This window comes from Schistocerca americana, chromosome 4 (genome assembly GCF_021461395.2).
Source record: "Schistocerca americana isolate TAMUIC-IGC-003095 chromosome 4, iqSchAmer2.1, whole genome shotgun sequence".
Taxonomy (NCBI): domain Eukaryota; kingdom Metazoa; phylum Arthropoda; class Insecta; order Orthoptera; family Acrididae; genus Schistocerca; species Schistocerca americana.
This window is the reverse complement of record NC_060122.1, coordinates 671,130,928-671,707,643: the sequence shown is the minus strand read 5'-3', so window position 1 is coordinate 671,707,643 and position 576,716 is coordinate 671,130,928. Positions and strand designations below refer to the sequence as shown.

Sequence of the window (576,716 nt, the reverse complement as noted above, 5' to 3'; positions counted from 1 at the left end):
CTTGAGCTATTCTATTGCGCTATCTGTTACTAGAAAACGTCGTTCAGTCCAAAAGAAAAGCTGTAACTGTTTGTCTCTCAGAAGTCAAGACCTGGCCATATGCATAATCTCACAGTGCTGTGGAATCCAAAAGTTCTGGAGGAATAGTTACCGAGCTCTGGAGCTGCTGTAGCTACGTGTCAGCTTGTAGCATAGATAAGATGTCGCGAGTTCGAATACATTCAGTGCTACATTTTTTAAAACGCAATTCTGCTCTCTGCTGAAGGTATCAATCTAATGGAACTTTGAACATAATTCCCTCCACTTCTCAACCCAAAGTAGTCGCATGTGGAAAAAGGGCTAACTACTGTGACATTTTGTTCTATTCAGGTTTAATAGACAGCAGGCAGCAGATGCATCTCGAAGATGTGCAGGGAGAGCGCATCGTGCCATAATATGTCAGAAAAGTATTTTCTATATTAGCCGTCGTGTGGTAGTGATATTTTATTCTTCTTCAAACTTTGTTTGACAGCTTTAACTCAGAACAAGTTTTCTACATGCATGTAATCAATAAACTGCATGTGCATTGTCAGACTGTCATAGGTAACATCTGAGAATTCGCATATATCGTTGATGATTAATTTCTCTCTCATGTTTACTATTGTTTTAACAACACTAAAGGAAACCTTACGAAAATTGTGCACTGTATTATAAGAAATGAAATAAAACTAACCATGGTAACCTTACGACGAAAGTATCTGTAAACAAGCATGCCTCTATCGACACGAATTAGTAAAATACTACTCACTTAGATTTTGATTGGGTCTGTGTTTAATTGGTATGCTGTGTCATACTCAAGAGGTATGCAAATGTGGCATTTCATAAATATAGTTACGTATTCCTAGAAACCCAAAATTCGCTTGTCAGCAGCGGAAAGAGGCCTTACCTGTTGTGCAGCATTGTAAGTTTTTCAACATTGCACTATGAGCTGAAAGCGTTTTCTTGCGATTTCCTTATTGATGTTTGATCTGACTGCTTGTAGCTCTTTCACAGAAGGGATAAAAACGTTACAGTCAGTGAGACTGGAACTGCGAACCGTAACAGACGCTTTTTCACAGCTCAGTACGTTACCACAGAGCTGGCGAGGAGGTATGGGTCTTAGCTTCCTATTACGACGGCAATAGTAACTAGAACTCGTAAACCGCTATTTGAATGTCGAGATTAGTTGCGGTTTCCACCTGCAACGACTTTCCTGGGCTGGAAACCGTAAATTTTCAATCTTTTGTTACCCTGCAAGCGATAATAACTCGGATTATTCAATGGAAATGACAGGTAAAATCAAGTGAACTTTGAGGCTTAATCCCGTGCACACCAGGAAGTAACTCGTCGATCACAGAGTTGCCAAACATACGTTGCCTTGTTGCCAAATCTCAGTTACAGTACCAGCAGGAAGAAGACGAACCGATGTGATCCTACAGCGGTCTGGGAAGTGACCATAGCTGGTGTCTCCAAGTCACGGCTGCTACGGCCTGGAATACGTAATGCGTCTGATTCGCTTTCTGTAACTAGGTTTAGGGACTGGAGCGTAGTTACTAATAATACTCAGAACTGACTGCAAACTGAGCATCATAAATCAGTAACTCTCATTGTTGTTTTTATATTTCTTTCGTAAGTGTACTCAAAACTAAGAAAGTCATTCACAGGCGTTTTCGTGCCTCGCCGATAGTCGAGCACAACATACAAATAAAAATAAAAAAGAATGTGTGTGTGTGTGTGTGTGTTTGTGTGTGTGTGTGTGTTTGTGTGTGTGTGAGAGAGAGAGAGAGAGAGAGAGAAATAAAAAGCAATGAGAGAGAGTGTAAAAAATTGTTGTAAAGAAATTGAATCAAGGTATTTAAAGAAATCTTTCATTAAAATGACACGTTCCATATCAAAAAAATGGTTCAAATGGCTCTGAGCACTATGGGACTTAACATCTATGGTCATCAGTCCCCTAGAACTTAGAACTACTTAAACCTAACTAACCTAAGGACAGCACACAACACCCAGCCATCACGAGGCAGAGAAAATCCCTGACCCCGCCGGGAATCGAACCCGGGAACCCGGGCGTGGGAAGCGAGAACGCTACCGCACGACCACGAGATGCGGGCGTTCCATATCATTACGAAATGTCGTATTCATGATCTATGGAACAAGAGTTAATCTAATGTAATCTAATCTAATCTAATCTAATCACATCATATTGATGATTAGCCATGAAGAGTCATGAATTACCGAAATTTTGGCCAATACCAGTAACCAAATCTAAACTTGAAAATAAAAGACGACAGTTTTTGTAATAAACCGTGACTCCTATCAAGACCCTTTCGTCCCTGTTATCGAACCACGAAAGATGTCTGATATACCTCCATTCTGAAGTAACAAAGTGTGCATGCATTTAAAGATGAAGTGCATGATGTGAAGTTCAGTGACGGAGATACGAACCCAACACGTAATCCGATTGTTAACTAAGAAAAATCAAATGTTACTTATCGGTTTTTCTTACGAGCCGCTAGGTGTCTGAATCTAAAATAAGGATACAAACTTTTGTGCCTAAGCGACAATCGAACTGCACACCTACCGTGCATCCACGAATATAGCTTAAGTTTCAGTTGCTTACTCATGAACAGTAAGATGTGTGCGTGTTTGACCAGAAATAACGACACCTGTTGCCATTGTTGGAAACACATGAACAGACATTGAAATTGCGCGTTAATTTTCACTAGCAGGTGGTTGTGCACTTGATAAAGCTAGAAATGAAATTATGAATATTTTTGTACTGGATCAGGTTTCAGACCCACATACTTACCTTTGGAGGAGACCTAGAGAAGATTGCAGTCTTGGGAAAAGGAACGAAATGACTGAACTATACTGTTCCGAGAGATTCAGATCCTCGAAAGAGGAGATACGAATTCGAATCGCAGTCCAGTACCAAATTTTTTAACGTCTCTAGTTCAATCAAGTACAAGTAAAATAAGAGCCCTGTCCCTTTAAATGGCTATCGGTTCATCAAATAAAATAAAATTTTCTAATGTAAGTAAGCTTACTGGCGACTGTATTTCTGTTTACCATGACTTCCGCTGTGTCATTTCCCAACGTAAACCGGCTCTGCCCAGTTGGTAATGAAGGAACGTGATGTTTAATGCGGATTCTGGATTATAACGTCTTTCTCTTGTGGTTACCAGAGGTAAAATAAATCTGTTTGTGCCTCTTAAAAGTAAATGCCTGAACCCACGCATTGCACCTGTGAGAGCTCGTTCCACCATACCATTGTGGCCACATTACCCAGCCCCAAGAGTGTGCTGTAACGGATGATGTGCTTAGCTTACAAAACTAGTCACGGTGGAAAAAATGCGAGTCTATTAAATGGTCGAGTAGAAGCAAGCTTCTGACGCAGAGATTATGTTATTCTCATGTCATCAGGATGTAAAGACTCTTCTAGGCATCATAGGCTGGATGTGAAGCCATTTTGATTTTTCACAAATTCAGCAAATTTCTTAGTTCGAGAAAATCCACTGTGAAGTGTGAAGTTGCCGGATAATTCGATTATTACTGTTATTATTACTATCATTTTATTCATACCGCTGCTGTAACACAAGTGCTTGAACATCATTTAATGCCTTTTGGTCACTATAGATGTAGTTTCTCATGAACAGGTTCTTTTCCTGTCTACGGAATCCTTTTCATGTTAATATCAAACACCAGCAATTACTCGTAGATTACTTTAAAACTAAAGTAATTGACGAAGACGTTGCTTGGTAACAAAAACGCACTGCCTTTCTTCACTTACTTTCGCCTAGAAATGGCTATCGAGTACTGACAAACCAAAAGGCAAGAGATCTTACTGCCTTCCGATATACGTTGCTATTAGTTCTTCCACATGATTTGGTCGACATGACCTGTTTCAAGTTGTGTATGACAGACAGTGCTTTAGAAAATCTATTGTTTCCCTTTGAAATAAGCAGAAGTATTTTCATTCTAAGCTGCCCAAGTACAAAATTTTCGCAATATTAGTTCAAATTTAATATTCGCTTCTATAATGTAGGAAAGTATTTCACAGTCGCAAAACTCGCATCCGAAACGTTGACCTTACACTTAGTCGCTGACCATAAATTCTAGCTCAGAGTGCCACCAGTTTAAATAACCTAATGTAGTGAAGACTGTTTGCCAGTGCTCTTTCTCACCGGAAAATACGCAATTCACTCATTTGGCTCCATAAGTACACTGTAACAGTAATTTCTGTGTGAAATTTGTCAGTAAGCTTTTGCCTTCCAACCGGCAAAATACGGCAGAGTACGGCCGGTAAACAATTCACAAACCACGATTTAGTGCCAATAAGACGATTTCTTTAAACATTGTCGAAGCTGAGGGAATTTAGTTTCTGCTTAAATCGTCTTAAGCAGCAACAATCACAGATATCTCAAATAGGAAAAAGCTGAATATCCAGGTACGAAGGTTGTAAAACAAACTTCCCACAGTTTGTGTCAGGTTGATCTTTTCGTCTGATAACACTGCTTAAGTATTTTGTCTAAGAGGTATCACAAGTAGTATCCTTGTAGCTGTGGGAATCATTGGTTGAAAACGAGTTTAACACCAATGGGTACAGTGCTGCTAAATTTTCACAATTATTATCAACCTAAGTCTGAGTTCATCCACAAACTGAGGCATATTTATAATATTGGAGCTAGACTGTGTATCCTTGTCTTTCTTGAGTGGTCATTGGAAGGCGTTTACACACACGTATACAATACTATGAATACTTCGAACGCTATGGTTAACGTTGCTCTCATAAAATATAGAAACTCAAAGATAAAAAAAGCAAGCTACAAATGAAGATCATCAAACAGATAATGAAAAGGATGATTTCAGAAAACAATTCTTAGAGCTGAGAGGATAGTGAAGTACTGTGCCAAGAGTAAACTGAAGATGAAGGCTGTAGAAATGTAAATAAAAAAAGCACTCTGTCTTCAGGCCACGAGTGGCCCACCGGGACCATCCGACTGCCGTGTCACCCTCAGTTGAGGATGCGGATAGGAGGGGCGTGTGGTCAGCACACCGCTCTCCCGGTCTTCATGATGGTTTTCTGTAACTGGAGCTGCTACTATTCAGTCGAGTAGCTCCTCAATTGGCATCACGAGGCTGAGTGCACCCCGAAAAATGGCAACAGCGCATGGCGGCAGGATGGTCACCCATCCAAGTGCCGGCCACACCCGACAGCGCTTAAATTCGGTGATCTCACGGGAACCGGTGTATCCACTGCGGCAAGGCCGTTGCCCCAGAAATGTAAATCCATAAATAAAAATCTGGATTACTTTATGGGACCAACATACTTAGGGACATAATAACTTTATTAATACATGTTTTGAACAATCCACATCTTTCAGATTCATGTCTATCTGCAGCCTTGTCAAATATAAAATTTTTGGCTTATTAACCGCTTTCCTGTTCCTTGATTGAACAGGTATTATATCCACTTGCTATTCCTGTTTGAACCAACCACTTTTTACAGATTACAAAAATAGAAATTCTTCTGTGGAGTAGAAGCAGTTGTCAAGGTGAAATTTCTCAGTCTATTTTAAAATTTTACTTGGCTGTCTGTCAGACATTTATATCATTGAGTAAGTGATCAAAAATTTTGGTGGCAGCATTGTCACACCTTTTTGTGTTAATGTTAATATTAATGTGGAGTAACGTATGTCATTTCTTCTTCTGGTGTTGTAAGTATGTAATCATTGTTCCTTTTGAACTGCAGTGGATTATTTATGAGAAACTTCCTGAGGGAATAAATATACCATACTGTATATCAGTAGTCAAAATGCCAAACTCCTTAAACAGGTGTCTTCAAGATGATTGTGGGTAAGCACCATCTATTATTTTTACAGCACGTTTTTGAACAATGAACACTGCTTTCCTAAAGATGAGGTACTCCAGAACATTACTGAATGAAAACACTTAATATGTGTCAACTGATTTGTGTCTCACCAAGACTCAGAATGATGCAAAATGCAAATGTAGATGAACTAAGTTGTTTTAGAAGTTCCAAAATGTATTTTTTTTTTCAGTTTAAATTCTCATAAAAACAGATACCTAAAATTTCTGAACTTTCCATCCTAGTTATTATGTGCTTACAATGTGTTACACGTATCATTGCTGTAGCATCTCTAAATGTGTAGAACTGATTATGTTGTGTCATGCTGAGATTGAGAGTGTGACCATTCACAGAAAAGCACTCAATAATACTTTTTAATCCTTTATTTGGTAATGTTGCTCTCAAGCAAAATGTTATTTCCTATTATCTTGTGGATGGCCTTCATGAATATGGACGCTTATTGTCAGTTTTGCAGTCTGCTAACAATCCCTGAACATGATTCAGCACATTGTTGTTCTAATTGTTGGCATAGAGGTGTGCAGAAATTGTTTGTTTCAGTGCATGTAATGATTAGCTGTGAGTAAGATGTTTAGTGTTCTAAGTTCTTATATGATTTACATGGTAGAGCTCTGAAAAGGTAAATGTATCTGCAATTTATTTGTAGAAAAATGTCTGCCATTGTAATATGAGGCATTATTTGTGGTTCATAAACAAATCTGAAGGACAGAGAAAAGACAAAATATACACGCTGCTGTAGAGCAACATTGACAGTAAAAGTAATTGAAAAATAACATTACGGCTAATAGGTACATTTGTTTGCAGCTAAAATGAAGATGAATCCAGTGAGTTTTTATGGAAAAAGGTAGCGTAAAGCCACTATATTTCCTCCTGTGGATCCTTTGCTATGTGACTGACACTTCAAGTTTGGAACTAGATATTCTAGAGGACAATTCTGATGAAAACCTGGATTACCAGCCTCAAATTTCACAAAAATAATCAGTTTTGTAGCCAAAACTGATTCAGAAGATGATGAAGTATCAACAGACGAAATAGAACCAGATCACCATTGTGACATACGTGGAACACTAGGATGCTCCACCTCTCCCAAGGATAGAGCTCTGCTAGCAAGTCAGTTCAAATGGGTGAAGCAAGGCCTAATGTGTGTGTATTCAGATTGGTCTCATGAATTATGTGAATCATGTATTGAAACTCCTTTACAGAATTTCAGAAAACTATTTACAGATAGTGAAACTGCTGGTTGATCAGACAAAGCTATATTCTGTGCTGCAGACATTGTCATCACTCAATACAAATGTAAATGAAATGGAGCCATTCATTGGCATATTAATTTACATGGATATAATAAGTTTGCCTTCACAGATTACTGGGCTCATTGTAGTAATATAGAAAAAAATCTCCATGCTAAGAGTTTGAAAAGATTTCAGAAACACTGCAGATACCTTCACTTCTTGAATAAGGAAAATTCTGCCAGTTCAAGTGATAGGTTGGTAAAGATTAGACCTGTTCTGGATGCAGTAGTAAGCAAGTGTCAAAACCTTCATGCAGAAAATGAATATTCAATCAATGAAATTATGGGTCTGTATAAAGGTACCAGGGCTGGCAATCTACATCATTATATTCAGAAGAAACACCACAGCCTGTAGCCTGCCATGGATTTACCTCAGGTCCTAGGTATACTGTCAGAATTACTGATTTTTTTTGTTACATGCATGTTCTTTGATATTTTAATAACTTTAACAGTAATTTTCAGTAGTTTTGTAGTTTACAACTACTGACAGATCTTTGCTTGTTCATATCAAGATACATTTATCTTTTGCTTTCACAAAACACTTAACTGTCTCTAGTAATCCTTGTTTTTTATGGGCCTGTTTAATGGCTTTTTTGATTAGCTTATGTGAAAAATTAGTCTTAAGTAGTGATATGGATTTATCTTGTAATAGATTAAATTTATGACAGCATTTGGTTCATCATAAATTTTGTCCCAGGTCATCTCTTATAAACTATCCATAAAATGTTTGTCCTGGAATCAGTAATTATTCTGAAATGTTTTCCTGTAGAGTATCAGTACTGTAAGGCACTTTCTTGTTTACTGAAAGTAACTGTGCATCATCATCATCATCAGAGATTGTGTTTGTTACTGGGTATACAGTTATTTTCTTGCTTTGAACTTCATTGAAGGAAACTTTATCGGTCAGAGTCCTACTGTCTTTATCCACCCATATTGGACAGCTAATTACTGAGATCAAATTGTATTATCCAAATAAGTTTTCCAGATCATTTTTCTTATCACATACATTTAGAAAATCTACACTAAGATCACCACAGATTATTTACTGCTTGCTGCTGTCTGCATATGCCTCATAAACAGCTCAAAATTCCCCAGTCAGGATAATATACATTTACAATTAAAAATGAACTATTTTTCAGTATTGATTCACAAACACAAACTTCTATATGCTGATCACAATAAAATCTACTTCTTTCAATTTTTTTGAAATTTTGTTTTAACTTAAAATATGTAACACCTCCTCCTTTTCCCAAATTAATTTCAGATAAGTGAGATGCTAGAGTGTGAGTTTTTATATTTAGTTTCTCTAACCCTGTGATTTCATTTCATTCAGTGGCAGTCTGCTCAACTTTGTGTTCTCGTGACTCACAGCAGTGTTATCCCAGGGCTGGTCATGGGAGTATTGGAAATCAACAAAACTCCTACTTATATGAGAAGTTGTTAGTCCTTTTCCATCCAGGTCACCCCAAATTCAGTAATTCCTGTCTTTAGCCAGGCTGATTCCTGCCCCACCTACTGTGATCACCTGTCCTGTTTATCAAAATCCTTACACAAATTCCCTATGTCCTCTGTCACTAAACTAAGGCTAGTGCTTCTCTTTACAGTACTTGTGACCTTGTATCCCATTCCTAATTTGTCCTGTACCATGTGATGTAGCCCCCTTCCATGCCTACTACCTAGCACCAAGACCGTTTGTTCTCACTCTCAACACCTTTTGTTCTTACTCTCAATGCTTAGTTTCTTTGGTAAAAGTTTGCTGCACTCTACTGTGACCTACAGCTGGATGAGGCTCTTCCCCTCCAATTTCAGATAGCAAGTCAAACTTACTAGATTCTGTGAGGTCAAATGTAGTTGATGAGCTGTTCCCCATTTGCCGATTACTTGTTACCTTTACTTAGTTCCCAAAACCTTCCTTCCCCTCCAATGTATCTAGTTAAAATTTCACGTAATCAAATTCAGTTTGAAGGTCACAAGTCATTGCTTCCTTTTCAGTAATTCTCTTGTCTAGTTCTGTGGGAGAACCTTGAGTTCCCCACTACAATGGAATTCCAGTCCACTATCTACATACACTCTGACTACTATATAGCAACACCCACACTTATTGTGCATTGCAACACAGATCAAACACTTAAGAATAGATATATATCTCTTAATACACTTTACACTACACAAATTTTTATTATTTCAGGGCTCACTTAACTGCATAATGTGTTGATCAACTTATTAAAAAAACGATAATTTCTAATTATCACTTATGATGAGTAATACTCAATTTAGGCATTGTTTAAAATTGGCAAAAATGTTCTACATATGATGTGGTTTTCTGTGATAACATAAACACAGAAACTCAGATGATGATATCTTCAGTAGTTGCAGATTAAGGAGATAACACAGGAACAAAACATAAATATAAAAACTCAGGTGATGAAATCTTCAATTATCCAGATTAAGGAGATAATACAGGAACAAACTCAATTATAAAATATGTTTACAATAATCACTTTTCCCAAAAATTGCATTTTCCACAAGTAACACAGACACAGCTACCGATGGGCACTGGTGCTGCCATCCTCGGCTTTACTGAGAGAAGGGACTTTCTGCAAATGAGAAATTTTGAGCTTTTGTTGTCAGTTAATCACTACATGTGATTTTCATATAACTGAAATTGGAAAGAAAATTAAAGTGTATTAATTTTTCCATGACACCACTATTCTTCCCCAATTTATTAATGAATAATTATATATATATATGTACAGTAGACAGGCTGTCATTGTAGACATCCATTGTGTTTGTTTAAATTATTCTAAAATACTTCCTTTCTGTGGCTTTGTAGGCATTCAAGGGTCAAATGAAGATATACAAAACAGAAGAAAAATATTTGGAACAAACAAAATGACTCTACCAGAAACTCCATCCTTCCTAAAGCTTTTGATAAAATGTGCTAAAGATATCATACTTTTTGCACAACTACTGGTTGCTCTGATTGAGATTGTGATTTCTCTTATAGAGCTTATCAATTCATCATTAAATGGTAGGTACTAAGATTCTCATTTCCAATGGAACCTCTTTTCTTATGTGAACATTGCACTGTCTGAAATAAAAGAGGAGGTTCTAGCTATCACTTTTTGAAACATTAACAACTGTTGCATGTTTGGTAGACACAAAAACAAAAACTGCTGTATTTGCTATTTATCTCTTTATCTTAAAGATCTTTTAAGTAATTTCATCATTAGAAGCAAGAGACAAGTGGACAATGGGAGAAATAAAGGAAGGTGAGTTGTAACATCAAGTATACCATAAATTAGATCTTCTTTACATTTATTCTTGATGGTCATGCCAGTACCTGTTTGTCAGATTTCTGCACCACAAGTACATATCTACTTCTTGGACTATTAGTTTCAGTTCTGGGATACAGTTTAAGCAGGAGAAAGAAGGGGAAAGTGACCATGTTGGGAAAAGTGTCTACTGCATATCTGATATCTTCAGCAATGCTGATTCCTACCAAGAAGTGGCCAGACCAGGTGTAATGGAGACCATTAGTGTTGTCAGTGTTGTTGACAGTGGAAGCTTGCTCCATCATCTTTCTGTGAAATCGTTTTAAGTTTTTTGATCATTTGATGTAAAGTAAGTCACTTGTATTACTTTAGTTGCTTCACTTTTATCTAGAGCAATACATTTTTGGAATATCACAGTTCACTCAGTGCATTTTGGCTGACAAATGTAAGTCATGGTCATTTCCTTTGGTTGTAATGTTTCACTTGTGAACCACTGATACAGACATGGTGTCCAATTAGGAAACTGGCCATGCTACATGTTGGGAAAAGTAGCCAAGATGGTATCTTTTCCCGAAAGATGGCCACTATTCCCAACAGTTCATTATCAGTCTGTTTCAAATTCCATACTTTATGCATAGTATAACAACTGAAATTAAAACATTAAAAATTGTTTTATACACAAAACTAATACCTGCTAGTCAGCTCTTCTGCAATGGTTTGCAAGAAATTGAAGGTGCCAAGAAAATACATCCAGAAAACAGAGCATCAAGCATGGTACCCTATTTCGGTGCAAAAGGCAATTGAAGCAGTAAAGAATGACAACATAACATTTACAGAGGCAGCAACACAATTCGATATTCCATTTAATATGCTAAAAAAAGAGTTCTAGAGAAAAATAGAGATGCAGTTGACAGTAAAAGGGTTATGAGCAGCTTAAGGGGAGTGTTCAATGAAGAACAAGAGCAAAAAATCCTAATTATATTTCTGAAATGGAAAAGTGATTTTATGGAATTACAGTGATTAGCATTCCAGTTGGCAGAGCATAACAAAATGGCACATTGTTTCAACAAAGAGTCTGAAATGGAAGTCAAAGACTGGGTGGCATGCTTTAGAGAACAGCTTCCTACTATTAGTCTTAGCAAGCCAGAATATACCTCTGTGGTAGAGCACAAGCATTTAACAAGGTGAACACAAACAAGTTTTTTTTATATCCTTAAAGCATTGCAAGATAAATGATTTCATCATGCTCGTCATATTTGTAATGTAGATGAAACTGGTCTTCTGGCAGTTTAGTCCCAGAACAGCAAAATGCTTGCACTCAAAGGAAGATGACAATATGGAGCCACTACTTAAGCTGATAGAGGTTTGCTGTCAACTTATGTGGTGTGCATATCTGCAGAAGGAAATTTCATTCATCCTTTTGTAACCTTCCCTAGGCAAAGAACGAAGACTGAACTTAAAAATTGGGCTCTGCCAGGAACCAAATTTGCATGCTACCCTAGTGGGTGAATGCAGAGTGAGAGTTTTTTGATTTGATCTGCACATTTTTTTACAATAAACAAACCAAAATGATCAGTTCTAGATAGTCACTCTACCCCTATTGAGAGAACATAGGTTTTGTTGATAAGGTGAGAGAGAATTATGCAGCAGTTGTGTGTTTGCTCTCACACTGTAGCCACAAGCTCCAACCTTTGGATATCTCCTTTTAAAACCTTCTACACACAGGCTTGTGAAAAATTTCTTTGCAGTATAATCCAGGACAAACTATTACACAATTTCAAATAAGCGCACTCTTCAGTGAAGCATTTTTTCATACAGCCATTCCAGAGACAGCTATCAATTGCTTTAGAAAGAGTGGAATTTTTCCTCAAGGTCTTAAAGTGTTTATTAATGAAGACTGTACTGCAGCTAAGGTTGCTGATATTCCTTTGGATAGGGTCAATAATATTGTGTCTCATTCAAATTCTGGTTCTTTTCATTGTGAAACTGCTGAGTCTTCTACAAGAGCTGGTCTCTCTGGATGCCAGACTTCTGTGTCTCATTCATATGTGCCTCCAGGTTCATTTATGGAACCAACTTATGAGATGTCTTCAATTGCAGGCTGCCGCCAGATTATAGGTATTAAGCCTTCTCCGAGAGAAGGTTCCCCTCAGAATCCTTCCACTGAAGAACATCCCTCTGAGTATCCAATTGAAGGAACAAAATGTGAATCAAAGACAAATTAGGAGTTAAAAAAGGAAAGATTGCCATAATTGCTTCAAGTCCTTACAAAAATGTGTTGGCTGAAGGTAAAAAAAAGAAAGACAAAGAGCTTTTAATGAAAGAAAATGAAGTTCAAAGAGAAACAATCAGATAAGGCCAATGTTGTACAATGTATGGTGGTTGTTGTTGTTGTTGTTGTTGTGGTCTTCAGTCCTGAGACTGGTGGAGCCGAATGTTAAGAGAGTTTCTGCTAAAAAGAAACTTGTTCAAGAAGTCATGAAACAAGAAAATTCCATTGATGAGGATGGTGAAACAGACTTCTTTTATTGCAAGAAAGCATTTTCTAGATCTGAAGAAAATCAAGGATGGATGCTCATGAGCTGTGTGCTGGATGTGATGAGGACGATGACAGCTTCACATGCAAATTTGATACATGACTTAATATTGTTTCTAAGTGGATTAATTGTGAATGACTTAGATTGAAGCAGTAACCTGTAGTTAGTTGTTGGCTTCTCTATTTACATCATCAGGAAAAATTAATACTTCTCATTTGTTGACCTTCTAGTGCCAGCAATGTATTGTCACCCATTTCTTTCTGATTTATAATATTGTTCTCTTAATAATAATCAATGGTGAAGTAAAAACTATAAACCTGCCCATTTTTTCAAACTAAGCAGTCTGTTTGGAAATGGTGCAAATGGCAGGCCATGTTACCTCATTACCTAGGGAAAAGTGGTCACTATGTAAACATTCAAAAAACTTTTATGTAGTCTATAAAATATACTTTTACCTCAGCTATAAATGTATAGTGTGATAACATACAGTATGTAGATTCAAGATGTATATGCCACAAACTTCTGTTAATAGCCAAGGTTTCATGAAAAGTCAATTTCACTTAGAAAAGCCACCCCACCTTTCCCTAATGATACTTTCCTGATTCGTGACAGTTTCCAATTCTTGCTTAGGAAATCACTATTTAAGACAAAATCCAGAACCTTTCAACACAAAATGTGACAAAGGGCAGAAAAATAATAATAAAAAATGTTCTGATATTTATAGAGCTCACTCAGTTTTGCTGTGCAACATGCCACTTTGAGATTTGGACTCTACTGTGTCACTGTAACTCTTGGAGGAGATGTGAAGTGGTTACACAACTATCTCATGAGCCAGATTTTGCCGTGTATGTGCCAATCACTACAACCAGTCACCATCTGCCAAAGCAGTCAGTTTTCTTCCATTCTGATACTTTATACAGATCTTCTTTGTTGGATAAAATGGTGTGACCTTTCACTGCCAGTCATTAGTACCAAATATCTTTATGACAATCATCTCTAACAGTTAGTTTAAACTGCATAACTTCTTACTTCAGTTTGTTATCTATTCAGTTGCTAGGGCCAGTGAAACATATTTATGATAATTCTTCACAGATAAACAGTTCTCTCCCTTATTAATTTTATTTAATGTTCTTCATATTTCTGGCAATATGTTTGCCTCTTGTGAAGTTTACGTTTCATTTCCAGGTATAAATGGCTATCACTCATCTGTGTCCTTCAGTGAGGTATGTGTGTCAGCTTTCAATGTAATTTAGTCATTCTTGACCATTTAACCTTTATCTGTTTGTCAGTCATCTGCTCCATGTGTAATTTATTTAAATTAAAAATAGTTATACCACATTTGTACGTTGATATCAAGTAACTTCTGACATAAATTAACAACTTGTGCATTAGCTTCACATTAAGCCAACCACATCAACTATCTTTTTTCAGTACACTGAATTAGAATGAATGACAAAGAGCATCTCAAACATCATACAGCAAAGTCCTTTGTCCATATATATCTATTCTCCAAGGCAGGTTGGCAATCCATCGAACTTTTATTCCTGTGCACATGCAGGTATTTCCTCTTCCGAAGTTGCAGAGATCACTGTCCCATGTTGAAGACATGTGTCATCCTCACTATAACTCACCACATGCACATAAAAATTGCAACCTTACACCGTATTTGCACCTTTACATTTGCCATCAAATAACTTTTAGTAAGAATACATAGGGTTATGCATCACTCCTATTGAGTTGTAAGTATCATAAAAAAGGTTGCAGATGTACTGTGGAGGAAGAAAAGTTACTTTAAACACTGGATCAGAAGGGATCCTAAGTGCTGAAATGGAAGGATTTCTGGTTTCAGTAATGTCCTTGAACATCTTGTAATGCTAGAAGAGAAACTCACATCTTTGGTCAACCTTTTACAAGGAAAGTGAGTGTATATCAAACTTATAATCTAGTGACTATGAATTTGCATAGATTATCACAGTACTTAGGTTACCTTGTGTTCTGTCACTGTAAGCACACTTGTTTATATATGTGTATGCATGACATGTGTTTTTCTTTTTAGTCAATAAATATTGTTTTATTGTTAAAAGATCCATGGACAGATAGACTACTTTTCTAAGTACAAATGGTTTTGTTGAATGTAAATATTTTAAAATTAAAGGAGACCATTCACGGAAGAGTAGAAGCATTGAGTTGTCAATAGGCGCACACAAAAAAGAGAAAACTTGCTATTATCCTTTGATGAGCAGTATATATATACACACACACACACACACACACACACACACACACACACACACACACACACGGCTGTGCCTCTACATGGTACCAGCTAGACTCATAGTACTAAGTATAAAGTTGTTTAAAATGATAATTTTCTTACTCCATCTACCTAGGTTGGTCATTAACTTAAGTTACTATTAATTGTTGATTCATTAAAATTGGTGAACCTTATTTTGACTACATATTATGATATTTAATTATGCATAAAGTAAACCCTTTTATCCATTTGCTTACTAAAGATCTCTCACCACTCCTTCCACCAGCACCACAAATGTCATTCATATTGTTTAGCAGCTTAGGTAATGATGGTAGTGACTGCATATTGTAACATTCCTGCTCACATATTAGACGTAAATTTGTCATTCAGATGAAAGAAATATAGCTTTTTGAGCATGAGATGATACACTGTTGTACTGATATTTACACTGATGTATTGAGTTTGTCCACAATTGTGGATCAAAGTAGTAAACAAAGGAAACTCCAGGTTGGAATATGAACATGTGAACAATCTAGTAAAATATAGATTGTTACTTAGTGTAAAGATGAAGCATTAAATTGCAGACAGGCACAATTAAAAGACATTTACACATAAGTTTTGGCGACAGCATTTGTCAGAAAAAGAAAGTGGAATATGTACCATTGATTCACACAAGCAAACACATCTTGCCCATGCTTGATTGCCATCTCTGGCATTTTTGTCTGAATTGCCGGGGTTGGTGGTCATATGTATGTGAGGTGTGCTTGTTTGTGTTAATGAATGGTGTGTGTTTCTCTTTGGTTTTCTGGCTAAGGCTGTGGCCAAAAACTTACATGTAAATGTCGTAACTGTGCCTGTCTGATATTAAACGTCTCATCTTTACAGTAAATAACAGTCTATATTTTCCCTATATTGTTGATTAAACTATTAAATCATTCTCATTCACTGCAGAAACCAAAGAATTACATCTATTGGTTTTTGCTGGATTTAGTTGCAAATTTTGTGTTTTACACTTTAAAATAAAAAGGCCAACACACATATAAAGTTATTTTTTTTTCATTTATTCATGCCTAACAAACTGCAACTTCTTACTGTGAGAACACAGAATTTTTCTGAATTAAATTTATCATTTTTCCCATAACTGTTAGCTTTGTTAAGTTTTCTGTTTCCTAATAATCTATAAATGAGCAGTTGCATTGATGATCAATCGTATTTTAAAGATTACTCTGCATAAATGTTACACAAGTGTGAGAGTTCTAGATATTAGCTATACTGTATTAGTTCAAATAGTTGTTTTGTTGTTAGTATTTGTTTGAGGTACCCCTAGGGCTACATGTGTCTGTTAAAGAGTTCATCAGTGGAAGCCCTTTTGTCATAGCAGGTGCTTTATGGAGCTACCAACAGTGTGCCTAGGGAGGCCTCAGTACAGCAAACAACACAAGTCACCAGTGAACAGACATTCAAGAAATATAGAAAATCTTTTGATTCTGAATTAGTGTGTAATTAGTTTGCACTCATGACAAATTTCTGTATTGAATCTGTAATATGACTGATCACCAACTATGTGTCAAAAATTAATTCAAAGAAAATAATGACTCACATAATAACATAGTAATTAAGTAAAATTATATGAAGAAACCCCTATCAGGAAACAAGTTTAAAATATTGGATTACTGTCTTTGGAGAAGAAACAGAAGTCTATTTTTCTTAGCAACATTAATAATTAAGCTGCTGCCAAGAAATTTATGAGTGAGATCAGACAGTATAGTGCGATTAAAATTAATTGTTATTAGACACCTCATGCATTGTAGCAGGTTTCCTCCAATCAGAGTGCTCAGCATCATGCCAAAACCATTCACCATTGCCAAACTGCAACAACAGTTTGTTCACTTCCAATTCGGTAATGAAACACACACATTTCATACACAGCACTAACCAAAAAGCATTATTGGAACCTTCCACATAATACGTGATCCAGCATCATTTATACGGGTATTATAATCACATCTTTAAGTAAACTTCATATGACATCACTTTCATCATCATATTTGCTCTTCTTTTTCTTGCTATTATTCTTTTTTCATTTGGAATGTGCTTGTGTCACCTATAATTTGCATCCAAGTGCCAACAAGGACTGCTCATTCATTGGTAACATGATATCCCTTGTAGCCAGTGTGAGGGTAGTTTAAGGTTAACAAATGACAGCGAGAAATTACAGTTTGGTTTTACCACTGAAACATAAGCTTTTCTGTGGAAGATGGCTATGCAAACAAATATAGTATGAAATTTTTCTGTCTTGAGTTTGCTAGTAGATACTTGCCTCAAACACTGTGAACAGAGCGATTGTGATTTTAGTTTTGTCATAGATTATAGATCACTGTTTTCTCAGAGACATTGCACACCATGGGGCTGTGATTAGGTTAGGACACGAGTTTAAATTCAAGGCTACGAGACCATCATCTGACACAGTTCAGTCATTGGTCACTTAAAATCAGCTGTCAACAGAGCATTTCCAACATACCTTGCAGTGGCCGATTCCAGTCTTACTCCGTATTACACATTAACAGCATTTGTGGAGTGACCTGCTGTGTCTGTGTGTTGCATAAAACCAAGCAGTTGGCAGCAGTGAATGTGGTAATACTGTAGCACCGTGTGGCAGATGCCATCAAGTAATTTTAATTGGACTATAGTAAAAAATATTCTATGACATTTTGCAGTCAAAATTTGATTACAAATAAGATTTTCCATAAATTGAATTTAATTTTAAATGGTCTTCAGAAACAGAATGGTTCAAATGGCTCTAAGCACTATGGGACCTAACATCTGAGGTCATCAGTCCCCTAGACTTAGACCTACTTAAACCTAGATAACCTAAGGACATCACACACATCCATGTCCGAGGCAGGATCCGAACCTGCGACCATAGCAGCAGTGCGGTTCCTGACTGAAGTGCCTAGAACCACTCAGCTGAACCGGCTCTTCAGAAACAGATAATCAAAAATTACATATTAACAATAATTACATGTTTTCTCAACAATAATTACATATCTGTTGGGTGGGAGGTTGCTTCATGAGAAGAATAGTGCAAGGTGGTGATGACAGAGAGTCCATTGGGTGTGCTTATCCATTTTTGGGATGATTGGCAGCTTGCAGCTCAAGTTCACTGTTAGCATTTCTACACAATGTGAGCAGGCAGTGCAGTCAGCAACCAGCATGCAGCAACTAAGACAATGAATGGGTGTAGCATTTATACTCTAGGTGGCATTCACTTTATCAAATCCTGGTGCGTTCTGTTTTTTAAGATGTAAGTTACTGTGCAGTGAATTCTTAATTTCAGTTAATACATTGACCTTGTCAGTTGATAGAGTGAACCAGTTAAGTGAATCCCAATTATATAGTTAAATTGTTAGCCAATCATCAATTTTAGCAGAGAACTTGTTCAGGGAATTTCATTGATTTCTGAATGTTACAGGTGGAAAAATGTCATTTACTGTTAATACTTTCTTGATTAATTTCAGTACCAATTCTGTGGCTGTTTACCTGAATGTTTGTGAGTAGATTGACAACCATAGCTCTCAAGGAAGGAAAAAGTGACTTCAGAAACAATCATGCAGGTGATTTTAAAACAACCGAAACAGGCAATTTCAGGGCTGAGAACACAACTCAATGAAAGATTTGATCAAATAACAAATTTTCTAGCTTGAATGATAAACTGCTTTATGTTGGTTTGCAGTTAAATGGAAGTATGAATAAGTTTCTAGGAAGAATAAATATTAAATAGAAATATTGAACATTTGTATACAGTTAGTTCAGTAGACAACATTCAAGCAAATAATGAGCAAATAATAAAAGAAGCATTATTAGAGACAATAGTTAATTCAGCACAAGCTACAATTAAGAATGCAGAAATCCTTACAATATTTACAAATGAAATGAAGCCACAGTTGAAGAAATTGGAATAGAATTTGGGTTCCAGAAGATCCTCTGTTAAAGAAGTAAATACTCTATTAGAAATTTGACAGATGATAAGTTACTACCTGTTGTTACTAATGAGCCACTCATGTTAGCCACCCCAAGCGGATGTGCATTTGTTATATTTCACAATTCATATTGTCTTCAAGAGATATATTGATGCTTCAGTATTCATCTTTGTGCACTAGTGTCACAAGGCACACCAAATCAGATAAGTTGCAAAATCAGTGCAGTTAATATGTTTATTTAATTATATTTACATATTTATGGTGACTTAGGGTACTGCTTTTATCTTCAAATAAAATCAAATGAGTGAGATAAAATAGTTTCAAAAATTTAGGACCAAACATGATGTAAAATTTAGACGATTTTACAAAACCTTGTTCAAGCATCATGATATAATGAATGGTACTGTATTGTTAATTGTAAGTTTTATATTGTCAGTTGTAAACTTAACTTGTGTTTTCAGAAACTTTTGACCACAGTACTGTCATTCAAAATCAACATTTCCCTAATTTTGTTATATATTTGCAGAAGAAAGATATATTTTTGTGAATTGTCAGACTCTTGCAGAGAAACAGAAGTAAGGACTCTGATAATGTTGCTTTAAATATTCCATCAGAATGTAAGAAGTGTGGTAAAAGGGAAGAGCTGCTGCTTTCAATTCAAGATAAAACAGATTTAGATGAAACAGCTGTTATGTACTTTTCTTAACAGAGCAGCATTTAGGATCTGCAAAAATTCAGCAGATACACTTAGAAAATTACAAAATAAGTTCTAAATATTGTAGGACCAACTTAAGAAAAAGAGGTATTGCAAATTTTATTCACAACACTCTTAAGTCTCAGGCTGCAGATGGAGGTCAACACTGTGTTGAAGAAGATTTTGAATGCTGTGCAGTCAAGTTATAACTAGAAACACAGTCCATCGTGATTATAGCCATGTGCAGGGTACCAATAGCAAATATGCCAAAGTTTCTTACTCAGTTAGAAACTGCCCTTATAAAACTTTACAAGAGCAACAGTAAAATTATTTTGTGTGGGGATTTTAACATAGACTTTCAATCAACCAGCAATAACCACAGACAATTAGAAAGATTGGTGTCTCGCTTTACCTTACACCCAGTGATTTCATTCCCAACAAGGGTAGATGACTGCAGCAAAACAGTGATTGATAGTTTTTTTCCTGGATCCCATGCAGTATTGTGATATAAAAACACCAGCAATAGTAAATGGCCTATCTGATAATGATGGCCAAATAACATTCCCAAAACTCATCAACAGAAAAATGGTTAACATACGCACCCACGTAAGGCATGTCAGAATAATAAACAATGAATCCACCAATAGTTTTAGAAATAGTCTGCAACAGGAACTGTGGGAAGAAGTTGTGAAATTATTATTAATATTCCTATAATTTTGTAGGGTGTACTCATCCAACTGCTTTTTATCGGCTGCTGCCACAAGCACAGTGTTCCTTCATGTCCACTGTAACTTGGCTATTACACCAAGGATGACCAATACTAACATTATGTTTCAGAACCTTTATTCTATATCATATCACAATTATTATGTTACATTGACAAAACTCAAAAATACTGACATGCTTAAAAAACTGACTTACATCTTACTTAAGCAATTACATGCTTCTTGCACAAAATCTCATAAGACACAGATGTAAAATGGCAACATGGCTGCCCCTTTATATATAATTCCAAACAATCCAAGGTAATGTTATAAAGACTTACGGAATTTCAATAATTTCAACAGTAACATACATAGTTATCATGCACTTATCTCCATAAGAAAAACATCTGTAGTGATAATAAAACATCAGTTCATTTCAAAACTAAGTTCTCCTGTCTTACATTTCATAAGCATGGCTTACAAAATCAGCATAAAATCTTATCACCTTGTAATATACCTAATATACAAAGACTTAATGAAAACTTCGATTCCCTGACATCGTGTAGCACAATACCTCACTTTAAAATGATTGGTATTGTGGTGATTCATGAATTTCATAAAAATGACACTAAATTGGAGACTAATTAGCAGACACTATTACAAAATAAAAAAATGACAATGTATTTTAACAAACTGTGGCATTCATTGTAGTAATGGGAAAGACTTGAATTTGTGAAAATGGTAGGAATAAAATATACAGTATTAATCACCAGCTGTAATTATTCAAATAATTGGCCTTTAGAAATGTAGTTCACTCATTCAAGAAGTTATTCTGTCGCTTGCAAATGAAGGCACATATTGTAAAACGTAAATTTAAGATGAAAACCGTAAAGAACATTCCGTCTTAATGACTTTATTAATTAAACTCATATTGTTGTAACCAGATATTCGCCTAATTATAAAATTACAGGCATCTGTTACAAATTCTGTCAATCAAAACCTGTTTCGTTTTACCCTCTTACTTTCAATTATTGTTAGGAATGTGAGTCATTATGTAACTAGCGTGTATTAATTAATCTTGTGAAGTTCATTATGGAATTTTCACATTTAAAAACATTTTTACATTATAAATTTCACATATTATTCAATTCTGTGATTTTAGACAAATTATCCTGTGTAATCAGAACATCTTAGCTTTGGAACTTTTAATTGGAAATACAATTAAAAATATATTGTCATTATTAAGTAATAATGGTCAAAGTGACCATCCATTATTTAGAATATATAAATAGGGAAGCAACGAAGCTGCTGGGTCGGGCAGTTTGAGCTGATATCTCGAAGTGTAACCTGTGTTACTTACTTGAATATTATTTCACTAAGGTTTAAAGTTGTGAAAAAGTATGTTTCTTGATTTGTGAACCAGTCAGTTGTTTTATGAAGACATATTGTTCAACTCGTCCTCGTTGCAATGTGTCATTATGGATTTGATCAGCTGTTACGAACGGAAGAATAAATGTTTAAAAACTGGAACTGATCACTTTCACTGTAAACCACACGCTTCATGAAGATCCAGGCAATCTACAAATATTTCAGTTATGTGGAGAAAACTTTCATTTTAACCTTCTACTTATGATTCTAGATAACATCAGATGACATACACTTTTGATAAGTCAGTTCATCTGCCATCGAAGTTTTGAGGATTACCTTACCGATGAGTAGATAATAATGAAGTGGAAGTGTTAAAACCTTTACCACAAAAATCTTTCTTACTCTGTTATATCTTACTGGTACACAGTGGCAAACTACTACATGTTGAATCTTAATAAGAAAAATGGATATAATTTTTGAAAATACTGATTACTAATAAATGAAATTGGTGTTGTTTTCTTTTACCACACTGTTATTTAAGTAACTGGTCAAGTTATAGTCTTGTGTCTTACATGTTGCACACTGTATACCCTAGGATAGTAGAAGAAACCTAACTGTGCTCTTACTATCTAGATAGGATAGTAGAAGAGGAGTGATTCCAGAAAATAAATATTAAGTCACTGGCTGGGGCAAGGCAACATATGCCACATGGTGTATCTATGAAAGTACCACAAATCCCCTATCTGTTAAATTGCACCACAAATTTACTGAAAAAGTGATTCTGAGAGGATTTTCACCCCCAGATTTTGTCTTGACTATACAGTGCACAGAATGTAGTCTCAACTATTTCAAGTCCTCAAATCACTTTTTAATTCATAATTCATGATGGAAATAAGAATTTAAAAGAAAGTTCAAATGTTCAATGATAACTGAGATGATAATAAATTTCCTTGTATTAGTTATGTCACTTTCACTGGGTACTCGCTGTAGAGTTTGCTAAAGTATACAGTATAATGTTGACTGTGTAATGTAAGATGCATTTCAAATAAATTTCTGACAATCAAGACTGTGGAAGACAGGTGTATTGAACATAAGCATCACACATACTTACAACATCCGAGCAAATCCGCTATTACAGAACATTGCGTTGACACCGGTCATCCTATGGAATACAACAACATGGAAATTCCGGCTTGCACATCCAGCTATTGGGATAGTGTTATTAAGGAAGCTGTTGAAATCAAACTAACAAGCAACCTTATAAACAGAGATGGTGGATTTTGTTTAAATGCTGCTTGGAATCCGGCTCTGTCTCTCATCAAAAAACAGAGGGACAGAATTAGTGCTACCTCACCTGTTGATTAATAGTCACTATCGATATTTCTGATGTTGGTTATCTTTGGTTGTGTGTTGACTCTGCAGTGACTTGTTCTGTGTGTGGTATCTTCCTTGTTTCTCCTCTGTGAACCAAGGTATTAAATTCCCTTGCACATTGCTTCCTCCTTGCAGTTGTGCCTTGAGAAAGGCAGGGTGTGCTCCTGTCGAAATATCGGTGGTGGTTGACGACGTCACCCGGCAGCAAATCCGTAAGCTATTTGAACATTCGAATTGCCAGGAAAAGTTAAGGTCTCACATCCTTGTACAAATTTCACATCATTAATTTTAAATTCTAGTAAAACTTGTCTGGTACTCAATTTACTACTTTTTCCTGTTGCACCTTTTACCCTTACCCCTGTTACTGGAAATTCTGTGAAATTTTCATTATTTGTAATCCTGTCTCTTAGCTTCTTTGATAATCCTGTAATTGGGCTACCTGTGTCTAGAAGACAGTTTCCTATCCAATCAGAAATCTGTACTACAATATATGGACTTCCAAGTTCTTTACCAATTTCATTGACTTCATTTTTAAATAACAGATCCTCCTCTATATCCTGGAAATTCACCCCTTTGTCACAATCATGTCTTTCTTCTACTGTTTCTACACATCTACTGATTATTTTTCTATTAGGTGTCTGTTTTAGATTTTAAAAACAACTTTCCTTCCCTAAATACACATTTTGACAAATTTCATTTATGATTTTAAACCTTTAGTCATTATGGTTACATTTGTTATCGTAGTCACTAACTACTTTCACTGTTTTATCACTGATCAAATTTTCTCTCTCATTTTCATTAATACATTCAGACACAATATCACTAACATCTACTGGCAAAATTATACCATCATGTACTTTTCTACTTGTTTCAGAATCATCACTCAAGCTTACATCAGTGTTTCCAGAATCATTCAGCATACAATCATCACCCATAACTTCTGCATATACCATTCCATCCAATTCTGTGAGGAAGACGATATCACCAACCTCATCATCATCATCATCAGAAACTTAATATTACTCTCAACACTAAATTCATTTCCATCTTCACACACCTCTTCAATTACACCAACAACTTCGACACTATGATCCTTCTGTTCTACCACATCACATCCTTTTCCTTTTTATTGCTTACTGACATTTTATCTGGAATAACACTGTCATCTTCAATTTCATTTTTAAGTACATGATCATCAGCTTCCATACATAAAACACCAGTATCAGTTCTTTCACTCATTTCCCAATCATTCAACATTTTCACTAAACCATACTCATCAGATGTGTTCTCAGCACTTTCAGTAACTGCTATTACATCTACTATCAAAGAAATTTGTCAAAATGTTTTCCTTCATTTTAAATTGAGATTGTCTTTTCCTTTTTTGTTCATCTTTGTTTTCAGATAAAAAATTCTCCCAAAATTCCCTATCAAAATTCGTTTTGTTCACTCCAGGTTGTCTTCTGGATACATACACTCCTGGAAATGGAAAAAAGAACACATTGACACCGGTGTGTCAGACCCACCATACTTGCTCCGGACACTGCGAGAGGGCTGTACAAGCAATGATCACACGCACGGCACAGCGGACACACCAGGAACCGCGGTGTTGGCCGTCGAATGGCGCTAGCTGCGCAGCATTTGTGCACCGCCGCCGTCAGTGTCAGCCAGTTTGCCGTGGCATACGGAGCTCCATCGCAGTCTTTAACACTGGTAGCATGCCGCGACAGCGTGGACGTGAACCGTATGTGCAGTTGACGGACTTTGAGCGAGGGCGTATAGTGGGCATGCGGGAGGCCGGGTGGACGTACCGCCGAATCGCTCAACACGTGGGGCGTGAGGTCTCCACAATACATCGATGTTGTCGCCAGTGGTCGGCGGAAGGTGCACGTGCCCGTCAACCCGGGACCGGACCGCAGCGACGCACGGATGCACGCCAAGACCGTAGGATCCTACGCAGTGCCGTAGGGGACCGCACCGCCACTTCCCAGCAAATTAGGGACACTGTTGCTCCTGGGGTATCGGCGAGGACCATTCGCAACCATCTCCATGAAGCTGGGCTACGGTCCCGCACACCGTTAGGCCGTCTTCCGCTCACGCCCCAACATCGTGCAGCCCGCCTCCAGTGGTGTCTCGACAGGCGTGAATGGAGGGACGAATGGAGACGTGTCGTCTTCAGCGATGAGAGTCGCTTCTGCCTTGGTGCCAATGATGGTCGTATGCGTGTTTGGCGCCGTGCAGGTGAGCGCCACAATCAGGACTGCATACGACCGAGGCACACAGGGCCAACACCCGGCATCATGGTGTGGGGAGCGATCTCCTACACTGGCCGTACACCACTGGTGATCGTCGAGGGGACACTGAATAGTGCACGGTACATCCAAACCGTCATCGAACCCATCGTTCTACCATTCCTAGACCGGCAAGGGAACTTGCTGTTCCAACAGGACAATGCACGTCCGCACATATCCCGTGCCACCCAACGTGCTCTAGAAGGTGTAAGTCAACTACCCTGGCCAGCAAGATCTCCGGATCTGTCCCCCATTGAGCATGTTTGGGACTGGATGAAGCGTCGTCTCACGCGGTCTGCACGTCCAGCACGAACGCTGGTCCAACTGAGGCGCCAGGTGGAAATGGCATGGCAAGCCGTTCCACAGGACTACATCCAGCATCTCCACGATCGTCTCCATGGGAGAATAGCAGCCTGCATTGCTGCGAAAGGTGGATATACACTGTACTAGTGCCGACATTGTGCATGCTCTGTTGCCTGTGTCTATGTGCCTGTGGTTCTGTCAGTGTGATCATGTGATGTATCTGACCCCAGGAATGTGTCAATAAAGTTTCTCCTTCCTGGGACAATGAATTCACGGTGTTCTTATTTCAATTTCCAGGAGTGTAGTTTTGGTATATCCTATTTGCTCTACCCCTTCCCTTTCTGAAATCAGCACATTGTGTCTGATTATAAACACCATTTCTATTTGTGTCACTCCACCAGGCTCCAAAAGAAGCAGGCCTTAGTTTGCCAGACCATTCCTTCTGTTATCAAAATTGTTACCATTATTTCCTTGACGTTGTCCCCACTGCCTGTTTCTTGGTTCAAAATTTCTGTTCTCTGATCTCTGCCTATCATTTCTTTCCACATTTCTTCTGCCATCATTTCTGAATTTACTGTTTCCTTGGTACTCTCCCCTATAATTTTCATTTCTAAAACCTCCTCTTCTATCCCTATGTTCAAAATGATCTTTGAAAGCTCTGTTGTTTCTATTTCTACTGTCATCTTGCCTGTCATTATACCTTTCATTTCTTTCCCAGGCTAAGTCTAATTTGTCAACATATCTCAAAAATTCCTCACTAGTGTTGTCAGGTGCATAGACCAGACTCCACTGTACTCTTTGTGGTAAATGTCTTTTGAAAGCACCAATTTGAGTTATCTCATCTAGTGGCTTATCTAAATGCACTAATGTTTTTAACTGCTGTTCACAAAATGTTTTCATTCGACTACTACCTTGCTTGAAATTTGGACCATTTAAGAAATTGGACTTGATTCTGGCTTGTATAGTTTCCAACCAAAATTTATTCATAAAAGCACGTTCAACTTCACAAAAAGTCATGTCAGGTTTGATTGTCTGGTTAGCCCTCGAGAGAGCCTCACCGTCTAAGAATTTTTTAACGAATTTAATTTTTCAATTGCCACTCATGCTACTTTCAAAATTGTCTTTAATTTGCAACATAAAGTTGACAGGATGTATATTCCCTTCCCCTGAATAGGTTTTGATATTGATATTATTCCAAAATTGGTTGTAGTTGCTCAAAGATTTTATAGTAACAGTGTCGTCAATTTCCTGAATTTCTGATTTGAAATTTGAGGTTCACCCTAAACATATACCTACATCTCCTTTTATTTCTGTAAAATTATCATTCACAATTTTGGTAAAGTTTTGTATACTTTAATCTGCATCAGTAAATTTTTTCACTACATCTTTGTTAAACTTTTTTAAATACTGAAATTCTGAGGTTGCAAATTTTTTGAAACTATCATCTTTTCTTTCTGCAGAATCTAACCTTCCTTCAAAATTCTGCTGTTGTTGTTGTAAAGTAGAAATTTCCCTCTCCATAACTGACACATTTTTGGTATTTTTGTCTACTTGAACCCAACATTTTTCTAAGCTATCTTTTGTTTCACGTATTGGGTTCCCATGTCCATTTAATTTCTTTTCAGTAGAGTGAAGTTTTTGATCGAGAGAAATTTTATGTTCATCAATCGACTTTTTCTGTTCCTCCATCAGTTGAACTAATCTATCCAAAACAGATGCACTTGACTCGAACTCATGAAAAGGTGAACATACACTCAAATTATTGTGGTCACTGGTCTCCCCAATTCCGTTGTTTCAATTAACTACATTATCTTCATCATGGATTGATGGACAAATAGTTGTGTCATTATCATTTATTTCCTCCCCACTAACATTTTCACCTTTCTGATTATTTATGTCAACCTCCCTGTTGTCTTCCCTATAAACAAAGCTAGTGAAAAACAAAAAAAGTACTTACAATACTTTTCTTCTGCTATGCTTTTTGATTATTTCAGTTTGCCTTGTTTTTGGCATTTATCATTACTTTCTTTGTATTGTAGTGCTGCTGATTATGATCTCGTTGTTTTCTTTGCATAAATATTTCAAATACAATATAGAATTACAAACTTTTTCTGAAAGAAAATATAAGATTAATTTACAGAAGCTTGACATATCCCAGCTCCATTCACCACATGTGAAATTATTATTAAAATTCTTATAATTTTGTAGGGTGTACTCATCCAACTGCTTTTTATCTGCTGCTGCCACAGGCACGGTGTTCCTTCATGTCCACTGTAACTTGGTTTTTACACCAAGAATGACCAGTAACATTATGTTTCAGAACCTTTATTCTATGTCATGTCATAATTATTATGTTACATTGGCAAAACTCAAAAATGCTGACATGCTTACAACACTGATGTACATCTTACTTAAGCAATTACATGCTTCTTGCACAAAATCTCATAAGACACTGACGTAAAATGCCAACATGGCTGCCCCTTTATATATAGTTCTGAACAATACGTGGTATTATTATAAAGGGTTTTTTAATAAAATTACAATTAAAACTGCTGCCTCAAAATTAAGACATATTTCAGCAGTTACACTGGCTCTTATAGAGCAAATACATATATGGATTTTCAAGCATTTAACATTTTAGGAGTGTGCAAATACTCAAAATATGAAATATTTACAATACTTTTACTTTTTTTAAAAAATGCAGAAGATACATGGCTTGGAAAATGTTCCTACCATTACAGGACCTATACATTTCAATACAATTGTAATTTAGTAACCAGTTTTACTGCAACAATTCTAGAAGCACAGAGCCACCTTTTGTTTACATGGTTCCTGTTTATTTCAATTTGAATTGAAAAATACGTGTTTTAAATGGGTTTCAATGGACTGTTATGTTCCAGAGTCTACCTTGAAGACACTATGGATAGGAAATTTAACTCATTTTTAAATGTTGTTCTCAAACACTTTGAAGGCAGCTTCACCTGAAGACAAATCAAAACTAAAACAGATATAAGTAGGCAGAAAGAATGGATAACATCTGGGATTCGAATAAAGTGTCAGAAAAAGGGAACTTTTTCTGGAACAGAAGAACAGTACAAACAGAGCAGTGAAAATAAACTATAAGAGGTACTGTAAAATTTTAAATTGTGTGATCAGAAAGGCCAGAAACATGCATTATGCACGAAAAAATAACTGGTCAGAAATAAAACAAACACCTTATGGCAAATCATAAAACAGAAACAAACAGGGACAAAATCTGAGAAGAATCAGGGGTAGCACAGTGCATAGAAGATGGGATAGATTACAGTAATCTGAAAAGGGCAGCCTCAGAATTCAATAAATTTTTCCTGTATAGACAAAAACATATGAACACAAAACACTCAGCCTCCTTCAGACACCATAAAACCACTTAATCTTACCCAAAATACACCAACAATTAAACAACACTTTAAACCTCAAGAACACCCAATGAAATTATAAAAACAGTCAATTCCCAGAAAGTACCAGCTCTTCTTATCATGATGAAATGTTAACCAGGGCATTAAAATTGTTTGGTGACTAATTGGCAATGTATTGTGCTATTTATGAAAAACTGATATATTTCCTAATAGATTAAAACATGCTACAGTGATGACAGTACACAAAGGTGGTGACAGTCATGTAATATCTAACTATTGGGCTATCTCTTTACTGCCAATTCTTTCAAAAATGTTTGAGAGAGTAGTGTACAACAGGCTGTATCAACACCTATCACAAAATAACTCACTGACCCCTCCCAGTTTGGCTTTCACAAAGGGCTCTCCAAACAGGGGGCTATATTCAGTCTTACAAAAGAATTTTTGCATCAACTGAACTATGGAAGGTATGCTGTAGGGATTTTCTGTGATCTCGCTAAAGCTTTTGACTGTGTACAACACAACATACTACTACAAAACTCCCACACTATGACATCAAACAACAACCATTAGCTTGGCTAGAATCCTATTTACATAACAGGAAACAAAGAGTTGCCCTAACAGGCGCAAGTAAAACAGTAATATCAGAGTGGTGAACTGTGAAGTACAGTGTTCCCCAAAACTCAATCCTTGGACCACTGATCTTCTTCTTGTACACTGACTTGCCAGCATCAATAAATAACAATGCAAAAATATGGGAATGTTTTCCAATGATACTAGTATCTTGATCAAGGACATGAAATCCACAATACTGACTACAACTGAAACAGTAACACAGTAAGTATACAAGTAGTTTACAGCAAGTAGTCTACCATTAAAACTCTCAAAATCAAATGTAATCAGTTTCAGACAGCAAATAACAAGCTTCGAGACCTTGAAATAAAAATCAATGACCAGAAAGTAAATGAAAACTTCACATATAAGAGATTTCTAGGTCTGTAAATGGATAATAAATTGAGATGAAATAAGAACCTAGGCACTGTTTTGCAATGTTTTGCACTAAGAGCTATTTTGCTTCATGTTTGGCAGGGAAACAATCATTTTGTGATATTTCGTATATTTTATCCTCTGACCTTGTATGATGTAATACTGTGGGGAAATACTTCAGAAGTGGAAAAATATTTCAAAATACAAAAATGAGCTGTGAGGTTGATCTGTGATGTTTCAAACTGGACATCTTGTTGGCTCCTTTTCTAGACACTTGGTGTATTGACACTCACAATTCAGTACATCTACTCATTGATGATATTTGTAATCAACAATAAAAACCTTTTCCAGGCTATCTTCATTATTCATAGTCATAACACAAGGCAGGAGCAATATCTTCACAACTGTAGTTCTGCTGTTCATGCATTTCTGTGGTATGGCTGCCACAACAGCAGTCAGAATGATTTCCAGCTGTTTATGAATAGAAAGCAACTCATCCCCTGCCCCAGAACAGCAAACACAGTTTGGCTGCATTATGTCCAGTGCAATATTTTACAGAGCAGTAAACAAATGACTTATGCCTCGTGCAATATTTTACAGAACAAGCTACAAGTGCCAGTACTGATAACTTTAAACTCAACTTGATAACTCTCTTTTAATTTATAAGTCTGAAGTGCTACAGGTATAACCAAGAGTCTTTTAGAACTAAAGAAATTTACACCAAAAACGAGATATGTGTTACGAAAACAGAAAATCTGGTACAGGTTCTATCTTGCTCTGAAATGTTTTTCAGGTTATAGTCACTAATACATTCACAAGTAGCAATAATTTACAATAAATGCTAACAGTACGCACTCTTGTTGGAAGAGGAAACTAATGTGACAAGGCATGTTACTTTTTTACACTAAATGATAAACCACAAATAATGATCATTGTGAAATATATTACCATAAGCAAAACACATTTAACTTACAAAAATTTGAATCAATTTTTATTTGGTCCTGTAAAACTAAAAGGTGTACAACTTTACTTCCGCCATTTGCTGATAGGTGGTGACAATGGTAAGTAGCAGTCGAAAGAAACAGATGGCAGACATTAGGTAGTTAGTTTGGACCTCGTCAACATACCTCATTCAAACATTAGTCCGTTTGTGTCCACACCATAAAGTTGTTATTGATTGAAAATGTCAGTTTATGAGCCTAATTCTTGTCATTTGTGGGAGGTGTTACTGTTTCGTTTCAATATGAAGAAAACAGCACCTGAGTCTCATTGAATGCTCTCAAGTATGTACGGTAAGGATGCTACTCGTGAAAGAGCATATCATGAGTGGTTTCAACACTTCAAGAATGGCAATTTTAATGTCATAGACAGGCATAGTGGTGGAAGAGAGAATGTTTTCGAAGATGCAGAATTGGAGACATTGCTGAGTGAAGACTCATGTTGAACTCAAGAAGAATTGGCATAATTAGTGGGAGTGACACAGCAAGCAATTTCAAAATATCTCAAGGCTATGGGTATGATTCAGAAAGAAGGAAATTGGGTCCCGAGTGACCTGAAACCAAGAGACGTTGAACGGGGCTTGTGTGTTTGTAAATAGTTGCTTCAGAGGCAAAAACAGAAGGGATTTCTGCATTGCATCGTGACTGGGGATGAAAAATGGGTTCATTATGATAACCCCAAATGCAAAAAAATCATGGGGATATCCCAGCCATGGTTCCACATTGATGGCCAAACCAAATATTCACAGCTCCAAGATCATGCTCTGAATTTGGTAGGACCAGCTTGGTGACGTCTACTACGAGGTGTTAAAACCAAGTGAAACAATCACAGGTGCTCATAATCGAACACAATTAATGTCTTTGAGCAGAGCATTAAAAGACAAATGGCTGCAATACAGTGATAGGTATGATAAAGTAATTTTGCAGCACGATAACACTCGACCCCATGTTGTAAAAGAGGTCAAAACGTACTTGGAAACATTAAAATGGGAAGTCCTACCCCACCTGCCATATTCTCCAGACATTGCTCCCTTTGACTACCATGTGTTTAGATCAATGGTACATGGCCTGGCTGACCAACACTTCTGATCTCACGAAGAAGTCAAAAACTGGATCGATTCGTGTATCACTTCAAAAGATGAACAATTTTTTCAATGAGGGGTTCATACGCTGCCCGAAAGATGTTCAAAAGTAGTAGCCAGCAATGGAAAATACTTTGAATGATATGTGTGTAACCAGTTTGTTTCATCAAAGCCTCAAATGTTGGTGAAAAAATGGTGGAAGCAAAGTTGTACACCTTGTACATTTTGTACAAAGATTGTATTGTAATGCAGGACAAATCAATGGATGGAATATCATATGGGCAAAAGGAGAAGAAAAACAAACAATAATGTAAACAATATAAATATAAGATATACAATATTACACTCAACATTAAAAAAAAAAAAAAATCGGCACTGCAGACAATATACTTACAAGATAGATGGTATTAAATACTTTCACATACAAAGTACATCATTTATAATATAATACATCTTACAGAAATCTTATAGCTCTAGAAATTCATTTAAATTATATACAGTGTGGTGTATGAGGAATTGTTTCATTTTTCTACGTCATTGTGCACAAACAGTGCCCACTGAATGGACAAAGCAATGAGAGTTTTGTTTGAAGTTTTGTTTTGTTTTCTATGGGTGCTTTACTTGTGAAGATTCTAGTGTTTTCTTTCATGTGTTGTATTATTTTTGGTGTGTATGTCCCCACTGGCACGAGAACTTCTTTATTAATGGATTTTGTAGGTGTCATGCCCACTCTGAAAGTGATGCAGCCAATTGCCAGCCATCCTGTTCAAACCCAAAAGGCAGCTGTGAATGGGCCTAGAAACAGTCAGCTTCAAAGCTATATCAAAGTGTTTCTTCTTAGCGGAATGAGATGGCAGTATAAAATACATAGTTGATACAGGTTCTATCATCTCTATATTCCCATACACTTTGCTGAGAGACAGGATGACTGCCAAGGCACTGTCTCATATGGCTGTGAACAATTACACCATAAAAATGTATGACACATATCACCTTGCACACCAGTGCTTGGACATTCCCTGTGGCTGACATCAATGAGCCAATACTGGGTGCTAATTTCCTCTGACCGTACAAGCTGCTATTTGATGATGCTAATTCCCAGCTGATTAAATCTAGGCAAAGTTTGAAGATAGTGGGGCAGTGGTAGCAGGTTGCTTTCTTCAGTGTAAAACATGTGAAGTGCCCTGGACCATACACAAAAATTGTGGACAAATTTATGGAGCTCACTTGCCTACCTGGCGCACTGAAGGACGTTAAGTATTATTCCACCCATCTTGTGTCATTAATGTTGACATGCTACTGATGGGCTGAGAAAAGGCCAACTTGTCACTAGGGTGTTTCAGAACAACCACATCAAGTGTTCACTTTGTCAGTTCTAGCATGTGGAATACCTGCCCCAGTTCTTCATGGGCATCTGCCATATTTCTGGACTAGACAGTATCATCATTGACTGCTTGTCCTGTGTTTATTCACTTAGCTCTCCTCCTGTGAACTTTGAGGCCATCACCCAAGGACAGGAGAGTGATGAACAACTGGACTGCCTCCCTCACAGCACCTGTAGTGGTCTAACATGAGCTATAGTTGAGTAGGCATAAGAAGATCCATGACAGTTTGCAGAACTATTGCCAGCTTTTGAATGCCTAGTGCTAACAGCTCCAAGTAAAACCAACAGTTATCTATATAGCTATGACACTGCTGAGGCTTTTTCATAGAGGTGTTTACAAACTTACATTACATGATTGGTTGACAGAGGTGTGCAAAGCTGCCATGCCCAGCCCTCTACAACTGTCAGCAACCTTTCTAAGCTGATCTGACAACCTCTCACCACCTCTGGCAATTTCGTGGAGGAAATACCATAGCCATACCAAACCATACACCCACCTGCAACCAAATGTCTCAGGACCCATATGGTGAGCCTCTGACCACATGCCCAGACATGGCATGGTGCCAGAAAAGTGTTCATACACCTGATCTACAGTAGTGTACACACATCATGTTGTGTACTGACATGGTACAGACATAACTTCAACTCCCTGGTCAGGATCACATTGTGTGATCACCCACAATTAGAGAACACTCAGCATTGAGTTCAATGGCAACCATACCAAAGTCTCAGTCAGCTGAATCAGGTCACCATTCATCATGAGTGCTCCAGTCACCATTTGTTTATTTAACCCAGAGGAAGACTTTCCAATGGATGATGCTTCCTCCACCTCCAGTCAGGCAGAGTCCACACCCACGGCTGCTGATGAAACAAGATACTGCCAGTTCTCATCATGCTGGTTCAAAAAATGGTTCAAATGGCTCTGAGCACTATGGGACTCAACTGCTGAGGTCATTAGTCCCCTAGAACTTAGAACTAGTTAAACCTAACTAACCTAAGGACATCACAAACATCCATGCCCGAGGCAGGATTTGAACCTGCGACCGTAGCGGTCTTGCGGTTCCAGACTGCAGCGCCTTTAACCGCACGGCCACTTTGGCTGGCATCATGCTGGTGTGTGCAACTTGGCCTCACCCCCATTCACCCAGCCATCCAGCACAGCTACCTGGTTCACACTTACCAAAAGTGCCAGGGTCACATGCACCACAGCCAGTGGCAGACTACATCACATGTTATTTTGTGCTGTTCTGAACAATGTGATATATGGGCAATTTATTTCATTATCTTGTATTAATTGTATGATTGGCAAATACTTGTTTCGTTATTTTGTATTAATTGTCTGTACACCAATATTTCTGAAGGTGACATCGTTTCATGTTAATCACAGTCATGAGGCCTGTATGAAATATTACTACAAACAGTTTGCAGCCAGTGCTGTTTGCCACTGCTATCACTAGTCTGCTGCAAAGGACACACTCACCATGCCCCTTACCAGTCCCATCCACTGACATCACCACGCCATCACCCAGTCACTGGCAACCTGTAAGCCAGCCACATACGGCATCTGTCCACACACAGATTTACCATTAGACTAAATTGTGGAAACAGCGTGGCACACAGGGGACTGAGGCAAACAAAGCAGTGTGAGCTGAGTGATGGTACTGTACAGATGCATGTTCGAGAGCCTGTTTCTGTTAGCTGTGGACCACATGGGTGAAGCATAACACAAGTTCCCCACTGACACATACAGAAGTCAATTCAGCACTGTCCCATTGTTTCATTTTCATTTCCCCACATCTGTGAAGTATGTGGGGCCCCGTGAGTCAAGAGGAAAGTTCTTTTTGTTTCAGATATATGTCCACAGTTTTCTCACCATCACACGATCTGGTGATGTACTCATATGACTGGAGGTGTTCTTCCTCTAGGATCGAAGTCTGAGCCAAACTATTTGCGCAATAGCCATTTCGCATGATTGGCAGTGCATAGATATTACAAGAAAAATCTCATTTATCAGTTGTCCATTTACTGATCCATGTTGAATGAATGTGTTTATGGCAAACACATTCTCACACTGTCACAATAGTCTCTTTCCCGAACATGGTGCGTTGGTGCGGCAGTAAAGTTGGCTAACTGCACAACTGACTTTTAAGCAGTAAAATGTACACATTCACACTTCACTGTCAAGAAATTGGAAGCTGCTGCAAATGAGTATGTTGGGAATGCTATAAAGTGTCTATTACCAGAGGTAGCTCGAGTACTATCCTCTTGTGTGGATACTGTCACTTCTGCAAAAAATACAGGACCCATCATTGCTCATTCACTTGACTGTGTATGATGTGTCAATGATAGGCCTAGGCATCTTGTACAGGGGAAATATGGATCAGAGAGAACTCAGGATGTTACACCATCCATCTAACAAACAGAATAAGGTGCTGTCTTTCATTGAAACCAAAACGGAGACAGTGAGACTTACTTCGTCTCTTAGGTGACCTCTTAGGAAACCCACTGTGACTTGTGTATTGTATCCAGTAGAGGCAACATACGCAGGTAGGGGTCTGTTAATAGTTGCAACCTAAAATGTGTGGCAAATAATGGTACCATTTCCGACACCTTTTCTCTCTTTTTACCCATATAAAGTACCTAAATTTAATGAAAATTTTGTCAATTACCACAAATTTTGCACTATTACTATTTGTGTTTTGCAAAAAATCAAACAATGGAAACTCCAGGTAGTGTCTTTTCAATTGTGCCTATCTAGAACCTGACATGTCTTCTTTACAGTAAGTTGCAATCTGCCTTTTCCTATTTGTGTTTTGGATGGTAAGAATCTTCAGTTATTTAATTCTTGAAATGCAGAAAGAGAGAGAGAAATAGTCAGTAAAAAGTACTTTACACATAACTTATTTCTCATTCTTTGCTGTAGGTTCTCCTTTGTGTAGGCTTGGTAATCATGGGTTAATGATCTCTTCAAGCTAAAGCTGTGGGGAGAAGTCCAGATTCTGTTTATCCATAAATCAAATAAATGATATCTTGTAACAGGAATGTACCGTCTCTTCAAAATTATTTTATTATATATTTTGCAGCTTTCACAAATTAACGCAATTCATGACAACAAAAGTAACAACCGCCCCCCCCCCCCCCCCCAAGTGAACAAGGATAGAGATGTATCCATTTCAGTTCAAAGATATGTTTATATGATCAGTATAATCAACATAATTGTCATCTTTGACAAAGAAATTGCAGTTGATTAATATTTCATAAAAGTGATTACTAAGAAAGCCTTCTATTGATTTTATCTTTTTGAACATTTACAATACTGAATGTAAATGTTTTTAACTTCACCAATGAGCATAACTATGAAGTAAAATTGTATTACATAATTATGTTTCTCATAAAATAAGTAACTTTATGTCAGTATTAAGCTTCATCAATGTGCATTTACTCAAAATTCCAAAAAAGTATACAAGCTGTAATTTCAATCTCTTTTTGATCGTATTTTAAATTATAATATATTGGGTTCACTGATTCTCATTGGTGGGTGGAGGGGGGGGCGGGGAGGGGGGGGGGGGGGAAGAGAAAAGATGTGTGTTGAACAGTTCCATTACCCCCTCAGGAAAATGTCAGAAAGGGATGGGAAAGAACACCAGGTGCAGTTACTGTATATGCATGATGGTCTCATTCAGCATGTTGAAGGTGCTGTTACATGAGCCACTGAGAAAACAGTGTGTAACCAGCTTTCAACTGTGGTTTGAAGTCATACTTGGATCATTCCAGACTAGCAAAGAAGGGTGAGATCACCAACCTTACTCATGGAGTTTCAACAAAGCTCATGATCTGCAGCATTGAACCCCAGACCAGATCATGGACCCAGGTTCTGCTGTGAGTGGCAGGCTTGAAACAGAGACCATTCAGGTTCTGTGACAACCTAGGCTGTGACTTCTTGGATCTGCCCCCTACATTTGACAAATGCAAGGTCCCCCTACATTTGTAAGGTGTGCACTGCACCTCAGAGGCAGCTACTAAGGTAGCTGAATGTGTGTTACATGCACACAGGAGTTTTTAGATTAGGGGACTGTCCATCCATTTGAGATAATGACAGCTATAAAAAATCCAAAAGTATTGGCATAAGATACAAAGAAATGATCCTCACAGGTGAGAGTATTAAAGTCCTAACGTTTTACTGCTGAAGCATTCACAACAAAGTTTATGAGTTTGAAGCACGTTATGGAAAATTTAGGTTTATACTGAATGAATAGGCTAATGGGAAATATAGGCAGTGTATTTGTCATAGTAAACAAGAAACTCATATCCACTGAGATAGAAATTGAAGATGCATATGAGTCTGCAGATATTCATTATCAAGAATGGACATAAAATTATACTTAATTGGTCTATCTACTGGCCGCCTGACTCTCATCCTGATGTAACCAAAAACTTTTGAGGAAATTTAATTTTGTTTGTATGTAAAAACATTAGTCATACTGTAATATTCTCAGGAGACTTTAACCATCAAACAAGCAGCTGGTTAATGGTGTGTGTGTAACAAAATATCCTAGCACTGCCTTTTTTGAAAACTTCCTAGACAAGAATGTTCAGAATGCCACTCATGAAGAAAATGTATTAGATATAGTGGAAACAAATAGAACTGACAGTTTTGAGGATGTATGCATCAAAACTGGTGTCAGTGACCATGAGGCAGTTATAGCAACAATGAGTACCAGGTGCAAATGGTAACTAAAACAAGTAGAAAGCTTTATATGTTCAGCAAACTAGAAAAAGAAGAAGTATTGTCATATCTGAAGACAAGTGGATGTAAAGGAACTTTGGCCAAGTTTAAAAACAATAGTTTACCGTGTCCCAGGCAGATATGCACCCAGTAGAACAATTCATGATGGGACAGACCCATCGTGGAATACAGAGACAGTAAAGAAACTTCTAAAGAAACAGAGACTACTGCATAATACATATAAAATCAAGCATATGGCCATAGAGAAATACTGAATGAAATGTGCCTGGCTGTCAAAAGAGCAGTGTGTGATACCATCATGACTACTGTAGCAGAAGTTTATCAATCTTCCACAGAATCCAAAGAAATTCTGGTTGCATGTAAAGGCTATTAGTGGCACTAAAGTTAGTGTCCAGTCACTGACAGATGAGACAGAGATTGAATTTGAGAGTAGCAAAGCCAAAGCTGAAAAGTTTAACTCTATTTTCAAAAGCCCTTTTATGAAGGAAAATCCAGGAGAATTCCCCTAACTTAGTTCTCATACCACTGAAAAGAAGAGTGAAATAGATATTAGTATCAGTGGGGTTGAAATTGTTAAAACAGAACAAAGCTCAACGGCTCAATAGAATCCCTGTCAGATTCTATACTGAATTTGTGGCTGAATTAGCCCCCCCTTTGAACTATGATCTATCACAGATGCCTTGAACAAAATCAATACCCAGTAGTTGGATGAAAGCACAGGTCACACCCATTCACAAGGTAATAGAATGGATCCACAAAACTACCATTAAATGTCCTTGACATCAGTTTGTTGTAGTATCATGGAACATATTCTGAGCTCAAACATAATGAGATATCTTGAGCAAAATGACTTCCTTTGTGCCAGTCAGCATGGATTTCAAAAATATCTGTCAAGCGGAACCCAGCTCATACTTGTCTCGCATGACATTCTGAAAGCTTTGGGTCAATGCAGTGAGGTAGCTGCAATATTTCTTGATTTCTGAAAAGTATTTGACTCAGTACCACATCTAAGCTTATTATCAAACGTATGGTCATAGTGAGTAACAAATGAAATTTGTGGCTGGATTGAAGATATCATGGTAGGGAGGAGGCAGGAAGTTATCTTGGATGGAAAGTCACTGACAGATGTAGAGATAACTTCAGGTGTACCCTGGGGGAGTGTATTGGGTCTCTTGCTGTTTGTGTTGTATATTAATGAACTTGCAGACAATATTAATAGCAACCTCAGACTTTTTACAAATGATGCAGTTATCTACAGTGAAGTACAGTCTGAAGGAAGCTGCACAAATATGCAGTCAGATCTTGATAATTTTTCAAAGTGGTGCAGAGATGGGAACTTGCTTTAACTGTTCAGAAATATAAAATTGTGCTCTTCACAAAATGAAAAAAAAAACCTAGTATCCCATCACCAAAATATCAGTGAGTCACAGCTGGGATTGGTAAACTCATATGAGGTCTTCATTAATTAAAACTTCTGGGCTAAGAGGCTGTGGTCAAACTGTAGGGATTCTTTCTCCTGTTCAAAAAATTATGGAACATTTGTGATTTTGTGCCAAAGGTGTGTTGGAGTGAAATTCAGTTGGTATTCCTTAACGTACCTGTGTTTAATGTGTAACTGACAGAAGTTTCATTGTTGTACATCTGTTAGTTATTATTAGTGTTGTATTGAGTAGAATACTGTGTCTCACAGTCCATGAATTTCGAGATGTCAGAGTTAGAGGAGTAATGTGTCTGCATTAAATTTTGAATGAAACTCAAGAAAACATTTTGCAGTCAGACCAATTGTTTAGGAGATGAGTGTTTAAGCTGTGCTTGGTGTTATGAATGGTTCAGTTGGTTTAAAAGTGGCCAGACAGAAGTTAAAAATGACCCTTGCTCAGGACTCTCCCTGACATCTGCCAATGATGCTCATGTCAGGAATGTCAATGAAATTGTGAATGGCAATCAAAGACTGACTATCTGAGAGATTGCAGAAGTATGTAAGATCCCATTGGATGATGTCATGAAATCCTGACACAGCATCTTGAAATGAGCGTTGCTGTTAAGTTCATCCAATGGCTCATGAGTCAAGACCAGAAATACCTTCACCTTGCAATCTGTGAGGAGCCTTTGGATCACACAAGTGAGAATGAGATGTTCCTTAAGAGTATCATAACTGATGATGGGACATGGGTCAATGTTTATGATGTTGAGACCTAGGTTTAATCTTCACAACAGGTTGGGGAAGGTTCTCTAGGACCAAAGCAGCTTGTCAGGTCAGGTCAAATGTCAAAGCCATGCTGATAGTTTTTTTTTTGTCTTAAAAGGATTTGCATGAATTCATGCCATAGGGACAAACTGTAAATTGATGGTACTATTGGGACATGTGATGCCTGTGAGAAAACATGAGAAGGAAACAGCCTGAAATGTGGCAGAACAATTCACGACTCTTGCATCATGACAATGCATGCACACATTGTTCCTGTTGGTTCACGACTGTTGCACAAAAAATGAATTCACTGTGCTGCCTCATCCTCCATATTCTTTAGACTTGGCCCCTGTGGACTTTTTTTTATTTCCAAAGCTGAAGACCCAATTGAAAGGATGAAGATTTGCAATGATGGACAAGACAAAAAAAATTCGCAGACTGCACTTCACAAGATCCAGCAAGAGGAATTTCAAGACTGCTTTTGGAAATGAAAACAGTATTGGAAGTGGTGTATAAATTGTGGAGGAGAATATTTTGAAGGAGATGATGTAGAATAAGTAAAAGGACAAAGATCCAAAATTTTTAAAAACAGGCCTCATACAAATATCTGGGTGTAACTCTTTGTAGGGACATGAAATGGAACAATCACATAGGCTCAGTCATGGGTAAAGCAGAGAACAGACTTTGGTTTAGGTTTTGATGAGTGTTAAATGAAATAGAGGATGGTGAAAGAAAGGGAAAGGATGGGCTGGAACTCACCTGAATTAGAGAAACTAGAAAATATCAAAATGCTTACTCATTTATAAGGGGCAGTGTATGTGAGGATACAGAATTTTTCTGAATTAAATTTGAGATTTGTGGCCATAAGCATTAGAGGTGTGAAGTTTTTCAGTGCCCTTGTTATCTATAAATGAGCAAGCGTATTGGTAATTAATTTTAGTTTAAAGTTTCCTCTGTGTAAATACTATGCAAGTGCATCTTTTCTATATGTATAGAATATTTCATTTTAGTTTAAGTATTTGTTCAGCATTTTATTATTTGTTTGTAGTATCCCATGAGCAGCATGTGGCAGTTTGTCAACTAAAGAACATACATTGCACCAGATCTCTGTAATTTATCTATAATAAAAGTTAATCATCATCTGTATTTGTCAAAAGTTATAGTGAAGAAAATATTAATATAAAAAGATTACCAGTTGATTTAAGTTTGATGAAGAAACCCATATAATTTTTTTTTGCTTTGCCACCCTGGAAACCTCTCATTATATCCCCCACTTTCACTAGGTGGTGGCTGTGCATATGAATAACAATGTTCTCAGTTCCCCTGAGACTTTCAGCTGCCTCTATATCTGAGAAGGACCTCTATTTCTACTGTCGATAGTTTAATTTATCTGTTGAGAAATCAATTGAAGCATGTGCATTCACAACAACAAAACAACTTTAAGGACAGACATTGCTTTGGTGTCCTGTTACTTCTACATGCATTAAACTAACATAATGAAGTACCTTGGTGCTAGTAATAAGCATTTCATACATGGTAATTTGATGTAATGAAACACAACATGCCCTGGAGGGTTTACTGCTGCAATCCCTGTTGCTATTCTCTAATTGCCTCCCAAAACTATGCTTGGTATGCTGCCAATTATTTCCCTTTTAAACTGTGGGTTTTGTTAACCCTTCCATATTGAAACCACACTTCTGAGGCATGGAACCTTATTTCTGATCTCAGTTTCTCACTTAACAGGCAGAAATAGGATGGAGTTCCTGTCTCCATGGAACTAACCGACCAATAGGGTAGCATTCTCTTTTGCTCAAGGGCAATGATCGCTTTGAAAATGCATTACTTTCTGGGACATAAAAGCCAGAGCAAAACATGGGCTACCAGCTACCAAGTCACCACATGCTGCACTCTTATCTATGCATGGAATGTGCTAGGCGGTCTTCAGTCACATACCAGCACCTTATACTCATGCAACTTATTCACACAAGCTTGAAGTCCTACAGCACTATATTATCTATTGTTTCACTGCTATACACATTTCAGTTTTTATGTGTTTTCTATGTTCTGACATTTATACACTAATGTGATGTGACATATTTTCCTCCTTGGCTAATTTTGATAATGTGAATTTAAAAAGGCATGTTGCTGCCATACAATGAAGTAAACCTATGTGAGATCCTCTTCAAAGCTGTTGGCAGGCTGAAGCTCTTGTACATCTGGATTTTCTCTAGTATCTCAATTGTGCTGTCTGTCATACTTGACAATTATTTGCTGTGTCTTTTTACTGTGCAGTCCATTAGTACACTAACAAGTACACTTTGTACACACCACAACACTTTACACTCACAAATCATTACATTTTCTCACAGTTAGGGCATCACCACTTACGCATTCCCATGCTATGTCTGGTATCTATTTTGTTGAACTGCCTGTATCAGCCCCTGCCTATAGTCACTGTTAGGAAATATACACTATTGTATAACTGTACACTCAAGTTTGCTGCTGAGCGTGCTTTGATTTTTGTGTTACTTGCCACACTGAATCAGTACTTTCCAATGTCTGATCAATTTGTTGACCAAATCTGTCTGTCATAAGATAAACAACTTCAGGCACCAGATTACACCCACCCCACATGAATGCCAAATCTTGTGATTTTGAAGCAATCAGTATCATGCAGTGCCTCACATTTCCCCCCTCTTTTTCACTTTTGGGTTTACATCAGGCATGTGGCAAACTTCATAGCTGTTGACTATTGTCATTCAGCAGTTCCTGCTCCATGCACTCATTTTACATCAGTATGGTTGAAGGTCTAAGCAAGATCATGTGATGATCGAAACCAGTGACCTTTTTGTTTTGCATAACACCCACACTGAGTCCATGTGAACTTCGTCCCACAGTAGTACCACTGACAAGGTACGCTGTGTTTGAGTACCACTGATGGAGGGACACCCACAGAAGCACCATCTGCCCACCATTGGGAGGATGGGGTGGTCACATGGAGCATTCTGAACAGATTGGTGAGAGTGCATCAGTTTTCTGGATGTTCTCTTGCCTGCCAACTCATGTCCAATAGTTCCTCGCTTTGGGGGTGCAGTGCCTCTCAGTTTAACTACAGCAGCCTCTTGTTGCCATAGAGAATTTGAGTTTAGTGTATCCTTCAATTATGGGCTTTTGGAGAAATAAAACCTCCACTAGTGACTGGAATCAGTCTTTTCTTTTGAAGCTTGCCTCCCAACAACACATGAAATCCCACTTTCTGCTAGTTTCCCATTCTGATTGAGTCTAACATGTACACCAGCAGTTTTTTCCTGTAAAATGGTTCACAAATAGGGTTTATTATCTCAATCACAAATCAGTTTAACTTCTGCATACAGTAAGTTCATACAACTAGATCATAACATTAATAGTCTCTCCTTTGGATCTGAGACAAAGTTCGTTCTGAGTTATATGCAGATCTCCTTGTTACCAAGTCCCATAATCATGGAACCTCATCATGAATGGAGCTGCATGGCATGCTGCATTGCTCTGTAGACTCTGAGCTCCTGTCTTCTCTGACATAATGAGTTGCTAATAACACCCCTGTAATAACCCCAACATAATTCACCACCACATCAATCTGAACAGATCCTTGCTTTCTTTCATCTATAAGTATTATTATTATGTATACCTAATCTTTCTTACACTGAGGTGACAGAAATTATGGGGTACTGAGATGCACGTATACAGATGGCAGCAGTATCATACAAGGTATAAAAGGACAGGAATTAACAGACTTTGCATGTGGGATGGTATTTGGAGCTAGAAGCATGGTACATTCCACTTAAGGAATCGTTATGGAATTCAGTATTCTGAGATCAACAGTGTCAAGAGTGTGCCGTGGACACCAAATTTCAGGCAGTACCTCTCACCATGGGCAACACAGTGGCCAATGGCCTTCACTTAATGACTGAGAGCAGTGGTGTTTGTGTAGAGTTCTCTGTGCTAACAGACAAGTAGCACTGGATGAAATAGCTGATGGTGGCTCCGTAATGGTGTGGGCTGCATTTACATGGAATGGTCTAGGTACTCTGGTCAACTGAACTGATCATTGACTGATATTGTTTATGTTCAGCCACTTGCAGACTGTTTGCAGCCATTCATTGACTTCATGTTCTGAAATGGAAGTTTTGTGGATGACAACAGGCTACCAGTATGTCACCAGCCTGCAATTGTTCATGATTGGTTTAAAAAACTTCCTGGGCACTTCAAGTGGATGATTTTGCCACACAGATCACCTGGCATGCATTCTGTCTAACATACACTCCTGGAAATGGAAAAAAGAACACATTGACACCGGTGTGTCAGACCCACCATACTTGCTCCGGACACTGCGAGAGGGCTGTACAAGCAATGATCACACGCACGGCACAGCGGACACACCAGGAACCGCGGTGTTGGCCGTCGAATGGCGCTAGCTGCGCAGCATTTGTGCACCGCCGCCGTCAGTGTCAGCCAGTTTGCCGTGGCATACGGAGCTCCATCGCAGTCTTTAACACTGGTAGCATGCCGCGACAGTGTGGACGTGAACCGTACGTGCAGTTGACGGACTTTGAGCGAGGGCGTATAGTGGGCATGCGGGAGGCCGTGTGGACGTACCGCCGAATTGCTCAACACGTGGGGCGTGAGGTCTCCATAGTACATCGATGTTGTCGCCAGTGGTCGACGGAAGGTGCACGTGCCCGTCGACCTGGGACCGGACCACAGCGACGCACGGATGCACGCCAAGACCGTAGGATCCTACGCAGTGCCGTAGGGGACCGCACCGCCACTTCCCAGCAAATTAGGGACACTGTTGCTCCTGGGGTATCGGCGAGGACCATTCGCAACCGTCTCCATGAAGCTCGGCTACGGTCCCGCACACCGTTAGGCCGTCTTCCGCTCACGCCCCAACATCGTGCAGCCCGCCTCCAGTGGTGTCGCGACAGGCGTGAATGGAGGGACGAATGGAGACGTGTCGTCTTCAGCGATGAGAGTCGCTTCTGCCTTGGTACCAATGATGGTCGTATGCGTGTTTGGCGCCGTGCAGGTGAGCGCCTCAATCAGGACTGCATACGACCGAGGCACACAGGGCCAACACCCGGCATCATGGTGTGGGGAGCGATCTCCTACACTGGCCGTACACCACTGGTGATCGTCGAGGGGACACTGAATAGTGCACGGTACATCCAAACCGTCATCGAACCCGTCGTTCTACCATTCCTAGACCGGCAAGGGAACTTGCTGTTCCAACAGGACAATGCACGTCCACATGTATCCCGTGCCACCCAACGTGCTCTAGAAGGTGTAAGTCAACTACCCTGGCCAGCAAGATCTCCGGATCTGTCCCCCATTGAGCATGTTTGGGACTGGATGAAGCGTCGTCTCACGCGGTCTGCACGTCCAGCACGAACGCTGGTCCAACTGAGGCGCCAGGTGGAAATGGCATGGCAAGCCGTTCCACAGGACTACATCCAGCATCTCTACGATCGTCTCCATGGGAGAATAGCAGCCTGCATTGCTGCGAAAGGTGGATATACACTGTACTAGTGCCGACATTGTGCATGCTCTGTTGCCTGTGTCTATGTGCCTGTGGTTCTGTCAGTGTGATCATGTGATGTATCTGACCCCAGGAATGTGTCAATAAAGTTTCCCCTTCCTGGGACAATGAATTCACGGTGTTCTTATTTCAATTTCCAGGAGTGTATATGGGAAATAAGCCTAACGATGATCTGAAAAATGTGTAACTTGCAACTTTAGTGAATCATCACTAAACTGCACAGTAGAAAATAGTGCATTGAGTGGTAGTTATATAAAATATTGGTCTCTACTTGTCTTTTTGATGGCCTCAGTGGTCCAGGGCCTAAAATACATTTATTAAAATTTTGTAGTTTGGAGGGTCTGGGTTTTTGCTTTATAGATGACCAAACATTAGTTGTTTGCTGTTTCTGATTTATTTCACTGTTTTTCTTCAGTGCAAGTATATTGAATGTCACATTTTTTATCATATAGTAATTCTCTGGCCCACAACAAAGCAGAGCCTTAGCCACAACAACTAATATATCAACAGAGGCTGCTTTAGATCAAAGACCATAATACACCAAAGATCATTTCAGAGAAGTTACATTGATCTGTATTGTGGTATGAATTTTGTACATTAGAAAAGTAGGGATTCATACATTATTGAAAATATAACTTGTGTCAACCCAAATAATTATTTTTATGCATTTTTGTTTAAAATATAAAACCTGATGACTAGCCCTCTGGAGCATTCACATTGTTATGTAAAAATCATAGCGAATATTTTCAAACAATCCAATAGGAAAAAGAAATAGAAATTATAGATAAATTCAATAAAAAACCAAACACCATAACAAAAGCTGAGAATAAAGAAAGTATTGATCAAAAGTGGTATCAGATGATTCATAAACAGTGAGACCAGCATTAATAAAATCAATATGGAAAAGAGAAAAACATCCTTGGGTTATTTAATTGCTCCACCGCAACCACCACCACCACCACCACCACCACCACCACCATCATCAAAATAATAATCTCAATTTATCACTTTGAACCTCATTATAAATACCATCATCAACTATATAATATCTATATATGACTTCCATAATCTCCGTACATTTCAGCATAATGCCTAAGTTACAAAAAGTGTTTTGCTTATAGTTGTCATACCACATTCATAACCACACAGTTCACATTCTTAAATTTCACACTCAAACAACATTACCATGACAACTTACTTGCAAATTTTTCATGTAAGAACCAATACAATATATGAAATGAAACTATCTTCCCGTTTTTATCTAAAATTCCTTCCTCATGTCAGCATTCTCTGAAAAGGTCAATTTATCTCAATTTTTTAACTTTCTGGACTTAGTACTGTTATGTTTATACCAATTTCCAATAGTAAACTACCCTTAAAAAATAGTACTGATCAGTTTACTATCTCAGTTTAAATTTTACATTCATATGTTGTAGAATTTATACAAGCAACTAAGGGGAGGAAGCTGTTTGTTAATAATCCAACTTTAAAATTTTGTAATATGAATTGTGTAGTCATGTTGCGCCATATATTATTGAAGATTTACCTGTCTGCTATTTCTGAAGAGCTATGATGTTTATTTATTATGATTATTTAAAATGATAACTCTCCTTGAGAACAAACCAAAATACTATTAACAATATTTTCTTGAAAACGATTTGTTTATAATTAACTAAAATATAATTTAAATTGTTGTACTATAAAAAGTTCACTGAAATTGTATAAGAAATTATGTAAACTTTTCCAAACTGAATATCAGGACATGTAGGGCAATATGTGTAAGCAACTAAAATCATCTAATTACTTTTAATTGTTATTTTGTAAATCTTACATTTAATATTGTATTCGATTGTTTAGTTTTATATAAAAGGAAGTGGCACATGAGCCACAATGGTCAGTCTGCATTATTGTCTTTCAGAAGCTCTTTGTGTGAGAGGCTGTCAGATGGCCAGTGAATGTTCCACCAATGTACATGATAATTGGTCATAATATAAGACAAAAAAGTGATATACCCTGTGTTTTATTTAAAAATCATTATATCAGCAATGCTGAATTCTAGGATTTCTGAATCAACAACCCATGGAGATATTAAAGTTTAGTATCTCATCATATGGAGCAGCTAAGTTATTATGTGAAATTTCATTAACTGTGACTGAAATTTTCTAGTTTTCAATTGTCTTCATACTTGTGAATGGTGTAGGCCAAAACTATTAAGCTGCTCTGATGGTACGATTGAGAACCACTGTCCAAATACAGACAGAACTAGTGGAACTGTATATTTTTTCTCACTCAGCATCAGTGGTAATTATTATTACCAGTTCTATGTCATTCACCAGCCACAGCTGGACAGACAGTGTCAAGATACAACATTATCAAAATACAAGAATACAAATCTACTATGATAGTAATTTAATACTGCAAGACATATTTAAGTTATAAATTAGATTACAATAATATCACAACTATAAAATAGTTACAAGTGTATAATGAAATTAAATATAATGGTTGCTGTTGGAGTCATGGAACTGAGCTGCAGCTCAAGTAAACACTATGCTATTACTAGAGAAGAATTCTTCAATATTCTAGAAGGCTTGCTCTTTTAGCTTACACAAAATAGTAGTTTTAAACTGCTCCCATGGTAAAGACTAAATGTGATCAGGTAGAGCATTAAACAATTTTAGGGCCACCATTGGGAAGCTGTTTTGTGTCTTTGCTAATCGACACCTGGGCATGTTGATACTGTCTTTGTTGCGAGTGCTGTATTTGTGAACTTCATTTCTCTTTCTGTAAATATCATGGTTTCTCTTTATGTGGAAGAGGCAGTTCAATATATATTGGCCGTAAACAGTCAGAACTCCTAATCTGTTGAAAATTGGTTTACAGTGGTCTGTTTTTTTTGCTTGAAGTAACGATCCTCATTGCTTTCTTCTGCAGTAAAAGCACATTCTTGCAGCCTGCAGAATGGCCCCACAACAACAGCCCATAACTGATTTGACTGTGGAACATTGCATAGTACACAGTTAGAAGGTACTGTTCTGGTACTATACTTTTCAGTTTCCTGAAGAGGTACAGGACCCATGAAAGTTTGGAACGTACATGTTTGGTGTTGCTGTTGCCAGGTTGAGTTTTTTCTTCATTAATTTTCAATTTGTTCATGATAAACCAGGCCTTAGCTTCATTGAACAAGACTTCTTCTTGTAGGACTGCCTGTTCGACATTCTCTCCTTTTGAGAACAAGGTTGTGTCATCCGCAAACTGCAAGTTGTGCCCATTGGAGCCTATGTTATTTAAAAAGATAAGGAACAGCAGGGGCCCTATTACTGATCCTTGTGGCACACCATGCTGATGCTTCTTCTCACCTGAATCAGCTCCTTGCACAGAGACAATCTATTGTCCGTTTCTCAGGTACGATTCAAGAGTTTGCAGGACAGATCACCTTATACCATATGTTTTTAGCATTTTGAGCAGGGCCTTATGTGGGATGCAGTCAAATGCCTACTAGTGCTATGGACTCTTTTTCTTCAAAACCCTGACTTATGTTTGTAACTAAGTCAAGAACAGCTGTTGTTGTTGGCCTGCCCTTCCAAAAGCCATGTTGCGCGTCATAAAAGAGACTATTTCCTTCAAAGTAACTTAATAGTTGTCCTTTCATTATCGATTCCATCACCTTCACTATACTGGCATTATAGATATGGGCCTGTAGCTTGACACTTCATGTGGACTGCCTTTTTTGTAAACAGGCACTGTGCATGCTACTTTCACGAAGTCTGGAAATTCCCCTGCATGGAGGCTTTTATTTATTACTACTGCTAATGGCTGTGCAGTTTCACTGATTATAGTTTGTAACATAGTACAGGACATGCCATAAATATCAGGGCTCACTGAAGATTTGTAGCTTTTTACAATTTTTATTATTTCTTTTGGACACACTCTCTTCCACATTACCATGCTGCATTTATTCTCAAATTTCAAAGCAGCTGCAGGATCTATTCCAAAGTCAGGAATTTCATCTACTGTGTTTTCCACTATTTTTATAAAAGTCATAAAACTCATCTGGACTGCAAGAATTAGAGCAAGAGGTGGGCTTTTTCTTGTGATCATTAACCAGGTCCCATGCTGCTTTACAAGGAGTGTGAGCTTCTTCAATAAACCTGGCATTGCTTTCCTTCTTTGCTTTTTGTACTTCCTTTCTGTAGATCCTTTTGGTCTGTAAATAACTAGAGCGCAGTCTATACTTAATATCTATATCTTTAGCAGCTGTGACCTTGTCATTTAGTGTTTGGACAATACATTTTATTTTGGCTAGTCTAGGAGTATACCACCTCTTTACTTTGTTAGTTTTTTGTCTACATTTTGATTTAGCATTTGAATGTCTCTTGGGTTTTCATGGGAAATGTTCATCAAATTTCACTTCAAAGTCTGGAACATGTGACTGAATGCAGAATTTGGTGGCAGTTCATCAATTATTTGATGCCAATCTATAGAAGACACTGTAGTTTTGAGATCATCTAAGCTTTTCTTTGTAATAACTCTATTCCTGAATACATAATTTGAATGCCGCTGGGAATTTGTTGTGTACTTACTGAGTTTGTCCATAACTTCATGATTACTGCATGGCAATCTGCTAGTATAGGGTCCACCACACTTACTTTGTAGTCCCAACTATTCAGGTTTGTCACAATTGTGTCAAGATGAATAGCTCCTCTTGTTGGTAGAGAATTTCTTACGAATAGCCCATAGCTGCTTACTAAGTTCAGAAAAGCTCTATCTTTATTATTAACTTCTCCAATATGAATGTTGAAGTCTCCACACAAAGAAATTTTTGTCCCAAAGTGCACTTGTAACACAGACAGCTTTCCAACAGGTTGAGGAGGTTTTCAAGATTTCCATCTGGGGAATGGTAGACAGAAACAACAATTAACTTGGCGTCTGAGAGTCCCAAAGCAGCTAATTCTAGGTCTAGAGCTACACAAAATTTACTTAAGTCAATTTTATTGGCACTGAGTTTACTATTTACATACACAACCACACCACCATGGATAGTAGTTTCTTACACCATGCATTCACCATTTTTAAATATTCGTTTCTGCAATATTCTGTTTGTGGTTGGGCTAGCCAGTTTCACATATACATAATACATCAGGTCTCACTCTGTCAACAAACAGTGATAATGTATCAAGTTTTGTTCTGTGGCACTGCACACTTACACTCGCTATAACTAAGACAGCAGTTTCTTCAATGATATCATTTCCTTTTTCACTGGAATGTTTTTGGTCTTGGGAGTTTATTGCACTAGTGCACTGGGCATCCTCTGGAATAAAAAATGTTTTATCACAATGTTCTTCAGCCATGTACTGTTTGTCCATTATTTTATCTTTTAGGTCAAAATCAACACCAATTTTGAAGCAATTATTTATTCCCTTTGTTTCCAGATTTTCAACTGCAAAATTGTTGTGATTTGGGAAAGTGTTCTGTAAGAAGTTAGTTACAGTTTCAGCTCTGCTGCCACCTCTTAGTTTGCTTAGGGGGAAGGAGGCTTTTTTGTCTCCATTTTTCATTGCCAATACCTATTATGGCTTTATTTCTGTTTTTAGTACTGGCATTCACAAACGTTTGTATAGTGGCCTCAAACACTGTTCACCATATTTTACATTTTGGTCAGATGTTTTGTTTTCTTTTCCTGTGTCTTCAGTGGTTTTGGCCAGTTCATTTTCTTGTTTCATTACAGTCGGATTTCTTCTGCCTCCTAGCTTGTTTTTCACTTCTTGCCAGTCTGTATTGATGCCTTCTGAAGAGTTTTCATCCATCAGATTGTTTACGTCTGTATTTGGTTTGTTTTTAATGCGGGATTGAGTTTCACTGACACACTCATTGTTTACATTTGTACTAGATGCCACTGAAGTAATGTTTGGGTCTTCAATGTTATTTCTCGTTGGAAAATTACCACGTGATGAATTTGCAGGCTTTTTGCTGCTGTTGTGATTGGTGATGGTGATAGGTGCTGCTTCTCTGACACACTCCAGACCAGTATTTGAACTTTGCCTCAGATTAGCAATGTTTACCTCTTTATTTCTGGCTATAATACATGGCATGTTGTTTTTTATGTCCTCTGCACACTGTCTTGCTGTGTTTCTTGATGACTGAGATGCTTCTTCACTTCGTGGTACCATATTTCTAACTTAGAGTTTGTGGCAATCACAGCCTCTAGTTTTTCTTTTATTTATTTGCTATCACTGGTAAGTTTTTTCACAATTTGTGTAAGATTATTCACTGAGGCAACCAGATCAACACTGCATTGCTGCTTAGAGTACAAGATTTGTTCATGTTTCACTGTATTAATGTCTTCTGAGATTTCATCAGCTAACCTCACTTCACAGTTGTTACAAACATATTTTAAGCGACCTTTTGAGCACTTTAGAATGCAATCTTCGCTGTTGGTGAGCCCCACACATTCCATGTGAAACAATTTTCCACACCACAGTTCACACAAAACACTGAATTCCTTATTTTTAATGTTTTTCTCACACTTAGCACAAAGGATGCTTTCACTGGATGCCGTCTTCCCCAACTTCATATTCACCTTACTATTTATTGTTATATGATAATCAAAATATTTTCTCTAATGGAAATTTATATCAGATGCCACAGAGATGGGAAACCAAGTTCACGTAATTTACAAAACTATATCTCTAAGGTCTCTATTCACTTTGAGGCTACATGCTAATGCTTCAGATATTTCCAGAATAATCATTTATTTTATCTATTTATTTATGAATGTTGTCCAAAAGTACATGCAAATTTATGGGAAACAATCTGTGCAAATTGAACATACAAAATTTTACATTAAGTAGTACAAAGAATAATACATACAAAATTATACAAAAAATGTACAAAGAATAATACTTGGTCATACAATATACAGTAATACAACTTTTTATACATGTATAGTAACAGTATTGTAACTGCATAGTCTGTTTGCCCTAAGGCTCTACTTTTGTCTTCCCTAAACAGGAAGCCCTTATATTCACTACAATAATTCAGTAAAGATTTTACCACACACAACACCTGTCCATCAGATATAAAAATTAACAGAAACTTTAGGGCATGAAAGACAGTGTTTTCAGTTTTGCTTTAATATAAACGTTTTCAGAATTGTTTATTGGCTTAAGTAGTCATTTACAGAGTAAAAACATTGTTCATGTAGAAATTCCTTAAATTTTACTTTAAATCTGTTTTCATCTTGTAACTTTCTGATGTTGTCTGGCAGTATGTCGTAGAGTTATGCATCGAAATGGCTCATATGCTTTTGTGTATGTGTTCTTTTAGTTCACTGAGTATGGAGTGCTGGGCTATTTGGAGTATTATACACTCATGCTCACCTAAATTAAGGATAATGCTGATGCAGGGTGAAAAAACGCTCTGGTGGGCAGTTTGTGAGTTTAAATCACCTTAGGGTATGACCATGCAGTGCATTTGACCTGTGGTCATTGCACGGTGGCGCTGGCAGAGGTCCACATACTCAGAGGTGTGTTGGTGCATGTCAGAGTACGGTGCAGCGAGTGAGTGTGCAGATGTTTTCAGACATGCTAATGGTAACTGTGTGTTGAAAATAGCTCAAAGAGCACATATTGATGACATTATGAGGGGTAGAATACTAGGGCGATGGAGGCTGGTCAAACATAGCAGGTCGTAGCACAGGCCCTCTGTGTGCCACAAAGTGTGATCTCAAGATTATGGCAACGATTCCAGCAGACAGAAAATGTGTCCAGGCGCTGCAGTATGGGACATCCACAGTGTAAAACACCACAAGAAGACCGATATCTCACCATCAGTGCCCTCAGACAGCTACGGAATACTGCAGGTAGCCTTGCTCGGGGCCTTACCCCAGACACACAGTCTACAGATGACTGAACAGACATAGTTTATTTGGCCAGAGACCTGCAAGGTGCATTCCACTGACCCCTGGTCAGAGGAGAGCCCATAAAACCTGGTGTCAAGAACACAGTACATGGTCATTGGAACAGCGATCCCAGGTTAAGTTCACGGATGAGTCCAGGTATAGTCTGAACAGTGATGCTTGCTGGTTTTCATCTGGCATGAACCAGGAACTAGATACCAACCCCTTACTGTCCTTGAAAGCGACCTGTATGGAGTTCATGGCTTGATGATGTGAGGTGGGATTATGATTGGTGCACGTACACCCCTACATGTGTTCGTCAGAGGAACTGTAACAGTTCAGGTATATCAGGACGTCATTTTGCACCAGTATGTCTGCCTTTTCAGGGGTGCAGTGGATCCCACCTTCCTCCTGATGGATGATAACACAAAGCCCCACCAAGCTGCCATTGTGGAGGAGTACCTTGAAACAGAAGGTATCAGGCGAATGGAGTGGCCTGCCTGTTCTCCAGAAATAAACCCAATCAAGCACGTCTGGGATTCTCTTGGTCAACATATTGCTGCACGTCTTCAAACCCTTACAACACTTCAGGAGCTCTGACAGGCACTGGTGCAAGAATGGGAGGCTATACCCTAGCAGCTGCTTGAACACCTGATCCAGAGTATGCCAGCCTGTTGTGCGGCCTGTGTACGTGTGCATGGTGGTCATATCCCATATTGATGTCAGGGTACATGCACAGGAAACAGTGACATTTTGTAGCACATGTGTTTCGGGACAGTTTTCTCTACTTATCACCAATACCATGGACTTACAAATCCATGTTGTGTGTGTTCTCTATGTGCCTATGCTAATAGCACCAGTTTTGTGTAGTGCCATGTTGTGTGACACCACATTGTGCAATTATTCCATAATTTATGAGCATGAGTGTAGTTATGCAAGTCAGCATTTGTCCGAAAAGCTGCAAGGTGGGCCCTAACATATAGAACCCATTTGTATATCTATAAGGAAGTAATTTTTAGAACTTTAAGCTTGTGTAATAAGGGTCTGCATTGTGTCTGTGGATGACTATGTGTTATTATTTGCCGGCCGATGTGGCTGAGCGGTTCTAGGCACTACAGTCTTGAACTACATGACCGCTATGGTCACAAGTTCGAATCCTGCCTCAGGCATGGATGTGTGTGATGTCCTTAGGTTAGTTAGGTTTAAGTAGTTCTAAGTTTTAGGGGACTGATGACCTCAGATGTTAAGTCCCATAGTGCTCAGAGCCATTTGAACCATTTGTTATTATTCGGATAGTCCTCTTCTGTAACAGAAAGATTTGTTTTAGGTGGCAAGTGGTGGAACCCCAAAATACTATGCCATATGTTGCAAGAGACTGAAAATAGCCAAAGTATGCCATCCTGGCACCCTCTGCAGTACAAACATTTGCAATAATTCTAAGAGCGAAACAAGCTGAGTTAAGTTTCTGTACAAGTTTCATTAAATGATCATTAAAATTAAGATTTTCATCTACCTGAATCCCCAGCAATTTTATTGATGCCACATGTCTATGGCCTTGTCACCCAACAACAGATCAAGGCTTACATTTTGACATATTTTCCCAAACTGCATATAATTTGTTTTGTTTGCATTTAATGTCAACTGGTTTGCATTGAACTAAGTGTGGACATTCTTTATTACTTGATCAGTTGTTGTTTGCAGCATTTGTTTTGATGGACCTATTATCACACTAGTGTGATCTGCAAATAGTATGGCCTTTGCTGCTCCATCTGAGGTGTGAAAGTAATTTATGTAGACAAGGATCAATATGTTGTTGTTGAGGTCTTCAGTCCTGATACTGGTTTGATGCAGCTCTCCATGCTACTCTATCCTGTGCAAGCTTCTTCATCTCCCAGTACCTACTGCAGCCTACATCCTTCTGAATCTGCTTATTGTATTCATCTCTTGGTCTCCCTCTTCAATTTTTACCCTCCACACTGCCCTCCAGTACTAAATTGGTGATCCCTTGATACCTCAGAACATGTCCTACCAACCGATCCCTTCTTCTGGTCAAGTTGTGCCACAAACTCCTCTTCTCCACAATTCTATTCAATACCTCCTCATTAGTTATGTGATCTACCCATCTAATCTTCAGCATTCTTCTGTAGCACCACATTTTGAAAGCTTCTATTCTCTTCTTGTCTAAACTATTTATCGTCCATGTTTCACTTCGATACGTGGATACACTTCATACAAATACTTTCAGAAACGACTTCCTGACACTTAAATCAATACTCGATGCTAACAAATTTTTCTTCTTCAGAAACGCTTTCTTTGCCAGTTTCCAGTCAAAATTTTGTATCCTCTCTACTTCGACCATTATCAGTTATTTTGCTCGCCAAATATCAAAACTCCTTTACTACTTTAAGTGTCTCATGTCCTAATCTAATTCCCTCAGCATCACCCGAGTTAACTTGACTACATTCCATTATCCTCGTTTTGATTTTGTTGATGTTCATCTTATACCCTCCTTTCAAGACACTGTCCATTCCATTCAACTGCTCTTCCAAGTCCTTTGCTGTCTCTGACAGAATTACAATGTCATCGGTGAACCTCAAAGTTTTTATTTCTTCTCGATGGATTTTTAATACCTACTCTGAACTTTTCTTTTGTTTCCTTTATTGCTTGCTCAATATACAGATTTAATAACATTGGGGAGAGGTTACAACCCTGTCTCACTCCCTTTCCAACCACTGCTTCCGTTTCATACCCCTCGCCTCTTGTTACTGCCATCTGCTTTCTGTACAAGTTGTAAATAGCCTTTCACTCCCTGTATTTTAACCCTGCCACTTTCAGAATTTAAAAGAGAGTATTCCAATCAACATTGTCAAAAGCTTTCTCTAAGTCTACAAATGCTAGAAATGTAGGTTTGCCTTTCCTTAATCTTCCTTCTAAGATAAGTCGTAAGGTCAGTATTGCCTCACGTGTTCCAATACTTCTACGGAATCCAAACTGATCTTCCCCAAGGTCGGCTTCTACCAGTTTTTCCATTTGCTTGCAAAGAATTCACGTTAATATTTTGCAGCTGTGACTTATTAAACTGATAGTTCAGTAATTTTCACATCTGTCAACACCTGCTTTCTTTGGGACTATTATATTATTATTGGAATTATTATATTCTTCTTGAAGTCTGAGGGTATTTCGCCTGTCTCATACATCTTGCTCACCAGATGGTAGAGTTTTGTCAGGACTGGCTCTCCCAAGGCTGTCAGTAGTTCTAATGGGATGTTATCTACTCCTGGTGCCTTGTTTCGACTTAGGTCTTTCAGTGCTCTGTCAAACTCTTCACACAGTATCGCATCTCCAATTTCATCTTCATCTAACTCCTCTTCCATTTCCATAAAATTGTCTTCAAGAACATTGCCCCTGTGTAGACCCTACTCCTTCCACCTTCCTGCTTTCCCTTCTTTGCTTAGAACTGGGTTTCCATCTGAGCTCTTGATATTCATGCAAGTGGTTCTCTTTTCTCCAAAGGTCTCTTTAATTTTCCTGTAGGTAGTATCTATATTATCCCTAATGAGATAAGCCTCTACATCCTTACATTTGTCCCCTAGCCATCCCTGCTTAGCCATTTTGCACTTCCTGTTGATCTCATTTTTGAGACGTTTGTATTCCTTTTTGCCTGCTTACACTTACTGCATTTTTGTATTTTCTCCTTTCATCAATTAAATGCAGTATCTCTTCTTTTACCCAAGGATTTCTACTAACCCTCATCTTTTTACCTACTTGATCCTCTGCTGCCTTCACTATTTCATTCCTCAGAGCTACCCATTCTTCTTCTACTGTATATCTTTCCCCCATTTCTGTCAATTGTTCCCTTATGCTCTCCCTGAAACTCTGTACAACCTCTGGTTCTTTCAGTTTATCCAGGTCCCATCTCCTTAAATTCCCACCTTTTTGCAGTTTCTTCAGTTTTAATCTATAGTTCATAACCAATAGATTGTGGTCAGAGTCCACATCTGCCCCTGGAAATATATTAAAATTTAAAACCTGGTTCCTAAATCTCTGTATTACCATTATATAATCTATCTGCTACCTTCCAGTATCTCCAGGGTTCTTCCATGTATACAACCTTCTTTATTGATTCTTGAACCAAGTGTTATCTATGATTAGGTTATGCTCTGTGCAAAATTCTACCAGACGGCTTTCTCTTTCATTTCTTACCCCCAATCCATATTCACCTACTATGTTTCCTTCTCTCCCTTTTCTTACTCTCAAATTCCAGTCACCCATGACTATTAAATTTTCGTCTCCCTTCACTACCTGAATAATTTCTTTTAACTCATCATACATTTCATCAATTTCTTCATCATCTGCAGAGCTAGTTGGCATATAAACTTGTACTACTGTAGTAGGCATGGGCTTTGTGTCCATCTTGGCCACAATAATGCGTTCACTATGCTGTCTGTAGTAGCTTACCCACACACCTATTTTTTATTCATTATTAAACCTACTCCTGCAGTACCCCTATTTGATTTTGTATTTATAACCCTGTATTCACCTGACAAAAAGTCTTGTTCCTCCTGCCATCGAACTTCACTATTTTCCACTATATCTTACTTTAACCTATCCATTTCTCTTTTTAAATTTTCTAACCCACCTGCCCGATTAAGGGATCCGACATTCCACGCTTCGATCCGTAGAACGCTAGTTTTCTTTCTCCTGATAACAAAGTCCTGTTGAGTAGTCCCCATCCAGAGATCTGAATGGGGGACTATTTTACCTCCAGAATATTTTACCCAAGAGGACACCATCATCATTTAATCATACAGTAAAGCTGCATGCCCTTGGGAAAAATTACGGCTGTAGTTTCCCCTTGCTTTCAGCCGTTTGCAGTACCAGCACAGCAAGGCCATTTTAGTTTGTGTTACAAGGCCAGGTCAGTCAGTCATCCAGACTGTTGCCTCTGCAACTACTGAAAAGGCTGCTGGCCCTTTTCAGGAACCACACTTTTGTCTGGCCTCTCAACAGATACCCCTCCGTTGTCGTTGCACCTACGGTACGGCTATCTGTATTGTTGAGGCACGCAAGGAACAATAAGGGACCTAGAATATTGTCTTGCGGCACTCCTATTTCCACTTTTTTTGCATCTGATAGTAAATTTATTTTGTGGTTGGATTAATCTAACATCAGTCCTACAATCTGTGTTCTGTTTTGTAGTTATGATTCAAACCATTTTTTCCCTGTCTTATGAATACCTGATGCTTCCAGTTTTTCTAAAAGAATGCCATGATTGACAGTGTCAAACATTTTGGAGGGATCATTTATTCCTGCTATGCTGTTGTCTTTTTCTTGATTTTTGATTATTTGTTCAGTGTGGCACATTAGTGTTGTTTCTGTATTTTTACCTGCCTGGAAGCCATGCTGATTTCTACTTAGCAGCTTATGGTCATTTAGATATTTGTTGATTCTGTGATTCATTAATGTTTCTGTTATTGTGGAAAATGCTGGAAGGAGGGATATTGGCCTATAGTTTTCTACCTTATACTTGTCCCCATTTTTGAATAATGGCTTTACTTTTGACATTTTCATCCTCTCTGGGAAAACTCCTTCACTGAATGATAAGTTGGCTATGAATGTCAAGGGCCTTGAGATCTGTGCAGCTGTCATTGCTATGATGTAAACAGGCACCTCATCTACTCCTGCTGACATTTTAGGTTTCAAGCTTTTTATTACTTTGAACACTTGATGTTCATCTGTTGGATCTATCTTCATGCTACAAGCACCTTTTGGAAATTCAGGTTTTTCTTGGTTTGTAAATTTCGAGCTTAATGAAGTTGTTGCATTTATGAAATAATTGACCTTACATGCATAAAATCATAGGAAAAGTATTGGATAAAACTGATATTAATACATCATTTCAAAGGGCTTATATTACAAAAGAACCTGTTACAAATAAATGGTACGCTAGTTATGAAGTGAAGTGCACTGTGAGGTATGTATGAATGAGTTGAGGTTGTTACCTTTCAAAGTGACAGGCAAATGTCACTATATTACTAATGTGGCATATGTTGTATGTATGCTTACTTGCTTGCTACATTAATTCATATGTGTATGATCATTTAATCTGCACATGTCTTGATGAAATGTTACTTGCAACAGGTACTTGTGTAATGTAATCCCTGTGAAATGATGTATTAATATTAATTTTATCTAATACTTACACATGTAAGATCAATGAAAAAATAAGGGTTTGGCTTTGAATTTGGCCTTAACACTATGGATGATGATTGTGTTGGATGATGCTTAGTAGAGGTGGCAAAAAATAACGTAACTGATAGAAATAACCGGTTACTGAGAAGTAACGGTTACTGCGATAACCGTTCCTCTGATTCTGGCAGTTATTTTAATAACTGTTTAGTGTCAACAGTGCCTTGCGCCATCTGTTGACCGAAGATCGTACTGCGCATTTGGAGGCGTTCTATAGACCATGGGAATAACTGTGAGACTGCGCGCCATCTGTTGATAAGAACTGTGTACTATTTCGTGGGCCTTCGTTACTTTTAGCATAAACAATTAAATAAAGTTAATGTCCGAGCCGTGGCTGATAGGAGCTGCAGTACAGGCATTAACAAGTACGGTCGTTCCCTTAAGCCACCGCCTTTTGTGTTAATTTAGCTTGGACGGGTAGTACAAGGAAAGTTACTAAGGAATTCGAGCGACTATGGAAATAACTGTCAGAGCCGGTATTCTCCTCTGGCAGTTATCGTTATTGGCTCGTAGTTCTAGTTCTCTGGTAGTTATCGGGCTACCACCACAGATAACCTGGAAGCTGGTAACGGAATAACTGTGTGTCTAGACGTTCCTGACTCGGTGACTCCAGTTAAAGGTCGTAGTTCCAGGTGATATTTCCAGAGAGGATAGTAACAGGAGCGAACAAATATTTTCGTACTGCTACGGAAATAGCCGCTGGCCATCACGAATGACAAATAACATGTCAGAAAGTATAACATAATACAGTGGAATATAATAATTATTATCCTCATCATTTGTCAGGAGATTGTCAAAATACGTGAATATATCACAGTAACTGCTAATATTTACAGAATTGGTACACTGACAGAATAAAACACAGTTACGTACTTTTAATAAATTTATCGTACATAGAATACCCGATCTTGACTGTTGCAACCAAGTGCTGTCAAAACTGAAATATAGCAGAATTTTTACCTAAGCTGGTCTATCAGTCTCTGTTACGATACTCATCTACAGAGTAGAAGGAGGGGTCACTGGAAGCGTCTGATTCCACCCGTCTGCTTCGACATAAAGGTGTTGTGGTGTGTGAATGTCATTACGGCACGGTGTTTATGAGTTGGTTTTTGTGTGTGTGTGGGGGGGGGGGGGGGGGGGGGGGCTGTCGATCTAGGTTGCAGTGCCGGAATTTGCTGGTGGTAATTAATTTTTTTTTTTTTTTTTTCTAGCTGTGATGTTTTGTGTATTTATGAAGTATTGAATGTGATTTAATTTATGTAGGGATGATTGATTTGTGGACTTTTGGGATTGTGGTTTTATTTTTCGCAGTTGTAGGTGTTGGTTTTTTGGCATCAGTAGCTGTGGTGGACCTATATAGGTCACCGGATAATGACCGATTCCCATTTTCATAATTGTGTGTGTTGATGTTTTAGTATCGTCATCTGAGGTTGACCTATGTAGGTCAAGGGAAATGTCTGATTCCAATTTTCGTACTTTTAGTTGTGGGTATTGGTGTTTTGGTATGGTCACCTATAGTTGACCTATATTGTTCAAGGGAAGTGTCCGATTCCTGCAGATTTTTGTTGGTGTAGCAGAATGCTGTATTTTTTTTCTTTTTGTTCTTCATTTTGTGTTTTGGGATCATAATGTGTTTTTTTCTACTAGCTTGTCCTCACCCTAAAACCCCCAACTTCCCGCAGTTGTCCCATTGGTTTGATTGTATTTTTGGTGGGAAATGTTATTGTATTATTTATATGTATCTTTGTGTTTGTTGCCATGTGTATGTAGTGACGTCATAGACACACTTAAAATAGACATTTCCGGCATATTGGTGATGGGTGGAATCAGACACTTATGTATCAAATAGTCATTCAAACACACTGTAAACCGTGCCTTATCTGAAACCAAGTTTTTAATGGTTGCTGACTTGCTGGCAGCTTATTGAAAATGCATGTTCCTGAATATTGGACCCCTTTTGGACCAAGGTAAGTAATTTTAGGTCTTTATGTAGATTGCTGTTCCCATTTCTAGTACTGATATTATGTATTAAGCTATTGGTTGGAAATACTTGTAACAAATTTCATTAAGGAATAAATATACTAGGAAGCAGTGGTTAGAATACAAAGTTCCTTGAACAGGTTCCTACATGATGTTCTTGAATTGATACCACAAACGATTTTTATTACACGCTTTTACATGCGAAAAACTTTTGCTACGTTTGATGAGTTACCACAGAATATGTTCCCTTATGAAATAATAGAATGAAAAAATGTGGTATGCCCTTCCCAACTGAATTTATTATCGAGTTGTAGTCCCAGAAATGTAACACTGTCAACCTTTTCGATCTGCATGTCTTCATATGTTATAAACATGCTGTCGCTGGAGAAATCGAGCAGTTTGCAAATCTGACTTAAAACTTGGATTAGCGTACTCACACTTTCCCCAATAGGACTAGCTTTTACAGCACAGGAGTAAACGAATCTGTCACATTACGTATATTTTTTGTTGTATTACAAGGCTGTACACTTTATTCTATTATGTGAGCAGCACAAGAAATTAAGCTTCGAATTTAACCTACAGTACTCAGTTTACATATTACTTCATACTTAAAAACACACGTTGTTAACATTTTACTTAAACAGTGCTTTGGCGAAGTTCCGCGTACTTTCTGTCGCAGCTGCGAAGATAATATTTCTAATAGCGACCCATAACCTACAAACATATAATCTGAAACACTAATAATCATTCTAACATCAACTAAAATGCACCCGGAGTTAATAAGCTGAGGTTATGACACGATTCATACGACATTCCTGCTATTTCACACTACTCGCAGTTATACTGATAACTAAACTGATGGATTCCAACTATGTCGTTATTTAACTGTCGGAGTTATCGGTATTCGCTAACGAAAAATAACTTGGCAGTTATTAATAACCGTTAACGATAACGGTTATCAAAGAATAACTGGAACTGTGATAACGGTTACTCCAGAATAACCGTTTGGCCCACCTCTAATGCTTAGTATGGTGCTGCATATTGTTTATTCCTTGCACAATGACAGGTTTGTTACCAAAGGTTAAATAAATAACATAAATAAAAGAGGGGCAAATTTTTATTTATCTCATCAGATTTCATTTTATTTCTTTGGACAGTTTAGGGTAATATACAATGAAAAGGAGATTTTGTGTTTTACCAATGACTTCCTGTTTGGAATGTAACAATTTTTGGTACTGTATTATTATTTCAAGAGATAGTTCAATAATATTTTGTGTTGCCATTCAGGGTTGTATATGGGAGAATGCATTAGTCATTGCCTATAGACTTTGTATGTTTAATTTAGATACCATGTTATTTTTTTAAAAAAATATTAATAGTTCTTGTGATGCAATACTGATATTTTCCTATGTTATAAAAATGTTACCAATAAGTGACAGTGTGTGCAGCTGCACCATAGCAAGTTGATAGCCATATGTACATGCCCTTATGTATGAGGGTGACACCTGCCAGAGTGTCCTGTTGACCATTAAATATTGCATTTATCACTTTGATTGTGTCATCCAAGTAAAACAGTAGACAGATTGGCTGTCATATCAATGAGCATATTTGTTCCTCACAATTAGATGTTCTTTTATGAAGCAATTTGTGCCTCTTGGCACCATGTTGTGTAGCTAGTAACAATTAGTAACAAGGTATGTCTGTAATCATATAAGTACTTGTAATGTACATGCATGCTGAATGTAAATATTTTCTTTATGATGTATACCTTGCGACTGGAGATGTGTCATACAGTCATGCATCTAAGAGCATTAAAATTTTTTTTCAACTTTGTGTTTCTGAAAGATTCTTGGAGGTTCATAGGAATTTAATGAAACTGTGTTCTGCAATATTCAATTTTTTTGCACCTGCTATCTCTTTTTAGTGTTATTTAGAACTTGGGCTATGTTACAGATCATTTTCACGACTACCAATATTTCAGTGGGGAGAGGGAGAGGGTGGTTAAATACCACAAGCTAGCCTCTTTTTCATGCAGCACAATTTCACCTAAATCAGGATGTACAATTGTGTATGCATCATATGCCATTTTAACACATTATTTTGAGAAATGGCATTCATTTAGGGCTGTGACCTTTCCGAGTGAATTTTTGAACAATATGCATAGATTTTCTACAGAAAGGACACATTTTTCATGAGCTGATGGTTTAAGTAATCTACAAAAATTGTTACCTTTGTGTTGGAATGAAAAGGGGCTAATATGTGGTATGGTATTTGAACCCTCCTTCCCATCCCAGTCCCCTCATGTGAATGCTAAAAAAAAAGAATCTGGTAACAGACTGAGTTGTAACATAACATGATGTTTATGTTTGCAATATAGTCAACATATTTTGCCATGTTTGATGAACCTTTCAGTGTTAAAAACTAAAACTGCAAGGTAAATTCCTGGATAGATGCTAGATAATTGACAAGTCTAAAGCAAGTGTTTTGATTTATATTTTGTACTCATACACACATGGAAATCGCAAAATATTCAGAAATAAGCAGCCAATATTTGCAACAAGATAGAACAGAAATGTCATATATGTTAGATAATGGTGAAATCCAAAGATAATGGACAAGTCTAAAGCAAGTGTTTTGATTTACATTTTTTATATTCACACACTTGGAAATTGCGAAATGTTCAGAAATAAGCAGCCACCATTTGTAACAAGATAGAACAGAAATGTCACTGCTGCTCATCTCACTCAAAACAATGTAACCTTTCATTTTTTAATCAGAATGATGTCACAAAATCTAACAGTCACCCTGAGAGAGAGTGCTCTTATACGTAAACAACATCAGATATTGCAGAACACATTTACAATTAAATTAACGTGTAAATCTGTGAATCTTTTACAAACACAAAGGCGGAAAAAAAATTTAATGCATGGTCACAATCAAAGCTGGTTGCCTTTGCTTCTTAACTAATTTCCTCATCATACTAGGCCACACCGTAGTTTCATGATATTATACTTCAGCCCTCGCAATACCATTGGGTGGGGGAATGGGGTGGGGGGTACTTTTTGCCCACCTTTTGAAAATATTGAAATCTACTCAGGTACTTTATTTTTCAAAATTTTGTAAAAAAATATTTATTATCTTTCCTGAAGTCTTCTTCCAGATGCTATGATTGTTTTACATTATTTGTTTAAGCTTAATTGTGAAACTTAAGTTTCAGCAAGGTGATTATAAAGTCTCCCCACCTTGGTAGTAGATGCGACTTCCCACAATGGTTGTCTTACTCCACAAATAATAGCATTACGTGACTTTAGAACATATGGACATTATATTTCTCTTTGTTGACAGCAACAATCATCTCAACAATGATTCATTTCCCTTTGATTCTTTATTGCTTCCTGTTCAGTTGAACTTAGTCCATTGTTAGATACAACTGTGACTGAAAAGGTATTGCCAGTCACTTACTGGCAGAGAAATATCACAGATTTTGGAAGAATCTACAGATTCTCAAATTGAATTTGATGAAACTGATGATGTAGTGAGTGAACCTGAAGAGGAATGTGTTGTGCGCGAGGATGTGAACACCGATAGAATACCTACATACGGTGAAGATGAATTCTGGACACCTGAAACTGATGATGACACAGCTTGCAAGATTAGTGACAAGTATATTACAAGCACTAGAAAAATTTATAGCTCCAAACCTCCTCACATTAGGAGACAAGTAGCACAAAACATAGTGACTGAAAGAGAAGGCATAAGAGACAATGGTAAAGTAGGAACAAGAAGAGAATGATTTGAAAAGTTTTAATCTCCAGAAATTGTCAACATCGTAATAAAGCATACCAATGAAGAGGCATTGAGACAGGAAATACCCAAGGCAGACAGACTTGAACTCAAGTCATATGTATTGGGATACTTTTTATTAAGGGGAAGGTAATGACAGTAAGTCATCTGGTAATGACTCATGCTGAATGTTAGTTAAGTTTCTTCTGCCTGGTCCATTGATGAATGAATGCGAAATTTTCATGCTTCACAAAATTTATTCACATTAATTGACATCCGAACTGCACACTCGTCATGTAAAGAAAACATGGACAGACTTCACTGATCTCTTTGACTTCCAAAAGTAACTTAAGAGCTGACTCATTGGAGTATTACTGCATTGTTTTATATAGAATTTTAATAATAGCTTCCAAAATAAAGCATTATTAATTTTGTACAATTTTGATGTTACAGTTAAAATTAACAGAAAGTAAAGAAACTGATGTTAACAGCCGAATAAGGTATAAAATACAAGATTCAATGACAATCTTTTATAGTAATATCTTTAGTTTTCCATAAGAAAATCATTCTGAAATGTAATTACAATAATGTCTCTTGTATTATTTTAGTTATGTAATTAATTACAGTTTGGATTTGGTTATTAATATTCAATGGTAGTACAGAGCATGTGCTTTATCTGATTACATACATAAAATGCACAAATAAGGCCTCAAATTCTGGAAATTGTAAAACTGTGAGATGTAAACAATTGGAGAGTTAATTAGAAATTTAATTACAAAGAATATTAATTACAAAGGAAGACATAAAAATAAATAACAAATGAAAATACATCGCTTAGTAATAACTTTTTAGCTGTTTCTCAAGATAGTGAGGTCTTCTGTTACTGGATTTTTAGATTACCATTTTGTAATTGAGAAGATACATTGAATTTAATTGATGAAAGGAGAAAATATAAAAAATGCAGTAAATGAAGCAGGCAAAAAGGAATACAAATGCCTCAAAAATGATATTGACAGCAAGTGCAGAATGGCTAAACAGGGATGGCTAGAGGACAAGTGTAAGGATGTAGAGGCTTATCTCACTAGGGGTAAGACAGATACTGCCTACAGGAAAATTAGAGAGACCTTTGAAGAAAGGAGAACCACTTGCATGAATATCAAGAGCTTTGATGGAAACCCAGTTCTAAGCAAAGAAGGGAAAGCAGAAAGGTGGAAGGAGTATATAGAGGGTCTATACAAGGGCGATGTACTTAAGGACAATATTATGGAAATGGAAGAGGATGTAGATGAAGATGAAATGGGAGATATGATACTGCGTGAAGAGTTTGACAGAACACTGAAAGACCTGAGTCGAAACAAGGCCCCTGGAGTAGATAACATTCCATTAGAACTACTGACAGCCTTGGGAGAGCCAGTCCTGACAAAACTCTACCATCTGGTGAGCAAGATGTATGAGACAGGTGAAATTCTCTCAGACTTCACGAAGAATATAATTATTCCAATCCCAAAGAAAGGAGGTGTTGACAGATGTGAAAATTACCAAACTATCAGTTTAATAAGTCACAGCTGCAAAATACTAATGCAAATTCTTTACAGACGAATGGAAAAACTGCTAGAAACTGACCTCAGGGAAGATCAGTTTGGATTCTGTAGAAATGTTGGAATACGTGAGGCAATACTGACCCTACGACTTATCTTAGAGGAAAGATTAAGGAAAGGCAAACCTATATTCCTAGCATTTGTAGACATAGAGAAAGCTTTTGACAATGTTGATTGGAACACTCTCTTTCATATTCTGAAGGTGGCAGGGGTAAAATACAGGGAGCGAAAGGCTATTTACAATTTGTACAGAAAGCAGTTGGCACTTATAAGAGGCGAGGGGTATGAAACAGAAGCAGTGGTTGGAAAGGGAGTGAGACAGGGTTGTAGCCTCTCCCCAATGTTATTAAATCTGTATATTGAGCAAGCAATAAAGGAAACAAAAGAAACGTTCAGAGTAGGTATTAAAATCCATCGAGAAGAAATAAAAACTTTGAGGTTCGCCGATGACATTGTAATTTTGTCAGAGACAGCAAAGTAGTTGGAAGAGCAATTGAACGGAATGGACAGTGTCTTGAAACGAGGGTAAAAGATGAACATCAATAAAAGCAAAACGAGGCTAACGGAATGTAGTTGAATTACGTCGGGTGATGCTGAGGGAATTAGATTAGGAAATGAGATACTTAAAGTAGTAAAGAAGTTTTGCTATTTGGGGAGCAAAATAACTGACGATGGTCGAAGTAGAGAGGATATAAAATGTAGACTGACAATTTCAAGGAAAGCATTTCTGAAGAACAAAAATTTGTTAACATAGAGTACAGATTTAAATGTCAGGAAGTCATTTCTGAATGTATTTGTATGGAGTTTAGCCATGTATGGAAGTGAAACATGGATGATAAATAGTTTAGACAAGAAGAGAATAGAAGCTTTTGAAATGTGGTGCTACAGAAGAATGCTGAAGATTAGATGGGTAGATCACATAACTAATGAGGAGGTATTGAATAGAATTGGGGAGAAGAGGAGCTTGTGGCACAACCTGACTAGAAGAAGGGATCGGTTGGTAGGACATGTTCTGAGACATCAAGGGATCACCAGTTTACTATGGGAGGGCAGTGTGGTGGATAAAAAATTGGTATCGGACATTTCGTATGAGTCCTTGGGGAGGCTGTATTGTTATAATCTGTTGCAGATTTATGGTCCTACACTTCAGAAAGATATGTTTATACTGCTACCATGAGCTGAAACAGATTTGAGCAGCTTACTAGAATGCTAACATCTGATGACAGAGAGTCATGAAGCGACTGCAGCAAATGTGATAAGTTCGCTGCAATATGAGAATTTTTTGATAAAATGAATGAATTACTACCCAAATATTATTCTGTTGGGATGCACACTGTTACTGATGAAATGTTGTCATTGTTCTGTGGCAGGTGTCTCTTCAATGTCTTAATGAACGAAAAACTTGTTAAATACGGTATACTTATACGCATGCTCACAGACACTAAAACCGGATATGTAATCAGCATGGAGCCTTATGCTGGGAAAAGAAATGAGGGTACACAACAGTCAAATTCTGCCGTAGCTTTGGTCAAACACCTGGTGGTTCTTATACATAATTCAGGGCAAAATGACACCACAGACAGATATTACACTTCAACTGATTTAGCCAAAGATCTAAGGAGGAATCACAATCTAACTCTTTTGGGAATATTATAAGCTAATAGGAAACATATACCTCAAGAACTGAAAAATATCTCAAGACAAGAATTATATTCTAGTAAATTTGCTTTCAGTGATACTAGTACTGGAAATATTTCAATCACAATTGTTTCTTATACCCCCCATGAAAAACCAAAGAGAAGTCTGCTGTTTCTATCATCTCAACATTGTGATGCTGCAATTGGTTCGCGTACTGCCACTAAGGAGAAAACGGCTATAAATTTATATTATAATGAGATTAAAGGTGGCATTGACATGATAGATTAAATGGTGAGGAAATATTCAACTATGGGGGCTACAAGAAGGTGTCCAAGATCTGTTTACTATACTCTTGTTGACATAGCAGCAGTAAATCGTTATACACTATTTTTGTTGAACTTCTTGGACTGGAATAAAAAGAAACCTAATAAGTGACAACTTTTTCTTCAGAAACTGGGACTATAGCTCACAAAACCATACACTGAAGAAAGGGCCACAAATATTGGAGGACTGCCAAAGCCTGTAGTTTCATGTATGGAGGGTATTCTCACATGAAAAATGAAGCAAAACTTTGGTGCAAAGGAAGCTCATGGAAGATATCATTTGTGTGCTAGTGAAAGCCATTCAAAAGCAGAGAAATACAACAAAGTGAACAAAAGAGCAATAATCTGCAACAATTGTAAGAGATACACATGTGGCAAATACAGCAAAATGGTTCAAATGGCTCTGAGCACTATGGGACTTAACATCTGTGGTCATCAGTCCCCTAGAACTTAGAACTACTTAAACCTAACGAACCAAAGGACATCACACACATCCATCCCTGAGGCAGGATTCGAACATGCGACTGTAGCGGTCACGCAGTTCAAGACTGAAGCACCTAGAACCACACGGCCACACTGGTCAGCCAAAAATACAGCGAAAAGTCTGTTATATGTTCTAAGTGTGAAGTAGATTCTGAAGAAAGTGGTGAATAATTCTTCTCACAAAACTGTGTTATGTATCTATTTGTATATTACTTCAAGCTTTTGTGATATTTTTTATTTATAGTAAAGTGTATTTCAATAGTACTAAATGACTTCTACTACTAATTTTTCTCAAGATAATTAGACTTAGTAAACTTAAATGACAAAGTAAATGAAAGATATAAAATGCATTTTAGAAAACAGTTTTAAAAGAAATATTCAGCTTCTACATCCTGAATATGCATCAATGATCTTTCAAAAGTATGTTATTAATGTAATTCAAGAACAATTAATGAATTTTATTTATTTTTTAAATTTTCTTATGGTGGGCACAAAGTACCCACCCCTTGGTAATACACGTTACTAAAAATTACTTGGTATTGTGAGGGTTAAAAGAATGATGTATTCATCATGAATCCTTAATGTACCATTGCCTTGAATTGGATGCTCTCAACCTAAACAGTACAAATGGGCTCCCTGGACCCACAAAGGATCATGGTAGTGTGATCAGTGAAACATCTATTGGATTGCTTGGTAATTGTTAGTCCCCATTTCTGTTGACCCTGGATGCCTGTCGCATTTCTCAACACAGACTGCTTCACTTGGCACCAACTTACAACCAAAGACTATAATACACCAATGGTAATTTTCAAAGATATTATATTGAACTATACTGTGACATTAATTTTGTACATTACAAAAGCAGAGATTCATACATTCTTTATAAAATATAATTTGTATTAACATTAATAATAATTTTTATCCAATTATGTTTAAGTTAAATGTGAAAATACATGGATGGTTAACATTGTGGAGTGTTCATATTTTTGTATAAAAAGAATAACAAATAAAGTCACAACTACTTAATAGGACAAAGAATAAAAAATATAGAAAAAAATCAGTAAAAAACCAAGCTCCCCAGTAAAAGCAGAGAATCATCCAAATATCAGCCTAAAATGATGTTGGATGACTCATAAACAGTGAGACCAACATTAATATAATTAATTAGGAAAATGGAAAATTACCCTACCTCTTATACAATGTTCCATTTACTACCTGTAATTCTCCTTTGGTAGGTTCCTCATGCTTCTTGGCTTGTATGGTTTTCAGCAATGCTGGGTCTTCCCACTATTCAGCGGCAGTGACCTTCAATGCAGTGATGAGTGAGATTTCATCCACACTGATGTGTTACCCAAAGGCTTGAAAGGCTGTCAGCTGTCTTTGAATCTGTTTTTCTATGCCATTGTGACATTATAGTCGTGAAGCCACAGTGCCTGCATCAGTAGTCACCTGATAGATCCTTCAGACTAATCACTTGGCACAGAGAATGGTGATCCATCACTGTGGTGAATGGTTTGCTACATAAATAAAGCCAGAACATGTTGATGGCCCAACAGCTGTGTATGTGCTCTACCTCAGTTGTAGAGTAGTACATCTTGACTTGAAGAATACTTTGGAAGTATAGCCTATCACCTTTCCAGCACTTTTCTGAATTTATACTAGAACTAACCTATCCCAAAATTGCTAGTGTAATTTGATGTTCACTCTCAGCATTCATGTCATACAATACCAGAACTAGAGAAGATGTTAATGCCTCCTTTAGGACAAGGAAGGATCTTTCTTGCACATTGTTCCAGGGAAATTTGAGCTCCCCGTGCAGTAGTTCTTGCAACGCACAGTCCATGTTTCAGAAGTCCTTTATGAATTCTAGTAGTGTGAACACATTCCAGAATAACTTCTCATATCAGGAATGCACAGAGGAATTGGAATATCTGTGACAGCATGTGAGGGTATGGGAATATCTGTGACAGCTTGTGAGAGCAAAAATTTTCCAGGTGTTTTGTAGTTAAAGTTTGGAAGTAAATAATTTCTTTGAGTGCAAATAAAAATCTTGTGCTAATTTTGTATATAAATGAACACTCTTTATTAGTGGAATTATATGCATTTTTGTTATGCAGAGTAATCATTCAGAATATAAAGTTTTAATTATTATGTAAGAAGATTTATCAGGGGAGAAGCTCTGTTTTGTGTATTTTATTATTTGTATGAGGTATTTGGCCGAATCTCTGTGCTGTTCCATGAAAGTTGAAGTTGTACTTGGAGTCTTGTTGGGCAAAGCAGTCAAAGGTGGCAAAGAGTATTCTACACTTTCTTCATATATGTGTTGTTTTCAAGAGCATGATAGAAGCTATAAAAGATTGGAGTTTCCAAATCCTCATTTTTAGTAAAAGTTAAGTTATTCTACAGGTAAGAAGAATATTTAACAAGTTGGGGGTTTGCAGAATACTCTGAGCTGAAGATGACAGTGAGATTACTTGAAATATAAATGAACCCTCACAAGCCCATATTTTCCATGGGTCAGGACAGATATTCTATCTTTGGTGACTATTGACTGGCAGTAACTGCCACCTGTGAAGTGCAGAGTAAACGGTCTTTGAGACTCCGTGTTCTTTGGAGTGGTCTTGTTGCCTTGGGTGCTTATGTTCATGTTGTAATTTTCTGTATTGTTTTCCTTGTGTGTTGTGTAATTATACGAACCTTAATGAAAGTGCCAGATTGTAATAACTTGTAGTTTTCTGTGTGTAGTCAGTTGCTATAGCCAGAAAATCCACATTGGTGACCCCGAGTCGCAAAAATACGTTGCATTTGCTTGCTATGCATCACCGGTTTTGTGCCACTAGACAATGTCGCAACCTCCAGTTTCCAGCAGTGCAGGATGCCACAACCTCAGAATGGTCCTTTGACTGTGAAGCGCAATGCCTTATCCTGTATGCTACTAATACACTGGGAATTTTCGTGTCTCCGGTGTTTGCTTCGACTGGCTAGATGACCCTAACCTCTGCCAGCACACCATACTGGGCACTGTACACTTCAGTGCAAATGCCTTCTATGGCATTGTATGCTTAACAGAATGCTCCTCCAGCACAAGATACCGGAAACCCCTGCACCCCAACATGGGCCATGTGGCTGTCCAGTTTCGGGGCCCACAAGCATGGCCGCCCCCTCCTGAGTGCGGTCCATCGTTTAATGTGTCCTCTCTGCCCTGGTTGAAGGGACACTCACGTCAACTGTGCCGGGCCATGTATATGCCTATCTGTCCTACTACCAAGCACACACCTCAGGCAACACACCTGCCATGGTTCCGCACTGTCACTCGGCTCTCAGTCGCGATTTCGTGCATCTGCTCGACATTTTGGCTGCATCACCCATTGATCCCTCCGCATCTGTCATGCCATGCTCAGTGTGTGGCCGTACAGATTTACTGCCTACAAGGACTGATTATCACATCTCACCTGTACAGCTACTGGATGTCCAACACACCACATCACTCGTCACTGAGGCAGAGTTCGCATCAGTGTACACTGTGCAGAGTCCCCTTACAATTCATGCCTTTCCTCCACCCCTGCAAGCAGTGGCCACTGGTCGTTTTTAAAAGTGGCTGCCATTATAACTGGATAACCTAGTGATGTGGTTTACCATGGTGGACAACATTTTGGACACAAGGCATTCAGATGACAGCACTCATATTGTATGTTTAGTGAACCATCTACATGACCACCCTGATCTCATCAGTGACTTGTTGCTGAAACTGTCCAAGAGGAACAAATATGCCTTTGTGCATGCATTAGTCATTGAATGCCTCTCTCATCCACCAGCTGATACTATTCATAACATTATTTATGATGAGACTATATGTGACAGAACCCCCCTCACAGCTGTGGTGAAGCTTGCGTGCGCAGGTCAGTACTAAGATCTTGCCGAACTTATCACTCTGGACACTGTGGTTGGTGAAGCTGCCGCAAGAACTACAATTCTACAATTACTTTTGCTTCCACATATTTCAGCATCACTTGAGGATAAACTACGTCTGGCAGACCAGGCATACACCATTATTTGGCACCGCCATATCCTTTCACGCAGCACAGTGCCTAATACTGCCGAGGTTGGTAATCCTGTGAATATACTTCTACCGTTGGGCGGTAGAGGCCAGGCATGTGTGTATCATGAATAGCACATGGAACAGCAGCCATATAGCAGCCAAGACTGGGAATCACCAGAGGGTTGGTGCCAGCTGCTCCCTACTGCAACCAGGCTAGCACTTGCCCACCCCATCTTCCCCTTGCCTGATGCTTTGGCTGGCAGGACGAATACAGCTAACTCATCTCACTCATATGATGGTTCCACTCCACTTACAGGGACGCCACTCACAACTGCTGCCCACACTGCACATTCCCAAACACCGCACATGGGCCACAGTAGGCACCACGGCTCATGGGTACATGGAAGGGCACCCACAGATGTTGCATTCTGTCAGATCCCCCACTTCACAAGGATGTCTGTATGCCTTGGATTTAGGTTCATGCCAGTATTTTCTCATAGGAACTGGAGCAAGTGTCATACTTCCCTCATTAACTGTAATGGAAATGACACCAGCCAAACTATTTCTTCAAGAAGCAGATAAATCACCACTTTGTTTCAACGGTTTTGTCAAGTTACCTTTTGAACTCATACATGGGAAACAGTTCATTTGGTCCTTATTCATGGCTGACGTAGAAGACCCAATATTAGGCACTGACTTCCTTTTTCACCATGGAATGTCTCCAGACCTCCAGTTGGCCACATTATTACACCATGCCTCGTCTACTCATATTGTGTGTTCAGTTGCCTCCTCGGCTCCCTCTCAGCTTCCAGAAGATTTAGACACAGCTTTCATCGAGTGCTCTCCACTAGTGGACAGCCTCACGATTTCCATGGCCCAACTTCAGTCTGAGTGCTCTGCAGTCGATCTCCTCACTCGCAATGCCGAACTGCACCACCCCACTGTGGCTATGCAAGTCCTCGCTGAGGCATGATACCTTGTACAACTGCTGTCAACACCGCCACCCACTGACATTGGTCATGCAGCATGTGGAACTTTGACACTGCCCCCCCCCCCCCCCCCCTGACATGGGAGATGCACCTCTTGGAACTTTGTTGCCGCTGATGTGGACAGCTTCCGCAGCACATCAGGTTAGTGACTCTTGTGTGCTACCAATTCCTGTTAGCGATACCCCCCAAGTGAGTTCACTGGCCCAGCTGAATGCAGTCATGAATGGGACAACACACAAAATTGCCATGACAAACGAGCCACCAGTACGTCATAAAGTGCACCGACTGCCATCACATAAACTATGCCTTGCTAAGGCTGCAGTGGAGAAACTACTGTGGGCGGGTATTGTTCATCTGTCAGACAGTAACTGGTCTTCACCCATACATTTAGTTCCCAAAAAGGATAGCAGAGTGTTCCACTGCAGCGACTGTTGCTGAATCAATGTACGAATCATATTAGACAATTATCCGATACTTCGTGTAAAAGACTATGTGCAAGTACATAGCAGAGCACGCATCTTCAGTGTCTTGGATTGCTGCAAGGCATGTTTATGGATACCCATGCAACAGAGTGACATACCAAAGACAGTGTTGATCACACCTTTCGCTATATATGAGTTTTACTATGTGCCTTATGGTCTCAAAAACGCGACCCAAACTTGGAAATGTTTTATAGACTGACTTCTGTTTAACTGCATGTATTGTTATACATACCTCAATGACATACTTATTTTTTCCTCCTCTGACAGAGAACATGAACTCTACCTGGCCACAAAACAGGACATATAGACGCGTAATGGAGTTGAGATCAATAACAACAAGTCACAACTTCAATGCACTGCTGTCACTTGTCTGGGGTACACCATCTCCTCTGGAGGTGTATGCCCCCCTCGGGAGCAGGTTGACTGCATTCGTGATCTACCTCTCCCAGTGTCATATTGTGAATTATGCTGGTTTTTAGGAACTATCAGTTTCTACCATCATAACCTGACAATTGTGGCAGTAATTCGTGCCCCTCTGACTGACACATTGGCCGGGAAACAAACCTCAGGTAATCACCGGGTACAGTGGTCTGACAACATGGTGAGAGCTTTTGAAGACCTTAAATCAGCCTTTGTCAGATGCCTGCATCTCTTATTACAGCGGATGCAAGTGGTTTTTGCAATCAGTGCAGTCCTCCAATAGCACGTTGGTGACACAACTCAGCCACTTCATTTTTTTTTCAAAAATCTATCTATAGCTCAATGTAAATGGTCTGCATTTGACAGAGAATTGCAGTTTATGAAGCCGTAACATAGTTCTGCTCAGACATTGAAGGAAGGAACATAACAATTTTCACAGATCATCGCCCCCTCGTGGAGGCAATCAGTAGCCCCACTGTTGACCTTCCCCCATGTAGGTTTTAGCAGATGGGCTTAATTTTGCCAATACACAGTAGACTTCTATTACATCCAAGGTTCAGAAAATGTGTTGGCCGACTACCTATCATGTATCAAAGCAGTTTCATCCCTCATTAATTTTGATGAATTGGCCCACTTATTGGACAGTGATACCAAATTGCCCAACCTCCAACAGGACCCAGGTACCTCCCTCCAGATTGTTTTCTGCAATCTGCTGGGCTCAGTCAGGCCATTTTGGTGTGATACGTCCATGGGCACTGCCCAGCCTACTTTTTCCCCTGCACTGCGTCGCCAAGTTCTCACTACGTTACATAACCTTTCACATCCTGGTGCTAAAGCTACTATGCACCTTGTTACAGAATGATTTGTGTGGCCAGGTGTGAAGAGGGGTTGTCACACTTGGGCTCATGCTTGTTTACAGTGCCAGCGCAGCAAAGTCGGCAGGCACACACAACCCCGTCTAGGTAAATTTCACATCCCAAAAGGCCGCTTCCAACATATGCATCTGGACCTCATAGGACCATTACTCGTGTCTGATGGTTTCAGGTATATCCTGTCTGTTATCAATCATGTTACATGTTTGGTGGAGGTGATACCCCTGCAGGATTCCATAGCATGTGCATTTGTATCCTCCTGGATAGCTCAATTTGGCTGCCCTACATCCATCACCACTGACCAGGGAAGGCAGTTTGAATCCCTGCTGTTAAACAAACTCTGCATGCTCTGTGGGGTGGATAGATTCTGCACTATGACTACCACCCACAGAGCAACGGACTGGTCAGGTGGTGGCACAGGACTCGGAAAGTGGCCCTCATGTGCCACAGGATGAGTGGTCCGACGTCCTTCCCTAGATTATGTTAGGAATATGCATGGCTTACAAGACAGACCTCCAGGCTTCACTTGTGGAGCTCCTGTATGGTGAGACCCTAGTTCCCCCACAGAGTTTGTCAAATCATCGACCTATCCAACCTCTCTGCTTTAGTTCAGTGTGTCTGGACACACATAGCCACGATCTGCATGCCCCCTACATGACCACACACCTGTCCTTGGGTCTTTCTACATTTGGTGCTGGACTCTTGCGAGTTTGTTATGTTACAGGATGACACAGTCAAATTCAGACGTAGCCTTAAACACTTGTGACCAAAGTATTTAGGCCAAATGGTACCACTGTGTAATGGTAGCATTTGCCATTGAACAAAAATGCCGTGTACTTCCTAGACTCCTCACTTAATGGGATTTGCAAGTATCCTGTTGTTAGGTCTAAACTAGTCAAGTACTTTACACCATTAAACTTCTGCAATAAATTATCTATGTTCTCTGGACAATTCGACTCCCTCTTCACTACTTTATTCAGTGTACGAGCATCTATATTCGTACACTTCCATCCTTCTTTCCTACTATCACCAGTGGGTTATTATATGGGCTAGAACTCCGTTCAATGACCACACATGAAACCATTTTATCTATTTCTTTTTGAACTGCTTCTTTCTTAGACGAGGGTACATTATATGGTAGTTTAAAGAAAGGTTCCTGTTCCTGTACCTCTATGCAGTACTCATAATTTATCACTCGACCCGGTTTGTCCGAAAATACTTCCTGATTTTCTTTCATAATTTGCCAAAGATCCACTACCTTTTGAAGGATTGTCTCCTTATCTCCATCTTCAACTATCTGCTTCACCAGAAACCAATCGAATTTTTGACCTATTCCCGAATCATGATCACTAAATTCTGCCCATCTCAGCTGGTTCTCTTCCATTACTCTAGATGATTCAAATGGTATTTCTAATACTGCACTATCAACTTGACAGACTATTATCCCTTTGTCACAATCTATAATTACTTTCTGTTTTATTAACCAGTCAATGGCAAAAATGATTTCAGAACTGAGCTCTGGAAGTACTAAAAATGCATTCGAAAATAGCTTGTTTTTTATCTTAAATTCCATCATCACTTGATGCTTAACAGGCTTACTACACTTCCCTGTCACCCCTATCACTTTAACACCGGTTACTGGCATCATGACTACTTCTCATTGCTCTTCGATCATCTCAAAAAATGCGTGCGAAATAGCACTTATTTGAGCACCCGTATCCAACAATACATATAAATCATACCCACATACATTAATGGGTATGATTGTTTGCATCCTATTGTCCTCTTTCATGCTTTCTTTATCTTCCCATAATAAATCCTTTTCCAATGCCAAGTCTTGCCATATTATTTTTCCGGTTTTTATTCTGACCATTCCATCCAGAGGTTTCTTTCTCCTCTTCATCCTAAATTCTTTCACCACTTTTTCCAATAGTCCTTCATCTAGGCTCCTTAATGCTGTTTCTTTCTCATTCAAATCTATCATGCCTGAAGTCTCAGTTGCGGAATCGGAAACTTCCTCTACTTCTTTTTCTCCCTGGATGCTTTCTGATGACTCTGATGATAATTCCTCCTCCTTAGAAATATGACCTTCTTCGGATTCAAATAATTCTCACAAATTATAATCCATTTCTCTACTTTCCCTTTGTTGGATAGTACATCCGCCACTCTTACTTTCATTATTTTCCCCTACTAATGGAATTCCAGTATCACTCAACTCATTTGCTTCAGTGCTACAGGGATCACAACACTCTTTCTCTTGGTTAGATACACTTTTGCTAATTTCTTTAAAAGAATCTTCATCACAGTTGTGTACTCTTGCTGTCACCAGGTACACATTATAATTGGTATGGCTCTCAAACACTGTCATATTCGGGTCCGAATTAATCACTTGAGTGGAAGATCTTTCTAATTGTGCAGGCTGGCTTTTGAACTGATGTACATATTCTGCATACAAGGTAATTTCTGAATTGGCATGCGTCTCTGCACTATGCCCCTATTTCTTATCCACCCTTTCCTCTTTAATTACTTCTCGATGCGATTCGTCGACTATTTGTACAAACCTTTTACCATAAGTAACATCGCTCCTCCCTTGCCCTTGCCTCTCTGCACAGTTGCCATCCCTACCGACAAACAACCCATTCTCTGACTCTTCCCTCATTAATTCGTCACTCTGACCTCAAAGTGGACTTATTCCATTCACATGAGCCTTCACATCTGACCGATATTCTTTTCCTACTTCATTTCCCTTAATAATTCCTCCCTGCTCTCTCTCCTCTGTTTGTATCTCTGCATTATACTTCGCAAAGTTTCGTTTATGAAACTGCTCTTCAGGCAAACGACACACTATCCTACTATAGTACTGAATACTCTGATCTTCCCTATATTTGGGCCATTTCTTGCTTTCCGCGTGCGTTAGGCCCTTGACCTGCGCGGCATTTAGTTTTCCTGATTTTGATATTGCACCCTGTTTCCCTGATAGTTTCCTCTCCCTCGCTGAGAGTTACCTCCTTGACCTCTTCCTCTCATCATGTTAATTTGCAGTTCATTCCTACCACCTTTTACTATTCCATTCTGATTTCTGAAACCTCGAAACTCTCTAGTTTCACGCCACCTATCTTCATTCTCAATTTTTTCTAAAAATTCATTGAATGTTCGATGAGTACCTCCTACATAACACTTTGAATCGTCAGGTAGCTTTTTCCTCAACTCCCACACTATCTTCGATTCTGATCTACGATCTTTAAGATACGCCAAACGCTTGAACCATCCTTCACAGTATTCTTTCATGAGCCCATGCCCATGTTCTGGCATTCTGGTGACAACAAATTCTCTCCACAACCTATCTCTCTGTTGTGTGCCCCAGAATTCCTCTAGGAACTTTTATTTGAAGTCTGTAAACTTCAAATTGTCCATATCCAGATTCAATCCCCAACGTTTAGCATGACCTGCTAAAGCGTCTATTACTAAATTAATTTTTTCTTTATCTGACAAGTCTTTTGGTAAGACACGTTCGCAATTTTTTATAAAATCCATTGGATGCCATCCACCTTGTTTCTTTTGAGGATCATATTTTTCCTCCCTGATCAGTATATCTGATTTTTGCATTACCAATGGAATACCACTACAGTTAAGAAACGTCTGATTCTGAACTTACTGACTTAACAATTTTGTCTCATTATGCAGTTTAGTTTCCTGCTTCTGCACACATGCATCAAAACTCGACATGGTATTGCACAGTGTTTCATTATCAGCTGCTGTTTCTTTAACAATCTCTGCCTTTACAACTGGTACTATTACCTGTAATTTACTTTCAATTATTGGTTCTAATTTTCCACTAACCAAAGGTTCCACTGATTTCTCTATTCTCTGAATTTTGGTATCAAATCTTTTCGCTATTTCTGTGACTTTTGTCTGAACATTTCTTATTTCAGCCCTAATGCCATTTACTGATTTGTTTACCTCCGTGATACATTGGCTTTGCGTATTCAAAATATCTAATTTGGCTTTAATTTTTCCAGATAGGTTTTCATCCAATTGGGATATATGACTAGCCATTTCTGCTTTCAAACTAGCATTCCCTTCTCGAATTTGTGCCATCATCCTATTTAACAAACTTGTTACATCCATATCCTCTCCCTTTTGACTTGTATCCACAGATACATTGGGTTCACTTTTCACTATCTTTGGTTTCACTTCCCGTTCCTCCTGTCTTAGGGGTGTAGATTCATCTATAGGATTTTACAACTTTGCAACAGTATCTATGGTCCCTAATTCTGGGTCTGACCTTGCAATGTTTTCGTCTTGCTTGTTACCATTCAACTCCATCTTATGCGGCTGTTTTTAATGCGTAATACAAATTTTTATTAAATCAAGTATTACTTGTTTAACTCCTACTATTGGACTTTCTTTTGCTGCTTTGCAGGTTGTCATCTTGAACTTACCAATTGTGGTATATTTGTCTACAACAGAAGTTTAAATTTAAAATTTTTCTTGAAACTACAAGTTTATATAAAACACTTTTATGCAACCATTATTCGACAAACTTGGTAAGTCCTGTCACGGTCACCACATGTGACTGAACCACCGAATCCTTCAGTCAGTAAATAGGGTATGTTCTCAACTGACTCGGTTGTTTTAACCCCCTCCCCTGATGGAATGACCCGCTTCCTAATTCCGTATGTATATCACCAATACGGACTTGTAGCTGTCATGCCTTTGCGCTTAACTGCTACATATTTTAACAGTAAATAACTCAGTCCTAATGGTAAGAGGTAGTAGTGAATTCAAGTTGTTAATATTTGAATACAGCACAGCTGCCACACGCTCAGTTCACTTTTACTCTGCTCCTACCCTCGCCATTGCACAACATTAACTATGTGATACTTGGACCTTGCTAAGCTATTAAATTCACTTGCGTGTACATTTTGACTGTTACTCACCAGTATTTACCTAATGATTAAAGCACACTCCTAACTGGACTATCTCCCAAAGAGCTGTGATGATTGAATGGGTTCGATCCACGGCCTACAGTGCCCTACAGTTCACATAGTAACACTACCTACCTGACCCATTTAACTTGGTACTGAGCTTATGTACCCAATCATCACTGCTAGCAGCAGTGGATAATCCTATCAGCACGGCGAGAGCAGCAGACTTACTGTCGAATCCTCCTGAAAAATACTTATAACTATGGTCGCCAGCTCTGAAGGGGCAAAAGAATAAATCAATTTTTCACTTGTTTCAAAGTGAAATGGCTTGAGTTGAATTGAAACTTAATTTTGAATATTACTATTTCTGGTCATTCGAGGTGATTGTACAAAGCAAATACTCTCTCAATTTCTGTGTGTTGGCTTAATAATTACTACCAAGACTATTTATGCAACTTGGGTTAACAAAATTCTATCCTTCAACTTTATGTAATGATTTTGAATATTAATCTTTGAACAATTGATATAGAATTACTTAAGTGACGTTACTTAAAAAGTTACTCAGAAAAATTCAAGTTAACTATAATATGGCGACTCATTCTGGTGTGACCATTGCTCTTTTCAACATTCTTATACGCTAAAGTATTCTACAACAAAATGAATTGTAAATGAAAGAGGTGATGGTGGCCTCAGTCTGATTTCACTATACTATGTTTGAGGTTACTACACTTTACAATGAACAACATGCATTGTAATTGTACTCTTAACTGTATTCTGTCCTCTGTACTTGCATAAAAAGAACAACTGGTATTCTCCTCTTACATTTCTATAAAGTTCAAATTAACAGTTACAAGCAGTCTTGCCTTGGGTAGATGTGCCGGTGATGGTGGTGAGATGTCTGTGGATAACGCAACTCTTCACACCTCATGCCCTTAATAGCAGCTGGAACTACGAGCCGTAGCACTCGTATAAGCTACTGCAAGTTCGCCATAAAATCTGGGCGCAGGAACTCTTACAATCAGCCCCAGTGGCATAGAGGCGACTTCGATAACCATTCATCGCGTTTTACTCCACAAACGGCGACGATATTCGCCTCTTTGCGATTGCACAATCACTTTTGTATGAGCACAGTTACACACATTTGATCACGTCAACTCTTCCCAGGCCATTCTATTGTTCAGTCCCTGTGTCTCCAGCTACCACAAGCGATGCTCATATCACCAAGAGTGGGAGCCTCCGCCTACCACATTTTTATCGAAATCATTCAGTGTTTAAGAAATTTTATATTTATTACCCTGGAGTTCATACCAGTCATAATGATTTACTACTAGCGCTTAACAACATTAAATTATAGAGTAATAACTTATAATTAACAAGAAAAAGAATACATTTGAGTCTGAGAGCTTAGTGCATTGTGTGACAGATAGCGTGGTGGTGCCTTACCACTAGTTCCCACTAGTGTTAGTTCGCTAATTCCTGGTTTCGCCAATAGATGGCATAAGGGTGCGCTCCCTGGCAGTCTCACGCCAGCACACATTTTTTGATGTGCAGGCTCCAAATTACCAGTAACCTACCATCATTTCAGTTCCATTACACACTTCATAAAGATTTTCTGGTGGGTAGATGTTCTTCAAATCTCTGTGAAAAAACAACAATGACATTCAGATAATAACTACATTTTAGATGACAAAGCGTGTTTTTCATCATACATCTGAATGTAACTGGAGCTGTCAAAAGTCAAAACAGCATTGCTTAGAATTCAGAGAGGCCACCAGGAGTAAAGGCCTCACACTTAAAGTTCCCATCTCTGGCTGCAATCCTTCCTTCCATCAGTCCCTATACCAGTTCCAAACTGAACAATCCATTGCCCTCACCCACCTAATCCTTCACCTACACATCAACTCAGCCAATGAACACACCCGTCAACTCCTATCCTTAATAAAAGTCCTTAATCTTTCCTCTCCCACATCCACACCGGCTGTTCAGAGCATCCTCCGACAGGCCAACCGTAAATTAGAACAGCATGCCACCCTCCACCTCAAAAAACTATCCAATCTCCTGGTTTCCCACCTCCGGAAAGGCAACTCACTCACCCTTCACAACCTTTCCAGCAAACCTCAACCTCCTCTCATTGCACACAAACCCAGTCTCTCCCATCTACTCAATCTCCCACTTCCAGCTCCACTCCCTCCAAAACCTCAAAATTCCGATCAACACAATCTGGAACCACAACACCCTAATTCAGTAGTTAACCTTTCCTCCAAACCTCTCTCCCAATCCGAAACCTCTGTCCTATCCAAAGGCCTCACCTTCAGCCCCACTCCCAGATTCAACCAGACAGCCCTCGTCAAAGATTTACTGTCCTACACTCGTACTCTCTGCTGGAAGTATCACTTTGCCACGAAGAAAAATGATCCTAATCCTACTCCTAATTATCCGACAACCCCAAGACACCATCCAAGTTGAACCCTGCCTGGAACAGTTCCGTCCTCCATCACAGCGGGACCCACCTTCTCTTCCTCAAAATCACCCTCTCCAAACCTTCCAGGAATTTCTGACTTCCAGCCTTGCATCTCAATCCTTCTTAAAAAACCTTAATCCTACACCCAACATCACCACTGCTGAAGCCCAGGCTATCCGTGATCTGAAGGCTGACCGATCCATCGTCATTCTTCCGGCGGACAAGGGTTCCACGACCGTGGTACTTGATCGTCGGGAGTATGTGGCTGAGGGACTGCGTCAGCTTTCAGACAACACCACATACAAAGTTTGCCAAGGTAGCCCCATCCCTGATGTCCAGGCGGAGCTTCAAGGAATCCTCAGAACCTTAGGCCCCCTGAAAAACCTTTCACCTGACTCCATCAACCTCCTGACCCCACCGACACCCCGCACCCCTACCTTCTACCTTCTTCCTAAAATCCACAAACCCAATCATCCCGGCCGCTCCATTGTAGCTGGTTACCAAGCCCCCACAGAACGTATCTCTGCCTACGTAGATCAACACCTTCAACCCATTACATGCAGTCTCCCATCCTTCATCAAAGACACCAACCACTCCCTTGAACGCCTGGAATCCTTACCCAATCTGTTACCCCCGGAAACCATCCTTGTAACCATTGATGCCACGTCCTTATACACAAATATTCCGCACGTCCAGGGCCTCGCTGCGATGGAGCATTTCCTTTCACGCCGATCACCTGCCACCCTACCTAAAACCTCTTTCCTCATTACCTTAGCCAGCTTCATCCTGACCCACAACTTCTTCACTTTTGAGGGCCAGACATACCAACAATTAAAGGGAACAGCCATGGGTACCAGGATGGCCCCCTCGTACGCCAACCTATTCATGGGTCGCTTAGAGGAAGCCTTCTTGGTTACCCAAGTCTGCCAACCCAAAGTTTGGTACAGATTTATTGATGACATCTTCATGATCTGGACTCACAGTGAAGAAGAACTCCAGAATTTCCTCTCCAACCTCAACTCCTTTGGTTCCATCAGATTCACCTGGTCCTACTCCAAATCCCATGCCACTTTCCTTGACGTTGACCTCCACCTGTCCAATGGCCAACTTCACACGTCCGTCCACATCAAACCCACCAACAAGCAACAGTACCTCCATTATGACAGCTGCCACCCATTCCACATCAAATGGTCCCTTCCCTACAGCCTAGGTCTTCATGGCAAACGAATCTGCTCCAGTCCGGAATCCCTGAATCATTACACCAACAACCTGACAACAGCTTTCGCATCCCGCAACTACCCTCCCGACCTGGTACAGAAGCAAATAACCAGAGCCATTTCCTCATCCCCTCAAACCCAGAATCCCCCACAGAAGAACCACAAAAGTGCCCCACTTGTGACAGGATACTTTCCCGGACTGGACCAGACTCTGAATGTGGCTCTCCAGCAGGGATACGACTTCCTCAAATCCTGCCCTGAAATGAAATCCATCCTTCATGAAATCCTCCCCACTCCGCCAAGAGTGTCTTTCCGCCGCCCACCTAACCTTCGTAACCTGTTAGTTCATCCCTATGAAATCCCCAAACCACCTTCCCTACCCTCTGGCTCCTATCCTTGTAATCGCCCCCGATGCAAAACCTGTCCCATGCACCCTCCCACCACCACCTACTCCAGTCCTGTAACCCGGAAGGTGTACACGATCAAAGGCAGAGCCACGTGTGAAAGCACCCACGTGATTTACCAACTGACCTGCCTACACTGTGATGCATTCTATGTGGGAATGACCAGCAACAAACTGTCCATTCGCATGAATGGACACAGGCAGACAGTGTTTGTTGGTAATGAGGATCACCCTGTGGCTAAACATGCCTTGGTGCACAGCCAGCACATCTTGGCACAGTGTTACACCGTCCGGGTTATCTGGATACTTCCCACCAACACCAACCTATCCGAACTCCGGAGATGGGAACTTGCCCTTCAGTATATCCTCTCTTCTCGTCATCCGCCAGGCCTCAATCTCCGCTAATTTCAAGTTGCCGCCACTCATACCTCACCTGTCTTTCAACAACTTCTTTGCCTCTATACTTCTGCCTCGAATGACATCTCTGCCCAAACTCTTTGTCTTTCAAATATGTCTGCTTGTGTCTGTATGTGTGGATGGATATGTGCGTGAGTGCGAGTGTATACCTGTCCTTTTTTCCCCCTAAGGTAAGTCTTTCCGCTCCCGGGATTGGAATGACTCCTTACCCTCTCCCTTAAAACCCACTTCCTTTCGTCTTCCCCTCTCCTTCCCTCTTCACTGATGAGGCAACAGTTTGTTGCGAAAGCTTGAATTTTGTGTGTATGTTTGTGTTTGTTTGTGTGTCTATCGACCTGCTAGCGCTTTCGTTCGGTAAGTCACCTCATCTTTGTTTTTATATATAATTTTTCCCACGTGGAATGTTTCCCTCTATTATTTTATATATATATATATAAAAAACAAAGATGAGGTGACTTACCGAATGAAAGTGCTGGCAGGTTGATAGACACACAAACAAACACAAACATACACACAAAATTCAAGCTTTCGCAACAAACTGTTGCCTCATCAGGAAAGAGGGAAGGAGAGGGGAAGACGAAAGGAAGTGGGTTTTAAGGGAGAGGGTAAGGAGACATTCCAATCCCGGGAGCGGAAAGACTTACCTTAGGGGGAAAAAAGGACAGGTATACACTCGCACACACACACATATCCATCCACACATACAGACACAAGCAGACATATTTAAAGAAGTTTGGGCAGAGATGTCAGTCGAGGCGGAAGTAAAGAGGCAAAGATGTTGTTGAAAGACAGGTGAGGTATGAGTGGCGGCAACTGTTGAGGCCTGGCGGATAACGAGAAGAGAGGATATACTGAAGGGCAAGTTCCCATCTCCAGAGTTCGGATAGGTTGGTGTTTTTGGGAAGTATCCAGATAACCTGGACGGTGTAACACTGTGCCAAGATGTGCTGGCTGTGCACCAAGTCATGCTTAGCCACAGGGTGATCCTCATTACCAACAAACACTGTCTGCCTGTGTCCATTCATGCGAATGGACAGTTTGTTGCTGGTCATTCCCACAAACACCAACCTATCCGAACTCCGGAGATGGGAACTTGCCCTTCAGTATATCCTCTCTTCTCGTTATCCGCCAGGCCTCAATCTCCGCTAATTTCAAGTTGCCGCCACTCATACCTCACCTGTCTTTCAACAACTTCTTTGCCTCTACACTTCCGCCTCGACTGACATCTCTGCCCAAACTATGGGAATGACCAGCAACAAACTGTCCATTCGCATGAATGGACACAGGCAGACAGTGTTTGTTGGTAATGAGGATCACCCTGTGGCTAAACATGCCTTGGTGCACAGCCAGCACATCTTGGCACAGTGTTACACCGTCCGGGTTATCTGGATACTTCCCACCAACACCAACCTATCCGAACTCCGGAGATGGGAACTTGCCCTTCAGTATATCCTCTCTTCTCATTATCCGCCAGGCCTCAATCTCCCGCTAATTTCAAGTTGCCGCCACTCATACCTCACCTGTCTTTCAACAACTTCTTTTCCTCTACACTTCCGCCTCGACTGACATCTCTGCCCAAACTATGTGTGTGCGAGTGTATACCTGTCCTTTTTTCCCCCTAAGGTAAGTCTTTCCGCTCCCGGGATTGGAATGACTCATTACCCTCTCCCTTAAAACCCACTTCCTTTCGTCTTCCCCTCTCCTTCCCTCTTTCCTGATGAGGCAATAGTTTGTTGCGAAAGCTTGAATTTTGTGTGTATGTTTGTGTTTGTTTGTGTGTCTGTCGACCTGCCAGCGCTTTCATTCGGTAAGTCACCTCATCTTTGTTTTTATATATAATTTTTCCCACGTGGAATGTTTCCCTCTATTTTTATATATATATATATATATATATATATATATATATATATATATATATATATATATAGAGAGAGAGAGAGAGAGAGAGAGAGAGAGAGAGAGAGAGAAACATTCCATGTGTGTAAAATATATTTAAAAACAAAGATGATGAGGCTTATCAAACAAAAGTGCTGGCAGGCTGATAGACACACAAACATACACACAAAATTCAAGCTTTCACAACAAATGGTTGCTTCATCAGGAAAGAGGGGAGGAGAGGGAAAGACGAAAGGATGTGGGTTTTAAGGGAGAGGGATTGGAATGACTCCTTACCCTCTCCCTTAAAACCCACATCCTTTCGTCTTTCCCTCTCCTTCCCTCTTTCCTGATGAAGCAACCATTTGTTGCGAAAGCTTGAATTTTGTGTGTAGAATCATAAGAGGATGGAAGGAAGTAAATTCATACCATGGGTAAAGAATTTCGTTAAAGGGGTAAGGTAAACAGAAAATGAAAGATGTCAGCATATGTGGAGGATAATTAATGTATGAAGTAATCAGCTCATTGGTGCAGCAGCAGAGGCAATATGTAGTAAAAACCATCTTAAATATGATATCTTGATATTAATTGTGGTATAGCAGAAGTGTTCGTGTATGGTGCAATCAGTATATGTGAGATAACTATTTATTTGTGTCATGGTACAGCCTTTCTAAAATTAAGAATTCCAACTTTAGTCATAGTTGCCTGGAGTAATGTATGTGGACACAATAAGCAAGAATGAAATTTTCACTCTACAGCAGAGTGTGCACTGATATGAAACTTCCTGGCAGATTAAAACTGTGTGCCGGACCGAGACTCGAACTCGGGACCTTTGCCTTTCGCGGGCAAGCGCTCTACCGACTGAGCTACCCAAGCATGATTCACGCCCCGTCCTCACAGCTTTAATTCCGCCAGTACCTCATCTCCTACCTTCCAAACTTCACAGAAGCTCTCCTGCGAACCTTGCAGAACTAGCACTCCTGGAGGAAAGGATATTGCGGAGACATGGCTTAGCCACAGCCTGGGGGATGTTTCTAGAATGAAATTTTCACTCTACAGTGGAGTGTGCGCTGATATGAAACTTCCTGGCAGATTAAAACTGTATGCCAGACCGTGACTCGAACTCGGGACCTTTGCCTTTCGCGGGCAAGCGCTCTACCGACTGAGCTACCCAAGCACGACTCACACCTTTCTTCCAGGAGTGCTAGTTCTGCAAGGTTCGCAGGAGAGCTTCTGTGAAGTTTGGAATGCAGGAAACGAGGTACTGGCGGAATTAAAGCTGTGAGGACGCGCGTGAGTCGTGCTTGGGTAGCTGAGTCGGTAGAGCGCTTGCCCGTGAAAGGCAAAGGTCCCGAGTTCGAGTCTCGGTCCGGAACACAGTTTTAATCTGCCAGGAAGTTTCATATCAGCGCACACTCTGCTGTAGAGTGAAAATTTCATTCTAGAAACATCCCCCAGGCTGTGACTAAGCCATGTCTCTGCAATATCCCTTCTTCCAGGAGTGCTAGTTCTGCAAGGTTCGCAGGAGGGCTTCTGTGAAGTTTGGAAGGTAGGAGACAAGGTACTGGCGGAATTAAACCTGTGAGGACGGGGCGTGAGTCGTGCTTGGGTAGCTCAGTCGGTAGAGCGCTTGCCCGTGAAAGACAAAGGTTCCGAGTTCGAGTCTCGGTCCGGCACACAGATTTAATCTGCCAGGAAGTTTCAGAATAAGCAAGATTTGTATGCATATTGCACTTCCAGCTAGAATGTCAAGCAAATAATAGTTTTTCTAAGTAATAATTTTGTCTGATCTGTTATGAGAATTAAGTTTGCCTTAGCATAAGGATCTCTTACTGTGTAGTGGTTCCCCGTAGAATAAATTTTGCATTAGATAAGCAGAGCAGGTGTTTAATTATTAGTAATGGAGCATGGATAACCTGACTAAACCAGAGGATATACAGAGTTTCAGCGAGAGCATAAGGGAACAATTGACAGGAATGGGGGAAAGAAATACAGTAGAAGAAGAATGGGTAGCTCTGAGGGATGAAGTAGCGAATGCAGCAGAGGATCAAGTAGGTAAAAAGAAGAGGGCTAGTAGCAATTTTTGGGTAACAGAAGAAATATTGAATTTAATTGATGAAAGGAGAAAATATAAAAACGCAGGAAGTGAAGCAGGCAAAAGGGAATACAAACGTCTCATAAATGAGATCGACAGGAAGTGCAAAATGGCTAAACAGGGATGGCTAGAGGGCAAATGTAAGGATGTAGAGGCTTATCTCATTAGGGGTAAGATAGATACTGCCCACAGGAAAATTAAAGAGACATTTGGAGAAGAGAGAGCCACTTGTATGAATATCAAGAGCTCAGATGGAAACCCAGTTCTAAGCAAAGAAGGGAAAGCAGAAAGGTGGAAGGAGTATATAGAGGGTCTATACAAGGGCGATGTACTTGAGGACAATATAATGGAAATGGAAGAGGATGTAGATGAAGATGAAATGGGAGATACGATACTGCGTGAAGAGTTTGACAGAGCACTGAAAGACCTAAGTCGAAACAAGGCCCCGGGAGTAGACAACATTCCATTGGAACTACTGACAGCCTTGGCAGAGCCAGTCATGACAAAACTCTACCATCTGGTGAGCAAGATGTGTGAGACAGGCGAAATACCCTCAGACTTCAAGAAGAATATCATAATTCCAATCCCAAAGAAAGCAGGTGTTGACAGATGTGAAAATTACCGAATTATCAGTTTAATAAGTCACAGCTGCAAAATACTAACGCAAATTGATTACAGACGAATGGAAAAACTGGTAGAAGCCGACCTCGGTGAAGATCAGTTTGGATTCCGCAGAAATGTTGGAACACGTGAGGCAATACTGACCCTACGACTTATCTTAGAAAATAGATTAAGGAAAGGCAAACCTACATTTCTACCATTTGTAGACTTAGAGAAAGCTTTTGACAATGTTGACTGGAAAACCTCTTTCAAATTCTAAAGGTGGCAGGGGTAAAATACAGGCTATTTACAATTTGTACAGAAACCAAATGGCAATTATAAGAGTCGAGGGACATGAAAGGGAAGCAGCGGTTGGAAAGGGAGTGAGACAGGGTTGTAGCCTGTCCCCAATGTTATTCAATCGGTATATTGAGCAAGCAGTAAAGGAAACAAAAGAAAAATTCGGAGTAGGTATTAAAGACCATGGAAAAGAAATAAAAACGTTAAGGTTTACCGATGACATTGAAATTTTGTCAGAGACAGCAAAGGACTTAGAAGAGCAGTTGAACGGAATGGACAGGGTCTTGAAAGGAGGATATAAGATGAATATCAACAAAAGCAAAACAAGGATAACGGAATGTAGTCAAATTAAGTCGGGTGATTCTGAGGGAATTAGATTAGGAAATGAGACATTTAAAGTAGTAAGGGAGTGTTGCTATTTGGGGAGCAAAATAACTGATGATGGTCGAAGTAGAGAGGATATAAAATGTAGACTGGCAATGGCAAGGAAAGTGTTTCTGAAGAAGAGGAAATTGTTAACATCGAGTATAGATTTTAGTGTCAGGAAGTCGTTTCTGAAAGTATTTGTATGGAGGGTAGCCATCTATGGAAGGGAAAGGTGCACGATAAATAGTTTGGACAGGAAGAGAATAGAAGCTTTTGAGATGGGGTGCTACAGAAGAATGCTGAAGATTAGATGGGTAGCTCACATAACTAATGAGGAGGTATTGAATAGAATTGGGGAGAAGAGGAGTTTGTGGCACAACTTGACAAGAAGGGACCAGTTGGTAGGACATGTTCTGAGGCATCAAGGGATCACCAAGTTAGTATTGGAGGGCAGCGTGGAGGGTAAAAGTCGTAGAGGGAGACCAAGAGATGAATACACTAAGCAGATTCGGAAGGATGTAGGTTGCAGTAAGTACTGGGAGTTGAAGAAGCTTGCACAGGATAGAGTAGCATGGAGAGCTGCATCAAACCAGTCTCAGGACTGAAGACCACAACAACAACAACAATAATAAAATAATGAATAATGTTAGGGTCTTAATTGTAAGGGAGCCTGTCTCTGCAGTAGGGGTATTTTTTGAGAATGCACTCCACTGACTAACAAGGTAAGAAATGTAAGTAAAATAATGGAGCTGACAGACTTGAGTAATGAAAAAGATAACTGTGTACAAACAAATGTGGTGCACCTGTATTAAGGATCTATTTGTGAACCAGGCAACATTGGCTACTATATACCGGGTGATCAAAAAGTCAGTATAAATTTGAAAACGTAATAAACCACATAATAATGCAGTCAGAGAGGTAAAAATTGACATACATGCTTGGAATGACATGGGGTTTGATTAGGAAAAAAAGAAAAAAGTTCACAAAATGCCCGACAGATGGTGCTGGACAGCAAAACGTGTCAGTGACTGTGCATGGCAATCGTGTAAAAATGGAGCTGTAATGAGAGAGAGAATCAGATGCGCCAGCAGTCACAGCATGTTGACATTACCTGAAAAGCCACTTTTAGTGAAGCTGTATTATCAGAATTGGGAATGTGCTAGTTCAGCATTACAATCCTACTGCTGTAGGAAGGGGCTTCGAATGGGTAAAGATCCATTGACAAATGCAGCTGTGGCGAGAATGATTTCGAAGTTCGAAGCCATGGGATGTTTAGACGATAGACCCTGTAGTGGCTGAACAAGCACAAGGCGTAATGCTGCTGAGACAGTTCAGGAAGAAATGGGGACTGTAGTGGGTTCGTCTATGCATGGGGAAGTCAGCGCTCATGCAGTCGCACGTCGCACCGGCATTCCATACACTACTGCTTGGTTGGCACTTAGGCGTACCCTCCAATGCTATCCGTACAAAATCCATTGGCATCATGAAGTGTTACCTGGCTATTTAGTGAAGCAGAGGGCATTTGTGGTGTGGGCGTTTCAAAAGATGGCGGAAGATGACGATTGGTTGAGTAATGTGTTGTGGACCAACAAAGCTCCTTTGATGCTTTGAGGGTCTGTTAACGCCCACAACTGCAGAATTTGGGCTACCAAAAATCCTAGAACTGTGGTGGAAACTCCTTTGCACGACGAGAAAGTCACGGTATGGGTTGGATTTACCACATCTACCGTTATCGGGCCTTTTTTCTTCAAGATAATTCGTGATTCTGGTTTTGTAACTGCTACCGTGGTGGGTGAGAGGTAAGCGGATATGTTACAGAATCGCATCATCCCCAGCCTGGCTGATAAACATCTGCTGGAACGTATGACGTTTATGCAGGATGGTGCTGCACCCCATATTGCTAGACATGTGAAAGATCTCTTGCGCACGTCATTTAGTGATGATCGTGTGCTCAGCCGCCACTTTCGTCATGCTTAGTCTCCCAGGTCCCCAGACCTCAGTCCGTGCGATTATTGGCTTGGGGGTTACCTGAAGTTGCAAGTGTATTGTAATCGACCAACATCTCTAGGGATGCTGAAAGACAACATCCGACGCCAATGCCTCACCAAAACTCCGGACATGCTTTACAGTGCTGTTCACAACATTATTCCTCGACTACAGCTATTGTTGAGGAATGATGGTGGACATATGAAGCATTTTCTGTAAAGACCATCATCTTTGCTTTGTCTTACTTTGTTATGCCAATTATTGCTATTCTGATCAGATGAAGCGCCATCTGTTGGACGTTTTTTGAACTTTTAAATTTTTTTGGTTGTAATAAAACCCCATGTCATTCCAAGCATGTGTGTCAATTTGTACCTCTCTATCTACATTATTCTGTGATTTATTCAGTTTTCAGATTTATACTGACTTTTTGATCACCCAGTATATTGTGCAATTCATGACACTGCAGGTGAGGAATTATGAGCTTAAAGTGGTAATACTGGGATGAAGAAAAGTAATTTTGCTGATTAACTGATAATGGTTGTGCTAGGCTGATGTGAATATGCTGACAGGTCAACTATTTGGTAGCATTGTGTGAGAATTTAATTTTCTGGTTGAATGAGAGTAGTGCTCAGGGCTGAATAGTGAATTGGGGCTATGATTTGATATAACTTTCATCCCCTTAACTTTGATTTGAGTAGTAATTCAGCTATGTGATGGTGACTGTATTCTTTTTTTCTTAGCATAATGGTTCGTAATTCTATCCAAATCAACGTCTTGACTTTTTGCTATTTTGCAAATGGAAGAGAGACCCAAATCTTTCAGGTTTAACCAGTTTCAGACAGTTATGATTTAGAGTAATGTTTTGTAGTGTAAAGTGTTCTTGATTTTAAAATTTTTTCTAATCATCACCTTTTGTACTATGGTCAATTTTAATGCTAATTATTATAATGTTATGAGAACTATGTAGTGTATCTATCTAAAAAGTAATGAATATTATTTTTAGTGTGAAACATTTTTCTTAAACTAAGTTAGAAGTAAAAGTAAGTGTACTAAAGTAGGGTAATTTAATTTTTTCATTCATTGTGGCAGAGGAGAACCATCTACAAGGAAACTGATAGCAGTGCATTTCCTTGCTAACTGCCTCTTGGACCTGTTGAAGGCATGGACAACTTGGTTAGAAATTGTGTGAAAGCTCATTAAAAGTGTGAAAGTGCTTGCAAAGTATACTAAACAATGAGCATGTGAAATTTTCTGTCTAAAAAAGTGAACTGCAATGTGCAGTGTAATTTAACTTTTTGCAACCTTTGAGGATTTATTATCTGAGGCAAGACAGGACTTGTATCAAATGATACTTATCTTTAAATATAATATATGTTTACCTGAAAAGAACATCACTTATGATGAAGATGCAAAATTTTGTTAAAAGTATAAGTTGTGGATCTTTTGTGACATTGTACAATGTAAATGTAAATATTTTGTATGGGTATTTTTGTATGGCCAATTCATATTAAGTTAGAATTTGAAAAGCATATGTACTGTAGTTTTTGATATATTATGTAATATTTTTTTGTGTGTGAATTTGAAACCCAATTTCTGTGCTCACTTGTGGTCATTGAATTGCCCAGTTAGCTGTTTGCAATATCTGTCTGGTCAATCCAATGAGGGGATGATGTGATGAAGCAATCTGGGATAATTTTACTTCCCCTCTTGTTTTGCCATCTGCATCCTGAAAATTCATTTTGTTTTTAACTAATCACCATTAACATATGTGAGTATAATCTGTATTTTCGTAAAAGAGAAAGGTTGGCCTCAGTTTTAATGAATATAACACCAGATTTAATTTTGTGATTAGTTGTATGTATGTAATTGATTTTCTAATTTATTTTGACTATGCCTAGTTAGTATTTTTTGCTATAGGGTGAAATCAGTAATTGTTTTGTAACTAAAATCTATTGTTGATGATGTAAAAACGAATATAAATTCTGTACTAAGTATAAACATTTGGAGGAACAACTAACAATATTCTTAAAGTATCTATTTGGCTCTATTCAAAAATATGTTAGCAAAGCCAGCTAGTAATTAATTCCAAAGTAACTAAAAATTTTGTCAAAAGTATTATTTGTGTAATGATATTTGTTAATTTCATGATTTGAACAAATAATTTGGCTTAACCCTCGTAGTAGAAGGAACTGTTAAAAAGAACCAATGTTTCAATGTATTCAATTAATTTAATGAGTTAAGTTTTAATTGCAATTTCTGTAAATTAAACTTATAACAATGTGTAGTTTCAGTACTTATTATTGTGAGGATATATAAGGACCCAATTTTTGGTCATGAGACCGTCAGTCCATGCCCAAGTTTCAAACGAGAAACCTGTGTTGGTTAGAACAACAACAATTCTTCAACTTAACTGTGGAATAGGTGTTACACAATTAGGCTGTGTGTAAAAACAATGCCAGTGTCTGCTCTGTATGTATCTTTCTGTATTCAAGAACTGTGATCTTGGTGGTTAAGTTTTTACCACCCGTAGCCTGGACCATATGCTGGGGCAACCCCTCTTCCTCCGGCCCATGTTCGGCACCATGTAGACATCCATGGGCCGTGGCCCGCTGAGAGGCCCCCATGTGGCCATGCCAACTCCAAACTTAGAATATTTTCAGGGTACCACAACTCATCCGTTACCTCACACACCTCCACTTATTAACATTCTGGCTTGCCAGAATGTTCAGAAGTAGCACCCTTCAGTTCATACAAGTACACAGAATTAAATGATTAAAACATCAGGCCAATAGTGTTTACAAAATTATTGTAGTGGTGTGGGAGTGGCATGAATTTTGAAATAAACTTCAACACAAATTATGAACAAAATGGCATATTAAATAAATGCCTGCATTTCAGTTACGCATAAAAAATTTTTTTGGACAAGAAATAAAATTTTTTAAATGCACTTTCACTTATGGCAATTTTGTAAGCACTTCTTGTGCCGCTCACTCAGTGCTAAGGTGCCTTCTTGCACAAATTTTTTCTGTCACACTACACACGCTTACGCAGATTTTAGCATCAAGTATTGATCAACTCACATCAGTCTTTTGACCAAGTGCCTCGCAGAAATCATATCTGTCTCTGAATTCTGAGCTCCACCATTTATTGTACAAATCTGTCTACAACAAAAACCAAAAGTAAAAACCCATCAACCAACTATTTCTCAAACCCAACTGGGATCCTTGGTAAAGATTCTGTTGAGCGGAAAACGATACGTTAGGAACAAAGTCACAAGGCAAACAACTAAATCACAATAAGCTTGAATTCCCACAAGTTCTATTTAACTGACTTTAATAATTCCTTCCTACCTCCACACACCAAAAAATGCATGCACATACAATTACAATTTTAACATCCTTCAAATTGACCACTAAATTCTTTGCAATACTCTTATACAAAGCATAAATCTATACATATTTTTCTTAAATCAATGAGGTCACTGGCCTCCATGCACCCTCAGTGCTAAAACTTTCCCCTCTTGCACACATACAGTGGCACAATAAACTAACAAATTACTAATGAATCCCCAAGTAAAACAGAAAATTGTGCCTCCAAAATTACTACCACTAATTACAAATTAGAACAACTTTTCATTTCTCCCCTTTCTCTATATACTCTTGACTGCATCAATCACTTCCTTAATTCTGTTATGCATATCGACTTCCTCACTCCAACCCTCCATCACTATGGTATGAGCAGTCTGATTTTCACCTGTCAAAATTCTTAAATTTTACTTGCTTTTTTTTCATTATGAAATTCAAATTCTAGGCATTTCCCTACACAATTAAGCGAAGTATTGTATTTGCACAGGAAGTCAGTATCTAAAACTACCTCCTTTACTGGACCATTCACTACAAAACATTCTATCTTGAATTTATTTTCTACACATTTTAATTCTAAAAGTGTTTGTTGTTTCATTGGCTTACTCATACCACGATCTGCTGTTTTAATCTGAACGCCATTGGCTGGGAAGATTACTAGTTTCCTATTTTTGATCATGTTCATAAAGCTCTCTGACACTGTTGACACATTACTACCTGAATATAGACGTGCATCTACCATTTCTTTGCCAACTTTAATTTCAATAATTGGCTGTACATTTACCATTTCCTTTCATTCTAAATATTTCTCGCTTAGTAAATCTTTTCTATGTCTTGTCCCTTCTCTTCCAATTCTAGCATATACACATCCTGTTATATCCAGCCCTCAGTCTCATGTTCCTCCCAAAATAATTCATCAAATATTTCCTTCGCCCCAAATTCATTCCTTCCCTTTTCTAAACCCCTAGCAATTTTAAACTTTTCTCATTTCCACATATGTGGCAGTAATGACTGTAACATTCTACTGTACCAATGCCGATCATTCTGACTTGAATCATATTCCTCCATATACCAATTTGTATGAACTTCATCACACAAAATATCCCCATCTACACTGTTTATTTCAGCCCTCTCTAAATTTTCTGTTAGTTCTTCCACACATTTTGTCAGTTCACTACTCACAGCATGCACAACTTTACTGTTTTTCCCCTCCAAAATACTGATGCTTGTAGCTTCAACAAAATTACACATCAATTCACTGTTATACACTTTATCTTCCTGAAATAATACATCAATGCCTAAACCATCATCACCATAAATATTCATCTCAGTATCTGCTGATACACCGTTTAAATCACTATATAAATTCACATCAGAAACCTTACTTCCCTCCGTTGACAAATTAACTTAACATTAATCGTACACAACTTTATCCCCCACGCGTACATTACACAAATTGCTGCTACCTTGTCTTACAATTTTGGGACTTCCAGACTTGCTACATTCCAGTGTGATCAGAAAAAATCAGCACACACTGCCATTTCTACACACTTTTCATCCAGATTAACCCCCAATCCTACTTTATGTACATTCTCACATTCAGACTCTGAAAAATGTTTTAGATCCACACATTCATCATTAAGTTTCATTTTGCCATCATTTGTGACTAGAAACACATGAATTCCTTCCTCCAAAGTGTCAGTACCTGTAGCTTCTACATAATTGCTTTTACATCATTACATAAATTACCATTACTCTGTTCCTTTAAACAGAAATCATCTACCTCCACCGATACATTTTTTACTTCAACTGCTGATGAGACCAATGCTAAGCCTCCATTAGCAACACTGATGCTTTCCGCCAAAACACTATCACTTCACTTGCAGCTGGTGAGACCAAAGCTAAACCAAATTCACTAACATCAACTTGCTACCACAACACCTTCCTTACTGCAATTGCTACTATTTGCTAATACCTCTTCAGAACTCTCCACACAATTTTCTTTACAAAATTCATCTCCTCTTTAATTTCTTTTTGAACCACTTAATCTTTCCATTCATCACATTCACACACTCATTCATTACACATTCATTGCTTACATCATTCCCTGCAAATTTATTCCCATTACTTAAATCTCTCACAAATCTGTACTTCTGCCATTTGTGCCTGCTTTTATTGAAAGAGCCATCTATATAGCCTTCCTCTTTAATATACTCCACATTACATATTTGTTGCCTTTTTCCAAACCAATCAACATTTCTACCATTACCATTACCTCCAGTCCTTTTCATCGCCTGTTCAGATCACCATCCCTGGACCTGAGATATGGCAAACATCAGTTTCCTGACTGGTTGTTACGTGATTGCACTTGGCGTGAATTTTCCCTTCAAATCTGCGTTCTTTACTTTGGTCCCATTCACGGAAGTTATCACACCTGTTTGTTCTCCGACCATTCTGCTAATTCCAGCTACTGTTTCCCTGAGAATTCCTTTGATTTCTCTCACAATTATTATTTTGTTGATGATTATTTGGATTCCCATTTTGATAACTACCATCCAGTTTACTCTGATTTGAACTACAAAGCCCTCTCTAATTTACCTACAAATTCTATAAATTCATCCATGGAATCACATGGACTATGGACAAGATCCCACTGCAAATTTTTTATGTAGTCGCCTTTTTAACATGGTGATTTCTGTTAAAACCCCCAATGGGTGTTTCACATGCATAAGGTTGCCAAGTTTGCACTTGCAAAAATCTCTCATCACCCCATTAATGCACCTGTAACTCGTCCCATTTAAGAATTCATTTCAGATCCGTGTCTGTCTTGCCTCGCTCCAAAATTTATTCAAAAAACACTCTGAGCTCTTTGTATGATTCGCATGAACTACATTTAATGTTTTCCCAAGACTGTGAGTCTCCCTCCAAATGCCGTTTTAACATATTTTATTTTCGCTTCATCCAGCATGCTGTGAACAAAAGCATGCCTACATGGAGCCAAGAAATTTACTGGGTGATATCTTCCATCATCTGTGTAACATTTCACAGATCTGGTATTTGCCCAAAGGATATTTATAACTGGCATGGCCTGTTTGGAGGCTAATGAATTTAAATCACTTTTTATCTGTTGCATTTGTTTTTTAAATTAATTTTCACTACTAATACAGGACTCTATTTTATCTTTAATTTTGCCCATTTCTTTCTTACTCTCACCTACACAATTGGAAATGTCACTAATTGCTAAATTTATATTACTTTTATGAGCATCTTGCACCTTTATGCAGTTGCTTACCTTGTCCCCAAGTTCCGTCTATATCTTATCCATTTTTTCCCCAACATCTTTTTCCATTGATTTGATTTTGGATTTTACTATTACATTTTTGTCTGTAATTTTCCCCTTATCCACTCAGACACATTTTAATTTATCATCAATTGCTATTTCAAGGTTATCCGTAATTTTTTCAACTTCTTCTTTCATAGCAGAACCTATTTCAATTTGCATTGTACCCATATCAGTCCAAATTGTATCCATAACTGATTGAATTGTACTGATATTATTTGCCATTGTATTATTTCCCAATCCCTGGCTCATTTATGTTAAGCGAGACATCATATCTCCCCCACATTCATTCCCCTTGCCTGAATTCCTACTAGTTACACTTTCGCGCTCTGATTTAGGACTAACTGGCTCACTTCTGTTTTCAGAATTACACATACTAGGTGACTGTTTTATTTTCTGAGATCTATAAGTGGAGCTTGAACTTCAAAGTTAAACACTATCTCACTATTTGTGCTGGTTAGCACACTGGACTCGCATTCGGGAGGATGATGGTTCAATCCCGTGTCCGGCCATCCTGATTTATGTTTTCTGTGATTTCCCTAAATTGTTCCAGGCAAATTCTGGGATGGTTCCTTTGAAAGGGCACGGCTGACTTCCTTCCCTGTCCTTCCCTAATCCAATGAGACTGATGACCTCGCTGTTTGGTCTCTTCCCCCAATCCAATCCAACTATTTGTGCAGGCACTTATCTGATCTGAGATGGTTCCCTCTGCCAAGGTGATGCCATCAGTTGTAGTGGAAGTCAACACTGAAGACTGCCATGGAGTACTTGAAGACACTACCGTTTTACTGCTGTTGATCTGCTTCCACTACTGGAGAAGTCACCTGATGTAACTGTAGCTGATGCCGGTCACCGCGTGTTCCATCTGTCTCTGATACTGCTGTCCATTAAACGCACTAACTGCTACTGTTCCCTGCACTCAACTTATTTAGAATCTGAGCCCCCACACAAATTGCCTTTAACGTGATAGATTAGGACCTCTATCGATAGCATGTGTTAATTATGAAAATTACTACATAATTTCACTATTTCCAGAAACCTGCTTGTGTGTGTGTATGTGTGTGTGTGTGTGTATGTGTGTGTGTGTGTGTGTGTGTGTGTGTGTGGGGAGAACGATCTCTCACTGTGTTTTAGGAGAGTTTCACCCTACAGACTGGTTTTGAAAAGGTTTTTACATTTTGCATAGTACGCTGAATAACAAAGAGCAAAGGAATTACCACTTTGCAGGACACAAATCCAGGACGACAAACCTCCAGTTGTGGGCTTTCAAATAAAAAATGCAGTTTGGTGGCCCTCAACTATGTACCCTCAGACTCAGAGTTTAAATATTAAAAGTTTCAGCTGGTTTCATTGAATATACACATAAATCGAATGGTCGAAGGTTCATATCACTCGGCAATTGAAAATTTTGAACATAACATAGAATTATAAATGAAAGATTGCAATTAAATAATTTCTGAAGCTACTATTTTTAACAACTTTAAATGCTGAGACCAATAGCAGAAGTACCTTTAAGAATGCAGTTTATTACTGCAAACACTTATTGGTGTCAATGGTCCAGGAATTACGTAAAATATAAGTTGAATAATAGGGAACCAATAGATTCCTAGTTCACACAATTAGCTATGAACAACAACATAGCTCACAAGATATTCAATTCTAAATACATACTACATCTTCACTGCAGAAGCCATGTAAATCTCACAAGCACAAGTCGGCGCTACGAAAGATTTCTATCTCCCGCGACCTTGCACAAACTGCTCCACTCTCCAAGTAGTTCCTGTGACTGTCTGTTGCTGCTTCCTGTCTAGCACCCTCTGTTCTGTGTGACCCATTGCTCCTCCCCCACTTCCATACAGTCTCCCCATTAACAAATGCTGTGATTGGCTAGAGTGCTCCCGCCATTTCTCCAAGCCAACGCACACTCACAAACATATTGAAACACATACGAAATACTGGATATTCATTTAAATAACTTGAAATTACATATTTCTATGGCTGGACGATAAACACTCTCTAACATGTTGTTGTTGTTATGGTCTTCAGTCCTGAGACAGGTTTGATGCAGCTCTCCATGCTACTCTATCCTGTGCAAGCTTTTTCATCTCCCAGTACCTACTGCAACCTACATCCTTCTGAATCTGCTTAGTGTATTCATCTCTTGGTCTCCCTCTACGATTTTTACCCTCCACGCTGCCCTCCAATACTAACTTGGTGATCCCTTGATGCCTCAGACATGTCCTACCAACGGGTCCCTTCTTCTGGTCAAGTTGTGCCACAAACTTATCTTCTCCCCAATCCTATTCAATACTTCCTCATTAGTTATGTGATCTACCCATCTAATCTTCAACATTCTTCTGTAGCACCACATTTCGAAAGCTTCTGTTCTCTTCTTGTCCAAACTATTTATCGTCCATGTTTCCCTTCCATACATGGCTACACTCCATACAAATACTTTCAGAAAAGACTTCCTGACACTTAAATCTATACTCGATGTTAACAAATTTCTCTTCTTCAGAAACGCTTTCCTTGCCATTGCCAGTCTACATTTTATATCCTCTCTACATCGACCATCATCAGTTATTTTGCTCCCCAAATAGCAAAACTCCTTTACTACTTTAAGTGTCCTAATCTAATTCCCTTAGCATCACCCGACTTAATTAGACTACATTCCATTATCCTTGTTTTGCTTTTGTTGGTGTTCATCTTATATCCTCCTTTCAAGACACTGTCCATTCCATTCAACTGCTCTTCCAAGTCCTTTGCTGTCTCTGACAGAATTACAATGTCATCAGCGAACCTCAAAGTTTTTATTTCTTCTCCATGAATTTTAATACCTACTCCAAATTTTTCTTTTGTTTCCTTTACTGCTTGCTCAATATACAGATTGAACAACATCGGGGAGAGGCTACAACCCTGTCTTACTCCCTTCCCAAACACTGCTTCCCTTTCATGTCCCTCGACTCTTATAACTGCCACCTGGTTTCTGTACAAATTGTAAATAGCCTTTCACTCCCTGTATTTTACCCCTGCCACCTTTAGAATTTGAAAGAGAGTATTCCAGTCAACATTGTCAAAAGCTTTCTCTAAGTCTACAAATGCTAGAAATGTAGGTTTGCCTTTCCTTAATCTTTCTTCTAAGATAAGTTGTAAGGTCAGTATTGCCTCACATGTTCCAGTGTTTCTATGGAAGCCAAACTGATCTTCCCCGAGGTTGGCTTCTACTAGTTTTTCCATTCGTCTGTAATGAATTCGTGTTAGTATTTTGCAGCTGTGACTTATTAAACTGATAGTTCGGTAATTTTCACATCTGTCAACACCTGCTTTCTTTGGGATTGGAATTATTATATTCTTCTTGAAGTCTGAGGGTATTTCGCCTGTTTCATACATCTTGCTCACCAGATGGTAGAGTTTTGTCAGGACTGGCTCTCCCAAGGCCGTCAGTAGTTCCAATGGAGTGTTGTCTACTCCGGGGGCCTTGTTTCGACTCAGGTCTTTCAGTGCTCTGTCAAACTCTTCACGCAGTATCATATCTCCCATTTCATCTTCATCTACATCCTCTTCCATTTCCATAATATTGTCCTCAAGTACATCGCCCTTGTATAGACCCTCTATATACTCCTTCCACCTTTCTGCTTTCCCTTCTTTGCTTAGAACTGGGTTTCCATCTGAGCTCTTGATATTCATACAAGTCGTTCTCTTATCTCCAAAGGTCTCTTTAATTTTCCTGTGGGCAGTATGTATCTTACCCCTAGTGAGATAGGCGTCTACATCCTTACATTTGTCCTCTAGCCATCCCTGCTTAGCCATTTTGCACTTCCTGTCGATCTCATTTTTGAGACGTTTGTATTCCTTTTTGCCTGCTTCATTTACTGCATTTTTATATTTTCTCCTTTCATCAATTAAATTCAATATTTCTGCTGTTACCCAAGGATTTCTACTAGCCCTCGTCTTTTTACCTACTTGATCCCTCAAAGCTGCCCATTCTTCTTCTACTGTATTTCTTTCCGCCATTCCTGTCAATTGTTCCCTTATGCTCTCCCTGAAACTCTGTACAACCTCTGGTTCTTTCAGTTTATCCAGGTCCCATCTCCTTAAATTCCCACCTTTTTGCAGTTTCTTCAGTTTTAATCTACAGGTCATAACCAATAGATTGTGGTCAGAGCCCACATCTGCCCCTGGAAATGTCTTACAATTTAAAACCTGGTTCCTAAATCTCTGTCTTACCATTATGTAATCTATCTGAAACCTGTCAGTATCTCCAGGCTTCTTCCATGTATACAACCTTCTTTTATGATTCTTGAACCAAGTGTTAGCTATGATTAAGTTGTGCTCTGTGCAAAATTCTATCAGGTGGCTTCCTCTTTCATTTCTTAGCCCCAATCCATATTCACCTACTACGTTTCCTTCTCTCCCTTTTCCTACTACCGAATTCCAGTCACCCATGACTATTAAATTTTCATCTCCCTTCACTGTCTGAATAATTCCTTTTATTTCATCATACATTTCTTCAATTTCTTCATCATCTGCAGAGCTAGTTGGCATATAAACTTGTACTACTGTAGTAGGTGTGGGCTTCGTATCTATCTTGGCCACAATAATGTGTTCACTATGCTGTTTGTAGTAGCTTACCCGCATTCCTATTTTCCTATTCATTATTAAACCTACTCCTGCATTACCCCTATTTGATTTTGTGTTTATAACCCTATAGTCACCTGACCAGAAGTCTTGTTCCTCCTGCCACCGAACTTCACTAATTCCCACTATATCTAACTTCAACCTATCCATTTCCCTTTTTAAATTTTCTAACCTACCTGCCCGATTAAGGGATCTGTCATTCCACGCTCCAATCCGTAGAACGCCAGTTTTCTTTTTCCTGATAATGACATCCTCTTGAGTAGTCCCTGCCCGGAGATCCGAATGGGGGACTATTTTACCTCCGGAATATTTTACCCAAGAGGACGCCATCATCATTTAATCATACAGTAAAGCTGCATGCCCTCGGGAAAAATTACGGCTGTAGTTTCCCCTTGCTTTCAGCCGTTCGCAGTACCAGCACAGCAAGGGCATTTTGGTTATTGTTACAAGGCCAGATCAGTCAATCATCCAGACTGTTGCCCTTGCAACTACTGAAAAGGCTGCTGCCCCTTTTCAGGAACCACACGTTTGTCTGGCCTCTCAACAGATACCCCTCCGTTGTGGTTGCACCTACGGTACGGCTATCTGTATCGCTGAGGCACACAAGCCTCCCCACCAACGGCAAGGTCCATGGTTCATGGGGGGGACTCTCTAACATACATTATAAAATACATAAACAAATCAAATAAACATATATCAAAAGAATAGAAACTAAAAGTAGGCCAGTAGCCTAATGTCTCTGAGCTTTTTAAACCACAGTAAATATTTGACCAATTTCTTCATGAATAGTATATATCAGATATAAACAAAGACATACATGAATGAATATATTTATAAGCATGCTGCTGTTTTTTTTTTGTGTCATTGTGGAATACTTGTGGCCTGACGCTATTAATAGTAATCAGCCACTTTGACCTCCAATAATGCATGTACTTTTCAAGTTACACGCCTGTAATTCATACTAATTTAGGTTTACACTAATAGCTTTCTAAAGACACATTGATCGTCAAAATCGGATGAACCATTTAGATTTTGGAAATTTATTGCTGAGTGTTACTTGTATAATTTACAATCAGATACTAAACTTTAAAGTAATAAAGATAATGAAAATCTGATTACACCATCAGAATTGTTGTGCAAATAATGGTAATGTGCATGTTTCTTTTTGAGGTATCGTGATTCCTATGGCTACTATTAATTTCTATGTGAACTGTGAAATGTCTGCCATTATGATTTCATGAAGTCCAACATCTTTGGCACTCCTGCCATACAAATCTCTTTCATAGACACAAAGCACCTTCGACACAGTGTCAACATGGTATTCCCAGTGACACGGTCAGCCTGGACCATGCACTGGGGCTACCCCTCTTGCTCTGGCCAGTGTCCGGCACCATGTGGCCGCCAACAAGCCATGGGCTGCCAAGTGCCCCCCATGCGGCCACGCCAACTCCCAACTTAGAATATTTTCAGGGTGCCACAACTTCCCCATTAACTCACAAGTATAATACTCTACACACAGCTGCTTTATTATCTTTCCTCTTTGTTTCTGAGGCTGTCCACACATCAACAGTCCCTTTCTCCATTTCATTTACTTTGTCTTTCTTCAGGATACTACTCTGCATTGTCCGTCAATGCAAAAATGTCATGTGCCAACCCTTTTCTTCACAAGCACCACAGGAGAGGGCCAAGGATTCTCTGAAGATTCAGTGATGTCATCTTGCAGTATTTCTCCACCCCCTCCTGGGTTATCCATCATTCAGTCATTGGAACTCTATAAGAGCACTGGCTGATTGGTGGATGATTCCCAGTGTTGATAAGGTGTTTTAGCATGGGATGTCTTTTCTCCACTTCAGATTTGAAAGCACCCAAGAATTGACACATAGCGGCTATCACTCATAGATACTGTTCCTGTTTTGTGGCCAGATCCTATTGGCAGTTCCTGTTTTCAGGCCAGATCCTATTGGCAGTTCAATAACAGCACCCCCCCCCCCCCCCCCCCCCCCATCCCCCCATGTATAACCACTTCTTCTTCATGACCATTTATAATTCTTATATTCATTGCTGGCATGGAACTTTCCTTTGTGAGTCTGAGTAGCTGTTTAAATTCAACAAAAGCCTCTTAGTTCAACTGAGCATCTCAACTGATGATGACCTGAACTTGCATCATTGATGATAGAGGGATAACAATGTCTTGAGTGGCAAATGAATCCAAGAGCAATTTTGTTATGTGAAGTTGTTGGAATAGATTCATGAATATGGAGCTCTATTCTTATGATAACTGCAAGAAATACCATCTGAGAGTAACATCTTGAAAAATTTGAAGGGCTGTGTTCTGTTATTAATAGCTATTTCTCCATTTCATATTTCATCAGCTGGACATATATTTCATTTGTAAAATTCAGTACAATTCCTTTTGTATCATGGAATACAGTCTTTTTTAGGTGGGAATGATGAACATTCAACATCACAGAAAAAGAAGCCTTGAGCTGATCAGTGCTCAAACTAGTTGGGCATTGATGAGACTTCCTGTCATCTCAATAGCTGTTGTCCATGAAGAATTTTCATCTGTGGTGACCTTGCCTCTCTTAGTTTTCCTGAACTGGTGGCCTCACCTTTCTTAATTCTCCTGAATTCAGAGGACAGGCAAGTAGCTGGTACCCAATTATCTCTTCCCACAAATCAGCTATGATTGTTGGCAGTGCTTGCCATGTTGTCATTTGTTGGGGCAGTTGGGGGGTGGGGGATGGCAGATGAACATCACAAGTTATGCTTATCCAAAAAGTAGATACATGGGGGCAGAAGAAGTTATTACATGTACAAATATAAAATTTGTGCTGCACGAAACTGCAACTCATTTATTGTCATTCTTCATCAGTGTAAAGCTATTTCATGGTTTTAGAAAGTCCACATTTTATTTGAGTGTGCCACTTGCTTGCTTGAAATGGGCGATACTATAGTCACAAATGATGGTTCTATGTGGCATGCTCACATGTATCCAAGCTACACAAAGTTTACATCCTTCCTAAACAAGAAAGACCATAAACACTCCAGAATGAGATTTTCACTCTGCAGCGGAGTGTGCGCTGATACGAAACTTCCTGGCAGATTAAAACTGTGTGCCCGACCGAGACTCGCCCGTGAAAGGCAAAGGTCCCGAGTTCGAGTCTCGGTCGGGCACACAGTTTTAATCTGCCAGGAAGTTTCATATCAGCGCACACTCCGCTGCAGAGTGAAAATCTCATTCTGGAAACATCCCCCAGGCTGTGGCTAAGCCATGTCTCCGCAGTATCCTTTCTTTCAGGAGTGCTAGTTCTGCAAGGTTCGCAGGAGAGCTTCTGTAAAGTTTGGAAGGTAGGAGATGAGGTACTGGCAGAAGTAAAGCTGTGAGTACCGGGCGTGAGTCGTGCTTTGGTAGCTCAGTTGGTAGAGCACTTGCCCGCGAAAGGCAAAGGTCCCGAGTTCGAGTCTCGGTCGGGCACACAGTTTTAATCTGCCAGGAAGTACCATAAACACTGTTTATAGAACCATGTTAACATTTTGCAGCAAATAACTGATAAGTCACTAAGATCTGACATACGGCAAAATAACAGAAATACATTCAATGTTTACCTATATACTGCACTGTGAACCTTTATATGTATGCCCATACAGTATCTACAGGACTGTATACCTAGGTGTTACTAGCTTGCTTACTCACTGTCACTCCTCATAACAAAACTATTGACATGTGAGTATAGCTGTTGGTAATAGCTAGTACATGGAATATTTAGTCTTCCAGCTGCAGCTTGTTCCTTGTTAATGTATATTTTTCCTTGTCAGCATCACAGAAGGTTCTATTCGATAATAAGATCTTCTCCCAGGCACCAGTTTCTCAGAACTCCGCAGGTGGGAACTAGCATTACAATATGTCCTTGGTTCTCACTACCCACCTGGCCTTAATTTATAATTTCTTGCATCTCAGCTTTTCTTCACTGTAATTAAGCTTTGCTTCATTCTGTTTTAGTTTTCTACATCTTTTATTGCCTTTCCCATCTATTTCTCAGTGCCCCCTCCAACCTCTGTTACGTGCAATTCACTTAGCTTCTCACTGTTATTGACTTGTGCACAATGTTTCAGTAGTAATCTTGTCTTGCATATTACCCTGTATTCCACCTTTAAGCTCCCAAGTTTTCAAATCTTGTCCAATGCAGTCATCAACAATCCGTCTTTCCTTCTCATCCCATACGGTAAGTCTCCCCTGACCTGTGGTTGTGGGTGACTTTCCCAAAATGTACCTCTTTTCCTAGACCTCTCTAGTCCTTTTCCTCCACCATTCTTTCTTCACCTTCAACTCTTCTACCTGAAGAAGGAGCCACTGGCTCCAAAAGCTTGCCAATCACAACAGTTTTTTATGTGCGTGTTCTGCCACCACCTAGTGAGTAGATCATTTTATCAATCCAATTAAATAAGAACTCGGGTACACAATAAACAAAGGGTAAATGTATGAATAGTCTCCAGGTTTGGTGACTAATCAAAACAAATTGTTGCTTTTCCACTATAACAGGAAACAACTTCATACCTTCATTATTAAAATATGTAGTCAGACTCTTATGAAATCATTTACTTTTCTTTATCTTGATATTTATTGAAATTAAGCATAGCATCATCTTTACAGCAATGATCAATTCCTTAAACTTCCCCACTAACTAGTGCTGCAGAGATTTGTTGTTCATTTGCTTCAAAGTGCAGTTTGCACAAAAGGAATGGACATTCAAGATGTTCATCACAAGTGTGGCTACCCACATGTGCTGTAATTACTTTGATTTCTATTTTAGTGCCAGTCTTTCAAAACAACTGTATTTTCCTCTATTATTATACTATTATTCAGTGATTTCATTGCATATCACTGTTTCAAATTTTTGAAAAATCTTTCTTCTATTTCCTATGTGTTGCAAAGTGAAGATATCAGATTGATTATACAAAGTTTTTCTAAGAAATTGTTTTCCTATTTCATCTGTGTTGGAAGAAAAGGACATGTTACTGACTTTATTTGTGTTGTGTGTGTTAGTGAGACAGCTGGGGAATATGTTCAACGATAATATTTTGTGTAAAATGTTATGTAAAACTACAGAATTCCATACATTTTTCCTTATGCTGAATTAGTTTTCCTGCACTTCACAATTTATGTTTATGAAATAGAAATGTGTATTTGTGATAGAGCAATTAATTTGCACAATGTAATTAATTTTGTTTTGCTTATTTCTTCACTAACTGAAACAGAGCGATCCTTGTTGGGGGACAAGAAATGGACGCACCCATGGGCTGATGAAATTGGAGTAATAATTGGTATTCTGCTTATTATCTTGTTTTCTGCGATGATGGATTACATCAAGTATAGCCAGGTAGCTCAGATCCATGATGTCATAGAAAAAATTCACAGAATCAGAGTTATACGGGGTGGTAAGGAAAGTATCTTGTCTACTGCAGAGGTGGTTGTTGGAGATCTCTGTCTGGTAAGTTAAACATTGATTTATCCAGTCTTTGACACTTTTTTTGCTCTCTTCTGATGATGGTTGGATTACATTTCCAACATTTTTGTGCATCTCTTTTGTGTGCATAAATTGTAAGATGCTACCACAAATATTTAGTTTTCCATATTTACCTACATGAAAAGAAAGGAAAATAACAATCAGAAATTTTCTTATTTTCCAAAAAGGAGGATGGCTGTACCATGCGTTGTTGTATTTAATCAGCATTGTATTAGATATATTTCTATGGAGTTTATGTGCCAGTGTGGTACTATTTTAATTTTCTTCCACATTTTTATTTTATTGTCATTGTACCATTACACCAGTAGACAGTGTCAGATACATAGTACAATGCAATGATAACTTAAAAATTACATTACAGTATTTCGTTATAATTAATAAATTACTTTACATCCTAGAATGGGTGGGCATTGTTATTTGAATGCTTGTTCAGGTAGATCCTGTACAGTCTGTGAAAGCTTATTAAGTAATCTGTGCCCCATGAATGGTTGATTGCTTTTCTCAGTTTGTTGTATGGAGCAAAAATGTACACATTCTCAACTTTTCCTTTGGTAACTTCTTTGCAGAAGTTAGAAAAAGTCCACAAGTTTATTACCATCATGACTTTTTGTTCACAAAACAGGAGTTTACAGTGGAGCCTTATGGAAAGATCATAATTATCCAAAAATCTTTCTTCTGCAATAATAAAATGTAAGGAAGACAATACCCATGACATCATTAGGAGTTCTGCCATTGCAAATAATTACATAAATAAGTGATTAAAAGCTGTTTTTAATAATTTAGTCTTGTTATAAATATAAGTGTTACTGCACGTAAGTGTTAGTGTTGTGTGCAATAAGGTAATGCAGACTGAAGAACACATTTTCCTTGCTGCACCAACAGTCATAATTTCATTACTGATTTCACATATGAGTATCATATGGTAACACTATCTTATGAAGAGTGCTCAAATGAAAAGCTGCAAAATGCCATAACAATCCATCTGGTTGAAATTTGCTTAGGCAGCTTTGGATACCAAAGTGAGACATCCAGGGATGTGGACACAGTGTTGTCATCTCCCTGTAAAATATTAAAAACCTGTGCCCTCAGCATTCAAGGTGATGCTCACCATTTTTTTTTAACATCTGAGGTCCAGTACTCATTGAATTCCTAGAGCAAGGAAAAACCATTAACCGACATGTGCTGTGAGACACTCCATAGCCTATGCAAGTCTGTCAAGACCAAATGGCCTGGGCTGCTCATGGAATGATGATTCTGCTCCACGGTAACATGTGTCAAAGGTCATACAAAGTATGAAGGGCAAGTTAAAGAGAGAGCAGCTTGAGCATTCACTTTTCAGTCCAGATATGTTGCCCTGCAACTTCCATATGTTTGGTCTGCTGAAAACATCTCAAAGGGAACAGCTTCAACTTGGATGACAAACTGGAGGACACAGTGGAGGATGAGCTCCTATTACAACCACAGAAACTCTGGGAACAGGAAATCCTTCAGCTCATGAAACAGTGGGATATTTATGCCCAGTCCTCTGTTGATTACATTTGAATAAAGACTTCAGTTATACCTACAGTGTTGTTTCATGCCTTTTCTTTTGAACACAACCCTCATAAACTTCTTTTTCATTGGTGTTGTTGTATCTACTGTTAAAATCAATCAGTCATGTGTGATGAGTAAAAACGTTACCACAGATTAGTTAAACAGGGGAGTATTTTGCCAAAACTGTAGACTATGATTTCAGTGGGACCATTATAATAGGGAAGAGTATGGAGTGATCACTGGGGCTCTTTCATGGAATTGTAGGTTATGTCAGAAAGACTGTTAGGTCGAGGAACAGGAGCTGATGATTTATGCCTTTCAGGCAGAGATCGAAAACATGAAATTTGAATTATGATTGTTGAAGTGGGAAGAAGAGAAGGGGCGCTTGGAAAAGGTGGCAAGCAGAGGGCAAATGAGAAAATTTTTTCAGAAAATTAAAAATTTAATTGAGATAGATTTCATGTGTACCAGAATAAGAGGAGGAAGATGCTCATGCAGATGCAGAGATAAATAGGGTGCACTGGAAAATGCTAAGAAACTTACACAAAAGTTGCATGCAAAACAGAAGAGGAAAAGGAGAATTTTGTTCCTACAGGAAAAATTAGGTGCACAGTACCATGTCAAAAGTTTCGTGAAACCAAATGCTTGTCTTAGCCAGGTAAAAGAAAACTTAGAACAAACAAGTAGGTGTCGATAGTTGGGGGAGATGGAAACAGCATGGCTGAAAATGAAAAATACAGTATTTTGTGTGGCAAGTACAAACTAGGATTAGCTAGTGAGCACATAAGTATAGGTTTTGTGGATGTTCTGTGGTTCCATGACCAGCCCTATGCTAACTCCAGTGTATAGTGAGAAACACGGGAGGACATCGCCAGATTGATGCAAAATTTGATATTAGTGCTGTTCCCATAGTTGCTATAAAAAGTTGCTATAGGAAATCTCATTGCCTACACCAGTACAGGAGGAGTAAGGACAAGTTAGTGGATTATTTACAGAAAACGTAAGGGTGGGGGCAGGGGGGAGGGGCACCAGCCTGTGTCTGTTTATGTGCAGATGGATATGTGTGTGTGTGCAAGTGTATACCTGTACTTTTTCCCCCTAATGTAAGTCTTTCCATTCCCAGTATTGGAATGACTTTTTTTTTTTTTTTTTTTTTTTTTAAATTGTGTCTATCTACCAGCACTTTCTCGTTTGGTAAGTCTCAGCATCTCTGTTTTTTATATATGTTTTTCCCACGTGGAATGTTTCCCTCTATTATATTCATAAACTTTTAAATACTTTGAAATGTCCTATAGCCCTATAAAAAGAGATCTACAGATGAATAAAGCTACTACTATTACTACTACTACTACTACTACTACTACTACTAATGGTAAAATAAGGTGTTCACTATTTCATTTTCATTTCTTGGAAATCTCTGATTCTGCATTAGTTTAAAAGAATAGAATAGAATAGAATATATGAGAGTTATCTGCTCCACCAAAATTTGGTGCAGCTTGATGAGTTCTGATTTGGTAGCACTAAAAGAAATTTCAAGAAATCCAAGTTGACATGATATCCTCTTTCAAAATCGCATGTTTATTACTATAACAAAGGCGGTTCTAAAAACTGTTGGAAAACTTACACACCCATGTCTGAATCACCACTCCTTGAATGTATTTGTAATAGTTTCTGCCTATGTCATTCATTATTAGAAACAGAAAAGTTATGGATTACAATAAAAATGTTGCTAGTGTACATACGCTATCAGCATTCAGTTACATATTAACACTTTCCTCTCACATTGTAACATAAAGTTTTACATGGCTTTAAGCCTTTAGTATGCTGAAACTAGTGTAAATAAGAAATTTTCTAAATTCATGTCACTATTTAAACTCAGATTTGATGAAGCATTCCCAAAGGTGCAAACTGCAGTACACTCACGCAAAAGAAATACCTGGGTGACCAAAGGAATAAGGAAATCCTCTGCAACACTCAAACAACTGAACAGGTTAAAAACCTACCATAGTGATCCTGGTTTCCTAAACTACTATTACACATACAAAAGAATATACAGAAGATTATTACGAGATGCAAAAAAAGCCCACAATGACAGTATTATAGAAAAGGCAGAAAATAAAATTAAAGCAGCCTGGACTGTTACCAAACAGGAAACAAACAGTAATAAATTAAAAACAGTAAACATTCAAATTAAACATAATGGTGCTATTATACATGACCCAAATACACTAGCAAATACTGTAAATGAGTACTTCAGAAGTGTTGCTACCAAGCTACAGCAAAAGTTTGGCAAAAAACAGCCTGAACAAAATTTGAACTATATGGCTAACTCAATTTTACTGTTACCGACTTCTACAGAAGAAGTAAGGATGGTTGTGAAGAATCTAAAGAATAAAACATCAGCAGGTTTAGATGAAGTGCCAGTGTGCTTACTGAAGGACTGCATTGACAGCATACAACATCCTTTGGCACACATCATAAATGAATCTTTCACTGCAGGCTGCTTCCTTGAATACGTAAAATGTGCAAAAGTCCTGCCTCTATTTAAGAACGGCGATCCAGAAAATATAGAAAACTGTAGGCCCATCTCATTACTCTCATCCTTTTCCAAGGTAATAGAAAATATAATGAAAAAGAGACTAATGGATTTCCTAAACAAGTACAACCTACTATGTAAAGAACAGTTTGGTTTCAGGCCAGGAAGAAACACAGGTTCAGCAGTAGCTCACTTCAAAAATTTTGTCTTAGAAGCACTTGATGAAGGTGAACATGCAACAGGCATATTCCTTGACCTTAGCAAAGCATTTGACATGGTAGCCCACAAAATACTACCAAACAAAATGGAGGCACTAGGAATAAGGGGAACAGTAAATAATTGGTTTCAATCGTACTTGGAAAATGGGGTACAGTGTGTAGAGATCTCACAAACGAAGTTCAGCAGATTGACAAAACACATTTCCAAACCAGAACATATTAACATAGGAGTCCCTCAGGGAAGTGTGTTAGGGCCAATACTCTTCCTAATGTATATCAATGATTTTCCCCAGAGTGTCAAATACGGGGAAGCAATACTATTTGCAGATGATAGCAGCATCCTTATCAGCAATGAGTCACCAGACAAATTGAGAGACAAAGCTGAAGAAACTCTCAATCATGTATGCAAGTGGGTAGCAAGCAATAAATTAACCCTCAATATTAAAAAAACAAACAGTATTAATTTCCACATAAATAAAAAACATAATAGCATAGGCCTAAAAGTTAAAGATGAACTTATAGATTGTGTCACAAACACAAAATTCCTAGGAATGCATGTTGACTCACAGTTTAACTGGACTGACCATATTGCAGCACTAGAAAAGAAAATTGCTACTGCTTGCTATGCACTCCGGATAATTATGTCAGTATGTAACAGTTCATGTGCTAAGACTACATACTTTGCATATGTGCATTCAATAATTAGTTATGGCATAACCTTCTGGGGTACAAATGTGCAGAACATACAATCAATTTTCAAGCTGCAAAAGAGGGCTGTACGAATAATAATAAAAAGCAGCGAGAGAGTTCACTGTACTGATTTATTCAAAACCATGGGAATCTTGACAGTACCATGTGAATACATCTTTTAGACTGTGATATATATAAAGAAACACATTGACCAGTACACACGAAACAGATCTATACACCAACTCTGGACTAGATCCTACCACCATTTGCATCTCATACGAAAAAACAAAACAAAAACCCAGAATAGTTTATTATTTAATGGAATAAAAATGTATAATAGACTTCCAGAGGAGATCAAAGCTGAAACTGGAATACATGCCTTTAGGAAAGCTGCAAAAAGTTATTTAGCAGATAAATGTTACTATACTGTCAAAGAATACTGTAAATGACATGTGTTCACCTCAATTCATGTAAGAGTACCTTTGTAAATTTATATTTATCTGTAATTAAGATTGGTGTGTATTTGTTTTGTGTAACCCATGCAAGAATACATTTGTAAATTTATATTTATTTGTAACTAAGATTGGTGTGTATTTGCTTTGTGTACAAACGATTAAGTTCCACCATAGAAATATGTACTACCAGAAATACTATTATGTATATACTCATTCCATGTATACAGTTGGTGACATCCATACAACACAAGTTGTCTATGGATGAATAAATAAATAAATAAATAAAAGTATGGAAATTCATAAAATATACCCACTAAAAATATTTTTTACAAATTTGCACATATTGTGAAGATTATTAGCTGGAAAATGTTCCTAATATTTCTGTGAGTTTATTGCACAAATACAAATGGAATACTAATTTTAGTTCTTACAAAAACTATCCGACAAGTACAAAATGAGAGTTATTTATGTTTAATGTTCAAGTATTTATTAGTAACAGTCAAATAAGTGCAGAGATGTATGCACGCTTGCTAAAATTGGAATGAAACTAATGATAGAATATGAATCAGTACAATAAACTAATCCTAAATGACCAGAGAATTCAAATAAGGCTTAATGATAGAAAGTGAATCAGTATAATAAATTGACTTCTAAATTACCAGAGAATTGAAATAGGGCTGTTACAAAATTTTTACAAGCCTGTAAATGTGGCAGCCTGACACCTGACTCCAAAGTATCATAGATGACAATCAGAATGATACTCTCTCAAAAATAAAACTTCAATCAATTGCCAGAAACATAGTATAAAATTTCCTCAAAAATTACTAGTCAGCACAGCATGAAGTTGACTTCACTGAATGTAAAATGTGACAGTGAGTGTGTGTCTATATATATATATATATATATATATATATATATATATATATATATATATATATCACGCAGGAAAAATATATTTAAAAACAAAGATGATGTGACTTACCATACGAAAGTGCTGGCAGGTCGATAGAAACACAAACAGACACATACATACACACAAAATTCAAGCTTTCGCAAGGTAAGTCTTTCCGCTCCCACGATTGGAATGACTCCTTACCCTCTCCCTTAAAACCCACATCCTTTCGTCTTTCCCTCTCCTTCCCTCTTTCCTGATGAGGCAACAGTTTGTTGCGAAAGCTTGAATTTTGTGTGTATGTATGTGTCTGTTTGTGTTTCTATCAACCTGCCAGCGCTTTCGTATGGTAAGTCACATCATCTTTGTTTTTATATATATTTTTCCCGCATGGAATGTTTCCCTATATATATATATATAATAGAAGGAAACATTCCACGTGGGAAAAATTATATATAAAAACAAAGATGAGGTGACTTACCGAATGAAAGCGCTGGCAGGTCGATAGACACACAAACAAACACAAACATACACACAAAATTCAAGCTTTCGCAACAAACTGTTGCCTCATCAGGAAAGAGGGAAGGAGAGGGGAAGACGAAAGGAAGTGGGTTTTAAGGGAGAGGGTAAGGAGTCATTCCAATCCCGGGAGCGGAAAGACTTACCTTAGGGGGAAAAAAGGACAGGTATACACTCGCACACACGCACATATCCATCCACACATACAGACACAAGCAGACATATTTGGTCTTTAAATATGTCTGCTTGTGTCTGTATGTGTGGATGGATATGTGCGTGTGTGCGAGTGTATACCTGTCCTTTTTTCCCCCTAAGGTAAGTCTTTCCGCTCCCGGGATTGGAATGACTCCTTACCCTCTCCCTTAAAACCCACTTCCTTTCGTCTTCCCCTCCCCTTCCCTCTTTCCTGATGAGGCAACAGTTTGTTGCGAAAGCTTGAATTTTGTGTGTATGTTTGTGTTTGTTTGTGTGTCTATCGACCTGCCAGCGCTTTTGTTTGGTAAGTCTCATCATCTTTGTTTTTAGATATATTTTTTTATATGTTTATATGTTTTTATATGTTTATATGTTTTTTAGATATATTTTTTTATGTGTTTCCCTCTATATATATATATATATATATATATATATATATATATATATATATATATATATATATATATATATATATATATATATATAAAAAAAACAAAGATGAGGTGACTTACCGAATGAAAGCGCTGGCAGGTCGATTTGTTTGTGTGTCTATCGACCTGCCAGCGCTTTCGTTCGGTAAGTCACCTCATCTTTGTTTTTATATATAATTTTTCCCATGTGGAATGTTTCCCTCTATTATATTGATCTATATATATATGAATTAATAGTGGGAAACATTCCACATGGGAAAAATATATCTAAAAACAAAGATGATGTGACTTACCAAACGAAAGCGCTGGCATGGCGATAGACACACAAAAAAACACAAACATACACACAAAATTCAAGCTTTCGCAACAAACTGTTGCCTCATCAGGAAAGAGGGAAGGAGAGGGAAAGACGAAAGGATGTGGGTTTTAAGGGAGAGGGTAAGGAGTCATTCCAATCCCGGGAGCGGAAAGATTTACCTTAGGGGGGAAAATATGACAGGTATACACTTGTGCACACACACACACACACACACACACATACACACACACACATATCCATCTGCACATACACAGACACAAGCAGACATTTGTAAAGGCAAAGAGTATATACATGCCCAAAGCAAAGCTTATCTCAAAGATTCCAATTTAAACCTTGTCCATTTACACATAGCTTGAAAAAGAAATAAATGTATCCATCAAACAAAATTATAAAGAAAATATGTATTAAATTCTTCTTATACGCTTGTCTCACTGCTTGAGAAGATTCCAATCCATTTGTGGTGACTCCTTCTTCCAGTCTCTTTATATTTGTCTGGTGCTCCCAGGCACTCAATCTGCATTCAGTAATTTCTGCAAATATATACAGTTAACCTTTAGTCACTATTCACCACTGCAACACACACACCCATAGTGTGCACAGAAACAGAACAGAGAACTGTTGTACATTCTTGATGCTCGAATACCCAGATAGGGTGCTTTTACTGAAGTCTCAAATTTCATTATCATTACACAAATATTGTTCCATAAACAGTAGCTTTCTAGCAAGTTAAGTTTTGGTCAGTTCCACCAGAAGGGTGCATGTCTTTCTTAGATGGCATTTATGAGTAAAATGTATATTCTGAAATATCACCTCCAAGACAAAATAACAGTAAAAACAGTGTGTAGGAAACAAGAACATCAGAGTGTGTTTTCATTGACATAAGTTATTAACAATTTCTTTGCATGTTTGTATATTTCTTTTGAAATGGTGCTTGTTCTCTCTGCAAAATATCCATAACTCAACAAACATCAAAGTATTAAGTATTTTTTTGAAAATTTCCTTGGGTATTCAGCCGGGTAGCGTCGTCCAAAAGGTGCCTTTTAGACGATGCTACCTGGCTGAATACCCAAGAAATTTTCAATATTTCTATATGCTGGGAAAACCTCAGATCACACATCAAGTGTTTTCATAAAGTAATAAAATTTGCAGTTAATGATTTCCTTCCTTCAGTTTCTCAGTACTGTACAACTATGGTCACATAAGATATGGAGTGCTGTACAGGCACATGCTTTTGAGCAAGTATTCTTCATATTGATATGTAATGAAATTTTCATATAATGACAGACCAATATGTTGAGTGTGCAAATTGTGTGATTAACAATTATTAATCCAGTCAGATGTGTCACACAATAGATGTGTCAGCCAACTCATTTTCTGATCCAACAAAATTACATAATAGTAAGGAAACAACTGTCCTTTACCATAGCTCATCCAATGTAATCTGCCTTTCATATTTCTTTAAATGTACTGAGTAAATAGCAGTCATTATGTCTTACACACTTATTTATTAATTTAATTTTTGACACAATATACTGGAAATGTATACATCATGGCTCAAGAGTAGACTTGCATTTCAGCACTTCTGTAGTCTCCCATAGATTATTAAACACCTCTCAAAATGCAATAAAAGTGAAATTGTATATACAGATGCATCTGTCAACAAGCAAATGAACTCAAGTATAAGTTTACGAGTGTACCACTAATGCTATAGGCTTTTACCACATTAAGATGTGAATTACAAGTGCAGTAAAATTCTATAAGATACAACAAAACTCCCCCATCAACCCGATCCTTGACCATTGATCATAAATGAACAATTAACAGATCATCAATACAAGAAAGTAAGAATGCATGTATCTGACAAGAGCATTGACTAAATGGCTTCACAGACTGCTGAGATTCAGTTGACTCAGTCAGTCTCTTCTGTATATTATTCGTTGGTGTGTGTGTGTGTGTGTGTGTGTGTGTGTGTGTGTGTGTGTGTGTGTGTGTGTGTGTGTGTGTGTGCGTGCGTGGGTGTGTGTGTGTTTGTGTGTGTGTATGTGTGTGTGCACCGTAAGACATAGATAATTCGTGTTTTTTCAGTAAGATATTAGCAATAATATAATAGGCTAAATATATTCAGTTAAGTTAAAATCATTTTTTAGCAGTGTGAGCAGCATAAACAAAGCTGAACTATTCCATGTGAATAAGTTTGAGACATTTTATCGATAAAATCCAATGACTACTTCTTAATAGTCTACCATTCACTCAGCAGATTCATGGCAAGAACAATAGTCTAAAGTAATACTGATCATATTTATTGTGTGTCACTAACTTCATTTTTCCTTTCCCAGTAGAACAGAAACCATGTGAAACAGCATGCAAAGACAATGTGTATCTATATATTGGTTTCATGTGAAGTGTGTGTGCATTAGTTCAAAACAGTATCCATCTTCTTTTTACTCATTACAGCTGAACCGCAGGATGTATGTAAAGTATGTAACATAAAGTCATAGCAATATTCTCATTGTAATACAGTGTCTTGTATCAAAGTAATTCTCAGGCAGTAATTATTTAAATAAAATAGCTCCATTATCTTTTAATAACCTAAAGAAATATACCTTTCAGTATCAATAGTACTTCATGTGTTTGGTTTCTTTCTTAAGATTGCTAGTACAACTGACTAATTTCAAGTGTAAAATTCTGTGTGCATAGTCATGGATCCACTTCAAAACAGCTCAGCACAGTTTAGTTTTTAACAGTGTTCATATATAAGTTACTTAGTGTGCACTTCTTTAAAAAACTCTTCCAATGCAAAGCAAAATGTATCTTATAAATGTAATATTACCTATGACAATTTTTAGCATATTATTGTGTTTTTGGAAAATTCACAAAATACAAATAAGATGAAACTAATACAGAAAGCAAACAAAGTTTCAGCATAAATACTGAGATTCTTCGTAAGATTTAACATTTCATCTTTTGTTACCGAGTAACTTTTGTAAATACCTTTTTTATGACCATAATTCCACAGTATTAGTTAAATGAAAATTGACATTCACAAGTCAGACATCAGCAGGAAGATCAGAGTAAAAGAATTGTCACAGAATAACTGTATATTCAGAGCGATAAATTACAGAAGCAAGTGGGACAAGGCTGGGTTCCTAGAAGTTGCCACACATTTAATGTGCAAAGAAAACACATTTCCTTGAGGGAATATTGACACTGTTGTAAAATAACATCCTATATCATACTTCATGTATTCAGAAAATAGCGTGTAAAAGATTTCTAACTTTTACACTCCACATTAAGTGACAGTTCACTTCCTTTCTCCATGTCTGTAAGCTTTTAGTTGCATTATGTCCCTTAATCCTCGCTGAATATTTTTCTTGTTTTAGGATAAATTAATCTGTAAGAATTTGAATGAGGATTTGGTATCACTGTATATGGCCCAATATACATGTCAAAAAACTTTTTGGTAACTTTAATCATTGCTCTAGTCATTGGTCTTCAAAAGAACCAGGTCCCCAATACCCACTAGTGTAACTTTTACTTTTCTGTCATGTCTCTGTTTTCTTAAATTGTACTGTTGTTCTTTGGTCCTTTATTTCCTTTCTTATAATCAGGATACTCTATTAAATCATGGAAAATGTTGTCAGTTTTTTTTACTGTACATTATTTTATGAGGAGAAAATCCAGTAATGGAATGCTGTAAACTATTTAAGATATCTTCAAAATCCCTCGTAGAGTCTATCCATACACAATAATTTTTATCATGTTCTAAACAGTTACCCTACATACTGAAATAGTTTTTACACATCTTAGAGATAATGTTCTTTCTTGTAGTTTTTATTAATGGGTAAAGTTTGTTGCATTTTGAGAATTAATCAACCATCACAAAAATGTAGTTGTAACCAACTTTAGATTGTGATAACTGCCTCTAGAATTCCACCCCTACTAATTCCAATTGTGTTTTTGGTAGAAAATTCTGCATATAGCTTCTACATGTTTCATTACAAATTTTTTTTCTCTGATATATGTAGGAAATTGCTAAATGATTTCTAACTCATCATTTATAAAAAAAAAAAAATATTTTTTCTTGAATTTTCTGTGTACATCTCAGTGCTCGACAATGACAACAGCTGTCATGTACATACCAAATAATTGTATCAATAAACTGTTCTGGCCAACATAACTTCCACTTGTCACTGTCTGGTCTATTTCTCCAAAAAAGAGTCGCCTTAAGTACAATCCCACTTTTTCCTTTCCCTTTATACCAATATAGCTTTTTACTAATTTACAGTTTGAATCATGACTGTGATTCTGCCTGATGTTCTTATAAATCTTAGTTATCTCCTTCTCATCTCTAATTCCTCTCATGAACATAATTTTGAAATTTTATCACAGTTTCCTTCATTCTTCTCATTCTCATCCCCAAATGGTAGTCTACACAGCAATGCATCAGCAGGCATGTTTGTCTTATAAAACTGTTTCTGAAAAAGTGCCCACTGTGTGATCCTTTGAGGTACAGTTTACAAAGTAGCTCATTGCTTGCATTGATCTTAATAATTTTAAACATGCCCACTGAATAACCAATAGTTCCTTTTCTACAACTGTATAATTTTCTTCATGTTTCTGTGAAGTTATTCTTGCAAAAGCTATTGAGCTGTGCACTTCCCCATCTACAGATTTTTCTTGAAGTAAAAGAGCCCCAATAGCACTGTCACTGCTATCACACATCATACAAAAGGGCAGAGGAAGATCAGGCCTGTGTAAGACTTTACTCACACAAATTTGTTTGTTTATCTCCTCAACAGCTTGCTGACAATTTTCATCCCAACAAATTTGTTTGTTTACCTCCTCAACAGCTTGCTGACAATTTTCATCCCAAATCCAAATACTGTTTCTCTTAATTAGATTATTCAAACATGAAGCATTAAGGACTTGTCTTTACATATTTTCTGTAGAAATTAATTAATCCAAAAATGATTTAAACTCTATTTTATTTCTAAGTTTAGGAGATTTTGCTATGGCCAATATTTTCTTTTCATCACCTAGATTTTCTCTTCATCAGACGAAATTCTATCCTCTGTTATGCAGTGTCCCAGAAACGTCAATGTAGTCAATGAAAATTCACACTTTCCTAATTTTAAAGTCATTCTGCCTTTTCTTAATTTCTCCCCCACTTATCTTAAAATGTTCAAATGTTCCCTCCAGCTTTTCCCAGTTACAAATGTGTCATCTACATGTACAGTTAGTTTATTTAGTTACTCCTTCCCCAACACATAATCCAAACCACTAATGAATTCAACCACAGACACATTTTATCCAAAAGATACTACAAAATATTCAAAACATCCCCAACATACAAAAAAGCTGTGTATTTCGTAGGTTCAGCTTCAAGAGAAATTTGTTGAAACCAGAAGTAAGATCAAGACTTTATATATTCGATAGGTTTTCAGATTTATTTAGAAGCTCATATATGTTCTCTGGATGTTCTGTTTCTCTCGGGAAGTATTTGTTTCACTCTGTGGTTTCAAGTACAGCTCTCTCTCACCAATTCCTTTTTTCCACAACAACCAGAGGATTATCATAATCACTACAACCCCTTCAGCTCTTGATTTTCTGCAGTTCCCTCCAACAGCCTCTCTTTTTGAAATTGGAATACAGTAAGGCTTTACAAAAAATGGTTCATGAGGTTTCAACTTTAATTTATGCTGATAATTCCTCACTCTTCCAGGTTTCTCACCAAACACATCTTCATATTCAAATAAAAATTCATTCAGTTCCCTCTTTTGTTTATGGTCAGGCTTACTAGCATCATTAACTTTTGAATTTACCAATTCATGATATCTATCTTGTTCCTCATCACTGTTGTATTCTTCATGAATGACATACCACTGTCCTCATTACCTTTTTTCTGGTTAGCTTCACCACTGCAATTTAACATTAACAATTTTATTTTCCCAGTAATTCAACTTTTTGGTTCTGTAAAAATGAGTTCCTCATCTAAAACATACCTTTGCTGCAACAATCCAATAGGTCCCCAAAATTAAGTCCTTATTAAGCTCAGGTGTGACAAGACGGACTTGTACAAACTCTATCTTACTTGAAACTTTACTTTTTTACTGTGCTTTCTAGCAGCTCCCTTAATCATGGTACCAACAACAGGTAATTTAATGAAATTCTTACTGTAGTTAATAATATCTCTCAGTTTATCAGAAATTCCACAGATTGGACTGCCAGTGTCCACAAAACAGTTCCCTTCCAACACAGGTGTAAGGGCTCCCCTGTAATTCTCCATCATCTCTAACTTATTTTTTTCAAATAACAAATCTTTTCTACTTCTTAATAGCTAATGTCACACTCACCTTGATTATTATCACATTCATTATCAGAAACTGGTTGCAAAACTCCTACAGGCATTGTAGGTTTCTCTAAGTTACCCTCATTTTTCTCTTACCACCAGACTGGGTGTAATTCATGGCATATTCCCTCTATGTTCTCAATAAAATTAACATTATTATCACTATTTCTGTAACAATCCCAAGCAACTTTTAAAATCCTGTCATCAATCCAACCTAACCTCTCTTCCTCTTCACTGTGAGTGCTCCCTGCTTTTTTGACATCCACCTGCAACATCTGATCTCTTGTGCCGCCCTATTATATGCATCACTCCCTACTGATTCATCATCCATTATTACATCATCATCTTCTTTTAGAATATCACCTGTAATCTCCACATAAATAATCCCATTTAACTCATTGTTAAAAATAATTTTACTTCTCAAATCGTAATTAATCCACCTCAACATAATCACCTACACTATCACAATATCTCTCAGTATTACTTTTACAAATCACATAAACACATCAGTCTCCATCTCTGCACAAATCATAGAATCGTTATCAGCCACACAAGTCATAGAATCATTATTAATCTCCTCAGCGCCAGCACTACAATTAACCCTCTCTGTTTCCCCTTTTTAGCACAAGATCACCAGACTCACTAGTTTCAACACAAGAACAAAAAGATTCATTCACACTTGCCGTACCTTCTTTACTCATCGTATCATTTCTCACATAAAGATCAAAGTTGTCATCATCATTATCACTTTCACTCCCCTCATTCTTACTATTCTCTTGATTATACAAATTATTAAAAGTTTCTGCAGCCAGTCTGGATTCATATCTTTCTCCAGTTTCTAACTCTCTCCTACTATATACATTGATTTTAATTTCTCTCCAAATTTTTCCATAAAAACATCATCTGGTAACCCAGCAAGTCCCATTACTATCAAACCTGTAGGACTTCATATTGTATTTTTTGCTTCTATAGTTTTTTTGCCTGATTCCAATGTTTTTTTTTTTTTCTCACCCCATACTGACATGCACCTGTTGAGAGGTCCTATGGTTTCCCTGACCATTGCCTCTGTTGTTTGGTCTCAACTTCTGATATTCCCTATTCTGTCTCTCCCACAATCTATTCCTGCTATCTGTTTCTATGTTTTATCTCTGAAACTCCATTGATTGTTCTTTTCAATTTCTTCCCCAGTGACAATATTTCTTAAATTATTCTCATCTCTCCTCACATGGTTATTCCAATTATTTCTCTGATTCCATCTGTTTGGTTGAAAATGTACTGGAAATAGCAGCAATGTTACTGCCCATGTTAAAACTTATAATTGTGTCTGTATACCGCACACCTGATAGTGATGTTGAAGTATTTGCACATGCCTTACAGAAACTGATACTATACCTCGATCAGTGGCCTAAATATAGGATTTTAATTTTTGGTGACATAAATATTGATATATGGCAGAACACACCTAAACAACTTAATCTTCTGAATATGCTAAGATCACATGACCTGCACTGCATTAATGAAAACCCAACAAGACAGTCTGCCTGCCTTGATAATGTAACCGCAAATGTTGAGACAAATCGGTATGAAGTAAGGCTATTCAATACTCATTTTTTATCAGGCCATAAAGGTATTTGGATAAAATTGATAACAAAAGAGCCAGCATCTGTCTCCAATAAAATTAAGTACATTGGGCTTTTGAATGAAGAGAACATAGATAACTACAGAACACAAATAAAGATGACAAATTGGAATTACATTCTGATGGAAAGTAATCATATTGAAAAAGCATTTACATTATTCATTAGTGCATTGTCAGATACATTTAAAACTTATTGCCCTAAAGTAATGAGAAAAAATAAGGGTACTATGAGGAAACATGGTCTCACATCAGTGCGTAACTGGTTTCACACCTGACCTACAAAGGCTTAGAACTCTGTTAATGATTTCCTATGACAAATCAAAAAATAGTGAAGCCGAAAAAGCAAACTACATAAATTTGAGGAACAAATACAAGGCAGAAATTAGGTTAAGCAGGTGCAAGGCAAATGATGATTATATTAATAAGTCCCAAAATAAATGCAAAGCAGCCTGGACTGTTATCAAGACTCATCTGAGTAGAAATAAAGATGTTAACAAAAATAATTCATGTGATGCTTGTATCACACTGGATGATTTCAACACCTTCTTCATTAATATTGCCAGTATGAATAACAGCGTTGCAAATGAACATATTCATAAATGTGACAACAACCATATCTCAAATAATAGAAATTCATTTCTACAAAATTTTGAGGATATGGTTCCTGTGTTTAAATGGAAAGAAGTAAAAGTAACAAATATTAAAACTGCAATAGCAAAATTAAGTTACTCAAAATCAGGAGACATTTATGGTCTCTCCAATTTTGTAATAAAAAAAAATAGCAGATGTAATAGCACATCCACTCTGTTCTCTTATGAACCGGATGTTTGTCAGTGGCTGTTTCCCTTCATCCTTAAAAATGGCAGTCGTTACTCCACTGCACAAGAAAGGTGACAAGTCTTGTCCTAATAATTACTGTCCAATCTCCCTTGTCCCCATCATATCAAAAGTAGTGGTATATTGCATACAGCTCCAAATCAGTCAACATCTGTCTGTGAATAATATTCTTAGTGACTCTCAGTATGGCTTCAGGTCCAGCCTATCAATGGCAAAAGTAGTTGAAGATCTTGTTTCATATATATTGCCATCATCTGAATCAGGATTATCAGTTAATGCCACTCTTGTGGACCTCAGCAAGGCATTTGACTCTGTCAGTCACAGGATACTACTAAAAAAACTGCACTGCTATGGTATTAGATGCTCAGAACTATCTCTGATCAGATCCTATCTGGGCGACAGAAAACAAATTGTGCATTTTAACAATATGAGGTCAAATGTCTTGAATATCATGCAGGGTGTACCACAAGGCTCTGTATTTCGACCTTTACTTTTTATAATATATGTAAATGACTTCCCAGCACCATGTTATGTAAATCCACACTCTATGCAGATGATACAATTTTTGTTACAGCAGGGAAAGATTTAGAAAAATTAAACGAGGAAAGTGAGGCTCATCTCAGAGCAGCCATCAAGTGATTCCAACTCAATGACTTGCATATAAATTATGATAAAACTGTAAATATTCTCTTTAGCTCGTGTGCTAAGAGTGATAACATTGATTGTGTCTCAGCTAAACTACTTGGGATCCATCTTGACTCAAAATTAATGTGGATGAGTCATACCCATTATATTTGTACTAAGTTAGCACGTGTGACATATTTGTTAGGTAAACTAAGGTCATGTGTTAGTGGTAAGTTATTACTCAATGCATACTATGCCTTTTTCCACACCCATTTAACATATTCCACTTTGTTGTGGGGAACTCACCTGGAGCAAAACAAGTTTTCATTTGGCAAAAGAAGGCAGTCAGATGCATCCATGGAGTCAGAAATAATGAGTCTTGTAGACCATATTTCAAAAATCTAAATATACTAACAGCTGCAGCTCTCTTTATACTAGGTTGTCTGATACACACAAAAGAAAACCAACACAGTCACAAACTATGACAATCTATCCATCACCATGACACATGTATAAAACAGCAAATTGACGTCCCAGTTGCTAGACTAAAGAAAACTCAAGATAGTTACAGGTACATGCTAGTAAAACTATTTAACATGTTGCCAATAGAGGCACATAATGTGTTACTGAATGAGTTTAAAAGTGTCACAAAGAAGTGGCTTAGAGGAAAAGCTTTTTATACAATAGAAGAGTTTATAATGTGCACTAAAGATGATCTTAAGTACCGGTACTAATATAGTTTCACTTGGATTGAACTTATACATGTAAATATAATGCAAATATCTTGTGCAGCATCAAGGACAAATTTTTGTATCATATTAGACAATAATGATCTACAATATATTACACCATTTCTGTTGGTTATGTAAACTGTATATGTACGCAAATGACAACATCAATTGCATTTTTAATGCCTAAAGATGGATAATAAAATAAATAAAAATCTGTTATTCCTGCTAAAGTTATTGTCTAGATTCCCATTTCGTTCTAAGGCTTTGTCAAGTTTGTCCATGTATTTTATGAATTCCTCTACAGACTCACCCAGTCATAGCATAAGTCCCCAATTCACTCCACTAGGAAGTCTCCTTATCTAAGTGTCAATCTTAGTGATTTCATCAAAACTGTTTGTTTAAAGGAAATTAGTCTCCTAAGTTGTTTGTCACCTAATAATTTCATGCTTCCCTGCCCCACTCCATAAATTGGCACATTAAAATATTAGCTCTTTGTCCTTGCTTGCATTGTTTCAAACCAAAATTTATTTAAAAACACCTCTTAAATTCAACATAAGACCAAATTAATATTTATATTTTTGTTTGCCCATGATAGTACCTCCTACCTGAAAACTTCTTTGCAAATTTAATTTTTAGATTATCAGTCATACTGGTTACAAAGTTGTCCTGAATATGGAGTAAAAACCAACAGGGTGAATTTTACTGTCATATGGAAATTGCTGAATTGCGATGTTACCCCAACAAGCCATCACAATTACTGCTAAAGCTTTTAGCTATAAAATTTTCCTGCAACTCAGTAAATTTCTCGTTCATGTTATTCACTTGATTACTACATGCATCTACACTGATCAGCCAGAACATCATGACCACTGACCTACTATCACTGCAAACCCACACTGGCAATAGCAGCATCACATGGCATGGAATGACTGCTAGTCAGACACACGCATGGTGCATCATGTAGTATTAGTGAGCTTGCTCTGTCTGTAGAATGGGTAAGGCATATGATCTATCTGAGTTTGACCAAGAGCAGATTGTGATGGCCTGGAGCCTTGGCACAAGCATTTAGAAAACTGCACAACTTGTCTGATGTTCGAGGAGTGCTGTGATGATTTTCTTCAACACGTGGCAAAACCAAGGTGAAATCATATCCAGGCACCGAGGGGTTGGGTGGCCACTCTTTACTACAGATGTTGGATGTCATAGAGTGGGCAGACTGGTAAAACAGGACAGGAAGGGAATGTTAGTGGAACTAACATTAGGCTGTAATGGTGGGCAGAGTACAAGTGTGTCTAAACACACAGTGCACCGAACACTCCTAACGATGTGCCTCCACAGCTGATGACCCATGTACGTGCCAATATTAACACAATGACATTGGCTACTACACTTTAAATAGGCATGTGACCATTGGCACTAGATGTTGGCACAGTGACAGAGCATTACATAGTCTGATAAATTCCAATACCTTCTTCATCATGCCAGTGGGATCTTCTATGGGAGTAGCTCCTTGACACCTGCTCTGTGGGACGGAGACAAGCTAGCACCAGCTCCATTATGCTATGGGAAATATTCACATGGGCATCCATGGGTCCAGTGGACCTTGTGCAAGGCACAATGATGGCCAAACAGTACCACACACTGGTTGCAGGCTCTACACCCCTTCATGAGGTTCATGTTTCATAACATTTTTCAACAAGGTAATGCTCCATGTCACAAGGCCAGGAGTGTGATGGAGTGATTCAAGGAACACAGTGATGAGTTGAAATTAATGTGCTGGTCACCCAACTCACCAGATCTGACCGTGATCACACACATCTGGAATGTGGTCAAACATGGCATCAGAGCTCATTGTACATCTCCCTGGAATTTACACAAATTCGTTGACTTTTGTGTGCAGATGTGGTGCCAACTCCCTCCAGCCACCTACCGAGGCCTCATATCTTCCATGCCAAGATGTGTCACCACCATTATCCTAGCCAAAGGTGGACATACTGGTTTCTAGGTAGGTAATCACAATGTTCTGGCTGATCAGTGTATATTGCTAATTACAAGTTTCTCTACATTTGTGATTTTGTAGTCTGACTCCAATACTCTGTTATTAACATGGTCTGATAATTTTTGGAATTCACATTCCAAGTCTCACTTGTTGTTACTTACTTCATTTTTGAATACATCACAACTAACTATTTCGTTTCTCTGAACAAATTTTAAATTGTGTTTGGTACAAGCAGCTTCCTCATTGAGTTCTGATTCGAGAGTACTAACTTTGGTTTGCACAGTACCAACTCAAGCATAAAACTGTTTCTAACCTGTTGCTACCCCCATTTTTAAACTTTGTGATCTTCTCTTCATTTTTTGTGATCCTTGTATTATTATTTTCTAACTCTGTTTTGACATTCTTCAAAGTATTGTTTATTTTAGAAATTTGACCACCTAAGGTACTAGTTATAGTATTAGAAGTTTCAGCTAATAACCTTGAAAATAATTCCACAACTCCAATGTTTCTACCTATAACTTTAGTTTCATCAAAACCAAGGAATGTTGAACAACTGCTCAGATTAATGCTCTTTACTGCTCTTTACTGTCACAAATTTGGTTCTGTGCTGTCTCACCGTTTACTTCAATTTCACTTTCACTATTGGTAAATGAAGTTACTGTTTAAACTCACAACTTTGTCTATTACCTGTTCCTGATTTTCTGCTGATGCACTATCTTGGATACTATTACTCAATATATTGATAAACACAGATCTAAACACTTTGGATGAGAATCTCAGTCCTCACACAAAAAAACTTGTCTTCAGATGGAATTTATAGTACATAGAAAAAAAAAAATAATCAAAGTACTCAATTATCTGTGACAATATAAGTCCACCCCAACAACATCTTTTCCTTCTTTGTGTCCATTTTTTAGTTATTGTATCTTTAATCTCATTTTTTTGATTAACACATATGGTCCATTTCAGGTCTTCACACGAGTGCTTTTTTTAAAAATTGTCCATTGTATCAGCTTCCGTTGTTGCATAAATCAACCTGAAACACAAAATTCTGTTAGCAAAATGTCATTAGCAGTGTAGCTGCAATCCCAGGATCCTCCACCATGACTGAAATCTACCAGGGCATAACAATTAATTAGCAGATACTCATCTCCATTTCTTGGTGACCTCTGATGCAGCAATAGCTGTAAAAGAATTTGTGTGTTATCTGTTCCACCAAAATGTGCTTGCTGAGTTCTTGATGGTGTACCTATTGTTTTGGTAGTGCTAAGAGAAATTTCAAGAAATTCAGGGTGAGGTGATGTCCTCTTTCAAACTCATGTAGTTGTTACTGTAACAAAACTGGCTCACAAAAACTCTTGGAAATCGGACACACCCATGGCTTATTTGCTACTCATAATGTATATTTTTAACAATTATTGCCTATGTCATACATTATTAGAGACAGAAAATTTATTGACTATTATCTACATCTACATCCATACTCTGCAAGCCACCTGACGGTGTGTACACAGACTGTCATCATCATTTATGCATTAATTCATTTGTCTCACTCTGCAGCATAAAGTTTGACATAGTTTTTAACTTTAAGTATCGGAATTCATAAAATATATTAGCTAACAATGATGTTTTTTATAAAGTTACTTGTTTTATGAAAATCATTATTTGGAGAATGTTCCTAACTTCCTGTGAGTTTATTACACAAATACAAATGGAATGCTAATTTCAGTCCTTACAAAAACTATCCTGCAATTACAAAATAATTTTTCATATTTTATGTTCAAGTATCAATTAGTAACAGTTGAAACTGTGCAGAGATATATGTATGCTTTCTCAAGTTGGAATGAAATTAAAGACAGAATATGAATTGGTATAATAAATTGAATTCTAAATGTATAGATAATTGAAATAAGGCTGTTAAAAAATTTATACCGGCCTGTGAATGTGGTAGCCTGACAGATGAGGTCAACACTTCATGTTAGACTTATCCCTATGATCATGCTTCAAACTTCAATATTAATTCTGGTAATGAAAGGCACCCAACTCAACAATATGACAAGTGTAAATCATGCATTGATAAACATTTGGAAAAAACAAAGTTATCCAGCTCACACACCAAATCTGCAATGTCATCATTCATGTGGGCACAAAATGCTGTCATTGACTTTGCAGTAGCTATAGCAAACATTAGAAATTCAAAGTCACAGGACATGTATGATCTTTCAAATTTTGTTGTTAAAAATATGGCAGACATTATACTACAACCACTCTATGTACTAGTAAAATGGATTCGTATGAGTTATTCTCTCCTAGCCTTCTTAACGATAATAGTAGTTATCCCTCTACATAAAAAGGAGACAAGTCCTATTTCTCTTGTACCAATACCTTATAAAATAATTGAACTCTGCTTGTACCAACAAATTTACACACATTTCACTCCCATTGCAACAATGACAAATACTCAGTATGGTTTCAGGGAAAATTTATCTAGACTAAAAACTCTTGAAAACATTTTTTCAGCAACGCTCAGTGTGTCTGAAGCAAAATCATGTGTTAATGCTCTACTGAGTGACCTAAGCAGGACATTTGACTCTGTGGGTGATTAGATTCTAACAGATAAATTGAGGTGCTAGGGCATTCGAGATACAGAACTCACATGTAGAATAGATCAGGGGAAGATGCCCAGCTTAAGGTTTGGAGGGACAAAACGTTAGTTAGAATTGAGAATTTAGATTCAACACTAAATTGATGTTCACTGAGGAACCTTTTCTTTATACAGGTTACTTGGTATTATGCTGCAGTTAATAATTATGTGCATTTTGAATTTTTTATGAAAGTTTAGTTTAGGCAGCTCACACTAAGCGTAAGACAACAGTTATATCAGAAGCAGCCTCCAGTGCTAGTTTTATGGATTTATGATACAGTGTAGCTAAATACATAATTCCAAAGCAAATTTAATGGATTAAAAAGGCAAAAAGACAAAATAAAACATAAATGGATTTAGAAAACTAGTAAATAACATGATTTCTGCCACATTATATCAGAGGTTTTTTGCACAACTATTGGACACATTTTCTTTTCCTGCGCAGGTTTCATGAACCACTTTTTGCATGTAACACACTGAATCCCAGCTAGCTGTGGTCCATTTTTATTGCAGTAGTTCATGGTACACTGAGCACAATAATCACTGTCATTTTGTGATCTGCCTGGTTCACTAATCCTAGATTGCCCTGCCGTAGATTTCTTAATTTTTGTGACCTAGCTGTTACATCTTCAATTTGATCCTGTTCTGTGATAAATTCAGCTGTTTTCTTTCTGTGTCTTCAGAGGATGTTCTCAAATCAGATCATTCTCAATCTCTACTTCAAGTGTGCTGTTGACTATCTGTGGGAGAAGAGCCTGAGCACATCCTCTGCTGTTAAGCTTATCTCAATCATTCCTATCTGCCTCAGCAGTAGCTACCATGTCAGACATTTGAAATGCCTCTTCTGGAATTATTTCTGGGTTGAAAGGCTACAAGCCACAAGGGTTGGATGGATGTGCAGCTTTCTTCCATGCTTCACTGAGGAAGAGTGGGAATTCTGCTCTTGAGACTTTATGTCCAGAATGAGACAATGTCCAGTTGTGCATTGCTTATTAAAAGCCTGTTTCGGCGATGTGAAAGACAAATTTCAGGAGGCTGAAGATACTGCACTGAATGAGGACATAAACAAATCATGATCACATCATTATCTGTAACAAACTGTAAGCTACCAGGATCAGTAGAATGTGAGGTATGGTTGTTGAGAACCAGGATCACTTCTCCTTGTTGTTTCCAGAGACAAAAGTTGTGATACATCCATCTTACGAATATATCAGAGTTGACGTACCCTCATTTCTCATTCATAAATACAACTGAGCCATTCAGGAGTCCATCATCCCATTCAGGCTTCTTTCTTTTACCTTTAAAAGTGCATACTGGTGGAATGAAGTTGCTTTCAGCATTTCAACAAGTGGTAACTACTATGTTTTCTCCTTTTTCTCCAGAATTTACTTGACATAATATAGGAGAACCTCTGTCTTCTGTAACTTTGTCTGACCTAAGGTTCTTCTGAAAGCGAGTTTTTGTTCATATTTTACTGGTGCCCAAGCTTATGCAGTAAATACTGTTAATACATCCAGCACTGAAGAAAAATAAGCTGCAATTGCTATTCTGTCTATTGCCATAGTCCTGTCAATAGAGAGACCTTGTGGCTTTCTTGTAGCTAGATTTGAGTATCATTTCAGAACTGGCCATTTGATTTTCTTTAGAAAATCTATAACAAATTCCAGTTCTTTTTGCAAACTGGAATAATATCCTACACAGAGTCCCTACAGTTAGTGCAAATCTACACACCTGCAACTTCTTAATGTAGGTGACTAATGGTTTCTCATTCTCTTCACCAAGGCCACCTAGCAATAACAGTAGTAATAACAGTAATAATGTGGTAGTTATTCAACAATAAGGAATGTTTGCAGAAATTGGAAATATGCAGTTCAAGCACTAGAGTTAAGGTCAAACAACTTTGTCTTTGAATTGTTAATTTTGAATTTAATAAAATATTGGAGGAAAAAACTATACATACACATTTTCATCCCTACTTGAGGGAAACATTATAATTAATCTAATATTGCTTACTCTGTGGGTGCATGGCATGATTGTTTTCATCATTCTTCACCAATCCTCATTTCAGAGTTCTGTATGGATTTCCATAGCCTTGGGAAGCTCTAAAACAATTTGTTCCATCACTCCTTTCATGCTCCATCTCTGTTTATAGGGATTATTCAGACCACTGACTCCTATTTGATGTTATTACATACATTCAAGGAACTTCCTATGAAAATAATGACTATGGTAAGTGATGAATGAAATCCATCATTGTAAACCCCCCCCCCCCCCAAAAAAAAAAAAAAAATCTCTCCCAAAGACTGGGATGAGATGCCACTTTCCATGACTAGCACAATATGTCTGCTGCATGGAAACTGTGGATGGGAATGTATACAGCAAAGCAGCCACTATGCTCTACATGTCTAACATGCCTCTTATACCAATGTAACATGGATTTTCCATTGTTTAATATTGCATACTTTATTCATATGCTTGTAAGCATTTGAAAATGTCTGTTCACCATTAAAAAGCTGTCCACTTTAGCACTTAACTTGTATGTGTCAGTTTAAAAGTGGAGAAACAATAAACACAGCAGCATATGCAGCTGCCTTCCCACCACACTACAGTTAGTGAGTGCCCTCCATGATGGTGTCCTGTAGGAAATGGCTTTAGGCATCTTGCCTCAATAGGTGCCTTCACCTCATCCACTCTAAAGAAGTGTTTCTGGACAACAGGAAGCAGAAGGTACACTTTAATGGTATGTGATCTGGGTTTGTAGATGTTTCAAAAGGTGCACCTCAAGGTTTTGTACTGGGATCCTTATCGTTTATAACCTGTATTAATGACCTAGCTAGTATCATGCCATGTAAATATGTTCTGTGTCTGATGATACCACTTTCGTTGCAACTGGAAATGATATAGAGGTTCTAAACAACAAAACAATGCCAGCCTAAGATTTTCTAGTAGCCGGTTTAAAGACAGTGAGGTAACCTAAATCAAAATAAAACTGAAAATGTAATTATTTGTTTATGCAATTCCAACAGTGACTGTGTGTTAGTTAAACTTCTTGGTGTACACTTGGATTGGAAGTTACTTGTAATATCCTCACAGATTCTATATGCACTAAATTATCATGGGTCGTATACCTGTTATGCGAACTTAGAGCATGTGAGAGTGAAGGTATGATGCTCAGCTCTTATTATGCACTAAAGAAACAAAGAACTTTGACCAAATGCAGCAATTGAACATCCATTAATTATGAAGTCCTGTAATAACAAGTAAGGTAATAACAGAAAATGCAGGGAACATGTACATCATACAAATCTGACAATTACCAGTAAGAACAACAAAGAAGATTTGTACATACTTTCAGACAATCATGGGAAGGCTTTAGTTGACATTTTGTGTTACATGCAAACTATGCTCAAGGTTAGTGAACTATGAGACCAGGCACCCTCTGAGGTGAAGTTCTAAAAAACTGTAAAAACTTTCTGCATCCTGGACACAACTGTGTAATAATAGGAGGCACTAATGATTTTTATAAGAGTGATGGTACAGTCACCATAAGAGTGCAAAGAAACACATTACAGAAAATTGCAAATGTTAACTTCTTCACTGCTAGTATTCCATAAAGCCATGATCTTATAGAAAACTCCTGTGTCAACAAAGAAAACACAATTACCCATAGAAAAACTCAGAAAATTTTTTCGAAGCCTCCTCAATGTCATATATGTGAAAGTACCATTTGCAGAAAGAAGTCATTTTACTGGGCATGGGCTACACAGAAACAATCTTGGATGAGCATTTATTAGCCAAGAAATCCTTAATGCAGTTAAAGCAGTTAAAGGCAAGAATGGAATGACCATACCACTTCCACCACCAAACACGGCAAATGAAAATTTCGAACAAGGAAACGGAACTGAATCACTAACAACAGGTCCAGCACTAGAATCTTCATTCACCACAAAAGCAGCTGACAAAATGATTCACTAGTACCAGAAGCAGCTACATACTACACTACTGCATCATTAACGAGAAAAATATGGACTGATGTTCCAGCAGCCACCGAGTCAATGGACTCAAAAGTTGCAGCATATCCGGAAGGAAAAAAGACAAGATGCAGGAGACCTGTGTCCCTACAGGAGTTTTGGCACCCACCCTCAATACAAAAAAGCTGGTGACACCAGTCAATACAAGTGTGAAATCCTCTCAACCTAGTTGCAACAGCTTAAAAGGAGCCCTGATATACAGTGCCTCAAAAATAAAGTTCCAGACCTTGATGTTGAAGTCAATGATGCTTGTGTTGACTGTATTTATATTCAAGAGCACTTATGCAATAGTTATGAATTAGAAAACAGTAGTGTCTCCCCATATAACTTAATCAGAAATTTTTCTAGGAACAAAGCCAAAAATGGAGGTGTGTGCATTTATGTGAAGCCAGGGGTAAAAGTAAACCCTGGCCTGAAGCTGAAGCCATGAGTTAAGAAAAACATTTTGAGGTTACATCAATGCAACTGAACATAAAAAAAGACAAAAAACAATAATAATGTCAGTTCATAGATCACCATACGGTGACCTAGAAATTTTTGTATGATGCTGAGCACCTTACATAATAAGAAATCATCAGTAATTATAAGTAGGGTCACTAATATCTACGTGTCAGTAGAAAGTACAATTAAAATTCAATTCCTCAATATTCTACCAGTTTCAGCTTGTATTCTAATATAAATAGCCCTACAAGGCTAACAAAAATGTCAGATAGTCTCATGGACAATATATTTTCAAATATAGAAATCTCAGATATAGAAATAATGCATGTTGACCTAGGCATATCTGACCACAGTGCTCCCATTGTTAAAGTTCTCATGGTTCCACTAAATACAAAAACAATACATTATATGTATAACAGAATTTTGTCCCCAGAAAACTTAGCCAGTTTGACATCACACTGATTAATCAATCCTGGGCAGTATTGTCACAAAGAAATACAAATGCTACATACAACATTTTCTCTCCTCTTTTTATGACAAGTTTTGATATGTCCTTTCCAAAAATATTAGTCAGACTCAACTCTTTTAGGAATATACACACAAATTCATGGATCACATCAGGTACAGAAAATTCTTCCAAGACTGTGGAAAGACTCAACTCTGAAATGAAAACTTGTACTGACCCTAATTAAAAAAAAAAAAAAAAAAAAGATGTAAGAAACTACAAAAAATGTATAGAAGAGTAATTAATTCAGTATAAGTGCTTAATAATAATAGATCAAGAAGGAAGTCAGACAATAAATCAAGAATTACATGTGAAATTGTTAAATGAGAAATAGAAAAAGTAGTAAGGCTTTAGACATTGTTTTTAATTGTAGCGATAACATTAAAATAAAGAATGAAGCCTTGTCCAGTTACATTAACTACTTTCTAAGTGCACCTCTGAAACTATGAAAGAATTTTGCTGAACAAGAGACAATAACAGAACCAGAAGTTGTCATCAGTACAAGTTCAACAAATGAATATGAATTGTTGAAAGTAATTAATAGCCTGAAACAAAAAATGTCTGCAGGAATAGATGAAGTGTCAATGTCACTAATAAAAAAAGTTGCCTCACAAATTAGAAACCACTGGTACATATTAACAATTTATTATTAATTAAAGGCTTGTTCCTACAGAGGCTGAAAATTTCTAAGGTTAGTCTTGAGTTAAAAAAATGGAGATGCAAGTAAGGTAGAGAATTATAGATCTTTATCCCTCCTTCAGTCTATTTTAAAAATCTTTGAGAAACAGATGTAAATCAGACTCATAAACAAGCTTGATACCTTCAGTCTTCTAAATAGTAACCAGCATGGCTCTCATACAGGTTACAGTACAGAAAAAGCTCTACAGGCCTATATGGAGGAGGTACTTCATAATTTAGACAATAACAGAAGTGTGGTAGGAATCAACCTAGATCTTTCCAAGGCCTTTGATACAGTAAACCACCAAGTTCTCCTTGACAAACTGAAGGAAATAGGTATAAGAGGAATTGGGAGGAAATTGTTTCAATTCGGTCTCCAAGATAAAACTCAGGTTGTGGAACTCATCTCGTCTCAAAATGTGCAAAAAAATAGATGTTAAGACAGTGGAAACATGTGTCCTACAGGGTAGTGTTCTTGGGCTCATATTCTTGATCTATATAAATGACATTAAAAGCACAAAAAGTTCATCAAAAATTATGTTATTTGCAGATTACACAACCATACTTATAAGTGGTGACAGAAAATTCTGAACTACTTCAGCTGAAAAAGTTCTGAAATGTGTGCGGAAGTGGTTTCTTGCTAATAAGTCAACAATGAATTTAAATAAAACAAATTACATACACTGCAGTTATGCAAATAAGAAGGATGTCCTCCATTTATTATGGTGTGGCCATGCAATAGAGAAAGTACAGTCTACATATTTGATCATGACTTGAACTGGAAAGACCATATGATATACATATCCAAAAACCTCGATTTTGCTTGTTTTGCACTAAGAACTATTTCTAGAGTTTGTAGCACAGAATGTGCAAGATTAGTGTATTCTGCTTGTTTCCATTCCATTGTATATTATGGAAAAGTGTTCTGGAGTATAATAAAATCTTGATTGACAGACATTTTTAAATTACAGAAAAGAGGTATTAGAATTAATGCACACAGTTCTCCACAAACACACTTTAAGCCCTTATTCATGTAATTATATTTTCAGTGCCAACTTTTTACATATTCAAAAGAGTACTGTATACAAAAAAGCACTTGAGTAGTTTAGGTATGAATTCAGATTTACATAATTACAATATGTGTATCAGCAAGACTCTGTATGTGGAAAGAGCTAGAGAAACAAAAACTCAAAAATATATGAGCCATTATGAAATAAGGCAGTATGGTGCTCTGCCAATCTGCATCAAGGGAATTGAAGCTGAGAGAAAATTTAAGTCAGAATAAAAAAAATTACCTGTTAAATAAGTGTTTTTAAAATATAGATGTATATTTTGAATCCCTGAATGACTAAAAGCACTTATGTTTTCTTCATTGCCATTCAATCATGCTGTTCACATCGTAAATTTTATATTTGGTTTCTATACTCTTTTAACTGTAAGTCATGTGAATAAATTTGTTTCTCAAAGTGTACTGCATGTATGTCACATCATCAGAGAGCATGTATAAGGCCAATGCATTAGTTCATAATGAAATTTTTTAAATACATTTTAAAACACTTATTTTATATTTATTTATTAACATGTAGAATTGTGTTGGGCGTATGCTATATGATATTAGCGCAATTCCAATATCATATAAGTGGTGCAGAAATGCTAATAAAAGAAACTAAAGTTTTTTAATACCCACTAAACTTACTGAATACTGCTTTGGGGCAGCTTCAGCTGGACAAAATGAGTTTTTATGTGGCACAAAAAGGCTAGCAGATATTTTAAAACAAAAATGTATCTTGTAGGCTATTTTTCAGGAAACTGGGTATCATGACGGTCCCATCATAATTTATACTGTACTTTGTTGCCTAGTCTACACAAAAGAAAATCAAGAGAGCTACAGAGTAAGGCAATGATTTCACTGTAACAATACATGTCACAAAGAAAAGATTGAAGAACCCTTTACAAGACCAAGCAATACTCACAGTAGCTATATGTACTGTACCTTGGAGCAAAGATCTTGAGTATGATGCTGCTAGAAGCATACACCATCTCAGCAAAAACATTTAGAAAACCTTCTACAAAATGGCTTAAAAAGAAGGCTTTCTCTGCCATAGAGAAATTTTTTGATTGTGCAAAGGAAAATCTAAAATTTTAACTTGCGCCTATTGTATGTTTGTATGCAAATCTACATGATTTAAAGGTTTTCTGTATTATAATATGTTCCGTTATGTATAATTAAATGTGTACAAACTATTAACATCAATAGCATGCAAAATGTTTGAGGATGAAATGAATAAAAGATATTATTTTTGTTAAAGAGAATGGGAGCATTGTATAAGAAAGTCCATTTGCAGCAGGTATTTTAATGATTAAATCCAAGGTGTAAAAAACTACCATTCAGTGTCACTCTGTACGTTGTTTTCTAAAATTTTTGAGGGGGTAATGTACTCCAGGGCTGTCACCACCTGAGCAGTAATGGGATACTTAGCCCTTGACAGTTTGGATTTGAAAAGGCCAACTCTACTCAGTGAGGTACTTATACATTTACTGAGTGCATAGCAAAAGCTTTAAATGAGGAAGTATCACCAATTGGGAATGTCTGTGAATTACTGAAGGCATTTGACTGTGTGATAATAGTATTCTCTTAGATAATTTAAGATTTTACAAAATATGTAGTTCAGCAGATGCCCGGTTTAATTCTTATTTAAGAAACGGAATGCAGAAAGGTGTCCTGGGGTGTTCCAGTAACACAAAGAGTGACATCATATTATATGCTTGGAAACAAATTACAGTGGGAGTCCCACAAGGTTTGATCATTGTCTCATTATTTTTGTTGCTTTATATTAACAATCTGCTATTATATTTGAATAAAGCAGCAGAACTAGACATATTTGTAAATGTTAAAACACTGTTGTGAAACCATGCAAAGAAACATCAACACAGAAAATAGAAACAAATATTTTTGTGAATGTTACTAATCAGTTTTACACAAATAGGCTTAAATTACTTTTGTACTGTCAAAAACATCTCACCTCCAGTTATCCTAGTGTATGAGAAAGAAATAAAGAATGGGGTAGGAAATTCTGAGTTCTTAGATGGGATTATTGATGGAAACTTTAACTGGTGGAACCTGCTCAATCATTCAAGTTCAGTTACTTTTGGCATAAGAATAGTATTGACAACTTTGCAGATTAGATGTCAGTGATTTAAAATATTTTGCATCTTTTTAATCAGCTGTAAGTCAGAGCTTTACCCAAGGTAGTGGATATGTAGACTCCAGACTCATATCAGCCTTAATACAGAATACTACAGTGAAGAAATTACATCATTTTAGCATGATGCCATTAAACATTTATATATGTTGGTAACTTATCTGACTGTATTAGCATTAAAGACTATTTGTTCTAGCAAAAAAAAAATATTCTTTTTCATATAACTCAGTACCACAAAAGGATCTGCTGCACTTCAGAGTCATATATATCTCAATAATAAAGTAAACAATATAAAATCCAGGATGGAATGTGACAGTATTATGAAAAGGAAAGTTGCTACTCGCCATATAGTGGAGATGCTGAGTCACAGATAGGCACAACAAAAAGACTGTCACAAGTAAATCTTTTACACAGTAAGGCCATCACCAACAATATATGACACACACACACACACACACACACACACACACACACACACACACACACGCACACACACACACACACACAAATGCAGTTTTGGGCAACTGTAGCCACACTGTGAGCTGCAGTACCACTGCATAATGGGAGTGGCGACTGGGTGGAGGTAAGGACGAGGTGGGTGAGGAGGAGGAGGGATAGGGGTGGCAGACAGTCCAGTGCTGCTGGGTAGTGCACAGCGATGAGATGGAGAGAGGGTATGGCAGCTATGTGCAGTCGGGAGGTCGGATGGGGGGCAGGGGGAAGGTGGGGAGGGGTAGTGGAAAAGAAGAGAAATAAAAAGACTGGGTGTGATGGTGGAATGAGGGCTGTGTAGTGCTATAATGGGAACAAGGAAGCAGCTTAATGGGTGAGGACAATAACAAACAAAGGTTGAGGCCAGGAGGGTTATGGGATCACAAGATATGTCGCAGGGAAAGTTCTCACCTATGCATTTCAGAAAAGCTTGTGTTGATGGGAAGGATCCATATGGAACAGTCTGTGAGGCAATAATTGAAATGAAGGGTGTCATGTTTGGCAGTGTGCTCAGCAACAGGGTGGTTAACTTGTTTCTTGGCCACAATTTGTCAGTGGCCATTTACATGGACAGCTTGTTAGTTGTCATGCCCTCAAAGAATGCAGACAATGGTTACAGCATAGCTTATATATCACATGACTAGTTTCACAGGTAGTCCTGACTTTGATAGAACAGTTAATGTTTGTGACTTGACTGGAGTAAGTGGTGGTGGGAGCATGTATGGGACAGGTGTTGCATCTAGGTCTATTACAGGGGTATGGACCATCAGGTAAGGGGTTTGGAGAATGTGCTGTGTAGTAATGGATGAGTATATCATGTAGGTTCAGTAGATGGTGGAATACCACTGTGGGAGGAGTGGGAAGGATAGTGGGCAGAACATTTTTTATTTCAGGGCACAATGAGAGGTAGTCAACAGCCTGGCAGAGAATTTAATTCAGTTTCTCCAGTCCTGGGTGGTACTGAGTTATGAGGGGAATGCTCCCCTGTGGGCAGTCGCTGGGACTTTGGGAGGTGGTGGGGGACTGCAAAGATAAGTCACGGGAGATTTGTTTTTATACTAGGTTGGGAGGATAATTATGGTCTGTGAAGGCTTCAGTGAGACCTCAGTGTATTTTGAGAGGGACTACTCATCAATGTAGATGTGATAACAATGGATTTCTAGGCTGTGTGGATGGGACTTCTAGGTATGGAATGGGTGGCACCGGTTGAACTGGAGGTATTGCTGATGGTTAGGAGGTTTGATATTGACAGAGGTACTGATGTAACCATCTTTGAGGTAAAGGCCAACATCTAGGAAGGTGGCTTGTTGGGCTGAGTAGGACCAGGTGAAGCAAATGGGGGAGATGTTGTTGAGGTTTTGGAGGAATGTGAATAGAGTGTCCTTACCCTCAATCTAGATGCCAAAGATGTCTTCAGTGAATCTGAAGCAGGTAAGATATTTAGGATTCTGGGTGTTTTGGAAGGATTCCTGTAGATGCCCCAGGAATAGGTTGGCATAGGATGTTGCCATGCAGGTGCCAATGGCCATACCTTGGATTTGTTTGTAAGTAATGCTTTCAAAGGTGAAGTAATTGTGGGTGACGTCCACCTGTTCAGATTCCACCATGCCTTATCCCTCACCAACATAGTCTGCAAAACCATATCAACCAAGCCCAAACCTCCTTGCAGTACCTTCTCTTCATCTGCAAGTTCTCCTGCTATGCAATCTCAAATTCCTGAAACTCATAACACACATTGAAATTCTTGCCCTTCAGGAACTAGAGTAATATGCACAACACCTTGTCAAAAAGTTCACCATCCTGCTCACTTTCTACTCCTGCCTTGGAGTAACACCATGTCTACAATAACCTCCAAACCTCCTCCACATCTCCTCAATAGCTGACTAACCCTGTTTTGCAGACTTACTGTATTTACCCCACCCTCCAAACTCCCTCCCACCACCACACAGAATACAGAACCTAAACAGACCCAAAACACAGTCATGAACCTTTCCTCCAGAAGCCTTAGTCCCAAACAAATATCTGTCCTTTCCAAAGGCCTAACTTTTTGCCTCACCCCAAATTCAGTCGTGCAGGACTTGATAAAGACCTTCTCTCTTTCCCCCATCCCTACAGTGGAAACACTTTTCTATCACCAACTCTACTAATCAGACTCAACCAAAGATCAATTTTGAATCCTGGCTTAGTTCACTATGCCGTCCAACCGTGATCCACCCCCACTGCCCCCAAATCACCCCTTGTTAACTTTCCAGAATTTCTTAACCTAGAACCTTGCCATCATGCTCCAAATCCCTCAAAAAGCAAACTAACCTTATATCCACAGAAAGAACCACAGTCCACCATATAAAAACTGATCCCAACCTTAGAATCCTACTGTGGACAAAGGCTTCACCACTGTGGTTTTGAACTGCAAGGTTTAAATGGCAGAAGGATTCCGCAGTTGTCAGATATATCTGCCAACAAACTGTTCCATAGTGACCCCATTTCAGAAACCCAGCAGGATCTCCAGTCACTCCTCAAATCCTTAGGCCCATCCCAGAACCTCTCCGTGGAGTTCATCTCTCTGCACACCCCTACCACTCCGCACACTCCTACCTTCTACATGCTCCCTAAAGCCCATAAACCCAACCACCCAGGATGCCCTATTGTGGCCAGTTACTGGGCCCCCACTGAGAGAGTCTCTTCTCTCGTAGACCAACATCTTCAGCCTTTTAACAGTAGCCTACCCTCCTATATAAAAGATACCAATCATTTCCTCTCACTGAGTCTCCACAGTTCTTGTCCCTTTATGTGCCATTTTCCATTACACTAACATTCCGAATGCCCATGGCCCTACCACTATTGAACACCACCTTTCCCAATGCCCGATGGATTCCAAACCTACAACCTCCTTCCCAGTCTCCATGACCAACTATATCCTCACCCACATTTACTTCTCCTTTGAAGGCATTACCTACAAAGAAACCTGAGGTATGGCTATGGGCATCTGTGTTGCACCAACCTATGCCAACCTATTCATGGACCACCTAGAGGAATCCTTCCTGTACACTTCTCACCTGGTTCAGATTCATCGATGACATCTTAGCCATCTGGATCGAGGGTAAGGATACCCTAACGACATTCCTCCAGAACCTCAACAACTTCTCCCCCATTTGCTTCACCTGGTCCTACTCAGCCCAACAAGCCACCTTCCTAGATGTTGGCCTTTACCTCAAAGATGGTTACATCAGTACCTCTGTCAATATCAAACCTCCTAACCATCAGCAATACCTCCAGTTCGACCGGTGCCACCCATTCCATACCAAGAAGTCCCATCCACACAGCCAAGCAATCCATTGTTATCACATCTACATTGATGAGTAGTCCCTCTCAAAATACACTGAGGTCTCACTGAAGCCTTCACAGACCATAATTATCCTCCCAACCTTGTATAAAAACAAATCTCCCGTGACTTATCTTTGCAGTCCCCCACCACCTCCCAATGTCCCACTGACTGCCCACAGGGGAGCATTCCCCTCGTAACTCAGTACCACCCCGGACTGGAGCAACTGAATTACATTCTCTGTCAGGGTGTTGACTACCTCACATTGTGCCCTGAAATAAAAAATGTTCTGCCCACTATCCTTCCCACCCCTCCCACAGTGGTATTCCACCATCTACTGAACCTACGTGATATACTCATCCATTACTACACAGCACATGCTCCAAACCCCTTACCTGATGGTCCATACCTAGATGCAAGACCTGTCCCATACATGCTCCCACCACCACCTACTCTGGTCCAGTCACAAACATTAACTGTTCTATCAAAGTCAGGGCTACCTGTGAAACCAGTCATGTGATCTATAAGCTATGCTGTAACCATTGTGCTCCATTCTTTGAGGGCTTGACAACTAACAAGCTGTCCATGTAAATGACTACTGATAAACTGTGGTCAAGAAACAAGTTAACCACCCTGTTGCTGAGCACACTGCCAAACATGACACCCTTCATTTCAATGATTCCTCACAGTGTGTTCCATATGGGTCCTTCCCACCAACACCAGTTTTTCTGAATTGCGCAGGTGGGAACTTTTCCTGTGATGTATCCTACATTCCCATAACTGTCCTGGCCTCAACCTTCGTTAGTCATTGTCCTCACCCATCCAGTCCCTTCCATGTTCCCATTCCTGCACTACATAGCCTTCATTCCACCATCACACCCAGTCTTTTTACTTCTCTCCTATTTTGCTACCCCTCACCCCTCCTCGCCTTTCCCCTGCCCACCATCTGACCTCTCTGCCCTCCATCCAAACTCCCTACTGCACATAGCTACCGTACCCTCTCTCCACCTCTCCCCTTCACTCTACCCAGCAGCACACAGTGTAGCTACAGTTGCCTGAGATTGCAGTCATGTGTGTGAGCTGGATTTTCATGAGTGTAAGATTTTCTTGTGACAGTCTTTTTGTTGTGGTTATCTGAGACAACATCTCTGCTATATGGTGAGTAGCAACTTTCCGTTTCATAATATTGTCAGTAATTAAGTATACGTATTGTAAACAAAGTTATTATTGTGTTATTCTTGTGTAGCTGTCTGACGATTTTTATTGACCATCTTAACTACTGACACATCAGCTGAGACTGATGCATCACTCTCTCACTTGGTTGCATCATAAATGTCATTGTTTTAATCTGAATGTTTGTAGTACATTGGTGACTAATTACTGGACGTGTCAAATCTTGCAAAAAGTGACACGAAATCATTTGTTTACTTACTTTCCCTTGATATACCATAGAGATCATATTTTTGACAGCTCTGTCCATATCAAGAATATTATTAGTCCATAAAACTGTAATCTAACAGATTTGTGGTGTAAGTTTAGCCACCAGTGATGTAAACAAAAGCATGTACAACATCAGAAACCACTGCAAAATGTGGCAATATCAAAGTAATGCCTTTAAATGTCTACAGCACTCAAAATTGTTCGGTTAACAATGTTATTCAGAAAAGTACTAGTTCTGAATAATAATAACAAACAGCATAAGTTGTGCACTATGAAATTTAAGACAGCAACCAATGAAACACTGATAATCAGTTAGCTGGTCCAAAGTGTGCAGGAAAGAATGAAATGTTCTAGTAAGGAGATAGGTGAATGTCATTAGGTAGAAAAAGTGGTGTATGTGAAAAAAAAGAAAAGTAAAGAAAGTGTTAGGGCTGTGTAAATGTAGAAGCAGACATTAAAGAAAAGAAAAGCATAGGGTAGAATAGAATTGCTATTTGCCTTTCAGCATGTTTTCCATACAACTGGCTTCATCTATGTATCCAATACATAAAACAATACATAATAATTATTTTATGTAAATGTGCATGTACTAAAGAAGTAGAAGTAAATGCTAAAATAATAACAATAATCATACATACATCACTACTACAGTAATAATAACAATAACAGTAATTATAATGACAATTATGATAATAATAACAATAATAATCCATTACAGTAATCAAATATACCACAGTACCATTCATAATTATATTTAAATTTAGTATGCATAGTCTGAACAGTGTAAGTATTCTGTGCTGACGCAATATTACCATACACATGTAGGCATCATACATAATGTTATTTTGTATAGTGTAGTACACAATGTAGTTATTGGCTACTTTGTAGTTTCTTTAAATGACCTACACATATAAATAACAATATTATGAAAAGGGAAGTTGCTACTCGCCATGTAGTGGAGATGCCGAGTTGCAGATATGCACAGCAAAAAGACTGTCACTAATAAAGCTTTTGGCCATTAAGGCCATAGTCAACAATAGGCAACAGACACATAACACTCACACAGACGTGATTCACACACACAACTGCAGTCTCAGGCAACTGAAACCACACTCAGTTGTGGTCTCAGTTGCCTGAGATTGCAGTCATGTGTGTGAGTTGTGTTTGTGTGAGCATGCGTGTACGTGTGTGTCTGTTGTGTATTTGTGACTGTGGCCTTAATGGCTGAAAGCTTTATTCGTGAGAAACTTTTTGCCATACCTATCTGTGATTCAGTGTCTTCACTGTATGATAATTAGCAACTTCCCTTTTCATAATATTGTTATACCTATAAATAAGTATTCACATCATCCTTGTGTGGCAAATATACTGTAGAGAGGTATGATTATGTACGAAAGCTAACAGGAAATTGAAGGCTAAACTATCGGTTATTTTATGAGCCTGATTTGTTTTTTTGACTGATCTCGGTGTCTGTTGGTCTTTTGAGCTGGTGCAATAAAAACAGATGTAATTGCACTCATCCAGTGTTTTGTTAATTAAAAGCTTTAATATGTGGAAGTCACAATTTTTCATTCTCCTAGTGAACTACACCCTATTCTTCACCTCCTGATCCTACAAGGACCTGCATTTTTAAATTGACCTTTTCAGAGAAGAAATTATAGGAAGAGAGAATAGCTGCCACAGCCATGCTGCCATTGTTGTACATCATTGGGGCAACAAGGGGTAAATATAAACTGAACACCAAAACTCAAAGGAATTAACAATGTGTAAATGTTCCAGAAGTGCCACAACATTCTTAACACACACATCCGTACCTGCATGCACTCCTGGGCATACAATTTCTGATACAGCTAAATATTAATTACTTCTGCTGTCAACAGCTCACATTATCTCTCTGCCCAACCACTACATCTGGTGACCTATTCTAGTATGTGTCCATTGGGAGAGAGTTGGTGCTTGCATAATAATTTAAAATAATTTTATAGTTTTGTAAATTTTCTGTTGTACTAATTCTTGTCTTTCTCTGTTTTGTGAATGGGATACTATATCACAATGAGGATGGAAATCACATGATGTGCAAAAGATTAAACATAATGAATTGGAGCATTAATTCTGAAAGGAGTGAAAAGCCAATGGAAATTCCTGGCTGCGAGTTGTTGTATCTCTGTCAATAGTGAACACAGAAACTTTCCTAATACAATTTACAAATTGAAGTATTCTTGTAAAATATATTTGGACAGAAAAGTAATTTTATGGAGAAAAATGTGTGCATACAACTGACCTAAGTTGACAGTGTATTTTGATACATGTTAACATGGCACCACTGAATAGGTTTCATAGCAGTATCATCACTATTATGAATAGACTTTCAAAAATATTCATTTATTTTGACATTTTGTAAAATTCTCAAAAATGGGTACACAAGACAGGCGCATTTTTGCCAGTCCATTGCTGGATAGCCAGGCACAAGATATGGCCATTGTGTACATTGCAACAAATGAAATGAAAACTGAAAATGTTGGTAGAAGTTACAATGATTAGTTATGTTTTTCAATTAAAATTGATACAGAGGATAGTAGCATTATCATTCACAATGATATGATGATAATAGATGTAACTGGGTCACAGTTTTCTCCAGGAAGTATTTTTTCCTCTGCTGAGAAAGTAATTGTAAATTGTGAATTATGAATTGTGGTTTATTAGTCTCATAATATGCATAATCCAAATAATATGATTCAGGTACAGGAGGCACTTCAAAAGTCTGGTAAAATGTACTGTAAACATAGAAAGCTGATGTTTACATGCAGCATTATAATAATAATATAATTTTTTTATATACACAAAAGGCAGAGATAATATTAATAACAATAATGAAATTAGAACACTAAATTACCCTAGCTCAAATTATCATGTCAGCCTCTAAAAATTCTTCTATCAAATGATAGCATTTCTCCCTCAGAAGCTGATGCAGCCTTGTTTTTAGGATCTCTGGCTTAACATTAAATATATTTTTGCCTATTAATTTGTTATGTATTGTCATGCCCATATAATGTGGAGCTCATTCATATAATTTCAATTTGTGTGTGGGAGGCATAAAATTATTTTTATTTCTTGTGTCGTATGTGTTGTTAAAATGATTTTCCTAAAATAATTTTTGCCTGCTGTGTAGGAAGATAATAATTTTGTAAATGTATGTGGAGAGTATGTTAGGATTTGCTGTTGTTGAAATAATTGGTGACAAGATTCTGTTTTCTGTGCGGTACACTTGTAGATGATAATTTTTTTCTGAAGTTTCAGTATGCATGAGAGCTTGGACTTACTAAGCCATTCTTTGCCTGCCACAATTACACCTAATACAAACATGATTGTACAGGGTGCATTGTGCACACCAGAAACCCCAATCACTGTGCAAATGTTACAACTGTTATTTAAACAAAGCTTCAATGATATCGATAATGAGATAAAGGAAGAGCAAAAACAAACATTTAATAATCATAATGAGCAAATAAAACACTTCATTAAAGTAGTGATGAAAAATTTAATGGTTGTTCAAAACAACAAAATGAAAAATTTAATAATTTTCCAAAACAACAGGCAGATACACAAAAGGAATTACTGAAACGGCAAAAGCAAACTCTTGAGACTTTCAAAACGAACAGAGCACAACATTTCAATAACTTGGCAAAAGATTTGCACGCTGATCTTTTAAATGAAGTATGGATAAGGTTGTATGTATGGGGAAAGACCTAAAAACACAATTGCTCACTGCTTTGTCATGAGATATAAATAATTTAAGCCAAAATATGTCATCAGTAGTTGAGACACAAGAACAGTTCACAGAAAAGCTGAAGGAGATATATAAGGCTTAGTCAAAAATGCAGCAGGAGCAGTTACAATTGAGCCAAAATATTAATACACTCTCAGATACTTTTGATGAGTTGCAAACAGTGTACAAAGGTTTACCTGAACAGGTGCAAGACCTGTCACTGAACTAGGTAGCATAAGTTTAAATACTCAGTTCATGAGAAAAGAGCAAGAAAGGATAGTTAAAGAAATAAAGGATATAGCTGAGGATGGTATGCTAGATGAAAGCAGACCCTAGTGCAGAAGGTAGTCCAAGAAGACAAGGGTTATGTAGACATGATCAAGGAAACTGAAGGTATATCAGAACATATGTTACCAACTGTGTAGATGAAAATGAAGACACAATACAGGCTGTAATCAATGCACAAATACTTGGTTAAGGGTACCCATTGCTCTGGAAAGGGTGCCCAGAGTTCTGGACACTGGAGATACCATGAATATAATCTCACAGGGTCTGTTTTATCAATTACAAAAACGAGGACACATATCGATGATTCCAGTCCTAAATTGTAAAAGCCACACAGCTGTAGGCTGAAGACATAAAATTGCAGGCATGGATTCCTATTCAAATTAATAGCTTCCCTTTACAATGAATATTTCATGTGGTTGAAAGGCTAATAGTATACTGTCTTATCGCCATGTATGCCTTTAGGAGGTGTCAAGTGTATATTGGGAGTGGTAAGGGAAGTGTCATTTGGTTGTGAATGACCAACAATATTCAGTAGACTGAGTCAAGTCAAATGCCATAGAAAACAAACCAATACACACTGCTGATGTTTGAATACAATTCTTCTATCCTACCATTATGTTTGTAAACAGACAGGGAATTGAGCAATCACAGGAAGAAGAAATAGACCCTGGATCATGCACACCATGGAGAGTGTGTCAGCATGTATTACAGAAGAACAAAAGGCAGAGCTGCAAGAGTTTTTAATGTGTTATGCTCATGTTTTTGAATGATGCCCTGACATAATCAAAGTATACAAATAAAAAGTGGAGGTACAGCCACACAATCTCTCCAGCTTTTCATCTTGTGCCTGTCAGGATGCTGCCTGACAACAAGGAAGAACAACTTCTAAAATTCCATAATGTTAAGTACCTCGCCATAATAAATTTCTGAGCCCCATACTGACAAATAGCACCACATGAAGATAGCCCTAAGTGCACTGCCTTTGTATTGTGGGGCAGAAGCTGTGACATCTGTGCTCTCCCTTTTGGTTTAAACATCAATGCAGGAATACTTATTGCTGCTTTAGATCAAGTCTTAGGACCTGTATTGTTAAGGAGCATCACTGTGTATGTTGATGATTTACTAATTGCTATCCCCATGTGGTCAGAAATGTTAGGGCTCTTGGCCAAAGTCTTGTATAAATTTTCAGAATACCAAGTCATGGCCAACCTAATGAAGTCAGATTTTGATAAGGAAAGGGTTGCATTCCTCGGACACATTATATCCCCTCAAAGCATACCTCCAGACCCTAAGAAGCTCAGTGCTATCAGACACTGCTCTGTACCTCAAAATAAGAAACAGTTGGAGGTATATTTTGGATCATACCACAGCAGCTTTTAAATAGTGATGCTCTATTGACTCTTCTACGAAAGAACCATTGCTTGTTACAGACCAGGCAATGCCAAACTGATTTTGAGAACATCAAAGAAGCTCTTTTGAATGCCAACATCTTACATCAAACAATGGAAAATTCAGGATGGAATGTAACAGTACCAGAGAAGGAAAGTTGCTACTTACCATACAACAGAGATTCTGAGTCATGATATGCACAATAAAAAGATTCATACACTTATAGCTTTCAGCCATTAAGCCTTTGTCAGCAGTAGACACACATACACATACACATACATACACACACACACACACACACACACACACACACACACACACACACACACACTCACGCAAACACAACTTGCACACATGTCTGCAGTCTCAGAGAGCTGAAACTATACTGCGAGCAGCAGCACCAGTGCATGATGGGAGTGGCGACTGGGTGGTGGTAAGGAGGAGGCTGGGGCGGGGAAGGGGAGGGATAGTATGGTGGGGGTGGCGGACAGTGAAGTGTTAGTTTAGACAGAGGGCAGGAGAGAAGGTGTGGAGGGGGAGGGGGTAAGTAGCAGAAAGGAGAGAAATAAAAATAAAAAGAAATTATAAGACTGGGGGTGAAATGATGGCTGTGTAGTGCTGGAATGGGAACAGGGAGGGGGCTGGATGGGTGAGGACAGTGACTAATGAAGGTTGAGGCCAGGAGGATTATGGGAATGTAGGATGTATTGCAGGGAAAGTTCCCACCTGTGCAATTCAGAAAAGCTGGTGTTGGTGGGAAGGATCCATATGGCACAGGCTGTGAAGCAGTTGTTGAGATGAGGGGTATCATGTTTGGCAGTGTGTTCAGCAACAGGGTGGTCCACTTGCTTTTTGGCCACAGTTTGTCAGTGGCCATTCATGCATTCAGGCAGCTTGTTGGCTGTCATGCCTATACAGAATGCAGCACAGTGGTTGCAGCTTATCTTGTAAATCACATGACTGGTTTCACAGGTAGCCCTGTCTTTGATGGGATAGGTGATGTTAGTGACCAGACTGGAGTAAGTGGTGGTATGAGGATGTATGGGACAAGTGTTGCATCTAGGTCTATTACAGGGGTATGAGCCATGCGGTAAAGGATTGGGAGTAGGGGTTGTGTAGGTTCGGTTGATGGTGGAATTCCACGGTAGGAGGGGCGGGAAGGATAGTGGGTAGGACATTTCTCATTTCAGGGCACGAAAAGAGGTATTCAAAACCCTGACAGAGAATGTAATTCAGTTGCTCCATTCCTGGATAGTACTGAGTTACGAGGGGAATGCTCCTCTGTGGCCGTACTGTGGGACTTTGGGAGGTGGTAGGAGACTGGAGAGATAAGGCACGGGAGATTTGTTTTTGTACAAGGATGGGAGGATAATTATGGTCAGTGAACTAGCATATTCTGTGACCAAATTGGAAGCTATTGCAGTAATATGGGCATTCACAGAATTTGAATATTACCTGTGGAGAAACACACCAAGGTATATTGTGACCATTGGTCTTTGTCCTTCTTTGTCACTTGTAAACCTTTACACAGGAGAATCACTAGGTGGTGTTTGTATTTACAGGAACTGATCTTGAAATTGTGTATATCAGAGGTAATCAAAACGTAACTTTTGGTGCATTACTGAGCCTTCCATTAGGTGTAGATGAATTCTTTGAATTTGTGGGGAACAGTTCAGGAATCAGGGTTTTGTTGATGAAAGATAAAACACAACAACCAACTATGTTAGGATGTGTAAAAGCATGGAGCAACTACAGCAGAAGGCCAACTGGTGAAGGGTAAGGTTACAGCTGCTGCAGAACAATGGTAAGTGGTTGAAAAATATATTTATGATTTATCGAGATGTACTGATTCACTGATGCCACCCTGAGCAGAGCCAGGATGTGTTTGTTTACCAGAGGATCACGTTAACAAATTTATGTTACACACTCACAATGATTGAGGGCACTATGGCATCTCCAAACACCTTAGTAAGATAAGCACTAATTGTTACTACCCAAATTTAAGATTAAAATTTCTGCTAGTAATACAGAAAAGTGTTGTGTATCATAAGGCTAAGCATACAAGTAAATGGACTGCACTTGATGTTGGCTAAATGATCCTTGGAGACAGTTTCCTTGGACGTCACTGGACCATATCCACAACAGATAGGAGATATAAGATATGTTGTTGCTCTATACAATGTTTCTCTTGTTGCTCTATGCGATGTTTTTCCCAAGTATGTCAAATTGTATGCTGTGCAGTCAGTGACTATAGGCACCATCATCAGATAGATTACAATGGATCATCTACACAGAGTAGACAAGCTGTAAATACTGATGATGGACTAAGCGTTTTACTTTAGAGGTAACCATTGGAAAGAGTTCATGAACACTCACAACATTAAATGTGTACTTGTAAACAATCTCATAGAGAGGATATTCAAGGAATGTAACAGATTAATCTGGACTTATACCCCTCACAAACACACAAAGTGGATCAAATACATTACCCCATTCCAACAAGTTGTTAGCAATCTCCCACATATCTCAACAGCTTTACACCTATGGAGTTGCTGTTTGACAAACAAAAGTTAAGTAGGTAGTTGGGAAAAACTGCTATCCAAGGCCCCTATGAAAGAAATATCACATGAGGAGAGAATATGTTGGGCATTGGTTAGCTCTGATGAAAAGGCAGAACACAGAAATCAATTGTATGATAAGAAATTAGGATGCACTGTAGAGTACCATTTCAGACAACGAGTACTCCTCAGCTCTCATCCAAAATTGACAAAGTATGGTAAGTTGAATCACAGGTGGCAACTGCTGTACACAGGGCCATTTGTTATATCAAAAATTCCTCACCCAGGAACCTATAAGATGGTATACTTAAACAGTGGTAAGGGAAAAAGGACTTTACCCACACAAAGATCTATATGAATTTGTGCACTGAACAGAATTTGACACTGAACCATCATGGCTTCGAGGAATGAATATGAGTGCACACAGGAAATGATGTACTGTCCACTTGAATATACTTATTATCATTAATGTTTAGTATGAAGAAAAAATTTCATTTTGCCTATTTCATGTGTGCTGCCTTATTAGGATGAAAGTATTAGCTATGTAAGATTTTCATTGTATGTTTATGAGCCAGAGAAGTTCAGAAAACATTATTGTTGGAGAGTGCAAGAAATTAATTAATTTGACACTGTCACTCAGTAGGCATGTAATTTTGATGCACTGCATGTAAGTGGCGAACAGGACTGAGGCAGAGCTGTGCATGCAAAGTAGCTAATGTTAACAAATGTAAACATGGTCTGTAGTAGGCTGTAATGTAATATTTATTTAATCATATGATTAGCTAATCTCAACTAAGCATTATTTTCAACCACATTTGTAACATCAAATCATTTTTAATTACAAGTAAAAAGTAGTCCTATTCCATCATTTTATGAAAGAATCCACACAACAGTGACACCAGTGTAGACCATTTCATAAAATGACAGCTAGCTTTATACTATCAATTGACTACGATGGAAATAAAACATCTGCATTACAGGACTAGACTAAGATTAAGAAATTAGGAGAAACTAAGCTAAGGAATATATGTATACAGAGGAAAAAGTAAAAGCTATCTACAGAAAACCAGTGACCCATTATAATACTACACACGTGCTATTTACACTTGTACAATTGCCTACTTACATGCTACACGAAAGGGGATATCTACATAAGGAATGGAGGAATGCAAATAAGTCTTGAGTGTACTATGAGAGACAGGATTGTGCTCCACCTATGACAGCACTTTTCTTTCCACGTGTGAAAAGGTAAGTAAAAAAGACAACCACAGTATGAGCATGTGCATTCTTAAAACACATAAAAAACTAAAGAATGAACTGTGTATTGATCAAAATTGAATATATGGATATTGAAAGTGTGATACATTAGCTACCAGCAAGCAGCTATGCACTTAGTTTCAAGTTACTATTTAAGTATCCTTCAAGCGAGTGATGCAGAGTCACATCCTGGGTAAAGTAGGGAACACAATAGTTAGGTGTTTGGTACCATAACATAAGGGCTGCATCAAAAATAAATAATTATATGTATTAACACATGTGTGTGATAGTTTGAATGTGTGTGTGAGGAAGCTACAGTGTGCCATAATCAAAAGAAGGTTGAACTTACATCTTGTGCTGCCAAATGAAAATGGGTCAGCCCATGCATTATAAGTCTGTGTGACTGAGAAGAGCACCAAGCAACAATGTTTTACACTTGTTCATTGGCAAAAGTCTTGTAGAGACATATTCATGCATGACAGAATATACAAGGCTGATATCACGTAGCAAAAGGAAGTGTAAGTCACTGACACTGAAGTACACTGTTTACAGTCAATGATGACACTTGTATAACACAATATTGAACTTTCAAAAAATATATCAGTAGATAGTAAACTTGAAATAAGTGAATTAAGATGCGTAGATAGTCACAAAATGATTTACTCAGTTGTGCACTCCAGATGAACAAAGGATTGCAGTGCTAGAGTAAGAAAGAATGCATCTTCTTGTCCATAACATTTCTGGCAGACTAGTAGAGACATCCTAGTAAACTCGTCAGAGGCACAGCTAAACATAGTTATATAGGCTTATTGCACTTGTTAACAATGGATACTCATGTCAGGTGCAAGTATGAACACAAAACACATGCACATCATGTGATAATGTTGCATGCAAATATTTTGTCAGTACTGGAATATGAGTTTGAAAAAATGAAAGATGTGCAATGTTAAAGTAAGACGAAACTATGAATACAAGTTGTTCACAAATGAACATTCAAAAGGGTAATTTGCAAAGCAAAATATAATCAAAATGTTAATGTAAAAACTGAAAAATATTACACAACATAAAATCACAAGAAATGTACATAATATTAAAAGCCTTTTATATATAATTTCTGTACAGTGTTTGTACAATATTTATGTAAAGAAATGTAAATTCCATGTGAGAATGCATATATATGGAGCAAGAAATAAGCCAACCTGGTATGTCTGTATATTTTAAAATGTAAATAGAAGTTATTGTAACAGTGATGAAACGTATGACACAATCTGAAGCTGAATAGGTTTCCAAGGACTGCATATTTGAACTGATAACTACAAATGTGCTAGGAACATTTTGTAAGATTTGAAACCTGTAATTTCATGTCTTTCAGTGAAAAAAATTTGCCAGTGCTGTGCTATGCAGTATTGAACACTTTTATCCTCAGTGGACTCGGGGATCAACAAGACATTTTACCACAGAGAGGGCATGGAAACAGATAAAGGCATTGAGGACTTACTGTGAACCCATTCAAGTGTCTTCAGGATCCTGATAGCATGATCCTGGTTTGGCCACTTGTGGATTACAACATGAACAAATGCCTGAGCCATAAATGATGAACCTCCTCACCACAGCATCGATGGTTCCAGTATGCACGATCCTCAGCATACTATGTTGCAGCAATAGGAATGAATACTTTCATTGACTTTGAGTAAACAGGTGATACTGTAGTACACTCATGGACAGCTCAACTTAACTGCAACATTAACAAATTTGAGTGTTCATGCAGCATATGTCATGTGAGGTGTGTGCACTGAACTGTGCCACAATAGCAGTGGTTAGATTCCAAATTCAGATGCACTTGTTGATGCAAGCCTTAAAAATTTTTGTAAATTATAGTAGTAATAATCTGTAAGTGTACACTAAACAAAATTATATATACAGTGTGAGTCACTAACTATTGCCACCAAGAATAACTCAGAAAGTATGATAGAAGCTGAAAAGTTTGTTGCACAAAAGTTGCATGGGACAACGGGGGCCATAATATGATGTTGGCTTTTTGTTGCTAGGTGGGGTCGCTTCAGAGATATGAAGGTCAGCTTTGTTTTGTTAAATGGGATGCTATAGTTTGGAACTTATTTTCCAATAGTGACTATCAAGATGAATCCAATGGTGTGTAACAGTAAGGTCAACGAAGGTCACAAAGGTAGCACGAACGTCCATTTACAGAAGGTGTTCAAAGTGATGACCATTGGTATTGATGTAGTGCTGCAATCTTCTTATCATGAATTGAGTGGTATTCCTTATCACATCAGCACTTATTGAAGTACATGCTCTGACAATTCTCTCTGGTGTATCATGCAAATAGTAAATATTTGCTAGATACGGCATATCCATCTAATGTGCCATTGACATGTAAACACCATTTGATGGTTTTGCAATACAATGCTAATAGGAACAGTAAGACTAGTATCGTCAAATCAGCTGAATGTATTCCTTCAAAGAACAAGTTCATATGCTTCTCATTTATGGTGAATGCCAATAAAATTCAGTGAGAGCTAGAGACTTATACACTGAAAGATACCCTCAGTGTACTCACCCTATACGACATACTTTTAAATATGTGTATGATAAATTGAGTACAACTGGATCTTTAATGCATCAGAAACATATACAGCAAAGGAAAGTTACTAACGAGGAAACAGAAATTGGTACTCTCACCACTGTGGTTCCAGATCCTTGTGTTAGTCCACATCAAATTGCAAGGGAATCTGGCATGAGCCAGAGTAGTGTTGTTCATGTTCTGCATTGCCATAAATACCATCCTTACCATATCAGTCTCCACCAAGAATTAACTGGCAAGGATTGTATGCATCACATTGAATTCTGCTGATGGGCTCAACCTCGGATTCATAGGGATGACATATTTATTAATTTGATTTTATTTACTGATGAGGCTACATTCATGAACCATTGAAATGTTAAGTAGTATAACATGCATTATTGGGCAACTGAAAATCCATATTGGCTGCAGAAAGTTGCTCACCAAAAATCCATGGTCAGTGAATGTATGGTGTGGAATTTTGGAGAACAGAATTATAGGCCCCTATTTTATCGACGGAAATCTTAATGGTAGAAAGTACACCACATTCCTGCAAGAAACATTAGGTCTGTTATTGGAAGAAATGCCTTTAGGAACAAGGAACAGAATGTGGTATCAACATGATAGGTGTCTGGCACATTTCTTGCTGGTGGCTAGAAATGAGTTGCAGAGACAATTCCCAAATCATTTGGTTGGAAGCAGAGGAGATATGTCCTAGCCAGCTCATTCACCAGGATCTGTGAAAGACCTTGTTTATAAAGATGTTCCAACTACACCTGAAAATATGCAAGAGATAATTGTCAGAGCATGTGCTTCAGTAAGTGCCAATGTGATAAGGAATACCACTCAATCCTTGCTAAGAACATTGTAGCACTGCACTGGTACCAGTGGTCATCACTTTGTACATCTTCTGTAAATGGACATTCATTGACCTTCAAAGACCTTACTGTTGCACATCATTGGATTCAGCTTGGTAGTTGCTATCAGAAAATAAGTACCAAACTACAGCGTTGAACTTTAAATCCAGGTCTAAGTACTTTTTTTTGCCTTTCTGAGATTGGTGTTATACCAAGGTTCACCTCCAACAAGTACTTCACAGGTTGGCACATAGCCTAGTGTTATAACAAATCTTTTAGCACTTGAGAAAATTTAAAGCGCTAATTTCCAGACTTCTTTCGGTAATTTTCACCTACCTTCTTCCAGTCAAAAGTATTACAGCTCTCAGTCATACTGAAAACAGTTCCACATACCATAAAGATTTCAATGTGTTACTCAGGCTTAACAATAGTATCATAATTTTGAATTTCCCTCTCAATTCTGCCAATTACATGATCAGGAGGCATATACAAATGACCTGGTATATGGAATACTAAAACAATGTCTTTAATATTTGGTGGCATTTCATTTACCAACCAGTATTGAAGCATAATCATCACTGAACTGTTCCAGTTTTTTTCTCCACAACCATCTGCAAAATGCCTTACAGTGGTCACTCCTTCCAAGCAAGTATTTTTTAGCCTATGAAAAATTGTTAATACAACTTCATTCAAACCTTTTTTGAAGTCTGACTCTGTCCAGTGATATATAAAAACACAACCAGATTCATCAAGGACTTGCATTTTTAAATCGACCTTTTTGGATAAGAATCAAGAACAGCTGCAGCAACCTTGCCAACATTGTTGTACATCATTGGGGAGATAAGGTAAATATTAAGCCATACAACAAAACTCAAAGGAGTTAACATTGAATAAATTGTCACAATGTTCTTAACACACATGCATCAATACCTTAATGTGTTTCTGGGCATAAAATTTCTGGTGTAGCTAAACAATAATTACTTCACCTCTTAATTTGCATTGTCTCTCTTCCCAACCAGTATACTACTCATTACATATCTCTTATGTGTTGCTTTTACATCAGCTGCGTAGGTGATAAGGCAGGTGGACTCTTTCCATCTATTATGTTTTCCTACTCACAAAAATAACCAAATTTTTTCACTTAATTTCATCTTGTTTTCAGTACATTTACTTGACTTGGAAATCTCAAGTTCTTTCTGAGAACAACTTTCACTCAAATTTGTTACTGAGAGTCTTATTTTAAGTGTTCTGATTACATTTGTGTAATTAATTTTCATTAGGCCACTGTTAATTAAAAGTTACAGTTAACTGAAGTTAGCATTGCCGTTTACTACACACAAAAAGTTCATGAGCTGAAATGAAATGTCATGTGGCTAGGGCCTCCCATTGTGTTGGTCGGTGACCTGATGCAGGTCTTTTGAGCTGACACCACTTCGGCGACTTGCATGTCAATGGGAATGAGATGATGATGCTTAGGACAACACAACACCCAGTCCCTGAGGGGAGAAAATCTCCAACTCAAAAGGGAATCGAACCCAGGCCCCTTGGCATGACAGTCTGTCACACTGACCACTCAGCTATCAGGGCAGACAGTTTATGAGCTAATACTTATATTTAAGAAAGATTACCTATACCATTTGAAATTTAAGTTTTCTGACTTTCATGTAAAGTATTTTAAATTACTGAAAAATAATAAATAATCTCCCAGTACCATTTTGCATTGCAGATTATGGCACAGCCACTGTTTGTTAGATTCCAGACTTTGAGTATATACTCTTGTTATATTAATTTTTTGGCACAGTTTGACAAACAACATTAATTTAACTCACTAATTTGTAATTAAATGTAATTTATTTTGATTTGTGCTCATCCATATAAATAGGGGATTGACACTGGTGTAAGGATAATAGTTTCATGTATTTTTCTAAATTTCAGACAAGCATCATTTTCTGTAAATCAAAATTATATTATTTTTTACAATGGTGAAGAAATAAGCATTAGTGTCAGTCATAAAGCTGTACTAAATTTATGAAATTTATTCTCAGTTGTGGGATCTACCTGGCATTAGCTGCATTAGATATGAAGATATTACATACTGGTGACATGCGAACATTTGTGCAGGACTGTGACTCAAGCCCATATTTCCCTCTTGTCACATGTAGTTACCTTAACCACTTTCACTATCTGAGCATGCTTCCAGGACTTACGGACCAACATAAACTTCCAAATATTATGCTATCAATGACCCCATCACTCACACCTTTAATTGGATTTCTGCCATCATTTCTCCTGTTGAGGCTATTAACACTTATTTTTAACAATGTCTGAAGAAACATTCTTTGGTAACAATCTTGCAGCTTTACTAAATTTATGAAATTTATTCGCACTTGCAAAGATATTATTTATTTGTGACATACGAAAATTTGTACTTTACCAGGAAGCATGCTCAGATAGCCAAAGTGGTTAAGAAGACTACTCATGACAACCAGGATATCTGGGTGTCACCGCTCACTGATAGATCTGTACCTATAGATTGGAAAATTGCACAGGTCGCACCAGTGTTTAAGAATGGTAGTAGGAGTAATCCATCGAACTACAGACCTATATCATTGACGTCGGTTTGCAGTAGGGTTTTGGAGCACATACTGTATTCAAACATTATGAATCACCTCGAAGGGAACGATCTATTAATACATAATCAGCATGGTTTCAGAAAACATTGTTCTTGTGCAACACAGCTACGTCTTTATTCGCACGAAGTAATGGCCGCTATCGACAGGGGATCTCAAGTTGATTCTGTACTTCTAGATTTCCGGAAAGCTTTTGACACTGTTCCTCGTAAGCGACTTCTAATCAAGCTGTGGGCCTATGGGGTATCATCTCAGTTGTGCGGCTGGATTCGTGATTTCCTGTCAGGAAGGTCGCAGTTCGTAGTAATAGACAGCAAATCATCGAGTAAAACTGAAGCGATATCAGGTGTTCCCCCAGGGAAGTGTCCTGGGACCTCTGCTGTTCCTGATCTGTATAAATGACCTGGGTGACAATCTGAGCCGTTCTCTTGGGTTGTTCACAGATGATGCTGTAATTTACCATCTAGTAAGGTCATCCGAAGACCAGTATTAGTTGCAAAGCGATTTAGAAAAGATTGCTGTATTGTGTGGCAGGTGGCAGTTTACGCTAAATAATGAAAAGTGTGAGGTGATCCACATGAGTTCCAAGAGAAATCTGTTGGAATTCGATTACTCAATAAATAGTACAATTCTCAAGGCTGTCAGTTCAACTAAGTACCTAGGTGTTAAAATTACGAACAACTTCAGTTGGAAAGACCACATAGATAATATTGTGGGGAAGGTGAGCCAAAGGTTGCGTTTCATTGGCAGAACACTTAGAAGATGCAACAAGTCTACTAAAGAGACAGCTTACACTACACTCATTCATCCTCTGTTAGAATATTGCTGCGTGGTGTGGGATCCTTACCAGGTGGGATTGACAGAGGACATCGAAAGGGTGCAAAAAAGCACAGCTTGTTTTGTATTATCATGTAATAGGGGAGAGAGTGTGGCAGATATGATACACAAGTTGGGACGGAAGTCATTAAAGCAAAGATGTTTTTTGTCATGGCGAGATCTATTTACGAAATTTCAGTCACCAACTTTCTCTTCCGAATGCGAAAATATTTTGTTGAGCCCAACCTACATAGGTAGGAATGATCATCAAAATAAAATAAGAGAAATCAGAGCTCAAACAGAAAGGTTTAGGTGTTCATTTTTCCCGCACGCTGTTTGGGAGTGGAATGGTAGAGAGGTAGTATGATTGTGGTTCGGTGAACCCTCTGCCAAGCACTTAAATATGAATTGCAGAGTAATCGTGTAGCTGTAGATGTAGATGTAGGTAATATTACCATACCTAATGTGGCTAATGTCAGAAAGATTCTGCAATCGTGAATAAATTTCATACAATCACATTAGTTCCTGTTGCTCATTTAAAATAGTAAATTCCATCCTAGTCATATTTCAAAGCATCATGTGCTTTTTAAAATAACAGTTTGTTCTTATGCCAGACTGTAAGTAGTTAGACATCATCCCAAGTAATTAGTTCACAGTTAGAGAGCTAATGAGTAAGACCTGTGCTGGATATGTTCTCATTATTCGATACAAATATATGTTATGTATACTCTGCAGGCAAAAATAAATATACTGGAAACCATAAAACTCTTGAACTTTAATAATTAATTAAAGCTCAGTGGCTACAGTATATAACATGATTCTTTCAAACTGTGTTGTAATTGTCAAGAGTGTATATGTTATTCTCATTGAAATCTGTTGACTATTGGATTCAGTGGTACAAGTGAAGGACTGTCTTAAACAAAACAATGAAGGGTAATCATCTGCAACAAATTACTAAAGGGATGTACCAAATGTGAACTGTTTAGTTGGAGCCACAGTTGAAAACTTTTCTCAGTAATCAAACTTGCTGATGTGTAGATTTGTGCTACTGATTGGTCATAGTATAAAAACTGGTCACTGTGGTTTCGTTAATCACTGAACTTCACATGAATAATATGTGTGGTATCTACGATATGTATCATGTATGTCAGAGAGCAAACACCATCCAACATACAATTGGATTTTGAACTATTCAGTTATTGAGAAAGTGCCCATGAGGCAAGGCTATGGAAAACAGATCAGTTACATCACATTTGATGCCCCATCTAGTGAGAATTTTTCCACCCTGGCATAATTATGACTCATGAAGTTCAGACAAAATATAGCTTAACAATGAATTATTCGTTAGACAGTGAACTATTGATGTATAATGGTGAAGTGACTGTTGGACTGTGTAAATATGTTTCTAGGCACGAAGAAACTAGTATTATGTTTGATCTGTGGATAGGACAAATCACAAAAAATTTTTGGAAAATGCAAAATTATATTATTTGAAATAAGTACATCAACCAGTCACCATTACGTGGAGGGGGCTTTAGCCAGTGGGAGTACAGGATTGCCTGTCTTCATCATCAATACCAGTTTGGACAACAGCCAATGCAAAACTTGCAGGATGGAGTCACCAGAACATAAAGAAACCAGTCTGGCATGAAATTTTGGAGTGGAAATACAAACAGGCCGATGTGGAAATTGTGAACTGGAGTAGCTAGCAGACAATGCAACAGCAGAAGCAGGCTTAATGAATATTCAAGGTAAAAGTGTTACTTTGTTGAGTGTCTGTTAGATATTGTGTCAAAACAAAGAAATTGAAAGTAAAAGGCAATGTGTTTTAGGGTGTAGGATACAAGAAGTGTTGGTACTTAATGAGGGTATGAACTTATTATAGATTAAGTTCATGAAACAATAGGAAAAGAATTTTTAAGAAAATGTATGAGAACATGCATACTAGAAGTGATATTAGTAGATTAGATTTAAAAAAATGGACAAAAATGATAGCAAAATTGGTAGTGAAAAGGTTGAGATGAAAGGAACTAAGAGAGAAATTGGTGTGATTAATATGACTGTAATGTTAATAATTTGTATAAGTAAACTGAATCTGTAAAAGGTTTTGTTGAAAATCAGTTAGGTGCTTCGGTTAGAATTTAGAAAATAGGGAAAATGTAACTGAAAACAAAAGTAAGAAGGAGATGGAAGTCGTTGATTTTTATGAGGAGGATTTAACTTAAGTAGATCAAATTTGTTCTTTTTATGATAGTAATATAATGATTAACCAAGTTGATGGTCTGGGGGTAATGCAGATAGATGATGATAAAAATACTGAAGAGGATAGTAATGAACTGTGGAAGGGGATGTTATTGATGTAAATATTGACGTTCATGATGATGTGGGAGTGGAGTGTGTACAAGTAATAAAGAAAAGTGTTGAAGTTCATGATCATGTTCGCAAAGAATCTAAAGATTTGTTGATAAGTAGTGAGGTAAGTAAACTGCAAGTGGTAAATGTAATATATCAATGAAAATAATCTATATTTGAAAATATAATATATGGATTGATAAAAATCGGGCACTCACACACAGTATATGTTTTGCAACTTATTCCCTATTTAATATTATTCTGTCACAATCATCTTTCCTTGTACTACACAAGGAGTGTGAAATATCATTTGTCTAAACAGTATTTAAGATTTCACTCGGTTCTTGTCACCCACCTGGCAGGAGAAGACAAACAGAAAAGGAAATATGCAGGGTTTAGGAGCCAATGGCAGCTCCTAGCACAAGGGTTGAAGGGAGAGGAAGAGGGATGAAGGAAAGGGTCTGGGGAGGTTTAGGAAATTGTGAGGGTTTTGGAAAAGTTGCCCAGAACCCCTGGTCAAGGGAGACTTACTGATCATTGGAGACTTCATTGGATCAAGTTTGAAAACTGAGAGCATAAAGGTGGAAGACAGGATGCAAGACAGAGTTTACTGATGAAACATTGTGCAAGAGTTAATAACAGTGGAAAAGTAAGTGCAGTATACTTGGTAGACAGATGGAGATGTTGGTTGGGAAAAATAGACAGGTCAGAAAATAAAAGGAATAGAAAAATGAAAGGGAGCAAAGAAAGTAATAGAAAATGCAAAGAAATACTGAAACCAAAGAAATTAACATAAACTAAGGCCAGATGGGTGACAAGAACCAAGTGAAATCTTACATCCTGTTTAGGTAAATGACATTTCACATTCCTTGTGTAGCAAAAGGAAAAATGATTGTGACAGAATAATATTAAACAGGGAGTAGGTTGCAGGACATATACTGTGTGTGGCTGTTTTTGTATGTACAGACATTAAATGGAAGCCATGGAATATGAGAAAATGGCAAGGTGTGATGAAAAGTAAATGGCCTGCCTTTTACATTTTGGTGTCAAAGCTTGGCAGTGGCTTGACAGTCAAGGAACAACTACACTGTCTAAGAATGAGAACAAAAGACAAGATAGTTTTGTGTCACATAAATATATTGTAATCTTGAATGTGATGTTGAGCCTTTGAGGCATATATATGAAAAGTTGCATTCTGCTCTAATTCATGAGTCACCCTAATGACCAGTACACCCATTCAAGGAAATATATGTTTGTAAAATGACAGTAGTGGATGTGATTTTTATGATATGAGTAGAAGTTATCTTTTTTTAGTCCAACAACAGCTGCAGATCATGTAGAAGTAAAGCCTTTCCTTGGCTAGACATGGGATTTCAGGGGCACTGACTAGCAGGACCAAGCTACAGCAACCAGATTTCTTTTTAAAAGATAAAAATGTCAGGTATTACATTGGCTAATAGATCGCAAGAAGTGTTTTGTCTTAGTTTCAATTGCAGGGAGCAAACCAGCAGCTACATAAAATCCTAAACCAACAAGAAAAACACTTCATTTTCTCCTGGTGTACAGGACATGGAGCATTGGAGGAAAAGGTAGAAAATAAAGAACTATAAATTTTCAAAATCTTGAATTCAAATGATGGCATTGCTAAGAGCAACAAGAGGAGGAACTATAAGTGAACGGATGTAGCTATAGTGTATGAACTAAGTGATGATGTTTTAAGGAGAAAGTAAAAGGAAACATTGGAAAAATTTATTAAATATGAAGACAAACCGTACTTATACAATTGTAGTACAAGTATTACAGCAACTTCAATTAAATTTATGCATCAAGTAAACAATGCTGACATGGGAATAAAAGACTGTTTTAACTACAACAGAGAAATTGCTTGGTGGGTTTGGAGGAGAAGAATTTTTCAGCGGGTTCAGAGAAGAAGTTTTTGAATCTTAACATCAACGGGGATGCAGCAGCAAGTGAGCAGCATTGCAGGGGTGCTGCTGTATGACACAGTACAATCCACCAATCGCTGTTTCAAGGCATTGGCAATTCATTTGTGGTACATTACCACATACGTTTGGTTGCATTGGCTACATGACAAGAGAGTTCAGTTCATCAGAAAGGGTGAGGTGTTCAGCAAATACGGAAATCCACTTTGAAAACTTTTCTTGCATCTACACATAACTCAGTGTTTCAGTGTTATCATGTTTAAGAAGACTGTGCAGTAAGCATTTATTAGCATAATAGAGGGTATATAATGGAGAATATCTGCACTGTATGCCCATTGTTACTAGAAAAATGGCTGCAGAGCCTTCAAAATGGTTTAAAGGTTTATTACAGTAAATGTCTGAAGAGATGAATTGTAATTTTAAGAAGTTATCTGACAAAGTAGATCCAACAAATGAGAAACTCTCACACACCAGGAAGGAATTATCTGACAAAGTAGATTCTAATACTAAGAAACTGTCTGACAAAATAGAGTCCAAAACTGTGTGAACAATCGGTCAAGTTAGAAACAACAGAAGAAGAAATAAACTTAGAGAAAACAGAACATGTCAGACAGAAAATAGAAGCTAAATTAACTAACATTGCAAATACTTTGACCCTGTTGCCTCAGGAGTTGAAGGATGAGGTCAGTAACCAATGCGATTCAGTTTGCAAGGAAGTAAAAGAACAATTCAAATAATTAGATGGTAAAATTAACATAGCTGATCAATTTGCCATTTGGAAATTCAGGCAGGATAAAGACAAATCTCAGAGGTGAAAGAACATGTAACTGTTTTAGAACAATGCAAAGAATTTAGAGAAATAGTTATTACACCTCAAACACTATCTAATTTGGAGGAATGATTACACAATTAATGAGGCTATGGGAAGCTATTGAGAGCACTAAGCAGGAAATCCATAAGAAGACAGGCATAAATAACAGTCGGTTATTGATTCGTGTATTAGAGGAGTTCCAACTGGGAAGTAATATGAATTTATAAGAGCAATTTCCGAAATTCAAACGTCGTGGAGAAGTTAACCCCACTGTTTTTTGTGTTTATTTTCTAGATCCTTACCAAAAGCCTGTGACAAATGCAAAAAATAGATTTTGCACTGAATTATTTGATAGGTGATGCAGCAGAATGGGGTGCTGCTCATTCTGAGAATTTTTCATCTTCGGAGGATTTTAAGAAGAAATAATAGGAGAAAATATTGGTCTACTAGCACACAAGGGAAATTGACATTAGAATTATTAGAGCTGAAATGCTATAATAACTCTTGGGAAATTTTAAGAAGAGTATAGAATGGCACTGACTCATAACTAAATATTTAGATAAGCTAATAGAGGAGTCCCATTTAGTCAAAATATTGGTATGAAAGTTACTATAATATGTACAAAAGGAAGTGTGGTACAGAGGCTAGATGATGGTTAATGATTTATTAACTTTTGTTGAGGGATTAGACACACTGAACAAAGAAAGGGATGAACATATGTCAGATGATAACAGGTGAAGTAATAGCATGGATAGTAAACAATTACCAGACAAGTTCATTAAGGATCAAAATACTAATCTTTGCCGAGTACAAAGAGAAAACAAAATTAGGAAGACAGATGCTGAGATAAATCAAAACATAAAAGTATGTTTAATTGTGACTGTTCAGTTGTTTTCGCAAGGTCAAATGGCAAGTGATGTACCAACTAGTGAAAGGCTGATATTTAACCAAGCTTATGATTCACCATTGTTAACTGTAGTGGGCAAAACATTTCCTGCCCCCAACACAATAGAGAGTGTTAAAAACGCAATGTATGTTCACAAATATGTGTGCCTAAAGTACCAGCTAGTAGTGAGAACAACAGAACAAGGGAAAATCATAGAGGAACAGAGAATTTAGTGACTGCAACAGATTAGTCTACAATAGTTATGGAAAATGGAGAATGTCCAGGAACGGGGGCCACGATCCAGGACATAGTCAACAGCATTAAGGCATGTATGTAAAAAAGGTAGTTCACTTTACTCATAAGATACCTACAAGGGAATGGTTATTAGAAGGGGAAGGAAGAGGAAAGGGGGATATTCAATTGAAACCCAGAGTAACCAGGACAATTTATGGAAAACCCATAGACATTTATATTGATATGGATAGTGAAGAATCTAATGTCACAAGAACTAGAATATAATATGAAAAATGTGTCTGTATTTCCAATGTTATCAATTACAGGAGTATATTTAATAGGTTTTACTGGAACCAAATGTAAGCCTGTGAAGCATGAAACAAGAATACCTATCACCATAGGAGAACATGAATTTTGGCAAACCGTCTTAATAGTGTCCAATATACATTTATATGTGCTACTTGGTACTGATTGGATGTTAAAGTATAGAGTAGCATAAATTTTTATATCAAGACCTTATTTTGTAATTTCAATGCGAGCAGCAGTGAAATACTATTTAAGTCAGATGCTGAGATAAATCAAAACATAAAAATATGTTTAATTGTGACTGTTCAGTTGTTTTCGCAAGGTCAAATGGCAAGTGATGTACCAACTAGTGAAAGGCTGATATTTAACCAAGCTTATGATTCACCATTGTTAACTGTAGAGCAAACGCAAGAGTTACATTAAATTTGAGTAAATATAGTGATGTATAATTAAAAAACCAGGCATCATAGGTAATTATATATGTAAATTTAAGATAAAGAATCAAAATCCTTTCTTTTGCGAACCATATCCAGTATGCGTAAGCTTGAGAGCAGCAGTTCAAGAGGAAATCAAAAAAATGATAGATAATTAAGTCATCAAATGAAGTTTGAGCATTACTTGTAGTGAAAAGGGCTGCAGGAGGGGTCTGTTTGATGTTGGATACTTGTACATTAAATAAACATGTAGAAAATGAAAGGGACAGACCAATTAGCATAAAGGAATTATTAACCGAATTGGAACAGGACAAATATTTCACCACCATGAATCTCACAAGTGATTATTGGCAGGTCAAGGTACATGATGACTAAAAAATGTACTGCTTTTTATTTGATGGAAAATCTTACTAATTTAGAGTATTACCATTTGCGTTAAATAATTCGGTGTTGGTTTTCATATGACCACTCAATTGAGTGTTAGGTAAAGAACTGTTACAAGAACTCATTATAATGCAGATGACATTTTGGGCACAACAGCTAGAAGTAGAATTGGAAAAATTTGATAGCCAAATTTTGTGTATCACTGAACACTGGTGCAAAGGGAAGCAAATTGAACACATTGCATTAGCCTCATTTGACCTTGCATGTTACTATAGCAGAATCTCAATGAATGGTGGAGGTTCATGTATCTATGTAAAAAAAGGTATGTCATTTAAAGTAAGATATGATCTTTTAGATCTAGGTGAGGACAAACATTTCGAACTTCCGCTGTTGAAATAATAGGACCTGGCATAGCAAAAAAATTAGTCATATTTTGTGTGTACCACTCTCCTAGTGGAGACATTGATATATTCTTCTCAAAACTGAATCAAAGCTTAGACAAGGTTTCTGGACCAAAAGCAAATGTAATTATCTGTGGTGACTTAAACATTAATATGATGAAGCCTGATAAGGCTAGCAACATATATGTGAATATTCTAAGCTGTTATGGAATATCCTCCCTTGTTAATTGTCCAACTAGAATAACGAAAGAATCCTCCTCATCTATAGATCATGTAGCTACAGATATTGATAGTAAAAAATGTCATATTGTTGTCCAAAACCTGGGCCTAGCAGACCACCTCTGCCAGATCTTAAAAACTTAACATTCATGTAGAAACTCCTCCTAAACTTTGTACATACAAAAGAATGTTTTCCAAATCAGCCCTGCATCAGTTTAAATCCCAGCTAGAATATGAAGATTGGAGGGAAGTCTATGCAGAAACCAACGCAAATCAGAAATTTATCAAGTTCATGTCAATTTTTAAACTCAGATTTGAAGAGATGTTTCCCAAAACTCTTTATCAAATTAAAACTACAAAGAGAAATCAGTGGGTGACTACAGGTATCAAAAAATCCTCAGAAACTCTTAGATATCTCAACTCCATAAAAAATAATCAGTCTAACCCAGAAGTTCTGCAATCCTACAAAAAGTACAGGAAAATTTACAGAAAGGTGTTGCTAGCCGCAAAAAAACTTTCAAACAACAAAATATTGCTTGAAGCTGAAAACAAGAGCAAAGCAGCCTGGAACATCGTCAAACAGGAAACATCTAACTCTGCTAAAAAGGACCTCAATTCACATATTAAAAACAAAGATGTACCAGTAGGTACATACATGTGCAAGGCATCCTGTAGATCTGCTCAAGTGACAGTGATCCATCACCTTTACTTTATAGTGACAATGAGAACCACTGGCACATTTTACTGGTAGGTAGTGTTGCACCACGATATCGATGTTGACGTCGAACTCACAGTCTGGCATGGCTAAAATGCTAATCATTTCTGCAGAACATACTCATGTACATCTCCTTTGAATAAAAAGGTGTTATCTCTAGTCGCTCAAAATGTTCTGCTTTTCTGAACAGGGTGTAGTTAGTGTGTTGAGATTGTGTATGAGCTGTCAACTCATTAAAGAGGATAATAGCCGTGGTCACTATAAACTATCGTGATTTAATGGCAGCAGACTTCTATGGCCAGTTGCCCACTGGTAGGAGAGGAGTAAATTATATATTGGTGTGGGTCTATATTGGTTGGGGAGAGGGATATATGCATGTTATCAGGAAGCTGCACCATGATTGTCTTCCCAGAAACACATGCAGGTACAGATGCATGTGTGTTGAGAATGTTGTGGCAATTCTGAAACATTACTTGAATATAAGCTCCTATAGTTTTTTGGTGAGTGGCTTGGTACTTAGTATTTATATTTTCTCATCAATTATGTACAACAATGCTGGCATGGCTGTGGTTGCTGTTCTTTCTTCAAGTTGACTTCCTTTCCAAAGAGCTAAATTTTAAAATGTAAGTCCTCATCTCATTGAGAGAAGGAAAGAAGGATGCAGCTCAGTAGTAAAACGAAAAACTTGCTACCCTCATATATTAGAACTTTTACTTAACACAGCTCAGAAGACTGACAGACACCAAGTTCAGTGAAAAAAGACAAATGAATTACATAAAATGATTGCTATTTCTATTCATCAGTTTTGTGTCAGCGTAGATATAATCACATATCCCTCTGATATCTTTGCTGTATGGAGATGGCATGAATATTTATTGATATATGTATGCCATTTAAAGAATCTACACAACTGCACCCCACTCCCCTCCCACTGTATACTGGCATGATCCATATCACTGGATGTCATTACACAGTGGCGATGCATTATGCTGTTTGCATCTTTAAAAACTCTTGGCCTGTCAGGGTACTGAGACCTTTATTTTTGGCCAAGTTTACCTCATTTACTTCCAGTACATATCATTACATAATACATATATTTAATTTTGTTTAATTTATATTTAAAAATTGTTACTACCACAAATTACAAAAATTTTTAAAGGTTGCATCAGCAAGCGCATTTGAATTCAGAGTCTGTAGTTTGATTATTAGAATTTAACTGCTGCTATTGTGGCACTGTCCAAGCATCTATTCCTGTCATAATCAACATATTTCATTGCTATTCCGCATCCCGAAGACCTTGAATGGGTTCAAGGTATGTCTCCAATGCCTATATCCATGGGAACACATCAAATGACAGGTTTTTGACATTCACATAATGTTTGTAACACATTTACAGTTACTGGTTTACATATAAAGTCCTGGAAAACATATTCAGCTTTACAGAATCTTTACATTTCATCATTGTTATGATAACCTAAGTATTTGTATTTTAAAATATATTAACAAGCTGGGTTTGCATATTTTTTACTCTGTACATATACATTTTCATACGAAAAGAACTGCAAATTCTTTTCGTAAATATTATACGAAACTTTGCATGAATACTGCTCAGAATTTATACATACAAGGTATTTAATATTGCATACATCTCATGTGTTTTTATGTCACATAACATCTTTCAGTTTGTATATTATCATTTTTATCACATTTTACTCTCAGCCTTTAATTGTTCATTTGTGACCAATCTGTATTTTTAGTCTCATCTCACTTCAACATTAAGCAGATTGTCCATTTTTTTCAATCTCATTTTCCAGTATTGACAAAATATTTGCATAAACGTTATTACATGATGTGCATAATTTTGTCTTCATACACATACATATGCAGAGGAAGGAAAGCTTCATAACATGAAATCATGATAAGCCGACATGACTGCACTTAGCTATGTCTCTAAAAGTTTACTATACTGTGTCTACTGATCTACAGGAAATGTTATGGGCAGGACATTTTCACTCTACTATTGCCATCATTCATTCATCATGAAAGAACTATTGAGTCCATCATTTCATAACTATCTATTCGTGTTAATCAACTTACTTTGTATTTGCTGTCTACTGATACATTCTGACAGTACAGTATTGCATTATGCAAGGGTCATCATCAACTGTAAACAGTTTACTTCAGTGCTGGTTATTGATGCTTCATTTTACTAGAGGATATCACTCTTGTGTATTCCATTGTATACGAATACATCTCTACAAGAATTTTGCCAATGAATAAGTGCAAAACAATGTTGAGACAATTTGTGTTCATGTGGAAATGTATTGTAATAACTCCTACTTGGTGCTCTCCACAGTCACATGGACTTATGATGTGTGGTCTGACCCTTTTGAATTCAGTAGCACAAGACCTAAGTTCAGCCTTTTTATACATCTGGTGTACTGTAGCTTTTTCATACATGCATATACAGAATCACACTCACACATATTTTTAAACATACAATTATTTATTTTCAGTGTGGCCCTTATGCTTTGTACCAAACATTTAACTACTGTCATCCCTACCTTACCCAGGGCATGACAGTGCATCGTTCACTTGAAGGATGCTTAAATACTAACTTAAAACGAAGTGCATCATTGTTCACTGGCTATTTGTGCATCACACTTCCAACGTTCATTTTCAATTTCTATTAGTACACAGTTCATTCTTTATCAGTTTTTTTATAGGTAGTAACAGTGAACATGTTAGTACTGTGGTTGTCATTTTGACTTACATTTTTGCACATGGAAAGCAAATGTCATTTTATGTGGGGTACAATCCTATCTCTTGTAGTATATTCAAGACTTAATTTTTATTTCTTCACTCCTCATGTAGATGTTCCCTTTTGTGTAGTGTGTGAACAGCCACTTGTATAAATATAAATAACTTCTACATCACATTATAGTGTGTAGCTAGTTTTCTGTAGATAGTGTTTACTTCATCTTCCTTTGCTTAGTTCTTCCTAATTTCCCAATGTTAGTTTAATTCTGTAGTGTAGACATTTTATTTCCTTACTAGTCAACTCATGTTATAAGGTTTCTCTAAATGTAGACTGCTTGATGTTTCTTTGCTGAGCTATTGCCATCTGGTGGTGATCTGTCAGCTTACACTGTGCTGTGTGCATTCATGGAGGTTGTCAGCCCTAAAGCTAGGCACTGCAAGTGCACAGTTCCATCCTCACCTATTTTGCTGCTTACATGTGCTGCATCTCAGTCGCATCCCTACAGTGTCTTTAAACAGTACAGTGTCAAATTAAAGAATATCCCATGCTTGGTGAGGGTAATGTTACTGAGCTACTCTGGTCCATAAACATATAACAAAAACCTTACATAGCAAAACTTACATCTCAATAAATCACCACACATGAAATAGGAAAAAACAAAATCTTTCCTTAATACTAAAAGCCACTTGTAAGAAGTATATTCAAGTGGATTGTAGATCATCTCTTATACACACTTATGCACAAAACTCTCCAAATGCTGCCCAATCAGTGTCATATTCTGCTTATTGCACAAATTCACATAAATCTTTGTGTGGGTAGAGCCCTTTTTCCTTACCACTGTTTAACTATACTAACTTACAGACTCCTGGATGAGGGATTTTTGATGTAGCAAATTTCTCTGTGTACGACAGTAACCACTTGTGATTCAACTTACCATACTTCAGTTGACCCACAATCTACATTGCATCCTAATATCCTACCACACAATTGTTTTCCGTACTTGGCCTTTCCTTCAGTGCTGACCAATGCCCAACATATTTTCTGCACATGTGGGCTTCCTAGGGATCTTGGGTAGAGGTTTTTCCCAATTGTCTACCTGTCTGTTGTCAAACAGTAATTCTGTAGGTGTAAAATCGGTTGAGCTAGTGGAACATTGTTAACAACTTGCTGGAATTGAGTAACATACTCAATCCAAATAGTGCATTTATAAATCTGTTAAATTCCTTAAATATCCTCTCTATGGGACTTGCTTCTGGGTGAAACCTGGATACAAGTATATGTTTAATATTGTGAATGTTCATGACCTCTTTGCAAAGGTTGCCTGTAAAGTGCGATGCATTGTTCATCAACAATATTTCTGGCTTGCCCAATCTGGGTAGATAATCCATTGCAATTCATCTGATGATGGAACTGGTTGTCACTGACTGCACAGTGTACAATTAGACTTACTCGGAGAAAATGTCACATAGCAAACAAAATATTGCACATTTCCTTTCCCTTGCAGATATGGTCCAGCCACATCCAAGGAAACTATCTCCAAGGATCTTTTAGTCAATATTGGGTGTAGTTCAAAAAGTTTTGACTTATTTGTATGCTTAGCCTCCTGACACACAACACATTTCCATACTACCTGCAGAACGTTTTCTCTTAAATTTGGATAGTAACAATAAGTGTTTATCTTAATAAGGCATTTGGACATACCATAGTGTCACCAAACATTGTGAATGTATAATATAAGTCATTAATATGATCCGCTGGAACATAAACACACAACTAGCTCTGCTCTGGGTGGTGTCATTAAAAAAAATAAAAAAAATTTTTCAACCTGTGATCATTGTTCTGTGGAATGTGGGATCCTTCTGCTGTAATTGCTCCATGCTTTTACACTTTCTAGTGCAGTGTGGCTGTTATGTTTTATCTTTCATCGACAGAACCCTGCTTGCTGAATTGTTCTCCATGAATTCCAAGAATTTGTTTAGACCTTGGTGGAAGCCTTGATAAGGCATCAGCAATTACGTTTTCATTACCTTTGATAAACACAATTTCAAACTCAAATTCCAGCAAAGACAAACACCACCTAGCGATTCTCGTGTGAACGCCCACATTATTGTGAGAGCTTCCAATGCAGTCACGGAATCTGATCGTTCAGCTTCAGATAGGGTATTACTAGCAAAACTAATTAGCTTGGGTTAAGCTCCCCATTTGTGTCAGTGATTTGGAATAAACAAGCCCCCAGCCCTTGCAAGTATGCATCCTTTAATGTGGTCAGAATCAGTTTTGCATTGCTTGGTCCATAATCAAGGCTGGTTCTTCCGAAGAAGATTCAATAGAACTGTTTCTTATTTTGAGGTATAGGACAGTGCCTGATAGCATCAAGTTTCTTAGGTTCTGGAAGTATGCCTTGAGATGATATTATGTGTCCAAGAAATTTAACCCTTTCCTTACCGAAATGTGACTTCATTAGGTTGGCTGTGACTTTGCATTCTGAGAACTGATACAAGTCTTGAGCCAAGAGACTGAAGTGTTATGACCACATGGGGGTAGCAATCAGTAAATCATCAACTTACACAATGGCTCTTCTTACCAATTCGGGTCTTAAGACTTGATCTAAAGCAGAAATAAATATACCTGCACTGATATTTAAACCACAAGGGAGTACACAGAACTCATAGCTTTTGCCCCCACATACAAAAGCAGTATACTTACTACTATCTTTTTGTAGTGCAACTTGCCAGTACAGTCTATTATTGTGTGGTACTTAATGTTATGGAATCTTCAGAGTTGTTATTCCAGATTGTCAGGCTGTGTCCTGACAGGCACAATAATTTTATTTATTCCTTATGTGCCGAGTACAAGGCAGACACTACCATCTGATTTGCTGATGGCAAAAATGGGGCTACAGTGTGGAGATAAGGATGGTTGTGTTATTTCCCAGTATAGCATTCTATTGATCTCTTTCCTTAGAGCCTCCTTTTTGGCCCCTGGGATGGTATAAGCCATAAAGCAGAAGGTTTTGTAAGGGTACCCCTCCATTTTGTATTTGTATCCTTTGATTATGTCAGGGCATTGTTCAAAAACATGAGCAAAATTCATTAAAAGTTTCTGCAGTTCTTCCTTTTGTTCTTCTGTAAGACATGGTGATTAATTTACCTTGGCACAAGTGATCTGAGGTCCTATTCCCTCTTCCTGTGGTTGCTCAATTGCCTGTCTATTTACAAACATGATGGTAGGATAGAAGAATTGTATTCAAATGTCAGCAGTGTGTTTTGGTTTGCTTTCTCTGGCATTTGACTTGACCAGGTCTACTGAACATTGTTGGTCGTTGAAATGAAATGACACTTTTCCTTACCAATGTCAATTTGTACTTTGTACTTCCTAAAGGCATCCATGGCAATAAGGCAGTTTATTATTAGCCTTTCAACCACATGAAAAATGAATCTTAAAGAGAAGCTCTGAATTTGAATAGAAATCTTTGTCTGCGGTTTTATGCCTTTAGACTTACCTCTACTTTCTATCCTTGACATTCTGTCTGCATAGTTGGTCATATCCTCCTAATACAGGTCATCTTTGATATCACCACAGTTGTTGTATCTAAGAAAACAGCTTATAACTAGTCCCATACCCCCACCCCTATTACTGGTCACCAAACAGGGGTGTATTGAGACCTGTTCAAGTTTTCTGAATTGCTCTGAGTACTGACCTCTTCATTAGGGATAACCTCAACTATGTGCACACTATGTGTCTGGCTTTACCAGTTAGTATCTTGTGTGGTTCTTGTTTAGAAATTTCATTGTTCCTGGCCATTATCCAAAATGTAATTTTCATTTTACTGATTATAGCCACATAGCAGTAGATTATTTTGTCAGCTGTTTGCATTCTGTTCTTGCCAGTGGCTGTTTGGGTCATTGCCCCCAGGTCAGCAGCGCATTGTATGCTTGCCGACTATAACCCCTCTCTCCATTTAAATCCTGTTTGGCTGAAATTCTGTCCTTGGTTATTTTTATATCCTCACTTGAAGTTTTGCCCCTTTCTGTTAGCAAATTGGTTCATGTTGGTATTGTTGCAAGGAGGATATAGCTGCCAACTGTGTTGGTTGTTCTTGCAATTCCCACTCTGTTGAGCATTAGTTCATGCGAGATCTACCTGTTTGCTATCAGTTGGTGATTGTGGAGGATTTTCTTTATAAATAAGATCAATCGAATCAAGAATTGGGGAGAAGGAAGCCTCTACTTTGTGCTCAAGAGTGGTGATTAATTTGTCACGTATGTTAACTGGTAGCCAGCGTTTCAAGTTATTTAGGACATCTATGTGTGATATTGGATTTGTCTAGTAGTGGGTTTTATTTAGATACTTCTCGAAGTATCTTTTGAGCCCTCCGTGCTTATAGCGAAATGGCACTGTGTTAATCTCTCTTGTACTGTGATGGATCAGAACGTTTCTGAGAATGCTGTTTCAAACTATTTGTAGGTGTGACATTTTTCCACCCTGTCAATGGGCCACAGCAAGACATCACCCTGTGTCTAGCCTACCACAAAGTGTATCTTTTGTTCTTTGGTCCAATTCCTTGGAAAAACATTCTGGAGGGCTCTTATGGACACAAATGGGTTAGTTTGCATACCTTTGGAAGAAAAAACCAGAAACTGCCTATATCTTAATAAGCCTTCATCCACAAGTAAAGTGGAAATGCATGCAGCACTGTTCATTGCTGGCAAGGCATTGCTTAGACTATCGGATCATATATCATATTCTGAATGCTTCTAGAGAAGGAAAGTTGCTACTCACCATATAGTGGTTATGCTGAGTCACGATAAGCACAGCAAAAGATTCACACAATTTGGCCATTAAGGCCTTTGTCAGCAGGAGACACACACACACACACACACACACACACACACACACACACACACACACACACACACACAAGCACAACTTGCACACACATCTGCAGTCTCAGACAACTGAAACCAGTTCTCTGAATGGAGTAATGTGCCCATGACGGGCTCCAATGTATATCGACTTTTCTCATTGTAAACTTCTAAATGAGTGTGGCAGATGAATGGAATACACAAACAATGAATATGTGGATATGCTTCTGGTCCTTGGTCCATCTGATAACTGGGCTGGTGTTGCCTCTTGTGAATATTCTGCTAGATATCCTCGTTGATACCATCCAGATAAAAATGTGTTTCGTCATCTGGAGCTGCACCGTCAGGAGTCAGCCACTCTCCTTACACCATCACATGATGGAGGTCGTCCATGGACTCACCATACTCCAGCTACTGAGGAAGATATTCGGGAGGTTATACACCAAGAACCTTCGGAATGCTGCCCAGACTTGGCAGCGGTTCCTGGACGGCGTCTTGCGAGGCTTGCCATTTTGCGTCTCGTACCTCGACGACATCCTGGTGTATTCCAAGTCGCCCGAACTCCACCGCCGCCACTTAACGACCGTCTTTCAGCGCCTGAGTGAAGCCAACATCGTTATTAACCCCGCTAAATGCGACTTCGGTGTGACGGAAATCAAGATCCTCGGCCATTTAATTAGGCCCACCGGATCGACACTGCTACCGGAGAAAGTGAAGGCAATACTGAACATGACGCATCCGCAGACGCACAAAGAATTACGACGTTACCTCGGCATGTTGAACTTTTATCGTCGACACCTGCCCAACGCCGCAGCCATGCAAGAGCCGCTGACTATGGCGTTACAATGTCCTACCTCAAAAGGAAAGACCCTCGTGAATTGGACAGACGCAATGGAGCAGAGCTTCACGGACTCAAAAAGGAATCTCGTGGAAGCGACACTGCTCGCGCACCCGGTACATGACGCGGACTTAGCTGTAGTCGTGGACGCCAGCCAGGCCGCCATCGGCGCGGCGTTACAACAGCGCGTCGGCGGGAGTTGGCAGCCTCTCGGTTTTTTCTCTAAAAAGCTTTCCGATTCGCAACGTGCTTGGAGCGCTTATGACCGAGAGTTGCTTGCGGTGTACACGCCAGTGAAATACTTCCGACCGTCCATAGAAGCCAGACAATTCATCATTTTCACCGACCACAAACCCATTACACACGCGTTCGAGAACAACCACACTAAGTGTTCACCGCGCCAACTCCAGCAGTTAGAGTACGTGTCGCAATTCACGACTGACATTCGACACATTTCTGGGATAGACAATATCGTCGCCGATTGTTTGTCCCGAGCGTGTGCCGTTATTTCAACCCCTGTGAACTTTGAGGACGTGGCCCAAGTACAGGAGAGTGACGAAGAACTGCACCGCTTCCGTCATGACACTTCCAGCGGCCTGCAACTGGAGCTGGTGCCTTTCCCCGGCTCCGCATGGAAGATTTGGTGTGACACCTCAACCGGCACGCACTGACCGTTCCTCCTGGAGAAATTCCGGCGCAGTGCCTTCGACCATGTCCACGGACTGTCACACCCCGGCACCAACACCACTGCGACGCTCGTGGCTGCACGTTTCGGCTGGCCCGGGCTTCGGAAGGACTGTCGCGAATGGGCACGTACTTGCACCGCATGTCAGTGCTCCAAAGTTGGGAGGCACACCCACGCACCAGTGGGCACCTTCCGGGACATGACACGCCGATTTGCGCACGTTCATGTGGACCTCATCGGCCCGCTTCCTCTATAACAAGGCAAGCGGTACCTCCTAACTATGGCGGACTGCTTCACTCGCTGGCTGGAAGGAACGCCCGTCGCGGACGTCACAGCCGAGACCATTGCCACCGCATTCGTCGACACCTGGGTGGCACGCTTGGGATGTCCCAGTCACGTGACAACTGATCGCGACCGCCAGTTTGACTGCGCGTTGTTCACGCACGTCGCCAGACTGTGTGGCACCCGGTTACACAGGACAACCAGCTACCATCTGGCGTCGAATGGCATGGTCGAACGGTTCCACAGGACTCTCAAAGCCGCTCTAACCTGCCATGACACCTCATGGCCAGAGGCGCTCCCTCTGGTGCTGCTCGGCCTGCGAGTCACGCCGAAGGAGGAGATTGGCGCGTCACCTGCCGACCTCGTTTACGGGCAATCTCTGACAATCCCGGGCGATTTTGTCAAAGATGTAAGACTCCCACGTGACGCCGTGGCACCCACTCGGGCAGAACGTCTGCACAGTCACATGGTCGGCCTCCGAGCACACCCACCAACGCGGCACGGCACTGGGAAGATATTCGTCCTCGCCGACCTGCAGCATTGCACGCACGTCATGTCGTGTACCGACGCAGTACGGCCACCTCTCCAACCGCCCTACAGTGAACCACACCGTGTGATTGCCCAAGGAGACAAAATGCTGGTCATCGAGTGCAACGGAAAGCCATCGACAGTGTCAATCAACCACGTCAAACAAGCCTACGTCTTGCCCGCTCCATCAGCCACGCATTTCTTCGACCCGGCAGAAGATCTGATCCCGGACGACACTCACTCTGCCAGCGGTCATACGGAACCCGCACCCGGAGTCGCCGGTGACGCACAGCTGCACAGCTGTCATCGCGCCGCCACGTGCGCCTCCCACCACCATGCCCAGGCGGCTGGTATGGCCGCCCGGACCGCGCCTACCACAGGTGCACCGGTCACCCCCAGCACAGCTGCCAGCGGACTACGTCACGCGCGCCGGCTGCCGCGTCCGATACAAACGGCCGTGCTGTGTCGCCAGTGCGCCACGACACCAAAACCGGAAATCACGTGCCCGAGCCGCCGAACGCCATCAGAATTCGGCGCCCACGAGCCGCCGTCCGCTGTAGAGACCCAACCTCCAGCTGCAAGCGCCGGCCGCGGTGGTCTAGCGGTTCTGGCGCTGCAGTCCGGAACCACGGGACTGCAATGGTCGCAGGTTCGAATCCTGCCTCGGGCATGGGTGTGTGTGATGTCCTTGGGTTAGTTAGGTTTAAGTAGTTCTAAGTTCTAGGGGACTTATGACCTAAGATGTTGCGTCCCATAGTGCTCAGAGCCATTTGAACCATTTGAACCAGCTGCAAGCGCCTGCAGCCGGCAACTCCAGTCGAGCCCCAGACACCATCTCCTGCGTTCGTCACAGCTCCTGGACCCATGTTCGCGTCGTTTGCCTCCGCCGCATCGGGCGTTGAGGCCGGATCGGCATCCGCGCCAGCTTACCGCATTCGCTTCTCGGTCGAGCTCCAGACATCGTGCTCCACACCGCCTGGCTTGTCCGTAGTAGCTCCCGGATCCGCGTTCGAGTTCCGACGGCAACGCACTCGTGCAAGCACCTTCGAGACGTCACCACCAATGACCTGCAACATGCGCCTTCACGCGCATTGCTATGGACAGTTGCAGCCAGTGCCTGGTGCCGCTGTCACTAGCCGCCAGCGCGAGGACAGACCCACCGCATGCTCGCCGGTCAGGCGGGCTGACATCACGGGCCGCCGCCCTTCGGACGCCGACCGACCCCCACTAAAGCTGCCACACTGCCATCACGCAGCGCGCGAACTTTAAACACACGCGTGCCACTGAACGATCGCCGTGTTTTCGCAGCTACGGAGCTCCGCTCTCCAAGGGGGGATCTGTGTGGTGGCAGCACCGTCCAACACATGAAGGGCTGAACTATGGCACTGCTGACACAAGTAGGGGCAGCTGTACCGTTACGCAGAATTTCGGCAACAGTGCATTGCACACTGGACCGCATGGGAACAAAGCAGGCAGCCAGTGCGAGCTAGTCGACGCGACGCGAAACACGTCTCCCAGTTCTTCCGCCGCGGACCACGTGCGTCGAGTCAACGTCACTCTGCCGTAAATGCGTACGCACGGTCGTAAGCGCAGTCACCATTAAAGTGTCTTTCGCTCCTTTGCAGACATTATGGCGCCTCCGGTCGCGCCAGGAGCAGAACATTCTGTGATGCGGCCTTTTGTCCCACTTGGTCCATGCGGTCGCGCCACAGCTCGTCACTGGAGTGTACACCCTCCGAGATCGGTGATCGAGCTGTGCCGCCAGTGCCACACACCTGTATAGATGGACATTAGTGAAGAATTTTATTTGTCGTTTATTGTAACGGTAGGAAAAATAAATGTGTCCTGTCCGGAAACTGCTCTAGTCATTTATTGCCACAAAGCCTCTCCCTTGAGCATAGTGCGTGGGCGCAGCGATAAAGCCGGTTCACTGCACATGAGCGACTGTAAGCGGAGATACAACACGTTCCCGCTTCAGCTTCAAATTTCTTTCAACTATTCTTTCCAACCATTTTTCCAATTATTCAGTCAATTATTAAACTATTTCCATTCCCTCATCCTTATCCAGTGGCAACTGTTTAAAGGACAGTGCCAAGCAAAATATGAACGGACCTTTCAATTGCTGAGATAAAAATTTTAGAGATAACTGATTCATATTATTGTTACAAGAAACTAATGAAACTTTCATTGTAATTATTACATGTTGACAGGAGTGGATAAATACATTGAAAGAGCAAATTAAAATTAAATTCTGCCTACAAACAAGATGGCCCAGCAATGCTGATTTCAGCAGTAAAGATAGGAAGCTGCTACACTGAATGCTTGTATGGCCACACTTGGCACCGTCTCTTTGGCAGTGATTAATCTCTTTTCCTTCCAATTAATATCCTTTACAGAAAGTGCAATTCTGCTGAAACAACAAAAATTTGTACAATGTCATCAATAAAGTGCAAGATAAGTCATTTGTATTCTATAAGACTGTGTCAGGTAATAACCAGGTTCATTAATGGATACACAGATAAAGCTACTTTAATTAAAAAGTACCAATACAGACAAAATTTCATTTTTGTAAAAAATTTATTCTTTATTTTGTTAAAAACCATTCAAAATGAAGTCAAAGGAAAAGGCCACTGTTGAAAATGCATTACAAAATGCAATATGGAAAGATGTTGGAAATCGGAGCTTGGCAACAATTGAAGGTAACATGCTAACTCGTGAATTGGCCAATAGCAACCAAAACAATGAGGTTGACATTAAGGTTGGCATCCCACTATCAAAAAATGATGACACTGGTAATATAACTAATCAAGATGCCACTTTTACGATACCCAATGAGACAATTTTTCAGGTCTCACTGGGAAACGTTTTTTCAAATAGTGAAACTGAAGGACGCGACCGCAAAAATACCTCTGATTACGAAAACGCAAATGCAAGAACAGGAAACAATTCATAAAAGCAATGTAAATACTAGTGAGACACATAATTTGATACAACTCATGCAACAAATAAAACAACAGGAATTTCAGGAAAGTGTAACACAACAACTTAAGGGTGTGACACAGCAGTTCACAAAATATCAGGAAAATATAGGACAACAATTTATGCAGCTAAATCAAGTATTTAATAATTCCAAGAATAACATTGTAGTTCAGTGAGGTGAACAAAACTGTATCCACTGAATTATCTGAGAAACTATCTGCAAAGCTGGCAGAGCTAGGTAAACAAGTAAAACAAGAAATAATTACTGACATATCCTACAATATAGAAATGTTAATGGGAAGAATATCATGCATAGATGATAAACAGAAACAACCAACAGGTGAGTTACAAAACCTGAGTGAAGCATATTCCCAAATTCAGGAGATGCAATGCCAAGTGGATGGGTTGGTAAAAAATGTGACAAATGCAGTCAGCGAGCTACAAACGTGTGCAAAAAACTATCTACAAAAGTACAAAAGTTAAGTCTAAAAGTGGACCAGCTAAATTTTCAGTCAAAATTTGCCAAAAAACAGAGATATGTATGCAGATGTAAAGGAAATAACTGAAAAGGCTGAAGCTGGGATGCTGGATAAGGGCAGCACCCTTGCTGCAAAAGTAGTGTCAGAGAGTAAATTTTATGTATATACAGTAGAAGAAGCTCTAAAAGAGAAAGAGAGTCAATTTCTGACTAAAATTGATCAGGTTTAGAGGAAGCAGAGGAAAGGTTATGAGGCAGTATTGCTAAAACTACTGACATTCCAAAACAACATTTGACAGAAAATAAACCCATGCCTTTTGAGAAGTTAGATACTTTGCTGGTTACGCATAATATGTGGCTAGCCTGTCAAAGGAAAATAACAAAAGTTGCAGAATGCAATAACACTTGCCAGCAGCTGTACCTTTTGAGCAAGTGCAAGTGCCATGCATTACAGCACAAGCCAACGAAAACACGCCTATTACTGACAGCACGGCATATTTGTCAACGTTACTTACAGATGAGGGACTACTTAGGCATCAACAATTTCTGGTATTTCCCCTGAAGGGAAAGAAACAAACCCCATGGCCTTGATCAGAGCATTTCGAAATGTTTTACCTTGTACTTGGACTGATGGCCAGAACATTAGATTTGTTGATGGATACACACACAGGGTGATGTTCTGCTATGGGCTATGGATGTGACAGGACATTGTCACTACTATGAATAGTTTGAGAGAGCCTTTCTGGATAAATATTGGTCTGAGGTCATACAGCAGAGGCTCAGATGTGAAGTATTCCATTCAATAGAAAACATGGAAGCTAAAGGGGTTATTTTGAAAAATATTTGAATAAAATCAGATATTGGATGAACCTAGTGTCCCCAAGTAGATGTTCCGGAAATTGTAAAGAGCAGCCTTCCTGCCCACATTAGGGAAAAACACATTACGATTCTGGAACACAACACCAAATACTTTCTATCTGTACTGCACTCAATAGACTTGATATATGAAGAGAGGTGAGTACAACCCAAGCCTCTTAATTCGCACATAGTGTCACAGAGATTGACAGACCTACAAGTGAACAATGGATTCATAGTGCAACACGGATGTCAACCTTACCCCACACAGACCTGTGGTAATGGTAATGGTAATCACAATGGCAGTGAAAAAGCCATAAATTCAAGGGTACATATAAAGAAGTGGTCAAAAATTTAACAAAACCAACTATAACAGGTGAGTGGAGTATGGCCAGCCTGTACAATATGTACAGACACAAGCTACTGGCAATAATCAGCTGATCACTTTTTAAAAACAAAACAATACCAGACAGTTGAATAATCCACAAACAATGGAATTCAGTCAGCAAACTAACACAAATATGCCAAATAACACACAAAGGAAAAGAGAATTTCAGTTGAGAGCCTCACAGGTTACTTATTGGCATAATCAAACACCAACAGTTGATATACTAGAAGTTGCGCCTAACCCAGAGACCGATGCCACTATGATGTAGGAAAACATGAACTGGTCATGGAAGGCCCCTGTTCTGTGACCTGGGAGGAGAATGGAGCCATGAGCTTGATTGACACTTGCTTTATCAGACATGATCAAGGTAGTAAAGTGAAAGATGGCCTGTATCAGAGTAATGAGGGTACACAGGAAAACTTGACAGAGGGCGAAGTACAACCTACTATTAAAGCCAAAATATTTGACCTTGATGTACCCATTGTGCTTGACACAGGTGCTATGACTAATTTGATGTCACAAGGATTCTTTCAAGAATTGAGGAAACGTGGGCATATACCCACCTTGCCAGTGTAAATTGTAAGGTACAGACTGCAACTGGGACGAAATCGAAAGGAGTCAAAATACAAGCCTTAATTCCCATTCAATTAGGACAGTTTTTTGTATGATGATTTTTTTTTGAGAATAGAGAAATTAATAGTTGATTGTTTAAATGGTATGGATACATTTAAAACACACCAACTACAAATGATTGTTTAATCAGTATGGATACATTTAGAACACACCAAGTACAAATGTATATAGGCAAGGCCAATGTCATTTGAATGTAAGTAACCAATTATTTGCAATAGACCTAATCAAGGGAAGTACTGATAGACATAAAACTGTAGTTACTGATGACTTTGAGGTTCAATTGAGGGGGTCAGCACAACAGTGGTCTAAGCCACTTTTTTGAGAAATAGAGCAACAGAAGGTCAAAGTTACACAATTGTGGTTTATATCGGACTTCGGAAATCCCACTTTATTTGATAGTGGTGTATTCTATTATGATTGATTAACTTAACCACAAAGTTATTAAGTCTTTTGTGGATTAGTTTTAGAGATATTGGAGGCACCTGCAACTCATTTCCTTGGTTAGACCACTGTTGCACTGACATTTTTGTGTACATGAGAAAGAAGAAAAAATGTTATTTGAATAAATACAATGTAATTAATCATATGTTCATCCTAATAGTTCTTTTACAAGTTTTAATATGAATTTAAAGTAACAATACATTACACAAAATGGTTCTGTCAGTAAAATATTAGGATTATAAACTTATCATTACAAGAAAGAGCTTTCTTTTTCAGTATGTGTTTTGCAAGATTACACAATAGGCCTACTATACATAATCAGGAATATCAAAAATGTCTTCACTGTCATCCTCCACAATATGTTGTATATTTTCATCTTCCTCAGTTCTATTTTGAGATACCATACTACTATAAAATGAATGGTGAATGAGTGGAACATATTTCAAAAAGTCATTAATATCTTTAGGTTTCTTTGGGTTTATTGGTCTTGGGTTGGAACATTTGGTACTAGCTGAACATGTTGTAGTTCAAGGTTGTGTTTATTCTTTCTCTTTTGTCCTTAATTATATTCACATACGCACCTTGCTCTATATCATCTGAATAACAATACCTGACACAGTATTTCCAAGGTTGTTCAACAGAGACTTTCAGCATTGAAATGCAACTGAAAGCAACAGGTTCTTTATCCTCAGTAAATTTATGATTAGTTATTTTATCAGTTAAAGTCTTTGAACTTACGAAATCAACCTGTTGCATTTCAGTTGCATTAAATTCTCTTTTACCTGCCCTAGTATTTTTTATAAGGTCTCTATGAGTTCAAAGTCCCTATCACAGGGTAGGTAGCTATGACCTGATACTAGATACTTGTGAACTATTTCCTTAACATATTGTTTGTGAATAAGTCACAACCAAAAACATACTAAGGATATATTCTTATTTTGAGCAAAACAGCTATCAGAATACATGATTAATTTATCAATGTTTTGAAGATTGTTGGAAGTATATTTAATTAAACATGATATAATTTCATCAGCATCCCGTCCTGCAATATGTTCTGGCCATACATACATGTGCACATCATCTGAAGTACAATCATGCACACAAAAGTTATAAGTCCACAACTGTCTCTTATAGGAAACTTCACTAGTATGTAGAAGGGGAGTAGGCAGAGCTTGTTGTAAAACAAATGCTATCACTTTCACAGAACTGTGGACTTTAGAACAAGCTGTATCAGTCTTTAGATTATTATATGCCTGTTGCACTTTTAATTGATGCAAATCTAACTCTTTTTGGACGTTAGCTTTTTCAACATGTTCCTCCACATATGAAAGTTTTATGCACAATGAAGCACACACCTTGCATGTGTCAGTAGATGGTGAGGGAAAAGAGAGGTTAATTTTGTATTTAAAATATCCCTGTAAATATACTAACTAACAACATCTTCAGGATTATGTTGCTGTTTCATCCAAGTAACATGAAGTTTATACATCATCACTGCTTTAAGACCTTCAGGCAATTTTTTACTTGGAGCAGAAGCTCTCGAATAATGACTTTCACACAATGGAAAACTTTTAATATGATGTACAACTAAATTGGACTGATGATCACTAGTTTTATTGGATCTATTTCCATGTCTTCCACAACCATCTTGTTTTGGTGTTCCCTCAGTTTGTTTCTGTGAAACTACCCTCAAAAGTCTACCATTACTGATTCCAACCAAAGATATGAATGCCCGTTTGCAAACTCTTTTATCTCTACCATCTAACAAAATGTAATACTCATGGGTGTGTTGTCTCCTGCTCTCATTTGCACTTGCACCATATCTTTTTTTCACTAGGTTTACTTTCACATACCCACTAATATATGCATTTTGTAAACTAAAGTCACACTTATTCCAGAACCTTTTGAACACTATTTCATGTTGTTGTTCACTGAAAAATGCGTAACACTTATGTTGACAACCACATGGTGGGCCTTGTTTACATTTGTAGACTTTCTTGCCTGATCTCCCTACATATTCTTCTCCTGCATTTCTTTTCCTCTTCTTTATATTCCTGCCCAGGAATGTATGCATCTTGCCCTTTTCCTTCCACAGTTTTCCACTGTTCCTTCATTATTTCTATTGCTTGAGACATCACTCTCGCCCTGAATGTCAGCCATACTTGATGTTATTACACGCGATCCAGATACTGACCTCTCATTGGCTGTTTGAGGTTGGACCAATGTTGCACTCAAACAAAATGGAAGTTAGTTTGAGGGAATAAGTTAGTGGCTTCTGAAAAATATGTATGAGGTGATATTGGTCTATGTCACATGATAGAAAGGTAGATCACCTCACTAAACAACAGATGGCACCAATATCTCATTTTCCTTATTGGAGAGGGTTAGACCACTGCTGCGCCAAACCCCTCACTTGGTAAATCCCATAGTCATGTTTGTCATGAACAGTTGGCAGTAGAAGAGATAAATGTCAACACAATAAACACAAAGGTAAATGAGTCAAAGTGCTCATCTCAAGAACAGCAAGCAGTACTTAGGGGACTGATACATATACATATATTTGGAAAAAGACCAGATATCATTAAGGATTTTGTGTACAAAATGGGAGTATATCCTCATGAAACTGTACTATACTATGGACAGAGATGGAAGCAATAAGAAAAGAGATTAACAGGATGCTTGAATGGGGCATAATACAACCATCACTTTCTCCTTATTGTAGGCCTATTTTGGCTGTGAGAAGCCAGATGGCAAGGTGCACTTGGTCCTTGATGCATGTAACATTAATAAGATTATTGTACCAGATCAAATGCATCCAACAATTTAGAGGAACAGCTTATGAAATTCCATAATGCTAAATTTGTTACTGTAATTGATCTCTGGTCCTCATATTAGCCTAAGTGCAGGTGTATTTATCTTTGCTCTGGCGAAAGTGTAAGGGTCCAAGCTTCTAAGTAAGGTAACAGTATACGTGGATGACCTTTAAGTTACCATGCCCACTTGGGTAGAAAACTTAAGATTAACTGAACAAGTATTGAGCCACTTTTATGAAGATGGAGTAACAGAAAATCTCAAATCTAATTTCAGACAACAAAAGGTAAAATTTTTAGGACTTATAATCTCTGGCATAGTGCCAGGTCCTAAAAACTTTATACCATTAGGAACTGTCCTTTTCTTCAAAACAAAATGCAATTGAAGACATACTAAGGCCTAGTCTTATTTTTCAGGAAGTTCATTGCTAACCAGCTTATGAACAGTGATGCTTTGCTCACTCTTGTCTGGAAAAACAGACCTTGGTTATGGGACAAGCAATGTCAAACCAATTTCAAGAACATCAAGCAAGCCTTATTAAAAGCTAATATTTTATCTCAACCAGACATGAAGAAGGATTTTAGTTTATGCTCCAATGTGTCTTCTCAAGGTGTGGATGCAATCCTTTTTCAAATGATGGAAGACGAAGGAAAACTCAACCCTAAAGTAATTAGCTTCACCAGCTACACCTTATCCACACTGAACATTCATATTCAGTAATGGAGTTGGAGGGTTTGGCTGTAATTTGGTCCTTTAAAAAGTTTAAATATTTCCTTTGGGGTAAACCCACATAAGTATACTGTGACCATCAGTCCCTATTGTCTTTGTTAACTTGTAAATTGCTACACAGATGGATAGCCAGTTGGTGTATGTATCTTCAAGAATTTAATTTTGAAACAGTGTGCATAAAGGGAAACCAGAACGTATTAGCTGATGCTCTTTCTTGATACCACAAGGCTTAAAGGAATTTAATTATCTTTTAGAGCATGAAGGTGAAATAAGATCTATGTTGATGGAAGATAAAACACCCCAAGCATACTATGTTCACATATGTAAACACATTGAGAAATTACAGCAGGAAGGCCCATGCTGGAGTTAGGTAAGAGTGAAACATATGTGAAACAGTGATGAAAAATTAAAAATGTTTCTCACTCATCACAAAGGTGGTCTTTCCATAGGAACCATAGCAAACAAGAACAATGGTGCATGTGTGTGCCTGAGGAAGGTGTGGATGATTTTATCTTATACACACATAATACTGCTCAATGCACTGACAAAATAGGTAAATACTGATATTTGCCCAACCTTAGGTGAATAGTACTACAGGTGGGAAGAGAGTGCATTGTCTGCCAGAAAACAAAACATTCCAACATCTCCAAACAGATTGAACTACATCCCATTTTGGCTAAAAACCTCTAGAAAAGGTATTGTTGGATGTGTCTGGACCCTATCCCAGATATACGATAGAGTAAACTGTGTGATTTTGCACCAACCATGTAAAATTGTATGCTGCACAGAACATTATAGCCAGTCAATTGTAAGACAAACCAAAGAGGATTATTTTGCAAGAGTAAGAAAACCAGAAGTTACGTTAACAGATAATGCCTCTTATTTTGTTGGATGTAAATGGAAAGAGTTTGTAGATTCCAACGAAATCAAAGACATTTTAGTGTCCAAATTTCGTCTAGAAGCATGCCACAATGAAAGGATGTTTAAGGAATTCAGTAGGTTTGTGAGGACCTATATACCTTGTAAGCATACCAAGTGGATTGAATATGTCAATTCTTCCAAGTTGGTAACAAACTTTCCCATATATCAACAAAGGAGCTGACATTCAGTTGCATACAAGTAGATAAGTGGGAGGAACCTTTGCCCAAGGTACCGATACAGGAATTATCACTGGATGATAAAATACAGGAAGCGGGACTAAATTTAGGAAACAAATTTATGACAGAAAGCTGAAACATACAACACAATTCGATGTAGGACACAAGGTGTTACTTAGTATACATCCCATATTGACAAAATTGGAGAACTGAACCATAAGTAGCAAGTACTATACACCAGATGATACATAATTACAAAAATCCTGTACCCGGGAGCATACAGATTGGTACACACAAACACAGGTAAAGACAAGGTCCTTTACCCACCCTAAGACTTGAGAACAAGTATATATTGAAGAAGGGCTGTATACCCTCTAAGTAGTAGACGCTAATAACAATATTAGATTTAGGATGCTGGGAAGTCACATTCCAGAATTTATGTTGTTAGTTCTTAATAAAAATTGTTGAGTTATTTCTTATATGTCAAATTTGTAAATGATAGTGGTTTTAATAAGGAATAAATTTACTTCTATGTCTCTAGAGATGATGATATGCTAAATACAGTGCTTTACTTTGTGTGTAGCCTAGTTGTAAACAAATAATGAACTTGTCAAATGCACGGTAGTGTGCAATGCAATACACAACATGCCGTGAAAATACAAGTGGTTTCAGAGCAAAACAGTGCAAGCGCATTGGGGAGCAAGCTAGTCAGCAAACTGCAAGTGCATGCATCCCAGACAGGAATAGGTGGAAGTGTTGGAGTGCCCAGAACAAACAAACCTGATGAGCTGCAGCCTGCACTACCATTTGATTTATTGATTTGATTTATTGATCCTTTTCATTTACAGCTGCACAATGTGCAAGAGATATTAGGATTTTTTGTTAATATTAACAGTTTTACATATAATATACCTTTGTACGTAATAAATCTAAAAACAAAGATGATGTGACTTACCAAATGAAAGCGCTGGCATGTCGATAGACACACAAACAAACACAAACATACACACAAAATTCAAGCTTTCGCAACCAACAGTTGCTTTGTCAGGAAAGAGGGAAGGAGAGGGAAAGATAAAAGGATGTGGGCTTTAAGGAAGAGGGTAAGGAGTCATTCCAATCCTGGGAGTGGAAAGACTTACCTTAGGGGGAAAAAAGGACAGGTATACACTTGCACACACACACACACACATATCCATCCGCACATACACAGACACAAGCAGACATTTGTAAAGGAAAAGAGTATAGGGTAGAGATGACAGTCGAGGCAGAAGTACAGAGGCAAAGATGTTGTTGAATGACAGGTGAGGTATGACCGGCGGCAACTTGAAATTAGCGGAGGTTTAGGCCTGGTGGGTAACGAGAAGAGAGGATATACTGAAGGGCAAGTTCCCATCTCAATAGTTCTGACAGGTTGGTGTTAGTGTGAAGTATCCAGATAACCCGGACAGTGTAACACTGTGCCAAGATGTGCTGGCCATGCACCAAGGCATGTTTAGCCACAGGGTGATTCTCATTACCAACAAACACAGTCTACCTTTGTCCATTCATGCAAATGGACAGTTTGTTGCTGGTCATTCCCGCATAGAAAGCTTCACAGTGTAGGCAGGTCTGTTGGTAAATCATGTGGGTGCTTTCACAAGTGGCTCTGCCTTTGATCGTGTACACCTTCCGGGTTACAGGACTGGAGTAGGTGGTGGTGGGAGGGTGCATGGGACAGGTTTTACACCGGGGGTGGTTACAAGGGTAGGAGCCAGAGGGTAGGGAAGGTGGTTTGGCGATTTCATATGGATGAACCAAGAGGTTACAAAGGTTAGGTGGACGGTGGAAAGACACACTTTGTGGAGTGGGGAGGATTTCATGAAGGACGGATCTCATTTCAGGGCAGGACTTGAGGAAGTCGTATCCCTGCTGGAGAGTCACATTCAGAGTCTGATCCAGTCCCGGAAAGTATCCAGTCACAAGTGAGGCACTTTTTGGATTCTTCTGTGGGAGGTTCTGGGTTTGAGGGGACGAGGAAGTGGCTCTGGTAATTTGCTTCTGTACCAGGTCGGGAGGGTAGTTGCGGGATGCAAAAGCTGTTTTCATTTTGTTGGTGTAATGGTTAAGGGATTCTGGACTGGAGCAGATTCGTTTGCCATGAAGACCTAGGCTGTAGGGAAAGAACCGTTTGATGTGGAACGGGTGCCAGCTGTCATAATGGAGGTACTGTTGCTTGTTGGTGGGTTTGATGTGGAAGGACGTGTGAAGCTGGCCATTGGACAGATGGAGGTCAACATCAAGGAAAGTGGCATGGGATTTGGAGTAGGACCAGGTGAATCTGATGGAAGCAAAGGAGTTGAGGTTGGAGAGGAAATTCTGGAGTTCTTCTTCACTGTGAGTCCAGATCATGAAGATGTCATCAATAAATCTGTACCATACTTTGGGTTGGCAGGCCTGGGTAACCAAGAAGGTTTCCTCTAAGCAACCCATAAGTAGGTTGGCGTACGAGTTGGCCATCATGGTACCCATGGCTGTTCCCTTTAATTGTTGGTATGTCTGGCCTCCGAAAGTGAAGAAGTTGTGAGTCAGGATGAAGCTGACTAAGGAAATGAGGAAAGAGGTTTTAGGTAGGGTGGCAGGTGATTGGCGTGAAAGGAAGTACTCCATTTCAACGATTCCCTGGACGTGCGGAATATTTATGTATAAGGAAGTGGCATCAATGGTTACAAGAATGGTTTCCGGGGATATCAGATTGGGTAAGGATTCCAGGCATTTGAGAAACTGGTTGGTGTCATCAATGAAGGATGGGAGACTGCATGTAATGGGTTGAAGGTGTTGATCTACATAGGCAGAGATACATTCTGTGGGGGCTTGGTAACCAGCTACAATGGGGTGGCCGGAATGATTGGGTTTGAGAATTTTAGGAAGAAAGTAGAAGGTAGGGGTGCAGGGTATCGGTGGGGTCAGGAGGTTGATGGAGTCAGGTGAAAGGTTTTGTAGGGAGCCTAAGATTCTGAGGATTCCTTGAAGCTCTGCCTGGACATCAGGAATGGGATTACCTTGGCAAACTTTGTATGTAGTGTTGTCTGAAAGCTGACGCAGTCCCTCAGCCATATACTCCCGACGATCAAGCACCACAGTTGTGGAACCCTTGTCCACCGGAAGAATGACGATGCGTCGGTCAGCCTTCAGATCATGAAAAGCCTGGGCTTCAGCAGTGGTGATGTTGGGAGTAGGATTAAGGTTTTTTAAGAAGGATTGAGACGCAAGGCTGGAAGTGAGAAATTCCTGGAAGGTTTGGAGAGGGTGATTTTGAGGAAGAGGAGGTGGGTCCCGCTGTGACGGAGGACGGAACTTTTCCAGGCAGGGTTCAATTTAGATAGAGTGTTGGGTAGTTGGATAATTAGGAGTAGGATTAGGATCATTTTTCTTCATGGCAAAGTGATATTTCCAGCAGAGTGTACGAGTGTAGGACAGTAAATCTTTGACGAGGGCTGTTTGGTTGAATCTGGGAGTAGGGCTAAAGGTGAGGCCTTTGGATAGGACAGAGATTTCGGATTGGGAGAGAGGTTTGGAGGAAAGGTTAACTACTGAATTAGGGTGTTGTGGTTCCAGATTGTATTTATTAGAATTTTGAGGTTTTCGGGTGAATGGAGCTGGAAGTGGGGATTGAGTAGATGGGAGAGACTGGGTCTGTGTGCAATGAGAGGAGGTTGAGGTTTGCTGGAAAGGTTGTGAAGGGTGAGTGAGTTGCCTTTCCGGAGGTGGGAAACCAGGAGATTGGATAGTTTTTTGAGGTGGAGAGTGGCATGCTGTTCTAATTTGCGGTTGACCGGTAGTAGGATGCTCTGAACAGCTGGTGTGGATGTGGGAGAGGAAAGATTGAGGACTTTTATTAAGGATAGGAGTTGACGGGTGTGTTCATTGGCTGAGTTGATGTGTAGGTGAAGGATTAGGTGGGTGAGGGCAATGGATTGTTCAGTTTGGAACCGGTATAGGGACTGATGGAAACAGATGGGAAATTTAAGTGTGAGGCCTTTGGTGGTAATACCAAATGTCAGACAAGCCTGAGTAAATAAAATATGGGAGCGCAATCTGGCTATGGCAAAGGCATGTTTGCTCAGGGAATGTAAATAAAACTTAATGGGGTCGTTGTGGGGATGTTGTGAGGGTGACATGGTATTAGAAGGTGGAAAGTGTAACATGAGGCTGAAATGAAAATTAAAATAAAAATAGATGGGGAGAGATAAAGGTGAACCAGAAAGCAACTGGAAATCTGGTGTGAAAAAAGTCGAAAAAGTGTTGGTTAAAGCTGAGCTATGTTGATCCTGTGGTGAACTTGGGTTGGTAAACACATCTTGGCACAGTGTTACACTATCCGGGTTATCTGGATACTTCACACTAACACCAACCTCTCAGAACTCTGGAGATGGGAACTTGCCCTTCAGTACATCTTCTCTTCTTGTTACCCACCAGGCCTCAACCTCCGCTAATTTCAAGTTGATGCCACTCATACCTCACCTGTCATTCAACAACATCTTTGCCTGTGTACTTCCGCCTCGACTGGCATCTCTGCCCAAAATCTTTGCCTTTACAAATGTCTGCTTGTGTCTGTGTATGTGCGGATGGATATGCGTGTGTGTGTGTGTGTGTGTGTGTGTGTGTGTGTGTGTGTGTGTGTGTGTGTGTGAGTGTATACCTGTCCTTTTTTCCCCCTAAGGTAAGTCTTTCTGCTCCCAGGATTGGAATGACTCCTTACCCTCTTCCTTAAAACCCACCTCCTTTCGTCTTTCCCTCTCCTTCCTTCTTTCCTGACGAAGCAACTGTTGGTTGCGAAAGCTTGAATTTTGTGTGTATGTTTGTGTTTGTTTGTGTGCCTATCGACATGCCAGCACTTTTGTTTGGTATGTCACATTATCTTTGTTTTTAGATATATTTTTCCCACGTGGAATGTTTCCCTCTTTTATATTCACATCATTAATTTGTACATAATAACACACATTAATATATCAATGAATGATGAATACTTAAATAAATGTTGTTACGCTATATACAGAGAGATAAAATACAAATGTGCTTCTGAATGAGACTACATTTGGTAAACACACAAAAATTTAGTTTTGCAGGTATTCATTTACTGTGTAAAAGCAGTCTGCCAACTATGACTTCAGTTTAGATTTGAAGTGAGCAATGTTTTGTATGTGTTTAATGGTATCTGGTAAGGCATTGTATAGTTTGATACTAGGATAGATAAGGCTGTTTTGAAATAACTTTGTGTTGGTGCTTTGAACATGTACATCCAATTTTTGTCTCGTATCATAGCTGTGTATTGTGTGATTTTGAGTGATGAGTGGTCGTTTTGTATGTAAGTTTTGCATTAAATACATTATATTTTCATGTATATATATGCAAGGAAGTGGCAGGATCATCCTTTTTTGAAACAATGGTCTACATGATTTGCGATTATCTACCCTTTCCATTATTCTTAAATTTTTTTTTTTTTGAATTTTGAATGTTTTGATGGCATCTCCAGAATTTTGCCAGAACATAATCCCATACCACAGAGTGTACAACTGCATAATATACACACCGAAGGGTGTTGTAGCTGGTACAATTTTTTAACGTATGCAGCACAAAACAAGAAGTACTTATGAAACTTCCTGGCAGATTAAAACTGTGTGCCCGACCGAGACTCGAACTCGGGACCTTTGCCTTTCGCGGGCAAGTGCTCTACCAACTGAGCTACCGAAGCACGACTCACGCCCGGTACTCACAGCTTTACTTCTGCCAGTACCTCGTCTCCTACCTTCCAAACTTTACAGAAGCTCTCCTGCTCAGTTGGTAGAGCACTTGCCCGCGAAAGGCAAAGGTCCCGAGTTCGAGTCTCGGTCGGGCACACAGTTTTAATCTGCCAGGAAGTTTCATATCAGCGCACACTCCGCTGCAGAGTGAAAATCTCATTCTGGAAACATCCCCCAGGCTGTGGCTAAGCCATGTCTCCGCAATATCCATTCTTTCAGGAGTGCTAGTTCTGCAAGGCTCGCAGGAGAGCTTCTGTAAAGTTTGGAAGGTAGGAGACGAGGTACTGGCAGAAGTAAAGCTGTGAGTACCGGGCGTGAGTCGTGCTTCGGTAGCTCAGTTGGTAGAGCACTTGCCCGCGAAAGGCAAAGGTCCCGAGTTCGAGTCTCGGTCGGGCACACAGTTTTAATCTGCCAGGAAGTTTCATATCAGCGCACACTCCGCTGCAGAGTGAAAATCTCATTCTGGAAACATCCCCCAGGCTGTGGCTAAGCCATGTCTCCGCAATATCCATTCTTTCAGGAGTGCTAGTTCTGCTAGGTTCGCAGGAGAGCTTCTGTAAAGTTTGGAAGGTAGGAGACGAGGTACTGGCAGAAGTAAAGCTGTGAGTACCGGGCGTGAGTCGTGCTTCGGTAGCTCAGTTGGTAGAGCACTTGCCCGCGAAAGGCAAAGGTCCCGAGTTCGAGTCTCGGTCGGGCACACAGTTTTAATCTGCCAGGAAGTTTCATATCAGCGCACACTCCGCTGCAGAGTGAAAATCTCATTCTGAAGAAGTACTTAATTTTTTGTTCATTTATTCAACATGTGCTTTCCATTTCAAGTTGTCTTGTAGATGAAGTACAAGAAATTTGGTACAAGCTGTTTTGGCAATTGTCTGTCCGTATAGCTTTAGATTGGGTGATATCAGATTTTTTGTTTGTGCTGTGTGTATATCCATAGCTACAGTTTTTTCAGTGTTTATTATTATGTCATTGTCATCAAAATAACATGTTAGCCTCTCAGTGGTTTCTTTTATGTTTTTTACAAGAGTTTCTTCTGAGTTTCCTGTAATTAGAACACTCGTATCATCAGCAAATTGAAATATTTTACTACTGTCATTGCTTATGTTTAGGTCATTTACATAGAGTAAGAACAGAACAGGACCCATTACTGATCCTTGTGGCACTCCATATTTAACAGCCAGTAGCTTGGAATTATATTTTCTAATGACACTGTCCCTTTCTTGACCTATTTCAACATATTGTTCCCTGTTTTTAAGATAAGAGCTGAGCCAGTTGTTAGCTGTTCCCCTAATGCCAAGATTTTCTAGCTTGTGTAGCAATTTGTGATGATTTATAGTGTCAAATGCCTTTGACAAATCTCAAAATATGCTCATGGTAAGTTTTTTGTTGTCTAAAGCTATCAGTGCCTCTAATAGAAAGGAGTGAACTGCAGATTCGGTTGAGCGGTTTGCTCTAAATCAATGTTGAGATTCTGACAGAATGCTATTTACCACTAAGAAGTCTGTTAGCCTCTTATTGAAAAGTCTTTCTAATATTTTTGAGAAAACAGAAAGATGTGCCAGGCATCTGTAGTTGGAAACATCATCTTTGTTTCCTTTCTGGTATAATGGCTTTACTTTTGCTACTTTCAAACATGAAGGAAAAGTTCCTGTAGCAAAAGATAGGTTACATAGGTGGGTGAAGGGCTCAGTAATCAAGTGTCCACACTTCTTTATAATGAAATCAGGTATATCATCTAAACCTGTAGAGTGTTTCATTTTGAGACTTTTTATTGTAACTTGAACTTCTTCTACATTTGTTGGGTACAGAAACATTGTTCTGCTTAAGACTTTTTTCCCTGTTTCTGTATGCTGTTTTCTATTAGAAGTCTGTTGTAATAATTTCTCTGTTACATTTATAAAATAGTTATTAAACATATTAGCTACTTCCTGTGGGTTATTAATGTTTTCAAAGCCAGCCTTTAATACTATATTATTAATTCTACTTTTGTAAGATTTGGTTTCTTTTTTTACAACTTGCCAGATTGCTTTGGTTCTGTTTGAAGCATCATCTATGTATTTGTCATTGTCTCATTTCTTTGCCTCCTTTATTATTTTATTTAAGATAGATTTATATTTTTTAAAGTAAATCTCGAACTCCTTAGTTGTGTTGTAGCTTCTTGCAATATTGTGAAGGTACCATTTTCTAGCACAAGATTTCCTTATACCACTAGTAATCCACTTGTTGCTTTTAGTGGTTTGCATTGTTTTGGCTTTCAATGGAAAAGCAAGATCAAAATAATGTTTAAAAATATTCATGAATGTCTGAAACTTATCAGAAATATTTTCTTTACTATACACTATCACCCATGTTTCTTGTTGGAGATAATTCTGGAATGTTTGTACTGCAGTATTACTGAAAGTTCTTCCCATGTGTGTAGTCTTCATCATATAACTATAGGATGGATTAGTGTATTTACAAAAGCTTATAGCCTGTGCATGATGGTCTGCCAGTCCAGCTTTTATTACAACTGTAAGGGTGAATAGAATAAACAGGGACAAAGAAAATTGAGAGAGAGTCTATACTACAACTATGACTATCTACAAAATACACACACACACTAAGATAAGCTAAGGGATTATATACACAGGAATGGGCTGCTAAACTATGAGATATTTACTTAAGCTACACTAATATATGCATTGTATCTATATATGTACAATATTTACAAATTTAAGTATTGAAAGTGGATGCATTAATTATACTTGATGAGTGAGAAAAGTCTTGCTGTAAGCAAGCAAGTGGGTACAGTATAAATGGCAAACTCGATAAGAGGTCACACCACACCTGGAACACACTGTATCTTTCTGATTTATAAGGCAAGTAGAGACTCACACATGACATTAAATAAGTTTTGTGATAGCATGACTGCACACTGAAGTGAATGAATACATGGTTGAATACATGAAAAAGGTATTAGTAGCCATCAAGCCACTATAAACTTATCTATGAAGATTTAGTTCTAAGTTAGTATTAAGTTTTTTTCTTTCAGGCAATGATGCATCGACACATCCTAAAGTGAAGAAAGCTAAATGCTTGTTGAGTGTTAGGTACCATACAAATATAAGAAAGGACTGCACTACAAGTAAATATAGTTGTAAGTTTATGAAATATATGACTGTGGTAGTGTGAAAGTTTGTGAAGAAGAAAACAGTTGCAATATGTCACATATCATGATACTGAACTAAGGCTGAGTACTCCCTAATAATCGAGGGGTTGAAATCTCACTACTGTGATCATCGACTACCCATGAAAGTGTCAAACAGCCGAATTACATTGAAATTTTTATGCACGTTTGCTTATTTGGTTAACATTGTTTTACATTCATTATACATATATTGTGTTACTGATACAACTCTGTAAACCTCAGCACATGACATGGTTGTCCTTTAGACAATGAACATAACAAGTAAATATTGAACTGCACTTTTTAACACTGAATAAGTATTTGATAGGTTTGGTATTGTCACATTTGAGTTGTGTTTGTAAACAACAAACTATTTTGTCCTTAGAATCACTATTAAATCTATTAATGAGATGTATTTGAGCATGTAGATGGTTTTCCATAGAATTTCCACAACATTGTAGTGTGTAGATCTTTCCTAGAGAATGTTAGAGAGGCGAGGCAATGTGTAGTTATCTGAGTGGCACGTAGTAGCCATTGTAGTGGCTATTTGTTACTTCTTTGATTCTTTTGAATTAATAAATAAGCTCTGACAAGAAGTCATTGTAAGCTGAAATGAAATGTGTGTCAATGTATGCCATAAATGGAAACAAAATCTATTGTTCTATGAATGTTATATGAAGATTGTATAATCAAATGGGAGCAAAATGTGTGCTCACATATTTGGAACCAAATACTGTAATGAAAATGAAATCTAACAACATGTACTAAAACAAAATGACAACTAACGACCATGTATATAAAAAGGGGAGAGAATATGTTACAGACTATAATGTATATAAGTGACGATAATGGCTTCTCAGCAAATGAATAGGATAAGTGTATTTTGTAATTGTATTTGTATTTTATTATGTTATATGTTCAGTATTTGGAAAGGACACTACAGCAACTTTTACATGTGTTAAAACAATATGTGGGTGTGCATCGGGTAAACTAAAAATGGCAATACTTCATGTAACATGAAATTTCTGTGTTCAACAACATTGTAAAAGCAGCAAGGAACTTACCTTGTTGACTAATGTCAGATATATGGCTGGTCTCCCCACTGAATAACTGAGAGCAATGAGATGAAATAAATTCCTGAGGGCCGGCCGCGGTGGCCGTGCGGTTCTGGCGCTGCAGTCCGGAACCGCGGGACTGCTACGGTCGCAGGTTCGAATCCTGCCTTGGGCATGGGTGTATGTGATGTCCTTAGGTTGGTTAGGTTTAAGTAGTTCTAAGTTCTAGGGGACTTATGACCTAAGATGTTGAGTCCCATAGTGCTCAGAGCCATTTGAACCATTTTTAGAAATTCCTCAGGCTACTGATATGGAAACCAGTTGTCACCACATTGAAGATTTCACAAGGGGTCACGTCGCTGAACACAAGCTTCACGAATTTGTGCAGTGAAAACTACTGTAAATGCACACATCTACAGTCTGGCCTCATCCTGAACATGTGAGTTCAAACTGTGTTGATAATGGATGTTGTGCTGCTTGTGCGTTCTTAGCAAGCTAAACACTGTGCAGATGCTGACTGACACTATGCAGCTACAGCAAGCACTTTGTTAGAAGAGAAAACTTATCTATAAATGCATTAAAAGAAGCTGACATGCCTATATAAATTGATAACCATTCAGGATAACGCCAATGGCCGAAAATAAAGGCTATGCCAGGATTATCAACCCTCAAAAAGGGAAATATGCTCAGGTACTTTGCACCCCCGTATGATGCCAGTGTGCAGTAGGGGGCAATTGTATTGAATCATATTATTTTTTCATTCTTTTGTTATATATGAGCCATACGTAAACTGCATTAGTTATAGACACTACCAAAGGTAAATTAACAAGTTGTCTTGTGGCAAGGATAATGTTTTGATACATCGTTATACATCTGTTTGAAACAAAGTAAGAAATATGGTCTTCAGTTTATTAATTCATGTATATTCACAGTTTTGTTTTGAGAAGTGGTAGTGTACAGACATATGCCTGGATCCATCACACCAGAATTGTTAAAAATGTGTATTTCAACTATTCATTAAAAGCATTATAAAAATTTATTGGAAAAGCAACATTTATCTGCATGGTTAAGAGGTCAACTCCTATCTGTTCATCATTTCACTCACTGCCAAGATCCTGCATCAAGAGATTCTGTGCAGACAAGAAGAATTTATGCATTATATGGAGGAGCATTCCTGCATTGACATTGCCACAATCAAGACTAAACACAATGAAATTAATGTGGAGCACTTCGTAATGCAAACTATGTTTATTGATCTGGAATATACATTGATATTAAAGATCTGTTGCTGTTGGTATTAGTTAAAGTTCACCCAAAATTGTGTACTGATTCTTAAATTACCTTCAAATATCTTTCAGCTAATTTTTCCAATTTCCAATTATTCAAGCAATTATTAATCAATTTCCATTCCCTTATCCCTATTCAACAACATGCCACATTAGCAAGGTATCTTACAACTTTCAATTTTTCGTAGTCCAAGGCCATCTTTTACATTGCCCAACAGCCCTCTTATTTGGTAGATGGACTGAACAAATACTTGACATTGATCTTCCTGCAAATTCTGCTGATTTTGGCAGAAACTGATCCCACATGGGACAGGTATACCACAGTCTTTGCCTCATTTTGCTCTTCTCTAGATCATGTGGCAGATTGGCAGATTGAAGGGTATACTGAATCTATTTGGCATGTATCCAGCCTTGCAGCACACTATTCATAGATGTTTTATTTCTACTGCTAGACTATATGGGTCTGACAGAGTGTGTGCTCTGTGGAACAATGTCTTAAGAACTTTGTTATTCTGTTCTGGGTGGAGACAGCTGCTTTCTGGCACAAATAAATCAGTGCATATAGGTTTGTGGTACACACTGTGGCCAAACAATCCATCTGCTCTCGTTCCAACAAGTATATTCTGAAATGGAAACTGGCTTTCCTCTTCCAGTTCCATGGTGGACTTAATATTTGGGTGGAATGAGTTCAGATGTTCCAGAAACTTAATGATATTCTCCCTACCATGAAGCCAGATCACAAAGGTATAGCCACATACCTGAAGAAGCATGTGGATTTTTATTTAGCTGTCTCTAATGCCTCATCTTCAAACCTCTACATGAACATATTTGCAAGCACTGGAGACAGAGGCCTGTCTCTTATTACACCTTCTATTTGCTTGTAATATTGACACAATACAGAAAATCAGGAGAGGTCAGTATATGCCTGAACAGATGCAGCAGAGTATCATCAACTTTCTCTGCAATTAATTCCAACAAGTCTTTCAGTGGCACCCTAATGAACAAGGATACCACATCAAAGTCAACTATTATATAAAATTATATGATATGTAGTTTGTTCAGATGTTCAAAGAAGTCCCCTGAGTTGCAGATGTGATGAATACACTTCCCTATATATGGGAACAGCAGTTTCTTCACATACTTGGCTATTGGTTATGTTGATGCACCAATATTGCTGACAGTTGGGTGCAGAGGCACATCTTCTTTGTGTACTTTTGGCAGTCCATATAGTATCGGTGGAACTTTTGCTGTTACTCATAGCTGTTTAATTACTTTGTCAGGCATAATGATTTCCTTCAAGAAAGCTCTGTTCTTCTTGTCCACTTTATACATAGGATCACAATGCAGATGTCATAGTAGGCACAGTCTCAGTGAGTATCTGGAACATCTGGACTCATTTCACCCAAATATTAAGCTCATCATGGTACTGAAGAAGAAGGCAGTTGCCATTCTGTTTGTACTTTTCAAAAGAAGAGCAGATGGATTGTTTGGCCACAGTGTGTGTCACAAACCTATGCACACTGACTTATACCTACAAGCCTGCAGTTATTACAACCCAGTACAGAAGAATGGAGTTCCGCAGACATTGGTTGACAGGGCACAAACCTTGACAGAGCCAGATTGTCTGGCAGTAGAAATAGAACATCTACGACCAGTGTCCAGCAGGAATGGATACAGGCCAAAAGAATTCAGAAGGTGCTTTGACCAGCCACCCTGCCACATGGTATAGAGAAGAGTAAGAGAGGCAAAGATATTGCATACCTACCCTAGGCAGGATCTATTTCTGGCAAAATCAGCAGCATTCTCATGAAGAACAACATGAAGCATGTGATCTGTCCACCACCAAAATAAGAGGGCTACTCGAAAATGTGAAACATGACGTGAGACTATGAAAACCAGAAGATTATAATATACCTTTCCAATGTGGTGCAGTGTACATTGGCCAGACAACTTGGACAGTGGCCATCAGATGCAAAGAACATCAGAAGCACACATGACTAAGCCAGGCAACTAAACCAGCTATTCCTGAGCACTGTCTAGAACTCAATCAATCCGTGAACAGTGATGAAATGAGAGTTCTGGCATAGATCCCCAGATATGAGGACAATGTTAGAAGAGAGTTTATAGAGATAAAAACCATTAATAACTTAATGAATTGAGACACTGGGAACCAACTCAATAGATTTTGGGAATTAGTGAAAAAGGAAAGGCAACTGCAGAACTCCACAAGAAGAAGAAATGAGTGTATGGACATAAGAAATGAACCCTCTATAGAGCATTAGGCACACAGGACAGAAGGTGGAATATTGCAGGACACTTTTAGTGAAAATGGACTGCAAAGGGTACCTTGGCATTGTACTGGACTGAAAACAGAATGCCAGTATTCAGATGAGTACATGAGACTGAAGATGTAACACCAGTGCAGAGCCTGTCACACTGGACTAAAAAGGGAATACCTAAGATCATTCCTCATGGGAGTGACCACAGAACACCTGGAACCACTGTGGACAAGAAATGGAATGCCAGCCCAAAGACAGGCACTCCAGACCAAAGAAAGAATGCCTAAGGACACTGCTAAAGGGAGCAGGCCACAAACAAAACACCTGGAACCGATAAATCAAGGGGGAAGAACATAAATATAAATGCTGGGCCTGCTCCATTTGATAAGCAATCTGAGTTAGATAAGTCACATTGTCAGACTATCACGCAAGAATGGCACTGATATCTGGAAGAATACCTGACACCTCAAGGCATTAACAGATTGGTGGGAAAGCCTGAAGAATTACATCAAGAGACTCTGCATGGGTATGAAGAAACTGGACAAGCTTCTGCAGAGGAAAGGGAGGATACTGAGTTCTCTCAGTTTTTGGCTGAGATGTCAAGATGGAGATGCTATACCGATTTTCACCAGGATTAAGCATCACATCACTCTCAGAGCAGCAAACAAGATAAAATGTCATGTAAGCATGGCAGTTGTGAGAGATAGGACTTACGATATGTGCTACAGACTAGATGTTGTAACCAGGGAGCTTTTACATGTTCACCTTTATATGGCAGCCTCCTCTAATGGAGTGTACCCAGAAGAATGTCTCAGCTTACTATTCTGTAGCATTTAAACACATGTCTAAGAAAATGCAACAGATGGAGGACACTCATACTGTGATTAACCTAAGTGGCAAGCAATTTGATGACTACATTTTTAAGGTACTCAGCAGTGGTCTCAACTTTGCAGTGACCCCTAAAAATGTACCCATTTCATGTTTCATCAGTGCAGTGGAACAAGTAGCCAACACTCTTGCATCCAGTATGGCTGAAGAAATTCATCAGAAGGCCTGCAGGGCATTCACCAGGAGTAAACCTCCAAAATCAAACATCGTAAATAATGTGATACTTGCACTCAAGAGGCTTCAGTAATAAAGCAACAAAGTGGTGTTGCCAGCAGACAAAGGGAACCCTACAGTCATTATGTAGCATGACAGTTATGATGAGAAATCCATTAACTTCCTTCTGGAGGACCGTGTACACAGACCTTTGGAATGAGACACTATGGACAAAGTGGTCACAAAGAGCAGGGTTCTCTTGAAGGAAAGTGGTCTACAAATGGAAGCACCAGTTTCATATGGACTATATTGGCTGCCAAAAGTACACAAAGAGGACATGCCACTGCATCCCATTGTCAGCAACATTGGCACATCAGCATACGCAATGGCCAAATACTAAAGAAGTTGCTGCTTCCATATGTGAGGAAGTGTATTCACCACACCCACAACTCAGGACAAATATTAAGTTCACCAAGAAAATGGAAAGAGATTGCCATTGCAACATCTCAACCAACTATATATCACAGAATTTGATATAATTATCAGGTTACATGTGGTATGCCTGTTCAATAGCGTGCCACTGAAAGACTCATTGAAACTGATTGTAGAGAAATTTGATGATGATGTGCTGGACCTGTTCAGGCATATACCGACCTCAGCTTAATGCCAATATGTTCATGAAAAGATTTTGAGGGAAGGCATTAGAGACAACTAGATACAAACACACACACTTGCTCAGGTAGCTGGATTACAATTTTGTGGTAGGGATAGGCTTAGTGAGTTTGTGAAACATCTGAGTTCATGCCACCCAAATATTAAGTTCACCATGGAACCAGAAAGGAGTGGTCAGTTGTCATTTCTGGATGCACTTGCCAAAAGAAGAGCAGGTGGATTGTGTGGCCACAGTGTGTATCACAAACCTTCATGCACCAATTTATACCTGCAAGCTATGAACTGTCACAACCCAGTACAGAAGAATGGAGTTCTGAAGACATTGTCCACGGAGTGCACACCTTTTCAGTTCCAGATAGTGTGGCAATAGCAACAGAACATCTGCAATCAATGTTCTGTACTTATGGATGCATGGTGAAACAGATTTGGAAAGGCCTTCAACCAACTGCACTGCCACATAATCTAGAAGAAGAGCAAGATGAGGCCAAGACTGTGGCATAGCTGCCCTAATCAGGATCTATTTCTGCCAAAATCAGCAGGATTTGCAGGAAGAACAACATCAAGTGTATGTTTTGTCCACCACTAAAACAAGAGGGTTGTTGGGAAATATGAAAGGCTACCTGGATCTATGAAAACAAGTAATTTATGACATACCTTGAAAATGTACCATGTTGTACAGTGAGTAAAGAACAAGGACAGTGGACATCAGATGCAAGGAACATCAGGGGCACACCAGACTAAGCTAGGCAACTAAACCAGCCATTGCTGAGCACAGTCTGCAACTCAATCATTCCATGAACTAGGAAGAAATGCAGGCTCTGATGTACCCAAAGATACTGGGACATTGTTCTAAGAGATTTTTTACAGATAAAGGTAATGAATAACATGATGAATGATGATTATGGGCACCAACTCAATAGAGTCTGGCATATTGCACTAGAGTTGCAGAAAACACAACAGCAGCAGCAAAACTCCACAAAAAGGAGAACTAAGGCTGTGGATATCAGAAACGAACTCCAGATAGAGCACCAGGTGCAATGAAGCAAAGACGAAATGTTGCAGGGTACTTTTACTGGGATGGAACTGCGAAGGGAACATCTATTATCACACTAGACTGGAAGCAGAATGCTAGTCTATAGATGACTGCATGGTACTGAAAACGAAACACCAGCACTCGGCTGGGCACACTGGACTGTAGAGGGAATACCTAAGAATGCTCCTAGTGGGAGCAGACTGCAGAGAGAACATCTGAATCACTGTGGACTGAAAATGGAATGCCAGCACACAGACAGGTGATGAGAAGTCTCAGGTATCACCTGCTGAAGATAATGAGTCACATATCATGCTACAATGACTTTGACATTTGGCAGAATATCCAACACCCTAAGATATCAATGGATCAATATCAAAGTCTGAAGAATTATAACATGGTGGTAGTCACACCATTGTAGAAGGTCAAACATTGTTTACATAACAGCTGGTACATGTCATCTGTTATTTCACAGGTGGCTCTCCCCTTGATAGTGAATGTTTTGTTAGTTACAGGTTTGTTATGAATGGTGGTAGGAGGGTGCATAGGGAATGTTTCAAAGTGAAGGTGGCCACAAGGACAGTAGATATAGGATAGGGAAACAGGTGCACAAGGAGAAAAGAGTCTGATGGGGATATTGCAGTTATGGGGGAGGGAAAGGTGGTGGGGTAGACGAAAAGGTGTTCTAGGTGAGATAGGTACAATGTCTGACAGAATTGACCTCATTTCAGATCATGAATTTAGGAAGTTGTCGCCTTGTCAAAGTAGCTGATAAATACATTCAAGACCAAGATAGCACTCGATGAAAGAGATATACTCCTAATTTTTTTTAGGAGGAATCAGTAGTAACAGGATTGGATGTGATCACCTGGCAAATCTATTTTTGAACTATATTAGTGGGGTAATTATATCTAGTGAATGCTGAAGTGAAAAGGATGGTGTCGCTGTAATAAGTCTGCATCTGAATAAATACTTTGCCTCAAGTGCCAAGTCTGTATGGCAGGAAATGTTTGACATGGAAAGAATGACAGCCATCAAAATGTAAGTACTGCTGTTTGTTAGTAGAATTTTATGTGAACAGAGATGTGGAGCTGACCTTCAGCAAGGCTAGTGCCCACATCAAAGAAAGAGGCAAGGGGTTCAGAATAGGGCCATGTGAAATTTATTTGAGGAACTGTATTTATTCCAAAAATTTTGACAGGTCAGCCTCACCGTGAGTCCTTATGGCAAAGATGTCATCACTGTACCTATGCCAAACCAGGGGATAAAGACTTATGGTTCTCAGGAAAGCCCCCCTCCAAGTTAACCATGAAAAGGCTGGCTTAGGAAGTAGCTGTTTTGGTCCACATGGCTGTGTCCCAGATCTGTTTGTATGTCTGCCCATCAAAAATAACGTAATTGTTCATAAGCATAAAGTTGATTAAAGTGAACAGGAAGGACATCATAGGCTTGGAATCAGGTGGGCACTGTTGCCTTAATGTTCAGCAGGAAGACAGACTATTTACATGGTGGATGTTGGTATAGATGGAGGCTGCATCAGTGGTGACCACCAAGATTTGTTGTGGGTGTGGAACAGGCACAGGTTTCAGATGATCAAGGAAATGGTTGGTGTCTTTAATATAGCAGCCAGGTCTTGTACTCTAGGCTGCAGGTATTAATCAACTAAGGCAGATATATGTTCTGTGGATGCTTTGAAGCCAGCAATTATGGGATGTCCAGGGTGATTGGGTTTCTATTACACTTCTCATTTCCTAAACCTCGCCAGTCCTTTTCCTTCATCCCTCTTTAATTTTTCTGGCAGAAGGAGCTCCTAAAGCTTGCACATTTCCTTAAATTTTATATTGTGCTTACTCCTGCTTCCATGTATTATGCAGATTTTTTATCTGCCCTTATGTTATAAAGATAAGTGTAAGTAATGCTGTGATTATGTGTGGTGCTGTTGAAAAGAAAGTGGAGGTTTGCCAAACAAAAGAAGTCTTCTGGTAAGTTTCCAAGGATAGCAATGTACACATTGTTAAAAGTTAATGAGATGAACAGCTTGATTGATGTAAAAGTAAATTTTGCATTTTACAGTGAGGTAGACAGTTTTCAAGAAATTTCAGTCTAAATATGATGTGGAGTATACTTGTGTTTGCCGGGGCTCAAATATTCATGAATTTTATTGTGTTTTGAACTGATCTTGTAAATGTTTTGAAGAGTACATATCAAATTCCATTTAGTAATGCAGAAATAGATGGAAGGGGAGTAGTCTGGTTACTTGTAAATGTATTCTTTAGTAGGGATTAATGTTCTTTAATGATTTCATTATGTGGCTATAATGCATCTTCAAGCTGGATGATTTCATTTTTCCTCTTTCCTGAATCACTAAATCTTATCTACTGTCCTGTCAATAGTTTGTAAGTTCCCAGTAATTGCTTTCAGCTTTGCACCTTAGGTGTAGGAGAGTGTAAGAGTAAAGTTTTTTGTGCTACTAGTTTATACTGGATTTATGATCAGAAGTAATGGAACTGTAAGAGGATTGAATTTATTTATTTTGGTACAACATCAACTGATTAAAAAAAGGTTATTTTTTCTCTCTCTTTTTTTCCAGTCTTCTGGATAAGTCAGAGCCTTACTTACTAGAGTTACATACTATTACCTGGCAGTTTTATCTACACAATTTTTTCTCAATTTACTTGAGAGAACAATGTTACATATATGGACTATGCATAAAATCAATTTGTTATTGCAATACTTAGATTAAGGAATCTACAGCTTGAAACACAGTATTCAGATCTAAGAAGTACATTACAGAAAATTACAGATGTTAACTTCTTCATTGCCAGTATCCCACAAAGACATGATCTTATAGAAGAATCCTGTGTCAACAGAGAAATCACAGTTACTAATAGGAAATTTGAGAAAATCTGCCGAAGCCTCCCAAATGCCACAAATGTGGACGTACCATCCGCAGAGAGAAGTCATTTTACAAGGCATGGGCTTCACAGAAATAAACTCGGAAAATCATTCATTAGTCGAGAAATCCTTAATGCAGTGAAGGCAGTTAAGGACAAGAATAGCACGACCATACCACTTCCACCACCAAACACAGCAACTGAAAATTTCCAACAAGAAAATGAAACTGAATCACTGACAACAGGTCCAGCACTAGAATCTCCACTTTCGTCAAAAACAGCTGAGATAAATGATTCAACTAGGACAGAAGTTTCCAAAGCAGCTTCAGCAGAAGCAGCTACATACTGCGCAACTGCATCATTAACAAGAAAAAAAAGCGCCTTATGTGCCAACAGCCAATGACCTTTCATCAGTATTGGCCGCTCCTCAGTCTTCAACAGTGAAAGACTTTTCACCAGCTTCACCATCATCAGCAGTAACAGAAGCAAACAGAAGAAGCACAAGAACCAGGAAACTTTCAACTCTGCAGGATTTTTGGTACCCGGCCTCAGTTACAAGACTAACATAAGGCAGATACCTTCAGATACACCAACTTCCAAGTCAAACTGGCAACAGACTCACCTCCACTGTCATCAACAGAAGAATAACCATGCCACCAGCTCATCTGAAGGATTTTTTAGCATCAGGTCTAAAGGGAAAGGAGCCACCAAGATAAGTGAAAACAAATGCCTAACAGTGTTTCACCAAAACATTCAAGCCATAAAGAACAAAGCACAACAGCTAGAAGTAGAATTGGAAAAAATTGATAGCCAAATTTTGTGTATCACTGAACACTGGTGCAAAGGGAAGCAAATTGAACACATTGCATTAGCCTCATTTGACCTTGCATGTTACTATAGCAGAATCTCAATGAATGGTGGAGGTTCATGTATCTATGTAAAAAAAGGTATGTCATTTAAAGTAAGATATGATCTTTTAGATCTAGGTGAGGACAAACATTTCGAACTTTCCGCTGTTGAAATAATAGGACCTGGCATAGCAAAAAAATTAGTCGTATTTTGTGTGTACCGCTCTCCTAGTGGAGACATTGATATATTCTTCTCAAAACTGAATCAAAGCTTAGACAAGGTTTCTGGACCAAAAGCAAATGTAATTATCTGTGGTGACTTAAACATTAATATGATGAAGCCTGATAAGGCTAGCAACATGTATGTGAATATTCTAAGCTGTTATGGAATATCCTCCCTTGTTAATTGTCCAACTAGAATAACGAAAGAATCCTCCTCATCTATAGATCATGTAGCTACAGATATTGATAGTAAAAAATGTCATATTGTTGTCCAAAAGCTGGGCCTAGCAGACCACCTCTGCCAGATCTTAAAAACTAACATTCATGTAGAAACTCCTCCTAAACTTTGTACATACAAAAGAATGTTTTCCAAATCAGCCCTGCATCAGTTTAAATCCCAGCTAGAATATGAAGATTGGAGGGAAGTCTATGCAGAAACCAATGCAAATCAGAAATTTATCAAGTTCATGTCAATTTTTAAACTCAGATTTGAAGAGATGTTTCCCAAAACTCTTTATCAAATTAAAACTACAAAGAGAAATCAGTGGGTGACTACAGGTATCAAAAAATCCTCGGAAACTCTTAGATATCTCAACTCCATAAAAAATAATCAATCTAACCCAGAAGTTCTGCAATCCTACAAAAAGTACAGGAAAATTTGCAGAAAGGTGTTGGTAGCCGCAAAAAAACTTTCAAACAACAAAATATTGCTTGAAGCTGAAAACAAGAGCAAAGCAGCCTGGAACATCGTCAAACAGGAAACATCTAACTCTGCTAAAAAGGACCTCAATTCACATATTAAAAACAAAGATGTACCAGTAGGTAACCCTAAAAAATTAGCTGATTTTGTAAACTCATATTTCAGTAGTATTGCAAAAAAATTACAGCAGAAATTTCCAGATACGTATGATTTACCTACTCAGAACTGGCCAACAAACTCAATGGTGCTCTTGCCAACTACAGAAAGGGAAGTGGCACTAGTAGTACACCAACTAAAAAATAAAACTTCAGTAGGACTTGATGAAATCCCAGTCTGCATAATTAAAGATTGTATAGACTCCATAAAGGGCCCATTAACAGACATAATTAATGAATCTCTCGAATCTGGATACTTTCCGGAGTACCTAAAACAAGCAAAAGTTATACCTATCCTTAAAAACGGAGATGTGGAAAATGTAGAGAACTACAGGCCGATCTCTATACTGTCTATCATTTCTAAAATAATAGTACTAGTAAAAAAGAGACTGCTAAATTACCTGAATAAATATAATCTTCTTTCCAATGACCAATTTGGTTTTAGGCCTGGAAAAGGCACGCAATATGCTATAGCACAGTTCACTAAAGTAATTTTAGAAGCACTGGACAAAGGTGAAAATGTAAGTGGTATCTTTTTAGACTTGTCCAAGGCCTTTGATACAGTTGACCACAAAATCTTACTTCATAAATTAGGGCAAATAGGAATAAGAGGTGTGACAAAGAAGTGGTTCAAATCATACTTGGAAAACAGAGTTCAACGAGTTGAGATATCACAAGTTTCATACAATTCCCTTATAAAACACCTGTCTGACCCAGAAAATATGAATATAGGCGTCCCACAGGGAAGTGTATTAAGCCCAATATTGTTTCTTATATACATTAACGACTTCCCACAAAGTATCAGACATGGTGAAAAAATACTTTTTGCTGATGACAGCAACATAGTAATAACAGGTGAAAAACCAACACAACTGTCAGAAAGAGCAAATGAGGCTCTCAATGATGATGTCCACAACTGGTCATTAAAAAATAAAGTAACCCTAAATGTAAAGAAAACTAACTATATTAACTTCCAATTGAACAAAAAACACAATGCCACTAGAATAAAAGTTAATAATAATGAATTAGAATGTGTAACAAGTACCAAATTCTTAGGGATGAATGTAGACAGCGAACTGAAATGGACAAACCATGTCAACATTTTGGCAAAGAAATTATCCACAGCATGCTATGCTCTTAGAATCCTTGCACCGGTATGCAATAATACCTGTCTTAAAATAACATATTACAGATATCTACACTCAGTCCTCAGCTATGGGATCATGTTTTGGGGAACAAGTGCCAGTAACATACAAACTGTGTTCAAAGTACAAAAAAGAGCCATAAGGATAATAACAAATAGCAACAACAGGGCCCACTGTCTAGAATTATTTAGAAAGCTAGGAATTCTAACTGTTTCTTGTGAGTATATCTTTCAGAACATAATGTTCGTTAAGAAAAATCTCAACATGTACAACACAAACAGCCTAATACATGACCATGAAACAAGAGCTTGTCACCACCTCCATCTAGATAGAAAGAACAAGGCAAAGACACAAAAAAGTATATTTTACAATGGGATAAAACTGTACAACAAATTACCACAAGAAATTAAAGAAATAAATGAGCCCCTCACTTTCAGACAAAAGCTTAAAACCTTTTTAGTAAGTAAAAGTTGTTATACTGTAAAAGAATATTTAACATAGATGTAGATTATTAGCAACATATGACATTATCACCAAAATATTATGTAATTATAAATATGTGTATGACTAGTTATAAAAACTACACAAAATAGGAGAAACCTGTTTAATTGTAAATGTAAATGTGTGCTCATGTGTTGTAATCTGACGACATCCATACAATATTTATTGTTCCACGGATGAATAAAAAAAATAAATAAATAATAAAAATATTTACAGTTTGTGACACAGTCTATGATCTGAGATTAGATATCTTTTTAGATAGATGGTCTTCGATCATAAGAGTGCTAAATCTAGAAACTCATCTATTGAATATACAGGATTGTTTAGGAGCCATAATTTTAATTTCTTTTTTAGTTTTGTAATGGGCAATTTGGAGATATTAGGATGGAAGCAATTCAGTAGTATGCTGGCATAGTGAGGGCTTTTCTCATAACGTGTTGTTCTATGAGAGATGATATGGGGTCTTTCTCTACCTCTAGTGTTGTGATTGTGTATTTCTTTATTAAGTGTTTCGTTACTGTTTACTGCCATAATGATTATCTTCAGTACATACAGGTTATGAACAACTAGTATTTTAAATTCTTCAAACAAATTTCTGCAGGACTCCATAGCACGTTTCTTTCTCATAAATCTAAGTGCCTTCTTTTGTAAGATAAGTACACTTTTCATATTACCTTTACTGCTGGATACCCATACCTCTATTCCATAGCTAAGATGGGATTCAAATAGTGCAAAATATATTTGCCTCAGAGTGGTGAAGTTACAAAAAGGTGTCATATATGTTAGTACATAGCTTTTTGAAAACATAATTTACATAATCAAACCAATTTTACTCTGCATCAAGTGTCAGGCCAAGAAATTTGGTCGAGTATTATTTTTTAATGTATTTGTCAGCCATTAAAATTTGGTTTTCATAAGTTTTTTGCCTCCCAAGATCAAATTCAATACAGACGGATTTATTTGTGTTTAATTTTAGTTCTGTTTTTCGTTAAAATACTGCAGAAATAAGCCTGCTGCAGTATTGGATTCCACTTCGAGCTGTGAATAACTTGGATTGTGGCATATTAACATGGTATCATCTCCATACAAGATAGATGTTGCATGGTTTGTTGTGGACTGAATATCATTAACATAAATAATAAAAAGAAGTGGTCTACTATCGACCCTTGTGGAATAGTCTAAAAGAATTTATGTCAGTGGTGTTTGTATGTATGCTCCCTCTGTAGTGCTAATAGACACAAACTGCTTCCTATTTGTCAAGTAGGACCTCATCAGATTATGGACTGTGCCTTGAATGCCATAATTCCACAATTTGTCCTGCAATATCATCGTATCAACACAGTCAAATGCTTTTTGTAAGTCTAGAAAGATGCCACATATATGTTCTTTATTATCTATTGCTTGAGTGACACCTTTGATTAAGTTGGCTGCTGCTGTTATGGTGGATGACCCATTGACAAACCAATACTGCCCCGTAGAAATCACTTTTTTGCATACCAGGAAGTTCCAGATTCTTAGGTATATTACTTTCTCAAAGATTTTGGATATTATTGGTAGAACAGATATGGGTCAAAAGTTTCCTACTAGATTTCTGTTTCCGTTTTTAAAAATAGACACAACTTGGGCAATTTTCAACTCTTCTGGAAATAGACCATCTTCCATATGAAAGTTTATAACTGATGATAAAGGTGATGCAATTTTATGTATACATTTCTTAAGAGTGTCCAGACTAAGACCATCATATCCTGCTGCATGGGAATTCTTTAAGGTACTCACTATTTTAATTATTTCTTAATTAATAACAATAATTTAATTATGAAGCATGCACAGTATATATATCTACAGTTTGGTTTTGAATGGTCTAATGAGAATAATTAGGATGATTTGGTTTCAGCAGGAATAAATTTCTTTCAGTGAAAAGTTACTGTACAATATAAAGTATGTCAGGATATGTGAGAAATATGAAAATATTAGAAAATCATACTTATGATCAGCTCATATGTGGAGACAGCAGGAATTTATGTAGCAGCAGAAGTAAAGAAAGAGAGAACTCTTGACTGTATGGTTTATTACCATTTTTTGTAACATATAAAAGGTTTTAGTGCTTATTGCAGTTACTTAGGAAAGATTAACATTTGGTGAAATGTAGCATACTATAGCCCTTCAGGCAACAGTGAAATAAACATAAGTTAAATGCAGTTGCCTACAATAATGCTTCAAACAATAAAGAAAGGTACATATGTGTATTGTCCTTCAGCCCTGAGTTTAAAATAATATGATGGTATGCAGTGTAATGTTTTTAACAATCATTGTTTTGTCTGTTGTGTAATGAGAGCAAAATTTGCATGTAGTACTAGGACTTGTTAACATGGAAGTGTTAGCCTCTAGATTCATTTTTTGTATATGAGTACCAAAGTAAATGTTTATTTTTTAGTTAATGGAGTAATGAAGCAAGTAAAGAAGAAGGATATAAGGTAGTAATAATGCATCAACAAAATAATGAAGTAAAGTAATGAGAAATGTGTTAGGCAGACAACCAAAGGTTAGGGAGCCTGACCTCGCATTAGGATAATTTTCTGTTGGAAATGCTCTCCTTTAGCTGACAAGGTTGGAACTTAAAATGTATGTTGGATCTCACAGGTATGAATGAGTAGTGTGATACGTGCAGTGTTCAGATGCAAATGGCTTCCATGTAATACAACATTTTGGTGAGTGAGGCAACATATTAGTTTTGGTAAGTAGTTTATGACAAAATGGAAAGCTGCCTGAAGGAGTACTATCTTGATTAAATACTTATTATATACTGCCACATATTTGGTTTGACATGCTATTAAAGTAACAGTTACACTTATTTCTGCAAGGTGAAAATATAGTGCTGTAGGGAGTGAGACTGAAATGTTTCGTGGTTAGATGCTATGATCCTTCAGCACCCATTGCCCACCCTATGGCTCCTACCTGCTGTAAGACTTGCCCTACGAATCCTCCTACCACCAACTACCTGCCACGTAAAGGGCAAAACATATGCTATCAAGAGCAGAGTCACCTGTGAAAAGAAACATGTAGTGTCCATTCTGTTATGTAAACATCATTCAGCATTTTACATTCATATGACTACCACCAAGGTGTTAGTCAGGATGAATGGAAATAGACAGAGGGTGTATACTGGCACCACACAAGATCCTGTTGCATAGCATGCTCTGCAACAGGACAGTCATGACTTCAGTGCCCATTTCACCATACGTGTCTTCTGGATCCTTCTGCGAGACACCAGTTTCTCAGAACTTTGCAAGAGAGAACTGGCATTACAACAAGTCCTTGGTCCTTGTCAATGAGCTGTCCTTAAATTTACGTTAATTTCTTTGGTCTCAGTATTTCTTCACAGTAACTATTCTTTGCTTCATAACTGTTTGTCATGAATGCTGATTTGAAGATGGCACCAGCAATGAGACTTACTGATGTTGGGCTTGGATCTGTTCTGAGGCCCCATGACCAGCCTCATAAAAACTCTTTTTTTAGATGACTTAATTTAGAGGTGGAACGGCTGCCTTGATCATTTATGGGGTATCATATTGGTGTGGTTCCTGTTGATTCAGTCAGTATGTGGGACTAGGCACAGCCTTCACCTCAGCAGGAAAGGGAAGAGTAAACTGTCTGGGCTAATAGCAAATAACTTAAGGGGGAGGGGCACTATTACAAGTGGTAAAGTACCAGTGGTTGCAAGTAACACAACAACAGATTTTTTAGGGGAGGGAGGGCAAAAACAAAAGATGTCCACACACAGGCTGAAAATGACTTCCACATTGATAGAACAGGCAGCCAGGAAGCAAATTTTAATGTACACAGTTCATGCTAACAGTCCCTGATTGAAACCAGAGATTTTAAAAAATTGACAGTAAAATTAGATTGATTCAGCCAGTGCACAAAATCAATTACACTTATTGCATCAGAATATCCAAAGACTAAGGGGTAAGCTTAATGAGTTGCTTATTTGTGATGAAGAATTAAAAGTTGGGCAAGCCAGTTAATATAATCTGCCTCTCTGAACATCATGTGACCACTGATATAAATATGTTACATGTTACAGGTTTCAAGTTAGCTTCTTATACCTGTAGAGAAAATATGAAGATGGGAGAGTTGCCACATTTGTCAGAAACTGTTTTGATTTCAACAATATTGTTATTAATAAATTTGTCTGAGTGCAGCTCTTAGAAACATGTGCAACAGAAGTAGTATTTTGTAATAAGTCCTTCATAGTAGTAAGTATGTACTGAGTACCTTCAGGAAACTTTAACCTCTTCATAAAAATCTAGTAGCACTGTTATCCCAAGTAAAAAACAAGGAATTAGTGGTTGCTGGTGACTATAATGTGGATTTATTGAAAAGCTCTGTCAGTGAGCAATTATCACAATCGTTAACACTGGCATTCAATACAATTCCTACTGTGAACTTCACAATTGGTGTTTGTAAATGCTCTGAGATTGATACTGATAATATCTTTGTAGACAAATCTAGGAAAAAAATCTCGTGTCACAAAACCAATAGTAAATGGGCTATCTAGTCATGAAATGCAGCATTTTGTGTTAAATGTTGAAACTTGTCAGGATAAAACATCTATTGAGCCTTAGTACATGGGGTAATAAATCAGTCAAAAATTGAGAATTTTAAGAGATTGCTCAAAGACATTAACTAGGTAGATGTTTACAATACCTCTGACTCAATGGAAAATACAAAGCATACATTAATAAAGTTACTTCCTCTTTTGAAAATTGTTTTCCCCTGAGGGTAAATCAAACAGTAGTCTAAAAATAAATTATGGACTACAAAAGGAATAAATATATCATTTGGAACAAAAAGGTGACTGTATCTACTGTCTAGGAACAGCTCTGATGCTGGCATTATAATTCATTACAAAGAATACTGCAAAACATTGAAGCAAATAAGTCATAATCTAAGCAGCTTTATTATGAGAAAAAGATAATTACACCAGGCTGTATGGGATATAGTGAAGATGAGATAGATGGGGCCACAAAGGAAGAGAAACAGATAGCTTTAAAAATAAATGAGACATTGGTAATAAGTACATGTAGTTGCAAACCTCTTTTCTGTTACTGACAGCTTGGGGTTATCAGGTTCAGTAAACAGTGCAGTTGAATATCTGAGACCAGTCTTTACAAATAACTTCAGTAAAATGGAAATGACACTGATGTCTCCCAAAAAAGTAGCATCCATCATAAAATCCTTAAAATCTATGTATTCTAGTGGTTATGATGACATATGAAGTCAATCAAAGAGTGCTCACGCGAGTTTAGTTCTGTCTTAAGTTATTTGTGTAATCAATCTCTTATCATCATAGCATTGCCAGACTGGCTAAAATATGCTGAAGTTAAGCCTCTTTATAACAATCTGTCTGCTGTCACAATACATTAAACGCCTCTGAGGACTGCAAGAAAGATGGACAACCCATCCCACAACTGTTCACTGAACACGTCCTGTTAACTGTGGTGCTGCACACAGAAAATGGAGTAGCTGACAATGGCTGTAGTCAGTAGAAGCCTGATATGTTCCAGATGCTGTTGACAGGCTCCAAGCACTACTGCCAGTAATATTAATGTACAGTAGTGAATCGTGTGTGAGGTATAACTATATGAATTGAACCTAAGTGGAAGCCATGGCCATTCTATTTGCTATATACTGATCACATCAGCCATGCTTTGGAACAAGCTAACAAGTAAGTCACTTGTAATCTACCCATCCCTTCTTTGTTGTCGCTACTGTCTACAATGGTGAAGTCTTTTCAGAAGATGCAAGAGGAGTAAGACTTACAATAAACTTTTTACTTATTTTTCTTGCACAGTTGGCTCCAGTTCTTCATTCTTGAAGCTGAAATTTTATTATTTCAGGTTCTCATACTCCATTTGATCTAAATAAATTGAAGAATGTCTGTGCAGGATTTTTGTTTATTCAATGTTCATTTGCATCACATTTTACTATTTCAAACCGTCTTTTGAATTTTTGCATTAACAAAGCTGAAATTACATTGTTCATCCAAACTACAACATGTCATATCACATATGAGGCATGCCTATTGTTAATTTACTCTGCAGTATTTACAATATTCCGAAGGGTTTTCAATTTTTCTAGACAAAAGAATTTCTGTTAGTTTAGATTATTATTTTATAAATGAATCCAGAAATAAACATAATAAACAATACTAGATTGTATAAGTAATAATATAAATTTTAAGTGTGCAAAAATTTTTTGTAATTTCGAATGTTTCTAAAAAAAATTTAACTATACATTCAGAGCTTGTAGATATCAATTGTAACAAAGTAATTCATTTTCATAAATTTTAACTTGAAATATAGAAAATTAAGTATGAAATTATATGTAACTTTTCAGAAAAATGGTTGAGATAATATCATCATAACCAAAATTCAAAAAATATTTCAGATATTTACTAGTTCTGTTGAAGAAAAGTAATTAGAGAAGGATGTCCCTTACACACTGCACTAACATCAAAATGCTACACAGCTGCTGGCTGCAAGTGTAAAACAAACACCAGAGATGTTATAAACATCTCAGGTGATGTTATCTTGTGACTATAATATCAATCACATTGGAATCGACCAATTCACACAAATGTCCGGGTATCACACTTCATCGGTATATGAAGTGGAATGATCACATAGTCATGGGTGAAACAGGTGGTAGACATCAGTTCATTGATAGAATACTGGGGAACTGCAATCAGTCAACAAAGGAGATCACTTACAAATCATTCGTACAACTGGTTCTAGAATAGTGGTCAAGTGTGTGGGACCCATATCAGATAGGACTAGCAGAGGGATGTTGAACATATACAGAGAAGAGCAGTACAATCAGTCACAGGTTTGTTTGATCCATGGTAAAGTGTCACAGAGGTACTGAAGGAACTGAACTGGAAGAATCTTAAAGATATTTGTAAAATATCCCAAAAAAGTCTATTAAGGAAGTTTCAAGAACTGGCTCTAAATGATGATTCTAGGAATGTACTACAATCCTCTGTGTATCACTCACATAGGGATTGTGAGGATAAGTTTAGAATAATTACTGCATGTACAGAGGCCTCCAAACAATCATTCTTCCTGTGCTCCATACATGAATGTAATGAGAAGAAACCATAGTGACTGGTACAATGGAATGTACTCTGTGGCATGCACCTTAAAGTGGTTTGCAAAGTATAGATGTAGATGTAGATATAGAACAAAATACATCCATACACCACAGTAGATATGAATAGAAGTTTAGGTGTCCTTGGTATTGATCTTGGTTCAAATACCACTGTGAAATGTGCAGGTTTGATTAACATATGCATTTATGTTCAAGAGGTTACAAACTCACAACAAAGATGTGCCTAATGTTTTATTGTAAGTAGTTACATGAAATTAATGGATAAATTCTGATTCATTCTCATTTTTAAAGTATCTTTGTATAGTTAAGTAGTGGTGACATGACTGCTTTTAAATAACCACCATGTACAATGGACCACACAGTCTTTTGCTGTGAATCTTTCGTCTTTGGTCATTCATCATTAGTTTTTGTGGTTGAATGGTAAAACTTGTAAATTTCAGAACACTGATTTCAGTCTGAAGTTGTTTTAGTGAGTGAAGAGCTCCTGTGTGCTTGAAACTTTTCTTTCATTCATTTATTCTTGCAGCTGTGAATTTGTAAATCTTTGCTACTTTTAACTGATTTAAATTGTGTTATTGTCTTGGACAAAGTTGCTTGGACTAGCTTTAATGGTTATGAAATTTAGATTCACCTTGAAAGACAAGAGTTCATGCTAACAAATATTGAGAGGTTTTTATGGTTTTTGTGAGTTTATTTTACTGTTGTGTGTATTTATTTAGCACACGCTGTTAGCTGTGAATGCTCCATTGCACGAAGTGATTATGACTTTGCCTTGCTGTTCAAATACTGACCAGTTACTCACAGACTTTATTTATACTTGGCACTATTCACATACACTGTGCATTTCTGAAATAAATAAATGCATAGATCAAATTACAAAAGAGTCTGGTTTAGGCAGTATTATTATCATCCTGGGTTTTGACCAACAATTACAACCTCAGTTCAACTACTTACTTTACCAATATTTATCCCACTAATTTGACTCATTACTATTTCAAGATTTTGTTTGAATATTATTGTGTAGAATTTTTGGGCTATAGAGCAACGGAATACAGCCACCCACATATTGACAATGGTGGGACTGTATATTGCCTGAACTTTTTGACACAATCTACAATGTCATGGTCAATTACAAAAAAGGGGATACATGATGTGAGAGAGTAGAAAAGTACCACGGGTGAAGTTGTAACCTCCAACCAAGTTAGGTGGAGAACTCCATCCTCTTGGCGGGATAGTATCTACTGATTTTAATACTTCTTTAGATTAGAAGACCACCTACTTGGAAAGTTCTATAATATTCCTGAAGCACATGTAGGCCTGCTGTGTGGCCACCTTCTCCACACACAATGACTGCATGTTACATGCATTGTTACATCTATTACTTTAGTATGAATATTGCCACCAACTTACATTTCCTTACTGCACATATTACATAAACCCCACTGATTACTTGGAAAAATTTCCAGGAATATGGAACTGAGTGCTTAAAAATATAAATAAATAATAAATTTAAAAATAGTAAATATTAACCTTTTCTGTTTAGGTGAAGGTGGGTGATGTAATTCCAGCTGATGGAGTTGTTATTGAAAGTTATGATCTGAAAGTTGAAGATACCCGAATATCAGGAGATGTTCCATGCATGCAGAAAGGACCTACTGATCCTATAGTAAATGCAGGTAAGTTATAAATATGTATTAACTTAATAACGGATTACTGTGTAATGATATGCACACCAATTTCAAATGTACCAGAACCAATTTATTTATCACAGCTAGAATATACAATGTGAACAACAAGAAAACAAAATAAGAACTGCAAAAATAATCTGTACATACAAAAAGATTCTCAATTATCACACTGTTGTTACTTGATCATTTTACTGCCACACAGCCTGTGCATACAAAAAGGTATTTCAGTGAGCATCTTTGATTAATTGATAATTTTACTGACATATTGCCTATGCATACATTAAGTTTCTTCACTGGTCTCTCTTGATTAATCAATAATATTACAGCCAGACAGCCTGCCACCCCCCCCCCCCCTTCCCCCACGTCCCATCCCCCTTGCAGACACCAATGATGAAGGAATTTACAACTTTTTGACTACACTGCAGATTGTCATGCAGACAGCTGGTCATGACAGGCATGTAACTGCAGTAGCCAAAGCAGGTAAGCCCGATGAGCAGGAGCTGGGCATTGGTGAAGTGGATGTAGGTAATGTGAGAATGGCAGTGTGACGCATTGGCAGCATGTTTCCTAAGTTGTTGCATCAACTGAGGTAGCTGCAAATTGGAAGTTGCTACCTGTTTTGTTCCAGGAAACTTCACTACCTGAGCATAGCTTATAATCTGTGTCCACTTTGTATTCATCTTCAACCTCTCCATCAGTTACTAGGCAGCTTGCAATTCATTTGCGATGGACTGCAGTTTATGATGTACAGCATCATTCTCCACCCATAACAGATCTGTTTTTCACTTTGCTCTGGCATAATACCACTATGTGTTGCATAGCCAAGAAATCCAAGTAAGGCAGGTGTTTTCCATCTGTGCATGCTAATTTCCATCATCAGATACATTAATGTGCAGTTGAGCTATGTTAGTGATGATAAATGCCCACCCCACTCCACACTAGTGCAGTTGAGCTGTGTTAGTGATGATAAATACCCACTCCAATTGAGTTGCTAGACAAATATTGACTGTCAGAGTTTTGTGTGGGGACATCAGGATCATTCACAGTCATTAACAGTAACGTTTTGTTTCTATTCACATCCTGTGCATATGAGGGAAATGGTGCTGATGCTTGAGTCCATGTTAATTAAAAAGACTAAGCCTGATGTTTTGTTGGGGATGTGTAATCTTGTGACTCATTAGTGTATGCTGGAGGTGGTAGTGACTGGGTCAGCAGCATCAATGTTGAATTGCTGTGTCCTCAGTCAGCTTCTTGTGACCTGTGCTCTTCTGTGTGCTGATGAACCTCTGGTAGGTGATGTTGTTGGTAGGTGTTGTGATCTATTGCACTCACTGCAGATCGCTGTTGCATTTGGATGCATATCATAGCTTTAGATCCAAAGCATCCATGAAATGAACGAATCCCTGTTGTGGTAGCTTATGCTAGTGCATAATTTTGAGATTATGGAGCCAACTCTCAGTGTGAGTGAGTGATGTCATACAGATTAGTGCAGCGCAGTAATGTTTTGAGCTGTCTTGTCATCTTCTCAATTACAGTGAGCAGACTTCAGAGTTTATTGGAGATTACCATACAAGTTTGCGGATTGTGAATATGTGTTGATGTCAGCTGTTTGCAACACATGAAAATTTGTGCTGGACCAGTTCTACAGACTTATCATGAGCAGTCTCCTTAAACACATGTTGGCTGTTTGAGTTTGCCTTCAGGACTGATCAAAACTTCCACACATCACTTAGTCACAAACCTTATGCTCACACAAATCATGATTCCCTTGCAGGGAGACAAATATTATATCATCATTTTAGTCTTTCAAGGCAAGGATGCACAATAAATGATTACAATGTCTGTGTTTGTACAGTGTTTGCATCTTCACAATACAGACTCTGTCACTGATGATTACAGCTATGGTAAACATTATGAAATAAGTTTGCATATTGTGAAAATGCATTGACATCAGCTGTTTGCAACACATGAAAATTTGTGATGCACTGGGACTCAAATCTGGATTTCCTGCTTATCATGAGAGGTTCCATTAGCCAGGTTGGCTATCTGCTCATGCCTTGAGACCAAGTCTAAACTTACATATGTCACATAGTCACTACCTTATGTTTGCACAATTCATGAGTCCCACACAAAGCAATGAGTATCATATCATCATTTTAGCTCATCAAGGCATTGATGCATTGTATATTATTACAATACAGCATTAAAATCTTCATGATACAATGTTCTTCAGACATGCATGCAGACATTGTAACCATATATGATTCACTGAAGACGTTTGTTGGCTGTTAGGGCATAGTACCAGTGCATTTGTGGTATCATGCCATTGGGAAGGCTTGGAAAGAGTTAGCCATCCTCAGATGAATTGATGTTTGAAGACACAGCCAATGTGGCATATGCACTGAGCATTGTGTGCTCTCTGGCAGCCATCTGGAACAGGCTCTGTGATGGCTGCCCCTTGTGTTCAGCTAAAGCCACCCACACATGAAGGAGCATTCATTGTTGTCAGATGTGCAATAGCAATGTATCAAGAACTTCACTAGTATTGATCAAGGCACACAAATGTTGCCAGAACTCTGATGGAGTTTTGTCACACCACCATTCATGGTATAACTCTTATCTAACATTCTAGTCTGATGATTTTGTGCTATGAACAATGAAAACCACCTTGAGAGTGAGGTAGGCTTGTTGCTATGGTGGGTGTAAAATAATTTCCGACACTAATGGTGCCGGATGTTGGTCCATAATACTGTTAGTCATTGTAAATTGGTCATGGTCCTCAAGAATGTACTGACAGGCAAAGATACCTCCCATAACTGCAAATCATAATTCTGGCTGGTTGGGCACAAGCTGTGGAGCCTGTAATTGTAAATGTGGTGCTTTAGAACTGACAAAGCTAGCAAAGTATGTTGCTCTGGAATGTGTGTGCAATATGGATAAAAGCACTAGAACTGGCAATGTATCCCACCATAGTGAGGATGCACAAAGTATTGTCTTGTGTAAATGGCACTCTAATGGCCAAGTGACCATGTGGCATGGATGGCAGCATATTGTCTGAAGTCATATTGGTTCATGGTACTTCATGCCATGGTCATTACCCAAGTGAGGAAAGCTCCAAAATCTCAATTTCTTGGAGGATATACTGGATTTCATCACCAACGGTGCAAAATAAGTTATTTGGACCCCCCGATGGAATTTAACTGCCAGAAATAACACATGCACAATAGTACTAGTTCTTCTTTCGGGCCACCAATTGGGTAGTGACACTATTGCCTACATACAACACTTGCGCTAAATTCAGATGTACTAGAACCACTTTTTCTTAACACAGCCAGAATACACAATGTGAACAACAATAAAATGAAACAAGAACTGGCAAAGATAATCCATATGTACAGATAGGTATTTGACTGATAACACTTAATTAATCATTCAATTTACTGCCAAGTAATAATATTTCATATTTTAGCAAGACATAATAAATACTGTGTATAGTCAACAATTTTATAAGCATCATTTTACAAAGTTTGTTTAATGCAGAATAGATGAAACTTAAAACAGTTGTTTAAACTTGTCAGACTGAGAAGCCTAATTTTGTTTCAAGGCACAGTTGTGATTGAAGGATTTGGGCGCATGATTGTTGCTTCAGTTGGCACTCCACTCCATGGCCATGTATCTACATATGGAAGTATTAAAGGTTAGTGACAGTAGCAAACAGTGTTCTTCTTAACTTGTTTTGATTCCTCAATATACGTCGAGCAGAAAACTCTACAGGAATCTGAAAAGTAAATCCTGTTTAAACATTGTTAACACTGGACATAACATCAGTGTGTAGAACTTGTACAAAGTACATTACACTAAATGACCAGTAAGAGGAAAGCTAAATCAGAATTTCACTTTGAGAACTAGAGAAATCTGTCATAGAGCCAGCTGTAAAGGGCTCTAGCTCTCACCTACTGGATAAATATGAGCTTTAGCTTTAATTTAGCTTCTGATAATAGTATATCATCTGCATTTGATCATTATATTGTATCCACAGCAACACAAATTAACTTTTTGGTTTATAAGAAGTAATACACCACATAGATCAACACTGATTTGTTGGAAACTGAGCCAGCCCAGTTTGAACTTAGGGACTGACTACACCAAACTGTCTTAAAATCTTACAAAGTTTACAGTTCTAATGACTTTACTATCACATGAAATAAACAAATCAAGATGCTGGTCCTTTATTATTATTAGGAGATATTCTGTATGTATTCTGCATGTGGCATGCCATAACCTCTCTAACATTCAAGAGACTCTGAAACATATGTAAAAGCAGAACAACTGCTATCCCACTAACATCCTAAAAACTGATATAATGCATCTAGTCATATTTGATTATGTTCCAATGCAACATCATAAGTGTCATTCTTTGTGAAATATTTCTTATGCCTGATTTTTTAACTGTCACACAGTACTGGTACTGCACGGTACTCTTTTCATCCCACTTACAGCTGAGTATGTCAGACACTGAAAGGTGTTTTGATTTGGTAATGAGAGCGCATTTGCTAAAATTCTACATCCAACAATTTCTGAGAAAAATTTGTTTGCTAAACAATTAATTGGCATTAAAAATTAGATTTGGAGTTATAGTCATTACTCAGTCAAAAGTGGCACTACAAAAACAAAATAAAATAACAGAGGTAAATGCTTTTTTAACTGAAAATATACAGCTGATACAAAATCAGTTTTTTATGGATAATCTCACTTATATTCCATCCATTGTTTATGAAATATTGGTCAAGTGCTTCATAAAATTTGTGTATAACTTTGGATCAGTATTATGATAATCTACAGAAGTTTCTACTGCCCGTATTGTACAAACTTGAATAGAATAAGCTATTTCCATGGATGGGACCACAAAACACACTTCTTGTTGATGAACATTAATTTTGACAACAATGGTACCCATTTTGAGGGTAATATTCGCCAGTCATTCAGTCTTTTTGTATGGCCTACGTTGTAACATTGTTCACACGTAATATCAGAAGTAATGCCAACCAAGTTTTATTCTGTTTCCACTTGAAGAGATCCACAGCAACACTGAATGAAGTATAGAACAGTACGAAGCATCATAATTGTAAAACAGATTGATATGCAGTCTCTTATGTGAGCATACTATAAGCAAATTGACATTAGCAAGGCCTAGGGCCTGGCATACCAGGCTGATATTGGGCTGTTGTGCACACAGAGCAATGCTTGCTATGTCATCTGTCCAGACTGTGAGATGGCCTCTCTCTTATCATTGTTTGATTATGCACACTCACATTATAGGCTTACAACACTCCTTCCACCTTGGGTGCAAGTTTTCAGTGTGGAGGTGTCTATGTCTTCTTCAGTGAGTGAAGATTGCTAGACAGGTTTTTTAGCTGTCACAGTAGAAAGTAGAATATGGTCTGAAATGGCATGGGCACAGACACACACACACATACCAATGAGTGGCCATAAGGGAGGACTGGTGATGGTGCCGTATCTATGTCCACATGTCCACATCTGGGCAGGTATTTGGTGATGGAGGGAGCAGAGGAGGTGACACTGGTGACTTCTCTGTCTGGTTGTGGTGGCTCCCAGAGTGAAGATGGCGCTGAAGCTGAAGGAGGTGTGGACTCTGACACGGGGGCCAGCACAGATGATGGAGGCAACCACAGTGGCAGACGGCTCTCCAGTGATCGTCAATCATGCATGCATGGAGCCTATCATAGTGTCATGACACCAAGCCATTGGAGTTGTATGTGATGCAGAGGCAGTAGCCTTGGCAGCAATGGATGATGACTGATGCTGACTTACGGCACCAGCCAGACCTGCAGACATGGTGGAGTCTGGGTGGAATCACTGTGAGACATGGTACTTGGCCAGAGCAGATGAAGTAGTGTAAGGGGCTGAGAGCTATGACGTAACTTTGCTGGGCTATGGTCACTGACTGGAGTGAAGCTGTATGAACTTAGCCTACTGAGTGCTAAGGATAAGACTAAGAGGTATATTTTTTCATCTGGGTTTTGAATATAATGATCAGTTGCCTCTCCATTGGACTTGGGATGAAAGGAAGAGGCTGTAACATGCCAGATGTCACTCTTTGTACAAAAATCTTCAAAATGTTGAGATGCAAACTGTGGGCCATTTTCCGTCACAAGTGTGTATGGCAATCCTTCTAAGGCAAAAATCTTTGAAAGAGCCATGACTGTAGCTGCCATGGATGTGGATAGTCAAAAACCACATAAGGAAATTTTGTGAAATCACCCACTACTACAGGCCAAAAGGAGTTAAGGAACAGACCCACCACAAAATCAGCATGAACACACTCCCTGGGGCACTGGTGGAGGGGAGGGGGAGGAAGGATCACATTGAAAGAGAGGCCCCAGACACTTCCAACATTTCACTTTCCCACCTTTACAATCATTCAAACATTAATTGACGTATTTTTTCAGGAATATTTGTGCAACACAGTTGTTGCTTTTCCCTTTATAGTAAGTGCTAACAATAACAGAATGAGACATAAGAGTGCAGTTATGTATTACTTTGAGTGATAATACACAATAACTTGAATAAGTGACTAATACATCATATTAGTTGTGTTTTACAAGTGATTGAAATAGCACAAACAACTGTGTTTTTGGGCCTTATATACATGTATGTGTTCACCACTTGGGTGAGAATACACAATAAATGAATCATAAATGATTGGTACATCATGACAAAAAAACATGGTTAGGTATTATACACGGGTAAGTGTTCACCACTTAAGTGTGAATACACAATAAATGAATGATAAATAATTGGTACATCATGACAATTATACGGTTGAACATTATACATTGGTAAATTGGTGTGAGCATTTACTTCAGTATCTTCAATAGTGCAGAAATGCTAGCTTGTTTCCCAGATTCTCCTATAAAATAGGATTTAGTCATTTAATAAAGCTGACATGGTAAATTAGAATGGTCTCAGCAATAGAGACATATGCATGTGGACAGGGGGAAGAATAGCTTTGAACTCTGATGAGAAGTAAGAAATGAAATAGAAAATTTGGAGTGTTGGAGTTGAAAAAGAAAAGATAATACACCCCACAGATTAATTATGTGACAGAGAATAGTACAAGCAAGTCATTCCTAATGAAAATATAGTGACAAAGCATACTTACATATAAGTGAGTGTTCACAATTTCGAGTACTGGTACATAGCAAAAGAAAAAAATTACATACAACCTTAGATATTGATAAATATAGAGAGCAGTGTAAGTGAGCCATACCTCATGATAATTACAAATATTAATAAGTGAGCCATTTCTCATGATAACTAAAAATATTAATGAATGAGCCATTCCTCACAATAATTACAAATATTAATAAGTTTTCACAACTTTGAGTACTGGTATGTAGCAAAATAAATACATGAATAAAATGTTTATCAATTCAATGACAACATACACCAAAATTAGACATAAATAAATAATATAGTATGACTGAGAATAGTTACATCTAATAATGCACAAATGCTAGCTTGATTCCTGGCTCCTCCTATAAAACAGGCTTTAGTCATTTAATAGGCTGACAAGGTAAATGAGATGAGTCTCAGCGATAAGGACATATGCATGTGGTCAGAGACAAGGATAACTTGGTACTCAAATGAGAAGTAATAAATGAAATAGAAGGTTTGGAGTGTTGGATTTGAAGAAGAAAAGACGACAGACCCCAAAGACAGGAAACCCAACCTACCCCCCTACCCAGGACCCCCACTGTTCCAGTACTTCACTGTGGTGTTGGAGGGAGAAGAGTGTTCAGCATTCCCTGCAGAATGGACTTGCCACAGCTTCACCTTCCCAGTTCCTGAAAATTAACCCCAACACTCCATATTGATTGATCAACGAAGGGTGAATAAATAGCATTCTGCTGGACAGAGCAAATGAGAAATACACTCCTGGAAATTGAAATAAGAACACCGTGAATTCATTGTCCCAGGAAGGGGAAACTTTATTGACACATTCCTGGGGTCAGATACATCACATGATCACACTGACAGAACCACAGGCACATAGACACAGGCAACAGAGCATGCACAATGTCGGCACTAGTACAGTGTATATCCACCTTTCGCAGCAATGCAGGCTGCTATTCTCCCATGGAGACGATCGTGGAGATGCTGGATGTAGTCCTGTGGAACGGCTTGCCATGCCATTTCCACCTGGCACCTCAGTTGGACCAGCGTTCGTGCTGGACGTGCAGACCGCGTGAGACGACGCTTCATCCAGTCCCAAACATGCTCAATGGGGGACAGATCCGGAGATCTTGCTGGCCAGGGTAGTTGACTTACACCTTATAGAGCATGTTGGGTGGCAAGGGATACATGCGGACGTGCATCGTCCTGTTGGAACAGCAAGTTCCCTTGCCGATCTAGGAATGGTAGAACGATGGGTTCGATGACAGTTTGGATGTACCGTGCACTATTCAGTGTCCCCTCGACGATCACCAGTGGTGTACGGCCAGTGTAGGAGATCGCTCCCCACACCATGATGCCGGGTGTTGGCCCTGTGTGCCTCGGTCGTATGCAGTCCTGATTGTGGCGCTCACCTGCACGGCGCCAAACACGCATACGACCATCATTGGCACCAAGGCAGAAGTGACTCTCATCGCTGAAGACGACGCGTCTCCATTCGTCCCTCCATTCATGCCTGTCGCAACACCACTGGAGGCGGGCTGCACGATGTTGGGGCGTGAGCGGAAGACGGCCTAACAGTGTGCGGGACCGTAGCCCAGCTTCATGTAGATGGTTGCGAATGGTCCTCGCCGATACCCCAGGAGCAACAGTGTCCCTAATTTGCTGGGAAGTGGCGGTGCAGTCCCCTACGGCACTGCGTAGGATCCTACAGTCTTGGCGTGCGTCCGTGCGTCGCTGCGGTCCGGTCCCAGGTTGACGGGCACGTGCACCTTCCGCCGAGCACTGGCGACAACATCGATGTACTGTGGAGACCTCATGCCCCACGTGTTGAGCAATTCGGCGGTACGTCCACCCGGCCTCCCGCATGCCCACTAAACGCCCACACTCAAAGTCCGTCAACTGCACATACGGTTCACGTCCACGCTGTCGCGGCATGCTACCAGTGTTAAAGACTGCGATGGAGCTCCGTATGCCACGGCAAACTGGCTGACACTGACGGCGGCGGTGCACAAATGCTGCGCAACTAGCGCCATTCGCCGGCCAACACCGCGGTTCCTGGTGTGTCCGCTGTGCTGTGCGTGTGATCATTGCTTGTACAGCCCTCTCGCAGTGTCCGGAGCAAGTATGGTGGGTCTGACACACCGGTGTCAATGTGTTCTTTTTTCCATTTCCAGGAGTGTATAATGCTGTATTGGTTGACCAAGTAACAAATGCTAGATCCTATCAGTGGAGTTACAAGAAGTCCCTCTGGTATCTGTGTTTGATCAAACATAATCAATTACATAAACATATAATATTGAAACCTGTGACATATCTGAGAGATATAGATGAAAATTACTAAAGTAAGTCACAGAATTACTATGTTCCTCTGATATCTGTTGCTGCTCAAACATAAAGTATTACATAAACATGAAAATTTAAGGTAGCCAAATGCATTGAATTACAGCATCTCTCATATCAAAAAAATAAACAATGTCAACTGCCTCAAAGGGCAGATCATCCAAGTGTTACAATGTTGACATCATGTGAAGTACTTTCATATGCATCAATATATTAGCAAAACACCACAGAGTCAAGTGTGATAATGACAAAAGAAATTTTTGTTACATTTTCAAAATTAAGCAAGAGGCAGGTCTGAGATATAAAATTAAAGTTACTGGAATCTCAGCCAAGTGATATAGAAGTTCCCTTTCCAAATGTCATGGCATACATAAGTCTTACATTAAGTTCAAGGACATATTTCATGTATTTATAATGTTACAAAATTTTATATAAGGCAAAAACTGTATAGTGTGTGTGTGGTTTTCAAGTGGCAGTGCTTATAAATAAAAAGTCAATTGCAGGGTGATGCAATCAATTACAGTTATGATATTGCTGTTAATAATAGCTGGGGTAGGCTGTATGCCACAAGAAAGCAGTTTACCACAAATAAAATGAATAATTACAGAGAATTAGGTTACATGTGACAGCACATCATAGTATATGTCAATACATCTGTAGTTCTAATTTTGTGCCTGTAAGTTGTAGATTAACTATAGTAAGTGCATTTCTTTTGAAAGGAATAGAGCATTTATAATAAGTGATTACCGAGAACCATGTGGCACATAACAGTATATCACTGTATTAAGTATAGGCAGATAATATTACTAGTAGCAGCGCATATGAACAAACACTCATAAGTTTGAAATTACATTGACAATAGGTGATTATAAAGGAATGTATTGCATGTAACAGTATATCATTGTATTAAGTCTAGACAGACCAGATTAAACAGATGATTATAGTATGCATCGTATCATGTAAAGGTAGTTGCCAAGCAATTTACAAGAAACAGTAATTGTTGGACCTTTCAGAAATCTATTTTCTTGGAAAACTTATGCCAGTTTTCAACTGTTGAAATGCACATAGACATAATGACTGTACCACTTGTAGGACCAAACGTCCTCATTTCTTTACAAGTCAAACTCAGACTTTAGAGTAACTGAACTGACATGAACATTTCAGGTCAGGAAACCACAAGGACGGATAAAGGGATTTTCCCACAATAACTGTCAAAGGCACCTTGTTCTTGTAGTATGAAAGTCATCATCCCAAATTTTTCAGCATCTTCTTGTAGAGACTGAGAGCCACCATGGCCACATGCCACTGTAGAATCAGTTTTACATTGGTAAATTAAGTACCAGCAGGTTACTTCCAGAATACATACTGCTCAACAACTACTTGACAGATTTCTCGTTAGTCATTACCACATTAGACTTGCTGTAGCAACATCAGATCAAACTGTGAATAAAATTGGGCGCTCAGAAGGTAAATTCCAACATAGGTTAAGGCACAGTGTGAAGTACAGGTGGTTAAATATGAACGAATTAATATTAGGAGAAAATGGTTAGTTCAGCCACACTAAAGGTATGATAATATATTTCCTCGTCAGTTACATATTAATGAATCAACTAGTCTTCAATTGAAAGTAGATGTCAGCAAGAACCATAACTATATTATGAATTTGAATCCTCAATCTTTTGTTTTTCCTTTGCTACTCATTATGTATGAATCATTAGAGCTCATCAGAGTATTCTCAGTAAGATATTGGAGAATTTTAACCAGTTTTCATTAAGAATCAGAGTGAAAGCTAACATTTGTGTATATTGAAAAGCATTGACTTGCTGTAACACACAGTAGTATTGAACAGTTCAGATTTGTGTAGACATTGTGAAAAAAGAACACTACGTATCTATTCCAAGGAGATAGCATGACATATACAGATACCAGACATTATTAAATAAGACTATCAATGGTTTGGTCATTAAAGCGGTAGAAAATTACATGAAAATGAAACTGTGTGAATCTTAAATCCTGGGAATCAGAACACTTCTGTCCCAATAACTATCTCCAACATATAATTCCGTTTTTTTATGCTCCACAGACAAAGCCGTTCTAGTAATTTAAACATAACAGATTTTGTTGTTGTTGATAATTGTTCCTTTTCCAATTACACGGTAGATCTAATACATGTTGAGGACAAGATTATGACACAGAGTATTTTCATACTTGATATTGAATTAATGTCTATCCAGTGACTTTCACAAATGTAGGCACCCTGGTGGTCCCGGTTGCCTACGGTGGACTGGATGGCTGAGCGGTGACCTCTCCAGTTGTCAGGATGCTAGGAAATGGCTGTAGGAGCATCAGAAACGCCAAAGAAACATTATTAATTCATAACACCTTTATTCCTGCCGAGTACAATGTGGCTTGGTGATATCAACGAGCTTCCCCGAGTCCTCGCTGACTCGTAGCGATAACACCAGATCCGGACCGCGCAGTCTTGCTAGCACAGCTCTGCATGCTGTGATGTAGCGGAGGAATGCCCTTACTTTGGCTGCGCGTGGCTGGCGGCGCCCGGCTGAACGGCCGGCTCTGCTGCGGACAGCAAGCTGTTGCACGTACAGGCTCTGTGTTGGAGTCCCGGCGCTGTCGGCATGAGAAGCGTTCTCGTAGTGCGGAGTGTACTCCATCCCACCCCGTCTTCTTCCCTGCTGCTCCTGGTGGCTCATCTGTGGTGGTCGGGTGGAATGGGCTGCAGTCCCCCAGCGCCGTTGGCTCACCTGGTTGTGACGCGGATGCACAGGGCCTAGACCCTGCACGATCTCGACGACGGCTCACTGATGTGGCCAGCATTGGCAGCGAGTGAGTCTACCGCAATGTCTGCTAATAGTGGGTTGATGATTGACAGCGACAGCAGAGAGGACCAGAGCTGGTACTGTCCCCTCACGTCTGCTGCTTGATGGGCTGCCCTTACTGCAACATCTCCTTAATAAAGATTAACGTGTCAATCACTGAGCTGAGCCCTACACAGCGACCCAGTACACATCTAACTGCAAGTCTAAATGCGAGTGCAAATGCCTTGTTGCTATCAAAGCTGGCGTATTTAAAGGAAGCACTAGTGACGTCCTGATGTCATGCTCATTTGTAATGACCGTATTCATTCCAATTATCTTGCTGATTCATCTGTCGTACTCACCCCTTAGGTGGTCTTGCGACAGAGTTACGTGTTGTTACGACAGACTTACGCAAAGTTGTGAAATGCAGTACAGCTGATGCTATACCTCTGTCTTGCACTCTAGGAAAGTCTCCGTCTAACACAAACCTGCATGCTAAGCAATTCTCTCTCGCCTGTTGTGTGTAACCAGGCCATTGCCCCTGCATGATGACACATTCTGATATATGTGCAATCCTTTTTACCTCTTGGCTAACCTACTGCCTCTGGCTCTCAGCATGGGCAACGAAACTTTGACAATATTCCACGTTTCCAACTCTTTACTATTCTGTGACACTACACATATTAGGTATAGTAACAGGTCAATCCAAATGAGAAGACATATATAAGGCTACAAACAGTCTAACATAATTGTTATCACATCCCAGATGTAAAGTGGTAAAATGTCACTATAACAGCACTCATATCTTAAGTAAACTTCACACTAACTCTAAACATTTTCTCAACTTTTCACAAAATCATCAGCGCAGTGAGAGTACAACATTATCATCACAGTGAGGGTACCACATCCACAATGTAAAGTAACAGAACCTCATTATAACTGTACAGACATCATAAGTAAATATTACACCAACTCTCCTCATAATTCATAGTCTGGTTGTATTATAAAACCACACATTATTAAACCTGCCCAAAGTTTGTACTCATATCCAGATAACCAGAAAAAGGCAGCTTGCTTAGAATAAAATACACTCCTGGAAATTGAAATAAGAACACCGTGAATTCATTGTCCCAGGAAGGGGAAACTTTATTGACACATTCCTGGGGTCAGATACATCACATGATCACACTGACAGAACCACAGGCACATAGACACAGGCAACAGAGCATGCACAATGTCGGCACTAGTACAGTGTATATCCACCTTTCGCAGCAATGCAAGCTGCTATTCTCCCATGGAGACGATCGTGGAGATGCTGGATGTAGTCCTGTGGAACGGCTTGCCATGCCATTTCCACCTGGCGCCTCAGTTGGACCAGCGTTCGTGCTGGACGTGCAGACCGCGTGAGACGACGCTTCATCCAGTCCCAAACATGCTCAATGGGGGACAGATCCGGAGATCTTGCTGGCCAGGGTAGTTGACTTACACCTTATAGAGCACGTTGGGTGGCACGGGATACATGCGGACGTGCATTGTCCTGTTGGAACAGCAAGTTCCCTTGCCGGTCTAGGAATGGTAGAACGATGGGTTCGATGACGGTTTGGATGTACCGTGCACTATTCAGTGTCCCCTCGACGATCACCAGTGGTGTACGGCCAGTGTAGGAGATCGCTCCCCACACCATGATGCCGGGTGTTGGCCCTGTGTGCCTCGGTCGTATGCAGTCCTGATTGTGGCGCTCACCTGCACGGCGCCAAACACGCATACGACCATCATTGGCACCAAGGCAGAAGCGACTCTCATCGCTGAAGACGACACGTCTCCATTCGTCCCTCCATTCACGCCTGTCGCGACACCACTGGAGGCGGGCTGCACGATGTTGGGGCGTGAGCGGAAGACGGCCTAACGGTGTGCGGGTCCGTAGCCCAGCTTCATGGAGACGGTTGCGAATGGTCCTCGCCGATACCCCAGGAGCAACAGTGTCCCTAATTTGCTGGGAAGTGGCTGTGCGGTCCCCTACGGCACTGTGTAGGATCCTACGGTCTTGGCGTGCATCCGTGCATCGCTGCGGTCCGGTCCCAGGTCGACGGGCACGTGCACCTTCCGCCGACCACTGGCGACAACATTGATGTACTGTGGAGACCTCATGCCCCACGTATTGAGCAATTCGGCGGTACGTCCACCCGGCCTCCCGCATGCCCACTATACGCCCTCGCTCAAAGTCCGTCAACTGCACACACGGTTCACGTCCACGCTGTCGTGGCATGCTACCAGTGTTAAAGACTGCGATGGAGCTCCGTATGCCACGGCAAACTGGCTGACACTGACGGCGGCGGTGCACAAATGCTGCGCAGATAGCGCCATTCAACGTCCAACACCGCGGTTCCTGGTGTGTCCGCTGTGCCGTGCGTGTGATCATTGCTTGTACAGCCCTCTCGCAGTGTGGGGAGCAAGTATGGTGGGTCTGACACACCGGTGTCAATGTGTTCTTTTTTCCATTTCCAGGAGTGTATGTGCACCAGTTCCTTTTGGCATCCAGTCTCTAACTATTTGTCTGAATCGGAAAGTGGAAGAGGGTGAGTTTGTACAGAAAAGTAAGAGAGGATGTGACTTGAAAAGGAAAGAGTCACACCAGCTTGTAGCCTTCGGTTCACCACCCCTAAATTGCCAAATTTTGTTAGAATAATTTGAGGTTGTCATCATTTGAAATAGCATCTGTTCTTACTGTTCTCACAAAATTGCTACACTTTTCACTACATGTTTCACCAGACTAAATTACTGTGTTCATATTTTACTGCTACACAGTAGCAATTCACTACACGAGGAATGTTCATAAGAAAAATGAATATCATTAATTTTTGAAAATACTGGTTTCTAAAAAAACTTGAAATTGTTGTATTGTTCTTCCACCTTCTAAGTGCCTGGTCAAGATATAGACTTGTGTCTTACAAATTGCACACTCTATACTCTAGGATAGTAGAAGGATCTTAACTGCTCCTACTACCTAGATAGGATTGTAAAAGGGGAATGATTCCAGAAAATAAATATGGAGTCACTGGCTGGGACATGGCACCATATGCCACATTGTGTATCTATGAAAGTACCACAGATCCCCTACCTGTTAAATTTCACCACAAATCTACTGAAAAATGTTTCTGAGAAGATGTTCACCCCCCCCCCCCCCCCCAGATTTTGCCTTCACTATACAGTGCACAGAATGTATTCTCAACTATTTAAACTTCTCAAATCCCTATTTAACGTAAAAAAAAAAAAAAAAAAAAAAACTGTGATAACAAAAATGAAAATAAATTTCCTCTTATTGGTTATTTCACTCTCACTGGGTTAAAGTACTCACTGTAGAGTTTGCTAAGGTATACAGTATGATCTTGACTGTGTAAAGTAAGATGCATAGCAAATAAATTTCCAGCGGTGTGTCAAACATAAAAGAACAAATATCATGATGCTAAACGGATGATTAAGGTTGTCTGCACAATTTCAGGTGTGTAACATTCCCAAATACAAATACCAACAAATTCAAATTGTCCTACACAAAAAAAAAGCAAACAACCCGCAATCTATGTCGGGTAAAAGCATACGCTAATGTTGAAATATACCCTTTTCAACCGCCACTCTATGAATAGGCAAATATAGCTAAAATATGCAAATATTCACACATAAAATAAATATGAATATAAACTAAAAAAATTAAGTATTACCTTCAAATATCTACATTTACATCTACATTTACATCTACATTTATACTCTGCAAGCCACCCAACTGTGTGTGGTGGCGGGCACTTTATGTGCTACTGTCACTCCCTCCCTTTCCTGTTCCAGTCGCATATGGTTCGCGGGAAGAACGACTGTCTGAAAGCCTCCGTGTGTGCTCGAATCTATCTAATTTTACATTCGTGATCTCCTCAGGAGGTATAAGTAGGGGGAAGCAATATATTCGATACCTCATCCAGAAACTCACCCTCTCGAAACCTGGCGAGCAAGCTACACCGTGATGCAGAGCACCTCTCTTACAGAGTCTGCCACTTGAGTTTCCTAAACATCTCCGTAACGCTATCACGGTTACCAAATAACCCTGTGATTAAACATGCCACTCTTCTTTGGATCTTCTGTATCTCCTCCGTCAACCCGATCTGGTACGGATCCCACACTGATGAGCAATACTCAAGTATAGGTCGAACAAGTGTTTTGTAAGCCACCTCCTTTGTTGATGGACTACATTTTCTAATGACTCTCCAAATGAATCTCAGCCTGGTACCCACCTTACCAACCATTAATTTTATATGATCATTCCACGTCAAATCGTTCCGCATGCATACTCCCAGATATTTTACAGAAGTAACTGGTACCAGTGTTTGTTCCACTATCATATAATCATACAATAGAGGATCCTTGTTTCTATGTATTCGCAATACATTACATTTGTCTATGTTAAGGGTCAGTCGCCACTCCCTGCACCAAGTGCCTATCCGCTGCAGATCTTCCTGCATTTTACTACAATTTTCTAATGGTGCAACTTCTCTGTATACTACAGCATCATCCGTGAAAAGCCGCATGGAACTTCCGACACTATCTACTAGGTCATTTATATATATTGCGAAACGCAATGGTCCCATAACACTCCCCTGTGGCACCTCAGAGGTTACCTTAACGTCTGTAGACATCTCTCCATTGATAACAACATGCTGTGTTCTGAAACTTCCTGACAGATTAAAACTGTGTGCCCGACCGAGACTCGAACTTGGGACCTTTGCCTTCCACGGGCAAGTGCTCTACCATCTGAGCTACCAAAGCACGACTCACGCCCAGTACTCACAGCTTTACTTCTGCCAGTATCTCGTCTCCTACCTTCCAAACTTTACAGAAGCTCTCCTGTGAACCTTGCAGAACTAGCACTCCTGAAAGAAAGGATACTGCAGAGACATGGCTTAGCCACAGCCTGGGGGATGTTTCCAGAATGAGATTTTCACTCTGCAGCGGAGTGTGCACTGATATGAAACTTCCTGACAGATTAAAACTGTGTGCCCGACCGAGACTCGAACTCAGGACCTTTGCCTGTGAGTACCGGGCGTGAGTCGTGCTTCGGTAGCTCAGATGGTAGAGCACTTGCCCGCGAAAGGCAAAGGTCCCGAGTTCGAGTCTCGGTCGGGCACACAGTTTTAATCTGTCAGGAAGTTTCATATCAGTGCACACTCAGCTGCAGAGTGAAAATCTCATTCTGGAAACATCCCCCAGGCTGTGGCTAAGCCATGTCTCCGCAATATCCTTTCTTTCAGGAGTGCTAGTTCTGCAAGGTTCACAGGAGAGCTTCTGTAAAGTTTGGAAGGTAGGAGACAAGATTCTGGCAGAAGTAAAGCTGTGAGTACCGTGCGTGAGTCGTGCTTCGGTAGCTCAGATGGTAGAGCACTTGCCCGCGAAAGGCAAAGGTCCCGAGTTTGAGTCTCGGTCGGGCACACGGTTTTAATCTGTCAGGAAGTTTCATATCAGCGCACACTCCGCTGCAGAGTGAAAGTCTCATTATGCTGTGTTCTGTTTGCTAAAAACTCTTCAATCCAGCCACACAGCTGGTCTGATAATCCATAAGCTCTTGCTTTGTTTATCAGGTGACAGTGCGGAACTGTATCGAATGCCTTCCGGAAGTCAAGGAAAATAGCTTCTACCTGGGAGCCTGTATCTAATATTTTCTGGGTCTCATGACCAAATAAAGCGAGTTGGGTCTCACACGATCACTGTTTCTGGAATCCATGTTGATTCCTACAGAGTAGATTCTGGGTTTCCAAAAACGACATGATACTCAAGCAAAAAACATGTTCTATAATTCTACAACAGATCGACATCAGAGATATAGGTCTATAGTTTTGCACATCTGCTCGACGACCCTTCTTGAAGACTGGGACTACCTGTGCTCTTTTCCAATCATTTGGAACCTTCTGTTCCTCTAGAGACTTGCGGTACACGGCTGTTAGAAGGGGGGCAAGTTCTTTCGCGTACTGTGTGTAGACTTGAATTGGTATCCCGTCAGGTCCAGTGGACTTTCCTCTGTTGAATGATTCCAGTTGCTTTTCTATTTCTTGGACATTTATTTTGATGTCAGCCATTTTTTCGTTTGTGCGAGGATTTAGAGAAGGAACTGCAGTGCAGTCTTCCTATGTGAAACAGCTTTGGAAAAGGTGTTTAGTAATTCAGCTTTATGCGTGTCATCCTCTGTTTCAATGCCATCATCATCCCGGAGTGTCTGGATATGCTGTTTTGAGCCACTTACTGATTTAACATAAGACCAGAACTTCCTAGGATATCCTGTCAAGTCGGTACATACAATATTACTTTCGAATTCACTGAACGCTTCACGCATAGCCCTCGTTATGCTAACTTTGACATCTTTTAGCTTCTGCTTGTCTGAGAGGTTTTGGATGGATTTAGACTTGGAGTGAAGCTCTCTTTGCTTTCGCAGTAGTTTCCTAACTTTGTTGTTGAACCACGGTGGGTTTTTCCGTCCCTCACAGTTTTACTCGGCACGTACCTGTCTAAAATGCATTTTATGATTCCCTTGAACTTTTTCTATAAACACTCAACATTGTCAGTGTCGGAACAGGAATTTTCATTTTGATCTGTTAGGTAGTCTGAAATCTGCCTTCTATTACTCTTGCTAAACAGATAAACCTTCCTCCCTTTTTTTATATGGCTGTTATCTTCCATATTCAGGGATGCTGCAACGGCCTTATGATCACTGATTCCTTGTTCTGCACTTACAGAGTCGAAAGTTCGGGTCTGTTTGTTATCAGTAGGTCCAAGATGTTATCTCCACGAGTCGGTTGTCTGTTTAATTGCTCGAGGTAACTTTCGGATAGTGCCTCAGTATAATGTCACTCGATGTTCTGTACCTACCACCCATCCTAAACATCTGAGTGTTCCAGTCTATATCTGGTAAATTGAAATCTCCACCTAAGACTATAACATGCTGAGAAAATTTATGTGAAATGTATTCCAAATTTTCTCTCAGTTGTTCTGCCACTAATGCTGCTGAGTCGGGAGGCCGGTAAAAGGAGCCAATTATTAACCTAGCTCGGTTGTTGAGTGTAACCTCCACCCATAATAATTCACAGGAACCATCCACTTCTACTTCACTACAGGATAAACTACTACTAACAGCGACAAACACGCCACCACCGGTTGCATGCAACCTATCCTTTCTAAACACCGTCTGTGCCTTTGTAAAAATATTGGCAGAATTTATCTCTGGCTTCAGCCAGCTTTCTGTACATATGACGATTTCAGCTTCGGTGCTTTCTATCAGCGCTTGAAGTTCTGGTACTTTACCAATGCAGCTTCGACAGTTTACAATTACAATACCGATTGCTGCTTGGTCCCCGCATGTCCTGACTTTGCCCCGTACCCTTTGAGGCTGTTGCCCTTTCTGTACTTGCCCGAGGCCATCTAACCTAAAAAACCACCCAGACCACGCCACACAACCCCTGCTACCCGTGTAGCCACTTGCTGCATGTAATGGACTCCTGACCTATCCAGAGGAACCCGAAACCCCACCACCCTATGGCGCAAGTCGAGGAATCTCCAGCTCACACGGTCGCAGAACCGTCTCAGCCTCTGATTCAGACGCTCCACTCGGCTCTGTACCAAAGGTCCGCAGTCAGTCCTTGTCGACGATGCTGCAGATGGTGAGCTCTGCTTTGATCCCGCTAGCGAGGCTGGCAGTCTTCACCAAATCAGATAGCTGCCGGAAGCCAGAGAGGATTTCCTCCGATCCATAGCGACACACATCATTGGTGCCGACATGAGCGACCACCTGCAGATGGGTGCACCCTGTACCCTTCATGGCATCCGGAAGGACCCTTTCCACATCTGGAATGACTCCCCCCGGTATGCACACAGAGTGCACATTGGTTTTCTTCCCCTCTCTTGCTGCCATATCCCTAAGGGGCCCCATTACGCGCCTGACGTTGGAGCTCCCAACTACCAGTAAGCCCACCCTCTGCGACTGCCCATATCTTGCAGACTGAGGGGCAACCTCTGGAACAGGACAAGCAGCCATGTCAGGCCGAAGATCAGTATCAGCCTGAGACAGAGCCTGAAACCGGTTCGTCAGAAAAACTGGAGAGGCCTTCTGTTCAGCCCTCTGGAATGTCTTTCGCCCCCTGCCACACCTCGAGACGAACTCCCACTCTACCACAGGTGAGGGATCAGCCTCAATGTGGGCAGTATCCTGGGAAGCCACAGTCATAGTCCAATTGGTTAAGTTATCCGATTTCTCACCTGTAAGTTTTTGGATTTGCAAAAAGCAGTGGTCACTAATTGAGCTCTTTATGAGTAGTAATTTTCTTTCAGTTAGTATTTTCTTGATTACTGGATCAGAGTATTCATAGCATGGCATGACAAGGTGTACAACATGGATTTTTCTGTGTGGCATAAAGTATACATCCTTCAACACAGGTTTACTATTTGCTGGTTGTTCATTCAGTTTTGTGGTACTTTCATTAACTAGGTAATTGTTTTTGCAAAGCTCCCTCAAATCTGTCTGGAAACAACTGATTTCAACACACACATTCCCTTCCTCCACTATTTGTACACATTCACTGATTGAGTTACTATTAGATGCCTGTTCAAAATTTCTAAAACTACTTTCCTTTCCTAAATGCACATTTTGACAAATTTCCTTTATGGTTTCAAACTTTTTGACACCATACTCACTAACTATTTTCACCACTTTATCACAATCACTACCTTTTACTACAGATTTTACACATTTACTAATCGTATTACCACCAGGAGACTGTTCCATATTTTTCAAGGAAATTTTATCATCTGAGTACACACTTTGACAAATTTCACTTAAGACCTTACAGTTTTGATCACCATACTGATATTTGCTGCTATAGTCACTCACTACACTTAGTACTCAATCACTAATTAGATCTTCTTTTCCATTTTCACAAACACATTCAGACACAACTTCACTAACATCAACTGGTAAGATTAATCTATCAGGCACTGCTCTACTGGTTTCTAGCTCATTACTCGAACACACACCAGAAATTCCAGTATCATTCGGCATCAAATCATCAACTTTAACTTCTGTATATACCATCCCATCTAGTTCTGTAAGTAACATATCATCATCTGAAACTGTCTCATCAGAAACATTATCATCATATTTAATATTAGTTTCAACACCAAACTCATCTCTCTCTTCACACACTTCTTCAACAATCTCAACACTATGACTACTCTGTTCTATCACATCCTCATTTTCCATTCTATTATCTATGGTAATTTCACCTGGAATTACTCTGTCATTCTCACTTCCATGCCTAGCACATGAACATCAGCTTCCACACATACAGCACACAGCAGCAGTATCAGCATTTTCACTCATTTCACAGTCACTCAACATTCTCACTAAACCATGCTCATCAGATGTGTTTCTCATCAATATCAACAGCTACTACTGTTAAAGAAATTTGTCAAAGTGTTTTCTTCTAATTCAAATTCAGATTCAGATTTTTTGCTTTTGTGTTCATCTTTGTTTTCAGATAAAAATTTTCCCAAAATTCCCTACCGAACTTCATTCTACTCACTTCAGGTTGTATTCTGGGTACAAAAATTTTGTATGTTCTATTTGTTCTGCCCTTTCCCTCCTGAAATTACTACAATGTGCCTGATTGTAATTCTCCTGTCTATTTACCTGATTGCGCCAGGCTCTGAAAGAGGCAGGTCTTAGTTTACTGGACCATTTCTTCTGTTTTCAAAATTGTTTCTTTTGTTTCCTTGACTTTGCCCCCACTGCCTATTTCTTGGATCGAAATTACTGTTCTCAGGTCTCTGCCTACCATTCCTCTCCCCATTTCTTCTGTCATAATTTCTGAATCTGCTATTAAAATGATCACTGAAAGCTCTGTTATTGTTATTCCTGCTATCGTCAGGTCTGTCATTACACTTGTCGTTTCTCTCCCATGCTAAATCCAATTTATCTACATATCTAAGAAATTGTTCAATTGTATCATCAGGTCCATAGACAAGACTCCACTGTACCCTGTGTGGCAACCTATATTTTAAAGTGTCTATTTGGATCATTTCATCTAGTGGTTTATCAAGATGTACGAAAGTTCTTAACTGTTGTTCATGAAAGGTTTTCATGCATCCACAACCCAGTTTGAAATTTGGCCCATTCAAAAATTCTGACTTAATTCTAGCTTGTTTAGTTTCTGATCACAATTTGTTCATGAAAGTTCGTTATACCTCATTAAACATCATTTTGAGTTTGATTGCTTGGTTCACCCATGACAAAGCCTCCCCATCTAAAAACATTTAAAAAAATTTAATTTTCAAATTATCGCTCATTTTATCAGTCACGTTGTCTTTAATCTGGAACATGAAATCAACTAGATGTATATGGCCCTCCCCTGAAAATGTTTTTATATTTACGTTGTTCCACAATGTACTGTAACACAAGAAAGATTTCACAGCAATGGAATCTTTGATTTCTTTAAATTTAGATCTGAAATTTTGCCTAAATACGTGCCTACATCTTCTTTTAATTCTGCGAAATTCTCATTTGCAATTTTAGTGAAATTTTGTATATTTTGGTATGTTTCTGTGAATTTCATTATGAAATCTTTGATGAGATTTTTCAATTGTAACACTTCTACTGTAGCAACTTTTTCGAAATTTTCAGTGGAACCTAGCCTCTCTTTGAATTTTTGGTATTCCTGTTTTACGGTAACAATTTCCCTTCTATAGTCAACACATTTTTGGTACTCTTGTCTACTTTTTCCCAGTATCTGTCTAAACTGTCTTTGTCTCGCGAATCTGGGTTCCATGCTTCTGTAATTTTTTATCGATTGTATCAAGCTTTTGATCAGGAGTGATTCTCCGCTTGTCAATTGACCATTTTTGTTCATCAAACAATTTTTTAGTTGTCTTTTCCTGTTCTTCCATTGATCTTTTTTTTCCACAAGTTGAACTAACCTATCCAAGGCTGATACATTAGGTTCAAATCCACGAAAGGGTGAACATACACTACTGTGATCACTATCCTCTCTGATTTCATTGTCTCGATTAACTACATTATTATCAGTAATACCTACACTGTTTTGCAAGTTTCCATTAACCTCCCCATTATAGTCAACTTTCCTATTGTTGTTAACCTCCCTATTATCCTCCATAATCACAATGCAGAAGAAAAACAATTTCCAAAAATAAAAATTCAAATAAATTTTGTACTTACAATTCGTTCTCCAAGTTGCATTTTCACATAAGTATGATTATTATGTCCTTTGTAGTGTTACTCACTTTATTCTCTGTCCTGTTCTCAAAAAATGGAATATTATTTCAACAAGTGGATGAACTCTGAAACAAAATACAAGATTAGTTTATAGAATTACATTGTATCAAGCTGCATACACCAATTATAGCATTCATAGGGGTTATTTTTACTCATCGTAGCTGGTAATCCATGGCAGCAGAAGTCCTGGAACAGTAACTGTAGGTTTTTACTATAAAGTAAAAATAAAATTTAATCAAGTATCATAGTTTCATTTGATATTTGTTACAGTTTCAAAATAAAGGCACCTTGACAAATCTTAGATAAGTTGTAACATACAATAAATTATCTCAACAAGCTACATGCTTTCTGTCCAAAATCACACAAAATACTGACCTCTACTGCCAACATGGCTGTAACTGTTTATACTTTCTTAACAATCCTGAACAATCCTCAGCATTGTTTAAAATGATTACTTGATTAGTTAACAATTAAAATCGATACAAAAAAATTGAAAATGCATATCTGATTGTATATTTACTACAGATGAGCTAGTACACTATGATATTAGAACATGTCTGTTACTTTATTTGAGAATAAATTCTCAAATATGAAATTACAATAATACATTTTCATTTTTTATTAATTACCAGAGGATCCCTGCATGGGAATTGTTCCCTTCATTTACAGAGCTTCTACACTTTGAACTGAAAGAGATTGAACAGCTATTTCCTCAGTTATAATTTTTTTTAGATGAGTTACATATTTTGTTTACACATGCAATCCTGAATTAAACTGGAAAATGTTCGTTTTATGTGAGTTTTAATGGGCTGTTACATTTCAGACTGGATGGGTTGAGAAAAAATTTGGGACATGTTGTTCATTTCATTGTGGTGTGTGCCCTGAAACTGGTAGCACACCCTAAATCTTATAAAAACAGGGAGGAATATTTCTAGCAGAGTGCATCCAACTGTTGGCATGGAACTTTATGCTGTACCAGATGTATTTCATCAGAACTGGACAACCCAAAAATTCTGAAGGCATCTAATCCAAATAAGTTTTCAGTGTTGGCATCATCCACTACTAGAAAGGTTAAAGGATGAAAAACTGCTCTGTACACTGTTGAAGTAGAAAACTCTCCCAAAACGGGTGTATGTTGTTTGTTGTAACTCACCAATTGATGAGGGACAATACCTTTGATCCAAGATTCACAAAGGTTTGAGAATTTAACAGTCGCTGCTGCACTCATGTCCACTTGAATTTTTAAAATCTCTAGCAAATGTTTTCAATGTAGAGTGTGTGTGGGGCTACCATCACTTAGGAAACTCTATTACTATCCAGACTCATTGAGAGTTGTACACAGATGCAGACATGAAAGGACGACATGCACAAAGCACTGGGTGATGTGCAGCCATTGCAAAAAGAGTGTGGGTTTTTTTTTCAGTGGCTACACATCACCCAATGATTTGGGCATGTGGCCTTCTCACGTTGAACTAAGCAAGGGCATGATGGAAGAGGAGCACACAGCCATTGTTGTGACACTGGCTGCTGCTGTTCCTTAACATGATGCTGCCCTATGTGGCATGGAGGCCACAGTGGCACAGCTGTGATGCTGTCTACTCCCCTGTGAGGGAGGAGAAGAAGCAACAGCAGATACTTCATACAATTCTCTGTCTGATTTCCTGCTACACTATATACTCCAAAAGCACTGTGTTGTCTGAAGAAGACACAGCCAGGGCAAAAGGCACCATATCTGCAAAGATGTGAGCTGGTGCCAGTGACATAGAGACTTGCCACTTACCCGAGTTCCAAAAGTGCCACAGGTGGTGCTGAGGTTGAAGATATTGATTTTGCCTCAGCCAATTTCTGGCCAAGTAATATGTGCCAATGACTGGACAACAATGGACAGAAACCTACTCAGAAGATAAAAGAGCAGCTCTCACCCACTTGGTTATAGATCATTGTCCAGAGCTTACTTAGACAGGAAATATTGTTTAGTGAACTCTTAGAAGTGAACAGACAGTTGTAAAGTAAGACTGTTATGTACTGTGAAGTTTACCTATGATCATTTGCAGTCAGCCATTGAGGGCCTTTTTGTGTTATATTACATGCAGTGTTGCAGACTTGTAACAATGATAAGTAAACCTTTTTAACTCATTTGTGTGACTTTGTTACTAATTTGTTGGAGTGTTGTAGAACCTTCATTCCCCTATCCTGTTACCTGGTCCTGGGTCATAGCTGTGAAACAGTAGCTGGGAGAAAGTGTCTTAGTGGTGTACTGCACCAGAAGCTGTTTCATGAACTCGCAAACTTGGCCTACAACAACAACGGTAACAACTTGGCCTCCACAGCCATCACAGCCACAGTGATGAGGCCTTATCAAAACTGGTGATGAGGGTTTAAAAAAAAAAAATTATATATAAAACAAAGATGATGTGACTTACCAAACAAAAGTGCTGGCAGGTCGATAGACACACAAACAAACACAATCACACACACAAAATTCAAGCTTTCGCAACAAACAGTTGCTTCATCAGGGAAGAGGGAAGGAGAGGGAAAGATGAAAGGATGTGGGTTTTAAGGGAGAGGGTAAGGAGTCATTCCAATCCCGGGAGCGGAATGACTTATCTTAGGGTGAAAAAAGGACAGGTATACACTCGCGCACACACACACACACACATATCCATCCGAAAATGTCTGCTTGTGTCTGTGTATGTGTGGATGGATATGTGCGAGTGTGCGAGTGTATACCTGTCCTTTTTTCCCCTAACGTAAGTCTTTCCACTCCTGGGATTGGAATGACTCCTTACCCTCTCCCTTAAAACCCACATCCTTTCGTCTTTCCCTCTCCTTCCCTCTTCCCTGACGAAGCAACCGTTGGTTGCGAAAGCTTGAATTTTGTGTGTGTGTTTGTGTTTGTTTGTGTGTCTATCAACATGCCAACGCTTTCGTTTGGTAAGTTACATCATCTTTGTTTTTTAGGTATATTAGCTAAATATTTTATAGATTTGTATCCATCAGCTATAAAATATCGACTGAAAGGTTATCACTACCTGAAGCAGTTTCTTTTTTCATCTTGTCTATAACATGTTTGATTTCTGAGGGGGGTATTTCTCAGATTTGGGAAACTGATATATTCAGTTAGACTAGGATTAGGATATCATCAATGACTTTACTGTAGAGATTACTGCTAAAATTCTCAATATATTAAAATATTTCTTCATTGTCTGTAATTTGGCTTTTATCTATGTGTAATGCTATTAGCTGATTCCTTTCAGTCAAGCTTCTGCTTGGCTATCTTTAACTAGATTTATCTTCAAGACTGGCATTTAGTGTATCTTCTTCATACTACTTGATGTCATCTCTCATGCTCTTTCTAAGAGCCTTGCACATTTCTGTATATTCTATCTCATCTTTATCTGTTTCCACTTGTTTTTCTTCTCTTATCTATAGAACTTATCTTTTAATTTGTTAGCTTCTTTGGTTGGTTTTGAGATGTACACATGCCACCCACTCCTTCAGCTGTTCTGATTAGTATATTTGTTATTGTTTCTGCATCACATCCTTTTAATTTTTTCTTAATTCTTTCCTGAAATTCGTCTTTTTGTTCACTGAGATTTTTTAAATTTAAAATTTTTCTTTTTCCTTTAATTAGTTTCAGTCTTCCATCTTTTGTATTCCATTCAAATCTTGCTGTCATTAATTAATGATCTCTGTTTATACTGAACCTGGTAAGCACTAACGTTCTAAGGCCTGTTTGTAAGACTGAAGTCTGTTTAATTTTTCACTTCGAAGATGGCACCGCTCCAAGTCTGTTTGTGGCTAGGATTCTTCTTGAAGAATGTATTCATAGTAGGTGTTTTCATGCATTCTGCAAATTGAACCAGTCTCTCCCATATATCATTACTTTCATTTATCCCATGGTAGCCAAAAACTGAATTATCTTCCTTGCACATTCTTACTTTGACATCAAAGCCACCAATAATAAATTTATAATACAAATCTCTCTCTCTTTCACAGATTTCTTTCAGGCACTCTTAGAAGGATTCTATCTCCTCATCTGAGGGACTGTAAGTAGGGGCACATTCTTCATCAATTTGGATTTTATATCTTTCTGATATTTTGAGCACCAAACGTGTAATTATGCTTGAAGTTCCTTCCAATACTGCTATGTTGTCTGATATGGTTTTGTTTAGTAAAAATCCAACTCCATTTAACTTTTACCTTTGATTTGCCACAGTAGTATAAGAGATTTCCTGTATCCAGTCGAAGGTAGTTTCACCTTTGCGATGTACTTCATTTAAGTCAACCATGCTTTTTCTAATTCTTCTTCTGTTTCTGTCAACCTGTTGTCTCCCACTAGCGAATGACAACTATGTGTGAATACTTGAATGCATTGCTTCTCTTGTTTTGTAGACGTAGTATTTTGTGACACTAAAGCAGCTCCTACGTGTAGATCTGAATGTGGGGGTAATTGAACTCTGTAATATTTTACCTTACTGTCAAACATCATGACTCAAAGGTGAGAAGCATATTCACCATGCTTCCTTCATAATGGATTGGCAATCTGATTTTCAACACCACCCCTAACATGGAGTACAGATGCCCCTGGCTGGCTGCTCATCTGGTGTACAGATATCATCCATGCTACTAGTTGTGGTCCACCCCAGGTATTTCATTTCCCTTGTGCTGACCATACCTCCAATCTGCTACCTGGTGAAGCGCTTGATGTGGCACTAGCACCCCTCCACAGTATGCAACAGGGAAATAATTTTCAGAGCTTTTTTTTTTACAATAATTTCTTTTGTATTTCAAAGTGATATACATACAATATTTTTAAAAATTAATACTATCAGGCACACACCTCCTAAAAGTAATAAAGAATCTATTAACAATGTTTGCCCAGTTGCAAATTAGAAAATGTTTCAAGCAAATGTTCTTTAGCCATCAGGGGGACATCAATCAGCAAGATTGCCTTTTGTTTGCCTTGTCTTTTTACAAAGATACAAACAGTGGTATGACTTTTTTAAATGGCACCCTGTATTCTTTATTTGGTAATTCATTTCCTCTCCTAATGACCTATTCAAAAATTCACTGAAACACAATATTATTAATTACATAACACAACATTGACTTTGAGCCCAGGATCCCAAACACGCCCACTTGCTGGAGTTCTCAGAAAACAAATGAAAACCAAGTAAAAACATAACACAAAATTGACTTTCACTCTGCTGTACCATTACCCAGGAGTAGAACATTCAAAGGTGCTCAAAGTGGTGACCCTGGACACCAATACACTGCTGCACTCGTTGAATGAAGAATTATTTACTGCTTCCAGTGTTGCCTGCTAAAGAGAATTACAAGCAAGCACAATATATTCCTGCATGTCCTCTGGAGTTGTTGAAATATTATGATAGACGGTGTCTTTAATGCATCCCCAAAGAGAAAAGTCCAGAGGATTTAAACCAGGAGACCTAACAGGCCAAGTAAATGTTCCTCTTCGACCAATCCATCTGGCAGGATGCCTTCAGTTCAGAACATGACATGCATGCGAGGCATTATGTGCTGGACATCCATCGTGTTGATACCACTTAAGCATTTTGGTTCTTAGTGGCACTTCGTCCAGAAGAGGAGGAAGAATTCATCTGAGGAAGTTGGCATAAGCTGTGCCGTTTGGACTACCATTGATGAAATAAGGGCCAATAATTGTAGTACAAATCATCCCACACCAGATGTTAACTCTCCATTGACACTGATGTTCCACTTGTCTAAGGTATTGTGGGTTGTCGCTGGACAAATAATGCATGTCCCTTGTATTTAACTGTCCTTTGTTTGGGAAGGAACATTCATTGGTAAATAGAATTTGAGAAGAAGTTCGGGTTGGCAAGGGTTTGCTGCTGTGCCCACTGATGGAACTGTACACAATCCTGGAAATGATTCCCATGCAATTCTTGAAGTAGGTGTACGTGGTAAGGATGGAACTGCTGATGTGTAAGAACATGATGTGCACTGGTTTTAGGAATGCCACTCTCATGTTCAAGCTGTCGTGTGCTCACTTGTGGTTTCATAGCAACGGAAGCAAGAAAAGTAAGTTTGGCAGCTTCGTCTGTGCGAGTGTTATGACGAATGTGTTGTTGTGGGTTGCAACTTCCACATCTGTTGGGAAGGTGGGTTCTTGTCAGGATATTGCTCTCTGAACTGTTCCACTGCTTGTGTATCATTTTGCCTATCTTCAACAACAACAACAACAACAACAACAACAACAACAAAAATAAAAGAAATGTTATGTCTATGCAGTTTGTAGGAAGGACAGCCTTTACTGTATGCATACTCTACACAACAGTATTTAAAAGGACTAAACTACTGTACTAAATGTACCCGTACTGTTCTGCTAACTTACTTTCCACATAGACAAATAGCATTTCTACAATATCTTCTTTGGTGTACATTGACAGAATGATGGGTGTGCGTTCTACTTATGTTTACATTAGTCCTCTGTCAATGTCTGCACATGGATGTGTTCCATTACCCCAAGTACCTGTACTAAGTGCTGGGAGTGCCAATGTCATTGTTGTGTTATGTAATTAATAACATTGTGTTTCAGTGAATGGTACACTGTGATACATTTTTGAATAGGTCTTTATGAGAGGAAATGAATTACCAAATAAAAAATAGAGAGTGCCTTGTAAAAAAGTCACACTGGTGTTTATATCTTTGTAAAAAACAAATCTACACTGAAGGCAATCATAACAAAGATGATGTGACTTACCAAACGAAAGTGCTTACAGGTTGATAGATACACAAACAAACACAAACATACACACAAAATTCAAGCTTTCACAACCAACAGTTGCTTCATCAGGAAAGAGGGAAGGAGAGGGAAAGACGAAAGGATATGGGTTTTAAGGGAGAGGGTAAGGAGTCATTCCAATCCAGGGAGCGGAAAGACTTACCTTAGGGGGAAAAAAGGACAGGTATACACTCGCACATATCCATCCACACATATACAGACACAAACAGACATACGTAAAGGCTTTTTTGAAATAACCCCACAAGCTTCCATGCTTGCTATTAAAAGGAGTCACATGTTAATCTTCCTTGAACAGCTTCTGACCAGTACTTGTCCAAGAAAGCATGTTCAAATTGTGATGTTTAAAGCTTTCCCGGCATACTGATTGTTCCATAAAAACACGGGAGAACTGCCGGATATCAGTAATGTTCTGCCACGATATTTCAGCACAGAGTCTTCTGGCCATCTTCAGGTGAATGCCACTGTAGTAGTACTGGCGAGTACGCGCTGAGCTCCGCTATTTAAAGCTTTCTGAGGTGACATTGCACATGCGCTGCTCAGCGTGCGCGTTCATAACGGCTCCATGCGCTGCACCTCGTACCCTCCACTGTGAAAGCCCGGCGTATCGGTATCAGGTCGATTTCCATCTTTATGCAGATAAGTATGTCGACTACGAAGTTTCTCTATAACAGGATTCCAAGCAGAGTTTAGCTGATAACCGCTATCTCGATTGATGAGAGTCTTGTTGTCAGACAATCTTATTTCCACAGATTCATTGATAATCGAGCTCCAAAAGTTTGATGTATGGGCCAAAATTTTTGTGTCATTGTAATTCATGGAATGGTCTGTGGAAATACAATGTTCGGCGTATCCATGAAACCGATATGCCAGGCTTTCACAGTGGAGGGCGCGAGGCGCAATGCATGGAGCCGTTATGAATGTGCATGCTGAGCAGCGCATGTGCAATGTCACCTCAGAAGGCTTTAAATAGCGGAGCTCAGCGCATACTCGCCAGTACTACTACAGTGGCATTCACCTGAAGATGGCCAGAAGACTCTGCGCTGAAATATCGTGGCAGAACGTTACTGATATCCGGCAGTTCTCCTGTGTTTTTATGGAACATGTTCAAATTGCTCATAACTGTGACAATGTTATGCCTTTTCAGTGACCCATAAAAGAACGTCACCTTGTGTGTAACCAACAACAAATCTAATCTTTTGAGCCTCTGTCCAGTTACGAGGAAATACATTGCAGATCACATTGATAAAAACTACCAGGTTTATCTGCTTTCCATCTGTTGACTACATTTGAAACTGCTTATGTCCAAGCAACCCTTCATCAGTGAAGATAGATGTTAAACATGTGGCATTATCTGACAGCGGTGTGTTGTTACAAGAGTGCAGGGCACTGTGTGGGAATTTTGCATGTGTTGTAGGTACTGTTCTACACAAATTACGAATTTTACAATCTTCACTTGTGCTCACCACTGGGCTTGTGACAAGATGTGGACAACTATTACAAGCATCTGCCTTGGGCATAGGTAGTTGAATATTAGCAATCTGACCTACTCAATTTGATGATTCAGTTTCCCTTTTCTTCATGGCCTCCTCTACCATGTGTACATATTATTTGCATTCAAATATTACCTTCTGCTTTAGTGTACTACTTTGATCTAAGATACCTGCTTCTGCTCTTTTGGTTATATTGTCAAAATTTTCTCTTAGCTGAGTTCTTTCTCTTTTGGTACATTCAGATTCTAATTCCAAGCTTTCTTCTCTTAATGTTTACACCTCTACTGCCAATGGTAAACCTTCACAGTCCTTGTGTGGCTTGTTGACTGTAGTGCTCACTTTGTTTACAGTAGTACACATTTAATTTTGATCTGCTCTTACTATTATTCATATGTATGATTATCTTTAATTCACTTTCTACATGTTCTTGATTGTTACTAACTGAACCTACCTTTTCATACCGAGCATCAAAACGTCAATACTTTCTTTAACCTCAGAAATAAACTCCTGTTTTAATCGTTTTTCTCATTTCACTTAAATTTTCAGATGTCTCTGTATACATTTTCTCTCGGATCATTGAATTTTTGTGTGACACTGTTTTGGAAATCTTCCACCACCTGTTTTTGTTCTGTTTTGAAATTTGAGAAACCTTCTGTGAAATCGTTACATTTCATGTTCAAGTTGATGTGTAACTGTATTGAAATTTGTGTTCATATCATGAAATTTAGGGTTCACAATTGTCAGTAAATTGCTGTAACAGTGCATTAGTAGTGCTATTGTCATTATTATATGCTGTACTTCGCATATTAATATTTGGATTACTGATAATCAGTGTCTGTCCTATATTGTCAAAATACATTGCTGTTTCACATTCCTCTGTTTTATTCAGCAGCAATATATCATTTCAGGAGATGTGTGAAACATTCTGGTAGATAGTGATCATGGTATTGTCACAGTTTGTCTGTGTATCTGTGGTGTCATTTGTTACATCTGTGGTACCTGTTTCTGATGTATGTCGGCTTTCTGCTAGCTGCATGGTTGGCAGCTTGTTTTCATATTACTGTTCATGCAGATCACCACCATCTTGAGTGACTGCGCATTATATGTTATGATCAACAATGGGCACCATTTTTGTCATGCTAGCAATTACCAAAATAAAATTTAATAAAATTCAGCAGAAAAATTTTTATGCTCGTAAATCTTACACCCGAAACCTGCAATTTTCTGTGAAATTGCATTTCTATAAATTCCTCTCAATTTGTCAAAAAGTATAAATGATAGAAATTTTGATAATAATTTACACTATACTGATGAGTCAAAGTTTGGCATTATTTCTGAGTCCTTTTGATTAATAAAGTTCCTACTAGGGAAATGGTGAGGAAAAAGGACTGAAAGCTAATTATGACAAGAGAGATACTACTAAGCGTAATCACACAAGCTATTGCACAAATTTCCTACTTTCTCTGCATAGTCAAGCAGCTCGCTAATGTTTTCCATTGTTGGATAATTGGTCCTTTTTTAATTCTCTGCTGCTCATTTTCATATAATAATGGCTTTTGTTGCACTTGTATTCATTCAATAAGAAAACTGACAAATATTATTTTTCCTTGTACACAATAATGACAATTTTTTTCTCTTATGTTAATTTAACATTTGCTAGAAAAAGTCTACTCATGCTTAGCTGCGACTTTCTCCTGTAAAATTGCTCATCAGTTTGTGTTAGTTCTGTTGGTCGATTTTGGAATAGCCATGGTGGGAGGCAGCCCTACAGCTAACACAAAGAGTACAAATTGGTGTGTGGTGTGAAATCTACATAATGAGGGCTAATTACTACTTGCAATACTGGAATTAAAGCACAAATTCTTGTTGAAACTAAATTTTGTGCCATGGACAGTTCCTCACAATGGAGGGGAGGGGAGGGGGGGCAGGGGGGGAGGGGGTGGGGGAGGGAAGAACCTATGTACTGCACCAATACTGAAGTCTCAATGTGTATGTTTTAAGATGTTTTGTTGGATGGGAGAAATTACTGCCTCTTCTTACAATTACAGTTATGATTTTTTTTTTACTATCACACATATCATTTGATGCAGCAGCAAAAATTACACATCAATTTTTTATGCGATCTAAAACATAAGTACCCTTAAGCAAGATTGAAACAAAAGTTGTTAAAAAAATTGAATATTCTCCTGACATATCTCTTTTGTTACAGAGATTATTTTAAAATCCTGTCTTTACTGTCTTCTGTGGTGATGTACCAATTTCTTACTACTAATGAGAAAAAGAAAACATTCATATAAATTGATATTGAGAGAAAAAATAAAAAGATATTGCACAATGTGAAAAACACTACCCTCCCTCGATGTCCTCACTTGCTGGAAAACCAATGGGCTCATCAGCCACAATATCTACAGGGAAGCTACACACAAAGATTAGTTTTTGCATGTTCTCAGTCACTAAAAAAGGGTGCATAACACTTGAAGTGTACTAGAGACCATCTTAATGTGGCTTGTACTACTACTGGACAAGCAGTACACACTGTGGAACAATGCTGGATGGAACATGGTAGGTGCTAAGCTAGCCTGAAAAATCAGCAATGGCAAAACATGATATGGAGTATTGACATGGGACTGTGTTCAGCAAAACATCCATCATTGTAAAGATGAAAAGATTTTGGAATTGTATTTTAAAAGAAGCAATTGAATTAAATATATCTGAAAACACCATCAGTAGGGGTGATAGTTTGCAGCTCAACACAACCTGGAAACAGGCCACTGTGAGGTTGAAGTAGGCATGATGACTTGGGTGAGTACATTACCGTTTTTGGCATTGGAGTGAGCATCATTGACATCACAGTTAGTAGTGTGGCTATGTAATGCTGAGGCCATAGTGACATGGCAGCTATTATGCACCTTACAATGGCTTAGGAGAGCTTGGTTGAAAGCTCATGGGATTTTAACTACCTGAAGTGGCTGAAAACCCAAGAAGGCACCATTAATTCATATTGCTGCAAGACCATACATTCATACATAGTCGCTTACTGATATCCCTCATCCTGTTATGCTTTCTAGTCTCCTGTAGCTGCTCCTCTGTGTTTGGCACATTCTTCACTGCTCTGTCTATGGCAGCCACTCCTCCAGTCAAAGAACTCATAGCTGATAGTCATTCAAGCGCAGAAAATTAATAACAGTATGATTCTACAGCTGTCTTAGGTACTGGCGGAACTCTGGGCATTTTGACACATATTCTTTGTACTACTTTCCACTTCCAAGAACTCTTACATCTACATACATACTCCACAAGCCACCATATGTTGCATGGCAGAGGGTACCCTGTGTGTGTGTGTGTGTGTGTGTGTGTGTGTGTGTGTGTATTGAACTGGGAATCTAGAAACAGCAGAGAGGCTTCATCTCACCATAGCCCTCAGTGATTCACAACCCCACAAAGAGGCCACAGCAGTCCATCCACTCCACTTCCACCTCACTCCGCGGTATGATGACAATGCAAGCAACTTGAAATACCAACTACCACAACACATACCCATCTTATTCCATAATATGATTTGCTATAATGCTCACTTTTTGTTTAACACTTTTGGCTTGGAAAATGATAAGGTCAGAATTAATATTGCAGATAACCTCACCACTGAGTGCCTGTAAGTTCCAAAGACACACACACATTACATTACATTTACATTACATTACATTACATTTTTATTGGTCCTTTTGATCATTTGTTGTACAAGTTATACAATATGATATTGGACATGTCAATGTGATTTACAATACATGTTTTTAAATCATACAAGAATATTTACATTGATTTAGGCTTAATATTATTGCAACTGAAGGTTCAGCCTCCACACATATACCGGGTGACCAAAAAGTCAGTATAAATTTGAAAACTGAATAAATCACAGAATAATGTAGATAGAGAGGTACAAATTGACACAGATGCTTGGAATGACATGGGGTTTTATTAGAACCAAAAAAATACAAAAGTTCAAAAAATATCCGACAGATAGCGCTTCATCTGATCAGAATAGCAATAATTAGCATAACAAAGTAAGACACAGCCAAGATGATGTTATTTTCAGGAAATGCTCAGTATGTCCACATCATTCCTCAACAATAGCTGTAGTCGAGGAATAATGTTGTGAACAGCACTGTAAAGCACGTCTGGAGTTATGGTGAGGCATTGGCGTTGGATGTTGTCTTTCAGCATCCCTAGAGATGTCGGTCGATCACAATACACTTGGAACTTCAGGTAATCCCAAAGCCAATAATCACACAGACTGAGGTCTGGGGACCTGGGAGGCCAAGCATGATGAAAGTGGTCACTGAGCACACGATCATCACAAAACGATGGGCGCAAGAGATACTTCATGCGTCTAGTAATACGGGGTGGAGCGCCATCCTGCATAAACATTGTACGTTCCAACATGTATTTATCAGCCAGGCTGGGGATGATGCGATTCTGTAACATATCAGCGTACCTCTCACCCGTCATGGTAGCAGTTACAAAACCATAATCACGCATGGAACAAAAAGGCCCGATAACAGTAGATGTGGTAAATCCAACCCATACCATGACTTTTTCATCGTGCAATGGACTTTCCACAACAGTTCTAGGATTTACGATAGCCCAAATTCTGGAGTTGTGGTCATTGACAGACCTCGAAGTGTGAAATGAGCTTCGTCGGTCCACAACACGTTACTCAACCAATCGTCATCTTCCGCCATCTTTTGAAACGCTCACACCGCAAATGCATTCCACTTCACTAAATCGCCAGGTAACAGTTCATGATGCCGATGGATTTTGTACGGATAGCATCAGAGGGTATGCCTAAGTGCCAACCAAACAGTAGTGTATGGAATGCCGGTGCGACGTGCGACTGCACGAGCTATGACTTCCCCGTGCATAGACGAACCCGTTACAGTTTCCATTTCTTCCTGAACTGTCTCAGGAGCATTACGCCCTGTGTTCGGTCAACCACTACAGGGTCTATCATCTAAACAACCCATGGTTTTGAACTTCGAAATCATTCTCGCCACAGCTGCATTTGTCAACGGACCTTTACTGGTTCGAATCCCCTTCCTGTGGCGATAGGATCGTAACGCTGAACTATCACATTCCCCATTCTGATAATAAAGCTTCACTAAAAGCGCCTTTTCAGGTAACATCAACATGCTGCGACTGCTGGTGCATCTGATTCTCTCTCTCATTACGGCTCCTTTTATACACGATTGTCATGCACAGTCACTGATGTTTTGCTGTCCAATGCCTTCTGTCAGACATTTTGTGAACTTTGTTTTCTTTTTGGTTCTAATAAAACCCCATGGCATTCCAAGCATGTGTGTCAATTTTTACCTCTCTATCTACATTATTCCGTGGTTTATTAAGTTTTCTAATTTATACTGACTATTTGATCACCCGGTATTTAACCCTGTCAAAAAAATTTTATGTTTTACGATATTCACCTATACTATAATAACATTTTTGCAATAAATATTTATGGACAGCAGTTTTAAATTTTGAAGTGTCTTTTATTATTTTAATGTTTGTGGGTAGCTTATTGTATAGTCTGTTTCCTGCGTGCAGTGGTCCATTCTGTTTTAGTGTTGTGTGTGCATGTTTAACATGTATGTCCTGCTTTATCCTTGTGTTATACAGGTGGATACTCTGTTTGTTTGACACAAGATTGTTGCTATTTTCTAAGATTTTCCTTATAAATATGATTACTTGTGAAATATACAGACATGGTAGTGGACAATATGTAGTTTCTTGAATAAGAGCTTGCATGAGCATCCTGATGCAGCATTTTCTATGGCTCTTACAATAGTATAGCAAATGGTATTTAATTTATTTGTAATGAATTTTGTATATTAGACCCATCTTAGATCTTCTTGGATCCATATACCATGAAACTTCGTAGAGCTTACATTTTCGAGTGTTCTAGTAAACAACTCTATGTCTGGTGCTAGTGGACATTTATTTTGCACTGTGTTTATATGCGTTGCAACTGTTTTTTGTGTTTATTACTAAGTTGTTTCCAGAAAACCAGTCTGTAATGTGGGTGATACAATTTCTAATCCCACGTAGTAATTCTTCTTTGGTCCTTCCTTTTATTATCACATTTGTGTCATCCACAAATTTTATGTAATTATGGCATGGGCTAGTTGGTTCCAAGTAATTTACAAAGAGTAGAAACAGAACTGGTCCTATAATGGAGACTTGTGGTACACTAAAACTATACTTGATGCTCTGGTTTTCTGAGCAGTAGGCCTTTATCTTGTTCCCGTCTTGGATAGTAAGCTCAACTAATTGCTCTCTGTTTTGGAGATATGATTTTATCCATTCATAAGCCGGGCCCCTAATACCTACAGATTCAAGTTTCTGAAGCAAATTTTGTGATTGATGACAACGAACACACACACACACACACACACACACACACACGCACACACAGACAGTGTTAAAAACTACATTGCATATTCCAAGCAAATCAACAGCCAGAATAATGCTCAAATTCCTGGAACTATTACATTTCATGACTAGAAACTTACTGAGAAAACACACCAGGGGGATAGGCATATCATCAGAGTTGCATATACTGATTATGTAAATTTTCAACTGATGAAGGTTGTCTTTCCTTACAATTAGAAATTCCTTACAAGTAGAATTTCACAAAAAATCCTTCATAATATTAAGTGTATATCGAGCACCTGCAGGTAACTTTTATCTGTTTGTAAACAACCTTGAAGCTGTATTGGCCCATTTAACAACCAAAAACAAAGAAATAATGGTTGCTGGTGATTGCAATGTAGATTTCCTTAAAGACTCTCCCAATAACAACTTATTTGAGCTAGTAACACTATCATTCAACTTAATTCCCACTGTAAAGTTCCCCACTAGGGTAGCAAATTGCTCACAAACAGCCATTGATAATATTTTTATAGAAAAGTCCAATGAACAAAATTATATTACAAAACCAATAGTCAATGGCCTCTCAGATCATGACAGTCAGTTCCTTCTGTTAAATGTTAACACTGAACAAGATATAAAATCTGTAAAATTCGAGCTCAAGAGGGTAATCAATAAACCAAAAATTGATTATTTTAGGACACTCCTCAGAGACATTCACTGGACTGATGTTTACAGTGCTCATGGCATGAATGAAAAATATCACTTTTGCTAATAAAGTGCTTACCTTATTTAAACACTGTTTGCCCCAAAAACTTACCAAGGTTAGAGCAAAGTCTACAAAGAAGCCACGGATTACTCAAGGAATAGGGGTATCTTGTAAAACAACAAGAAAACTGTATCTGTCAATCCGAAACAGTTCTGATGTTGATGCTATAGCACATTACAAGAAATACTGCAAAATATTAAAGACTATAATATGGACATCAAAGCAAATATATTACAAGGAAAAGATAGTCATATCAGATAACAAAATAAAGACAATATGGGGTATAGTGAATTAGGAGACGGGTAGAACCAGACATGAAGAGGGACAAACAGCATTAAGAGTAAATGATACATTGGTGACAGATGTGTATAGTGTTGCAGAACTTTTTAACAAACATTTCATAACTATTACTGAAAAGATGGAGTTGTCAGGTTCTGTAGATGCTGCTATGGAATGCCTTGGACCAGACATTTCAAGTAGCTTCCATAATATGAATTTGACCCTCAGTATCCCAGCAGAAATAATGTCCATCATAAAATCATTAAAATCAAAAACATCTAGTGGGTACGATGAAATATCAACTAAGTTAATTAAAGAATGTGGTTCTGAGCTAAGTAACATATTAAGCTATCTGTGTAACCAGTTCGTTTATCAGTGGAATATTTCCTGAGTGGTTAAAATATGCTGAAATTAAGCCACTGTTTAAGAAGGGAGATAAAGAAATAGCATAAAATTTCTGTCCAATTTCACTTTTGCCAGCATTCTCAAAAATTTTAGAAAAAGTAATGTACAATCAGCTTTATAACCATCTTTTCTCAAATAACATACTGTCAAAGTCACAGTTCGGATTTCTAATGGGCTCTGATATTGAGAAGGCTATCTACACTTACAGTGAAAATGTGCTTAATTCATTAGATAAAAAATTACTGGCAACTGGTATATTTTGTGATCTGTCAAAGGCATTTGACTGTGTAAATTACAATATCTTCTTAAGTAAATGAGAATATTATAGTGTAACCGAAAATGCTGCAAAATGGTTCAAATCTTATATCTCTGGCAGGAAACAAAGGGTATTATTAGGAAAGAGACATGTATCAAGCTATGAGGCATCATCTAACTAGGAACTAATTACATTTGGGGTCCCACAAGGTTCCATTTTAGAGCCCTTACTTTTTCTTGTGTATATCAATGACCTTTCATCAGTAACATTACCAGATGCCAAGTTCGTTTTGTTTGCCAATGATAAAAACATTGCAATAAATAGCAAATCAAGTGTAGTCTTAGAAAGATCAGCTAATAAAATATTTGTGGACATTAATCACTGGTTCCTAGCCAATTCCTTGTCACTAAAATTTGAAAAAACGCACTGCATGCGGTTCAGAACTTGTAAGGGGTGTCCCATGAGTATATGTCTAACGTATGATGACAAGCAGATAGAAGAAGTGGACAGTGTGAAATTCTTGGGATTACAGCTGAACAATAAATTCAACTGGGAAAAGTACACCACAGAACTGCTGAAGCATCTTAACAAATCTCGATTTGCAATGCGAATTGTGTCAGACATAGGCGATATAAAAATGAAAAAGCTGGCATATTATGCTTACTTTCATTCCATAATGTCATATGGATTATTTTTTGGGGTGATTCATCAAGCCAAGCTAAAGTTTTCTGGGCACAAAAATGTGCAGTAAGAGTTATATGTGGTGTGAACTCAAGAACACCCTGCAGAAGCCTGTTTAGGTAACTAGGGATACTAACTACTGCTTCCCAATATATTTAATCCTTGATGAAATTTGTCATTAAAAATATATCACTTTTTCAAACCAACAGCTCGATTCATGGAATCAGTACTAGAAATAAGAATAATCGTCATAAGAATTTAAAGTCACTTGGTCTTGTACAAAAAGGTGTGCATTATTCAGGAACACACATTTTCAATAGGTTTCCAGCAGCCATAGAAAGCTTAACAAGCAATGAAATTCGGTTTAAGAGAAGCCTAAGGGATTTAAGTATTTATTGGTAGCCAACTCCTTCTACTCCATTGATGAATTTCTCAGTAGATTCTGCACAATTTCAGCACAGTAAAGTGTTCACTGCAAATAAGTATTACAGTAGTTGTGTTACATGTTTACTACCTTATAAATAAATAAAAAATATTTTTATTTTAAATTCAGTGCATTAGTATTTGTAAAATGATTCTTTCATATAGTGTTCATTAAAAAATGACGATCATTCCACTTGGGACCTGTGGAATGGTACATTAGCTTATTTGTTTGAGTTGTAAATATTTGTCATGTATTGTTGTTTTTCTGATATGTTCTACATCCTGGAGGACCTCCTCACTGTGGATCAATAGGAATGAAAGTAAATCTAATCTAATCTAATCTAATCTGAGACACAGACTATGCAAAACCATGTTGCCTGACATAACTGCATTCTCCAGTTAATTCTCAGGAACTTCCACAATGGTTGTGGAGTATAGGCCTATGATGAATGTTTGGCAGGAGCTCCACATCCTTGATAAGGCAATATACAAGATTATCCATGAAAACTAAAGTAGATCTGCTCGCACTAATTTTTCAGAAATTTCAAAGTGTATGCATGAATACGTACACTCTGGATTCTACATTGTTTTACACCATTTGTAATACCACAATCCTTTTTGGGATCCTGTATCCTATTCCAAACTCATCTCCACTCTGCTGAAGAGGGAATATATGTAATATTGGTAATTTACACCAATTTAAACTGTTGCTTTGACGTTGTTTACATTGGGCCTCACCAGTCTATAGAAAGAAGGAAAGATATTGGATTAAAAACTGATGTACCATCGTAATTTACACACAAGGCAAACTACAGGCACATGCTATGAATAATTTTGCTATTGTAACTATGGAGTAATTAACGATTAAATTTCCAAAATTTCCAAGTTATAGATAGACAGCTATTTTTATGCTTTGAAACTAGAAATTATTTGTAGCCACAACAGAAACATGACATGATGGTTTTTCTGTCAGAATTAAGCATGCTTATGTTCTAATTGGTGTTAGTTAGTAGAAATGTAATTATGATTATATGTAAAACTCTACTTGTACAAAATTTAATTAATGGAATCTAGGCGTTTCATTCAGTAAAACTAATTGCTCTGTTCACCTGAATAGGTAGGATGATTTTCCTTTAAGCCAATAAAATAACGTATGCAAATTAATGTAATATATTGCTGCAATGATAAAACATGTAATTTATAGTCTTAATAGAAACAGATTCTTTCCTGTCTTTCTAGGAAATTATTCACTTTTATTTTCTATGTAATTTGGGAAGCTGTACCCAAGAACTTTAATCGTATAATTCCAAAATTCATTATGTAATAATGACAGTAATTGTTTAAAAACCATATAATAGAGGCAATTTGTACACCACCACAAATGTCTTACGTCAGTCTTAGACCAAATATTGTGTCAACAGCATGTAATCAGACTTTGTAAATTTTACATTCGCCGCTGATTATCAAGAGAATGAAATTAAATGTATTGTGAACATGAAGCACTGAAACTTATTGAAACTATTGCATAAATCCCATGAGGCAATGCAGTAATGTCAAAATGAACCAACAGCAGCATAAAGAAGCAGCTTGCCAGATTATTCAAGATACGTAATTATTTGGTGGAGAATATCCATAATAAGACGTGGCATACTTAACATTGTTTTTCTTTTGTTAAGCAATGATAAACATCCCAAACTTCAGCACAAAAACGTTTTTGGCATGTATAATGACACATTTCAGGGCTTTCATGTAATGCAAAAAGAACATGTATCAACATTGAACTATTGACTACTAGTGATGATAATATGGTGATTTTTTTGAATATGGGATATATGGGGGACTTTATAAGTATGGAAACATGTAGTCCAAGGCAAATAACACACAAATGAGTGAGGAGGAGTACAGTCAATCTGAAAATTTGAGTTTCATCCTTCACTTGGATGTAAACAACCTCTACGGCCATACCATGCAACTATCTAAGCTGTTTAGAGAGTTACAATGGATGTCAAAAGAGAAAATCACCAGACTGGAGAAGAAGATCCTACATGTGACAATGAATTTTGGTGAAGGATATGTCTGGAGGGAGACTTGGAATATCTTTCCCCTTTGCATATATTTGAAAACAGTTTCCCTAAGAAAACAGTGAAATTTTATATTAAGAAACCATGTAAAAAGCCATGGCTTACTAAAGGGATAAAAATATCTTGTAAACAGGAAAGGGAAATGCATCTTGTAGCTAGGAGGAGTAATGATATTGAAACAGTGAAACATTATAAAAACTACTGCACTGTATTAAGAAAAGTTATTAAAAAGTCTGGAAGTATGTGCATTATGTATGAGATTAGCACATCTGATAAAAAAATTTAAACAATTTGGAATATTGTTAACAGGGAAACAGGGCAACTGAGAGCACAGGAAGACTGTATTTCTATCAGACGCAAAGAAAAGTTTGTTAACAAGAAGTCAGAAGTAGGAAACAATTTAATAATCATTTTTCAGTGTTGTAGGGAATACAGGATCCAGTTGTTCATTAGATAATGCAAGGCAGTATATGGAAGAGGCAGTACCTATGCATTTTTATAAAAATGAAATTCAACCCACCTCTCCTACTAAAATTAGGAAAATAATAAATTCACTCAACAGTAAAAGCTCACATGGAATTGATGGCATTTCCAACAGAGTACTAAAAGCTTGTCCCCCACAAACAAGTAGGATTCTCGCCCATATATGTAGTAGCTCACTGAAAGAGGGCATTTTTCCAGATAGAATGAAGTATGCTATTGTTAAACCAGTACATAAAAAAGGGATAGGTCTGATCCTAACACCTACTGCCCAATCTCATTTCTGATAGCTTTGCCCAAAATTCTTGAAAAAGTAATGTATTCAAGAGCAGCATCACATATTTGTAAAAATGTCAATTTGACTTTCAGAAAGGCTTTTCAACAGAAAATGCTATATATGATTTCACTGATCAAATATTAAATGCATTGAATAACCGAACACCACCATTGGGATATTCTGTGATCCCTCAAAGGCTTTTGATCATGTGAATCATGAAATTCTTCTAGATAAGCTTAAGTGTTGTGGTATGAGTAGGATAGTGCACGAATAGTTTAATTCAAACTTAACTGGAAAATTGCAAAAGGTTGAAATTAACAGTACAGATAGTCTGCAAAAATCAGCAGAGTCCTCTAACTGGGGAGGTATCAAGAATGGTGTCCCACAGGGTTCAGTATTGGGTCCCTTATTGTTCTTAATATACATTAATGACTTGCCACTCTATATTCATGAAGATGCAAAGCTAGTTCTTTTTGCTGATGATACAAGTTATTCTTGTCGGAACAAAAGTAAGGGAGGTGGTACAGCAATCTATGTCAAAAAATGTTTAAGATACAAAAGCCTCACAAAGTACAATAATATGCAAATACAAACAGACTTTGAATTTTCCTTAATTATCTTGACAGACTATAACCTATTGATACTGAATGTATATAGAGCCCCTGATGGGAACATCCAAACCTTCAAACACTCCCTCGAAGCACTACTCACAAAAATTCACTCACTGAACAAAAATCTATTAATAAGTGGAGACTTTAATATTGACTTCCTCACACCTGGAAAAAACGAAGACGAATTGTTGAATATTACAAATTCATTCAACCTATCCCCAACTGTAAACACACCAACCAGGATCACAAAAAATTCAAAAACAGCTCTAGGTCAGATTTTCATAAACACAGACAAACTGCACCACTCAATCAAAGTCATCAGCACAGGTTACAGTGACCATGAAGCCCAAATACTAACAGCGAATTTAAATTACATAGGACAATATCCCACAATAACTAAAATGCAAAGGCAATTTAATGATGATAATATACGGCTTTTTAACTATCTGTTAAGGGCTGAAAACTGGGCAGAGGTCTATAAAGAAAATGATGTAGACTAAATATTTAATTCCTTCCATGAAACATTTCTCCACCACTTCAATACTGCATTTCCACTGAAATCCAGGAAAATCGGAAACAAACACACAAACTCATGGGTAACAAAAGGGATAAGGATTTCCAGCCAAAAAAAGCGTGACTTAAAAAATCACATGAAACACCATGACGTCGATGATCAGTTTAGGTCATATTGTAAGACCTATGTTGCAATCTATAGGAAAGTTATCCAACAAGCAAAAAAATTATACAATGATAAATTTATAAAGGAATCTAACAATAAAATGAAAGACTTGTGGACAGTTGTAAAAAATGAAACAAACAGTAAGCAGCATGTTATAAACAAAACATTAAAACTAAACCTAAACGATGAAGTCACATCAGATCCCCAAAAAATAGTAAATGGTTTTAATGACTATTTTAGCAAAATAGCAGAAAACCTGATAAAGAACAACTGCCACAGACCAAATGCTCAACACCAAACACTAATAGAAACCGCACCAGTACAGGCATCAATGTTTCTTCACAAAGTCTCCAATCCTGAAGTGCTTACAGTTATAAAAGGACTAAAGAATAAGTACTCCAGTGGTAGTGACAATATTCCTAATTTAATTGCAAAGAAATGTGGAGAATCCATTGTAGAACCCCTAACCCACATAATAAATGCATCCTTTGCAAATGGAGTTTTCCCTGACCTACTAAAGACTTCTAAGATTACCCCACTTCACAAAAAGGGCTCTAAAAATGATGTAGCCAATTGCCGGCCCATAGCACAACTCAGCTCATTCTCAAAAATATTTGAAAAATTATTTTACACCAGATTGGAAGACTTTACTAATAAACTATCCTTATTGACAAAGCACCAGCATGGTTTTAGAAAGCAAAAGACAACTACCACAGCTATTTATGAGTATCTCAACGAAACCTTAAAAACACTGGATGGTAAGGAAATCACTACTGGTATCTTTTTAGATTTATCCAAAGCGTTTGATGTAATTGACCATACCATACTCCTCAAGAAGTTAGCAAATAAAGGTATAAGAGGAATTGCAAACAAATGGTTAGAATCTTACCTGTCAAACAGATTTCAAAAAGTTGAAATTAATTTTGAAAAAAAGAATACAACCACCCATCAATCTACTGTCGACTCCTCTGACACTATGCCTATTAGATATGGTGTGCCACAAGGCTCAATCCTGGGACCCATACTGTTTCTGCTATCCATTGATGATATAAGCACAAAGCTTGCTACAGGACATACCACACTATTTGCCGATGACACAAGTATTCTAATAACGGGTACTGATACAGAGGACCACAACCAAAAAATTAAACCACTTATGTCGTCACTCAGCAAATGGTTCAACGAGAACAAACTGATTATAAACATACAGAAAACAACCTACATCAACTTCAGACTCTCATCCCAAAAACAAGAAATGCCTAATGTGATTCTAAATAACCAAGAGCTTATGTGTGTGGACTCTGTCAAGTTTCTTGGCATATGGCTTGCAGAAAATCTTAAGTGGGAGACACACACAAATTATATCTCAAAAAAGCTCTCAACTGTGTGTTACATTTTAAGGATACTCAAAAAATCAGTCACAAAATCTGTTCTCATACATGTATATTATGCTTACTTCCATTCTACATTACAGTATGGAATCATACTTTGGGGGAACTCACCTGGAGGTAGATATATTTTCAAAATGCAAAAAATGGCAATACGCATAATATGTAATCTAAGACATAACGAGTCATGCAGACAACATTTCAAAACAAGTGGCATTATGACACTGCCCTCTGCTTACATTTATAATATCATCTCATTTGTCAAGTCATACCTGTTAAACAATGACTGCACACTAAAATTCAATGGAGATATTCATAACTATGCAACAAGGCAGCAATCTGACCTACATATGATTCAGTCCAGAACTACCTGCTTCCAAAAATGTGTTTTAAATGTTGGGATAAAAATGTATAATAATTTACCCAATGAAATCAAAGCAACAAAGAACCCAAGAGCCTTCACACATGAGTTAAAAAAACATCTCTTGGACCATTGCTTTTATGCAGCTGATCATTTATTTTGAAAGGGGTTAAAAATGTAAAAAATATGACAAATGTTCAATTAGGTCTGAAAATTATATATTGTGCATGTCTATGAAATACACTGGACTACTTTACTATTACATTTGTATTGGCTGTTTGTATTTTACCACACAACATTTGCATTTACTGTTTTGTTAATGATAGCTAACTTCCTCATTGCAAAATAATGTAAAATCAATTTATTAAATATTACCTGCAAATATGTTCCCTTGACCTATCCAATATCGTATGTAAAACCTTACATCTCTTTGATTTGTATTAACTGTTTTGTTGAAGATAGATAATTTCCTTGCTACAAAATAATGTAAACATCAATTTGTAAAAATTACTGTAAATAGCTCTCTTGACCTATCCAATATCATATGTACAGCTGTACAATACTATGATTGCCTGGATCAATAAAAATACAATACAATACAATACAAGTACAGTAATCACACTCAACAAGCAAGAATCAGCCGAGGAAATTGGAAATAATGTCTTTCAGATAATTATTAAGTGGTTCTCTGCAAATGGACTCTCAATAAATTTTGAGAAAACACAGGTTACACAATTCTGTATGGTAAATGGCATAACATGATTGATAAATATAGACTATGAACGGAAGTCTGTTGCTAAGACAGAATACTGAAAATATTTGGGTGCATGCATTGATGAGAAATTGAATTGGAAGCAACACATCAATGATCTTCTGATAGAATTAGGTTCAGCTACATATTCTATTAGGGTTATTGAAAATTTTGGTGATAAACATATCATTAAATTCGCTTACTATGCCTATTTTCATTCACTGTTTTCGTATGGCATCGTATTTTGGGGCAATTCATCATTAAGAAAGAAAGTATTCATTGCACAAAAGTGTGTAATTCATTGCACGAAAGTGTGTAATCAGAATAATAGCTGGAGCCCACCCAAGATCACCCTACAGACAATTATTTAAGGAACTCAGAATGTTCACAGTACCTTTGCAATACATATATTCTCTTATGAAATTTGCCATTGATAATCCATCCCAATTCAAAAATAACAGCAAAGTGCATAGCTACTACACTAGAAGAAGGGATGATCTTCACTATTCTCGATTAAATCTCACTTTGGCACAGAAAGGAATGAATTATGCTGCACAAAAATCTTTGGTCATTTGCCAAATAGTAGTAAAGTCTGAGATATAGCCAACCAAGATTTAAAAGCAAATTAAAAGAATTTCTCAATGACAACTTCTTCTACTGAATAAATGAATTTTTAGATATGAAGTAGTAACTATAAAAAATTATTTTGAGCAAAGAAAACTTATGTTAAAGAGACACATTCCACATCATTATGAAATGTTGTATTCATGTACTATGAAACAAGGATTAATGTATGTATGTGTGTATGTATTTGCATCATGTGCACAGTGACTTGTTGCTGTGTCCTGAGTGCCTATTCTTATGCAATATGTGGAATTTTGTCCCATAACGTTAGGAATCTCAGGCCTGGGGCAAAGATTGATTTTCTTAATGTGTAACATTTTGTTAAATATAGCTTTCATCATGATACAAGCAACCTTGAAGTTATTGTGTCATGGAAAGTATGGTCCCAGGTGAATTGTGTACAATTGTGAATGTCAGGTAACTAGAAAAGGGAACAATAGAAAAATGTTAAGTACACACTTTTGCCCCTACCTACCCTATGTCATTTCTTTGATGCATTTACTTTGCTTTACCTGCTAAACTTCAATCTGCAACATAATGTTCTATCAAACTGTGATTTGCAACTTATGCTAAATCATGCTGTCTGCAAGGTTTGTCCAGTATATTAATTTAGTTATCATCAAAAATGGGGTGCTTTTTCAGCTTTGTTCATGTCCTTAGAAATGGTATCCAGGGATATGAAAAGCAACTTGTAACTTATCGAGAATACTGCCTTCATTGCTGATGTGTTTCTCAGCACTCATGTAACCCTACTGCATGGTTTGAGAGTCATGTGTTCTGTTTATATACAAAGTCATCAATGTTCACCCAGCTGTCACACTGTAATGGGAAGCCAAACCCCTGAACTAAAGCCTTGTTCCCTCAATGTCTTATGACATGTCCTGTGAGAAACATGTCCAGTCCAGAGCTTTTGTCCATATACTCTGTGTAAAAACTTCTCATGATTTCTCCACTTGGAAACTGTAAATATTTCTTTCAACCAGTTCAGTGTGTAACACTTCTGAAATGCAGTTTTGGGTCTCAAAATATGTGTCAAATCACCTTAAGTGAATTCTTGCTTGCATGGATCCACCATCTAAATACAATTGTATACTGTATTTAGCAGCTCATTATCACTAACATCAATTGGTGTCATTTTAATCAGTACTCCGCAATAATATGTGGGAGAATGCCTTCAATTTTTAAATGCCATGATTATTAAACTGCTTCCATATGTGTCTTTTTTATCATTCTGTTCAAACATTCCACAATACTCACTTTCATGTGTGAGGATGTTGAATAGTGGTTTATTCCCTATCATTCCATTACCAACTTGAAATGTCTATTGTGAGATTTGTCTCCTTGGTTGCTTAGAAGATTGTTGGTACAATGATTCGTTCCCACCTGCAGCAATTGTTTGAACACATGTGCAAATTCCTTTTCTGTCTTCACTTTTACAAGTAGGCCCAGGTGAATTTGGAATATGTATTTATGATCACTAAAATATATTTGAAACCTTTATTCTATTGTGAATATTGTTTCATACCTTTGAGATCAGCCTGCCATAAATCATATATACCTCATATTATGATGTTCCTTTGAGGAAATGTTTCGGGAGCAGGTTTGTCGAACTCATGAACAACTGTCTCCGTAATTACTCTCAGTGATACATCTGTCTCCAGGCTCTGAAATGAATGATGTGATTTCATTCACATGAGCAGTATTACTACAATACCCGAAACTGAATGTTGCCAAAAGCCATTCTATACTTTCATTCAGGTCATCATTGCGTTTATACCCTAGAGGTAGAGTATTCAGTCTTTTAAGCTGAATGTCCATTCCTTCACCTGTGCTGTGTGTAGCAGCTAATGTGGTTCTAATAATATTCTCGTGTTTATTACTTCTTGAGTTTTTGTTCATCTACTTTGGGTTTTGATTCACCTACATATGTTAGTCGTCTGTAATATTTGGCATATATTTGTACCTCTTTCATTGAGTGCTGGTTGGGGGTCAAAATTTTTAACAATATTAGATTCAGTAAAACAGGTGTTCTTTGAAACTCACTATTCCCAAAATGTACTGCATCCTCTTTTAAATGTGTACACTGGTTGCATATGTCCTGTCTAACCTCACTATCACTGTGGCGGTTAATGAAGCTGGTAATTGTGCATCCATCTTCTTTTTCTGTTGTTCTGCCTCCATCCATAGTTTGTAAGAAGATTTTCTGACTTTCAGTTACTGCTTTAAGCATTTGTGTGAGAGAATGATCTCTCTTCATTAGTCTTAATTGTAATAGCCATTATTTATTGCAAATAACCTTCTGCACCTCAGTAGCATTACATCAGTGTTGAGACAGCATACAACTTACATATGCTCTGAGCCTATGAATGTATTGGGATACACCTTCCATGTCTGTTGCCTGGCTAATGCTGAGCATATCTGTCAGCCTTGGTTTGACTTCTTCAGTATCCTCATTGGCAAATAGTTCATGTTGTCTGATTTTATCATTCTACACCCCATCTTCTGTAACTGGTGGATTGATAAGACTTTCCAGTTCCATTAATTTTGTGGTGATTGCCTTTCTGTCAGCATACAGAATGAGTGTATGACATGTGTGAATGTGTTCATATCCTATGGTAATTGATACAGGAGTATGAGTATTGAGTACTGGTACACTACCTTTTAAGCAAAAACACTTGGAAGTTTCATTTAAATTGATCATCATATAGTTTCCTAGTTTTATCTATAACCAGAAACACATACTGTTTGTGTTGTTTCAGAAATTCTCACACATGCTGACAAATCCATTGAAATTCTTTTAGATAAGCTAAATCATTATGGTTTTAGTGGGGCAGTGCACAAATGGTTTAATTCGTACTTAACTGGAAGAATGCAGAAAGGTGAAATAAGTGGTTCATGTAATGTTAAAACAACAGCTGATCCCTCAAACTGGCAGGGGGGGGGGGGGGGGGGGGCGGCTAATCAAGTATGGGGTCCCACAGGGTTCAGTCTTAGGTCCTTTACTGTTCTTGATATACATTAACGACTTACCATTCCACATTGACGAAGATGCAAAGTTAGTTCTTTTTGCTGATGATACAAGTATAGTAATAACATCCAAAAACCAAGAAATAAGTGATGTAATTGTAAATGATGTTTTCCACAAAATTATTAAGTGGTTCTCAGCAAATGGATTCTCTTTAAATTTTGATAAAACACAGTATATACAGCTCCATATAGAATTTGAACAGAAGTCTGTAGCTAAGACAGAATTTTCAAAATTTTTAGGTGTGTCCATTAATGAGAGGTTAAACCGGAAGCAACACATTGATGGTCTGCTGAAACGTCTGAGTTCAGCTACGTATGCTATTAGGGTTATTGCAAATTTTGGTGATAAGAATCTCAGCAAATTAGCTTACTATGCCTACTTTCATTCACTGCTTTCGTATGGCATCATATTCTGGGATAATTCATCATTGAGTAGAAAAGTATTCATTGCTCAAAAACTTGTAATCAGAATAACTGCTGGAGCCCACCCACGGTCATCCTGCAGTAATCTATTTAAGGATCTAGGGATCCTCACAGTAACCTCACAGTATATATATATTCACTTATGAAATTTGTTGTTAATAATCCAACCCAGTTCAAAAGTAATAGCAGTGTGTATAGCTATAACACCAGGAGAAAGTATGATCTTCACTATGCAGGGTTAAATCTTACTTTGGCACAGAAAGGGGTAAATTATGCTGCCACAAAAGTCTTTGGTCACCTACCAAACAGCATCAAAAGCCTGACAGATAGCCAACTAACATTTAAAAATAAATTAAAAGAATTTCTAGATGACAACTCCTTCTACTCATTGGCTGAATTTTTAGATATAAATTAAGGAAAAAAAAAAAACCTACTTAAACATTAGTGTCATGCAATATTTTGTGCAATGTAATATCTTGTACAGACATCTTTTATTAACCTGACACGTTCCACATCATTACGAAGTGTCTTATTCATGATCTATGGAACAAGTATTAATCTAATCTAATCTAATCTAGTCTTGTACTAGTCCCTGCATTTGTTTGGTGTTAAAAAAAAAAAAAGAAAGGGAGTGTGCCGACAATGTCTTGTGAAGGAATAATCACATGGGATGGAGATCAGTAGTTGCGATGTCCATGTACATTTTCAGAAAAATTGGATGACTTATTCAAGAAGTAGAGCTTTAAGTGAATAATGCATTGGTCTACATCTAGCCACTGTACAAGCATTTATTCTGCTTGATACTGACTGGGAGAGTTGTTGGATGTTCAGCTGAGAGATGTCATGCCAAATTCTGTACAACTGGACCATTAGATCGTCAGAACCTCGAGATGGTTGGAGGGCCCTACTCATAATGCTCCAGATATGCTCAACTGGGGAGAGATATGGTAACCTTACTGGCCAAGGTAGTGTTTGATAAGCACAAACACAAACAGTAGAAATTCTCACTGTGTACAGGCAGGCATTATCTTGCTTTAATGTAAGCCCAAGATGTTTTGCCATAAAGTACAACAAAATGGGACACAGAATGTCATTTAAGTATCACTATGCTGTAAAGATGCAATGGATGACAACTGAAGCAGCCCTGCTATAAGAAGACCTGGAAATCCAGATGATCATTCCTGGTCGTTAGGTCGTACGGTGGGTGACTGTCAGGTTGGTAGCCCATGACTGTCCAGGGCACCTTCAGACCTGTCTTTGGCCTGGAATCTCATTGAGTGGAGTAGAATTGTCTTCTGTGATGAGTCCCACTTCAAACTGAGGCCTTATGACCAGCAAACGCATGCTGGAGATGTCCTGGACAGTGGTGAGATACCAACTTGACTGTTACCTACCATACTGCCTGACAACCAGGAATGATGGTCTGGGGTGCCACTTCTTTTCATAGCAGGGCTCCTTTGATTGTCATCCATAGTACCCTTAAATCACAGCAGTTAGTTGATGATATTCTATGCCCCCATTTGTTGCCCTTGATGGAAAGACATCCTAGACTTACATTTCAGCAAGATTATGCTTGCCCATACATGGTAAGAGTTTCTACTGTTTGTCTTCATGCTTGCTAAATACTACCTTGGCTAGCAAGGACGCTGAATCTCTCCCCAATTGAGGACATTTGGAGCATTATCAGCAGTGCTTTCCAACCCACTCAGGATCCTACAAAGCAGCACAACAATTGGACAAAATTTGGCACAATATGCCTCAGGAGGACATCCAACAACACTGTCAATAAGTGCTAAGTCAAAAACTGCTTAAAAAAAGGCCACAGGTGGATCAACTTGTTAACTGACTTGTGCAGTTTGTGAAGCTCTTTATTTTGAATAAAAATTCCATTTTTTTCTGAAATTGTGATCATATGTTTGACTATATAAGTACATCAAATATAGCAGTTCTGACCCATTCAGGTAATTCCTCTGTGTTGTGTCATTTTTTGTCTTTGAATGTATGTTTTAAATTCATATTGTCCTGTTTAAAAGCGATAATAAGTTTTGCATTATCCCTTACCAACTGATTTCAAATCCTGGAATACATCTGGCTCAAATAAAAAGCACCAGATTTCATACAAAAAAAAAAAAAAAAAAAAAAAAAAAAAAAAAAAAAAAAAAAAAAAAAAAAAAAAAAAAAAAAAAGATATTTGCATACCTGACTGTGTTTTTCCATTACAACATTGCCAAATATGAATATACTGATTGCCTTTACTTTCTCAGATGGTTATATGTCTCTACTTTCTCTCAGTGTCCGGTTACTTCTCGTAGGTGCCTGCTGCCTGCACTGACATTATTGTAGATGCTGCTCTGTTAACCCCTTATATGGATAGCTATATTGTACATGGACAAACGTAAGGATGCTGTGGAAGTGAGAGACTTCTAACTCACCACAAACTTTTTGGCAAACTTGATCTTCCCACAATCACCAACCAATCAATATTTTCCACACCACATCTCTTCTAGTGATTTTCACACAACTTTGTTGCCATGTTGAGACATTCCAACTTGTTACTAGATATGATACTATCTTTCACTGGTTACATACTCCATTCCCAAAATACAATCTTAATAAATCAAAGTCTCTCTGTATTTAAATATTCACAGAGATATGCTGGTACATTCAGGATTTGGTAAACATTTTACACTTCCTTCAGAGGTACCAACATTTAAATAAAATTTTACAAAGAATCTTTTCAGTAATATTAATGACCATGTTGATCAATGGAACTACACCACAAAGGAAAATGGCTTCCTAAATAATGTTACATCCTCCTTTGTCATAAGTATATGCCACATGCTAAGTAAATGTATATTGAGTTCATTTAACCTGCCTATATGAATTTTAATAAATTTTCTTCTTGGAGTAAGACTAACCTTCAGTATGCTAAAACAGTGTTACATCAACTTGATCAAATTTGTTTGACCACAGATATTATCTAACAGTTCTGCTGCTTAACATCAAAATATATCACTTCCAATTATTTATTCTTAAATACTGATCACTAACTGATAAGAAACTGTAGTAATTATTAGTCATCTAAGTTCCTATGTTCACTTGCCTTTCAAACATCTCTTTAAACTCTTGATCAGTAAGCCTCACAGATTTTAATGGAAGAGTACTTTTTACATAACGGTATCAGCTATGTAAATCACCACCACAATCAGATTTGAAGTTACGCAATCAAACCAAACTGTCTCTGTTAAAGTTAATGTTTTTCAGTGATATAACACTTTCAAAATGTAATTTAAACAGTTTTTACAGTGAGGAACACCCTTTACTATACTGTCCATCTATAACTTCATAATTGGTTTCATCAGTGTCCATCATACTAAAACAGAAGAGCTATCCATCCAGTAAACATCAACCAGAGCCCTTTTAGAATTTTATTATAACAAATCCCACCAAAGCAACTTCAGTGAGCTTCTAAGGTACACTTACTATGTTGATCAGTAAACATAGTTTAGTTTACATTTGGTGTATTTTACAAATGTTGATAAATACAATGGTCAAACAAGGTAAAAGCCTTATTTAGAACTAATACATTTTCATATATTCATTTCAAACATTAATTTCTAACAAAATGCAGGGGTGATGCTGACAATGGTGCCCTGATGTTTATGCCACCACAGACTATTGGTACCCTCATGATAGTGACCCACACTGCTCATCTGTTAAGATCTTCTCCATGCAACATGAAACAAACAGAAAACACTAACATTTCAGTACACAAATCATAAAAGTAAATTTACATATTTAAAGCATATACTATTATTGCTTGACAGATGTTGCTCAAGCAGAAAATAGGGACACTGCTGCTCTCCTATTTGGAGCACTACACAACCAGTCATGCTCTGTTCTCTTCAGAACTAGAGAAGTCCATTTAGGCTGTGATCCATTGTATTTGTATTTAATAAATGAAACTATCATATGCCCATTCTGGATAAGGACAGGGATTTTTCCTCATTCCAACCCCATTTATGCTCAAACTGCTGTAAAAATGAATATTGAGGATCTTTCCTATGGACAAAAGACAACCAAGGGCAGAGGCCCACCACACTTTACCCTCCAAGTACAGTGGTAAATAGAAAGGATGCAATGTGCCTGCAGTCAGGTCAATAGTTGAATAGCTGAATAAACAACTAAATATAAATGTATTAGATTTGTTTCTGCAGACACTGAATGCATCAGCAACATGTTATTTCCAGAACTACAACCTAAGAAAGTTAGAAAACTCATCAGGTACCTCTTACTAGACATTAGACTGGTTATGGTGTTGTTTTAAGCAGATACTTGTGCTGATTTAATGGGGCTAATGTTAAACTGTCTTTGTAGTCAGTGAATAACTTGGAACCTATTTCCTGACACAGTTAAATAAGTTGTAGTAGTATGTTCGGGAAAGCAGCATACACTCATTTATCTGAGCAGAACTTTTTAGCTGACTCTCACTCTTGCTTTCATAAATGATCCTCAGTGGCAAAAACCATGTAATATCTACTAAATGAAGTTCTGACAGAAATACAAAAGAAAAACTATGCTGTAGGTGTATTCGGTGACAATCCCAAAACCTTTTACTGTGAGAACCACAAAATTATTCTTGGAAAACTCTTACTTGGCTGGAGTTGTTCCTTCATAAAAGAAGGCAGAGAGTTACATTTATCAGCTGGTGTCACAGGAATAGAACTAACCTCAGAATGGAGAAACATAACATGTGGAGTCAGTATTGGGTCCACTTTTATTCTTAACCTGCATAAATGGCTTTAGATTTTTTAACACTTTGAGGGAATATGGAATAGTTGTAGGTAAACAACTAGAATTCACTCAGATACAGATTTATTCACACTTAGCTTCTACACAGATACAAGTCCGGAGGCTAACTGCCGTTAGCGTCCAACATCCTGCCCAAAGCCCTCTCCTCAAAGATAGCACTTACGCACAGAACAAATATCGATATTTATGGCGCTCTACGCCACATAGCCCCCCCCCCCCCACCCCACCCCTCCACACAGTATGGAGTACGTCCCTGTGAATAGGGGGGGTGAGAAGTTAGGAAGGTAACGCACAGTTCTTCTGCGTCAGGGAGAAGCAGTCGACTGGTAGGGGTGAAGCCCGGTACGTCGACGGTGAAGTCAGCAAGCGACGCCTTCGGCTGAAGACGACGTCCCGTCCTGGAGTGGAGGTGTAGCACTTCGTCAGCCGGCAGGCGGAGAGTCACCTTTCCAGACAGCCTAACAAAGGCACGCAAATTGCCACACGCAGCACTTCTGCTCAATTTAAAGCAGCGCACCACACGAGATTCTGCACTTCCTTCCTCAACATTGTCACACGCGAGTACCACACACACCGTATTGCCATCTACGACAACAGATAATTTATGTATGTCATCAGGGTGCACATGTGTTGTGAATTCTTGGATGGCACCTGTACGAGCAATGGTAGGGAGGCAGGGAGGTGTGGGAAAGCCACGGCAGGGGGAAGCATCTGCTAAGAGGGGGGTGGCAGGTGCACTGGACTGCGCCAGAGATGACCTCGGGCGATCAGCTGACATACGAGTGAGCGTGACCGAAGGCAACGAGGAGCCAGCGTGGATTGAACGGCGTGACAAAGAGCTGTCACACGAAGATGGTAACACAATGGTAGAATCTGAGTGGTTGGCAGTTCGACTGCGAGGGCTGTGAGGAGTGAAGCCCCGAAAAGATTGGCCACTCGAATTAGATGAATGCGGAGAAGGAGCAGTGCTTGGCAGAGAAGCACGCTGTGGAGAATCAATACCCGAATGCATGGTGTGGGAAGATGGATGGCCGCTCGAAGCAGGAGAGGGAGAAATAGGGGCAGAATCAGGGAGGTTCACCTGAGGCTCAATGAAAGCTGGTTTCACTCGGTTGAGTGAGACCGTGATTACAGAGTCTTTTATGAGGAGATCCATGTTATTCTCAGAGCGATTGATGACCTTGTAAGGACCTGTGTAGGGCGACTGAAGTGGGACTTTGACTGAGTCGTCTCTGAGAAACACGTACTCACAAGAGTTTAGGGTGCGCGGTACGTACACGCGCGGAGGTGTATGAGCAGCCAGAGGTGGCGGCTGAAATTTGCTGCAGTGCAAGGGCACCCACTCGAGAAGTGAAGGGAGTTCAGAGGGCCGTGGAAGTGGGGTCAGAGTGAATAATTCTCCAGGCAAAACCAGAGGTTGGCCATACACAAACTCGGCTACGGAACCAGTGAGGTCTTCCTTGAAAGTCGCACGAAGGCCAAGAAGAACGAAGGGCGGTGCCTCTGCCCATAGTGAGTCATGACAACGCAGGGCAGACATTAAGGTGCGATGCCATGGCTTGACAAGCCCATTGCTCTGGGGGTGGTATGCAGAAGTATGAATTTTGACAATACCACACATTTTACATAAGTCAGAGAAAACTGAAGACTCGAATTGTCATCCCTGGTCAGTGGTGAGGTAAACAGGTGGGCCAAATCTAGAGATCCACGAATCTAAGAATGCTCGACTTACTGTCTCAGAGGTAATGTTCAGAATAGGCACAGCCTCAGCCCACCGAGTCATCCTGTCAATAGCTGTAAACAAGTAACGGAAACCCTCGGAGGGGGGCAAAGGGCCTACGAGGTCGACATGAACATGGTGAAACCGGCCTGGCGGTTGGGCAAAACAGCCAAGGGGTGGAGAAGTGTGCCTGGAAACTTTGTTCTGTTGACACACCATGCATGCCCTTGCCCAAGACTGACAGTCACGGCGCATGTATCTCCAGACAAACCGTTCAGCTACCAGACGGGTGGAAGCTTTGACACCGGGGTGTTCTAATGTGTGTAGTTTGTCAAAGACCTGGCGTTGAAGGGGCTTAGAAATGAATGGCCGCAACATACCAGTCGATTCATCACACCACACTAAGTCAGATATGCCAGGGAAAGTAGAGTGTACCGGTTGGAGAGAGGAGCTGTGGTCTGAAATTAACTGCATGGTATCGGGGTCTGCCGATTGCAACCAAGGTAGGTCCGTTAAGTCAATTAAGGTTGTGACAGCACCAACATGCGAGAGAAAATCAGCGACCACATTGTCCGCTCCTTGGATGTGGCGAATGTCATTTGTAAATTGCAAGATGTAATCGATGTGACAAAAGTGTCGTTTGGGCGGATCAGCCGCAGGATTTTTTATGGCAGGAACCAACGGCTTGTGATCAGTGAGCACATAGAAATCTCGTCCCTCAACATCAGTTCTGAAGTGTCTTATAGTCTCGTAAACTGCAAGTAATTCTCTGTCGAATCCTGAGTATTTCTTCTGCGCGTTGTTTAGCTTTTTTGAGAAAAACTGCAGGGGGGTCGTAACATCGTTGTATATCTGACTCAGTACTGCGCTGATAGCATTGTCACTAGCATCAGTAGTGATAAACATTGTGGCGTCCGCATGTGGGTGAGCTATAGTGACAGCGGAGGCCAACAGCTGTTTGAGTTCGTTAAATGCCTTGTCCATGTCTGGTGTCCATGGTACCTGGCGGGTGCCAGGAGTTTGTGGGCCAGCGAGAGCATCTGTGAGAGGAGCCTGCACTGCAGAAGCGGCTGGCAAATGTTTTCAGTAATAATTAACTGTTCCAATGAACCTGCGTAATTCCCTATAGGTATGAGGGCGTAGCATCTCGAGAACAGGCTTGATCTTGTCCTGCGGTGGTGTCAGACCGTCCGATGACACAACATAACTTAGGAATGTGACGGATGACTGGCGCAATTGAGTCTTTTTATTGTTCAGTTCAATACCAGTGGCTGCTAAAATATCTGTCACGAGTTGAACACGCTCCTCACTCTGTTCCAAAGTAGAAGCAAAAACCAATATGTCGTCCATGTATACGAAATAAAAGTCTAGATGGGATAAAGTTTGATTCATGAAACGCTGCCACGTTTGGGGGGGCGTTTTTCAACGCAAACGGCATAAATTTGTATTGGAACAGCCCAAAGGGAGTGGTTATGGCAGTCTTTTCAATATCCTCCGGAGCCACAGGAATCTGATGAAATGTGTGCTTACAGTCCAAAACAGAGAAGTACTTTGCACCTGCGAGCGCATGGTTGAAGTCTGCAATGTGTCGAACTGGATATTTATCAATGATGGTGCGGGCATTTAAACGCCTATAGTCTCCGACCATACGCCAAGTACCGTCTTTCTTTTGGTCAAACAGGATAGGACTAGCCCAGCAACCGGAAGAAAGTTCAATTATTCCCCTTTGTAACAGATCATCCAATTGTTCTTTTGCAATTTTCATAAATTCCGGCTTGAGGTGGCATGGGCGTTGCGATATGGGCGGCCCATCGGTTAGACGTAATCGATGAACTGTGCCATTAGTGACTACTGCAATACATGGCGCGGCACGATGGTCAGATGTCCGTGAAGCGGAGCAGGCAGTGGCGGATGGGCAAAGCTGTGGAGCTGAGGGCACGGAAGTACAGGTGTGCCAACTGCTCGTAGGCTGCATAAAGGTCGCACGCGTGTTAACATGGGTGAGGTTGGTACACTGGTTCTTGGTAGCGGGCCGTGCCGCTACGAGCGCTGTAGGCCCGAGTGGGCGTGGCCGAACAGCAGATGGCCGTAGTTCATTGCCACGAGCTTGGCAAGTTAATTGTCCATTCGGAACGCAAGGAGCATGAGCACTCGGGCATACACTATCATTACGAAAAGGGGTGCTGACGCAGTTTACAGAGTTCACAACATTGTCGTTAACATGCGCAGGCACGGTTACACCAGACTGGCATGGACTGACCTTGTCTGTAGCCGACGAGTTGTCTGCTTGTAGTGCTGTGAGGCGTTGTTGTGTGGAGGCCAACTCATGGTGTATGTCGCAGAGATGCCGCAGCATTTCTATACATTCCATCCGCAACTTTGAAGACTTGGCACACTCCACTAGCCAATTGTTGGTCCAAGATTGCAGCTCCAAGGATAGGTTTACACACTTCTTAGCACAGCACACGTGTTTGGTGTTAGCAGAACTGTCACTTGGCGAAGCAAAAGGAATATGTTTGTTAAGGGGGGGGAGGTGGGGGGGGGGGGGGTAAAACACAGTATTTTGCACAAAATCTAGTGACAACTGATAGTGCTTGAGAAAATCAATTCCAAGAATAGGTTCTTCAATTGTTGACACTAGAAACGTCCACTCGAGCTTGCACTCAGGCGAAAGTTTCACTGTACGCAAAGTCGAACCCGAACACTGTAGGGTAGACATGTTCACTGCACGAAGTACTGTTTTGTGTGGTTGCACTTTATTGGTTGCTAGACGAACCAGCAGCAAAGAGAAGTCTGTGCCAGTGTCTACCAGAAAACATACACCTGATCGTAAATCGCGAACATAGACTTGACCACTTACTGTTATTGTCCGAAACGGAGTGCAACGTGGGATGGTGCCCGTTGTTTACATTGCAGGAGGTGGCACCGTAGCCTACCTGCAGTTGGAGTTTGGGTAAGAACACGGTGACTGGCATTTGCGAGCTTGCTCCCCGAATCTCGCGTGGAAGAAACAGTAAGGTTGGGTGGGCCTGTGCTCCTGTGGGTAGTTGCTAGGTGACGGAGTATGTGCCCCATAGTCTTCCACAGAGGCCGATGCACTGTTGTTGCGGGGAGTTGAAGGTGCAGGCAGGGCTGCTAGTTTAACAAACTTGTTATTAGCAGCAACAGACAAGGGCGTGGCGTCAGAAAGCGTCTTAGTGCGGTCACGTCCAGAATGCAGTGCACGGAGCTCACGTTGCCTGGTGGAGTATGCTCTGTCGGCGATGCGTAAACGTTAATTTACTGGCCTATCTTCATACGCAGAGATTGCAGTCTGGACAGGCAAAGGCAACTTTTCAGTCCAGATTTCTGCGAGCGTGTCATCAGGCATAACTTGCTCATTGACGAGAAGACGGATGCACCGCCACAGCTGGGACGGAGACCTGTCACCGAGATGCTCTTCGTAGATGAGCTGTCGCACATTTTCTCTCCTGGTTATAGAGACGTGCTCCAGTATCGTCTGTTTCGCCACAGCATACTTCCCTGCTAGGGGGTGTGCTTTGACCAGATCGTAAATTAAATCGACGCGGTCGTGAAGATGGTTCATGAGGCAGGCGAAGCGTGCATCGTCGTCCAAAGCACAAACATTGAATGTTTGCTCAACCAGGTTAAACCAGAACTCCGGGTGAGTGGGTTTGAAGTCTGGTAATTTCGGCAGATTCGGCAGTGCAGTCACTGCGGATGTGCGCCTATTACTTCGGATGGAAGTAGAGCATGCAGAAGATTGCGAGTCCGAATTATTGGCGTCCCGTAATGCGGGAATCGCGAAATTCACTTGACGCCGGGGGGGTGGCTGAGAAGCGATGGACACTCGAACGGTGTGAGGATCGTAGTCAAAATGTGCATTCTCGTTGACGTGGTAGCTCGGAGAGAAGCCACAAGTGCTTAAGTACGACGGTGAATGTCCGTTATGCACACAGTATTCACTCGACCGTGAGTGGTGGGGCTGGTTGTAGATGTCGGAGTAATTACTGTCCAGCACAGAATTGTTGACTTGATTAGAAGCAACACAAGGATCCCACACATGTCCACTAGGATGCACACTCGGTGTGATATTTGCTCTTTGGCGAGCATTGAACACCTGTTGACTAGCCGGCGCAGTAGGATACACACGTGGCGGGAACTGATTCGAGTTTGAATTTACTACTGGATTTTCCAAAGTAACAAAACCTCACTCGATGCCACGAACTGCACTGAATAAGAACCGTCCGGTTATAACATCCGAATGTGTAATCAAATATATGAAGGTCCTGAGGTGTACCGAGACAGGCTCAGAATGGGGATGCGGAGCAGAAAATGATCGGCCAAGCAGATCCACCGAGCAAAAGAACAAAACTGTGATATATCCCCCGCTTCCCATACTCCACACTGCTTACTCCCCCTCCCTACCCGTAACTCTCTCTCACTCTGGAAGATACTGGCTACACTCGATGAATTCCACTGCATGTTCTGGCTGAAGGATTCCAAAGATTCTTGCGGCATGTCCACTACGACGGCAGGAGTGCTGGAGAGATGTTGCTGGAATCCGGGTGGCGGTGAATGCTGAAGGGCCATTGTCTGGAGCTGAACAAAGGCCCTCGCGATCGCGGAGAAACCCGACGCAGTAGGCGCGTAAATAACCTTCGGGCGGTAACTCAGACGCGTATTACACAAAAACGGGGTCACCAGTGAGGGAATATGGAATAGTTGTAGGTAAACAACTAGAATTCACTCAGATACAGATTTATTCACACTTAGCTTCTACACAGATACAAGTCCGGAGGCTAACTGCCGTTAGCATCCAACTTCCTGCCCAAAGCCCTCTCCTCAAAAATAGCACACATATGCACAGAACAAATATCGATATTTATGGCGCTCTACGCCACAACTTCTTCTTAATTATTATCTACTCATCGGTAAGGTAATCCTCAAAACTTCAAAGACAGATGATCTGACTTATCAAAAGTGCATGTCATCTGATGTTATCTAGAATGATAAGTAGAAGGTTAAAACGAAAGTTATCTCCACATACCTGAAATATTCGTAGATTGCCTGGATCTTCATGAAGTGTGTGGTTTACAGTGAAAGTGGTCAGTTCCAGTTTTCAAACATTTATTCTTCTGTTTGTAACAGCTGATCAAATCCATCATGACACATTGCAAAGAGGCCGAGTTGTACAGTATGTCTTTGTAAAACAACTGACTGGTTTGCAAATCAAGAAACATACTTTCTCACAACATTAAATCTTAGTCAAATAATATTCCAGTAACTAACACACGTTACACTTCGAGATATCACCTCAAACTGACCATCCCACCAGTCTCACTGCTTCCCTATTTATATATTCTAAATAATGAATGGTCACTTGGACCATTATTACTTAATAAAGACAACATATTTTTAATCATATTTCCAATTAAAAGTTCCAAAGCTAAGATGTTCTGATTGCACAGAATAATATGTCTAAAACTACAGAATTGAATAATACGTGAAATTTGTAATGTAAAAATGTTTTTAAATGTGAAAATTCCCATCTAAGTATGAGTACAATAATGAACTTCACAAAATTAATTAATACACACTAACTACACAATGACTCACATTCTCAACAATAATTGAAGCTAAGAGGGCGAAACAAAACAAGTTTTGATTGACGGAATTTGCAACAGATGCTTAGAATTTTATAATTAGACATATATCTGGTTACAACAATACAAGTTTAATTAATAAAGCCATTAAGATGGAATGTTCTTTACAGCTTTCATCATAAATTTATGTTTTACAATGTGTGCCTTCATTTGCAAGTGTCAGAATAACTTCTTGAATGAGTAAACTACATTTGTAAAAGTCCAATTATTTGAATAATTACAGTTGGCGATTAATACCATATATTTTATTCCTACCATTTTCACTAATTCAAGTTTTTCCCATTACTGCAATGAATGCCACAGTTGTTAAAATATATTGTCGTTTGTTTTATTTTGTAATAGTGTCTGCTAATTAGTCTCCAATTTAGTGTCATTTTTATGAATTTCACAAATCACCACAATACCAATCATATTCAAGTGAGGTATTGTAGTACACGATGCCAGGGAATTTAAGTTTTCATTAAGTCTTTGTATATTAGGTATATTACAATTTGCTGATGACAGATGCACGCTAATGAAGAGTCTACCTTACTAGCCACAGTTAAAATAATAACTAAAACAGGCCCACAACTGGTGAACAGTAAATTGCAAAAGTCTTACAAATCTCATGTTATTCAGTTTCAAGCCAGCAACAAAGCACTTGTGGCACAAGAATTGACATTAACTGTCATACAGTCAATTAAATATTGCTTGTAAAATTCCTGGGATTCCAATAATTTTAAATAGAGTCAACACCCATACAAACTAGTAATGGCGCTTATTTCAGTATGTTTGGACTTAGAAGCATCTCTGCTTTTATTGGCCTAAAGACTAGAGTGTAAGCTTATTTCATATGTTTTGACTATGGAATTATCTTTTGATACAGTGCACATAAATAAAAAACTGTATTTATTCAACAGAACTGGTCAGCAAGGCTACTGTGTAAAGCAGATAACACACCTTGCAGGAATCTCTTGAAAGATTTTGGAATTCTTATGACCCCTTCCCAGAACATTTATTCCAATGCATTTTGTCAGTGATTGTAAAAGTAAGTTCCAGCTGAATTGTGATTTTTACAATCATGATACAACATAGGAAAATGATTTTCAAGCAGCCTTTGACATCTTGTCAAGGGCTGAGGTGTGAAGTTATGTAATGTGGCATAAAACACATTCAGTAAGCTCCCATATAACATAAAACAACTAATTGAGAATCCCAGGCAATCGAAAAGAAATTTAAAAATGTGCCTTTTTACTCATACCTTTTACAAATTACCTTATTATCTAGATTTAAAGGTTCAGAATTCCTATGAGATTCATGGCAAGCTGAAATGCTAATAGTAAAGCTGCATGGAATGTAGTAGTGTATTGTAAATAGACATCTATTGTGACAGGTGTAGGTACCCGATTTCCTCAAAAATATCTACATATTTATGAAAATGTAGAGGTACTAATAACAGCAGTTTTATACAACTAAGGAACCAGCAGCATTCTTGAAAGTAGAACTTTTCTTTTTATCTAGTAGGTGGTGTAAAATAATGCTAAGGCATATAATGATAGTTCATGGTTAATGAAGATGTACTATGTTCCCATGTGCTCCTCTTTTATTATCATATACCTTGTCTAATTCCAGTTCCTTGAAGGTTCTCCTTCTTGATATTACCTGTAGAATACTATGACTGTATAAATTAATGAGCAGACTGCTTATTTGCTAGTAACATGGAGAATATACTTCATTTTTATTTGACGTTATTCTTGGTGTTGTCTGATTTACCTTATATGCTAGAGGGTGCCAATTTTGATTGTAGTTTTATTGATCCCAGAAGTCTTACTATTATGTATAGATATGGGGCAAGCCACAGAATAGCTGTTTGTATTAAAATTGCAAAGATAAACACATTTTTGGTTTATTCAGAAATTACATGACATACATTGTCAAAAGTAATTCATTACTCTTACTGTGTGGCTTTTACATTAAGCCATCAGCCATGGCAGGTAAAGGGTTCAGCTGGAATACACCATATAGGCCTACATACATAGTAATTACACTAGGTTGACACATTTGTAAATAAGTCACAACACAAAACCACCACTCACATATATAATGTAACTCAAAATTCCTCTACAGAATAAAAACAATGTTCCTACTGGATCAATTTTATTTTGGGCCTGAATCCTTTCTGGAAAGACTTTATCTTCAAAATAGCTTCTTGTACAGGCATGTCCCCAAGTACACCCTCCTTCCCCTCCAACTGTGTACGTAAGTAACTGAACATATTGAAATCAAATTTTACTATTAGAAGAATGCTTAAAGTTATCAGAAGCAATACATTTGAAGATAATTTGACAATTTGATTGGTTTCTTTATATATTTCCTTAAAGCACTTTCTTAATAATGTTTCTTATTTGTTTGACAACAAAAATGTTTCTTTTCAGGACCTTGGAGCAAGAAATACATTTTTCAGAAGCTTATTGAAATTGACAAGAAAAAGGAGAAGTTACTCTCATACACAGATGTGCAAAACAAACTGTTCAGGTTTTCCACTGAACTAACATATATAGGTCTGTAACAATCTGACAAGCATTTTGCAGTATCCAGTTAGATTATATGTAAATGCAAACACAAACAAACAAGGATGTCAAAAGGTGAACTGACAATTCATACAAATTGGATTGGTAATATCTTCATCAAGTTATTATTTCAGTATTTCCTACAGATCACTTTTCAGTTCGTCTGTTTCATTAAAAATTTGTTTAAAGTGTACATATCTCACAAAGATGCTTTTTCTCAACTGCTTTCTGTCTCACAGGAGAATGAGTAACTGCAGATGATTGATATTCATGTTTTAACTGATTTTTTTTTTTTTTTTTTTTTTTTTTTACAAGAGAGAATGAGGGAATGGTCCAATCCAACATGTCAAAACATACCCTGAAATTTTTTATCCAGATTCCACCCAAATTAACACATGTGACTATCCATAGAGAAATTTTCCAACTGTGGAAAGTATTTTTAAGGGAATTGTCAGACAACGTAATTTCTGAAGTTGTTAGACAATGTAATTTCTGATAGCTCTGTGTCAGTTGAGATATATCAGCAGAACAGCATTCTTAAATTTCAGTCATTTATGCATTATCATTTTTCATCAACACAGTTTATGAGTTGAGTTGCTTTCAGTATTCTCAGTGTACAGTACAATAAGCAGAGCAGTTGCCAGGACCATTTCTCACTCTATCACAATTCTTTCTACATAATACTAGTAATTACTGTGGCATGCCTGAAAGCATTTATTTTTCTCTTGTCTGATGTGCCTCATGTAATCATCATTCAAATGACACTTTGATTTACTGTGATGACTATGGGGAATAAACAAGGAACTTTCCCATTGTTAGTAAAATACATACGCATCAAAAAAAGGTGCATCACCTCAGTTCTTATAATTCAGGTACCTGTACAGAAAATTGGAATAGAGATCAACATAAACATAATTTCTGCCCTTTTTATAACTCATGAAACCCAAACATTGTATTTTCTATCACCATACAGAGAGATCTTTAGAGGTGGTTGTCCAGTTTGCTGTACCCACTGGTACTTCTAATACCCAGTAGCACTTCCTCTAGCATTGATGCATGCCCATATTCATTGTGGTATACTAACTGAAAGTTCATGAGGGTACTAATGATCCAGACTGTGCCACTCCTCAATGGCGATTTGGCATAGATCCCTCAGAGTGGTTAGTGGGTCACATCATGCTTAAATAACCCTTTTCAATCTATCCCAGACATGTTCAATAGGGTTCATGTCCTGAGAACATGCTGGCCACTCTAGCTGAGCAATTTTGTTATCCTGAAGGAAGTCATTCACAAGATGTCCATGATGGGGGTGTGAATTGCTGTCCATGAAGATGAAGGCGTTAGCAATATGCTGCCAATATTGCACTATCAGTCAGAGTATGGCATTCATGTATTGTAATGCTGTTATGACGCCTTCCATTACCACTAGTGGCGTACATTGGCGCCACATAATGCCACCCAAAAACAGCAGGGAACTTCCACCTTGCTGAACTCACCAGACAGTGTGTCTAAGGTGTTCAGCCTGACAGGTTTGCATCCAAACACATCCCCGATGATTGTCTCGTTGAAGACATACACGACATTCATTGATGAAGAGAATGTGATGCCAGTCCTGAGTAGTCCATTCAGTATGTTGCTTGGCCCATCTGTACTGCACTACATGTTGTTGTGGTTGCAAAGATGGACCTCACCATGGACTTCGGGAGTGAAGTTGTGCATCATGCAGCCTATTGCGCACAGTCTGAGGTGTAACACGATGCCCTATGGCTGCACAAAAAGCATTATTCAACATGGTGGCATTGCTGTCAGTGTTCCTCCAAGCCATAATCCATAGGCAGCAGACATCCATTGCAGTAGTAGCCCTTGGGCAGCCTGAGTGAGGCATGTCATTGACAGTTCCTGTCTCTCTGTATCTCCTCCATGTCCGAACAACATCGCTTTGGTTCACTCTGAGATGCCTGGACACTTCTCTTGTTGAGAGCCCTTCCTGGCACAAAGTAACATTGTGAATGTGATTGAACTATGGTATTGACCTTCTAGGCATGGTTGAACTACAGACAACACAAGCTGTGTAACTCCTTCCTGGTGGAATGACTGGAACTGATCAGCTATCAGACCCTCTCCATCTAATAGGCATTGCTCATGCATTGTTGTTTACATCCTTGGGCAGGTTTAGTGACATCTCTGAACAGTCAAAAGGACTTTGTCTCTGATACAATATCCACAGGCAACGTCTATCTTCAGGAGTTCCTGGAGCCTGGGTGTTGCAAACCTTTTTTTGATGTGTGTACGTTATTCAAAATTTATCATAAGAACTGAGCTCCAGGAATTGTTATAAAATGATATATGTGAAAGAAATATTTCACTTCAATAAATGAAAGCCATGATTGATTGAATGTAATGTAACATCAAACACTTCACCAGTTTTTAAAAAGTACTTGCAATATATCATAACAGCCAAAATTTTAACATTGTTGTTGTTTCATTGTATTTTTCCTGCATAAAAATTTCATGGTGGGTTTTGACATTTCAGATTGGAACATTCCACTGTAAGATATAATGTTTTTTTAAATTTATTTTTAACTTAGTAGCAGAGCAACCAGTTTTGAACTCATATCCACACTACTTCAGCATTTATACTCTATAAACCACCATGAGGTGCATGGCAGTTATTAGAGTTGCTTCCCATTCCATTCATGTATGGAGCATGGGAAGAATGATTGTTTGGATCCCTCTGTATAATAATTATTCTAATCTTACCCTCACAGTCCCTATGTGAGCAGTACATAGGGGATTGTAGTATTTTCCTAGAATCGACATTTGAAGCCAGTTCTTGAAACATTTTTGATAGAATTTCTAGGGATAGGTTATGTCTATCTTCAAGAGTCTGCCAGTTCAGTTCCTTCAGTATCTCTGTGACAATCTCCCATGGATCATATAAATCTGTGACCATTTGTGCCACCATTCTCTGGTTATGTTCAGTATGCCCTGTTAGTCCTATTTGGTATGAGCCCCACACACTTGAGCCATATCCTAGAACTGGTCACACAGGTGATTTGTAAGCAATGTCCTTTGTAGACTGATTGCATTTCCCCAGCATTCTACTAATAAACCAAAGTCAGCCACATACTTTACCCGTGGCTGAGCCTATCTACATAAGTATTCAGCAAACCACTGTGAAGTCCATGGCAAAGGGTACTTAAGGACACAGGGTTGTTTTTAATGATGGACAAATCAGTATGTTTTTATTACTTTATTAAATTCTATACTGTTCCCTGATTACGATGATATTTAATTTATTGGGTTTACAATGAAAGATGACTACCATATACCCAGTTTTGGAGTCACAGCTGTGTATACTTCTATGCCCCATTATTTAGATTATATTAAACCATTACTATCTCCTAAACCAACTGGAAAATTTTTGCTTTAGTTGATTCTGTTTGGGATACATTGTATGTATTGGTAACACTGGTGCTTTCCAGCATCTGTGAATAATCATGTTTGCACCTGTTTATTTTTGCCTTATGGATGTGTTTTGTTTCTGACCTACTGAAAGTTTGTTGCCCAAGTGCTACAGATTTTGTGAGTCTAGACATTCATTACTTCACAATAAGTGCCAGCAATAAAATGCTTCGAAAAATCAGGTGCTGGAAGGTTTCTTGGGGAATGGCTGCACATTCTTCATGGAGTGCTGCACCAAGGAGAGGTATCTATGTCAGTCGGTGAGACCTGGCACAAGGTCGGCATTCCAGAACATCCCAAAGGTGTTCTATAGGATTCAGGTCAGGACTTGGTGCAGGCCAATCCATTACATTAATGTTATTGTCCTGTAACCACTCTGCCACAGTCCATGCATTATGAACAGGTGCTTGAAAATGTTGAAAGATGCAATTGCCATCCCCAAATTGCTCTTCAACAGTGGGAATCAAGAAGGTGCTTAAAGCATCAATGTAGGCCTGTGCTGTGATAGTGTCATGCAAAACAACAAGGTGTGCAAGCCCCCTCCATGAGAAACATGACCACATCATAACGCCACCACCTCTGAATTTTACTGTTGGCACTACACACACTGGCAGATAATGTTCACTGGGCATTCGCTATACCCACACGCTGCCATCAGATCGCCACATTGTGTATCATGGTTTGCACTCCACACAATGTTTTTCCGCTATTCAATTGTCCAATGTTTATGCTCCTTACACCAAGCGTGGCATTGTTTGGCATTTACTGGCATGATGCATCATTTATCAGCAGCTGTTTGACCGGTGAAATCCAAGTTTTCTCACCTCCCACCTAACTGTCATAGTACTTGCAGTGGATCCTGATGCAGTCTGGAATTCCTGTGTGACGGCCTGAATAGATGTCAACAGATAAGGTGGACCTGCACACTTTTATGCTGCACATGTCCCTTCACATTTCCACTCCGTTATCACATCAGAAACAGTGGACCTCGGGATCTTTAGGAATGTGGAAATCTCACTTATAGACTTACGACACAAGTGAGACCCAATCACCTGACGACATTCATAGTCCATGACTTCCAAGAAGCACCCCATTCTGCTCTCTCATGATGTCTAATGACTACTGAGACCACTGATATGGAGTACCTGGCATTAGGTGGCAGCACGATGCACCTAATATGAAAAATATACGTTTTTGGGGGTGACTGGGTATTTTTGATCACATAGTGTCTGTAGTAGACTCATATTGTATTACAGGTTTGATTACATTACAGAAAAGTAAAATTTTTAATTGGATAATATATTCTCATAATTAAAATATAAGGTTTAATAGTTTTTATTCTGTTTAATATATAATAGAGGGAAACATTCCACGTGGGAAAAATATATCTAAAAACAAAGATGATGAGACTTACCAAACAAAAGCGCTGGCAGGTTGATAGACACACAAACAAACACAAACATACACACAAAATTCAAGCTTTCGCAACAAACGGTTACTTCATCAGGAAAGAGGGAAGGAGAGGGAAAGACAAAAGGATGTGGGTTTTAAGGGAGAGGGTAAGGAGTCATTCCAATCCCGGGAGCGGAAAGACTTACCTTAGAGGGGAAAAAAGGACGGGTATACACTCGCACACACACACATATCCATCCACACATATACAGACACAAGTAGACATATTCAAAGGCAAAGAGTTTGGGCAGAGATGTCAGTCGATAGACACAGCTTGAATTTTGTGTGTATGTTTGTGTTTGTTTGTGTGTCTATCGACCTGCCAGCGCTTTTGTTTGGTAAGTCACATCATCTTTGTTTTAAGATATGTGTTTCCCACGTGGAATGTTTCCCTCTATTATATTCATATCATTAATTTGAACCCAACAATTACGTTTGTTATTGTCACTGTTGCATTTCGAAATCCTTCATGTCATCTTATTTTCTCCTTCTGTTTTTGCCAGTAGTTTCACTTTGTATTCACCTTCTCCATTTTACCGTAATCTACTATACAATTTTATCCCGCCTATATATACTCAATAATACGTCACTCACTTCCAAACCATAACCAAAAAAAATTTTTTTCCGCTTTCAACACTACCGCAGCTATAAAATCCACCGTTTCTAGTTCACAAACAGTCCCTTTCACCTATTAAACAACCATTTCGGCTAGTTATGATAACTTTCGCTTTATTTCAATTTCTGTGTTTCCCACATCACTGATAATTTTTAGCCGCTTCCCACAGGTTTTAACGTCATTATTTCTTCGCCAGACAATTGTTAGCCTCATTTTCATAATCTGCCACCACAAAACCACTTCTGTTGATACATTTACACGCAGTTTTGTCGAAATTTTCCCGAATTTCTCCATCCTTTAACGTGTTTTGGCGGCAACACAACCACCTAACCTTTGTGCACATCGTTGTCTACCATCCCAAGTTCACCACAGGATCAACATAGAACAGCTTCAAGCAACACGTTTTCACCTTTTTTCACAACAGCTCTCCAGTTACTTTCTAGTTCACCTTTATCTCTCAACATATATTTTTATTTTCATTTTCATTTCAGCCTCATGTTACACTTTCCACCTTCTAATACCATGTCACCCTCACAACACCCCCACAACGACCCCATTAAGTTTTATTTACATTCGCTCCACAAACATGCCTTCACCCTAGCCAGATTACGCTCACATATTTTATTTTCTAAGGCTTGTCTGACATTTGGCATTACCCCCAACGGCCTCACACTTAAAGTTCCCATCTCTGGCTGCATCCCTTCTTTCCATCAGTCCCTATACCAGTTCCAAACTGAACAATCCATTGCCCTCACCCACCTAATCCTTCACCTACACATCAACTCCGCCAATGAACACACCCGTCAACTCCTATCCTTAATAAAAGGCCTCAATCTTTCCTCTCCCACATTCACACCGGCTGTTCAGAGCATCCTCCTACAGGCCAACCGCAAGTTAGAACAGCATGCTACACTTTACCTCAAAAAACTATCCAACCTCCTGGTTTCCCACCTCCAGAAAGGCAACTCACTCACCCTTCACAACCATTCCAGCAAACCTCAACCTCCTCTCATTGCACACAAACCCAGTCTCTCCTATCTACCCAATCTCCCACTTCCAGCTCCACACCCTCCAAAACCTCAAAACTCCAATCAACACAATCTGGTACCACAACACCCTAATTCAGTAGTTAACCTTTCCTCCAAACCTCTCTCCCAAACCCAAAAAATCTGTCCTATTCAAAGGCCTCACCTTCAGCCCCACTCCCAGATTCAACTAAATAGCCCTCGTCAAAGATTTACTGTCCTACACTCGTACTCTCTTCTGGAAATATCACTTTGCCACAAAGAAAAATGATCCCAATCCTACTCCCAATGAACCAACTCCCCAAGGCACAATCCAAATTGAACCCTGCCTGGAACAGTTCCGTCCTCCATCACAGCGGGACCCACCTTCTCTTCCTCAAATTCACCCTCTCCATACCTTCCAGGAATTTCTGACTTCCCGCCTTGCCTCTCAATCCTTCTTAAAAAATCTTAATCCTACTCCCAACATCACCACAGCTGAAGCCCAGGCTATCTGTGATCTGAAGGCTGACCGATCCATCGTCATTCTACCGGCGGACAAGGGTTCCACGACTGTGGTACTTGATCGGCGGGAGTATGTGGCTGAGGGACTGCGTCAGCTTTCAGGCAACACCACATACAAAGTTTGCCAAGGTAATCCCATTCCTTATGTCCAGGCGGAGCTTCAAGGAATCCTCAGAACCTTAGGCCCCCTAAAAAACCTTTCACCTGACTCCATCAACCTCCTGACCTCACCGACACCCTGCACCCCTACCTTCTACCTTCTTCCCAAAATTCACAAACCCAATCATCCCGGCTGCCCCATTATAGCTGGTTACCAAGCCCCCACAGAACGTATCTCTGCCTACGTAGATCAACACCTTCAACCCATTACATGCAGTGTCCTATCCTTCATCAAAGACACCAACCACTTTCTCGAACGCCTGGAATCCTTACCCAGTCTCTTACCCACAGAAACCATTCTTGTAACCATTGATGCCTCTTCCTTATACACAAATATCTCGCACGTACAGGGCCCTGCTGCGATGGAGCACTTCCTTTCACACCGATCACCTACCACACTACCTAAAACCTCTTTCCTCATTACCTTAGCCAGCTTCATCCTGACCAACAACTTCTTCACTTTTGAAGGCCAGACATACCAACAATTAAAGGGAACAGCCATGGGTACCATGATGGCTCCCTCGTACGCCAACCTAATCATGGGTTGCTTAGAGGAAGCCTTCTTGGTTACCCAGGCCTGCCAACCCAAAGTTTGGTACAGATTGATTGATGACATCTTCATGATCTGGACTCACAGTGAAGAAGAACTCCAGAATTTCCTCTCCAACCTCAAGTCCTTTGGTTCCATCAGATTCACCTGGTCCTACTCCAAATCCCATTCGTCTTTCCTTGATGTTGATCTCCACCTGTCCAATGGCCAGCTTCGCACGTCCGTCCACATCAAACCCACCAACAAGCAACAGTACCTCCATTATGACAGCTGCCACACATTCCACATCAAACGGTCCCTTCCCTACAGCCTAGGTCTTCATGGCAAACGGATCTGCTTCAGTCCGGAATCCCTGAACCACTACACCAACAACCTGACAACAGCTTTTGCATCCTGCAACTACCCTCCCGGCCTGGCACAGAAGCAAATAACCAGAGCCACTTCCTCATCCTGTCAAACCCAGAACCTCCCACAGAAGAACCACAAAAGTGCCCCACTTGTGACAGGATAATTTCCAGGATTGGATCAGACTCTGAATGTGGCTCTCCAGCAGGGATACGACTTCCTCAAATCCTGCCCTGAAATGAGATCCATCCTTCATTAAATCCACCCCACTCCACCAAGAGTGTCTTTCCGCCGTCCACCTAACCTTTGTAACCTCTTAGTTAATCCCTATGAAATCCCCAAACCACCTTCCCTATCCTCTGGCTCCTACCCTTGTAACTGCCCCTGGTGTAAAACCTGAACCATGCACCCTCCCACCACCACCTACTCCAGTCCTGTAACCCGGAAGGTGTACACAATCAAAGGCAGAGCCACATGTGTAAGCACCCACGTGATTTACCAACTGACCTGCCTACACTGGACGCATTCTATGTGGGAATGACCAGCAACAAACTGTCCATTCGCATGAATGGACACAGGCAGACAGTGTTTGTTGGTAATGAGGACCACTCTGTGGCTAAATATGCCTTGATGCACGGCCAGCACATCTTGGCACAGTGTTACACTGTCCGGGTTATCTGGATACTTCCCACTAACACCAACCTATCCGAACTCCGGAGATGGGAACTTGCTCTACAATATATCCTCTCTTCCCGTTATCCACCAGGCCTCAATCTCAGCTAATTTCAAGTTGCCACCACTCATTCCTCACCTGTCATTCAACAACATCTTTGCCTCTACACTTCCGCCTCGACTAACATCTCTGCCCAAACTCTTTGCCTTTGAATATGTCTGCTTGTGTCTGTATATGTGTGGATGGATATGTGTGTGTGTGCGAGCGTATACCCGTTCTTTCTTCCCCCTAAGGTAAGTCTTTCCGCTCCCAGGATTGGAATGACTTCTTACCCTCTCCCTTAAAACCCACATCCTTTCGTCTTTCCCTCTCCTTCCCTCTTTCCTGATGAAGAAACCGTTTGTTGCGAAAGCTAGAATTTTGTGTCTGTGTTTGTGTTTGTTTGTGTGTCTATTGACGTGCCAGCACTTTTGTTTGGTAAGTCACATCATCTTTGTTTTTAGATATATTTTTCTCACGTGGAATGTTTCCCTCTATTATATTCATATCATTAATTTGAACCCAACAATTACGTTTGTTATTGTCACTGTTGCATTTCGAAATTTTTGCTGTCGTCTTATTTTCTCTTTCTGTTTCTAGTTCACAAACAGTCCCTTTCCCCTATTAAACAACCATTTCAGCTAGTTCTGATAACTTTCGCTTTATTTCAATTTCCGTTTTTCCCACATCACTGATAATTTTTAGCCTCTTCCCACAGGTTTCAACGTCATTATTTCTTCGCCACACAATTGTTGGCTTCATTTTCATAATCTGCCACCACAAAAGCACTCTTTTTAATACATTTACACGCAGTTTTTTCAAAATTTTCCCGAATTTCTCCATCCTTTAACGTGTTTTGGCGACAACACAACCACGTAGCCTTTGTGCACATCGTTGTCTACCAACCAAATTTCATCACAGGATCAACATAGCCCAGCTTTAACCAACACTTTTTCGCCTTTTTTCACAACATATCTCCAGTTACTTTCTAGTTCACCTTTATCTCTCCCCATATATTTTTATTTTCATTTTCATTTCAGCCTCATGTTACATTTTCCACCTTCTAATACCATGTCACCCTCACAACACCGCCACAAAGACCCCATTAAGTTTTATTTACATTCCCTCCACAAACATGCCTTCATGAGGACTTGCTCTTCAATGTATCCTCTCTTCCTGTTGTCCACCAGGCCTCAATCTCCGCTAATTTCAAGTTGCCGCCACTCATTCCTCACCTGTTATTCAACAACATCTTTGCCTCTGCACTTCCGCCTCGACTAACATCTCTGCCCAAACTCTTTGCCTTTGAATATGTCTGCTTGTGTCTGTATATGTGTGGATGGATATGTGTGTGTGTGCGAGCGTATACCCGTCCTTTTTTCCCCCTAAGGTAAGTCCTTCCACTCCCGGGATTGGAATGACTCCTTACCCTCTCCCTTAAAACCCACATCCTTTTGTCTTTCCCTCTCCTTCCCTCTTTCCTGATGAAGCAGCCATTTGTTGCGAAAGTTAGGATTTTGTGTGTATGTTTGTGTGTTTATCGACGTGCCAGCGCTTTCGTTTGGTAAGTCACATCATCTTTGTTTTGAGATAATATCAGGTATCCTTAACATGGTATCATGTTAGGGTTTCTTTGTGTTCCACACAAGTACTGAACATTGAAAGAATGACTATTTAACTGCCTCTGTGCATGCAGTAAATAGTCTTAATTTTATTTATTTATTTATTATTTATTTGTCCCATAGATCAAATCAGTACAATGGCTTGTACAACTGATACGGCGTAAGTGAATACAAATATGCAGTTTACAGGAGTCTAAAACAGTAAATAATTATTTTACATTACCTACAACTTATGTTACTTAAAGTTACAGCTTTACAGAGAATTGTTACATGCTGTGACAAAATTGACTTAATAACATTCAGCTTTGATACATTATCATGCACTTAGACAATTTTGATTCCAAATATTCCTGGATATATTATTTTATCAAAAGAGATTTCACCGTCTGTTTGAATTTATTTATTTCTTGGATTTCTTGTATAAAAGTTGGAAGATGATTATATAATTTTATTCCCATGTACTTGACACCATCACTGTACAGTTTTGTTGAGTGAAGAAGTATTATTAGAGAAGTTTTTGATCTTGTGTCATAATCATGGTAATCCATATTTTTGCTAATTTTGTTGATACTTTTTTTGGTAACGAATAATAATTCTTGTATGTATTGGCATGGGAGGGGCAAAATATTTAGTTTCTTAAGTAATGGTTTACAATTCTCTCTTTGTTTTTGAACATAATTGTTCTGACTATCTTCTTTTGCAGTTTGAATATCTTAATTGATTCAGAATTTGGGCCCCAGAAGATGATTCCGTAGTTAAGTACAGAGTGAAAGAGTGCATGGTACATTGTGATTAGGATACTTGTGTTAGTGACATTCCTTATTGATCTAATCATGAAGCATACTTTACTAAGTTTTGTGCTGGTAATGTCAATGTGCCTTTTCCAGTGAGCATATCAGTAATAGTGACCCCCCAAAATTTTATTTCATTTTCAAGTTTAACATTATTTTTTTCCAGTGATATAGTTGGTAGTAATGGATTTCTGTTTTGGGCAGTGTGGAAGGTTATTCCAATTGTCTTTTTTGCATTATGAAGCAGCCTGTTACTTTGAAGCCATCAACTTATTTGATCTGTGGTCCTATCTATATTAGATTGGAGAATTTGATCGGGCGCAGATATGTGTACAGAGGTGTCATCAGCAAACAAAATGGTTTTTGTGTCTGGTAGGCTGTGAGGAAGGTCATTTATGTAAAGTAAGAACAGCAAGAGTCCCAGGGCGGAGCCTTTGGGAATGCCTTGCTTTATGGTATGTATGGAGGAATGTACAGTGCTAACTGTACCTGAGAGCTTAGTTTCATTTAATTCGACATACTGCTGTCGATCTTCCAGATAGCTTTTAAACCAGTCATAGGCATTTCCTCTTATTCCATAGGAATGCATCTTTTGCAAAAGTATACTATGATTAACCATGTCGAAGGCCTGGGAATTTTTTGTCCACAAGCTCCAGTGCATGATCTAGAAATTCTTGTATTGCATCAGTTGTAGCTTTCTTACTTTGGAAGCCGAACTGAGCAGGTGACAGGATATTTTCTTTGTCTAGAAAGGACATGATTCTGGTGGCCATTATATATTCAAATACTTTACTAAAGATTGAAAGCAGTGCAATGGGTCGATAATTACTGGGATCCTCTTTGGTTCCTTTTTTGTGGACAGGTATAATTTTTGCAATTTTGAGCATACCAGGAAATGCACCATTCAGGAATGAGAAGTTTATTATGTGGGCTAGGGGTTTACTGGTAAAGTTACTGCGATGATGGAGGAAGCATGGAATTTGATCTTGTCCAGCAGATGATTTTTTTTAAAATTGTGCTATGAAGTGTCTTTTCTATTTCAATTTCAGATGTAGGCCTTAAAAATAGAGCCTCAGAGCATAAGTTTGGTTCTAGTTGTAAGGGACATCTATTTTTAAGATTGTTAACCAGGTTTTCTACTGTTTCTGTAAAGTAGTTATTGAATTCCTCTGCTGTTTCTTTCCCACTGGAGACTAATTTTCCATTTATTTTTAAGGTAATACCACTTTGTGGATGTTTTCCTCTATTAGTATTCATATTAATAAGTTGCCACATGCTTTTGCTCTTATTTGATGACAGTTTGAGGTAGTTATCATTCTGTAGGTTTTTGGCTGTGTTTACTACGTTCCTTAATATCTTTTTATATAGAGTAAAGTATGACTTAAATGCTTCACTACTGCCTAGTTTGGATTTACTAATGTAAAAAAGTTCTCTTTTTCTTTGTGATGATCTAATGATTCCTGGGGTGATCCAGCTGGAGAGTTTTCTATCTTTGTTGACACATTTTGTTTGTAAGGGAAAGTGGCAATTAAAATAATAACAGAATATATCCAAGAATGCTTCATATTTGCTGTCTACTGTTTGAGCCTCATATACATTTTGCCAGTTTTAATTTTGTATGTCAAAGTGGAAAGTATGCATGTGGGTTTTATTGAATTTTCTCCTCTGTACAGTGATCTTATTGTGTTCGTGGCTGTTATTTTGCAACCAGACCTGCATAATTAATGCATTGTGGTCTGAAAATCCTAGTTTGACAGAGGATACAGTACAATTTATATTGCTTGCTACTTGATCCAGACAAGTGGTACTGTGATTTGTTATCCTGGTTGGAGTGTTGACCATTAGGTCTAGGTTGTAGCTGTTCATAAAATTTTTAATGCTTAGATGGCTAGAGTTTTCTGAGAGAAAATCTATATTATAGTCACCACTTATTAGAACACTATATGATTTTCTTTTACTTAGATTTTTGTAGAAAGTCCCTATGTTACCAGGGGGTGACCTGTAAAGTGCTATAATATAAACATTTAGATCTGTAAGCTCTACACCTGACAGTTCTATATCTTTTCCAATACTATACGAATTGCAAATATCAAGAGGTGTAGCAGTAATGTTGTCTTTTACAAATATGCAAATACCTCCACCTTTGTAAGACGTTCTTGAGAAGTGACTTACAAGTTTAAAATTTGGTATCACAACACTTTCTATTTAAAAAGACCTCATGAAATGTTCATTAATACATAATATCTGTGTATCTGACAGTTCACTTGCACTTGATAACAAAATTTCTAATTCATTAAGTTTGGTTTTGAGCCCTTGTCCATTATGGATGTATACTTTTAGATCAAGAATTTTTTTGTTTAATTTTTTTATACATTAGTGAGGAGGTTCAGACTTTACCTCATTCACTACAATTCGCTGATGGAGCCCTTTGCAAGTTTTATGGTGTATCTTTAACTTGTTTGATTATGCTATCTTTATCTTGTTTGGTGATGCTAAGTTTTTTCTTTTCTCAGGGGGGGGGGGGATAGAAAAAATCCTCCTTCTTGGGTATATTCCACCTTGATCTTAAATTAACACTTACAGGTGTAGCTGCTAGAGTCCTTTGTGGGTCTTCTGATGTCTCTTCTTTCCTGCTTTCTTCATTCTTGTTGAATTTGCTTTTCTCATTTTTGCCTGTAAGTCTTTCAGGAAGCTGATAGACAGATCTATTTCATAATAGTCTTTCTTTAATTATTTCACTGATGTGATGACACATAACACTTTTTCCATCGTAATTAAGGTGCATTCTGTGTTTGGTATGCAGGTTTCGATGTAGTTTACTTACATCCAGTACATCGCACTTTGCGTATTCTGCACACAATTTCTTAATTTTGATGTTAGTTTTCCTAATTTCTTTATTAACACATGCTCTGTAAATTAGGTCGTGCCTATGAGACACAGTGGCTACTATTGTGTTCCCAGATTTATTCACTTGTAGAAAGTTCTGTAGCATTTTAATGCAGGCATCGGCTTCATTTTTAGCTATGTCATTCGAACCCGCTATACATACTATAAAGTCATTATCCTGTATTGTGTTCATCTGAAGATCAGTGTCTATGAGATGGTGTGTTCCCACTCCAGGTTTCACTATGCTAGTCACTACCGTTTCTCGATTTTTCTCTCGGAGCATGCTTGATAGATTTCTGCTGTGACTGTCGGCAAGCAAGAGAATACTGCACTTTTTCCTTAATGATACGTGTTTGCCCTTACCACTGTTTCCAAGTTTACTGTTGGTGTCCGAATTACAGGTTTTTATGACATCACAATCAGTTGTACACTTGTTATGACACAAGACATCATATTTGTTTTTACCTAAGAAAGTAACACTTTTAACAGTTTTTGTGATTTGAGACCAAAATTTTTGCAACACTGCTATCCACTCGGATGATTTCTCATGTGTATCTTGTTTCACTTCACATGAATGTTCCACTGTTGGTACTTCGCCGATTTCTTTCTTCAGTGCAGCTATTTCCCTTTTTAAATTATTGACTATGAATTGTCGGCTTGAAATTTGTTTGTTTAGGTTTGTAATTTCAGCTGTACAATTTTCATAGGTTTTCTTTTTAACTACATAACTATAACTATTTCTCGTGTTAAAATTTCCGACTTCCACACTCGTGGCCATCTTGTCTTCATGGTTTGTAGGAGGACAATATCTAGGGAACCAAAGCATATTCCTAGTTTCCTTTAGTAATGGTCTCTGAAATTATGAAGACAGTTTTGTGGGATAATTTGCTTGTGTCATCAAGAACATACAATCACAGGTTTTTCAAAGTTTACAAGAATCCCTCTAATGAGTCAAATAAGACAGTGACCATTTGTACTTGCCCTTCTTTTTGCACATTCACTGTCTATCTATCATATTTAGTATGTGTGCCACACACTTCATAAATATTCTAAGGTGGAATGCACAGGTGATTTGTAGGCAGTCGTAGCTTTAGCATCAGTTGAGGAAAATGCAATAAATTCAGACAGAGAGAAGTTGAATGTGGCCTATAACCTAAGACAGGATGATGGAAATAGCACAAAATGTGACAGTTGAGGTTGAGGAGGTCACTTGATGCATGAGTATAGGAAGAAATAGCCCATACGACACAGTGGAAACGGAAACGCCATGTGGCTAGGGCCTCTTGTTGGGTAGACTGTTCGCCTGATGCAAGTCTTTCTAGTTGACTCCACTTCAGCGACTTGGATGTCGATGGAGATTAAATGATGATAAGGACAACACAACACCCAGTCCCTGAGTGGAGAAAACCTCCAACCCAACCGGGAATCGAACCCGGGCCATTAGCTATGACATTCTGTCAAGCTGACCACTCAGCTACCAGGGGCGGACATCTACATCTACATCTACATCCATACTCCTCAAGCCACCTGACAGTGTGTGGCGGAGGATACCTTGAGTACCTCTATTGGTTCTCCCTTCTATTCCAGTCTCATATTGTTCATGGAAAGAAGGATTGTTGGTATGCTTCTGTGTGGGCTCTAATCTCTCTGATTTTATCCTCATGGTCTCTTCGCGAGATATACGTAGGAGGGAGCAATATACTGCTTGACCCTTCGCTGAAGGTATGTTCTTGAAACTTCATCAAAAGCCCGTACCGAGCTACTTAGCGTCTCTCCTGCAGTCTTCCACTGGAGTTTATCTATCATCTCCGTAATGCTTTTGCGATTACTAAATGATCCTGTAACAAAGTGCACTGCTCTCCGTTGGATCTTCTCTATGTCTTCTATCAACCCTATCTGGTATGGATCCCACACTGCTGAGCAGTATTCATGCAGTGGGCAAACAAGTGTACTGTAAACTACTTCCTTTGTTTTCGGATTGCATTTCCTTAGGATTCTTCCAATGAATCTCAGTCTAGCATCTGCTTTACCGATGATTAACTTTATATGATCATTCCATTTTAAATCACTCCTAATGCATACTCCCAAATAATTTATGGAATTAACTGCTTCCAGTTGCTGACCTGCTATTTTGTAGCTAAATGATAAGGGATTTATCTTTATATGTATTTGCAGCACATTACACTTGTCTACATTGAGATTCAATTGCCATTCCCTGCACCATGCGTCAATTCGCTGCAGATCCTCCTGCATTTCAGTACAATTTTCCATTGTTACAACCTGTCGATATACCACAGCATCGTCCACAAAAAGCCTCAGTGAAGTTCTGATGTCATCCACAAGGTCATTTATGTATATTGTGAATAGCAACAGTCCTACGACACTCCCCTGTGGCACACCTGAAATCACTCTTACTTTGGAAGACTTCTCTCCATTGAGAATGACATGCTGCATTCTGTTATCTAGGAACTCTTCAATCCAATCACACAATTGGTCTGATAGTCCATATGCTCTTATTTTGTTCATTAAACAACTGTGGGGAATTGCATCGAATGCCTTGCGGAAGTCAAGAAACACGGCATCTACGTGGGAACCCGTGTCTATGGCCCTCTGAGTCTCGTGGACGAATAGTGCGAGCTGGGTTTCACACAATCGTCTTTTTCAAAACCCATGCTGATTCCTACAGAGTAGATTTCTCGTCTCCAGAAAAGTCATTGTATTCACACATAATACGTGTTCCAAAATTCTACAACTGATCGATGTTAGAGATATAGGTCTATAGTTCTGCAAATCTGTTTGACATCCCTTCTTGAAAAGGGGGATGACCTGTGCCCTTTTCCAATGCTTTGGAATGCTACGCTCTTCTAGAGACCTATGGTACACCGCTGCAAGAAGGGGGGCAAGTTCCTTCGCGTACTCTGTGTAAAATCGAACTGGTATCCCATCAGGTCCAGCAGCCTTTCCTCTTTTGTGCAATTTTAATTGTTTCTCTATTCCTCTGTCGTCCATTTTGATATCTACCATTTTGTCATCTGTGCGACAATCTAGAGAAGGAACTACAGTGCAGTCTTCGTCTGTGAAACAGCTTTGGAAAAAGACATTTAGTATTTCGGCCTTTATTCTGTCATCCTCTGTTTCAGTACCATTTTGGTCACAGAATGTCTGGACATTTTGTTTTGATCCACCTACCGCTTTGACATAAGAGCAAAATTTTTTACGGTTTTCTGCCAAGTCCTTATATAGAACTTTACTTTCAAATTCATTGAATTCCTCTCGCATAGCCCTCCTCACACTACATTTCGCTTTGCGTAATTTTTGTTTGTCTGCAAGGCTTTGGCTATGTTTACGTTTGCTGTGAAGTTCCCTTTGCTTCTGCAGCAGTTTTCTAACTTGGTTGTTGTACCATGCTGGCTCTTTTACATCTCTTACGATCTTGCTTGGCACATACTCACCTAATGTATATTGTACGATGGTTTTGAACTTTGTCCACTGATCCTCAACACTATCTGTACTTGAGACAAAACTTTTGTGTTGAGCCATCAGGTACTCTGAAATCTGCTTTTTGACACTTTTGCCAAACAGCAAAATCTTCCTACCTTTCTTAATATCTTTATTTACGTCTGAAATCATCGATGCAGTAACCGCATTATGATCGCTGATTCCCTGTTCTGCGTTAACCGTTTCAAATAGTTCAGGTCTGTGTGTCACCAGACGGTCTAATATGTTATCGCCATGAGTCAGTTCTCTGTTTAACTGCTCAAGATAGTTTTCAGATAAAGCACTTAAAAAAAATTTCACTGGATTCTTTGTCCCTGCCACCCGTTATGAACATTTGATTCTTCCAGTCTGTATCCAGCAAGTTAAAATCTCCACCCAGAACTATAACATGGGGGGGGGGGGGGGGGGGGGGGGGGGAAATCTACTCGAAATATATTCCAAATTATCATTCAGGTGCTCAGGCACAACAGCTGCTGAGCCGGGGGGCCTATAGAGACATCCAATTACCATGTTTGAGCCTGCTTTAACCGTGACCTTCAACCAAATTATTTCACATTTCAGATCTCCGTCAGTTCCCTTCGATACTATTGCACTTCTTATCGCTATAAACACTCCTCCCCATTCACTGTCCAACCTCTGTCTCTGCGATATAAATTCCAATCTGAGTTTAGGAGTTCATTACTGTTTAAGTCTGGTTTCAGCCAACTTTCTGTCCCTAGAACTATATGGGCATTGTGACCTTTTATTAATGAGAGCAGTTCTGGGACCTTGCTATAGACGCTCCTGCAGTTTACTATTAGCACGTTAATATTGTTATTCCCTGTTGCATTTTGCTCACTCCTACCTTGTCGCGTCTTAGGAGGCATCTAGTCGAGCCTAGGGAGGGAATTCTCTAGCCTAAAAAACCCACATGTGCACTCCACACATACTCCGCTACCTTTTTAGCCACTTCCGATGTGTAGTGCATGCCTGACCTGTTTGGGGGGATCCTACATTTCTCCACCCAATAGCGGAGGTCGATAAATTTGCACCCCAGATCTCCACAGAATCGTCTGAGCCTCTGGTTTAAGCCTTCTACTCGGCTCCAAACCAGAGGACCGCGATCTGTTCTGGGAAAGATACTACAAATAGTTAGCTCAGATTCCACCCCGCGAGTGAGGCTTTCCGCCTTCACCAATTCCGCCAACTGCCTGTACGAACTGAGGATGACCTCTGAACCCAGACGGCAGGAGCCATTGGTGCCGACATGAGCAACAATTTGCAGTTGGGTGCACCCAGTACTCTCTATTGCCACCGGCAGGGCCTCCTCCACATCTCAGATGAGACCCCCTGGCGAGCAGACAGAGTGAACACTGGCCTTCTTCCCCGACCTTTCCGCTATTTCCCTAAGGGCTCCATCACCCACCTAATGTTTGAGCTCCCAATACTAATAAACCCCTCCCCCCGTGTGCCTACTCAGACCTTGCTGAAGGAGCAGCCACATGTCTACTCACAGGCAGAGTGGGCAATGCCACATGGCCAGTGTCCACATTGACCCTCCACCTGGTGCGCTGCGAACGAAGCTGAACCCGCCACTCCCCTTGGGGAGAGGGTGGCCCAACCGCGCGCGGTACCCACGAAGATGTCTCGACAGCAGAGACAGTGGGTGAAGCATGCAACACCTGTGGTGTACCACGTGACGTACCAGACTCCCCACTGCTGCTACGCTCTGAGGCAGCAGCCTGAAGACGGCTGACTGTGGCCATCAACACGTTCTGCTGTTCGCAAACAGTGGCCAGCTCCTCCTGCGTCCGTACACAGCAGTCCCACATCCTATCCATCCTAAGAAATCAGTTTACTGCAGAGAGTTAATCAACTTTTAACTAGACTGCTAATAGCTGACTAAACTGTGGTTACTAGACACTTCTTGTTGAAAACAATGAAAATAGGCACTACCTGTCTCTGGACTGCATTCAAAACACATACGACACAGTGAGCAGGTACAAGTAAAGTCCTCATGTGAAGCATGCATGAAGTTGCCAATTGCAGAAACAGATGTTTGCAAATTTAGAGGAAATGGGTTAAGGTCACAATGTTTGCCTCTGGTGAAGTGCAGTCATTGTAGTCTGATGGGACATACTCCTCCTTGCATGGAAGCAAAACCAAGGACATGTTTTACATGTCACCACATGGGGCAATATGCATGAGACTACACAGAGAGCAGATGATTAAAAGTAAACAAGAGGTTGACTCTGGGAAATGACAGCAAAGCATGGTGGCATAGTCACATTATGCAGCATTCAGCATTGTTTGTATTGTGGACTGCACTAGAAAAACAATTTCATTCAGTTAAGATATGAGGAATCTTTTAATTTGCAAGTAAATTTACTGACTGATAGCAGAGCATTCATTAGCTTAATGGAAGAGGTAGGAATACAGCCAGGAAAGCATTGCATCTCAACAAGAGCTGTGACTATTCAGAGCTTTGTGAATGAAGAATTATGCACAGTGGGTGAAGGAAAATTAGCTTTTTATGCACCATAAGGAACCATGTGACTACAGAACTTCCAAATAATTGGGACAAATATAGACTTACTTTTCAATACCTTGCTTGGAAGAGACTTCTTGGGCCAGCATTGTGTCATTATCAACTGTGTGGGAAGAAGACTGAAAATATGGAATGAATGGGTTACATTACAAGAAGCATTTGAGTTCATAGTTATACCTACATCCACACTCTGGAAACCACTGCAAAGTGCATGACAGAAGGGGCATCCTGTGGTAATAGTTATTAGGGTTTCTTCCCATTCCACTCATGTGTGGAGCATGGGAAGAATAGTTCTTTGAATGCCTCTGTGTGTGCTGTAATTATTGTGTTCTTGTCCTCACTATCCCTGTGTGGGTCATACATATCAGGTTGTAGTATATTCCTAGGGTCACTTTGTTAGCAGCTTTCTTGGGGTTGTTTGTGTCTGTCTTAAAAAGTCTGTCAGTTCAGTTTTTTTCAGTATCACTGTAACACTCTCACACAGTTCAAACAAATGTCTGACCATTTGTGCTGCCCTTCTATGTATACATTCAATATCCTCTGTTAGTACTGTTTGGGATGGGTCCCAGAATCTTGAGGAGTATTCTCGAATTGGTTACATGAGTGATTTGTAAGAAATCTCTAGTGTAGACTGATTGCACTTCCCCCAGTATTCTACCAATAAACCGAAGTCTACCACATGCTTTACCGACAACAGAGCCCATATGGTGATTCCATTTTATGTCCCTACAAAGTATTAACACACAGATATTCATATGAATTGGCTGTTTCCAACTGTGACTCATTCATATTATAGTCATTGGATACTGCATTTTTCATTTTGTGAAATCCACAGTTTTACATTTCTGAACATTTAAAGCAAGTTGGCAATCTTTGGACCACTTTCAAATCTTATCAGGATCTGACTGAATATTTATGCAGCTTCCTTCAGACAATACTTCATCACAGATAACTGCATCATCTGCCAAATAGGGGAGGTTACTATTAATACTGTCTGTAAGGTCACTGATATACAACACGAACAGCAGGGGTCCAAACAGACTTCCCTTTGGCACACCTTAAGTTACTTCTACATCTGATGATGATTCTGCATCCAAGTTAACATGTTGTGTCGTCTTTACCAAAAAGTCCTTAATAGAGTCACAAATTTCACTTACTACCCCATATGACCAAACTTTTGACAACAAGTGTAGGTGTGATACTGCATCACATGCTTTTCAGAAATCAAGAAATACTGCATCTTCCTGATTACCTTGATTCAAGGCTTTCAATATGTTGTGTGAGAAAAGTGCAAGCTGGTTTCCACACGACTGATGTTTTCAGATTTCATACAGGTTGGCATGGAGAGTTTGAGATACCCCATTATGTTTGAGCTCATAATATGTTCTAAGGTTCTACAACAAATTGATATCAGTGTTATGAGATGGTAGTTTCCTGGATCACTTCTACTACCTTTCTTGTAAACGGGTGTGATATGTACCTTCTTACAACTAGTGGCCACAGTTTTTTGTTAGAGGGATCTCTGATAGATTATAAGATGAAAAGGCATCCTCCTGCTTAGCTGGGTAATAACATGCTTGCCTCCTATGCATGTGAGCCTTGGTCCAATTAGCAGCCATGTTGGAGATTTTCTCCTCTTGGGGGCTGGGTGTTACGTTGTCCTCATCATCATTTCACCCTCATCACCAGTGTGCAATGTGGCATCAACTGAAATAAGACTTACACTTGGTGGCCAAACTTCCCTGGATGGGGCCTCATTGCCAATGATGCCAATAGTCATTTCATTTCATTAGAAAAGGCACTCTCAGCCACAAATTGGGCATAGAATCTGTTAGGGGTTCAATTGGGCATGTAACTTGTTTAATTTTAATGATTTCAGCTGTTTCTCAACACTGCTGAAACTAATACTTATTTCACTTACATTATCAGTGTTGTGAGTATTAAACTGGATCAATGCTTCTGGGTTTTCATTATTTATTTATTTATTCATCCATAAACAAATTTCTCTGTATGGATGTTGTCATTATACATACATATGCACATTGTTTTGTCACATAAGATAATGAAATACAAGTTTTACTTAAAATAATGTGCATATGTATGTATAATGACAACATCCATCATATATATATAAAGCGCTGGCAGGTCGATAGACACACAAACAAACACAAACATACACACAAAATTCAAGCTTTCGCAACAAACTGTTGCCTCATCAGGAAAGAGGGAAGGAGAGGGGAAGACGAAAGGAAGTGGGTTTTAAGGGAGAGGGTAAGGAGTCATTCCAATCCCGGGAGCGGAAAGACTTACCTTAGGGGGAAAAAAGGACAGGTATACACTCGCACACACGCAGATATCCATCCACACATACAGACACAAGCAGACATATTTAAATATGTCTGCTTGTGTCTGTATGTGTGGATGGATATGTGCGTGTGTGCGAGTGTATACCTGTCCTTTTTTCCCCCTAAGGTAAGTCTTTCCGCTCCCGGGATTGGAATGACTCCTTACCCTCTCCCTTAAAACCCACTTCCTTTCGTCTTCCCCTCTCCTTCCCTCTTTCCTGATGAGGCAACAGTTTGTTGTGAAAGCTTGAATTTTGTGTGTATGTTTGTGTTTGTTTGTGTGTCTATCGACCTGCCAGCGCTTTCGTTCGGTAAGTCACCTCATCTTTGTTTTTTTTATATATATATATATATATATATATATATATATATATATATATATATATATATATATATATATATATATATATATATATATATATATATATATATATATATATATATATGATGATGTGACTTACCAAATGAAAGTGCTGGCAGGTCGATAGACACCCAAACAAACACAAACATACACACAAAATATATATATACATCACACAATGTATCATTCAATTACATAATACAGAAGAACCTGCTTCAATCAAAAGAAATAGATTAAAAGACTCCTCTAATATTTCTATGGGTAAATTACAATCTAGAATGTCCACTTTATAACTGATTAACCTGATTATTTATTTATGACAATTTTATGCTGCATGAATCCTCTAATCGAGTCAAATCTTTTTTTTAATAAATATTCTTTAGGGAATGCTTTGAATTTACAGAGTTTCTTTATGTTTTTGATTTCTTTTGGCAATTTATTGTATATCTTGACACCTTGGTAAAACATAATGATTTGGGTTTTAGTTTTATTCATTCTGTCTAGGTATAAACAATTAATGTTTCTGGTTTCGTGATCATGGATGCAGCTGTTTGCTAAATGTTGGTCAATATATTTATGAATAAAAACTGTAGTTTGCAACATATATTCACTTGGGATTGTCAGAATACCCCATTTTTTAAATAGCTCACTGCAGTGTGCTCTTTTGTGACTCTTGCTCATTATTCTGAAACCTTGTTTTTGCAGTGTGAACACATTTTTCACATTTTGGGCATTTGCACCCCAGAATGTTATGCTGTATCTTATTATAGAATGTATGTGTGCAAAGTATGTCATTCTCTGGCATGAACTATTGCACACAGTGACTAATATTTTAAGGCATAGCATGCTGTGCTAATTTTTTCCCAAGCATCCTAATATGTTCATCAATTTTAATTGTTGATCAACATACATACCCAAGAATTTTGTGCTGGCTACACACTCTATGGTTTCATTTTGAACTTTAAGTTTTGTCATATTTGGTTTTTTCTTTATATAGAAGTTTATGTTATTAGTCTTTTTCGCATTAATGGTTACTTCGTTGTTATTTGACCAGTTGTGAACTTCCATAAGTGCCTTTTCAGCTTTTACATTAAACATTCCTGGTGTTCTGTCTGTAATTATTATATTGCTGTCATCAGCAAATAGCACTGTTTCACCTTGCTTTACCCACTGTGGGAAGCCATTAATGTGAATAAGAAATAGTACTGGGCCTAACACACTCCCTTTAGGTACTCCAATGTTCAAATATTCTTCGTCTGAAAGATGTTTCACTAAATAATTTGAGCTACTTGATATTTGAGATATCTCCACCCTCTGCACTGTGTCCGCAAGGTAAGATCTAACTATTTATTTACAACCCCCCTGATTCCTAGTGCTTCAAGTTTACCTAGTAGTATTTCATGGTCAACTGTATCAAATGCTTTACTGAGTTCTAGGAAAATGCCTGTTACTTGTTCTCCTTTATCTAGGGCTTCTAGAACTCTTGTAAATTTTTCTATAGGTGCTTCTGTTCCCTTTCCAGTCCTGAAACCAAACTGTTCTCTGCATAGGAGTTGGTATTTATCTAAGTAGTTCATAAGTCTGTTTTTCATAGTAGTTTCCATTATTTTTGAAAAAAAAAAAAGACAGCAATAAAACTGGTCTGCAATTCTCTATATTTTCTGTATCACTTTTTTGTGTATGGGAAGAATTTTTGCATGCTTTAGATAATTAGGGAAGCAACCCGATGAGAATGACTCATTTATAATGTCTGCTAAGGGTTCTTTGATGCTGCTAATGCAGTCTTTTAATATACACATTGGCACTTCATCTAAACCTGTGGATGATTTACTCTTGAATTTATGTACAATGCTATTGATTTCCTCTCCATTGGTGGGTAGCAGTAGCATTGTGTGAGATACATAGTTCTTTGCCATTGTGTGTTGTGTTTTAGGAAGCTTTTCTTGCAGTTTTGTTGATATATTTCTAAAGTAGTTGTTTATAAAGTTTGCCAGGCCCTTAGGATTATCTATTAAACTACCTTTATTTCTAATTTTTATGTTCATCTGCTTTGATTGAGTTTCCAGTTTCTTATTTTACTATATTTCAAATGGCTTTGCATTTATTGTTTGAGTTCTCTATGGTGTTTTCATTTTGGATTCTCTTTGCTTCCTGCAACAGTTTTCTGTATGTCCTCTTGTACCTGAGAAAAAACTGTGAGAAGGCTGGGTCACTCTTATTTTTGATAGATCTCAGATATTTAAGTGTTTCAGAGGATTTTCTGATACCTTTTATTACCCAAGTCTTCCTACTAGATCTCCCAACAGAAAGTACTACTTTAGGAAATGTTTCCTCTAATTTTAACTTGAATATATTCATGAGTTTGTTGAATTTTTCATTTACATGTGTTCCTCAATATACTTCTGACCATGTCTGGCCAGTCATCTGTGTTGCAAATTCATATCTTTTTGATTTAGAAAAAACCCTTGTGTAGCTAAACACTTTTTCTTGTAACTTTGCAGATGTTTTAAGTTTTGCACTTTGACCAAAGTGGTCTGATATTCCAAGGTTTTTGACCAAAGTGGTCTGATATCCCAAGGTTTTTAACAGGTACTTCACAGCATTTATGGTTAATCATCATCATCATCATCATCATCATCATCATCATCATCATCAGCCAATTCAATCATTAGATGATGTGGCCTCTTCGAGTCATGGATTCAGGTAGGCTTTCAGAAGTCTTCTCCAAGTGGGACGGTCTTGGGCAGTTCTCTGCCAGGTGTTACCAGCGATCTTCTTGATGTCTTTGTCCCATCTGTCTGGTGGTCTTCCTCTAGGCCTCCGGTGCTCTCTCGGACTCCACTCCAGTACTAACTTCGTCCATCTGTTGTCTTTTCTTCTTGCGACGTGGCCAGCCCACTGCCATTTCAAGGAACCTACTCTCTCTAAGATGTCATTAACCTTCGTCACAGACCGGATGTCATCTGCCCTTTTCCTGTCCTTTCTTGTATAGCCCAGCATTGATCTCTCCATGGCTCTCTGTGCTGTCCTAAGTGTCCCTTTTGTGAATGAGTTCAGTGTCCATGTCTCGCATCCGTACGTCATCACAGGAAGAATGCATTGATCAAATACTGCTTTCTTCAGATTTACTGGCATTTTTGATCTGAATACTTTTGAATTCTTCCCAAATGCTTGCCAGCCAAGCTTGATGCATCGATAGATTTCTGGTCTTATGTCTCCCTTCATATTTATAATCTGGCCAAGGTAGACATATTCACTGACGTCTTCTAGTAGACTGTCCTTGACTTTCACATCTCCAGCTGGGACCCATTTGTTGGATATTACTTTTGTTTTGGAAAGGTTCATGTTCAAGCCAACCAGCTGACATTCCGATGCAAGATCTGTAACTAAGTTTTGGAGCTCTGCGAAGTCTTTGGCCAGTAAGGCAATATCATCAGCAAATCTCAAGTTGGTAAGCCTTCTTCCATTAATTCTAATTCCCTTACCTTCCCAGCTCAGCTTTGACATAGCCATTTCCAATACAGCAGAGAACAGTTTTGGGGAGATGGGATCGCCTTGCTTGACACCCCTCATGATGCGGAATTCTTGAGTTGATTCGCCGATGTTAACATAAGCTGAAGAATTTTCGTAGATTTTCCTGAGCACTTCAATGTATGCTGCTCCCACTCCTTGCTCACTCAAAGCTTGGAGGACAGCTACATGGCTAACGGAGTCAAATGCCTTTTCAAAGTCAACAAAGGCAATGCAGAGAGGCAGTTGGTATTCATTCGCTCTGCTTATCACTTCACTAACGGTCAGAATGTGGTCAATAGTGCTAAAATTGCTTTGGAATCCGGCTTGTTCTATAGGTTGGGCTGAGTCTAGGGTGGAACTAATTCGGTTTAACAAGATCTTTGTAAAAATTTTGTACAAAATTGAGAGCAAGCTGATAGGACGGTAGTTTTTAATATTGTGAATACTTCCTTTCTTGTGTATCAAAATAATCTTAGCCTTGTTGCACGATAGTGGGATTGAAGCATAGTGCAGGCAGGAAGTAAATAGTTTTGCCAAGTGATTTATTGTTACCTCTCCTGCCAGTTTGAGGATGTCAATGCTGAGCTCATCATCACCTGGCACTGTTCCCTTCTTCATGCTATCTAGAGCACACTTGACTTCCGATGGGAGTATATCTGGAACACTAGATATATCGTTTAAATTAGATACGCTCAAATTTTCCCCTGGATTGCTATACAAATTGCTATAAAAGTCTCTGATGAACTTCAAAACCGCCTCCTTTTCAGTGATTCGACTGTCATTTCCATCGAGTGCGATAATCTGCTTTTTACCTATTGTGAGTTTGCGTTTGGCTGACTTTAAACTTGTCTTGTTCTCCAAGCTTGCTCGTAAGGTGTCTTCAGTGAATTTCTGTATGTCAGTTTTTATTTCTCTTCGCACTGCCTTACATAGTTCGGAATACGCCACCATGTCACGATCGGTTTGGATTTTCATTTCTCTCCTCTGTTGTAAAAGGGTTTCAGTTTTGGCACTGAATTTCTTTGGTTGTTTATTTTTTTGGCATAGGCCACCGACTTCTTGTGCACTTGAAACAATCATTTCTGCCAAATCACAATCTTTAGTTACGTGGAACTTGCTATGGAGGACTTCTTGGAATTTCGAGGAATGTTCTTCCAGGTTTTTGAGGTTGATTACCCTTCTCTTCCCTTTCATAAGTTTACTCCTTTCATTTCATTTCTTACATTGAGTTCGACCCTTGCTCTCACAAGATGGTGATCACTGCCAGTGTTGAACTGATTTAGCACTGATACGTCTTTTACAATCTGCGGAATATTTGACAGAATAAAGTCTATCTCATTTAATGGTTAATATCTGTTAGAATATGGTCAATTATTGAAGATGAGTGTTTGGTTACTCTTGTGGCATTTGTTACCCATTGTGAGATATCATAACTGTACAAGATATTTAAGAACCCGATGCTGAGTTCACCCATTTTCAGCATATTGATATTTAAATCTCCACAAATAATAATATGTACTTTAGGAGTACATATTTTGTCCAACACTCATATTAATTTAGTGAAAAGTTTCAACATCACCATTAGGAGACCTATATAAACACAGTATATACATTGTCTTAAGGGTTTTTTGTTCTTTTAACTATACCACTGAAAGTTCAAAATGTTTTTCTTCACACAAAGAAATCATATCACTTGTAACTATGAACTGTAGTCCTTTTTTCACATAAATACAGGAGCCCCCACCCCTATTTAATATTCTGCTATAATAACATGCTAATTCATAAGAAGGTAAAACTATGTATTCAATTTCAGATCCTTTGCACCAGTGTTCAGTAATGCAGACTATCAAGCTATCTATGGCTTCTAGTTCAATTTCTAACTGTTGCACTTTGTTCCTTATTGACTGAACATTCTGGTGAAATATTGTTAAATAATTATAGTTACTTATTTTGGGTGTTTCTTCTTCCTTCCTTCTATTAAAAAATCCTTTAGATGGGAAGGAGGCACAGATGTTCTTTTGTTCACACTGCTACATGATAGATATTCTACTGTTGCCGCTGCTGTAGCTGTTGCTTCCTGACCTGTTTGTGGTAATGACATGGCTCCCATCACCACTGTTGTTCTTATGTTCACTTCACTGCATCCTGGATCTTCTGTTACTATTGGTTTTGCATTCCTTGTTGTTACTGCTGTTGTAGTAGCTGTTGATGCTGACACTGATTCCTCTTCTGCCGATGTTATCAAAGCTGAACCATTTGCAACTGTTTCTTCTGTGGCAACTAAATCACCAATATCTTCAATGGCCAGTTTCTGTTTGAATGTTTGAGTGGAATGTCTTCTGTCTGGATGTACTGTTGCCTCCAGTGGAATTGGGTCATGTATTTCACTGTTTATGGAAATAGTTTTCATTAACTCCCCAACCTTTTCACATAAATAGGACTTGCCTTTCTTGTTTAAGTGCATTCCGTTTTGTGAACCACATTCTTTCCAAATCAGCTTTATGAAGAAAGAAAACATTGTCCATGGATCTGCAGATTTTTTGGTATATCCTGTGGGCTTTCTGGATCTCTTTATTTACACAGGACCATTCTGGTAGATCATGTCTGTGAGATAACCCTATAACAATAACATTTTTATTTTTTATTCTGTTTTGGACTGTCTTTAGTGTTTGAGTAGCTTCTCTTAGCTTGTTTTTATAGATATCATTTGCACCACCGAATATTACTATGCACTGATTTTTGCATGTATGATTACTATAATTACATTTGTGTCATGGCGGCTGCAGTGTAACACGTGTTAAGTTCGGCTCGCGAAATTTAGTTGAATTCGAAGGTGTTCTCGCAGGTGGTGTTGTCTAGTACAAGTGGAAATCATGAAAACAACAGTGTTCTGTGCAGTAGTGCAATTTTTTTTTCTGTGCTCCGCCAATATCTTCGAGAAAATGGTAAACAGAAGAGTGAACAGCAGCGCGTCCAGCAGCCGGGAAGCAGCAGGTGCGGCGGGCCCGCTCTTGGCGGAAGGTGCGGCCGCGGCTCCCGGTATAGCGGAGCTGGTCCGCTCTGAGGTAAACGCTGCGCTTCGCGATAAAAACAATCTCGATCTGATAGCAGACACTATATCAGATACTGTAACGGCAGCAGTATTGGCCAAAATGCGTGAAACTGTTGAGGCCAATACTGCCGAAATTACAGCACTAAAAAAGTCTGTGTCTGAATACGAGAAAAAGGCACGAGAGTTGGAAGTCAAACTATCTGCCGCAACTGACGAACTAGAACAGTACCAAAGGCGAAATAGTCTACGACTGTTTGGAGTAGTAGAAAATAAGGAAGAAGACACGGACAACCTGCTTATACAAGTTGCACGTGAAAAATTAGGCGTTGAAGTGACCAAGGCAGACATTGACAGGAGCCATCGGGTGGGACGAAAATTACCAGGTGCCACCAAACCTCGTCCAATTATAATTAAATTTGTTTCGTACCGAAAAAGGGCAGAGATCTTTACCCAGAAGAAGAAGTTAGCAAGGACAGGGCTTACAATAAGGGAAGATCTGACACATGAACGGCTAAAGATTTTAAACAGTGCCATATCCCATTTCGGTCTTCAGAATGTGTGGACTCAGGATGGCAGAGTAATCATTAAGACAGCAGCTGGAAAGAAGACAGTCACAAACATGACAGAACTGAATAGTATTAAGTGAAGCTACTCGAGCCAAAAGTGCAAACTTAACACCATTTGCAATTGTAACAGCCCCAATACTCAGATATAGTCTTGTAATTGTATTAATTTTTTAATTATACCCATATTTGTACCTTCAACTAATTGTTTTTGTAACTGTATTAACTTTTCACTATTTTTTTGTGTCTGTAGCTCTAACCATTACTTAATTTTAGTTACTGCTAATTCTTTTTTCATTTTCTCAGTTTATTCTCTTCCATTCTGAAATAGTTCTATTGCAATTATTAGTCTCTCCTTTAGTTCATTAATCACCCATCTCTTCGGTTTAAATTGTTCATAACAAAAATCACTATCAGTATCACTTTAGCAAATTTCAATCTAATTGTAGCTTCCTACGATAATCACTACCAGTATCACTTAAGTAAATTTCAATTTAATTCTAGCTTCCTATGATAATCTATTAATTACTAAGCTTACTTCTCTCTGCTGGCAGCATCGGCCTCTTAAATCACTCCCTTCTCCCTTATTTCCACCCTAAGCTGTTTCAAATACGCTAATTACATTTCTCCTCGTACGACAGAGGATACACAGTGACACACAGCCGTCACTATTTTGGTCATATTCTCCTTGCACAGAATACCACTAATCCATTTTCTATACTCCCGCAACCTCAGGAAATCTTTAGCAGGCACCTTTCTTTCGGCACTCGCGGTGTCACAAACAGGGCGTGCAAAATCTCGGACACCCCTGTGGTATGTCACTTGGCGGAAGCAGCGGCCAGTGCCCCTCGCGGCAGGTAGTGCCTAACAAAGGGACAAACCAGTCTGCCACCCTACTCCAGGCTGCTCAGCGGAACTCGTCAGAGCTTTTAGCAGCTCACTGCAACGTCCAGTCTTTACCTGCGCATTACGAAGAACTTAGCCTCCTCTTCAACCAACTAAACTACCACGTAATCCTCTTATCCGAAACGTGGTTGAAACCACACATATCCTCTGCATCTTTTCATCTCCCAGGGTACACATTTCTTAGGGCAGACAGATCAAAAAAGCAAGGTGGCGGGGTCGGCGCGTATATACGAACAGATCTCAAAGCGAAAGTCTTATGTACGTCAAATCCTGCTGATGAAAAAGAGGCTGAATTCATGTTCATTGAAATAAATATACAAAGTCGGAAATTCTTGACTGGCGTCGTGTACAAGCCGCCAAAAATAAGCTCAATGAGTTCTTTCCAGTCGGAATTACATTCACTTCAGTGTCAATACGAACATGTCATCGTAATGGGTGACTTGAACATAGACCTGCTAAGAGACACTCCCTCCGCAATAAACCTAAGAAGACTGTTTAGTTGCAATAACATGAACATTCTTCCATTACAACCTACACACCATACGGCGCACAGTCATACTCTTATAGGCGTAATCGCAACGAAACAGACTGACAAAGTAAGAGATGTTGGTCAAACATCGGCCCCTGGCCTCTCAGCACATGATGTAATATTCCTGGCCTACTCTGTGCAGCCCCCAAGGATCAAATCGCGTTACATAACTTGTAGGAACATGAAACGTATTGACCTTGACACTCTAACAGCCGATTGCTCAGAAATCCTATGGCATCAAATAATCAGAAAACCCACAATCGACGGCAAAATTAATGACCTTGGTGATAAACTCACTGCCCTCTATGACAAACATGCACCTGTGCGCACAATCCGTGTAAGAAAATCTCCTGCTCCATGGCTGACAGCTGAATTACGTCAAATGATGACTAATAGGGATGCTGCCCACAGGCGTTTCAAGGCAGATCCGAAACCCGAGCGTTTCGAAGAATATAGAAAGCTACGGAACAGAGTGAAACAATGCATTCGCAATGCTAAAATCAGGCACGCTCGCTCCCTTGTATGCAGCGATCTGACGCCCACGACTCTATGGAAGAATCTCCGTAGCTTGGGGGTCGGAAAGGCAAAATCGGAAACTACTTTTCATGTGTCTGCTAACGAATTAAATGAATTCTTCTCTGCACCTCTGAATACCAGCACAGCTGATAATTACCGTCCACAAGAATCCCCAAACAGGATAACTAACAACGATACCTTCCATCTAAAACATGTAACAACAAATACGGCAAGAAAAGCAATAATGAGAATCTCTTCTGATGCAATAGGCAACGACAGTATCGGTATAACCATGATTAAGAATGTTGCCGATATCTTAGTACCTGTCTTAACTGACATATTTAATTTTTCCCTCGTGAACGGAATATATCCTACTGCATGGAAAAGAAGCCTAATTCGACCCATCCCTAAGATCGAAAACCCGCAACTGCCTAGTGATTACCGACCAATTAGCATACTGCCTGCTGTTTCCAAAGCACTTGAATATATTGTTCATGACCAAATCACTGAACACTTGCATGAATTCAGCCTATATGACAAATTTCAATCCGGTTTCCGTAAACATCACAGCACAAACACTGCTCTAATTAAAGTAACTGATGACCTGAAATATGCCATCGACAATCGAAAGGCAACAATATTGACGCTACTGGAGTTCAGCAAAGCTTTTGACACTGTTAACTTTGACATATTGCTCAGAAAAATGCAACAGCTTAATTTCTCTGATAGTGCAATGAGATGGTTTGAAAGCTACTTAAAAGACAGACAGCAATGTGTTGTCTGCGTAAATGAAAAATCTTCCTGGAAACATATTTCCTCGGGAGTGCCACAAGGATCAGTCTTAGGACCACTTTTGTTTTCTTTATATGTCAACGATATTTCGTCGGTTCTGTCCTCCTGTAAATATCATTTCTATGCCGACGACCTCCAGCTCTACCTAAGCGTCAGACCTGAAGATGTAAACACTGCAATCGCTCAGATGAATGATGATCTGTCTTCAGTAGTGAGATGGGCGAAAAACCTGGGGCTTAAACTAAATGCAAAAAAGACGCAAGTAATCTTAATAGCCCATCAGAAATTAATAAGTTCAGATTTCCGCGAACGGCTACCTCCTATTCTGCTCGACAGTACTCCAATACCATATCAGAAAACAGTGAAGAACTTGGGTGTAACTTTGGATGAGCATCTCAACTGGGCGGAGAATACAGTCGCAGTGTGCCGAAAGACGTCTGCTTGTCTCTATGCTCTCAAAAAGTTTCGGAACATATTTCCACAGGACTTGAAACGCCAGCTCGTGCAAGCACTCGTTCTACCGAACCTCCACTATTGTGATGTGATTCAACAAGGCATGAGTAGTGAAAACAAAAGACGGCTAGAGCTAACCACGAATGCCTGTGTGCGTTACACCTGCAACATTCGCCGATATGATCATGTTAGTGCTTCATACTCCGAGCTAGGGTGGCTGCGGCCGGACAAATTGCGTGACTACCACACTCTATGTCTACTCCACCGACTCCTCATCGCGCAAGCACCCCAGTACCTTGCTTCAGAGATTAAAAACCTGTCATGTCATCATAATCGAAACACGAGGTCACTCTTATTTGGTATCCTAACTGTGCCCACTCACAAAACAAAAACTTTTGCAAACTCCTTCTCAGTTGCCGCTGTCTGCCTATGGAACAAACTGCCCCTTACCTTGCGCAAAATTCGATCTCCTGCTGCTTTTAAGAAGAAGTTGAAGCATTTCCTACTATCATCATCATAAAGTTCTCCACAAAATTAATGTACAAGGACAATCCCCTCATCTGTCAAATAGCAAAGCTAGCGTCTCCTATCTTGCTCCTGAGATGCCTTCCTCTTCATCTTTCTCTATTAGCCACGCAATCTTCTTTTCCTTTATATTTCCTTAATTATGTTTCATCATGTCTCTATTCTTCTCCTCCCTTCACCATGAGTCTCCCTCATACTCCGTGCTGCCGGCACTCCTATCTAAAATCTGTCTCTTCAATAATGTCTAATTATAACAGTACTTATGACCTAAGAATATAAACTCTATATGTATGTATTTTTCCAGGTGTACCTTTCAAATTGTTTATTTCACTTTTTGTACTAGATGTAGTTTAACATGCCTACTAAAACATATGAATGTAAAATAAGTAGAATGCCTGGTTAGATGTAAGAGAGGGCCTGATGGCCCTAATCTTGCCAGGTTAAATAAATAAATAAATAAATAAATAAATAATTACAGTCTTTTAAAATTTCTTCATACAGACACCTGGTTTGATGTAACCTGTAGCTCTGAGTCCATTCTGATATCTTATTTTTTCTGCTAACCCTCTTCCATTACTATCTGAATACAAGACAACATCTCTTGTTTTATCCCCCACAATGTTTTACATTAATTGATTTCCATTTGTAACAGAACATTTGAAAATAGAGTTAACCATTTCAGCTTTGCTTTACAGTCCTCAGTTTCAGTTCCTGTATCATTTGTTAAGAACTGGACATTAACTTTGGTGCCACTAATAGCCTTTATATACAACTAGAATTTCTTTGGATTTTGTGAAAAATCATCTGATGATATTCTGCTACGGTAGTCACTGAAGATTCATGCACTGCCCTCTCAACAGCCATCTCTCTATCTAAAGCCCTATGCTTTGTTTTAAACCTATTATGATGTAGTCTCTGTTTCTTTAGTAGATTCTATACAGTTACTGTATACTATGGTGGGTCCCTCCTATTATGAACTGTTCTGATGGAACATATCTTTCCAGAGGATAGTCAAGTATTCTTTTAAATTTGAGCCATAGTGCCTCTGTATACCCTGTGCTGAAATTTCAAATTCATCATTGATATATGAAACTAATAATTTGTTTAATCTAGTTTGCCAAACATATATACCTTTCTGCTTGTTTTAGTTGCCATTTGTATTTTAATAATCTTTGTTACTACAGCCACTAATCACTGATACAATATATTTCCATCATGATTGGCATTTCAAACTGTTTATTCTAGAGACTTCCTACTGGCTTTAGCTGCCCTTTAAAGTTTAGTAATCATATTTGCTACAGCTGCTTGATTGTCACTTATACTACACACATCAAAAAAAGTTTTGAATAACCTCTGTTCCCCAACCTCATGAAGACAGACATTGACTGTGGGTATTGTATCACAGACAAAGTCCCTCTGACTGTTCAGAGATGTCACTAAACCCACCCAAAGACGTAAACAACCATGCATGAGCAGCACCTATTAAATGAAGAGGGTCTGATAGCTGATCAGTTCCAATCATTCCACCAGGAAGGAGGTACATGGCTCGTACATGGCTCATGTTGTCTGTAGTTCAACCATGCCTAGAAGGTCAATACCATGGTTCAATCACATTCACATTGTTACTTTGTGCCAGGAAGGGTTCTCAACAAGGGAAGTGTCCAGGCATCTCAGAGTGAACCAAAGTGATGTTGTTCAGACATGGAGGAGCTACAGAGAGACAGGAACCATCAATGATATGCCTCATTCAGGCTGCCCAAGGGCTACTACTGCAGTGGATGACCGCTACCTATGGATTATGGCTCAGAGGAACCCTGACAGCAATGCCACCATGTTGAATAATGCTTTTCGTGCAGCCACAGGATGTCGTGTTATGACTCAAACTGTGCACAATAGGCTGCATGATGCATAACAAATGTAGATTCTGATGATTGGAAGTTATGTTGGATGGAGAAAGAAGCTGGGAATTTGGTTAAGTATATATGTGAGAATTACAGACACTGTGTTATTCAAAAAAGTATACAAAAGCTACAAATAAATATTTATTTCTATAATATTGCTAAAAAGTTAGGAGAAAATTGTCTGCTTGTGACAGGTGTCAGAGAGTCAAGGTAAGTAACCTTTCTTTTTGCTCTCTGAAATTATTTCTCATCCAATAAAACTTGGACTACTTTTGGGATGGTGGTTGGAAAACACCACACCATTTTGTGCAAAATAGCCGCAAATTTCTTGTGCTGTATATAATTTACCTGTGTTTACTTTGATAGATTTTTTATGTTTAATATTATTTTGTATATACCAGTGTACTTTATGTAATTATGAAAGAAGAATTTTAAATATTATGTAAGCAAATAGTTAATGAACAACATATCAAAGTAAATTTCAGTCTTGTTGACATTCTTGGTATAATTTATAGCCAATATTTTTTACATAAGTAATAAATAATTCAGTTTACAAGAAAATATACAGGGTGTCCCAGCTATCTTGTCCACCCAAAATATCTCTGGAACAATAACAGCTATTGGAAAATGACTTTCACTGGTATCAATGTAGGGCTGGGGCCCATGAATGTACATATTTGGAAACATTCTAAAACGAAAGCATATGTGTTTTTAACACAAACTTATGTTTTTTTTAAATGGACCTCCTATATTTTTTCTTCAGCAATCCATAGCATGACAAAGCACATACACAATGGCATTGTTTGCATCGCAATATTCCCATTACAACCCGAGATATTGAGACATGAAGTTGATGCTTGAAACACCCGACATGCGCTACTAGCGCACGTCCTGAGGCTCAGGCGTGAACCCCATGCTGCCCGTAATCGCGATGTGATTGACATGCGTAATCACACTTCTATACTTATCAAGAGGTCCGAAACGAATAATACGGTCTGCTGCCATCCTGCATTAACACATGGGGTTCACGCCTGAGCCTCAGGACGTGCACTAGCAGCGCATGTCGGGTGTTTCAAGCGTCAACTTCGCATCTCAATATCTCGGGATGTAATGCGAATATTGCGATTCAATCAAAGCCATTGTGTATGTGCTTTGTCATGCTATGGATTCCTGAAGAAAAAATATAGAGGTCCATTTAAAAAAAACATAAGTTTGTGTTAAAAAACACATATGCTTTCGTCTTAGAATGTTTCCAAATGTGTACATTCATGGGCCCCAGCCCTGCATTGATACCGGTGAAAGTCGTTTTCCAATAGCTGTTATTGTTCCAGATATATTTTGGGTGGACAAGATAGCTGGGACACCCTGTATAAGAATGAGCTAGTTGTCTCATGTTATGACATAATTTGAAAGACTTGCAAGGCAGTTTTTCGTATGTTATAGTATAACCTATTATGTGACATGAAAACCAATAAACACAAAATGTTTGCAACATTCACAGACTAAAAGACAAAATGAGTCATAAAATTGATAATCTTGTACATGGAATAGTCAGGTGGTCTGCTGACTTTGGTAGGCACACCACACGGTGAGGGGTGCCTTCCCTAGCTGGATGTACCCATTCTTAATTTCTGATGCATTCTATTCTAACTCTTTGCTATCCACGTTCTGTTCCCACTGTGCTCTTCATTTATTTTATTTACTCTTTCCTATCCAGGATTTATCATATTTTCTTTCACTACAAGTTCTGTGGATGAGGCAATACAACAGTTCTACCCTTAAAAACAGCTGTCTTGTCGAGGGGGGGGGGGGGGGGGGGGGGCAGTAGGGAAATCTTACAGAGCAGGGCAAGAAATAATTATTTTTGTTGTAGCATATTTTTATATCCCAGGATTCAGTGTTCTGAGTGCAAGTTAAATTTGGGACTAAGACATTGTAAAATGTTACAAAATTATTTCATTGGTGTTACAAGCAAAAATAGTAAGTTCCTAACTAAGTGCCTTAATTTTGTTCTGTGGTCTAAAGTATTTTGCTACATTCTCTTTAAATCACTTCCTATAACTCTGTATTTACTAAGATGTCTTCTTTTCATCATAGGGCATTACCAATCAGTGATGTGTTGCTAATTGAAGACAGATATATCTAAAAACAAAGATGATGTAACTTACCAAACGAAAGCGTTGGCATGTTGATAGACACACAAACAAACACAAACACACACACAAAATTCAAGCTTTCACAACCAATGGTTGCTTCATCAGGAAAGAGGGAAGGAGAGAGAAAGACAAAATGGTGTGGGTTTTAAGGGAGAGGGTAAGGAGTCATTCCAATCCCGGGAGTGGAAAGACTTACCTTAGGGGGAGAAAAGGACAGGTATACACTTCCGCACACACACACATATCCATCTGCACATATACAGACACAAGCAGACATTTGTAAAGGCAAAGAGTTTGGGCAGAGATGTCAGTTGAGGCGGAAGTACAGAGGCAAATATGTTGTTGAATGACAGGTGAGGTATGAGCGGCGGCAACTTGAAGTAGTGGAAGTTGAGGCCTGGTGGGTAACGGGAAGAGAGGATATACTGAAGGGCAAGTTCCCATCTCTGGAGTTCTGACAGGTTGGTGTTAGTGGGAAGTATACAGATAACCCAGATGGTGTAACACTGTGCCAAGATGTGCTGGCCGTGCGCCAAGGCATGTTTAGTCACAGGGTGATCCTCATTACCAACAAACACTGTCTGCCTGTGTCCATTCATGCAAATGGACAGTTTGTTGCTGGTCTATCCCACGTAGAAAGCTTCACAGTGTAGGCAGGTCAGTTGGTAAATCACATGGGTGCTTTCACACGTGGCTCTGCCTTTGATCGTGTACACCTTCAGGGTTACAGGACTGGAGTAGGTGGTGGTGGGAGGGTGCATGGGACAGGTTTTACACCACAAGTGGTTACAAGGGTAGGAGCCAGAGAGTAGGGAAGGTGGTTTGGGGATTTCATAGGGATGAACTAAGAGGTTTCGAAGGTTAGGTGGATGGTGGAAAGACACTCTTGGTGGAGTGGGGAGGATTTCATGAAGGATGGATCTCATTTCAGGGCAGGATTTGAGGAAGTTGTATCCCTGCTAGAGAGCCACATTCAGAGTCTGATCCAGTCCCGGAAAGTATCCTGTCACAAATGGGAAACTTTTGTGGTTCTTCTGTGGGAGGTTCTGGGTTTGAGGGGATGAGGAAGTGGCTCTGGTAATTTTGTGTGTGTGTTTGCGTGTCTATCAACATGCCAATGCTTTCGTTTGGTAACTTACATCATCTTTGTTTTTAGATATATTTTTCCCACATGGAATGTTTCCCTGTATTATATTCATATCATTAATTGAAGACAGATTCATAAATGTTGGTAGATAAAGGAGTATAAAGAAAACTTTTTTGTGTAGTGGTTACTAACAGACATTTTCATGAATTTTCATGCCAAAATGATAAAATCACTGTTATATCTACCATTTTTGGCTTATCTCTTATAAGTCATGTGATATTTGGATATAATTTGAGGGCTACAGAAAAGGTAAAAGGTCAGTCTTTGAAAATTTCTGTTAAAAGAACTTTGTGGAGGAAGATTTTGTTCTTAACCTCATTTTAATGAAGTATTGATGCTGAGATAATCAAAATGTTGTATGTTGTATACTGAAGAACTGATGAACATTGATTTGTTATACTCTAAAACTTGTTGACATAACTAGTTTTGTTATTTTGTATCAAAATTTTTCTCACATAGCATACTTTCAAAATTTTGGGGTGGATAATTGTAACAAAACTGATTATGGTGAGATAAATGTACTAATAAATCTTGGATCATATGAAATGTATGATTGTATATTAAAAAAAAATCCACTACTACATAGCTATGCAAAAATGTTTTAATGTCATCTTATATAAACACTTAATGAAATTTCAAGATGATTATGGATTTCTCAAAAAATATAAACATTTATTTGGATTTTACTTACGAAACCTGTTTTCCAAAGGTGATTTTGCATAAATAGATTGATATATGATAGTAATTTCTGTGCTTTATGTTGTTAGAGTTATATCTTTAGTTTTTGCTCAGTTAGTTGTACAAGTTTGAAGTGCAAGGATAGGGTAAAAGTTATGTGTACTATATTGATTTGTATTGTGAAGTGATATGACTGAAAATATGTGAGTTATTTACCAGAAAGTCCACCAGAATTCATATGATTTCATAGAAGCAATCCAAACACCCTCTAGAAGATCATAAAAAACCTTCCCACATTACAATACTGTAATGCTTTTGGAAGAAAAGCATGTGCCAGTGTTATAGTGCATTAGCAATGCCTTCCCCATTCTCTTGAGTTTGACTTCTGACTTGTCATTTGGGGATGCTGAGACAGTATTTCAGGTAACTGAGGGGAGGACATTGTATAGTGACACCCTCCTCCAGCATTACTTTTCCTCAACACAAGTAGTTGATACCAAAAATAATTACAACTTTTTAAACAGGTTAATATTACCTCAGATGTTTTCCTAAAAGAGATTCATATGATTTTGTACATGGTGTGGTATATTTCACGCTATAATCCATAAAAAAGAAATTACTTTAATTTCATTACTACAGTCAATATATACCAGCTCTGTACATACAGTTAAAATTACTTCTTTTTAGAAATATTTGAAATTATGAAATATTTAGTACACTTAAAATTCCTATTGTTAATTGTGCAATCTGATGATGTTTATTATGTTTACTTCTAGATTCATTTATTAAATAATGATATAAATTGGTGGAGATTTATTTGTCAAGAAAATTTGTAAACTCTTTGGAATATTGTTAGTACTGCAGAATGAATGAGGAGTAGTGGGCATGCCTCTGATGTGATCAGATGTGTTTTTATTTTTGGCATTAACAACGTAATTTTCAGTTTTGTTGAAGTAGAAATTGTGAATATGGTGTGATATAGAAAAATGTGAAAGAATAAAATTTACAGAAATGGAAAATACTTCCCAGGCAATACTTTGTAGGAGTAATTTCACTACATAAAGGAAAACACTTGTGTGGAATTTATACTATGAACGACCACCTTTATTGTACCGCACAAACACAATAGATACATACGTTAACGCGGGAAACGAACACTGGTCGTGTCCTCCAAAGAATGCTGCTTGTAAAGAGAATATCTCAGTGTCTTGTCAAGTATCGACTTGTCACTCCCACACAGCCCCCCCTCCTCCCCTGAAGTTCAGAGCACCCGGTATGGTGGGGTACTTAAATTTCACCTCTCGGCCTGCCCGAGTGCGGATAGTGCGGGTGTGGGTGCTGCTTGATGATTATGTTGCTGCATGAGGTCCCCTGGTGTGGGGATCCTGTGGGTCACAACTGTCTGGTTCTGCGGAAGGTGAGGGTTCGTTGCAAGTTGTATCTGAAGTCCTCTGTGAGACTGTAGTCGGTGCTGTCATTGTCCAAGCGGGTTTTACTCGCTCAATGGCAACCTTGGTCGACTTTCCCTGGAGGAGGATATCCATTGTGTGTGTGTCCCGTCCTAGTACTTGGTGTGGTCCAGTGTATGGTGGCTGTAATGAATGACGTACCAGGTCTGTGCGGAGCATGATGTGGGAACAAGTATCGAGGGACTTGTGTATGAACACTGGATGCATGCCGTGTTGAGACGTCAGGGCTGCACGTAGCGTCTCTGCCTGCTTCCTCATTTGTTGCAAGAGGTGGGGTAGTTGTGTGTCATCTGGGAGAGGAAATGGTGCAAGGCATTCTGCTGGAACTCGGAGTGGTCCTCCATGCACCAACTCTTCCGAGGAACAATTGACGTCTGTTTTTAATGCGGTCCGTAACCCCAACAAAACCAATGGCAACGCTTGAGTCCATGAGTCCTCGTGGCACATCAGGGCAGCCTTTAAGGTCCGGTGCCACCTTTCCACCAAACCATTGCTGGCCGGGTGGTAGCTAGTAGTACGGTTTTGTTGGAAGCCACAGAGTTTAGACAGCTGCTGGAACAGTGTTGACTCGAACTGGCATCCTTGGTCGGTGGTAACGAAAAATGGGCACCCAAAACGAGCCATCCAAGTTTCCAAGAAGGCCCATGCAGTAGTCTCTGCAGAAATGTTTCTGATTGGTGTAGCCTCTGCCCACCACGTGCAACAACCCACTGCCGTAAACAAGTACCTGTAACCATCTGAAGGGGGGAGGGGTCCAACCAAGTCAATGTGTACATGCCCAAAACGTGCCGTTGGGTTTGGGAATTGTCCTACTGGAGCATGAACATGGCGTCCCACTTTGCTACGTTGACACTGATAGCACCTGCGGGCCCACTCCCGTGTATCTTTCTTGATTGAAGGCCACACAAAACGGTCCATCACTAATTTCGCTGAGGCATTGTTTCCCGGGTGTGCCAGGTTATGAATGCTGTTGAATACCTTTCATTGGAACTGGGAGGTGATGTATGGGTGTGGTCTAACTGTGGAGGTGTCGCACCATACCTTACATGGGCTGCAGGGGACGTCCACAAGTTGTAAACGTAGGCCAGTGGACGGGTCCACCAACAAGGACTGCAGCTGCGTATCTGAAGCCTGAGCCCTTGCCAATTCGGAATAATCCAACATTGGACTTATCCCATTAATGCGTGAGAAATAGTCTGCCCCAATGTTGTCAGCACCATGGATGTGACACACATCTGTTGAAAACAGGCATATAAACTCTATATGGCAGGCCTGGCGGGGGGAACATGAATCGCTGACTTTGTAGAAAGCAGCCACAAGAGGTTTGTGGTTGGTGTATATGGTGAATTGCCTGCCCTCAACTAAGGGACAGAAGTGCCTGATGCTTTCATACATTGCGAGGAGTTCCCTGTCATATGCACTCCAACGAGTTTGACTCATCTGTAGTTTTTGTGAGAAGAAACTTAGTGGCTGCCAATGACCCTTCACTCTCTGCTGTAGTGCTGCCCCGATTGTGACTTGGCTTGCATCCACTACTACGGCTAGCTGAGCTCCTGGTGCAGGGTGTGCAAGCCCCACTGCATTGTGAAGGCTGTTTTACAGTGCCTTGAAAGCCGAGTCCATCTCAAGTGTCCATGGGAGTGGGCGCTTGCCAATTTTGTTGTGTCTGGCCAAGGTATTGTTCAATGGCGACTGGATTGCTGCTGTTCCGGGGAGGCGGCGACGATAGAAATTTATCATCCCTAGGAATCGTCAGAGATCGTGGTAGGTTTGAGGCCATGGTAGGGTACGCAACAATTCCAGCTTCTCTGGCAGTGGGAAAATGCCCTGAGCTGACACTTTATAACCCAGGAAGGTTACCACAGGTTCCCCAAACACGCACTTGTCCTTGTTAAGTGTTATTCCATGAGCACTGAGCCTGATTTGCACCTCGCTTACGTGTTTCTGATGGTCAGAGACATTCCCCGAAAACACCAGAATATCGTCTAAATAGGCGAAACAATATGGTAGTCCTCTTAGCACGCTGTCTAGGAACCGTTGCCATGTCTGGGCCGCATTTTTCAGCCCAAATGGCATCACCAAAAATTCAAACAGCCCAAATGGGGTTGTCACTGCAGTCTTTGGTATGTCCTGCTCTGCCATTGGGATCTGATTATAAGCCTTACAGCAATCCAAAACACTGAATATGGTTGCCCCAGCCAGTGAATGGGTGAAATCCTGTATATGTGGCACAGGGTATATGTCTGGAACAGTTCGGGTGTTCAAAGCTCGATAATCACCACACAGGTGCCATGACCCATTCTTTTTACGGGCGAGATGCAGAGGAGAGGACCACGGACTGTTGGATGGCTGTATAGTTCCTTCCTGTAGCATCTCGTTGAAAATGGCCTTGGTTTCCTGCAAGCGATCATGTGCAAGCCTGTGAACACGTGAGGAGACTGGTGGGCCTGGAGTTTTATGGATGTGGTGCACCGTCTCATGCTTCGCCCTGCTCTTTCTTGTTCCCCGTTGTGGTTTGGGTGTCGCCTTTGTGGTTGAAACAGCAGGAGCCTGTTGCTGTGTCGTCAACTGTTTTGATGTCGTTTGAGCCGCCGGTCAGCTTCCTTCATTGCTATGGTGTCCTCCCAGGTGGGTGCACTGAGGTTATCTATCCTTTGGCATCCATGAGAAGTCGGACGTCCTTGTATTCCCAGAATAACAAATCCATTGACAGAATGGACGAGTTGTGACTTGTGTAAATCCACAGACAATGCATGTTTTACCAGGAAATCAGCACCTAGTATAGGTTGGTCGATATCGGCCATAACGAAGGTCCAGTTGCATTTTTCTGGTAGCCCAATGCCCACTGGCAGTGTTTTCTGTCCGTATGTGTGGATGACTGAATCGTCGACTGCTTTCAAAGTTGTCTCTTCAGTGCGTTTGTCTGAAGGGAAGAAATTTACAGGCAGAGTGCTGACAACTAAGCCGGTGTTGACCAAGAACATTCATCCTGTAGAGTGATCTGGAACGAAAAGTCTTTGTGAAGCAGCATACCTTACAGCTGTAGGAGAAGTCCATCCGCATAATGTAGGCTCGTGCTGAAATGGGGGTGTTCTCCTTCCATGCGTCTGTGAGTTTAGGCACAGTTGCTTGTGTCAGCTGCACCTAAAGCAGGCCGTAGGATGCATTTGGGTGCGAGCACAGCGCCTTACACTTTGTAGCTTGCGCGCTAAAGTGCTGATGGAACCAGCAATAACTGGTGCCGTTGTTTGCGTGACGCGGCGGTCGCGTCGGCTGGTGACGACACGTGTGTGTGTCAGCCGCCGCAACATCGCGTTGCTCTAGCCGCTGCAGCTGGGCGGTCAGTTGATCGATGGCAGCGCAGAGAGATCGGACATCTTCGGTCGCGTCCAGCACTCGTCGTGCAGTCGTGGCAGCACAAGCTGGAGGCGCTGCGTTGACCGGCTCCGGCCGTGCTCAGCTGGTGTTGTTGGCCGAGGTGGTTGCGACGGCAGCCACTGTGGCGCGCGAGTCGAACAGGGAATGCGCTCTATCGGCCACTTGCAGCAACTCACTTAATGGCCAGCCCTCGTAAGCAATTAAGGTTAAGCACACCTGCGGAGGTAACTGTTGTTGCCATATGTGCAAAAGTAATGTGTCTGAGAACACGGAAGGGTCCACCATAGCACGTAAATGCCAGTAAAAGTCTGAAGGCGACCTGTCACCACGTTTCTCGTGGTACAGGAGCTGTGTTATCCGCTGATCCACAGGTTTTGTACAACGCGAAATTAAAGCCGTCTTGAGAGTGGCGTAGGCTTTTTGTGGTGGGGGTTGCGTAATTATATCCGATACCACTGACGACGCACGTTGGTCCAGGTTGCATATCACTAGTGTGAACTGTTCAAAATCGTTGACTATTTGTTGCTGCACGAAAATGTTCTCCTTAATAGCGAACCAAGTTTCCGGACACTCAGGAATGAAAGGTGGGGGTCGAATATGTAACCGCGACGCGGGTGGGCTGCGATCACTGGCGAACGGAAAGTGCGAAACACGTGGGAGCGGTACCGACGCGGGTGATGAAAACGGGAGCACTTTTGGTCTGATATCAGCATGTTCTGCACGCTGGTTGTGCGAGGCAATATCCTGTGGCGGCGGCGCGGGACCCGCCGGCACACGCGGCGCGATTGGAAACGTAACGTTGTGGGCGAAGTCGGTTTGAGATGTAGGCGTCCGTGGCACTGTGAACTGAGGGTTTTGCTGCATCGTGTCGAGCTCCTTCTTGATATTTTGGATGACGCCGTTGATGTCGCGGAAGAGGTTCTGTGCACACGACATGTCGATATGAGACGTTGCGGAAAATATCTCAAGAAACTTGCCTACTGTTACACTGCTTAGTTACGGGGTCACCACTTATGTAGGAGTAATTTCACTACATAAAGGAAAACACTTGTGTGGAATTTATACTGTGAATGACCGCCTTTATTGTACCGCACAAACACAATAGATACATACATTAACGCGGGAAATGAACACTGGTCGTGTTCTCCAAAGAACCCCGCTCGTAAAGAGAATCTCTCAGTGTCTTGTCGACTATCGACTTGTCACTCCCACAACTTCAACCTTATTTATGTCAACTGGAACCATGAGAACCGATAATATCAAACATTTCATCTTCAAGAATCAGCCCCTAGGCATGAAGCACTAGAGCCAACTATAAGAAATGAAGATAAGTAAAAAGTTTATTGTAAATCTTACTCCTCTCAAAGGTTATTAAAAGATTTAATTCTGGAGTCAGTGACAATCAATAAATGATGTGAGGGATGGGTAGATTACTACATAAATGTACACATGAGACACAGTGGCATGTTTGTGGTCCTGTAGTCAGTTTTTCAAATGTACTGAAGTCAGTTTTCTGAACAGACTGGAGTTAGTGTGCAATATAATAAAGTATTTATGGATGCAATAGTTAGTAGAAAATACTCAACTTCATTTTTTGTCAATCTCTGATCCTACAATGTCTGTAAAAGAATTTGTGAGTATCTTCTCCACCAAATTTGCTACATCTTCCTGAGTAGTTCACAGTGCAGCTAATGATTTGGTATACCATGAGAAATTTTATGTAAACAGGCTGACATGAAATTTCACTTTCAGAAATGCATGCTTCTTGTCCATAGTTGATATGAAACTGTAACAGAACTGACTCCTGAAAAGTGTCACAAAACTGACACCCCATAACTGATTCACCACAGCTCAGATCTCATTCTAACAATTATATTTTACATCATTCATTATTACCAAAAGAAAATTTAAGAATTACAGTCAAAAACTTGTTGGTGTTTATAGACTGATATCACAGAGTTAGATATTAACTCACACTTCCCATGCTGCAACAGTAAGTTTTACATGGTTCTTAGGTTTTAGTATTGAAATTTGTAAAGTATGTTCAATAAAAATGCTTTTTGTAAAGTCACTTATGTCATGAAAATTACTATTTGGAAAACATTCCCAACCTGTACATGTGTTCTGTATCCTAAATACTATAAAAAACTGGTTTCACTTCTTTTGAAAACTATTCTGGAATTACAAAATGAGAACTGTTTATGTTTTACATTAAAGTATCAATCAGTAATAGTTAAACCAGAGTAGAGATGTACTAAACTGAATGACAATTGATTGATTGATTGATTTCTTTATTAATCCATGTAACAATTTACATTGTGTGGATTTCGTCAGCAAAATCATATACAATACAATATACCTACAATTATACACATAAAATTAGTATTTACACACATTTTTGAGGTATCTTAAATTAGTTTTATATCCTTGTGTAATTTGTAATTTTCTTATAGTACTGTACAATTTTTGATTACATATCATAATTATTTCCTCATGTATTACAATGCAGGCTACTTTAATTACACTACATGTTTTAATTCAGATAGTCTGTTACTGCGTAATAACTTTTATTTAATAAAAAAAATTTAGTTTTGTTTTGAACTGTCCGATTGTGTCAATATCTCTTATTTTTTGGGGTAATTTATTATATAATTTAACAGCATTGTACAACAAGCTCTGCTGAGTTTTAACTTTATTTTTCCTCTCTAGATGCAGATTGAATTGGTTTCTAGTTTCATAGGTGTGTACTAATGAATTTTTCATATAGCAGTCAATATTTTTTTTTACATACATAACACTTTGAAAAATGTATTCACAGGGGACAGTTAGGATTTCCAGCTTTTGGAAATGTTCAAGGCAGTGAGCCCTACTGCCACTCTTGGTTATTATACGAATTGCTCTTTTTTGTAATTTGAAAACTATTTGAATATTTTTACTGTTGACTCCCCAAAATATTATTCCATAGGTAATAACAGAGTGGATATAAGAAAAATATACAGATCTGACACATGTAGTATCACAAACTCCAGTCAGAATTCTCAGAGCATAGCATGCTGTAGCGATTCTGCTACTAAGTATTTTAATATGTTCTTCCCACTTTAACTGACTGTCAATATGCATACCAAGAAATTTTGTGTAGTCTACACATTCTATAGTTTCATTGTTTAACTTAAAGTTGTTAAAGTGTGGTTTTTTGCAGACATAGAAGTTAACAGCATTTGTTTTTTTAAGATTTAGTGTTAGTTTATTATTGGATGCCCACTCACGTACACTGTTTAGTGTTTGTTCGACTTTTTCTTTTAGTGCATCTGGTGATTTGTCACTGATTAGAACATTTGAGTCATCTGCAAACAATATTGTTTGTCCATGCTTGATGCTCTGTGGGAAGTCGTTTATGTAAATGAGGAATAGTACTGGGCCAAGGACACTACCCTGTGGGACACCTATATTTACATAATTTGGGTCTGAAGTATACTTTACAATATAGTTTGAGCAACTTGAAATATGTGAGATTTCAGTTATCTGTCTTCTATTTTTTAGATATGACTGGAACCACTTTTTCACAAGTCCCCTAATTCCAAGTTCATCTAACTTATTTAACAATATGTTGTGGTCTACTGTATCAAACGCTTTAGTTAGATCAAGAAATATACCTGTTGTGTAGTTCCCTTTATCTAATGCTTCTAGAATGTGTTTTGTGAGGTGTGCTGTTGCTGATTCTGTGCTTTTCCCTGATCGAAATCCAAACTGGTCAACAGACAGTAAGTTGTATTTATTTAAATAACTGATTAGCCTATCTTTCATAATAGTTTCTAATATTTTTGCAAAGCATGATAGTAGAGAAATTGGCCTATAATTTTCAATTATTCCTGCATCACCTTGTTTGAAGAGAGGTAGTAATTTCGCATATTTTAAATAGTCTGGAAAGTAGCCCTGCTTGAAAGATTGATTTATAATATCAACTAAAAGTGGAAGTAGGCTCTTGATACAGTCCTTAATTATAAAAATGGGGACTTCATCCAGACCAGCTGAGTTTTTGTTTTTCAGTTTGCTGACTGCTTTATAGACTTCTTCCTGTGTTGTAGGGAATAACACCATTGAGTGTGATACACCATTATTTGGCTTTTTGACCTGAGGGGCTGTTAGAAAATTTTCCTGTAATTTTATTCCTATGCTACTAAAATAATCATTTATATAGTTTGCCAAATATATTGGGTCTTTTATTAAAGTCCCTTCCTCTTTGATTTTCAAGTTTGACAGATTCATTTTCCTGGTACCAGTTTCCTGTTTCACAATCTTCCATACTGCCTTATTTTTGTTTTCAGCAGAGTGCCCTATTTTGGAGTTATGAGCTCTCTTTGCTGCAAACAATATTTTCCTATATGTTTTCCTATATCTTTTATAAAAGAGTGAGAAAGCAGGATTAGTTTGGCTGTGTTTAATGGAGCTCAGGTACTTTAGTGTTTCAGATGATTTTTTGATTCCTTTTGTGACCCACTTGCTTTTTCCTGCTGTTGGTAATGGACATAATACTTTAGGAAATGTTTCTTCAAAATTTAATTTAAACAATGTCATGAAATTTTTGAATTTTTCATTTGCATCTACCTCTGAGTATACTGAGTCCCATGTTTGTCCTGCTATCTGTTTGGCAAACTCATGTCTATTTTTTTTAGAAAAAATTCTTCTGTAAATATGCATTTTCTTTGTTTCTTCTGGAGCCACTTGTATATTAATGATTTGAGCTGAGTGATCAGATAATCCTAGCTCTGCTACCACCACCTCACAGTTTTCTTTGCCTAAATCTGTTAATACCTGATCAACAGCTGTCTTTGAGTATTTTGTTATTCTGGTTGCACTGTTAACCATTGGAACTAAATTGAAACTTTGAGCAAGGCTTTGTAATGAGTCCCATGTAGAATCAGGATTCAGTTTATCCACATTTAGGTCTCCACATATGAGAATGTGGTTCTTTGGAGTGGATATCTTGTCAAGAACATGATTAAGTTTGGAGAAAAAAATATTGAAGTCTCCACTAGGAGATCTGTATATACATAAGATAATCAAATTCCTACACCTGTATTGGTCCCTGATTTCAACTGCTGCCAGTTCAAAATGTTGCTCTTCACTGATTACACATAAATCGCTTCTGGTCTTATACTGATAATTTTGTTTTACATAAATACAACACCCTCCACACTTCATAGAAGTCCTACAGTATGCACACGCTAAATTATAAGACTGCAAGACTAACTGATTAATTTCAGCCTCATTGCACCAATGCTCAGTGAGACAAACAACTGAGCACTCTGTAGACTCCAGCTCCACTTCTAGCTGTTGGGTCTTATTTGCTAGGGAACATATATTTTGGTGAACAACTGTTAAGTAATTTTTTCCACCGCTATTTGCATTCCCACTTTTTTTCGTTTTAATGTCGTTCTGTTTTGGTTCAACTGCTTCCTTATTACGATTACACTCACGTTTTTTGTTTGCATATGTTATTCTTGGATAGTCACCCCCTGCAGACCGTATTAGTTTCCCTTATTTTTTATAATTTTACATAAATCCAGGAGCATTTTACTGAAAGTCATTGCACCTAGTCTGTTTAGGTGCAGGCCATCCCTACCCAGACATTTGTCGTCGAGAAATTTATTTGGGTCAACAAACACAACACCAAGTTCGTCGCACTGTTCCCTAATGCCGGTGTTTATTTTGTTTGTATACGCGTTACTCACCGATCTTCTTTGTAGAATTCCGTTGATAACAATTCTGGAGCTTGTAAACAAACCTTTGGCTGATCGAATTACATTACGAATATCATTTATGATTTCTTCTTGTCTGCTGCTTCTAATAGAGTTTGTCCCTACGTGAATTATCACGCCTTTAAAATTTGTGTTGGAATCATTGTTGTTTTGGTTGGATTTTTCCGTGTTCCTAATGTTGTTGAAATGTTTCACAATCGACTGTGGTCGGATTCCAGGGCGAACATCGACTTTACAGTTCGGAACCACTACATTTTTTAACATGGAATCGCCGATAACAAAGAAATCACTTTTGTCGATCTGTTTTGCTGGATTTCTTTCACATTTATCTTTTTTCTTATACGTCACAGTTTTCCACTTCTATTTGCTTACAGATTTACCGCACGAATCGTTTTCCGCCACTGTTTTCACTGGGATTTGCATATGCGAGTTTACACAGGTTTGTTTACTTCCCAATAACGGAGTTTGCACGCGCGAGTTTATTGAATTTCCACACGTTTCGCTTTCTGCCATTGTTTTTGCGGGAATATGCACATGTAGGTTTTCAAGGTTTTGTTTTTTGCTCGCAAACGGAGTTTGCACAAAAGAGTCCTCACATTTGTTTGTTTTGTTCTGTAATGGGTTTCCACATACGCAGCTTGCCGATTCACTTTTTAGCTTTGCGTTTTCTTCTTTCAGAGACCGAATCTCTTTTTTGAGAGTTCCGATATCACTTTGTAACACTTTAATTATTTCTTCTTTTGACTTTATGGTACTTACAAGTTCTGATGTTTCCCACTGCAAACAGTCGGTGCATGTCCACGGAACTTCGTCACTAATGAATTTCAGGTTTACTTTTGCGCACTTCTCATGAAGCCAAAAATTGCACTTTACGCATAAGATTCCTTTTATCACACGTTTTCTGTATTGCTTACATGTAGAACCGCTGATTTTTTTCCTTTTTTGTAGAGACAGACGTGTCGTTACACTTTTCATTCGGCGCCATCTTGGTCACCAATATAATAAATTGAGCTTAAAAATGGTCAGATGAAGGAAATAAGGATGTTACTAAATTTATACAAGTCTGTAAATGTGGTAGCCTGACACCCTAGTTCATCACTTCATGTCATGCTTATTCTAACAATCATACATATGAGTGTTTCAAATGCAAGGGGTATAGCAGGACGCTTGTGATTCTGAAGTCGTCACGGGATTCCTTGATGTGTGCAGTGTTGAAGAAGAATACTATGTCTGTATAAAAAAAATGACACAGTGCAGTTGTTAAAACACTGACTTCATATGCAGGAGGATGGAATTTCCTCTAGCCGACTATCCTAATTTAGATTTTCTGTGGTTTTCCTGGGTCACTTCAGGTAAATGCAGGAATGGGTCATTTTTAAAGACCGTACTTGACCACCTGTCCTTTCCTTTTGTAATATTTTTATATCTGCTGTGTATATCTATATTTTTCACCTGTTTATTGTCATGGTATTATCACAGCTAGTCCTGTGTCAGTGTAAGATAATCTTTGAATGAATGAATGATTAAAGAAGTAGATAATCTTGAAAATTAAACCCAAAAACTTCTGTTTTTGAATAGGTAGACATTAATCTAACAATATTTGCCACTGGCCATATAGCAGAAATGCTGAGTCACAGATAGGCACAACATTATGTATGGTTACATTCTATCCTGGATTTTCCATTATTAGACATTAATATGAAGGAATAAGAATTGAAGGTTAAGTATTGACGTAAAAATAAAACTCAAAAACTACTACTTGTTTTTGAAGTAGATGGACTTTAATATGAGCAACATTACAATCAAAAGCTGAGTAATAACATGAAAACAAAACCCAAAAACCGCCATTTTTTAAATTTTCATACTTAATATGAATAAAATAAAGCTAAGTTATGATGAAGCAAGCAGTGCTCATCAATGTGAAATTCTTGTGACATATGTGAAAATATTCAGTACTAGTAGAAGCTTGTTGTTTTTATGTAAAGTGCAAAGGACAGCATTTGTGAAAATATACAAGACATTAAATAATTTTCCATAACCAATATAAAATAAGATAATTAAATTTTAGTGTTTCAGATGTAACATAGCCATCTGGCTTATAGAGAAGGATTGAAATTATATACTTGAGAGTGTTAAAAACCCTTGTCTAGTGACATACTTATGAGTACGAAGAACATTCATGTAACAGAGTACAGGTCTTATTTTAAAAGACTTCGAGCAATAGTTAGCCTTTTTTGAGATGATAGGTAAAGTTGTTGACACTTCAATAGGAAAATGTCCTTGTGACTAATACATTCCTTTTCTGATGATGTAAATGTTATCCCAACTTCTTTAAAGAATTTTTCTGCAAACTAATACACCAAATATGAATTGTGAGTTGTGATTTATTTGTCTCATAACATACGTAATCTAATTCATTTGATTCAGGTACAGGGGACATGTCAAATTGTGGTAAAATTTTACCATAAACTAAGAACAGCTGATATTAACAAACAGCATCATAATAATAATGCAATTTTGTCCTATATATATAATATATATATATATATATCAGATCCACACCGGCTGTTCAGAGCATCCTCCTACAGGCCAACCGCAAATTAGAACAGCATGCCACCCTTCACCTGAAAAAAACTATCCTATCTCCTAGTTTCCCACCTCCAGAAAGGCAACTCACTCACCCTTCACAACCTTTCCAGCAAACCTCAACCTTCTCTCATTGCACACAAACCCAGTCTCTCCCATCTAATCAACCTCCCACTTCCAGCTCCACTCCCTCCAAAACCTCAAAATTCCAATCAACACAATCTGGAACCACAACACCCTAATTCAGTAGTTAACCTTCCCTCCAAAACTCTCTCACAATCCGAAAGGTCTGTCCTATCCAAAGGCCTCACCTTCAGCCCCACTCCCAGATTCAACCAAACAGCCCTCGTCAAAGATTTACTGTCCTACACTCGTACTCTCTGCTGGAAGTATCACTTTGCCATGAAGAAAAATGATCCTAATCCTACTCATAATGAACCAACTCCCCAAGACACTATCCAAATTGAACCCTGCCTGGAACAGTTCCGTCCTCCGTCACAGTGGGACCCACCCCTCTTCCTCAAAATCGCCCTCTCCAAACCTTCCAGGAATTTCTGACATCCAACCTTGCCTCTCAATCCTTCTTAAAAAACCTTAATCCTACTCCCAACATCACCACTGTTGAAGCCCAGGCTATCAGTGATCTGAAGGCTGACCGGTCCATCGTCATCCTGCCGGCGGACAAGGGTTCCATGATTGTGGTACTTGATCGTCGGGAGTATGTGGCTGAGGGACTGCGTCAGCTTTCAGACAACACCACATACAAAGTTTGCCAAGGTAATCCCATTCATGATGTCCAGGCAGAGCTTCAAGGAATCCTCAGAACCTTAGGCCCCCTACGAAACCTTTCACCTGACTCCATCAACCTCCTGATCCCACCGACATCCCGCACCCCTACCTTCTACCTTCTTCCTGAAATTCACAAACCCAATCATCCTGGCCGCCCCATTGTAGCTCGTTAACAAGCCCCCGCAGAACGTATCTCTGCCTACGTAGATCAACACCTTCAACCCATTACATGTAGTCTCCCATCCTTCATCAAAGACACCAACCACTTTCTCGAACGCCTGGAATCCTTACCCAATCGATTACCCCCGGAAACCATCCTTGTAACGATGATGCCACTTCCTTATACACAAATATCCCGCATGTCCAGGGCCTCGTGACGATGGAACACTTCCTTTCACGCCGATCACATGCCACCCTACCTAAAACCTCTTTCCTCATTGCCTTAGCCAGCTTCATCCTGACCAACAACTTCTTCACTTTTGAAGGCCAGACATACCAACAATTAAAGGGAACAGCCATGGGTACCGGGATGGCCCCCTCATACACCAACCTATTCGTGGGTCGCTTAGAGGAAGCCTTGTTGGTTACCCAGGCCTACCAACCCAAAGTTTGGTTCAGATTTATTGATGACATCTTCATGATCTGGACTCACAGTGAAGAAGAACTCCAGATTTTCCTTTCCAACCTCAACTCCTTTGGTTCCATCAGATTCACCTGGTCCTACTCCAAATCCCATGCCACTTTCCTTGATGTTGACCTCCACCTGTCCAAAGGCCAGCTTCACATGTCCGTCCACATCAAATGCACCAACAAGCAAAGTACCTCCATTATGACAGCTGCCACCCATTCCACATCAAACGGTCCCTTCCCTACAGCCTAGGTCTTCGTGGCAAATGAATCTGCTCCAGTCCGGAATCCCTGAACAATTACACCAACAACCTGACAACAGCTTTCACATCCCGCAACTACCCTCGCGACCTGGTACAGAAGCAAATAACCAGAGCCACTTCCTCATCCTCTCAAACCCAGAACCTCCCACAGAAGAAACACAAAAGTGCCCCACTTGTGACAGGATACTTTCCGGGACTGGATCAGACTCTGAATGTGGCTCTCCAGCAGGGATACGACTTCCCCAAATCCTGCCCTGAAATGAGATCCATCCTTCATGAAATCCTCCCCTCTCCACCAAGAGTGTCTTTCCGCCATCCACCTAACCTTCGCAACCTCTTAGTTCATCCCTATGTAATCCCCAAACCACCTTCCCTACCCTCTGGCTCCTACCCTTGTAACTGCCCCTGGTGTAAAACCTGTCCCATGCACCCTCCCACCACCAGCTACTCCAGTCCTGTAACCCAGAAGGTGTACACCATCAAAGGCAGAGCCACGTGTGAAATCACCCACGTGATTTACCAACTGACCTGCCTACACTGTGAAGCATTCTACGTGTCAATGACCAGCAACAAACTGTCCATTCGCATGAATGGACACAGGCAGACAGTGTTTGTTGGTAATGAGGCTAAACATGCTTTGGTGCATGGCCAGCACATCTTGGCACAGTGTTACACCGTCCGGGTTATCTGGATACTTCCCACTAACACCAACCTATCCGAACTCCGGAGATGGGAACTTGCTCTTCAATATATCCTCTCTTCCCGTTATCCACCAGGCCTGAATCTCCGCTAATTTCAAGTTGCCGCCACTCATACCTCACCTGTCATTCAACAACATCTTTTTCTCTGCACTTCCACCTCGACTGACATCTCTGCCCAAACTCTTTGCCTCTGTATATGCCTGCTTGTATCTGTATATGTGTGGATGGATATGTGTGTGTGTGCAAGTGTATACCCATCCTTTTTTCCCCCTAAGGTAAGTCTTTCCGCTCCCGGGATTGGAATGACTCCTTACCCACTCCCTTGAAACCCAAATCCTTTCGTCTTTCCCTCTCTTTCCCTCTTTCGTGACGAAGCAACCGTTGGTTGCGAAAGCTAGAATTTTGTGTGTATGTTTGTGTTTGTTTGTGTGTCTATCAACGTGCCAGCGCTTTCGTTTGGTAAGTCACATCATCTTTGTTTTTAGATATATTTTTCCCATGTGGAATGTTTCCCTATATATATATATATATATATATATATATATATATATATATATATATAGCCTCAACCTCCTCTAATTTCAAGTTGCCGCCACTCACACCTCACATGTCATTCAACATCATCTTTGCCTCTGCACTTCCGCCTCAACTGACATCTCTGCCCAAACTCTTTTCCTTTAAATATGTCTGCTTGTGTCTGTATATGTGTGGATGGATATGTGTGTGTGTGTGTGTGTGTGTGTGTGTGTGTGTGTGTGTGTGTGTGTGTGTGTGTGTGTGCGCGAGTGTATACCTGTCCTTTTCCCCCCTAAGGTAAGTCTTTCTGTTCCCGGGATTGGAAATATAACACCTAATTAACCCTTGCTCAGATTACATTTTAGCCTCTATGAATTCTTCTATTGAATAGTGGCATTTCTCTCACAGAATCAGCTGTAGCCTTGATTTTAAAATTTCTGGATTGGTATTAAGTATGTTTTTGGCTATTAACTTGTTATATATTGTCATCCTCATGTACTGTGGAGTCCATGCGTATAATTTCGACTGGTGTGTAGATAACATAAAATTATTTTAGTTCTTGTGTTAAAATGATTCTTGGTTAAAATGATTCTCCTCAAATAATTTTTGTCTGCTGTGTAGGAAGATTATAATTTCATAAACGTATATGGAGGGAAAAGTTAGGTTTTGTAGTTTCTGAAATAATGGACACAAGACTGTGTTTTCTGTGCAGTACATATGTGTTGGACAATTTTCTTTTGCATTACCAGTATTCAAGATATACTACTTGAACTTCCCCAGGAAATTATTCCATATCTGATGATGACAGATGATATGTAATTTTTTGTGTGATCAAGTCAGTGGAATTTACTAGTACGTGCATTGCAATTGCAAAACTGCTTAGTTTATTTGATAGGAAGTAATTTAAGTTCCACACATTTTGAATGTTTGGTTTTCAAATTTAATATCGGTTTTTGCAATGTCCAGTTTCAATCCATTTAACTGGAACCAGTTTTCTAAGGTAGCCAGTGTGCTTAGAATGGAGCTTGGATTTTTTTTTTTTACACCATTATCTTCAATTAAAACAGAAGTATCATCTGCAAACAGAATTGATGAGGAATTTATATTTATAGGTAAGTCATTTACGTAGAATAGGAACAGGATTGGCACCAAAATGTAGCCTTGAGGCCCACCTTGTGATACTGTACTCCATTTAGAATGATAATTCACTGCATCTGAGGTGATAATTACTATTTGTTTTCTGTTGTGTAAGTATGTTGTTAGCCAATTTAGGGCATTGTTCTTAATCCAGTATTTGTCTAATTTGTAGGTAAGCAAGTCATGGTTTCCAGAGTCAAATGCTCTTGTGAGATCACAGGAGATAACTGAAACTCCTCCTATCACATGTTTGCCTATCTTTTCAATAGAGTTATTCACTGCACCCAGAGTGTTTTTTGCTTTGAAGTCCAAATTGGTTACTTATAATAATATAATTTTTGACTATAAAGCTTTTGATCTGGTTTGCAGCTACTTCATCTAACACTTTTGACAGGACTGGAAGAATAGAAATAGGCTGATAGTTTCCCATGTCCTCCCTTGATCCTTTCTTGAACAGAGGTCTGACTTTGGCATACTTCAAAACATTGGGAAAGCATCCCTGTTCAAAAGACTGGTTGAATATTTTAGTTGAAGAAGGTGCTATTATGCCACTCACTGTTTTGATCAATTTAGTTGGTATCCTGTCCCACACAGGATACCAAAGGGATGTACTATGCTCTAATACTCAGCTACATCAACATCTGTCACCACATTGTGAAGAATTCATTGTAACACTCTGATATTTGAGCAGGGTTTACAATAAAGCTACATCAGACATAATCAGTAAGACATCTGTTTTGTTATATTTCATTTCATTGTGAAGTTCCCTCTTACCGGTGCTAGAAATTTTCATAACCTGGGTTATCCATTTAAGTTTATTTGTTGAATTTGGTTCTAAGTGGAAGAGTTTCATTAAATATTTCAAGAAAGTTACTTAAAAATTGTTAAAGTTACTATTACTTGAAATACAACTGTTGTAAGGCCACTCAACCTCTCTTAACTTACTTCTAAATGTAACTGAATATTTATCTTTGAATTCCTTTTCATATGGCATTTGCTACATAATTTTTCATTCTCAATTCAAAGCGCTCATAGATTCATAAATCTATGCACAATTTATAAGTATTTTCAAAGACATAATTTGTTAGAATATTATCAACATCAATACAGGTACCTGACTGTGCATTTACTCTAGTCGGGTTGCATGATTTTTTTTTTTTTTTCGAGAGGAAGGGCTTTTTTTTAAGTAAGTAAATTTGGACATGTCATTGCTTTTAAATATCATATTAATACTGAAGTCAGAAGCTATTACTATCTTTTTCATGTTTTCTTTACTGAGCTTCTCAAGCAGACAATGATATTTCACCACAAAAGCTTCACTTGTGGCTTTCTCTGGTACTTTGTAAATGGAAACTACTACAACATTTAGGTCCCTTTAGCTCAATACAGGTGCTTTCAAATGTACAGTCTTCATTCAAATTATTAAAATCATTTCTTAATTCGTATTTTATATCTGAATGAGTAAGTATGCAAGAGCCTTTATAAGATTTCTTTCATCTACAAAAGCTTTTGGCTAATTTAAAATTATCAATTTTATTAAGAATTTTAGTATTGTCTGATGTAAGCCAATGATCATTGAGTCAAATAACATTGATATTTCTACATTCAGATAGCATAATTTGAAATTCATCCACTTCATTACTTTTGTTTGAAAAGTCAGCACTTAGACCATTTATATTCAAGTGCATTATGTAGGAACTCCCTTTTCTATTTATGGTCTCATGCATACTCTTTCTTGGGTACCATTTTGGTCTTGCTGTTTTCGTTACCAAACACTGTTTCTCATCCACATCATTTATTTTGAGTTTCCCTCATTTTGCAGAATTTTGCATATATCAGCGAACATTTAACTAAAAATTTTGGATCCAACATATTTAAATTGAGACCATCTGTGACAAAGCAAACTGGCATAATTTTACTTCCCCTTATGTTTTGCCATCTGCCTCCTTAAAATTCGTTTTTTCACTTTTAACTAATTACCATGAACACATATGAATATAATCTGCATTTTCATAAAAGAGAAAGGTTGTACATGTTGGCTACATTATTCCCCGCAGTCAGTGTCCAAATTAAAAACCCCATTTTTCAGCCAGTGTAGCAATGTAGTATGTTGACACTGAGGACAACAAATGTAAGAAATAAAGCAGGTGAGCACCACCATGCATCTTTACTGAAACATTTATTGCTTAAGAATGTATTCAGATTTCTGAACGCAGCTTGCAGATCATTACAGTTTTCTTTTAAATTGGGGTTTATTCTCTCAATATATCAATGACTGACTAATCTTGTGATAGCAATACCATTCACTATGATTCTAGATATTTTGTAAAGGTTACTGGCAGTTTGAATTAACAGAGATGCCTCTGCTGTACCATCCTGTGAGCTACATATGTTGCTAAAGTGTTTCTTTAACTGTTGTGTCTTGGTTTCAGGACGAATGTCTATTGTGGAATTTGGCACTACCACATTTTTGAGCAGAGAATCGCCTGTAACAAGGAATCCATTTTTTTTTGCTCTTTTATTCATTATTGAGACATTTAAAATTCTTTTTACTGAAATTTACACTTGTCCACTTGTATTTATTTTCAGTTCTTGAGACTTCCACAAGAGTTTCTTCCTTGGTGCAGCAACCTCATTGTTTGAGCTAATAACTGTATCATTCCTCCCATTTTTTAGGTTGTTTTGGTATGTCTGTGCAAATGGCATCACTCAGATTCTAGTTTAACAGCTACTCATTGTTCGAAAGGAAGTGAAAATCTTGTTGTTTTCAATAAATTGTTTACAATATATTGTTTATTCATAAACAATAAGGTATTACTGGTTCAACAACTGTTTCAATTTATACAATTTGTACAAACAGAAAGTAAAAAGTTTTCATCATTGCACCTGGTAAAGAAAGTGTAAGGTTTTATTCTTCAATGTTCTCACTTGTAGCAGGATGTAAATGGAAGTGTGTGTCATCTTACTCAGATGATAAAACCTGTTTCAACAACATATTTATCTATGGTACAGATATTGTGGACTTGGCCAGTGTATAAAATTTATCTTACACTGCTCCAATGCTGCTGTAATTGGACAGCCTGGTTTCTTAGCCCATCTGCTGAAATTTTTATTACATTTTATTAGTTATGGATTTCACATATTGCGCAACAGATGTGCAGTCAGTAACAAGAGCTTGACTAGCTTTCACATGCAGCCACACATGACACTTTTGCATTGTGTTGACTAATGTGTACCACTGTCTGAAACACTGACTACTTCCATCATAGAATATTTACACCATTTTGAGGTTAGAACATTTATTTTTTAGGTTCCAAAGTATTTTCTGATTAATGACAAAGAATACTAACTTGTCATATTATGGATAATCAGAGATAACAGCTTATGAAGCTGGTATGGTAACTGTGTAAGCCACTATTGTATAAATAACGATTTATTCATTATTCCACTTTGCACTATTCACCTCATCCCAGCAATAGCAAATTTTTCACTTAAATCAATCAGGGGATGTATTGGTACCTATAAAGCTTACTTGCTTAGACAAATGACATCTGTTTATACACATGCCAATTGAACATGCCAAAGATATATTAATTCATATTAAAGCACATCAATGTAATCTGAGAGGCTGGCAGAAAAATTAAACATGATGTATCTTCAGATTTTTTTCAACACCTTTGTTGTTTTAATACTTGTAATATAGCTCTTCTGTTCTCATTTTCTGTGGTGTATGGATGTATTTTGTTCTATGTCTACATCTATATTCACATCTATAATCTGCAGACAATTGTGGGGTGCATGTACCAGTTATTAGGGTTTCTTCTTTTTCCATTTACATTAGGAGAACAGGAAGAATGATCATTTGAATGCCTCTGTGCATCCAGTAATTATTCTAATCTAATCCTCAGAATCCCTATGTGAGCAATACATGGGGGTTGTAGAATATCTCTATAGTAATAATTTAAAGCCAGTTTTTGAATCTTTGTTAATATACTTTCTTTGAATAGTTTGCATCTGTCTTTAAGAATCAGCCTTTTCAGTTCCTTCAGTAACTTTGTGACACTGTTATTGTATGTAAGGCTACCAAAAAATTAATAAAAATTAAAATTGTAGAGACTATTAGAGGTTTCGATGGGAACTGGCTCAAGTTGGCACACTTAGAATAACATACATAAGATCTTCTGTGGTGGTGTGATTGTAAAACTGTGACTGTAAATAACAAGCATTGTAAAGCACCATGATGCAGTTAAAGAAGGGAGTAAAGGGGTACACAATATTAATCTTGATGTATTAAAAAAAAATCCTGTAAAACTATTTGTCATACTGTCACTACAAATGTTGATAAAATGATAATTTAAAATAAAGTAGTGTGAAAGAATTGTGGGACAGCTGTATTAGTAGGCCTACTGTTATCAAGAGTTTCCAACATGTCTGAGGTACACTGATGAGTGTAGTAAATAATTAAACTTCTACTCACCTAGTGCACAGAACAAAACACAGGAGGAATGCACATAAAGATGCATAGTCTTGGGGATAAAATACAGAATGTACTTCATTTATCACAAATACAATACTGTATAGAGGTGAACTGTGCAGGGTTTCACTCTACCAAGGCCTTAGGATTGCGGCACAACTATAAGTGCTCCTTAAATAGATTGAAAAACCAGTTTTTGGTGAAATCTATTTGTTTACTACTTCTGATGAAAATTTTGTTCTATTGTGAAAAATCTCCAATTTCTCAAGTGTATTTAATATCAGCCCCTTTGGTGTGTTGTGCAGAATTTTAAGATTAGTTTAAATTACACCTAATGAGTGGTTGTTTCATAAAAGATGCCTTTTAATACACCTTCATTGCTGTCATATATATGCTCCCTAAAACGTTTTTTGGACCTAAAAGTCCATCCTATATAGAATTTTTCGCAATCACAACACTTAATACTGTAATTTCCTGTGTCCTCAGATTAGATTAGATTAGATTAGTACTTCTTCCACAGATCATAAATACAACACTTCGTAATGATGAGGAATGTGTCAGGTTAATAAAAGGTGTCTATACAAGATATTATGCTACACAAAATATTACAAGACACCTAATATATATTTTTTTTTTTTTTTGGGGGGGGGGGGGGGGGGGAGGTAAGGGGGGGGAGGGGGGGGCAGGGGGAATTAGCTATTTACTATATCCAAAAATTCATCTAATGAGTAGAAGGAGTTGCCATTCAGAAATTCTTTTCATTTCCTTTTAAATGCTGTATGGCTATGGCTATGAATCAGACTTTTGATGCTATTAGGTAAGTGACCAAAGACTGTTGTGGCAGCATAATTTACCCCCTTCTGAGTCAAAGTTAGAATTAACCTTGAGCAGTGAAGATCATTCTTTCTCATAGTGTTGTAGCCATGTATGCTGCTATTACTTTTGAATTCATTAGGATTGTTAATAACATATTTCATAAGTGAATATATATATTGTGAGGCTACAGTGAAGATCCCTAGCTCTTTAAATAAGTGTCTGCAGGATGATCTTGGATGAGCTCCAGCAATTATTTTGATTACACGCTTTTGTGCAATGAACACTCTTTCACTCAATCATGAGTTACCCGAGAACATGATGCCATACGAAAGCAGAGAATGAAAATAGGCGTGGTAAGCTAATATACTGAGATGTATATCACCAAAATTTGCATTGTCCCTAATAGCATAAGTAGCTGAATTCAAACGTTTCAGCAGATCCTCAGTGTGTTTTTTTCCAGTTCAGCCCCTCATCAATGCATACACCTAGAAATTTTGAATATTCAAACTTAGCTACCAATTTCTGATTAAAGTCTATATTTATTAATGGTATCATTCCATTTACTGTGTGGAACTGTATGTACCGTGTTTTATTGAAGTATAATGAGAGCCCATTTGCAGAGAACCACTTAATGATTTTCTGAAAAACATTGTTTACAAATTTAATCAGTTAATCTTGTCTGTTGGGTGTGATAGCTATACTTGTATCATCGGCAAAAAGTACCAGCTTTACATCTTCATGAATATAGAATGGCAAGTCATTAATATATATTAAGGGCAGCATAGGACCCAAGACCAAACATTGCAGCACCCCATTCTTGATTGTTCTCCAGTTTGAGAAATCACCAGTTTTCTGCATATTATGTGAACTGCTTATTTCAGCTTTCTGCACTCTTCCAGTTAGGTATGATTTAAACCATTTGAGCACTGTCCCATTCAAACCACAGTGCTTGAGCTTATCTAGAAGTATTCCATGATTTACACAATCAAAAGCCTTTGAGAGATCACAAAAAATCCCAACAGGTGACTTCCAGTTACTCAGAGCATTTAATATTTCATTAGTGAAAGTATATATAGCATTTTCCGTTGAAAAACTTTCCTGGATACCAAACTGACATTTTGTTAAAACTTTATTTTTACAAAGGTGTGAAGCTACTGTACTATACATTACTTTTTCAAGACTTTTGGATAAGGCAGTCAGAAGAGAGACTGGGCAGTAGTTGTTGACATCAGACGTATCCCCTTTTTTATGCTGTGGTTTAAAAATGGCATACTTTGGTCTATTTGGGAAAATACCTTGCTTCAGAGAGCTATTACATATTTGGCTAAGAATCCCACTTATCTCTTGGGAACAAGCTTTTACTATCCTGCTGGAAATGCCATCAATTCCAGGTGAGATTTTATTCTTGAGAGAGTTTATTATCTTCCTGATTTCAGAAGGAGAGGTGGATGGAATTTCAGTAGTATCAAATGGTGTGGGTAAGGCCTCTTTAATTAACTGCCTTGCTTCTTCTAATGAACATTTAGCTCCTATTTTCCCTACATTTAAAAAATGATTATTCAAAATGTTTTCGACTTCTGGCTTGTTGTTTGTCAAGTTTCCATTCACTTTGATGGTAATGCCGTCATCCTGTACTCTTGGTTAACCTGTCTCCCTTATAATAATATTCCAAATTGTTTTGATTTTGTTATCAGAGTTATTAATCTCAGACATGATGCACACGCTTCTGGACTTTTTAGTAACCTTTATTAATGTAGCACAGTAGTTTTTTATAATATTTGGCTGTTTCTGGGTCATTACTCTTTCTTGTTGTTAGATATAGTTCCCTTTTGTGGTTACAAGATATTTTTATTCCTTTAGTAAGCCAAGGTTTTTTACATGGTTCCTTATAATTAGATTTAGTTACTTTCTTGTGGAAACAGTTTTCATATTCTCTTACAAGTGTATCATGAAATAAGCTATATTTTAAATTAGCATCGGGTTCCTTTTACACCTCATCCTAGTCTAACTGGTGAAGATTTTCCATGAAATTTCTAATTGTTGAGTCATTAATTGAACACACAACTTTGGAGGGTAGTTTTGAATTACTGAATGTAGCTATGTCATATAATGTAACTAGCTGAGCACCATGATCAGAAAGACCATTCTCAACAGGACAAGAATTTATATTTTTAAACTTATCTTTGTCTATAAAAGTCATAGTTATCACGCCTGGTCTCAGTGAAGTGTTACAATTTGTTCCCTGATTTATTGTTAGATTTTAGCCACAAACTGATATTATGCTTCCTGAATCTGTTTACTATACATTCAACGAATATTTAATTATATGTCATACTCATTCTTTTTTTTTACTCTTGAATGCTTCTGTTATTTATAACCTACTGTAAAGAGACCTAAGTTCTGTACTATTATAACCATTTCAGATTTCTATCTGTTCTAAAATATTCAACCCTTTCTCAGAGTCATTCTCATTTAAGGACAGCTTTATTAACCTATTTAGCATAGCCCAAAAATAGGCCCCTCAATTGCACTTTTGGGTGGCATGGGTCCACTGGTATAATGGCATCTGTAAAATATGGTTTGCTAAACATGTCATATGTCAGTATGTCAGTGGAACAATTTATAGTTAAACAGAGAAATTTATAGCTTCTACAACTTCATGCTCAATCGTAAATTCTCCTCTACCAACTATGGCAGACAGTGTAAATTGCAAGTTTGTTAGCTCTACAAATTTAAAAAATGTTTGACATACGTAAAAATTCGTGTTTAGTGCAATCTTAGATGCACTGTGCCTAATATTATCACTCAAGTGTCTGGAAAGATGGTTTACAGATAGTGAACTACTGGTATGTATATGAACTCAAAAGAGGTGGCTTCTGATTTTGATGTGCCCAATGTCCCTCCACATGGAAATACAGCCATTGGAAGTGAAAATATGCCATGTACTAAATGTGTAGCTGATATTGAATATTTAAGGGATTATATGCAATCAGCAATGGTGTAGCAGACCAGAAGCTCAAACCAACAACTGATGTCTGCAGTGAAAATACCCTGATACCTAATAAGGTTAACTCTGAAAATGGCGCAAACTTAAATGTGTCTAAATCTCTCACAATTTTCTACCAGCACATAGGCCTAAGAGGACTTAAAAATTCAATAGACCAGTTAGTAATGGATGTAAATGTTATTGAATGTGAAAAGCAATTGGACATTCAGTGTTTTACCGAACACCATATCACTAGTGGTATTCAAATGCTGTGCATCAACAGATTCAGTGTAGTATCCCATGATTGTAGATCCGTCACGGAGAGGGGTGGAACAGTGATTTATGTTAGAAACAATGTAGAATTTAGAGCCCTAGACGTAAGCATTTTTTTGTACTCAACAACATTTTGAAGTATGTGGTATACAGATGACAGCAAATAAGAGACCATTTGTGATATTGTCAATTTACAGAGCACCTACGGGTAATCTCAGAATGTTTCTCAAAAAGAGTGAAGCAGTTTTGTCAAAATTGTATAAAAAACAGATTTTAGTCATGTTACTAGGTGGATATAATGTAAATTTCTTGACTGAAAGTAGTGATAGAATAGAATTAGAGCAATTGATGTGCTCTTACAATTGAGTACAAATAGAATTTCCCACTAGGGTAAATGACCATTCTGCTATTCTAATTGATAATATTTTTGTTGATAAGTCTTGGAACACCAGCTTGACAGTCATTTAAGTTTTAAGTGGGCTGTCAGACCATGATGGTATACTTCTTACTATCCCTCAGTGTGATCTTAAGGTAAAACCATAACCTGTCTGAAAAAATGAGAGACCAATAAATAAAGAAACAATGGAGACATATAGGCAGAAGCAACAGTTAATAGAGTGTGGAGACATATAGGCAGAAGCAACAGTTAGTAGAGTGGTCTGAAGTATATCATTCAACAGATGTTAACCCAAAATTTAATGTATTTATTAATCAAATAATAAGTCTTTCTGGTAAAACAAAAAGAGAATTGTATGTGTCAGCCATATTGTCTAACAATACAGAAGTGATGAGGAAATATTAGGTGTACTCTAAGATATTAAGGAAAGCGATACAGAAATCTAAAAGCATGTACTTAAAAGAGGAAATTGATAAATATGATAACAAAATGAAAACCATATGGAAATATTTGAAAAGTGAGACTGGGAAAAGTTCAGCTGCCAAAGAAATTTCTAGATTGAGAAATGGGTGTAATACAGTGGATGAACCTGAAATAGTTGCTAATATTCTCAACAATCATTTCTTAACAGTCATGAATGAAATGGGGCACAAGGGTTCTATAAAGAAAGCTACAGAATTTCTGCATAATACATTAACTAACAAAATAGATCAGATGTGTGTTCGGAAAATGGCAATGAAAGAAATAGAAAAAGATATTCTGTCTTTAAAAAGTAGAAACACTGCTGGAGTTGATGACATTTCCAGCAAATTGTTGAAATATTACTGTAGAGAAATAAGTACAGTCCTCAGCCATATTTTAATATATCACTGGAGGAAAGCATATTCCCTTACAGGCTATATGACCAATTTATAAAAAGGGAGAAAAGACTGATGCTACAAATTATCAACCCTATTCCCTACTCTTAGTTTTTATAAGGTGCTAGAGAAATTGATGCACAACTGAATGGTTGAGCATCTTAGTAAATACAGCACACTCAGCAGTAATGTTCAAGAGCAAAATGTGATAAAATGATAACTGAAAAGATGTTACATGATGTAACATCACAAGAAATGTACCTAATATTAACTGTCTTGTATGCGTAATTTCTGTGCAGTGCTTAAGTAAATTTTTGTGCAATATAGACGTAAATGTAAACGCCATATGAACATGTATACATACAGAGTAAGAAATATGCAGACCTTGTATCAATATACTTCAAAATATAAAAACTTAGGTTATTGTAACAATGACAAAATGTAAAAACTATCATACAGTCTAATCCTGAATAAGTTTTCCAGGACTGTATGTGAACTAATGACTTTAATGTGCCATGAACACTTTGTGAAGGTTTGAAAACCATTATTCTGTGTATTATCATGAAAAATGTGCCAGTGCTGGGTTGTAATGAACATTTATACCCTCAGTGGCCTTGGGTATTGTTAAGACATTCAAGCACAGATAGGTATGGAAATGAATAAAGGCATTGGAGATTTACCTGGAACCCATTCAAGTGTCTTCAGTATGCTGATTGCATGAGCCTGGTTCAGGCTCTGGAACATGTGTATTAAGACATGAACAAATGCCTGGGCCGTAAATGATTAACTTCCTCAGCATGGTTCCACCATGCACAAGCCTCAGCACACCACCCTGTAGCAATGGGATGATCACCTTTATTGATTTTGGATAAATAAGTGAAATTGTAGCACACCCATGGATAGCTCCTGCTGCATTAACAAACTCAGGTGCACACACAGCATATCTGATGTGAGTTGCAAGGACTGGAAAAGGGGCCACAGTAACAGAAGCTATATTTCAATAACCAAACTACAGGCTCTAAATTCAAATGTGCCTGTAGACAATAGTGTAATGCACCACCACTGTATACTGACATCTAGTGATATGGTCACACATGCATATAGTGAGGGGGCAGTTTTGTATGTTCTTTAAATGGCTTACATATATAAATGAATATTTGTGACATCCATATGCCACAAAGATATAATCGGGATGTGTAATTATCTGAATAAGTTAACAGAAAATTGAAGACTAAACTGTCAACTATTTTGTGTATCTCATTTGTTTGTTTGTTTCTTTCTTTTTTTTCATCAATGAATTCACTGTCTGTTGGTCTTTTGATCTGTTGCAACAAAGACATACATAATTGCACTCTCCCAGTATTGTGTTAATTAAAAGTTATAATATGCTAAGTCCCAAGTTTTTATTCTCTTACTGAGCTTCTTCCTAATATCCACCTCCCAATGTGACAAGGACTTGCAGTTTTAATTGGACCTTTTTGGAGAAGAAGTCAACACAAATAGGGAATAGCCACCACAACCACACCAGCATTGTTGTACATAGTTGGTGAGTGAAGGTAAATATCAAGCTATACACCAAAACTCAAAGGAATTAATCTTGAAGCAATGTTTCAGAACTCCCACAACATTTCTTAACCAACGCACATCCATAACTCTGTAGGTTTCTGGGCATAAAATTTATGGTGTGGTTAAATGTGCATCACATTAATTACTTCAGCTCTGGACAATTCACATTGTCTTTCACCCCTATCACTGTAACAGAAAAGAGTTTTATGGTCATAAAACCACAGAAGATCTTATGCACGTTATTTTAAGTATGCCAGTTCCAAACAGTTCTCTCCCGACCCTCTAGTAATCTCTAAAATTTTTAACTTTTTAATTTTTCAGCTGTCTTGCATACAACCATAACATATGATTGTGATACAACTATACCTATTTCTGAAAGAGTTTTCTTTGATTCATGGAGAAAAAAAGCAAAAAGAATCTGCGACATGTAACGTAAGTAAATGGAGTGCCACAAGGTTCTGTGCTGGACTCCTCTTGTTCTTGATTTTCATAAATGACCTACCAAACTGTTTAACACTAGCTAATACTGTGTTGTATGCGGACGATACAAGTCTTTTTATTAAAGCTCAAAATGAGACTGACTTGCAACACAAAGTAGAAATAACAAAAGAAGAAGCAGGAAAATGGTTTAGAGATAACTATTTATTTGTAAATGAAAAAAAAACTGTATGGATGAATTTCAGCCACATATCGAATAAAGTAAATCCCAATATAGTTTTGAAACTTGGTGAACAGAAGGTTTTGCAAACTTTAAACACATAATTTTTAGGTATCTGGTTAGACGAGCATCTAAAGTGGGATAAACATATTGAAATGCTCAATGAAAAGCTCAGTAAATGCTGCTATATACTCAGAATGCTGAAAAACTGCTGCAGTGAAAAAACAGTAATATGTGCTTATTGTGCCCTTATGCATAGTCTATTGTGGTATGGTGTCTTATTTGGGGGTAATTCAAGTCTGGCAAACCGGTCATTCATTATTAAAAAACGAGCATTAAGAATAATGAAAGAGGATGCACCAAGAGAGCCCTGCAGGGAAATTTTCAAAGAATTTCAAATAATGTCATTTCCATCTTTAATATCTACGAAAGTATCTGCTTTTTCAAATCTCATCCCCAATTTTCTTCTTTAAGTAATGAGTGCCATGACTACCCAACAAGACAAAGGAATGATTTCCACAGAGAAACACACAAAACAGCCCAATATCACAAAAGTGCAATATATAACCCCAAAATCCTTTTTAATGCTCTTCCCTTAAGCATCAAAAAGACAGAAAAGTTTTACAGAAAAGTTTTACATTTTTAAAAATGAGCTTAAAAAATGTTATTAAGAGAATGTTTCTACAGTGTTACAGAGTACATGGATTTTCGGAACAGTGACATAGTGGTCAATGATAATGATAATTCATATTTGAACAAATGTATGAAAAACAGATGTATGAAAATATTATGCACTATAAATAATTAGTTATTTTTTGTTTTGTTATTCTCTACTATACGCTGCACAAGATATATATTTATATATGTTTTACCACCGTAGGCTTATGTTATTCATTTACTATATAATTACAAACTCATATGATGTAACATGACAACTCCTATATCATTGTATATGATACAATGGATGCACAATAATTAACAAATAAAATAACAAGTTATGTTCAAAATGGTTCAAATGGCTCTGAGCACTAAAGGACTCAACTGCTGAGGTCATTAGTCCCCTAGAACTTAGAACTAGTTAAACCTAACTAACCTAAGGACATCACAAACATCCATGCCCGAGGCAGGATTCGAACCTGCGACCGTAGCGGTCTTGCGGTTCCAGACTGCAGCGCCTTTAACCGAACGGCCACTTCGGCTGGCAACAAGTTATGTAAGGTAGCACAATTGCCAGTTTACCATTATCAGTTATACTGCACTGGTTGTGACATGATTGTTTTCTGGATGGTGTGTTAAATTAATGCTGAGGGGTAAGGTGTTTCAATTACTTTAAGTGTCTGGGAAGGTTGCTGCATATTATTGACGGAACTGATTAAGGGGTTCCATGACTGTGCTTTCTCAAATAGTTTGAATCGTCCACTGCATAAAAAAGGGGATACGTCTGATGTCAACAACTACTGCCCAATCTCTCTTCTGACTGCCTTATCCAAAATTCTTGAAAAAGTAATGTATAGTACAGTAGCTTCACACCTTTGTGAAAATAAAGTTTTAACAAAATGTCAGTTTGGTTTCCAGAGGGCTTTTTCAACGGAAAATGCTACATATACTTTCACTAATGAAATATTAAATGCTCTGAGTAACCGGAAGTCACCTATTGGGATTTTTTGTGATCTCTCAAAGGCTTTTGATAGTGTAAATCATGGAATGCTTCTAGATAAGCTCAAGTACTGTGGTGTGAATGGGACAGCGCTCAAATGGTTTAAATCATACCTAACTGGAAGAGTGCAGAAAGTTGAAATAAGCAGTTCACATAATATGCAGAAAACTGGTGATTTCTCAAACTGGAGAACAATCAAGAATGGGGTGCTGCAATGTTTGGTCTTGGGTCCTCTGCAGCCCTTAATGTATATTAATGACTTGCCATTCTATATTCATGAAGATGTAAAGCTGGTACTTTTTGCCGATGATACAAGTATAGCTATCACACCCAACAGACAAGATTAACTGATTAAATTTGTAAACAATGTTTTTCAGAAAATCATTAAGTGGTTCTCTGCAAATGGGCTCTCATTATACTTCAATAAAACATGGTACATACAGTTCCACACAGTAAATGGAATGATACCATTAATAAATATAGACTTTAATCAGAAATTGGTAGCTAAGTTTGAATATTCGAAATTTCTAGGTGTATGCATTGATGAGGGGCTGAACTGGAAAAAAACACACTGAGGATCTGCTGAAACGTTTGAATTCAGCTACTTATGCTATTAGGGACAATGCAAATTTTGGTGATATACATCTCAGTATATTAGCTTACCACGCCTATTTTCATTCTCTGCTTTTGTATGGCATCATGTTCTCGGGTAACTCATGATTGAGTGAAAGAGTGTTCATTGCACAAAAGCGTGTAATCAGAATAATTGCTGGAGCTCATCCAAGATCATCCTGCAGACACTTATTTAAAGAGCTAGGGATCTTCACTGTAGCCTCACAATATATATATTCACTTATGAAATATGTTATTAACAATCCTAATGAATTCAAAAGTAATAGCAGCATACATGGCTACAACACTATGAGAAAGAATGATCTTCACTGCTCAAGGTTAATTCTAACTTTGACTCAGAAGGGGGTAAATTATGCTGCCACTAAAGTCTTTGGTCACTTACCTAATAGCCATACAGCATTTAAAAGGAAATGAAAAGAATTTCTGAATGGCAACTCCTTCTACTCATTAGATGAATTTTTGGATATAGTAAGTGACTAATTCCTCCCCCCCCCCCCCCCCCACACCCACAAAAAAAAAAAAAAAAAAAAAAAAAAAAAAAAAAAAAAAAAAAAAAAAAAAAAAAAAAGAGGCGAAAAATCAAATATTAGATGTCATGTAATATTTTGTCACGTAATATCTTGTATAGACATCTTTTATTAACCTGACATGTTCCACATCATTACGAAGTGTCATATTCATAATCTATGGAACAAGTACTAATCTAATCTGAATGATGTATGTGATCTTGAGATAGTTATAGCAATGGCAGCACCTGAAGTATAATGGCCAGAAAATTAAGTAAGATATACATTTTTATTAAGTCAGATGAAGACACCATCATGTCACATCTTGAAGTGGAATCCAAAATATTTACCTTTATGCTACAGGAGCATGTAGAGGAACTGTGACTAAAGTCTAAGAATAGTTGACCTAGAATCATATGTACCTACTAATGGTTGATGATGGGAGGGACTGTGCATGGTATACAGTGACTGTAAAGAAACTTATGGAGTAAAAGTAATACTGAATAACAGGTGTGAAACAAATTATAGGCCATAGATAAAGAAAAAACACATCTGGCTGTCAGTATGGCAATGAATGAAGCTTTCAGTGACTACCATAGCAGAATCCTTTTGGAAAATTACTGACAAAACCCAAAGAAATACCATCCTAAGTAAAGGCTGGTACTGACTCCAACGTTTGTGTTCAGATGCTTATGGATGACACAAGAATTGATATTGAGTGTAAAAAAGCAAAATCGTAATAAGAACTCTATCTGTAAAACGTTCATTTACAGATAGAAGTACTTCCTAGTTCAGTTTCCACAGTTTTCACACAATTTCAAGGTGACTGATACAGATATTACTATAAGTTGCACTGTGAAACACCTAAAATTGTTCAAGCTAAAGAAGTCTCCAGGGCACTATTAGATCACTGTCAGATTCTACATAGTTTTTGAGATGAGTTATTCCTATTTTCAACACAATACATTATAGATCTCTTGAACAGAAAACTGTGAGCAGTGATTGGAAAAAGCACAGGTCATACCCATCTACAAAAAAGTAACAGAAGTGTTCTGCTAAACCTCCATGCAGTATCATTGATATCCATTTGTTATAGAATCCTAGAGCATATTCTTGTCTTAGTAGTAATGAAGTATCTTAAAAAACTTCTGTGAAATGTAATTTTTCCTCTTTTCTAAACATCCTGAAAGTTGTGGATGAGAACAGTCAGATAGGTGCAGTATTTCTTGACTTCAGCTCACTGCCACACTTACACACCTTCTTAGATATATGACCATATGGGGTACGAAACAAAATTTATGACAAGAATGAAGATTTTTCTAGCAGGGAGGATGCAGCATGGGATACTGGATGGAGAGTCATCCACAGATGTAAAAGTAACTTCAGGTGTGTCCCAGGGAAGTGTGTGGAGATCCACACTCTTCATACTGTAAATAAGTAACCTTATAGAAATAATAATGGTAGTGATCTCAGGCACTTTGCAGATGACACAGTTTTCCATAAAGAAGCTCTATCTGTTAAAAACTTTACAAGTATTGTCCACCTGCTTAACTGGGTGGTAATGTGCTTACCTCCCATGCAGCGGGCCTGAGTTTGATTCCTGGCCGCGTTGGATATTTTCTCCACTCGTGCACTGGGTGCTGTGTTGTCCTCATCATCATTTCATCCTCATCACCAGTGTACAAGTCACCCAATATGGCATTGACTGAAATAAGACATGCACTTGTCAGCTGAACTTCACCAGATGAGCCTCTTAGCCAATGATGCCATACCCTCGTTTCATTTTTTGCACAAGTATTCAGCTAGATCTGATAAGATTTCAAAGTGGTGCAAAGACTGCCAATTTGATTAAAATGTGCAGAATTGTGAATCTGTGCCATTCAGAAGACACAGAAAACTATAATCCTATGAAGTAAAACTAAAATCAGTGAACTCATGCAAACAACCGAGTATAAAAGTTGTAGGGATATGAAACTGAATTAAAGGAGATGAAATTGAATTATCACACAGGCTCAGACATAGGTAAGGCAAGTGGCAGACTTCAGTTAATTGGCAGGATACTGAGAAAATGCAGTTGGTCTACAAAGGAGATTTTTCATAAATAACTTGTACAGAATATTCCTTAACTGTGAGGCACCCATGATGAATAGGACTCACAGGGACAACAAATGTATGCAAAGAAGAGTGAAAAATGTTCACAGATTTGTTTGACTCATAACAGAGAGTCATGGAAAGGTTATGAAACCTAAATTGGCAGATTCTTGAAGGTAGAAGCAAATCATTCTCCAAAAACCTACTTTAAAATTTCAGTAACTTCTGTTGGCAGATAAATCTAGAGATATTCTTCAGTTCCCTGAGTATTGCTCCTGTAAAGACTGTGAAGATGTAATTAGGCTAATTATAGCATTGAAGGAGAGGTGGTAAGGTAATGACCATGGTTCTCTCTTCTAATCATCAATACTTTTATTACACGACAAACGTACAGGTTGAAGACTAGACGAGAACTGAGGTCCCGGAAGTATACAAAAACAAAGATCAACTTGAAGACATAATACACATATGATGATTTGGCCTATCGATCCATGGATCGGCACCACAGCATGCATTCTTCCCACATTCCACAAACAGTTGGAATAGGAATAACATGCTGTACCATATTACATACGGTGTGTCATGCACTTTACAATGCTTTTCATACTATGTATATAGATGTACATATAGAACTGACAATACACAGGAAGTCAAGGTAAGACAGAAAGGAAAAGACCCTCCAGTAGAGAGCTGGGGTGGGGGTGGGGGTGGGGAGGGAGGGTATTGTCTTCAAATATGTGCTCACATTTGTGCTCCAAAGCAAAATTCTGATAATACATACATCAATTTTGTACTGTGTGAATTATGAAATTTTCAAATTTATGAAAGCTAGTTAGTGTTATAGTTATTAAATTTACTGCTTGTTCTTCTAAAATTTTTAGTTGACTTCTTTTTTCTTTCAGATGCTACGTTTCCCTGAATTGCAATGACTAGGATGTTTTAATATAGCAATATACTACACACTGGCGTAAACAAATGTTTTCTTACTATGTTAAAACATTTTATTGTTATTATTATCATTATTATTATTATTATTAAACTCAGTGGCCCCTGGGGCACAGTGAAATTTTGAGAGGCTGCAAGTAAGTAATATTTGCAAGGTTTGAGATGTCCAGACAGTAACAAACTGTGATTTCTCCAATTACCTGGAACTGAATGCTGTGTCTGCTCTGTCTGTTTCCAGTGGTTCAAGGTCACACTCTGCCTGTATCCTCTTCTTAGAATTCACTTGCTATGATGCATCTGTTCATCAGAACCAGTCAAATCATCATAATATCATTTCTTGGTGGAGTCCTTCTGGGAGAACTTGTGTTACTCTCCATGTAAATTTTCTCATCACTACTCATTCTGCAGTCACTGCATTACCATCTGGGCAATCAGTTTGTATGATGCCAATTATTTAATCATTGTTGTTGTGAGACAGATTGTGATAAGTTGCACCTAATAAGTTCCTTAAATGTTAGATATACCTAATAGCTATCACAAACTCTCACAATATGACATCTGTTCTAATTTCTGTACTGAAAATAAGACTGAATAAAGAAGCAATTTTGATCAACATGTCTATCCCACATACATGTAAATACCGGAGAACAAGTTTGGTAGTGTTTGGTCAAGCTGTTTGTGGTGTAACATTTTCCATCACTGTCATTGTGCATACAAAACACAATGTCTTCAAAAACCTGGTAACAGAATATCTCACTGGCCATTTCTCCTACAACGTATCACAGTATCTGGATTGAGACAATGGGGTGACTGAGTTTTGTATTAAATCTGTCTTGTCTTTGCTGTTACATAGACTGCTGATAGTAGTCTGTGTTAAGTAAATATTAGATTAAAATGGCAGCTGAGTAGTAAGAGTGAGAGAGAAATCGAGACAGATAGATAGATATGAATATAATAGAGGGAAACATTCCACGTGGGAAAAATATATCTAAAAACAAAGATGATGTGACTTACGAAACAAAAGCGCTGGCAGGTCGATAGACACACAAACAAACACAAACATACACACAAAATTCAAGCTTTCGCAACCAGTGGTTGCTTCATCTAGAAAGAGGGAAGGAGAGGGAAAGACGAAAGGGTGTGGGTTTTAAGGGAGAGGGTAAGGAGTCATTCCAATCCCGGGAGTGGAAAGACTTACCTTAGGGGGAAAAAGGACAGGCATACGCTCGCACACACCCCCAAAACAACCCCATTAAGTTTTATTTACATTCCCTCCGCAAACATGCCTTCGCCCTAGCAAGATTATGCTCCCATATTTTATTTTCTCAGGCTTGTCTGACATTTAGCATTACCCCCAAAGGCCTCACACTTAAAGTTCCCATCTCTGGCTGCAACCCTTCTTTCCATCAGTCCCTATACCAGTTCCAAACTGAACAATCCATTGCCCTCACCAACCTAATCCTTCACCAAAATGTCTGCTTGTGTCTGTGTATGTGCGGATGGATATGTGCGTGTGTGCGAGTGTATACCTGTCCTTTTTTCCCCCTAAGGTAAGTCTTTCCGGTCCCGGGATTGGAATGACTCCTTACCCTCTCCCTTAAAACCCACATCCTTTCATCTTTCCCTCTCCTTCCCTCTTTCCTGATGAAGCAACCACTGGTTGCGAAAGCTTGAATTTTGTGTGTATGTTTGTTTTTGTTTGTGTGTCTATCGACCTGCCAGCACTTTTGTTTGGTAAGTCACATCATCTTTGTTTTTAGATATATAGATAGATAGATAGAGGGGCAGGGGGGGGCAGTGACTTTTTGAAGATTAGCTGGTTTTCTCCTAATATACATACAGCAATATCAATGTAATCCCCATAATAATAATTGTGATAGTATACTTTACAGAAGAAGCCAGCTGTGGTTGCTTCTACTAGTTAATGTACAGTTTGACTGAACCCTTTTCAAGATGCACATGTGGAACACAAAGACACATGGAATGTATACTGTGTACGCAATCAGACACAATAAGAGGAGGAGTGTTTATTGCAGTTGATAAAAATATTGTGTCATTGTCAGTACAGAGACACAGATTGGTGATGATGATGTCATAGTGACAATAGTTATTAAAATTCATAAATCTACTAAGAGGACTGGGAGTTTTTTTATGCTGGAAACAACATATAAGCAATATTTAGAACCCAACTTATATAATGAATGGGCAGTATTTGGTTCTAAATATAAATGTATAGGAATTGTGGCAATAACTGATTTTAAATATAATCTGGAGAAGTATGTGCTGAGTAGTAAAATAAGGATGGAAAGGACCCACTATGTTTTAATGACAAAATTTTTGAAATGCAGGTGGAAAGCATCTATCTAGTCACTAATTGGCCAATCTGGAGTGGTAATATAAGACATCATTAAAACTTAGATGAACAGCAGTAGGCTAATTCCATATCCCAAGATTTTTTAACAGTTTTAAATTTCACATTTAAAAAAATCATTCCTTCAGGAGGATCATACAGACACCATGTCTTGACCATTGTGTAGACACATGTATGGAGGACATAGAAATAAGCACCTCTGGCATTGAGAAGCAACTGAAAGAGCTGAAAACTAATTAGTTGCCACATCTGGATATAATTCCTATTTGATTTTATGGAGTATATGCATCAGCATTGGTCATATACTTAGCTTGTATTTTTCATGAATCTCTCACCCAGCGAAAAGTCGCTAGTGACCTGAAAAAGCAGAGGTGACTCCCATATACAAGGAGAGTAAAAGAATAGATACAAAAAACCAAAGTCTAATATCTTTAACATCAGTTTGGTGCAGAATTCTTGAGCATGTTCTAAGTTCAAGCACCTATAATAAATTTCCGTGACATAAGCAAGCTTCTGTCCACAAATCTGCAGGAATTTGGAAAGCATTGCAACATGTCATACTCACCTTGCCATTTTCTCATGTGATATCCTGTGAAACATGGAAAAAGGGAAACAGGCAAATTCAGTATGCCTAGATTTCTGGAAAGCTTTCCTCATAGTGCCCCACTGCAGATTGTTAATGAGCACATTGAATAGGTTTTGAGATGTGCAGGTGGCTCAAAAGCTCCATAAGTAGTAGAAGCCAGTACCATGCTCTTGACAGTGAGTGTTTTACAGAGACAAGAGTATCATCAGTGCTCAAGAAAAGAGTGATAGAACAGCTGTTATTCTCTGGACACATAATTGATCTGACAGACATGGTGAGCAGCAGTCTGCAGCTGTTTGTTAATGATGCTGTGGTGTACGTGAAAGTGTCAACATTGAGTGACTATAGGAGGATACAAGATGGCCTAGTTGTGTGATGAAGAGCAACTAGTTCTAAGTTTACAAAAATGTAATTTGATGCAGATGAGTACGAAATAGAATCACATAATGTTCTAAGTGTACAAAAATGTAATTTGATGCAGATGAGTACGAAATAGAATCACATAATGTTTGAATACATCATTGGCGGTGTGCTTTTTGACACAGTCACATTAATTAAATATCTAACTGTAGTGTCAGAAAGCAATATGAAATGGAACAATTATATAAGGTCAGTATTAGGAAAGGTAAATGTTTGACATCAGTCTATTGGGAGAATTTGAGTAAAGTATAGCTTTTCTATGAAGGAGACATCATACGGAAAATTGGTGTGACCAGTTCTTGATTACTCATCAAGTATTTGGAATCCCCACCAGATTCAAGAAAGACATTGAACCAGTTCAGAGGCATGCAACGTGCAAGTATTACAGAGATGTTTTGTGAGCTCAAATGGGAAATTCCAGACGGAATTTGACATTTATTTTGCATAACACTATTAAGAAAGTGTGAAAACCACTACTTTCAGCTGAGTGCAGCAAAATTCTACTGGAACCAATGCACATTTCACATAAGGACCATAAAGAGAAGATAAGAAATACTCAGTCCTGTATGGGTGTGTGAAAACAGTTGTTTTCCCTTGCTTCAGTTGTGAGCAATACAGGAAAGGGAAGGACTAGTAGTGGTACAAGGTACCCTGCACCAGGCACTGTTTGGTAGCTTGCACAGTATGTATATAGAATTAGATGTAACTATATGAATGAATGATTGAACTTGAATTATTGTTTCACTGACACATTGTATCATCAATTAAATGTATTCAAATCATTTTTCCAAAAATATTATGCACTTTTTTTAATTTACAAAAGCAAATGTTTTATTCCACTTTTGAATATATTTACATGTAACTGGTGTTGTCAGTGTTAATAAAATGATAACAACAATAATAATAATATAAACTTGGACAAATGTCATTAACTACAATATAATAATCCATGATGGATACAATTATCATGTCCTCCTTGCTGTATCTGGTGACAGCGACTCCATCAGTCATTTAGTCTGTAGTGTGGTGGGCTCAGATGTGGCTTGCAAAACCAAGCTTTGCTTTGAAAATCCAGTGCCACAAATTGCAATACAGTTGCCCAGTCGAGTTATATGTATAGATGTAATTAGGCTTGGGCTTCGATTTGCGGAGCTTTCACTTATCATCCAGCTTCTTTAGGCAGATATGCTTGAATTGTTTCACACTCTTGTGTACAGTTGAGCACCACTCAGATCAGTGCAATGCAAGCTCCTCCCAATGTTTGCTTGGAATGCCACAAGCTGTGAGGTGGTATATGATGGTGTCTTTATATCTCAGGTGTTGGCTACCTTGCCGCTGCTTTCCACATGTGAGCTCTGAGTAGAACACCACTTTGGGAAGTCTACTGTCATCCATGTGTATGATATGGCCACTCCATCTCAGTTGGTGTTACATTAAGAGAGCTTCAATGCCAGGCAGTTTCACGCGACACAAAACTCTGTGTTTGGAACACAGTCTTCCCATTTCATGCGGAGAATTGATATCAGACATTGAAGATGAAAGGTGTCTAGCCTCCTAATGTCAGCTTTATAACAGTACCAGGTTTCCAAGGCATAGAGTAAAGTTGTTAATATTATTGCTTTGTAGACTGCAATTTTAATTTGTAGACTAAGATCATGTGGTTTGCATACTCGATGATTCAGTTTGCTGAAAACTGAGGCTGCGTTGGTTGTATGAGTTGCAGTTTCTGTTGTCACACTGTTGTTACTTATAATTTGGCTACCTAGATATTTAAAGTGTGACACATTTTCCAAATGTTTGTTGGCCATCTTAATACTGCAGTTGTCTGTATTGGGAACCCCTAAAGGGTTGTTGAAGGACTTGCGTCTTGGGGATGCTTATGACTAAACCAAATCTTCTGCAGGATTCATTTAGCAGGTTCATGTATGTCTGGAGAGATTCAGTATAATTAGCCATCATGCATAAGTCATCTGTGTAAAGAATTTCTAAGACAGATATTTTATTTACATGACTTTTTGTTCTGAGGTGAGAGATGAGCCAAGACCCTCTTGACCACTGCAGGCTTTGGTCACATCTCTCATAACAGCTGCGAAATAAAGTGAGAAGAGTGTGGAAGCCAGTGCACAGCATTGTTTCACACCACATGTCATGGGAAACTGGTCTGAAAGCTCATTTTAATGGTGGATTTTTGCCATCATGTTGTCATGAAACTGTCCAATCAAGTTAATAATTTTGTCAGGGCAGCCAGTTTTCTGTAGTGTAATCCAGAGAGCTTCCCATAGGACTTGGTCAAGTGCATTTTTCCAGGTCTACAAAGCACATGTACAGACGCTGATGTTGCTCTAAGCTTTTCTCTTGCATTTGTTCAATAACATATATGGCATCCACTGTGCCTCTGTCTGGGCAAAAGCCACACTGGGTCTCTGGTAACAATTTTCTGTGAGGTGCATTAGCCAGTTGTTGAGTGTGTGAGCCAGGACTTTCTCTGCTGCTGAGAGAAGAGAGATTTCCCTGTGAGAGCTGCAGTCAGAAATGTCACCTCTGCCTTTGTAGATCTTGCAAATGTAGGCATCTTTCCAATCTTGTGGAATTATTTCACGCTCCTAAATCTTTTAAATTAGAACAAACAATGGGTTCATAATGTTTGGTTCACCATATTTATAAAGTTCTGATGGTAAGTTGTCTAATCCTGCTGATTTGTTATTTTTCAGCTTAGCCAGTGCTGAAATGAATTCACTGAATGGAGGGGCATCACCAAGTTGTTCATCAACTATCAGGCCTTCAAATGATTTTATGTATAAAATATCAGTTGTCTGATGGTTGGGCTTAAGAACATCATCAAAATGTTCTGCCCACCGAGCAAGGATATCACTCTGTTGCGTCACCTGACAGGTTTTATCTTTGTCATAAACAGGTGCTGTCTTCCTTGATTTTGGACAAAAGATAGTCTTCAGGCACTTGAGGAATCTGCCTGTTTGGTTTGTGTCAGTGTATGACTGCATTTCATTGGCTTTAGTCAGCCACCATTTGTCTCTAAGGGTGCTTACCTTCACTTTCAGGTTGTAGTGTGCTACTTTACAATACATATTTATGCAAATGTCAGTTACAACAAAAAATTTCCTAACAGATCATTTACAAGATAAATGAGCTAAATATTTAAGTGAATGACATACAAATAATAAAACAGATAATTTACAATAAGTACATGAAACAGTAATAAAATAGTTGCACAGTGTGGCACATGCCTAGTTTGCAGTTAAGTTTTGTTCATTCTCATAAGGAAAGTGGGTCATTTGTCACATATTCAAGGAACTCTTGTGCATAGTAAATTACTTTACTTTCATCCAGCTTGGAAGCCTAGTTTTAAATTTATTTACTGGCACTGTGTAAGCATTTTCAGTTAATTTGTTGAAGTAGACAGGACCAAGATATTTATAACCATTGCGTGTCTTTGCAAGCCTAGAATACGGCATATTAATTGTGTGTACATTTCTTATGTTATGGTCATAAACTGTCCTCCTTAAGTCAAATTTACTTAGATTCTCTTTACCGAAGACAAGGCAGTTGTAAACATACGGGTCAGGCACTGTCATTATATTTAGTTGTTGAAAATAATCTCAACATGGTTCATATGGGCTAAGTCCTGCTATGCATCTTATGGCTTTCCTTTGCCATTTAACCACTAATTTTGAGCATATGGAATTGCCCCATAATAGTATTCCATAAGTCAGCTGGGAATGGAAGAATGCAAAATATATATATAACAGAAGTTCTTTAGTGACACTGCTCCTCAGTTTGTACAGCAGATAGATGACACATGCAAATTTGCCACCTAATGTCCCTGTGTGGGTATCCCAGCTGAGCTTTTGATCAAAATGAAGTCCAAATGATTTTACTGTTTTGTTATCATTACTGGGAGCATTCAGTTTGAATACAGTAGCTTCAGTTTTACTATCGTTATTCTGCAGTACATTTGCCTCAAAGCAAGTAGTGAGTCTCTCCATTGCCACTGTAATGCTTTTTGTACATTTTTAGGGTTGCTTTTGCATATGATGAGTGTTGTGTCATCAGCATACAGCACTGCATCACTTGGTACAACTGCAGGTAAATTATTTATAAAAATAATGGAAGGGAAAGGTCCAAGAACAGATCCTTGAGGTACGCACTTTACAACTAGGAGACATTCTGAAATTTGATTATTTACCTTAAGTAACTGTTTTGTAATGGCCAAGAAAGACTGCATTAGACACAGAGCATTCTCTCTCACTCTATAGTGTTAGAGCTTTTTATGAGAATATTGTGGGAGACCATATCAAAAGCTTCCCTAAGGTCCAACAGTGTTGCACAGATAATATCTTTATTTTCAGAACAATTGTATATTTTTGCTACTATATTCTCAACTGCTTTGACTGTAGAAAGGCTGGAATTGAAACCATACCATACGGAGGTAAGTATATCATTATGTTTAAAATATTGACTGATCTGTTTATGCAGGCAGGATTCTGTTATTTTTGGTATTATGGGTGTAAGTGATATTGGTTGATAGTTAACTGGAGATGCTGTATCTCCTTTCTTATGTACTGGTTTAACTACAGATATTTTTAAACATTATGGATAATTACCTTCACTTAAAATTTTGTTGATTATTTCAGTCAGTGGTGTTACAATTTGATTTCTGATGTATTTAATAATGTAATTTGAGTGACCATAGTAATCCTCTGCTCTAGAATTACTGAGCTCAGCTATTGATTCATTGACCATCTTCTCAGTTACATGAGTCCAGGGAATCCTGTCTGACTGCTTACTGTTCATTTCTGGTAGCAGAGCCTCTGCCTTTCTCGTGTCCTCCATTATACAGTTGTCTGATTAAGGACTGTCAAAATTGGCATTTAGAATATTAGGTGGAATTGATTTCTTGTATACTTTATCACTACAGTTTATTTCTGTTTTAATAATTTCCCATGCAGCTTAGCATTTATTCACTGAGTTCAGTATATATGTAACATTTGCTTTTCACTTAGCTGCCTTGATCTCAGACCTGTAAATCTTTTTCACTTTCATATACATTTCCTTGTCAGCATTATTGTGCTTAGACCTATCATGTTAGAATAGCATTATGATTCCTACTCTACTTAGATGTGGGGAGTACCAGCTTTTCAGATTTTCTGGTTTTGTGTAATGATTTTGTTTTGATATGTTTTTTTGCAGCATTTACAACATTCTTCAAAATTGTCAGTTAACAGTTCCAAAAACTCTTGGTACATTCATTTGCACCTGCAGCGGTTATTATTTTATCCCATTTCATTAAATTCAGTTTCCTTATTAACTTGTGTAGCTTTGATTTGTTAATTGGTCATATAAGTTTTCTACAGAAGTTTCAGTTGCTTTACTGTTAAGAGTTTTCTGAGGCACTGTCCCTCATGATCTGAAATGCCTAGCTTGATTGTGTGAAATTCTGTTTTGTTTAGATGAAAATTGCATATTATGTTATCTAGATATGCTTCCTGTATTGTGGATTTGTCATTTACACAACTGAAGTTAAGGGATCTTAATGTATTTAGCAAGTGATCAACATTTATATTCTTAAGCCTAATGTCTGTACTGATATCATCAAATATTAGTATTCTGTAATCTTTGTATTGGGGAACAAGAGTTTCAGTTTCTCCAGAAGCTCCGCAAAAAGGTCTTCATTGTGTTTTGGAAGGGGGGGGGGGGGGCGGTATACTGAAGCTATTATAATTTCTATTTTGGCAACATTAAGGCTGCAGCTTCAAACTTTACTTCTATGCACAAATCATTTTAATCTATAACTTCATAGATTAGGTTCACACTATTTTTAACGTACACAGGTACACCACAATGTTTAATACTTTTTCTACGGTAGCTGGATGCCAATTCATATCCAAATGGTACACTTAATATTAGTTTCTCAGTTCTAAGCCAGTGTTAATTTATTGAAATCACAGTGCAGTTTAAGTTTTCCAGCCAATACTGAAGTTTATTAAGTTTGTCATTAAGAGACTGCACATTACTATGTAAGAACATTACTGTTGTACTTGCCTTAGAGTGGTTTCCCTTTAGCCCTTCAGCAAAAAATCATTGAGATGGGATGGAACTGCTTCTTCCTCTCCCTCAGTATATGACCATTTGATGAGAGTTCTAATGTTCATTGCTCCTTCAGATGGCATGGTGGTGAAATTCTTGTCTTGTTAAGGGGACAAGTGGCTCCTATTACTTCTGCAAATGTTGATGTTTGCTTTTCCCATTATTGGTGCTGTTTCTTCTCTTGTTGCCTGTGTTTCTGATGATAATGATTCTGGCAATGCTGCTGCCACTAGTGACTGTGGCTCTGCTGCTGTTGTCAATGGTGGTTGTGATTTTGCTGTTGACTGTGATGATGATGAAGTTGCTTTTCGGTTGTTGCAGCTGCTTCTGATAACAGTTTTGTTTTTGTTGATGCTGATTTAGCAGCCACTGGTGTTGATTCTGCTGAAGCAGAAGTAGTGTTGCAGATAGTGATTGCTGCTGTGCTATTGTTTGTGGTTCATATCCTACAGTTGGTTCTGCTATTTTAGACTCATCCTTTATTCTTTTGCTAGCTGCAGTCAACATTTCCAGAGTTTTATAGCTGAGAAGTCTCTTACCCTTTCCAGTTATGTGCATTCCATGATTTGTGCTTTTTTAATTAAAAATATCTAAAGACTTTGTACAAATATGTTGCAACATTAAAAGAAAATAGTGAGTGGTACATGATGCCTCTCACAGACGATATTTGTTCTTGATTAAGAAAGAACACAAAACGGAAAAAAAGATAGCCTATGGCTATAATATCAGTCAGTCACAGTTGAATGTTACAACTCATATAAATAACTTGGTGTAAAATGTCATAGGGATATGAAATGGAATGATCACATATTCAATTTATTGGTGAAATACTGGGCAAGTGTAATCAGTCTACAAAGGAGAGTCCTTACAAATCACTAGTGTGACACATTCCAGAATATTACTCAAGTGTGTAGGACCCATACCAAATAGGACTAACAGGAATATCAAATGTGTACAGAGGAGAGCAGCATGAATGGTCACATGTTCTTTGAACTGTGGAAGAGTGTTACAGTGATGCTGAATGATGATGATGTCTGGTTTGTTGGGGTGCTCAACTGCAAGGTCATCAGCACCTGTACAAAGTCCCAATTTTTCCACACTACAATTTTTTTTGCAGTTGAATCCTGCCACTATGATGAATGATGATGATGATGAAATGATGAGGACAACACAGACACACAGTACCCGGGAGTGATGCTGAAGAAATTGGCAGACACTTGGCAGATTGGAGTAGAATATAGTGAGAAAGTCTAATGCCAAACTTTCAAGTACCAGTTTTAAATGGAAATTCTAGGAATATACTACAGCCCTCTATGTACTGCTCACATAGGGATAATGAGGAAAAAGTTAGAATAACTAGAGGATGCACAGAGGCAGACAAACAATTATTCTTCCCATGCTCCATACATGAATTGAAGGAGAAAACCCTAATAACTAATACAATGGGATGTACACTCTGTCATGCACTTTGTTGTAGTTTGTACAGTGCGGTTGTAGATATAGATGTAGATGTAATTTTAGAATTATATCAGATATTTTACATATAACATGCCTGTTAATTTTTATTTTACAAATTCCAGGAGTCATTATGGCCTTATTTATTCTGGCAGTACCAATGGCACAAACTTTAATACACATATACCAATTTAACAATGAATGGACTCTTGGTGTTATTTTACATTCAACTAACTCCTTTGCTACTGCTATTATGGCATTTGCTATAATGGTACCTAAAAGTTTGCCACTCATCCCAACTCTCTCACTTGCCTATGCATTGAAGGTGAGCTATAATTTTTGTCACTCAATTTCGTTTAATATGTTATGATTGTAGATGTAAATTATGTATATGCTCTTAATATCTGTCACTGATATTTATGGTACCTAAAAGTTTGCCACTCATCCCAACTCTCTCACTTGCCTATGCATTGAAGGTGAGCTATAATTTTTGTCACTCAATTTCGTTTAATATGTTATGATTGTAGATGTAAATTATGTATATGATCTTAATATCTGTCACTGATATTTATGGAGGTCGTCTGAAAATTTTCAACCTCAACATGAAAGCAGTAGAATATATCAACAAAAATTGGGGAATTTATCTGCACATGTCTAGTAAGGCACTTGCCATAATTTCAGCTTTTTTGTATGTGCAGTTGAGTTTGACAGCCATTTTAGTGAGTTATCCATGTGGAAAATGGACAAAACTTAATATCAAGCTATCAGTAGATTTTGGTTTTTGGAAGTCAGTACACCTGTGGAAATCAAATACAAATTGGATGTTGTTTACAGGTACTCTGCACCATCATTTACCCCTATGAAATTTTGTGCAACTAAATTTAATTGTGATGTACCAATGAATGTTTGGGACAGCCAGAAACAGCAACAACTGATTATAACATTGCTCATGTTCAGCAAATAGTGCTAGAGAACCACTGAATTAAGGTGACAGGACAGAGGGTATGAACCTATCTAAGGACTGTGTTTGTCACGTATCGTGTGAAAATTTAGAGAGGAGAAAGATGACCACATGTTGGTGCTACAATTGCTCACTGTGTGCTGTTTCACATCTCAGTGGTTGCCATGGCAAAAATCCATGAACTGGAGTTTCAACTGATGGCCAGTCTCTTAACTGACTGGACCTAGCTGAAAGTTTTTTTTTTTTTTTTTGAAAGCTAAAAGTTGACTCATGGGTCATAAATTTCCTTTAAATGAAGAGGCTGTCATCTTCATAAAAGCTATTTTGCATAGAAAGACACTAGCTATTATTTGAATGTGTTAAAGGGTAAATACTTTGGAATTGGCCAATGATTTACCAGAGGCAGGAAAGGACTCTGAAAAATGGACAGTGTCTTGATGAAGATGAACTTCAAAAAAATCAAATCAAGAGTTATAGAATGCAATCAAACTAAACCAGATGATGCTGAGAAAATTAGATTAGGGAACAAGACATTTAAAGAAGTAGATGAGTTTTTATTCTGGTTGCCAGATAAGTAATGATGGCTGAAGTAGAGAAGATATAAAATGTAGCTTTGCACTGGCAAGAGAAGTATCTTTAACATCAAATATAGGTTTAAGCATCAGGAAGTCCTTTCTGAAAGCATTTGTATGGACTGTAGCCATAATTGGAAGTGAAGCATGGATGATAAATAGCTTAGAGAAGAGAGAATAGAAGATTTTGAAATGTGGTGCCACAGAAGTGTGTTGAAGATTAGATTGGTAGATCATGTAATGAATGGGAAGACACTGAACAGAATAGTAGAGAAAAGAAATTTGTGGCAAAATCTGACTAGAAGAAGGGATACGTTTATAGGACAACATTCTGAGACGTCCAGAGATCACCAATTTAGTGCTGGAGGGAAGTGTGGGAAGTAAAATTCAAAGAGGGAGACAAAGAGATGAATGCAATAAGCAGATTCAGAAGGATGTATGTTGCAGTAGTTATTCAGAGATGAAGTGGCTTGTGCAGAGGATAGAGTAGCATGGGGAGTTGTATCAAATCAGTCTTCAGATTGAACAACAAAGATATGGGAGCATATCTCAGAGTTATGCGTACCATACACTACAAGGGGATTATTGTTGAAAAATAAACATAAATTTGAAGAAGAAATGTGTCATTTCTTTGTTAGGTCAGAAGATTTTCAGTCTATGCTCATAGAATCATAACAATATTATTTCTATTGTGAATCCTTAAAGATGAAATACTGAATCATGTTGAGGCACACATAACAGGAATGAACTAACATTTTATATGCAGTCTATCTTCCTCATTACAATATGAAAGAGCTGAGGACTAATATGCAAGGTCTCATAATTTTGATACATCTCCCATGTGGGGAAGTCTTGATAGGAAGAGCACTTGAGTCACTGCAAACATTCATTTACATCAGCAAAAGACTGCCAAACCTACGCATACTATATATATGGTAATGCTACAGTTTATTTAATTGCCCTTTGCTTGAGTTTGGCGGCAGCACAGAGTGATTGGACTTTTACATCTAAGGATTAATATGAATCCAGTAACAGGGTAGCCCAGTCATTGTTTCTCACAACTGAAGTCCATCACCAGTATGTGTGCAATATATCTCATTAATATATCAGAAATTATCTTTGTTAGGAATAAAATGAGCTATTGCAGGCTTCTGCAGGTATACACTGGCTCTCCTATTATTAGCTAATGATATCAACATAGTTTTGCATCCCCCCCCCCTCCCCCCACCACCGCCGCAACACATTCCCATCATTAGATCTCCACATGTTTCGGCAGTCCTCAGAATGAAGACTGATTCAAGGCAGCTCACCACACCCTGTACAAGCCTTTCCTTCTCTGAATAAGTGCTGCAGCCTACATAGATTTAAATTTGTTTATTGTGTTCGTTACTCTGTCTGTCTCAACAGTTTTTGTAACTTACACCAATCTGACAATTCCTTGATATCTTAAGCTGAGTCATATCAACTGAACCCTCCTTTTAGTCAATGATTTGACCTCAAGTTCCTTTTCCATCTCCACTTACAGCATTATGCCTGGGACCATCAGTTTCACAAACACTTCCATTAAATTTTAATTTTAAATCTTATCTTGCTTTTTGCTCTCACATCCTGCATGTTTTTAAAATATTATGCAACAGGTACTCTAGATCAGCAGCTTATACCTGTTGCATTATTCTGTAATTAATAAAGAAACAGTATGTTCAATAGCTTCACAGTTCTGAGAAATTCACCAAATATTTTACAAAGAAGAAACCGCCACAGAATTATGAAAATTTGAGTTCACGTTTGGAATTGTTGGCATTATTTCCTTAGGGAGTCTTATTTATACTTATTGTAAGAAATATAGCACATGGTCGGGATGTACCAGTAAACCTATCAGTATAAAATTACTACAGCAAATTAAATAGAACATATAAATAAAGCATGTTAATTGAATCGCTGATACATGTTAGTACTAAAATTCAGGCACTAGTTGATTTGTTATAAAAAAATTTAGAAATGTAATTGTTACCTGTAACATAATTAGTCAGAAAATGTTATATTAACTTGTAACTAAGTTGAAAATAGGTTCACCTTGTTCAGCACATTGATTGTAAATTTTTAGCAATGCGTATCTCATATTCGGTTTAACTTTTAATTGTGATTTTACATAAAATTGTAATTTTCATTGTCTGTAATTGTTAACAAAAGTGTAAATAGAAGTCATGCAGGTGCCTTGGGGCACTCGTATTTTGGCTAAGGTTGTGAGCAAATGTATTGTAGGCTCACTCGTTTGTTGATTGTTGTGAACTCTGTGTCATTTGATGTCAACTTTGGGTACATGTGATGTAACTGGTACAGTTCACCAGGCTCAGACACCAGAGTCCTGGAAATATATTGGTATTAAAACTGAACTGTACTTTGGAATTTGTTTGGGAGTCTTCTGCAATCCTTTTCATAGGCTGCACAGTGACGAGACATGAATCCAGGAATTTTATAAAACCCCAATAACTAAATAACTCTTAATGTTGATAGAACTGACATGATAACAACAGCGCATCGACTGGGCATTTCACTCAAAACATTTGCAATGTGGAGGTGGGAAAATATATACATCTCAAAGGTGAAATACTACTTGTCAAACCAGAAGGCTAACATGAATAAGTTCTATGACATCATTATGCTTTAAAGTATGGTATGCACAAAATTCAAGTGAATGCATATACAGTGTCTCAGTTAGTTAATCAAACAATGGAATATCCAGGATGGAATGTAACAATATTGTGAAAAGGGAAGTTGCCACTCACCATAATAGTGGAGATGTTGAGGTGCAGAGGGGCACAACAAAATGACTATCACAAATAAAGCTTTTGGCCAGTAAGACCTTCATCAAAAATAGATTGCGCACAAACACACACATACGTACACACAGGATCCTAGTTACGTTAACTTTTTGGGGGTAAAGATGATAAATTATGTTGGGGACAATATATACAATATATTAGTGGCAAGCTGTCAAGAATAATTTATCTATTAAGGTGACTTATGGACTGTGTACCCAAAAAGTATGCCAGAACATTCTATTGTTCTTTCTTCCAAAGCATACTAACATATGATATTATTTTATGGGGAACTCTACTTGTGTGCATGACATCTTAATAGTGCAGGAAAAAGTAATGGGGGTAATTACTGTTTTTTCTTGTAAGGAACACTGTAAACTATTGTTTTGTGAACAAAAGATCAAAACTGTAATAAACTTATATGTATTCAATGTTTTAATTTACACAAAAAAGAAGTTACCAGAAGCAAAACCTAGAGAATATGTACATTTTTACAGTACGAGAGGGAACAGATGCATTTATACCCCATACCACAGACTGTCAAAATCAATGAACAGTATGAACTCATGAGGCACAAATTACTTGATAAGATCAAAGTGCTGAATCATATTATTTTTTCATTCTTTTCTTTTCTTATATGTAAGCTGTATCTAAACTGAATGAGTTACAAACAGTGACAAGGATAAATTAATGGGTTGTTTTGTGCTGAAGATAATGTTTTGATACATCTGCATTGAAACAAAATAAGAAATATGCTCTTCAGTTTATTAATTACTGTATTTTCACCTGTTTGTTTTTATAAGTGGTAGCATGTGGACTTATCCTTGAATCTTATGAACCTGCGTTGTTAAAAAATGTGTATTTCAACCGTGTGCATTAAAAGTGTTATAAAAAGTTATTAGGAAAGCAAAATTTATTTGTATATATGAGACATCCATCCCTGTCTGTTCATCATTTCACCTGCTGCCAAGATTCTGCATCAGGAGGTTTGGAGCAGACGAGAAAAATTTACACTAAATCATTAGGAGTGATCCAGAATTGACATTATCACCATCACAACTAAACACAATGGAATTAATGTGAAGCAGTATGTAATGCAAATTATGAATATTGACCTTGAATGTATTGATATTGAAGTTCTGTTGATAATAGTATCAGTTAAAGTTCACCTTGGATTGTGTACGGATTCATAAATCACCTTCAAATTTCTTTTAACTATTCTTTCCTATCAATTTTTCCAATTATTCAGGCAATTATTAATCACTTTCTATGTCCCCACATATATACTTATTCAATGGCGACTGTTTAAAGGATGGCACCAGACGAAAAATGAACAGACCTTTCAATTGTTGAGATAAATTTTTTTTTTAGATAAGTGATTCATATGGTTGTTACAGGAAACTAATGAAACTGTCATTGTATTTGTTACATGTCCACAAGGTTGGGAATGACAAAAACATTCAGAGAGCAAATAAAAATTAAATTCTGCCTACAAACGAGATGAGTCGGGGTTGCTGATGTCGGTGGTAAAGGCAAGAAGCTGCTACGCTGCTTGCCAATATGGCCACATTTGGTGCTGACTCTCTGGCAGAATATAATCTCTTTTCCTTCCAATTAATATCCTTTAGGGAAAGTCCATTTCTACAGAAAAGATGAAAATCTGTACAAAGTCATCATTAAAGTGCAAGATGAGTCATTCAAATTCTGTAAGAATGTGTCAGGTAATAATCAGGTTCATTAGTGAATATGTAGCTAAATCTACTTTAATTGCAAAGTACTGATACAGACAAAAGTTCATTTCTGAAAAAAATTTATTCACATTTTATTAGAAACTAACCACAATGCAGTCAGTAGAAATGGCTATTGTTGAAAAATTCATTACAAAATGCAATATGCTAAGATGTTAGAATTTCGAGCTTGGCAGCAGTTGAAGGTAATGTGCCAACTCCTGAACTGGCTGATGGCTGCCAAAACAATGAGGTTGGCATCCTACTATCAATAAATGATGTCACTGGTAAAATAACTAATCACGGTCAATTTGATGACCCTTGATGAGACAGTTTCTCAGTTCTCACCGGGAACCATTTTGTAATGGCAGCTTCAGCCATTGAATGTATCAGGATGAACAAATGTAGCGGGAAGACATAAAATGTAGTGGGTGGGTGCCAGGAGGTGCCGTATTAACACTCAGCAAGAACTTTCCAAATGATTTATTTGTTGCCACTACAGTGCTCCATTCTCCTCTGTCTGTGTCACAGGGCCCCGCAATGCTGAGGAAGCACCCCAGCGGTCTGTGCAATGCAACACTGTCTCATGCTGGCCTTGGCTGGCCTGCTGAGTTCCAGTGATGTCAGGATGGCTATGCCAGCAGCCGCTTCAGTGGCCACCATCCCTGTTGACTCAGCACTGCTCTACTGGGAGCAACGGAGTGGCCCACTGCGTCCTTCCTTGCTGGCATAGCTGGTGGTGGTGAGCCATGGAATGGCCTGCCGCTGGCTGGTTGGCTACCCCACATCAGCCTCAGATGGTCGAACCAATGACCCACATTGGACTGGGACACCCAATCTTTTGCTGCATGTAGCCCAGCAGTGTGACATGCACATCCATCCAGGAGAGCTTCCTTACTTGAATGAATCCCGTTAGAATACGGCACCTATTTATACTTGGCTGTGAGCCTCTGTTTTGATAATACGCTACTCTGATTCACATATGCACAGCACCTGGGTTGCACCAGTGGGCCCCTTCTGCCTGTAACTTGTGTAATGCAAACCGATACATTTACTCTTTTCAGCTGTGGCCTCTATTCCACTTCACAAACACTGGTCAGCATAACTTACTGCAATCCATGTGCACCTGGCTATAACTTGTGTGCTCCAAAATAAGGCACCAAATCTAGCTTCCCTATCTTAAACTGTGGTGCCAGTAAATTATTCCCCTCTTTGGAAAGACCCAGTCCTCGGGTCATACTTTAACTAGCTCTTAACTTGTTTGGGTGGGCACCTATGTCATATAGCCTTACTATTAGAAAACTTAAATGTGGTCTAGCGCCCCTTAAAACCATGACACAAAACAAAATGTAAAAATTCCTTACTGGATGACCACTGCTCGATCAACCCCTTACCTACTCGTCTCATGCCCTCGGTATCCATTCCACTGGGACTTGGGCTACTCTTGTTTCCCTCTTGAAACTAGCTCTCTGCCTGATCAGAAAGGAAACAACACATAACAAAGTTAAGGCTGTGATGGCACTTGGCACAGAGGTGCTCAAAATGATTGATATTTGCCATTGCCTTTCCCTGTACTGCACGACATGTTGAACAAGCTGTTCGGCTGATATCCACCCCTCTTGCTCTAAAACAAACTGGTTTACGGATCTCAAGAGACCTGGATCCAGAGTTTGATTTAGCAGTGTCAGATTCTGCCTTGGCAAAAACTCTAAAGTGGCTTCTGGCTAGTACAGCTGTGGCTGCTCAACATTCAATTGCATGTCTCCTGAAATTGACGCTGGCAGATGGAAGGTTTGTCCTATTACGTTACACTTAGTTCCATTAATTAAAATTCTGCTCCTCTCAAGCTCTACACATTTTGCTTCTGTAAATACTCCTTGCTCAAAACAACTTGCTGTTACTATCAAATTCTTGTAGGTGAAGAAGATCCAATATATCCTGACCCTTTGCAAGCTCAATTTTGGCTCGATAATGTCCCTAGGACAGTCTATTCCTTTCCCCCTAGTTAAAAATATCTGCACAATGCACATGTCCCATATTTGTAGCTTCACAGATTTTCCTCCAACATTCACTATTTTTAATTCAAACTCTACACCAATTGCATCACTACTTTCATCCTTAAATTTACATTATATGAACTGGTGCAATAAACACGACTTTCCTGACCCTAGCACTGTCGATAACTAAAAATTTAAACAGGAAATTGTATGACTTTGACATCGTTCAACACATATTTATTACAGCTGTTCCTCAGAATTTACTCTGATTCATTTATTTCTCCAGAACTGCGTTTGATTTCTCCTCCAACAACACTCCACATACATCAAATGCTACACTTCCCTTTTCAGTGACCTGAGGACAGGGATCACCATCACCCTTCCTCCCTCTTCAGAAAGACAGCTGCTCCTAGCAGGCTCACAATACTTGAAAAAACACATATTCGAAAATACAATGCCTACTTAGTCTACACAACCCAATGACATGACAGGGGGGGGGGGGGGGGGGGGGAAAGCTGCAAATACTCTACTACTTTCCAGATTGCAAAGCATACGGTACTTCATGCTGTACTCTATCTTCCTGGTTTTCTCCATACTCAGCACCTCTCTTCACTCTCTCTTTCTTCCTCTTTCCTTCCTGTGACGTGCCTCGAATCACATCCAGGCAACCCTTAAATGGCTGTAACTCCCCAATGTGTACTGTCGTCATTCTAGTTGGCAGCTGAAGCTTAACATTGATGGAAGATGTGGTTTCAACAACTTGGTATGGCCCTTGATACCTTGTGAGGAACTTCTTTGTTTTCCCTTTTCACATTTAGGGGCTGCACAGCAATACCCATTGCCCCACTTTATACTGTGGTAAACTTCCTTTCCACTTTACTGCATCTTTCTGCCTTTCCAAAGCCTTTGTATTCACCTTTTGTACCCGTTTCCAGACATCCCAAATTGTTCTCGTGAATTGACATACAGATTCACCAGTCCTTTCTTTATTTAGTTTCACTAAATCAAACAGTGACAGAATTTTTTGCCTGTACACTACATCATATGGAGACAAACCGGTATTTGTATGGACTTTTGCATTGTATGCACATACAATAAACCTCAAATACTTGTCTGCAAACTGCTGATCAATGAAATCCTCCACAATCGGCTGCAAATATCTGTATGGCTTATGCTAAACAGGTGTTTCATTCCCTGTTGGTATCCTATACTGAACTAATGGAGTTGCTGTTAATGACCCTTGTGGAAAAAACATATCCTTAAATTCCCACAATAATTCTTCCACATGCTCTCTTTCTCCTCCCTTCAAATGCTTAATTTTATCATGCAATGCAGTATTAGCAGTTAGTGGTTGGTTGCTTCACCTACCTCTCAAACACCAGTCTTCGTCATCTGGCACATCCAAATTTGCTACTAAAACTCCTTTCCTCAAATTTGCATCTACAGTGCTAAAATCATTCACACGAACTACTTGCCTGTCATTCCCTCCTGTAGGCGTACAACACTACGTTTCACAAAACAACCCAATGAACCAAAATCATCATTATCCTTCAATGGTTCAAAAACATATACTGAATCACAGGTAGATTTGACCCCACACTTATCCAAAGCACCTTCCTGGTGCCACTAGAGACACACTCATGTGAATTAAGCCTTAATACTAATGTATGCGGTTCAATTGTTTTGTTCATTATGTTGAACATCCCTCACAACAGCTCTGCATTGAAAACTGTTTCCCGTAGTGGAAATAATATTCCACCAAGTTCCACAGTTTGTCTTCCAAGATCAATTTTGGCATGATATTGATGCAAGAAATCTACTCCTTGGGTCATGTCATAGCCCTCGCTTACCAATGGTACCATCTCCATGCATGCATTAAATCAGACTTTCCCTGATCAAAAGTCAACTGTTACCAACCCCAAAGGTGTGACCTTCTTATCCCCCACTCCATGCAACCTATAACGTGGTGGGTCTAACTTCCTCTGTCGCATTATATTCGTAGTAGCCACTGACAATTGTGCCCCTGTGTCCAATATAATCTTAAACTTTTTAGTTCCTATGGATCCAACCACTGAACATTCCACCTCTGCATATGTATTTGTAGCTTAGGTGGGTCTCGGGCACCCTCTGCCATTTAACAACTGTCCACCTCTCTTATTTCCACTTCTCCATCCTCCCCACCACCGATTTCCACCCCTTCCTTAATTCCTTGGTGACTAGGTACATTGCCTCTGCACATGTCCTGCACGACCACACCTATAACACTTTATACCTGCTGTAAAAACTGTTTGCCTCTCACGTACCCCTGTTGCCACATCTATTTCCTCACATTGAATTGCCAGCTGAATGGCCGAATACAAATCATTCGGATTCCCTTCCAGCACTTTCTGTGACATATGCACCGGTAACCCTCTCAAAAATACATCAAGTGCCCTTTACTAAGCCTCCTGCAACAAAACACTATTCGCTTCATCGCTCTGACCCAACTCGTAACTATACTCATTAATTTCCCTTATCCTGTCCACAAATTTCTCCATTGTCTCCTCCTGTCTCTTTGTCATTGTACTTAACCTCTCTACTAAGCACTATTCTTTTTGTTGTACCTTTGTAAAAGCACTTCCTTTAACTGCTTAAACTGTCCTGCCTTCCTTTAGGCCTCAGAACACCTTACATATGTTTTCACTTCACCCCTTAATCTAATCTTGGCTACATGTAATAACTGCTCATCAGACCAACCATTCATCACCGCTGAAGTCTCCAAGTCCTCCACAAATGAACGCACATCCTCAGATACCTTGCCAGAAAATGGAATAATCAAACTCGGTGCTGTTGGGTCAATCTCCTGCATTCTAGGCAACAACAACTGATCAGATGTGGTTTCCCACTCACTTCTAGATGTTAATTCATTTCTCAACTGCATATTGTCTGCTGTCAATTGTGCTATCATTTCCATCAAAATCCATACCGCTTCTGGTTCAGACATGTCTGGCATCCTTGACTCTGCCATTGTGTTGCTTTCATTCTCAGTTATTCCCAAAACAAAACATTTAAGTACAAGAACAACCTGACTTCCTACAGCTCTGTATCATTACACTCATCTTATGTTTTAAGAGGAGATAAATAAAACATCATACTCAAACCAATACAAAAGTAATCAAATGCAACGAAAAAAAAAAAGTAAAAATAATAATAAATCTTACTGCTCCAAATACACTAACACTTATTCTGACAACAAATATACTATGCACACGCAAAACATCTACAATGCAGCTTACCAGGAGCCATACTCAAAAAACAAAAAAGAAAGAAAACTCAACGTTTTGTCTGCACTCACCACATCTTGTGACCATAATGCAGGCAGTGGGCTCGAATGCCATACTGGACAGATGACGTCCACTATTCTGACACCAAATGTTGTGGAGACTTCTGCCACCGAATGTATCAGGATGACCAAATGTAGTGGGAAGACACCAAATGTAGCGGGTGGGTGCCAGGAGGTGCTGTATTGAAACTCGGTGAGAACTTTCCAAATGATTTATTTGTTGCCACTACAGTGCTCCATTCACCTTGGTCTGCATCATAGGGCCCCAAAATGCTGAGGTAGGACCCCAGCAGCCTGTGCAATGCAATGCTGCATTGTGCCGGCCTTGGTCGAGCCGCTGAGCTCCAGTGATGTCAGGATGGCTGCGCCAGCAGCCAATTCAGTGGCCACTATCCCCGTTGATTCAGCGCTGCTCCGCTGGGAGCTGCAGATTGGCCCACAGCATCCTTCCTTGCTGTCATAGTTGGTGGTAGCGAGCCGTGGAGTGGCCTGCTGTTGGCTGGCTGTCTACCCTGCTTCGGCCTCAGAGGGTCAAAACAATTACCCGCATTGGACTGGGACGTCCCATCTGTTGCTGCATGTAGCCCAGCAATGTGACATGCCACACCATCCAGGAGAGCTGCCCCACTTGAATGAATCTCTTTAGAATATGGCACCTATTTACACTTAGCTGTGTGCCTCTGTTTCGCTAATGTGCCACTCTGAGTTATGTATGCATAACAACTTGGTTGTGCCAGTGGGTCCCTTTTGCTATTGCTTGTGACATGAGAACTACTGCATTTACTCTTTTCAGCATTTTAACAGCCCTGTGGCCTCCATTCCACATTGCAACCGCTGGTCAGCATAACTTACTGCAATCCAGCCCTCAGCTGGCTGTAACTTGTGAACTCCAAAATATTGCACCAAATATAGCTTTCATATCTTACACTGTGGTGCCACAACAATTTTTTCAAATAATGAAACTGTAGGGAGCAACAGAGAAAATTCCTTTGATTACTTGCTCACAACATTGCAAACCCAAGAACAGCACACAGTTCATAAAAGCAGTGTAAATATTAGTAAGACACACAATTTGATTCCACTCATGTGACAAAAAGTGTGCAAAACAACAGGAATTTCAGGAAAGTGTAACATAACAAATTAAAGGTATAGGACAACAATTTACACAGCAAAATCAGGCGCTTAATGATTTTGAGAATAATATTAATCAATAGTTCAGTGGGGTGAGCAGGTCTATATGCACTGAATCATCTGACAAACTATCTGGGAAGTTGACAGAACTAGGTAAACAACTAAAACAAGAAATAATTATCAACATATCCCACAATATAAATATATTAATAAACCAGTATCATCCATAGATGATAAACAGGAACAATTAGCAGGTGAATTACAAAACCTTAGTGAAGCATATTCCAAAATTCAGGTAAAAAATGTGACAAATGCTGTCAGCAAGCTGCATGATGTTTGCAAAAACTTACCTACAGAAGTACAAAAGTTAAGTCTAAGAGTGGACCAGTCAGGTTTAGAGTCAAAATTTGCCAAAAACAGAGAGATGTGTGCAGATGTAGAGGAAATAACTGAAAAACCTGAAGCTGGGATGCTGGATAAGGGAACCCCCTCACTGAAAGGGTAGTATCAGTGTATAACATTTATGTACATACAGTAGAAGAAGCTCTAGAAGAGAAAGAATGTCAATTTCTAGCTAAAAAGGAATCAGGTTTAAAGGAAGCAGAGGGAGGACTACGAGGCAGTATTGCTAAGACTACTGACAATCCAAAATAACATTTAACAGAAAACAAACCCACCCTTTTGGAGAAGGCAGGTACTTTCACTGGTTACCCACAATATGTGGCTAGACTGTTGAAGGAAAATAGTGAAGGTTGCCAAATGCAGCAGTACTTGCTGGCAGCTGTACCTGTTGAGCAAGCACAATTGCCATGCACTACACCACAACAGAACATAAACACACCTGTCACTGACAGCGCAGAGTGTTTGCCTCACAATTGTGAGGGGAAAAGAACAAACCCCGTGGTCTTTATCAGAGCATCTACATCCATACTCCACAAACCACCTGACGATGTGTGGTGGAGGGCATCTTGAGTACCTCTATTGGTTCTCCGTTCTGTTTCAGTCTTGTATTGTTCGTGGAAAGAAAGATTGTTGGTATGCCTCTGTGTGGTTTCTAATCTCTCTAATTATCCTCATGGTCTCTTTGTGAGGTATATTGAGGAGGGAGCATTATACTGCTTGACTCCTTGGTGAAGGTATGTTCTCGAAACTTCAATAAAAGCCCGTACCGAGTTACTGAGCATCTCTCTAGCAGAATCTTCCACTGGAGTTTATCTATCATCTCTGTAAAACTTTCAAGACACTAAATGATCCTGTAATGATGCGCGCTGCTCTCTGTTGGATCTTCTCTATCTCTTCTATCAACCCTATCTGGTACCGAATGAACCCAGTATCTTAAATAGACATGCTGAAAATGTTAAAGAGCCATCTTCCTGACCAAATTAGGGAAAAGCTCATTACCATTCTGGAACACAACACCAAACATTTTCTATCTGTACTGGGCTCAATAGATTTGATATACAATGAGAGACCAGTACAACCAAAGCCCGTTAATATGCAGATAGTGCCATGGAGATTTATCGAAATGTTTTACCTCATACCTGAACCCAAGCATGGAAAATTAGATTTGTTGTTGGATGCACACACATGGTGACATTCTGCTATGAGCTATAGATATGGCAGGACATTGCCTCTACTATGTACAGTTTGAGAGAGCCTTTCTGGATAAATATTGGTCCGATGCCATGCAAGAGAGGCTCTCACGTGAAGTATTCAACCCAACTTAATTCAATAGTTAACGTGGAAGCTTAAGGAGCAATTTTGAAAAATATTTGAATGAAACCAGATACCAAATGAACCCGGTATCTTAAATAGATGTGCGGAAAGTTTTAAAGAGCCATCTTCCTGCCCACATTAGGGAAAAGCTCATTACCATTCTGGAACACAACCCAAAAAACTTTCTATCTGTACTGGGCTCAATAGGTTTGATATACGAAGAGAGACCAATACAACTGAAGCCTGTTAATATGCAAAGAGTGCCACAGAAATTTACAGACCAACAAGTGGACAATGGATTCACAGCACAACACAAATGTCAATCATACCCCACACAGATCTATGGTAACAGTAATGGTAATCACAATGGCAATGGCAAAAGCCATAAATTCAAAGGCAGATCTAAAACAAATGGACAAAAGTTTAACAAAAACAACTACTATGGGCACGTAGAGTATGGCTGGTCTGTACAATATATACAGACACAAGCTACCTGTAATAATCAGCAGATTGCTTGGCAAACACAAAACTATACCAGACAGCCAAATATTCCAAAGACAGTGGAATTTGACCAGCAAAGTAATGCACATATGCTGAATAACACCCATAGGCAAGGAAAATTTCAGTCAAGAGCCACAGTATACCAATTGGTAAATAAAAACACCAACAGTCCATATAGTAAGAGTTGTGCCTAACCCTGAGACAGGTGCGTTCACAATGTTGGAAAACTTGAACCAGTCATGGTAGGCCCATGTTCTGTTATCTGGCAGGAGAGTGGAGCCATGAGCTTGATTGACACTTGCTTAATCAGATATGATCAAGGTAGTGTTGTGAAAGATGACCTGTATCAAAGTAATGAGGATACACAGGAAAACTTGACAGGGGGCAAGGTACAAGCTACTATTAAAGCCAAAATATTTGACCTTGACACATCCATTGTGCTTGACACAGGTGATACAACTAATTTGATGTCACAGGTATTCTTTCAAGAACTGAGGAAACATGGGCATATACCCACACTGCCAGTTCAAAATTGCAAGGTACAAACTGCCACTGATCAGAAATCAAAAGGAGTCAAAATACAAGCATTAATTCCCATCCACTTTTGACAGTTTCCTGTACAATACAATTTTTTGATAGTAGAAAAATTAATAGTTGATTGTTTAACTCTTTCAGACCCAAATTTTTTCTGGAGGAAGGAAAATTTTTTTAAATGCTGTAATGGACTTGGATGATTTTTTAATGATTTTAGAAGCAACATTTATAAAAAGATATGTTACCATTTTCGAAAAAAATTTTAAACGCATTTGTGTACACTGGGTCTCAATCAACACTGAAATCATAGCAGACAAAACTAATTTATTTAAAAAAGTGCACATAAATTTGAAATCATTTACACACAAAATAGATGCAAAATTCACCAAAGTCTTAATTAAAAATGAAATGAGTCAGGAATTATGTTCATTATGTGGTTCTAACTGACATGAAATGAACATAAACAGTTTTTTTCCTTTGACAAACAAAGATGTACATTACATTTTTCACATTTTATTCATGAACGTCCCTTGCATCCCAGAAATTTGCACCTAGTAAGCAGTGCACCAGTTTCATGAAGAGGCAAGTGTTGTGTTCCATCATTCTGAATCTCTTCAGGAAGCCTAGTTTCTCCTCGTTGTCTTTGAACATGTGTATCTGGAGGTGTGGCAGATGGTCAGCCTCGTCTTCTATTCGAGGTATCCATCCCACTTAACACTAGAACATCAGCCAGCTTCATATGGAAGTGTAGGAGATCCATTATTTTCTTCATTGGTAGACCAACTGCAATGGCATTTTTCCTGTATTCAAGCCAACTCTGTACCACAGCAACATCTACAGCATGGAAAATAGCTCTGAGTGGCCATTTCTTTGACTTTATAAAACATCTGTAGTACGACATTAATTGATCAAAAAGATCAACTCCGCCCATGGCATTGGGTTAGCATTTTACAATCTCTGGTTGATCGATAGTAATATATTTACTTTTATTTTTGCCCCAGTGCTCAACTTTGTCAATTTCTCTTTCTCCAATAAAATTAGTGCCTAAAACAACTGTTTTGTTGTCAACGCATTTTACCAGTGTTATGTCATCTGCACTACAAATTTCTTCCGAAAATCCTCTTTCCTTCTTCATTGCCTCCTTATCTGGTATTAGAGGAGGATTTGCAAAATGATTAACTCTGACAGTTCCAGCAGCACAAATTTTTTCTTGATTCAATGCTTGGAAAAGCTTGTATGAAGAAAATAAATTGTCAAAATATATCTTATGTCCAATTTGGTTTTTTATTCTCTGAGATAATTGTAAAACTACTGTTGGACCTCGGCCAAATTCCTTCAACAAAGATGTCTGAAATTCAGTCGATGCTCCCTGATAAAGAATAAAATCATAGGCTTGTGCACTGTTACCACATAACATGTACATTTTGATACCCCACGGAGAAAGCTTTCCCTTCATATACTGTTTTACGGACAGCTTCCCTGTGAATGGGATCATTGCCTCATCAACAGCAAGCTCTCCTCCACAGATAAATCCAGACATCTGTTACAGATGGCAGTATATATAGGCCGAACTTTATAGAACTTGTCTTTTTTGTCTGCTGGTATAGCCATGTTGTTAACAAGATGTAAATTTGTTCTGAGTTGGAAGAATCTATTTCTGGGCATACTGTCCAAGAATAATGACTTTTTCAATGTTGTGACCCAATACATTCTCTAGGAAATTTTAGAGTTCCCATAATTATATGAAGCCCAAACAAGATTTAGAGTTCCACTGTTGTAGTTTGTTTGAAATTGCTAATTGTTCCATTCTGCAAGGCATTTAGTTTTGTCATATCAGCCATATTACTGAACAGATCATTGGTAATGTACTTGCTGAAATAAGTTGAAGGAGAAAGTATTTCCTGCTCTTCAATACATTTTTCCCATTCATAATATGAATTTAGTATAGAGAGACGACGATGACGCCACTTGATGTCCTTTTTTCTGACAAAATGTATTTTACATCACTGAGCTCATTGTTGGTAAGTGGATCACGGTCTTGAATATCACTATCGTTGTTGTCATTGTCACTGCACACACCACTTTCATTACTTGCAGTTGACTCATCGTTGGTTTCTCCCCTGTTTATTTTGTCAGTCCCCACTCTCACTTCCTTCTCTCTTGAAGTACAGTAGGATTCTACATCAGGAACCGATTCTTCATCTGATGATAAATCAAAATCTAACACGTCTCCATTCAGCAGTATCTCTAAAATGGCATTTGCATCTCGCTCAATGTTGACATACTGCTTCTTCAACATGATGAACAGAACTGAAATATTCACAAATAATAATAATAGTAGTGGTATTTCCCTAAAATAATAATTTACAGTAGACCTAACGATATTGTCATCAACTGGAGCTTCAATGCTATGTCTCTTTTCCTAACTGTTACTCATAACAATACCTAGTAATACAACATACTTCATATATTTTGAATAAATCCCAGTCAAAACTCATACAATCATCAGGATAAAAAGAAACTGTTCCAACAAGCACTTCATGTGAAGGAAACATAAGACCTCATGGCTACAATTGTGCACACAGAAAAACATTACTTCTTTTTGTTGACTAAAACAAATGATTTTGAAATATTGTTGTTGTAATAAATAAACCGAACATTCTGCAATGTTCATGCAAAACAACAATACTGGTACTGAACTATACTGTGGGTTATAGCTTACCAAAGACTACCATTCAAGGTCACAAACTGCTCTGCACTGCTACTTTAATCTGTTGATATGTTTATAGTGCTGCACAACAGATGACAGCACTTGTGCACGGTGAAAATAATGAACATTCACAAATGTGTACATCAGCTCCCAATTGAGGAAAAATATTTCTATTGCAGTTAAGATGTCGTGAAAATTAATGTACACAATTGTAACCACAGGGTCTGAAAGGGTTAATCAGTATGGATACATTTAGGACATACCAAGTACAAATTGATATAGCCAAGGGCTAATGTCATTTTACCATAAATAACCAATTATTTACAAGAGACCTAATCAGGAGAAGTAAGCTTAAATGTAAAACTAAAGTTACTCACAACTTTGAGATTCAAATGTTAAATCCGATATTCACATTTGTTAACACATACAACAACAGAGTCAGCAGCAGCAGGAGTGCTTGTCTCAAGAGCAGCAAGCAGAACTTAGGGAACTGATACTTGCTTATGTACACATATTTGAAAAAGGACCAGGTATTATTACGGATTTTGTGTACAAAATGGAAGTATATCCTCTCAAAACCTTTCGTTTATTTTATACCCTAAACCATGGACAAAGAGACAAACAGTAATCAACCTTGAAACCTGGGCTAAATATACAAAGGAATTTATAACGGAAACCTGAAATGTACAACACAGTTTTATATAGGACAACAGGTGTTGCTTAGAATACAACACATATCCAGAAAAATTGGAGAACTGAAATGTAAGTGGCAACTACTATACACCAGACCATACATAATTACTAAAACCCCTTTCTCTGGAGCATACAGATTGGTACCTACAAACAGGGTAAAGAAAAAGGCCTTTACCCACACAAAAACTTGAGAATGTTTTTATATTGAAGGACTGTTTACCCTATAAGTTGTATATATGTATAATAATATTAGATTTAGGATGCTGGAAAGTCACAATCAAGAATTTAAGTTGTTAGTTCTTAAGGAAAATTTTTGTTTGTATTTTTTTCTTATATTTCAAATGTGTAAATGATAAGATGACTGGTTTTAACAAAGAAAACTGTTACATTTATGTGTTTAGAGATTATGATACTCTAAATACAATGCTTCACCTTGCACGTAGCAGTGATGTAAACAAACAAACGAACTTCTGAAATGCACGGTAGCATGCAATGCAATCACAAGCAACAACAATGCAAGGGGAATCAGAGCAACACAGCTCATGGACACTGGGGAGCGAGCTAGTCAACAAACTGCAAGTGCTTGCATGCCAGACAGGCACAACTGGGAGTGTTGGTGAGACAAAAACAAACAAATTTTATGAGCTACAGCCCACACTAGCATTTGTAAAGCCTATTGAGAAAACAGGGACATTATGTATATTAAAAAAAACAAAGATGATGCGACTTACCAAACGAAAGTGCTGGCAGGTCGATAGAAACACAAACAAACACAAACATACACACAAAATTCAAGCTTTCGCAACAAACGGTTGCTTCATCAGGAAAGAGGGAAGGAGAGGGAAAGACGAAAGGATGTGGGTTTTAAGGGAGAGTATAAGATGTCATTCCAATCCCGGGAGTGGAAAGACATACCTTAGGGGGAAAAAAGAACAGGTATACACTCGCACACACACACATATCTATCCGCACATACACAGACACAAGCAGACATCTGTAAAGGCAAAGCGTTTGGGCAGAGATGTCAGTCAAGGCAGAAGCACAGAGGCAAAGATGTTGTTGAAAGACAGGTGAGGTATGAGCGGCAGCAAATCAAAATTAGCGGAGATTCAGGCCTGGTGGATAACGAGAAGAGAGGATATACTGAAGGGCAAGTTCCCATCTCCGAAGTTCTGACAGGTTGGTGTTAGTGGGAAGTATCCAGATAACCCGGACAGCGTAACACTGTGCCAAGATGTGCTGGCCGTGCACCAAGGCATGTTTAGCCACAGGGTGATCCTCATTACCAACAAACACTGTCTGCCTGTGTCCATTCATGTGAATGGACAGTTTGTTGCTGGTAATTCCCACATAGAAACTTTACAGTGTAGGCAGACCAGTTGGCAAATCGCGTGGGTGCTTTCACACGTGGCTCTGCCTTTAATCTCCAGGTTAGAGGGCTGGAGTAGGTGGTGGTGGGAGGATGCATGGGACCAGTTTTACACTGGGGGTGGTTACAAGGGTAGGAGCCAGAGGGTAGGGAAGGTGGTTTGGGGATTTCATAGGGGTGAACTAAGAGGTTACGAAGGTTAGGTGGACGGTGGAAAGACACTCTTGCTGGAATGGGAGGATTTCATGAAGGATGGATCTCATTTCAGGGCAGGATTTGAGGAAGTCGTATTCCTGCTGGAGAGCCACATTCAGAGTCTGATCCAGTCCCGGAAAGTGTCCTGTCACAAGTGGGACACTTTTGGGGTCCTTCTGTGGGAGCTTCTGGGTTTGAGGAGATGAGGAAGTGGCTCTGGTAATTTGCTTCTGTACCAGGTCAGGAGGGTAGTTGCGGGATGCGAAAGCTGTTGTCAGGTTGTTGGTGTAATGGCTCAGGGATTCCAGACTGGAGCAGATTCATTTGCCACGAAGACCTAGGCTGTAGGGAAGGGACCGTTTGATGTGGAATTGGTGGCAGCTGTCATAATGGAGGTACTGTCGCTTGTTGGTGGGTTTGATGTGGACGGACATGTGAAGCTGGCCATTGGACAGGTGGAGGTCAATGTCAAGGAAAGTGGCATGGGATTTGGAGTAGGACCAGGTGAATCTGATGGAACCAAAGGAGTTGAGGTTGGAGAGGAAATTCTGGAGTTCTTCTTCACTGTGAATTCAGATCATGAAGATGTCATCTGATGGAACTAAAGGAGTTGAGGTTGGAGAGGATATTCTGGAGTTCTTCTTCACTGTGAGTCCAGATCATGAAGATGTCATGAATAAATCTGTACCAAACTTTGGGTTGGCAGGCCTGGGTAACCCAGAAGGCTTCCTCTAAGCGACCCATGAATAGGTTGGCGTAAAAGGGGACCATCCTGGTACCCATGGCTGTTCCCTTTAATTGTTGGTATGTCTGGCCTTCGAAAGTGAAGAAGTTGTGGGTCAGGATGGAGGAAGGAAATGGTAAACCACCTCCGCTAGGACCTTGGCTAGTAGGCGGTGCGGATCTCCCGCGTCATCTCCTACACTCGTCGGAGTATGGGATCTCATCATCTATATATATATATATATATATATATATATATATATATATATATATATATATATATATATATATAGACACACACACTAGTTACACTTGATGGATGAGAAAAGTCTAGATGCACGTAAACAAGTTAGTACAGTATAAGTGGAAAACTGAATAAGGGGTCACACCATGTGTCTAATACAATTTGTCTTTCAGATTTATAAGGTAAGTAGAAATGCATGCATGACATTAAATAAGTTTGTGATAGCATAACTACACACTGAAGTGAATGAATACATGGGTGAATATATGAGAAGGGTATTAGTAGCCATCAAGTCACTATACATTTATCCATGAAGATTAAGTTTTAAGTTATTATTAAGTTTTTACTTCCAGGAAATGATGCATCAACACATCCTAAAGTGAAGAAACATAAATATTAGGTACTATGTAAACACAAGAAAGCACCACACCACAACTAAATATAGTTTTAAGTTTATGATATGTGTGGATGTGATAGTGTGAAAGTATTTGAAGAAGAAAACAATTGCATTATGTCACATGTCCTGATGCTGAAATAAGGTTGAGCACTACCAAATTATCAAGGGGTCAAAACCTAACTACTGTGAGTGTCGACTACCCATGAAATTGTCAAACACCTGAATTACATTGAAATTTTTTTGCACGTTTGATACTTATGTAAACAATGTTTTATGCTCATTATACATAACATATAGTATTTAAGATACAACTCTGTATACTTCAGCACATGAAATTATTATCCTTTATACAATGAATGTAACAAGTAAATATTGAGCTGTACTTTTAAGCACTGAATGAGTATTTGACAAGATAGGTATTATCACATTTGAGTTGTGTTTATAAAAAACAAACTATTTTGTCCTTGTAATCACAGTTAAGTCCATTAACAATATGTAACTGAGCACATAAATGCCTTTCCATGTATAGATCCTTCCTGGAGATCACTAGAGAGGCGAGGCCATGCGTAATTACCTGAGCAGTGCGTAGTTTCTATTGCAGTGACTGTTGTTTACTTCTTCGATTCTTTTGAATTGACAAATGTGGTCCAACAAGAAATCATTGTGAATTGAAATGAATGAATGTCAATTTTTGCTACAAATGAAAACAGAATCAATTATTGCATGAATGTTATATGCAGAATGTATAACCAAATGAGAATAAATTGTGTATTCAGATAATAGGAATCAAATAACGTAACAAAAATAAAAACAAAATGACAAACAATGACACTATGTATAATAAGGGGAGAGGATATGTTACAGACTGTAATGTATATAAGGGACAATTATGGCATGTCAGCAGATGAATAGGATAAGTGTATTTTAAAATTGTATTTGTATTTTTCTTTCTGTTATGCATATAGTGTGTGGAGAGGATACTACAGAAACTTTATGTAATGCAACTGTATGAAAGATGCTCCGAAACAAAGCACAAAAACTTTTGAAACCTGGCTCCAAAGTGTTAAGTGTGTGTGTTACATACATGGGTGGGCTCGTGTTAAACTAAAAATGCTAATACTTCATGGAACACGAATTTTCTGTGCTCAACATCATCATAAAAGTGGCAAGGAACTTACCTTGTCACTGCATGTTGGATATATGGTTGCAGTCCTCACTGATTAAGTGTGAGTGATGAGGTGAAGTAAATGCCTCGGGCTGTTGATATGGAAACGAGTTGTCACCGCACGTACACTACTGGCCATTAAAATTGCTATACCAAGAAGAATTGCAGATGATAAATGGGTATTCATTGGACAAATGTATTATACTAGAACTGACATGTGATTACATTTTCACACAATTTGGGTGCATAGATCCTGAGAAATCAGTACCCAGAACAACCACCTCTGGCCGTAATAGTGGCCTTGATACGTCTGGACATTGAGTCAAACAGAGCTTGGATGGCATGTACAAGTACAGTTGCCCATGCAGCTTCAACACGATACCACAATTCATGAAGAGTAGTGACTGGCGTATTGTGACAAGCCAGTTGCTCGGCCACCCAGATGTTTTCAGTTGGTGAGAGATCTGGAGAATGTGCTGGCCAGGGCAGCAGTCGAACATTTTCTGTATCCAGAAAGGCCCGCACAGGACCTGCATCATGTGGTCATGCATTATCCTACTGAAATGTAGGGTTTTGCAGGGATTGAATGATGGGTAGAGCCACGGGTCGTAACACATCTGAAATTTAATGTCCACTGTTCAAAGTGCTGTCAATGCGAACCAGAGGTGATCGAGACGTGTAACCAGTGGCACCCCATACCATCATGCCAGGTGGTACACCAGTATGGTGATGATGAATACATGCTTCGAATGTGCGTTCACCGCAATTTTTCCAAACACGGATGCGACCATCATGATGCTGTAAACAGAACCTGGATTCATCTGAAAAAATGACATTTCGCCATTCGTGCACCCAGGTCCATCATTGAGTACACCATCACAGGTGCTCCTGTCTGTGATGCAGCATCAAGGGTAACCGCAGCCATGGTCTCCGAGCTGATAGTCCATGCTGCTGCAAACGTCGTCGAACTGTTCGTGCAGATGGTTGTTCTCTTGCAAACGTCCCCATCCGTTGATTCAGGGATTGAGACGTGGCTGCATGATCCATTACAGCCATGTGGATAAGATGCCTGTCATCTCGACTGCTAGTGATACGAGGCCATTGGGCATTCCGTATTACCCTCCTGAACCCACTGATTCCATATTCTGTTAACAGTCATTGGATCTCGACCAACGCGATCAGCAATGTTGTGGTATGATAAACCGCAACCACAGTAGGCTACAATCCAACCTTTATCAAAGTCAGAAACGTGATGGTATACATTTTTCCTCCTTACATGAGGCATCACAACAATGGTTTACCAGGCAATGCCGGTCAACTGGTGTTTGTATATGAGAAATCGGTTGGCAGCTTTGCTCATGTCAGCATGTTGTAGGGTTCACCACCAGTGCCAACCTTGTGTGAATACTCTGAAAAGCTAATCATTTGCGTATCACACCATCTTCTTCCTGTCGGTTAAATTTGATGTCTGTAGCATGTCATCTTCGTGATGTAGCAATTTTAATGGCCAGTAGTGTATATATACTTGAATATTTCTGGTATCTCAACTGCAGATTTTTCAGCGCTCATTTAACTTTAAGACTCTGTATCTCAGAATGAACAAAAATGGACTCGTACCACTATTGAAATAAGCCCTCCTTTTATTGCAGCCTTGTCAGAACTTTTGTGACATATCATATATTACTCTGAGTTTTCTCTTACTTGAAATTTTTATTCCTTTTGTCTTCCTTTAATACGAAAAATGATCTGTGAATCTTATGTGGATCCTACACAGGTGGATAAAGACAGAAGGACCCTAACTGATAATGTTTCCCTTGATGAATCTCAAAGTAAGAAAAAAAAAGTTTTCTTGACAACAAATGCTCTCTCTGATCGTGAAGCACAGTTAGTTAGGATAAATAACATTGTGTCCAGTAGTATGGATGTGCCCCAGTGGAAATCCATTGAGTAATTGATGACTTCAGGACAAATGTTTTTAAGAATAGTTTGCAGGAGATGACCTGGGATGAAATTTATAGTGAACCAAATGCTAACATAAAATTTAATCTGTTCAATGATAAATTCAAGCTATATTTGACAGTAGCATTTTGCATAAGCTAACCAGAAAGGACACTAAACAGCCATGTAAAAGACCATGGATGAGTAGAGGGATTTAAGTATCTTTTGAAGGGAAAAGAAAAATGTATCTTTTGGCAAGAACAAGTAGGAATCCTGCAGTAGTTGCAAGCTAGAATGACTACAAAAATTAGAGAGAAATGTTATCAAAAAATCAAGGAACTTGCACAAAATGCCAGAAATCAGTAATTCCAACATATGGAATGTAGTGATACAAGAGACAGGACAACCAACCACAGAATGGGGACCTTCTCTACTGAACTGAATGGAAAGGCTGTACATGATCAGTCACAGGTAGCTAATGTATTTAATAAAAACGCCTTAAATATAGTGGAAAGCACTGGGACAAACAGTTCAAGAGAAAACTCACAGTAGTACATTCAAAAATATCTCATAAAATTCAGTCATATGATCAACTTCTCCTTATGAAATTAAGAAAATTGTACATTCTCTCAAAAATAAAAGCCCTTCTGTTTTCGATGGTGTTTCCAGTAGAGTGCGAAAGATTTGTTCCCATGTAATAGGCCTTGTCTTATCCAAAATATGTAATGTATCACAAACTCACAGCATTTATCCAGAGACTGAAGTATACCATTGTTGAACTCTTTTTGAAGACTGATGATAAGAGAGATGTCAATAAGTTCCAACTTGGTTCACTGCTGACATCTTCTTCCAAACTTTTTGAGAAAGAGGTATATGATAGACTAGTAACTCAGCAAAGCACAGTTTGCCATTTATATTTTAACTCACCAGTTCTTACAAGCATTTAATAATAAAATGGCACTAGTTGGTGTTTTGTCTGACCTGTCTAAGGCATTTTACTATGAGAATCACTGTATTTTCTAGATAAATTAAAGTTCTGTGGGATTTATGATATAACCAACCAATGGATAATGTCACATCAAAGCAAAAGAATGTATTTAGTAGTTTAACAAATATAGTCTAGGGACATAATTCTGGCTGGGGAGACATCATGTATGGGGTTCCCCAAGGCTCATTCTTAGGGCCGCTATTGTTCCCCATACGTGTAAATGATCTTAAATCTAATATACAATAAGCAGAATTAATTCGTTTTGCAGATGATACTAGTATTGTAGTCAGTCAAAGCATACATACAGAAATAAATGAACTATTAAACAAAATTTTTAACATATTCAGTTCTACACATCTAGGGATACTACACCAGTGATAAATGAAGAAATAACGAATAGGGTGGACAAACTTCAAAGTTCTTAGGTGTGTATATTGACAAAAATGTATATTGGAAAAAACACATTTTGGAACTCCTAAAACAATGTAATTCAGCCATATTTGCACTTAGAATCACGGCAAATATTGGGGAAAGGTAAATCAGTAAGGTGGCATATTTTGCATATTTTCATTCAATAAAGTCTATGAATAATATTCTTGACTAAATCACCTTTAAGAGTGAAAGTTTTCACTGCTAAAAACATGCTGTACGAATGATGTGTGGTGCCCAGCTATGATAGTCTTGTATACATCTGTTTAAGGAGTTAGGCAATCTGGCTACTGGTTCACAATATAATTGTCTCTTAATGAAATGTGTTATATATAATCCACTGTACTTCAAAATGAACAATTATGTACATACTGACAATGACAGAATGAAACATTACATTCATTACTCCACATTAAGGTTGTCCTTAGTACAAAAAGAGTCCGCAATGCTGCAACAGAAATATTTGATCACTTACCCAGTGATATAAAATATCTTACAGACAGCAAAGGAAAATCTGAAAATAAAATGACAATGTTTCTTCATGATAAATCTCTCTATTCATAGAACAATTTCTATTACTGCATTGTGTAAAAGGTGGTGGGTAGGACTTACGAACTCACAACACCTGTGTATCATTTTTCTTTTTGGAAGATAGCTTAGAAATATTCAGAATGTAACCATATCTACAAATTAATTTGTGATGTGAATTTAGGATGACACATTCCACAGCATTGTGACCTACTGTGCAAAATGGTCCATGGTACACAGAGCTAAACAACTAATTACAATTTGAGCAACCTCACAATTCCTCCTTGAACATGTTCTTCTTTAAATGGTTTGGATTTGGTCCTTGAAATACTCAGATCTGACAAAATATTAGTCAAAATCATTACTTTCCTACTAACACTTTCTACAGTTAACTGTTTTACTACTCCCATCATCTCAAGACATTTTCCATCATAAACTCATCAGGTGTAGTTAGTGTATTTCTTAATATTGTGCAAGATTCAGTATAAACACAGATCAACACTTAATCTTATTTCCAGGTACAAATATATACCGCATGACACAATTAATTATCATACACAACAGCACAGAGTAAATAGCACAGAGTAAAGTTCCCTAACATAAAACAGCCTCAACACATTCGTCACCTCCAAAATACTACACTGTGACCTATGTCTCATGAATATCTTGTCAAATCATGAAGAATATCCCTGAAAATCATCACCTGAGCCCTTATAAACTTAAAAATCATATCATCATAATACTCATAGACAATTTCTCATTTTTCAATATAAATACAAAACCTACCACCCCTACAATACAAAATGTTTTGCTCATAGTGTATCAGGCCTTAAATCATGTACATCCAGCACATGTTTAATACTTTTAAAAACAATAAAACCATGTCTGTAACATATTTTAAACATTAATCCAGTTCACAAAAAAGTGGGTCATATAAAACACAGTTCTTACCTGTTACAGCGTTAAAGATTATAAATGTGTTTTGACAAACAGTCTCCTCACTTTAAGCCTTTTCACATTTAAATGCACTTCATATAATAAACAAGACTTAGTAAAGGCCGAAATTTTCATCTCGGTAATCTTTCCTCATATCAAATCTTTACTACTATTTTCATTACAATAACTGTACCCCAATGCTGACTACAGATATTGAAAAATGAGAATAGTAAAGCATCAAAGTTGACTTCATGCCTTTTCAGTTACAAATTTTATACAAAAGTTCCCCAAATGAGAAGCCTTTATAGAATAGAAATAAAAAATGCTAAGTGCTGTGCAAATGATGAATATATTTTAAATTCTAAAAATAAATGTAAATCTGCCTGGACTGTCATTAAAAGGGAAATTAATAATACCAATAAAGAAAGGAGTATCCCTATTGACTGCAATATTCTCAATGAATATTTTGTAAATAGTGTCACCACCCCACCCATCAATTCTGCCGCTGATGCAGAAGCATTGCTCACTTGTGCAAAACAGACAAGAAGTGAGAAGTTCACTTGGACCCGAATCACATTTAATGATATTCATAAGTCAATAAACAAATTAAGTAATTCGAAAACAGAAGATTATTATGGACTTAGTAATCTCATCATTAAATGTATAGCAAAAGAAATTGAAATGCCACTTCTCTCACTATCAAACAGAGTACTTGATGAAGGAATATTCCCCAACTGTCTTAAGCTCACAGTTACATTGCTTGTGTATAAAGAAGGTGAGAGAAGCCTCCCAAATAACTACAGACTCATTTCAATAGCACCAATCATATACAGGTTAGTAGAAAATTGTGTGCATAAGCAGATATACAGGTATTTTGAAACCAACAGAATTTTAAATGAACAACAATTTGGTTTCAGATCACACCTATCAACTGTAAAAGCAGTAGAAGCTTTGGTGAGCAATGTTTATGAAGGGTATGAAAAAAAGGTATCAATGTCTGGAACACTTATTGACCTAAGTAAAGCATTTCACTTGGTGTCACATGACATACTCATCAAAAAGTTTAAATACTGTGGCATTGAAGACGATACACTCCATCTATTCAACTCTTATCTAAGCAATAGGTTACAACTTGTATATGCAAATAAGCAGAGGTCAGAAATACTCCCTACAGAAAGAGGAATACCCCAAGGCTCTGTTCTTGGTCCTTTTCTGTTCATTGTATATGTTAATGACTTCTCGAATTACATACCATGTAAGAACATACTATATGCTGACAATATGACATTAATAAGTACAGGAGAGAACTTACAGAGTGTACTGGACAAAAATAGAGAAATGATGCAAATGATAATTACTGGTGTCAGGCTAACCAGCTGTGCATAAATCAAACAAAAACAGAAGAAATAATATTTAATCTCAAAGTAACTAAAAATGAAAACAAAACAGTGAAATTAATTGGACTAATCATAGACCAAAAGCTCTCATGGGAAGGACACACCAATTTACTATGTAGTAAACTAGCATGAGTACTTTTCTTATTGTATAAATTAAGAAACAGTGTGAGCAAGTAATTGCTACTCCACTCGTACTATGCTTTTTTTCATTCCCAACTGCAATATCGAATATTGCTTTGGGTTAACTCCCCAGGGGCTGAATGTATTTTCGGATGGCAGAAGAAAGCAATCAGGTGCATGGAATGGTTAACACCCAGAGAGTCCTGCAGAAATTATTTTAAATCTCTTGGGGTAATGACAGCGCCAAGCATGTACATATATAACTGTTTAATATATGCCAGAGAAAATCTGAAAAAATTGAACATGAGATGTGATGTGCATGCACATAGTACAAGAAACAGTCACCTGCTGGACTTGCCTTCCACAAGACTTGCTGTAGTCCATAATAACTATAAGTACTTAAGCATAAAATTTTTCAATAAGTTACCGTGCTCAGCTTGTACAGTACCACTAGATAAATATAAGAATACAAAGCTAACCTGTCTAAAAAACAACGAATTCTATGCAACTGAAGAATTCTTAGAAACTAATTATCAAAATATATGTTTTACCTAAGTTATGAAGAAAATGTTTTGATATTATATAAGCTAGTTATTTACTGTGATTCTTTTCTTATGTGTGTATTTAATTACTGTATAACACATTGTTTTACATAATGCTGAAGAAAAGGTCTTTAGTTCCTTTTCTCCCCTTTCTGTAGCTATAAACCTCTGTAAACTTTGACGAAGCCAGTTGTATGAAAAAATACTGAAACGCTAATAAAAATATTCTATTCTATTCTATTATATTCTGTTCTAAATATTTATGTAAAATCTATGAAAACCACACAGCACAGAGGTATGTCTAAGGTCATCAAATGGAAAGGAAAAGGTCCCCTCAAAAACAGCTAAAATTGCAAGAAAATTTCTTCAGTATACAAGCATAAATGCAAATTTATATTTTCAGAGTAGTGTAAAACGCGTTTAATGTAACTATGTTACAAAAAATCTCTGTTTAAACCAACTGGATACAATATTCAAATCAAAAACATAAATGACTTTGGGACAAATAAATAAACTTCTCATTAATACTGCTTTCTAACAATACCTGAAAAGTCTTACTATATGTACACCTAATACCCAAGGAAGAGAGACAGCATGTTAGTAGAAGATACTTTGACAGATTTATAGAATTTTTTTTATGTGCGACACACTTCAGCTTAGGGCTCTGCATGCACCAGACACGTAGTATAGAAATGGGTGGTGTACTCTCCTGGAGTCATTGAAGTCTATGGTGGAGTACATGAATCATCATCATTTTCGAAATCATATGCTTCTACCACTAACACAAAATTATTTGAAACCATTTGCATGATATTATGCATAAACATTTAAAAAATATAAAATTTGCTTGGAATATGTTTTGACTCCACACTGTGCAATGCATACTTACTATTGAGTTTTACATGCCAAAAATCCATCACACTTTTAGATTCACATTGTGACATTTTTACCTTTCTCAGTCCTTTAACCAATAATCACTTTCACTGCAACATACATTTGATTTAAGATTTCACACATTTGAAATAAGATTTCATTTTACAATCAGTCTCATTGAAGTATGCAAGTACTACACTATTCTCTTTCAAAACAAGATTTTATGTATATTTTTGTTATTACCTCACTTTTGTTTAAGTATTTTCTTTTTATTTTCATTTTATGATATTTTAGCTTCTTTTCACCATTTTTACTTTTCTTTTTGTTCACATTTGTAGGAATTATGGCTACAACATTAGTACAAACAATTTCGTTTGTGGAATACTTGACACTTGGTTGACAAGCATCCACTACTGCCAATATATCTACATTTAAAACTATGTTTTCAGTTTCCTCTTACAAAATTTCATTTTTTACAGTACAAATATTTTCAGTTAAATGTTTCTGATCTAACTCTACATTTACACTATTATTTTCAACAAAGCTGAACCATGCATCCAATTGTTGGTACTTTGGTTCCACTATAAGTTCCTTTTTTAGTTCTGTGACGTGATTACTAATGTCTTATATCTCATTTCTCAAATTTTTTTACTTCATTCTTCATAATATCAAGTTGACCCCTCAACAAATTACTTACATCACTTCTTTGTTCTATATTGTGACTGAGATCACATTTAATTTCCAATTTTTCACCCAAATTGTTTTTGACATTTTGATTCTTCCACCTAAGTCCACTGTGATTACTTAAATCATTACATAGCTTGTCAGTTTTTGTCACAAAAATACTTAACAACTGCAAAAAGTTTGTTGTAAAACTGATGTAAAAATGATATAATTTCTTTAATTTGACTTCCCATCTTGAAATCTTCCCCCCAAAAAAAAGAAAAAAAAGTGTTTCTGTTGGCCACAATGTTGACTGCTCACATAATAATTGATTTATAGACATTTAGTCTAGCACACTATCTTTGTAAACTAATTATAAGTCATCTTAATTGATCATAACTCATCTTAAGTTGACTTATTCTTATCAATACATTAACCCAACAATGTTCCAATTCAAGCTGTTGCATTCAAGTAACTTTGTGTGAACTTGGCTTGCTACTGATGACCTCAGCAGTTTGGTCCTTTAGGAATTCACGCACACACACACACACAGACACACACACACTCACACACTCACACACACACACACACACACACACACACACACACACACACACACACTCACTTTGATTGCTAGTATTGTATTCTTTGGTATATACAGAATTGTAGTTTTCTTTTAAATGTTATACCATTTTGTTTTGTTACAAGTGAAAGCAGAACATGACATGAATGTTTACATGTGCTTGTACCGTATGACTTTCCTCACAACTGTGTCAAATTATGTGATAGGTTTCTTTATTTTTGAAGCAAAGCCAAATTTTTCTTAGTTTAATTATAAGGCCCTTGTGCACTTTTGTTACTTCCAGAAATAGAAGGCAAGTAGTTCACAATTGCTGGAGTGAATAAATTCAGCTTGAGGAAACATCAGGCAACATTTGCTTCTTGGGCTATTTTTCCACAGTTGCCAGAAATAGCCAGTCCCTGACATATATGTGTTGAATGTTGATGTTGCTGTCACATGAAATGCAGCAAAGAGAGAAGTATTTAATGATTCTGTTTTAAAATGAAGAAAAGATTGCCTTAATGTATTATGGTAAACTAGACAAATCAAATGTTGCTATGAAGTTGTAGTTTTTTTAGTTCACTATTAACTCATATTATTTGGAATATTATTAAAAGAGAAACAGGTCAACCAAGAGCACAGGAAGACAGCATTACCATCAAATTGAATGAAAACTTTATGAACAAAAAGTCAGAAGTTGAAAATATTTTTAATAATCAATTTCTAAATGTTGTGGATATAGTAGCATCCAGGTGTTCATTAGAAGATGCTAGGCTGTTAATGGAGGAGGCCATACCTATGCAATTTGATACAATTGAAATCTCACCCACTTCTCCCTCTGAAATTAGGAAAATAATAAACTTGCTTAAAAGCAAAAACTCACATGGAATTGATGGCATTTCCAGCAAAATACTAAAAGCTTGTTCTCAACAGATAAGTAAGATTCTCAGCCACCTGTGTAATAGCTCTCTGGAACAGGGCATTTTCCCTGTTAGACTGAAATATCCTATTGTTATACCTTTGCATAAAAAGGGGGATAGATCTGATGTCAACAATTACTGTCCAATCTCCCTTCTAACAGCTTTATCCAAAATTTTTGAGAAAGTAATGCATTCAAGAGTAGCTTCACATATCTGTAAAAATGAAGTACTAACAAAATGTCAGTTTGGTTTCCAGGTTTTTCAACAGAAAATACCATATATGCCTTCACCAATCAAATTTTGAATGATCTGAATAACCGAACACCACCCATTGGGATTTTTTGTGATCTCTCAAAGGCTTTTGATTGTGTAAATCTTGAAATTCTGCTAGACAAGCTCAAATATTGTGGCATGAGTGGGACAGTGCACAAATGGTTCAATTCGTACCTAACTGGACGAGTGCAGAAAGTTGAAATAAGCAGTTCTCATAATATGCAAAGATCAGCACATTCCTCAAACTGGGGAACTATCAATGATGGGGTTCCACAAGGGTCAGTCTTGGGTCCTGTTGTTCTTAATATACATTAATGACTTGCCATTCTATATTCATGAAGAGGCCAAGTTAGTTCTCTTTGCTGATGATACAAGTATAGTAATCACACCTGACAAACAAGAATTAATTGATGAAATTGTCAATTCTGTCTTTCAGAAAATTACTAAGTGGTTCCTTGTAAACGGACTCTCACTGAATTTTGATAAGACACAGTACATACAGTTCCGTACAGTGAATGGTATGACGCCATTAATAAATATACACCTCGATCAGAAGCATATAGCTAAGGTAGAATATTCCAAATTTTTGGGTGTGTCCATTGATGAGAGATTAAATTGGAAGAAACGCATTGATGATCTGCTGAAACGTTTGAGTTCAGCTACTTATGCAATAAGGGTCATTGCAAATTTTGGTGACAAACATCTTAGTAAATTAGCTTACAATGCCTATTTTCACTCATTGCTTTCATATGGTATCATATTTTGGGGTAATTCATCACTGAGGAATAAAGTATTTATTGCACAAAAGCGTGTAATCAGAATAATAGCTGGAGTCCACCCAAGATCATCCTGCAGACATTTATTTAAGGATCTAGGGATATTCACAGTAGCTTCTCAGTATATATACTCTCTTATGAAATTTGTTATTAACAACCAAGCCCAATTCAAAAGTAATAGCAGTGTGCATAACTACAATACTAGGAGAAAGGATGATCTTCACTATTCGAGATTAAATCTAACTTTGGCACAGAAAGGGGTGAATTATACTGCCACTAAAGTATCAAAAGTCTGGCAGATAACCAACAAGTATTTAAGAAGAAATTAAAAGAATTTCCGAATGACAACTGCTTCTACTCCATAGAGGAATTTTTAGATATAAATTAAGAAAAAATAAATAAATAAATAAATAAAATGAAAAAAATATTAAAAAAACACAAAAAAAATAAAAAAGTTGTTATATTAACTTAAGTATGTTGTTAAATTAACTTAATTATGTCATGTATTGGAAAATTTGACTCGTTCCACATCATTACGAAATATCGTGTTCATGATCCATGGAACTAGTATTAATTTAATCTAATCTAATCTTATCTAATGTAATCAGCATGTTACAAACTTCATAAATTCCTATAACTACCATTGCAAAGTCCCCCTTGAACCATATGTGTGTTTAGATTCAGATTTATTGTTAAATGGAAACTCTGAACTGCTGTAATTGTAATTGAACTTCCTTCTTGTACAGTGCCTGGTCAAGGTACTTTGTTACCATTGCAGTTGTGCTTGTGCAGAAGTATGAACCATTTTAACTACTTCACGATTTTCTAGAAATGATGACAAGGTCTTCTTCTTTGAATAAGTCCTTATTTTGTATCCCATGTACAGTATTATAACCATTAGTCACAGGGAGCAATACTTGTATGTACAGATTGATATGAGACATCAGACTAATGACATTTTTGGTAGTTCTTTTTATGTCTTCTGATCTGTCACGATGTCACCCAGGCATTGATTAATGGAGATTACACAAAGCTCACCAAAGTAGTGCATCTCATGGTAATACTGTTATTGGTCTCTCACATTGAAGGCATTCAGACCCACCTATATACCTGTCACTTGCAAAATAGATGACAAAAAACCTGCAAACAACACCCCATTTCTGACCCCTACATTACCATATTCTTTAACAATCATGACCAATATTCACTAGATAATTAGATGTAGGTATACACATCACTCTGCCAGACTGAGATGTTACATCACACACTCTCCCACATAGATGATGATGTCACAATAGATAAATAATGTTAGTTAATGAATATTCAGTGGCACATATGTTTAAATTGTTTGCCTTTCAGTTACTACATTTTTGCCTTTCAGTTACTAGATTTTTTTATGTCTTTCACCTTATTTATATTATTGCATTGATTATTCATTCCAAGCAGGATCCCAACAATGAAAAATCCAGGATGGAATGTAACAATAATATGAAAGGAAAGTTGCTACTCGCCTTACAGTGGAGATGCTGAATTGCAGATAGGCACAGCAAAAAGATTGTCACAGTGTAAGTTTTTGGCCATCAAGATCTTTGTCGAAAATAGACAACAGACACACAAACACATACTCATGCAAACACAACTTACACACACATGACTGCAGCCTCTGGAAGCTGAAGCCACACTGCAAGCAACAACACCAGTGCAAGATGGGAGTGGCAACTGGGTGCGGGTAACGAGGAGGCTGGGGCGGGGTGGGGGAAGAATAGCAGGGTGGGGTCAGAGACAGTGAAGTGCTGTTGGGAAGTGTGCAAGAATGAGCTAGAGCAAGGCTAGGGCAGCTAGAAGCAGTCACGAGGTTAAACAGGGGAATTGGTGAGAATGGTGGGAGGGGGGGGGGGGGGGGTGTTGCTGAAAAGGAGGGAAGTGAACAGACTTGGTACATTGGGGGAATGAGGGCTGTGTAGTGTTGGAATGGGAACAGGGAAGGGGCTACGTGGGTGAGAAAAATGACTAACATAGGTTGAGGCCAGGAGGGTTACAAGATTGTAGGATATATTGCAGGGAGAGTTCCCACCTGTGCGGTTCAGAGAAACTGGTAATGGTGGGAAGTATCCATATAGCACAGGCTGCAAAGCAGTTATTGAAATGAAGAATGTTGTGTTGGGCAGTGTGCTCAGCAACCGGATGGTCCACTTGTTCCTTGGTCACAGTTTGTTGGTGGTCATTCATGTGGACAAACATCTTGTTGGTTGTCATGCCCATATGGAATGCAGCACAGTGGTTGCAGCTTAGCTTGCAGATTACATGACTGGTTTCACAGCTACAAGCTACAGCTACAAGCTAAGGTGCAATCACTGTGCTGCATTGTATGTGGCCATGACAACCAACACACTGTCTGTCCTCATGAATGGCCACCAATAAACTGTAGCCAAGAAACAGGAGGACCACCCTGTTGCTGAGCACACTGCCCAACATGAAATCCTTCATTTCAGTGACTGTTTCACAACTGGTGCCATATGGATCCCCACCAACACCAGCTTTTCTGAACTATGCAGGCGGTAACTTAGTTAATCATTTTCTTCGCCCATGTAGCCCCTTCCCTGTTCCCATTCCAGCACTACACAGCCCTCATTCCACCAACACCCCTGTATTTTTACTTCCCTCCTTTCACACAAGACTTCCCCCCCCCCTCCCCGTTCCCCCCTCACTGGCCCTCTGACTAACATCCCAACTGCACCTAGCTGTTCTACCCTCCCTCAATCTCATCCTTACACACTCCAAAGCAGCACTTCACTGTTCCCAACCCCCATCCTGCTATCCCTCACTCTCTCTGCCCCAGGCTGCTCCTTACCCCCACCCAGTTGCCACTCCCATCTTGCACTGCTGCTGTTGTTTGCGGTGCATCTTCAGCTGCCAGAGACTTAAGTCATGTGTGTGTGTGAGTTGTGTTTGCATGTGTGTGTGTTTGTGTGTCTGTCACTTATTTTCAAGAAAGCCCTTCATGGCTGAGAGCTTATATAGTAACAGTCTTTTCACTGTGCTTGTCTGTGACTCAGCATCTCCAAACTGGAATCCAGAGATGTTAGTTCCTTTTCTGATACTAATGTTTGATTACTTTATCTTTCACTTGAGTATTGCTACATACGGACAATCCTGTGAGAATAGGTTTAAGTTTATGGGCAAGGGAAGTGTTTGCGTGGTGGAATTATCGAATGTGGGTTACCCCATGGTGGGCACAAGCCCTAAGATTGGTCCTAGCACTTGCTTTTGAAAGCCTACTGAGAAAGTAGCAATGAAAGTAGCAACCTCTGTAAGATACAAGTACTACACCAAAAAGAGGGAATATTAGCCACTTACACCTCTCGCTCAGCCTTAAAGCCTTTAGTTAAAGAGATGAGGTAAACTATTTATACTAAGTTAAGCTAACCACCTCAACAAATGTGTAAACACAACATTCAATAAATTCAAAATACAGGTAGCACAAAATACTCTTGTACAAACCTATATCAATTATTGTAATCATCCCACAAAAAATAATGCTAACCATCATCAGATTTTGCCTTTTGATAAATCAGTTGCACACAACCTTGTAGAAAAGATGCTAAACTGTACTCCACAACATATTTATTCCATAATGTGTGATTGGATTGGCACAGTCACTATATGACATTATATCATGTTAGCTAATAGTTGTTAAATCACACACTTAAAACTGAGCAATGCTTCACAATTGCTAAATGTGCATGGGAATTGGAGATGTGCTCTAATCTGAGGTAGAGCATCCCTGAAAATTGTGTCAGGACACAAATTTTGGCTCCTTGTTGTGGCTTTGTCCACTTTGAAGGTGTGGAACTAGAAATTACAATAAATCATTTGGAACAAGTATTGAAAAAACTCCTTTGTTTTTGGTTTGGCTTCTATTGTTTATAAGCTTTTTAAAAACTTTTTTACACAATAGAGCTACAAAACATGAGAATATACAACACTTTTTTGGTTTTTGGTTACTAGTGTCATTCTTGGGGAACTGTGTCATAAGATTTACTGAGAACATGTACAACTAGCTGTGATTAAAACACTCTTATAGTAAATTGGTTTCAACATATTTGAGCATTGTTTACTGTTATTACAAACAAAATCTTGTTTTGCTTAAACTGAATGGCTAAATCTGTTGGAATCACTCATACATGAGATATGACAGAGACCTCTCCAGCCACTAGATCTGTGAGGATAGTAGCTTTAATGATATTATTTTGCACAGTTTTAATCTGCGAATGGGTAGCATTGCAAAGTTTCAGATGATTCAAATTGCATAGTATTATTCTAATCATAAGCTGATAAACCATAAATACATTTTTCCTGATATACAGGTTTTCTGTTAAAACTGATAAGCAAACAAAACAGCACATTGTTGTAGATACAGTTGTGGGTGGGGGAGAGTTTTGCAGATAAATATCATCCTGAATTCCTCTTTAAATGAATAATGCTAAAGCATTTTATTATAAGTGACACATTTAAATAAGTCAGCTGTACAATTCCACAGTAAACAAAGAGACTGTGCAACACCTCATTATGGGCCAAAGATCTTAGTGCAAATGTTTCATGTTACTCAATACATTAATCTGCCACAGAGCCCCTCCTCAGATTACAGAGCACAGAGCAGGAACAGTTAGAGAAAGGGAGGTGGATTGAGGTAGACAGAAGTGAAGACATGACATAAACTTGTAACCAGGCCAGTTGGTGTAGAGATCGAGCCATGCGGGAGAGTAGGAAATGGACAGGCATAGCTTGAGAGGTTTGGCTGATTGCATTGGAAATGAATTATAAAAAGACTGTCCTCACCGATGGAAGCCCAAAGAGATCTGTCTGCAAAGTCAGTAGGTAATTGGAAAGCTCAGGTGAAAATTATGCTACAATCAGAGTCTCTGTGGGAGGGAGGTGGTGCATGAATAACAAACAGTCTTTATGATATAGCAAGGAAATATCCTTGATGGTATATGCAGAGATGTTGACAATGAAAATAGCCATGGCAGCAGAAGCATTGGCTTTGAGAAGAAAGGTACAACTGATTCATCACACACAACACTTTTGCTGCTAGGAACACTATCACTAACACTGCGCTGATGAAGAGTGAGGGAGTAAACTGTGAGCATGGCTACTGAACACTCACCGGCAATTGAGTTGCCCAGCTGCACTTGAGGTGAGCTCTGAGTCCTTGTTGTCAGAAATGTGGCACCAAGAACACACACTGGTTTAACCCATTGTGGGTAGACTGTTCATGGTTTGCCATTTAGCATGATCATACTGCAGTTTTTGATCAAGTGAGAACCTGATGAGGCTCTGAATACAGTGAGCTAGTGCCAGATGAACTGTACCATCTTGTAACATAATAAAGTCACAGGTTGCTAGGTCTTTGCATTGAAAACCTTGTGGGTGGGTGTGTGCCTGGGGTCATGGTATGTATGTGTGTGTGATGTGAGAGTGAACTTGTTTGATTAGAGTGGGCAGTACCTTGTCATCACTAATATTAGAGTCATTGAAAGTTCCAGCAACTAGGCTGTGCATATGCCCAATAGAACACATGGAAGTGTGTCAGACCAAGAGTCTGAGTGACACACTGAAGCTGCTTTCTGTGTTCTTTGCCAGTGTTCTACTAACTCATTACTTGTGAGTGATAAGCTGTCGTATGAATTGCTTGGCACCACATAGAATGCACAAGTGGTCAAAGAGCACAGATTTGAACTGATGGCCCTGACCCATGTTGATGGGTGAAGAGCAGCTAAAATGGGAAGGCCAGCAGGTAATAAATCCTTAAGCTGCAGTATCTGCCAAGATATCATTCAATGGGACTGCCTCTACCCACCTTGTTGTACCGTCAATGACCACAATGACCAACAGAATGTAGCGTTTGCTGTTAGAGGGGGGCAGGCGGCCAATGAGGTCCATACGTACATGTTTAAAATGTTCCTTCAGGATTTCAAAGTGTCCAAGAGGTGGCTGAGCATGCCAACCAACTTTAGACACTGACAAGACACACATGCCTGAGCCCACTCATGGCAGTCTTTCTTAATATTTGGCGAGGCAAAACGTTCAGTGACAAGCTGAACTGTCTCTCTGGTGTTCGAGTGAGCTAGTTCATGTAGTGAAGAATAGATGGTATGCTGAAGGAGAAGAGGTACAAGTGCCCTTAGTGTGTTTGTCAATGTATCACAAAGGATCAGTTGTATGCCAAGAAAAGATCATGGTCAGATGCACATGGAGATGGGATTGTTTGTAGTTAGTGACAGCATCTCAAGATCAGTAATTTGTAGTTGCATGAGTTCTGCTAGGTCAAAGACGCTACTAATAGTATGAATGCATGATATGTAGTCTGCTACAATGTTATCTGCACCTTTGATAGAATGGATGTCTGTCATATATTGGCTGATGAAGCTGATATCCTGAAAGTGGCATGGAGAGAGATCACTGGCAGGATTAGGTAGTGCATTGTTGATTGGATGGTGGTCCGAGTTAATAGCGACGTCACATGCTTTGGTATCCTCTCAAAAGTGTATGGCTTCATAGATAACAAGAAGTTCCCTATCAAAGGTGGGGCACTTACGCTGAGAAGCAGACAGTTTATTGGAAGATAAGTGCACTGGTTGAGAGGTCTTGCCTATATGTTGTTGCAGCACAGTGATGATTGTGGTATCACTAGCATCAGTAGTGACTGAAATTGGGGCATTAGTTCTGGGATCAGTTAGCATGACTGCATTAGCTAGAGCTGTTTCAGGTCATTAAAGACTCAAGTCATGTCTTGGTACCATGTGACTTTGCGATTGCCTGAGGTATGCTTACCTTGTAAGGCGTCAGTTATGGGTGCCTGAAGCAAGGTGGCATGAGGAATGTGGCACCTGAAAAAACTGATCATTCCCAAGAAATGCCGGAGATCATGAAAAGTGGCAGACAGTGGTAAGCTTGTAATGTGAGCACCACATTCAGACATGGGACATGTGCATTTAGAGTTCACAGTGTGGCCGAGGAAAGTAATTTCTGTCAGACTCAGCTGTGGTTTGTCATTATTTATCTGTACACCATTATCTGAGAGTATGTGAGAGTACCTGAGAAAGGAGCTGCTAGAGTACTTTAGCAGAGACAGAAAAAATTAAAATGTCATTGAGATAAATGTAACAAAATGGGAACTGGAAAAATGAAGAGTCTTCAAAATGTTGCCATGTCTGAGCTGCATTTTTGAGTCTGTAAGGCATAAAGCAGTATTCAAACAAGTGAAAGGCAGTTATAATAGCAGTTTTAGGAATGTCATTTTTATACATTGGAATCTGGTGATATGCCTTATGACAGTCAATGATGCTGAAATTCTGAGCACCATGCAACTGCGAAGCAAAATCTTGAATGTGGGGTAGGGGGTTATTCTCTAAAATGGTATGATCATTCAGTCTATGATAATTCCCTTCAGAGTCTGAAAGTTGAGTCCTTTTTGTGGATGAGATGAATACATGATGACTTCTTGATGTCAGAAGGATGTACAATCTCTAAGCTCAACAATTCCTGAAGGCACTCTTTGGCAGCACAAAGTTTCTTAGCTGACAGGGGGGATGCTTCTACATGGACATGATGTCATTCAGTGGTATGTAGCCTATGACACATACCATTTATAATAACCTTAATGGATGCCCTCAATGGATTTGAAGTCACATGAACAGTGGGCACTCTTTGGTGGGGGACAACATCATATGCTGTTAAAGAAAGAAAAACTGATCTGAAGCATAGGTGACAAAGGCTGTGAAGACTGCCCCCTGTTTAGTGCAGTGTAGGCATGGTCAACATCAGCCGCAGGTGCAGAGGCTGGATCAGCTGCCATGTGGCACGGTAACTTGGTGAGGTGGCCATGGTTCACGTTAGCAGTGGGTGCAGTGCCACAGGCTTGTACAGGCTTGGCAGGAGTAGTAGAGGTAGCTGCATAGCTTATTGGGTCAACTGTTGTGAAGGGGACATTGTCTGGCTTGGCAGCAGACATGTCGTTGAAGCTCTCTGTTATGGAGAAGAAATTTGCTCACCATGTGAGCAAGATGCCAGTCTGATGTGAACCTTACCAGTGATGGCTGTGACTGCATTTGTGGGATTTGGTAGCACAACATGTGCGATAGTTACAGGTGCACTGATGTTTGTCCATGCACATACCAGATCCACTGATGTATTGTTAATGAGTGCTTGCAGTGATGCATTTGCTATGTGTAGAGCTGTGATTCATGTCACTGGTTGAACAGTTAGCACAATTAATTTACCAGGTCAGAAGTGAGACACATGAGTTAAGCTAAGTGTGGTGGAGAGGCAACAGTCGTCACTTTGGAATGCCAAGGCACTGTGACAAAGAAGCCCTCGATGCATTGGTCAGATCAATGTTGTATCAGTTCGGCCATCAAAGGTCTGGAGTGAGTACAAAGTGTCACAGGAAGTCTACGTTTGACAGAGGTTCATTACTGTCGACCATGTTAAATGTTGTATCAAAACAAAATGTTGTTGAAATTTAAGTTTAAGATGAGTAGAACCATAGAACATGACTGATGAGTTGCTAGCCACTTGCAGAATCATGGTGGAAGTTGTAAGTAGTGTTGTATGCAATCGTGGGGGTATAACACTAGAATCTGTACCAGTGTTGACCAGGAAGAGCATGTTGCTGATAAGTCATGAACGCACAATCTGCCTAGTGGTAGTTGTTTATTACGTAATGAGTGGTGCTAATGTAGGCTGTAGAATTTCTATGACAGATGCACCTTATTCATCCTGTGGTGCAAGTTTGGGCCATATGAGCAAGGCAGGCAGCACTTATGGGCCATGTCACTGAGGTTTATGTGATACCAACAAAGAGGATACCAGCAATGTAACTGCGAACTGGAGGAAACAACTGTCATTGCAGCAGTGGACCCAGTTGAGGCCGTGCTAGAGGCTGAGTGAGCAGGAGTGGTGGGGATAACAGGGTTGCTACCACTGCCACCAGGCAGCACCTCAGCTGCCATGACTTCTTATGGCATTGTGTGAAACTGCATGTTGAAGTGTATCTAGGATTGCCAACCATTGTTGTTGTTGTTGTTGAACTCTGCACAGAGGTGAGCTGATCATGTCTTACGATTTTGCAGGCATCATGTACCAGCCATAAATAGGTTTCTAGTGAGTGAGTAGCATTGGATAAGAGCTGTAGTTAGAGGGCTCATGGTATTTTAACTATTCAGAGTGACCACAGCATTTTGTCTGATAGGATTGAAGTGTTGATTAATGCTCTAATCTTTCACCAAAGTTGAATCAGTATGAGCTCACAGAGCAACACTACATGTACTGTGTAATGAATTGCCTCTTGACAGGATCTCAACAATTGTTTGAGAATTGTGGTCTTTGCTTGTTCATAGCAGTCCCTCACTGGTGCTATGAGGATGAGATCATACTTCAAATCCATATCCTCTTGTTGAGCTGTAAGCAATGTAATGAACCAGGGGCAGTGGCAAAGGGGGGGGGGGGGCTATGGGGAATAGAGCCTACCCCCAATGGAGTATCATATTACACTGAATAAAATGACTTCAGAAATCAGCAAATATATTACTCCAACAGATTCAATCTTTTTTTTGTAATTATGTAGCGATATAGGTTGCAATGTAATTCAAACACATTTTAACAAAAGAATAAGAGCAGCAAATAGCTTACTATCTAAACCAATAAATATCATTTAACTTAAAATGGGCATCTTATTATTTATTAATAAACATTTTTTACCCTGAACTCCAAAACAGTTACCAAAAACTGCTTTAAGCAAAACTAAATTTTACCAATTAAGCGATATCCATTCCCCCAAACCTTCTCCCCCCCACATTAACCCCCCCCCCCCCCCTTACCAACTTCTAGAATCGCTCCTGTGATGAACCATGCTTCCTTGGATAGGATGCCGTGAAGTTTTAGAATGCTGTCCACTAGAAAATTGTTTCTCAAATATTTCTCATATTCCTCTTGCTGAATGGTGGCCCTTGGTTACATTTTACTTAAACAATCCTCCAAAAAATGTGAGTTGGAAAGTTAAATATATTAACTTCTATTTTTACAGTCACCGTTAAATTGAAAAGATCATTGAAAAAATGAAATAAAATCAACAAAACGAGCAAATATGAAGTTTTTTAAGCAAAACTGATGGTATCAAAGCTGGTTAAGCATTTTTTTTATAAGTTTATTTCCTATTTCAGGAAAGTATCAAACAGGGGTGTTGTTTGCTGGATTTTTCACCAATATCTAATAGGATTTCTTTCAGTATCAACACATTATTGATATATGAATAAAATAAATTTTGCAAACATTTTTGACCTTTAATTATTAACTTGTTGAATTGAATAATAATAAAAAAGTGTATTTTGCTAATACTAATGAAATGTGCTATTCTTTTAGGTTGAAAGTAATCTTGTATTAAAATACTTACTGAGATAATAACTGTCAAAGTATAAGATACAATAAGGTTTGACTCCCCATCAGATTGTTTTTCAGCGTGGCCATGAATGAGAGGCCATCCAGCCAACTTATCATGTGTGTTGCAGTCTAGCTAACTGGTGTATGAAATATGAGACTCTCATACAAGAACAGTTCTTAATACTTCATTCCCCCACATACAGAAAGGAAAATATTGTCAATCAAGAATACTGATTTGAGAAGTCTTACTTTATGATAGAATTATCCTTAAATAGAAATGACAAGAGAATTAGCTTCTTACAAATATTTATTTATTATCAAGGAAACTAAAAGGTTCACTCTAAGAGTAAGCATGATGTCATTATGGGATACAGCATCTCTGGCAGCTGGTCCAAAAACATTTTGACAGAAAATTGCAAATAAGTCCTGAGGGATCCACACAACACTGCACTACACCGAAGAGTGGTGAATTTGCCCCCTATATTAGCCACCTCAAGGGAAACAGAGCATCAGCTAAGAAGCATGCTGGCAAGTGAACTTACTGACCTGATCCTGCTGTACATTCTGCAGGTCTTTCTGTGCTGGGCTGGTGAAGACACCATTGTTGGCACTGATGCTGGTGCTGGTGCTTCTGCTGCAGTATGTTAGCACTGTAGTACAGCAGTAGGTAGCTGTTCTTGAAAAAAGTACGTAGGCTTCATGCAGTCAAGAGAGGTGGTAGAGGGCTTGCTGTTACCAAGTACACTGAAGTCACACTCCCTATTGTATGGCTTTGTATGGGCCCATGTATGGTGATTATAGTGTAGCCTTAACACCATGTGTGTGCACTTGTCTAGTCCTGATGTACATAGCTGGAATCTGTACCATGTCTTGAGGCTTGTTGGGGATGGATGCGAGAAATGTATTCTCTCAATTGTTTAATACAGTCACAATTGGCATGGTCAGGCAGCTGCAGGGAATATGCATTTACAGACTCTCTTGGTAGGCATAACACTTCACCATGTACCTGTTCAGCTGCTGAGGAGTTTGAATCTGGTTTGTAGGTATTGCTGAGGCTGGGTAAAACCATTTGCAGAGTTATGGTCCAATCTGTATCATGTTATATGAGGGCTGCCTTCAAAGAATGGTGCCAGTGTTCTACAGTACTGTTACTGGCTGGGTGTTAGCCTGTGATCTTGTGTTGTGCCACAGAATTTAAGAAGCTGGGTGAACTGGTTGGTCTTGAATTGGCATATATGGCCCACTGTGACAGCCGGAATGTGATATCCAGGTGGAAACAAAGTCTCTGTTGAAATTTTATCTTGTGGTGCTGCTTCCTTATACGTACCAATATATGATTTTTTAGATAAGTATGACATGAAATGTTAGCTTCAGGTGTCAGGCTGCCACAATTATAGGCTAATATAAATTTTGCAATAATCTCATTTCATTCATACGGTCATTTCAGAATTCAATGTATTATAATGATTCATATTCTGACACTTATGTAATTTCATCTCAGTAAGCATACAGATATCTCTGTGCTGATTGGACTGTTATTAATTGATACTTGAACATAAAATACAAAACAATTCTCATTTTGTGATACCAGAATACCTTTTAGAAGAAGTGAAACTAGGGTTTTTTAGAATTTATGGAATAAACTCATGCAAAGTTTAAGAACATTTTCCAATTAATAATCTTTGTGATATAATTAACTTAATAAAAAGCAATGTTATCCTTCATATTTTATGAATTTCAAGACCAGAAGCTAAAAGACATGTAAAACTTTATGTTGCAATGTGAGAGGAACAAATTAATGTTTACCTGGTTAAGGCCAGTTGGTATACACCAGCAACTTACTGATTGCAGTCCATAAATATTTTGCTTCTAATAATGGATAATGTGAGCAGTGATTGTTAAAAATATGTGGCGCCAATAGCTCATATCAACCACAATGAACACCATCTTTGGACTCTTATTGCTCTGCCAAGCCTCCATCTTAGTTTTTAGTCCTGTTATGTATTTCAAGCTGTATGCACGTATATAACTAACTAGAAAATATATCTCTATGTGGAATTTAATGGGTATAGTTATTGCATTTCACCGATAATCTTATCCCACTGCCATACTGGTGACCCCAAAGTTTCTTCTGCACTGGGTGTTGTAAATCTACAAGTTATGAGCACGATGTCATGGCTACCGCACCCAAGGCTTTGTTAAAAGTTTTGGAGGCCCAACTATGACAAGCAGGCCACTCCAACCCTTCACCAATGGCCAGCTCTCCACTAATCAACAGTGATTCATTATGTCCAACGAAGTTAACCTCAAACTTTGTTGTTCTACAATGGCTGAGTGCTACACTGTTAACTCATACAATTGACTCAGGTTTCATGTCGCCGGACTGCGCTCGTCAACATGTGAAATGTGAAGTGGATAATTTTCGGAACTGTGTAATTACTGATCAATCATGTAATGTTCAAAGTCATCTACATTCGCAAATGTACTTTGACTCTCAATGGGCCAAAACATCGGTTACAATTGTGCCATGTGCAATGCCACCATTTGTGCAAAATGCACAAGCTATCAACCGCTCTCAAACCTATTCTAGTTTTGCCTCACTCACAAACTAACGATGGACCTTTTCATGCACCAGATTCCCCTTGCTCACCCATCAGACCTGTTGCTCAGTTTTTCATCTACGTGGGCTTGAGCACATCTTATGGTGCTTTGCCTTCCAGTAACGATTTACCGCAACAATGCGATCTTCAACAAGTTTCACCAGTAATTTATAGTCCGATCACAAGGGGTGTGTTCCTGATGTGCACAGAAAACTCACACTGTACCAACCCCTCTCCCTCCCCCCCCCCCCCCCCCCCTTCAACCTCTCTCCCACCAACCCCACATGCACGGGGGGCCCAATTCCGACCGTTCAGCCGCTCGCCTCTCCCACAGTTCCACCTGTGTCGGCCGCGCCAGCCTTCCTCATCATTTCCGAGGCGGACAATTTCAAATCTGTACCTCTAACCTCCAGTCCAGTTTACAGGACTGCCACACATGTTGTGCAACCACTCGTTCCCATGGTACCAACCATGCTAGCCACGTCATGTTTTCATGACACGTCAAGGACAATGCAACCTGCCATTGCTTTGGACGTGCTTGCCAATAACACACCTACGGCTATGGTGCTGGGCTGCAGTATGATCCCTCCTACCATGGACCAGCAGGCCTTCCAAGATACACCAAAGCCACATTTGTTCCCCCTCCCCCCCTCCCCCCACCTGGCTGTCTACAACCTGCCCCATTTATACGAGGACAACCCCGCATCATGGCTTGTGCTTGTGGAGCATCATGTGTCCGACGACAACTCTATGTTCCTGTGTGTTGTCACACACCTCCATGATCACTCAGACTTAATTTGTGGTCTGCTCCTCTCACCTCTGCCTCCACCAAAGTACGAGTTTGCAAAGAAAACAATATTGGACTAACTCACCTGCTCACCCCGAGAATTAATCATCAAGATCTTATAAGATGATCACCTAGGGGACCGAACACCATCACAAATCTGGGGCCGCCTTTGATTACTTGTGAGTGAACATACAGTGCCAGATGTTACTCTGTGGGTGGTATGGCCAACCAAGTTACCTACCAACCTACAGATTCACCTGCTACCGCATTTCTTCAAGTCAATCGGCTCTCGTCTTCGCATAGTGGACCAGCTATATGCACTGTTACGACAACACCAACCAGAACACCACTCACCACTGGTTGGCACAACTGCTCCTGTTTACTGGCCGTTTGTGGGCAGCGGCAGAGCTCACTCCACCTCTGTGAAGTCTACACTGCCTGGCAGTATTTACTCACTCTCTCCTCTGTCAAGCAGTCAAGAATCACAAACCTCCGGCTCTGTCAAAGTTACAGTGCACCTATCTCTTTCTCTGTGTATTTTGTGGACTTTCTGTATTGCTGACATCTATGAACCAATTATCAGTATAGATATTTTGTCACGTTACAAACTCTCACCAAACATGGTTCAGGTCTCACTGCTACATCATTCCATTAACAATCAGATACTGTGCTTCCACAGTTATGTTCCACTTTCTGTTTCTCTTGCAACATTTGAGCTAGTGTGTGAGTTCTCCACCCTTGTGGGTGATATTGTGACCTCCGTCACTAACTTACTGTCAGAATACAACTCAGTGGCACAATTCTGATGGGAAAACGAAGAGTTGAAATAACGAATAGCACACACTTAAATGAGCTTGTCGCAGCTCATACCTCGCTGCTGAAACTGCAGTCCACAGTGCTGCCACCTAATCGTGTTTCTCCAGCAGACACCAGCTCGGATACTCTGCAGGCTATTCCAAAAACATTAATTGCGTGTGACGATTCATGTCCAGTAGACACCACAACCCTGACGTGCTTGCCAAGTTCAGTGCCATGTGTGCTTCTAATGACAGTTGTGAGCACAACAAAACCACACCCACCATGCAGGCAGCCACCCCGTGAGTTCATAAACATTCTCCCTCTCTTGCCTGCCAGCAAGGTGACTCGCGTGGCCATCCCTGTTCTCCACGCGATGCCAAGGCCTCTCTCACCTGCTCTGGTTACCCAAGGCAAGGCTGACAACAGACAGTTGCTACTTGTCCCAACCCACTCCGCACTGGTGAACTCTCCAAACAAATGCATGCCACGCTCACATATAAGCATGTGACTTTCTTGCTGCCTTTTCCCGCTCACGCTAACGGTTATGCCTCGTTGCGCACCACTCATCCAAAAACGTCACATCAGGACATTGCTCAGTCTTGTGTTCAGTTCTCAGTTTCTTCTGGCACTAACGGAATGACACACAAGATAGTTACCACTGTTGGCCCTCCTATTAGGCACAAGGTTAGATGCCTCAACCCTATTAAGTTGTGTGAGGCCCGGCAGCAAGTTAACAAACTTTTGGAGGCAGGTATCCTGCAACCGTCATACAGCAACTGGTCTTCACCAATCCACCTTGTCCTCAAACATGACAGTTGTTTCCAAATGTGTGGTGACTACAGACGTTTAAACGCTTGTACTGTCACAGACAATTACCCCATAACTAACATAAATGATTTTACTCATATGTTATCAATTGCTACAATCTTCACTGTTATTAACTGCAAACATCCTTATTACCAGATTCCCTTAGCACCATAAGACATTCCAAAGACAGCTACTATCATGCTGTTCAGTTTGTTCCAATACAACTTCATGCCATTTGGCCTGAAAAATGTGGCACAAACATGGAAACGTTCCATTGTCTCAATCTTACGACTGTTCGAGTTTTCCTTTGGATATTTGGATGACATACTCATTTTCAGCAACTCGGCTGAGGAACACGAAAATCATTTATCCATAGTCCTCCAGACTTTGACCTCCAATGGCATCAAAGTCGACAAGGACCAATTCCAATTGCGCCTGCCTTCTGTCACATTTTTGGGCTACACCATCTCCACAGACAGAATACAGCCTCCCAAATCCCGCATGCAGACCATCATGTCACTGCCGCCTCCTGCTACTTAAAAAAAACTCCAATGTTTCTTGGGTACAATAAATTTCTACTTCCTTAGCTCATGCCGTGACACTTGCCCATCTCCAGCCGTCGGCTGAGTTGCTCATCACTATGAAAGCCAGCGACATTGCGGTGGGGACAGTACTGCAGCAACCCAAAGGCAACATTGTTTCTCCCCTTCATTTCTTCTCTAAAAAACCGTCTACAGCTCAGAAGAAATATTCCATTTTTGTTAGGGAACTTCTGGTGGTCTATGAAGCTGTCAAACACTTTTGCCCCTACATCAGGGACCGTTCTTTCTTCATCCTTACTGACCACAAACCACTAACGGACGGTTTCTGCCACCCTCCCAAGGACACACACCCTCAGCATTTCTGCCACTTTGATTTAGTCTCTCAATTCACAACAGATGTTTGCTACATCAAAGGCACAGAAAACATCCCCACAGATTTTTTTCTTGTGGGTCAATACTGTCTCATGCATCATCGACTTATCCAACCTGGCCACTCTCCAGGCCTTTGATGCGGAATCTCAAGCTCTCCTTGCAGATCCTCAGACATCTCTTGTGTTTACCAAAGCCAAGTTCCGCAGCATTTTGGATGAGGTGTGGTGTGATTCTTCTACTGGCACCCTGTGGCCATTGCTCCTGCCCACATTGCACCAGCAAGCCTTTGATGCCTTGCATAACCTTGCTCACCCTGGCATCTGTGCCACCACATGGCTCATATCTGAGCATTCCATTTGGAAAATTATCAAACCGGACTATCAGACCTGAGCATGCAGCTGCATCTCCTGTCAATGCAACAAAATTGGCCACCACACCTCCCCTCCACTAGGCAAGTTCGTCATTCTGCAAGGAAGATTTCGTCATGCACATATCGACCTTATTGGTCCACTACCACCGTCGGAGGGCCACAGATATATTCTCTCCACAATCAACTGTATGCCTCACTGGATGGAAGCTGTTCCTTTAACCAACATCACTGCTGAAACCGTGGCCAAGGGTTTCGTCTCCTCACGGATTGCCAGGTTTGGTTGCCGACCACCATCACCACCGACCAAGGTCGGCAGTTTGAGTTTGCCCTGTTCACCATTTTATGTAACATCTGCAGCATTAAAAAATTTCATACAACCGCCTACCACCCACAAAGCAACGGGTTAGTTGAACAGTGGCACCGCACCCTCAAAACTGCCCTCAGGTGCCATGACTGCCTCTGGTCCAAGGCACTTTCAAGGGTTTTTCTTGGTCTCCTCTTGACCTTTAAACCAGACTTACAGGGAGCCATGTGTGAATTCGTTTTCAGGGAGAACCCAGTCCTACAAGGGGAACTTATCCCGCCTCAAGCACCTGAGGATTTTCCCCCCTCCCTAGATTTCATTAGTCACATGCACACTCACTTCAAACATGCACAGCTATACTCATATATCAGCCACTCCCCGCCGGACACTTATGTGCCAACCACACTCAACATCTGGATCTATTGTTTGATCAGGAAAAACTGTTGTGTTTCAACAGAGTGTGGAAGCAAGACAGACTATTGATGGTTTCCCCGTTACTAGCTCCAAGACTGCAACTGCAGTAGCTGCAGACATAGTTCTTAAATAAGTGGTGTGCATTATCCAACATGGCCGGCCTGACCATTCATCAGGCTGGGTATCCAACCCACTGCCTAACTTCTGTGTTTCTGTCATTGCCATTCCCTGTTGGATTGTGTCATCCTTTTTTTGAATTAATGTGATACTCCTAACGTTGTGATTCCAGCAACCTTGCACAGAGAGGTCCTAAACCAGCTATGTCAAGATCACTTGAAAGCCTCCTGCACTAAACAGTTGGCACATTAGCATGTGTTCTGGGTGGGTTGTTGATCATGAGGTGATGTGCCTGGTCATGGCCATCCACAAGTGTTCAAATTAACAAGTGGCACCATGCATTGATTTTTCCCCTTGGCTAGAGACCATGCTACCTTGGGAAAGAGTCTGTATTGACTTTGATGGATGTTTTTTAGACACTTTTTGGTTATTGGCTGATGATGCCTTTTCCAAGTTTCCCTATGTTTGTTATTATCCAACTACCACAGCAGATGCAAATGTCTAGGTGCTGTCAAAAATTGTAGCTGCTGAAGGCCTAACTAGTACAGTGGTTTTCGAAAATTGTCCTCAACTTTCAGATCAATCATTTAATGATTTTTTGACTGTGCTGCTGCATCCACCACATCATGCACCTCCCTTTCATCTGCAATCCAATAGGGAGGCAGAACATCATGTGGGCGTGGAGCAAGGTGGCGCAGTGATTTGCCCACTGGACTCACATTTAGGAGGACAACAGTTCAAATTCATGTCTGATTATCCTGATTTAGGTCTTCCATGATTTCCCTAAAGTGCTTCAGGCAAATGCCAGGATGGTTCCTTTGAAATGGCTTGGCCTACATCCTTTCCCATCCCTCCTAATCCAATAAGACCAATGACCTTGCTGTTTGGTCCCCTCCCCCAAAAACCAATCAACCAACCTGCAAAAATATTGTGGCATAGGAGTGCAAATATGTCATGGAATTTCTGGAAGATGGGGCCCTTAGTTCTTTCTCAGTTCTAAGAGATGCACTCCAATCAGGTAGAAGAGCCCATATGAACTCTTTTATGGGCAGAAGCAGTGGAAGATATTCCTCCTACTGCCTAACACATGTACTGCAGTGCCATGAACGTCATCATCATTTGTGCCCAGCTCCAGTCTGGGCCCGAGGGTTTGGACAACACTCGCATTGGATTCCAAGCATCATCCACAGTCAGCATAGGTGCTGTGTATTCATGGTGCATAACAGTGAGTACCTTGTGACACTCTACTGAAATCCACTGCACCCTCTGGTGGGCATCAATGCCTCTCTACAGACCATCACGTTGATGCCTCTTCCACCATCATTGCAGTTTGCTGTGGGTGGCACAATGCCTGGGCTGTAGCTGCCCACCACCCTGACACTGTCTCCAGGTGATCTGTCAGTGGACCAGCCTCACAAAACAATGCAGCTCAGCCTCTTGATGACTCTGCACTGCCTTCTCTTGCAGGGGGGATGCCAAGGGTTCATTAAAACACCCACAAACACCTCTTGCACTATTACAGGCATCTCTTACTCAGATGCAGGCCCTTCCTCACTGCTTACACTGACAGCAATACCAGCTGCCCACCTGCTGGTGCTGCCAACATTGCCTCCAAAAGTTATGATTTTCCAGCTCATAGCACCTAGAGTAGAGTTGTCCATTGACACTTGCATCTGCACTTATGCCACTTACATCCCTACTTGCAAGTTCACATGGACTGGAAACTTTTTGCACCCAGAACAACTGCTTCAGACAATGTGGGTGTGTCAACTGTCTGCACACAGCAGAGCCCACATTGAAAGTCTTCTCCCAAAGAAGGAGGGGTAGTAAACTGCACATTACTGCACTACCACCACCAGTACCATAGCACATGTCAATAGGCAAGCTCATTTGAGTAGCACTCTGTTCAGCTGCTCAGGTTCCCTCAGGCGGTCACCGACCTTGGTCCAGTGCCTCTATTGACTGCAGCCACTTGCAAGCGGTCCCTGGCAGGCAAATGCTTCTTATATTGACATCTATTGGTTCAGGCCAGTAGTCTTTTGTCTGTACTCATATGTGTGTGTATATTTTTTTACACACTCAACATAACATTAATGTCATTGCCATAAGTATCCATCTGAGTACATTAACACTAGTCATAATTAAAAGCAGCCAGACTAGTTGTTTCTGCCAGTTAATGTATTACTTGGCTTGTTCCAAATCCCTGAAGATGGTTCTTCATGATAAGAATTACAGAACATAGTGTGTTAGTGAGTGTGGATTATTTGTGTTACCAACCAGATAGTAACTAAACATTATCATTATGTTAAATACATGTTGTTATTAGACTGTCTTAAATGTTGTTCATTCCAATCATTATAATAAAGTTCAACAAGTTTCTTGATAAAGTAAATAATATCTTCTCATTGTCATTGGCCTTCAGTTAATACATCTTGATGGCTGATAATGCGAAGCTCTGCATCAGCTGATGAAGATAGTACAGTATTGTCAGGATTTTGAAAATTCTACATGAAAAAAAATTATGTGAGCATGTTGAAGTAAAGCTAATGTAAACACACTGAAATGTAAAATTATAAATGGTTACTTTATATTACTCAGGTAGGAAGAACATCAGTGTTTTCATCCTTAGTTGTGGCACTACTAAGCTTGACACACCCTTACCTACGACACCTCTTTCAAAATTCACTTTTGTGTGGCTGTCTAAAGATAAGAAATATCACATTCTCATTGTGTAAATATGCCCTGTACTATAAAGCAGCACTACAAGCTGACACTGTGGGTGCGAAACAAGTTCATGTTCTCATACAGATGACACCAAAGAAATACACATCCATATAAAACTGGGAATAGAAGCTAGGATGCATTTGACTGAAACTCTCTAAACTGACATGTTCCTTGTTTCAAATTAACTGCATCTTTGATGAGTTAATGTGTAAAATGGGTGTTTAATATTGTGTCTTACATAAAAATGAACAGTGCATGACCATCGGGTCCCTATTAACATTTTAGCCTTAGATAGTATTAGTTGTTTTTATCCAGCAAGTGTCCTACCTGTCAGAATGTTCAAGTTTGAAAGCACATGACTGGAAACCTTTCACTAAGCTGCACTACTGTGGTGATTTTTGTAGCTTTTCAGCATTTACCCACGATAGTAATATTGGTACATTCTAACAATATTAGCTATCAAACAATCCACAACCATATTTTGTTGTCACTACTATTTTCTCACAGAATTTTTTATATTATACCAAAAAATTTTCACATAGTATCTGAACACACTTAATTACTGCGACTAGTACATTTACTACAATACTATAAGGTTGAATAATCATTTATAACAAATGCCATGTAGCCATGTAACTTATTTTACTGCTGTGATCCTTCTGTTTCTTCTGGGATATTTGTTAGCCGAACAGTACGTGGGTGTAATGCTGGTTCATAGTGTCCAACAGGCACAATATTTCCGCAATAAGGCATATTGCCATGCCCAGATGTGCTGACAAACTGAGCTCCTGAAAACATGCAGCTAACTTTTATGCCCCCCTCCCTCCTCACCCAGTGAGTCATTCCCTCCGTGTTCTGCACACATGGCCACATGTTGGGGATCATGGACATGCTAGTGTCAATGTCTGTATTAGCATTGATGTAGATGCTCTGTCTGCTCTGATCACCAAGTCATTTTGTTTTCTGAGAGTCTTCTTAATTACTACTTATTGTTGCCAAGTCTTTCTAAGATTATAACAACAATGTCGGCTTATGAGATCATTCATTGTGCAAATTTCTATGGCCTCTCTAATAATGCTGTCCCAATATTTGAAAGTCTGTGCCAGACACTGGTTTGTTCATACTCCAACATCTGATTCTTGGACCAACAATGTTCTGCAACTGCTGACTTGTATGGATACATCGGTTGAGTGTGCCTCTCGTGTGCTCGACAGCAATCTCTGACAGAGCACACTGTCTGTCCAATATATGTCTTTTTCCGCTGCTACAGAACCTAGTGTGTGTCAGCCTTCAACAAACTGAGATCATCTTTGATGCTTCCCAATAATGCCCATGTTTTACTCAGTGCTTCTTCGATATGCATGCGATGTTTCCTGATAGTGCACCAATGTACGGTATAAAGGGAGTGGCTACGTCTTCCTTCATTAGTGCTTCCATCTCCACAGGTGGAGAGCATGCTTAATCTCCCATTCTGGGTGTCCATTCTTTTAGAATACAGTTCTGAGGTGTTGCAGCAGCTGGAGCAGGGTCTCTGCATCTGAGATAGTGTGCGCCCCATGTGTTTTTAGTATCCCATTCCTCTGTGAAGCATGGTGGCAACATGTCAGTGTGCATTTTCTTCCAATACACACTGTGGTCCATGGTGCCATCAGTTCTCCTCTTGACCATGACTTCAAGGATTGGTAATCTTCCTTCTGCTTCAGTCTCTATAGTGAATTTGATGTTGGGGTGTATGGAGTTCAAATGTGTAAGGAAGTCAAGGAGTCTGCTCATCCCATGGAGCCAGATGACAATTGTGTCGTCCTCTTAACAGAAAAACATGTGGGTTTCCACTTGGATGATGCCAGGGCCTCCTTGAAGTATTCCATATACCAATTTGTGGCCACAAGCAAGAGTAAGCCATCCATTGTGACTCCTTCTATTTGTTCATAGTTTTCTCCATTAAACAGTAAATATATGGAGGCCTTGACACACTGAAAAGGTCAGTGGTCTTCTTGTCAAATTTCTGACCAACAAGCTCTAGTGACTCTTATAGGGGCACCCTGGTAAATTACAAAATGACATCAAAACTCACCAGGGTAGGTACTTAAGTCTTTCACCCTGAAGTTGTTGAGGCATTTTACAAAATCCAGAGAACTGTGGAAGTGATGAAGGCTTAATATTTCCATCAGGTATTTTGCCAGAGAATATGGAGGTGCCGTAATGTTGCTTATGATGGCGTGCAACAGCACACCATCATTGTGGACTTTAGGGAGTCCATAAAGTCTTGGTTGCTGTTTAGTTTTTCATGGATCTATCATTACTTATTGTGTAATTTTAAGATATAAACAATATAACAAAAACAAAACAAAAAATCTGTTAAAACATGAAAGCACATATTTGCTGCTTTTTATGGTTTTTGGAATTTGATGAGTATATTGCTAAAAGTGAAGATCTTCTTGCACATGAAATTCTACAAGGTATACAAATTTGCTTTTGCTGTTCTTCCCCAACATTTGAGGCTTTAATTAAACAAGTTAGTTACACATGTATTATTCAAAGTATATTCCATACTGGCCACTACTTTCTCCAAGCTTTCAGGCAGTGTGCAAATCCCGCGTTGAATAAATTGTTCATCTTTTGAAGCGATCCACAAATCAATCCAATTTGTGGCTTCTTCATGAGATCGGAAGTGTTGGCCAGCCAGGCCTTGCGCCATTGCCTTAAACAGGTGACAGTCAGAGGGAGCAATGTCTGGAGAATATGGGGGGCTGGGGTAGGACTTCCAATTTTAATGTGTCCAAGTACGTTTTGACCTCTTTTGCAACGTGGGGTCGAGCATCATCGTGCTGCAAAATCACTTTGTTGTGCCTCTCACTGTATTGTGGCCATTTGCCTTTTAATGCTCTGCTCAAATGCATTAATTTTGTTCAATAATGAGCACCTGTGATTGTTTCACTTGGTTTTAACACCTCATAGTACATGACGCTGAGCTGGTCCCACCAAATGCAGAGCATGATCTTGGAGCCTTGAATATTTGGTTTGGCTGTCAACATGGATGCAAGACCAGTATATCTCCATGATTTTTTGCATTTAGTGTTATCTTAATTAACCCATTTTTTGTCCCTGGTCGCAATGAAATGCAAAAATCCCTTCCGTTTTTGCTTGTGAAGCAACTATTCACAGACACACAAATGCCATTCAACTTCTCTTGGTTTCAGCTCACACTGGACCCAAGTTCCTTCTTTCCGAATCATGCCCATAGGCTTGAGACATTTTGAAATCACTTGCTTTGTCACTCCCACTAATTGTGCCAATTCTTCTTGGGTTTGGAATGAGTCTTCACTCAGCAATGTCTCCAGTTCAGCATCTTCAAAAAAATTCTCTCTCCCACCACTATGCTGGTCTACTACATTAAAATCACCATTCTTGAAGTGTTGAAAACACAACATGTTCTTTCACTAATAGTATCCTTACCCTATGTACTCGAGAGCATTCAATTAGACTCAGCCACTGTTTTCTTCATACTGAAGCAAAACAGTAACACCTCTCGCAAACGACAAGAATTAGGCTCGTAAACTGACATTTTCAATCAAGAACAGCTTTATGATCAACTAAAGTTTGAATGAGGTTATATTAACTGAGGTCCAAGCTAACTGCCTGATGTCTGCGATCTGTTTATTTGACTGCCACTTACCACTGTCACCACCTATTGGCAAATGGCAGAAGAAAAGTTGTTCAGCTTTTACTTCTACATTTTTATTTTTGGCAGAAATCTGTAAACAAGATTGAAATGCAAATCCATGTGTTTTAGGTAAGACAAAATGAGGATTATCTTCATGTAAATGGGTTTAGAAAAATTGCACTAAAATGTCTGATATGTTTGTTCTTGGCTCTGTTGTTGCAAATTAACCTTGAATGATTCCAGTATCAAAGGCAGTTTCTAATTTCAGTGATTATTTTCTCATTATATGATCATTTAAGAAATAAATATGAAAATGTAAGACTTTGGGAAAGAATGTTTACTGCAGATTTCCATCCAATTATATTGTTTAAAGTATTTATCAATTTTTCAGAACTGTTCGTGACATTAAGGATATGACTTTTCCTGTTAGAGGCACTATGTTTAATAGGACAGTACAAACAAAATATATTTGTTTCTGAACTCAGTTCAGTCTGACTCATTAATTTCTTTTTCATTTTATTCTGCAGAAAATGATGAATGATAAGATTTTGTTACACCGTTTTGACACTTATGAAACAATGGGAAATGTAAGTGTTATCTGCACAGACAAAACTGGAAGTCTCACAGTTGACAGGTTAGAGAATTTCTATGCTTTGGTTCATGTTCCAGTTGTGAATATGTTGTAATATTTGTATATCTGTTTTGTGTAGCATTAAGTGTGCACATTTTTTAGAGACTAGAGACATTAATTCACTTAAAAAGTTTCACATAAACAGCAAATTTTATTAAGTAACATCTGCTATCTGACAACATGAAAATAATTGTTGTTTTTGTTGTTGGGGTCTTCAGTTTGAAGACAGGATTGATGTAGCTTTCCAAGCCTCTTCATTCCTGATTAATTACTGCAACCTCAATCATTTGAAGCTGTTCACTGTATTCATCTTTTGGTCCCCCATATTTTCCTACCCAATTGAGTATTGGAGTGAAATGCGGTTCGCATCCCTGCACATACCTGTGTTTAATGTATAACTGCCAGAAGCTCCATTGTTGTATGGCTGTTAGTTATTGTTCAGTGGTATATTGAATAGAACATTTTTTTGCACAGTTTACAAATTTCAAGATGGGAGAGTTAGAGGAGTAATGTGTCTGCATTAAATTTTGCTTGAAACTCAAGAAAAAGTTTACAGAGTCAGACCAAATGATGGAGAAAGCCTTCAGTGATGAGTGCTTAAGCTATGCATTCATGTGTTGGTGCATGACTATTGCATAAAAGAATCACTGTGTTGTCTCATCCTCCATACACTCCAGATATGCCACAATGGACTTTTTTATTTCCAAAATTGAAAATTCACTGAAGTGATGAAGATTTGCAAAAATAGTTGAGATAAAACAGAATTCACAGCTGATCCTTCATGCAGTCAGTACAGCAACAGGCATACCAAGAGTGTTTCTGGAAGTAGAAACAGTATTGGGAGTGGTGTATTGATTATGAAGAAGAGTATTTTGAAGGAGACCTATTGCAAACTTAATTCTTCCACAACTATGATTTTGCTAAATTTGATTCAGTACCTTCTCTTTAGTTACTTAATCTATCCATACAATCTTCTGTGTTCCTTTGTAGCACCATATGTCCAATGCTTCTATTTGCATCTTCATTGCCCTGCTGTCATCACATTGCACTTCTGTACATCACTACACTCATTGTGCACTTGGTTCCACATATCACAGAGTCTTGTTTCTTGGTATTCTGACCCTTTCAAGGATAATGCAAAACGGCGTAGACTGAACAGTAGTTGAACTGAAACTGTATCTTCCCACTTTATTAGCACTATAACATTGTTGACAGTCATTTCCAATTTGCAGTTCACACAGGTAAAGAGACATGCCCCTCTTTCTTTGTTAGTATCTTCAAAAGAGGTATAATTCAAACATTAACTGATGAAACAATGTTTGCTGAATTGTAAAAATTGAAATATGAAATCACATTGCTCCATATTTTTAAGTTAATTAGTTTCAAGTAATTTAAAAGTATGTTCTCAGAAAGCTTCATGTGTCTACTTTTGAATTACTTATTTCTTTTATGTGTCTAGAACTTGAAATTATTCCAGTACTGGCAGAGCATTAAGAAAATATAGAGCTTAATTATGTGAGAAGAATCAATTACAGAGAAAATTCAGTCCTGTAAAAATGTAGCCATTAAAATGAACAGCAAGAATTTATAAAATACAGACCAGAGGATAAAGAAACAAACAGTGAGATAATTTTCTTCATATTATCTGGAGAGCCCAGCATACAGTACTTTTGACCACTGTTTTGTTAACTGCGGCTTTATGAAATACATTTATCTGGATGATTCCTGCAGACTGGGAGATGTTGTTGGCACTGCTACTTACATTTAATTATCATTGCAAAAGCCCCATTTCTTGATTCTGGCTTTGCGCCATGATGCCCTAGTTCTCATTCTGTTCATCATCTTCCATGTCACATGTAGCAGGTGTGAGGCTCCAGCTGGTTCCTCTTTGACATTAATTCGTGGTGCCTCACACAAAATAATCTCACCAAAGTTTATACTGCATCGTCCTAGGGACAGCACTACCCCTGTAGGAATAACAGAACAATTAGACACTACAGAGGCACAGTGACACATAAGGGGAGAGAAATGTTACCCAGCACAAATGAGCACCTTACTTTCACTCTGATGTACTCAAGAAATCCAACACAATGTCAGCTCTATTGTTGCTCTATGTTGCTCAACTTCACAGGTAATACTACACCTAAGATAACCAGTGGGTGTAAACTATTATATTGGAAATATCATCTGTGCAGATCACAGCATAGACAATTTTGCTTAGATGGTGAAATTCTCTCAATACAGCCCACACTATGTATCACTACAAGTATTTTGTGTATTACATAATTGTCACAGATACTATCTGTAGTTTAATGAGCTGGTGATAACTACCAGAATATGATATTAATGATATTAATAATGCACCCCACTATCAAAGGATCTTCAAGGTTCGTATTAATAATCACCAACAAAGATGATTTCAGATTCACTGGAAAATGCTATGCAGTATAGTACACATTGTATAGAATATCAGGTACTTGACCTCACCACTCACAGCAACAAAATAAAATCTTTCAGTGTGAAACTCTACCACATGACAATGCACCTTGCTAAGCAGCAGCATAATGGAAATTTCAACTGTTTTATAAAACAAATATGAGCTGTTGTGCTTAGTAATACCATATAAATATCTTTAACAATTCAAAACCACAGCTAAATTATGTAAAACCAGCTAACTACAGTGTGCTTGTCTTCATTTTGAAATAATATTTATTTTATGGCAAAGTTTCTGAAATGCAATTTATTCTCTTGTTTAATTGACATTGTTAATCGGAGATAATATCTGTACATAGGAAGCATGCTACAACAATATCATTGCATAATAATTTTAATATCGCATTTCTCCTTGAAAGACTAGTAACCCGCAGCATGAATATATCAGTGTATAAAGGGTGGATTACAGAGGGAATAATCACCACCTGTGCTATTAAAAGGAAACTGTATATATGGGAAGGAAAACAACAGAAGATCCCAGTTTTCACATATTCTATAAAAAGTATGAAATGATACTTTTGCAAGTTATAAGTAAAGATAAGAAAATGACAAGTAATAATTATACATAAATCTCTAAGAATGTAAGTAAGGCAACTTGAGATGTTGTTAGAGGTACACTCGGAACTGGAAGTTTTCAAGAAGGTCCAAATTATCTAATACACATCAGAAGTAAAATATCAGATGCTAAGGAGATAATGAAACTTTATCAGACATTTCTCAAGGATTGCTTCTAATCTTGCCTCACAGATTATTTCACCTGAACTGTGTTTTTAGCTGAGTTTATAAAACCAGGCACATAATGGTTTCTAACACCAGTAACTCAAGATGAAGTGCTGAATATTATCAGTAGAAGTAGCAACTTATATTCATCTAGTATTGATAGCATGTCTGATTTTTTGTTAAAGAACATTGCTCTAGCAAATTATAATTCTACTTTGTGATGTAATTAACAGTTCTCTAATTACAGGCTGTGTCCCAGATGTTTTCAAAACTGCTAAAGCTAATCTTCTGTTTAACAAAGATATCAGTTTGGTTTTCGCAGGAACTTGTCCATAAATGAAGCTTTATTTTTTGTTAATGATCAATTTCTAAGCACTTTTAATGATAAACATTCCATCTCTGGTCTTTTAGGAGATCTGATTAAAGCCCATGAGTTTGTAAATCACTCTATCTGCTGCTTGAAAAATTAGGATTTCTTGGTATCAGAGACACGTGCAAAATGTGGTTTCAGTCATACCTCAATAGCAGGAAATAGGTTGTTGAATTCTAAAACAAAGACAGCATTAGTGTTCTATCCAATGAAACTATGATCAGTTGTTGTGTCCCTCAAGGTTCAGTCCAAGGTCCTTTACCTTTGTACTATTTTTCACTGGCCTTTCAAGAATTAATCACCTTTCCCTTTAAATAAAGTCTTGGAGATAATTTCCCTCCTTTTAACTTGAGAAATATGAAATAATTTTTCTCTTTGGAAATTAACAAATCTGAACTAATATTTCTGTTTCTTTGGGAATTAATATGTTTGCTTTTTTATAATGTTACAGACTTTTCTTTATCTAATCAACTTCCTTTTATAACTTTATGATATTTGCAAATTGTTCATTTGATAAAATTTAACTTTATGTTAAAATCTGTTTGAATATTGAATAAGGGGAAAATGAAACTCAGGACACTACTTTTATGTTTAAAACAGAAACTATTCTGTCTTTATTGCCTTTTTTCTTTCACATACAGACACAAGTCAGTTCTGATTTTATGAGCGCTGGCCAATCAAACAAACCCCTCTAAGTAGAGAAGAAAAAAATAAAAAATAAAATAAATAAAAAAAAAAGACACCCACCTGGGTGTCACCTCTGCTTTTAAACTTCTTTGATCTAAAAATAGAGACAAAATTAATCCCACTTGAGGAACTAACTTTCTGCAGACCCACTACTATTGGAATGATTTAAAACACAGCAGTTGCACTATATGAAAGATAATTAGAATGTCCTCAGTAAAAGTCGTTCTTGCTATGTCATTCGGGATGTTGTAGGAAAAGCTGCTAAATTTGATACCAGACATGTGAATCTCTTAGTAACTAAGATTGGTTCTCACCATATCACATACAGCCACAGGACATATGTTACTCCCAATTACAAGAATAATGCAGCCCGTGTGTCTATATATAAATTTCCAAACATTAACTAAAATACATTGCCACTCATGCTGAAGTCACAAAATAAGTACAATATTGCAAACCCACTATTTTCTGTTTGCTTGCTTTCACCTTCAAACCCACTAATATGACAATGCAGAGACACTACTTCCTTAGTTGTTGTTTTTTCCACCTTCAAATTCAAATGAAGACTTCACATGATAATGTCACTTATCTCCCATAACAAAACAGAAAATCTCCAATCTAAATGAGGTACAGATTGCCTGCAAACAAGTCACTTTCAAGCTACAATTTGTTCAGTAACTGTTTTAGCACAAAATCACTAACCACAAGAAACCCATTCTTAATTACAATATACCATAGGTGTTATAGCTAGGTCACACATAATTGTAAGTTCCCACACAAATCAATCACCTGATGCATTTTGTCTCACAATGTGATGATCAAAATTATCACAGATCAACATGAAAGATTATCACAGACCAACGTAAATATCTTTTGTATAAGCTGATAACAATTTCATGTAATTGTCCTAAACAGCTATGGTATTTGACTCAAACACCCCTGAGTCCAAACCCAGTTCAAACGGAACTTAAACTCGTTACTAACCAACAATGACTAACTGAATTTCTGATGAGATAAATGAAGAATCCATTACAATGAACAAACATAGCATGCTAATGCTTTGTGTCTGCCATTGGATTCTTGTGATGCCCAGCTATTTCACACCAATAGTGTGTTAGGGCAAAATGTGGTTGACATCCCTACATGCAACTGTGTTTAACATATAACTGCCAGAAGTTTCATTATTGTAAGTCTGTTAGTTATTGTTCAGTGCCGCATTGAGTGGAACATTGTGTTGCATGGTTTGCAAGTTTCAAGGTGGCAGAGTTAGAGTACCTTACCTGCACTAAATTTTGCATGAAACTCAGGAAACCTTTACAGAGACACATCAAATGATGCAGGAAGCCTAAGGTGATGAGTGCTTAAGCTGTACTTGGTGTTACAAATGGTTCACACAGTTTAAAAATAGCCAGACGGAAGTTAAAGATGACCCTTGTTCAGGATGCTCTTCAGTATCTACCAACAATGCTCATGTCAGGAAAGTCAATGAAATTGTTTGTGTCAATCGAAGACTGACTGTCGAAGAGATTGCAGAAGAATGTAACATTTCAACTGGAGCATGTCATGAAATCCTATCACAGCATCTTGGAATGTGCCATGTTGCCATCAAGCTCACCTTATGGCTCATGAGTCAAGAACAGAAAGACCTCTACCTTGGCAATCTGAAAGGAGGATACAAGATGAACATCAACAAAAATGAAATGAGGATAATGGTGTGGTGGTTGAATTAAATCAGGTGATGCTGGGGGAATTAGATTAGGAAATGAGACACTTAAAGTAATAAATGAGTTTTGCTATCTGGGAAAAAAAAATGACTGTTGATGGTTGATGTAGAGAGGATATAAAATGTAGACTTTCTATGGCAAGGAAAGCATTTCTGAAGAAGAGAGATTTGTTAATATCTTAAGTGTCAGGAAGTGACACATGGACAATAAATAGTTAAGACAAGAAGAGAAAATAAGCTTTTGAAATGTGGTGCTACAGAAGAATGCTGGCGATTAGATGGGTAAATCACCTAACAAATGAGGAGGAAACAAATAGAATTGGGGAGAAGAGGAATTCGTGGCACAACTTGACTAGAAGAAGGGGTCAGTTGGTAGTACATACTCTGAAGTATCAAGGGATCACCAATTTAGTACTGGAGGGAAACGTGGAGGTTAAAAATTATAGAGGCAGACCAAGAGATGAATACACCCCACAGATTCAGAACGATTTAGATTACAGTAGATGAAGAGGCTTGCACAGGACAGAGTGGCCTAGAGAGCTGCATCAAACCAGTCTCTGGACTGACGACCACAACAATAACAACAACATGACAAAATAGTATACATATCATAGGCAACTTTGTCTTTATGTCACTTTTTAATAAACATTATAATTGGCACTTCTCCAAGCCACCAAAATGTACCATGTGTCAACAAGTACAAATCTGACCAGTTCATAGCACCACAACTCAAGAACTCAACAACTCTTTAACCCAATACTCCATACCAAAGTGACCAGCAATTCAACTTCAATAGTTGCACAAAGATGCTCTAATTACATATAATTTTTTTTATATCCTGAGAAACTTGCATGTGATGAAAAGAAACTGTCTTTGAAGCTATTTTTCAAAATTATTATGGAAACCTTGAATATAATTTTAATAATTATAAATGTCAATTACTTCAAATCCAATTAAATTTTAAAATAGCATCAAAAATACAAAAATAATTACAGTTTTAGAAAAATACAGCTTTTATGTTGAATCAATGTTTTATTCTTATAAACGTATAAGACTGTGTTACCTATGTTGCCACAATTACCCTTAACACCAAATTACAGTTGTCACACTTTTGGATTGTATTGTAAATTTAACTATGCATATGGAAAGATGGCGCCGATAGAAGAGTGTTGTGACACATCTCAGTCCTCAAAAAAGGTTAAATTAAATAGTTCATCGTGTAGGGAATGTTCGAAACGCGTCATGAAAGGCATCTTTTGTGTGAAGTGTAACTACTGGTTTCATGAAAAATACGCGAAAGTGAATTTAAAACTCATAAAAGACGAGTTTCCATGGTCGTGTCCACATTGTTTGCGTATGGAGACGGCCGAACTCGTAAGTACCGTGAACTCAAAAGAAGAAATTATTAAATTGCTTCAAAGTGACATTGAAGCGCTGAAGGCGGAAATTTTAGCATTGAAACAAGAAAATTCTGAACTGGTTATTGAAAGAAAATCCTGCGTGTGTAGAAATCAACCCATTACTGAACAAAGTGGCAAACATCCGCATTTGTGTAATACGGCAAATAATACAACAGAGAACTCTGTCAGTGAAACAAGTGATAAGTATAAATGGAAAACAGTTTCCTATAATAAGAAGGGCAAACGTAAAAGTGCAACGAACAAAGAAGATGACAAAAACGATTTTCTGTTAATAGGTGATTCTATATTAAAAAATGTTATTGTGCCGGACTGCAAGGTCGATGTTCGACCTGGAATCCGATCGCATCAGCTCAACAAACACTTTAAGAATGTATTGTCCACGAAAAGAAACACGGGCGAAACTGGTAACAAAACTTTAAGTACCGACGATTACAGAGGTGTCTTAATCCACGTGGGCACAAACTCCATCCGCAGTAACAGTGAGGAAGAAATCGTGAATGAAACGCGGAATCTGATTAGATCGGCGAGAACTGTATACCCAACAGCCAGGCTGGTAATTAGTGGAATTATTCATCGAAGATCGGTAAGTGATACTTACATCAACAGGATAAATACCGGCATTAGGGAACAGTGCAATAGACTCGGTGCAGTATTCATTGACCCAAACAAATTCTTAAACTGCAAGTGTCTGGGAAAAGACGGCCTGCACTTGAATAGATTAGGCTCTGTGAACCTTAGTAAAATGTTCATAGACGTGTGTAAAGTCCTAAGAAGCAAGGGAAACTAATTCATTGTGATAGGGGTGACAAAGAAAAAATTCAAACTGAAAATAAAAAGTTTAGGTACCAAACAAAGGATGCACGCGAAATAACTAAAAGAAAAAATGATCTATTGATGCACTTGAATATAAATGGCTTAGGGGCAGAACTACCAAATCGTAAATTCTCAAAAATCGACGAACTAAAAATTCTGATTTCAGAATCCGTAAATATTAAAATAATCTGCCTAAATGAACACTGGTTAACAGAAGATAGTATAAAAGTACTAAATAGTATTAATAATTATAAGGTAGCTGCTAGCTTTTGTAGAATAAGCAAATCTCGTGGAGGCTCCTGCATTCTTGTCAATTCTTCCATAAGTTATACAGTAAGAGATAGTTTTAATTATTTAAATGAAGAGAGTGTGTTTGAAAGTTGCTCTGTAGAGCTGAGTGATCTGAATACATTGGTTATAGCAATCTACAGAATTCCTGGATGTGCGGTAACAAAAGTGTTTGTAACCAAATTCGAATGCCTCCTGGAAAAACTCCAGAAAGAAAGTAAGAAAAAAGTTGTTATAGCAGCAGACTTCAACTTAAATGTCTTAGTTGAAAGCAATGATTCCACAAAATTTCGTGACTTAATTCAGAAATCTGGTTTCAAGCTAAATTTTTCTGAAGGCACTAGGGAAAACAGCAGATCAGTGACCTGCATTGATAATATTATTACTAACTACATATTTGACAGTGGAAATAAGCACAAATACTGCTTAGACTTGGGTATTTCAGATCACTCAGCTCTGTTTATTGAGCTCCCAAAAGCAAATAACCTAAAGTCTCCAGAAGTGTGTATAAAAAGGGATCTCAGTAAAAGTAAAATGGATTTATTCCGCAGTAAATTAAGTATAATAAGCTGGCCTGTAGACTACAATAGTTCAAGCTCGATTAACTATGACAAATTCTTAAATTGTTTCTTAGAGGTATTTAATGAATCATTTCCTCGTAGATATAAGCAAAAGAAGGTTAATGGTAAACTCAAATGGATTACAACAGGAATAAAGATCTCTAGTGCCAGAAAGAGAGAGCTCCACAATGAGTTAAAATCAAACAGAAATCCAGATTTTGTCATTTATGTCAAACAGTATAAAGCTGTATTTAGGAAAGTTGTAGCGGCAGCTAAAAAAATGGCAAATAATAAATTCATACGAGAACACAGAAATAAGACAAAAGCAGTGTGGTCAGTTGTTCAGTCTGAACTAGGAGCCAAAGTAAAAATTCATGAGATTTTGAAAATTAGACATGAAAATGAAATTATAGTAAACCCTGTTCAGATGTCAAGTTGTTTCAATGAATTCTTCCTAAACGTAGTAAGATCGGATGTGGATATGACATTCTATCAGGGCATCACAAATTTGGAAAACAGCCAGAACACATCTTTTAAACAATTTGAAAAAATAACCCAAAGGGATGTGGAAAAGGAAATATTGTCTCTAAAAAACAAAACCTCACATGGGTGGGATGAAATAACAACATCTGTAATCAAGTATGTGTATGATATTATTTCCCAACCACTGTCAACTATTATAAATCAATCTTATGAATAGGGATGCTTTCCAGAGGTATTGAAATATGGTGAGATCAAACCTCTATTCAAGAAAGGATCGACAGAAGATATGGGGAATTACCGCCCTATCTCTCTCGTGCCGGTCTTCTCTAAAGTGTTTGAAAAGATTGCAGCAAAACAAGTTAATAACTTTCTTACTGTAAATGATATAATTTTTAAAAACCAGTTCGGATTCCAACAGGGTAAAAGCACTGCGAATGCTATAAATGAGTTTATCCAAAAAATATGCTCCACGTTAGATAAAGGTAGAAAGGTCACAGGTATTTTCTGTGATCTGACTAAAGCTTTTGATTCAGTGAACCATGCATTACTCCTCCACAAATTACAGATGTATGGAATCAGAGACACTGCTTTAAAATGGTTTAGCTCTTACCTGTCAGGTAGGAAACAAAGAGTAATTTTAACTTCAAATGGAACCAATTATTCATCAGACTGGAAAACAGTTCCCCAAGGAGTCCCACAAGGTTCGATATTGGGTCCCTATCTGTTTCTTTTTTACGTAAATGACCTACCACTTGCTATTGATGTTCATTCAGTCTTATTTGCTGATGATACATCAGTTCTAATTGAAAATGAGGTATCTGAAAATATTCCAGAAAAAGCCAAAAACACTTTAGAAAAACTTGAATCTTGGTTCTATCAAAATGGACTAAAACTAAATGTAACTAAAACCAAAATGATGCAATTTGAAGCTAAATCAGTAGAAAGGAGTGAAATAAAGATAACTTGCAATGATCAGGATATCACAGAAGCAAACCACGTGAAGTTCTTAGGCCTAAATGTTGACAAAAATTTAAATTGGAAGGTACACATAGATTACTTAGCAAATCAACTGAACAACTTAGCATTTGCAATGTGTATTTTGTCAGGTGCCACAAACATAGATACCAGAAAGATAGTTTATCACTGCTACTTTGAGTCAGTTATTCGTTATGGCATAATCTTCTGGGGAAATTCAGCAAATGTCACTAGGCTCTTAGTATTACAAAAGAAAGTAATTAGAAACATGTGTGTTGCAAAAAAACGGGAATCCTGTCGACCACTGTTAAAAAATTTAAAAGTACTATCTATCCCCTCACTTTACATATATGAGATGGTGGTGTTCCTATATAGAAATCAACATACAGTAGACAATTTCCATTTTGACCACAACTACAGCACTCGCCACAGAGATAACTTCAAACTTCCAACACATCGTTTAAAACTTTATGCCCAAACGCCAGAGTATATGGGGTTAAAAATTTTCAATAAAATAAAAGGCAGTAATATATTTAAAATGGAGATTGGTTCACTGAAAAGATTGCTCTTTACTCTCCTGGTGGAAAAGTGTTATTATTCTGTCGATGAATTCATTGAGGACAGCTTCACAATCTGAACACAGGGATTGTAATACATTTATTATTTTATGTACATGTGTAGCTGTAACTTAGAAATGTAAAATATAATGTAAACTTTTGTAGTTCTCTTAAAAAAAGTGAAAAAAGTTTCTTTTGTAAACCTTGACATGTCTCCTGTACATCAAATCAAATGATTTGAAAATTGTATGTAATGAGATGAATTAACCACATAACATAACATAACATATTCTGCATTTCCTGGTGAAATAACTTCAAATGCTAAAGCAATGATGTCCTCCTTGAATCGTGGAATGACTCCCTGAGGATTTGTGTCATTATTAACACTGATGCAAATCTTGATACTCTGTGTTGGTAGATGTTGCATCAAGACAAGGAATGCTTCAAAGAGGATTCATTAATTACTAATAATCTAGAAGGTGGTGTCCATGGTTCCAGATGCTGAGCTGAGACAAGTTTAATAGTTATAGTAACTTCGATGATCAATTTAATGTAAATATTCATTTGGTGGGTCACACTACAACTTAAGTGGGGAAGTTTTTTGTGTATTTTTGGGGTGACAGTTGAATAAATGTAAATCTAAATATCTGAATGAATCATTATGAATGATATTCTTCTGAAATTAGTTACAAGCTGATTGCCTTTATATGTAAGAGAAAATCTGTTAGTGTTTAAAGTCTCTCTGTTGCTCAACTATTTAGAATGGCTGGATTTTTTAGGGAAATAGGAGAACACCAGCAAGAAGAGCTATTCATCACATAGAGAGGCTCACCTGCCAAATAAGGTAGTTCCTACTGGAGAGAACATTCAAGTATCAAGGAACTACTCTAATTAGAGTAAAGACTAATTCAAACTAAAAAATGTTAATGCCGAGCATCCGTGAATCTACATTATACCTCATAGGAGAGTCTGCATCATCTTAAATAGTCTGCACCACTAACTGTATTTAAATATGATGTGTCAGAGACTGAATAGTCTATTTGTTGGTGTAGAAAAAATTACATGCTTGTAGTACATCTTGCCAACTTAACCTCTTTATTTCTGTTTTTGTGTAAGGTAATGGTGTGTGAACAATTCTGCTGTTAATTTTGTCACAGTTTAAGTTTATTAGGTTGTGTGACATCAATTTGTTATTGAAAAGAATTTAAATAACCAGTGTAGAGCTTTTCCAGTATCCTGTGTTTTGGATATGTAATTATTAATATATGAATAGGTGAAATGGATGGGTATTGTCTTTGAGTTTCCTTCAATTTGTTGTTTCATATCAGTTTTCCATCCTGACATCTGTTCTTTGAGAGGACTGATGATTTTGCAACATTGAAGTGTATTAAAAAGCGGTAACATATGTTGAATTTCTGCAGGTCCTCAAATATACAATGAAAATTTTGCTGTGCACACAGTCTAAAATTATTATTATTATTATTTTTCTAACAAAAGAGGAAAGAAGACTAATACATCCCCTATTGATGACATCTGAGATTTTGAGGCTGTGTGATAAGCCACGACAACAATCAGTCATGGTCTACAAACGAAAATGTACACTGTAAATGGCAGCAGGAGAACACACAATTACAAAAGGTGTTATTTATGCAAGCTTTTGGAGCCAGTGGTTACTTCTTCAGCTGATGGTGGAAGGGTTGAAGGGGAAGGAAGAGGGGTAAAGGGAAGAGAACTGTAGAGGTTTAGGAAAAGGGACAGAGCCTGGAAAAATCACCAAGAACCTCAATTCAGGGGAGACCGACTGTACAGAATGAGAAGGAAAGATTGATTATCGGGGCTTCACCAGACAAGATTTGAAAACCTCTGAGTTTAATGGCGAAAGAAAGGATAATATGCAAGACAGAGAATAATGCTAAAACAATGTGCATGATGTTTTCGTAGTAATCTCTGTATTGCATATTACTATTAAGCTCTCAGGTTTTCAAATTGCATCTGGGGCAGCCCCCAACAATCAGTTTTTCCTTCTCATCCTATAGAGTGTCTCCCCTTTTTCAAATTCTACCCTTTCTTTTGTACCTCCCCACTTCCTTTCTCTTCAACCCCCTTCTGTCCCCTTTGACCCTTGTGCCAGTAGAAGGGGCAACTGGCTCCAAAAATTTGCATAAGTAAAACCTTTTTTATATGTGTGTTCTGTTGCTGCTGCTTGGTGAGTAGATTTTTTTATCCATCCAATTACATTATAATGTTAAAATTGATTATTTTTGTTATTACATAATAATCTAAGGCATTTATCCAATAGTTGTAGTTAAACACCTTCAATGAGGCATAAACTTCCCAGTGTGAGTGAATTTACTGGTTTTTGTCAATAACCAGCTGAATGGATCAAGCTCAGTGTCTTCAGTAGTTGACATTCATGAGCATATGACTTGTATTACACATGAAATCTCAGCATTCTATAGTACTCTGAGTGATAATTTTTACAACATACTATTTTTTACTTGTTCTCAAGAAATTAGTGAGATGTTTATTTTGAGAATTTGCCTGTCAGTCTGGAACTGTAGTTATCTTAACCACTGGTATACAGCAGCAAAGATGTAACTGTTTTGTTTAAATTGTGTATATTGTGTATGAAGAACAATCATAATATTTAATTTCAGATTGCAAGTCGTAAAGTCACACATCTGTGACGTATTGTACCTTTCTACTCCCCCATTTCACAATCTACCAGATCCTGTTGGAAATATTATTACACATAATATCTCAATAAACACATCATATTCATCTCGTTTGTTGGTAAGTTATCACTAGTTTGGTTGTAGCATTATATATGAAAGATATTTAAATTAAGTAATCAGTAATAGTTGTACATCCTAGATAGAACTTAACAGCTTCAACAGCTGTAAGAGTATGTGGTTCCTTTGTGTGGTGATTTATTGTAGTATATTCTGATATTCAGGCATTACCTACCTGTTTTTATGCATCTCAAGAGCCTCATGAAGTTTCTTCTTTAGTCTTACTCCTGTGATTGTTGATGCTGATGAATATATGCAACACTGAAGATTTTACTTTTCACTTTGTCTGCTTGTGTCTGTATATGTGTGGATGGATATGTGTGTGTGTGCGAGTGTATACCCGTCCTTTTTTCCCCCTAAGGTATTTCTTTCCGCTCCCAGGATTGGAATGACTCCTTACCCTCTCCCTTAAAACCCACATCCTTTCGTCTTTCCCTCTCCTTCCCTCTTTCCTGATGAGGCAACAGTTTGTTGCGAAAGCTTGAATTTTGTGTGTATGTTTGTGTTTGTTTGTGTGTCTGTCGACCTGCCAGCACTTTCATTTGGTAAGTCATATATATATATATATAAACATCATCTTTGTGTATATATATATATATATATATATATATAAAAAAAACGAAGATGATGTGGCTTACCAAATGAAAGTGCTGTCAGGTCGACAGACACACAAACAAACACAAACATACACACAAAATTCAAGCTTTCGCAACAAACTGTTGCCCCATCAGGAAAGAGGGAAGGAGAGGGAAAGACTAAACGATGTGGGTTTTAAGGGAGAGGGTAAGGAGTCATTCCAATCCCGGGAGCGGAAAGACTTACCTTAGGGGGAAAAAAGGACGGGTATACACTCGCACACACACACATATCCATCCACACATATACAGACACAAGCAGACATATTTAAAGACCATATGTCTGCTTGTGTCTGTATATGTGTGGATGGATATGTGTGTGTGTGCGAGTGTATACCCGTCCTTTTTTCCCCCTAAGGTAAGTCTTTCCGCTCCCGGGATTGGAATGACTCCTTACCTTCTCCCTTAAAACCCACATCCTTTCGTCTTTCCCTCTCCTTCCCTCTTTCCTGATGAGGCAACAGTTTGTTGCGAAAGCTTGAATTTTGTGTGTATGTTTGTGTGTCTGTCGACCTGCCAGCACTTTCATTTGGTAAGTCACATCATCTTTGTTTTTAGATATATATTTCCTACGTGGAATGTTTCCCTCTATATATATATATATATAAAATAATTTATTTTAGTTTAATATTAATATTCACTTAAAGAATAGAAACACTTGTCAATCAAGAAATATTTCAGTTTCACTTTGAATAAGTTCCCTTTGTGACACCTTATAGAGCTCGGTAATCTGTTGTACCATATTTGACCACTAATGCATGGACTATGGTCTGTTGTTTTTAATCTTGTTCTTTGTCTGTAGTAGCAGTCTTTATTTCTTGTATTATAGACATGCATATCAGAGCTACTGCTGCTTTGTGCCAGAAACCTATTTGTAGAGATGTGCATACTACATAAATTTAAAAAATGGCAAAATACAAGTCCACTACATTTTATATATTAACATGAAAGATTTAAAAGTACAATAGTTAATCAAAAGGTGTACAATTAGAAAATGGCAAACTTTATTCTAACACTCTGCTATGGAACATTTGTGGAGAGAACAGCAATAGTGAAATAAGTGGTGATGAAGAGGGAGATGTTCAGTCATCTGCCGACACTGATGCACCTGCTATTGGTGATTCAAGTACAGCTCCTCCAACTGACTCAGGTACGTCACCTATACACTATTACAAAGGAAGGAAGGAATGAAGCAACTAAATGGTGAAAAATGTGTTTCCCACAAAGTGTTCAAACAAGATGACACAACGTAATTACAATGCATTTGCCTGGAAATATTCGAGCTGGAAAGGATGTACATTCGCTGCTAGAATCGTGGCAGTTATTTTTTTAGCAATGCATTGATTGATACCGTTCTTCAATCAACCAATATCTATATTGATTCAGTTTGAAACAATTATGCAAGTGACCCAAACATGGCTAGGCCTACCAGTTTTGATGAACTGAAGGCATATTTTGGCCTACTTTACTTAGCTGGAACATTGCATGGTGGTAAAATGAATATTGAAGACTTTTGGAATACAGATGGGACAGGAATAGAAATCTTTCGTGCAAGTATGTCACTGAAGAGGTTCAGATTTTTGACTCATTGTATCAGGTTTGACAACATCCATACAAGGGAAGAAAGAAAAGCACAAAATAATCGTGCTTCCATAAGAACCATTCTTCATATGTTTGTCTCCAACTGCAAAGTGTATTTTTCTCCATCAGAAAATGTTACTTTGGACGAAATGCTCATTCCATACAGAGACAGGTGCAGGTTCAGGATGTATATCCCAAATAAACCCGCCAAGTATTGTATCAAGGTCTTCATCCTGACTTGTTCTAAAATGTACTACGTAAAACTTTGGAAGTTTATGCAGGTGCACAACCTCAAGGACCGTACAAAGTCAGAAATAAGGCAGATGACATTGTTTTCCATCTTGTAGACCCAGCAAAAGGGTCTGGAAGAAATATGGCGATAGACAATTGGTTTATTCCTTACCCAATCGTCAAAAAACTGTTACAAGAAAAGAATATTACTGTTGTTGGTACCTTAAAAAAATAAGCCTGAAATTCCATTTGACTTTTTACCCAAAATGTCTAAAGAAGAGTAATCAAGTATGTTCAGATTTCTGGAAGATGTCACATTACTTTCATATGTACCAAAACGGAAAAATCAGTACGCCTTTTGTTGTCAATGCACCATGATGATGAAATTGACAGTGACAGTGGTGGAAAGAAAAAACGAAGTATAATAACATACTACAAAGAAACCAAGGGCAGTGTAGACGCCATTGATGCTATGTGTGGTGAATATACTGTTGCTAGAGGGACAAGGTGGTGGCCTCTGTCTCTCTTTTTTCAGTTGTTGAACACTGCAGCTCTCAATGGCTACATTGTGTTCAAAGCCAACAAAAATAAGTCAGTTAGATGAGAATACCACAGAACACTAGAAAAGTCTCTCATAACACCATATCTGACTATGAGCGCAACCCAACCAAACTGCCCTCACAATATTTGCAGGCTTGCCTCTAACCTCTCCAGTACCAAAGAACAAAGAATAGTCAAAGATCCACAACCAGGGAAAAGGATAAGATGTTACAATTGCAAGGACAGCTAAACTAAATACTTTTACAAAGTTTGCAAATTGTGATTATACTTGGCGCATGCAGAAATGGTTTGCAGCGACTGTTTTAAAAAGTGATAAATTTAGAGGCTGATATTTCATGAACTATTTTTCAAATTCATGATTTCCATTTATACAACGAAAGTTCATCTTTTGTACTTCTTATTTCGACAACTTTTTATAATCTTATGTCAGTCAAATTTACTTGTATTTTCAGTTTACTGTCATTTAGTACTACAAAGATGTATATGTTTCAGTTTTTTTTACAGTAACTGTTGTATGATGCAGAAAGCTGAACTAATGTCACTATAGCATTTAGTAGTACTTAATCAAAATAAAAATTCAACATTTGATCTAAACATGCTGTTTGTCATTTGTACAAGTGATTTATTTATTGGGTCCCACAGACCCAGCCCAACCATTCTTGACATTATGTTTAGCTCAACCATTCTAGGGTTAACATACTTTAAAACTGTACTGGCATACTCCAATATGAGGCACTGCTAGGTGGTTGTCAGCTTTGTTAATTTCAGGAACACCTATAACTTCATTGATAGAGAAACACCTCACACAATACTCCAGGAACTAGGACTAGACAACAAAACCTGCAGACTCATTCTAGAAACCTTGAACAACACCCATTCTAGGGTCAAATTTAAAGATGGGATCTCAGAAAGTTTCAGATAAAAACTGGAGTGAGACAAGGGCATGGATTCTCCCCACTCCTCTTCAACTGTGTCCTTGGATAGGTTGTGAGAGAATGGCCAGTTTTGGTGTTCAGAGTGGTGTCCACCTGAGCCATAAGAATGAAGGACTGATTGTAGATTGCCTGGCTTTTGCAGATGACATTGCACTGATTGTTGAGTCTCTTGAAATGGCATCAATGCAGGTAAACTGCCTCAGACAACAGGCAGCCAAAATGGGTCTTCAAGTGTCGCTGGAGAAAACAGAGTTTGTCATGAACATAAAAGAAGCTACAGTGAGATGTTACTAGACCAGGGATACTTTAAAAGGACTGAAAGTTTAAGTGTCTTGGCAGATTGATTTAACCCAACTTATCAGAAAAAGTGACATTATTCTTGACAGTTGACAAGTTGGAATTAGCCTATCGACTGCCTATGAACACCTACAACAAAAAATGCATCATGCAACCTTAACCTTTAGCACTACATATCATTTATATGACCAGAAGCCATGTTTTCCATGGAATGTCTTTCCATGAACCATAGAGATCTGATGGAGAAATTGGAAGTCAGAGAGATGAGAATCCTCAGGAAGATCCTAGGCCCAGTAGAAGAAAATGGGGAATTCAGGTGACATAACTCAGAGCTCTACGGACATATTGAGAGGCTCTCTGACTGTGCAAGAAAAAGAAGGATAGCTTTCTATACCTGTGTTGCAAGGTTGCCTCCAAACAGATTGACCAACCATCTGTTCAACTTCCTGCAAAACAAGAAGGTTTGCAGCACTTGGCTGACAGAAACTGAAAAGGTCATTAAAGAACTGGGAATAACTGATCTCCAGAACACACAGTCTGTGAGATATACGCTGAAGGAAGTCCAAGAATTTCAGGAAAAGCCCCAAAGGAAAGGTGCCCCCTGGACAGAAGAAAGGAACAAGTTACATCGGCAGAGGATGTGACAGTACTGGGCAAAGATTGAAGCCCAACAGTTGAAGAAGCAGGGTCCAAAGTAGGCCCATTCAAAACAAGAACAAGAAGAGCAAAAAGTAACAAGCTCCTTAAAAGTAACCAGCACATTTAACAATTTTTTCATTGGTGTTACTGATAATATGAGACAAACTTACATAAGAGAATTCAAGTCAAGGAATATGAAATAAGTGCTTGTAGATGGTCAATGTGCATCAGTTCTACCTCATAACATGAACTACTCAATGCAATAAATGGACTAAAAAATTATGATGCTATGGGGATTGCTGGTGTCCCTGCAATGATCTTAAAGAAGTGTGCATCTAACCTAATTGCAGTGCTTACACACTTATACAACTGCTCACTTCAGGCCGGCACTTTCCTTGATGTACTGAAAACATCTAAAGTCATTCCAATATCTAAAAAAGGCAAGAAATATAATGTAAATAACTACACACCCATCACAATTTCCTCTTGCATTTCAAAAGTATTACAAAATGTTACATATGACAAACTGAACAATAGAGACTCCAGCTGGGAATATCAACAATGAAGGGAAATTTAGCTTGCTACTTACTGTAAACAAGCCACATTAAGTTTCAAACAGGCACAATTTACAGACCCTTACATAAAGCTTTCAGTCACAGCCTTGTTCAGCAAAAGAGAAATACACACCATTCATGCACACAAGAAAGCACATAACTGCAGTCTCTGGGAGCTTGGGTGAAATAGAACTATCATGTGAGACACAAGCAGCAACCTGGAGAAAGCATGGAAGGGTGAGGGGAGCGAGAAGGGGAAGGAATGGTAGAGTCTGGCTCGAAAAGGGGGGGGGGGGGGGGGGGAGATGAACACTGTCTGGCAGACTGTGCATGGATTAGAATGCCAACAGGTACAGCACACATCAGGCGGTTGTGGGGCAGGGAGATGGGGAAAAAAGGAGCAGAAAGGAGAGGAGTGGGGAAAGATGTGTGGGTGCTCTGACAGAGCACAGTAAACAAAGAGCATGGGAAATGACAATGGGGAGGAGATGCTGGACAGGGGGATGGAAACTGTTGGATGGAGTTTGTAGGGACAGCACATTAACATACATTGAGGCCGGTATAATTAAGGGTGCAGAGAATGTGTTGTAAGGTTAACTCCCATATGCACATGTCAGAAAAGCTGGTAGTGGAGGGTAGGATCCAAATGACATGGGTAGTGAAGGAGCAGTTGAAATCAAGCTGCACATTGTGCCACAAGTTGGTCTACTTTGCTCTTTGCTGCAGTTTGGCAGTGGTCATTCATCTTGGTGCCAGTGATACCATACAAAAGCTGTGCAATGATTGGAGCAGAATTGGTAAATGACTTGCTTTTGCAGGTTTTCTGACCTCTGATTGGGGTATGATAAGTTTGTGACAGGACCGGAATAGGAATTGCTGGTTGGGCGGATAGGGCAGGTCTTGCGCCTGTGTCTTCCAGAGAGATATAATCCTTGTGGCAAGGGGTTGGGGCTAGAGTGGCATAGGGATGGACTAGGATGTTATGGAGGTAGGGTGGGCAATGGAACACCACTTTAGGATTGGTGCGTAGGATGCCATGTAGGACATCCCTCATTTCAGTGCAAGGCCAAGGGTGATCAGAGCCTTGGAAAGGAATGTGGTTCAGTTGTTCCAGTCCAGGTTGGTACTGGGTGATGATGGTGGCACTCATTTGTGGCTGGTTCTTGGGGTGTGTGGGAAGATTGGGAGTATGAGGGGAAATGGGACAAGAGGTCTGTTTGTGGACTAGGTCTGTGGCATAATGCCTGTCTGTGAAGTCCTTGGTGATACCCTCAACATACTGTGCAAGGGAGTTCTTGTCACTGCAAATACACCACCCTTGAGTGGCCAAGCTGTATGGAAGGAAGTTTTTGGTGTCAAAACGCGTTTGCTGAGTTTAATGTGAACAGAGGTGTGAATGAAGCCAACAGAAAGGAGGAGGTCAATGTCTGGGAATGTGTCATGCTGGGTTAAGGGGAACCAAGTGAATTGGATAGGAGAGAAGGTGTTGAGGTTGTGAGGGAACATAAATAGGGTGTCTTGGCCCTGAGTGTAGATCATGATGATATCATCAATAAATATGAAGCAGAGTGAGGTTTGGCATTTTGGGATGCTAGGAAGGTCTCCTCTAGATGGCCCATAAACAGGTTGTCATGGGAGGGTGCCATTAGGTGCCCATGGTTGCATGGCAACCTGGATTGTGGTCACAAAGTAGAACCCCCTTAGTCAACCAGTACCACATAGGGCAAGAACAACTGAATATATCCTTTGCCAGGGCTGTGATTACATTTAATCATGACCTGAAATGAGTGACATCTTGTCTGATACCCTGTCCACCCAATCTCCACAACGTCCTAGTCCATCCCTATACCACTCCCAGTCCCAGCCCCTCGCCACAAGGATCATATGGGTCTGGAAGACACAGGTGCAAGACCTGCCCAGTCCACCCACCCAGCCCTTCCTATTCCAGTATTGTCACAGGTTTATCCTACCCCATCAGTGGTTAGGAAACCTGTGACAGCAGGTCATTTACCAACTCTGCTGCAATCATTGCACAGCTTTTTATGTGGGTAAACTATGAACCAGCTGTACACCAAGATGCATGGCAAGCACCAAACTGTGGCCAAGAGCAAAGTAGACCAGACTGTGGAACAACTTGCATCTGAACAAAACATGCTTGACTTCAATGGCTGCTTCACTACCTGATCCATCTGGATCACTAGCTTTTCAGAACTGTGCCAATGAGAGTTATTTTTACAACACATTTTCCACTCCCGTAACTATCTTTGACCCAAACTACAGTAATGTACTGTCCCTACACCCTCCATCCAGCAGTTTCCACACCATCTGTCCAGCATCTCCTTCCCATCCTTATATCCCATGCTCTTTGTTTCATTCCATTTGCCAGTGCACGCTTTACCTGTTGACATTCTAGTCCCTGCACAGTGTGCCAGACAACACCCATACACTACTATCTGTTCCCCTTCCGCACCTTTTTCAGGTTGCTGCTTGCATCCAACATGATAGTTGTATAAAAGTCTCAAAGATACAGTGGTTTAAAAATATAGTGTCCATGGGAAAAGGAGGTAAGTCATATGAAACTAGGAAAATGGGGTTTAATCAGTTGGCAGCACTGATTGCAGTAGTTGTTTACATTCCATTGTCTATGATTATCAGGTGTTGAGTATGTGCTGTTGGACAGGTTTAAGTTAGTGCTTTGTGTTATGTGAATTGTTTAGTTTGTTTTATGTTTAAACTGAACTGTGGAAGAGAACAGGCTTACTTTATGGCATGAGAAAAAAATGTTTATCATCCACCCATGAATTAGGGCAAATTGTAAACGTTCCAGATTGAAATGTTTTCAGAGTACCATTGACACAGAACATGTGTAGATTATATCTAATTATAACAAAATGACTGTGAATGAGCAAAATACTTACTTGGCAGGCCTAATTAATGTAAATAGTGTATCACAAGGGAGACCTAGGCAACCAGAAAATGAAGCTAAATTTCTTGACAAAAGTTATTCATATCGCATCAGAGTGAAGAGGGAGAATTCTGTCACTGAAGTAAATGTTTATTCTAAAGCCTTTACATCTTTTCATGGCATATTAAAAAAAAAAAAAAAATTAGAAGTAATACAATGTTATTTAAGAAAGGTGTGAGCCCTAGGGATGGTTAAGGCCAACACTCTAATTGGAGACATTGTGTGACATCGGAGGCACTTGACACAGTTCACCAACACATTAGTTCATTTAAAGGTGAATGAAGCCATTACAACCTCTAAGAAAGTGTATCTCCCACCAGATCTAAACATCAGTAAGATGTACGAGTTATTTAAGAAATCATACCCTGCTCAATCTGTGCTGTTTGAAAAATATAGACTTGTTTTCAATGCAGAATTTAACATCGGTTTTGGGAACCCTAGAATAGACACTTGTAGTTATTGTGATAGGCATGCTGCTGAAATTCATGTGGTTGAACATGCTTTGAAATTGTATTCAACAAATAGCTCAGAAAGGGCAAGTGCAGGAAAAGAAATCAATCAACTGTCGACGGTGAAAAAACTTCACTTATTAAAATCTGATATATTTTATATTTCTAAAAGGAGTTCTAAAGCAAACAGCAGGACACCAAAAGAATGTGAAAGCATTGCTATGGATTTCCATAAGAACTTACCTATCCCTAACATCACAACTAACGATGTGTACTACAAGAGACAGTTAACGTTGTGCATGTTTAATATTCATTTTTTGTGAACCGATGAATCATATTTCTTCATGTATCATGAAACAGTAGCCTACAAAAGGTCAAATGAGGTCTCTTCATTTTTGTTTTATTTTACGATGGCAGATCTTGAACCCTCTGTTAGAAAATTAGATATGTTTTCAGATGCTTGCGGGGGGCAGAGGAAGAACTGGACTATTTTCTGCCTGCTGCATTACATTGTTCAGCATGTCAAGATACTTGACTATGTGTTACTGACTTTTCCAATCCGTGGCCACTCATACCTCAAATGTGATCAGAACATGGCCAGTATCAACCAAAAAATGGGTTGAAATGCCCAAAGACTGGATAGAGGAAATAGAGAATGCAAGAGCAAAATCCTCACCTTCCCATGTTGTTGAAGTAGACAAGGAGTTTGTAAGAGATTGGTACACACCTTGATCAGTTAAATTTCAAGAAATCCCCATTTCCTTCTAGACCAATAAGAGAATTAGTGGCTGCAAAAGAGCATCCCCAGTTCTTGTAACACAGAAGTACATTCCATGGCCATTGGGATCTTCATGTTATCAACAAGCCACTTACGGTTCCAACAGAACAAGCTCAGCCTGAAGGAGAGTTATTTCTACCTGATCATGCATATAAGGATGAGTGTTTTTTGTTTTATCTTTATTTTTATCATAATTTTGATTGTATTATTTACTTAAAAAATTGTACTTTAAATTTTATAAACTACACCCACATTTACTTTTGAAAAGAGCTGCAAGAAGGTGCTTATGTTGCAACCTAGTACTTATTACAAGTATGCAGACCTACAACAGTTAAGGACATTTTGTGGAGAAGAGGCTAGGCAGTTCTATTTGCAGCTACCAGAACTGGAAAAAGGACAAAAACATAGCAAGAAACTATGTCATCAAGATGACACTGTTTTTCCAAAACCAATAAGTGCAAGTGCTAAGAAGCAGACCCAGAGTGGAAATGAATAAACATTGAATGAACATAATTACAAAGAAATTGTTTGGGCTAACAAAAACCAATAAGTGCAATTGTTTGGGTCTACAAAGTTTTGTTGTGTTTATAAGAAATTAATTCTCGTCTATAATTATCTGTGTTGTGACTTTCATGGTTTTTTCTTAACTAATAAATTTTTGCACATTCATTTGTTACATTTTTAGTGGCATCTTAAATAATACTGGTAGTTAGTTATAATTGTACTACGTTAGGGTGTCCATTTCATTTTCATTGAAAAAGGGGACATTAAAAATAAATTAGAGAAAAACCTGGGACAATGAAGAAAAAAAATGGGACATAAATATTGTATTGACTACATTTAATACGCATACAAGTTTACCTTTACAACGTGCACCAGATGATCCCAAATCACTTTTTACAATTATTCTGCCACACTATCACCATACGTTTCACTTTTATGTACTTTATCAAGAAGTGCATTTTCGTTTGAAATTGTATCATAAAAATCAGTACACGATACACCATTAAAGTGTGTTTTGACAATGAGCAAGGCCCTCACTGTTTCAACTTTTATTCTGTTTTTTTCATCTGACCACAAAGAGTTCACTAATGAAAATACACTTTCCACAGCAGCATTTGACCCAGGAATTGCCAGACAAAACTCCATCAAATGAATCATGGTTTTCATGTTAATGTTTTTACTTTTGAAATAAGCAAATATTTTACACCACAATGCACTAACACTTTCTTTATCTGCTTCTTCATTTTTTATGAAGTTCTGTGCACATGAAAATTCATCGAACAGTTCGTCTTCATCAACAGGAAAATTTGGTACAATACTTTTAACAAAAACACAACAGTGCCGAATATCCTTCCACTGTAGCTGCTCATTTTCAATATTAACCCAGTCAAATACTTTGAAAGGTGTGAGGAATGGTAAACACCATTCTTTAATGTACTCAATGCAAGAGTCATAGAAGATGTCAGCATAAATATGAAATTGTTCTACAGTAATTTTACCCTCTTCTTCCAGCTTTCTTAGATTCTCATGCTCAAAGGATGTGAGAAATCTTTCAGATTTTCTACATTGTAATTTGCCCAATAATTTGTTTATTTCTTGATAAACTTCCACTATTGTAAGTTCTTGTTTCTCAATACATTTAATTGCTGTGGAGAAAGGTTTTAGCTGGCTAACAAGAAAATGTAGAAGAACGATAGACACAGGATTATCAAAGAATTGTTTAATGATCACAGGACACTTATCAAGGGAAACGTGATTTCAAAGCAGGAAATATCTCTACAATTCTTTCCAATTCTGGTAGCAGAAATAGCCACCTTGTCTTGCTGAGCCCAAGTACAGTTTTGTATTCAGTTTCAGTAAACGTACAGAATGACTTCAGAGATTCAACCCCTACTGTATATATGTGGAAATGCTGGTAGATTTTGTTTACAATTAATTGGCAGTCGATGGGTAGGCAATCTGAGCCAGTTTGTAAGGAATTGTGCACCACATATGCCGGATGGCCAACACCTACTATATTATTCACTGTGTTCTGTTACAGTTTATAGAACAAATTGTTTTTTACTTTCCTCTGCTTACCACCAAAAATGGTGTTAGTGTTGTCTGCAGAAACTGCAATCACCTTTCTCTCATGATCATATTTCTTTAAAACCTCCAGCATATAATTCTGAAGTAAATCTGAAGTTTCTCCAGCTAAATTAACCAGTTCGAGCACTTTCACCGTGATGCCATTTTCAAGGTGAAAATGCCTGATAAGGAGAGGAACCAACTTCAAATCCAGGTAATTCGATGTATCAATCATTACAGAAATGAATTGAGCACTTTTCAGTTCATTTAAAACCTGCTGAGCTGCATACGGTGATTTAACATTTGAAATGATTACATTACTTTTTGTGTGTCCACATGTGAATTTAGGATTGAAAAGTTTTTTAACAACTGCTGTAGTACAGTCCATTGACTTAAAGCTATGGTTATGCATTGCACCGTGGTATGCAAATGAAGCTTCTTGTGCTGCCAACTGCCTATCCATTTCTGTTACTGACTAAGTTTACATAGCAGTCACTCACGCATTTATTTGCTCTTTTCGTTTGATCACTCATGCAATGTTTCTTTGTCTTAATGTGATTCACAAGGTCAGACCTTCCACCATGACCAATAGTAAATTTTGATCTGCACAACGTACATTCTACAGTTTCTCCACTACTACTGATAAAAGGAAACTCGCTTTTTATATTGCGGTTAAAATTACACTCTTGTTTTGGCATAATGAAACAGTGATTGCACAGTGCAAAACATTAACAGTGTGGTGACGAAAGCCAGAGAGCAAGTATCAGTGGTGTAGAGTATCTCTGGACTGAAGGGACGGGTTCAGTGGATCGATTTAGAAGAGAAGAATCTTCGTTGTTATTAGTAACCTATAGTGCATTCAAAATTACTTGCGATTTTTGACAGTTCGGTACATGTTTGGGATATGACGAAACTCATCACACGCTTTCTACCGTAAATAATTGCACAGTTAATAGCAAGTCAAACAACCAGTAGCGTAAAATACTCTAGCCAAGTGGAATCATGAAAAACGGGACATTTGAGCGCCCCCAAAAAAATTTTCGGGAGAGCGGGACATTTTGGTAAAAAACGGGACTGCCCCGGGAAAAACGGGATGAATGGACACCCTATACTAGGTTTAACAAAGTTAATGAATTAGCAAGTTTTACTGACATTCCACCTTTTATAATGACTTACCTCCTTTTTCCCTACAAAAACTGAAGTTATTTGATATAATATTTTATTTAGGTTGTTACAGTATGTTTGCACAAAAACCTTGTAGAGGTACCTTTCAACCATAAGCAAGGCTAAAATAAACATAAATTTCAAGAGGATTGGCTAAAAATTGCGTTTGGTACAGAAGGTTTGGTGTTAAAATTTTCTTTCTTGAAAAATTAAGAAGGACTGACTTATCCCCTTTTTACTGTGGACCCTTCATATGAAAGTTTCTTTCAATTGTACCTAACTGCAACTTGAAATGTCTTCTTTATGGTGAGCAGCAATCTATCTTTTCCTAAATTGTTGATGAATGCAAATTGAATCAATAGCCTATGTAATGAACAACATGGATTTAGAAATAGTAAGTCAATGACAACTGCTATACATAAGTACAATTCCATATTAAGCGTGGTGGACCATAAGATTGTCCTGTCAAAGCTTGAAAAATGTGATACACCAGGTTTGCCCAACAACTGGATCACTTCCTTCCTGAGCAGTCATAAGTAGCCTATGTGCTTCAAGCAAACAAATATCCACCTAAAAACTGTATCTGAACACTTATCAGACTACAAAAAAACCATATATGGAGTACCTCAATTATCAGTAGTGGGACCTCTTATGTTCCTGCTGTATATAAATGATTTCACCTTAAATGTGGATGCACATAAACCAATCATATTTGTGGATGACAACCACAATTCTACTAAAAGGAGACAGCAATGAACAATTACAGCAATAAGGAAACACTATCACAAAACAATTTTGCAATTACACACAGAATGATCAGCTCATAATTAACAGAAAAAACTATTGCTCTAAAATTCCACAATACTCCAAGCAAGAATGTGTTTATCCCATTCATTCATTCATTCATTCAATTATTGAGCATCCATTTTATCATATACAATGATATAGAAGTTGTGATGTTACATTATATGAGTTTGTAATTATACAGTAAATTAATAACATAGGCCTACAGTGGTAAAACATTTATAAATATATGTCTCATGCAGTGTATAGTAGATAATAACAAAACAAACAATAATTAATTATTTATAGTGCATACTATTTCAAACATTTGTTTTTCAGATAAGACTTATCATTATCATTGACCACTCCAGTAGAGAATAACAGAACAAACAATAATTTATTAATTATAGTGTGTACAGGCAGACTATTTTCATACATTTGTTCAAATATGAATTATCATCATTGACCACTATGTCACTATGTTCTGAAAATCCATGTACTTTGTAACACTGTAAAAACATTCTGTTAATAACATTTTTTTAAGCTCATTTTTTAAAATGTAAAACTTTTCTATCTTTTTGATGCTTAAGGGAAGATTACTAAAAAGGATTTTGGGATGATATATTGCACTTTTGTGATATTGCGCTGTTTTGTGTGTTTCTCTGTGGAAATCATTCATGTGTCTTGTTGGGTAGTCATGGCACTCACTATTTAAAGAAGAAAATTGGGGGTGAGATTTGCAAAAGCAGATACCTTCGTAGATATATAAAGATGGAAGCGACATTATTTGAAATTCTTTGAAAATTTCCCTGCAGGGCTCTCTTGGTGCACCCCTTTCATTATTCTTAATGCTCGTTTTTGAATAATGAATGACTGGTTTGCCAGACTTGAATTACCCCATACCGCAACAGACTATGCATAAGAGCATAATAAGCACATATTACTGTTTTTTCACTGCAGCAGTATTTCAACATTCTGAGTATATTGCGGCATTTACTTAGCTTCTTATTGAGCATTTCAATATGTTTATCCCACTTTAGATGTTTTGTGTTTGAAGTTTGTAAAATCTTCTGTTCACCAAGTTTCAAAACTATATTGGGCTTTACTTTATTTGATACATGGCTGAAATTCATCCACACTGTTTTTTTTCCCATTTACAAATAAACAGTTATCTCTAAACCGTTTCCCTGCTTCTTCTTTTGTTATTTCTACTTTGTGTTGCAAGTCAGTCTCATTTTGAGCTTTAATAAAAAGACTTGTATCATCTGCATACAATACAGCATTAGCTAGTGTTAAACAGTTTGGTATGTCATTTATGAAAATCAAGAGCAATAGGGGTCCCAGCACAGAACCTTGTGGCACTCCATTACTAACTTTTGTATATCCTGAAAAGTGAACTATTTCTACTTTCTGGTATCTGTCTGACAGATATGATTTAAACCAGCTGTGAATTGGTATCCATCAATGATGAACTAGTTGGTAACAGTACTGAAACCAATTTCTTGGGACTTTGGCTGCAGGGGAATGTAAAATGGAATAAGCAAATTAAATACCTTAATGCAGATCTGAGCAAGACATGTTACCTTTTTTGCTCACTAAAATCATGCTGTAGTGAGAAAACATTAATGAATGCATATCTGTCTACTTCCATTCTTAGTTTAAATATGGAGTCACTTCCTGGGGAAACTTTTAAAACAGCTAATAGCAGTTTCAGACTACAAAAAAAGGACCATTAGAATCTTGTTTAGTTTCAAACCATATTTTAAGATCCTGGTATTCCTCCATTACTATAGATATATGAGTGTATGATATGGAAACTTTTACATCCTTTAAAATAAATGTAATAGATAAAGACAATAGACTGCAAAAAAGACTGTTATATACATGATCACTTTACCAGAAAAAACAAAAATTTACATGTAACACAAATCAAAACATCCCTCTGTCTGCTAAAAAGCCACTTTCCACATTGGAGTTAAACTTTATAACAAACTTCCTGAAAATGTAAAAGCAATTACTGAGGTCAAAATCTCTGAAAAATCTCTGAAGTCATATTTACAGCATCACTGCTTTTACTCCATTGAAAAACATTTAAATTTATGAAGTGTATTATATAAATTCTTGATGTCTAAAGGACATTATTGAAATCTTAAATAAGTATGCCTAGAAATCACTTTCAGAAGTGCACTTATTACTTGACTTGTCCAGTACCTTATGCAAAAGATACTTTTGTAGACAACAGGACCAATAAATACAATACAATACAACCAAGTGTGACAGTTAGCCATGCCACATGAATGACTCATATGGCATGACAAGAAAGTAATGTGACACATGACATTTCATGTATGTGGCACTGGCATGTCATGCATGTGTCTCAACATTAGTAGAAATAAGGATGGTTAGCAATGTAGCAACATGGCAGCATGTCTTCTTTAGATTATAAAGCTTTTTTAGCTTTTGTCATTGTAATTAACATTGATCAACAGATGTCTAAAATCTGTTGTTGGCCACATTCTTTGAAGCTGCAGTACATATACGATATCAGTTTGGAATATATGATGCACTAGTTATTCAGATGTGTGCTTTATTTAAATTAAAAAGAAAACATATTTTAGAAAGATGTGACCCTATTATCAAGTTTTAAAATTGTTATCCCTTGCTATAATCATAATGAAATCGTATGTTTGCAAAACATGTTGTGTTTTTAAGTTATTTGGACAGCTGGTGTGTCATATCCTCCACACTTATAAAGTTCTTTCAGTAAAGTGCTGTCAGAGGTGAGCTACTGCACCCACATCCACATCCTACACAGTGGCCCCAAGAAGAATGAAAAATTTCCCTGTTATTTTTCTGTGTGCAAAGTTTTTGTCCTACAAAATACATATTGAGGCTAGGTCCTCATTGACAGTTAACTGATGAAAGACGCATATTTTATTAATGATTAAGTAGAAGTAGGATACATATGGAATATTCTTTCAGTATGCTAGTGCCTAAATTCTGGGTGTTGGTTCATAGCAAACAAAATTGCATAGTTCTGTTTAGTTCTGTATCTTCATTCTACTCCACAAATTACTTAAATTAATTTCAATTACATCATCTGTCTCTGAGATTTTAAATGCAGTCATTATCATTCTTTATGTTCACATTACTGTTGGTCTGTTCAGTGCTGCTGTTGTAAATATAAACTCCACAAGACCAACAAAGTGAATATTGAACTCAGGATCATTTCTTGCTCTCCTGTGTACAGAAAAATTGCAAAAAAGGAGGAAGTTTTGCAGATCTTAATAATATAGTGCAGACATGAAGCATGTCCAGTGCAACATGCTATATTCAGCTGTCAGTGATGTTGACTAGCAGACAACATGGTTATGACATGTCAATCCAGTAGGCACTGCCCCATTAGACTGAATGTGTTGCACTTGAAGTTTCTCTGGGTGCAAGCCATGAGCTATACTTGTCGGTAGGAGTCTAAACGATGTCGTGTGAATGACATGCCACCATGGCAGTTCCACATCTTTCATAAAGCCGCTATCGTGAGCAGCACTGCTGCTCCCTTCACGTCACTCCTCTCATCTCTCAGTGCAGTTCCAATGAAATGATATGTGTGCAAATGCTTGCAAGAGTTGTAACTTAATGTTGTTTGGAAATGAGAAATATTCAGTATGAAACAGAACTACAGTTGAACGTGATATTTTGCAAGAAGTTCAAGACTTCATTTAACTACAGAGCTATATCACTTTTAACAAGATAAGAATATAGATGTTAAATTACAGAGATGTCAGAATGGTCGGGTCACTGTAAGCAGAACACTAAAAAAATACATGAAGGATCACAAAATTGAAATTCTGTCATCTGATGGCTATACTTGTTCTATTATATGACAGCAAAATCTGGGTTAGGAAGAGAAAAGATTCTAGCCGTGTTAAGGTGGCTGAAATGAAATTTTCATCATTAGTTAAAAGATGCAAGAAATTGCACAGGATTCCCAATGAAAATAAGACAGGAACTGCTTATTTTTGCAGTAAATGAAAGAATCCAAATGATACTGAAAGGAAAATGTGGGACAAATGAAGGAAATGAGGATTCTAAAGATGCTCTTACAATAAAGCCGACAGGAAAGAGGGACATAGGATGACCACTTAAAAGATGGGACTAATTCTTCCATTGGCTTCTTTTTGGATTGTCCTGCACTGACATTCTGCTGTAATTCACTCATCTCATGACTGAGCCAAGCAAATGAAGAAATAAGAGCCATTCTAGTTAATAGCACTGATCAGAAAGAGGCAGAAAAATTAAGGTGTAATGGCAAGCGTAGTGTATCACTTATGTGTGCACTGCAGATTTGCAGCCCATATGCTAATGAGTGCAAGAGTTTAGCATCTGCATGGTGGTAGATAAGCATATGACTTGCCTGTGGCTATCAAGATGCACTCATAGGGCTGCATTACCTAGCAAGACAGCACTGATGGTCTTCAGCAACTTCTGCCAATGTTCATGAAATGTATTCACCCTCTCTCTCGCACATCACAACCGTGTTCAGGCCATGTGAATAGGCAATGTTCCTGTGGGGCTCTAGTCCCTATAAGCAGTACATGCAGTACTGAAAGCTCCCTTCTGCATTTACCATAACATAAAGGCAGCTGCTGGTAATCTCCAGCCACCAAACAGTGCACACTGCCCTGCGAGTACATCAGAGAAATAATACGATTTGCACTACCACTACACACACACACACACACACACACACACACACACACACACACACACACACTAGCATGTTCAGGTTGCTGAAATGAAACTTTTATGAGCAGTCAAAGGGTGCACTAAGTTGGACGGGATTTTTAATTAAAAATGTGAGAAAAGTTCCAACAGTAATTACACAAAAATTCTATACTCTCACAGAGCTCACCTCAATCTATCATTCTCACCGCAAATTCTCCATACTAATTTTGTTCCATGAACATGTTAAAGACATACATTCTCTCTGTTTTTTGACAGTTACTTCATCCTATTATTTCAGGAATAGTTGAGTTAATCATAAAATTCACAGTAGTAGTCTCCTCCAAATGTCAATCAATCTCATTTCATGTTGTTCTAATGCTACTATGTAAAATCTAAACATTCTTAAAATAATACAAGTTCTGTGTCAATTTTTACTGTAATTTTTTTTAATATTTCGCTCAGCTGCCCATAAGATATGGATCTCCAATTCTGTATGATGGTGATCATACAGAGTGTGCATTACTACAATTTGTGCAAGATCTTGGGAGAAGCTATGATGCCATACGATATGCATACCCATGTGATTCAATTACAAAGACTTATCATTTTAACACAGAGCGTAAATACATGATGACTGTGGTTCCTCGTAAAACCGGAGGATACCGTCTCTTTGTTAAGGGTGCTCCAGAAGTTGTACTGAAAAAGTGAGTATACACTTTAAATAAATACTTTAAAAATAAATCCATTACTGTCATCTCAGCTTTTCACTTTTAATCAGCTTTATGGCATCTCATTAGTGATAAAGTGTCATGAGTGGTAAAGTACCAGTGGTTATAGGGTTCAGAAAAGACCCTTTTTTAGGGTAGGGAGGACAGAAAGAAAGCAAATTTTAAGAGAGGTTAGAATTGAGACAAACTTTCAGTTTGAGAAAGAAACCAAAAAACATAATTCTAGCTTATTACATCAGCATAAACACCCATTGGTTAAGAATTTTCAACAGTCAGCAGATATTTTAACTCTACCCAATTTTAACTCAGTCAATGTGAAATGTCAGCTGTCTTTATTGCATCAAAATATTTGAGAACTTTACAGTGGGAATTAATTTGAATGATAGTGTTACTAACTCAAATAAATTCTTATTGGGAGAGTCTTTAAGGAAATCTACATTGAAATCACCAGCAACCACTATTTCTTTGTTTTTGGTTGTTAAATGGGCCAGTACAGCTTCAAGGTGATTTACAAACAGATTAAAGTTACCTGCAGGTGCTCGATGTACACTTAATATTATGAAGGATTTTTTGTGAAATTCTACTTCTGTTGCACATGCTTCCATATGCTGTTCTAGGCAAAATTTATGAATGTCTATGTTCTTAAATTTATGACAGTTGCTGATGAATGTAGCAACTCCTCCTTTCTCTATTTCTGATCTAAAAAAGTGAGATGCTAACCTAAACCCTGTAACACTTAAAAGTTCTGTACCAGTGATCACATGATGTTCAGAGAGGCAGATTATGTCAGCTGGGTTTGAAGATTCTAATTCGTCTGTGCAGATAATTAATTCATTAATTAATGAATTAACTATCTGCATAGATGAATTAGAGTCTTCAAACCCAGCTGACATAATCTGCCTCTCTGAACATCATGTGATCACTGGTACAGAACTTTTAAGTGTTACAGGGTTTAGGTTAGCATCTCACTTTTTTAGATCAGAAATAGAGAAAGGAGGAGTTGCTACATTCATCAGCAACTGTCATAAATTTAAGAACATAGACATTCATAAATTTTGCCTAGAACAGCATATGGAAGCATGTGCAACAGAAGTAGAATTTCACAAAAAATCCTTCATAATATTAAGTGTACATCGAGCACCTGCAGGTAACTTTAATCTGTTTGTAAATCACCTTGAAGCTGTACTGGCCCATTTAACAACCAAAAACAAAGAAATAGTGGTTGCTGGTGATTTCAATGTAGATTTCCTTAAAGACTCTCCCAATAAGAATTTATTTGAGTTAGTAACACTATCATTCAAATTAATTCCCACTGTAAAGTTCCCCACTAGGATGGCGACTTGCTCACAAACAACCATTGATAATATCTTTATAGAAAAGGCCAATGAACAAAAGTATATTACAAAACCAATAGTCAATGGCCTCTCAGACCATGACATGCAGCTCCTTCTGTTAAATGTTAATACCGAACAGGATATAAAATCTGTTAAATCTGAGCTCAAGAGGATAATCAGTAAGCCAAAAATTGATTATTTTAGGACACTCCTCAGAGACATTCACTGGACTGATGTTTACAGTGCTCATGGCATGAATGAAAAATATAACACTTTTGCTAATAAAGTGCTTACCTTATTCGAACACTGCTTTCCCCCAAAACTTACCAAGGTTAGAGCAAAGTCTACAAAGAAGCCATGTATTACTCGAGGAATAGGGGTATCTTGTAAAACAAAAAGAAAACTGTATTTGTCAATCCGAAACAATTCCGATGTTGATGCTATAGCACAATACATGAAATATGGCGAAATATTAAAGACTTTAATACGGACATCAAAGCAAATGTATTACAAGGAAAAGATAGTCATATCAGATAACAAAATAAAGACAATGTGAGATATAGTGAAGGAGGAAACCAGTAGAACCAGACATGAATAGGAACAAATAGCATTAAGAGTAAATGATACATTGGTGACAGATGTGTATAGAGTTGCAGAAATTTTTAACAAACATTTTATAACTGTTACTGAAGAGATGGGGTTGTCAGGTTTGTTAGATGCTGCTGTGGACTATCTCAGACCAGATATTTCAAATAACTTCCATAGAATGAATTTGACCCTCACTACCCCAGCAGAAATAATGTCCATCATAAAATCTTTAAAATCAAAAACATCTAGTGGAAATGATGAAATATCAACAAAGTCAATTAGAGAATGCGATTATGAGCTAAGTAACATATTAACCTATCTGTGTAACCAGTCGTTTATTAGTGGAATATTTCTTGAATGGTTGAAATATGTGAAGTTAAGCCACTGTTTAAGAAGGGAGATAAAAAAAAAGCATCGAATTTCCATCCAATTTCACTGTTGCCACCATTCTCAAAACTTTTAGAAAAAGTTATGTAGAGTCGGCTTTATAACCATCTTATCTCAAATAACATACTGTTGAAGTCACAGTTTGGATTTCTAAAGGGTTCTGATATTGAGAAGGCTATCTACACTTACAGTGTGTGGCGCCGATGAGGTCGACACCAGCATCGATATGCATTCATCTTCAGACTCTGAGCATCATCTTTGGACTTTGAGCATTGTCTTTGGGCTGTTCTGCCATGTTCATTTCTTTGTGAGTCTTGCATGTGTTTAGGTGAATAAATGAACTACTGCTAAATGGGTGTTGTTTGGTGTAACCAACATGAACAATCTCCTCACTGGTGACCCCAAGTTGTAACGTCTTCCTTTTTCGCCATTTTACTGCATCCGCGACCTCCGCATTGGTTATTTTTGCGTGTATTACATCGACACAGCATTCAAACAATGACTACGACCCAGCGCCTAACACCGGATTTTGTGATCGACATGAATCCTGTTGCAGGGGATGTACACCAGCCAGGACTGCAACACAATTTCTCTCACTCCATGATTCCGCCTATTTCACTGGACGTTTTCGAGCCTGCAACAATAAGTGAGGTTAGGAGTGCGCATGACTCCGGCTATCAAACGTCTTTGTTCCCGCCACATGTGCCCTGCCTCATTGACTGTGCAGTTACCTCTTACGGATCTGCATGCAGTGTGGGATGAATACGGATTTCTGCAAAGGCTTCCTCGGACAACCTACTACCGCTAGCAGAACAATTTGCCACACCGAAATCCGTACAGTACCATGTGGATACCTGCCGCGTGGCCAGAACTGCTTCATCCACAGGTCAACCTCTGACCACGCTCACGCCTGCCTCGCTTCAGCATCAGCACATGCCTTCCTACTTCGATACTTCGTCCTGAAACAGGAACAATTACTTGTTATCTGTGCCTGACCCCCTCCTCTGTCCCACTGCTATGCCTCAGTGTTTTGTGCCATGACATTCACCTTATGAACAGTGAACATTCACACAGCCCGTCCCATGTTCGACATCATTTCCCACACTGTGCTTCTGGACGGCCTGCACCTCCTCAGCCTCCCTGCAACACAGGTGGTCCTGGCTCTGGTCATACGTCGAGCTTTCTGTGGACTAACACGCGTTCTCAAATTTTGAACTTTTTCTCACCAGGCGCCTCCTTGCCAACTCCAGTCAAGCTTCCACTACCGTTCTTGGCACATCTCGGTGCCTCATCCATGTCTGTCTTCAGTGACACGCCAATCTGAATACACCTGCAACGTGTTGAGCTTCCGCAACCGCAATCAACATATTACAGTGTCTCACCCGCGCCACAACGGATCGCGCTCAACCGCAACGTGTCACCTTCATGCCACCACCCTAACACCCGTCATTGCCACATCCCCAGGAGGCACACTCTCCTGGAATACTACAGCAACAACAGCTCGATTCAGGCAGTACCATGATGAACTCAACTCAACCTCTCCTTCCGAACATTCTACAACACTTACTGATGCTGCCGGCGTTTAATCCCGACAGAGCTACAACCTGGTTCAAAATTGTGGACAAATTGTTCAACCATTACATACTCGATGAGTCAACCAGGTTTCTGTGCCTCATCACCCACCTGCACAACAAGGAGGACTTGATTGCTGACCTGGTCGACACCCCGGACTCATCTACCCGGTACACTCTAGCCAAAAAGACAGTTCTACGTTGGCTTGCACACTCAACTGAGGCAGCAATACGGCAAGTGCTCCATGTCAAGCAACTAGGAAATGACAAATCTTCCCAGCTCTGGAGATGGCTACATGCTCTGATCAGTGCTGATCCACTCTCTGACACAGCTCTCCTCGCCGTATGGTCAGATAAACTATCTCCGCACTTCTGCTTTGGTCTGGTTCAAAGGTCTCCCGAACCTGTCGAGGAAAGAATGGCAATTGCTGACAAGCTACACGATGCATCACTGCTGTATTTCGCCAGCCACTACCTACCTGACAAGTCTCAGGTTCAGGATCATCATCCTGTGGCTGCACAAGGCCAGGGCCGTACGGTGTGGACCGTTCTGCTCGCTCCGGGAAGCAGTAAACAAGCAACTGGTACATCACCGGCTCTGCCCACGGTGATGCCCCCTCCTGCAACCAAACCTGCTGTGGCTTCCAAACCTCGGCTACAGCCACTGGAAATGAACATTCTGCAGGAAATGCAACCGCACTACCCATACTGATACTTCCACACATGGTTTGGTGAGGTGGCATGGAACTGCAGGCCACCCTGCTACTTCCCAAACACCAGCCACAGGTAGGTCCGGGTGCTGCCTCCTGTGCACATCATGTCAGGCACACCCCAGTGCTCCATTCTGTCCAGGAACGACTGGATAATTGCAGACGAATTTACGTTAAAGACATTTCATTGGGATACCTTTTCCTAGTGGACACAGGCGCTGATCTTTCACTACTGCCTACATCCTTAGCGTCGTCGAACATCCACCCTCATCAGACTTCACTGCAAGCAGTAAAGTCAACTAAACTACAATGCTCGGTTTCAACTTCCCACATCATCCCACTCTTCACAAACTGCAAATTTGAGTGGACTTCTTTAGTGTGCGAAATTGACGAACCTATACTAGGCATTGACTTCTTGCAACACTACAAACTTTCACTGGACCTAGTGCAAAACACCGTGTTTCATCATCCATCCAAGACTCACTTCCCCTGTGCTCTGTTGAGCAAGCCCCTCCGTGACACATTGGTCCGGGCTCATCTCATCCATACATGCTTGTCTCTGTCGTCGACATTACAAGAAACCATGCACAAGTGCCTTGTTGAGCTTGAACACGTCACTCGCTTACGCAAGGAAAACTTTGACCTCTCCCTCTGGCTTCACAAAATGCAGCTCCAGCTCTCCGATGCAGCAAAGGAATTACAGACACTACAGCAAGGACAAAGCAAAGTCAGTAAATGTGACGAATCCGCTTGCAGTCCCAGCAATCGAGCCTTCTTGTGTTTACCTCCCTCTACCCCTCACAACTGCACTATCAAGACTGCCATATAACCTGTACTGACGGTTCCGCAAAGCCACACCCTCCTAAAATGGCAGCATTTGACACTTGGCCAGACACAAGTGCGGATACCCAACGAGCGTCATGTGTTCCAGAACTGACGGCTCCTACCCCGCTCCCCACGGACAGCACCTAAAACTATGCAACTTTGACTCCTGCGCGCCACCATGCAACCACCACTGACAACACAAACAGTGCACTCACACCAAGCGTTTCACCCACGACCGTGCTGCCACAGGCTGCGGCCTCAGACAATGGCCTCACTAATGGTTCACGAGCTCTACCGAGCTCTCCCGACCACGGTGCTGCTGCTTCGGGCTGGCGGCCATCTTGTCGTGTTGACTCCTGGGACACTTTGCCTCCTCAGCTCCCATCGGATCCGCTGAGTGGCTCCAAACACCATGATCACGCTTTGCCTGTCCTGCCCGCCACACATTGTAAACAAACTGCCTCCTGCGCCGCCGGCAACATTTCCGTTGTCACCAACGGCACGGTTCACAAGCTTCACCTCATGCCAGGTCCCCCGATCTCCAGTAAACCATGTAGACTTGTCCTGAGAGCCTCTCCGACCTTAAAAATCATATTTATGAACTACTAAGCTACGGCGTCATTGAACGCTCTGCCAGTAGCTGGGCTATGCCCATACATATGACACGCAAGAAAGACAGGTCCTGGCACATGTGCGGAGACAACCATCAACTAAATGCACGAACAATTATGGACACCTACCCCATTCCCAACATTGTTGACTTTACCAATTCCCTCGCAGGTGTGACCACGTTCTCTGTCATTGACTGCAAACGGGCCTACCACCAGATCCCCATGGCACCTGAAGACATCGTGAAGACAGCAATCACCACCCAATCGGGCTATCTCAGTATCAATTCATGCCCTTTGGTCTGAAAAACGCAAGCCAGACCTGACAAAGTGCCTAAAATTCTGCTTTGCATATCTTGATGACATTCAGCTCCTCTGTTGAGGACAACATTTGATATGTTCAAACTGTTATGAACACTGTCGTGGCAGCAGGCATCGATACCAACCAGGACAAATTGCAACTACATCAACCTGCTGTCACTTTTCTTGGTTTTTGGGTCTCTGCCGACGGCATTCCACCACCCCCTGAGAAAGTACAAACAATACTAAACCTACCCAGAACTTCGTCATTGAAAGAGCTCCAGCGCTTTCTGGGGATAGTTAATTATTATTGTTGACATCTACCTTGGGCTGTGGAGATTCAGGCTCCACTGACAGATGCCTTGGCAGGCACCAACATTTCTGGATCTCGGCCCATTCCATGGACCCCTGCTGTGACTGACTCTTTCACTGCCCTCAAAAATCTTCTTGCCGAGGCCTGCACCATCGCGCATCCTCATCCCAATGTACAGCTTTTCATCACCATGGACATGAGCGATACTGCCATTGGCGCTGTCCTTAGCCAGACTGTCGACAGCCAAACTTCGTCTCTGCAGTTCATCTTGCGCAAACTCACCAATGCACGACTGAAATATTCCGTGTTTGACAGGGAGTTGCTCATGGTCTATGAAGCGATCAAGCATTTTAAGACTGATGCTGAGGGACGTCCTTTCTATGGGTTAACAGACCACAAACCCCTGGCTGCAGCCATTACAAACCTGCCAGCTGACCTGCCTCCTCGCTGCTTCAGGTATACGGACTTCATATCTCAGTTCACCACTGATGTCACACACATAAAGGGTGCTGACAATATAGTTGCTGATTTCCTTTCACAACGGGACACCGTCCATTTGCTGTTAGAACTCTCTGAACTGCCTAACCTCTAACCCGCCAACGAGGAAACACAAAACCTGATTTCAGACTCTACTTCTTCACTACACTTCATCCGCACCAACTTCCCTGGCATTTCTGGTGAGATCTGGTGTGATGACAGTATGGGCATGTTACGCCCCCTCATCCCTACCATGCTCCATTGAGCTGTCTTCAACGCATTGCATAATTTAGCCCACCTCGGTGTTCGTACGTCTGCCCACCTCGTAGCGGAGTGCTTTGTGTGGAGAAATGTCAACAAGAACTGCCAGCAATGGGCACACTCCTACATCGCATGCCAACATTGTGAAGTACACGAGCACACTTAACCCCCCTCAGCTCCTTTTCGATCCCTCCTGGGCATTTCCAGAATATTCATATCGACATTATCGCCCTCTTTCCCCCTCTAACGACTTTCGTTATGTTCTCTCGTATATTGACCGAACAACTTGCTGAGTCGAGGCTGTCCCCCTCCCCAATATTACAGCAGAAACTGTTGCTCGAGCTTTCGTTAAATCATGGGTATCACGTTTCAGATATCCAGCTATCATCACGACTGACCAGGGCAGACAATTTGAGTTGACCCTGTTGAACAGGATTTGTAACATTTGCGGCATCCAGCACATCCATTCCACATCATATCATCCGCAATGTAACGGGCTAGTCGAGCGCTGGCACTGCACTCTCAAGGCGGCTCTTCAATGCGATGACACTCTATGGACAGAGGCCCTTCCCCTTGTGCTTCTCGGTATTCGTGCAATCCATAAGGAAGACCTCAAAGGCACAATAGCTGAGTTCGTATACGGCCAGAACATTGTTCTCCCTGGTGAACTTGTGAGCCCTTCCACTTCTCTCCCTCAGTCTGACTTACCTTCCTTCGTTGACCGTGTCAGACGCCACTTCATCAACGTCCATATCCCTCCGCCAGCCAGCCATTCCTGCCCTAAAGCTCACATCCCGAAATCTCTGGACAATTGTGAGTACATCATGCTCCGAGATGACACTGTCTGTGCTCCCCTCCAACCTTCATGTACCAGCCCATACTGACTTCTCCGGCGCTCAGCCAACACCTATGACATCCAGATGAAAGATCAGCTGTTACAGTCTCTCGCAACAGAATTAAGCCTGCTCAAGTCGAGCCTTCTTCTACCCACCTACAGGCCACGACCACGCCACTCACTGTTGTGGCTCACGACACTCCAACCACTCCCTCCACATTGGACTTACACACTTGATCAAGTGACTTACAGCTCCAATCATTGAACTCTCCTCTGACCTCACCCTCTAGGCCGGTCTCACACAGTGCATCGAGTGACTTCCAGTTCCAATCATCCAGCTCTCCTCCGACCTTGCCCTCTACCCTGGTTTCACGCACTCCATCGAGTGACCATATGCTCCCTACGTCGAGCTTACCTACCATTATGCCCTCTGCAGGTCTCTCCGACCTCTCCACCATTGCCTGCTTTGCTCTGTCGAGGTTTCTCACCCCCCCCCCCCCCCCCCATCTTGAATGTGCCCGAGGTGTTTGTGCCTGTCCCCCAAGACATAATCCATGACATCTAAATAATACTGCATGATTATGCACGGTTTGTTGTGTGTTTCTCCTCATCCAGTGCTCATGACACGACCTCAACCATTCCCTGCCACCTGGTGAAATGTGTTCCCCTACTCCCTGACGTCAACATGTACATGCTTTGTGTGTTCACCACGCCCACCGAAGACATCATCGTTGTTGCTCTGTTCCACCCACAAACCGCCGCCGCCGGCCTACCTGTCGCCGCACGACCAGCATGCCCAGTATGACTCCCAGCTCGCTTCAATTAAGTAAATTAGAATATTATAATGTAACAGGAAATGCTGCAAAATGGTTCAAATCTTATATCTCTGGCAGGAAATAAAGGGTGTTATTAGGAAAGAGACATGTATCAAGCTATCAGGCATCATCCAACTGGGAACTAATTGCATGTGGGGCCCACAAGTTTCCATTTTGGGGTCCTTACTTTTTCTTTTGTATACCAATAACCTTCCATCAGTAACATTACCAGATGTCAAGTTCGTTTTGTTTGCCAATGATACAAATATTGCAATTAATACCAAATCAAGTGTAGTCTTAGAAAGATCAGCTAATAAAATATTTGTGGACTTGATTCACTGGTTCCTAGTCAATTCTTTGTCACTAAACTTTGAAAAAACACACTACATGCAGTTCAGAACTTGTAATGGGTGTCCCACGAGTATATGTCTAACATACGATGACAAGAAGATGGAAGGAGTGGACAGCATTAAATTCTTGGGATTATAGCTTGATAATCAATTAAACTGGGAGGAGCACACCACAGAACTGCTGAAGCATCTTAACAAATCTCTATTTGCAATGTGAATTGTGTCAGACATAGGGGATATAAAAATGAAAAATCTGGCATACTATGCTTACTTTCATTCCATAATGTCATATGGGATTATTTTTTGGGGTAATTCATCAAGCCGAGCTAAAGTTTTCTGGGCACAAAAATGTGCAGTAGGAGTTATATGTGGTGTGAACTCAAGAACATCCTGCAGAAGCCTGTTTGGGGAACTAGGGATACTAACTACTGCTTCCCAATATATTTATTCCTTAATGAAATTTGTCATTAAAAATATATCACTTTTTCAACAGCTCAATTCATGGAATCAATACTAGAAATAAGAATAACCTTCACAAGGATTTAAAGTCACTTAGTCCTGTAGAAAAGTTGTGCATTAATTAGGAACTTGCCAATAACTTGCCAGCAGCCATAAAAGTCTTAACAAATTCAGTTTAAGAGAAGCCTAAAGGATTTATTGATGGCCAACTCCTTCTACTCCATTGATGAATTTCTCAGTAAAACCAACTGATTTGTATACATAAAACTTCTGCACAATTTCAGCACAGTAATGTGTTCATTGTAAATATGTGTGTGTGTGTGTGTGTGTGTGTTTGTGTGTGTGTGTGTGTGTGTGTGTGTGTAAGTACAATCTAACTTCTGCACCATTTCAGTGCAGTATTGGGTTCATTGTAAATAAGTATTATAGTAGTTGAATTACATGTTTATTACCTTACAAATAAATAAAAAACTTTTTTATTTTAAATTCAGTGCATTAGTATTTGTAAAATGACTCTTTCATATAGTGTTCATTAAAAAATGACGATTATTCCACTTGGGACCTGTGGAATGGTACATTAGCTTATTTGTTTGAGTTATAAATATTTGTCATGTATTGTTGTTTTTCTGACATGTTCCACATATTGGAGGACTTCCTCCCTACAGATCAGTTGGAATGAAGTAAATCTAATCTAATCTAATCTAATACTAAATATTAGTAGTATGTTGTCTCACTAGTATTTTATGAATCAGATTTATTCCCCTCCATTTACCTGCAGAAGATGGTTACCATGAATAATATAAGTACTATATTATTGATATCATATCCAAACAAATTGTGTGTTTTGACATTACTGATTTCATACAGTTACGTAGTTCATAACATAGTTCAGTTTATCATGTGCTCAACTATAAACATTTATGTAACAGTCATCACTAATGATATACTATTATTGTATTGTGTGGTCCTGAGCAGTCCAAGAAGGACATTACTTTTCTTTAACTGAGGATAATTAAGAACTATGAACAATAAGATGTGGTTAAATTTGTTACTTCCTATGTACCCCTTTTTGTTCCATAATGAACGGACCTTCACGGCCTTCACCCATCAGCAACAATAAATTTCTTTCCTATTTTTTTCAAATTATCTTGCACTGCCTGATTTCCAGCACATTGTAGTGTAATTTTTAAAAAGAAAATGATAATTTTCATTAGTAAAGGTTTATGGTTAAAAAAAAACTTGAATTTTTTCAGAACCTTAACCATGTAATAACTGAAACTTCCTCACAGTTTAAGACTGTGAGCTGGACTTGTGATGTTCACCTGCTTTATTTCTTTGTTGATAGCCCTCAGTGTCAATGGACTGCATCGTTATACTGGCTGAAAAATGGGGGGGGAGGGGGGGGGGGTGGTAGTTCAACACTGAGTACTGTAAATGAGGTAGCCAACAGTTGCACAGCTGCATTTTGTAGTTCTTTACTTTCTACTGTTCACAACCCCCTCTCCCCCAATCCCCAATCCCCAATATTACACAATTATACGGCCAGTTCACTGTTGGTAAACATTGAAAAGTCTCATTAATAGGTTGTAGGCAACATCATACTGCTACAGTAATTTACTGTTGAAAATCAGTGAGCAGTAAAAACCTAACCACACAGTTCACAAGTCTTGCAGAATACTACAGTACATGTGACACTATTTTTCAAGTAAATTAAACAGACATTATCATTAATTGTTATAATACACAGCCTATTTGTATTACACTTATTCCACTGTTAAGTTGATGGATTGTTGTTAATCTAACCAATACATCTTTCATGGCTGAAAATTGACCGCGGACAGACTGTCTGACTTGGGACCAAAAATAATTTCTTTATATGTCCTCACAATTACATTGTTTGATGTTTAAGTTACAGAAATTACAATGAAAACATAATTCATTCAATTAACTGAATACATTGAAAAATTCCTCCTTTTCAACAGTTCCTTCTACCACAAAGGTTAGGCCGAATTATTTTTTTAAATAATGAAATTAAGAGATAAGTTATACAAACAATACTTTTGACAAACTTGGTAATTATTTTGGAATTAATTAAGGGCTGGTTTTGCTAATATGTTTTTGAATAGAGCCAAATAAATACTTTAAGAATGGTAATAGTTCTTGTTCCAAATGTTTATAATTATTACAGAATGTGTATTTGTTTATAAGTCAACAATAGAATCTAAGTTCCAAACGAATTACTGATCGCAACCTAAAACAAAAGACAATAACTAGGAATGGTCAAAATAAATTAGGAAATTAGTTACATACACAAAACTAAGCACAAAATTAGACCTGGTGCTATATTTCTTAAGACTGAGGGCCAACCTTTCTCTTTTATGGAAATGAAGATTATACTCAGGTATGTTAATGATAATTAGGTAAAAATGAAAATAAAATAAATTTAAGGAGGCAGATGGCAAAACAAGAGAGGAAGTAAAGAGATCCCAGCTTGCTTCGTCACAGACTGGGACTAAAAGTTGGGATGACCTTAGCCTTTTGTGGACAGGTGCTCTACCAACTGAGCTACATAAACGTGACTCATGACCCATCCTCACAGATTTACTTCTACCATTACCTCATTCCTACCATGCAAACTTTACCAGAAGCTCTTCTGTGCAAGACTAGCACTCCTGAAAGAAAGGATAAGTGGACACATGGGTTGGCAACGACCTGGGAGATTTTTTCACAGTGCTAGTCCTGCAAGTTTCACAGGAGAACTTCTGTGAAGTTTGGAAGGTAGGAGATAAGGTGCTGGTAGAAGTAAAGCTGTGAGGATGCGTCATGAGTCACACTTGGGTAGCTCAGTTGGGAGAGCATTTTCTCACAACATGCAAAGGTCCTTAGCTCAAGTCTTGGTCCAACACACAGTTTTAATCTGCCAGGAAGTTTTGCATCAGTGCACATTCCACTACAGAGTGAAAATCTCATTCTGTATTATTACTGTGCCAGTTGTGAAGTTACACTACAACGGGTGGCGGTGACTATGCCTATAGCGTGTATTATAAAGGGAAGAAAGAAAGTAAATTTCTTTAACATTGTACATCAAAATAACAAATACCTACAATATCTTTGCAGAGTGGATCATTTGTAAATGAGGTTTATGTTTTACTCCATGACTAATGATACACTGGCAGCCCCCCAGTGTATTAGTTGTTGTTTACACCACATACTTCTTCTCCAGCAGATTGTACTGGATCAGTTAAAAAATAAATTGACACACTTTGAATGAACTCTAAATCATATTTTTAACTCATAAAACACACTTAGCATCCAAACAAACAAGCTACACTGATAGTAAGAAGAAAAGACAAGGACAGAGAGGCATACTCTGATCTAAAAAGTCTGAAAGTTCTTTTCCAATTTTTTCCAGAGAGAGCCTCATTAGCATTTGGAGGCACATGTTCACATATGCCACTGTATTTGCATTGAGAGAGTCTTGCTGTGATGAAGAAAAAATAAATAATAAAAATATTCAGATGAATGTATAAAAAAGTTTTTATGTTTCCTTGCTCCCTATCTGTTCGTTACAATACAATATGACGCTTGTGTAATGCTAACTTCTTCCATAAAGTTGAAACTATCTTCCTTCTTCACATTACAATTGTCAGCGGGTGAACTTCTTGACATTTTTTGACTGTCACTTACTCCATCATATAAATTTATATCTATTCCTGATCTAAACCTCTGTCATCATAAAGTTCACTTTGAGTTACTACATTTTTTTCCCTACCTCCAAACACTACTTCGCCACTAGGTTCTTTCTTAATGTTTACCATCTGCTCATCATTTTCAAACACACTATCTCCTTCACCCTTGCCACTCACTTTGGCAAACAATTAATCACACTTAACAACAAAAACACTGTTACTTACAAATTATTTCCACGTCTGACATTGCTGTCAGTGGAATTTGTCATCAGTTCACTCCTCCTCCTCACAGCTTATACCTGCTCACTGCTTTGTGTACATCCTGAAACTCTACCTTGTCAGTTCCTAATTGGCTTGTGTCCAAAATGGCACTGTGGATGATTCAGGCAGTGCTGCTGTTTTGTCAAAGCCCTCTCCATGTAAAGGCTCCCGCTATCATCTGTATTTCAAACAATAAAATGTGCACTGACCCAGAAATGTATCTGGGCACTGTCTTATTTGCAGGTTATTCACTATACCTGTTCATCTGCACCATACAGAATTATATTCTTCTGTCCAATAGTCACTTCATTTCTGTATATAAACCATTCTGTATCATTTTAATAATTCATAAGCTCACTAAAGTGTCACATTTTGCAAAGTTTGTAAGTCCTAATTGTTCCAGGCTGAGCAATCTTCATCCAAATTAGCACCTTCTGTGACAGAACTGATCAGCATTTCACAGTCTTGTCCTTAGTAGCACCAATCTATACATAAATTCCCCAATGGTTCTGATTGCAGATGATACCTCTGTTTTAATTGAAGATGACGATGCAGAAAATATTCCGAGCTCCATCGTAAGCAAACTGGATACCTTAGAAAACTGGTTCCAGTTAAATGGGTTGAAACTGAACATTGCAAAAACCCTTATGGTAATTTAAAAACCAAATAGTCGAATTTGTGGAACTAAAATTACAGTGACAAGATGGCGTCACGTGTAGAAGTTGTAGTTAACCGCTCCATAAATCAAGATTATTTAGCATCACTAAAGTGCTTGTAAGCGATAAAATCATGTCAAGTTGTGTCAGAACATGCTCAATTATGCATAAATAGTATCATTCACATTGCTTCGCAAAAATAGACCAACATAAAATCTGGTTCTGGTTTACAGGAAGTCTTGAAGGACTACAAAAACAAAAATAGTGTGTTACGAAATCAGTGTCTTGTGATACTAGGTGGCGCCAATGATGTGTACAAGAATGAACTAAAAACTGCAATCACTGTTCTAAGGGAAACATTAACTAAAATAGACAATCAAAAGGTGATTTTGGTAGGCCTACCTCATAAGCATGACCTTATGGAATCCTCTATTGTAAACAAAGACATCCAAAAGGCTAACATGGCTTACAGGATATGCCAGTCCAATCCAAATGCTTCTTTATTCAGCATAAGTGGTCTGGAAAGAAAACAGAGTGATCTGGAAAGAAAACATTTCACAGCACATGGCATGCATCTAAATTGAAAGGGGTAAACAATAATCAGCCAGAGTATTATAAATGAGAGCTATAATACCACTGCACTGCCATCAGAAGAAAAAGTATGCAAAGAACCATCCATAGCTAAGACAATTGTAGGCCTGCAAAATCCTTATGTACCAGATAATCCAGAAGACATGGAAGCTGTCACTGCATGCCCAACTGCATCCACACAAACAACAACAACAGTAGTAGAAATAGAAACACCAACAACATAGGAAGAGGAAACAACTGCATGCCCACCTGTACTCACAACAGCAGCAGCAGCAGCAGAAGATACAGAAACACCCCCAACAGAAGAAGAGGAAACAGCTTCAGGTTAGATGTATAGTGTAACAAGCAGGCAAAAAACAGTGCCTCCATCCCACCTGAAAGATTTTTTGATGTCAGGCACAAAGAGGAGGAAACCACCATGACAAGTAGAACCAAATTTTTAACTGTATTTCACCAAAATATACAGTCCGTAAAGAATAAAGTTCAACAAATAGAATTAGAATTACAAAAACTAGACAGAACCATTGTGTATATTACTGAACATTGGTGTAAGGAAAATGAAATTATATATTTTGCATTAACATCGTATGACCTGGCCTTTTCCTATAATAGAATTTCCATGAGAGATGGGGGTTCATGTATTTATGTGAAAAAAGGCACAACATTTAAAATTAGAAAAGATCTTATAGCATTAAGTGAAAACAAACATTTTGAACTACCAGAAGTTGAAATTACAGAAAACAGCTTGTCAAAAAAATTAATTGTATTTTGTGTATATAGACTCCCAGTGGTAATATGGACATTTTTTTCTCAAAACTCAATCAGAGCTTAGAAAAGGTAATTTGTCCAAAAATGAACATTCTCATATGTAGGGATTTAAATATCAACACAATGAAATCAGATGATCTTAGTAGTACCTACCTGAACATTCTCTGCAACTATGGCCTAACATCACTCATTAACTGTCCAATTAGAGTGACCAAACAATCTTCCTCAATAACAGACCATGTAGCAACAGACATAGAACGAAAGCACTGCCACTTACTTGTTCAAAATCTATGCCTATCAGATCATCTCTGTCAGATATTAAAAGCAAATATTTGTGTAGAAAAGTCTGCTAAATTGAATGCATGCAAGAGGGTCTTCTCAGAATCAAACCTACGGTATGTCATTTCTCATCTCAGTTACAACATGAAGGGTGGGAGGAAGTGTACACAGAAACAAATGTAAACAAAATGTTTAATAAGTTCATGACAATATTTAAACTAAAATTTGAGGAAGCATTCCCCAGAACACAGCATTCAATTGGAGCAACAAACTGTAGAGAACAAGGGATTATTTTTAGGAAATATGGTGCGAAATTGTGATTTAGTGTGTTTCAGTGTGCGATGCGCCAGCCTCACAGGAGACGGTGGATGAAGGCTGGCCAATGCTTTATGCAGGTGACACAGTTTTGCAACGAGCATCAGTATGTGTGTATGTGTGCGGTAGCCATCAACAGCCAGAACGCAGCATTAGCAGAATTACGCAGGTGCCGGCCGCATGTGGTGCGGTTGCATTAGCCAATTCATCGAGAACATTCTAATAAACACGCCACCACGTAACTGGCAGATTCAGCACCGGTCTGCACTATTTAAGGGCATCAGAGGTGGGCATTGGCATCAGTTTGACCGATTGGGCATTCGGTCGCTGTTACGTCATCACCATCAGTGACGCTGTCCCCGAGGACAGGCCGGCGGAGGGCATTGCTCGCTGCTGCACCAGTGACTCCCGGCGTCGTCATGAGCCACAGCATCTGCAGGAGGCACACTAGGCTGCGCCTCATGCTCCTATCCTCCTACCACCTGTGCAGCCGCTGATCGAGCATGGCGTCATGTTCCTCAGGCTGTGTGCATCAGCACGTTTCCACCACGACATGAGCAGTGGGGCTGAGCTACCAGAAAATGTATTATAAGAACCAACAATAAAGAGGAAGATTGCTAAAAGCAGCCACCCTCTTCTACCCAGCTACACCCTACAACCCCAACCAAGTCATCCGCTCCGGTCATCCTATTACAAGTGGTGTCAGTCGGGCAACCTGTGCATCACACACTCCTCTTACAATTGGTGATAGCAGTCATCTTCTCTCTGGATTTGGAGGAAATTGTGGCTGGTAATCGACAAGAATATGTGGCACCTGAGAAGGGCAACAATGGATCAGCAACTCTTGCAACATGGCAAGTAAGTGCCAATTTTTCGTTTGGTGGTTTGTCTGAACCTGTAGCATAGTCCGTTTTCCCTTCCTGTTCTTCTTTCTAGGCATACTGTAGACTTGATTTGATAGCTGGTAGTGATGGAGCAGTCTGTGTCAGCTAAGGTGGCTATTCAGCAGCTACTTGAGCAAGTGTTGAAATTAGAGATAGAGTTTGCTTGGTCTAAAGAAGCGAGCAAGGAATGAATTCCTGTTAATGCAGTAATTCTTGACGCTAATGCTGCGTCTTTGGTCACCTGTTCCTCAGGAAAAGCTGGGGAGGATGTTATGGTTTTTTTTTTTGAGAACCTTAGCATGGCTGATAAATTGGGAAATTGGGGTGCAGAAACACTTTTGCATGTGGCTAAGTTGAAAGAACCTGGGGATGCCAGAGCATATGTTACATGCCATGAAGAATTAAGTATTCAAAAAAGGGTTGCTGGAAAGGTATCAGAGGAAAAATATGTCTAGATATTATCAGGAACAATTCAATATAATGTATCAAAGGAATGGGAAATCAATAGAAGCTTTTGTAGATCGAATTCGAAAAATTAATGTTAATACGTATGAGCTAATGGATTCAGATAGGTTTAATGAAGTCATTCTGCAGGAACCTGATTAGAGGGCACTAGATGCATTTTGCAGGGAATACAACCTGAAACCTCTCACAGGATTTGGGTGGAATTCCCTAAGACTCTCAATGAGGCAGTCGGAATCTCTGTGGCGTTAGAAGAATTTTAAGCAGTAACAAAGACGTGGGACAGGAAAGCAGTGTTTAATAAAGAAATAAAATGTTTCAGATGTGGCCAGATGGGACACATTGGACATGATCGCTAGAAAGTGCAGTGCAGGAAATGTAGATGTTGGTGTCATTGGGAGCGTAATTGCAATGGGTCCTGGCAGAAACATGATAGGAAATCCCAAGGTGGGCCTCACCCCCCTCAGTTAAACGGGGCAGGGTGTGGTGTGTCCACTGTGCAACACCCCCGGTATGATTAATGCTAGTGAAGAATCAGTGTCAGACTTTTTTCTGACCAGCTTGGTGAGGGGCAGACCGTGCAAATTTTTATTGGATACAGGGTCTCAGGTATCTGTGGCGAGTAGAAATGTACTCGGTAAAGTATAATTAAAACCACCATGCTGGGCGTTAAGTGGCGTGGGTGGGGGACAGGCGAAGTCACTCGGATCAGCATTGTTAAACTTCCGAGCGGAAATGAGGAACTTCCAGGTGAAGGTAGAAGTTCTTCCAGTTGTTGACAGCAGCTATGATGTCATACTTGAATTGGATTTCCTGGTTGCACATCACGCAAATGTTAACCTGGAACGGCGTACAGTAGAACTTGGCAGAATACAATTTTGCTTAGGTTCTGTGGCCAAAAAACCATTACTGTCACAAGGAACCACCCAGATGTCAGGTGGGCCACCTAAACTGCATACAAGGTCCCTTAGGGTTAACTTGTGGGATACTATACTGAAGGGTACAGGGAAAATAATATGGGCAGATGTTGGAGCTAGCATGCTGGTAAATTCGTTGTGTGTCATTGAACCTTTCTCTGAGAATGAGCTGCTGGATAAAATGAAGTGTTTTACGCGCCATAGCATGTCCTACGTGTGGGAGATAGAAGTAAAAAAGGTTGTGCCTGTCAGTGTTGATAATTTTGGCCTTGAAGAAGTGCAGTTATCATGGGGAACATAATAGCGAACCTGGAGATAATAGGGGGAGGTGAACTGGATAAGGATTTTGCAGCAGATTACACAATGCCAGGAGAGTCTGTCAGCTGGTCTGCACTGAGGGGTAAAGTAGCACATTTAGAAGGGCAAGACAGAGAAGTCATGGAGAACCTTTTGACAGAATATAAAGAGTAATTTAATTCTCATGGTCCACTGGCCACCACACCATTAATTCAGCATTACGTCTCCACTGGGAATGAAGCACCGGTGTATAAATGTCCATATCATGTTCCAAAAAGTTTACAGCCTCTCATGGAAGAATTTATTAATCAACAGCTTTGGGATGGGATAATAGAAACCAGTAGTAGTCTCTGGTGCACTCCTGTTGTAATAAAGGGTAAAAGATCACCTGATGGGGACAAGGCACATTGTTTTTATTGTGATTAGCATTTCCTGAATCAAAAAACTGTATCAGATGCGTACCCAATGCCTAATATCTCTGAAGCTCTGGATAATTTGGGTCAGTGTTGGTACTTCACAACCTTGGATCTTCGAATCGGGTACCATCAGTTGGATGTCGCTCCAGAAGACCAACTGAAGACAGCATTTTCAACACCTACAGGTCATTTTCAGTATTGGTGAATGCAATTCGGACTCAAAAATGCTCCGGCAACCTTCCAACGGTTACTAGATAGCATGTTAGGAGGGCTGAAACCTAATCAATGTATGGTATATTTGGATGACATAATTGTTTTCTCAAAGGACATGCAAGAACATGTGCGCTGTTTGCGTGAAGTTTTCGACTGTCTGTAAGCAGCACGGTTAACTCTTCATGTGGAAAAATGTCATTTCTTGTTGCAAGAAGTCCATTATTTAGGTCATATTACAGGACAGGAGGGTGTCTGCATGGATCCAAAACTTGTAGAGGCAGTAATGAATTTTCCAACACCTACATAATTAAGAGAGTTGCAGTCTTATTTAGGTCTCGCCAATTTTTACAAGAGGTATATTCCAAAATTTACAGAAATTGCAAGGCCCCTCATGCAGTTGTTGAAGAAAACAACAAAATTTCACTGGTCTGCAGAATGCAAAGAGGCTTTTCAAAAGTTAAAAACTTGTTAACAGCTAGTCTGGTTTTGACTTTTCCAGATTTTAGTAAACAGTTTATATTAATTTGTGACTCTAGCAATTTTGCTTTGGGCATTGTATTATCTCAGGAAATAGATGGGCAGGAACACCTGATAGCATATGCTTCCAGACAGCTAAACAAGGCAGAAAAAAATCACTCAACAACCGAGAAGGAGTTATTGGCATAAATTTTCGGAATAACCTATTTCCAGTGTTATTTGTATGGACAAAGTTTCAAGGTGATTACTGACCATACAGCACTTAAGTGGTTGTTAGGGATTAAAGATCCAACAAGTAGATTAACTAAGTGGGCTTTGCATCTTAGTGAGTATGATTTTGAAGCGATTCATCAACCGGGTAAATTGCATGGAAACGCAGATGGTCTGAGTCGTAAAGTATGCACCATGAAATGCACAGGAATAAATGAGAACAAATGGGAGGAAGCACAAACCATTGACATATATTGTCAACAATTTACCTTGCAGTGACAGTTCATCGTGGAAGACGGGATATTGTACCGTAAAACTAGGAACGGTCCCACATAGTCGTACCAGAAAAACCGCAAAGTAAAATTTTAAGGCAAGCACATGATTCAATGTTTTCTGGTCATTTGGGGTGAAGAGCAATGAAAAGGAGGGTAGCACAGAGTTATTGGTGGTCAACACATAGGCAAGATGTCAATCAGTACATAAAGTATTGCGTTCCGTGTCCTCAACAGGCGGAATTGAGTCATCAGAAAATTGTGTTGCAATGACTACCGGTAGTGGATAGACCTTTTCAATTACTTGGCTTAGACATATTGGGACCGTTTATGCAAACACCAGTGGGTAATCACTATGTTTTAACAGTAATAGATCATTTTTTGCGATATGTGTCTATGACAGCTATTCCGGACCAGCGACCCGAAACAGTGCCTCACACCATGGTACATCAACGAATATTGAAATTCATAACACCTGAAACTATAATTACAGATCAAGTAACAAACCTTATGTCCAATTTTATGAAACAGTTATGCAAGTTGTTGCATGTAAAGTAATTGAGAACGAGTGTGTTACACCCACAGGCTAATGGTTGGACCAAGAGAGTTCATTGTACAATAGCTAAGATGTTAAGTTATTACGTAAATTGGCAACACAACAATTGGGATACCCTATTGGAGTTTGTAACTGCGGCATATAACTCAAAAGTGCATGAAAGTACAGGATTGTCTCCGGATGAAGTACTGTTCAGTCGGAAGATGCCATCTCCGTTTGAATTGCTGAAGACCCCACCAGAAATTGATGTTTCGGCTGTTAAGGATTTATCCACAAAGTTGAAAACAATGTGGCGGCAGGTGAAAAAAATGAATGCTAAAGTGTTAGAGAGACAGGACAAAGTTCACAGTAGAAAGGCGTCTTTACCCAAATACCATGTAGCACAATGGGTGATGATGACTAATCCATATGTGCCAAAAGGCAAAACGAAAAAATTTGTATCCCATTATCAAGGTCCTTTCCAGGTGATCGAGATGACATCTACGGTGAATGTAAAATTACAGCTTCCAAATCGCCATACTATTGTGCATGTGAGCTTAATTAGGCCTTTCAAGGGGAATTTTGAGGAACTTCCTTCTTTGTCTGCAGTAACTTCTAGTGGAGAGAAAGAGAATCTAAGAAAAAGAATAAGAAAGGAGAAGATAAACAAGAGAACCAAGTTAATTGCGGAAGAAATCAGACATGCTATTATGCTCTTAGGCTATGTGTAAAAAGGCAGAACTAATGTGAGTTGTTTTTCTTTTGTTTCTCAGGAGGCATGACATTCTGGTAAGACCAGCAGTACCAGCGTTATGGGTTGTGCTGCAGAGGGAAGAGAGACGAGGGAAGGTGTGCACTATCTCTCAGCATAGTTATTCTGTTTTTCTGTTGCAACTTAGCTGAAGCCTGGAAGGTATGTCCTATATCAAGTAGTGTTTTATTCTCGTGACAAGTGGACGTAATTACGTCCGGACATCAATGGACCTTAAGGGTGGACTGTAATATTTGGGTGGTTGAAGATGAAATCCATAAATTAAAGGATATATTTAGTGAACTTCATTCCATGGTGGCTAATCAGTCAAGGTTTAATGACACACAGGGGGAATATCAGCTTTTGCACGCTTAAAAGCTCAGTTGCAGAAAACTGCAGGGTTAATCCTGCACATCTGTAGGAAAAGAGGATGGTTAGACGCAGGTGGTCATATCCTAAAAACTGTTTTTGGGACCGCTGACTCAGAAGACAGTAAAAGTATTAATTAAACGCTATGGCAGGTACAGGATAATGTGAATAGCAACCAGGGAATGCTAGATCTTCACACAACCAAATTAGAGAGTTTAGAGAAAGATGTAGTTATGTTGTTGTTGTGGTCTTCAGTCCTGAGACTGGTTTGATGCAGCTCTCCATGCTACCCTATCCTGTGCAAGTTTCTTCATCTCCCAGTACCTACTGCAACCTACATCCTTCTGAATCTGCTTAGTGTATTCATCTCTTGGTCTCCCTCTACGATTTTTACCCTCCATGCTGCCCTCCAATGCTAAATTTGTGATCCCTTGATGCCTCAGAACATGTCCTACCAACCGGTCCCTTCTTCTCGTCAAGTTGTGCCACAAACTCCTCTTCTCCCCAATTCTATTCAATACCTCCTCATTAGTTATGTGATCTACCCATCTAATCTTCAGCATTCTTCTGTAGCACCACATTTTGAAAGCTTCTATTCTCTTCCTGTCCAAACTATTTATTGTCTATGTTTCACTTCCATGCACGGCTACACTCCATACAAATACTTTCAGAAACGTCTTCCCGACACTTAAATCTATACTCCATGTTAACAAATTTCTCTTCTTCAGAAAGGCTTTCCTTGCCATTGCCAGTCTACATTTTATATCTTCTCTGCTTTGACCATCATCAGTTATTTTGCTCCCCAGGTAGCAAAACTCCTTTACTACTTTAAGTGTCTCATTTCCTAATATAATCCCCACAGCATCACCCGACTTAATACGACTACATTTCATTATCCTCGTTTTTCTTTTGTTAATGTTCATCTTATATCTTCCTTTCAAGACACTGTCCATTCCATTCAACTGCTCTTCCAAGAACTTTGCTGTCTCTGATAGAATTACAATGTCATCGGCGAACCTCAAAGTTTTTATTTCTTCTCCATGGATTTTAATACCTACTCCGAATTTTTCTTTTGTTTCCTTTACTGCTTGCTCAATATACAAATTGAATAACATCAGGGAGAGGTTACAACCCTGTCTCACTCCCTTCCCAACCACTGCTTCCCTTTCATGCCCCTCGACTCTTATAACTGCCATCTGGTTTCTGTACAAATTGTAAATAGCCTTTCGCTCCCTGTATTTTACCCCTGCCACCTTTAGAATTTGAAAGAGAGTATTCCAGTCAACATTGTCAAAAGCTTTCTCTAAGTCTACAAATGCTAGAAACATAGGTTTGCCTTTCCTTAATCTTTCTTCTAAGATAAGTCGTAAGGTCAGTATTGCCTCACGTGTTCCAATATTTCTACGGAATCCAAACTGATCTTCCCCGAGGTCAGCTTCTACCAGTTTTTCCATGCATCTGTAAAGAATTTGCATTAGTATTTTGCAGCTGTGACTTATTAAACTGATAGTTCGGTAATTTTCACATCTGTGAACACCTGATTTCTTTGGGATTGGAATTATTATATTCTTCTTGAAGTCTGAGGGTACTTCGCCTGTCTCATACATCTTGCTCACCAGATGGTAGAGTTTTGTTAGGGCTGGCTCTCCCAAGGCCATCAGTAGCTCTAATGGAATGTTGTCTACTCCCGGGGCCTTGTTTCGACTCAGGTCTTTCAGTGCTCTGTCAAACTCTTCACGCAGTATTGTATCTCCTGTTTCATCTTCATCTACATTCTCTTCCATTTCTATAATATTGTCCTCAAGTACATCACCCTTGTATAGACCCTCTATATACTCCTTCCACCTTTCTGCTTTCCCTTCTTTGGTTAGGACTGGACTTCCATCTGAGCTCTTGATATTCATACAAGTGGTTCTCTTTTCCCCAAAGGTCTCTTTGATTTTCCTGTAGGCAGTATCTATCTTACCCCTAGTGAGATAAGCCTTTACATCCTTACATTTGTCCTCTAGCCATCCCTGCTTAGCCATTTTGCACTTCCTGTTGATCTCATTTTTGAGACGTTTATATCCTTTTTGCCTGCTTCGCTTACTGCATTTTTGTATTTTCTCCTTTCATCAATTAAATTCAGTATCTCTTCTGTTACCCAAGGATTTCTACTAGCCCTCGTCTTTTTACCTACTTGATCCTCTGCTGCCTTCACTATTTCTTTCCTCAAAGCTGCCCATTCTTCTTCAACTGTATTTCTTTCCCCCATTCCTGTCAATTGTTGCCTTATGCTCTGCCTGAAACTCTGCACAACCTCTGGTTTAGTCAGTATATCCAGGTCCCATCTCCTTAAATTCCCAACTTTTTGCAGTTTCTTCAATTTTAATCTGCAGTTCACATCTGCCCCTGGAAATGCCTTACAATTTAAAACCTGGTTCCTAAATCTCTGTCTTACCATTATATAGTCTATTGGATACCTTTTAGTATCTCCAGGGTTCTTCCATGTATATAACCTTCTTTTATGATTCTTGAACCAAGTGTTAGCTATGATTAAGTTATGCTCTGTGCAAAATTCTAACAGACGCCTTCCTCCTTCATTTCTTACCCCCAATCCATATTCACCTACTACGTTTCCCTCTCTCCCTTTTCCTACACTCGAATTCCAGTCACCCATGACTATTAAACTTTCGTCTCCCTTCACTATCTGAATAACTTCTTTGATTTCATCATACATTTCTTCAATTTTTTCATCATCTGCAGAGCTAGTTGGCATATAAACTTGTACTACTGTAGTAGGCGTGGGCTTCGTGTCTATCTTGGCCACAATAATGCATTCACTATGCTGTTTGTAGTAGCTTACCCGCACTCCTATTTTTTTATTCATTATTAAACCTACTCCGGCATTACCCCTATTTGATTTTTTATTTATAACCCTATATTCACCTGACCAAAAGTCTTGTTCCTCCTGCCACCGAACTTCACTAATTCCCACTATATCTAACTTTAACCTATCCATTTCCCTTTTTAAATTTTCTAACCTACATGCTCGATTAAGGGATCTGACATTCCATGCTCCGATCCGTAGAATGCCAGTTTTCTTTCTCCTGATAACAATGTCCTCTTGAGTAGTCCCCGCCCGGAGATCCGAATGGGGGACTATTTTACCTCTGGAATATTTTACCCAAGAGGACACCATCATCATTTAACCATACAGTAAAGCTGCATGCCCTCGGGAAAATATACGGCTGTAGTTTCCCCTTGCTTTCAGCCGTTCGCAGTACCAGCACAGCAAGGCCATTTTGGTTATTGTTACAAGGCCAGACCAGTCAATCATCCAGACTGTTGCCCCTGCAACTACTGAAAAGCCTGCTGCCCCTCTTCAGGAACCACACATTTGTCTGGCCTCTCAACAGATACCCCTCTGTTGTGGTTGTGGTTGTGGTTGCACCTACGGTACGGCCATCTGTATCGCTGAGGCACGCAAGCCTCCCCACCAGTGGCAATGTCCATGGTTCATGGGGGGAGGTAGTTAATAATAAGGTAGTTAATAATACACACCAATTGTGAGCTTTGGCCACAAACTTGATGTCCCACATTAAGGCCACAGCCAACACAACCAATCACAACTTGGGTACAATCAAGTAACAGTTGGATAACATCAATTCACAGCTGGCAATCGCTAAGCTGCTCCGTTTTCTTGCTGGTAGTATTATGGAAGCATTCATAGAAGTCATGGAACTACAGAAGGCTTTGTTGTACGTGATGTGTGGGCACCTAACCCCAGTACTGTTACCTTCGGAACAACTTCGGGAAGGATTACTGAAAGTTCAATCAGAATTGCCCACATCCCTGGAGCTGCTGACGACATTAACAGACAAACACTTATCTCTGTACTACTAAATTGCCACTGTTACCAGTACATGGACGGTTACCCTGCTGAGAATTCATATCATAATACCATTAACATGTAAGGATTGTAAATATGAATGTTACGCCTTGCATACGTATCCAGTGAAGTGAGAAATTTTGCAAAAATTCGTACAATTAACCATATGGTAACTACTGTTAGTGGCACATAACAGGCAAGCTCATGCCTTCCTCACAGCGCAAGACTTGCTGCATTGTTGAACAGGTCCAGTTACCATCTGCCCCACGAAATTGTTACACACTGTTCCCAAATCTTGTGAGTATTCTTTATTCTGCTCACAAGAACCAGTCGTGGAGTACCCTAAGGAAATTATAGCGGGCATTGTGTAGTTCTTTCAGCAAGTGGGTTCACATTGGGTATTTTCAGTAATGGGAAACACAGTCGTTATTTGCATTTGTTACGAGCAGGGTATGCAAGGGAGTACGCAAAGAATAGAATTGCAGGGGCAGGGACTGTTAATTAATGGCACACAGTGTGACATATGAGGGCCAACTTTCCATTTACCAACTGTGATTACTGGAGATACAATCACGAACACAACATGCACATTGATCTATGTACCTTACCAACCAGTGCAATTCATCATGAAAGAAAATCTCACTCTTTTGAATAGCACATTAGACCCAACTTTGCTCACCCCTTTGGACCAAATGCTAACAGCTCAGGGAGTGTGTGAGTACTGTAATGAGCATAAGCAACACTTACTAGTTATTGGAACATCAACCACCACCACCTGTATTTTTATCTTTGTTGTAGGATTAGTGTACTATCGGCTCAAGAGGTACGTAGCCCAAATCCCGCCCCTTCCAACCTTTAACCTAAGGGTCCAAACAAAATCACTGAACAGTTGTGAGGCACTGCAGCAGAACACTGAGTAATGTTTATGAACAAAGATTTGACCGAGAATAGAAGTGAATGAACACAGTGTAAATAGTGAATCAATCACATTTTGTGGTATTTGTGAAGTGAACTGTAGTTGTTTTGACTTTTTAGTTGAATTCAGGGACGAATTCTTTTCGTATGAGGGAGGAATTGTAGAGGACAAGGGATTATTTTTAGGAAATATGGTGCGCAATTGTGATTTAGTGTGTTTCAGTGCGCGATGTGCTAGCCTCATGGCAGATGGTGGATGAAGGCGGGCCTGCGCGTTATGCAGGTGACACAGTTCTCTGATGAGCGTCGGTATGTGTGTACGTGTGCGGCAGCCATCAACAGCCAGAATGCAACATTAGCAGAATTACGCAGGTGCAGGCTGCGTGTGGTGTGGTTGCATTAGCCAACTCATCAACAACATTCTAATAAACATGCCACTGCGTAACCGGCAGATTCAGCAGTGATCTGCACTATTTAAGGGTATCAGAGGTGGGCAACGGCATCAGTTTGACCGAATGCGTGTTTGGTCACTGTTACGTCATCGTCATCAGTGATGCTGTCCCCAAGGGCCGGCCGGCAGAGGGCAATGCCTGCTGCTGCACCAGTGACTCCCAGCATCATTACGAGCTGCTGCATCTGCAGGAGGCGAGCTAGGCCGGGCCTCATGCTGCTAACCTCATACCACCTGCACAGCCACTGACCGAGCACAGTGTCGCGTTCCCCGGGCTGTGCACATCAGTACGTCTCCACCATGACAAATGTATTGGAAGAACCAACAATTAAGAGGAAGATTGCTAAAAACAGCCACCCTATTCTACCCAGCCACGCACTAAAACCCTGACCCTGCTCATCCTATTACAAAACAAAAATAAAAGGGTGACCAGAGTTATCAAAACATCCTCTGAAACACTAAGGTATCTTGCATCCATCAAAAATAGTCAAACTGACCCAGCTTTTTTAGAGTTCTACAAAAATTACAGGAGAACTTATAGAAAAGTATTGCTAGTTGCAAAAAAACATAAAACAGGAGGCAGTAAATGATGGACAAAGAATCTGGAAACACAGATTAAAAGCAAAGATGTTGAAACCAGCAACCCAAAGGAACTAGCAAACTTTGTGAATGAATACTTTGGTGGGATTGCTAAGAAACTGCAAGACAAATTTCCAGACACATATGTTCTGCACCAACAGGACCAGCCACCACACTCGAGGGTGTTCTTTCCAACAACAGAGCAAGAAGTGGCACAGGTGACACATCATCTAAAGAACAAAAAATCCACAGGGTTAGATGAGATCCCAGCCAGTGTGCTAAAGAAATGTATACACAACATAAAAACCCCAATAATTAATGAATCTTTCAGATCTGGCTGCTTTCCTAAATACCTGAAACAAGCAACAGTAATACCAGTACTAAAAAATGGTGATGCAAAAATGTAGAAAAGCACAGACCAATTTCCTTGTTATCTTATCTTTCCAGAATAATAGAAACCATAATGAAAAATAGACTAATGAACTACCTAGAAAAATTTAACCTTCTCTGCAATGAACAATTTGGTTTCAGGCCCAAAAAAAGTACACAGGCAGCTATAGCACAGTTTACCAAAGTCATACTAGAGGCATTAGACAAGGGAAAGAATGCAACATGCATTTTGTAGGATTTATCAAAGGCTTATGACACATTTGACCACAGAATTCTATTACACAAATTACAACTATTAGGGATGAGGGGTACCACAAAGCAATGGTTTAAATCAGGGCTTCCCAACCTTTTCAGCTGGTGGACCCCTTCTTCAGTCGAAAATCCATGGCGGACCCCTAGTCAGTCAACAGCTAAATAACTTCAAATTTCTCAGAGTGAAACCCATGGGAACTGAAAGCTTCTTAATGCGGGTGACATGTTCCCAATGAGCCCCCCGCCCCCCCACCCTGAAGTAGCAATAGTCTTTGGTTTAGGGATGAATGAAAACAACTTGAAATTAATGATCCAATTTGAATTCCCACTGTATCCAGACACCTACTAGTGGATTTGCTCTCTTTGTTCAACACACTATAGCCCGATTAAAATTACTTGGTAATTGAAATTTCACATGATGGAGCTTAAGAGCAATCAACGTCATGTCCAAGCTGTTCGCAGTCGACAAGCTGTCGCTTATGGTCTGTTCACTTCCACTATTTGGCTACTGTTGTGTAAGGAGCATGTGTATTTTGTAACAGTCATGTGTGTGTGTGTGTGTGTGTGTGTGTGTGTGTGTGTGTGTTTTTGTGGTTTTTCATGAAATCCGAAGAAAAATGATCAAATGTATGTAAAGTCTTCCTTTGGTTGTCCTCCCTCCTCATTCATTTCAACTGGAAACTTCCCTTGTTGTGAAGGCGATGGAGAAACTGCAGCCTTCTTCAATGATCCTGACTTCAGCCACCAATCCATGTTAGAAGTAATAAATTTGTCAAAAATAGATTTATGAAACAGTTAGTGCACTGACAAGGCAAGTTTAACATATTTAATTATGCCTGGGGCCGCATACGTGCCAGCAAGAGCTGTGATTGGGCAACAAAGCTCGCTCCGTGCATGCGTAAAAGGTTTCAGCGCATCTAGCACTGTGAGCCAGTGCACAAACGACCCCCGTATTGTTGCAAAACAGTCAATCAGAGAAGCTGCATTCTCCGGCACTAAACCGTGTATACATTCTCACTTAGGAACAGCAAAGGCTGCTTGGGGATATGACCTGAAGTAAAAGTACACATATTTTTCACACGAAAAGAAAATATGATGAATTTCATTTTCACATTTATATTCAATAATTTTATTCATTATTTTACACGAATTGGTGAAAGGTGGCCGCAGACCCCCCTAGAAAGAGCTGGCGGACCCCTAAGGGATCTGCGGACTACAGGTTGGGAAGCCCTGGTTTAACTCATACATGGAAAACAGGGTGCAAAGAGTTGAAACCTCACATATTTGCAAAAGGTTGGTAGTTAAACACTTATCTGATCCAATATATATTAATATAGGTGTCCCCCAGGGAAGTGTACTAGGGCCAATCCTCTTCCTTATATATATAAATGATTTCCCACAGAGTGTCAGGCATGGGGAAAAACACTATTTGCTGATGACAGCACTGTAGTGATTACAGACAAAACACTGTTAATATAAAAATCCAATGAATCTTTCAGAGACACAACACAACTGGTCACTAAAGAATAATGTAACTCTAAATGTCAAAAAGACAAACTGTAGAAACTTCTGACTAAATAAAAATCCCATTGACATTACACTGGAAGTAAACAATAAGGTACCAGATTGTGTAACTGAGAGCAAATTCTTGGGGATGAATGTAGACTGTCAGCTAAAATCGACAGGTCATGTAAGAATTTTAGCAAAAAGTCTATCTTCATCATGTTATGCCCTGTGAATCCTTGCACCAGTGTGCAATATTTCATCCCTCAAAGTAGCTTACTCTGGATATATGCATTCAGTCTTCAGTTATGGGATAATGTTTTGTGGGGTAAGTGCTGGAAACGTACAAAGATACAGAAAAGAGCTGTTTGAATAGTAACAAATAGCAGTAACAGGGCACACTCTAAAGATTTGTTCAAAAAGTTAGAAATTTTGACAGTTCTGTGTGAATATATTTATCAAAACATAATGTATATAAGGAAAAGCATTCATCTGTATACCACAAACAGCACAATTCATGACCATGGAACCAAATTCAGACACTTTTTACATCTAAACAGAAGAAACAAGACAAAAACTCAAAATAGTGTACTATATCATGGTATTAAATTGTACAACAGATTACCACTAGAAATAAAAGATGTAAATGATCCCCACACCTCTAGTCAAAGGCTAAAATAATATTTACTAGCTAATAGCTATTACACTGCAGATGAATATTTAAAATAACTATGAACTATGAATGTTGTACTGCATAACAAATTTAACTTGACATGATTATAAAAGTGGAACTAAGCATAGGAGCTGCATATACTGTAAGGAGACATATTTATTTTGTAAGAAATACTATACAAACATTTGACAACATCCATGCAATGTATATTATTCTATGGATGAATAAATCAATCAATCAATCAAAATGTAACAACCAACCTATGAAAGAAGTTGACACCATCAATTTCTTGGGACTACATGTGGACAAGAACTTAAGCTAGAATACACATATTGACTTCCTATCAAATAAACTAAGCAGTTTTGCATTTGCCCTGCAAATACTACCAAATTCCACCGATCTGAGTACACAAAAACTAGGGTCTTCTCCCCCATTATTTCAGAAACTGCAAATCCTAACTGCTTCCTCCATACACATTATACACATTTATGAAATTATAATCTTTCTACACAACAGACAAAAATTATTTGAGAAGAATGATTTTAACTTTACATATAACACAAGAAATAAAAATATATCTAAAAACAAAGATGATGTGACTTACCAAGCGAAAGCGCTGGCACGTTCCATAGACACACAAACAAACACAAACATACACACAAAATTCAAGCTTTCGCAACAAACTGTTGCCTCATCAGGAAAGAGGGATGGAGAGGGAAAGACGAAAGGATGTGGGTTTTAAGGGAGAGGGTAAGGAGTCATTCCAATCCCGGGAGCGGAAAGACTTACCTTATGGGGAAAAAAGGACGGGTATACACTCGCACACACACACATATCCATCCACACATATACAGACACAAGCAGACATATTTAAAGACAAAGAGTTTGGGCAGAGATGTTAGTCGAGGCGGAAGTGCTGAGGCAAAGATGTTGTTGAATGACAGGTGAAGTATGAGTGGCGGCAACTTGAAATTAGCGGAGATTGAGGCCTGGTGGGTAACGGGAAGAGAGGATATATTGAAGAGCAAGCTCCCTTCTCCGGAGTTCGGATAGGTTGGTGTTAGTGAGAAGTATCCAGATAACCCCGCCGGTGTAACACTGTGCCAAAAATGTGCTGGCCGTGCACCAAGGCATGTTTAGCCACAGGGTGATCCTCATTACCAACAAACACTGTCTGCCTGTGTCCATTCATGCGAATGGACAGTTTGTTGCTGGTCATTCCCACATAGATGGCGTCACAGTGTAGGCAGGTCAGTTGGTAAATCACGTGGGTGCTTTCACACGTGGCTCTGCCTTTGATCGTGTACACCTTCCGGGTTACAGGACTGCAGTAGTTGGTGGTGGGAGGGTGCATGGGACAGGTTTTATACCGGGGACGGTTACAAGGGTAGAAGCCAGAGGGTAGGGAAGGTGGTTTGGGGATTTCATAGGGATGAACTAAGAGGTTACGAAGGTTAGGTGGATGGCGGAAAGACACTCTTGGTGGAGTGGGGAGGATTTCATGAAGGATGGATCTCATTTCAGGGCAGGATTTGAGGAAGTCGTATCCCTGCTGGAGAGCCACATTCAGAGTCTGATCCAGTCCCGGAAAGTATCCTGTCACAAGTGGGGCACTTTTGTGTTTCTTCTGTGGGGGGTTCTGGGTTTGAGAGGATGAGGAAGTGGCTCTGGTTATTTGCTTCTGTACCAGGTCGGGAGGGTAGTTGCGGTATGCGAAAGCTGTTGTCAGATTGTTGGTTAAAGACAGTTAAACCCTTGTAGTTCATTTAAATGACGACATGCATCACTAAATCCAACATGAGCTCACCCTGATGACAATTACATTCCATAGTATTTGTTGATCACAACACACTTACTATTCATTAGTTTAGCTGACAGAGATCACTTGAAAGTAATTAACCATTAAGGTTCTAGAGCTTTGCAGTTGTAGTGTGCATGTTTTTGCTTGGAGAATGTGCACAATTGTTGCATGAGTTAACACTGAGTGTGCACCTGGAATAGATGTTATTTGCGTACTTTCAAATCATGGACTGGACATTTTGGAATGCCGTCCAAGTATTTACAAAGAAGCATAAGAAAATAAATGTTATTTAGAAAAAATTAATGATATGAAGTTACATGTTCTAGAGACATATTAAATATCAGCTTTGTCTATGATAATGAATACAGGCCAAAGCAACAAACTAAAATTTGTACCAAGGCCAGAATTCCAAACTCTGGCTTGTTGCTCCTACTACAGTACTACAGAAATCTGTGCAGCTGTGTTAGGCAGAGTGATACGTTGGTGCAGTGGTTAGCAAATCAGCTTATTGATTATGGGGTCAGCGTTTGAATCAGGGCCACATTACAAATTTTAATTCTTTGCTTTGACATGTATTCATTATCATATTATTTAGAAAACACCATAATATTTGAAATTCAACTAGGCTTGACTTTACGGGTTTTAATGGTCTCAAAAAACTAATGAGATTTTGACTTAAATATAATGTTGCTGGTTAGAAATTTAGAAAAGCATGTGGAGCTATTGCCTTAATGCGTTCGAATGCCCTCATGTATATGAGTGAATGCCATATTGCAAATTAGACCAAGTTAGATGAAATCATTAATTAGCAAGTTAATCCATCAATGCTGTTTGTCATTTTGTACAGCATAATGAAGTAACAAAAGTACGTAGTCAAAGTTCTGAATCTAACAGTAATTCTGATGAAATCAGCAATGAAAAATGAGGCTTTTTATGCACTTCAGTTTTAATTATTGAGGAAGATAATTAGTTTTAAGTAATTGAAAATACTTTATTATTTATTTTATTATTATTATTTATATTTTATGCCCTTCATTGGACCACTCTAGCAACTTTATACAAAGAATTTTCCAATTTTCTGTCAGCCCAGTACTTCTTCATTCTCTTTGATCTTATCCTTCTTTCTTCATCGGAAATCACCCTTCCTATTGTCTGTTTGTTGATTCTTGTTTGCAGTCTGGTTTGCTTGTCTGTGAGTTTCCTGCTTTTATCAGTTTTATTTTGTAGGTCTTCCCACGTAATCTGTAGCTCATCCATATCTTCCTTGATTTCTGTAATCCACTTAATGTTGTACTTACTATTCCACAATTTTTCTGTTATTCTCCTGATAATTCTGTTCTCTGGTGTTCTGATTAGATGTCCAAAAAATGAAATGCGTTTCTTCCTGTTTGTACTCTTTACCAGTTCTATTTCCTTGTAGACTGTTTCATTTGTAGCTGCTTTCCAGTGTCCATCTTTGTGGTATGATGAAAATACATTACTGGAAGGTTGGAATGCTTAACTTCCAAATTGTGTAGGACACCTTTCTCAAATGTATGTGTTAGTTCATAGCTCTTTACATGTAATGAACTGTAATGCTAATTTTAAATAGCTGAATCTTGTAATTAACAATATCCTTATGAAAACTTACCACACTATTTGAATCACTAAAGCCAAAATAATAATCTGAATCATAAATTCCAATGAAATTCATTCTAAATAGAAACTAGACATATTTATGTAGGCGTTACATCCTAGCAGATAAATTTACTGAAAATATGATAAAATTAATGAAACAATATTGTTATTTATGGGAGTAGATAAAAGATAACAGATGGGAAGAATCAATCTGCTGTGTCACAATGTAACTGAACAGAAGTGAAAACTATAGGCCTACATCTCTGACATCAGTCTATTGCAAGATTTTGGAAAATATTTGTTTATTAAGAGAGTTCTGAAAACTAAAAATTTCTTCTGTGGGAATCAACATGGGTTTCAAATGCAACAATTGTGTGAAATCCAGCATGCTCTGTTCATCCCTGAGCCCCCAAATGCAGTAGATATGAGCACCCAGATAGCTGCCATGTTCCTTGACTTCCATAATGTGTTTGATACAATTCCACACTACCACCTAATGAACAAAATATGAATGAATTGAATATCAGACCAACTGCATACTTGAATTGAAGAATTTTGAACAAACAGATCACACCATATCATTCTAAATTTACAGAACTCTTCAGACATAAAAGTATCATGGAGCATAACTCAAGAGAATACTATAGGTCAACCACTTTTCACAACATATGTACAAGGTCTATTAGAAAAGTATCTGATCTTTGGCCAGAAAAAAAGAAATTGGCGTACCTGGAGTGTTGACACCTAATCACTATCAGAGTATTTCCAATGTTTCACCACAGACTTGACCCAACAGTGCTGCCATTGTTGGAAGCATGCCAAAAATGCCTCTTTCAGAATGGAGTTTAGCTCAACTGTTGCTGCTGCCATAATGTCCTCTCTTACCTGAAATTGGATTAAGGAGCATGTTGAAACACAGGAATCAGGTTTTTTGCCAAAAAGTCTGCATCAAGTGTAAGGAATGTGCCAGACCCTTGTTGTGATGGAGGCACCAATTTCCTATTGACTACAAGTCCGGTCTCTTGCAACATACAGCTTTATGTAGGCAATGGAGGACATCCCCATAGCAATCCTGGGTGATTGTTTGACACTGTGGCTCATACTCATTGTGTACATGACAACAGGAGTCAAACACAGCAGTCAGCAACACTTTGATGTTGCTGCACACTTGTCAGTCTTTCTTTGGTCTTGATGAAAAGGGATGCTTCCATTGTGACAACTGCAATTTCCTTTCTGGGTCATATGCATACACCCAGGACTCATCATCAGTGATTATGGTGTTCATGAAGTTGGGGTCACTGTCTGTGGAGTGCAACATGTCCAGTGAGACTTTAACACGAAGTTGGTTTTGGTCCACTGCCAGCAAATTTGGCATGAATTTCACCAACACTCTCTTCATGGCCAAATCTTTGGTCACAGTAGAACATGCCAAAAACTGCTGATGCTCACTTTTTCCACAATTTCTCTGATAGTCCCACATCATCACAGCATTCACTTTGGCAATGATCTGGTCATTTCAGCATGTTGATGGCTGACTCTCCACCAATTTGCAGCTGTCTTTAATCTGGTTGTACCATTCCTTAATCTGTGTGGTGCCCATAGCATCATCACCAGTCCAAATCTTTTGAATGGTTTTTACCTGGCTGTTGCCCAGTTTCTGGCAAAATTTGATGCAGTAGAATTGTTCAAGTTGTTCCATCATTTCTCTTGCAATGAAAAACTGATGTGAGCAACAAACACTACCTCACTCAGCTGCTGCTTGCAGGAACTGACACTATTGACAGGTGGAAAAAATTCACACATGCACACAAAGGCTAGATTCAAATCCATCAGGTGTTGGATACTTTTCTAACAGACCTTGTGTTTAAATGAAACAGTATAGACAGTTCGAATTCTCATGAAGTATTTTTCACATGCTGCTGTCATATACAGATAAGTTGAAATGCTTGAATATTGTAGTGACATGCAGTCAGACCTGTAGACTTCATGCACGGAGTGGCAGTAGACATTCAACGTAGGACAGATGTAACATATTTTCTGTATATAGACAGAAAGACTCATTATTGAATGTTTACACAAGTGCAGAAAAATCACTGGAAGCAGTCACTATCAATAAAATATTTAGGAGTATGCACATAGAGCTGGCCAGACCGAGTTTGATTGAAAAAAATCCTCAGAAATGCAGTCTGTAAACAAAGGAGGTAGGTTAAAAACACTCATTCAACCAATATTAGAATACTGCTCATCTGTATGGAATCCATACCTGATAGGATTCATAGAGGAAATAAAGAAGATCAAAAGGAAAGCAGCAAGTTTTGTTGCAGGTACATTTAACAGGCATGAAAGGTTCTTGAAGACCTCCAGGTAAATACCGACAGGAAAGGCAGTGGGCTCATGTATTTAAGATCAGCCCGGCATATGTGTGATGTGACAGTTGGCATTGTGAATGCGCTGTTTCTCTGCATGTCTTTGTGCTGTGTGGTGAAAGCTGTATTCATTGATATTGATGAAACCAGCTTTCGCGACAGAGGGTGCGCAATGAAGTTCACAGACTTGCACACAAACACCAAGTGCTCAATGCCAACTGGATACATCATTTATGTGACAGCAGGGTCTTAAATACATGAGTTCAGCATCTCTCCTGTCAATAATCATGTGAAGATAGCCAGAATACTGCGTGCTGAAATATTGTAGCAGCAAGATGCAGACATTAATCAGTTCCCCCAACATGTTATTGAACATTTATTAGAGATGATCAACCACTCTAGTGGCAGATGCTAATAGAGAGGTAATTTGTATCACAGTGTGGTTCACTGTTATATTTTGTATCACAGTGTGGTTCACTGTTAAAGTTCCAAGAACATATGATCCTAGATGGGTCAGCATGTATTTTTCTTGCTCCGGTGTATATCTTGTGGAGAGAGCACAAAGATTAAATTACAGAGATCTGAGCCCACACAGAGGCATAGTCTCAATCATTCTTCCTGTGAACCATTTGTGACTGTAACAGGAAATAGAGGAAGTGACAATGCTACACAAAATACTCTCTTTCACACACTGCAAGATGGCTTGTGGTGTGTAGATGTAGAAGTTGATTATGCATTTTCATACCAACATTACCCTGTTAGCACCAGAAATGGACATTAGTGGTCATACACTAAACGAAAAAGTATCATAAAATTACTGGGCTCCAGTAGGATAACAAGTTACAATGTAGTCAACACACAGCTAACCTTACCTAAAAGCTTAGTTCAGAGTTTCAAGCCATTAGGGGCATCTCTCACTGTATTGAGTTATAGAAAAACATGTTGGCTTATTTTGTATAAGTTCATTCACTGTTGGCTCCTGAAATTAAATTCTTAGGCAGTGCACCTAAAATAAATAAAATGTTTATTCAACATAAGTGAGCAACAAAAATATTGTGCAAAGTAAATACCCTAATATTTTGCAAAGGCATTTTAGGAATTTTGCAATTCTTCCGCTCACCTCCCAACTCATTTACTCCTTAATGTTTTTTGTAATTAGTAATGAAAATCAGTTTCAGCTGAACTGTGATTTACAGAATCACAATACAAGACTTTAAATTAATTTTCAAGTAACTTTTACTCCTTGTCAGGTGTTCAGCATGGAGATAAATATGCTAATGTAGAGGTATTCAACAAGAGCCAGTGTGTGTGTTGGACCTTCCATCAAGCTACGGACCCCCTTGAACATGTCTCCCGCAGTCGGAGACGAAACGTTGGGAATCACCTCAGAATTCATCAACTGACCACGGCATAACAGCCCGGATAATTATAATGGACATGATATTTCCGGCTGTGAAACTTTACATTTTAGTAAAACTTTTCATATTTTGATATTAGTTAAGTGTAGTGTGGTATTTTGCAAAATTACAGTTTATTATAAAAGTTGATTATACGGTTTTTAAGAACGTTCATTAGATATCAATTTTTATATGAGAGCCGGCTGGAGTGGCCGAGCGGTTCTAGGCGCTTCAGTCTGGAACTGCGCGACTGCTACGGTCGCAGGTTCGAATCCTGCCTCAGGCATGGATGTGTGTGATGTCCTTAGGTTTGTTAGGCTTAAGTAGTTCTAAGTTCTAGGGGCCTGATGACCTCAGCAGTTAAGTCCCATAGAGCTCAGAGCCATTTGAACCATTTTTTTTTTTTTTTAATATGAGAAACATATTTTTTGTGTATCATCCTTTTAAAGGTGTTCCCTCTAAACCTAGAATACCAACCTTTTGACATGTGTTTAAGTCCTCAAGCAAAATTTAGCACAACCAAACATGTAGTACACTATTTTGGTCCCTCTACTCACCCACCAAGTTTTGTCAAGATTGTTTGCTGACACTTGGGGATATTCTCTTGTAAGCAGGAAATTAGTAATACAGTATATGTTTTAAGTTTCTATGATTTGCTTGTCTTTTGTTATTGTGTACTTAAGTTTATTCCACATCCATAAAAGTTCTCCTTATACATAGGATTTATGGATTGTGATGAATAAATCATTGAAGGAATGAGGTAGCAGTGGCACATTAATACCGCAACTCGAAAGCTCTTATTCATTTGCTTTCTCCTTGTAGGTATCTCCCATTATGTAGACAAGCAGATGGGCTTTTCATGACTCTTCATGTAATTTTACTCAATACTCTCACTTAAACTTCCATGGATACACAGCTGAGGCCCTAAATATATTTACTGTACAGAAATGTGCAGTAACAATATTATGTCTACTGGTAATTGAAAATTTTACAGAAGTCTCATAAACAACATATCAATTCTTACACTGGGAATACGTACACCCCATAATCTTTTGTGGTTAATAGTGAAGTTCACTACTACAATACAAGAAGTAAATTTTCTTTCATTGAATCCCTAATAAGTGGTACAATGGGACATATACTGTGCTATGCACTTCAAGATGGTTTGAAGAGTGTAGATATAGCTGTAGAAGAACCGAATTGTAAAAGTGGAGGAACAATGGCTTTTTAAAGTAACTAACATACATAAACATTTCTAAATAATTTCAGAACTAAGTCCTATAATAATCAGCATGGTTAAATGCACACTACACCTAATTTTTCGTCTGTATACTCATCTAGAAGTAGCATACATTGGTCTCATCTATAGTGTATTAATTGATATGTTTCACATCCCTGAAAGCTCTAATTCGGGATGGGATTTAGAGAATATGATGTCTGAATTAATGTATGAATGAAACCACAAGTATGGAACCCACATGATTTATGTCCTTTTCTACAAGGATGAAGCCATTAAGATCTAGTCACTGATGAACATAAGTTTGTTTATTATCATTATTAATGGTGGTAGTGGAAGATAACGTCAGACTGCTGTACTGAAACACCACAGTGTTTTGTGTTTTGATAGGGTACATGCTCATAATCAGCATCCGCATAATGTTACTTTAGCCTCAGCAATATTTGGTACCTTCTAAGAGCCTTGTGCAGTACATTATAAATTTTAAATTCAATTGGTCATTTTGTGTGTGATGTATGAATACTAGAGGTAATGACATTTGATCATATGTGTACCTTTACCTTCAGGTGCCAGTTCTATTGTGGCTATGGTGGAAAATTGATTGAGTTTAACAGTGAATCCAAACAGAAGTATATGTTAGAAGTAGTAGATCCTATGACAGAAGAAGGTCTACGAGTAATTGCTATTGCATACCGTGATTTTGTCCAAAAATATGCAAAGGTCAATCAGTCATTTATTTTAGAGCAGCCTGACTGGGATAAGGAAGAAACCATATTTTCAAATCTGACACTTCTTGCAATTATGGGCATTGCTGATCCAATGAGACCTGAGGTATGAGGAATCATATAAATAAATTTTGGTTATTTGCCTAACATATAATACAGAAAAGTTCAGTTTTAAGTAATTGATTTAGTGTGAGAAACACAATGTTGTTTAAAAAGCATTTTTCTCATCAAGAGAAGTAATGATTTCACATAATCAGAAGCAGTTTAATGCTCTCATACCACCTCCACAAGATTTTGATGTCCCTAAGAACACTAAGGTAAATGACATTTATCAGGCTTCTGTCAGTTATACAAACACACATTTGTGAGTGTCATATTTATTTATTTATTTATTTTTGTTTATTTGTTTGTTCATGATATCTTGTGGGTACTGAGAATGCACATTAAGATGCTGAATAGTGTTTGACACAATACTTTTTCTATCATTATAAAACATCATTAATTAATTATGGTTACAATTGTTTGTTGAAGTCAGCAATGTATGGTTAACAATGTAAATTATCGGTACATTGTTATTAGTATTGTTTCACTGGTTACAATGCTACTATGGTCCATTATAAAACATAATTAATTACTTATGGCTACAACACAGATTAGTGGTACATTGTTATTAGAATTGCTTCACTGGTTACAAGGCTATTATGGTCACAATGCACAATACTGCCTGTTATTATAGGTGTTGATAGATTATTATTAATGACCGGAAAGATTCAGATTTTGCGATAAATGACAAATAGATGTGAATTCTGCTTCAAATTGCAAAAATGCAAAATTACTTAATAGACACTGTTTCACAGCAAATTGTATCCAAATCAGCTATTTATCAGAGATAGTTCAATATAGCTCAATTTTCTGCATACACTATAAAAAATGTAGTCAGTTACTGCCGTTGTGCATCATCTGGTGAAGCTGAATTTGGAAAGATAATGAGTGGAACCTACTTGCGAAACAAAATGTATGAACACAAAAATGTACAGTGTCCTCAATGGTCTAGTTCCATGCAGCTGTGGATGGTTGAGTGGTCTGTTTATGATACATGTTACATAATGCGATTTAGTCTTCAGCCATGGGACCGAGCACTATAGTGTAAGAAAGACATATCTGCCTTTGTTTGTTGCCTAAATCTCAAAAAATAGTGTAATGCAAACAATTTTAATGTGGCAAACTACGTGGTGAATATTTTTGAACTGAAGTTGCATCGAATACCACTAGAGGTTGGGGCTGAACTACATCGTTAGTCATACACTGCTGACTTCAACAAACAATTGCACCAAAGCCATCCCCAAGTGCTTTGTGTTGTGCATTGATTGTTTTCTTTTCTTATTTTGAAATAAGTGTAGTGACTAATCCTGATCCATCATGGATTTCAATTATGAGCCTTACAACACCAGAAGAGAAAAGCAATCTCTGTGACTGTGTGTCAGTTCCCTGTTGGCTGCTGCCCACTGACATGGAGGCACTGTATGTTTCTTCAATCTGCTCCTTCCCCTGTGGCAGACAAACTTTTTTTCTGTTTATACACATGGCCATCTGTGATAATAGCCTACAGTGCCCACCCTCTGTGCTATAGTGACTGGAAAACAAAGTCAGTAACATTGTTAGATGGCACCTCAATTCTTTGCCTAATGTTAAAATTGAATTGCTGTACCCTAAGTTCTAGTACAATGCTCAGTGCCTAGTCAGTTCTATCTGTATTGTTGTCAAGCATGGGTCATAGATCTATGAATGACCATGAAAGGTCAAAAGTATTAGTCTGCAGATTTTTTGATCTTCAGAATGTGCGGGAAAAAATAAATAACATCTTATATCAAAGACGTATTCATTTAACTCAGCAGAACAATCATCTCTGAAAGCTTGAATACAGACAAATGAAGAAAATAAAGGTCATTCTGGAGGAAAAATTTGTTGAAGTTTTTGGAAAAGTAAGCATTCCAGTCACAAAGTTCCCAATCAGCACTTTTTTTTTAACAGTCAATTTCAAAGAGCTAATAATTTGTTTGTCTTCAGTCATGTAGCGTGACAACTGATTAAATTTCTTCAACTAGTCATTTAAAAAGAAAATGGATGCGAATTTCAACAAAAATAGATGCGAATTTTGCAAAAAATTGATGAGAATTTTGCCAAAAATAGATGCTACATTCTCTGATCCCTAATTATTATTTTACAAAGAGCTCTTTCTGGCTATAGAATCAATCTACATCTAATCATTCTGTGTTCACTACCTTAGAGTGCATGGTGAAAGCTACTTCTGATACCACTAACTGATTTATTTACTTACAACAATATTATGAGAAGGATAGTTGCTACTTACCACATAGTCACAGACAGACACAACAAAAAGAATGTCACAATATGAGCTCTTAGCCAAGGCCTTCATCAAAAATAGATGACTGAGACACACACACAGCCATGCGAGCGCATGTGCCCATGCACACACACACACACACACACACACACACACACACACACACACACACACAAAATCACGCAAATGCAACTCACACCTACATGACTGCAGCCTCTGGCAGATGAAGTCAGATGTGTGGCTTTATTTATTTATACATCTGTAGAACAGTATACATTGTGTGGATGTCATCAAATGTTTGTACAATATTTCTTATTAAAATAAACATTTCTCTTTTGGTATTTACAGCTCTTATACTTAGTGCTACTTTTCTAACACCATATAACATTGAGTGTCACTCAATTTTATTTGCAGATAACACATTGGTAATCATTGAAAGTAAAAGTACAGACCAAATTCTTCACACTTTATTAAATACTTTAGAAAATTAGATACCTGGATTTATTTATATAGGTTAAAATTAAAAATGGGAAAGAATTAGTTAATGCAGTTTAAAATGAAACAAACAAAATTAAATGATATTCAAATCAGTCACATAAAAAAGCGAATTTACAGGAACTGTGCTGTCTGAAATGCAATTAGATGAAATTCTGTCATGGGGCTCACATATGCAAATATTTTAAATAGCCTAGCATTTGAAGCAAGGGTGTTGTACAACGCCACCAGTATTAATGTAAGAAAAGTAATATAGGTCAGTTACTTTGGATAAGTACTAAGGTACAGAACTGTATTTTGTGGTAACTCAAACCATATGTGTCAAATATTAGAACTTCAGAAAACAGTCATTAGAAATATGTACAATGAGGGTGAAGAAAATCATGTCATCTATTCCTAAAACATCTAAGTATATTAAGTATTCCCTCACTGACTCTGATGTACTTGTAGCAAATCATTTTCAACATGATTACAACACCAGAAATCAACATAATTTTAATCTGCCCACCCACTGTTTAAACCTTTATGCTCGAACTGCACAGCATGAGGCTATGAAAATATCTAACAAAGTAAAAGGAAGAGAATTGCTCTGTTTGGATTTAGAAACACTGAAATACCCTTATATGAGTAACTGGTGCAGAAATGTTACTCTTCAGTAGAAGAATTCATGAAGGACAACTTGAAAATTTGAGTAAGAGAGAGCAAGTGCTTAGGATTGTAAATTTTTGAAAGTTCGTTACAGTTTAAGAAAAATTTTTAGTTGCATATTAATTACTGATGATGGTCAAAGTAGAGAGGATATAAAATATAGACTGGCAATGGCAAGGAAAGTGTTTATAAAGAAGAGAAATTTGTTAACATCGAGTACAGATTTAAATGCCAGGAAGTCGTTTCTGAAAGTATTTGTATGGAGTGAAGTCATGAATGGAAGTGAAACATGGACAATAAATAGTTTGGACAAAAAGAGAATAGAAACTTTTGAAATGTGGTGCTACAGAAGAATGCTGAAGATTGGATGGTTAGATCACATACCTAAAGAGGACGTATTGAATAGAATTGGGGAGAAGAGGAGTTCGTGGCACAACTTGACTAGAAGAAGGGATTGTTTGGTAGGACATGTTCTGAGGCATCAAGGGATCACCAATTTAGTACTGTAGGGCAGCTTGGAGGACGAAAATCATAGAGAGAGACCAAGAGATGAACACACTATGCAGATTCAGAAGGATGTAGGTTGCAGGAGGTACTGGGAGATGAAGAGGCTTGCACAGGATAGAGTAGCATGGAGAGCTGCATCAAACCAGTCCCAGGACTGAACACCACAACAACAACATTAATTACATATCCAGTACACCATATTATATTTAAGATACTGTCAGAGAAGTAGTGATGAGTCTCTTGTACATTAAGTCAATGACTTGTGATTGTATGTTATGAGGCAATAAACTTCTATTCTATTTTGTTCTATTCTATTCAAAAATAACTGCATAGTACAGTGTTCATGAATATTAAGTTACAGTCTATATTTAATTTAAATATACATTTACAGTGTAGTAGCTATTATTTAATAAATATTGTTTTAGACTTTGGCTGTAGGTATGGTGATCATTTGCATATTTTATTTCTTGTGGAAATCTGTTGAACAATTTTATTCCATGACATAGTGCACCATTCCAAGTTTTTTATTTGTTTCTTCTATTTAGATGCAAACACTGTCTGGATGTGGTTCCATGGTCCTGCATTGTTCTGTTTGTGGTGTAGATATTAAGTTTTGTTCTTATATACATTATGCTGTGAGAGATTTATTCACACAGAACTGTCAGAATTTCTAGGCTTAATAATATTCCCTTACAGTCTGCATGTTACCACTATCTGTTACTATTCATGTAGCTCTTTTCTGTGTCTTGAAAGTGGTCCAAATGTTCCCAGCACTTATTCCGCAAAACATTATCCCATAACTGTTGACTGAATGCACATATCCAACGTAGGTTACATTGAGGAATGAAATACTGCACAGCAGTACAAGGATTCACAGGGCATCACATGCTGAGAATAGCCTTTTTGCCAAAATTCTCACATATTCTGTCCATTTCAATTGACAATCTACACACATTCCAAAGAATCTGATATCAGCTACACAACCTACTGCATCATTGTTTATGTTCAGTGCAGTATCACTGGATTGTTATTTAGTTTGAAAATTATGATGTTTGCCTTTTACACATTTAAAGTTATTATTTTCTTTAATGACCAGCTGTGGACACCTCTGAGAGCTTCATTGGATTTTTCTGTTAGCTGAGTTGAATTTTTCTTTATAATAATCTTGGTGCTGTCATCAGCAAGTAGTATTTTTTACCTGTTTCAGACCTGATAAGTGTTGCACTGCTAGTCTTTTAGAAATTTATGAGATTTCAAATCTTTGTACCCAGTTTTCCAAGTGTAACTTAAACCATTTATGTGCCATACTCCTTATTCCTAATAGTTCTAATTTGTGTTGAAAAATTTCAAGCTCAACTGTGTTGAATATCCTAAAAAAAAGCCTGTTGCATTCTTGCCCTTTCCTATTGCTTTGAGTACAACTTCAGTAAACTGCTGTAATACAGCTGACTGTGTACCTCATGTGGACCTGAAACTGAATCGTTCATTACTTTTTTTTTTAATTTATTTATTTGATTAGCCATCCGTAGACATTTTGCAATGTATGGATGTTGTCAGTTTGGATACAGTGATTTTTGCAGATACATTGACACTTTTATATGCATTTACAGAGTATACAAATACAATGACATTTATCACTTAAATTACATTCAAACAATTAAATATTCACTTGTTGTTTAGAAACAGTGTTCCTGAAAATATAGTTTAAGGGTTTTCTGTAACAGTACATGTTGTTAATTTCTTTGATGTCCTGTGCAGCTTGTTATACATTTACAGAATATACAATACAATGTCGTTATGTCACTTAAATTACATTCAAACATTTAAATATTCACTTACTGTGTAAAAACAGTGTTCCTGAAAATACAGTTTAAGAGTTTTTCTGAAACAGTACATGCTGTTAATTTCTTTGATTTCCTGTGGCAGCTTGTTATACAATTTTACACCCTGATACAAGAAACTTTTTTGGGTCTTATGCTTGTTTCTCCTATCTAGATGAAGGCAGTGGCTTGTTCTTGTGCTATAGCTGTGTAAAATGCTGTTTGTACTATAATTCACTATATTTTTCTTTATATATACTATAGTGTGGAACATAAATAAACAGGGAACAGTTAGAATACCACGTATTTTGAATAGTTCTCTGCAGTGAGCCCACTTACTGCTTTTAGTTATAATTCTCACTGCTCTCTTCTGCACTTAAAAAACTGTTTGTAAGTTGAGTACATTATTTCCCCAGAAAATTATCCCATAGCTTATGACTGAATGTACATAGCTAAAATATACAGTTCTTAGACATTCATCGCTGCATACTGAGGAGAGAACTCTAAGTGCGTAACACGTTGTAGATATCTTTTTTGTGAGTTTTTTAACATGTTCACTCCACCTAAGCTGGCTGTCAATATGCAACCCTAGGAATTTTGTGGTGGGCACTTCGTCTACAGAGGTGTTATGTAGCTTTAACTTTAGGGGACAGTGAAGGTTGTATTTATTTAGTTATTTTATTAGTCTAGTTTTCATAATGATTTGCATTGTTTTGGAAATACAAGATAATAAAGACACTCTGTAAAGGAACATCCTCCTCTAGCAATAGTTTTCCTCAACAGTAGTTTCAACACCAGTAATATTTTTCGAATTTTGGAGAGGTCTGAATTATCTCAGCTGCTTTTCTGAAAGAAAAAAAAAATATATATATATAATTTGATACACAACATGTTATATTTCAAGTGAAAATTTATGAAAAGGAATTACTTTATTCGAGTAGATAATGTTGAAATAAACTTTAAAGAGAAACTAGCAACCTCAGACATAATAAATATAAGTATTCTAGAGGAACACGTAGAGGAAATAATTCACCGAAAAGTTTCCACGAGAGTAACCTCTGAGAACATATCTTGTGAACTCAATAATACCAGGAAAGGTATGGATGAGCTATGGAAAAATTCAAACTTGTTCAGGACAAGGTAAATAAGAGGGTGACTTTTCCTAACATACTATTAACTAGTGAAGTAATGAAGGATTTACAAAGGGAAGCCAATTTAGGATTATCCAGGCATTCCCTAAGTTTATTCTGGATGGGGAAGTACATCCTACTCACTTTCAGAAAAGTTTTAACCAAGCTTTGCCAAAGAACTGGGAATATTCTAAAAAGATTGAACTTGCTGTTGGGTACCTTTTAGGAGAAGCCTCAGAGTGGGGTACTGTAAATACAGAGAACTTGTCTTCTTGGCAAAGACTTCCAGATTAAATTTAAGGAAAAATACTGGTCTGCTAGTGCGCAGGGAAAACTGATATCAGATTTGTGGGACCCAAAGTATTACAATAATACATGGGGAACAATGAGAAAGTATTTTGATTGGCATTTAACACAGACGAAATACACAGATAAGCCAATGGAAGAAGAGGGTTTAGTGAGAATTTTAATAAGATGACTACCCATTTACACGAAGAAAGATATATTATGTAGTGGGTGGAAGAATTGTTGTCCTTATTGACGCACTTGATGCCTTAAATAAAGACCACAATGAGAGCCTACACTAATGTGAAAATCAGAATTACAAAAGGAATAGTAATAGTAATTTAAAAAAAAAAACACGAGGCTAACTTAGCTAGAGTACAGCTGTGCAACAGAAATAGTGGCAATGATAATTATCAGAAGAAGCATCCACCTTCAAATTTAGGTCCAGTAACTTCACAGGAATTTGTGCTAAATGATAATGGAGCACAAAGTGGTGACATATTACCCCAATTTGGTAGCCAACCAGTGATTGCTAATAATGAGGAAAATGTAGTGTGATCTGGATCCAGGTCATAGAGATGCACTAGGAGGCCTGGTTCATAACAAGTATGTTAATTTCACACACAAAACACCTACAAAAGACTGGAAGAACCAAGCTTGACTACCAATAATCCACAACTAATAGTAGCAGGAACCATGGAGACTTCTGAAGTTAACATATTTATAGACTCAGGGAGTGACATGCCACTCATTTCTAGTGTGTTCTTTAACACATTGCAGACTAAACATTACTTGCCACTGTTACCAGTAACTGGAGTTTACATAGTCAGTACAACCGGAACGAAAAGTAAGGTTGTGAAACATAAAACCAAGTGAGCTGCCACATTAGAGATATCCCATTTTGTCAAACATTTTTAATACTAGAAAATATTAATAGGGATGTGTTATTTGGCCTAGACTGGATAATAGAATTTAACGTCATATTGAATTTTGAGGAAAATCTTCTTTGTTTTGGTAAAGATGACAGTAGGTGTTGGATACCATTTGTGACCAATAATTAACATTGCAAAACAAACAACTGAGTGTCAATGTTTACAATTAACTGCTGGAGCTAGATTGTTACCAGAGATTGATAATGTAGAGCACGTATCACATCGAGCTGACATACGAAACAAAGTAAATTAGTCTCTAATACTGACCAGTGAACAAAAATGGGATTTATGTAGAATTCAAATGGAATATGAAGTAGTATTTTCTGATGTCCCAGTAATATCAGCAATTGCATATGTAAATTTAAAATAAAAGATAACAATCCATTTTTCTGTAAGCCATATCCAATACTGGTAAGTTTGAAAGAAGCAGTTAAGGAGGAAATTGAAAAATGATTGACATCAACATAATAGAATGTAGTTCTAGCATCATGAATAACTCTCTAGAAGTGGTAAAAAAAGGTTACAGGTGGTGTGTGATTAGTGCTAGATGCAAATACATTGAAAAAGCATACAGAGAGAGAATGAGACAGACCAATAAACTTTGATGAATTGCTATCCATATTTGAGAAAGCAAGCTTTTTTTTAGTGTTATGGACCTTATGGTGGTATATTGGCAAATTAGGCTACATCCTGTGCCAAAGAAGTATACAGCGCTCCTGTTTGATAGTAAATCATATCATTTCAGTGGGTTACCCTTTGGACTAAATATCTCAGTATCTGTATTTATATATGCTATGGATGAGGCATTAGGAAGATATGTATTGAAGGATTTAATGTAGATGATATCCTCATAATCTCAGCTACCTGAGAAGAACATTATCCAAACTTGAGCAAGACCCTGAAAAAATTTAAAGAAAAAGGTATTACAGTGAAATTATCTAAATCACACTTTGTGCGAAAAGAGCTTAAGATTTTAGGGCATATTGTAGGGATGCAGGGGATTAGACCAGATCCTGAGCACATAAAAGCTATTAAGGAATGTCCACCCCCTAGAAATGTAGGACAGTTGAAGTGATTTATAGGAATGGCTGGATACTATAGAAGGTATATACAAGATCAAGAACTGAATGACCCAAGAATTTTATGTTTATTAAGAAAGCGAATACTGTGGGTTTGGGATCAAGAGGCAAATGATGCATTTGAAAATGTAAAAAGAGCACTGGTAGAATCACCCATATTACATCATCCAAGTATGTGCAAGCCATTTAAAATTTCAACTGATGCATCTGATTATAGTATTGCAGCACAACTTTTCCAAGGAGAGAGGGGTCTAGGTAATGTAAATCACAGATACATAGCTATTGTTAGCTGTAGTCTTAATAAACACGAATTAAACTACACAGCTACTGAAAAAGAACTATTGGAAACGGTATGGAGTATCCAAAAAGTCCAGACATTAGTATGGGGGTAAGAAATCCATGTCTATACAGATTATCAAGCTCTGTCTTTTTTAATGAGTAGTCAGATGTAACATAGTAGATTAATGTGATGGATGTTGTCCCTACAGGAATATGACATTAGGATACAGTATGTAAAAGGTTCTGAGAATATTGTACCAGATGCTTTGTCTATGTTACCAGTAGGCATGGAAGAGTTAAAATGTATGGAATGACGTGGCATAATTTTTGCAATCAATTTTATGACAGTAGAATATCCACACACCAGAGTAAAAGAGATGGCTCAAAGAATAAGAGAAAACATCCACCATGATCCCTATTTTACAGAAATGTTTGCTATGTGTGTCAGAAATTCCTTACCTTCTAATCAAGCAGGGAAGTGGAAAATTGTAAGGCATATTTTGTTTTGTAGAGGCAGTATAACATTGCAATGTTGGCATATATGTATTCTGAAGCTAATAGAAGACAAAATTGTGTAGTATGTTCATACGGGGTATGGAAACTTTGGAATAAAAAAGTGTATAGCTCACATGAATAAGTTCTATTATTTTAAGAAGCTACAGCATAAAGTAGCATCCTTAATCAGAACCTGTGAGATCTGTCAGAAGATGAAAGAAAGTATCACTCATGTGAAGTAAAAAATGTACCCAATTATTCCTAAGTCGTTAGACGATCTCACAGCAGCTGGTTTTTTTTTACCAGTTCTGAAAGGAGAGGGAGGAGTGTCGTATATTTTGGTCGTCATAGAGTGCTGGTCAAAGTATTTTAAACAATACCCTATCAAAAAAGCAAATAAGGCAACAGTTATACACTGTTTGCAAAAATACTTTGTGGAGGTAGGTAAAACAAAACAATTTCTCAGAGATAATGGACCACAGTTTGTGAGTAACGAATTTAAAGAATTTATAGTGGGAGGAGATATTCGCCAAGTGTTAATATCAAACTATAACCCATCCTCGAATCCATGTGAATGAGTTATGAAAGAAATTGGGAAGTTATGCCTCACCTATTGCCATGAAAAACTTACTTTATGGGAAACAAAAATTAAAGACTTTGAACTTATTTTAAGTGAATTACCACATTTATCAACTGCATTAACACCTTTAGAAGTAATAGACAAACCCTTTGTAGGAGAGCCTCTTATTAAATGTTTAATTGGCCGGAACAACCTATTGTCGATTACACACTTAATCAGGAAATAGTTTCCAAAAATTTAGTTGAAAAGGCACAGCAAAGAGTGATTAAGCATAGTGACAAAGCTGTAGAACCACAGTACAAGGCTAATGGCCTAGTCCTTGTAAAACAGCGTCATCAGAGCTCTGCCCTGAAGAAAGAGACAGGAGCTTCTTCAGAAATATGAAGGACCTTACTGAATTCAAACTGTAATCCATCACAAAACATTATTTTTAGTGGATCCTACAACTGGGTCAGAAACAGGAAAGTACAATATGAAGGACATAAAGTTGTATATCCCACAGGGCCATTAACATTCTGAGTTAACGGGTGGAGTGATGAGTGTTGGATTCCGAGTTGTTTTCGGTGTTTCTTCCACACTAGCTTTCCTACACTGAATTCCCTTCACTTCTTAAACTATTCTGTCAGCATATGTCTAAAATATTAAACTGTCCTATAGTGCTAGTACTCAGAAAACTGGATAAGACTATAAGATAAAGACTGGTTTAAAAGAACCACAGATAAACAGTGATCTCTAGTGAAATAAACGGAATAAGAAAATTATGTCTGTGTAAAATATAATATAATGTGATGAACTGATCAACTGTTATACTGTAGTGTATAATTTTCTATTTTGTATAGAATATTTTATACATTTCATGACATGTGATCTAAATGGGAGGTTTTGTATCCGTTTTGAAAGGGGTGGGTAGTGTAAATAAGAGTATGATTTACACCAACAGATAAATCATGGCTAACACAGAAGACACATCACACCTTTCAAACAACCCTCACAAACAAGTGTGCCTGATTATTCACCATTTACTGTCTCCATAGGGTTGCTGAGATTTTCTTTGGGGACTTCAAGGATGAAGGTGGAAATGTCCATTCTGTAGGATACAATGTAACACCATACCTCCTCCAGCTTCTCACTCAAGTACTGATGAGGTAGGGATCCTGGGGAATGGTAGTGGGAAGGGTTTCCTGACTTTGGGGCTGTCTTCTTTCTCTTCTTCAATCTTAGCAACCACATCTACTTTTTTTCCCGTCCTACTTATCATTTTAGTACCTATCTATTTTTCCCTCTTTCCATATTCGACTACTTCTATCACAGAAGTCCTACCTAGTTTATATGGTTTCCAATAACCTACAGCTTATATTCAGATAAGAAGACCGAAGAATCAGACTACAGGAAAACACTCTTGCAACCACACAAAGAAAAACGAACACACAAACAATGAACTTACATATTAAAAGGATGTAAGAACTGCCATTCCTTTTAGAGAAAGAATGGTAGCAATCAACTGATGCACTGAGAGAGACAGGAGCAGGAGAGCTTGTGGAATAATTATAAGACAGTGAGAAGAAAGACTGGCGTTAATTGTGACAACCATTTAAGAAAAATCATGGTAGCAAATACTCTGATGAAGTTATGAGTCATAGAGTAGGGAGACTTGATCATTATGTGTTGACATAGAATCTACTAAAAGTTGAAGTATTGGTAAACATAGTGTCTATTAATAGCATAGAAGTTGAGAAGTGGAAGAGGACTCTAGGGTATTAGTGGAGGTACTAAGAAGTGAGAGTGAAGTGTAAAATAGGTTTTATTTTTACCAGAAAATATTTAATTATAGATTACATAAAGATGTATACTAGGGAAATGTAGCATGAGGCCAATTATAAGGGATAAGGGGGACGTACCCAGCATTTGCTAAGGATATAGGGCAGGTGTACCTACATAGAGATAGAATTATCTGTGGCCTGATGAATAAGGATGTTTTATGAAGGGGCGTACCTACCAGAAAGGAGGGAGGAAGTGCACTCATAGGGTCAACGCACATGTTGAGTATAGTTACTGATCCTAGGGGAAAAGGACAGTATCGTGACAGAAGTCACACATGTAATAGGAATTATTCTGGTAAGTTTGAATTCTATATACCACTAGCTTTATTATGTTTTATGTGAGTTTACAAGTGTCGAAAAGAACACTTCCATTTGCCCAGAGCTCCTCCAGACTACAAACTACTATAAATAATGATACTAGTATGTACTAAGGAAAAAGTAGTTCAAGGAATTAGAATAAAGAATAAAATACTTGATTTTCTATGTCCCTTTTTATGAAATAGGCTTTAAAAATGCTAGTGCAGGCTGTAGCTCATAGGGTTTGTTTTTTTTTGGCGTTCCAACATGTTCAGCTGTGTCTATCTGCTGTGCATGCACTTGCAGTTTGTTGACTAGCTTTCTCCCCAAAGCACATGCACTGCATCACAGCGACTTGTGTATGCAGTGCACTACTGTGCATTTCACAAGTTTGATTATTCATTTACAGCTGAGCTACATGCAAGGCAAAGCATTGTGTTTAAACTATCATCATATCTAGACACTCAACTCATCTTATGATTTACACATTTGACATATAAGAAGAAACACTAAAAAAGATTTTCCCTATCAACTAACAACATAAATTCTGGAATGTGATTTTCCAGTGCCCTAAATCTAATATTGTTATAAGTATATACAACTTAGAGGGTATACCTACCTTGATCATATATGATAAAGCAAGTGTTGATCAAGCTCGTGCCCCCACTCCCCTCCAAGGTCACAGAATGTTGACCTACCATGACCAGTTCAAGTTTTCTGGTATCACAGTTACATCAATCTCTGGGTTGGGTATAACTTCCACTATGTGGACTGTTGGTGTTTGATTATGCCAATTAGTATCCTGAGAGGCTCTCAACTGAAATTCTCTTTGCCTCTGTACATTATTTGGCATATGTGTGTTCCTTTGCTGGCCAAATTCCGCCGTCTGTGAGTTATTTGGTTGTCTGGTATTATTTGAATTTGCCTAGTGATAGGCCGATTAATGCAGGGTAGCTTGTGTCTCCACATATTGTACAGGCTGGCTATACACTACTCACCCGTTGTAGTTATTTCGCTAAATTTTTGCCCATTTATTTTATATCCACCTCTGAATTTATGGCTTTCTCCATTGCTGTTCTGATTACAGTTACCATTGCCATAGGTCTGTGTGGGGTAAGGATGCCATTCATGTTGTGCTATAAATCCATTGTTTTCTCTGTGTCACTATTGGCATATGAACAAGCTTGGGTTGTAGTGGCCTCTCTTTGCATATCGAATTTATTGAGTCCAGTACAGATAGAAAGTATTTGGTGTCATGTTCCAGGATGGTGATGAGGTTTTCCCTAATGTGGGCAAGAAGATGGCTCTTTAAAATTTTCAGCACACCTGCTTGAGATACCGGGTTTGTCCAGTATCTGGTTTTATTCAAATGTTTTTCAAAATAGCCCCTTAAGCTTCCGTACTTGCTATTGAATGTAGCTGGGTTGAATACTTCAAGTCTTAGCCTCTCTTGTACAGCCTCAGACCAACACTACACCAGAAATGCTCTCTTAAACTGTTCATAATAGTGGCAATGTTCCGCCATGTCCTTAGCCCATAGCAGAACGTCAGCCTGTGTGTATTAACAACAAGGTATGAGGTAAAACTTTTTGAAATGCTCTGATAAAGACCACAAGATTTGTTCTTTTCCCTTCAGAAGTAAATATTGCAAACTGTTGGTGCCTAAGTAATACCTCATCTGCAAGTAATGTTGACAAACATGCTGCGCTATTAGCAACAGGCATTTTTATGCTCGCTCATGGCATAGAGCATGGCAGCTGCACCTGCTTGACAAGTGCAACTGCCGGCAAGTGTTGTTGCATTATGTAACCTTTGCTATTTACATTTGGTGGGCTAACCCCATATTATGGGTTACCAGTGAAGGTATCTAACTTCTCTAAAAGCATAGATTTGTGTCCTGTTATATGTTATTTTGGAATGTCTGTAGTTTTAGCATCACTGCCTTATAACCTTTCCTCTATTTCTTTCTGAAGAATCTATTTTAGCCAGAAGTTGACTTTCTTTCTCTTTTAGAGCTTCCTCTACAGTATCTATATAAATTTTGCATTCTGACACTGCCTTTTCAGCACGGGTGCTGCCCTTATCCAGCATCCCAGCTTCAGCTTTTTCAGTTATTTCCTTTACATCTGCATACAACTTATCTCACTGTTTTTTAGCAAATTATGACTAAAATTTTTAGACTCAACTTGTGTATTTCTGTAGGCAGGTTTTTGCATATGTCTTGCAGCTCACTGACTGCAGTCACCAAATTTTTTACTGACACATCCGTTTCGCATTGTGTCTTCTGAATTTGAGAATATGTTTCAATAAGGTTTTGTAACTCACCTGCAAGCTGTTTCTTTTGGTAGTCTATGGATGTTACTTTTTCCACTCAGTGTTTATACTTCAGGCAATGTTGGTAATTATTTCTTGTTTTAGTTGTTCATCGAGCTCTGTGGACTGACCGCATAATTCATCAGATAATTCAGTGCATATAGTTTTGCACAACTAACTGAACTGTTGACTAATACTATTCTTGAAATACTTAAATGCCTGATTTTGCAGTGCAAACTGTAATGTTATTAGTTTCATGAGCTGTGTCAAAGTGTGCATTGCACTAGTATTTACGTTGCCTTTGTGACTGTTTCTTGTTCTTGTGGTCACAACATTGTGAGCAAATAATCAAATGAATTTTTGTTGTTCCACGCTTCAATTTCACTATCTGAAAAAGTGTTCCCCAATACGACATGAGAAATTGTCTCATCAACCATCATAAAAATGACATGATTAGTTATATTACCAATGTCATCATTTTTTAATTGTGTGAAACCAACCTTGTTGTTTAGGTAGCCATTGGCCAGTTCACAAGTTGGCATGTTAATTTCAACTGTTCCCAAACTCACATTTCCAACATCTTGGCGTATTGCCTTTTGTAATGAGTTTTCAACAATGGCCATTTCCTTTGACTCCATTGTGAACAGTGTTTAATAAAAAGTTATGAAAAAAATATGATTTTCAAAAACGAAGTTTTGTTTGTATTGGTACTTTTCAATTAAAGCAGTTCTATACACATATTCATTAATAAACCTGATTATTCTCTGGTACAGTCTTACAGAATTTGAATGAATTATTTTGCACTAGACTTTACAGAAATTTTTGCCTTTCCTATAGAAACGCACTTTTCGTAAAGGATATTAATTGGAAGGAAAAGAGATAATTTAGTGCGAGAGAGAGATGGCTCCAAGCATACAGTGTAGCAGCTTCCTACATTTACCAATGTGCATGTCTCATATGTAGGCAAAATTTAATTTTAATTTGCTCCTTCAAGTTTTGATTAGTCCCAATTTCACGGACATTTAAAAAATTCATGAAAGGCCTCATTAGTTTCTTCCTACGTTTACCACTGTGCATGTCTCATTTGTGGGCAGAATTTAATTTTAATTTGCTCCTTCAAGTTTTTGTTAGTCCCAATCTCATGGACATTTAACAAATGCACCAAAGGCCTCATTAGTTTCTTGTAACGATAAAATGGACCATTTATCACAAAAAAATTTTATCTCAACAATTGAAATGTCTGTTCATATTCTGCTTGGCACTGACCTTTGAACAGTTGCCATTGTATAGTGTCTGGGAGGAAAGGGGGGAGTGCATAAAATATAATATATAATGGAAACTGATTAAAAATTTCTGCTTAAGTAATTAAAAAGAAATTTAGAAAGAATAATTGAAGGCATTTGTTAGGCACACATATCCTGAGTGAACTTTAAGTGGCATTAATATCAACATACCTTCAATATTCACTACATCTATTAAGCGTTTAACTTTACATGCTTCTTTTTCTTGTTATCACCATTCTGCATAGGGAGTGGTATGACAATACTGATTCCAGTTTCACACCTCCTCTGCTTGCTCAATTTCTTCTTGTTTGCTTTAATCCTTTTGATGCAGGACTCTCAGTGCAAGCAAATTGATGAACAGACATGTATGGTTGTCATGAATGTACGAATAAACTTTGCTTTCCTAACAACTTTTTACAACACTTCTTTAATGTACCATTTAGATACATATTTTTTTACAGTATTAAAGCTGTGGAACTCATCATACAGTCGTCCTCTACCACTCACAGAAACAAACAGGTGAAGATTAATCAATTGATGAGTATATCTCTACTTGTTTTGTTTGTATGCAAATATTATCTATGGTACAAAATTATTATTATTTTGTATAAATACCCTACATGTATAAAATGAAATGAATGAGAGGAAAAAAAAAAATAATATTATTCATTACAACAACCATCGGATTTTGTGCACCACTACAGATATTGATTTGTGACAGGCATGAATGTCAATCAAAAAATTAAATTACTTAAAAGATTTCTTGAAGACAAAGCTCTGTCACGGGTAAATTTAATATAAGTCTTTGGAAAGAAATATCAGTGTTTTGAGAAAAGTTTTTTAAATACATTTTTGTTGGAAGCTGAACATGGGAGAATAAAAAGTGAATTATTGAATGGTTCTAATTATAGGAATAGGGATGGCACTTTGAAAGAGTTTTGTAAGAACCAACTTAAAAAATTGGCACATCTCGACAAACCATTTGATCAAATGGCCTCAGTTGATGCACATAAAAGAAAGATTGCAGTGGGATTTAGTAAATGGACCTAACTATTGTCTTGAACAATTTGTATGTTTTGTTGACAGGCTGGAGAGGGTAGTAGAAAGAAGTATGTAACATAACAATAGGAATGATAGAAATCACAAAAACAGAGATAATGGTAACTTCTATCAGGATCAAAGTGTCAATATAGAGAGAAATTATGAGCATCAGATGGGAACAATGGGGACAACCATGGGCATTTTAATAGATGAAACAATCATAGAAGTAAGTATGGTAGTTCACCTCAGTGAAGGTCCATAGTTTTGGAGCGAGGAAATGTAACAGGCACAAAGGACATCCAAGTTACACTTGCAATTAGACAATAATAACAGTGTAAATGATATGGCACATGTATCTGGAATTGAACGGAAGGAATATTAGATTTCTCATTTATGTTTTGAACAAAAGTTTTGTGGTACTATGTTTAGTTACAGTCATGTATGTGCTAATCACACACCAGAATGTGAGAGCAGTGAGAATTTTGATGTAGTATGTACTAATTATTTCTTCTCTTGGGCAGAAAACAGTGTTATTAATGAATGTTAGTCAGGTGATGACTGTACTGAATCTGAACTATGTGGTATTTTTTATGTAGATGTGAATGAGAGCTGTGAAATAACTAAGGTTGGTATGTCTGAGACTGATGGCTTATTGAAAATAAATGTAGGTGAGGTAAGTGACTTAGATGGAGATGAGACTTTTACTGTTAATGATGTTGTTATGAAGTAATTTTGGAGGAATATGATGATGATGAGTATAACATAATGATGATGAGTATTACATATTTGTGGAGTTTAAGAATAATGAGGTTTCAGAGTTATTTGTAAATAGTGTAGACAATACAGGTAAGGTAAGTCATGTATGTGATGTTGTAAGTGAGAATCATGGCATACCAGTCCAGTCAAAACAGTTTTCCATTAATGTCATGCAGAGTAAGGATCCAAACAGTGAATGTGAGGTATCTGTGAGTTTGGAGAATAAAGGTGAAAACTTTTTGAATTTTTTTTATGGTCAGATTGATGATAACATAGATAAAGATGCATTCTGGAATAAGTTAGCATTGTTAGTCAGAATTTGCAACCCAATTGGTGGTATGAAGTGGAAGAGTATCTAAGCAAAAAGTGTAATTTTGACACTAATGTGTTTTGGGTTCCTTCTATAACAAGTGATGTTAGTTGTCCCATGGAATCTGTTCAGTGTGTTCAATTTTTACCTGTCAACATGAGTAATCAAAGTAATATTAAGATACTGGTAAAGTTGATAAAACAATGTGAAGACAGTGTGGATTTAGCATTTGATGAAGTTGAAAGTGATCTATTGCATGAAGTTTCTGACAACAGACGGATTATTCAGATTTTGGGCGTCCTTACATTAAAATTAAGATTGATCAGAGGGAAGATAACTCTTTGACTGATACGGGTAGCCCAATTTGTGGTATATACGAAAAATTTAGGGACAAAAAAAAAAAATGGCTCTGAGCACTATGGGACTCAACTGCTGAGGTCATTAGTCCCCTAGAACTTAGAACTAGTTAAACCTAACTAACCTAAGGACATCACAAACATCCATGCCCGAGGCAGGATTCGAACCTGCGACCGTAGTGGTCTTGCGGTTCCAGACTGCAGCGCCTTTAACCGCACGGCCACTTCGGCCGGCTAATTTAGGGACAAGATCAAGTACTGTAAGACTGTTGTGGAAATGTCCATTGTACATGTAAAGATAAGAGGAGCTACTGGTAAGCAAAGCAGATTGGTAAAATCTCATGTACTTTTAACTTTTATTATAGAAGACAAGAGCTTTGAACATAAATGCTTAGTGATCCCTAGTCTGCAAGAAAATATGCACTATATTTGCATATTCATACAACAGTATACTTCTGTTTTGTAATTGATTTGTACTTTAGACTGTGATACGTATATTCCAAGTGGCTAAATGGGTATATCCTTTTACAGTTTTGAAATGGGACAATGCCATTAAATATCCAGTAATAAATTTATTATCTTAGAATGCTATTAGTGTTAACTATTATTATTATTCCTGTGTACTTTACAGAGAATAACTAAATTTAATTGTCATGAACTTTTTTGGGTAAAGTCATGGGTGTTATAGTAAACTGAGTGAAGACTCATTTTATTCATATGTACTGTAAATATTAGGAATAGTGTCTTAAAGTTTCGTATATGAACACTTTTCAATCCCCTCTGATGTAAACCCTGTATTTTTATTTTTTTCTATATAGATAGGTAAAACATATGCAATGTGATGTTAGGAAGTTATTGAACTGCATACTTAGCACACAAAACAATGTTTCAGGATTCAATGAAAGCTAGACAGAAAGTTACCTATCCATTGGAGCATATGATGAGAAATCTAGGGAGGAAATTGAAAGATGTGGGTAGATTCACTACTACACTTCTGTATGGCTGCACCCTTGGTGGTCCAGGTGACTTACAAGAGGTCGTAGATGCTGGGTAATGTACTCAAGCATCTGTCAACCACATCAGTTTTGTGACTGAAATTTGTAAATGCTAGCCGAGAAAGTATGCTATATGAAGAATTTGTGGAACTATTTGTTTAGAAAAGTAGACACTGTTGTAGGTAGTGTTATTAAACATAAATGTATGTTTTTAAAGTAAGGGGATTAACTTCCCAATACCTTATTTCACTTTAAATAATGTTGTGGAAGGCTGACGTTCTATGACTGATGATTTTTTATCTTCAACATAGAAATGTGAAACCTTAAAATGTTCAAGAGTAGATTCTATGAGCCATGTTGTACATAATTATAAGTATCTGGTAAAATGAGGTACTGCTAGGTTAGTAGTCATACATTTCAATGAATTTTCTTATCTCAACACTCAGTATGAATATTTTTTTTTTATCAATTTTAAATGAACCTTCTATGCTTCTATGTACATAGGTAGTTTGTATGAACAATTATCAAACAGCATGGAAGACAGTTATGATTCTGATCATAAATTGAGTATAGACCGTGTAAGAAGATGTATGCATTTCTGATTTCACACACCAATTTTGGTCCTCAAACTACTTGATTATGTCATCACTCAAAGCTATTAATGACTCTGATTACCTTATTATCCGGTGTGTTGCATTATTGTATCTCATTGGAACTTGAGTTGTGCGCAAACTCATGCTTAACTGTGTTTTGGGTGCCCCTGGTTATTGCGATGGTGTACGTGTACTCAAGGAGAGTGTGCAACTGCTGATTGGGGGTAGATGCTTCCTATAACTATTCTTTACATATGATTAAACTTATTTGTATATGTTTGTGAATTTTATTAATTTTGTTATGTCGAAACATTTATGCTGGTGTTTACCTAGGTTGGTTTGGATTCGTGGGTCGGTCCCCAAATCGTAAGCATGGGCTTTAACATTTCTTCATTATTTTCTCTTTTCATGAGTCATCGTATTCTTTCATACTCTGGTTTATGTGTCTGATTGATTTTGTGCTACACTCCTACTTGTGACTGAGTATATTCCTTCTTTTCTGTGCCCGTTGATGTGAGTTTTTCGAGTTGGCTCACTTGTAGTACACTTAGGATCTGAACCTCGCATTTTTATGGCCTGGAACCCATTGTTAACCTGTCATAATGCACTTATTTACCAATAAGGTAAGTTCCTTATAAAACACTTCTCCATTTATTCAGAGTTGAGTATAGTTTAGTAAAAAATTTTGTAGGTTTGCACATGCATACAAAGCGTCATCAAACTTCACTTTTCTGGCTCAAATTTTGACTTTTTGGTTTCCAGTTGACATATCAATGTTTGAAGATTTGCCTATATTACTCTTTAATTTTATTTTTCATCAGAATTTCTCAGTATCACACCATCTTATAATTCCAACTACTATAACACCACAAATTACATTATTATTTCCAGATATAAAAACATATGCAATTCCATCAGAGGCATGCCCACTACTCCTTACATTCTGTGGCACTAACAATATTCCAAAGAGTTTACCAAACAAAAGAGTTTACAAATTTTTTTGACAAAAGAAGAATCTTCGTCAAGTTATACCATTATTTTGTAAATGAATCCAGAAATAAATTTAATAATTAGCATTAGACAGTGCAATTAATAATATGAACTTTAAGTATGCCAGGTATTTTGTAATTTCAAATATTTCTAAAAGAAGAATAATTTTAGCTGTACAGACAGAACTAGTAAATATCGATTGTAACAAATTAATTTCTCTTTATACATTATAGCCTGAAATATAATGCATAATATACAGAATCACATGAAATTAATTTAGTTAAACAGCTGAGATAATGTTCACCTATACAAGGTTCTAAATTATTCCTGGTATCGGCTTCTTCTATTTAAAAAAGGGCAGTGCAAATACATGTGTATACTTAAATAACAGATCTGCAACATCCTGTTGCTCCAGTTCATTTAAGGTGCTAGACTTACTTGCCTTTTGCTCTACCATTTCATAGATTACATCTCATTCTCGTATTTGTTCATTATAGTGAGAATTTATAAACAATACAAAAGGAAATACAAACTGAACTCTCCACTGACTCATCCTTCTGCTTGACCTTCTTGTCTGACATTTTTATAAAATTGACAGAAAATAGCTGTTTGTTTACACTGATGTAGCATTTACCATTTCCTGTGTCAATTTGCGTCTTTTAAGTCCTAAATGTATCCATCCTAATCAAGCAATTTACTATTAATTTGTCAGTGATGAGGAAATTATATTTGACAGTAAAGTATCCTATTTTAAATGGAATAAGTGCTTCTAACTTCACTTCTTTTGATTTTTTTGCGGTGGCCTTCTGGGAATGTGGTAATTTTACCTCTTTTCCTTAACCCTTGGAAAAATTCAGTTGACATTAAGTTAGTCATTGCACCTGTGTCTAGAACTAAGTGTATTTCCATGACAAATATCATTGTCTTTATAACTGCCTGTACCTGCTCTTCATACATGTTTTCCTGAACTTCTTCCTGATGTCAGCATAAATCATCTTTCAAGTGACTGTGTTTATCGTATCTCACAAAAAACATGTTTATAAGTGAACTGCCACCACTCATTAGTGTGGGGTCTTGCTGCAACTGGTGCAGGAGCATTGACTTTGGTGACTTGAGTAATTTCAGCAAGCTGTACAGTGTGTCTTGTGTTATGCCAATTCATGTCATTGGCTGCACCTGAAGCATCTTTGCGTGTGTTTGTAGTTGCGAAATTATAGATTGTGCTATTATGTTGTCCAAAGGTTGGCTATGGCACAGCATATGGCATTTGATTGTTGCCAACCGCTTGCTACTGCACTGGCTTGCTGTTACCACTTACAGGCCATGGATAGCCTTGTACTGGCAGACTGTAGTTTGCTTGTCCATTATAATTGTTTCTGTTGTTCTGATAACCTTGTTTAAATCTTTTGTTTGTCCCACTTCCATTACAATATCCACTCCCTTTTTGTGTGTATGTCTTGGATATGGTTGCCATGCTTCTTGTAGAGTAACAGTATTATTTACAGGCTGCTTTCCAAAGACGGATTGAGGTGTTTGTTTATCTGCTGCTTTACGTTCCCATGGTGCCTGTTCATATATCACGTCAATGGAATCCACAACTGACAAAAAGTATTCAGTGTTGTGTTCTCATGTAGTTCCTAATTTTTCCCTTATGTGTGGCAGATGTCAGCTCTTTAATATCTTCAATACATCCAATTGTGATATGGGATTGGTCCAATATCTGCTCTTATTTAAATATGTTTTAAAATAACCCCACAAGCTTGCATACCTACTATTAAATAGAGCTGGGTTAAATATTGTGCATCTTAATATTTCTTGAACAGCTTTCAACCAGTACTTGTCTAAGAAAGCATGTTCAAATTGATTGTAACTGTGACAACATTCCGCCATTTCAAAGGCCCACAAAAGAACATTGCCTTAGGTGTAACCAACAACAAATCGTCTTTAGAGCCTCTGTCCAGTTATGCAGAAATACAGTACAGAACGCACTGGTAAAAACTACCGGGTTCATCTGTTTTCCATCTGTTGAATATGTGGGAAATTGCTTATGTCCAAGCAACCCCTCCTTAGTGAAGATGGATGTTAAACATGTGACATAATCAGACGTCAGTGTACTGTTACAAGTGTGCAGAGCACTGTGTGACAATTGTGCATGTGTTGTAGGTACTACTGTAGGTAAATTACTAATTTTACAATTTTCACTCGCACTTGCACTCCCTATCAGGTTTGTGACAAGACATGGATAACTATTACACATCCATCTTGGGCCTAGGTAGTTGAATATTAGCAATCTGACCCACTTAATTTGACGTTTCAGTCTGTTTTCTTCATGGGCTCATCTACCACATCCACATCTACTTTGTATTCAGATACTACCTTCTATGCTAATGTACTACTTTGATCTAAGGTGCCTGATTCTGTTCTTTTGGTTATATCATCTAATTTTTTTGTTTTCTGAGTTCCTCCTCTTTTGGCACATTCAGACTCTAATTCCAAGCTTTCTACTCTTAATGTTAGCTACTCTACTGCTAAGTGTAAACCTTCATAGTCCTTGAGTAGCATGTTGACAATAGTGGTCACTTTCTTTATAGTATTACACATTTGGTTTTGATTTGCTGTTATTCTATTATTTGTGTCTGTGATTTTGTTTAATTCACTTTCTACATGTTCTTGATAGTCACTCATTGAACCTACCTTTTCATTCAAAACATCAATATTTTCTTTAATGTCAGAAATAACCTCCTGTTTTAATTGTTTTTTAATTTCTTTTAAATTTTAAGATATCTCTGTGTGTAGATTTTATGTCAGATCATAGTATTTTTTTGTGATACTGTTTTGGAAACATTCCAACACCTGTTTTTACTCTGTTTTGAAATCTGTAAAACCTTGTGACAAATCGCTATATTTTGTGTTCAAGTTACTAAGTTGTTGTGTAACTGAATTCATTTTCATGTTCATAGTCGTCAGTAATTGCTATAACAGCAAATTGGTGGTAATATTATCACTGTTATAAACTGTATTTTTTATGTTAATATTCAGTTTACCAATAACTGGTGTGCACTCTATGTTGTCAAAATACATTGCTGTTTCACGTTCCTCTTCTTTCATTCAGCAGTGACATATCGCTTTGGGAGATGCACAAAACAGTCTCACTGATCATCATCATGGTATTGTCCTAGTTTGTCTGTGTATCTGTGCTGTCATTTGTTACATTTGTGATATCTGTCTCTTATTTATGTCAGCTTTCTAGTAGCTGTGAGGTTGGTGCTTCATTTTCATTTACCTGTTCATGCGAATCACCACCATCCTGGCCGATTGTGCCTTCTGTGCTATGATCAATAATGGGTAAGTTTTGGTCAGTGTAATGTAACGGACTACTGAAACTACCAATACCACCGGCTGACGAGGTGTGCAGTGCCGTCAATCAACTTGAAGGAGCAAGTGAACTTTAACTACATAAACATAAAGTGAAATATTATTATTTTGTAACAAAACTGTTAATATGAGGACAATCATGAGATATATTGCCACAGAACTATATTATAAACACTTCTCATTTTTAGTACTATGTTTTTCATATATGTATACGTGCGATGTGTAAAATATCTATATACAAGCAAGGTTGGCAGTACTGCACACTTTGTAAGCTCTGTGAACAGGAGCTGGTTGTTGGTGAGGGTAGAGACAATGGGCAGTTGTTGTTGAGACGTCTTGTAACATGCTTGCTTTGAGATGGTCAAGGATAGAGGGAATGAAATGATGTATTGGAAAAGCTGTTACATTGAAATTTATTGAATATCGTCATGATCAGCAGTTATAAAATAAAAGTTGGAAGTTTAAATATGTGTCAGTATACACACCCTGGACCTCAAATTGATTTAACAAATGGCAGATGGTGAGATTCATCACTGGACCATGAGCGTGCAACAACAACCAATAAACGTAAGAAAGTTATGTTCCTCTAAATCCAAATCGTGATGATACCTTTCCTTCTCCATGTCTTCAACCCTGTATGTACTCTGTTGTTAGAGTGAACAGTGTGACGGGGACTTGTGGTCGACTAGGCACACCAGGGAGACCACACAGGTTTAAAATGATCATTTGTATCTTAATATACTACTAGTGATAATAATTAATGTTTGTCCCCTGGAGAAAGAGGTGCATTACATCAGGCATTATGATTGTGCCAGCAATTGCCAAAAAATTAATAAAACCAAGTAGAAAAAATTTTGTGCAAATAAAACTTGCACCTGAAACTTGCTATTTCCTGTGAAATCTCATTTCAATAAATTCCTGACATGAATGATTTAATTTTTCATAATAATTTATACTATACTGATGAGTCAAGGTTTGGTATGATTTTTGAGTCCACTCAGTTCATAAATTTTCTACTAGGGAAGCAGTGAGGAAAAATAAAAGAAAGCTAACTACAACAAGAGAAATGCTACTAATCATAATCATGCAAGCTATTGTGTAAATTTCCTACCACCTCTGCATAGTCAAGGAGCTCACATACATCTCCCATTGGTGGATAAATTGGTCCTTTTAATTCTCCGCTCCACGTTTTTTATATTATGATCCCGATTTTCATAAAATATGGCTTTGTTGCATTCATATTCATGCAATATGAAAATTGACCAAAATTAGTTTTTCTTTTACACAATAATGACAACATTTTTGTTTATGTTCATGTAACATTCACTAGAAAAAGCCTGTTCATTTTTAGCTATGACTTTGTCCTGGAAAATTGGTCACAAATTGTGTTAGATCTGTTGGTCAATGTTGGATTAACCATGTTGGGAGGGAGCCCAACAGCTAACACAAAGAGTGTGAATCTGCATGAAATTTACATAATGAAAGATAATTACTACTTGCAGTGCTGGAATTAAAGCATGAATTCAAGTTATAACTAAATTGGTGCCATGAACTGTCTTCCTCACAGCACAATAAAAATAAGTTACACAAACTGAATTTTTCAGCAAAATTGGTGCTTAACAAAATGTCAATTGTTTGATTATTACACATACATCTATGTATATGTAATATGAGTCACTATTAAGTTATGAATATAATAGAGGGAAACATTCCACGTGGGAAAAATATATCTAAAAGCAAAGATGATGTGACTTACCAAAAGAGAGCGCTGGCAGGTCGATAGACACACAAACAAACACAAACATACACACAAAATTCTAGCTTTCGCAACCAACGGTTGCTTCATCAGGAAAGAGGGAAGGAGAGGGAAAGACGAAAGGATGTGGGTTTTAAGGGAGAGGGTAAGGAGTCATTCCAATCCCAGGAGTGGAAGGACTTACCTTAGGGGGAAGAAAGGACGGGTATACGCTCGCACACAAACACATATCCATCCACACATATACAGACACAAACAGACATATTCAAAGACAAAGAGTTTGGGCAGAGATGTCAGTCGAGGCGGAAGTGCAGAGGCTAAGAAGTTGTTGAATGACAGGTGAGGTATGAGTGGCGGCAACTTGAAATTAGCGGAGATTGAGGCCTGGTGGGTAACGGGAAGAGAGGATATATTGAAGAGCAAGTTCCCATCTCCGGAGTTCGGATAGGTTGGTGTTAGTGGGAAGTGTCCAGATAACCCGGCCAGTGTAACACTGTGCCAAGATGTGCTGGCCATGCACCAAGGCATGTTTAGCCACAGGGTGATCCTCATTACCAACAAACACTGTCTGCCTGTGTCCATTCATGCGAATGGACAGTTTGTTGCTGGTCATTCCCACATAGAATGCGTCACATTGTAGGCAGGTCAGTTGGTAAATCACGTGGGTGCTTTCACACGTGGCTCTGCCTTTGATCGTGTACACCTTCCGGGTCACAGGACTGGAGTAGGTGGTGTTGGGAGGGTGCATGGGACAGGTTTTACACCAGGGGTGGTTACAAGGGTAGGAGCCAGAGGGTAGGGAAGGTGGTTTGGGGATTTCATAGGGATGAACTAAGAGGTTACGAAGGTTAGGTGGATGGCAGAAAGACACTCTTGGTGGAGTGGGGAGGATTTCATGAAGGATGGATCTCACTTCAGGGCAGGATTTGAGGAAGTCGTATCCCTGCTTGAGAGCCACATTCAGAGTCTGGTCCAGTCCCGGAAAGTATCCTGTCACAAGTGGGGCACTTTCGTGGTTCTTCTGTGGGAGGTTCTGGGTTTGAGGGGATGAGGAAGTGACTCTGGTTATTTGCTTCTGTACCAGGTTGGGAGGGTAGTTGTGGGATGCGAAAGCTGTTGTCAGGTTGTTGGTGTAATGGTTCAGGGATTCCGGACTGGAGCAGATTCATTTGCCATGAAGACCTAGGCTGGAGGGAAGGGACCGTTTGATGTGGAATGGGTGCCAGCTGTCATAATGGAGGTACTGTTGCTTGTTGGTGGGTTTGATGTGGACGGACGTGTGAAGCTGGCCATTGGACAGATGGAGGTCAACATCAAGGAAAGTGGCATGGGATTTGGAGTAGGACCAGGTGAATCTGATGGAACCAAAGGAGTTGAGGTTGGAGAGGAAATTCTGGAGTTCTTCTTCACTGTGCTCCAGATCATGAAGATGTCATCAATAAATCTGTACCAAACTTTGGGTTGGCAGGCCTGGGTAACCAAGAAGGCTTCCTCTAAGCGAACCATGAATAGGTTGGCATACGAGGGGGCCATCCTGGTACCCATGGCTGTTCCCTTTAATTGTTGGTATGTCTGGCCTTCAAAAGTGAAGAAGTTGTGGGTCAGGATGAAGCTGGCTAAGGTAATGAGGAAAGAGGTTTTAGGTAGGGTGGCAGGTGATTGGTGTGAAAGGAAGTGCTCCATCGCAGCGAGGCCCTGGACGTGCGGAATATTTGTGTATAAGGAAGTGGCATCAAAGGTTACAAGGATGGTTCCTGGGGGTAACAGATTGGGTAAGGATTCCAGGCGTTCGAGAAAGTGGTTGGTGTCTTTGATGAAGGATGGAAGACTGCATGCAATGGTTGGAGGTGTTGATCTATGTAGGCAGAGATACATTCTGTGGGGGCTTGGTAACCAGCTACAATGGGGCTGCCGGGATGATTGGGTTTGTGAATTTTAGGAAGAAGGTAGAAGGTAGGGGTGCGGGATGTCGGTGGGCTCAGGAGGTTGATGGAGTCAGGTGAAAGGTTTTGCAGGGGGCCTAAGGTTCTGAGGATTCCTTGAAGCTCTGCCTGGACATCAGGAATGGGGTTACCTTGGCAAACTTTGTATGTGGTGTTGTCTGAAAGCTGACGCAGGCCCTCAGCCACATACTCCCAACGATCAAGTACCACAGTCGTGGAACCCTTGTCCGCTGGAAGAATGATGATGGATCGGTCACCCTTCAGATCACGGATAGCCTGGGCTTCAGCAGTGGTGATGTTGGGAGTAGGATTAAGGTTTTTTAAGAAGGACTGAGATGCACGGCTGTAAGTCAGAAATTCCTGGAAGGTTTGGAGAGGGTGATTTTGAGGAAGAGGAGGTGGGTCCCGCTGTGACGGAGGATGGAACTGTTCCAGGCAGTGTTCAATATATCCGCTCTTCCTGTTACCCACCAGGCCTCAATCTCTGCTAATTTCAAGTTGCCGCCACTCATACCTCACCTGTCATTCAACAACATCTTTGCCTCTGCACTTCTGCCTTGACTGACACCTCTGCCCAAACTCTTTGTCTTTGAATATGTCTGCTTGTGTCTGTATATGTGTGGATGGATATGTGTTTGTATGCGAGTGTATACCCGTCCCTTTTTCCCCCTAAGGTAAGTCTTTCCACTTCCGGGATTGGAATGACTCCTTACCCTCTCCCTTAAAACCCACATCCTTTCGTCTTTCCCTCTCCTTCCCTCTTTCCTGACGAAGCAACCATTGGTTGCGAAAGCTAGAATTTTGTGTGTATGTTTGTGTTTGTTGTGTGTCTATCGACCTGCCAGCACTTTCGTTTGGTAAGTCGCATCATCTTTGTTTTCACTATTTAGTTATGTTGACATCATTAATTTACCTCTAATTTTCATTCATTGCTAATCATACAGGCCATCCACTAAATCTTGATGATTAACACATACACATTTTTATATGTCTTGCAAGATGGAAGAAATTACTGCCTCTTCTTATGATTGCAGACAAAAGTCACGCTTGTGAAAGAATATTGGCATAATAAATAAAAATATTCTTTTGTCTATGACAACTCTTAATATATGCAATTTTTTTCATTTCTATCACACTTACCATTTACAACTATATTATTGATGCACAAGTAAAAATTGTACGTCCTTTTTGTGTGAGGTCTAAGAATAAGTACTCTCAAGTGAGATTGAAACAAAAATCATTGAAAAAGATTGAATAGTCTCCTGATATTACTCTTTTGTTACAAAGATAATTTTAAAAGCCTATCTCTGCCCTCTTCTGCTACAACGTACAAATATCTTATTACCACTGAGGAATAGAAAATATTGCAACAAAAAATAAGAAGGTATTACACAAGTCCCTGTTGTTGGGTAGATATACTTTCTAGACATTTCACTTCACAATATAAAATTAACATCAACCACCACATTAACACAACAAACACATAACTTTTACAGCATACTTGCACTCCAAACTCATACTACAAAATGTCTGAAGACAAAGATATACCTAATATATATTACCATAAAGCAGGGTGACTTTGAATGGTGTGGTGACTTTGGACAACAATTTAGTGTCTTTTTGAAATAAATGCTGCACTCTAGAGTGTAAATATGGAACTAAGGCCAGAGTCATTAAATGTTGCCAATACTGGATACTTTCAGATGATATGACAGTCGATATGAAATAACATTGTATAAAAACACCAGGAAACAAGTAAGTTCCTTCGCAACTACAAAAATATTTGCCTATTATTAGAAGCAATTTTGAGCTTAGAATTTGCAAAGGGTTTTTATGGGCAAGGTTAACACTTGAATGAACATTTACAGAAAGTGTAAAATGTTAAATTTATTCTTTGGTAATGTAAAGAAATAAAATATGAAGGCTTGTCTTTCAAGGGGTGACTTTGAACAGAACCTTCCCTATTCTTTGACACATCATCTCCATGGAAAACATGTTTTAGTGAAGTTTCCTTCAAATAAAAGTGTAAAATAGTGTTGGACATGTTATCACTACTGATAAAATTACACTTCTTAGGAAATCGCATTCCGAGGTGAAATCAGATGAAGTTTCTTGTGTGGGCTAATGTTCCCAATGTGTCAGATTTTGAGAATGATGACATTTGTAGGATTCTACCTGATTCTAAGGTTAAGAAGGGGAAGGCTTCATTTTGAGTTTAAATTTGATGTCTGTGACATCTGCTACAGTGGACACTCTTTCATGGTAACTTCCTTTCCTGTAGAGTGCTTACAGATGTAATTCTTTAAAATGTGATAACTTTTTTTTTCATTTCTGTTATTAAAGTCATAAAGACTGTTTTGGAATGAACTGTTTTTAAATAATTTTCTAATTTCATAACCAACTCAGAACACATTTCCATTATTAGCAAAATTAAGCTGTAATCATAGAAACAGTATCAGGTGATTACTGAAACCTCATAAATAATACTCAAATTTTTCTAAATAAGTTACTTTCTAAACTATATTTATATACAAAATATCATGCTGTTTCGTATGATAGGGGTATCATTTAACAGTAATTGACATGACTCCCACAGATTGAGACTGAACAGTGAAAACTTTTAAAGAAATAAAATAGGCATGGTGGTTAAAAATGTATAATCTGCTTTATCATATTCAGCAACACCTCTTGCAACTTCTCAGAAAGTTTCATATCAATATCTTCAGAAGTTTGTTTAATTTACAAAAATAAATTTAAAATGTTCAAAGTCACCCCACTTTAATCAATTTATTTCTGCAAAATCGTCTTTGAAACATACATTTCAAAAATAAAGTATAAATACTTGTTAATCACTACTTATCTTTTTAAGAAGTGTTTATATATGTTGACATTTATACATGTTCATATTGCTATATGGTAGTGAATTTCAGGGTTTTGATTCTTCAACTTGGCAATCGGTCACTTCATATGATCGAAGATCGGTTACTACATTTTTCTCATCGTAACCAGTTTTATTACATATTTTCACATATACTGTCATGTTTACATACTGCATTCCATGTTTCCTTAACTATCAATTGCCTAAAAGTACCAATATTTGGTTCATTTAAGATCTGTTCTTCTTTAATTAATTCTGCTTGCATTGTGGTTTTGGGTATTGTGTGGAAAGCAATATACTGGTCATTATGATCACTGAATCCTTAATTTATGGTTCCAGCCTGGAATTCATTATTTCATACAGTTACAAATATTTGGTCAATTATTTGAAGAGACCTGGAGACACCAGAAGGTTTCAGATTTATTATCTAATGGTAAGACAGAGATTCAAGAACTATAATTTATATTGCAAGACATTTACAGGGGCACATATGGACTCTGACCAAAATTCATTGGTTATGAACTGCAGATTAAAACTGAAGACACTGGAAAACGGTATAAAATTAAGGAGATGGGCCCGGAATAATTTGAAAGAAGCAGAGGTTTCAGAAATTTTCAGGGGAGGGGGGGGAGGGGAGGGGGGGCATTAGGCAACCCTTGAATGGAACAGGGGAAAAGAATACAGTAGAATATGAATGGTTAGTTTTAGGAGTTGAAATAGTGAAGGCAGCAGAGAATCAAGTAGGTAAAAGACAAGGCTTAGTAGAAATCCATGGATAACACAATATATATCAAATTTAATTGATGAAAGTAGAAAATATAGAAATGCAGCAAGTGAACCAGGTGAAAGGGAATACAAACATTTAAAAAATCAGATTGACAGGAAGTGTATAATGGTTAAACAGGAATGGCTAGAGGACAAAGGTAAGTATTTAGAAATATATTTCATTAGGGGAGAGATAGGTACTGTCTACAGGAAAATTAAAGAGGCCTTTGGAGAAAAGAGAACCACCTGTATGAATATCAACAGCTCAGATGGAAACCAACCCTAAGCAACGAATCAAAAGCAGACAGGTCGAAGGAGGGTGTATACAAGGGAGATGTACTTGAGGGAAATATTATGGAAACGGAAGAAGACATGATTGAAGATGAGGTGGGATTTATGATATTGCATGAAGAATTTGACACAGCACTGGAAAACAAGTTAAAACAAGGATCCAAGAGTACATAACATTCTGTTAGAACTATTGATAGCCTTGAGATAGCCAGCCATGAGAAAACTCTTCCATCTGGTGTGCAAGATGTATGAGATGGGCAAAATACCCTCAAACTTCAAGAAAAATTTTATAATTCCAATTTCAAATAAAGCAGTTGTTGACAGGTGTGAAAATTACTGAACTGTCAGTTTAATAAGTGATGTTTGCAAAATACTAACACAAATAATTTACAGAGAAATGGAAAAAATGGTAGAAGCCAACCTTGGGGAAGATCATGGAAGGCAATACTGAAATTACAACTTATCTTAGAAGTTAGGTTAAGGAATGACAAACCCATGTTTACACCAGTTGTACATGAGGAGAAGGCTTCTGACAACGTTGACTGGAATACTCTCTTTGAAATCCTGAAGGTAGCAGGGATAAAATACAGGGAGAAAATGCTATTTACAACTAGCACAGAGACCAAGCAGTAGTTATAAGAGCCAAGGGGCACGAAAGGTGAAGTTGTGGTTGAGAAGGGAGTGAGACATGGGTGTACCCTGTACCCAGTGTTATTCAGCCTGTACACTGAACAAATAGTAAAGGAAACCAAATAAAGTTGGGACTACAAATTAAAGTTGATGGAAAAGAAACAAAATCTTTGAGTTGTGCTAATGACATTGTAATTACTTCTGAGTCACCAAAGGACTTGGAAGAGCAGTTGACTGGATTGGACATTGTCTTGAAAGGAGTGTACAAGATGAACATGATCAAAAACAAAACAAGAATGATGCAATGTTGTAGAATTAAATCAGGTATGCTGAGGGAATTAGATTAGGAAATGAGACACTTAAAGTAGTAGAAGAGTTTTGCTATTTGGGCAGCAAAATAACTGATGATAGTCAAAATAGAGAGGATATAAAATGTAGACTTGCAGTAGTAAGAAAAGCGCTTCTGAAGAAGAGAAATTTATTAATACTGAATACAGATTTAGGAGTTAGGAAGTCTCTTTTGTAAGCATTTGTGTGGAGTGTAGCCATATATGGAAATGAAACATGAGCAATAAACAGCTTAGACAAGAAGAGAATAGAAGCTCCCAAATTATCAGCGGTTGAAACTTCAGAAAAGAGCATTTCAAAAATTAATTAACTATATTTTATTTGTATATATCCGATTCTGGTAATATGGACATTTTTTCCTCAAAACTCAATCAGAGCTTGGATAAGTTATCAAGTCTAAAAATTAACATTCTCATACGTGGGGACTTAAATATTAACACAAAAAAATCATATGATATTATTAGTACAAACTTGAATATGTTCTACAACTATGGCATAACATCACTTGTAAACTGTCAAACATAGAGTGACTAAACAATATTTCTCAATAATAGAACAATAGAAACCATAATGAAAAATAGATTAATGAAGTACTTAAATAAATACAATGTTCTATCCAATGAACAGTTTGGTTTTAGGTCCTTGGGAAGTACAGCTACAGTACAGTATACGAAAGTTGTAGTTGAAGCACTGGGCAAGGGCCAGAATGTAACAGGCATTTTTTTTTTTTTTTTTTTTTTTTGATCTATCAATGGCATTTGACACAGTTGACCACAGAATTTTACCATACAAATCAGAAATATTAAGAATAGCGTGTATGGTGCACAGAATTGGGAAACTGGTTGCAAAAGGTTGAAATCTCACATATTTCTAAAAGACTAGTAGTGAAACACTCATCACATCCAAAACATGTTAATACAGGTGTTCCCCAGGGAAGTGTATTGGACCCAATCCTCTTCCTTACATATTTAATGATTTCCAACTCAGTGTCGGGTATGGATAGAAAATACTATTTGTTGATGACAGCATTGTAGTGCTTACAGACAAAAATTCAAGTCAGGTAGCAGAAAAAGTGAATGAAGCTCTCATAACTGGTCACTAAGGAATATAGTAAATTTAAATGTGAAAAGGACAAACTGTATAAACTTCTGACTGAATAAAAAATCCAGTGACACTATATTAAAACTAAATAATTATGTACTAGATTCTGTAACTGATACCAAATTCTTGGGGATGAATGTAGATTGTCAGAAGAAATTGACAGAACATGTGTGAATTTTGGCGAAGAAGCTATTCTCATCATGTTATGGCCTGTGAGTCCTTGCACCTGTGTGCAGCATTTCGTGCTTCAAAGTAGCCTAGTTTGAAGGTACACCACAAACAGCAAAATGTAGGACCATGGAACCAAATATTTCTAAACAGAAGAAACAAGTAAAAAACACAAAACAGTGTATCATACTATGGAATAAAACTGTACAGCAGACTGCCACAAGAAATAAAAGTTACAAATGATCCCCACATCTCTAGCCAAAACCTAAAAAAATATTTACTAAATAATAGCTACTACACTGTAAATGAACATTTAAAATAATTGTAGATTGTAACTTAATGTTCATAAAAACTGCACTATGTAATAACTTTGTGCTATGATTAGAAAAGTAGAACTAAGTAAATTACTGTAAGAGCAATGTTTATACTATTAAGAAATATGTACAAACATTTGACTACATCTATACTATGTATATTGTTCTACAGATAAATAAATAAATCAATCAGATGTGGTGCTATGGACGAATGTTGAAGATTAGATCACATCGCTAGTGAAGAGATACTGAATAGATTGAGGGAGACAAGAAATATGTGGCACAACTTGACCAAAAGAAGGGATTGGTTGATAGGGCACATTCTGAGACATCAAGGGATCAACAATGTAGTACTGGAGGCAAATGTAGTGCAAAAACCATAGAGGGAGACCAACAGATGAATAAAGTAAGCAGTAGGATGTAGGTTCCAGTACCTAACCATACAGAGATGAATTACCTTGCACAGGATAGAGTAGCATGGAAAGTTGTATAAAACCAGTCTTCAGAGTGTAATCCACAACAACAACAGTCGTACATGTGTTTTCTGAAATTCTAGTTGGTGAGTTAAGAGTGGGCTGTAAATTATATGTTGACAGCATGGTCCTGAGAATTTGCTTCACATTTGAGTTTTCCTGCAAAATTATATTAAAATCACAACATTCTATTAAATTTTTCTTATTAGCTCTATGTTTACTGAGTCCACAGTCTAGTTTCTCTATAAGCGTTATGATGAGGCAAGCTGGGATCTACACTCCTGGAAATTGAAATAAGAACACCGTGAATTCATTGTCCCAGGAAGGGGAAACTTTATTGACACATTCCTGCGGTCAGATACATCACATGATCACACTGACAGAACCACAGGCACATAGACACAGGCAACAGAGCATGCACAATGTCGGCACTAGTACAGTGTATATCCACCTTTCGCAGCAATGCAGGCAGCTATTCTCCCATGGAGACGATCGTAGAGATGCTGGATGTAGTCCTGTGGAACGGCTTGCCATGCCATTTCCACCTGGCGCCTCAGTTGGACCAGCGTTCGTGCTGGACGTGCAGACCGTGTGAGACGACGCTTCATCCAGTCCCAAACATGCTCAATGGGGGACAGATCCGGAGATCTTGCTGGCCAGGGTAGTTGACTTACACCTTCTAGAGCACGTTGGGTAGCACGGGATACATGCGGACGTGCATTGTCCTGTTGGAACAGCAAGTTCCCTTGCTGGTCTAGGAATGGTAGAACGATGGGTTCGATGACGGTTTGGATGTACCGTGCACTATTCAGTGTCCCCTCGATGATCACCAGTGGTGTACGGCCAGTGTAGGAGATCGCTCCCCACACCATGATGCCGGGTGTTGGCCCTGTGTGCCTCGGTCGTATGCAGTCCTGATTGTGGCGCTCACCTGCACGGTGCCAAACACGCATACGACCATCATTGGCACCAAGGCAGAAGTGACTCTCATCGCTGAAGACGACACGTCTCCATTTGTCCCTCCATTCACGCCTGTCGCGACACCACTGGAGGCGGGCTGCACGATTTTGGGGCGTGAGCGGAAGACGGCCTAACGGTGTGCGGGACCGTAGCCCAGCTTCATGGAGACGGTTGCGAATGGTCCTCGCCGATACCCCAGGAGCAACAGTGTCCCTAATTTGCTGGGAAGTGGCGGTGCGGTCCCCTACGGCACTGCGTAGGATCCTACGGTCTTGGCGTGCATCCGTGCGTCGCTGCGGTCCGGTCCCAGGTCGACGGGCACGTGCACCTTCCGCCGACCACTGGCGACAACATCGATGTACTGTGGAGACCTCACGCCCCACGTGTTGAGCAATTCGGCGGTACGTCCACCCGGCCTCCCGCATGCCCACTATACGCCCTCGCTCAAAGTCCGTCAACTGCACATACGGTTCACGTCCACGCTGTCGCGGCATGCTACCAGTGTTAAAGACTGCGATGGAGCTCCGTATGCCACGGCAAACTGGCTGACACTGACGGCGGCGGTGCACAAATGCTGCGCAGCTAGCGCCATTCGACGGCCAACACCACGGTTCCTGGTGTGTCCGCTGTGCCGTGCGTGTGATCATTGCTTGTACAGCCCTCTCGCAGTGTCCGGAGCAAGTATGGTGGGTCTGACACACCGGTGTCAATGTGTTCTTTTTTCCATTTCCAGGAGTGTATTTACTTCCTCTCTTGTTTTGCCATATGTCCCCTTAAACTCATTTTGCGTGTGATCATTGCTTGTACAGCCCTCTCGCAGTGTCCGGAGCAAGTATGGTGGGTCTGACACACCGGTGTCAATGTGTTCTTTTTTCCATTTCCAGGAGTGTATTTACTTCCTCTCTTGTTTTGCCATATGTCCCCTTAAACTCATTTTTGCCTAATTAACATTAACATACATGAGTGTAATCAGAATTTTCATAAAAGAGAAAGGCTAGCTCTCGGTCTTAAGAAATATAGCATCTGATCTAATTTTGTGCTTAGATTTGTGTATGTAATCAATTTCTAATTTATTTAAACTAGTCCTAGTTAATATCTTTTGTTATAGGGCAAAATTTGTAATTGCTTCATGACTTAAATTCTACTGTTCACTGAAAAACAAATATAAATTCTGTATTAATTATAAACATTTGTATGAAGAACTACTAGGATTCCTTAAGTATTTATTTGGCTCTGTTTGAAAACATGTTAGCAAAGTCAGCCCTTATTTAATTCCAAAATAATTACCAGATTTGTTAAAAGCATTGTTTGCATAACTATATCTGCTAATTTCATCATTTAAACAAATAATTCAGCATGGCGAACAAGATGGCGGCTAGTGTTAAAGTAAATCGTGTATATCCGCAAAAAAAAAAGTAAAATTCGATGGAAAAAAGAAATCGTGTATGAGTTGTAAGGACGAGATATCAAAGATAAACGAACGTATAAAAAGTCTACAATTCATAATCGGTACTCTAAAACAGGATATAAAAGAACTTCAATCGGGAAAATATGGGAAGCAAGAAGACACGGCCTCCACAGGAAAATGGGAATCAGTGACCGAAGAAAACTCTATCCAGGAAGATAAATCTCAAAGAAGCAGTGTAACTTTAATACAAAAAAACAGTGTGCAAAAATCGAGTGTAGTAAATCATGGAATACAGCCATTTGAAGAAAAACTGTTGCAAGGAACTGAAAGTAAACAAAAACGTGTGCAAACAAACAACTATAGCATGGTAGCGGAAAAGCATGAAAACAGATCAAACTTTCCTCGAAATCGCGAACTTCCAAACATACCGGTAGTGAAAAGTAAACTGTCAAATTCTCAAAGAAAGTTATTGACTGATTCTAATATCGTGTGCAAAAACAGATTCAGTGTGCTATCAGAAAAAAACGAACAGACAAAGTGAAGCAGACATACAAACGAAAGTTTCAGAACCGAAAACAACAAACGAAAACAGTAAACGTAAAAAACAAGATGCTGGCATTATTTGTTTATTTTCTGATAGTCATGGAAAAGGACTGGCAAAGATCATGAACGAAAAACTAATAAATGAAAGTGTTATTGGATTTGTGAAGTTACTCAGCATATTGACACACACAGTAACCATGGAAGTTGTAACTCTTGCATTATTTTAGCTGGCGCAAACGATGTCTACAAGAACGAGGCAAAATTCGCTTTGCGATCTTTAAGGGAAACATTGGCAAAAGTTATGGACATGAAAGTTTTCGTAATAAGCATCCCTATGAGACATGATCTCATCAAAACATCGTGTGTGAATGCAGAAATCGAAGCAACTAACCGAAAGTTCGAGAAAATATGTAAGCTCTTCAGCAATGTGACATATATTAATGCAGACAGTCAAAAAAGAGAAGTTTTCACTATCCATGGATTGCACAGAAACACGAAAGGGGAAGTAGCACTGTGCGATGCAATCATGGAACAATTAAACCGAAATCAGCCAGGCTTAGTGCAGCCTCCAATTGCAGCAGCAGCAGCAACGGAATCACCAATTTCAAATGAAGAGAATATTACTCCAATGACTTCAGGAAGTGTTGAAGCGGCAAGAAGAGGATCCCCATCTAGCCTGGTTGCGGTTCCTCAAATTACAACTCCAAAAATTACAGCAGAAACGCCATCACACTACAAGTCAACTCGCCCAACACGGAACAGGAAAGAACCACAACGTTTTTTATGGCAAGTGATTCCAGAGAAATGTTGATTTCATCTTCTAAAACATCGCTCTGTAAAGAAAACTTCAATTGTAAAAGTGTTAAAAATGATATGTCATGTGCGGCTGTCGAACATAAGGTAGGCCAAAACAACCTAGTAAATAAGTCATCGTCGAAATTTATGCTCCTGCACCAAAATGTACAATCCTTATCAAATAAAGTTAGTGAGATAGAAATATTGTTATCAGATGAACTAAAAGAAGTGTCTGTTATATGTGTTAGTGAGCACTGGTTATCCGAAAATATGTTACATCACACAAGGATAGAGGGCTTTACCCTTTCATCTTTTTTTTTGTAGGAAAACCTCCATGCATGGAGGAACATGCATATATGTTAGAGAGGACGTCAAACACGAAAATTTAAAGTTCACTAACCAGCTAGGGGAAGAGCAAAACTTCGAAATTTCTGCTACAGAACTGACAAATTTAAATATAATTGTTATTTGCATATATAGAAGCCCAGCTGGAAACGTAACTACTTTCATTGAAAATCTTGAGAAGGCACTTAACAGTATAAAAATAGTTAGTAAAACAACCATCATATGTGGTGACTTTAATATAGATTTCAACAAGAACTCAAAAGACAGATTAAACCTTGAGGCCTTATTAAAAACATACACCATACATACAACTATCAAATCCCCCACCAGAGTCACCAAATCGTCAAGCAGTGCTATAGTTTAGATACTAATAAATACAGATAAATATTTATACAAATCTGGAAATACGAATACAGGTTTCAGTGATCATTATGCACAGTTTATTGAATTCCCAGTAGACACTGCAGGAAATACTGAACAACAAATGACAAGAAAAGGTAGAAATTTTAGCAAGCACAACCTAGAACACTTCAGGCACTTACTGAAAAAAGAAACCTGGAATGATATAGACAACTATGAGGACACATGTAAAAAGTTTGACATGTTCATGGAAATATTCTCCCATTATTTCAATATTTCTTTTCCAGTTAAAAACCAAACATTAAAAACTAAAAAAAGAAATGTTACATGGCTGACGAAAGGCATTAAAATATCATGTGCTGAAAAGAGGAGACTTTATGAAATCTCAAAAACACAAAATGTTACAGAAGAATTTCTGGTGCATTTCAAGAATTATAAGAGAGTGCTTCACAAAGTCATAAAAGAATCTAAAAAAACAACAAATGATCACCATATAAAAATGGCCAGGAACAAAATGGAAGCCATGTGGAAGATAGTCAGAGAACAAGTAGGAAACGAGACCTCCCAAAATGTAAATCTCCAGGTAATCCAAGATGGCAAAAAAATTACAAATCCAGAAGAAGTAGCCAATGCTTTTAATACATACTTTGCAAATATTAGTGAAAAATTACTATCTGACATAAAATCTTCAAATAAAAATCCTGCTACAACACCATCCAATCAAAATAGAAACTGCAACTCCCTATTTCTTACTCCAACCAACCCTAAGGAAATTATACTATCAATAAAGGAGTTAAAAACAAAATTTTCAACAGGTGTGGATGAGATTCCAGATTATGTCATTAAAAATGTGGGGGACCTCATTGCAATTAGCCCACATTTTCAACAGTTCATTAACAAATGGAGTCTTTCCTTCCTGCTTAAAGACAGTGAAACTAAAACCACTGTTCAAAAAGGGTAAGAAAGAAGACATAGCCAATTATAGACCTATTGCCTTGCTATCTACATTTTCTAAAATACTAGAAAAATTTTTTCATAAGAGGTTGCTAGATTTTCTAGAAAAGTGCAAAATATTTTCCACAACCCAACATGGCTTCCGGAATGGCCGATCAGCAGAAACAGCAATATATGAATTTCTGGGTGAAGTACTCGAAAAAATTGATAGTGGACAAAAAGTAACTGGCATATACCTTGATCTGTCTAAGGCTTTTGACATCATAGACCACACACTATTGCTGGTATCAGAGGTATGCCTAACAGCTGGCTTAGATCATATCTTACTGACCGCAAGAAAGTAGTAGAAATACGTTTTCACGAATAAAATAAATCAACAAGACACTATTCTGATTATAAAGCAGTAAAAATATGGAGTACCGCAGGGCTCGGTACTGGGCCCCATCCTATTTTTGATATATATAAATGACCTAACATCAGCCAACCAGTACCATAGCACTATCCAGTTTGCAGATGACACAAGCATATTAGTCAGCGGGAAGACTGCAGAGATACTACAGACAAGACTGTCTGAGGCATTAACAAATGTTGTAAACTGGTTCAACCAAAACAAACTAATAATAAATAAAAGCAAAACAGTAGCATTAAATTTTCATAATATCAAGAGAAACATTGAAGAGGATATAAGAATTCAGATGTCAGACACGGATATTGCAAGTGTGCCTAATACAAAATTTCTGGGGGTCTGGCTACAGGGAATCTTAGATGGGAAACTAACATTGACAACATATTAAAGAAGCTAAGTACCATGTGTTATTTAATGAGAGTGCTAGAAAACTGCTGTCATAAGGACAGTCTAATGACAGTTTACTATTCTAATATACATTCTGTCCTAAAATATGGGATCACTTTTTGCGGCAACTCGCCATCCTGCCTAAAACTCTTCAGGATGCAAAAAAGAATAGTGAGAATCATGGCTGGAATAAAAAGGAACAAACCATGTAGACCATTATTTAAAAGGATGGGGATTCTTCCCCTTCCATGTATTTTCCTATTTGAAAGTGCAATGTTTATAAAGAAATATACAATAACAAATCCTAGTATCCTCCCCAAAAATGAAAATGTTCATCATCATAATACAAGACAGAAAACTGACTTCCATGTACTCCATACAAAATCCAGTTTGTGCCAAAAAGGAACATTACACCATGGAACAATTATCTACAATAAATTGCCAAGAGAAATTAAAGTAATGACAGATGTAAAAAATTTTAAAGCAGCATTAAAAGAATATCTGTTGACACATTGCTTTTATAGTGTGGAAGAGTTCCTCCAAAATCCTTGAGAGTCTAAGTGATGATTATGCAAATACTGTAACCATTAATATTGGCCTATAAATACATTCAGATGTAATTCTCAAGTTTATACTGGGGTTCAAGTATAAGTTGTATAGCGACTTGCCCAGTATATGAAGTAAAATTCTGTGAATGTAATTCTCTAGTGTACATGTCAGTTCATAGTGTAGAAGAGTTCCTCAAAAATCCTTAGAGCTTAAGTGAGGATCATGCAAATACTTTAATCGTTAATATTGGCTTATACATGTATTCAGTTGTAAACTTCAAGTTTCTAATGTGGTTTAATTATAACTTACACATTGACTTGCCCAGTATATGAAGTGCTGCAAAATTTTGTGAACATAATTTTCTAGTTTCTCAAGTGTTTTAATTGTAAGATATACTTTGACCTGTCCAATATCTGATGTGCTGTACTGTACATGTAAGATTTACTGGACCAATAAATACAATAAATACCCATTGTGAAAGGGGGGAATTTTTCAATGTGTGATGAAGCAAGCTGGGATGTTTTTACCTCCCCCCCTTATTTAGCCATCTGACTCCTTAAAATTCATTATTTCAGTTTTGACTAATTATTATCAACATATGTGAGTATAATCTGCATTTTTGTAAAAGAGAAAGGTTGGCTCTCAGTTTTAAAGAATATAATACCAGGTCTAATTTTGTGCTTAGTTTCAGGTAGGTAATTGATTTTCTTATTTATTTCAAGTATATCTAGTTAATACTTTTGTTACAGTGTGAAATCAGTAATTGTTTCATAACTTAAATGCTATGGTTGACTTTTAAACAAATATAAATTCTTACAAATTATAAACATTTTATGAAATTGCAGATTATCCTCATGTACGAGGGTTGACTAAAAAGTAATGCCTCCACTTTCGTAACTCTTCAACAGTTGGCAGCATTGGTATGTGGCAGGTACTGGCTTGTTCCATAGTCTCTTCTCTACAGTTCCAGTTGGCTGGAAGCCTTAGCACTGAACGGTTGTGTTGTTACAGTGTTGAGTATGGAACCCTGCACAGACAGTCGGTCAGTGCGATTTATATAACATGCAGTCACTGAACTCTTGACAGCAGGTGTCACCCCAAAGGAGATTCATCAGAGAATGAAAGCAATTTATGGTGATTGTATTGATGTGAGTGCTGTGTGTCATCATTCTTGTAACACAAGAGGAGTTCCTGGCAAATTTCAAGTCTGTGCACTTTCAGGAGTCAGCATCCAGGATACCCATCATGTACAAATCTTCTGATACTCAAGCAAAGCAATAATGTGACTCACACATTCTTGTGAAATGCTGATTGTGCTTGCAGTTGCTGTCTGAGTGATACAACAATCATTCTGGATCAATCTATCAACATTTTGATTGTGAAACTTGGTGGTTGCTGACAAAGGGGATCCAAATCTTTGTTTGTCATGCAGGTCAAGTGTTCCCCCCTCAACATCTTTAAACTTACTCGCTCTAAGATGCACAGTACTCACATCAACACAATCACCCTAAACTGCTTTCATTCTCTGACGAATTTCCTCTGGGGTGACACATTCTCCTGTCAAGAATTCAGTGACTGCATGTTGCTTAAATCACATTGACTGACTGTCTGCTCATGGTTCCATACTTTACACTACAACAACATAACCGTTCAATGCCAAGGCTTCCCGCCAACTGGAGCTGTAGAGAAGAAACTATGGAACAAAACAGTACCTGCCACGCACCAATGCTGAAAAACGCTGAAGAGTTATGAAGGTGGAGGCATTACTTTTCAGTCAGCCCTTGTATGTTAATGATAATTAGTCAAAAATGAAAAGCTGAATTTTAAGGAGGTAGATGGCTAAACAAGAGGGGAAGTAAAAATCTACCAGCTTGCTTCATCACATCACCCCCTCATTAGATTGACCAGATAGATATTTCAAATAGCTAACTGGGCAATTCAGTGATCACAAGTAACCCAAGAATGTGGGTTAAACAGTCTACACGCACACACACACACACACACACACACACACACACACACACAAATGTTACATATGAATTCTTATCAAAACTACAGTACATATGTGTTTTTCCAATTTATACTTATATGAACTAGCCATATGAAAATCCCCATAGAAAATATTTACATTCAGCGTATTGTACAATGTCACAAAATATCCTCAAGTTATACTTTTAACAAAAAATTAGGCATCTTCATCATAAGTGATGTCCTTTTTGGGTAAGCAACATTCTAAGATACATATCGCTTGATACAAGTCCTGTCTTGCTTCAAATAATAAATCCTCATCGGTTGCAATAAGTTAAATTACGCTGCACAATGCAGTTCACTATTTAGAGAAACTTTCACTTGTTCAATGTTTATTATTTTTCACAAGCACTTTTACTCTTATAAAGGACTTTTACACATTTTCTCCCCAAGTTGTCCATGCATTCAACAGGTCCAAGTGGCAGTTAGTAAGGAAATGCACTGCTATAAGTTTCCTTGGAGGACATTCTCCTCTGCCATAGTACATAAAAAATTAGAAAAAATACTCTCCTTTAGTATACTTACTGTACTTTTTCTTCTAACTTAAGCCTAAGGAAAAATGTTTCACACTAGAAATGATAGTCATTACTTCATAAATAGATGCATTACATAGTTCTCATAAAACCACAATAATTATCAATGAAATTGACTGTAGTAAAAAAGGTGTGGACTAGTAAAAATTTGGAAAATCAAGTACACATTGCACTACAAATCATTACTCTAATTTGTAACTGTCTGAAACTGGTTGAACTTGAAAGATTTGGGTCTCTTTCCCATTTTCAAAGTAGCAAATACTCCAGATGTGCGGGAGGATAGATTCACTAATCATTATGTTAAAAAAATAATAGAATCAACATTACATAGTTTAATTATTATTCAAATCAAAGTTAATGCAATGAAAGTTCTACAAATCATTACCCCACTTTTCTACTCCACTCAAAGCACTACCTTCATTCAACCAAAAAATTAAATCCTCACCAAATCACAAAATGTTACCAAGTAGTAGACCTGACAGAATATTCACATCAGTCTAACATCACAGTTTTCAGTTAATCAGCAAAATTACTGTTCTTCATTCCAGTATTACCTCTTTAAGCTCTTAATTCCTTAGAACCCAAATAGAAGTTTTCAGATAACCTACCTTTCAAATGATGCAACATTATATAAGTAGTACCTTGCTAAAATATTGCTCTTTCTGTTAAGATCTCATTCCCAGATGCAGTGTCAGAAATTGCACAATATACACAGTACCCAGTGTTGCCTAGTTAAAAATTTAGATCCTCAGTACAGTTACACCACATTTGTTTGCATACAGTCATATTTTTCATCACTCAATCAGCTTTGTTATTTTACTTACTTTTTTACCGCATTAACTAGTGCAGCGTATTCTCAAAAACTATCCCTACTGCAGAGACAGGCTCCCTAACCATTAAGACCCTAACATTATTCATTATTTTAAAATTTCTTTATTGTTTCATTATCTAATAAATAACCACCTGCTCATTTGGAGGAACAACTAATAGTATTCTTAAAGGATCTATTTGGCTCTATTCAAAAACATGTTAGCAAAGCCAGTCCTTAATTAATTCTAAAGTAATTACCAGTTTTGTCAAAAGTATTGTTTGATTAACTATATCTGTTAATTTCATCATTTAAACAAATAATTTGGCCTAACACTTGTAGTAGAATAAACTGTTAAAATGACAAGTTTTTGATGTATTCAGTTAATTTAATGAGATAAGTTTTAATTGTAATTTCTGTAAATTAAACATCAAACAACGTGAAGTTTCAGTGCCTATTATTGTGAGGATATATAAGGGCCCACATTTGGTCCCAAGAGAGTCACTCCATGGCCAAGTTTCAGACAAGAAACCTGTGTTGGTTATAACAACTGTGTATCAATTTAACTGTGAAATAAGTGTAACACAGTTAGGCTGTGTGCTAAAACAATGACAGTGCCTGTTCAATTGACTTGAAAGACTGTGAAATGTGTAGTTAGGCTTTTACTGCTCACAGATGTTCAACAGTAAACTATTGTAGCAGTTTGTGGATGTTTCCCTGCAACCTATTAGTGAGGATTATCGAAAGTTAACAAAATTTAAACAGCAGTGCACTCATCATATAACTGTTTATTATTGGGGTGGTGGTGGTGGGGGCTGTGAACAGTGAAAGTAAAGAACTGTGAAACACAAATGTGTTCCTGTCAGCTACATCATTTAAAGTAGTCAGTGTTGAGTCTTCAAACCCCATTTTTCAGCCAGTTTAGCAAAACAGTACATCAACACTGAGGACAACAAACGAAGAACTAAAGCAGGTGAATATCACAGATGGATTCAGTTAATTGAGTGAGCTATGTTTTAATGTAATTTCTGTAACTTAAACATTGAACACTGTATAGTTTCATTACCTGTTATTGTGAGGATGTATAAAGCCCAATTTTTGACCCAAGACAGTCAGTCCATGGCCGTTTTTCAGACTCGAAGTCTATATCAGATATAATAAAAATAATGCATTACCTTAACAGTGGAATTAGTGTAACACCAACAGGCCATGTGTTAAAACAATAACAGTGTCTGTTCAATTAATTTGAGAAATAGTGAACTGTGTGGTTAGGTATTTACTGCTCATAGATGTTCAACAGCAAATTACTGTGGCAGTATGCTGATGTTTACCTGCAACCTGCTAATGAGGCTTATCAAAAATTATATTCAGGGTTGTGAACTGAATAACAATGCAGTACATCAACACCAAGAACTACCAATGAAGAAATAAAGCAGGCGAACATCACAGTATGTGTAAGTCCCCATCTGGGCTACTGTACAGGCAAATTGTGAATAGTGCAGTTATTTTTGTAGCTGAAATTTCGAAGTCTTTTTCCTTCCTCATCATCTCTGAGGATTTTAAGCAGCAACGTTTCATGTCACTTCTAACATAAATCCTTGTCCCATCATGAGCAGAGAATATCCTACAGAATGGTGAGGATAGTGCTAATACTGGTAGTTTTTGTTGACAAATCATCAAATGCTGTTTTAGAAATGAATCATTTATTAAGCATCACACAGTACAACAATATGATATGAAACACCAACTGCACATTTCAAAAACATAACCAGAGGTCATCACAACTACACCAAAAAATGGACCAAAGAATTTATGAGACATGTGAGAGACAACCTTCAAAGAATATGAATGATACATATGTATACATATATATAACAACATTGGAACATTAATACTTTCAAACTTTCCCACAGTGTTTTATATATATGATGAAGTAGACACTACACCAACAAGTTCCTTCATCATTTGTAACTTTTTGAATGGTAGCCATTTTGTAAGAATATCTGCTGCCTGTCCACCAGTTGGTATGTAATTCACTTCAATCTTCCTCTCTCCAACCAGTTGATTAATGTAATGACACCTTGTCTCTATGTGTTTTGATCATTCATAAAACTCTGATCCATTAATAAATTTGATTCAATTCAATTCAATTCAATTTTTATTATCACATAACATGCCTTATACAATCAAAGATTGTGACATAGGTGACTTGTCAGTTTTTACACTATATATAACAATACTAAAAATACAACAAACTAATAATATACATGGTGTAACATCTTCAAAGAGGTATTTGAATTACAATTATAATGCATTGTTACCATTCATGAAATCTTCTACACTATAGTAACATTTATCTTTCAGATATTTTTCCAGGTCTCTTTTGGTGCCTTTTACATTTGGGTCATCCATATCTTTCCATATTTTATTTACAAATTTCATGCCCATATAGTATGGGGTTTTTTCATATGATTTTAAACGGTGGGTAGGTAACATGTAGCTCGTTCTATGTCTTGTATCATATTGATGCAAGAAGAAGTTGCCCTCAAAAAGTTGTGGGTTTCTTTTCGTGAAAGTGAGAGTTTCATAGATGTATATGCTTGGAATGCTCATTAGATCCAGTTTTACAAATAAAGGTTTGCAGTGTTGCTTTGGTTTTGCTCCCACCATTGCCCGGATGATTCTTTTTTGTAGTCTAAAAGCTCTAAGTAAATTTGTTTTTTCAGACCCCCAGAAAATTATACTATACCTAATGACTGAAACAAAATATGCATTATATACAGTTTTTCTTACAGCTAAATCAGTAATACTATACAAGATATTCATAATATATACAAGGCTATTCAGTCGACCCAGTATGTTGTCCACATGGCGACTTCATAACAGGTTTTTATTGACTAACACGCCAAGGAATTTGACACAGTCTGCAGTCTCTAATTTTTTGTCCATATACCTTATTTCACTTATAGACTGTGCAGATTGTTTTGTGGTAAAATGAACAATTTCTGTTTTTGTAAAGTTTAATGTTAAGTTATTGTTTTTGCCCCATGCCTCCACTTCCCCAAGTGTTTGTTCAATATGTTGATCAATTTGTTGATCAACTTGTAAAACAGGAACTGATGACACATCAACAGCTCCAATTTCTTTCAGAAGTCAGTCTAATGATACCCAATCTTCACTTGCAGCCACATATTCTGCCTCCATTGAAGAAAGAGCAACACACTGCTGTTATTTAGTTTTCCACACAACTGGCCCCCCATGGAACTTGAGCAGGATGCCACTTGTTGATTGTCTAGTGCCTCTGTCCCCACCACGGTCAACATCACTATAGGCTTCAATACTACAGTCTTTAGCCTTCATAAACTTAATGCCAACTGTAATTGTTGATTTAAGATACCTAAGTATTTGTTTGAGTAATGCAAAGTGCACTTGAGTTGATGAGTCTTGAACTCTTGAGGCAACATTAACAGCATATGATAAAACTGCTCTTGTGCCTTGTTTTAAATACATCGGACTTCCAACCATTTCTTGATACAGTCCAATATTATTAAAAGGAGGTGACTCACCTGGTGTCCATCCTGGTTCAAAGGGTAAAGACAATGGTTTTGCATCCATCATATTCCATTTCTCCAAAATCCTCTTCACATATGCAGATTGATTTATTTGAATACAGTTGTCAAACCTCTTGATTTGTAAACCCAAGAAGTAATCGACTTTTTCTACACTGATTTGAAAACATTTACCCAACTGTTCAATGAACTTAGATGTGGCATCAGTAGGGCCCATAGCCAATCCATCATCAACATAAAACAATAATACCATAAAACATACATGGACCTGAACTGCTCTCCCATAAGTTACATTCAGTAAGGAACCCAACAGGACAATCATATCAGCATTTTGAGGCTTGGTTTAAACCATATAGACTCTTCAGTAGCTTACACACCCATCCTGTACCATCATCAAATCCCTCTGGTTGACTCATGTAGATTTCTTCCTTCAAAATACCATTGAGAAATGCTATCCTCACATCAAATTGCTGCATACACCAATCATGTTGAATTGCAACACTCAAAAGGCATCTCAGTCTCAGATCTTGCAACAGGGCTAAATGTGTCAACACAGCCTACTCCAAACCATTGAGTATATCCTCTTGCCACCAGTCGAGCCTTATATCAAACAACATCATTATTTGCGTTTAATTTTGTAGCAAAGACCCTTCGATTTCCAATCACGTTGTTTGGTTTAATTTTGTAAACTTATTCCCATGTTCCATTTTTCTTTAGAGTATCCATCTCTTCCTCCATTGCAGCTTCCATTCTTCAGAATTCTCTGAATGCAATGCCTCTTTATAGCTTCTTGGTGTCTCACAAATAAACATCATTCTTGGTTGAGGAACTGAATATTCACAGTAACAACATGGTTTCTTCAAATTTTGACATTCATGTAAATTGTGGCTTCGTCTTTCCTCATTTCTTGTTTCCAAGTTACTTCCAACTTCCCCCTCAGTGTCATATGACTAGTTGTTAACACTTTCATCACTTGTAGCAACATCTTGGTTCATGCAACCCTCTTCAAAATCAACATCTTCATACTCAGTCTCAAAAATATCTGCATTCTTATCTTTACCTGATATTTCAACAACCCTTTTAGACTTTTGAGCACCAATAAGAGGTTTCTGTAATGGCTTGCAATTGAACTTTACATCTCTGCAAACACACACACACACACCTTTTTTCAGCAAAATAAAAACAGTGTCCACAATCATCATAACCAGCCACATATCCTTTTGAAGATTTAGCATCAAACTTCTTCCATTTCTGGGTAAGAATCCAAGCATAGCACTCAGTTCCAAATATCACCAAATTATCAAAACGACCTTCTTTTTTCAAAAATACTTCAGTTGAGTTTTACCTTTAATTTTTGTGGGACCCATCCAATTTTAGTGTATGTTACAGCCAGAACAGCTTCACCCCACAATGCTTTTGCCAGATAATCAGCAGAGCAAAGCCAAGAACATGCCATCTCACACAGGATTCTATTTTCCCGTTCAGCAATTCCATTCTGTTGAGGGATATATGGTGCAGTGATTGAATGTTTCAGTCCAACTGAGCCAGCAAATTTTTGCACATCTTAATTATGAAACTCCTTAGCACCATCTCTATGTAATTCTTTCACAGTGACATCAGTCTGTGTCTTTATCATTTTAATGAACAGTGGCAACTTTTCTTTAATTTCATCTTTGTGTCGCAAAAGGTATGTTACTCCAAAACTGGGAAAATCATCCTTAAAAACAGAAAGTATCCATGACCATGCAGATCATTTTCTTCCATCAAATCACCAACATCTGCACACACTAACTCTCCAGACTTAGTGGGTTTCTGCACTCTTTCACCAAATGGCATCCAGTAATGTTTACCATAGACACACCCTGTACAAAAAATGTAATCAGTTGTTGTCTCTACACCATGATCCTTCAAAAATTGGTGCACATAGCATTTATTTTGATGACCCATTTTTTCATGTCATCTCTGTAAAGCGTCATCAGTTTCAGTAACAATACAAGACTTTTCTGTGTGAACAACCTTTACAGCCAAATGATAAAGCTCATTTTCACAGCAGGATGTGGCAATAGCAATTGAAATATTGTTTTTGAAAAATACCAATGGTTTGCCATCATTTTCAATTATTCGTTTTATTCCCTTCTGTGCAGCTTTCTTAATAGAAAACAAGTTACAGGATCCATCAGGTCAAAACCAAACATCTTCAAAATATTGTTCTGCCCATGTCTGTCCATTGAACACTTATACATCAATTTGGCCTGTACCAAATGCTTCAATAAGTACACCATTCTTGGAACTATCCATGTTCCTTGGAGTTTCAAATTGTTCATACGTAGTGTATCAATCATGCCAATTTGTCATGTGATGTGTTGCACCACTATCAATATACCACCCATCACAGTCCAGTGTATTCAGATCTACTGAAAAACTGTTGCGTCTCACCATTGATACTGTTTCCACTGATTTTGAAGTATCTGTGTAGCTGCAGCTTATTGAATTATCCATTGATGTTACATTAGTTAACAACATAGCACAATCTTCACTTTTGTCTACACTACTACATTCATTTGATCAATGGCCCGTTTTCTTACATTTAAAACAAACTAACCCTGTCTTACACTGTTTTGATAAGTGACCTACTTTACCACACAAAAAGCATTTTCTGTCTTCATTCCTTTTATAATGAGGTGTTTTTAATGAATCTACTATAGGGGAAGTTTGTTTGTGCTTCTGTTGCTGTAGCAACACTTTCATCACCATGATCTGTTAATCTTAGATCATTTTTGTAATTTATTCCATGTCTTTTATTCAGGGGGTAGATGATGTCATGTAATATAAGTGTAATCGAACTCTTTTGGCAAAGTGCGCAAAAATCGTGCACAAAGGTCACCATCATTAATCGGCTTGTCCAACAATGAAAGCTGAGTTTGTACATCATCAAATTTGGCTAGATAACCTTGTATACCTCCAGATGCCTCCCACACAATGTTATGGAATTTATGTCTAAGCAGATCAATGTTTTCAGCTGAGTGCACATTATAGATCTTGTGTAGCTTGTCCCAAACCTCTTTAGCAGTCTTGCATTCCCCCACACAAAGTAAAAGCTTGGTGTCAAGTGACTGAATTAGTCTTTTACTTGCATTTGCATTAGAGTTTGTACATTTTGCAAGTTCGGTTTCATAACTCTGTCCATTTTCTTCTAGCCTAATCAGTGCACCACTTATGACATCAAAGATTTTGTCACACTGTAAAATAGTTCTCATAATAATTCACCAGCTCCCCCAGTTTTCTGTGCCAGTAAGTTTATCTAGTTGTTGTCTTTCATCGACCATTGCCTCATCTTTGCACTTCTGTATCATCGAGCAATTCTTTTCTGAAATCGGCACATCTGTTGCACTTCATACAAACTTTATCAACTGCGCTCATCTGCTACCATGTTGACAAACCATCAAATGCTGTTTTAGAAATGAATCGTTTATTAAGCATCACACACTATGGTAATATGATACAAAACACCAACTGCACATTTCAAAAACATAGCCAGAGATCATCACAACTACACAAAAAATGAACCAAAGAATTTATGAGACATGTGACAGACAACCTTCAAAGAATATGGATGATACATACATATACATATATATATATAACAACATTGAAACATTAATACTTTCACAGTTTTGTATCATAACAGCCTACATATTACTACTCAACCCGTGTTCACATGAGCATGTAACACAAGCTTTCTTCAGATCATCTGACAAGGGTATTTAAAATTCACTGATTATTTTTGCAAATGATTGTACAATCTGGTAAAAGAGCATAAATTTTCTACATTTCACAAATTCAGACATATGTAATTGATCACTTATTATCTTCTTTGCCTATTAATTTTTAGCACTGGTATCTGCTTGGTATCCTTTTTCTGGTGAGGTCATAAGAAATCCTCACTCCTTGTGGGTGGATATACTTTTTGCTCAGTTTATTTTTTTGTTGTGGGCATCATTTTTTCCATAGCTGTGGTGATATTATCTTTCATTTTTTTCTTGGCCTAAAAATGACTCTCTTGTTATATTTCTGTGTTTGGTATTTGCACAGGTTTCAAAAAAACAGTTTCTAATTTTGATGCTTGAGGCTTCCTCAAATAGTAACTCAGTGTGGTTTTTGTCAAAAGTGGTTTTCTTGCAATGAGGTCATCTTTCTGTATTAATTTTGTTAGCATTTTTGTAACTCAGTGTGGTTTTTGTCAAAAGAGGTTTTCTTGCAAGTGGCCATCATTTTGTATTATCTTTGTAAGCATTCTGCCTATGTGTGACATGCCAGTGTAGTTACACAAGTATTGTATCCATCTTTTGCAAATAATTGTCTTTGAGATGGGAAGCTGAAATAATGTTACATCATGATATTTTTTGCATATTTTTTGGAATTATTGCAAACTCCAAATATATTCTTGGGTTATTCTTAGGGTTGTATATTTGAGTAATTATGATTCTGAGCACCTTGATGTCAAGTAGTGCAGAATTTAAGCACTTTAAGGGATGTTTATCCTCATTTTGGTATGCATCATTGCTTCCCATACATGACTATTATCATACCATTCTTAGATAACACATTAAGGGAGATATTATTTTTCATTGTCTCAGTCAAATGTGAACTTGGTTTGGTCATTCCTGTAGCCATAAATAAGGTGTATATGAACAACTACAGCTCATTTCTTATATTAACTTGTTTATTACTTGCAGATATACTCTTGACTTTGTGCACAGAGGTAGCTGTGTTGGCATACTTTACAGCTTAAGTTAAGTTATAATTTGGAGAATTTATACTTTGTCTGTCAGCTTCATTTTCAGCTAATACACTGGAATTATTACCTGTCACAATAATTTGTGATATATTGTCAACATTAAGTTCTGTTTACTTAATTGATTTTATGGGCCTAGTGAAAGCGTTACATTTTCCTCCACTCATGCTTATAATTTTCTTTTCCTGTTTGGTATACACAACACTATTATTACTGGCAATATTTGTTTTTAATAGTTGAAATTCACCTTTTAGGTAGCAGATATTTTTTTATTAATGTTACAGTGATGTAGATTGTGCACCACTTGGCTGAAGAGTTGCACTGTTTTTTTTTGCAAAACATGACACATTTTCTATATTCAGCCACTAGATATGGAAAAAGTAATCCATAGTTGAATTTCAGAAACCTTTTATCACTCTTACACTACATACACAGTATAGCATTAAACTTTCATGTTTTTGTTCATAGGAAATGAGCCTATACAACAAACACCTTGATGCAGTGCCACGTCTTTCATTCCTGATCACACCATAATAATTTCTTGTGCGGTTAAAGGCGCTGCAGTCTGGAACCGCAAGACCGCTACGGTCGCAGGTTCGAATCCTGCCTCGGGCATGGATGTTTGTGATGTCCTTAGGTTAGTTAGGTTTAACTAGTTCTAAGTTCTAGGGGACTAATGACCTCAGCAGTTGAGTCCCATAGTGCTCAGAGCCAATAATTTCTTCAATTTCACTTCAGACCAAGGATATTACTGTTAAGGTATTTTAAGTGACAGCTTGCAAACAGTCTTGTTACCAGTGGAATTGGGTCAATACCAGTCCCATGAAAAATGAGTTCTGTTGCATCACTCATTTCTTGTAGTTTTTGGATTAGTGTTTTGGTGCACTCATTCTATAACATTAATAATAATAATAATAATAATAATAATAATAATAATAATAATTATTATTATTATTATTATTATTATTATTATTATTTTATTGTCATTCAGCCATTACAGCAATAGACAATGTCATATACATAAAACTTTGAACATAGCTGCTAAGTTTCAGCCCTCGGTCACAAATATTAAGTCAAAATTGACTTGGTTTAGACACTACTATGAGTGCCATCTTCAGAATTAGACTAACTGTTTTGAAACATATTAGGTATATAGTACATTAATAAAATTAAAGTTTGTACTGACTGGAACACATGCAGAACTTACAAGTCACATATTAAAAAAGATCTAAGCCGGAAAAGCAATGTCATGAACAGTTGTGAGATGGTGAGCCACTAAGAGCTGCTCGTACTGTGAACAAGAGTTGCAACGAAACATTTATGTTCATGATGTCGCCTTTCTGGCTTAGATCTTATTTAATATGTGACTTGTAAGTAATGTATCTTTTCCAGTCAGTACAAAGTTTAATTTTATTAATGTACTATATACCTAATATGTTTTAGAACAGTTAATCTAATTCAGAAGACGTCGCTCATAGTAGCGTCAAAACCAGGTCAATTTTGAGTTAATATTTGTGACCGAGGGCTTATTTGTTCCAGTATAATGTCATATACATACTAAAATACAATTAATAGTTTGAAAGAAACAACAGGTTTGTCGTTAACATTATAGTATTATATTACAGTTGATAAATTCTCAGTTCCTATTAGGAATTAAAAGAATAGGAAGGAAGAAAATGTATCAAATATCTGTGATGTTCAGTGGAATGTGTGAAGACATTTTCACAAAGATATTGCAGTACCTTATTGTATTTTACTAGCATTCTGTATTTTTATTTGTATAATATTTGTTGTGGAAGATTTCTCAGTATAAAAACTGTGCATTTTTGTTAATATATTGTATGAAATACTCTGTTATGCTGAAAATCAGCTTATTTTATTCTGTTGTCAGTTACAGTTACATTTTCTTACAAAAATATTGTTTCATGCTACTGATTCACTTTCCATAAGAACATTAATTCAGTCCTATGAATTAAGAAATTTAGTTATTGCATTAGTCGGCAATTAGATGTGGATTTTTGATGACTAGAAATCACTTTGTCTAAAATATTCTAGTCTAAGTCATTATATGAATTATGTTTAACGTTCCTCAAACTCTGCACATGTAGCTCTTTTTAAGAACTTTGAAAAATTACATGACAAAATTTCTGACCTACTGCTGATTACTATTGAAAACATGTGGGTCACTTGCATCTTGGACTCTGACTGACCTACCCTTTCATTTTACCTTCCCCAGCTCCTTCCTCTTTCCTCCATGATCAAGAAACTAATGTTTCTGAAAACTAAGAGAATATTATCTAGCGGTACTTTAAACATGTTGTTTGAAAGTAATAAAATATTTGCTTCCTGGTGGTAGGTACTGACTAGCAATTAAGTCCCATAACTTTATAGTAATTTCAAGTGACTTTTCCTATTTATATTTTAGATTTTAGCCTATAACTTTTTGCACAGGTCCCTGTTGCAGTTGCTAGATGCCGAATGGCTGGAATATTTGTTTGTCTTTTGACTGGTGAGAATCTGAAGACAGCAAAATTGATTGCCACTCAATGTGGCATCATGAAGAAGAGAAGTGATCTAATAATGGAGGCCTCTGAGTTTAATCAGTCTATCAGGGACAGTTCAGGAGAGGTCAGTTTGTTGACTCAGAAGATGCTGAAAGGCATGCTTTACAAATATCCATAATAAATTTTTGCAAAATAGTTACCAATGAAACCAATGAATAACCATACTTCAAATAAAAGTATTTACTTTCAGAAGACTGCTAGGGATACTGTCATTAAAGTGCAGCTTTTACTACTTTCAAATCACAAGTATGTATGATTATAGAAATAATTGATGTTAAATTGTTATTTCAGTTGTTGGTGGTGAAACATGTCTATACGTGGCCCTCGTCATGTTAAAAGTAGTTGAAATGGGGTTTGGGCCTTTAAGTAACATAAAAATTAATTTCTTGTTAAAAATTATTTACTTCCTTGGATTTACAGGTCCTTTCAAAGCAGTACTGAAATATATTCTACTTTTTTGCAATTACATAGTATATCAAAGCAGTACTGAGATATATTCCACTTTTTTGCAATTACATAATATTTCAAAGCAGTACTGAGATACATTCTACTTTGTTCAAATACCTAATCTATTTGAACACACATTTACTGATTCACTTTAAACATCATAACTAAAATTACTGTTCACAAGAAATAATTTGCCCTCCAGCACATGTATTTCCTCATTATGGAACACTGCATGGGTTCAGATTTTTTGTCCTTAATCAGAAAAATAACTCTCCTACCTTACTGTCTTCTGTCTATTGTACTTGACACTATCAAAGTTCATAATTTGATTAACAAAGCTGTTTACAATTGCTTACTTTTTTATCGTTAGTTTAATTAGTTATAATTTGTTTCTAGTTGCCGAAATGTTCCAAATTACTAGGGACTGTTCCCATTTGGTAGGAAGAATGCTTAAATTCTGAAGCCAACATCACAGCAGTGTATCTGTTTAAACTGATAGTTGCATATTTATTTGCCAAAGTATCCACTCAACAAAACTTATATTAAGCCTTCTTAGTCACAAATACAGACCCAATATCTAAAAATTTTGTCATGGTCATAAATATCATTAGTCAAGAGCAGTTCTTAAAAACATCTCTATTCTTCAATACTCTTTTATGACATAGACAACTTTGAACATTGGTTGTTTTCCAGATAATGAATTATGAACTCTAGCAAGGCTCAGAGAATGAATTATTACTAGAATTAAATCCAGTATCTTTGTTCAAACTTAATCATCTTTTACAGAAGCTGAAACTCATTTGATATAGCTTCTTCTTTCTCTTCTTTTCTTCTGTGTGTACCCTGTTGTGGAATCAACATTCTAAGGTGACACAGGCCAAATCTAGACTAAACTGGTGGAGAGTATCTACTCAACACTGCTCAATGGTCTGAGATATTGTATTGGGAAGTCTCACTGTTCAAGGCCTCACAGAACCCAGCCCCCCACTCCATGTAGAGCTCTGAATGTGGAGAGAGGACAGATAGAATGTTTGTGTGGTCATCTTCATGCTGGTGTGTGTAACTGTTTGCAATATGGCTGGCTGTGAGGCAGTGCAGGGGTAGACTGTTTCATGTGGTGTGGAGGTGCTGATATGTGTGGCTGGCCATGCTATAAGCGTCATTGGTATGAGGCATGACCAGATCATTTCTTGCAGAGACCATAGGGTATGAGTTCTCAGGATGAGAAGAGAAGTTGTCACTGTGACAGAGGTGGCAGATTGCATGCCCTTGGTCTCAATTGTCATCTGTTGTGAGAAAAGGTTATTTGAAACCAGCTAATAGTACACCATGACTTGGACATGCACCTTTTCAAGTTGTTCAGGGGGGAACAGATGCTGTGAAGATGGCTTTCAGTGTGTATCAAGTTGCCCATTACTTATCAGTGGAATAATGGCATACTGCTAGAACATCTTGTTCAGCACAGTAACATTGTTCTCCAGGTAGCACAAACGCTGCAGTATGACATTGTTGAGGGAGTCATTATATTCGATAGGTGGGCACCTTGGGTAGCATCTGTGAATCAACAGGCATGATGTGGGGCACGCAACATGGTCGTGAAGTGTTGCACTGCCATCGGCATGTGCATGTGGAAGAGACGAGATGCTGGTGGAATCAATGTAGGCATTTGGCAGGAGATTAGTGTCTGTTACACAACAAACTGTTGTGTCATCCAGCAGCTGCTGTAGGGTACTCATAACATAGTGTTCAGGGCAAGATGGTGTCATTGTGGTGTCATTCAGGCAGAGGCATAACGTTGTGGTCAACTGCCAACAGCTGGTAGGGGATGCCAAATTCTTCAATGATGGTTGGGCAAAGTTGTGGTGTATCTGACAGCTGGAATGGCATGGGAGGGAGAGCATCAAAATTGGTAATGGTCAGCTGGACTCGTGGATGTTCAGGTACTTGTCATCACAGAGTGAGCAGAAGTTGGAGAGAGACAAGATGATGGTCATTGTTGATGGTGAGGGTTGTACATTGCTGACTGTACAAGTCAGGAGGGTTGAGAAACACATCTGAGCATCTTCAGTTGATAGAAAGGCGCAATTGTGAAAATGTTTACTGTCCGAATCCAGTGCAATCAAAACAATAGCATTAAAAAGAGCATTTTGTCTAACTTGTTGGATAGGCTGTCTCCATCTGACCATGAAATTTCAGTTCATACCTGAATGTAAGTTCTGTGCAGATTGCTGAAAGTACATTTATAGAGCACCAGACATGTCAGTTACATATTGCATGTCCAAATGAGCGATTTGATGGAGGGTGGAACATTATAGATGCAATGGGTGGTTGGTACACCAAACAGCTGTGTCATTGTTTCAAGTTTGAGCACAGTCTGATGCACTGTTCACAATGTTCTATGTCATAGCGTAGCTCACAAAACAAGATCAAGAAAATCATTGTCTGTTCACATGAAATGCTTAGTGCCAAATATGATAATGGCTTTGTTGTTGTTGCACAGGAACCAGCTCAGTGGTAAAGAGAGAAAATACGGCATGATGTAGTAGTCATTGGTCACCAATGAAGGAACTCAGTAAGGATGGGCAGTGGTGGATTTAAAAGTTTTGCACCCCTAGGCACACCACTTTTTTGTAGTCTGCTACTCATTGTTCGGAAGGATGTATCAGCAGTCTAGTCACGCTGAATCAAATTGTAATATGGTTCCTGAGCTGTTCTTGGCGTATGGCAGTGGATAAAACTAACTTAAAACTGCATTATGTTAACACATTCTGCTATCAAAAGACAACAGAAACAAACACAAGGAAAATAACTTTTTTTTTTTTATGGCCTAAAAATTCAGTAGAGCATATAGGGGATGATGGATTTTTGGTATACATTCACTTTTAATATGTTCTTTTACATGAAACCATTGAAAAAGAAAATAGGAAAGTTGTGTTAGATTAGATTAGATTAGATTTACTTTCATTCCAATTGATCCGTAGTGAGGAGGTCCTCCTGGATGTGGAACATGTCAGAAAAACAACAATACATGACAAATATTTACAACTAAAACAAATAAGCTAATGTACCATTCCACAGGTCCCAAGTGGAATGATCGTCATTTTTAATGAACACTAAGAGTCATTTTACAAATACTAATGCACTGAATTTAAAATAAAAAACGTTTTTTATTTATTTATAAGGTAATAAACATGTAATACAACTACTGTAATACTTATTTACAATGAACACATTACTGCACTGAAATGGTGCAGAAGTCAGATTATACTTACACACACACACAAATTTTCAATGAACACATCACTGCACTGAAATTGTGCAGAAGTTAAGTTGTACTTATATACAAATCAGTTGGTTTTACTAAGAAATTCATCAATGTAGTAGAAGGAGTTGGCCACCAATAAATCCTTTAGGCTTCTCTTAAACTGAATTTCATTGGTTGTTAAGCTTTTTATGGCTGCTGGCAAGTTATTGAAAATGTGTGTTCCTGAATAATGCACACCTTTTTGTACAAGACTAAGTGACTTTAAATTCTTGTGAAGATTATTCTTATTTCTAGTATTGATTCCATGAATTGAGCTGTTGGTTTGAAAAAGTGATATATTTTTAATGACAAATTTCATTAAGGAATAAATATACTGGGAAGCTGTAGTTAGTATCCCTAGTTCCCTAAACAGGCTTCTGCAGGATGTTCTTGAGTTCACACCACATATAATTCTTACTGCACGTTTTTGTGCCCGGAAAACTTTAGCTTGGCTTGATGAATTACCCCAAAAAATAATCCCATATGACATTATGGAATGAAAGTAAGCATAGTATGCCAGCTTTTTCATTTTTATATCCCCTACGTCTGACAAAATTCGCATTGCAAACAGAGATTTGTTAAGACGCTTCAGCAGTTCTGTGGTGTGCTCCTCCCAATTGAATTTATTATCAAGCTGTAATCCCAAGAATTTAACACTGTCCACTTCTTCTATCTTCTTGTCATCATATGTTAGACATATACTCTTGGGACACCCCTTACAAGTTCTGAACTGCATGTAGTGTGTTTTTTCAAAGTTTAGTGACAAAGAATTGGCTAGGAACCAGTGATTAATGTCCACAAATATTTTATTGGCTGATCTTTCTAAGACTACACTTGATTTGCTATTTATTGCAATGTTTGTATCATCGGCAAACAAAACAAACTTGGCATCTGGTAATGTTACTGATGAAAGGTCATTGATATACACAAGAAAAAGTAAGGGCCCCAAAATGGAACCTTGTGGGACCCCACATGTAATTAGTTCCCAGTTGGATGATGCCTGATAGACATGTATCAAGCTCTTTCCTAATAACACCCTTTGTTTCCTGCCAGAGATATAAGATTTGAACCATTTTGCAGCATTTTCTGTTACACTATAATATTCTAGTTTACTTAAAAGGATATTGTGATTTACACAGTCAAATGCCTTTGATAGATCACAAAATATACCAGTTGCCTGCAATTTTTTGTCTAATGAATTAAGCACAATTTCACTGTAAGTGAAGATAGCCTTCTCAATATCAGAACCTTTTAGAAATCCAAACTGTGACTTTGACAGTATGTTATTTGAGATAAGATGGTTATAAAGACGACGGTACATTACTTTTTCGAAAATTTTTGAGAATGCTGGTAACAGTGAAATTGGACGGAAATTTGATGCTATTTCTTTATCTCCCTTCTTAAACAGTGGCTTAACTTCAGCATATTTCAGCCATTCAGGAAATATTCCACTGATAAACGACTGGTTACACAGATAGCTTAATATGTTACTTAGCTCAGAATCACATTCTTTAATTAACTTTGTTGATATTTCATCATACCCACTAGATGTTTTTGATTTTAAAGATTTTATGATGGACATTATTTCTGTTGGGGTAGTGAGGGTCAAATTCATATTATGGAAATTACTTGAAATGTCTGGTCTAAGGTAATCCATAGCAGCATCTACCGAACCTGACAACCCCATCTTTTCAGTAACAGTTATAAAATGTTTGTTAAAAAGTTCTGCAACACTATACACATCTGTCACCAATGTATCATTTACTCTTAATGCTATTTGTTCTTCTTCATGTCTGGTCCTACCGGTCTCCTCCTTCACTATATCCCATATTGTCTTTATTTTGTTATCTGATATGACTATCTTTTCCTTGTAATATATTTGCTTTGACATCCATATTACAGTCTTTAATATTTTGCAGTATTTCTTATAATGTGCTATAGCATCAACATTGGAAATGTTTCGGATTGACAGATACAGTTTTCTTTTTGTTTTACAAGATACCCTTATTCCTCGAGTAATCCATGGCTTCTTTGTAGATTTTCCTCTAACCTTGGTAAGTTTTGGGGGAAAGCAGTGTTCAAATATGAACTAAAAATTGAAGTGAATGTGTCATACATTAGAAATTAATATGTACTTTTACAGAGAAGCATTAAAAATCAAAATTAAACTGTCATTTTATGATCTAATAACCTGAATGTGTAACAGATAGATAAATACACTTCCGGTATTAATACATGAATCTATAGGGAAGCATAAGAAATGAATATGAAATAAAGATTTTGGTGCATGAACTAATAACTAAATACAGACTAACAAACACAGAACTTGATTTGCTATTACATAATTTCGCAGATTAGTGTGGTGAAATCAAATTTGTTTTATAATTTAATAGTTAACGTGTAAAGCATTAGGATCTGAGCAGTTAGATGCTGCATAATAAGTGTACAAAACACCTTTAATCTATGTAAGGGCTGAACAGTTTTGTACTGCAGCTACTGCTCTCACCATAGCTCTTTCTAATGGTATTAGCAAAGCTTTTACATATTTATCAACAGAACTGAACTACATTAATTATTAACTCTTTTGCATCTGAGCATACTCTCCAATAACATATATTTCCACAATGACTATACATTTCTACAGATGCCAGGAATACACGTCAGTTGTAATAAACTACAGTATCAGTATGACACTGAACAGTGCGAAGTAGCCTGGGTCATTCCGGTATTGTTTAGTATTGTCGGGTGCCTTCAGTCACATCTGCACATAAAGGAGGGTTAGTTCTGTGTTCTGCCACCGGAAATTGTAAAATAAACAGGTAATATGAAGTTTGTAAATGTGCTCTAAGTTATAATAAAAATCATATTATAATCTAATTTTTTAAAACTAAGATGAATAAGTAAATAATCTCACCAGTCAGCAAAGCCTGTGCCTGGCGCTGAAGGCAGAGAACTCTTTGATAATATCTTCATAGTTCAGACAATTATCAGTTAGGAGGTCAGCTTCAATGTGAAGAATGGACAAGGAATTCAGTCTCTCCTCAGACAACATAGGTTTTTAAGAGCCAAAACTGAGCATTCTGCTGAACAATTTTTAACTGCCAGACATAGAAGTATTCTGAGAGAAATTTCAACATTCAGGAACATGAAATGTAACATCCCTTTTTGTAAAAATTTACTCATTTCACCTGGCACCTCATTGATCTCATAAAATTTCAAAATTTCTACGGAAGTAACCATTCACTAGGGAAGGAAGGCTCTTAATCTGTCTCATATGATTCTTGGAGTTTTGATGCACCTTCAGCAATATCATCAGGTGAACTGTTCTTCAGGTTAGTGAAAACTGTGAAGAAGTCCAACAGTGTTCTATAGCTTTCCTTCCTCCTCACTAATTTGGTGTAAAAGTTGTCAAGTACTGGGAGAAATGTTTCAACTCTAAATTTTTCCCTTCCAGTCAGAAAAACTTCTTCAGAGTCCACTTGTTCATCATCATGAAGTTTTCATTTTCGAGATCTTTTGTAGGTGCATTCATAGTCTATACGGTATCAGTCACAACCTCCATGGCTTTATTTTTGTAATTGTTGAACATGCCATTAATAGACGCAATAAATCCTACAAGTGATTCATATAATTCATGCACTATTTTAGTATCAATATTTACACTTTGCAATTTCAGATTTACACTCTACCATCTGGTGAGGAAGATGTATGAGACAGGCGAAGCACCCTCAGACTTCAAGAAGAATATTTTAATTCCAATCCCAAAGAAAGCAGGTGTTGACAGATGTGAAAATTACCGAACTATCAGTTCAATAAGTCACAGCTGCAAAATGCTAACATTAATTCTTTACAGACGAATGGAAAAACTGGTAGAAGCCAACATCGGGGAAGATCAGTTTGGATTCCGTAGAAATATTGGAACACGTGAGGCAATACTGACCTTACGACTTATCTTGGAAGAAAGATTAAGGGTAGGCAAACCTACATTTCTAGCATTTGTAGACTTAGACAAAGCATTTGGCATTTGACAATGTTGACTGGAATACTCTCTTTCAAATTCTAAAGATGGCAGGGGTAAAATACAGGGAGCGAAAGGCTATTTGCAATTTGTACAGAAACCAGATGGCAGTTATAAGAGTCGAGGGGCATGAAAGGGAAGCAGTGGTTGGGAATGGAGTGAGACAGGGTTGTAGCCTCTACCCAATGTTATTCAATCTGTATATTGAGCAAGCAGTAAAGGAAACAAAATAAAAATTCGGAGTAGGTATTAAAATCCATGGAGAAGAAATAAAAACTGTGAGGTTTGCCGATGACATTGTAATTCTGTCGGAGACAGCAAAGGACTTGGAAGAGCAGTTGAACAGAATGGACAGTGTCTTGAAAGGAGGATGTAAGATGAGCGTCAACAAAAGCAAAACTAGGATAATGGAATGTAGTTGAATTAAGGAGGGAATTAGATTAGGAAATGGGACACTTAAAGTAGTAAAGGAGTTTTGCTATTTGGGGAGCAAAATAAGTGATGATGGTTGAAGTAGAGAACATGTAAAATGTAGACTGGCAATGGCAAGGAAATCGTTTCTGAAGAAGAGAAATTTGTTAAATGTCAGGAAGTTGTTTTTGAAAGTATTCGTATGGAGTGTAGCCATGTATGGAAGTGAAACATGGACAATAAATAGTTTGGACAGGAAGAGAATAGAAGCTTTCAAAATGTGATTAGATGGGTAGATCACATAACTAATGAGGAGGTATTGAATAGAATTGGGGAGAAGAGGAGTTCGTGGCACAACTTGACGAGAAGAAGGAACCGATTGGTAGGACATGTTCTGAGGCATCAAGGGATCACAAATTTAGCATCGGAGGGCAGCGTGGAGGGTAAAAATCGTAGAGGGAGACCAAGAGATGAATACACTAAGCAGATTCAGGAGAATGTAGGTTGCAGTAAGTACTGGGAGATGAAGAAACTTGCACAGGATAGGGTAGCATGGAGAGCTGCATCAAACCACTCTCAGGACTGAAGACCACAACAACAACAACAACAACAACAACAACTATTAAATCTATGGAGTATGTCCTTACAAACTGTCATTATGAATACTGTTTCTAGTCTGCTGAATTGATTCAATAAAGCTGAAGCATCATTTCACAAAGTGGTTTTTCAAACATATTATTGACAATATATGTGAGGGCATTGATAATGTCCTCCCAGTTTTCGTATAGATTTACAAACGCTTCCTCTCCTGCTGACCATTGTGTTTTTGATAAACTTTTTACCATTTTGCTTTCTGGTTTTGTGAAAGAAAGAAGTTTACAACAGCACTGTGTAGAAGCAGAGAAAAAATTATAAAGGTTTTGCACTACATTGAAAAATGAACATGCTTCCTGACAACAGCTTGCAGCAGTAGTGCCAATTAAGTTCAGAGAATGTGCTGTACAAGGCACATAATACGCTTTTGGATTTCGTTCTTTAATGCGTGCTGCAAACCAGTGTAGGTTTCTGATATATTGCTTGCATTGTCATATGACTGGCCTCTACAGTCAGTACTATCAATGGAATTTGTGGACAGGACTTTTAGTATGGCCTCAGCTAAGTTTTTGGACTTGTGTCCCAGGTTTGGTAAAAACAGAATGAAATGTTCAGCATGTCCACCATTGTCATTCACATATCTTAATATGAAAGATAATTGATTAATATGTCAAATGTCCATAGTAGAATCTACTATTATAAATAAATATTTGGCCTACTTTATTTCACTTACGTTAATTCTTTTTGTTCATGCAGAAAGAAGCTTCATCACAGATTGTTGAAGAAAGATAACTTGTATGTCCCTGCACTGGATTTCCATATTGTTTAATGTGCTTTGCAAGAAAAGGATCAAACTCAGCTACAAGTTCAAGAGATATCATCAATTGACCAATATGTAATGAATAGAATCTTTCAACTTGTCCATGTAGGGGACATCCACGACTTATTAGCTTCTTCATTGCTGCAAACACACTTTCCAACACACTGCACCAGTACATTTTTTCTGTCTCAACATATGACTTGAAATGGTTATATATTGTTCCAAGTGACTTTTTTCTTGTTAGAGTGATAAGTCAAATTTTTGTGTTCAATTGAATTCTCATGATGATATAAAATATTAGAAATATTTTTCCAATCTGCAGTACCATTAGTAGCAATTCCAACCCTATCCTGAACAATTTACATGGTGCACAGAAAACAGCAGCAGTGCTACAGGAGTATTCTAGAAAATCATGTAAAGTTGATTCACCATATAAAATTTTATGGTAAAATAAATTTTTGCTCAAATATCTGATTTTATTGCCTATTGATCTTCTTGAATTAGAAAAATCACTGGTACAATTTTGACTAATGCCATGTTGTAAGAGAATGTCGATTGTTGATTCATTGACACACCATTGTGCAGGATCATCACTAACAATGTTATTTCTTTTTGTAATGTCTGACTCAATGCTTAGTTTTTCACGAAATTCAAAATCAGGAACAATTTTCTTTTCTTCTTCTTTAACTTTTGTTTTGTCTGTATTTACTTCTTTTACAACACTTGCAGTGCCAGAAAAATCATCTGTACTACCTGAACTCAAAGTCGAATCAGCAACATTTTTTGTGAAAAATTTATCTACTCTGCCAAGTATTTTTAGAACATTGGCTTTCCTTCGATAATCTCCAGAATGCTGCCCCAAATAATTTTCAAAATTTGCTTTTTTCACTGTTGTTCATGTTAAGGCACTTACAAAATTGTCTACCAACAGTCAAAACAAAAGAAAAAAATTGTAAAAGGAAAGAAAGACTGTATCCAATCCCAATAATACTACACCACACGTGTGCACAAGGCTTTTTACTTTAAACATGGCACAAGAGCACAAAGATTTTTACTTTAAACACGAAGTGATGAACTGACCAACTCGGATTACTTGACGTAACCGTGCTAAAAAAGAACAACAATGCAGAATAATTTAATTTCATTGTCGCCTATTACTCTGTTGTCATTGAACAGTAGAAGCACACCTGCTGGCTGGAATCTATCTCATAAAGAAACCAGGGCAGTCCCTTTTTGGCTTCTATTTCCCATGTCGCTGGAATTTTAGCTGGGACACAAATATGTTCTGAATATTCTTGACACTGCCTTTCTAATTTATAAAGCAAACAATTTTTGCTATTTCTTGTAGTCAGGTATGCTGGATCGACTCTTATCCCACTTATTAATATAACATTTTAGCAGTTTCTGTGGGCAGAGAAGACAGACTACAAAGTTTAAGTAGTCTGCTGGCAGTTGACGTGGTGTGTTGGTATTTGTGTGAACACTGCTGTTATGTCTATATGCAAATGCACCTTTTGTTCCAACATAAAATAAAAATAACCTTTTCTCAAAGAAAAACAGGTTAGTTAAGAAGTTTAATGTAAAGTTTGCAATGCCATGTATTATTTGATTGCACAGAGTGGGAACTTTGATATTGTGCAGGCTGTAGCACAATAAGTAAGACAGACAAAAGTTGGTTTCTTCTTCTTTTTTTGCCAAAAAAAGTAACTGAGTAAATAAATAAATAAAATTTTAAACTGTTGTGAAGTATATTTCACACATTATTAGATATTCTGTTTATGTTCTTTTCATATAAACATGTGTTTAAAAATGTAAAAATTCCAAGTATCAACATGTTTTGTTAAACAGGTGTCAATTAATATTTATTTATTTATTTATTTATTCCATGTGATCTGATCATACACAGTGTGGTGCAGATGTTGGAAAATATCAGTTAACAAATAAAGGCTCAGATATTGAAGATCACAGAGAGTTCACATTAGTTATAGTAGTGGATGGCTGACTTGATACTTCTCCATAATTTCTACAAGAAATTAAAGTAGAGACAGGTTTTACATATTGAGGCCCACACGTGTTACAGTATTTAAGAAACTGTTGATTAGTTTATCACAACTTTTCAGGGTCCCATTATTTTCATGGGGAAAATATGGTACTATTAAGTAGAAGCTGACAGCATTCTCAGAATAATAATGTTTCAAACATTGTATTGTAAATTGCTGTCCTGACAGCTTACTTCAAAATATTTTGAACAATCATGAAGATGATACCAGACAGAAACCCGATGTTAAATTTCCATTCAGTCTGCAAGTAAACTATGTATATTTCCAAGCTAGTATTGTCGAATTTCATTCCTAAGGCTTATATAAACTAGCAAGTTGTTTAACAATATTAAAAAAAACTGTCATTTGTAAGTGCAGTTATTTTAAAATGAAAATGCTGCTCTCCCCCCCCCCCCCCTCCCCACACCAAGGTGCTGCCCCTAGGCTGAGCCTAGTGAGCCTATATGTAAATCTGCCACTGGGGATGGGTGCGATAAGATACAACATGGATCCATACATTAGAGTTCACTGATCTATTTACATAATGTATGTACACTGTTTTGGACTGAACCTACTAACCTGACACAGGTTGAATCCAGATTAAACTGGCAGAGAATATCTATTCATCACTGTTTCACCATCAGAGGTGTTGTGCTGCAGAGTCTTGGCGATAGAGTTCCTACAGTTACCTACTTTTGAATATGTGTTTGTAGGATGGTGCATGCACGCAAAATGTTAATGAACAATTTAGTGAAACATAACTTCAATAGTGTCCAACACAAATTTAATCCAGATGGTGATAGTAACTTGTCAGCTGATGTACTTCACTCCACAAGAAATCAGAAGCATTTGACAATCAATGTAGCTGATGACTGCTTGCTGAACAGCCCCTCATAATGCACTGAAATTAGTTGGCACAGCTGCTATGTAACTAGCCTGCACAACAGACCTCACAAATAAAGTACCAACAGAGCTAAACAAGAAAAATTATCTTGCTGTAATGTTCTGGGACCATGCCAAAGCCTTTGACTGTGTCAATGAC

The 576,716-nt window shown here is 38.3% G+C and overlaps 1 protein-coding gene across 1 annotated transcript; it reads right to left on the bottom strand.

Annotated features, from left to right (window-relative positions):
- Positions 1-392,606: 392,606 nt before the first annotated feature.
- On the bottom strand, positions 392,607-393,161 carry LOC124613701 (piggyBac transposable element-derived protein 3-like). The gene has a single exon (XM_047142419.1). The coding sequence runs from the start codon at positions 393,159-393,161 to the stop codon at positions 392,607-392,609; it is 555 nt and encodes a 184-aa protein (XP_046998375.1).
- Positions 393,162-576,716: the final 183,555 nt, after the last annotated feature.

Coding starts and splice junctions, on each gene's coding strand:
- LOC124613701 (XM_047142419.1), bottom strand. CDS start 393,161: ATGATCCCATTCACAGGGAAGCTGTCCGTAAAACAGTATATGAAGGGA.